The sequence below is a fragment of the Pleurodeles waltl genome, chromosome 8, assembly GCF_031143425.1.
Source record: "Pleurodeles waltl isolate 20211129_DDA chromosome 8, aPleWal1.hap1.20221129, whole genome shotgun sequence".
Lineage (NCBI taxonomy): Eukaryota > Metazoa > Chordata > Amphibia > Caudata > Salamandridae > Pleurodeles > Pleurodeles waltl.
In genome coordinates this window covers 1,086,176,881-1,086,753,596 of record NC_090447.1, presented here as the reverse complement: position 1 = coordinate 1,086,753,596, position 576,716 = coordinate 1,086,176,881, and positions in this window count along the sequence as shown.

Genomic DNA, 576,716 nt, shown 5'->3' with positions numbered 1-576,716 from the left:
GCAGAAGGGCACCGCTGAAGAGGGCCCCGCCGTGAAGATAGGCACCGCTGAACAGGGCCCCGCCGTGAATATAGGCACCGCAGAAGAGGGCCCCACCGTGCAGAAGGGCACCGCTGAAGAGGGCCCCGCCGTGAAGATAGGCACTGCAGAAGAGGGCCCCGCCGTGCAGAAGGGCACCGCTGAAGAGGGCCCCGCCATGAAGATAGGCACCGCTGAAGAGGGCCCCGCCGTGAGGAGCACCGCTGAACTGGGCCCCGACAAGACAGGCACCGCTGAACATGGCCCCGCCGTCTCAAGCACCACTCCGCTGGGCCCTGCCGTCTCAAGCACCGCTCCGCTGGGCCCTGCCGACTCAAGCACCGCTCCGCTGGGCCCCGCCGTCTCAAGCACTGCTCCGCTGGGCCCTTCCTGTCAAGCACCGCTCCGCTGGGCCCTGCCGTCTCAAGCACCGCTCCGCTGGGCCCTTCCTGTCAAGCACCGCTCCGCTGGGCCCTTCCTGTCAAGCACCACTCCGCTGGGCCCTGCCGTCTCAAGCACCGCTCCGCTGGGCCCATCCGTCTCAAGCACCGCTCCGCTGGGCTCTTCCTGTCAAGCACTGCTCCGCTGGGCCCTGCCGTCTCAAGCACCGCTCCGCTGGGCCCTGCCGTCTCAAGCACCGGTCCGCTGGGCCCTGCCGTCTCAAGCACTGATCTGCTGGGCCATTCCTGTCAAGCACCGCTCCGCTGGGCCCTGCCGTCTCAAGCACTACTCCGCTGGGCCCTTCCTGTCAAGCACCGCTCTGCTGGGCCCTGCCGTCTCAAGCACCGCTCCGCTGGGCCCTTCCTGTCAAGCACCGCTCCGCTGGGCCCTGCCGTCTAAAGCACCGCTCCGCCCCGCCGTCTCAAGCACCGCTCCGCTGGGCCCTTCCTGTCAAGCACCGCTCCGCTGGGCCCTTCCTGTCAAGCACCGCTCCCCTGGGCCCTTCCTGTCAAGCACCACTCCGCTGGGCCCTGCCGTCTCAAGCACCGCTCCGCTGGGCCCTTCCTGTCAAGCACCGCTCCGCTGGGCCCTGCCGTCTCAAGCACTGCTCCGCTGGGCCCTTCCTGTCAAGCACCGCTCCGCTGGGCCCTTCCTGTCAAGCACCGCTCCGCTGGGCCCTGCCGTCTCAAGCACCGCTCCGCTGGGCCCTTCCTGTCAAGCACCGCTCTGCTGGGCCCCGCCGTCTCAACCACCGCTGGCCCATTGACAGTGCCGGATCCGTGTTGCGCTAGTGTTCACGCTGCACTCTGGGCACGATGCCTCCTCCAATACCTGTGGAGTCTGTAATCCACCTGATGGCCTATGTGTCTGCACTCCCCAGGATGGCACAGTGGGCAGCCCACCAACTGTAGAGACTTGTGAGACTGTGGCTTTGCACTCCCCAGGATGGCACAGTGGGCAGCCCACCCACTGTTATCCACTTGACAGACTGTGGCTTTGCACTCCCCAGGATGACACAGTGGGCAGCCCACCCACTGTAGAGACTTGAGAGACTGTGGCTTTGCACTCCCCAGGATGGCACAGTGGGCAGCCCACCCACTGAAGAGACTTGTGAGACTGTGGCTTTGCACTCCCCAGGATGGCACAGTGGGCAGCCCACCCACTGTTATCCACTTGAGAGACTGTGGCTTTGCACTCCCCAGGATGGCACAGTGGGCAGCCCACCCACTGTTATCCACTTCAGAGACTGTGGCTTTGCACTCCCCAGGATGGCACAGTGGGCAGCCCACCCACTGTAGAGACTTGAGAGACTGTGGCTTTGCACTCCCCAGGATGGAACAGTGGGCATGGTGGACCCTTCGTGGATCTGGCATCGTGGACTCATGTGGCTGAGGTGACCCCCTTTCCCTTCCCCCTGAGGTGCCTGTAGTTTTGTCATCTGATGCCCCAGCAGTGTTCTCTCCAACGGACTCAGGTCTCCTGTGTGGGCTTTGCCCGTGTGTTGATACACTTTGGCCCACGGACAGTGGAAATTTAAGTGACTGTGCAGGACTTATTGCCTATATTTATCGGTTTCGCAATGTTCTTACTTGATTTTGTTACATTTCTTTTTGCTATTTTACCATGACGTCAACGAACCGATTTTATAGATAAATTTTGTTTCTCACTTTAATTATGACTTTGCATCATTCTGGTGGGTTTGGGTGGTGTCACTGTGACTTGGTGCTCTGCATTGGTGTGTAGATAGTTTGGGGGGGTGGGTCGCATATGTGTGTGCCCGTAACCTTTCGTCCTCCCCCTCCCCTGTGTCGTAGGTGCAGTACTCACCGTTGTCTTCTGCGCCCGAGTTCGTACTCGTGGTAGATGAGCAGGTAGACAATAGCTGGTAGGATGTTTAATTCGGGTTCCATGCTGTTCTCTGTCCTGGTGGAGTGCATAGAGGTGAGCGTTTTCCCGTTCGTAGTCTGTTTCTGCCGTGTTTTTATTGGCGGGGCTCCCGCCCCGGAAAAGGTGGCGGATTGGTGAGTTGTGATAGTGTGGGAGGTACATTGTCTGCCGCCTGCCTGTTGGCGGTGACCGCCGTGCTGTTTGTCTGTCCCGCCGTGGCGGTCGGAGTGTTAAGTTGGCGGGCTGTGTTGGCGGTTCCCGCCAGGGTCAGAATTCCATTTTTTGGACCGCCAGCCTGTTGGCGGGTTGGCCGCCGCTTTAACACCGACCGCCAGGGTTGGAATGACCCCCATAATTCCTTCCTCAGGTTACAGTTAGTTTTTCCCCAGGCCTCCCTTCTGACCTCCTCCTTTCTTGCCACAACAATTTCTTTGTATTGTTTTCTGAGTGACCTAATCTTTACCTTAACCCTAGGGGAACTTTTAAGAGCATGCAACAGGTTTCTGTGTGCTTGGGAGCAAGCTTTATTTAACCACTTCTTACATCTTGGGGCTCACTACTGCTGGGAAACTGTTAGTAATTCAGGTGCCTTTTTGAGCGTTTCAAGGAAGGCCCCCATTACAGTTGTTGGATCTTGGACAATACTCAAACATAACTCAAAGAGGTCCCTTTGACTCTCCAAAAGCAGTGCTAAAACTGCCTCTGAATCTACATCACTCCATTAGCAGCGTATTCCCCTATTCCTGGAATATTTGATTGGGGTAACCATCTTGTTAAGGGTCACTAAGAGCAGCTCTAGATTAGGACTCAGGTCCTGATTTGAATGTTAGCAGTAACAGTCCCCCTGTCAACATTTGACTGAAAACTCATCTACTGCCGCCACGGTCTGCCAGCCGTATTTAGATGTTGGTGGTCCCATAAACAAAAGCCCACATTGGAACTGCTGTCTCCGCCAAGAAACACCACCAGCGTCAATGGCGCAATAGGGAAAAGTGTCTGATTCCGGGAACCCAGATACCGTTACCACTGTGCAGATTTGAATGAGCTACAACACCAAGAGAAAAGTGATGCTGAGATCTCCAAGTTCGAGTTGGCAGACTAGAGAGGGGAGGGGGAAGGGTGGCATAAACTCACCTTTTCCCCATTCCCCCACCCCCTGTTTTCGACTGGACAGGATTGAACCACACCTTTCATCACTACTGCTTCCGACCGAGGAAGAAAGCACAACCCTCCACTGTTAATGGACTCGAAGTTAGGGACGTCACATTGCCAAGTTACATTGGGTGGGCACTGCAAGGGAAGTCGGGCCTCTGAAGTCATACACGTCACAGTATTTTTTTTAATTGCTGAGACATGAATATATGGGGTTCACTATGGTGTCAAACATGGCTGGGGACTCATGGGCACAACATGCATATCACACCCATACAAAACTGTCATTGTGGTGTCATCAATCATTGCAAAATGAAAACTGGCACCACTATGATGGAACATTTCAAGGGCACCTATAAAAGGTAGGTTTGTGCTATCTGTTGTGCATGTCTTAGTACATGTATGTGTGTGTGTGGATTGGCTGTCTGAGGTGGAGGGCGCTGAAGTGGGTGGTGTGGTTGCGTCTGTATGCATGTCACTTGTATGTGGGACCAATGTTGCTATGCATGTTGTGTGCTCTATGGCACTTTCAGGTGAGTGTTGTTGTGTGGTGGTCATTGTCATTTTGGGTGTAGTTGTGCTTGTGTGTGAGTTTGTTTGTGTAGCTGAGTGTGTAGTTGTGTTGTTTATTGTGGTTGTGTCATGTGTGGGTGCAGTGTCAGTGGTGTGTGTATGTTGTGCCATGGATGTATGTCAATGTGTGTTTTCAGCATGTACAGGTAGTGTTGTGTTGGAATTGTAATGATGATCGTGTGCATGTGGTGTGTTGTATGTGCATGTGGCTAAGGTACAGTGTGTTTGTGTCACTTACCTCTATTCCATACCCCCTGCTATTGTATGAAGTCCATTGGGAGCCCATTGTCTCCCTGTGTCAGCAATCCGTCTGCATTCAATCCGCTTGCAGAACTGTAACATCTAAATACAGCAGGCAGAACACAGTTGGCTTGATGGTCTTTTTGGGTCCACAATTGACGTAAATTGTGAAAGGGCAAGTCTATCAAAGCACATACAATTCCAACTGCATGGGACATACATCTACATCTACATGAAGTAGCTGCAAGGTACACACAGCTAGATGAACACATACACAGTCAACTGCAAACAAAAGTAGCACAGTTGACACCCTCCATGTCTGCACAAACAAAATTCAAGCTGCCACACATTAGATGATTCCATAATCCCTGTCATGGGGACAGGTCCAACACCATACATGCTCACATTGGGCAACACAAGATGAAATACTTGTGATATCAAACAGAACACAATGCTTTAACACCACAATTGCATGTATACCCACATATCCATACAGTTAACATATGCCCTTGCTTTGGGGACATCAGCACTGCCCACAATGGCAGATACAGCAAACAACAGCAAAGGTATTTTTGGGTCCACAATTGACATATATTGATGGTGCAACAGCCAAGATCTTAATCAGGTCCTCAGTTCCAACAGCTTATGATAGTTTATTGGGCATTCTATAATGGAGAACTTGCACACCTTCCCAGCCCATGACTGGGATGCTCCAATAAAAGTCAATCAAAGAACCATTGCCTCTGCCTGTGAATGTTACCTGCTCAAAAATCTCTAAAAGAGCCAGGTCTATGGCCAGAAGAAGGTAATTAGTAATCAGCACCATGTTCCACGACATTGCTAAAAGGGTTATCCTCAAAGTTGGAAAAATTGCAAGAATTATAGACCTCCCACCACAGACCTTGTCAGTTGAAACAAGGCATGAGTCCCCATTACGGGTTTGGTGGTCCGTGGACCGCTATGTTGGTGATCTGACTGCCATTTGGATGGTGGTCGGACTGCCATATCATGAGTCATGGGGGCCTATGGAGCAAAGACCGGCACAGCCAGGCAGTGGAGACCACCACGGTCATGAGGCAGCATAAACTGGCCAGTGGAGGCTGTGTTTCCGCTGGGCACATTATTAGGTTGCACCCTCCCAATGTGACCATGGTAGTCCAACCACCACATGTCAGCAGGCGGAAACGGGGAGTATAAAGGAAGACAGTCACCTAAAGGCAGCCTTACTCATCCAGTGCCACCATGGAGCCCACCACACACATCTTGCTGCTGATGATGATCCTCTAAGGTGCTCAAAATCCATGCTGCCTTGGACGCAAGTGACTATAAGTGCACAGACCTACCTGTGTCATTACACTCAACAAAAGATTGTCATGCCGTCGTCCACATGATATGGGCTCACGCTACGGGCACCAAGTACACTTGTCATTGTGTCCCGGGTCGGAATCATAGAGAAGGAAGGAAACATTCACAGTCACAGTACACCCCATTTGGGCAGGTCATTCACAATTCATTGCAACACTACACAAAAACACACATCTACTCATCTTAGACACAGGGACAGTGAAGTGTACACAACATTGTGCCACACAACAACCCTGCAACATCACATCTACCAATACAACTCACACACTCAGATTACACACATGACATGGACTGTCGTCACATTCAACACATATATGTATGGATGTGGCACGGAACACAAACACCACCCCCATTAAACAGCCTTGGAATGGGCACACACATCACCCATATTGAAACACAATGGAAGGACAATGGGATGCACAATAGACAGAGAGACAAATATTCCAAGCTCATCATGCACACAATCCCTGCACAATAGGGATGGGGGCCTCAGGCACTCTCATGGAAGGAGGCTGCACTGGGACACACATCACTGTGCACATGCCCTCTTAAAACATTTGTACAGGAACTGGTCCTACATGTATCTAAGGGAGGAACAATACTAGAGCCAAATGACATGCCTATCTGCAAAATGTGAAAGTGCAAGTCTATCAAAGCACATACAATTCCAACTGCATGGGACATACATCTACATGAAGTAGCTGCAAGGTACACACAGCTAGATGAAAACATGCACAGTCAAATGCAAACAAAAGTAGCACAGTTGACACCCTCCATGTCTCCACAAACAAAATTCAAGCTGCCACACATTAGATGATTCCATAATCCCTGTCAAGGGGCCAGGTCCAACACCGTACATGCTCATATTGGACAACACAAGATGAAATACTTGCCATACCAAACAGAACACAATGCTTTAACACCACAATTACATTTATAGCCACATATCCATACAGGTAACATACACCCTTGTTTTGGGGACATCAGCACAGCCCACAATGGCACATACAGCAAACAACAGCAAATGGATCAGCAAGAAGCCAGAATCACCCACAAATGTAGGCAGACAACACAAGTTTCTCAGGAACAAGAGAAAGGTAGAAAAGGAATTGCAGGACAAATCTATACCCAAAAAAACAACTGTTTATTGTCAAACAGATCTGGAAAGTGCAAGGCCATGGGCCAGTCCATATCCCATTGTCCAGGCACATCACTGTGCTCTGACTTGACTCCTTTACTGCCAGAGAACCTGCACAGGAAGGTGCATCAAGTGGCCAGGCAGGCACCTCAGGGATCATCTTTTGCGGGGGTCGAATTTGGGATGGGTGTGTTTGGATTTGGGAGGGATGGACTGCTTCTTAGGAGGGGTGGGCTTATTCGTGGGTGGGGGTATAGGTGCTAGCAGGGGAGGCAGGTGTGGCTAGAAAGGACTTGGAAGTGAAAGTGATGGCTTGCGTGGTGGGTTGAGGCCTCTTGAGTTTGGGATGGGGTGGAGGGAACAGGGGAAAGGGCAAGCTAAAAAAAAAATCAGACTTAGGAATGCAGAGATGGTGTTTCCTTTTACTTTTGGACTATACGCACGCCGTTTCTTCATTCCTCCCTGCCTCTCAGGACCGGGAGAGGTCAGGTGTGGGCTTATCAGGGCCCTTAAACATGCCATCCCGTAAATTCCGGATGTTTTGATGTATGTAGTCCTGGCACCATAAAGGACCTTCGCTTTCCTGTTCAGTAAGGGACAACATTGGATATAGTGTTCTCAACCATCTTTATGCCTTGAAAAAGTCTGTGTGGACGAAACACGTGTTGGCTGTCTCTGAACATTGATGTTTGATATTTCTCAACATAAGGAAATAAAGAAATCTGCATCTTTCTTCACTGTGGACTTATTACTCGGAGTGCCCTGGTTCTGTTTTGTTTTCACTTTGTCTGTACAACACGGCACAGAGTAGGCATCTTGCCATCCTTCTATGTTCTGTGCACGTCGATACCCATGGTGGTTGGGTATTTACACCAGGCTGGCACCCTCCTCATGACTCTGCCTTTTCCACATGAACTTTGTTGCCTCTCGTTTCCAATGTGCGATGTATAAGCATCAACCACCTTGCAGTAATTTTCACTATTTGCTTCTTAGGAGGGGTGGGTTTCTTCGTGGGTGGGGGTATAGGTGCTAGCAGGGGAGGCAGGTGTGACTTGAAAGGACTTGGAAGTGAAAGTGATGGCTTGCATGGTGGGTTGAGGCCTCTTGAGTTTGGGATGGGGTGGAGGGAACAGGGGAAAGGGCAAGCTCCAAAAAAAAAACAGACTTAGGAACGCAGAGATGGTCATCAGAAGGGTGTGGGGTTTTGCAGGTCAAGGGAGTGGTTGTCTGCTGTGTTGCTGTAGATGTCTTGGGTGTGTGGGGGGTATGCTTGTGTCTGGATGGTGTCTGTTGCACATGCCGGTGTAGGCGTTTGCATGTCTTGGGGGACTGGGAGGTGGAGATGCTGGGTAATGTGGGAGTGGTGGATTTGTGTTTGTGTGTGTGTCTGTTGGGATGGTGTCTGTGGGTATGCTGGTAGTGGTGGATATCTCTGTGTCTCTTGGGGCGGTATCTGCAAGTATGGTGGGTGTGGTGATGTCTGTGAGTCTGTTGGGGTGGTGTCTGAGTGTATGGCGAGTGAGGTGGGTGTGTCACTGTTGTGGTGGTGCCTGTGGGTATGCTTGATGTCGTGTGTGGTACGGTGGGAGTGGTGAGGGTGTCTGGGGAAGTGGTGGCTGATGTGTGTGTGGGCATCTGTTGAGTGATTGCGTGCCAGTGTGTTTTGTGGTGCTTGTGTCTATGTGTGCTGCTCTTGTATGTTGAGGTGAGTGCGTGCGCATTGGTCTGTCTGCTTGGGGTAGGTAGGGGAATGGGGGATTTATATCGGGAAGAGGAAGGTGAAGGGGGCATGGAAGGTGGGGGGTAACAGGCTGCCATCAGTGTGGAGGCTAGAGCCTGAATAGATTTCTGTAGGGCAGACATTGCACCATGAATGCCTACCTGGAATACATTTGTCTAATGCAGATGACTTGCCAATCCCTTGATGTCATTCACAGTTGCTGTCTGACCCATGGAGATACACCTCCGAAGGTCAATAGCCTCTTTACTGAGGCCAGCAGGGGTTACATGGTCAGAGGTGGAGGTGCCTGTGGCAAAGGAGATATCCACCCTCTTGACAGGCATAGCCAATTGGGAAGTGTGCAACACGGATGGTGGTGATAGAACTAGGGATGGAGGAAAAAGATGGGTCCACAACCACTAGGGAGTGGCCACTTGAGGAAGAATGAAAGTATCAGATGGTGAAAAGGATGTTGAAGCGGTCTCCCTGTGGCACTCCCCTCACCCTGCGAGTGACTGAGTGCCTCTGTGTCAGTGGTGTCTTGACCCGAGGTCCAATGGCCAGATGCTTTCCTACTTGTCTATGCCTTGTCTCCTTAGCTTCCCTGGGCTGATGCTGCAAATACAAAGAGAAATAGGGTCATCACATGTCCATGTTCAAACCTGAACAACAACTCTGATTAGCAAACATTAGCATGATGTCAAGTAGGCTCCAGCAACAAACTCCACCTAAGTGGCACACATATGTGCCATACCACATGAATGCATGCCAACTGAACTGTGAACAGTTGCCCACTGGAAAATCAGGAGCTCAGCCAACTACAATTGCATGGCTGAAGTTGTGCAATCACAGTAATCAATGAACAAGTAGAAGACCTCATCACCCTCAATGCTTTACCCATAGAGCATACCTCAGTTACCTGTTGCCATACAATAGTAGGACAATGCAAGTCCATTCCCACATATACCACTCAAGGTCACGCACACATCTATTTGTCACATACATAATGACCCACCAATAAGAAATGATGCTCCAAAATTCTCCCATGTTGATGACAACAGTACAATAGCCTGGAGAAGGTGACATGGAAATACTCATGCCACACTGGAAGCAGTTCCACAATGTACACTTCACCAAGTGATATTTGTACCAATGGAGTCATGAAGGTAGTACTAATGTTGCTCAGATAGGTCACACATTTGAAATTGAAATGGACACTGTAGACATAATGGGCAATATATCAGGGAGATATGTCTCTAAACTCCACAACACAATGAATCAGCAGTCCCCAGGGAAATCACCACTAATGTCTGTCACCCTTTACAATGACATAACTTGAGTGCATCAGTAGATATCATTAGTCCCGTGGATGTTGGAGAGGCCCAGACATTTGCAGGTACTTGTTGAAGGCCCTCATCATGTTTCCCAATTGAAAGCTACATCATTATCTCAATTTTGGTCATGAAAACCAAGATGCCTGTGGATGAATGCTTGTATCCAAACACATATGATTTCAACATAACTGCAAGTAACTCCATGATGCATGCCAACAGTCAGGTTACAAACCTTCCCCATTTCACATGTGCAACAACCTTGCTGCATGATTCTAATCAATGGCATATAAATACACATTGTGGCTAAACACTCTAGGCCTACCTATCATGCCCCTCATTGCTACTGCAGTTGTACATGCCAAATGACATGCTATGATGGGTGGGGGTATGTGTGAGCCAATAATCAATGGTGACACACTCCTGTATGTGGCACAACATGAAATGTACCCCCCATTGTAAATGTTTTATTCCACTTACAGTTTGGCATGCACATAAATGTGAGGGACTACAGGCATCATCCCATCATCACATGTAGATCATGCTTGAAACAGCAGCTTACAAATGTTTTGCTAAAGAGAAAGGGACACATGCTGACATGTAGGCATAAGGAATGTTGGCAACAGTGATGGCACTCAAACCATGTCCATGGACATTCCCCACTTACCAAGGGAAATTATGGATATGTAGCTGCACCCAAAGAATAATGTATGCCCTGTCAGATGTATGATGGCCATCTTCACATTAGAGGCAGTAGTGAGGCACCAGCACTCATCATACGCCAAAGACAACTAGCTTCTTGGTGTCAGAAGCCCAAATACTCATTTAACCAGACACATGGCTGAGGACTGTGATCCATCACTTCCTTACCTTTGTCCTGTAACACTGAGGAGTAGTAGTCTATTGCAGAAAAGTTACAACCACTATGACAACAAGCAGTACTTGATTGATCACTGTACACAGCCATATGTTGTCCCTGGAGAGAAAGTTGTTTGTGGATTGTACACAGCTGTGTCCTAGGGCCAATAGGCATGGCACATCAGCATACAACATATGACATGTCTACACATACAATCAGTAATCTACTGTGTTACACATGGCTCATCCCTAAGCGTCAGGGGGAGCTATCAGAACACATTCACTTTGCAATGTGACAGGCAGGAATATGCCCCTTGTGGCTCCTGTGCTATCCTCAAACACCCATTAATGTCTGGGTAGGCCACAGCCAAAATGCGGGCCATTAGAGGGGTCATGGTCCCACACGCACCCTGTCGACGTTGGGAGACCATCCCCCACTGGATGTCAGCGATCTTCAGGGTCCAGTGTCTTGCGACAGTGGGCTCTCCGCTGGCTGTGGACCCTCAAGGTCTGCACTTTCTTGTCGACGGCTCCCCATAGATCCTTCTTATGATGGGCATTGACCTGCATGGATGCCAAAGATAAATCAAGAGATTACAATCACAAATTTTATCACATATGGTTGAATCACATACATGTCAGAAACATCAAGATACCTTTTTTCAATTTGTTAACACTCCACAAGTGTGAAACACACAAGTCAATAAATACAGGGACATGACTACAGACATTTGCATCTGCAAGCTAACCCACTATCCTGCTCATGGCCGACAATGGCTAAGCAAGTTTACTGACATCAGGTAGCCACTGCACTGTGATGCGAGCCACAATGATACACTACACACCTATGTGGCTTCTGAAGGGTAAACCCCTTAGGCCTGAATGGACCAACACATTCACACTCTGTGAGATAGACTCTCTGCATACCGTCTCTACAGACAACTGCCATAGTACCACCTTCACCATTACACTTGAGTAACCATCAAGGGGCTGGCATTGTGGGTACAGAAAGTGTCTTCCTTGTCCATGTGTGGACATGTGGAATAACAAATGCAGACTCATGCCACTTCAGGGAGTGTGTTCTCTGGTATGTATCTGTACCACAGAACAGTCCTTAGGATATATGTGTCTATCCTGCAGAGATGGCATCCAACATACAAAGCCAAGCATTGTACAGTTTCTGCTATGTGACCAAACTACTGAGTTATATATCATGGCCCCTTAGAAATCAACACACTGTCTGCACTGTGGCACTGTCATTCATGCAATAAGCCTGTACAGGACAAATATGACCTGTGTGAAGGTGATTACAGACCTGTAGGAGTAAGGGACCTATCATGAGTCAAAGACGCCCAGTGACAATGATGCAAATTGCACAAATGAACTAGTTTAATGGTTTACCTCTGTAACTATTCCTAATCTAGTCAAAGGAATGAGGCATTCAGGACAGGTTCTACCACTAGAACATCATATTTGCCACATTCCAGGATCTGCTGGGAGTGGGCACAGTGCCACAGTTGCATAGCCATAGTGACTCTCCCACTGCCTTGACTAGGTCCCATTCTGGGAGATAGATCTAACAGGCCCTGGTCGCTTCAGGCTGAGCAGACAGAACCTACATGACACTCCATTCTCATTACATCCATGCATGATAGTACATCATGTGACCTTTAGCAATTTGACATCTGCTGTCTGTGGAAATCTGAAGGGCACAGTGAGTCATGATATACCTTCCACACAACAGTTTAGCAAGGCCAGATGTGGTTTGAACGACCTGTGGCACTATACATGTGGCTCACATGATTCTCCAATGACCTGTACAAGGTGCATAAACAGGTCATGCTGTCATGCACAAACGTGCTGTCCAACATTTACAACAATCATGAGGAAAGAGATGCCATTGGATGGCAGTAATGTCTCCTTACCTAGTTATGTGCATCCAACACAAGGATGATCTAGGGCCCCAAAAACCTCCCAAGATACAATGTGACTGAACTTAACATATGGTACTGGCCACCATTACCTGCACATTATACATCCCATTGATGCAACACAGACTGCAACAACAGTCACACAAGGAGTCTATCTGGCACACGGGGGCACATTGTAGCCTGTGAGAAGGAAAAGGATGGTGAAGTACAGAGATTATTGTGCACATGAGGTACTTACCTGCTGTTCTGGTGAGCCATAGAGCTGTGAATAGAGGGTTAGGACCTCATTAACAAGCCTCTCCAGCTCCTCTGGAAAGAAGGCAGGGGCCCTATCACCTGCTGGATGTGGCATGATTGATCCCAGAGGTGGCACACAGCAGCTCAGGTCATGGAGGTGTTGCTGGCAGCAGTGTCAGGAATCAAGTGAGCGAATGTGCACAAAATGGCGTTCACGTCTGCCACGTATGCAGTCATCACTGCCAGCGGACACAGCCATTGATCTATCACTGCAAACAATGTTAGCTTATGGCTGTCTGCTGTGGTTGCACCCACCTACCACCATTACAACTTCCACTGGAGGACGCGGCTAGTTCCTAATGCCCAATTAAGTAGATCAGGCATCCTCCGTTCTGGCAGCCTGAAGTGATGAAATGCTGAATTGGACTTTATAAACACTGTCACACCTACAAAACATGTTTTTTTTTTACCTCACAAACATCCTTATCCTATCTTGTGATGTAAGTCTTTCTACTCAACCACCATTGCTGTATGTTGCAGGGTACAGATGGCATTTAACAGTGATGCAGATCCCACCACCTTTGACAGTCATTTTGGCAATTGGAATATACAGTCACATGTTGAGGGGCAATTGTGTTGCACATATTTATGTTTGATCCAAATCCATGTTGTGGACACATGTTTTGAAAACCATGGGGGTTACATGTGAGCCTTGTGTAGTTGCCATCTTTAATGTGTACTGGGTGCCAAGTCTATACAGTCAGAAATGCTTTGCCACATGATATCATTGATATGCATCATGTATGTTGCTGTGGACACATTGACTAATGTTAGAAATCATGTCCTGTCACACATAGGTAGCCTGGAAGAGGGAGGATGTGACAACCTCCTGTCTACCGTCAGACCTTCAGACCATGGAGCAATGGCATATTAGTGTGCTTACATCATCAGTTGGAGCCAGATCTGATGTCAGCTATTAGTTATCCACCCAGCATACCACCCATTGTACAATTCATGGCAGTATTGTGCTTCCTAGCCACAGGGTCCTTCCAACATACAGTGTCCCTGTCTGCTGGTATATCCCAACCAATATTCAGTCTGGTGTTGAAGGATTTCCTCTCAGCAATGATGAAAATACTTGACAGCTATATCTGGTTTCCCCAACGTGAGGATTTAGCCCATTGAAACTCTGACTTTCATGGTTTTGCCTGCCTCCCACATGTGGTGGGGGATATTTATGGCACACATGTTGGCCTGGTGCCACGCAGGTCAATGAACAAGTTTATCATAACAGAAAGAGCTTCCATTCCATTAACGTGCAAGATGTCTGTTTGGTGAATCTCTACATTTCACATATTTGTGCTCGTTATCTGGGTTCAGCCCATGACTCCTTCAAAATGCAAAATAGCACCATACCCCAGCTGATGTCACAACCATACACAGAGAGGGCCTGGCTTGTTGGTAAGTCACATCTGTCCTGATTCTCTATGTGCAATGTCAGGTGATACAATCATGAACTGAGTGACTCATTGTTGCACATATGTTCCATTCCCAGGAGCCCTCACATTTCCAAACTGTCCTTGGTTGTTGACACCACTAAGAGAATCCAACTACGCAAGGGGAAGTCTATCAATCAATCACAGTTTATAAAGCACAGCTACTCACCCATTACGTGCCAAGGGGGTTGCCCTCTGAGCTTCAGTCAAAGAGCCGGGTTTAAAGGTCTTTCATCAATTGGGGTAGCAATTGTGACTGCTTGAGGTTCAGGGTGTTTCAGCTCTTTGCTCTTGCTAGCCGAGTTCTTCCACATGCGATGCAGGATACGGTGGCTAGCACTTGTTGAACAGAGCGGAGAGATCTGGCAGCGGAGTAGAAGGTGATGTGGTGGTTGAGGTAGGTGGGTCCTAGGTCATGGAGGGCCTTGTAAGCATGGACGAGGAGCTTGAAGTTAAATCTCTTCTCAATAGGGAGCCAGTGGAGGTCTCTTAGTGACTGGACATATGTTCCCAGTTGGGAATGTCCAGGATGAGTCTGGCAGAGGCATTTTGGATGTGCTGTAATATCTTGAGATTCTTTTGGGTGGTACTGGTATAGAGGGCATTGCCATAGTTGAGTCTACTAGTAACCAGGGCATCAGTTACAGTTTTGTGGAAGTCCTTTGGAATCCATTTGTAGATCTTCTGGAGAAGTCGGAGTGTGTTGAAGCAGGAAGATGCGATTGAGCTGACTTGGTGGGTCATGATGAGCAATGAGTGCTGGATGACACCGACGTTGGGTGCGTGGTTTGTTGGGGTGCCAAGGGTTGATGGCCACCAGAAGTTGTCCAGGCTGATGTGGGTGGTCCCAGGATGAGGACCTCGGTATTGTCGGAGTTGAGCTTAAGGCAGCTGTCCTTCATCCAGGTGGCGATGGCTTCCATCCCGTTGTGGAAGTTCTTCTTGCAGTAGAGGGATTTTTGGTCAGTGATATGATTAGCTGTGTATTGTCGGCATAGGAGACGATGTTCAGTTTGTGTTACCTGATGATGGATGTGACAGGGGCCATTTAGATGTTGAAGAGTGTGAGGCTCAGGGAGGAGCCCTGTGGAACTTAGCTGCTGATGTCTGTAGGTTTTGACAGGTAAGGCAGGAGTCTGTCTCTCTGTTCAGCCAGACAGAAAGGAGCATATCCATTGTAGGGTCTTTCCACAGATGCCAGCTGCGTGGAGCATGGAGCAGAGGGTGAGGTGTGAGACTGTGTCAAAGGTGGCCAATAGGTCCACTAGGATGAGGGCTGCTGTATGGCTGCGGTCGAGGAGCGGGCGGATGTCATCTGTGGTGCGGAGGATGGTGCTCTCTGTGCTGTGATTTCTCCTGAAGCCTGATTGGGAGGTGTTCAGGATGTTGTTGTCTTTGATGTGCTTACAGAGCTGAGCGTTGATGGCCTTTTTGATGATAATGGCTGGGAAAGACATTAGAGAGATGGGACGGTAATTCTTCAGGTCCAGGGGGTAGGTCGTGGGTTTCTTCAAGAGCCAGTGGATCTGGGCTTGCTTCCAGTGTTCTGGGAAATTGTCTGTCTCCATGGAACAGTTGAGGGTGTCAGAGCTCGGGTGGGATGGATGTGTTGACCTTGTTGAAAATGTGGTGAGGACAGGGGTTCTTAGGGGCTCTGGAGTGGATGCTGCTCATGATGGTGCAGGTCTTGTCTGTGGCCAGCGGTGTAGCAACTGTGGTGCTTTGATGGGATGGACCTGGGGGGCTGTTGGAGGGCTCGGAGGGTCTTGGGATCTGAAGCTGTCATGTATGTCTTTCATTCTCTGGTGGAAGAAGTTGGCTAGCCTGTCGCAGAGGTCTTGTATAGAGGGATGCTTTCTGTTTCTGATTGTGGTTTGGCAAACACTTTGCCCATGGCGAAGAGCTCTTTGGTTTTGTGAGTGGTGGCACTGATGTGGGCCTGCAAGGTGGCTTTCCTGGTGACTCTGATGAGGTGATGATATTTGGTGGCTGCTTTGCAAAGCCTCAAAACCTTCTCACGCCGTCTGCAGGTACACCTGGCTGAGGTCTTACGGAGAGGTGCTAGGGTATTGGCACATTCAGAGATCCATTGGTTGAAGTTCCGTATCGAGATGTTAGCATCTCCGGTGAGCGGCGGAGGAGAGATGCTGAGGGTTTTGGAGAGCTGTTCCTCTGTGATCTGGTTCCATTTTCTGCTTGGGGCTTGGAGTGTGTGGAGGTGGATGGTCTGTGAGGTAATGATGAAATGGATGCAGTGGTGGTCGGTCAAGTGAAGTGTGGAGGTATTGTCAACAGTGATGTTGCTGGTGGAAAAGATGGCATTGAGCGTGTGTCCTGCAATGTGTGTTAGAGAGGTGACCAGTTGCTTTAGTCCTATTGTTGCAAGGTTGTCAAGCAGGGGAGCGGTGTTGGTGTTGTCGCTGCTGTCAATGTGGTAGTTGAGGTAGCCGAGGAGGAAGTAGGATGAGGAGGCAAGAGCGTGAGGAGAAATGATGTCAACGATGAAGTCGCTGAAAGCTGGATGGGGGCTGGGTGGGCTTTAGATGAGGGTGCCATGGAAGGTTGACTTGGATGTGGCGTGCATCTGGAAGTGGAGGTGCTCTATGAGGGAGAAGTGTTCTTCTCCATTGGTTGTCAAGCGGAGGGAAAATTTGTGTACGATGGCCAGGCCGCCCCCTGGGGGAGAAGGCTGGTCTTTGCAGAGCAGTTTGTGGTCACTGGGAATGTTGATGGCGATGTCCAGTGCAGATGCTGGGTTTGTCCAAGTTTCAGTGAGGAAGACGATGTCCAGGCTGGTGGAGTCCAGTAGGTCTCAGAGTTTTACCACATGTTTGTGGAGGGAGCGAATGTTGAGGAGGATGTTTGATGGTTCTGTTAACGCGCCCCTTTATGATCAATTTACTCACTTTGGGACTCGTTTTAGGCCAATGAATCTTTTGACCCTGATTGAAGACACCTTAGGACGAGATAGCTAATCAAAATGTCAATCAATATGTCAATAATGTCATCAAAGTTCACAGTAATACGACAATTCAAATTATTTAAAGTCATTTAATAAACTCAAAAGACTACCATGACCTTTCAGTCATGAATAACCACACCAGTTTAATATGATTTTATGAAGCGTATTCCCTATTGATTACAATTCTACTAGCAAGTTTATTAGTCTCAAAACCAAGAAACACATTAGCATGGTCACAATATGGCAACTCTGATAAGATTTCATCAAAGCAAGAATCACAAACATTAGAATATTACACAGCGTCAGCATAGGTTATCTTTAAAAGAGTATCATCATAATGTTATTCAACAAAGCATACATTTAATCATTTGTCTATTTGCGTCAGTTAGTGAACCCCTCTCCTAACCTCGAATTAGCATTAGCATGTTGGGCTTCATGCAAAACAATTTAGTAACACCAATTTGGAAAACATCTAACTATGGTCTCTGTCAAACAGAAGCAGTTGGTACCTTGAAAGGAAAAGCAAACAGACAATCACAATTTAATTGTCATATAGTTACCCTCCGTATTTGGGTCAGCACTCAGGTTCGGTCTTCGTCCTCAGGACATCAGTTGATTCGCCATCAGGAATTCAGTAATCGGGTAAAAGGAGGCACTTCCCTCATAAGGAGGTAAAGTGTAAACGGGCAATTTATAGGGCAAGAATGGCCTTAAGAACCAAACAGCAAAGTCGCTATGCAGAGTGACAAAGTGTCTGGGTCATAGCAAATCGCATCAGCATCTTCCCTTCCTATCCCTCCTGTTCTCAAGTCTCTCTAGTTCTAATTTACTTCCTGGTGTCAAGGGTTTTTACCCCATTTTCGTTGTACATTCCCCTAAAATTTAGTTGGACAAGGGGTTGCACCCCACTATCTTTAACCAATTGTCTTTACATTAGCTCATCAAATTTGTCACCCCATAACAGTTCTCACGTATTTTATTAGTCCTTATGATTGATGTCTGTAGCAGGTGGAATGTCCGGTATGATTTCATAGTCTTGTGGTCCTTTGCACATCTTCGGTCAGTGGCTCCATTGTCTGTACCGGTTCAGGCGACCTTGTACCTACAAGTGGTCTACCATGTTCCATTCAGCTAAAATGTTTCTACAAGCAACTCGAATTTCATGAGAACGGATCTACTACAGTTACATTCAGCTTCTAGTTTGGAGAAAACAAAAGTTCATGTCCTTCAGCAAGTCAGCACACTGCATGTTAGAAAAACACATTTAATATGAGAGTCAGGCAGCTAGGCCTCGACTCATGCTAACTAAAGCCTAATGATTTATCAGCAAAATTTGAGCATATACCTAATATTATTATTATTATAAAATCATATCATAATATAGCATTTTAACAATTATTAGTCAGTTTCATTAGTCCCCGTATGTGTTGACGGCCACTCCCCGTGGGCACATTTCAAGCGCACGTTTTAGCACAGTATATTAATAAATTTTCTATGCGGCATTATTACACATTAGTTCATAATCATTTCATGTTAATATAGATTATATAAGCTACGCTCTCTCAGTCCCTCCTCTGATGACACTTGTCATCACACAAACCTTTCCCATTCTCAACCTTTCACTTTGCGCATAATGCGCATTTCAACATCCTGTCCTTTGTGTGAGCTTTCCCAAATTTCATTAAACATTTTCTAACTTTCATTTTCTTCATTTTTTTTGTTTCGTTTTGTCAAATTTCTTTTAATTCTTTCATTAACTTTACATGATAACCATAATCCCAATAAACAAATCAGAACAATCAGTAGACCCCCAATATTTTTGCAAGAACCCCATTCTAAATATTACTAAACCAATTCCCTACCCTGGTAATTCCTTTCCCAACTTTTTCCCAAACACCAGGTTCCTTCAGCTCCTTCAAATCTGCACTATCTCTTGTTAGGTTAGTGAGCATACCTCTAATCGTTTTGCTGTTATCTGTTATGAACGCACAACAATGGCGCTCATTAAGCATCTTACAGATTCCGCCACTCTTTGCTAAAAGACTATGGGGGTTATTCCAACTTTGGAGGAAGTGGTAATCCGTCCCAAAAGTGACGGTAAAGTGACGGATATACCACCAGCCGTATTACGAGTCCATTATATCCTATGGAACTCATAATACGGCTGGTGGTAAATCCGTCATATTTTGGACGGATTATCACCTCCTCCAAAGTTGGAATAACCCCCTATGTAAAGCAAGCTGGTTTTGAAGAGTCATAGCTCTTTCCGCAGCAAGTTCAGTATCCATCAGGAGTATAGCCCCTGTGAAGTTTGTCACCATGTTATCCACAATAGTAGACAACTTTTGAATCTTTATGGAGTTTAAGATAACCCCTGCTGAAGGAATTATGGGGGTGATTCTAACCCTGCCGGGCGGCGGAGACCGCCCACCAGAGTTCCCCCCTCCAGAACACCGCTCCGCGGTCATAAGACCGCTGCGGTGATTCTGGGTTTTCCACTGGGCTGGCGGGCGACCGCCAAAAGGCCGCCTGCCAGCCCAGTGGAAAACACCCTTCCCACGAGGACGCCGGCTCCGAATGGAGCCGGCGGAGTGGGAAGGTGCGACGGGTGCAGTTGCACCCATCGCGAATTTCAGTGTCTGCTGAGCAGACACTGAAATTCTTTGTGGGGCCCTCTTACGGGGGCCCCTGCAGTGCCCATGCCATTGGCATGGGCACTGCAAGGGGCCCCCAGGGGCCCCACGACACCCCATACCTCCATCCTGTTCCTGGCGGGAGAACCGCCAGGAACAGAATGGCGGTATGGGGTGTCAGAATCCCCATGGCGGCGCAGCGAGCTGCGCCGCCATGGAGGATTCATTTGGGCAGCGGAAAACCGGCGGGAGACCGCCGGTTTTCCACTTCTGACCGCGGCCAAACCGCCGCGGTCAGAATGCCCTGCGGGGCACCGCCAGCCTGTTGGCGGTGCTCCCGCCAACCCTGGCCTCAGCGGTCCATGACCGCCGGGGTCAGAATGACCCCCTATGGCTCCAAATATGTCAGCAACGACAGCAGCCGCTGTCTCTCTCTTTTGTCTAGTGTGTTGTAATTCAGACATTTTAGGAATTTGCTTTAAGTCATCAATCTGGTAAATCTGGTAAATCTTTGGGAAAACTATTCTCAAATAGCATGTCCCATACCATCCTTTAGGAAGACGGTAATTAGTAATAAGTCCTCATATATAATAGATCCCAGGGATCCTGTCCATTTAACATGAATGTCTGTTTACTCTGAAACAAAAACACATGCCTGCATTCACTCGTTCGCACAAATAAAGTGTCATGTTCAGATTTCGGCCTACATATACAAAGCCTACCTACATGTAATGCATATATAGCTAACTTGCCTTGTGTAAGCATAATCATTTGCAAGCGTGCATTTTTCCAATCCCTTTTCTAGCCTTTCCTTTAATGCCTTTCGTCTATCATCAGTGTGATCTAAGAAGCTCTTCTCTACAGGTGTTAGTAAGCAGGTTAGGTTATTGCGATACGCATAAGCTGTCCCAAATGTCAGTGTCGGCTCAAAGAAACCCCTAACTAATTTTATGCTGTGTTCTTTAGCTAATTTGTTTAGAAACTCAGGGCCAGATGTAGGTAGGTCTGAGGTTGCGACTCGGAAATTGCGAGTCTGTCCATCAATATTAATGAGGTGGGTTGCTTTTTGCGACCCCATAGCGAGTCCCTGCACTCAGAGGGATGGTGGCCTGCTGAAGTCAGCAGACCTCCATGTCTGTGACTGCTTTTTAAATAAAGCAGTTTTTTTTTTCATTTTGCAGCCCGTTTTCCTTAAAGGAAAATGAGTTGCAAAATGAAAAAAATACCGAAACCATTTGGTTTCGTTTTTTCAGTGTAGGCAGTGGTCCATAGGACCACTGCCTGCTCTGAAAAAATATTTTTGTCGACATTCACAAAGGGGAAGGGGTCCCATGGGGACCCCTTCCCTTTTGCAAATGAGTTACCACCAGTGTGACACTGGTGGTAACTGCGAGTTGCTTTGCGACCGCATTCGCGGTCACAAAGCAATTCTGAATTGCGATGCGAGTCACAAATAGGAAGGGAACACCCCTTCCTATTTGCGAGTCGCATTCCCAAATTGCGAGTCGGTAGAATGAGCATCACGTTAGGCTGTTTGCATGGCGCAAACTGCGATTTTCGCAGTTTTTCACCATGCAAACGGCTACCTACATCTGGCCCTCAATCATGGGCACAAAGGAAAACACTACATCTAAGTTAGAATAGAAGTATTGCACATGCTCTTGATCATAGAATCTTGTTAACAGCAAGCTACAGCTTATCCCGTAAGTTAGCGGCAAGCTATGGTAAGTAACCCCTTCTTGCACTGACGAAGGAATCTTTGTGCACACATAACAATTCTTTGCATCCATTGTGTCAACATACTCATTCAACAAGCAATAGAAGACATTAGTAGATAGTTCCACTTTTGAATTAGTTCAATCATGCTAATATTTTGCATCCTGCTCAAACTTCTCCCATGGTGTTAGTGTAGCAGTCTCAGGTTTTTAAGCATTATTAGTCACTTTCTTATCCATCCATGGCATTCCCACAATCACACCTATAATTATTATTGCACATACAATACCTAGAATAGCACTTAACCAACCACATATCTTACCCTTTTTACTCTTACTTTTAGTGTAACTCATGATCTGTAAAGAAACAGATAGCAGAATAATACAAACAATCAACTTGAGGACGATATAAAGCTTTTTTTTTGTGCAAAGTTTCTATCTCTCTGCGAGTATTTACAGCGTTTCACTCACTCCAGGACCCCTTTGTCAAATCAGGTTTAGCAGCTTGTCATAACCGGTTTTCAGAGGCAATTCAGGTTATCAATGTCACATCCGGTAATTTATCAGTCACTTTTCTCAGCTTCTCAGCTTTCGATTCTAATTTCAATAATTTTAACACAGTCTCTTTCTAAAGTTGAATTCAGGTGCCGTAGTATTGACCTGGTACCTCTCAATAAAAACAGAACGCCAAGAATTCTTGTTGCCATTCAGCAGATGTGGCATACGCCCATTCAGGACCTGCATACCTTCTTTTTGTGACTCTTTTTCTTTTCAGTTTGCATTCACTCTGCAACTCCCCTTCACTGAGATCCTCCTGTCTGGTTGTGTCAACTTCTTCCTCTATTGTATCGCAAGGTACCACTTCCTTTCCTGCAGCTTGTGGCTTCGGCCAGTTATCTCCTTTATGTGTTTTCTTCCTGCTTGGCCTTTCAGAACATTGAATAGCACCCTCCTCTTGTGCTATAGTGTTTTCTCTTGATGGACCTGCAAGCGGCTCAGGAGGAATCGGTGCACTTTGACCTCCCTCTGCTTCTTCTCCTTTGCCTTCAGGGTCTGTTACGGGCTCAACTTCAAACCCGTATCCGTCTGCTTCTGGGAGAACCTTTCTTTGCGTCGGTTCCCCTGTTATCTCAGCTGAGATAGGCTCACTGTCACCCCTCTGGAACTCACTTTGAGTGACTAAGCCGTCCTCAGTGGGCTCTCCTTCAGTCTCAGTTCCCCTTTGAATACTCTCTGGCCCTGAGACTTCCTTTTCTACAGCTGTTGTTTTGGATACTTCAAGTTCCTCATCAGTTGGACACGTCACCCTCTTTGTGTGACTGGCATGCATCCAATTTGGAAGGCCTGCACATTTCACAGCAGTGGTAGTTGTCAGTATTACTTGATATGGCCCCTTCCAACGTGGCTCCAAACATGACTTCCTCACGTGTTTCTTGACAACAACCCAGTCACCGGCTTTCAGTTTGTGAGCTGGATCACTGATCGGTGGCAATGTGGTAGCCTCCACCTGGTTAGAAATAGAGCGGACCACGTCAGCCAGACCCTTGCAGTAGTCCAACACCATATCATCTGTGATAATCACAAGAGCATTTGCAGGTACTGCGGGTAATCGCATAGCTCGACCCATGAGAATCTCACGAGGAGATAGTCCTGTTTTCCTGTCAGGTGTGTTTCTCATTGACATCAGTACTAAGGGCAATGCATCTGGCCATTTCAAATTGGTAGCTGCGCACATTTTTGCCATTCTCTACTTCAAGGTACCATTCATCTGTTCCACTAGTCCTGATGCTTCAGGGCGATAGCTACAATGCAGCTTCTGCTCAATGTTCAATGCAGCACACAAGAGCTTAATCACCTCATTGTCGAAGTGTCTGCCCCTATCTGATTCTAAAGAGATCGGGAATCCGAAACATGGTATTAACTCCCTAAGCAACAGCTTTGCTACTGTGAGACTGTCATTCCTACGTGTAGGATAAGCTTCAATCCAGTGACTGAAAATACACACAATCACCAACACATATCTCAGTCCTCCACACACAGGCATTTCAATGAAGTCCATCTGCATCCTGCTAAATGGACCACCAGCTCTCCCAACGTGGCTCATATTTACCAACGTCCCTTTTCCTGCATTCATCTGCTGACAGATGATGCACCTGTGACAGATAACCTCTGCAGCTTGTCTTAATTTTGGATTTAACCAATCGATTTTGAACAACCTGATCATTGCATCTCTCCCTATATGGGCTTGGCCATGATAGAACCTCGCAAACTGTGAAAGAAGACTGTTTGGCAAAACCATTTTCCCCTCCTCTGAGACCCATAAGTCATCAGCTCTTTGTACACAGTGCATTCTCTGCCAGGAGCATTTCTCTTCTTTGCTAGCATGTCCCTGCAGTGATTTTAGCTCATCTAATGTGTCAACCACCCTTAATTCAAAATTCAAACATGTTTCATTCTCAGTTTCAGGTAACAATTCCCACTGATCTCTGAACGATATACAATTCAATGCGCAAAACCTTGCGACTTGATCTGCATAGCTGTTTCCCATTGACACAAAGTCCTGTGACTTAACATGAGCATTCCATTTCACCACGGCAATTTCAAGAGGTAACTGAATCGCATGCAACAATTCCTTAATTTTTTCGCCATTTTTCACTGGTGAACCAGAAGAGGTAATGAAACCCCTCTGTGACCATAATTGGCCAAAATCATGTACAATTCCGAATCCGTATCTGCTGTCAGTATAGATAGTGACTTTCAGGTTTTCAGCTGCGTGGCATGCCTTAGTAAGGGCAATTAATTCAGCCACTTGTGCAGAGTACACTCTTTCAAGCCAGGAAGCTTCTAAAATACTGGTGATTGTACACACTGCATAACCAGCTCTCAGTACTCCTTCTGAATCTCTCAAGCATGAACCATCCACAAACATAATGTAGTCATTTTCTTCCAACTGAATATCTTTGATGTCAGGTCTTGGTTTGGTGCATAGTTCTGTTACCTCAAGACAATCATGTTCTACTTCCTCAGCATCATTAATATCTGCATTATCAATAGGAAGTAAAGTTGCCGGGTTCAATACAGTACATCTCTTTAGGGAAACATTCGGAGACCCCAGTATAACAGTCTCATATCTAGTTAACCTCGCTTTTGTCATATGCTGCGTCTTGGTTCGGGTTAACAGAATTTCAACTGAATGAGGAACCATTACTGTTAAGGGATGTCCCATCACTATGCCTTCACACTGTGTGAGGCTTTGACCAACTGCTGCAACTGCACACAAACAACCTGGTAAGGCTACTGCGACTGGGTCCAAAGTAGCTGAAAAATATGCTACTAGGTGGTTTGCACCTCCATGGACCTGTGTTAAAACAGACAAAGAACATGCATCACGTTCATGGCAAAACAGTAGAAAAGGCTTTGTGTAATCAGGCATACCTAAAGCTGGTGCCCTGCACATACATTCTCTCAATTCCATGAATGCCTTCATCGCTTTTTCGGACATGATTATGTTACCCGGGTCATCCTGAATTTCCTTGCCTGTTAGTTTCACCAACGGTTTAGAGATAATCCAAAAGTTGGGTATCCACTGACGACAGTAGCCCACCATTCCCAAAAACATTCTGACATCTCTTTTGGTTGTCGGGGGATTCTTCTGCAATATGGTTGTCACTCTCTAGTTGGATATTTTTCTGGACCCTTTCTCAATCAGGTGACCTAAATACTTCACTTCTCTCTGACAGTATTGCAGCTTCTTTGGGGACACGTTGGGGGTCATTCTGACCTCGGCGGTAAAAGGCCCTTACCGCCGGTCAGAAGACCGCCATCATACCGCCGCGGCCGCGGTAAACCGCCACGGTCATTCTGACCTCCAACTGCCAAACCGCCGAAAACCTGACATCCACGGAAGGCTGCCTCATCAGCGGGCAACGAAAAACTGGAGATGACCAAACCTCCACCGCCACGCCAACACAAACACGCCCATGCCATTACGACCCACGAATCCACGCGGCGGTCTTTCAACCGCGGTATTCCATTGGCGGTACACACCGCCGCGCTCAAAATACACACACCTTTACAAAACACAGCCACATTGGACAATTCAAAATACACACACCTGAGACACATACACACACCACTCCCACACACCCATTACAATATAAAACACACACCCACATCACCCACAAACCCCCACATATCGAAATTCTGAGAGAAGGCGCAATACACAGATAGAGAGCACAGGGAACGCAAACCACAACACACACAGGAACCCAACATCATCAACCACACCACATCTACACACACATCACCACACACCACCACTCACATCACCACAAACACCACCCCACACCTCATCCACACCACCCCATGGCACCCCAAAGACACCCCAGGTTTTCGGACCAAGAACACAGGGTCATGGTGGAGGAAATAATAAGGGTAGAGCCCCAGCTCTTCGGCACACAGGTGCAACACACCACAATAGCCAGGAAGGCGGAGCTATGGCAAAGGATCGTCAACAGGGTCAACGCTGTGGGACAGCATCTCAGAAACCGGGAAGACATCCGAAAGCGCTGGAACGACCTACGGGGGAAGGTACGGTCGATGGTCTCAAGACACAACATCGCTGTGCAGAAGAGAGGCGGCGGACCACCACTCACTCCACCCGAATTCACAGCATGGGAGCAAGAGGTCTTGAACATCCTGCATCCTGCGGGCCTCGCTGGAGTAGGCGGAGGAATGGACTCTGGTAAGTCTAATCTCAACTACTCCCCCCCCAACCACCAGCATGCCAACCCACACCCCCCACCCTCACCCCCAACCCCCCAGCACACATCCTCCTTGCCAATGTCTCACCAGCACAACCCACCCAACCCAAAACCAAACCCTGAATGCCAACACAAACCATGGACACCCATCACCTATGCATGACCACTGCACATACCCATCCCCCCCCACAAACCACCCTCACAACTCCTCCCACAAGGGAATGCCAGCACTGGGGGACAAGGGCACCCACAAATCGCACGCCATGGCACACACAGAAGCAATAACCAAACTATTTTACCCCTGCAGGGCCCGAACGCCAAGACACCGCCACGGAGGGTCCAGATTTGTCCATCCTGCCCCCAGAACAGGCCCCCAGTGATGACAGCAGCTCTGTCGACCTAGAACCTGATGACCAGCCCGGACCATCGGGGACCTCTGGACAGTTGGTTCCCCACATACAGACACAGGCCACAGCAGACCCAACCCCCTCTGGGAATACCAGCACAGCTCCCACCCAGCGGGCCCATGCCTCTGTCTCCAGGACGCGTCAATCAGTGGTGTGTCCACCACTACAGGGCACCCAGGCTGACCCACCACCCCAACATCAACAGGGACCTGGGGGCAGTGGTAGTGGGCACACCGTCCAGGGGACAGAGGCCCGGGGAAACAGGGCAACTGGGAGGGCTGCAGTGCGAGAGGGGGGGGACCGGCCCAGGGAACCCACTCTCCAAGAGGCCCTCACCACCATCATGGGAGCATACCACCACTCCCAGGAGACGATGGCGACGGTTCCAGGAGATCCAGGCACAGCAGGAGGAACAGTACATGGGGTTCAGAGACGAACTCCGGATCATAGGTACCGCAATGGGGAACATCGTCCTGGCCCTCAACCAGATAGTCACCTCATTGCGGGACCATGTGGCACCCCAAAGGGCCCCTGTCACTAGCCCGGACCACGAACAGCCTACCACCTCCGCCGGCGCTAGTGGACAGGAGGCCCCCACACAACGACTGGCCACCAGAACCCCACCTCCTGCTGAAGATCAACCACCCCGCAAGCGGAACCTGAGATCTCACAAGAAGACCGAGTAGGATGCCAAGACCCCCGCCAGCAAACAATACCCCCTGATGTCATCCCACTGTCCCACATTGTCACCCTGTCCAACCTTAAACAGCCCCTGCTCCATCCTTCCACAGGCATATGGACAATGCACCTGTGAAACTGAGAACTGGACTCTGCCATGGACATTCCTCCACCCCCACCCATCACCGTTTTACTATCATGGACCTATATGTAGCACTAAAAATAAATCACTATTTGCACTTCAAAAATCAGGAGTCTGCTTGTATTCTTAACAAATGTATTACACATAACGGTTCATTAATGTTCTGTTACATTGTTATGACAACATACCAATGTCAATGAGCTTTAGTCGATGGGCAAACAAAGCAGAAGTCACGCAGTTGGTCAAACAGCTCTGAAAAGGGAAGGCAAAGTCACAATTCAGTTTAAAGGAACTGGGGGGAAACACAGAAAGTAGAGATGCAGGAGGCCTGAAGTAAATGTAAAATGGCGTGGGTGATTCTTACCTGTGTGCTACTGAAAATACTGTTGTATAACTGTGTCCCTGTTGTCCGTGTCGTCCCCGTCGTCTTCCTCCTCTTCACTCTCCACAGGCTCCACAGCTGCTACAACACCACCATCTGGACCATCCTCCTGCATGAAAGGCACCTGGCGTCGCAAAGCCAGATTGTGAAGCATACAGCAGGCCACGATGATCTGGCACACCTTCTTTGGTGAGTACATTAGGGATCCACCTGTCATATGCAGGCACCTAAACCTGGCCTTCAGGAGGCCGAAGGTCCTTTCTATGATCCTCCTAGATCGTCCATGGGCCTCATTGTACCGTTCCTCTGCCCTGGTCTGGGGATTCCTCACTGGGGTCAATAGCCAAGGCAGGTTGGGGTAACCAGAGTCACCAATTAGCCACACACGGTGTCTCTGTAGCTGTGCCATCACATAGGGGATGCTGCTATTTCGCATACCATACGCATCATGCACTGACCCAGGGAACTTGGCATTTACATGGGAGATGTACTGGTCAGCCAAACAGACCACCTGCACATTCATAGAATGGTAATTTTTTCTGTTTCTGTACACCTGCTCATCGTCTTTTGGGGGTACTAAGGCCACATGGGTCCCATCAATGGCACCAATGATGTTGGGGATATGTCCAAGGGCATAGAAATCACCCTTCACAGTGGCCAAATCCCCCTCCTCAGGGAAAACAACGTAGCTCCGCATGTATTTCGTCAGGGCAGACAACACTCTGGACAAAATCTTTGAAAACGTAGGCTGAGACATCCCTGATGACATGGCCACTGTTGTCTGAAAAGACCCACTTGCCCAAAAATGGAGGACTGACAGAACCTGCACCAGAGGGGGAATTCCTGTGGGTTGGGGGATGGGGGACATCAGTGCTGGCTCCAGCTGGGCACACAGTTCATGTATAGTGGCTCTGTCAAGTCGGTATCGCAGTATTATATGACGTTCCTCCATTGTCGACAGGTCCACCAGCGGTCGGTACACGGGAGGATTCCTCCTTCTCCTCGCAAGTCCCAGCGGACAGTGCCTAGGAAGGACAACATGGAGTACAGAGTCAAGCAACCCACAGGTACGTAACTACAGCTTGCACAGTACACGAATCGCTATGCATTGAATGGCTTCTATGAGTGGCAATGCAAGGCCTAGGCCTGTGTGACGCAGTAGAAATTAAGCCATGTGGGCCCTTGAAATGGCGGCTGCCTGACCTGGGAAGTGTGACAGTGGGATGTGAGGTCAATGCGCTGGCGTGGCACACCGTGGCGGGAGGCGGTCGAAGACCGCGGCGCCAAGCCGCATAGGTTAACATTGAACCCTATGTGTTTCAGGAGCCAATGACGAGGTGCGCCGGTGGTCGCGGTACGCACCGTCGCGGTACGCACCGCCGCGGTACGCACCGCCGCGGGCGTGACCGCCATTTTCTATCTGATTAATCACTCAAGACCTGATCATCCACAGGAGAGGACCTATACTGCAAGTGCTGCTGTGAACTCGGTCTGGAAGAGACAATGGCTGCTGCGACTGGGGAAAGGGCCCCTGCCTTCACTTCAGAAGAGTTGGAGAAACTTGTGGATGGGGTCCTGCCCCAGTATGCGCTACTCTACGGTCCTCCAGACCAACAGGTAAGTACACTGTGTGCACGTTGAATGGGCTAGGCCTGGGTTTTGGATGGTGGATGTAAGATGGTGGGGCGGGGAGAGAATGAGGAGTGCAAGGCACGACAGATGAGAGCATGTGCCACATGGCAAGGTTGGGGGGGGGCAATCAAATCTAACATGCAGAGAATTAATGATATTTACTTTTCCACCCTGTACATGTCAAATAGGTCAGCGCCCATCAGAAAGTCGACATTTGGCGTGCCATCGCCAAGGACGTCCGGGACCTGGGGGTCCACAACAGACGGGGCACCCACTGACGAAAGAGGTGGGAGGACATCCGCCGCGGGACCAGGAAGACCGCCGAGTCTCTGCTGGGGATGGCCTCCCAACGTGTGAGGGGTACCAGCAGACAATTGACCCCCCTGATGTCCCGGATCCTGGCGGTGGCCTACCCCGATTTGGATGGGCGCGTGAGGACATCACAGCAGACACAAGGGGGTGAGTACCAGTACATTCAGCTATCTTTACACGCAGTGGAGGCGTCTGGGTGGGGGAGGAGGGCTGTGGGTGACATTAGGCCAGGGCGCTTTCTGTAGTGTAGTCCCCTCCTTTAGGCATGGCCCTGTGCCCCCGCCCCCAACCTCTGTAGGGTGCCAAGTACAGCAATCGATGGTCCAGCATTACCCATGTGCGCATTTGTTGTCCATTGACCTGTTGGCCTAGTCACAAGTACTGAGTAGTGTACCCTGATTGCGCAGCGTAGTGCATGAGGCTACTGTATCTGTCCTCTCCGCCAACGGTGTTGAAAATGCATGCAGTCTACCTGTCTTTATGTCTCCCCCCACCCTTTTTCTTTATCTTCTTGTGCATGTGTGCATTAGCATCATCAGGCGGAGGAGAATTGGCATCGGAGCACGAGGGAGCTGCAACTCACAAGGCCCCGGTGGGCCATGGTACAGACACCGAGGTCACCAGTGATACGGAGGGCGAGGGGAGCACCACAACGGGGACCCGTGGTGACACCAGCGACACCGACACGTCCTCGGATGGGAGCTCCCTAGCGGTGGCGGCAAAATCCGGGCCCCCCACCTCGACAGGTACAGCCGCCACCCAGCGCACCAGCTCCGCCCTCCCAGCAGCCCCTCAGCCTTCGCTCCGTGCCCGCTCGCCCAAGAAGGCGGGCATCTCCTTCGCCCCAGGCACCTCAGGCCCTGCCCCTGTTACCCCTGCTGCCCTCAGTGAGGAGGTCATTGACCTCCTTCAGACCATCATTGTTGGGCAGTCTACCCTTTTGAATGCCATCCAGGGGGTAGAGAGGGAGGTGCATCGGAGCAATGCATACCTGGAGGGCATTCATTCGGGTCAGGCTGCCCATCAACGATCGTTCACTGCTCTGGCCTCAGCACTGACGGCAGCCATTGTCCCCGTTTCCAGCCTCCCTCTACTAACTGCCTCCACCCTGTCTCTGTCTCCTGTTCCTCAGCCTATCCCATCCACACCATCTGACCAGCCTGCACACACCTCAACACCCAAGGGCAGCTCATCCAGACATAAGCACCACAGATCCCACAAGCATTCACCCAAGCAACACCCAGATGCAGACATGGCAACATTCACTACCACCTCTGTGTCCCCCTCCTCTTCGTCTCCCTCCTCCCTCCCTGTGACGTCTCCACTCACACCTGCATGCACACCACCATCAGCCAGTACTTCCACCACCAGCACACCCTCCAGTACAGTCCGCACACATGCAGTCACCACCCCCACTGCCATTTACACGTCCCCTGTGTCCTCTCCCACTGTGTCTGTCACCCCCTCTTCCAAGACACACAAACGCAGGCAGCCACCCACCGAACAGCCAACCACCTCACCACAGCCTACGTCACAAGAACCTGCACCCACAGACAGCACACCTGACTCTCCTACAACCACATCCTCTTCCTCCACTCCCATAACCACTAAATCTACCCTTTACCTTGGTCCTAAAATACTTTACCTCTCCACAGTTAACCTCTTTGCCCCACCTGACCCACCCCCTCCATCTGGGAAGAGTCCCAAGAGCACCCCAGCCACCACCAGCCCTGCTTCAACTCTCAACATTGTGCATGGGTTTTGGAGTCCACCCTTTCCCAGCACTGACACTTCGGCCAGCAGCAAGGGGACAGCCAGCCCCACCCTGGTAAGAGGACCCGTAAAGTCAAGGGCCGCTGCGAGAAGGCTGACACGGCTGCCCCCAAGGAGCAGAGTCCTGGGCCGTCACCTGCCACAAGATCCAGGGGAGGCAAGGGCCAGAGAGCCTCATCTAAGGAGGGCAAGGGCAGCAGGGCGGAGAAGTCAGCCAGCAGGGGCGCGGACCAGGAGGGCCCCACAAGCCCCATCCTGGGTGTGACGGAGGACACCCACAGGCCCAGGACTCCGTCACAGAAGGGTCCAGCAACTGGACGGTCGGAGGGCGACTAAGCAGGGAGTCCTGGCCAGGTCAGGCTCCCTTGAAAGACACGACAAGCACCGCTGAACAGGGCCCCGCCGTGCAGAAGGGCACCGCTGAAGAGGGCCCCGCCGTGAAGATAGGCACCGCTGAACAGGGCCCGCCGTGAGGAGCACCGCTGAACAGGGCCCCGCCAAGACAGGCACCGCTGAACAGGGCCCTGCCGTGCAGAAGGGCACCACTGAAGAGGGCCCCGCCGTGAAGATAGGCTCCGCTGAACAGGGCCCGCCGTGAGGAGCACCGCTGAACAGGGCCCCGCCAAGACAGGCACCGCTGAATAGGGCCCCGCCGTGAGGAGCACCGCTGAAGAGGGCCCCGCCAAGACAGGCACCGCTGAACAGGGCCCCGCCGTGAGGAGCACTGCTGAACAGGGCCCCGCCAAGACAGGCACCGCTGAACAGGGCCCCGCCGTGCAGAAGGGCACCGCTGAAGAGGGCCCCGCCGTGAAGATAGGCACCGCTGAACAGGGCCCCGCCGTGAAGATAGGCACCGCTGAACAGGGCCCCGCCAAGACAGGCACCGCTGAACATGGCCCGCCGTCTCAAGCACCGCTCCGCTGGGCCCTTCCTGTCAAGCACCGCTCCGCTGTGCCCTGCCGTCTCAAGCACCGCTCCGCTGGGCCCTGCCATCTCAAGCACCACTCCGCTGGGCCCTGCCATCTCAAGCACCGCTCCGCTGGGCCCTGCCGTCTCAAGCACCGCTCCGCTGGGCCCTGCCGTCTCAAGCACCGCTCCGCTGGGCCCTTCCTGTCAAGCACCGCTCCGCTGGGCCCTGCCGTCTCAAGCACCGCTCCGCTGGGCCCTTCCTGTCAAGCACCGCTCCGCTGGGCCCTTCCTGTCAAGCACCGCTCCGCTGGGCCCTGCCGTCTCAAGCACCGCTCCGCTGGGCCCTTCCTGTCAAGCACTGCTCCGCTGGGCCCTTCCTGTCAAGCACCGCTCCGCTGGGCCCTGCCGTCTCAAGCACCGCTCCGCTGGGCCCTGCCGTCTCAAGCACCGCTCCGCTGGGCCCTTCCTGTCAAGCACCGCTCCGCTGGGCCCTTCCTGTCAAGCACCGCTCCGCTGGGCCCTGCCATCTCAAGCACCGCTCCGCTGGGCCCTTCCTGTCAAGCACCGCTCCTCTGGGCCCTGCCGTCTCAAGCACCGCTCCGCTGGGCCCTGCCGTCTCAAGCACCGCTCCGCTGGGCCCTGCCGTCTAAAGCACCGCTCCGCTGGGCCCCGCCGTCTCAAGCACCGCTCCGCTGGGCCCTGCCGTCTCAAGCACCGCTGGCCCATTGACAGTGCCGGTTCTGTGTCGAGCTAGTGTTCACGCTGCACTCTGGGCACGATGCCTTCTCCAATACCTGTGGAGTCTGTCATCCACCTGATGGCCTATGTGTCTGCACTCCCCAGGATGGCACAGTGGGCAGCCCACCCACTGTAGAGACTTGAGAGACTGTGGCTTTGCACTCCCCAGGATGGCACAGTGGGCAGCCCACCCACTGTAGAGACTTGAGAGACTGTGGCTTTGCACTCCCCAGGATGGCACAGTGGGCAGCCCACCCACTGTAGAGACTTGAGAGACTGTGGCTTTGCACTCCCCAGGATGGAACAGTGGGCATTGTGGACCCTTCGTGGATCTGGCGTCGTGGACTCATGTGGCTGAGGTGACCCCCTTTCCCTTCCCCCTGAGGTGCCTGTAGTTTTGTCATCTGATGCCCCAGCAGTGTTCTCTCCAACGGACTCAGGTCTCCTGTGTGGGCTTTGCCCGTGTGCTGATACACTTTGGCCCACGGACAGTGGAAATTTAAGTGACTGTGCAGGACTTGTTGCCTATATTTATCGGTTTCGCAATGTTCTTACTTGATTTTGTTATATTTCTTTTTGCTATTTTACCATGACGTCAACGTACCTATTTTATAGATAAATTTTGTTTCTCACTTTAATAGTGTCTTTGCATCATTCCGGTGGGTTTGGGTGGTGTCACTGTGACTTGGTGCTCTGCATTGGTGTGTAGATAGTTTGGGGGGGGGGTCGCATATGTGTGTGCCCGTAACCTTTCCTCCTCCCCCCTCCCCTGTGTCGTAGGTGCAGTACTCACCGTTGTCTTCTGCGCCGGAGTTCGTACTCGTGGTAGATGAGCAGGTAGACAATAGCTGGTAGGATGTTTAATTCGGGTTCCATGCTGTTCTCTGTCCTCGTGGAGTGCATAGAGGTGAGCGTTTTCTCGTTCGTAGTCTGTTTCCGCCGTGTTTTTATCGGCGGGTCTCCCGCCCCGGAAAATGTGGCGGATTGGTGAGTTGTGATAGGGTGGGCGGTACATTGTCTGCCGCCTGCCTGTTGGCGGTGACCGCCGCGCTGTTTGTCTGTCCCGCCGTGGCGGTCGGAGTGTTAAGTTGGTGGGTTGTGTTGGCGGTTCCCGCCAGGGTCAGAATTCCATTTTTTGGACCGCCAGCCTGTTGGCGGGTTGGCCGCCGCTTTAACACCGACCGCCAGGGTTGGAATGACCCCCTTTATGTCTGTTCTTTCCCAAATGGTTCAGTAAGGCAAATGTGTTATACCTGCAGTCGTCTTTTGTTCTGGACGCAATTAATAAATCATCAATATACTGCACTAGAGTTGAACTGAAAGGCAGTTCTAACGACTCCAAATCCTTCTTCAATATCTGATTGAAGATGGAAGGTGACTCAGAAAACCCTTGAGGAATTCTGCACCAACTGTACACCTTATCCAGGAATTTGAAACTGAAGAGAAATTGGCTATCCTCATGAAGAGGTACGGAAAAGAATGCTTGGGACAAGTCCACAACTGTGAACCATTCTGCATCACATGGAACCTGAAACATGATCACTGCTGGATTTGGCACTATGGGGCAGCACCGTACCACAATCTCGTTTATTTTCCTCAAATCTTGCACAATCTGGACCTTCCCACAATGCTTTTTCAGACCCATTATTGGTGAATTACACGGGATACTCAGCACTTCTTTCAGAACCCCTTGCTTCACAAAGTTTGCAATTATTTGCGCTACTTGAATGAGGACATCTTGTGCCATGTGGCACTGCGATACCTGGGGAAACACTGCATTCGGCTTTGCTTGTACTTTGACCGGTTCTACTCCTTTTATTAGTCCCACTTCATTTCCTGTCAGGTCCCACACTTTCTCTGTCACTGTCCCCTGCAATTAAGGTGGCAAGTCTGTTACTGTAAGCATTGGGAATAATGTTATTAAAGGGTATTCCTCATTCGGAATCTCCATCTCTAACTCTGAAAATTGTCCATCGTCCCCTTCAGCATCACTGTTTGTCTGCACCTCAATTCCTTCGTTGGAACAGGCAATTGAATACCTCGTTTTGCACAGCAAGTCTCTTCCCAGTAGGGATACAGGATTAGAATCACAGACTACAAATTTGTGCAATCCTTGGAAGTTGCCAATCTCAACTTGGACCGGGTCTGTAATCGGATTTGTCAGAAACTGATTTGCTAATTCTACCACTATTATGGTACGCCCCGAAAGTGGTAATTTCGGAACCTCTGCACTTCTGACTGTAGAGCGTGTAGCTCCTGTATCAACTAGAAACGAAACCTTGTGACCCATCACTTTTCCTTCTACATAGGGACCCCTCTGATCTAACTCTAGGGACGCTACAAGCCTGCACTCCTCACTATCTGAATAATCATCCGACCATTCATCGTTTATTCCATCCTCATCAGGCAATGGGAACTGCTGTACTGTATTATTTCAATCAATCAATCAATCAATGCATTTATAGAGCGCGCTACTCACCCGAGAGGGTCTCAAGGCGCTGGGGAGGGGGTGGGTGGGTTACTGCTGCTCGAAAAGCCATGTCTTGAGGCGCTTCCTGAAGGCGAGATGGTCCTGGGTAGTTCTTAGGTGTGCGGGGAGGGAGTTCCATGCTTTAGCTGCCAGGTAGGAGAAGAATTTTCCTCCTGCGGTGGTTCTGCGGATACGTGGGATGGTGGCGAGGGCGAGGCTGGCTGAGCGAAGCTGACGGGTGGGTGTGTAGAACGAGAGGCGGCTGTTGAGGTATTCGGGCCCATGTTGTGGAGAGTTTTATGTGCGTGGGTGAGGAGCCTGAAAGTGATCCTCTTGTTGACGGGGAGCCAGTGCAGGTGTTTCAGGTGGGTGGATATGTGGCTGTGGCGAGGGATGTCGAGGATGAGGTGTGCGGAGGCGTTCTGTATGCGTTGGAGACGTTACTGTAGCTTTGCGGTGGTCCCTGCGTATAGGGTGTTTCCGTAGTCCAGACGGTTTGTGACGAGGGCATGGGTAACTGTCTTTCTGGTTTCGGCGGGGATCCATCTGAAGATTTTTCGGAGCATGCGTAGGGTGTTGAAGCATGATGACGAGACGGCGTTGACTTGCTTGGTCATAGTGAGGAGGGGTTCCAGGATGAATCCGAGGTTGCGTGCGTGGTCTGAGGGGGTTGGTGCGGTGCCCAGAGCCGTGGGCCACCAGGAGTCGCCCCAGGCAGAAGGGGATTGTCTGAGGATGAGGACCTCCGTCTTGTCTGAGTTCAGCTTTAGGCGGCTGAGCTTCATCCATTCCGGGATGTCTTTCATTCCTTCTTGTAGGTTGATTTTGGCGGTGGTTGGGTCTTTGGTGAGGGAGAGTATCAGCTGGGTGTCATCGGCGTAGGAGATGATGTTGATGTTGTGTTTGCATGCGATGTCGGCGAGGGGGCTCATGTAGATATTGAAGAGGGTTGGGCTGAGCGAGGAACCTTGGGGTACGCCGCAGATGATCTCGGTGGGTTCTGAGCGGAAGGGCGGGAGGTAGACTCTTTGGGTTCTGTCGGAGAGGAACGAGATGATCCAGTCAAGGGCCTGTCCTAGGATTCCAGTGGAGTGGAGGCGGGTTATTAGGGTGCGATGGCACACGGTGTCGAAGGCAGCCGAGAGGTCCAGGAGGATGAGGGCGGTTGTTTCTCCGTTGTCCATCAGAGTTCTGATGTCATCGGTGACTGCGATGAGGGCGGTTTCTGTGCTGTGGTTGGCCCGAAATCCTGATTGGGAAGGGTCGAGCGAGTTGTTAGCTTCAAGAAAATTGGTCAGCTGCTTGTTGACGGTCTTCTCGATGACCATGGCCGGGAAGGGGAGAAGGGAGATGGGGCAGAAGTTCTTCAGGTCATTGGGGTCAGCCGTGGGTTTTTTCAGGAGGGCGTTGACTTCCGCGTGTTTCCAGCTCTCGGGGAAGGTGGCAGATGAGAATGAGCTATTGATGATGCTCCGGAGATAGGGGGTGTAAGGAAATGCCTCCTTGGCATGGTTACCCCCTGGCTTTTTGCCTTTGCTGATGCTATGTTTTGAATTGAAAGTGTGCTGAGGCCTGCTAACCAGGCCCCAGCACCAGTGTTCTTTCCCTAACCTGTACTTTTGTATCCACAATTGGCACACCCTGGCATCCAGATAAGTCCCTTGTAAATGGTACCCCAGGTACCAAGGGCCCTGATGCCAAGGAAGGTCTCTAAGGGCTGCAGCATGTCTTATGCCACCCTGGAGACCCCTCACTCAGCACAGACACACTGCTTGCCAGCTTGTGTGTGCTGGTGAGAACAAAACGAGTAAGTCGACATGGCACTCCCCTTAGGGTGCCATGCCAGCCTCTCACTGCCTATGCAGGTATAGATAAGTCACCCTTCTAGCAGGCCTTACAGCCCTAAGGCAGGGTGCACTATACCATAGGTGACGGCACCAGTGCATGAGCACTGTGCCCCTACAGTGTCTAAGCAATACCTTAGACATTGTAAGTGCAGGGTAGCCATAAGAGTATATGGTCTGGGAGTCTGTTTTTCACAAACTCCACAGCACCATAATGGCTACACTGAAAACTGGGAAGTTTGGTATCAAACTTCTCAGCACAATAAATGCACACTGATGCCAGTGTACATTTTATTGTAAAATACACCCCAGAGGGCACCTTAGAGGTGCCCCCTGAAACCTTAACCGACTATCTGTGTAGGCTGACTGGTTCCAGCAGCCTGCCACAACCGAGACATGTTGCTGGCCCCATGGGGAGAGTGCCTTTGTCACTCTGAGGCCAGTAACAAAGCCTGCACTGGGTGGAGATGCTAACACCTCCCCCAGGCAGGAGCTGTCACACCTGGCGGTGAGCCTCAAAGGCTCACCCCTTTGTGCCAGCACCGCACGACACTCCAGCTAGTGGAGTTGCCCGCCCCCTCCAGCCACGGCCCCCACTTTTGGCGGCAAGGCCGGAGAAAATAATGAGAATAACAAGGAGGAGTCACTGGCCAGTCAGGACAGCCCCTAAGGTGTCCTGAGCTGAAGTGACTCTAACTTTTAGAAATCCTCCATCTTGCAGATGGAGGATTCCCCAATAGGATTAGGGATGTAAACCCCTCCCCTTGGGAGGAGGCACAAAGAGGGTGTACCCACCCTCAGGGCTAGTAGCCATTGGCTACTAACCCCCCAGACCTAAATACGCCCTTAAATTTAGTATTTAAGGGCTTCCCTGAACCTAAGAATTTAGATTCCTGAAACTACAAGAAGAAGAAGACTGCTGAGCTGACAAACCCCTGCAGAGGAAGAACAGAAGACACCAACTGCTTTGGCCCCAGACTTACCGGTCTGTCTCCTGCCTTCCAAATAAACCTGCTCCAGCGACTCTTTCCAAGGGACCAGCGACCTCTGAATCCTCTGAGGACTGCCCTGCTTCAAGAAAGACAAGAAACTCCTGAGGACAGCGGCACTGCTCCAAAAGAACTGCAACTTTGTTTCAAGGAGCAGATTTAAAGACCCCTGCAACTCCCCGCAAGAAGCGTGAGACTTGCAACACTGCACCCGGCGACCCCGACTCGACTGGTGGAGAACTAACACCTCAGGGAGGACCCTCCGGCGACTCCGAGACCGTGAGTAACCAAAGTTGTCCCCCCTGAGCCCCCACAGCGATGCCTGCAGAGGGAATCCTGAGGCTCCCCCCTGACCGCGACTGCCTGAACTCCATTTACCGACGGCTGGAAAAGACCCTGCACCCGCAGCCCCCAGCACCTAAAGGAACGGAACTCCTGTGCAGGAGTGACCCCCAGGAGGCCCTCTCCCTTGTCCAGGTGGTGGCTACCCCGAGGAGCCCCCCCCCCTTGCCTGCCTGCAACGCTGAAGAGATCCCTTGATCTCTCATTGAAAACCATTAGAAACCCGACGCGTGTTTGCACACTGCACCCGGCCGCCCCCGCACTGCTGAGGGTGTACTTTTTGTGCTGACTTGTGTCCCCCCCGGTGCCCTACAAAACCCCCCTGGTCTGCCCTCCGAAGACGCGGGTACTTACCTGCTGGCAGACCGGAACCGGGGCACCCCCTTCTCTCCATTGAAGCCTATGTGTTTTGGGCACCTCTTTGACCTCTGCACCTGACCGGCCCTGGTGTGGTAACTTTGGGGTTGCTCTCAACCCCCAACGGTGGGCTACCTTGGACCAAAAACTGAAACCTGTAAGTGACTTACTTACCTGTGAAACCTAACAATACTTTACCTCCCCCAGGAACTGTGAAAATTGCACTGTGTCCACTTTTAAAACAGCTTATTGTGTTTTATGTAAAAAGCATACATGCTAATGTAATGATTCAAAGTTCCTAAAGTACTTACCTGCAATACCTTTCAAATGAGATATTACATGTAGAATTTGAACCTGTGGTTCTTAAAATAAACTAAGAAAAGATATTTTTCTATAACAAAACCTATTGGCTGGATTTGTCTCTGAGTGTGTGTTCCTCATTTATTGCCTGTGTGTATGTACAACAAATGCTTAACACTACTCCTTTGATAAGCCTACTGCTCGACCACACTACCACAAAATAGAGCATTAGTATTATCTCTTTTTGCCACTATCTTACCTCTAAGGGGAACCCTTGGACTCTGTGCATACTATTCCTTACTTTGAAATAGTGCATACAGAGCAAACTTCCTACAGGGGGCGATGATGGAGTCGGCTTTGTTGAAGATGTGATGGGGGCACGGGTCCAAGGGGGAGCCGGAGTGAATGGTGTTCATGGTGATTCTGGTCTCCTCAGAGCTGATGGGGGTCCAGGCGTTGAGTGTAGTGGTGGGGGCTGCTGGTTCGGTGGTGGGCGGCGGGGTCTGGGGTCCGAAGCTGAAGTGTAGGTCTGCGATCTTTCAGTGGAAGAACGTAGCGAGGGAGTTGCAGAGTTCTTGTGAGGGCGTGATGACGTTGGAGCTGGTGCTGGGGTTGGAGAGCTCTTTGACAATGTTGAAGAGTTCTTTGCTGTTGTGGGTGTTGTTGTCTAGTCGCTCTTTGAATGATGTCCTTTTGGTGGAGCGGATCAGCTGGTGGTGTTCACCAGTGGCGATCTTGAGGGCTGACATGTTTTCTGTGGTGCGTTCTCTGCGCCAGGTTTTTTCGAGGGTACGGCAGGATTTCTTGGATTCTTTGAGGGCGTACGTGAACCACTGGGGTTTCCTGATGCTGGTCCCGCTTGGGTGGCTTTTAAGTGGAGCGAGGTTTTCGGCACAGTTGGTGATCCACTGTGTGAGGCTGAGGGCTGCGTTGTTGGCGTCAGTGGTGATGGCTGGTGGGTTTTGGTTCAGTGTTGGAGCTGCTCTGTGGAGATTTTGCTCCAGTGTCTGCGGGTGATTTGTTGTGTGCGATGGTGGTGGGTCTCCCGTTTTAAGGTGAAGTGGACGCATCTGTGGTCGGTCCAGTGTAGTTCAGAGGAGTGGCTGAAGGATATGTGGTTGCTGGCGGAGAAGATGGGGTCAAGCGTGTGGCCAGCGGTATGGGTGGGGGTGTTCACCAGTTGCTTGAGTCCGAGGTTGGCGAGGTTGTCGAGCAGGGTGGTGGTGTTGTTGTCGTTGTTTTTCTCCAGGTGGAAGTTCAGGTCCCCGAGGAGGATGTAGTCTGGAGAGGCTAGGGCGTGCGGGCTGATGAAATCTATGATGGTTTCGCTGAATTGGGCGCGTGGGCCCGGGGGCCTGTAGATGAGAGTTCCTCTGAGGGTGGTTCTGGGGTCGGTGTGGATCTCGAAGTGTACGTGTTCGGCGGCGAGGGGGGCGTCTTCGGTGGTGGTCGTGATGTTGATGGAGTTTCTGTAGATGATGGTGATTCCTCCACCGGTTTGGTTGATGGGGTCCTTCCGGGCGATCTTGTAGCTGTCGGGGATGGCTATGGCGATATCAGGAGCCGAGGAGGCGTTCATCCAGGTTTCTGTGATGAAGGCGACGTCTGGTGCTGTTGTGTCCAGGAGGTCCCATAGTTCGATGGCGTGCTTGTGGACAGAGCGTGTGTTGAGGAGGATGCACTTGAGGTGGTTGTTGGTGTGAGGGCCGGTGGGAGGTCTGCAGGCTTGGTGGAATGTGTACTTGCAGGCTTGACAGGTGAAGGGTCCATGAGTACCTTTAGGGCTGGCTTGGTAGCAGGTGGCTGTTCGTCCGGGGTTGAGGGAGGCGGCGTCGTATCTTAGTCTGGTGTTTTGAGCGCGGTGCGGGCCAGGGGTTCTGGCGCTGGGCGCAGTCCAGGCGCGAACTGGCGCACGCCCGCGGCTGCCATAAGAGGGAAGGGGGGGAGGAGGGGTCAGCTGGGAGGCAGGAGGCGGGAGGGAAGACAGCGAATGGGAGCAGGGGGGGCGGTGCCGCACGGGTGTCAGCGGCGGGAAAAGCGGGAAAGCGCACAGCAAAAGAAAATGAAACAGTGGAAAGCAAAGAGCAAAAGGGAAATGGCAAGAAACAGTGGAAAGCAAAGAGCAAAAGAGAAATGGCAGGAAACAGTGGAAAGCAAAGAGCAAAAGAGAAATGGCAGGAAACAGTGGAAAGCAAAGAGCAAAAGAGAAATGGCAAGAAACAGTCGAAGGTCAAGTGACGAACCTGAAACACCTGAAATACCTGAACACCCTAGCAAGGCGTGGCAGGGGCCTGGGCAGGCGGAGCTGCAACGGCGGGGAAGCGACCTACCCTAGGGTTTTGACTCATCGTTTGGCCTGTGACCTGTTGAGAAAGCATCACCTGTTGCTGTTCCATTGGAGCCAACGATATTTGCATTTGCTGTCTAGGTACCATGGGAACCTGCTGTTGTACCTGCTGCGTTTGTGCTGGTTGGACACGCAGCATTTGCATTTGCTGCACGGGCTGTAACCCCTGCATCTGAACCATGTTATTCTGGAAGTTCTGATTTTGACCCCTCACATTTTGAAAGGTACCGACATCATTGCTTTGTTGAACAACACCATCCTGCACCACCATTGGGCATTCCCGCTTCCAATGCCCCATGTCCCCTCACGCGTGACATGGTGACACCTTTTTCATCCCCTGCACATCATTTTGAACCACAACAGTATTCAAGTCTGGACCACGGTTCACAAAACCTCAACCTCGACCTCTCGGTTGTGCCTGAAACATGCCATTTCCCTGCGGTTGCTGCTGTATTACCTGTTGTACTCCATTTCCCTGCATCCCTGCTTCCGCTGCCTTAATCTGCATCACCATCACCTTCTCTTTCAACTTTCTCTGCTTCAACGCAATCTTGTCACTACAGTATTTTGCATACTGCAATACCTCATCAATCAGCTTTGCTTGCCAACAGATCAAATGAATCTTAATCATCTGACTAATCTCTGGTCTCAGCCCTTCAACAAACCTGAACACAAGGTGATTCATGTCTTTCGGCGCAATGACCTCAGTGCCACTGTAATGTTTGAATGCCTTCAACAATCTCTCATAGTATTCATGAATCGACTCTTTGGCTTCCTGTGATGTTCGATCGATTTTCTGCCAGAAGGTCACTTTCGGCGACACTTTCTGCTTCAAAAACTCAATCACTTTATGATAATATTTCATCACCTCCTCAGATGGCGCTCCAGTCACCTTATCCCTTGCCGGTTCCTGTGTTGGCCAATCCACACCTCTCTTGCACTCAAGCCATAAATCGTTGGAACTATAATCTCAAACAGTGTATTCAAGTCCTCCCAGAGACATTTCGCAAGCTTCACAAACCTGTCCATCTGTTGGTACCATTCTATTGGCTTCTCCCTCAACCTGGGATAATCATGTGTGAATGACAGGATGTCTCCCCTGGACCATGGTACATGGACCAGCACCCCTCCGGCTGTCTCTCTTATTGGCAACATTTTTATTGTCCCCATGTCCGGTGTGGCTTTAGCCTGTTTTGGTTCTGTACCTTCGCCTTTCTCTTTATCTCTTTTCTTTGCCCATCTGCCTTCCCATTTTTCTAAGGCTCCCCAAATGTGCGCACTTTGCAGTATTTCTTTAAGATGCGCTTTCATTCCGGTAGACCTCATGTGATCGAAATCTTTAGAATTGAAATCTAATCTGTAGCTTCTTTTCATATGTTTAGTATTCTCAATATCTATGCCGTATTTGTCTGGCAGGTTTGCCAACCTTTGATGCACCTTGCTCACTTCTTTAGTGATTTTGGGGCACAGGTACCTAAATTCTGCTTCTGTGTATGACTCTAATCTGTTTACTCCCGTTGTTCCTTCCAATAGTTCCATTGCTTCTACACCCAGCCTCACAAAATTCAGGTATTCTTCCCTTTCAGACTTCTCTGCGGTCGCTGCAGTAGTTTGTGAAGTGATGAGCTTTTCTAACCACTCATTCAACTGTTGCCCAGAAAAGCCTTGCAATGAAATGTTCCTTGACTGCATCAATGGTGCCTGTGACGTATTTGTACTCATTATCTGTGGGGTAACACACCTAACCCTGCTTGCCTCATTGTCTCCAAAAGAGGCCCGATCGGACTAAGATCCAACAAAGTCCTGAGTCCTTCGGCTGTCTGTTCTCTTGGTGTCATTAGTTGGGGAGTTCCTGTGAACCCTCCTCTTATAGCCTCTTGGGTCATCACTGCCTGATCACACACACCAGGCTTACCCTGCGCATAAAGCGGTACTGGTGGACCGACAGTAATTGGCAATGATATAGCAGCTGGTGACTGTCCAGGTCCCAAACCCTGTGGAGCATTAACTCCCATACCTTGATTCATCATGGGTACTGTAGTTACTGACTGCGGTCCTGCAACTGCATTGTAACTCGGAACCAGCTGTTGCTGCGGTTGGGGCAGCAATTGTGGAGTTGGCTCAATCTGCACTAGCTTTGATCTCATGTATATTGGATCAGGCGGCACCATCAGACTCGTATTTGTCTCTAGTACTGAGACATCTGGATAAATCCTTTGAATCTGTGGTGGCTGCAGCTGTATCTGTGTCTCTGACGCAGTGGGTAAACTGACACCGTTCTGTATCAAAACTGTATCACTTGTCTGCACTGTACTTGAGACGCCTTTACTCTGGGCTGGTTCTTCAGAGCTCACACTAGTGCTCTGTGCATTATCATTTATGGCATATGGTGGCGGCCGATCATGTAACAACTGATTAAGAAATTCTTCATCGTCTGAATCATCTTCATCCACCCAAGACCTCTGAGTCTCCTTTGACTTGCTAGAGCCCTTGTCTGACTTACAGATGGCTTTCTTTCCCTGTGTCTCATCTTCCTGGGTTACTGCCGGAAACAATTTAAGTCCGTCAACTATTCCTCTTCTCCACATCCTGCTCTCATTGTCCCATCTAGCCTCCGCTAAAGTCTTTTCTGCCCTTATCATTCTTTTTTCAAATTTTTGCTGTCTTTGTCGTATGGCCATTAAATCCCAGACTGCTAATGCCTCATACTGAGCTGGTCTCAGAGGCGGCTTGTGCACACTTAACATCCACCTCAAGTTCTCTAAGATTCTTGTATTGAACGTTCCATGCTCCGGAAAAGCTAAACATCCCTCCTTCTCTGTTAATTTGCACCACTGCTTCATCCAAAGACATGGTGCGACTCCCTTTTCCTCCATAACATAAGCTGGGGTACCTTCAGGTGGTGTAGGCTCCCCTTCACTCGCCATAATATATGTATCTCCCTTCCAAGCACTCTTTAAAGCCTTGAAAAACTTCATTTTTACATCTTTTATTTTGTTTAGAATCTAATCAGAAAGTGACTTTAATTCCCAGAACACTCTTCACCCACCTTTCTCAACCTATTGCCTCTCACAGACGGCTGCCAATCTGTGCGCGACCCCTCTCGGCAACTGACCTATCCCAGCCCGACAACACTGACGTCACACTTACACACTGCAGCTGACAAAGTCTTGCGGCTTGTCCTCCTCACATAAAACTAATGCAATATATTGCGAGCACCTTTAACAACAAAACCCAAATTTGTCGGTTTACTACAGGAAGGGTAACACAATCGCTTCAGAACTTTACAGAGAGTTCACTTGAAGCCTCGGCCGCTACTCTCTCCTTCTCAGCTCCCGCACTCGCAAGCAGAATTAGACCTGCAAATCCTACTCTCGACTTGTCAATGGTTTGCTCTAGTGCACTTTAGAACTTGCCAAATCTCCATTGAAGGTTTCACTCACACAATTTGACTCAAACTCGACTTGTCAACCACGCCCGATTGACCTATTAAACCGCACAAATTACAACATAAACCCATAAGTGTCTCCTACACTTGTCAATATACTCCGGAGTCTTAGACCACGACGGGTCCGTACGTCACCAACAACCACGTGGATAATTTTTTAGCACAAAGCGCCACATTCACATGAAGTTCGCCGACTTCCCTACTCTCATACTGCGTAGTACGCCCACTCCTACTAAAACAACATTACCTGACCTAAATCCAAACAAAATTCACAAAACACCTGCAATATGCATAAGCTGAGCAAGCGCAAATTCTACACCACACATACTGAAACGCCGATGACATACCCAACTCACTTAGGCAGGCTCCGAGATTCCGGGAAAGTCACGGGGAATTTAGAAACACATCATCCCTCCAATTTGTATTATCTGGAAAAACAATTTAAACAATAGTCCTCCATCCTAGGGCCCCCAAAGGGCCTAAACCGTCGCTCTGCTACCAGAACTATTAACGCGCCCCTTTATGACCAATTTACTCACTTTGGGACTCGTTTTAGGTCAATGAATCTTTTGACCCTGATTGAAGACGCCTTAGGACGAGATAGCTAATCAACGTGTCAATCAATATGTCAATAATGTCATCAAAGTTCACAGTAATATGACAATTCAAATTATTTAAAGTCATTTAATAAACTCGAAAGACTACCATGACCTTTCAGTCATGAATAACCACACCAGTTTAATATGATTTTGTGAAGTTTATTCCCTATTGATTACAATTCTACCAAGAAACACATTAGCATGGTCACAATATGGCAACTCTGATAAGATTTCATCAAACCAAGTATCACAAACATTAGAATATAACACCGCGTCAGCATAGGTTATCTTTAACAGAGTATCATCATAATGTTATTCAACAAAGCATAGATTTAGTCATTTGTCTATTTGCATCAGTTTAGTAAACCCCTTTCCTAACCTCGAATTAGCATTAGCATGTTGGGCTTCATGCAAAACAATTTAGTAACACCAATTTGGAAAACATCTAACTATGGTCTCTGTCAAAAAGAAGCAGTTGGTACCTAGAAAGGAAAAGCAAACAGACAATCACAATTTCATTGTCATATAGTTACCCTCCGTATTTGGGTCAGCACTCAGGTTCGGTCTTCGTCCTCAGGACATCAGTTGATTCGCCATCAGGAATTCAGTAATCGGGTAAAAGGAGGCACTTCCCTCATAGGGAGGTAAAGTGTAAACGGGCAATTTATAGGGCAAGAATGGCCTTAAGAACCAAACAGCAAAGTCGCTATGCAGAGTGACAAAGTGTCTGGGTCATAGCAAATCGCATCAGCATCTTCCCTAACTCTCTCCTATCCCTCCTGTTCTCAAGTCTCTCTAGTCCTAATTCACTTCCTGGTGTCAAGGGTTTTTATCCTATTTTCGTTGTACATTCCCCTAAAATTTGGTTGGACAAGGGGTTGCACCCCACTATCTTTAACCAATTGTCTTTACATTAGCTCATTGAATTTGTCACCCCATAACAGTTCTCATGTATTTATTGGTCCTTATAATTGACGTCTCTAGCGGATGGAATGTCCGGTATGATTTCATAGTCTTGTGGTCCTTTGCACATCTTCGGTCAGTGGCTCCATTGTCTGTACCGGTTCAGGCGACCTTGTACCTACGAGTGGTCTACAGTGTTGCATTCAGCTAAAATGTTTCTACTAGCAACTCGAATTTCATGAGAACGGATCTACTACAGTTACATTCAGCTTCTAGTTTGGAGAAAACAAGAGTTCATGTCCTTCAGCAAGTCAGCACACTGCACGTTAGAAAAACACATTTAATATGATAGTCAGGCAGCTAGGCCTCGACTCATGCTAACTAAAGCCTAATGATTTATTGGCAAAATTTGAGCATATACCTATTATTATTATTATAAAATCATATCATAATATAGCATTTCAACAATTATTAGTCAGTTTCATTAGTCCCAGTATGTGTTGGCGGCCACTCCCCGTGGGCACATTTCAAGCGCACGTTTTAGCACAGTACATTAATACATTTTCTATGCGGCATTATTACACATTAGTTCATAACCATTTCATGTTAATGTAGAATATATAAGCTACGCTCTCTCAGTTCCATAGTGGGAGGGGGTCAGTGTTTGGTTACGGTGAGGGTGCGGTGGCAGTGGAGGCAGGAGAACGGTCCATAGGTGTCTCTGGGTGATGCGAGTTGGCAGGTGGTTGATCGTACTGTGTTCATTGTGTGGAGGGTCTTTGCGTTTGTAGTGATGGAAGGTCGAAGGGCCAGGGATCGTGGCACTGAGTGCAGACAGGCACAGATGTGCTTGCCTTTGGTGCACCATTGGCTGACATTAAGAAGGGGAGAGAGGCGGTGTCTAGTCAACTGGGAGGTGGGAGGGCAGGAAAACTCTTCGCAGTGAGGGAGGGGGCCAGGGCAGCAGGGGCAGCAGCGGTGCAGGAAAACATGGGTAGAGTGAAAGGCGAGAGAAAGAGACAAAAAGAAAGAAAAGCAAAATGAAATAAAAATTAAAGAACAATAAGCAGAAGTAAAAAAAAGAAGTAAAAGCAGGAGTCAAAAGCAGGATTGAAGAGAGACAGCAAGATACTTACATGCAGATATCCACTAGGCCACCAGGGATGAGCCTCGAACTGAGAGTCAGGAAGGCTCTCAGTTCACTCGCAGCAGAGGCAGCAGCAGCAAACAAGTGGAGCTGTACAGAGGAGAGCAAACAGGTGCTGACAAGGAGGAGGCCTATGGAAGAACACAGCAGGTAGTAGGACAGAACTGGTAGAGCCCGACTCTACTCAACCAGGAAAGTGTGTCAGATCACTGTGTCATGGTGCATGTTCCACAACATTCTCCTGTGGGGAAATATCCTGTACATCCAGGAGGAGGGGGAGCCTGCATTGCCACCAGGTGAGACTCCTGAAATGCTAAGTGAGAATGACAGTGGTTAAGAGGAGTCTGTTGACTTGTGGGAAGTTCTCATCAACAGATACTTTTCATGAGTGCAAGTATGTTATGTGATGTAATTACTGTGACTGTGTAATGAACTGCATTTGTGAGAATGTGTGGATTTGTGGGTATTGTAACAGCTAGGGAGTTGATGCTCTGCAATATTCTGCCAAAGGCTGCTTAATGAGTTAGCTTTTGACATATCCCTACCTTGATGATGATGCTTTGTTTGAGTCAGTTTCCTTGTAATGTAATTTTATTTCCAGATGCATGCTATGTGATTTGTATTATAGGTACATTTTCAAGCCTATACTCCTTGGTTTGTCTTTTTACAGGTACCTTCACCATGACATCCTCATGTGGGCATTTTAGAGCTGTGACATTGGCAGGCATCTAATGCTGTTCTGACATACACAGTGGACATGGATTGTTCCAGGTAATGTGGGTCACAGAGTTTGGGTGTATGAGACCTGTGCCAAGACAGCTTGCACAGTCTTTGGGTGGAAGGTCAAAAGTGGATGTTGGACTTGTTTTGTGTACTCTGGTGGGCCAATTCTATCATGTGTATCATCATGTGGGCATGAAATATGAAGTCTTACATTGCTACTAAGTCATTTTTCCTTCACATTGGCTAAACACTTTCTATATGACCGTTATGTAGCTGTAGATAGGTTTCAACATTGCAGGCCGCAGTGCCTGTACCACAACACTGACATATATTTGTGTCATACCACCAGATGCATGGTCAATGGATTATGATGGGTGTGGTATCAGGGACTGTTGTACTGCCATCTGTCTGTATTTTGGATTATGCAATGGATTACTTTGGTGCAATATGTGAGAAGGCCCAAGCCGGTGACATCATCCACTTTAATGTTTGCCTATTCTACAGGACAATGTCTGACAAAGTCCTTCCTTCCACGGTCTCGGGGCTGTACCTTGGAATATGTACTTTGACTCAATATGAGTCACACATTCTTGTTTCCTAAAGTCAAGACTTATAGAGAACCTATGTGCTATACACTGGAATATAATGTTTGGTGTGACCAGACACTTGTGCTAATGTGTTTGTGTGTTATGCTTTTAATCCTGAGCAGGACACTGTGTACCTGCAACATATACCTGCTTCCACAAGTATCTTGTGTCTTCACCATATGGTTCACATGGTCTTACATTGTTTCATAGCAAACTGTGGAAATTAAGCAAGCAGACCATGAGTTTGTGATGGGTGAATGTATTACAATGCCAATACAGAAAATGCATTTTGGACAGAAAGAACAAAAAAATAAAGTGAAGGGGTCAGTCATGGTGAATGAAATCAATGGAGTAGATGCCACACCATTGGGAGTCCAAAGTCCAGAGTACTGCTCCCATTGGAACTGGTAGGTGGTTAAGGGTCCTTCAAGAGACTTCCTATGTGGCACACAAAGGAGGTCCTTTAGGAAGATGTCACTTGCTGGCAGTGGTGGGTGTTTTACCATTGGAACCACCTGGATCTTTTGCTGGACATCTCCGCTTGCGTGTGTGGAGGGGCAGATCAGCTGCTACGGAGGGAGGGGTGTCTGGGTCTGGTTGTTCCTCCTGGAGGGCCTTCCTTCCAGTGGCTGGCACTGATGTTGATGGACCTGATGTTGATGAGCCAAAAGAAAGGGAAGATCAGTTTTGAAAAGCCCTGCTCAGGGTTGTGTGAATATCCTGCAGCACCCGTGTTAGGGAGGCCATTTTGTTATTGTAGGCCTCCATCTGTTCTTGCATGTCCCTATGCATGTCCCCATGCCCATCACACCTTGAGACTCCTGATCAACCCCCAAGAAGTGGATGATGGTGTCCTGGCCAAGATCAGCCCCAGTGGCCTCGCCACACTGGCCAACATCATCCCTCCCATTCACCCTACTCCCATGGGCCGGTGCCCTTGCCACAGGGTACCCTCTCAAATTGGATCCTGGAACCTCAATGTCTAGAATGTTGGGCTGCCACTCAGAATCCAGGACTGGGGGCCACAAGATGGTAGACACTGTGCTCGGTACATAGGTTGGTGGGTGAATGACTGCCTGTGATTTTGAGACAACCGAGCTTGTAGGCGTTGATGTGGCCACAGTAAGACTAACTGACCAAGTTGCCCAGAAGGGTCAGGACTGTCCTCCATGTCCAGATGTCCAGGAGTGTCTTCTTCACTGAGGGCTACAGCCAGAGGGTTAGTGTCTGTCTTTTCGGTGGCCTTTGTGTACCCAGTAGAAGCTCAACCTGTTGATGTGAAAGATACAGTGTTACTGGGTGTATTGTGACATCTACCTCTAACAGTTTAGTTTTGGTTGTACTAAAAGACATTTGTAGAGCATGCCCGATCTTTTTGACTGAAGCAACTGCTGAAATGTGGAGATCATTAGCACTTGGGAGGATGGCCTGAGAATGCTATATTGGCCACCAGTGTATACAAAACAGTGGCTAGGCAAGATAGGTCTATGGCCATTTTGAGGCCTAGTTGTTTATGATGTAGGCAGACCCAGGTTTTTGTTGTATATGTAACTGAAGTCATCATGTGGTCAGTGCATTGTGAATGTGTCTGCTGCCAATACCATTCTGATTATGAGTCTTGAGTCCTTTGGGAGCATTGTTTACACTGGGTGAGCTGTTCTTCCTGTCCTCAATATTTTCTACTTGGGTTAGCAGGTCAAGGTGGAGCTAGGTAGCCAGACGCACCTCAGAGTTGACCATGATCTGTATCTTGGTCACACTCAGGTGAGTAAATGCCAATTGAGAGTTAGCAAGCAAGGGTATTTGGACAAGTGGCTACTGGGCTGGTGGTTGGAGTGATAGTAACAGTTCCTCCTGGGAGCTGCAGTCATAACACTCTCTCTACTACACACACTTGACAAATGTTATCCTCCCAGGTGAGTATAATTCATTTGAGAGTTCACACTGGGCTTATGGTTGGAGTTAGAGAAAAAGGGCCTATTATGCTTTGCATTCCGGTCACTCCCTGTACTTCCCAATACTATACAAATGGTATCCTCCCAGGTGAGTACACTTCGATTGTGAGTTAACAGACATGGGTATTTGGACAAGAGAGCATAGGGCTTGTGTTTGGAGTTAGAGAAACAGTGCCTTTTGGAATTAGCAGTCATGTCACTCCCTCTACTTCATACACTTGACAGATGTTATCCTTCCAGGTGAGTACACTTCATTGAAGAATTCACTAATGGATGGATTTGGGCAAGCAAACACTGTGCTTGTGGTTGGAGTTACAGAAACAGAGCCTCCTGGCTTTAACAGTTGTCACTCCCTCTTCTTCATACACTTGATAAGTGTCATCCCTCCCGATGAGTACACTTAATTTGTGAGTTACCAAGCAAGGGTAGTTGGGGATCAGAACAGTGGACTGGTGGCTGGACTGATAGCAATCGTGCCTCCTGTGAGAAGCAGTCATATCAGTCTCTCTACTACACACACATACAAATGGCATCCTTCCAGCTGAGTAAACATACATAGGGAGTTGCCAAACTGGGGTCTTTCAATGAGTGAACACTGTTTTGGTGCTTGTAGTCATTGAAACAGTGCCTCCTGTGAGTTGGGTCAGGTTATTCCATCTATTTCACCCACTTGACCAATGTTATTCTCCGAGGTGAGTAAACTTAATTTGGGAGATGGTAAACAGGGGTCTTTGCAGAAGAAAACACTGGGATGGTAGTTGTGGTTAAATAAACAGTGCTTACTGGGAGTTGCGGTCGTATCTCTCTCGCCACTACACATGGCATGTAAATGTTATCCCCACAAGTGAGTACACTGCAATTGATAAGTGTGAAACAGATATATTGGGGCATGTGACCACTGTGCTGGTGGTTGGAGTTAGAGAAACAATGGCTCCTGTAAGTTGCAGTAAGGTCACTCTCTCTACTACACACACTTGACCAATGTTCTCCCTCCAGATGAGTACACTGAAATTGTGAGTTAACTAACAGATGTATTGTATCATGTGATCACTGTCCTAGTGTTCGTGGTTACAGAAATAGTGCCTGCTGGGAGTTGGAGTCATGTGAGTCCCTGTACCACACACCCTTCACAAATGTATAATCCTCAAGGGTGTACCTTTATTGATAGATTACAAATGGGGTAGTTGGACAAGTTACGACTGGACTGGTGTTTGGAGTTATGGAAACAGTGCCTATTGGGAGTTGGAGTCATGTCAGACCCTGTACGACACACTATACAAATGTCATCTCCCCGGGTGAGCACACTTAAATTGTGAGTTGCCCAATAGAGGTTTTCGGAATAGTAAACACTGGATGGTGAGTGGAGCAACAGTGAATGAGGCAAAAGGAGAGCTATGAGCATGCATACCATAGCATTTTATTGACATTTTTTGTGATGTGACTTCCCAGACTCCACTTCCACATGTATTCCTGTCAAGCCCTCGTGATGCAGGATGGACAATACCTTCTCCTTCCAGGGAAAGAAATATAATAGGGCACCGGGAGGGCCACCACCAGTCTTCTTGGCCTGCAGCTGGTGCCTGGAGACCAGGTAACAAACCTTGCCCCTGCGTCATTCCACCTCTTACTGATGTCCTCCCTTGTGCAAAGGGTGGTGCCTATAGCATTCACTCTGTCAACTATCCTGTCCCACATTTCGATTTTCCTACTGAGAAAATATGCTGGACTGGTGCTCCAAACAATTGTGTCTCTATACTCGTGATTTCATCCACCATGATTCCTAACTCTTCTAAAAAATGGGTATTTTTAGAACATGGCATGATGGAACAGAAAAAAGTGGGTGACAGTGACTTAATAAACAGGGGAAGTATAAAGAGGTATGAATGGACAAAAGTGTGTGCAGAGTTTTCAATGAGAAGGGAAAAAAGGGGTGCCTAATATATGGAATCTGAGGACAAAAAGCATTCTGGCCTCTGTGTGTTGCATTGTAAATGCAAAGAATTGTGGTCTGTTAAGGGATGTGTTTTATAGTGTCCTTTGCAGGTATGTCCAGTGTGCCAATGTGTGTCAGCTGTGTTGTTTTCAAACGTATCCAATATGTAGTTGTGTATTACTTTGTTGACCAGGAACCACTGTGGTTTGAACTGTCACTGGCTGACCTCTATGGGGGTCCACCATGGCAATGGTGTGCTTGTAATAAGGTCAGTGGTTGATCTCTGTGCTGTTGGCACTGGAGGTCGGACTGCCTATTTCCAGGCCGCTGCACTGCTGGTGGTCTGCCTTTTTTGGTTGGGGTAGGAAGCTGGCCTGGTTTGTAGCGGGTACCTATGGTAGTTACACCTTATTCCAGGTCTAGTTATCCCTTATTAGTGAAATGTAGGCAGTGTCTAGGAGCCAGGCTCTCTAGAGGTAGCTGTAGCTGAGCAGCCAAGGCTTATCTAGGACGCATGTAAAGGTCATGCAATACCACTGTAGTCACACAGTACTCACACACATGAAAGAAAATACTCAGTGTTTCAAAAATACAGGCACTTTATTTTAGTCACACAATTGCCAACAATACCATAGAGACTATACTCCCTTAGGAGGTAAATAATATGCAAATTATATACACTAGTATATGAAAAAAGGTGTAAAAACAGGTAGAAAACAGAGCAATTAGTGAAAATCACAATTATTAGGAATGGGCCTAGGGGGAACACAAACCATATACTAAGAAAGTGGAATGCGAATGTCGGTTTCCCACCTAGGCAAGTGTAGTGCATAAAGGGGTGCTGGGAGTATTATAAAATACCAAAGGCAAGTAACAGAACCCACCCCAGAGCCCAGGAAAGCAGGAGTAAAACACATTCACTTTCCTAGAACACACAGAAACACAAGAAAGAAGATTATGCACGAACCAGAAGAGACTGAAAGACACCAACAGTGGATTTCTGGACCTCAAGACCTGTGGAAAAGGGGACCAAGTCCAAGAAGCAAAGAGTCCAGGGAGAACAGGAGCCCCTGCTAACCCAGATGAAGGTGCAAAAGAAGAACCACAAGTAAAGAAGAACAGTGAGTATTGAACTCAGGAAGACGGATTTGAATTCCTGGTTGGTGCAAGTGATGTCCCACACCGTATGGAGGATTGCAGTCTGGTTTGTGTCACTGTAGTCCACCAACAACCCTTGGCACAAGCAACACTCGCGGTTAGAGGAAGATGGCACTGCCCCGGACCAGGAAGGACCAGGCTGACTCTACCCTTGAATGTGCCCTTCAAAGCATTTCCAGTGGCTTGGGGAGGCTACCCCTCCCAAGCCTGTAATACCTATTTCCAAAGGGAGAGGTTGTAACAGCCCTCTCCCAAATGAAATCCTTTGTTCTGACTTCTTGGGCTTGAGCTTCTCAGGCAACAGAAGAGCAGAAACCTGTCTGAGAGGTGACAGCAACTGGGGCTGCCTGGAAAACCTCAGAAGGCTGTAATTGCAGTACTTTGGGTCCTCAAAGGAGCCACCAGAGTGCATTGGATCATACAACCAATGTTTGCAAAAGCATGGGGGTATGAGTCCTACATGTTTGATACCAAACATGCCTATGTTCGGGCCTACCATTATGTAGCTGGACATAGGTAGTGACCTTTGTCCAGTACACATGTAAAATGGCATCACCGCACCTACAAAGTCTGAGAAATGGTCCTGAAGGTTGTGGGGGCACTTCTGCTAGTGCAGAGGTGCCCTCGCACACAGGTACTCTGCACCCTGCCCTTAGGGCTGGAGGGCCAGTTATAGGGGTGATTTATAAGTGACCTGGTGCAGTGTAAATGGCAGTGAAACGGTGCACGCACCTTTTCACACAGGCTGTAATGGCAGTCCTGCAGAAGCCTTTGCATGGACTCCCGATGGGTGGCAAAAGATATGCTGCAGCCCATAGGGATCCCCTGGAACCTTGATGCCCTGGTACCATATACTAGTGACTTATAAAGGGGCACCAGTATGCCAATTGTGGGTGAAATACTGTGTTAACAGTATGAAACAACCATAATTTAAGGGAGAGAGCATAGCTACTGGCATCCTGATTAGCAGGATCCCAGTTGACACAGTCAAACACACTGACAAACAGGCCAAAACTGATGACTAACCAAGCTAGAAAGAGGGTACTTTCTTACAGTTGTAGGTCGACGGTCCTGCCTGTATGACTCGTAATACGGCGATCTGAAAGAACTCCAACATGGCAGTCTTGTCAGGACCGCCAACATGGTGGTCTGCTGGTTCGACTGCCAAACTTGTAATGATGCTCTGAGACATTTCCAGTCTCCTCATACTGACCCTTTGTTGTGCCATACACGTGCACTGATATTGAGACATTCACTTAGTGCACATAAAACATATCTCTTCTGACACTTGCAACAGGTTGCCAATTAAAGCTCTGTAGTGCCCTTCTCTCAGCAGGAGTGAGAGGTGTGAATTGGCCTGGCCTGAACACAAAGGATGTGCTTGGGGAGGAGATCCACCTCAGCACATGGTGAAACAGGATGGGGGGGATCAGCCAAACTGGTTTTCAAAGACAGGGATGTACATTTTGAGCAGTTCAGGACCTCCCCCATTTGCTGCAACCCCAGACAATTAGGTGCCCTCTTGATTGAATTAGGAGAGGGGTGCTTAGGATTTTTAGCCGCACCAGTGGATGTGCTGATCCAGATCTAACCTCCAAAAATTAGTTTCAGCAATGTTGGATTTTTGAAGAATGTTGCTCCCTGGGATGGGTTTTTGACACACTTGCCAGGAAGTAATCATCAAAGGGGGAAGGAGCCTGTCTGTGTTTGTACAGTCAACCCCTCTCCCCGCTTTCCATCCCAGGAGCACAGATAAATAGGGCAGAGTTGCACCTACCCTTCAGATCCCTGCTGGAAGAAAATACTGGAGAAGAAGGACTGTCCTGCTGGGCCCACTGGCCTGCACCTGGACACTGCACTCAGAAGGACTTTGGGTTTAAACAAGAAAAGGACTTTGCCTTGCTTCTGCAACTCCAGGAGTTGACTCCTTGTAAGCTACAGGTACAAAGGAGCTGCCCAGAGTCCCCTGCATCAAGTCCTGCAAGCAGAGCCCAGCTGACCAGTGTCCAGTGGCCATTTGAGGATTCTGACCAGGTGCATTCTGGGAATTGCAGTCTCAACTCCCCAGGAGCACTTCAAGGACCCAAAAATGAGCTCTGGAAGAAGATCCAGATATAAGGAGATGTGATGGAGCAACACCTTAAGTTGAAGAGGTGCACTGTGGGAGTTGTAGCCCCAGACCCCAAGAGGCAAACCAGAGCCTCTGAACCCTTGGCTGGTGCTGTGGACCACTTTCTGGAATCAATATACACTTCTGGAAGTAAGTGTAACAGTGTTCCCTCATAGATGGCCTGAACTCTGGACTTTGTCCCTTTCCAATGTGACCTTTTTTAACCGTTTGAGCGCTAGTTGCTTCTATGAGCTAGAAAACATTAATTCTTTAAAAAGTCATATCTCCAGTTCCCCTTATCCGATTTTAATTGTTTTGGTGCCATTTTAAAGATAACCATATAATCTATTTTCATAAACTGGAGTTAGATTTGTTATTGTGTTTTTTATTTTACTTATTTACTGTTTTGTGATTTTTAAATGCTTTACACACCTGTCTCCTAAGTTAAGCCTTGTCACTCATTGCCAAGCTACCAAGGCTTGAGCGGGGATACATTTATTGAAACCTGACTGGACCTAGTGCGGGTTAGTGGCCTATTGCTAAGTGTAGGTACTTAACTGTCCTTGCCAATAATCCACTTTCCAACACTCTGTGACTCCCTATTTGGAAGGGGAGTGCCAAGGGTGTTCCTTTCAAATAGTGCATTGGTATGTAAGATTGTTTTATGACTGTGAATGTGGTTGCAAAACCATCGCAGTTACCACCAACTTCAGGATGGTGGTAACCCATTCCCAAACTGGAAGGGGTCACCAAGGGACCCCTTCCCCTTTGTGAATGGGAATGCCAACATTTCTTTCAGAGCAGGCTGTGGTCCCACGAGCCACTGCTTACTCTGAAAAAATGAAATGGAAACTTTTCATTTTTTTGCTTGTTATGCTTCCCGTTTTCCTTCAAGGAAAACGGACTGCATTACAATTTTAACCTCTTGGGTGCCTTGGACGAGATGATCTCGTCCAAGGCTACAGTTCCCCAGGCGGGGATGGAAGGGGAAGACCTTCCACCCCCGCACCCCCCCACGGCAATCCGATGACGTCATCTAGTGTTGCCGGGCGCGCTGGAAGCCATTTGCTTCCAGCGCGTCTACCGAGGAGGACTCAAAAAGTAAGTCCTCTTCGTTTTTGGGGGTCGGGGGTGGTGGAAACAGACACGGGGGGAAAGGAAAGGGTTTTTCCTTTCCCCCGGTGCCTGTTTTCATTAGATTCCTGCTCCACGATCGCGGGCAGAGCCCACGATCGTGGAGCAGGAATCTCCACTAGCCACCAGGGATTTACTGTGTTAAATATTTTGGGGGCGACCCCTTGGGCAAGGGTCGCCCCCCCCAGGGGCAATTATTTTTAGTATTTCGCCCCCCCCTGGGGGCAGATCCGCCGATTTTTCGGCGGATCTGCCCCCAGGGTGGGGCGAAAACCACTAGACACCAGGGAAAATTTATTATATTGATTATTTTGGGGGCGACCCCTTGGGCAGGGGTCGCCCTCCCCCGGGGGCATTTTTGTATTGTATTTCGCCCCCCCCTGGGGGCAGATCTGCCGATTTTTCGGCGGATCTGCCCCCAGGGGGGGGGCGAAAACCACTAGACACCAGGGATATAGTATTTTATGTTTATTTTGGGGACGACCCCCTTGGGCAAGGGTCGCCCCCCCCGGGGGCAATTTTTTTTTGTATTTCGCCCCGCCCTGGGGCAGATCCGCCGAATTTTCGGCGGATCTGCCCCCGGGGGGGGGGGCGAAAACCACTAGACACCAGGGATTTTATATTTTGTGTATATTTTGGGGCGACCCCTTGGGCCAGGGTGGCCCCCCCGGGGAATTTTTATTTGTATTTAGCCCCCCCCCGGGGGGCAGATCCGCTGATTTTTTGGCGGATCTGCCCCCGAGGGGGGTTGAAAACCACTAGACACCAGGGATTTATTTTTATTGTAAAGTTTTTTTGGGGGGGCGACCCTTTGGGCAAGGGGCGTCCCACTGGGGGGCACATTTTTTAGTATTTGCCCCCCTCTCCCCCCCGGGGGCAGATTGCCAATTTTTGGGCTGATCTGCCACCGGGGGGGGGGCGGGGGGGCAAAATCCACTAGACACCAGGGATTTTGTTTTTGTTGTTTATTTTGGGGGCAACCCCTTGGGCAAGGGTCTCTCCCCTGGGGAGTTTTTTTTTCTGTTTCGGCCCCCCCGATGGCAGACCAGTCATTTTTTGGACGATCTGGCCCCGGGGGGGTGGAAGCACACTAGGCGCCAGGGATTGTGTGGTGTGTGCGTAATTTTGTAGGCCCATCTGCCCCCAAGGAGGGCAGAAACCACCAATACGGCAGGGATTTTTTTGTTTTGTGCTGGGGGTGCCCCCTTTGGGAAGGGTTGCCCCCTAAAAGGGGGCACAGAGGTGTTGCCCATTTCGGCTAATTTTCTTACGCCCATCTACCCCCGAGGGGGGGCAGGATCCACTTAGGTACCAGGGACAACTTCTAAGTTCTTGGTGGTGGGGTGTTTGTCAACTGGCAAAGTATTTGTATTTGTGATTATAACAATGTATTTCTTCTTTTTCTTCTAGTTCAATGCTTTTGCTTCCTTTGCTGTGGATCTTAGCGGTTTTGGCAGTAGTTGTCCAGTGGTTTGCATAGCTGCATGTTTTAGGTAAGTGAAAGCAATTTACTCCAAAGGAGTATTGTTGACATGCATGAATGACATGTTTGTAGGTGGTGTACTAAATGCAGTATTGTGTGTTTGACATTGTCCTTAGATTTGAGCACAGTGATGTTTGTGTTGTCATATGTCTAATTTGCTTTTTTCTTTTTTCTTTTTAGTGGGATATCATTGGTGATTGCTGTGTCTGTGCAGAGTAGTTGCTTGGTGAGTAGCTATTTCAGGCAACTGAGTGATATAGTTTTTTGTAGTACATAACTCTTTGTGATAAAGCTACACTTTGTTTATTACTTATTTTAGTGCTAGTTGTTGTTGGCAATCCATTTGTTGTTAGGATCATGGCTAGCCGCAAAGTGACCGCTCAGCAGGTTGTTCGCATGCTCTTTGAGTCGTCTTCAGACCATGATTACGACACTGACTCTGCATCTGAGGCAGAGGAGGAAGCAGGAGATTCTGGAAGTGAGTTTTCTGTCCAAGAGTATTCTTCTGATGAGGAAGCTACTCTCAGTGCAGATGAAGGGCCTGAGTTAGAGGAGGACATTGATGTGCCAAGAGTGCAGCAGCCTGGGGCTGAAGGGTTTCCCATTAGAAGACCTGACACCTGGATTGCCCCAAACATGGAGCAGCCACAGTTACCTGCATTTACTAGTCTCCCAGGGTGTAGAGTTAATACGGAAAACTTTCTGCCTGTCCATTTCTTTCACTTGTTTATGGACGATGTATTTTTGGAAGAGATTGTGGAGCAGACAAATGTGTATGCAGAGCAATATTTGCGGGACAACGCTGCCAGACTTAAGCCTCAGTCTAGAGCTACTCATTGGGTTCCCACATATCTGGAAGAGATGAAAAGGTTTTTAGGTTTGTCTTTTTTGATGGGGTTGATCAGGAAGCCGTCACTGGCTTCTTATTGGTCTACTAGTCCCTTGATGGCAGCTGCTATATTTCCTGCAACTATGACACGTAATCGGTATTTGCTTCTTCTTCGTATGCTGCATTTTGTAGACAATGCTTTAGCCTTGCCACGAGATCACCCTGATTGTGACCGCCTTTTTAAGATTAGGCCTGTCCTTGATCATTTTGTGGATCGGTTTTCAGAGGTCTATGTTCCAGGCAAAGAGATAAGTGTGGACGAGTCTTTGGTCCTTTTCAAGGGGCGTTTAGTTTTTAAGCAGTACATCCCTAGTAAGAGGGCACGGTATGGGATTAAATTGTATCTGCTGTCAGAAAGCAGTACAGGATATGTTTATAATTTCCGGGTCTACACTGGTAGGGATTCCAGTATTGACCCTCCTGGTTGTCCGGCCACTTTTGGAGTTAGCGAAAAAATTGTGTGGGAACTTGCTAGACGGCTGTTTAACAAAGGTCACCATTTGTACGTAGATAATTTCTACACTGGAGTGCAGTTGTTCAAGGAGTTGTTTAGGGTGGACACTGTTGCTTGTGGCACAATCCGTTCTAACCGCAAAGGCTATCCAAGGGAGCTTGTCTGTAAAAAACTAGAGAGGGGACAGTGCAGTGCCTTGCGGAATAATGAGCTGTTAGCTATGAAATTTTCAGACAGGAGGGATGTGTACATGCTATCGACCATCCATGATGAGAGTACTTCCCCTGTGGCTGTTTGGGGTCAGGTTGCGGAAGTGCGCAAACCTGCATGCATTTGGGACTACAATAGGCACATGGGTGGTGTTGATAGAGTAGTTCAGAGGTTGGAACCTTACACTGCTCTTCGTAAGTCGTATGTGTGGTATAAAAAGTTGGCCCTACATTTATTTCATTTGGCAACTTTTAATGCCTTTATTGTATACAAGGATTGTTCACCTGAGTCAAGGATGACTTTTGTTAAATTTCAGGAGTCGGTGATAGAAAGCCTTATTGTGGTGGAACCGGCAAAAGTTCCAAGAGTAGAAGTGGTGGAGGATGTGGCTAGATTGAAAGATCGGCACTTTCCAGATCACATTCCTCCCACTCCCAAAAAAGACATGCCCACAAAGAAATGTAGAGTATGTGCCCGGAGATCAATCCGGAGGGAGAGCCGGATGTACTGCCCCGAATGCCCTTCAAAGCCTGGGCTGTGTGTGCCCAGCTGTTTTAGAAGTTACCACACAAGGAAAAACTTTTGGGAAATACCGTGAGCGTAAGCTGTCTGTTTTATATTTTCATATGTTTCACGGTTGGCATCAGTCGTGTATTTAGTTTGAGGTTTTGTGTTTGTAGTTTTGTGCCTATTTTATAATTAGTAGTTTATATGTTGTTTATAAATAAAAAAAAGTGATTGCGGTGTGCGTGGGGTGGCGCTTGGCTGGCGGTGTGCGTGGGGTGGCGCTTGGCTGGCGGTGTGCGTGGGGAGGCGCTTGGCTGGCGGTGTGCGTGGGGTGGCGCTTGGCTGGCGGTGTGCGTGGGGTGGCGCTTGGCTGGCGGTGTGCGTGGGGTGGCGCTTGGCTGGCGGTGTGCATGGGGTGGCGCTTGGCTGGCGGTGTGCGTGGGGTGGTGCTTGGCTGGCGGTGCCAGCCAAACGGCAGTCCACACTCCCATCAGCTGGTGTGATTCTTGTATCAGGCATGTGGCGTATGTAAGTGATGGGCCCTTGAGTGGCGCGGTCTGTCGATGTGAGTGTTGTAATGTGCTGGGCCCGTGGCTGGCGGTGTGAATGGTCTTGTGCGTGTCATGTATGAAAGGTGTGTGAATGGACTGTAAAGCGGTTGGTGCCTTGTCGTGGCTTTACAGCTCACAAGCTGTGAGTCATTGGTTCACTTTTTTGCCTTTCAGTTATTAGCAGTGCATTTCATTTTTGTGAACTCTCTTGTTAATAAAATTTGATCCACTGAACCATCACTCACCCTCGTGCCAAATCCAACCAGTATGTGTTGTAAAAAATGACAAAACCTGCTCCGCTGTAATCAGGCGTCGCAGCACACCTGTGACACGCTAGGTGCCTCGGGTGGGACCCCGATGATGAAGCATGCCACCAACTTGGTTGGTGGGTGAGGGGTCTTCTTCACATAACCTAAGTGTGTTTCTTTTCACTATTTTAGTGTTTGGCACATCACGGACGTATGTGCACACATCAAAATGATATATTGCAAAAATACCTATCCCTTCTATCTCTTCAAGTTTTGGGCCTTATTCTGTTGCAGGCACCTGGCCCACCCACACAAGTGAGGTATCATTTTTATCGGGAGACTTGGGGGAATGCTGGGTGGAAGGAAATTTGTGGCTCCTCTCAGATTCCAGAACTTTCTGCCACAGAAATGAGAGGAAAAAGTGTTTTTTTGGCCAAATTTTGAGGTTTGCAAAGGATTCTGGGTAACAGAACCTGGTCCGAGCCCTGCAAGTCACCCCTCCTTGGATTCCCCTAGGTCTCTAGTTTTCAGAAATGCACAGGTTTGGTAGGTTTCCCTAGGTGCAGGCTGAGCTACAGGCCAAAATCCACAGGTAGGCACTGTTTTCTTCCAAACTTTTGGTTGTGTCCACGTTGCGCTTTGGGGCATTTCTTGTCACGGGCGCTAGGCCTACCCACGCAAGTGAGGTATCATTTTTATCGGGAGACGTGGGGGAACGCTGGGTGGAAGGAAATTTGTGGCTCTTCTCAGATTCCAGAACTTTCTGCCACAGAAATGTGAGGAACATGTGTTTTTTTAGCCAAATTTTGAGGTTTGCAAAGGATTCTGGGTAACAGAACCTGGTCCGAGCCACACAAGTCACCCCTCCTTGGATTCCCCTAGGTCTCTAGTTTTCAGAAATGCACAGGTTTGGTAGGTTTCCCTAGGTGGCGGCTGAGCTAGAGGCCAAAATCTACAGGTAGTCACTTTGCTAAAAACAGCTCTGTTTTCTGTGATATGTCCACGTTGTGTTTTGGGGCATATCCTGTCGCGGGCGCTAGGCCTACCCACACAAGTGAGGTATCATTTTTATCGGGAGACGTGGGGGAACGCTGGGTGGAAGGAAATTTGTGGCTCTTCTCAGATTCCAGAACTTTCTGCCACAGAAATGTGAGGAACATGTGTTTTTTTAGCCAAATTTTGAGGTTTGCAAAGGATTCTGGGTAACAGAACCTGGTCCGAGCCACACAAGTCACCCCTCCTTGGATTCCCCTAGGTCTCTAGTTTTCAGAAATGCACAGGTTTGGTAGGTTTCCCTAGGTGGCGGCTGAGCTAGAGGCCAAAATCTACAGGTAGTCACTTTGCTAAAAACAGCTCTGTTTTCTGTGATATGTCCACGTTGTGTTTTGGGGCATATCCTGTCGCGGGCGCTAGGCCTACCCACACAAGTGAGGTATCATTTTTATCGGGAGACGTGGGGGAACGCTGGGTGGAAGGAAATTTGTGGCTCCTCTCAGATTCCAGAACTTTCTGCCACAGAAATGTGAGGAACATGTGTTTTTTTAGCCAAATTTTGAGGTTTGCAAAGGATTCTGGGTAACAGAACCTGGTCCGAGCCACATAAGTCACCCCTCCTTGGATTCCCCTAGGTCTCTAGTTTTCAGAAATGCACAGGTTTGGTAGGTTTCTCTAGGTGGCGGCTGAGCTAGAGGCCAAAATCTACAGGTAGTCACTTTGCTAAAAACAGCTCTGTTTTCTGTGATATGTCCACGTTGTGTTTTGGGGCATATCCTGTCGCGGGCGCTAGGCCTACCCACACAAGTGAGGTATCATTTTTATCGGGAGACGTGGGGGAACGCTGGGTGGAAGGAAATTTGTGGCTCCTCTCAGATTCCAGAACTTTCTGCCACAGAAATGTGAGGAACATGTGTTTTTTTAGCCAAATTTTGAGGTTTGCAAAGGATTCTGGGTAACATAACCTGGTCCGAGCCACACAAGTCACCCCTCCTTGGATTCCCCTAGGTCTCTAGTTTTCATAAATGCACAGGTTTGGTAGGTTTCCCTAGGTGGCGGCTGAGCTAGAGGCCAAAATCTACAGGTAGTCACTTTGCTAAAAACAGCTCTGTTTTCTGTGATATGTCCACGTTGTGTTTTGGGGCATATCCTGTCGCGGGCGCTGGGCCTACCCACACAAGTGAGGTATCATTTTTATCAGGAGACGTGGGGGAACGCTGGGTGGAAGGAAATGTGTGGCTCCTCTCAGATTCCAGAACTTTCTGCCACAGAAATGTGAGGAACATGTGTTTTTTTAGCCAAATTTACAGGTTTGCAAAGGATTCTGGGTAACCAAACCTGGTCCGAGCCACACAAGTCACCCCTCCTTGGATTCCCCTAGGTCTCTAGTTTTCAGAAATGCACAGGTTTGGTAGGTTTCCCTAGGTGGCGGCTGAGCTAGAGGCCAAAATCTACAGGTAGTCACTTTGCTAAAAACAGCTCTGTTTTCTGTGATATGTCCACGTTGTGTTTTGGGGCATATCCTGTCGCGGGCGCTAGGCCTACCCACACAAGTGAGGTATCATTTTTATCAGGAGACGTGGGGGAACGCTGGGTGGAAGGAAATTTGTGGCTCCTCTCAGATTCCAGAACTTTCTGCCACAGAAATGAGAGGAACATGTGTTTTTTTAGCCAAATTTTGAGGTTTGCAAAGGATTCTGGGTAACAGAACCTGGTCCGAGCCACACAAGTCACCCCTCCTTGGATTCCCCATGGTCTCTAGTTTTCAGAAATGCACAGGTTTGGTATGTTTCCCTAGGTGGCGGCTGAGCTAGAGGCCAAAATCTACAGGTAGTCACTTTGCTAAAAACAGCTCTGTTTTCTGTGATATGTCCACGTTGTGTTTTGGGGCATATCCTGTTGCGGGTGCTAGGCCTACCCACACAAGTGAGGTATCATTTTTATCGGGAGACGTGGGGGAACGCTGGGTGGAAGGAAATTTGTTGCTCCTCTCAGATTCCAGAACTTTCTGCCACAGAAATGTGAGGAACATGTGTTTTTTTAGCCAAATTTTGAGGTTTGCAAAGGATTCTGGGTAACAGAACCTGGTCCGAGCCCCGCAAGTCACCCCTCCTTGGATTCCCCTAGGTCTCTAGTTTTCAGAAATGCACAGGTTTGGTAGGTTTCCCTAGGTGGCGGCTGAGCTAGACGCCAAAATCTACAGGTAGTCACTTTGCTAAAAACAGCTCTGTTTTCTGTGATATGTCCACGTTGTGTTTTGGGGCATATCCTGTCGCGGGCGCTAGGCCTACCCACACAAGTGAGGTATCATTTTTATCGGGAGACTTGGGGGAACATAGAATAGCAAAACAAGTGTTATTGCCCCTTGTCTTTCTCTACATTTATTCCTTCCAAATATAGGGGTGTGTGTAAAAAAGACATCTATTTGAGAAATTCCCTGTAATTCACGTGCTACTATGGTCACCCCGGAATTCAGAGATGTGCAAATAACCACTGCTCCTCAACACCTTATCTTGTGCCCTTTTTGGAAATGCAAAGGTTTTCTTGATAGCTATTTTTTACTCCTTATATTTCAGCAAATGAATTACTGTATACCCGTATAGAATGAAAACGCACTGCAGGGTGCAGCTCATTTATTGGCTCTGGGTTCCTCGGGTTCTTGATGAACCTACAAACCCTATATATCCCCGCAACCAGAGGAGTCCAGCAGACGTAACGGTATATTGCTTTCGATAATCTGACATTGCAGGGAAAAGTTACAGAGTAAAAAGTAGAGAAAAATTTATGTTTTTTTCACCTCAATTTCCATATTTTTCTTTTTCAGCTGTTATTTTCTGTAGGAAACCCTTGTAGGATCTACACAAATGACCCCTTGCTGAATTCAGAATTTTGTCTACTTTTCAGAAATGTTTAGGTTTCTGGGATCCAGCATTGGTTTCATGACCATTCCTGTCACTGACTGGAAGGAGGCTGAAAGCACAAAAAATTCCACAAATGGGGTATGCCCCAGTAAAATGCCAAAAGTGTGTTGAAAAATTGGGTTTTCTGATTCAGGTCTGCCTGTTCCTGAAAGCTGGGAAGCTGTTGAGTTTAGCACCGCAAACCCTTTGTTGATGCCATTTTCAGGGGAAAAACCACAAGCCTTCTTCTGCAGCCCCTTTTTCCAATGTTTTTGAAAAAAACGAAATTTTCACTGTATTTTGGCCAATTTCTTGGCCTCCTTCAGGGGAACCCACAAAGTCTGGGTACCTTTAGAATCCCTAGGATGTTGGAAAAAAAGGACGCAAATTTGGCTTGGTTAGCTTATGTGGACAAAAAGTTATGAGGGCCTAAGTGCGAACTGCCCCAAATAGGCAAAAAAAGGCCTGGCACAGGAGGGGGAAAAGGCCTGGCAGCGAAGGGGTTAAAAAAAAAAACGGTTTTATTCAAAAAGCAGTCACAGACATGGTGGTCTGTGTCCCCACCAGGCCACCATTCTTGTGAGTGTGGCTATTCCAAATTGCGACCTACCTCATGAATAATAATTTATGTAGGTAATTTACAACCCCATTTGGAATCGCTAAATGTGTCTGAGACACATTTGTACACTTAATTTTGCGAGTCTCTAATTGCAATTCATGACTGAGAACTTGCTTGGAAGTAGCAGGGTGTGAAAATTACCTGTCACACAGGTGTCACACTCTCAGGTCTTAGAAATGAGAGCTAGACAGAGGTCTAATAGGATCATAGAGAGTTCTGCAGTTCAGGATTCAGAGACTTTGGATGGCCAGACAATTTACACCCCTGAAACATGCTCAGACCTTGAATGATAGTACTTATAAAGCCATAGATCCCCAGGAACCTAATATAATGAATTTTGATCTCGAATAGAGGAAAAATGTAATCCAGTATTTTACTTGCCCCATATTTCTCCAGATGGGCAATGTTTAGGGAGGAGTGTTATGAGATCAGTGATACCAAAAGGAGTGAACATATCTATTTGCTCAAGGAGGCAAGCATAAACAGATTTAGTTGTACGAAGAATACCGTTCATTATATGAGAACTCACTGTCTCCAAAATGTACTTAAGTCAGAATCCCGATTAGAAGGAGTAAAATAGGCCATTGTTGTTGCACTGCATAAACGTTGTCAATTATTTTTTCTAGACGGTAGCGTTTGAAAACTGACCTTATGTTCTGGAAATCCATCAGTTTAATTTCAGTCTTTTAAGTGGGGCAACAGCTGGACTAACTTTAGTGCAGAGGGGAATATTTCTTTTAGGGTGGAGAGTGCAATTGATAATTAACGGAGCAATGTCCTGAGTGCAAGGCTGTGGCAGATTTGTTGGAATGAGATTATCTACGTTCCATAAGGGGTTGGCCTATCCAATAGTTTAGTTTAGTTTAGTGTATGTCTTGGTGTTATGTTTTTTTAATGTAGACCATTTTGTATAGTCTGTTGCAGCCCTTTTACTGCTGATATGTCATAAAATGGATTGAAATGCATGGAAAGCCTAGCAGTGGAAGGGTTAAAAACTTCTAGCAAACGTTGCAAGTCTTAAACTGATTTCATTGTTGTTATTATTTTCGAACAATATGTTGACTGTATTGACTACGGGGTTAGGATGGGATGCTTGGTTTATACACTGGAGTGGAGAACAGTGTTTAATTGCTTTGAAAATAATTCTACAGTGATTGGAGGCCTCATTGATCTGTGTTTTTGAAGTAACTGGCTTTAGTGATGCAAACTCTTTCTTTTTAGCTTTATCTCAGTAGCTTTTGTCCCTTTCATGTTTTTGGAGTTTGCAATTTTTGCCAGATCTTTTCAGGTTCACTGGTTATACCTCAGCTTGTATTCAAATCATTGGTGTACCGCAGTGCAAATGATTTTTGTCTAAGGGACTGTTCACTGATTGGGGCAGTTGTTGATGGTTACTTGGGGTGAGATCTTCCCTCTATAATTATGTTTCCTAGGGTGGTGTAAGGTATCTCAGTTCTTCTAAAAGCTGCAGAACGTTTTCTATTTTGCCTTGTTTTGCTTTGGAGATCTCAAGATGCTTCATGTGAAATGGTAGTTTGTGGTGGTCTGTCTGGTCCAGTGGATTATTTTAGGATTATAACTTGATTACTTGGTGTAATGTTATACCCGGTGTGGGACCTGTCATGCCAGGAATGTCTATAACATGTCATGAATGACATCCATTATTTCAGGGTTAGGTACAGTGCTTAATTTGTGCTTGGTGTTTCCGGTGCAGAGCACCAGCACTTATTGTTGAGGCCTGGAAGTTATTTTTCTGCCTCAAGCATTTACTGCGAGCAAAATACACATATGGGAAAGACGAAGGAAGAGAAAAATGAAAAAGTGTCACAATAGGAGAAAGCAGGAAGTGCAAAAGAGTGAGCTAAAGGGGCAGGGAGTGGCTTTAAATGGATTAAAGAGGCCTGAGATGGCTCTAGGATTATGCTGCCTCAGTATTACATGTTTGCACATTTAATTGCAGCAGCCTCGTGTTTGAGAGAAGGGCTTTAGGCACTGGCACATTTTATTTACAAATTAAACACTGGTTAGGTCCCATGAAGGCAGAAATATTCCCTATACACTGAATGGCACCACATGTGGCTTAAGATGCCAGTGGCCTGGTGGCTACCATTCATGCACACTGTGAGTCCAGAGGCGTGCCATGCCAGGTACACTTTAATTCTCACTCAGTCACGCAAACAGGCATGCACATCCCACAAAGCATTATCAAACAGAGGGAAGAACACACAACTTGCTTCCCTAATTCTGTCTACTCCTGCACCTCACCCACCTTTCATACATCATGTTAGGTCACAATATCCAGTCAAACAACCATCCACAGGAACGTATTAAAAAACAATGGGAATATCTTGTGTATATGTGAGGTTAACCAAAGGGACTAATATTGCAATACACTCTATTAATGCTAATAAGGCTTGTGGCTTAAACCTTGACATATGGCTGAGGAACCCTTCGTAATAAAGTCAATCTAGTGCAGTCCCATTATTGTTGAACATTATAAGTGTCATCATTTGAATCAAAGCAGATTTGTATGCTGGTTACACTAGACTCTCTGGGGCATATTTATGGAAAGGCATGCAGTGCAACACAACAAGTCACCTTGCTACACTGCACTGCACTTTATTGCAGGGAAAGGGCAGGAATGCACTGTATTTAAGCCAATGTGTTACATTCCTGCCTTTTCTCCTGCACTGGCACCCTTTTGACTGCCTAGTACCCTTGCACCATGGTTGCATGCAGGGGGACCTTCCTGGATAAAAACAATTCCCCAAGACATATTCCTCTAAGTATGTGTGCAGCAGAATGCAGCACACTTAGAAAGAGGAAGTAACAAGAAGAAATAAAGCTATATATCCTCATTATGCCTCCTATGGGAAGGTGTAGCAGTTTGGTGCATTCCCAGGTTTTCCAGTTCTGGTAAATCTGGGAATGTGTCAAAATCCATGGGAGTTGTGTGCAAACACCCAAGCAATGCTCATGGAAAGCCTTCCCAGGGAAAATAAGGCAACGCAGTGATTTGCGTTGTATGGCTTTACTCTAGATATATGAAGCCACTCAAGCCATACAAAGTGGCTTATAATATGTAATATGTACCATATTGTGTGGTGCAAATGCAATGCAAAGCCCTTCATAAATATGCATTTATATTTCATAGACAATTTAAAAAGACAGTTGTAGTGTTGCCTTTCATATTAGCAGTGCTTATTCTTATTATATGATCTATAGGTATAACAGAAGACAGTTAAAAGACGAATTCTATGTTAGTATTCATTCAAGGCTGGAGATTCCAGGCTACTGAATCAAACACAGAAGTGCTGATCTATACACAGTATTAGAGGAGCTGAAGGAGCGCACGTTGTCCGATGCCACTGAGACAGCTGATGTGCTCTTGCCCCTATGCTGAGACTGGGTGTTGGCGGCCTACCAAAGAGTTCCGTCCACCACCCTTTGATGTCTCTGGCGCCACTGTGGGGTGCACCTGCACCTTAGTATTGGAGGTTGTACAGGAAGTCAACTATTTATGCAGACACCTGAGCAAGGAAAGTGCCACCAGTGCTGCTTGTGGCGTGCATACAGCTCATCTGGCTCATCGACCCTCCCATCCTGTATGTTCTGGCCTTCCCTCCTCCTTCAGCCACAAACATAGGCGGAAGAGGGGCAACCTTGACGAGCCTGTGCACGGTCTCCTGCCATGCCAGAGACTTCTCAGTTAAACATCCCTGGAGCAGGACAAGAAGAAAAGCAAATAATAAGGAGCTTGGATCACAGGTGTGAATGATGAGGTAAGAGCCATGTGGCTTCAACATTCTATGCCACCCCTGTGCTTTTGTTTTCTCTTTTATCATCCACATTGATCTCTTGAGGGCTCAAGTAGTGCAGTGACCCCCATTCTTAGGCGTGAATCCCACCTCTTATCATAGTTTTGAGAACATGAGAAATGGTTGGACAAGGGGCCCTACAGCCAGAAGGAAAAATAAATTGCAATCCCTGTTGACACTAAAAAGCACTAAATCTAGATCAGTTCATGGCAGGCCGAGCCTAATCTTTTCCCTAGCCCAAATGTTTGAAAAAATAAACAAAGTTCCTGCAAAATGTAACTTCTAAAGGGATTCTGGAGAGGTCATTTTATCGTTCACAGAAGGGCTTCAGGGCCACCCAACACAAATCTCTCCATAAATAACACCAAGAAGCCTGATGGGTGAAGTGGACATTATGGTACAGAATAGGCTGAAAAAGGATTCAGGCTGGGGTAAGGAACCTAGAATAGAGGCAATTGGCTTTATCTTCCCTTCATCCATTCCTTTGCTTAAACCTGTGCCACCTCCCTTCCATTTCCCCTTCCACTTCCCGACTCATTTTCTCTGCAGCCAATTGAAGTAACTGTGGTCCACTGCATGAAGTAGAGCAACAAGCAAGCCCAAGAACCCCACTGCAACTGGTGGCACAGGTTTTAGAAACAACACAATCACGGTTGTGCTTTCAGTTCAACCAAGGATTTGCAAGTCAAAAGCAGGTTGGCAGGACTACTGGCAGGACCACTCATGTCCAATATGTGGCCCACAAAGAGTGCAACAATGTAAAAGAAACAAATGCCACCCACAGTCAGACATACAGGGCTTAAATGAATCAAGGACAAGGAATTGGCCACAATTCAGCGAAAATTTGGGCTCTCCATTGATTTTGAATTCAACCATAAACAAGTGACTGCAACATATATTGATGAACAAGCCTCTAGTCCCAACCCTAACTCGAGCCATGTACAAACGTTCGTGCTCACAGATCCATCACCAGGGTCACTTGACTTAAAATGGGCACAATATATAAGAGAACCTAAGAAAACACCTGCCACTACAAATACCTCAATCTCTTCAGACCAAAAACCACAGAACATCTCTGAAGTAAAAGCGTGCACCCAACTCGCTGTCGTGAGTGACATATGATAATCCTTTTTAAGGACATCACAAGTGACGCTGGATGCACTGACATATCAGTCCAATAAAATGGACCTGCAAGTGGACTTGTTGAATATGCCAGCAGTTTTAGTCTCAGGAATTGATTATAAATTAGCAGAATCATCAGAGCACAAAGCCAAGTCACAGTGCAAGAATCGGAGTGAAATTGAGGACCAATAATTGACAAACTAAGTACCTGGCCCTCTGTCTTAGGTAATCTCATTCACAAACTCACAGGAAACTCTCTTTTGTTAATCTCCAAATGTCATCATGGGTCCTGAGGGCTGAAAGAGGGAACAAAGAGAGAGGAGGAGAGTGTTGTGATGAAGGAAAATGATATATCAGTCTCAGATACATCTCTAAACCTTCTCACATCATCCTGGAACTGGATGTCTGAAGGAACAGATCAGAACTTATCAATCTGGAAGAGAGTGGTCCCTCAGAAAAACCCCAGCCTTTGACAATAACAAAAAAACAGTGACCATTAAAACAGCACCAATGTCATGTGTAACCAAAATAAATAGAATTTCAACCAAGCAGAGCATGACGGTGGAACAGACGAACAGCAAGGTCTGACAGGACCTTTCATGAGAAAAAAAGCAAAGGAAAAATTGTGCAAAGCAAGGAATAAAATGTAAACAAGTTTTTCTTCTCTCCTCGTAAACCCTCCAATCATGCAGACAGAAAACGAAAATTGGAGTAAACACTCACAGAGGGCAGAAGATGAAGAAGAAAATTCCAACAAAACAAACATTTAACTATTTCCAATTTTACCAAATATAATACAAAGAAACACCCAAACCAAAGTTCACCCTAAAGCAACTGGTAGCTTAGACCCACCCCTACAGGAGCAAATACAATCAACTGATATTGAAAACTTACAGGTATCATCAGAACCTGAGATCATGCAGCATCAAGGAGAACCCCTGCCAAACCAACCACTAGCTTGCTGCTAGCAAACTGAAAGAGGCCTGTACATTCCATGGTCAACCTACAAAGGCCAACCTGGAGTCAACACACACCTCAGAAGCAGGGGTCACCCTTCAAGGAACTCATCACCAAATGGAATGTCTGATGCTCACAGCTCCTTTAATACCTCCTTCCATGAAAAGCTCTACATAGTTTCTGAACAATTGGGAGGCTAGCACATAACAAAATGTGCACCCATTGGGGTTAAAGGAGAGGAACTAAGCACATCGTTCAGATGCACAACTTTCAGTCCGGAGTTTTTATCAAGAGGCAGGTGGGATTCATAAACTCCAAGCAATATTTTAAAACTCTGAAATGTTCTGCAAACACTTGCCCACTTTTCCATGTCTTCTATTGAAATAGTGGAATTCTTATTGCCAATGAAGTAGGACATGAGGGAGCAAAGGCTACTGATGTGCATCTCTGCTCGTGTTGCACATTTAGTCCTCCTGGAAAAAAAATCCATTGAAGCTGGGAGAATCATCGTTGTCTTGCATACTGCAGCTAACTACCCAAACCTGCTATTTGCTCAAGAAGTCCACAGAGGGGAGTCATCGGACAAAACCACCAATCACATGTAATAATTTCTCAGGAACCAAATCAGAAGCATAAATGAGGAACAGATTAATGCTAAACATGGCCATGGCAACCCAATTAACAAACACACACCCAAACAGCAAGACCTGGGTTGGATCTGAACAGCACTACACAGTTCCACCAAGCAGTGAATCTCCATTCATCAACTCAGTAATGTAGTTCAACAACCTGATTTCCTGAGAATATGCTCTTGGAATATTAGTGGCCTATGCAACAAACTGAGTGACCCTAAAACTAATGAAGTACCTGAGCACTTTTCACATAATACTTCTACCAGAAACCTGGTCTGCACTGCCTGTCCTGCTTAATGGATTTCTAAGATTCTTTAACCCGGCCACAAAGGCAAGAAGGTATGGCAGTACCATGGGAGGATTAGAGCTTTATGTTGCAGCATCATTAGAAATGGAGATCAAACAAAGGAGAAATATGAATTTAACCATGTTGACAGTGCAGATAAGAGATTGGCACCCAAAACTAGATGACCCTTCCTGTTTCTTAATGCCTATATCCACACAGACAGCAGATCAAGGAACAAGCCAGCTTAAAAACTACCTAGTTTCTGGGGGCGTTACCATGAATCTGACACTGAACATGGTCAGGGACAACATTCAAAACCAACAGGACCTTTTCTGGTGCAACCCTCTATGCGCAGAACTTAAAACAAAATGAAAAGATGCAAAGGGTCAATACCAGGTAAAAGAAGTTGAAACTCTTGGTTTCAGAGTCCTAAATGGCAGATTTAAGACTGATCGTCCACCAGCATAGATATATCACTTGACAACACAATTTTCCAGCATTGACTTTATGATTGCCTGTCTGCCCCTTTTCTCCTCTATCAAAACATTCAAGATTGAAGAGGAGGTGGAGAGCGACTACCATCCACAAGTCATTGAACTATCTATCAAATATCCTACACTTAAGTCCATAAAAACATGGCAGGCAACCAGGAGTCTATTAATTTTATGAGACTGAGGAGAAAGGAGAGCAGTATAGAGACAATAGAAAATGCTGCGACCTGGACGATTCAAATGGCCTATAATCAAAATGTATCCCTGATTACCAACTGGGAACAGTTTACAATCACTCTTCGAGATACTTATTCATCAACCAGCAGCAACAGATAAAGGAGAAGTGAAATTTTCTCAAACAAATACATACTCTTCATGTCTGCTTCAGCTGAAAAAAGACACTTGAACAAGGCCTTAGAATGTTCAAACAAATACCTAATAACCAAGTTAAACTAGAAAACCTGCAAAGCTCAAAAAGGTGTATAGGGAACTGCCGCAGGAGAAAATACACCATTCAGAACAAGCTTTTTAAGAAACAACCTTTTCTGTAAATAGAAAATCAAGCTTGCAGGACTTCTGGAAACCTGTAAATGGATTCAGTATGGCAACAAATGTCACAGATAGCTTGAACATCTCAGAATCAATCTGGGTATACCTACTGACCACTATATTTTGTCTAACAACAGACAATCAATTGGCAGGGTATAACAAACCTCCCCAAGCAGAAGGAGGAAGCACAGCCACTGGAGCCCCACTTCCAGATACCCTTAAAGTGTAGCAGTTAACTGAGGCTGACTCCTCAACTTTCACACAAGATCTATCAAATACTAAAATAAATATAGGTGGGCCAAACTGTATACCACAGACTTTGTACAAAGTCAATCCCTCTCTTTGGATTAACAGGATGACTCAAGTCTTTAACAGCATCATGCAACTACAAGTTATCCACGACTCTGGAGGGGCTCTGTCTTTACCGTGATATTCAAAGTTGGAGACCGGCAATGACGAAGAAGACAATGAGGCTAAATACTATGCCGGGCTACTATGAAAAGAGCTATCTGAATGGGAGGATGACTACTAAATACTACCACAGAACTAAACCGGAGTTGTGCACGGCTCAGGGACAGCAACAAAGTTTTGGCACTCTCTCTTCTAACAGACAAGATGAAATCCATCAATACACCTTCACACTTCTGTTATGTCAACTTTAGGTCAGCATTCGACTATGTAAGATGTAACCTCCTCTGGGCAAAACTGATACACTGGCAGATTTTCTGTAGCCTAATGAAAGCAATACAACTTTACACAGACAAAAATTAAAATAGGTTATGACTCCACCCTGTCAAGAAAAATCTTAATCAAACCAGCCTGAAATAAGGTTGTCTTTTCATGTCATAGCTTTTCAACCTATTTCTTGCTTGTATGTCACAAGCTCTTGTAGCAGTAAATTCTCATTTATCTAAGTTATGGTGACAATGCATCTCAAACCTTCTACATGCGGACAACACCATACTTCGTAGTCAAACTAAAGTCAACAAGTTGGCTAACGTTGGCTCATTTATGAACTGTCAAGGTACAAAACAGAGAACTTCTTCACTATTAATCAAAGGAAAACTAAGACTATGGTGGTAAAAACTAGAAAGCAGAACAGATCATATGCGCACCAACATCGCACCCAGCTGGATGGGGTTACACAGCATAAATACCTAGACCCCCTATTTGGTGACAAGTGTACATTTGTTCTCATAAACAGGAGCTACAATGAAAGCCAGCACCCTAACAGTCGCTTTTCAAGTTTTAAAGAAATCCATGGTCCGGCGCATCGTAGCCCCAATGCTAAAGTTGGTCACAGCTAAGCTACTTCCAAATTTAACATACGGTAGTGAAGCCCTCAGTAGGTGGGAATCAGCAGTTCTGGACACAATTACATCAAAGACATATATGTGAATTTCCACCTTACATGCCAATGCTTCACCACCCCAAATCCAGTTAGAGTTTGGGCTGATAAAACAATCAGTCACCAGGAAGGGGGCTTATATCTTAAGACCTGGTACAAATTGAAGACCTCAACGGACAAAACCCTAAATAAAAACCTTGTAGCTAGGAAGCTTAAGAAATGAAGGTGCTCTGGTCAGGCTATATTTGGAATGCCAACATAACCTTGGATGCATGTTCACTATGGGACCTTAATATTACCCACGCTGTTTTCAAAAGGGCAATCAACCACTCAAGAAAGATGTTCTCAGTGGTGGAAAATAAGACAGAATTGTGAAAAAGATCTCATGGGTGGGTTATACTTAACAACAATAAAGTACTTAAGCCTCAGCACTACTTCTCTTCAAAGTGGGATCCACATTTAAAGGAAACATTTATGAAGTTCTATTTTGGTCATCCTCAGGCTCAGTCTCAGTCTCACTCTTCACCTTGTCCATGACCCGGAATCTTAAATATTTGCTGTCTTTGTGAATTTGGTATGGAAGACCTGGTCCATCTATTGTGTTTCTGCCCTAAGCTTCAAATTGAAAGGAGACCCCTCTTAAGAGCACATTTTAACACAAGGGGCATTTGAACATGCAGACAGGCAGTAGCTTCTTGCTTCAATTCCTCATGCCCCTAAATTGTCAATTTAACAAATGTTTTAAACCACGCAGATCGAATGCTCTAGGCATCAGAAGTGCTATCTACCTTAGGATGATTATTTAGTGTTTTACTAAACCTAGATTTTAAATGTCTGATTATTCTTTCAATAATAAGCAATAGCTGTCCTTTAATGCGTTTTGTATCATAATGGAAAATTGCCCTTTTTATGCAATGATTTTGACTAATTATGCATAATCAACTACTTATTTTCTCACAATTCTATGTTACACGTGCTCTTTTACTTGAAATTTCTATACCTTATATGGTTAAATGTCACAAAAATGTCATCAGCTATTGAGTGGGTTGTCAGAATTTTTCAGCATATTTTCATCCTGTCATGTATTCTTAAGGACAATGGGTTCCTAATACCTTGTTAACTGCTTCAATCACACAGAATGATGCACATGCTAGTTTATTTCTTAGTACTACGTGGCGAATCAGAGGCTCGATTACACATATGGTGCATTTTTCTTGTTTCTGCTGAGTGCACTTTTCAAAAGGTGTGCCCTGTGTAAACAAGGAGAATGCGACATACTAGAATGAATGTGCTGTCCCCAGGGTAGCCGCAAACTCTCGCTGCCCTGGGGGCAGGGCATTCAAGTGAAATATGATTCAGCTTTGAAGCTGCCACTCTATGTTTCACTGTGCAGGCAGCAACCCGCCTTCAATTTTAGGAGGAGTGATAGTAACTGCACCCACCTACAAGGTGATGTCTGGGGGGTCCTTAGCACCCACCTTTACACCGTCCAGAGGGCTGCCATCAAGGGGTGCAGTGACAGTGCGCCACCTCTATGTGACGCTCTGTCAGTTCACCTCCTGACAGCTTTTGTCACTTTGCACCTGCGTCTATAGTATTGTGTGGGCGCAGAAGCAAAGAGATGACCTCATTTGTATTGGACCATGCCCCCATGCAAATGTGGGAATGCTTTTTGATTATATCACTGGGACTGTAAGTGCGCAAGTGCTATCTGTATTACAGAAGGGGCCGTTCAAGCCTTTGCGTTACAATGAATTACCATTGGAGAACTGAAGATAAAACATGAATGAATGTTCAATGGTAAAAGATAAATAGGTAGTTAATGGGAACATGTTTACCTTCTACTTTTTCAGAAAAGCTTAATAATTTACTATAAGAGAATACAAGAACATCATTAAGTTTCAGATGGGGACTGTTGGGATATTACTTAAACAACACTGACACACTTTGCAGTACAGGAAAACTATGGGGCTTTAAATAAGAAAATGAGAGTATAATGGAAAATAGTATTTTCTTAAAGGGGCCAATTTTCCACCATGAAAATAGAAAATGGAATTAGACTTTTAATGTGATACAGAAGGAACACCGTAAAAAGTGTATCCATTTGTAAGTTTTATTGGTAGTAATCAACATTTCTCAATACCATTGATGTTTTGGTAGAAGGATGGGGCGATATGTGCATCTATTTATGAAAGCTCAGAATGTCTCATGCAGGAAGATTGGAAAAATATTTTTAATCACTATTGACATCACTGGAAGATCAAGACCAACAAAAAGTGTTAACTGTAGTTGGGTGAAAGGCCCAATTATCACCACTTATCTCTCCATAATAAGTTCCCCGTCATCTCTTTAGGGAGATACGAGGGCTGGGGTTTCATATACCAGAAAGTATGTCCCTTTCAGATAATAAGATTAGGAGTTGTTTATTTTTTAATTGAGAGTAACAAGCTGACCCAGGAAAACTGGGTGCTGTCCTGCATGCTTTTGCCCTTTCTATAGGTAAAAGGAGCTCCAATCCACAGCCATTTACCACCAGTTCGGAGCAGGTGCTAAGTGGGCAGGGGGGTGCTCTTGGGGTAGTGGGGGTGGGCACAGCAGCAGGGCAGTTTATTTTTCCCTACAGAAAGAGGGAGCATCATGTGCTCTCTTCATGCTGAAGAATATGATTGGATGGAGGCCAGGCTTAGCAGCTGCCTTCAGCAACCAAAGGTCCACAGATGTCTCCTGGTCTGGTGTTTACAGGCCCAGAATTACAGAGGTTAGAGGAAAACAATCCAAGCCACTCATAATGGGGAACTAGAGTTTATGTCAAAAATTATTTTAATGGACACACGTTGTTCCATTCACGTCAATCCTTTCACCAGTAGCGTAGTAATTCCGCCTACAATATAACAAATCGAGGTTTCCTAAAGACACGTTTCGACGGGTGTGAAATTACTGATTCTTTAATACTGCATTAGACAGAGTTAGGGTATTTGCTTTAGTGAGGTCAGCATCCTAACATTCGACATACTTGTAATTCCTGCATTGGGTCCGAACAAACTCTTCATAATATGTCAAAGACCACGGGACTGACAGGGTATTGCTCCGACCCCACTATCAAGTTAGGGTCGGTTATTCACGGGTGGATGGATTCTTTAACCAAGGGCTGTTCGACTAGTGTCACCTTGACCAGAACCTGAAAAGAACAGCAGTTTGGGGGTAAATGTGTGACTGAGAGCCAGTCCCGACAGTTTCTTCTGTTTTCAAAGCAACATAGAGGAAACGGTAATTTCATGGCTGCGTATATGTGAGGCGAGGCAAAAACTGCCCTTTCCAACTGGATCACCTGGCATAGGATCTAAGTGGCCAAAAAAGTATCCTCCTGAGTAGGAATTATTTAGAACAGTACTTGGGTAGCTAATTTCACTGTATTCCTTTGCTAGATATTATGGTCATAATCCTTTTGCTCCAATCTGCGGTGGAGTGCAGGTTTTCAAGTACAAGTACTTGTCTTTGAAATGTAGATTAATCGTACTGTCATTGGTACTGGTGAGGAGTTTCTACAGGTAAAAGAGGTAATTAAAACGGTTGTGCCTGATGGAAGTGTTTTCACCATGTTGTGATTTTTTTTTCTGCAGTACCCTTTCTTGATGTACTTACACCCTTAGCTTCTGTTATCCCTTCTCCCTTCTAAGTACAAGAGAAGAGATGGTGAGTCTAACACCAATCCCGGAGCAAGTAATACCTATCTGACGAAGAGCTAGGTGCTGCAAGACACTTATATAACTTCGTGAGTGGAAAATAAAAGGGAACTTGCAAAACTCTTTCCTGCACCAGAAATTACATAGACATCACCCGATGCCACAACAGAAAGGAGAATAGGACATAGTGAGACGAAAACTTCAGAAAAAGAAAACAAATCTGTAATGCATGCACTTCAACAAAGACTTTTTCATGGGCCATTTGTCAAGATGGATTTTATATTTGTCAGGATCACATAAATCTCTCTCATGAGACACATTCAAAAACGATTTTCGGGATTGTATTGCCTATTTCTGAACAGAGTCTGATGACGCTGAGGCCCATATTTATACCTTTTTTGCGCTGCATGTGCAACATTTTGTGACGCAAATGTGGCGCAAACTTACAAAATATTATTGTATTTTGTAAGTTTGCGCCACTTTTGCTTCAAAAAGTGACACGAATGCAGCGCAAAAAAAGGATAAATATGTGCCTAAGGCCCATATTTATACTCTGTTTGCGCCGAATTTGCATCTAAGGCATGTGTGCCTTATTTATACTCCTGCATCATTTTGACACACAGGAGGGGGTTGGCCACAAAAAATGGCACATAGCCTAATTTGCGCCGTTGTTTAACACCTGGGTGAGGGCAGGCGTTAAGGGACCTGTGGGCTCATTTACATGGTCTCTGACTATGGAAGCAGTCCACAGGTGCCCGTCCCTGCCTCCAGGGACACCCCTTGCCACCCTCGCCCACCCCTGGGGGACATCTATGGATGGGGGGGACCCATCCCAGGTAAGTAGAGGTAAGTAGAGGTAAGTAATTTTGTATTTTTTTTAAGTGGCATAGGGGGGCCTAACTTGGGTCCCCCTACATGCCACTGTGCCCACTGACCATGCCCAGGGGACAGAAGTCCCCTGGGCATGGCCATTGGGCAGGGGGGCATGACTCCTGTCTTTCCTAAGACAGGAGTCATTTCAATGGAGGTTGTGCATCAAAACATGGCGCAAGTCCGGTTAGAGCCATCATTTTTAACTTTAACCTGACTTGCTCAATTTTTTGATGCACAACCCCTATTCTTCCCTACGCCTGCATTGCCTGGTTAGAGTAATTTTTTTTTACTCTAACCAGGCTGCAGCGCCAGCTAACGTCAATCCATAAATACGGCGCCCGCCTGGTGCGGTGGAATGGTGTTAGCTGGCGGTAAATTTGTTGATGCAAACCAGCGCTGGCGCTGGTTTCCGTCAAAAAGTATAAATATGGGCCATAGTCTTTTACAATGAAAGTAAAACTTGAAGGCATGCTGATTAAAAGATATACTGAGAATGTGCTTACTTTAATCTCTACCTCTAGTACTCATGATGGCTGTGTTTTAGACAAGGTGTTTGCTAACTGTACCACACTGGACACAGTCCCACATTGGCCCTGCTCCAATAGGATTACTACATATTAAATCACAGGGTCACATAGAACTCCAAACTGTTTTTTACATTGTCAGACCTCATCAGTGAGGTGCAGGTTGAGTCTTATTGTACAGTGAGCCTGGCACCCATGCTTCGGCATGCCTGTTACAGTTATGACATCTCAAAGAGAAAAAACAGAAAAGTGATGGCTGGGGGTGGTTGAATTAATCTTGCTATTCCACCCATCTTTTAATGCTATTTTTGTGGGTTTTCGTAAGCAGGAAGGGCATACCTCAGCGTGTGTTCTGAAAAGGGCCGACAAATATGAAACTAGTCTGGGTTGCTCATGTTCGAAAGGGACCTGGCTTGACAGTTTATGCGGATTATCACTTCAAGTCTGTGATAAGACTGGTCTGTTTAGAGTTGTAGCAAAGTTTTGAATAAGGCCCAGTTGACGAAGATGACAAAAATGAAGTCATGACGCAATATTGTAGTGGTCCTTAATTTCAGAAGAAAGCCAAAAGTGCTACACAAGATAATCACAACCACACATCGGCAGCTGCCGCAAAACTCAAGGGGAGGGGTGTGGACGAAAAAAAAAGAATCATCTTTAAAAAATTTACCTTTCTGACAATTGCCACCTCGCTCCTGCTCCCTCTCAACGGTGTTGGTGCCCCAGCAGTCCTTCGGACACCAGCACTCTCATGCTGAACCTAGCATGACAGCAGTGCCAGGATTGGTCAGAGTGGCTTGGTCTGCCCCTCAGACACTGCAAGGGAGTCTGTGCAGTTTTTTCAATCTGGCTGTGTAACATAGTCAGGTTGGAGAAACCTTAGTGCGCATGTGTGTTTGACCGGCTTGAGACAGCTGACCCAACACATATGCGTACAGAAGTGCACTACACTCCCCCATCCCTCTCCGCCCTCCCAAAGCCCACCCTGCCCCTCCCTGGACATGCTGCTGGCTGAGCCAGAAGCTGAAAAATAAAACAATAGTAAGCTATCATTTTAATTTTCAGCTGCTGACTTAACTAGGGGGGCAATGCTCCCTCGCCATTGCAAAGGAGCCACCCCGCAACCAAGTATAGGAAACTCTTTGAGATTCAGGTAAAGTGTTTTTGAAATGAAATGAAAGTACCACATCCTCTACAATAATAATTCTTCTTGTACTAAATTTGCCATTTAAACTGTGCTTACGTTGGGTCTTAAATGGATGCAGTCTATTAATTGTGGTAAGAAAGTCTGTTTTCTTGGTTAGCCTTTGTAGAGATGCAGTGAACTGTGTGTGATTTTTTTGGAAAAGCCAAATACTATGAGGCTTTTCTCTCTGGTAATTTGCCAATTAGGATGCATGCACTATGAGAAATACTTGAACTGTATTCAATTTCTCTCTGAATGGAAGGTACTAAGGGTCCAAAAGATCCAATGGATACTATTCTCAGTTGACGGTGCTAACACCAAAAAGGGTTTTACACCAAGCCTCTGACTTTTCCATCTAGTAATACAAAACACAGCACCATATGAATAAAGATTGGGCTGCTGCAGGGATCTTCTGCTGTGGTGACATACAAATGGGCTGTCAGCATAAGTGGTAGACTGCAGAGCGACCATAATCAAAATTTTCACACAATTACTTGAGGAATGCTCAACGGCAAAGTCTTTATGTGTGCCATCCTGGTAAGTGCTCCATCCCTTTGCACTTAGAAATAATGCATTGCGAAGCTGGTGCATAATCATGCATCAGTCGCAGGAGGCAACAACCAACTGAAACAATGTGAGTATTGTGAATCTAAAAAAATTTAATCACCAAAACTTCACACATTTTTAATCCATTTATTCATCATTTGATCGGTATACTTCTTCATTTTTTGTCCAAACAACATGATACCAATATTCAAAAACATGGAAAATGCCCATCCGGACCTTTTCCACAGTTTGACAGAATTTATAGTTCATCAAACAACATGATGTTTTAGACCCAATGCATTTCTGCCATTTGCCCTTCCTCGGAGGTAACTGTAATATGAAAAAGAGGCACATCAGGACCAGAATGAACTCAATCTCTTATCAATTAACAGTTAAACCATTCATTTAATGCTTCATAACTTCAGTGAAAAACATTAATCATATTAAAAATATCAAACTAATGATATGTGCCCAATTCAAACCCATTGAAATGCGAAGCAAAATAAGGGGATCATTATGACTTCAGCGGACAGTTTACACTGTCCACCGAAGTCCAAATGGGCAGGTTGCCGCCAGTGCGGCCCCCTCTCTGTGGGCCCCATAATGAGTTTCCCACTGGGTCATCTGGTGGAAACAGAGTTTCCACCCACTGGCCGAGCAGGAAATGGCCTTCAGAAATGTCTCCGGCTCATAATAGAGCTGGCAGGAATTCTGTAGTGCGTAGGGTGCACCAGCACTCGTCGCAATGTTCACTGTCTGTATTTCATTTTGAGCAGCAAATGTTCTGAAGAGACATTCCAGCATATTACCTTCAGAAACATCAAGAATTACGAGTCTAAAGGGAAACACTGAATATCGTGACAGGACTGGCCAGGGGCAACCTGTCTCCGCCAGCCATTTCATGGGAGTGCTACTGCCATGAAACTGTTGGAGGAGAGGGGAGTCGTAATCCCCAGGGCAGCACTGCTGATAGCCCTGCTAGATTCAATCAATCAATCAGTTTTTGTGAAGCACGGCTACTCACCTGTAAGGGTCTCCAGGTGCTTGAGGGGTCTTTTCTGAAGAGCCACATCAGATTAAGACCCCCAGCACCACCAGTCTGTCCTGTGGCAGAAGAGTGGAGGTTCTGGCGGCCAGACAGCGGCACAACCACTTCAGTCATAATGCGATGGTCAGACCCCTGCCAAAGCTGTCGGACCACCGCTTTGGCAGCAGTCAGACCGCCACCCAGCAGGGTCAAAATCAGGGCCTAATTGTAAAAAACTCGGTCCCACTGAATAGCCAGCACCCCTGGATTACACATTTTTGCCATAGAGCATGGAAAAACATTTGCTTTGAACGATGAATCGCCAAGCAACACTAAACTTAGTTGCTCCAGCATACCAACATAGCTTTTCCAAGCATATAGTTTTTAAAAACCAATAACCCACAAGACACATTTTTCTTATATGTTGATGTTTGAGTTTTTTTATGTGAATATCATTTGAACTTGCAATATGCAATTTATGTATTATTCATTGTATATTTGACTTGTTGGTTGTTTTATAAATTGAGCAATTCTAGCATGATTCATAATTTTGTTGTGAATCAGCAAGTTTGACAATACTGGTGTTTAACTAATAATCCACTCATCACTCATTATTTGTTGGTGTATCACTGTGTAATTAGGATTTTCATTATCAGCACACATTTAATTAGTGGTTTATTTTCTTGAACCTTTTTGCTGCTAGGCCTTTTCCTTCCTTTTGCTGAGCCTATGTTTTAGCTATTTGGGGCAGTTGATGCTAAATGCACACAGGGTTTGTGAAATCCCATGGAGGGGACTGAGAAATTAACCAAAATGCAGCTAAATTATATTTTGTATTCGAAAAATTGGAAAAACGTGGAGCAGTAGAAAGCTTCAGTTTTTTTCCCTGCAAATGGCATCGACAAAGGGTTTGCAGTGCTAAATTCACCATCTTCCTAGCCCTCAGGAACAGGCAAACTAGAATCCGAAAAACACATTGTTTAACACAGTTTTGACATTTTCATGGGACATACCCTATTTCTCCTATTTTTTGTGCTTTCAACCTCCTTCGAGTTATTGACAGAAATGGGTTAAAGCCAATAGCGGATCCGGGAAAGTTATGCATTTCTGAATGGTAGACAAAATTGACTCTAAAGTTTCATCATTAACTTTTATCAAGTATGGCAGATTTTCAAAGAAATACACCGTTGCGTCCGCTAGACCCTTCTGGTTGCAGCGATATATTGAACTTGTAGGTTCACCAAGAACCCAAGCTACCCAGAGCCAATAACTGAACTGCACCTTGTAATGGTTTTTCATTGTGTACCAGGTATACAGCAATTCTTTTGGTAAAATATCAAGAGTGAAAAATAGATATCAAGGAAACAGATGTATTTCCTAAAATGGGCACAAGATATGGAGTTTAGAAGCAGTATTTGCACATCTCTGAATTTGGGAGTACCCATATAATCTTGTGACTTAAAGGGCATATCTCAAAATAACTTCTTTTTTTACAAACTGTCTTATATTTGGAAGGCACATATGCAGAGACAGACATTTGGTAATAACACTTGCTGTGCTATTCTGTGTTCCCCCAAGTCTTACTTGATAAAAATGGTACCTCAATTGTGTAGGTAGGACTATTGCCCGCAACAGGAAATGCCTCAAAATGCAACTTGGACACATCACATTTTTCCACTGAAAACTGACTAGTGTCCTGCAATGTGTCTAGCTGTGAATTTTGGGCTCTATCCCAGCCGGCTCCTAAGGAAACCTAGCAAGCCTGTACATTTTTGAGAACTAAACACATAAGAGAATCTAGGCTGGAATGACTTCTGTCACATTCTTCTACCCAGAATAACTTGCAAACCTTAACATTTGTCTAAAAAACATATTTCCTCACATTTCTGAGATGCAAAGTTCTGGAATCAGAGGGGAGTCCCAAACTTCCTTCTATCCAGCATTTGCCCAAATCTCCTGATAGAAATGATACCTCACTTATATGGGTGGGCTTAGCGCATGCAATACGAAACGCCTTAAAACGCAACATGGAACACATCACATTTCACCACTGGAAACGGACTTGTTTTTTGCCATGTGCCTAGCTGTAGATCTTGGGCTCAAACTGAGCTGCCACCTAGGGAAATCTATCAAACGAGTAAATTTTTGAAAACTAGACACCTAGTGGAATCCAGGATGGGAGGCCTGTGTGGCTCTCACTGCATTTGTTTTACCCAGAATCCCTTTCAAACCTCAACATTTGTCTAAAAACACATTTTCCTCATATTTTAGTGATGCAAAATTCTGGAATCTGAGGAAAGTCACCAATATCCTTTCACCCAGCGTTTCTCCAAGTCTCCCAATAAAAGTGGTACCTCAGTTGTGTGGGTAGACCTAGTGCCCATTACAGGAAATGCCCCAAAACGCAACATGGACACATCAGATTTTACCACTGGAAACGGACTCGTTTTTTGCAATGTGCCTAACTGTGGATTTTGGGCTCTAGCTTAGCTGGCACCTAGGGAAACCTATCAAACCTGTACATTTTTTAAAACTAGTTACCTAGGGGAATCCAAGATCAAGTATTTGTGTGGCTCTCACCATATGTTTTTACTCAGAATCTATTGTAAACCTCAAAATTTCTCTAAAAAACACAATCCCCCCCATTTCTGTGAAGGAAAGTTCTGGAATCTGAGGGGAGCCACAAATTCCCTATCATTCAGTGATACCCTCAGTCTCCTGATAAAAATGATACCTCACTTGTGTGGGTGGGCCGATTGCCTGCGTAAAGGAAGGTAAAAAAAAACAGTAGAAATTGAGGGGGCATCAAGCAGTTTTTTTAATACATTCTTAGGCTGACTCTGCTTTGGGTACTCACACAAGGGCGTATATGTTTTATCCATTGGAGGAAAACTGGCAGTGCTGGCAGACTGACCATGGCACAACAGCCATGGTCACAATGTGGTGGTCAGATAGCCTCTGAAGTGGTCAGACAACCGCGATCCTGGTGGTCTGAAGACTGCCAGGGTCGTAATGACCCCTCCCCTAGTGTTCAAAGGTGTACTTTGACACCTGATTACAGTTAGTTTTTTTTTTTCTTGAGCTGAACTCCCAACTGAGAGGAGAAGTGCAATAGGTATGTCTTGTGGCTACCCGCCATTATTTTTACACAGACATAGTGGTTGGATTTGTCATGAGGGTGAGTGATGGTTCAATATATAACATTTTAATAACAAGAGAATTCCCAAAAATGAAATGTACTGTTAATAATTGAAAGGTAAAAAAACTGAACCAATGACTCACAGCTTGTGAGCTCTAAAGATGAGACAAGGCACCAACCTCTTTACAGGCCATTCACACTCCTTTCATATGTGACACATACAAGACCATTCACAACACCAGCTTCAGCCAAGCACATTATAACATTCACAACAAGAGACAATGTACACTCTGGCAGAGAGAGACAGAAAAGACAATTATTGTTCCACAACAATAAATTCATCAGGTACACACACACTGGTTGGATCTGGCACAAGGGTGAGTAATGGTTCAGTATATAAAATGTTATTAACAAGAGATTTCACAAAAATGAAATGAACTATTAATAATTGAAAGGTCAAAACACTGAACCTATGACTCACAGCTCGTGAGCTGTAAAGGCACGTCAAGGCACCAACCATTTTATAGTCCTTTCACACACCATTCACACGTGACACACAAAAGACCATTCATGGTGCCAGCCATGGTCCCAGCACATTACAACACTCGCATCAACAGACAGTGACATTTAAGCGTAAATCACTTTCATACACCCACCTGGCTGACAGCAATCACACCGATGGAGTGTGTGGACTGGCATCTGGCTAGGGGTGTGTGTAATGACCACCTGCAAGTAACTACTTACACATTGCCAGCCAACAGCCAGCTCACACACACACTGCCAGCCAAGCACCAGCACACACACACACCACCAGTCAAGTGCCAGCTCACACACACTGCAATCCAAGCGCGAATACATGCACACTGTCAGCCAATCACCAGCCCATGCACACTGCCAGCCAAAGCACCAGTCCACACACACCAACAGCAAAGCACCAGTCCATACACACCCCATCACAATTATTTAATAAAAAAGAAGACACAAGCCAATTGTAAGTAAATACAGAACTACAAACACAATAGCTCTAACCAAATACATCACACTAATGTCAACCGGAAACTGAACAAAAAATAGAAAACGATATGGAACAAGCAGTTCACTTTAACGCTCACGACTGCGTCCAAAAATAATTTTTCCGTGTGTTTCTGTTTACAACATGGGGGCACAAACAGCCCAGGTTTGGAAGGACAGTCTGGGCAGTACATACGAGTTTCCTTTTGCATATCTCTTCACATAGAGACTCTGCATCTCTTACTGGGAAAGTCTTTTTGGAAGTAGGAGGAATGTGATCAGCAAAGTGGTGCCTTTCAATAGAACCACCTCCTCCACCACTCCAACTCTAGGAGCACTTGCTTGTTCCACTACAACAAAACTGCCTATCACAGACTCCTGAACCTGAACAAATGTCATCCTTGAATCTGGAGAATGATCCCTGAACATCACAAAAGCATTAAAGGTTGCTAAGTGGAAAAGAAGGATAGCCACCTTTATATCCTAAATGTAAGGCATACGAATGGCAGTGTAAGGTTGCAGCCTCTGATTTACTCTATCAGTATCACCCATGTGCTTATTTTAGTCTAAAATGCACACAGGTTTGCACACTTCAGCAACCTGAACCCAAACAGTCACAGGTGAAGTACTTTCATTGTGGATGGTAGTCAGCATGGAAACATCTCTCCTGTCTGCAATTCTCACAGGGAAAGGTTCATCACTTTGCAAGGCACTGCACTGTCCCCTCTCAAGTTTTTTTCAAACAAGCCCTTTTGGGTAACCTTTACGGTTAGAGCGGATTGTGCCACAAGCAACAGAATCCACTTTGACCAATTCCCTGAACAATTGCACACCTGTATAGAAGTTATTTACATATAAATGGTGACCTTAGTTAAAATGTCCTCTACCAAGGTCCAACACAATGTTCTCACTAACTCCAAAAGTGGATGGAAAACTGGGGGGTCAATAATAGAATCCCTACCAGTGTACATCCTGAAATTATAGACATATCTAGTCCTCCTCTCAGACAGAATATACAGCTTAATTCCGTAACCTGCCCTCTTGCTAGGAATATACTACCTAAAAAGCAAATGGCCTTTAAACAGGACCAAAGACTCGTCCACAGTACTTCTTTCCGTGGAACATATATCTCTGAAATCCAATTTACAAAGTGATTAAGGACAGGCTGAATCTTAAAAAGACGGTCACTATCAGGGTGATCTTGTGGCAACACTAAAGCATTATCAACAAAATGCAGCATCCAAAGTAGAAGCGAATACCGATCATGACTCATGGTTGCAGAAAATATAGCTGTTGCCATCAAGGGGATAGTAGACCAATATGAAGACAGTGATGGCTTCCTTATCAAGCCCATCAAAAAAGTTATACACAAGAGCTTCTTCAATACATAACATTTGTATTTAAGAAGCACCCATATCACCTGTGGGTATCAAGACACTGATTAACATATGTTTATTGTTACTCAACTGAACAGTACTCATTTTATCAACCTCTGAAAGATGTAAGGCTGAGTGGACCCACCAGGGTTTGAACCTGTGACCATGAGGTCTAACCCAGGAATCTGAAGTGGATGCTTTAGTCCACTAAGCCACCAGACATGGCAGACTTGTTCCCCCGGGGGGATTGGAGCCCAGATTTGTGGGAGTCTGCTGACTAGCTCTATAGTGGGGCTTGAGTCTATCCCTGTTGTCCCCTTAAATACTGTTCAACATACAAATTAGTCTGCTCAACAATCTCATCGAAAAATGCATCGTCCACATACAACTGAAATAAATTTATGGGCAAAAAGTTTTCAGTATTCACTCTACACCCTGTGACACCAGTAAAGACAGGCAATGCCAGCTTCAGCATGTTTGGGGCAACACAGAGTTCACCTCGTCCAATAGGAAGCTTTGCAGCCCCAGCCTGCAATCCAGATGCCTCTTGCTGCAATATCAGCACATCAGTGTCCTCATCTAAAAGAGGCACTTCCTCCACTCTGAGAGTGGCTTCATCATCACATGATTCCTCTTGAGAAGAAAATTCACTGCCAAAATCTTGCACTTCCTCCTCTCCTCATATGCAGAGTCAGTCTCATATTTATGGTCAGAGGAAGATTAGAAAAACATACCAACCACCTGCAGAGCGGTAATCCTGCGGCTTGTCATAATCCTTATTAATAAAAGCAACTTTACAAATAAGTCAACAATAAACAACACAGTGTAATAAACAAAGTTTTGTTTTATCACAGAGCCTTAATTACTCAAAAAGCAATACCACTAACATGCCACAGACAGCTAGACTTAGCAGCACCTACTCTGCACAAACACAGCAAGCACCAACGAGCACCATTGATTTCCTAGTAGACAAGAAAAACAAAGAAAATTTCTCACAAGTCAATACAATTTACATTGTGCACAAATGCAAGGAGAATTTCACACACAACAAAACAGAATCTAAACATCCTGCTATCATTACAACATTTACAAAAAACACATTCATGCAGGGAAATGATAGTTCGAGTAAATAGTACACAAAACGTTTTCTTACCAATGCAACTACACAAACTGCTGATTAACCTGTGCTGAAACCGCAAACAGGAGTTGCAGCAAAGGAAACAAAAGCTTTGCACTAGAATAAAAAGGAGAAATAAAACATTAAAATCACAAAAGTATGCAATGACAAGAAACGAAACAGTTAACATTTTAAAACAAAAACACCTTCCCTGGTGTCTAGTGGTTTTCTGGCAGATGGGCCTAATAAAACACATTCATGCAGGGAAATGATACTCATTTAGAGTAAATAGTACACAAAACGTTTTCTTACCCATGCAACTACACAAACTGTAGATTAACCTGTGCCGAAACCGCAAACAGGGGTTGCACCAAAGGAAATCAAAAGCTTTGTACTGGAATAAAATGAGAAATAAAATGTTACAATCACACATGTGCATGATGGCAAGAAACAAAGCTGTTTACATTATAAAACAGAAACACTTTCCCTGGTGTCTGGTGGTTTTCTGGCAGATGGGCCTGAAAATATGGCAGAGGAGCTCCCAAAAATGACCAAATAAAAAGATCTCTGGTGTCTAGTGGGTTTTTCCTGATTGCCAAAGAAAAATGGCTAAAACTAGCCCAAGCGCAGGTACAAAGCACAGATAACTAATACTGCTAGGGGAGCAACCCTTTCCTAAGGGTCACTCCCAAAATGTTGCCAAAAAAATTGATCCCTGGTTTCTAGTGGGTTTCACCCACTAGAAACCAGGCGGGGGATCAGCTGAAAAAAAACAGCTGCTCTAACCCCAGGGGGGCCCCGAAACATAGGTGTGTTATAAGTGCCCTCAGGGGAGCGACCCTTTCCTAAGAGTCGCTCTACAAATATTGCAAAAAATTAGATCCCTGGTGTTTAGTGGCTTTAGATCCTCCCCTCCCCCCATCCCCAGGCAGATCAGCCAGAAAAAATGGCCAATCTAATCCCAAAGAGAGACAAAATATAGCCTCATTATACTTGCTCCCAGGGGAGCAGTCATTGTTAAAGGGGGAGGGTTTCCAAATAAAACATTTTCACTGTTGTCTAGTCGGTTTGGATTCCTGCTCTGTGATTGTGGTCAAAACCGATGTTATGGGGCAGGAAGCCCAGAAACAGACATGGGGGAAAGGCAAAATGCTTCCTTTCCACCTGTGTCTGTATTTCAAACAACCCCCCTGAAGAAGCACCTACCTCAAGTGTGTCCTTCTCCCAAATGTGCTGGAAGCCAAATGGCCTCCAGTGCATCCTCTGCAGCTTCTGATGATGTTGGCACACTATGTGCGTGCTTACGCTATCAGATGCTGGGGGGAAGTTGGGGGCAGCAGTGAATGCATTTCAGCTGCCACCTTTGTTGAGGGGATGAAATAGGTGACCCACGGGGAAGCGCCAGCTCTTCCCCATAGGTGAGTGCGAGGACAGAATGGTTCCATCCTCAGCACACACCCACCGTGGCTGAGGATGAAGCCGTTTTGTCCTCAGCATGCAAGGAATTAAGCAGTTTATTTTCATACAGGCTTCATGTAATTTGTCTTTTTCTAGGTTGGCAAGTGAGTTACGTGACTTAAATTAGAGTTACGTTAACAAAAGGGCATTGGTTGCATTTGTTTATATTCACGGAGGGTTAAGACAGTGACAAGTTTGTTTTGTTTAGTCTACACATTGGAGTCATTGTGGTTTTAAAGGTTGGTTTTCACATTTTTATTTTCACAATAACACTACATGAGCACACTATATCGTAAGTTCATTTTTGTGAGTTATTTTTGGTGAGGGTGATACGGGTTTATTTATCACTTTTCACTCTCACTGTCTTGCATGGGGTACTTATTCTAAGCACGAAGGGTTTATTATATGCTGAGTTTTGAATACTTAAGGCCTGATTATGACCTTGGCGGATGGGATATCCTGCCCGCCGTTTTACAAGTTCCATAGGATTTCATGGAACTTGTAATATGGCGGGCGGGATATTTGTAACAATTTCGACGGAGTATCCCATCCACCAAGGTTGTTATCAGGTTCTTAGTTTGCTTTGCATTTCACAGGGTTTCAATGGATATTAAAGATATGTTTTACATGATTAATGATTTTCACATAAGTCATGAGGCAATAATTAAATTAATGGTTTAACTGATCAGAGATTGGGTTTATGCTGATCCTGATGTGCCTCTTTTTTATACTACAGTTACCACTGAGGAAGAAAATACTTTGGGTCTAAGACATGTTGTTTGACGAACTGTGAATTCTGACAAGCTGTAGAAAAGGACTGGATGGGCATTTTACATTCTTTTGAATATTGGGATCAAGTTGTATGAACAAAAAATGAAGAAGTATGCAGATAAAACTATGACTAAAATGGATTACAAATGGATGAAGTTGGGTGATTATATTTGTTTAGGTTGACAATAGTCACATTGGTTCCATTGGTTGTTGCTTCCTTGGACTGACACATGATTATATACAAAGGGCTGTGCAATGTTGCAGAGCAAATAGTGCACTGTTTTGATTAAGATAAGTATTGGAGGCATTCACTTCCAGTACAAATATCTATATGTAGACAACTGTAGAAGGGTCAGGAACACCGGATGCATGCAGTGTATTGGTTTTTGGGAGAAATGAAAACATTCCAACTTGATTGCACCTGCTTTCACCAGACATTATTTTTGGAGCAAAGTCCGGTTAAGCTATTAAAGCTGATAAGGCTTTGCATAAAAACCTGTAGGTGCTTGCCCTGATGCGCCTTAAATTGTTTCCTTTGCTCATCAGGGTCCAAACTAGATTTCATGCTTGGAAAAAGGGCACCTCGTCAGCACAAAACACTTTTGTCATGGAATAGGAAACTAGAGCTGCTTCTTTGTCCCACTTTGCATCACTTTTTGTTGTGCAAGCACTGGTGCTAAGCGTTAGGAAATCTATCCCTTTCTATTTCTGTATGCATGGACATGTGAAAACCAAGTACGTGATGAATTTAGAAGATGATGATGTCTAGATTGTGGAGAATACAAGGGGTAATCTCCACAATCTAGACATCATCATTTAACTCCCCAATCTTGACAGTCTCTGTCAGGGATACAAATGCCATGCATGGGCAATGAATGTAAAGTGCAGGCTGAGTTGAGTATCCCTAAGTTGGTGAGAAAAGCAGGCCTCTCAGAGACCTGATTAGGCATTAAGGGGCATATTTATACTCCGTTTGCGCCGATTGTGCGGCAAAAATTTTGACGCACTTTCAGCGCAAACGTTGCCCCATATTTAAACCCTGACGCCCGATCCGGCGCACAAGGAAAATGGCACTATGTGCGCCAGTTTTTGGAAGCGGCACACCGCCCTGCGTTAATGACATGCAGGGTAGGCGTTCCCATCCAAAAACCGACGCACATAGCGGTGCGTCATATTTATGCTTCCGGGCAAAAATCACACCCGCGCGGCAGGCGGCGCAAAAAAATCACGCAAAGCACGAAAATCGTGAAATTTTAACGCCTGGGTCAGGGCAGGCGTTAAAATGGGGCAAACACACCTGTACTTAATCAGAACACACAGAACAAACAACAGAGCAGCAGAGCAGCAACAGGGAGACATGGAGGTGCTTTTTCTTCAGCGTGCATGGAGACGCAGAGCCCTGCAGCAACAACAGCAGCTACAACAACAACAGCAGGGACCCCAAAGACAGCGCAGAAGGCAGGACAGGATATTCCACCCAAGAACAACCCTGCATGGCCTCAGGGAACGAGACATCATCCAGAGGTACCGGTTGAACTGGCAGGCCATTCAGCAGCTGCTGACAAATATTGAACAGCAATTGGCCCCCAATTTAGTGACTCCACGCACTATCCCAACAGAAACAAAGCTGCTTGCCGTACTTCACATGCTGGCAAGTGGCTCCTTTCAGACAACTGGTGCCCTGGTTGGTGGAATATCACAACCATCTTTCTCTGCATTCCTGCCTAAAGTACTGGATGCCATCATTGGACTGACACCCCGCCACATCTGCTTCCCTAACACACTGCAGAAGCAGCAGGAAACTAAACAGGGGTTCTACGCCATCAGTGGCTTTCCGCACGTCCTTGGTGCAATCGACTGCACACACGTACGCCTTGTGCCACCTGCTGCTACAGAACACCTCTACCGCAACAGGAAGCACACACATTTCATCAACGTGCAGGCCATAGTCGATCACCAAGGACTGATCAGCAACATTGTGGCTAAATATCCTGGGAGTGTACATGACGCATTCATCTTCCGTCACTGCACCATCAACCAACACTTCCAGGATGGACGGTATGGCAATGGACTACTTGTTGGTAAGGACAAAAACCTACTTATATACTCACTGCACAGAAACCCTCTAGGATAAACAACCCATACACCACAATAGCAACACCTAGACAGGAACACACTGAGGTACTCACATCACTAGCCATGTTTCACAAGTCACCATTGCACCTCTCACACATTGGAATTTACACTACAGCTTAGTGTGAAGACATTCATGACTGTGGTTGCCTAAATGTCACCTTGCAAATTGGAAGGCTCACAATAACCTGTACACTAATACATTGCATAAGTTTTAAGGGATGGGATGGCCTGGGTATGTTCATATGAACGTTTCTAATACACTCTCATGTTTCAACTCTGCATGGAACTATCATCACACCCCCAGTGAGGACACACGGACACCTGTATCACAAGTCACAATGCTAGGGAGGGCACACTGTACTTGAGAAACCAATACATCCTGCTGACAAACAGTTAGCCAACAAACACTTGCTCAGCCAAGGAAAAAAAACAATGCCAACGTTTCCACCAACAACCATAGGTTGTCACATTAGTACACAAAATAGTCTCAGACAACACAACACAACTACTTCCATCAAAGATACGTACAACAGTGCCTCCTACATCTAATTGATACCATTCTGTGTTTCTCTTTCAGCTGATCAGGGGTATGGCATCCAGCCTTGGATAATGACACCATATGGGAACCCAAATACTGCTGCTGAGCGGGCATACAATGACGCCCACAAGAGGACACGCAGCATTGTGGAGCGGACCTTTGGGATCCTAAAGTCAAGGTTCCGCTGCCTTGACATCACTGGCGGTAGCCTACTCTATTCCCCAGAGATGGTCTGTAAGATCATACTCACTTGTGCCATATTACACAATATTTGTGTTAAAAGGAACATTCCCCTCCTTGAACCGGACCCAGACATGCCTGAGGATGATGATGAGGAGGATGCTGGCCTGCAACAGGAGGGGGAACAACCTAACACGGCAGCAGGAGTGCGTAGGCGCCAACAGCTTGTCAACAATTTTTTTACTTAAGTTATCATAATCACTAGTATTCCACACATGTAAATAAACACAGATAACAAACACCACATCATGCTTTGGCCTATTCATTTCTGACCACCTTTAGTTTGAAATTGCTGAAGATGAATGTCGTCTCATTGAGCAAGAATGCTATAACATTCATCACACCAAAAATAAACATCACAAATGTATGCACAGAGGGTAGGATGTGACATGATACATTACAAAACACAGAGCCCAACAAGAGTACAAATGTGACAATTACACATGCCGGATCCAAACAACTGAAACAGTCTCTCATCCAGCCCAAAATTGGAGATCATTTGAAAGTCACATCACACGTGTTCAGAGACAGGGTGGGACCATCCATGTGTACGTGACCATGTCATCAATGGCTTCTCTCAAGTGTGTGATATGAGCAATACACAATAGCTACAACATCAGCTGCCACTAACTCAGGAGGAGACCTTGAAGTTACAGTGACAACATACACCCAGACAGGTGATAGTGGATCCACATTCCCACACACATGTACACATATGTCATACAATCAATCTAATATTTGAAAGTAGACCATCACAGTTGTGTCCCAGTTTGACCCTAGCAGGAAGATTGTAACATGACACTAAACCAGTTTATGCAGAAAGGGACACAGACAACCAAAATATTCTTCTCATTATCACATTGGGAACGCTGAGAGTCTTGCAAACATAGTCATAGGAAAATGGTATGCAAGTTAGCTCCAATTCATCATTACTGCAAACGTCAAATGGGCTAATGAGATCAATGAATGGTCAACAGTCATTCATACCATATGGCCTTACATTAGCCCGCTGCTGCAGGTTTGCCATGATATAATAAATATACTCCATGGATACAGTAGCTATTCTGGATGCTCAAATCCTAGGGTGCTGGGGGCCTAAGTCCACCTCTACCGCCCCCAAAACATACAAGAATCATGTACTTGTGAACTAAGCACATGCATAAGGCACATGTGTGGCCTCCATGTCACAAGTCCAACACAAATCTGAAACACAAAATCATTATGGACATGGTCAGCCCCATAAAAACTGAAAATGACTCTCCCACTCCCTGTGAGGACTACAGATAAAAGCATCACCATCATAAATGTGGACACATTTTGGAGACGGAATACATAATGGTATCCCATCCATCATTTCAAAATAGCCATCAGCAATTACACCAAATATGTCGTCAAATATGGTCAATGCATTAGTTAACGTATCCCAAACATTACAGTGTGAATGCCTTCTATACATAAAACAACGGACATGTGTCATATCCAAACACAAATGTGTATCACATCGCACCGTTTGACCATGACAAATCACCTTTCCAAAGCTAAAAACATGAAGACATAAGGATAAATTTGCTCCATATTCTACGCATACAGCATGGCCGTCATAATTTGTTCACGTACATGAGTGCACACAATGCAGAGTCAAATACAAATGTATCCAAAAGTGTCTTAATATTTCGCCTTCAAAGTATAATTTACATCCACAATATTTTTGACTCTGCATCATGTGCACTACTGTACGTGTAAAAAAAATGACGCCCATGATGTATGCGTGGTAAAATTGACGCTACATGGACAATATGTTGGTCATCTCATGTACATTATAAATTATTAATATTCATATCATATTTTTTCACTCCGCATCATGTGCACTACTGTACGTGTAAAAAAAATGACGCCCATGATGTATGCGTGGTAAAATTGACGCTACATGGACAATATGTTGGTCATCTCATGTACATTATAAATTATTAATATTCATATCATATTTTTTCACTCCGCATCATGTGCACTACTGTACGTGTAAAAAAAATGATGCCCATGATGTATGCGTGGTAAAATTCACGCTACATGGACAATATGTTGGTCATCTCATGTACATTATAAATTATGAATATTCATATCATATTTTTTCACTCTGCATCATGTGCACTGTAATGCGTAAAAAAAAATGACGCACAACTGTGTATGCGTGAAAATATGACGCATAACGGGAAAATAAAAACGGCGGCCATTTTCTGCAGGAAGTGATGTAATAGGATATCCTGTTTACAAAATATGTACTGGGAGTTAACTTTCACTTTCACTTTGCAGTCTCAGATTTATCTAGACTGTGTGGTTGTGTGAAAGGTGTTGTCCTGTGTTTTACTGCTTTTGTGTCCTGTGTGCCTTGTATTTTGTCTTAGTGTCAATCTATTATTGTTGTATAACATTGTCTCAGTCTGTTTAGTGTTATTTTGTCTATACCTGTGATAGTTTGTATTGTCTGTGGGAGTCTGTTGTGGGTAGCATAGTTTGGGGGGTTAGTTGGGCTATTTTTCTCCTTCTTTTTTTTCTTTCACACCTCTACCTTTCCCCATTTCCCACTTTTACTTTCATATTTCTTTTGTCCATTATTAGTCCTCTCAATATGTCAGGTAGGCCTCGCCTGTCCAGGATGGGTGAAGACGAATTGGGGGGGTTCATATGGATAGTAAGCCATTTCCTCCCACTAATGCTGGAAGCTGGGGGCCGTGTGATACAGGGGTATCACACGGAGGCGAGGAAAATCCGGTGGGAGAAGGTGCGCCATCACCTGGTCCGGGTCTATGGGAGTCTGAGAAATGTACACCAACTCAAGCACCGCTGGGCAGATCTGATCAGCAGGGAACAGGACCTGCTGGACCACCTGGGACTCCGGATTGGTGGCCATGTTGGTGAGTAAAAATCAATTAAATGGGAATGATAGAAATCTGTGTGTGAACATGTGATGATTGTTAGCCAATCTGCAAAATAAGTAGCTGACTGTGTGTAATGCTTGGGAAACCTAGGCCCATGGTTATACACATAAATCCCCATATTTTGCAACACATGTACACGCAATAACAGCATTAAAATCCAACATCTATTTGTATTTTGCTAAGTCGCCCCCTCTCTGCGTCACAAAATGTTGCAAATGCTGCGCTACAAAGGTATACATATGTGTCCTAATGTGTATTTGTTGCAGAATGTGTATGAAGACCTATGCTACCAGTCCGATGGCTCATTTTTGCAACACATACCAGATGCCTGTAGCTGCATGTAATGTAGTGTTGCATTTGTGTCAGAAAAGCAACACGTGAACTGCTCTATTTGTACTCCACTGGTCATAATGGCCAGTGAGTACGTCATGTAGAAACAACATACCTACATATGCAGACGCCATAGCTAGACAGAAAATTGGAAACACATGATGATGCTATACATGTGTGTTGCCTTCACGTCACATGAAGTTAGTCATGTTGTTCACACATATGTCACATGTGTGTCTGGTTGCTGTGTGTTGAACCTGTCCACATAGCCTGTTTGATTGTGAGTGGTCATGCAGTCCTCATGGAACCAGTTTTGGAATGTCTCTCTGGGATGCACATGCTGAGATGTATGGTTAACATTATTGTTGGGGCATAATAATGGAGGATTAACTTGGACGACACATGACTGTCCTGGCCACTGCATGAGTGTAGTAGGGTGTGACACTGGAGCAGGAGACTCATCCAATGATAATGTTGAATACAAAGTCATCCATGCAGGATGAGCATGTGTGAAAGTCTATCATTACCATGTCATATTCACACAGTGTCATTGTAACAGAAATTATTTGTCCGTTCACCCAGTCTGAGTATAATCTTTGTTTCATGCTTTACAGGTGGACCAGCCCCGTACACCGTGGGAGAGGTGGCCCATTTTGACGACCCCGATACCTATAGTGAGTGTCGCCTGAGTGCTATTTACATTGTTTGGTAATGAAGCATGATGGATTACTGTGTGTTCAAGAGAATTCATGACTAAATTCATGACTAAAACAACAAAGCCAATGAACGGCCAGTTCATTGGCTTTGTTGTTTTAGTGTGATATCAAATTTGAATAATGTTTCTGTAAAGCAATACCTAGTCATCTCTCAGATTGAGGGGTTGTAGCCCATTAGTGCGGCAATTGGGAATGGTATGACTCATTTGGAATACACTGGTCAATGTTACACTTGGTCAGGGACTTGCCATCAACTGAGTCTGCATATCAGACTGACAGTCTCCCAGATAGCTTAGGCACATGGCTTTGATGACAAGTGTTTCTTCCTAGTTGAGGATGGACTGTGTACACTGTAGGTCGGATCTTCCGGGGCCATGTACTTCCACAAGGTGAACTCGAATTGTATGTGACTTGAGTGCAATGGCCTAGGTGTTCAGTTGAATCATGTGAATGGGTGTTCTACCTCCTCTGTGTGTGTTTAAAACATGCCTCACTAATAGTATGTTATGTTGGGCTAAGTCATATCATTTTGACATGTGTGGACCTGGGATGTGACAAGGTTGGGTTGACTACAACGTGTTGCTAGCCCTTCATAGGTGTTGTGTGTGAAGGCACATACTTGTTGAACTTTCTGTACACTCCTGGGTGTGCATTGAACATGGGATTGTTGGTTGTTCTTCCCACACCACCCACAAAGACTGGGATGTTACTGTGAAACAGGGTACCTAGGACTGTAGCAACCAGTATGTTACACGTACTTAACACCTTTTGTGACTTGAGTTAGTACCTAGGGCCAGAGTGAGAAAAATGTCTACACGTTGCAAATGGCATGAATATATGTTTGTGATTTGCAAACGTCTGTTTCCTATTCCAAAATGTATTTGGTGGTCATGTACATATTAGGAAAATGCTTTTCAAAATGGAAATGATAAAGGGGTTTACCAGACCTACTTGCAAATCACAGTGGTAGGCAATCCCATTTGCAAACGAGTACGTGGTTGCAAAGTGAGTAGCTGTTATCATCCACTTGAAGTGGATGGTAACCAACTTGCTGACTGGAAGGGGTCCTCATTGTAAACCTTCACCTTTGTGAGTGGACCAAAATAATCCTGCACAAAACAGCCAGTGGCCTAAGGGACCAATAATTACCATGAAAATTTCCAAGTTGAATTGTTGTGTTTTTAAACTAATTGCAGCTCATTTTCCTTTCAGGGAAACGGCCTACACTTGGGGAAAAATGACTTGCTTCATTTAAAAGCAGTCACGTCTATGGATTTCTGCTGGTCCCAGCAGGCCCCCATCCCCGTGAGTGCCCATAGTCGCTAAGGTGGGGCAACTTGGAACCCACATCATTGATGTTCATGAGGTGGGTTTTCGGGACCCCATAGCGACTCGCAGACGGTGTCAGAGACACCGTTCTGCTTTGCAAATTGCTAGTTGTTTTTTCAAGATTCCTACATCTGACCCCTAGTGTGGACATATGATTCTGGGCCAGGGGTTCAATCTTAGCACACAACTAATTCCAAATGCCATTGAGTGAGGAGTGTGATTGTTATCAAATAGAATGACAAATGTAGTGAAGTCAGTATGCGGAAGAGCTGGTGCCATAATGTCTCATGCCTTAGGTATGATTTGGTTGAGTAGTTTAGGGTGATGTCATCCATCATGTAGAGACATGTATATGCTAGGTGTGATATGCCCTTAGGTATGCATGATTCACATGTACTTCCTCTGAGCCTTTCCGTGAACTATGTTGCAACAATTGCTGCAAAAAATACATTTCTAGTAATGGACAAATGACCCATGGTGGTATTCAACCCACTGTAAATTCAATGCTCAATATTTCCCTTTTCTCTTCACAGCTGCAAACCTGAGTGCCGCAGAGCGCAACCATTTCGAGCGCCGTGCAATGAGGTACAGGCACATCCTGCAGGTGCAGTGTGGGTATCGGAGGATGGCCCGCAGATATAATTCGGATCGGGCCTCCGGGGCGTGGTATGCCACACCACAGGCTCCCCCAACGGTGCCACCAACAACCACCGCCACTACATCCACCAGGTCTGCCCAAGGGGACACAGCAACGGACCAGGCATCTTCATCCAGACCTGGACCCAGCCGTGTGTTGGGAGCAGGGCTGTCCCGTGGCCACTCCACTCCAGCAACAACCTCCACCTCCACCGGCACGCAGACCAGCACTGACCCTCCTATTGACCCTGCAGCCTTCCAGGCATTGTCCAGAAAATTGGACAGGATGATCCGCAAGGTTGACAACCTTGCGGAGGACATGAATGAGGTGAAGAAGAAGGTGCGCTCCATCCGGCGCACACTACGGAGGGCAAATCTGTAGTCATTTTGCCCTCCTGAACTTTTACCCCTCCCCTCTCACCTCTTTCCTTTTTCATTCTGTTAGTTGGGTTTGGGGGGTTAGTTATAGGATAAGTATAGGAAATTAGCTTAGTTAGTGTTAGGTAAGAGGGTGGGGGGTCCTTATTCTTTCTATCTAATATTTTTGTGTGGGTGGGTGGGTGGGGGGCAATGTTGGGATTCCTGTTTAATTAAAAAAAAGATATATATATATATATATTTGTTTAGGATAGTATAGTATGTGTGTAGGTTAGTAAGTGTTGTCCTGCATGTGTCTTGTCTCTTAATGGTGGGTGGGGGGTTGATGTTTAGATCGTTTCGTTACATGTGTAGAGTAAGTTTAGCTTAGGTTAGTTAGGGACAGTTGTGGGTTAGTAGTAGTCAGGTTAGATTAGTGTAGGTTTACCTTTCCCTTAGTTGCCTCTTTTATTACTACTTTGAAATAAAAATTTGGTTAACCCTGATGCGTTAGGTGCTACCTTTTCATAGCCTTGACATCAGTGTAGGAGAAAGTTTTAGTATGACATTTGTGTTCCATGCTCGCTATCCCCAGGCTAATGAGGTTTAACATGCCAGCTACCCGTGTGCTAACTTGGTAAGTATCCACCAGTTGGGAGAGCCAACATTGGTAGTGTGCATTGATCATTAAGGTTTGGGGTTGGTATGTATCCTACTTCACAAAGAGTGCTTCCCGACTTGTTATTGTAGGTAAATAGATAGGTCGGACAGCATTGTGAAGTTCAGGGAGAGCTTTGTAGATGAGGATTTGTTCACACTCTTGTCTTGTTGCTGTCATTGCTGACCTACATCATGTGTGTACTGATTCAGCATGACTTTCCTTCATGGAAGTATACGCCGTAAGGGTGATTGATGCAGTGTAATTTGTTTTTCATTCCTTTCATTTTACAGCATAATTTCCAATTTTAGTATGGCATGGTGCCTACATTTCTCAGCCACCATTAGTTGTCTAGAATAGCTGTAGATGGTGCATCATTCTGTCCAACACAGCATGATTGTGTGTGCTTAGTCCCTTCATCAGTTATTTTCCTCAGTATAGTAAAGCTATGATGCAATCCTGGCCACTGCACAGATGTTTCAGTATACATGAAATCAGGACAGTAGTATAGAGAATCGACATGGTTGCCACACAGCCACTTTGGAGTTATCTACTGCACAGTTGAAGTGTGAAATGACACAGAGACACAATAGGTGTGCAAGTGATATTTATTTTTAGGTGGTGTAATGCAAAATGTCCATTCACCATGTTTTCTGAGTCCGTTCTGGTGCATTCTTACATGGTGATCATACAGACGGGGTGTGGATGATGCTCCTGACATGCTGGGGTGAGGTCACAGACGGTGCAGAGGAACATGAATTGCCAAATGGTAGGAGAGAAACATTCACTGCCAATGGGGACAAGTCATACAGTGGATTGCCGAACAGTCATTGAGGGTAGTTGTAGTGAGACTGGCATGTGTCAAAACGTAGGACCTTGGTCAGAGTAGGCCATGGTGCAGGGACTAGGGCTTCTGGGTACTCTTGCGTGTGAATGTTATCTGTTCCATGTCTTCTTCTTCTGATGTGTGTGTTGCCTGGTGTATCCTTGTTGTTGTTGGTTGTGAAGGGGCAACACACACCTCAGTGTTAGAAGACATGGAGGCAGACATCCCGGGGGCTGATCCCTGTCGAGTAATGAAGGGCAGTACTGCAGCAAGGAGGGCCTGCTGGTTTTTCAGAATGGCAGCCACATCCCGATGGTAGGCAGCCAGGTCGGCCCTGTGGGGTTCTATGTTGCATTCGTGCACATGTTGACTGGCTTGCAGTTGGAGTTGTTGTGTCAACTGGATGACAGCTGTGCAGATTTCCTTCTGTGTTTTTAAAAGTTCCTCCAAGAGCGATGTTCTGGCTTGCATTGCAGCTGCCTGATCAGCAGTTGACAACATGCACGAACGCACCCCCTCAAGGCTGGCTGCCATAGTTTGCATCCCCACCCGCACCTCCTTGGCCAGCTCCCGCTGGACCCCAACGACTGTTCTTTCGAAGCTGGTGCCAGTGTCGTCAGAGTCCTCAGCTGTGTTGGAGCTGGCAGGTCTTACAATTGGGGTGGCGGGTGGTTCTACTGTGGTGGCTGCTTCTTCTGTGCTCCTCCTTGTGACTGAAGGTGGGGTTTGGAGGCTTTCAAGGACCATGTCAAGGGTCTCTTGTGGGAGGTTGATGGTCTCGTCATCCATGTCATCAGGGAACTCATGGACAGGCATATCGGCAGGAGATCCGTGTTCCTCTGCAATGAAACAGGGTACAATTAGTGTGTCTGTGTTGTGACAATTTTGCCCTAAGATACAAGCCTTTGGATGCCTTAACTTTGTACTCTGTGTTTGTCTTGGTATCTGCTGTCCGTCATAGGGCATTGTTGTAGGCCTATGGCCCACCTGTGTGTCACATGTATGATATGGATCTTTCAGACATGTCTGCCAGGTCGCCTCTAGGTGTTGCTTTGTAATTATTTAGAAATAGGCGTTTTTTTGTCCTACTCCTCACTCGGTGTTTCACTATTGTTATGGAGGGACATTTTGTTGGGTGGGCTCTCATTATCCTACATGTGATTCTTGGCTTTCTAGGCAGCAGGATAGCTAATGGTGTGGGGGACTAAGTTTGACCCACTTGTAAATAACTCTGTCACCCAGATATTCAATTTAGCTCAGACAGACTAGCAGTGCCTCTGGTCTCCCACATCAAAGGAATGTTTAGACATCCGAGCGCATGACATCTTTGGAACTTCTCAGGGAAGTGGTGGTCACTCAGGTCCTACACATTTCTATCTTTTCCGGTATGTTCCCATACACAAATGACAAAGACAGTATTTGTTTGATATGAAGTTTCATTGTACAACTGACTTGTAGGAATTTAGGTGTGAGCCCCAATAACCCAAACAATACACACTGTTAGAATTGAAATAGTCCGCAGGAGAGTAATACATTAGTACACAACTATCATGGTGCCTAACAGTTTCTACTCTCCCTCTGCTTGTTCTATGTTTAGCACAGCATGTTAAGTTTGGAGCTTGCCTGTCTGAATCACAGGGGAGACATCATCCCTCATATCAGAGGAATGGGCTGGGATCTGGTTGTGCACCAGCAGCAAGGCAGGCAGCATCTAGTTGTGATTTTCTGTTTGGAAACTCCCCCATGCGTGTCTTGGGACAAGGAAGTGAATTTAAAAGACATATGTCATGGTGATGACAAGGTTTCCCTACCCAGGAATGCCAAACCTTCAACCCTACCAAATCTATCAGCAACGTACCAGACGGTATCCTTGACTGGGGCACAGAGTGAATATGTTCTGGCAAACTCCAGTGCAGAAGTAGGCAAAACAGGGTGATTTGACTAATTAACAACACCCTAGGACTGACTATTTGCTACATTAACTGATAGGAAGGCCAATGAGAATCATTTAGTGCAAAGTGCTCTGAGGCTCTTAGATGTGAGCAAATGAGTATGAGTACATTCAGGGTAAGATGCACAAAGGCCTCCAGCCTGAGGCTAATGCGCAAAGTATACGTTTCACTTGCCACACTACACTTTGACTGACTGTGGGTGTTGTGACTGCCCTGCCAGCACACTTGCCTCTCAGGCCCTGCCCCATACACTTTTTATTCACATTGAATGAACTGTACATGTTACGTGGCATTACCTATGCATGTCAATGTTAGGATGTGGTATGGATGTAAACATTGTTGATGTTTGTATATGATGGGGTATAATGTGTGTCTTACTGGATTGGCCTGTTTATCGTATGAATGTCCTATTTTTTTGTAAGACTGTGCAGATGTGTTTCAGTGACCAGTTGCCTGTGTCCCCTCCTCAATGTTGTTGTCTGAGCAGTATGACATTAGTGATGTAGCCTTGTTAGCCAGGCACGTGAGGGACCCTGACGTATGCAGCATGTGTGTGTCGTTAGTGCTGTGTGGCTCCTATTGCTGTTTACTTAGGGTTATGTATGTGTCAATTATGGACATTCGGCATTTGAGTGTACTGGTACCTTTGTCTTATTTCTAGGAGTAATTGCAGATGTCATCCTCACCCCCTATTTTAGGTATGTATGTTCCAGGGTGGGGTTCCTGCCATTTGGTGCTATAGCTGCACAGAGATGAGAGGTGTTATTGTCAACTGTGGTGGCAGTTAAGTTGCAGTTGTTGTATTTGCTACAGCATTACAGGTAGGGACCTAGTTGATGGGGAATAGATTTTGCAAGACAAGTGCCTGGATGTGGATTTGAGGTAGTGTCCTTCCCACCTGTCACTGCTTTCCCTTGGCTCTCTTGTTGTAATTACAGGATGTCCCCGTGGGACTGTTGTTGTTGCTGTATTTTGTCGTGCCCCAGCTTCGGTCAGTACTGGGCATGCCCCCCTGCCGTGCCCCTTTCCCCATGCCACTTCATATATGTGCTGACTTACATGCATTGTGTAGTAGGTATCCCCCCCCTGCTTACAATCCTCATTATTGCATTTGAATTCCCCATGCGACTTACCCTGCATGTGCGTAGTGTCGTGGTAGTCTGCGCTGTCCAGTCCTTGAATCCCTGTGACGATCTCCTCCGGGATGACGGCTGCGACCATCTCCTTCATGTGGTCCAGGGCCTCCTGTTGTGCTGGACTCCCCCCTCCAGTCTGCATTGCTGCCTTCCTGTTCCTGGCCATTTTCTCTTTGGTCCTACGTTTGCAGTCATGCCAGCGTTTCTTACACTCGGTGACTGTCCGGCGTTCTTCAGCCACACTGTTAATCTTGTCCACAATTTGTTTCCAGATGGCCTCTCTCCTACTGAGTGGCAATTTTGAGGAGATGAAAAGTTGGTGCTGGTGTTCCGTCACCTCTTTCACCAGGATTTCCTGCTCCTCTGCACTGAAGCGACACTTTCTTTTTTTTTTTTAAATGTCCTGGTTCCTGTGTGCTTCCTCCTGGCTGGTTCCTGGTCTGCTCTCATCCTCCTGGGGTCTGTTGGGGCATCTAGGATCCATTTTGGGTCTCCTCTCCTGAAAGGGCTGTTTTCGCCCAAAAATGTAACGCAATAGCGTAAAAAAAAGGCGTTTTCACGATTGCGCTGTCGTAAATCGACCCACAGTGATGTGCGTCGCATTTACGTTGGTTTCCTTTACGACAGACCGACGCTGTGTGCGTCACGAAATAATGACTCCCACCTGTTGGTTGCGCCGCCGTACGTCAAAGTATAAATTTGACGCCCGCATGGCGCTTCCAAATGGCGTTAGACGGCGCAATTTTTTTTGACGCAAAACTGCGTTGGTGCAGTTTTGCATCAAAAAGTATAAATATGGCCCTAAATGTTAATTAAGCAGATTTGTAATTGCCCTTATGTCCTGCGCTAATGATATCTACATTACAGTGCCCGCTAGTAAATATAAAATGTATGCTTTTTGTTGCTTGCACTCCCATTCCTTTGTGGTCAATTAGTTGACCGTCAGCTTCAAAACAGTATTATCAGTTTGATTTGATTAACACACACATGCATATAGATTGTGTCAAAGTCTAAGAGTCAATGGCCAAATTTAAAGGACAGTGGTGCCTGGTGCAGGCATAATGTGGCACAAGGGATTACAAAGTGGCACCATGCATGAATTCCGTCACTTTGTAAATCTGGCATGGCGAATTTGACCTCGTTGAGCCACATTAGCGTCATAACAAATAACTCTAATGTGGCGCAAGGAGGCGCTAGACCTTCTTCATACTGGGCCATAGTGTTGAATCTCTCTAAGAATAGTCCACAGGTCTTTCTAATTCAATAGACACCTGCTTCTTGAGTCATGTTTTCTTTTGTATTACATTAAAGACATGTTTGATCTGTCATTCTTGATGTGGTCTTCCCCCATACTTTTTACCTTCATCCCTTCTGTTTTCTGCAGCGTGGTTTTATTGGCATTAGGACTCTTTTCACCTTATCACTGCTAACCAGTGGTAGCGTACTCATGCTCACTCCTTAAAACATGGTACGTTTGACTTACACCTCATTGGTATTGGATCAGTATATGGTACTGCGTGCTCACAGGTCCTGCTAATGAAATTCTACTAGTAAGCCTGCAGCACCCATTGTGTCACACACTTAAGTAGCAATTCAAAATATACCTTGGACCTACACCTGTAGACTGTAATTGAGTTTTAAAACTGCCAATTCAACTGGGCAAAGTAAACATCTTTGTAATATATATATACGTTACCCTTAAGGTAGGCCCTAAACAGCCTACAGGGCAGAGTTCATTGTATTTAAAAAGTAGGCTATGTGTTTCTATGTCTTACACGTCCTGGTAGTAAAAAACCCTAAGGCCCTCATTATGATCTTTGCGGTCTGGGCCGCCATACTGGTGGTGGCGGCAAATACTGCCATCTGGCATGGCGGCCCAGACTGCCACATAATGAAGACAGGGAGAGCCACCATAGGCGGCCCTCCTCCACCACCATGCTGCCTCCGACAGGCAGCTTGACAGTGGACGGCATCATTATCCAACAGGGCAGCGCTGCTGCCCCTCGGATAATGATCCCATTTCCTCCAGCCTTTCCCTGGCAGGTTCCCCTGCCATGGAAAGGCTGGCGGAAGGGGTGCTCCGGGGCTCCCCTGGGTGCCCCTGCTATGCCCATGTACTTGGCATGGGCAGTGCAGGTGCACCTGTGCAGTGCCCCATTGCGCAGGTCACTGTCCGATTTACGGGAGCCACCAGCAATGTCCCGGCCCAGCAAAATGGATATTATACGGCCAGCGGTGTCCCAGGGGGGCTGGCGGTCTATAGAAAGCCCGCCAGCATGAACACAGCGGTGTTAACCGCCGCGTTCATAATGAAGGCCTAAATTTGTTTTTCACTACTGTATGGCACTCGCCTATTGTATAACATTGAGTTACCTTATTTCATTTAGTAAGTGGACTCAAGAGGGTTGTAATTTATACCCCTCTTTAATGGTGATGTCAGATTTTAAGTAACGTCACAATTCTGAAAAAATGTCTTGTCCTTTGCCTGCTGCCGGTGTCCTAGTTCACATGACAATGAATACCTTAGCTGTTGGCCTTTGTGTAGTCCTTCCAGACAGTGAAAGAAAGAGGGACTAAGTGTTGGCAGGATGAGCCATCCTGTCTTAATGGGTGAGATGGGGGCGATCCCTGCCCCCTTATAAAAGGACTGCCTATAGCACACATATAAATGAACCCAACACCAGTCTTTTGTTACCCCAGACTACCTTGAGCTTTACCAGGGGAAGACATTTCCTGAACTAGATATATGGGGTTAGATTAGGGAATCCCCCAAATTCAAAGACTGACATCTGGCATAAATATTGGACCTTCCGGATCACCTCTTCAGTACACTCCTTCACTTGTGAACATTAAACTAAAAAGGACTGCTTTTTCAACAGAGGACTGCCCTGCTGCTTGAGGCCTGTCTTGTTCTCCAGAGGACTGTCTTGCTGCTACCAGAAGGCTGCCCTGTTGCCTGAGGTCTGCCTTTTTCCCCAGAGGACTGCCCTAATTCTTGAGGCTGGACGTGTTTCCCAGTGGATTGCCCTGCTGCTTGAGGTCTGCCTTGTTCCTCAAAGGACTACCCTTCTGCTACCAGAGAACTGTCCTGCTGCTTAAGGTTTGCTTTGGTCCCCCAGAGGACTGTCTTACTATTTGATGCCTGTCTTGGTCCCCAGAGGACTTCCCTGTTATCTGTCCTGATCTGTGGAAAGACTGGCCTTGCTCCCTTTATCCTGGGCTAACTAAGTGAAACCAAGAGTCAGTCGGCTGGCTGACTTCCTCTTATGAACTTCAGGGACACATGAGCTCCCGATGCCTCCCTGTAACTAGCCAGCTGACCTGCTCCAGCTGGTCCTGCCTGGATTTGCAACTGGACCTGGCTGAGCCCAGCTAGCATCTGCAGGAGTGAGTTCCTGATCTCCAAGAGATGTTTCTCCCGGTCCTGGATCCTTGACATCAATTGAGCTCCTCCTGTGAAATCCTGATGTTTTAAACTCTTTGCGCTGGACTTTGAAAAGGTAACTATTTTCAACAGGACTAACTTTGTCCCTGTATCCACCCTGCTCTCCATAGCGGTCAGTCTGAACGTGTGACTTTCCCATTGTCTAGCAAGACCAGATGACTTCAAGTGGCACTTTGTGCTTTTAAGCTCTATAATTATCTCAAACCTTGAAACTGAATATCTCTAATTTCACTGATTGGATTTTTGTTGTCCTTGTCTCATTTTACTTATTACATGTTACTCTATTTTACTAAATTGGTTTAGTATGTTTTTTTGTGTGGCGCTTTCCTTGTATTACTGTTTGTGTGCTGCATAATTAGTTAACAAAGTACCTCTAAGTTAAACCTGACTGCTTTGTGCCAAGCTACCAGAGGATTAAGTACATTAATTAAGTGTAATTTGTGGTTCACCTTATAAGGCTTGTGGTTTTTGCCTGAGCAGGGGCTTAAACCACCCTTGACCAGTAACCCCAATTTCTTACAGTGGTTTTCAGTAGTGAGATCCAGTACATATGCTCATGAAGTGCCACTCAGTAATTTTGTGTAACACTAAAATCCTAAAAATAACCTGACATAAAATGTGATTTTTTTATTACTCCTTAGTTTTTTATTTGGCTAGATTTTTTGTTTTTTCATTTTAAAGTTAGCCTTGCATCCTTTCTGTTACTAGGTAGATAGAGTTGATCAATTGACCAATGTTGATGACTTCACCAGAGTGGAACTGCAGAGAAACTGCAAGGAGAGGGGGCTAAAGGTGAGAAGAAAGGCCAGAAAGATGTGCCTCCAGGTTTCCCGCCATGCCTTTGAGAAAATCAGAAGGATGCAAACCATGCCAGAGGAGCAGGAAGCAGATGGTCCTGAGGAGGAGATAGATTTAGAGGCGGAGGCGGAAGAGTAGCCTGGCCACTTGTACTGAGCTGTAGCACCATGCAATAGAGACATCTTACCTGCAGGCGTGATGTCTCCTGTCTGGGCAGGGAACAATATGTTCCTCCACAAAAAAGGGTCTTTCTACAGGTTCATTAGTGTCCCTTGAGGAAATGGATGACAGGGAGGTTGAATGGAGATATTTTTGTTTGTTTTTCCAAATTAAAGTTGCACCCCTTCTGTTACCATCTACATGGAGTTGATCAATGTTGATCAATGTTGGTTACCTCAGCAGAGTGGAGCTCAGGCGCAGAGGCTTAGGCTCTGCAAGGAGAAGGGGCTAAATGTGAAAAGAAAGACCATAAATGTGGACAACCAGGTAGCCCGCCATGTCTTTGAGGAAGTCAGAAGGATGCAAACCATCCAAGAGGAGCAGGAAGAGGATGGTCCTGAGGAGGAGGAGGTTGTTTTAGAGGAGGAGCAGGAAGAGGTACCTGGCCACTGGTACTGAGCTTCAGCACCCTGAGGGAGAGGAGGCCACCTTACCTGCAAGAGTGAGATCCCCTGTCAGGGCAGGGAACAGTGTATCTTCCCACAAAGAAGGGTCCTCCCACAGGATCCTTGATGTCCCCTGAGGGATTAGAGGGCAGGAAGGATGAATTGTAGTTCAGGCTGCCGATGTCCAAACTCAAGATAGAGGAGAGAAAGGATGAGGCTGACAGGGCCTGACAGGAAAGAAAGTAGGCCCTGGAGGAGATGAACATACTGCTGGCTCATGAGATGAGTAAGCAGGAGCTGTACCTTAAACCCAAGCAGATCTCAGAGTCCAACAACAATGGTTGCATCAATACCCTATCCAGTGGAAAACTGAGGGTCCATATTCCCAAGACCTAGTACTTAACTTTGTGATGGGCTATGACATAGATACATGGTTTTCACCCTTTGATGTAGCTCTGAGGATGCGCAGGGTCCCAGAGGAGGATTAAGAGGACAAGTCTCTGGGAAAAACATGCTACAGTGGGGAGGGAAACTCTGCTCACTCTAGAAGTAGGGGGCCATATGAGGTATGCTCCCATGAAAGCCATTCTTCTCAAAAAGCTTGGGCTCACCCCACACAAGTGCCACATGAGATTTAAGGATACCAGCAGTTGCCATATTAGTTTTGGGTGGATATCTTTCAATATTCTAGTAAAGCACTGAGTGGTCTGGTGTGAGACAGCATATTGAGTTATTTTTAATCTTCTGTATGATTTGATTAGAGTTATGCCTTCACATAATTGACAGCAAGCTAACTTCACCTAGGGCGCTTGCCCCAGAGGGAACTTCTGGGTCAGCATCAGAGTGCCCAAGGAGGTTTCTGGGGGATCACCCCACTAGAAGAAAGAGGGGAAATGCAAAGTTAATTCAATAAGGAGTTCTTTCAAGTCCCCCTTAATAGTTTTCAGGGGAAGGGTTCCCAATCCCAATCTAACCAAAATAAGCATGGGTTTCTTGACAAAAAAACCCTGAGAGATATGCAACTCCAAAGGTTATGACTGCTATAGTCACATGAAGTGAGACACCAAATGCCCCAACGGTGGGTAGACAAATGGATTGGCTAGTGTAGCGCTTAGGATGGAGGTTGTCACCATTAACATGGTAGTAGTGCATAGTTTACCCTAGTGTTTCAGGGTGACAAAAATGTGGTGTCCAAAGCCAACATGCTTACCACCACTTTCATGTATAGAGAGTGGGTCACCATCAATGGGCAGAGAGCAGAGGCTCTGAGGAACACAGGAGCCAGTATGACCACTGTAAGGTGTCTTCTGGTGTCCTCAAAGCAGGTAATCCCCATTGAGTTCCACCAGGATGTGGTAGCAGATAACCACGAGTGTCACTATCCAGTGGCACAGATTCCTATTGAGTTGGGGGATTCCAGGGGCCATATTTATACTTTTTGACGCAAAACTGCGCTAACGCAATTTTGCGCCAAAAAAATTAGCGCCGGCTAACGCCATTCTGAAGTGCCATGCCGGCGCCGTATTTATTGAATGGCGTTAGCCAACCGGCGCTGCCAGGTGTGCGTGAAAAAAAACGACGTACACCAGGCAGCGCCGGCGTAGGGAAAAATGGCGTTTGGGCGTCCCAAAATGGGGCAAGTCAGGCTGAGGCAAAAAAAATCGTCTTAACCCGATTTGCGCCATTTTTTTGGGGCGCCCAGACGCCATTAACATGACTCCTGTCTTAGCAAAGACAGGAGTCATGCCCCCTTGCCCAATGGCCATGCCCAGGTGACTTATGTCCCCTGGGCATGGTCATTGGGCATAGTGGCATGTAGGGGGGCACAAATCAGGCCCCCCTATGCCACAAAAAAAAAAAAAAAAAAAATACTTACCACAACTTACCTTTTCTTCCCTGGGATGGGTCCCTCCATCCTTGGGTGTCCTCCTGGGGTGGGCAAGGGTGGCAGGGGGTGTCCCTGGGGGCAGGGGAGGGCACCTCTGGGCTCATTCTGAGCCCACAGGTCCCTTAACGCTTGCCCTGACCCAGGCGTTAAAAAGAGGTGCAAATGCGGGTTTTTTTGCCCCGCCCACTCCCGGGCGTAATTTTTGCCCGGGAGTATAAATACCACGCACATGCCTGGGAGTCATTTTTTTAGACGGGAACGCCTAACTTGCATCTCATTAACGCAAGGAAGGTGTTCACGCAAAAAAATGACGCAAACTCCATGGACTTTGGCGCTAGACGCGTCTAACGCCAAAGTATAAATATGGAGTTAGTTTTGCGTCGAAATTGCGTCAAAAAAAACGACGCAATTTCGGCGCAAACGGAGTATAAATATGCCCCCAGGTTTCTTGTCAGGAGCTGTGAGTCTGTCATGAATGGGGTGGATTGTCTGAGATGTTAGGGTTGCCAGAGAGGGAGTGCATGGCAGATTGACAAGGTAATCAAGAAGGTATGGAGTCTGGGCAAAATGGCTTGTGTAGCTACCAAAAAGAGAAAGGGCAATTGGTGTGGGAAGCCTACCCCTGAAACCCCCAAGGTCTGAGAGGAGGCTGAACCTGAGGATGACACCCTAAACCCTACAAGGGAAGACATTGCTGCCCTGTGGGTCCTCCCTGAGCTGGCTGGTTGACAAGCTGAAGGAGGACCCTCCAGGGAGTAATTCTGCAGGACTCAGAAGGAGTACCAAGCCCTTGAGGCCCTCAGGTGACAGACTGGAACCCAGGCAGCCACTGACACCTCTGGAGATCACCTGATAAATTTGGAGAATTACCTCCTGAATAGTGAGATTAGGGTTCCTGGGCATGGAGCAATCCAAATCCATGTTTTGGTGGTCCCCCCGTGCTATGATGCCTTCCTACTGTGTCTGACTCATGGCATACCCCACTGCAGGACATCTGGGGTAGGATAAGACTTGTATCAGGCTTCTCATCCACTTTTATTGTCCCTGGATGAAGGTGACCTCAGATGCATTCTGCATCTCATGTCCTACCAGCAAAGGCCAGTGGGAAGTCAGGGAGGAAGCTAAAGGCTACCCTGACTCTCTTACCTGTCATTGTCACCCCCTTGGAACATTGCTAAGTGGTTGGACCCCATGACTGGCCTACGCAACAGGTTTATCTTGTTTTTGATGGATCTTACCACTAGATACTCAGAGGCCATACCCCTGAGTATGGTAACTGTACCTGTAATGGCCAAGGCACTGATAAGGATTCTCCAAAGGATTAGTGTCTAATAGAAGTACAAACATCATGTCAGCATACATGAAGTCAATCTGGAATGAGTTTGGAATAAATTACACGTTCTCCACATCGTATAATCCCTAGACCAATGGGCTTGTTAGAGACTATGAGGCAGAAGTGGGATGTCCTCTTGCCATGCCTTCTCTTTGCTGACAGGCAAGTGCCACAGAAAGGACATGGGTTCAGTCCTTTTGAATTCCTGTATGGCCATTGTGTTAGGGGGCCACTCAGCTTTGTGAAGTAGTGGTGGGACCAAACTTGCAAGAAGCGTACTCAGGATGGCCTATAAGACTGCTGATCTGAACCTTATAAGGGTAAGGAAAGAAAGGTGGAGGACACATCCTGAGTGGACTTCAAGGGTCCTCCATGTTAATCCCCTCAAGACTACTCAGGTCCCCAACGAAATCATGGAAACATACCTAACCTTTTGTTGTCATTTAGAGTACCCAAGAATAGATGCAATTAAGAAAGCAAAATGTATTTTATAGCATTTATTGCAATAGACTTCTTCTTACATAAAAAACACAAGCTGCGATTAGTAGGCAAACAAGACAAGACAGAGCATGGTAACCAGCATTACAAAGATAGTGGAGGGGATAAACAGTTCAGCCATGGTTCTATGATTGTGTTGGCATATTCCTATCTGTAACTACCTACACTGCTGATTGCATAGTAGGAGAAATCTCTGCCAGAACATTTAGGAAAACCTGAACCCCCATATCTGGGTAAGATGTACTAGGACACCAGGAAGCCAGTCTGTGTAGTGCTGGTTATTTGTCCTGTAAAAGGTAGTGGTCACATTCAGAATCAGCATCAGAGTCAGCCAAACTGCATCCCGCGCACTGCATGCATGCAAAGTTCCAGGATAAGCCCAGCAGAAGTGCTCCTCTGGCAAGGATAACCCAGAGCCAGTTTTATAGTACAAATGCCTTCTATGTTACACTGTGTCAGAGGTGCAAGCTTGATGCTGTGATGTCCCTATAAATCTGGAGCTCTCTTCATGGACACAGAAAATGTTCAGGCATCCTTTTCTGTGTGCTCATCATTGGACAGAGTGTGTAGATTAGACAACTTATTAGTAACCAACAATGCGTACAATGATTTCCTCAGTGTGTTTTTCCCACAAACATTTTACCCTGAACCCCCCTGCTTCATTTCTGTTGACATTAGGACTCTTTGCACTTTCCCACTGTAAACCAGTGTCAAAATGCCTGTGCTCTCTCCTTAAAACATGGTGCAATTGTCTTATACCTGATTGGTGTACTTAATTTACTTATAAGTCCCTAGTATATCAGGGCATGTACATTAAATGCTGCTGGTGGGCCTGCAGCACTCACTGTTCCACCCACTTTAGTAGCACTTCAAAACAAGTCTTAGCTTGCCTTGTTCCCCTAGAGGACTGCCCAGCTGCTGAAAGCTGCCATCTTCGCCAGAGGACTGCATGCTGCTTGAGGCCTGCCATGCTCTGAGAGAAGGATGACTGGACCCGTTCCTTTCATCCCAGGCTAATCTGAATGGCTCCAAGGGTCATCTTGCTGACCACCTGCTCTGAGCTGCAGGGACACAACAAGCTCCAAAGGCCTCACTGTAACTGCCCAGCTGACCCTCCGCAACTGGACCAGTCTGGAGGTCCAATTGGACATGCCTGAGCCCTTTTGGTCTTTGCTCAAGATAATTCCTGATCCCCTAGAGGTGCCTCCCCAGGTCTTGGACCCTTGGCTGGCATCAATTGAGCTCGTCCTGTGAAAACCTGAAGTTTTGAACTCTTTACATCAGACTTTGAGAAGGTAACTTATTCAGTGGGACTAACCTGGTTCCTGTATCTGGTCCACGCTAAATACAGGGAGTGCAGAATTATTAGGCAAGTTGTATTTTTGAGGATTAATTTTATTATTGAACAACAACCATGTTCTCAATGAACCCAAAAAACTCATTAATATCAAAGCTGAATATTTTTGGAAGTAGTTTTTAGTTTGTTTTTAGTTTTAGCTATGTTAGGGGGATATCTGTGTGTGCAGGTGACTATCACTGTGCATAATTATTAGGCAACTTAACAAAAAAAAATATATACCCATTTCAATTATTTATTATTACCAGTGAAACCAATATAACATCTCAACATTCACAAATATACATTTCTGACATTCAAAAACAAAACAAAAACAAATCAGTGACCAATATAGCCACCTTTCTTTGCAAGGACACTCAAAAGCCTGCCATCCATGGATTCTGTCAGTGTTTTGATCTGTTCACCATCAACATTGCGTGCAGCAGCAACCACAGCCTCCCAGACACTGTTCAGAGAGGTGTACTGTTTTCCCTCCTTGTAAATCTCACATTTGATGATGGACCACAGGTTCTCAATGGGGTTCAGATCAGGTGAACAAGGAGGCCATGTCATTAGATTTCCTTCTTTTATACCCTTTCTTGCCAGCCACGCTGTGGAGTACTTGGACGCGTGTGATGGAGCATTGTCCTGCATGAAAATCATGTTTTTCTTGAAGGATGCAGACTTCTTCCTGTACCACTGCTTGAAGAAGGTGTCTTCCAGGAACTGGCAGTAGGACTGGGAGTTGAGCTTGACTCCATCCTCAACCCGAAAAGGCCCCACAAGCTCATCTTTGATGATACCAGCCCAAACCAGTACTCCACCTCCACCTTGCTGGCGTCTGAGTCGGACTGGAGCTCTCTGCCCTTTACCAATCCAGCCACGGGCCCATCCATCTGGCCCATCAAGACTCACTCTCATTTCATCAGTCCATAAAACCTTAGAAAAATCAGTCTTGAGATATTTCTTGGCCCAGTCTTGACGTTTCAGCTTGTGTGTCTTGTTCAGTGGTGGTCGTCTTTCAGCCTTTCTTACCTTGGCCATGTCTCTGAGTATTGCACACCTTGTGCTTTTGGGCACTCCAGTGATGTTGCAGCTCTGAAATATGGCCAAACTGGTGGCAAGTGGCATCGTGGCAGCTGCAAGCTTGACTTTTCTCAGTTCATGGGCAGTTATTTTGCGCCTTGGTTTTTCCACACGCTTCTTGCGACCCTGTTGACTATTTTGAATGAAACGCTTGATTGTTCGATGATCACGCTTCAGAAGCTTTGCAATTTTAAGAGTGCTGCATCCCTCTGCAAGATATCTCACTATTTTTGACTTTTCTGAGCCTGTCAAGTCCTTCTTTTGACCCATTTTGCCAAAGGAAAGGAAGTTGCCTAATAATTATGCACACCTGATATAGGGTGTTGATGTCATTAGACCACACCCCTTCTCATTACAGAGATGCACATCACCTAATATGCTTAATTGGTAGTAGGCTTTCGAGCCTATACAGCTTGGAGTAAGACAACATGCATAAAGAGGATGATGTGGTCAAAATACTAATTTGCCTAATAATTCTGCACTCCCTGTATATCTAAAACTTTGAAATTGCATATTTGTGATTCTTCTGATAAATTTTTGCCACTCTGGTCCCATGGTACTTATTAAAATATTCTCAATTTAACTGAATTGGTATTTTTCCGATTTGGTATTTTTCTTGGGCGGTAGATTTTTTCCGCTTTGGTCCCATGGTACTTATTAACATATTCTCAATTTTTCTTGGGTGGTGTTGTCACTTTATTACTGTTTGTTTGTGCATAATACTTAGCACACTGTCTCTAAGTTAAACTTGACTGATGGTGCCAAGCTTCCAGAGGATTAGGTATAGGTTAATTTAGTGACTTTTGTGGCTCACTCTTGACAAAGAGTATGGTTGTTGACTGAGTGGGTCTTCCACCTCTCTCAACCAATAACACAATTTCTTTCAACGCCTCATTTTGAGTATTGTGTAAGTGTACCCGGGGGATATGACTGCCATATTATGAGTGGTTGTGTATTTCCCACACTAAATAATCAGAAATGGGAAGAACTGGAGATTAGCACCTGATACAACCAGAGCTAGAGGGGTGTGGTAAGACACTCAGCTTGGCTTCTGCCAACACCCTCGACTACCACAATGGGGTGGTGGGACAGACTATGCTTCCTCGGACTCACACAAGCACCCCCTTGCTCCAGATGTATTCCCATCTCCCGACCTGCAGCGATCATCCTGATCCCATTTACAAGCTACTTTAAGCAGGTGGTAAATGGGTTTGACAAAAAGACAGCCATTACTCGGTTGCGCATTCTTGTCAATAACTGCAATGCCCATCATTTGGTGCCGGCAGACCCTCATGAGTCCCATAATGAGTACACAAATCTATTTGTATTCTGAGAGCAGTGCCATTCTGCAGAGGGGCAGTAGAGTAGCCCTAATAAAAAATTGTTAGAAATGGGGTCTTTGGTTGACAGTCAGGTTACCCCCTGTTCAAGCAAGGACCCTCACTCTAGTCAGGGTAAAAGAGAATCACCCTCAGCTAACCCCTGCTTACCCCCTTGGTAGCTTGGCAGAGCAGTAGGCTTAACATCAGAGTGCTAGGTGTAAAGTACTTGTACCAACACACACAGTAACTTAATGAAAACACTACAAAATGACACAACACCAGTTTGGAAAAACAGGAAATATTTATCTAAACAAAACAAGACCAAAACGACAAAAATCCAACATACACAAGTCAAGTTATGATTTTTTAAAGATTAAACTAAAAAATATCGCTCAGAAACAAAAATGCTTCGATGAGATGTTAACACGGCGTTGTGACGGAGTCATTCCCAACAAGCCGACACCAGCGGCGCCGGACACGGAGTCGTGTAGACCCCCAAGTACAGTACCTTTGGTGAAGAGTGAAAACAAGCCGATGCGCGAAGTCGGGGATCGCGGCGTCTGTGCGAAACGTTGAATCCGTGCACTTCGAGCGGCGTTGGGCACGACGTGGTGCGGTGACTTCCACGGAGTCGCGGACTTCAGCGGGGCTGCAGTGGCATCGGGCCTGCGAAGAGCGCCGTGTTCCAGCGAAGGTTACGGCATCGGGTGCAGGCGGCGTCACCGGATTCAGCCGAAGTCGATTTCCTTGGATTTCCACCAGCTTTCCTTTCAAGGGCCCAGGGACTGGATAGGGCACCACTTGTCAGAGCAGGAGTCTCTCCAGAGACTCCAGGTGCTGGCAGAGAGAAGTCTTTGCTGTCCCTGAGACTTCAAACAACAGGAGGCAAGCTCTAATTCAAGCCCTTGGAGATTTCTTCACAAGATGGAAGGCACACAAAGTCCAGTCTTTTCCCTCTTACTCTGGCAGAAGCAGCACTGCAGGAAAGCTCCACAAAGCACAGTCACAGGCAGGGCAGCACTTCTTCCTCAGCTATCAGCTCTTCCCCAGGGAGAGGTTCCTCTTGGTTCCAGAAGTGTTTCTCCAGTCTGTAGATTTGGGTGCTCTTCTTATACCCATTTTAGTCTTTGAAGTCACCTTTCTTCAAAGGGGACTCACACCTACTTGTGAAATCCTGTCTTGCCCAGGCAAGGCCTCAGACACACACCAGGGGGTTGGAGTCTGCATTGTCAGAGGCAGGCACAGTCCTTTCAGAGGAGAGTGACCACTCCACCCCTCCCTCCTAGCAGAGATGGCTAATCAGGAAATGCAGGTTACACCCCAGCTCTCTTTGTGTCACTGTCTAGTGTGAGGTGAAAAACAACCCAACTGTCAAACTGACCCAGACAGGGAATCCACAAACAAGGCAGAGTCACAGAATGGTTTAAGCAAGAAAATGCTCAGTTTCTAAAAGTGGCATTTTCAAACGCACAATCTCAAAATCAACTTTACTAAAAGATGTATTTTTAAATTGTGAGTTCAGGGACCCCAAACTCCACATGTCCATCTACTCTCTAGGGGAATCTACGCTTTAATCATATTTAAAGGTAGCCCCCATATTATCCTATGAGAGAGACAGGCCTTGCAACAGTGAAAAACGAAGTTTGCAGTATTTCACTGTCAGGACATATAAACCACATTACTATATGTCCTACCTTATCCATACACTGCACCATGCCCTTGGGGCTACCTAGGGCCTACCTTAGGGGTGCCTTACATGTGAGAAAAGGGAAGGTTTAGGCCTGGCAAGTGGGTACACTTGTCAAGTCGAATTTACAGTGTAAAAATACACACAACAGACACTGCAGTGGCAGGTCTGAGACATGATTACAGGGTTACTTATGTGGGTGGCACAACCAGTGCTGCAGGCCCACTAGTAACATTTGCTTTACAGGCCCTGGGCACCTCTAGTGCACTTTACTAGGGACTTAATAGTCCAAAAAATATGCCAATCATGGAGAACCAATTACGTACACCTTTTAAACAGGAGCACTTGCACTTTAGCAGTGGTTAGCAGCGGTAAAGTGCCCAGAGTAACAAAAACAGTAAAATCAGAGTCCAGCACACATCAACAACCTGGGGAACAGCGGCAAAAAGTTAAGGGAGACCACGCCAAGGATGAAAAGTCTAACAATAATCAACCACACAGGTTTTCAAAACTAGAAAAGACCCTCAACAGCACACATCAAATTTATGATTCACCGCAACCAGGTGCATTTTGTCATCACTCAATGAAAGGTAAATCATAGAAATGTTTTTATGACATATTTGTAGATATTCTAATTTATTCTGTTGAATGTACATATATACACATCCAGTCCATACCTAATAACATTGTAACAACCAGAACACTCTTGTAACATTAAATAACTATCTGCCATTTGTCATCCATTTGAACAATCGTTTTTCAAATGATCATATTTTGCATTCTGGTACAATCAAAGGAAGCTCACTCAGGCTTAAACAGTAAGTACGTCCATACTTCTTTTAACCAACAGATTGAAAATGCTGCCTTGAATATTGTAGCTATTTTTGCAACTATGTCTCCAACTGTATTTTGATGTTTCTTTTGCAGCCTGCACTAGGTGATGGCATGTTCGCTCCCTGTCTTCATTCTTTCTTGAACACCATATAGCATGTTATATTAATTTGCTGTTTTTTCCTGCAGCTATATTTACCCCTTGTAGGCAGCACATTTTAGCCTTGAAAACTAGAGACGCCAATGCTCACAGAGATTTAAAAATGAATATCTGATTTAGACAAGGGTGGAAACAATCACAACCTCTTGAAACAAGTAAGGAAAACAATACAACTGTGGGAGCCAAAATTATCTCACTTTGAGACAAGAGAATTTGTATATCAGACTGAGAAAAGCGCATTCAATTTCAGATTGAAAACGAATTTATACCTGCAATATAAACTGTGACAAAATGAAAAAATCCACTTTGGAATCCCAGTTTGTTTCACATTTTCCTTTAATTGTCACATCATTTACGTGTGCCCAAAGAGACATCTGTTTGACTCACTGCATCTAAATGTCTTTGGCACTTCCTTGTTCTTCTATCGCCTCTATATTTTAGAAACTGGGTTATTGCATAAAATGAAAGGATGTATTCTTTGTGAGTGAAGAATAATAGAGGAGTCCCGTTGTCCCTTTATCATACTATCACTAAAACTTTCAAAATGGTAACACAATAAAATTAAAATGGCTTGTGTGGAAATGTGGGTCTGGCCAGTGGAATCTAGTTGCTCTGTAGGAAAAAATAAATAAACTTAAATGTGTGAATGCACATTTCTGCCAACCTAGTATGGCAGATTGTTTATTAGGCAAGCTGCCTGAGCAGAGTGGCGGCCCACCAATAAGGACAAAGGCACACTAGATTTTTTTTCTGTCTCTTTCATGGCCTGATGTTGTGTGGCAACACTTTATTGAGGCAGTGCAACACAGCTTAAGACTTTGAGAGTCGCAATTAATAAATAGGAATTGCATGGGTGGGATGATGGGTCAAACAGCGCTTCAAAATTGCAAGGTTTCAACTTTTTTACAGAGAAGGTGAACCAGGGATGTGTTAGAGATCGAGCGCCTGAGATCATGGTATCATGCTTTTTAGTTGAGCTCTCTGCCCATCAATGTCATAAAAACACATCCAGAGCACTGATGACCCTGCCATGTGGACGATGTCTGCATATGTAAATATGAGGAATAAGTCACCCTTGACTCATGATGTTCCACTAGAGCATACACAACCATTCATGATATAATAGGGACACTTTAAAGTATATTGGATGCCATATTAGACATAGGCCCTCATTATGACATTGACGGGCGGCAGAGGTCACCCGCCAATGCTATACCGCCATCAGGCTGCCTGTACGGCCTGAACCCAGCCAACCCTATTATAGTTTCCCCTCTGGGCTGGCAGGTGGAAACAGTGTTTCCACCCGCTGGCCTAGTGAGGAACAGGGCTTTGAAATTGCAGCTATGTGGCAGTGCGGAGGGTTCGGCGGGTGCAGCAGCACCCGTCACGCATTACACTTCCCGTAGTTCGAGCACTGAAAAGCATGATGGGGCTGTGCATGGGGGCCCCTGCACTGCCCATGCACAAGTGCATAGGCAATGCAGGAGCCCCTTTGGCCCCGAGTCCCCCATACCACCATGGACAGGCTGGCGGATGGGGACTAGTAATCTCCAGAGCAGCGGTGCTTGCAGCACTGCCCTGGTGGATTACAACTGCCGGGACCACCAGGCTGCAGGCTGGCGGCAGCCTGGCGGTCTGCCGCTGGACCATGGCGGCTCCGCCATGTTCATAATGTGTCAGTCGGACGGCCATGACCGCGGCAGTCCGACCACCACAGTGACTAGACTGCCAGGGTCATAATACCCCCTATAGTGTGGACATCCTTGATATCACTGGTGCACACCCACCAATTGTCTAATGCTGGCAAAATGACGGTCATTTTTAGAAAGTTATGACCAATTTTTTGCATTGTTGATTGTGTCTGTCTCTAACATACTGCTGGCCCTGGCAGGGTGATAGACATTTGTAGGCTCATTTGCATTACTGTGCCCTTCACTAACATAATGCTGGACATCCTTGACATACTTAGAGGATTCTAGTTATTATGGAACACACTAATAGCATAATGCAGGTGCCAACATAATGATGGTCAGTTTAATATTTTGGGCATTACTGGCCGGATGGTGTGCATTCCTAGCATGAAACTGACATTTGTGCACTGGTGATAATTCTTCACCTATTGTGGGCATCCTTAGCAGTATGAATTAACACCTGCCATAATGTTCACCGTACCAAACCAATTATCATATTCCTGGCATATAGAGGACATACTTGGCACGATTATGCTGATCCGGCCACACTGCTTGCCAGTCTTTGCATGTTATGAACTGTCTTGCATCATGGGGTCTAGCCCTGACATAATGCTGGCCCTTTAATAGTGGTGCTCCCTCTTTGCATGCTGTTGGCTTCTGTGTCATGCTGGTGTGAACAACTGACATAATGCTATCTGTTAGACCTGACAGCCTTAGGGGGGGGGGTCATCCCCCAACTTTTGGCCTGCCTCCCTTCATTTCCCTGACACTATTTTTGCTAGTTTTAGGACTCTGTGCACTTTACCCCTGCTGACCAGTGCTAAAGTGCATGTGCTCTCTCTACTAAACATGGTAGCATTTGCTCCTACCCAAATGACACATTTAATGTACTTGTAAGCCCCTAGTAAAGTGCATTTGAGGTACCCAGGGCCTGTAAATGAAATGCTAATAGTTGGCCCGCAGCATTGGTTGTGCCATTTACATAAGTAGCCCCTTAACCATATCCCAGGCCTTCCATTGCAACACCTGTGTGTGGTTTCACTGCCACTTCGACTTGACATTTACAACTACTTGCTGTGCTTCAAACACCCCTTTTTTCTACAAATAAGTCACCCCTAAGGTAGGTCCTATGTAACCCATTGGGCGGTGTGCTATGTAAGTAAAAGGCAGGACATGTACTTATGTGTTTTACATGTCCTGGAAGTACATTATTGACAAATTCGTTTTCCACTACTGTGAGGCCTGCCCCTCTCATAGACTAGCATTGGAATTGCTCCCATATACTATTAAGTGGTAGATTCTGATCTGGAAGGAGTATCCCGTCATGATTAGTATGGCGAGAACAGTGATAGAAAATGTTGCTTACTGGTGTTTTATTATTACTATTTTAGAAATGCCACTTTTAGAAAGTGGGCATTTCTCTACCCTTATTGCCATCTGTGCCTCAGAGCCTGTCTCCAATTCACATCTGGTCTGTGCTGGTAGACAGCTCCCTTTATGCATTACACTGAGACAGCCATAAACACAAGACACTTAGGCGGTCATTACAACATTGGCGGTAAAAGCCGCATACCGCCGTGCAGAAGACCGCCAACACACCGCAGCGGAATTCCGCCACAGCTATTATGACCCACATTTTGGAATCCGCCAAAATTCAGACACCCACACAAGTCCGCCACACCAAAGGTCAGTGATAAACTGGCGAAAACAAAACCTCCACCGTCACACCAACAGAAATACGCCCACACTATCACGACACATGAATCCACGTGGCGGTCTTTCAACTGCGGTATTCCATTGGCGGTACACACCGCCGCGCTCAAAATACACACACATTTACAAAACACAGCCACATTGGACAATTCAAAATACACACACCTGATACACATACACACACCCCTCCCACACACCCAATACAATTTAAAACACATACCCACATCACCCACAAACCCCTACGACAACAATTGCGACAGAAGGCGAGAGAGAGAGCACCAGCAAGAGCAACAGCATCCACAGGCACACAACACCATCACCCACAGAACGTCCACGCACCTCACACAACACACCACTACATATCAGCACACATATCACCACAAACTCCACCACACACATCATCTACACCACCCCATGGCACAGCAAAGACACCCCAGGTTCTCGGAGGAGGAGCTCAGGGTCATGGTGGAGGAAATCGTCCGGGTAGTGCCACAGCTATTCGGATCACAGGTGCAGCACACCTCCATTTCAAGGAAGATGGAGCTATGGCCAAGAATAGTGGACAGGGTCAATGCAGTGGGACAGCACCCAAGAAATCGGGAGGACATCAGGAAGAGGTAGAACGACCTACGGGGGAAGGTGCATTCCGTGGTCTCAAGACACCACCAGGCGGTTCAGCAGACTGGCGGCGGACCCCCACCTCCTCCCCCACAACTAACAACATGGGAGGAGCAGGTCTTGGAGATTCTGCATCCTGAGGGCCTCGCAGGAGTAGGGGGAGGAATGGACTCTGGTAAATGAAATCTTAACTATTACAACCCCCACCCTACCTGCATGCTATCACATACCCCCACCCTCACCCCCAGCACCCCAACTCCTCACATATGTCCCAATATCACAAACCACCCATCCCAACACCAAGCCCTGCATGCAACAACAAAGCATGGACACCCATCACTAAAGCATGCCCACTGTACATACCCATACAACCCCCTAAACCATCCTCACACAAGGTCTCACACAGGAATGCAAGCACTGGGGTACACGGTCACCCACCCATTGCACACCATGACACACACTAATGTAATAACCATCCTTTTATACCCCTGCAGGACCCCTACCCAATGTCACCGGACAGGAGGGTCCACACCATCAACAGAAGAGGCCCACAGTGATGACAGCACCTCTGTCCAACGGGATCTAGATGACCAGCCCGGCCCATCGGGGACCTCAGGACAGTCGGTTCCCATCACCCAGTCACAGGCCACTACAGACCTTCCACCCTCTGTAAACCACAGCACAGCACCCACCCAGCGGGCCCATACCTCCGTCCCCAGGACACGTCAATCAGCTGTGTGTCCACCACTACAGGGAACCCAGGATAACCCACCACCCCAACAACAACAGGGACCTGGGGGCAGTGGTAGTGGGCACACGGTCCAGGGGACGGAGCCCCAGGAACACAGGGGAACTGGGAGGGCTGCTGTGCGATAGGGGGCAGACAGGCCAAGGGAACCACTCTCCACAAGGCCCTCTCCTCCATCATGGGAGCCTACCACCACTCCCAGGAGACGGTGGCAATGGTACTGGCCAAGTTTCAGGAGACCCAGCGCCTGCAGGAGGAAAAGTATATGTGCTTCATGGAGGAACTCAGAACCATCAGCTCCACCCTGGGCACCATTGTAGGGGTGCCAAAGGAACCTGTGAACACCAGGAGGGACACTGTGGCACTCCAAGGGGCCCCTGACACTAGCATGGACGATGAACTGGCCACCACCTCTGCCGGCGCTAGTGGACAGGAGGCACCGCCACAGTACCACCACACCAGCACCCCACCCCCTGCAGAGGGAGAACCACCCTGCAAATGGTCCCTGAGATCCAGGACAAAGACAGAACACGATGCCAAGACCCCCGCCAACAAATGAGACCACCCTGATTGTCATCCTACAGTCCCACTTTGTCACCCTGTCCATACTGAAACTGCCCCAGCTCCACTTCCTATGCCCATATGGGCAATGCACCTGTGATACTAATAGACTGGACTCTGCCATGGACATTCCTCCGCCATCACCCCTCACCATTTCACTACCCCCTCCTACATTGAGTACTTAAATAAACACACTTAAAGCACAAAACAATCTGGAGTCTGTCTGTGATTTCGAAATAGTGTATAAGCAATTACAGTGACAAAATGCTCTTTCAAGTTTAATGTCAACATACCTATGTCACACAGCTCTAGTCCATGAGGAATCTAAGCAGATGTCACACAGTGGGACCCACATCTGTGAAATCGTAAGGGAAAGTGACAACTCAGTGACCATACACTGGGTGAAAACGACACACAGTGGAGAGGTAGTAGTGTTAAAGTACATGAAGTAGGCAGCTCTGTATTCTTACCTGTGCCTCACTGGAAATATTGCTGGATCACTGAGTCCCTGTTATGCATGTCTTCTTCCCTGCTTCCTCGTCTTCACTGTCCACAGGCTCCACAGCTGCAACAACACTGCCATCTGGACCATCCTCCTGCAGAAAAGGCACCTGTCGTTGCAAAGCCAAGTTCTGAAGCATACAGCAGGCCACGATGATCTGGCACACCTTCTTTGGTGAGTAGAATAGGGATCCACCTGTCTAATGGAGGCACTTGAACCCGGCCTTCAGGAGGCCGAAGGTCCGCTCGATCACCCTCCTAGTTCGCCCATGGGCCTCATTGTAGCGTTCCTCTGCCCTTGTCCTGGGATTCCTCACTGGGGTCAGTAGCCATGACAGGTTGGGGTAACCAGAGTCACCTGCAAATGGTGAGGGACACTGTTAGACACACACTAACCTGGAGGGATATCCCCTGACCCAGACAACCATTCCCACTGACTTGCTTCCAGGTGTTCACCTAATAGCCACACACGGTGCCTCTGGAGTTGACCCATCACATAAGGGATGCTGCTATTCCACAGGATGTAGGCGTCATGCACTGAGCCAGGGAACTTGGCATTCACATGGGAGATGTACTGGTCTGCCAAACATACCATCTGTACATTCATAGAATGATAACTCTTCCGGTTTCTGTCCACCTGTTCACTCCTGTGGGGGGGTACCAAAGCCACATGTGTCCCATCAATGGCACCTATCATGTTGGGGATGTGTCCCAGGGCTTAAAAATCACCTTTCACTGTAGGCAAATCCTCCACCTGAGGGAAAACAATGTAGCTCTGCATGTGTTTCAGAAGGGCAGACAACACTCTGGACAATACGTTGGAAAACATAGGCTGGAACATCCCTGATGCCATGGCCACTGTTCTGAAAGGAACCACTTGCAAGGAAATGGAGCACTGACAGCACGTGCACTTGAGGGGGGATTCCTGTGGGATGGCGGATTGCTGTCATCAGGTCTGGCTCCAACTGGGTACACAGTTCCTGGATTGTGGCACGGTAAAGCCTGTAGGTGATAATCGAATGTCGCTCCTCCATTGTCGACAGGTCCACCAACGGTCATTACACCGGAGGATGCCGCCATCTCCTCACATGTCCCAGCAGACGGTGCCTATGAAGGACAACAGCGAGCACAGAGTCAAACAACTCAGAGGTACGTACCCACAGTTTACACAGAACACCTATCATAAACAAATGGTGGCCTGTATATGTGTTGAGTCTAGGCCTAGGTATGAGTGACGCAGTTGGAAATGAAGCCATGTGGGCCCCTGAAATGGCGGCTGTCTGACCTGTAAAATGGGACAATGGGATGTGAGGTAACTGCGCTGGCGTTGTACACCGTCGCGGTAGGCGGTCGAAGACCACGCGCAATGCTGCATTGGTTAACATTGGACCCTATATGTCCCAGGAGCCAATGGCGATGTACGCCGGCGTCGACGTTACGCACCGCCGCGGATGTGACCGCCATTTTCTATCACTTCAATCACTCGATACCTGATCTTCGACAGGAGAGGACCTACACTGTAAGTGCTGCTGTGACCTCGGTCTGGAAGAGACAATGGCTCGAGTGTCTGGGGAAAGGGCCCCTACCTTCACATCGGAGGAGTTGGAGAAACTTGTGGATGGGGTCCTCCCCCAGTACACGCTACTCTACGGTCCTCCAGACAAACAGGTAGGTACACTGGGAGCATGCTGTATGGGCTATGCCTGTGTGGAGAGGGCTGGATGTAAGAAGGAAGGGGGAGAGTGCTGCGTACATGAAAGACGGTGAATGCATGTGCCACATGGCAAGGGTACGGATGGGGGCCAATCACTTTGACGGTGCAGTTGGTAATAACTTCTCTTTTTCCCCTGTACATTTCATGTAGGTCAGCGCCCACCAGAAGAAAGATATTTGGCGAGCCATCCCCAAGGACGTCCGGACCCTGGGGGTCTACCACAGACGGAGCACCCACTGCCGGAAAAGATGGAAAGACATTCGCCGCTGGAGCAAGAAGATGGCGGAGACTCAGCTCGGGATGGCCTCCCAACGTGGGAGGGGTGCCCGTCGCACCATGACCCCCCTGATGTTCAGGATCCTGGCGGTGGCCTACCCGGAGTTGGCTGGGCGCTTGAGGGCATCACAGCAGATACAAGGGGGTGAGTACACTCTCATTCTGCCGACTTTGCACGCAGTGGAGGGGTCTGGGTGGGGGAGGAGGGCTGTGGGTTTCCCTAGGCCAGGGCGAGTTTGGAAGGCAAGGCCCCTCCGTATGTCAGGCCATGTGGCACCCCAGCCCACCTCTGTAGAGTGCCAAGTACAGGTAGTCATGCCCCTGTGTCATCTATGTGTGCAGAGGTCGTCCATTGCCTTGTAGGCCATTTCCCAGAAATTGAACAGTGGAGCCCAAGAGCGTGGCGTAGTGCAAGGGGCTTCTGTGTCTGTCGTGTCCACCAATGGTAGCGGTAATGCATGCACTCAACATGTCTTTCTTCTGTCTCCCCCACCCTTTTTCTGGTATCCCTGTTCTTGTGTGCATTAGCATCATCAGGCGGAGGAGCAGTGGCAATAGAGCACGAGGGAGCTGCATCCCACATGGCCCTGGAGGGCGACACTACGAAGTCTGAATTCACCAGTGGGACGGAGGACGAGGGGAGCTCCACGGCGGGGATAGGAGCTGACACCAGGGACACAGACTCGTCCTCTGATGGGAGCTCCCTTGTGGTGGCGGCAACATCTGTGCCCCCCGCATCTACAGGTACAGCCGCCACCCCCCCTACCAGCACCGCTCTCCCAGCAGCCCCTCAGCCTTTGCCCTTGTAGTGTAGCCATTTTTATGTAGCTTTTGCACGTTTGCTTCAGGCAGTAGGCCTTTGTGCACTTTGCCCTAGATGCATTTTATTCATTTTCTTAAAGCATCGGGCCTGTGTGCACTTTGCTCTAGATGCATTTTATTCAGCCTCGTACTGTTATTTTTCAATAGCCAGTTCCACGGTCTTGTTTTATTTTCTTATATCACACTGTTTAGCCTACTTCAGCACTGGAGTTCTCAAATAATACATTCTTGCTCACTCTGTGCTTCAGTCAAGGATACAGTCTGGTACATTGCGGATAGATGTGGTAGGAGTTTAGTCTTTGATTTATAGACGATACACATTCTTACGTAGGGACGTTTTGTTAGCATATCGACATGTTAGTTATAAAAACACTTCCTAGTCCTAATACACGTAAGAGGGAGATTCCGACCAGGGAACCACAACTAGACACTGACTGCCCTGTTGCAGATGCTGATCCAGAACGCAGGCCTTTGCTCAGGTATGAGGGTTGATGTCTTCCCAGGGAATCTGAAAGGCAAGCTTAGAGCTTAACATGCTGTGCTCGAAATAGAACTTAATTATAGAGAACGTAATCTATTAACACTATGATAGCGTTATTCTTATGTTTCACTCTGCTCGTGACTATTTTAATCCTACTGTGTTGTATGGTTCTGGTTATTGCGGCTCATGCCTTATTATCTAAAATGCAGTCATTTTATTAAATCAATCTATTAAACTTAAACTGCCTTTGTCATTTATATATGAGATCATACTGTGAATGAGAGTGCTGGTTGGGATCTGAGCGACCACAACTTCCCTGAGAAGTTCTAATGATGTCATGCGCTCGGCTGCCCAATCATCCCTTCCTCTTGGGAGAGATGAGGCACTGCTAGTTAGCCAGGGGAAAACCGGATTGAAGGTGACAGGGGTCCTTCTTAGTGGGTCAGACCTAGTCCCCCATACCAGGAACGACTCTGCTACCTAGAAATCCTGTAGTCTCATTTGGGATAATGAGAGCCAACGCGACATGGCGCTGCCAACGATTGGTCTGGCTCTAATTTTCGGGTCTGGCGGTCTCATATATATGTTGACTCCTCGGTTCTGTTAACGGAGACGTCCGTGGCACTGAGGACTACCGCCACCGCAATATAGGTAGATCCTAATTATAGCGGTTGGTTGTTCAAGCTTGAACTCTGAAAGGAAAACCCAGCTATTGGTGTGCCTTCTCTGAACTATCGCTGTTTTCATAATGGCGAATCCCCAGGCAATACAAATAGCATTTGATATGCGACAACCGTTCACGGTTCATTTGTTAGCACATGGTCTAACAAACCAGGGGGGTCCGGTCAAGTTTGTGGTGGACGCCCATGCAGCCTATAGAACAGAACTTTTTTATTCTTGGGTCATATTTCCAGCTGTTGATGGGAATTCAAACACATTTCACAATTACACGTTTGCGAATGCCCCTGGACAGTACAGGGCATATGCATATTTAGAGATACCTCTATCTTATCAAGAACATAATAATTGGCTTGATGGTGCCCTACCCCACACCATAGCACCTGTTCGGTTAGGTCCACTGAGTAACAATGGTCCTACCTGGCCTTTATTGGCAACATACACACCACATCCAGCGGTTTCTAACATGGCGGTGGCTGAAGTTCGTCGTTTATACACAGACTTAACGGCTACATATAGACGCTTAGTACAATTTGTGGTTCAGACACTAAACATAAACCCAGCACGTGCTGCCCTAGCTCAACAACATGCAGTAGTTCCGGGTATCAACCCGGCGACTGTACTCTCTGTTATGGGTAAAGTACCGGCTAAGCGAGAGGAGACTCCATTTTGGCTGGCGCAAACAATTAATACGTTGGAGGCAGTATTTCCCCATACGGGCCCTCAGGATAAACATAGAATATTGACGATGTGTTTACCGTTTGGTATGGTTCCCACAGTGGACCATTGTAATACTTGGGGCACAGTGTTTGCCGCGCTCTGCACTACAGCACACAGTACACCGACATTAGCCAACTTACCAGAAGTGCTCAAACAAATTCAAGATGAATATGGGGCTGCCCCAGCCTTAGATTTGGGGATGCAACTGATGGGCAATTTTGCCACAGTTTCTTCCATTATATTGAGTAATCTAAAAGGGGAGGCAGTGGCACTAGTGGTGCGTATGCGCCTTCGTGACGTCCCGCAACTAGATCAGGAGCGGGAGCTGCCGAGAAAAATAGCGGAAACATATTCCAGTATCGGTCGTGATAGCCTAGGGGCTAGACTGCAGAAACCACAGTTTCAGGGTAAGGGTAGTAAAGATATTACTAAACAACAGCAACCTGAGGGTAATAAGAAGCGCTGGGAGAAAAAACAACAGACACCTAAAAAAGAAAGGGGAGACTCTCGGAGACCGGAGACCCCTCAGTCTAAATATAAACTTCGAAATAGGGATGATTTGAAAACGCCTGATAGATATCAATATACTGATACACGTCAATCTCGTTCCTTTCAGGACTCATCGGAAAAGAGACATGAGAGAGGTGGGCGATTAGAGTGGAGAACAGAGTACGTGAAACCCAGACAGGAATCACAACGCTCTTCTGAGGTTTCTGTAAAGAAGGAAGAGAAACCGATCTAACAAAAACAACAGTTTAAAAAGAAAAAAGTGGCGGCAGTCTCAGTTAGACATGCTACACAGGAAGAGAGTTCTCTTGAAGAACAAGACATGGGCACTAGCACTGCTAGACAGCGCGGCAGAGGTCACAATAGTTCGCCGGAATCTTCTAGAGCATCTGGAGGTGAAAGCAACTGATGACTTCATACAAGTCGAAACAGCAGATATGCGTGTCTCTGATCCCGATAGAGTTTATACAGTCACTTTACAATTGAGCGCACTATAAACGCCATCTTTTGGGATCGTGTAGTCAAGATATATGACATTTTGCTGGCCGAACAGGATTGGCCCTCTGACTTTGTACACAACTGTCCAGTTGGGGAGGAGGGTATTACACCTTCGTTCTCACCACTTGTTCCGAAAGAACTCGCAGAGTCCTATAGCATTAAATGGGCTCTGGAGCAAGCACCTGCCTTATATAGAAATCATGTGGGGTGGGATAGGGATTCTCCTTATCATGTAATTCCGATTAAGGGCGATCCTCAGCCACAACCGCAATATCCTATTAAATATGAAGCGAGGGCATCGGTAAGAAACATACTTACACAATTGGAGTACCAGGGAGTTATTGCACCCTGTGTCTCGCCGATGAATAATCCCTTATTCCCTGTAGCTACACCGGACCATTCTTATAGAATAGTGGTGGACTACAGACATTTGAACGGACATGCACGTACATATGCTATACAAAATTCACATAGCGCAGCACTCATGAATAATATTGTGCGTAAAAAATACAAAACCACTTTTGATATGTCTAATGGTTTCTTCTGCCAAAATATAGCACCCGAAAGCAGGGATTATACGAGCTTCAGTGCGTTTGGCTCTCAGAATTTTTTTTTTTGTTTGCCTCAGGGGTATAAGAATAGCCCAGGACTGTTTTCGGCATGTGTGACTGAAATATTGCACGAACTGGACCCTGAAGCATTGTCATATGTTGATGATATATATCTCACAGATGACGAGTTACTACAACATTTAAGGCGGGTAGCCCGCATTGTTGTGGGATTTGCAGATATTGGCTACAAATTCAACTTCAAAAAATCGAAAATTGCATTTCTCAGCGTCATTTTCTTGGGATTTGAACTGTCGAATGAAGGTAAGAGCCTAGCACCACACTTTTTAGAAAAATGTGCACAATTGCAACCTCCTAATATGATTAAGAAACTCCAGTCGTTGTTGGGATTTCTAAATTTTGGCAGAACGTACATTCCTGATTATGCTACACGTATAAAACCATTGTATGAGTTGATTTGCCCGGATTTCTCGAGTAGATTTTGGACGATTGAGCATACACATACTCTTCGAGACTTACAAACTGATCTCCTAGCTGCAAAGCATTTACACACACGGGACAATAAGACACATCTGGTCATGAGGGTTGTAGCTTGGGCCGTTGGGTTTACGCATGTCACGTTTAATGAAGGTGAAACGGTCCCGATAGGATACAAGTCTCACTTGTATTCTACTGGAGAACAACGATTTGCACCAACAGAGAAGATTCTCACTGCTGTACAGATGGCTGTTATTAAAGAACGACCTTTTGCCCAGGGCAAACGCATCATGGTTGTTTCCCCGATTCCGGCCCTAGAGGCTGTTACGAAGGCGAGTGTTCCTAATGCAAAAGCATTACACCCGCGATGGATACGTCTTTGACAGCCACTGATGTAGATTACATTTTTGACCCAAAGCGACAGACACGGGAATTTCTCCAATATGAAATAGAATATCCTGTTCCCGCTGGCACGTTGCCTATTGATCAATATCAAGTAGTCATGTACACCGATGGCTCTGCGCAACCTGCGGTGGGAACAAAACACCAATATTCTGCTGCATGTGCAGTGGTGAACGGCCATATGGAGGGGGAGAAGTTCTGCCCCCAACATACTTATACACAGACATTGGGGGACTGTACGGCACAGTTAGCTGAGCTGAAAGCTCTATTGTTGGCCTTGGAACATACGGTTCCGGCACAGTTTACACTGCTAGTTTGTGATTCATATTACTGTGTCCAGTCTTTTAATGAATATTTGCATTACTGGCGGTTGAATGGGTTCAGAGATTCAAAGGGTAACACCATAAAACACAGATTACTGTGGGGGAAGGTAGCGGATCTGAAGGAGACGCTTCCTAAAGTCCATGTTGTACATACTCTTGGACACCAGCGCGTTGGAATACACGTTTCTGGAAATATGTTGGCTGATGAAGCCGCGAAATCGGCTGTGGCAGTTGCCACTGTGGCCGCAGTTACTCATTCGAGTTCCAAACCAGACACAGAGATTTTGGCAGCCATAAAAGCTACGGCTGATGGCACGCCTTATCCTAGAGGATTTCCATCTAAATATCATTACTCAATGGGTGGTATGCTGACCGCTGAGGTTAAAATTCCAGGCGTAGGTGTACGCAACATGCCCAATAGGATAGTGCGACCTCAATTAATTACCTCAGCACATGAGGGGGCGGCATCTGCACATGCTGGCGTGGCTGCCACGATTTTGCTGTTACAGGCCCGGTATTTGTGGCCTGGTCTTTATAAAGAGACAAAGCAGTATGTCCTTTGTTGTGACATCTGTCAACAAATTAAAGTTTCGACGGCTAAACGCCCACCGCAGACGCCTCTTCTGATATCAAATAAACCATTACAGTGTGTGTACTTGGACCATTGTGGTCCGCGGACACCAGATAGTGCATACAAATATATTTTGGTAGCTGTAGATTTGTGCTCCAGATTTGTGTGGGTGTGGCCACAGCGCTCGGCTGACGCTGGAACTGTTATTAAAGATTTGCGCATCTTTGTCGGTACATATGCAGTTGCGGCTTTCCATTCGGACCAGGGCCCTGCTTTTGTCTCTAAGGCATTCAGGGACGCCATGACTTCGTTGGGGGTCCAGCTCCAGTTCTTGTCTCCATTTCATCCCGAGGGAAATTCTGTCGTGGAGCGTTTAAATCGCGATTTAAAGCAATCTTTAACGGCTTGAGTTATAGGTACCGGTCGTAGTTGGCTAACCCACCTGTATGGAGTACAGAGAGCACTGAATAACTTGCCTAGAAGGTCCCTGGGGGGTCGTACTTCATATGAGTGCCTGTTTGGAACAGAAATGTATGCTCCAGATCTAGATGGTCCTGGTGTGGAGGCGGCGGAAACTCCTTTTGACATAAATGATCATGTCACTGTTTTGCAGGATTACCACAATTCTGTGAAGATATCTCTTCTGCATGTGCTGCCTCCACTGGAATTAACGATGAGCCAGTAACGCCTACTGGTTGGAATCCCAGAGTTGGGGATCTTGTGCGTGAAACGGTTGCAGTGAAAAAAGAATTTGGCCCTTCGTATCGAGCACCAGTCCCTGTACTGGGAATCCACGGAACAAGAACTGTAATTTTGTCGCCGTTGCAAGGTGCCAAAGAAAATCGCTTTGTCTCTATCGACAATGTCAAGTTACAACATGTGGCCGATTCTGCACAGCAGACCAAGAGGAACGCCCAGTAGTTCCCGAATCCCTCTTACTACTGGGGAAGATGTTCCGCTGCAGGTGATTTGCACCAACGCTGTTTCCTCTCCGAGCTTGGGGAGGGTAGAAGATGATCTTACGATTGTTCACTGACGACTAATAATTTGGAATCCTTTGATCAAGTCACTGTGACTGCTGATGTTGCTGAAGGTGTTATCTACAGTGTACCATGGTGAGAGACACCTGCTACTCCTTTGTTTTCGGTGGCACCTTTTGCGAGAACTGCCTCCGGATGCTTTAATACCAACGACGATGGTCTATCAGACTCTTTGTCCTCTTCAACACCTGACCCGGGTCCACGTAAGCTGATGTATTGGCTTAAAGATACGTATTTTGTTTTTACTTGGAACTATCTGTGGCTTTTCATGACTCTGATGGTTTTTTTTTCTGTGGATAGGGTTTGGCGTTACCTTTTTTATAGTAATACATGGTCATTTTCTTCCTGAGTGATCAGAGGTTGAACAGGTGGAAGAGGTGTTGAAACCACATTTTTCATCACATAAGGTTCGAAGAGACTTGTCCTTTGTGAACATTTCCGCTGTGCCAATTCCGGATGGGATTGCGTGGGATAGAGTAATGTTTGATATATATGATCCCACTGAGATAATTCAGATACCGTATGTTCTAAAGTTGTCAATGAATGATATCGTAATACCAGGCATTGTATCTGATGATTGGGATGTGAAGACAGTTGATTCTATGTTAACAGAGTTGCATTATTATACTGTCTATGAAAATGAAGATGCTTACCAGTTTAGAGATAATTATGGTGACATGTTTTGCTACAATTATTATGGGCACCACTTTATTCATAAAGCCAGAAGTCCCAAAACAATATTTGACTATACGCAATGGGAGCATTGCCCAACTCCTCCGCAAGGGAGTTCTAAAACATATTCTGACAAATTTGCATATTTTTCTGGGCATCATCAAACAAGTGCTAAGTCATATTATTTTTAATTAACTTCGCATGCAAATAAGCAAATACTGTTGACTAATACGAAATTCCTGTATTCAAATTTGTTTGTTTCCCAACTGTCTATTGAGGGGTATGAATATTGGTCAAAAAATGTTGATTTGAAAAGTGTTTGGGTAACAAAACATTGGCAGACGCAAGGTAGAGAAACATTGTTTAGAACATGTCTCATTACTGTCCAAATGATTTTCTTAAATGACACTGTACAACAGACTAGCTGTTTGGGCTTAGCAACCATTAGAGAATTGAATATGCCTGGCATACCTGTCCCTTCCAAAATGAAAGATTGGCAGCAATATATCAATGCCACTTTTAGTGAGCTTACAGAGTGGGTCCAGAATGGTACGTTTAACACTTCATTGACACGTCCAGGCGGGTGGTTATTGTGGCCCATAGACGCAAATGGGTGTCATCAACGTTTTGTCACCTCCTCAGGGGGTTTCAGGACAAGTAGGGCAGACCCTCGCTACATATCACCTGAACATGCTGATATCATTACTACATATAGCGTGGGGAAACTATGTCAACAATGGTTAAAATCATCCACGCTAGATGCAGTTAAAACACATCTCACGCTTCTGTCTAATTATACCGACTTGCAAGATTTTTTGTCAGGCCCGAGAGTGCCCTGGAGAAAACGTTTTTTGTACGAAGTGTACAATGAGATATGGAAACTTTCACAGCAGGAGGCGGCTGCCCGGTTGAGGCAAATAGATCAGGAAAATTTGAAACAAGCATTATCTGTTGTGGATAATGGAATACACACCCTGTCGGACCGTAGATATACGTTCCGTGGCAGCACATCAGAGCCAGGGAGATATTTTTTTCCTTCAATTTGACACGTCAACAATAGCTAATGGCGTAAAAGGAAGCGACATATGTTATGTTGAATATTGAAAAATTGGAGAGGTTGCCTTTTACCGTGGCCGAGATTCCCTCAGCTGAATGGTTAATGGTTAATACACAGGGTTATTAATCTGCCTATTTCCACATTACAATTCACTTCTTGTTTGAAACATGTTCCGGTGGGCAGATATGAGAGATTGGAAGACAGTTATATACATGCAGTGTGGGAGCTTCCCTTTTATACAGATGTCTTAATGGCATGAGAGAGGTTTTTCTTAGCGGTAGTGAATGCGAAACTTCTGTCAGCCATTTGATGGTGTGTAAGCAGCTGTCCTTGCATGGGGCGTGTAATGCCTCGGTTGTGAACTTGGCTTGCTATCTAAAGGGAGTTCCAGTCCCCGTGATTAAAAACACATTCCAGGTGCTTTCAAACGGCAGCTATGTCCTCCTTAACAGTGAAGACTGTTGTGGCATGCGTACCGGAATAGTTTACGTGGTTTTGGTCACCAAGGTCGTTACTTGCTGCGGGAATGTGTTATTTCCCCCCACTAAATTGAGGGAGGTGGCAGATATCTGGCCTCACATTCCTACTTCCAAGGTGAATTTCGACAAATTGAGTCGACAAAAGGCTCTATTGTTTCAAAAGCATGTGGCCCTTACATCTACATCCGAGACCTACGCACTTCAGGTGGCGAGGTCATCAGCAGAAATACAGTCCCTGTTAAATACTAACTTTCCGAGCCACTTTGGTGAACTCGTGGGACATATATTTAATGCGTCCAGCACTGCTGGACTAGCACATTTTTTCAAAGCCGTTGGTGTTGGTTTTGCTCATACCTTCTCTTCCATATTCGGTTTGATACCTTCGGCTATTCATTCTATTTTCGGAAGCATTTTTGGAGGATTTCCGATAATTTTGGCTTTATTGGCTGGTGTTTTGCTGTTGCTGTTGTTTTTCCGCAATGGCTGTCCCGCCGCAACAAGAGCGAATGTGGGCGCTCCCATCGGTGCAGCTGTGTCGTGAACGCATGATGCAGCATTTTGGAGCAACACTCCTGGGATATTTGGAGTGTGACTGGTCCCTGTCATTCAGACCAGTTTTGTATTGTGTGCAGCCCGTGTTTCGGTGCCTTTGGTACTCGTTTAAACATGCACTAGCTCTCTGTCTCTCACTGCAGCGCCCCCCAGTGGTTGATGCTGATCTGTTGATGTTCCCGGTCAGGGCTCATTCTCAGACATGCTCACTGCGAGGCAGTTTACGAGATTCCCTTCCTGGAGGAAGATGGTATTGACTCGTTCATAGGCCCTGCATGGGATGCCGCCTTGGATGGTTCTGGGGCTTTGGAACAGACCTGCTCCATGATAGTGTTTGGCGTGGGTTTTCCGGTCTTGTCATCTGCCGAAGTGGAGAATATCCTGCTTTCCGTGAGTTCCATTTGAATTGGATTTGTTCTAAATTGACATTGTTATATGAATTTGGCTCGCGAGTCACATGCTTATTTTTAAATTTAGAGTTTTTTTTGTGCTTTGGTGTCCTCTGGACTTGTCGAAATGTGTGTTTTGTAGATTTTTATATATAGGGCATTTTTTATGCTTTGATTAGAACCACTTTCTACCGACAAGGGGAGGGTGTAGTGTAGCCATTTTTATGTAGCTTTTGCGCGTTTGATTCAGGCAGTAGGCCTTTATGCACTTTGCCCTAGATGCATTTTATTCATTTGCTTAAAGCATCGGGCCTCTGTGCACTTTGCTCTAGATGCATTTTATTCAGCCTCGTACTGTTATTTTTCAATAGCCAGTTCCACGGTCTTGTTTTATTTTCTTATATCACACTGTTTAGCCTACTTCAGCACTGGAGTTCTCAAATAATACATTCTTGCTCACTCTGTGCTTCAGTCAAGGATACAGTCTGGTACATTGCCGATAGACGTGGTAGGAGTTTAGTCTTTGGTTTATAGACGATACACATTCTTACGTAGGGACGTTTTGTTAGCACATCAACATGTTAGTTATAAAAACACTTCCTAGTCCTAATACACGTAAGAGGGAGATTCCGACCAGGGAACCACAACTAGACACTGACTGCCCTGTTGCAGATGCTGATCCAGAACACAGGCCTTTGCTCAGGTATGAGGGTTGATGTCTTCCCAGGGAATCTGAAAGGCAAGCTTAGAGCTTAACATGCTGTGCGCGAAATAGAACTTAATTAGAGAGAACGTAATCTATTAACACTATGATAGCGTTATTCTTATGTTTCACTCTGCTCGTGACTATTTCAATCCTGCTGTGTTGTATGGTTCTGGTTATTGCATCTCATGCCTTATTATCTAAAATGCAGTTGTTTTATTAAATCAATCTATAAAACTTAAACTGCCTTTGTCATTTATATACGAGATCATACTGTGAATGAGAGATCTGGTTGGGATCTGAGCGACCACGACTTCCCTGAGAAGTTCTAAAGATCTCATGCGCTCGGCTGCCCAATCATCCCTTCCTCTTGGGAGAGATGAGGCACTGCTAGTTAGCCGGAGCAAAACCGTATTGAAGGTGACAGGGGTCTTTCTTAGTGGGTCAGACCTAGTTCCCAACACAAGGAACGACTCTGCTACCTAGAATTCCAGTAGTCTCATTTAGGATAATGAGAGCCAACGCGACACCCTGTGCCTGCTCACCCAGGAGGGTGGGCATCACCTTCGCTCCAGGCACCTCAGGCCCTGCCCCAGTCACCCCTGCTGCCCTCAGTGAGGAGGCCATTGACCTCCTCAGGTCCCTCACTGTTGGGCAGTCTATCATTTTGAATGCCATCCAGGGTGTAGAGAGGCAGTTGCAACAAACCAATGCATTACTGGAGGGCATTCATTCTGGTCAGGCGGCCCTTCACCGAGCTTTTCAGACTCTGGCCTCAGCACTGATGGCAGCCATTGTCCCCGTCTCTAGCCTCCCCCCTCCAACTTCCTCAAGCCCGACCCAATCCCCTGTACCTCACCCTATCCCAAGCACACCTACAGACCAACATACACACACCTCAACACACAAGGGAAGCTCAGGCAAACATAAGCACCACACATCCCACAGGCACTCACGCAAGCATCACACACATGCAGACACAGCAACATCCACTGCCTCCACTGTGTCCCCATCCTCCTCGTCTCCCTTCTCCCTCCCAGTCTCGTCTACACTCACACCTGCATGCACTACCTCTCCAGCACACCCACCACCACACCCCGCTCATGTGCAGTCACCACCCCCACTACCATTCACACGTCCCCTGTGTCCTCTCCCAGTGTGTCTGTGACGCCCCCTCCCAAAATACAAAAACGCAGGCACACACCCACCCAACAGCCATCCACCTCACGAAAGCCTCCAGCGCTTGCACCTTCACCCAAAGTCACCAAATGTACACCTCCTACAACCACAACCTCTTTCTACACTCCCAAACCCCCTCCAGCCACCCGTCCCAGTGTGTCCCAAAAACTTTTCCTGTCCACCCTTGACCTCTTTCCCACACCTCCCCCACCCCGTCCGTCTCATAGGTCCCGAACTTGCACCTCAGCCACAACATCTCCAGGACCAGTGGTGCCTGTAGTCACCGAAATCTGGAGTGCACCGGCCACCAGGGCAGCCAGTGTGGCACAGAGCCACAGCACAGACAGTCCCCCACCTGTGAAGCATAAGAAGTTGGTCAGCGCCCGGGGGGAGAGGGTGAAGACTCCAGCCACCAAAGACGCTCTCAGGGGTCCCGTTGGGATTGTGGAGTCAGCTGTGACACCTTCCAAGGTGGGTAAGGGCCACAAGAAACCTTGCAAGTCTGGGAAGAGCTGCACAGCGGAGAAGACCGCCATCATCCCAGCCGCCCAGGATGCCACCGCCAGCACCAGCCCAGCTGCCCAGGAGGCCACCGCCAGCACCAGCCCAGCTGCCCGGGAGGCCACCGCCAGCACCAGCCCAGCTGCCCAGGAGGCCACCGCCAGCACAAGCCCACTGCCCAGGAGGCCACCACCAGCACAAGCCCAGCTGGGCCATGAAGGACCGCCAGCAAAAGCCCTGTTGGGCCATGAAGGACTGCCAGCCCCGCTGGGCCATGAAGGACCACCAGCAGCTGAGACCCTGCAATGGAGACCGCCATCTGAAGCACCGCTGAACAGGACACTGCCATCTGAAGCACCGCTGAACAGGGCACCACCATCTGAAGCACCACTAGCCCATGAGCGTCAGGGGCACAGACGCAACTGAGTCCGTTACAGGGTGAATGATGCACTCTGGCACCATGCCCCCTCCAGAACCAGTGGAGACTGACATCCACTACCTCTGTCTTTAACAGGATGAAGCACTCCTGGGCACCATGCCCCCTCCAGAACCAGTGGAGACTGACATCCACTACCTCTGTCCTTAGCAGGATGAAGCACTCTGGGCACCATGCCCCCTCCAGAACCAGTCATGCCTGACATCCACTACCTCTGTCCTTAACAGGATGAAGCACTCTGGGCACAATGCCCCCTCCAGAACCAGTGGAGAGATACATCCACTACCTCTGTCCTTAACAGGATGAAGTACTCTGGGCACCATGCCCCCTCCAGAACGAGTGGTGACTGACCTCCACTACCTCTGTCCTTAGCAGGATGAAGCACTCTGGGCACCATGCCCCCTCCAGAACCAGTGGAGAGATACATCCACTACCTCTGTCCTTAATAGGATGAAGCACTCTGGGCACCATGCCCCCTCTAGAACCAGTGGAGACTGACATCCACTACCTCTGTCCTTAGCAGGATGAAGCACTCTGTGCACCAAGCCCCCTCCAGAACCAGTGGAGACTGACATCCACTACCTCTGTCCTTAACAGGATGAAGCACTCTGTGCACCAAGCCCCCTCCAGAACCAGTAGAGACTGTCATCCACTTGTGAGACTGGCTTTGTACTCCTCAGGATTGAACAGTGGGCAACCCACCCACTGTAGAGACTTGAGAGACTGTGGCTTTGCACTCCCCAGGATGGAACAGTGGGCAACCCACCCACTGTAGAGACTTGTGAGACTGTGGCTTTGCACTCCCCAGGATATGGCAGTGTGCAACCCGCCCACTGTAGAGACTTGAGAGACTGTGGCTTTGCACTCACCAGGATGGAACAGTTGGCAACCCACCCACTGTAGAGACTTGAGAGACTGTGGCTTTGCACTCCCCAGGATGGAACAGTGGGCAACCCACCCACTGTAGAGACTTGAGAGACTGTGGCTTTGCACTCCCCAGGATGGAACCGTGGGCAACCCACCCACTGTAGAGACTTGAGAGACTGTGGCTTTGCACTCCCCAGGATATGGCAGTGGGCAACCCACCCAATGTCGAGACTTGAGAGACTGTGACTTTGCACTTCCCAGGATGGAACAGTGGGCAACCCACCCACTGTCGAGACTTGAGAGACTGTGGCTTTGCACTCCCCAGGATGGAACAGTGGGCAACCCACCCACTGTAGAGACTTGAGAGACTGTGGCTTTGCACAATTTGGCATTGTGCACTCAACCGGCTGAGGTGCCCCCCTTTCCCTCCCCCTGAGGTGCCTGTTTTCTTGCTCTCTGATGCCCCTGCAGTATTCTCTCCGTCATGGTCAGGGATCTTGTGTGGGCCTCGCCCATACCGTGTGGTCCCAGTGTTCCACGGACTATCTTAGTGCACTACCTGGACTACTATGCTCGGTATATATTTTGTACATGGTGTATATATATATTTCTGCCTACTTGTTTTTAATATATTACAATGGTTACACTAATTTTCTATTGTCTTTGCATTCTTCCGGGGGGTTGAGGGGTGTTACTGTGATGTATTGCTGTGCATTTGTGTGTGTTGTAGTGGGTGAGGGTGGGGGTGTTGCGTGTATGTGTTCCTGTTTTTTGCCTTCCCCCTCCCCTGTGTCGTAGGTATAGTACTCACCGTGGTCTTCGCCGCCGGCATTCGTGCTCCTGGTAGAGGAGCAGGAAGACTATCGCAGGTAGAATTTGGAGTTCCGGGTCCATGGTGTCCTTGTTCCTCGTGGGGTGTGTAGAGGTGAGTGTTTTTCTTTTGAAATTCCTGTTTCCGCTGTGTTTTTATCCATGGTGAATCCGCCCTGGAAAAGGTGGCGGATTGGTAGGTTGTAATAGTGTGGGCGGTACATTGTCTCCCGCCTGTCTGTTTGTACCGCTGTGGCGGTCGGAGTGTTAAAGTGGCTGTCTTTGTTGGCGGTTTCCGCCACGGTCGTAATTGCAATTTTTTTACCGCCGGCCTGTTGGCGGTTTTATTGCCGCTTTAACACCGTCCGCCAAGGTTGTAATGACCACCTTAGTCACATCTGCATTCATCTGTATACTGAATGGGTGTCCCTGGAAATGAAGGGTGGAGGGACTCACTCTTACACTTCAAAGGCCAGTGGCCTGCCCCCACACAAAGGACTGATAACCCCCTACAAGGATCCTGGCAGACAGGACTAGGCTGAAAGGGGAACTTGTGCACTTCAAAACCACTCTTTGAAGTTTCCCCCTCTTCAAAGGCACTTTTGGGTATATACACTGGATCTCTGACCCCACCAAATCAGACACTTCTGGATCTACAACTGGACTCTGTCAGAGGGACTGCTTGGCTGCCAAAAGGACTCGTCAGGAATGCTTTGCTGAGAAGGATTGCTGCCCTGCTTGTTGCTTTGCCGCCTACCTGAACAACAGACTCAACTTCTACGCCCCCTCCCGCCAACTCCGCTCTGCCAACCTCTCCCTCGCCATCGTTCCCCGCTTCCAACGCAAGACTTCCGGTGGCAGATCCTTCTCCTACCTCGCCGCCAAGACCTGGAACTCCATCCTGAACCCCGTGCGCCAGACCCAGGACCTTCTCACCTTCAGGAGACTCCTCAAGACCTGGCTCTTTGACCAATAGCAGCCCCCCCTCCCCCCTCAGCGCCTTGAAACCCTAACGGGTACGTAGCGCGCTTTACAAATATTGTGATTGATTGATTGATTGATTGCTGGCCTCTGACTCTGTTGGAAGTACTCTGCCTTCCCCACAGGTTCTTTCCAATGACTTGGATTGAGCTTGCCTCCTGTTCTAAAGCCTTAGGGCCACAAAGACTTCCCCACATGGAAGAAAATCCTCAGGCATCAGAAAATGTATGCAATGCCTGCAGAAATTGATGCAGCGTCTGCCTCGCTGTTGAAAAATCTCTGCATGGCTTACTGGAATGATGCACCATCTGCTCCTTCTACCAGTGTGTCCAGGAGTTTCAATGCACCGTTCCTGGGTGTCAAAATATCCCTGCATCTCAGTAAGGAACCAAGACTGTGCTCCAGGAAATCGACTCATGACCTTGCAGCGTGGAAAGAAATGACATTCTTGTTTACCACTCCAGAAAATCCAATGCAGTGTCTTATTTTTCAATGCATCTCCTTCTCTGCTGCCCCTGTGCATCGTTATTTTTTATGCACCCCGGGTACTGTCTGTTGCAAGGATATATCCACTGATTCTTAAGGATTGAGACTTGTTAAACCTTTAAAAAGTGATATCTTTACTTGTGCATATTTTATTTTTGTCATTTTGATTTTGTTGTATTCAGATAAATATTATCTTTTTTTCTTAACTGGTGTGTAGCAATTTTTGTTGTGTTTTCACTGTGTTACTGTGTGAGGTATTGCACAAATACTCCGGAACCCAACAAGAATTAGTGATGGATTAGGATTGTTAAATAATGAGTACAGTTTTAGTATTATTATGAGTTAATTTGAGCCGCGGATATGAGAGTTTGTTAGTTAGATTGACTGGAGTAATGGAGGGGTGGAGGAGGAAAGAAATCCAGAAGTGTTAATTGGGAGTATATCCTTCATTTACTCAACCCAAAGGCTTGGGATGAGTAAAGGGGGGCGGAGGGGGAAGAGTATGTGGAAGGGTTAGGTGAGCATAGTAGCAGGGTGAGATGAATGCAGGAGAATTTAGTAGGGTTGTGTGGGAGGTCACAGAGGTAGAGTGAGGTTTGGTGAGTTAGATGTGGAAGCGGAGGGAAGAGCTTAGGCAGAGATATTTAGGAGATGAAAGTGGTAGAAGGGATTTGGGATGAGTCAGAGTGAGAATGGAGGATAGTTTGATAGAGACATGACATAAGAGTGATGAGTAGATAAGTGTGATAAGCTGAGAGTTATGATAAACTGGATGTGGATCCGACTAATGAGGTGGCAGTTTTGGTTAAAAGAGTTACTGACAATGGTTTTAGATTGGGTTTCCTTACTGACTTGGAATATGATTTTTTGAATAAGAAGAACCCACGCATCCCTATTATCTATACACTACCTAAGATACACAAAATTCCTTTGAAACCCCCTGGTCGCCCTATTATATCTGGTTGTGGCTTGATTCTAGAGCCAGTTTGCAAATATGTGGATTTTTTCTTGAAACCACTTTTTGAGGTTACTGAGGCATATTTGAGAGATACGATGGAGGTGATTACGCTAATTGACAATTTAGAATTTGACCCTGCTAACCAGATTTTGTTAACAATGGATATGGTTTTATTATATACTTATATTCCCCAGGAACATGCCCTACAGGTCATGAGAGAAGAACTCAATGGAAGATCACAGCCAACACAAGTACCTACAGATTTTATAGTAGACCTGTTATAGGTAGCAATCACCAAGGATTTTTTCTTTTTTCAGGGTGACTTCTATGTACAAACGGAAGGAGTTGCCATTGGTGCTACCTTTGCACCGGATGTAGCAATTCTATACATGGACAATTATGAGCGACATTTTATATATGATAAATCATTGTCATAGTGTGAACATATAATCTTATGGAAACAATATATCAATGATGTATTAATAATTTGGACAGGTACACAACATGACCTGCTGGATTTTCATAAATGGTTGAATGAAAGATCAGATGATATACAATTTACCATCCAATATCGTTCGTGAGAAATCAATTTCTTAGATGTGCAAGAGAACCGACTATATACCACCTTATATAGGAAAGAAAGTGAGAAGAATTCTTTGTTACAATATAGGAGTCATCACCCCCACAATTTGAGCGATAATCTTCCTTATGGCCAATTCCTCCGTCTCCGGAGGAATAGCTTACGTAAGCACAATTACTTTAAAGAATCAGAAGATTTGATTGGGCGACTTGTGTTGAGAGGTTACCGCAAGACTATGTCGAGAAGATCATTGAAAAGAGCGTGGATCTGCCATAGGGAAGAACTACTTGAACCTAATGAGTGGACAAATATAGGGAACAACAGGAAGATATGTGTCACTACATACTGCACACGAAGCACTGATATTAAAAAGATCATTAATAAATATTGGTCCCTAATCTCGGACGAGCTTGATACACGAGATACCCTGATGTATGCCTTTAAGAGGGGTAAGAATATTAAAGATTGGTTTGTAAGTTCTTTTTTTAAGATACACTCCGCAAATCCTCTTTACGTACAATGTGGAATTTACCTAATATTTTGGGTCATTATAAATGTGGAACATGAAAAGCTTGTATACGCTGCATGGAAATGAAAACGTTTCAATATAAGCAGGTGTCTGTGACACTTAAAGAACATACTAGTTGTAACAGTAATAATGTAACTGATGTGATTAAATGCCCATGTGACTTGATATATGTAGGGCAGACCAGACAGGAAGTAAAGGTGCATGTTCTACAACATTCTAGCCGTATAAGATGTAAGGTACGGGGTGCACTACTGGTTGACCATTTTGTGACAATGAATCACTCAGAAAACTCTTTGAGATTCGGGGTGATTTACATAGTTATTGTAAACCGACGTGGAGGTGACATAGCTAGTATTCTGAACTTGCATGAATATAAATGGATTCACCTTTTGGACTCTGTGACCCAGGGTTTGAATGAATGTGAAGAGCTAACTAGACAAACAGCAAGTTTATCAAATGGCTAAGACTTATGGTACATTTAAGAAGATGCTGGTTTTAGTGTAAAGAGATTGGAATGGTGAGGAGGTTTGAGATGTAGGACCACACCATTTGGCACTTGTTAATCTAAGTGCAGGCCGAGCTAATATTAACATGAGGTGTGACTCCAAGGCCCTGAGTTTGTTTTCCCAAAATGAAAGCTGAATTTCATAGCAAAATTATTTCAATAAAAAATTATTTTGAAGCTGATATTTGAGTCATATTTTAAGTTAAGTTCAGGAGACCTATTGCTAACAATGTTTCATTGGTGCAAGAAAGTACTATTTTAATAAAATCAATATTACAGCGGTATTTCATAATATATATATAAATAAGTGTTTTTATTACATCATTACTACTGTTATCGGGTGCTGTTGATTTTGGGATGAATGTAACCTGCCTTTGTCTCAATTTGTATGGTCACTGTAATTTGTGTTCTAACACAAACATGGGACGCAGAAAGAGCTCTTTAGTCCTTTCTACAGCCTGGAATTGTGAAATTTCTGCCACATTTGATTTTTCCTTCGGCTTCTTAAGCAAAGATGCTCAGTCATAAAAATGAAAGGAAGGGAAATGTTGAGATTTTCGGAATTGTCCTTATGATATTACATTACCAGATTATTTGAACTGAACAATTGAATATTTTATCACCTTTTTCCCAAAGATTCCTTGTGGAGAATAAAACTCGGAGATCTCTTTTGAAGGCCAGTTTCGCCTAGCACACCTTAAAAGTATGGGAACCTTCAGGAGCGCCCCTTCAGAACTTGCATTTTAAAGAAATTGTTATAAATGTGCTTCTAGATGCAACACCTTCTTTTCACACTTCCAGACTAAGACTTTCACTTTTTCCAGACTTTCTGATTTATTATAAAGGTCTCTTCACGTAGCACAGTTAACAAATTTAAAATAAAAATTATGTAATGCAACTGTTGATCTATCATTCACAAAACATTATTCTTTTTTTGCCCAGTAAATCATTTCCCCCGTTCCCTTCACGTTTGTCTTCCTATATCACTTTAATTATTGTAACAGTCGTATCTGAATTAAGAGCACATCGCCAGTTTTAATACAGTGATACTGTTTAAACTCGTATTTAATAAGAGAGAGAAAGGTAGCGCGGTCAATTATATCTATTAAACAGTGTCCCTTCTTCGTTAGTCATTCTTCAGCATCATCTAATATCTTTTTTTGTTAATAACGTGGTGGTGATTGTTCATATACTACTCGGAACTCTAAAGTGACGATCCTCATCATTTAAACCAGTACTCATATGTATTTCATCAATTATATCAAACCAGATCAATCATTTCATCTAATCACAATAAAAACATATTCAGCTGATCCTTCTTGAAATACCTTGGTAGAAGTCAGTCTCACTCTGACAGATGTTATCCTCAACAGCAGCAGAAGAGAAGGAATACTACAAGTCAAATCCGACTAACAGAAGTGCTCCCAGGTGCCTTGAACGTTAGGAATAAACCACAAATGTTTCTGAGCATCATTTACAGCGATTTTCTAAATTATCATAACATTATTACTATAAGCAATTTTACGTGTAAAAAGAAACCTAATTCAAACACAAATTGTATAAACTACAATGTTTAGTTTCATACATTGATAAAATCACCTGATACCATTCAAATATCATTCCGGTAGGGTAGGTGAAAAATACTGTATTTCCAAAATATTTAAAGTCTTGCATACTGCATTTTTGAGCAAAAACAGCAACTAAGCTCGAGTCATCAATCCCTCTATGTTTAATGAACGAGCAAGTTTGATGATGTGGAATCAGTAGACATTGCTATTCAGAGCAAACTCACTTTTTTAATGTTCTTCACAACAATTGTAGTCATGTAAGAGATGAAAAGACGCTGGTAACCTCATTGAGCAACTATATGAGCAAGGGCTTGAGACCGTAATATACTCACAGACATGATCTTTACCAACCAATAGTATAAGGAAGGTGACAGGCGTGTCAGTCACGCAAACAATCAATTGACGAAGTCATTGCATACAAGATGCAAAGACCAAGCAGTTACGGACCAATGACACACCCAGCATTTTCACTCCAGAATACAATACCAATCAGAGCCCCCACAAATCTCTGTTTAAAGGCATCAGTGCACAAATGCACCAACATCCCCTACTGATCCATAAATAGTCTAAAACTGATGCAGAAATACAAACTCCAAAGGGGAAGGCACAGTATGTATCCACAGTAACGGTGCACTTCGAAAGCAATTTAAAAATCAGTTTCAACGTTCACACTGAACAGTCACCTAGAAATGTAATCACACACATTACACACTAAGTTGAATGCAACACAGAACTAGAAACCGTACAAATAAGGTGGAAAATATCATTGAACAATACTGCCAATGTGCTTAAATGTCAGCAATGAAATACAATACACTAACAGCATCCCGTCATCTCACTCGAAATAATTGCCCTGTTAACCAGTACGAGAGAAATACATCCATTTTGTATTTATGTCGTACTAATACTCTGTCAGTATATGCACACTCACAGAGTATACAGACTACAGTTACATACTTACACCTAAAAAGCTCACTAACACCTGTAAAAGAACGCCTCAGAAAACAACTTTCATTGTGTTAAAGTCGTAAGTAAAAAGCATTTTACAGCAAGTAATGCCCTTGAAACGAACAGTGCACAGTAAATGACCACTTAACTAAGTACACATCAAAATGAGCGCCTTTCCACCTCCAAGCAAACGCCACACCTAACTTGGAGTATGTCAGAATAGGGTACTCAAAACAGGATGGCAGGTATTGCAAAATTATCAACATGCCTTTACATAAGGTTTTGTATGTACCTAAACACACCTACAACCCCATACAGATTTGAAATGAAAACCAGAATTAACTCTACATGATCAAACCACATGAATCCCTGGAGAATAGAACCCATCTATTTTGCAACACCAAACACACCCCACACCGGTAGCCCACTATCATCAACTCAACAAGACACCTTCCCCCTTTCACAGTAGCTGAGATTGCTATGACACATTTTCGCTAATGCCTATGAATCATTAATTTTGTTGTCCAGTCCATTATAGGCGGTGAGAATGCGACAGGAAGATTATCAAGACAAGGCAGGCGTAAACAACAAGGATGCTGATGAAAGAACAAGAGATACAGTAACATGTGAAGCTGCATTAAAATCTGTGCACAAAAAGGAGAGCGTTCAGAAAGCCACAAAGTGAAATACAGAAAAGTGATTTTATGCCGCAGGGCAAAACAGGGAAACTGTGCCTCAACGAATCAAGACAAGACTACCAACGACATAACTGCCTAAAACAAATAGGAGGAATCACTAGAGGCAAGATGTATAATCACTCTAGACACATGTATGGTGGTTAGAGGGGGAGTTTCACTTCCATTGATGCGAAAATATATCAGTCTGGGACAATACAAAACCAAACAGATGTAACAGAGAGGAGTTATTTAATGCCTTGTTGACGTTAGCAACATTTGAGACATTTACTGAAAAAGAAAGTAGTTTAATGGATATCACCACTATACCTCAAGTTTAAGGAGATAATCCTGCCACAATGGCTCGTGGAAACATACTGTCAGCATAATCTGTACCAGGACTGATACATGAGAAGAGGCTTCAGTCTTTATCTCAGCTACCACTTTTGTAAGCCATTCAGCGATAGATTTACAGATGCATGTGGATCATTGTTCTGTTGCGTGATCAATTATGGCAAAGCTTTAGCAGATGGGACAGAACAATGTAATATTTCCCTCCTGATTGCACTTGTATGGAGGGGAACACATGGTGGAATAAATGACTATGAGTTGTCCAGATGAGGTCGCTGGAAGGCATCATCACACCTCCACAATTACACCTAACAGTTAGTATGAGGTCTTTGTGACAATATATTGTTTGGTTTTCTCCAACCATGTTTTGTGTTACAGCCAAACAACTCCACTTTGATCTTATCTGTCATTGTTCCAGAGGATTTGCAATTCTTTCAAGGGATATTTTGGAAACTTAGACCATGCATTAATGTTCCTTTTGGAGAAAACAGTGATTTCCTACTACATACCTCACCATGAAAGCCATATATTTTCTAGTGTTTCCTTAGTGGTACAATCGTGAGCGCAACAGTTCACCATATTTTGAGAGGCAGGTTGATCTATGGATTAGTGCCTGTGCTGAACATACTCCACCTAAAATAATTTTTCTCAGGGTGGAATGATGGACTTGATATTGTTTGGAATTTGCTTAACAACCCCTCCCAGATTGATAAGCAGCACCAATTCTTTCTCTGATATCTTTCTGAAATAACCTTTCACATGGGCATATGGTTTTACCACAAACCTAAATACTCAAGTCCAAAGTGACACAATGTTGGATGATCATTTGCTCTTATGCACTTCTTTATGTATCTAATCTTCATTACAATGTATCTGTTGTTATGAATTTGTGAGGAATGCAACAAAGCCAGATACACAATATTTGCGCTCTTCAATGCGTGAAATGTTAATCTGTGATATTCTTTTCTTCTTGGTGTTTGCTTTGCTCTGAATAAAAAACATATTATGGTCCTTGTATCCGGGTCTGTTTTTCTTTATACATTGCCGGTATCTGAATAGTCTTGGGGGTATCAAATTGCTCTTAGTGAGATTTAGATTTTGTCCGTCTCAATTTAGAATTAGCATTTAAGTGTTAATTTTACATTGCACTCTTTCCTCCTAATAGTGGTGATCTATTTCTTAGATGCCTCGGTCAAGATAAAGGGAGCAGTCAATATGTGAATAGCTCTCCCATTGATGCTCATAATAATAATAATAATTACAATAATAATAATAATAATAATAATAATAGTAATAATAACAATAATAATAATAGTGCTATAATCATGTAAAATGATATATTTTCTACTACTTATAATATGAATAATGAAAAAAATATTAAAAACATGTTAAATAGTATTTCAGTTTTTGTAATCTGTGACTATTATTATTGTTACCCACAAAACTGAACTAAGTTTACCAGTGTGAGAAGGATGGAATGCTGAACTAATTTTGCAGAGATTCAAATACATATTCCAGAGGTCACAGCAGATGGTCACTGTGAGAAAGTGGGTTATTCATTTGAGAAGGATGATCCTTACCAACTTAGAAAACACACCCTAATAAATATCATCCAGCAGGCAATTCCCAGAGAAATGCATATTAAGTTCAGATGGTACTGACAATTTTTAATTCAATCAAACAACAAAATACATTTCCTAAATTGATTCAGAAAATAGACAAACGCTCAATAAGCAACACAAACAACATATTCAGAATTGGATAAGGGACATTGAAATATAACCGTTTAAAGTTTAAATTCAGAAGGTCCTAGAAAAGTAAAACACCATTGAATATTATGTGTATAGTTGACAAACAAGCAATTTCAAGCTCACTGCAATGGACACAAAATTGGATGTATAAGCTTTTACTATCTGACTTAGTCTCTTCTACGGAAGTCAAAGTCTTCTAGACAGTTGAGCGTCCCGTGAAGTCATATGTATTTCTGTTGAGCTACGCATGGATTTTGTTTTATGGTGCTAAAAGCTCGTTGTGAGACATAGCAGGATTTCGGGGCAGCTGAGGATGCTTTCTCACAGGAGTAGACTTGCCACCTAAGCCCTTGAGGAAAATATTTTTGCTGTAGATGTGAGTGGCGTGAATTCACTCTGCAGTCCATATTTGACCTTTATCCTCTCTGCTAATGGTGCAATGCATTCACCATACACCAAGGCCTTTTGGAAAAACTAAGTATGCAATTGTGAAAACTGAATTCACAGTACACGTTTCAGGGGAAAAACAGGAATTATTCTACTGTTTAGCAGTAGTGTGGTGTACTAAATCCAGAAAATAAGACAGGATGAAATAGGGGTCCATGAGAGAATTTTGTAATTTCTTATAGTTGTGGTACATGTTCAATTTTCTGATCCATCAGACCAACAAAAGTGTGAAAATGCAATCTGTTAGCCTTTTCGTTGGATTGTAAATTGCTTTCCATAATTCAATACACAGATTATCATATGTTCTGCCCAGCAGCTCCATCGTTTCAAATTGTGAATATTTACTCTTTCCTTATTTGGGCTTATATGGTTTTCAGAGACATTTAAAAAGAGAGTGAGTTAGGGTATGCCTGCAAGATAGAAAATAGTTTCAGCAAACTCCCCTCAAAATAAAACAGCTACCAAAAATGGTCAGGGAAATTGGTTCATCAATGACTGTTCTGCAAAAAAAAAAATCTAGTGTCTGTTTTTGAGGCTATTTAAATATTATGGACTTTTCCAAAAGGATTTGTATGAATGTAGGAAAATATCAGAGATAATTCACAAAGAACAAAGTAACATTACGATCCATCGGCTTACATTTGTGCTTTTGCAATAGATTTTCAAAATTCACATGGGTTGTAATTTTCATTTCATAAGTGTTAGCCAAAACTAGTGGGCTTTCCACAATCAGATTATCCAATAATGTTAGAGCATAAATTTATACATTTACATTTATATCTTTTTTTTACTTGTCTGTAAATCCCTTACCATTCACCCTAAAATATAGGATTGTTTGGGCATTTTTCATGCTGCACTTGCATTCTTATTCCAGTCCTTTTTAGAATTTAGGATACTTCTGCATTCTTGGATTTCAATATGCAGGGAGGATCACCCGTGAAGCTATGATTTTATGTGTGTTGCCACCTTCCCTGTGGCCACCACACTTTTCACTAGGAACACAACAATTCCCACTCCTAGGGGATGGAGCTAGTGGGGCTTGAAGGTAGCCATCTTGTAACACAACTCCTTTTTCCACATCACAGATCTTACATTATCCTGCAAATGCCAGTGCCATATTTAACCAACTACAGATGATCATATTGATGCAGAAGTGTTGAGAAAAGGATGAAACTGCAGAAGACACTCCCTAGATGCGATACCCAGTATTAGCAACCAAAGTGATTGATGTTGTGAGGAGACAAGATGGTATCAGGTACCTATTAGCCAACTGGTGGCCTTCCAGTGGACTGAAGTGAAGATGAGGAGTCTACAGTCCCGGCATGGGAGAGTGATGGGTGAATGGTAAAAAGCCTGCAGACTGTGTGGTTGGTCCACCTACACTCGGACAGGCTCCTGCAAATGGATGGGTCTCAGTTATCAAGGGCGGCAGTTAGGGTCAGGATGCAGCTGCTGCAGACACCCAGACATGTGCAACAGCTGAACTGGCCTCTCTGCCAAGAATGGATGAAACATCAAAGGCTATAAAAATGAGCAAGGAGACCAAAACTTCGGCCCCTGGCCCTCATACTCCAGAATGACTCACTGAATTGGTGTGGCTAGTAAAGCAGATGGAACTCCATTGATGCACATAACCAATAGTTGTACAGGCCACATGAACCAGGGTCTGCTACAGGCCCCACCACAGCACAATTTGGCTGAGTACATATTTATGGCAAAGTGGCGCACTGAAAGTCACCTTGCCATGCTGGACTGGGTCAGTGGGAAAGGGCAAGAATGCACTGTATTTAATGCATACAGTGCATCCCTGTCCTTTCCCGCTGAGCTGGGGTACAATGGGCTGCTTAGCATTGAAGCAGGCACCCTTGCACCATGGTGCAATGGGTGTCTGTGTTGTATGCTAAATTGTTTTTGTGCAGGAAGGGACACCTTTCTGCACAAAAACATTCCTGAGTTCCACATTCCTTTATCTATGTGTGTGAGCTGTAGAATGCACAATGAAGTGCCTAGGGAATGCCTCCTTTGCGCAGAATAATGCAATGCAGCAAGTTGGGCCGCATTGCGTTTTTCCACATTTTCGAAGTCATTCGAAGCAACTCAAAGTGGATTTGTGTGGCTTCAAAAATCTGACTTAGAGGTCCACATCATGCATGTACCAGGTTGTGTAGTGCAAGCATGATGCAAAGTTCTCATTAATATCCCCCTGAGTGACCAAAATCTGCACCTAGACTCTGGAGAGAGTTATTGAGAATCTGACCAATGGTGCACTATGTTGGGGAGCAACATTCAGTAAATTTCTAAAACTAGGTCTCTATTGCCTCACTGGTACACTATAATGAGCAGGCACAAAGAGACAATGCGCTGTATGTGACCTGATGGAAGTGGTAAACCATGCAAGGATGATTGACTGATTTGTTGCCTGGGAGTGGGTATGTGCAAACAACGGGTTGGGGGTGGAAAAGATGTCCAAATCTGTACAGACCCTGCACCAGACCTATCTGTGGGAAAATGTGGATTTCCCATTCATGGTAATAGCTTTTCCACGGAATCAGTTGAGGAGCTTTTCAGTTCAAGAACCGAGGTGCCGAGATCGAGAAGTCATGATAAATTAAGCAGTGGACTGCCTGTCAAATGAAAATGGAAATTAAGCTATCCAAACTATGCTTCAGGACATGAAGCACAGCTTTCAATACATTGACAGCAAGATCAACGCTCAATCATTTCTTTTGGGCAGCATGTCATAGCCGCTTAGAGAAACATGCTTCCAGACTCAGCATGCCTGAGTGCCGGGTATCAGGATGACGACATGACCTTTAAAGACACGCAAGCTAAAATTGTCAAGGAGACAGCAATGACTTGTCGAAAAACTAGGACCCAGGGGCATAATAGAGGTGCAACAATATTAGAAACGTATACTCCGTTTGCGCCGGAATTGCGTCGTTTTTTTGACGCAATTTCGACGCAAAACTAACTCCATATTTATACTTTGGCGTTAGACGCGTCTAGCGCCAAAGTCCATGGAGTTAGCGTCATTTTTTCACGTGGACACCTACTTTGCGTTAATTATATGCAAGGTAGGCGTTCCCGTCTAAAAAATTGACTCCGAGGCATGTGCGTCGGATTTATACTCCCGGGCAAAATTCACGACCGGGAGTGGGCGGGTCAAAAAAAATGACGTGCGGCCACTTTTGCGCCGTTTTTTAGCGCCTGCAAAAGGCAGCCGTTAAGGGACCTGTGGGCTCTTAAGGAGCCCAGAGGTGCCCTCCCATGCCCCCAGGGACACCCCCTGTCACCCTTGCCCACCCCAGGAGGACACCCAAGGCTGGAGGGACCCATCCCAGGGACATTAGGGTAAGTTCAGGTAAGTTTTTATTTTTTATTTTTTTGTGGCATAGGGGGGCCTGATTTGTGCCCCCCTACATGCCACTATGCTCAAAAGTCCCCTGGGCATGGCCATTGGGCAAGGGGGCATGACTCCTGTCATTTCTATGGGGGTTGGGAGTCGTAAAAAATGGCGCAAATCGGGTTGAGGCGAAAAAATTGCCTCAGCCTGACTTGCCCCATTTCTTGACGCCCAAGCCCCATATCCCCCTACGCCGACGCTGCCTGGTGTACGTCGTTTTTTTTAACGCACACCAGACGGCACCGGCAGCTAACGCCGGCTAACGTCATTCAATAAATACGGCGCCCGCATGGCGCTTCAGAATGGCGTTAGCCAGCGCTAATTTTTTTGGCGCAAAACTGCGTTGGCGCAGTTTTGCGTCAAAAAGTATAAATATGGGCCTAGATGTGCCTCAATCAATTGTTGAAACCCTACTTGTGGACTTATTACCAGTAGTGACTTGAGGGCCACAGAAGGGGCGGGGCAGGCGGAGAGGCGCAGCAGGTGGTGGAGGCGGGAGGGTATAAACATTAAATTTGATTTAAAAATAAAATTAAAAAATCTTTACCTCCTACGCCGCTCCTCTGTCCCTCTCCGCTCCTCTGCCTCTGCAGGCAAAGGCTCCCAGCCTGGCCTGCACCAACCCTGACGCTGCTCAGAACAGCATCAGGATTGGCTTGGCTTGGACCGGCCAGCGAGGGCGCTTCCAGGCAGACTGGGAGCCTGTGCAGGCTCTCTCTTGCTGGAGAGAGCCTACAGCGCACATGTGTTTGGCCGGCACAAGATGGCTGGTCAAACACACATGTGATGTGAAGGGGGAGTGCTGAGCACTTCCCCTCAGTGCTCGTCACCCCCGTGGCCCCACCCCTTTTAATGAAAACAATAATAAACATAGTTTATTATTGTTTTCTTTAAAACGTTTTGCAGCTGCCACTCCTGGCAAGGGGGCAATGCTCCTCTGTCCAAACGAAGGAGCCGCCACTGCTTATTTCTCGAAGCTGTTCATTGTTGAACGGGTGCCCTGCTCCCTGGTCTTAAGGCCAATCCAAGACCCTCATGCAGGGCTTATCATTGTCAGCCTACTCAACTTTAGGCATTGAGATGAGGAGCTCACAAGGGCACAAGAGAAGAACGACTTCCACCATCAGAAGCCACAATTGTGCTGTTCTCTGAGTTTATAATCAGAAAGCAAAGGAACTACTCCTGCCAGCTAAGAAAGCTAAGAAAGATCTCCAGTCCATGAACATCGAGTACAGTATGAAAATCTATGTGACGAATTATGGTTCTTGAAAATATAATGCCGAGAGAGAAGGATTAACTGCTCTATTAGACAATGATTGAAAAAAATATTAATGATTATTTCCTTGTCTGGACTGCGCCATCGATGCTAAGGTGTTATGCTGGTTTATTGTTTGAAATTCAGTATTAGTTGAAAGCTGATTAGTGACTGTTCTGTAGGCAATCGTACGTTTTAGTGTTGCTTTGCATGCATGACTCATACAACTCACCTTCCAGTGATTGTAAATGACCTACAAAAAGTGCTATACGAGCAGACAAGGGCAACATTCAAGAGGAGCTTGTTATTCCCTAGACCTTATTGATGGGGTTCCCGGTTCTCGGACACCCCATCCTACTGGGACACTTCTGCATTACTCCAGGGGGCAGTGAGCTTCACATTCTTCCCAATGTGCGCTTTGCTTTTTAAGTTCACTGTTTTGGAGTAATGGGGAGGTGGATGGGGGGAATATAAATGTAAATATGGCAATAGAAATGTGTCATATTTAAAAAAGCTATGGTGCATTTCTTCTCTCTTCTTGCACTGGTGCACTGTCTGCTGCCTAGCGCAAATGCAAGCACCTTTGCACTATAGAGCCAGGGTGCCTGCTTTACAGGCACAATTGTTTTTTTGTGCAAGAAGCAACACCTTCCTTCACTGCAAGTATGTGTTTGCAGTTTCATAGTAGAGAGAGGGGAATTGAACATGATGATCAATGGAGACACATCTTTGCCAAAGACAAATACATGAACACACAGGCACAGTAGGATTACACAAACTGAGTTAGCTATACTCACAGGCAAGGGCATAGCGACTAATCATAAGAATAAGATTCTACGTAAGTTACTCAATTGGGGGCATATTTATGAAAAATGGAGCTTCACCCAGAGCAGCGCCATTTTTCTTGCACCCCTTAGCTCCCTCTTAACACCACCATGAGTGTGCCATATTTAATATACAGCGCACCATGGCAGTAGTTAGCGAACTAGCATCAGAATTTCTGATGCTAGTTCAGAATTTGCAGGATCAGCATCAAAAATGTTGACACTAGTCCTGCAAAGCACCCAGAGGACTATTGTAAGAAATAGGAGCCTCCTTTTTAACACCTGCCCCGAGCAGGTGTTAAAAATGCTGACAAAAATGGCAGAAATAAATTTCTTAGATTTCTTTGCACCATTTTTTTGCCCCCCTTGCATACATTATGACTGGCGCAGGAATAATGTGGCGCAAGGCGTTTCAAAGTGGTGCAATGCAAGCATTGCACAACTTTGTAAATATGCTGCAGCATTTCTGGCCATCTAACGCCAGATTAGTGTAAAAAAATGATGCTAATGTGTCTTTAGGATGGCACTAGGCCCTCTAAAATCTGGGCCTTGGAATTTAAAAAGGGGTAAACGACCATTGGATCATTAGCCATTGGACCATTGGACCATTGGATAGTGTGCAAGGTTGCCACCTACTGCAAGCCAACCTCAATTGACGTAGTTCTTATTCAGGAGACACATCAGGCACTACAAATATGTAACATTTCACACTACTGAGCTTAAACTAAATGACTTCAGAAAATCTAGCTTACTTTCAGCTTCCTTACGGTCAAAAGTTCGATATGAGACTGACATGTTTACAGATCTTTAATCAACTGAGATAAGGTAAGAGGACAACTTTTGCACATTTAAGATTACATCAATAAAGAAAAATCCTTAAGTGACTCAGACATTATCTTTGACCTGTTTTCAATGAAGAGGTCTTGTCAATCACATTTTACAACAGAATTACCTTGAACTAGTGATTATAACCCATGCAAGCTAGCCTCTCTAGCTCAGTTTGTTCAAACATGCACTAATGATTTTTTCAGTTTCTCTTTTATATTCAATTCCCATTTGGTGTGTCTTTTAAAATTAATGATGACAGAGGTGGATAGACCCATCCTTCTACAGTGCCTCAATTCAGTAACATCTTAAATCACAGGGAAGACAATAACACTTCCTCTGTGAGGATTGCTTCCTTAAATTGTGCCATTCACTCCGGTTAGATGTTCACCTGTTCTTTACATTAGCCCACATGCCAATGGCTAACACTGCAAGACTTGTGAGAGACAGAAGATGCAAGCCTTAAAGGTGGGGGAAAATAATTTGGTGCTGCATGAGGCACCGAGAAGATTTTCAAATTTACTGACTTTTCACCTATTTTGAATGTGGGTCAGCTGGGTTTAGAACAGAGCCTAGAGACACCTGGGTATATTTACTAGTCTTTCACGCAATGCAGAGCAGCAAGCAAAGTTGCTCTGCTGTATTGCGTGAAAGGGAGGCAAGAGAAATGTGCCTCATTTACAAAGATATGGTGCATATCTGCTCTCCCCTTGCCCTGGCATACTGTCTGCTGCCTAGCACAAGTGCGGGCACCTTTGCACCATAGTGCAAGGGTGCCTGTGTAACAGGCAAATTTGTTTTTGTGCAGGAAGCAGCACCTTCCTGCACAAATTAATCCTTAGAGCCATATTCCTCTTTCTATGTGTGTTGCAGAATGCTCGTCACCGGCATAGGGAGCCCGGATAAGCTCTGTTCTTGCCTTCGCAAATTGAAATGCGGGTGTCGTCCATGACTAAACTGCAACATCACTTCATTGTGAGCTTGAAAACATTGACAGGCCACAGGAGAGATCCACTAGTAGAAACTTTCACTCTGGCACCTACATCATCTTACTTCATCGATTATTGTTAGAGAAATGAGAAATACAGATTGTAGTGAAACACCTTGAGATAGTCCCATTGGGAATAATACATGTGTCGGCTGATGATCATGTACTTGGTTGGAAACATGTAAACACAATAAAGGCAGCAAACATATATCACATGATCTTGGACTTATGGACTGACTTTTCTGGATCTTTCTCCTCAAACAGTATTGTGTAAACACATTTTTGGAGTGCTCCCGTATATTGTTTTAACATTCCCAGATTTACTAGCTGTAGTAAATCTGGGAATGTGCCAAAATCCATGGGTACATTCATAGGCACACACATGCCCAACCCATGGAATGCTTCAGAATGCAGCATTATTATGCTGTAATACAAAGTAAATACCAAAAAGTATTTTGCTTGGGGGCTGCATCACAAAAGTGATGCAAATCTGATGCAAACTCTTACTAAATCTGCCTCTCATTTTACTTGTATGACTTACTCAAGACCCATTACTATCTTTTTTGGGCTTCGGTTAAGTTCATTATCTCCTCACATGTACGTTAGCTAGACTTGGTGGGGAACAGGAATACAACTAGTGATGTGTCAGGGTGGGCCATTAAACACAGGAGAGTTCCACTACGCATTTTTACTGAATGAAACGTAAAGCTGAAGGATGAATGAGCACAGTCGGGCCCATGTCTGTGGGAGAGAAGCCCAATGTATCTAGCTTTGCTTGCATTAATCTTCTCCCGGCCATTTTTGAAACAGAGTGGGATGAGAATTAGTAACCTGTTTCAAACAAAAATAAAATATGGCTATAAGGGAAAGCATCTTCGGGTGCTAATTTAGAAGCATCAGAATCATCTACAAACACATCAGTGTACCCTAGGGTTGAACACTGTGACCTAGTTCCATAGTGTAGGAAACTAGCATAAGCTCCTACATGTCAAATGGTTAGATTTCACAGAGGATCTGGGAGATCTTGCAGATGTTTCAGAAAAGTAGAGCCGTACCGTGCAAACCAGTTTCATGATTCTGTCTCAGTTCAGTTGAGATCTAGTTCTGGTGTTTGATCTGCTTGATTTTTATGAAAAGAGTTATAATAGCCTTTTCCATAGGATAGTTAGGTTGAAGTTAGTCATTTTATTGTAAGAAAAAAAAACATTTTGGATGATAAGGTCTGATTAGTTCAGCAATAATTTAAAACTGGTTAATTGGAGGAGCAATGGTTTTAGATGTGGATGCTGGTGTTGTGTTAGCTATTCTCTCTCTCTCTGCTTATTCCAAAAAAGTCGTTGTAAGGGGTTGTGGGTAATGTGGGTGTGTGTTTTATAGTGGTGTGAGTGTGTGGGTGTGGTGTGTGTATGTGTATCAGGTGTGTGTATTTTGAATTGTCCAATGTGGTTGTGTTTTGTAAATGTGTGTGTATTTTGAGCGCAGCAGTGTGTACCGCCAATGGATTACTGCGGTTGAAAGACCGCTGCCTTGATTCGTGAGTCATGATACTGTGGGCGTATTCCTGTTGGCGTGACAGTGTAGGTTTTGCTATTGCCAGTTTATCACTGACCTTTGGTGTGGCTGACTTGGGTGGGTGTCTGTATTGTGGCGGATGACGAGATGTGGGTTGTAAAACCTGTAGCGGATTTCCGCCATGGTATCTTGACGTCCGTCAGCAGGGCGGTAAGGGGGATTTACCGCCAGAGTTGTAATGAGGGCCCATATGTTCTTACAATTATTAAACCTTTCATGGACATGAAAACACGAAAGGGATATGTGAAATGTGCACAGGAGTGTGCATAACAAAATGAAGGACACTTTCAGAGAACATAAGGGACTTGTAATTGTAGTTACAGTCCAACTTAAATCCACTCCAGCAGTGTCAGAGAGCAGCAGGACTCAATGATAAAAAGAGACTTATAAAGCTGCCCACATGTCTATCTTTTAGATCCCTCCATAACTTTGACCATGTAGGCTATATTGGGTGTATGTAACAACATCCTTTCCTCTCTGTGTTGATTTCTTCTGTCACTGTTTCATTATGTTCACTGTTTTGCTCTGCCTTGTCCTCTGGCTGCACAACATACCTCCTAGTTATAGCGAACCTTACTGCATAACTACATTTTTTGTGTGATCTTCCCATTTTCTACCAATGTACAAGAACCAGGGAAGTGGGTAGTAATTGAACATCATTCAAAGATCAGCAGATGTTCCATTCACATGACTTCCAGTTTTCCCATCTCATTTGGAGGCTTGGGAAATGCTATCAAAATGTGGGGAATCACTTGAAAGCCTCTGTTAGAGTCTCAGAGGGTTCTCTGTAGAAAAAATGTATTGGACGCCCTTCCATCATTGGGTTTCCAGCTGTTTAACATCGGAAATATTGACCTATATAGGATGGAAATTCAGTACTTTTTTCATTATTCACCACTGCTGTGAAAGGATGTTGATGCCAACTAGAAAAATGCCACACATGTGCTGAGAGAAAACTCCAAGCGCATAAGGGGATTTGTTTTTGTTTTTCAGTGCAAACTCATTCTTTGGGGGTTTGATTTTTAACAAACAAACAATGCTGACTGGTTAAGCAGATCGGAATTCCAGTTTCGCAGGAAGTTCTCCTGCTATGTGGTAGCATTTTGTAAATAATGTGGGCCTAACTCTACAGGGCTGACCAAGGCAGGGCTTCTGTTGTCCCGGCAGCTTGGTGGCTGGCCTGCCAAAGGATAAATAATGACCTCTGTGTTAGAGTATCAGGAATTATCACCATCAACTGCATTAATAGTCCCATCCTATGGCATAACATTCTGCTTTCCAAGACCTACCTCCAATACCATCCCAACTCTCACATTAAAGTTTTGAGCATAGGAATTGTAAAACTTCACAGTGTTTCAAGCATATGATAAATGGAATGCATGTCCTTCGAGTCCGCCACTTTCCTGGAGAGCTGGAAACATGCTGAGATCAACGCTCACCTCAAAAAACCCAGGGCAGACCCAAAGGACCTCAAGAACTTCCAGGCGATCTCCCTGCTCCCCTTCCCAGCAAAAGTCATCAAGAAGGCTTTCAACAGACAACTAACCTGCTTCCTTGAGGAGAACTGCACCCTGGACCCTTCCCAATCCGGATTCCGCAGCAACCACGGTTTATTAAATTAGAATCAGAGAATGTGCAAGAAATCAGATGGAAAGTCACCTTCATGTTCCAGGTGGCACCTAGGTTTTGCACTGAAAATATGACACAACTTATAAAGGGAAACTAACTATTGGACACATATCATGCAAGTGCCCTGGACAAGAGGCTGGAGAATGGACATAGTGCTGTTCATGATGCAAACATTAGTTGCAGGTAGCAGTAGCACCATCAACAGAAGATCTGATAGGTGGTCCGAATTTCAGTATGTGCCTTTGCCATACAGCAAAGAAAGGGACGAGGAGAAGTTATTTCAACACACTTGAATGAGAATGAGAACACAGGCATATGTATCACCTCGGTAAGACCCTCATTATGAGTGTCCTCTAATAATTCCAGTTACTTCTAAAATGCCAGAATTACTGTCCCTGGGGGCCCGGTAATTCTTTGTATGACAAATGTATGAGAACTTTAAGTGCTTGGGAAATGACCTGCAGAGATCAGACTCATGGTACTGATTTCCACGTTTTCCTCAGTATTCCACCCAGAGACTTTGCCTGCTGGCGTCAGGTGAAATCTCTAGGTGAACCTCCACAGGGCTGTAGCTATAAAACATTTAATTCTGACAGGGTTGGTAACTCCTCGTACCAGCTCTGCCTGAATTACCAGGGGCCTGTAACAGGTATAGTCAAAAATGACTTAGGCTTGTGGGAATATTTACTGATTTAGAAGCTTAAAAACCTATGTTTCATGAAAAAGTAACCTAAACATGTCAAATCACTAAACCTTATCATTTGGATAATGGAGTGAAATGAAAAAGAAAGGGGGCCTTTACAGGAAAAAATAATTACAATCAAATTCCTTGAAGGGATTGAAGGGATTCTGTAAGCAAGAATAGGGTGCCATCCAAATGAACAAACAATTAAGGTAAGGTGGATCCAAAACTAAGCATATAGCAGTTTAGACAGAGGCATTGCCAATGTTCCTCAGGTTCTGCTTCTCTTTCTGTGACACAAAAGATGTGGGTATAGAAGAAACTAGGAATATACCAGTGAGGCCACAATAAAAAGATCTAGCTAAACAGAACACTGAATGCTACTGGAAAAGGACATAAAAGACAGAACATAATTTGAGTCTGTCAAAACCAGGAGCCAGGACATTCTCAGAGAAAGGACCAAATTGGTCCCAATGATCACAATAGAGATGTCATGTATGTACTAAGATGTCTCAACCCATATTTCTTTATGTGAAGAAGACACTCCTGAATTCACATAATGAGAGCAACAAACATAAAAAATGAAGCCATACACTTTAAATCAGTTCATGGAATAACAGTCTTTAAAAACAAAACAGGGAAATTATGGTAAGAGGAAATCATTTCTCTCGCAATTATCATCCAGAAATAGCAACAATAGAAAATAGGGATTGTTGCATGACAATGAATTGTGCTGAATGTTTCAGATCCTTTTTGTCATGTTTTCTTATGTAAACTAGTTTGTTTAGTTTCTGAGTTCATGCGTATCTGTGTTAAGACAGGTATGAGTAGCACCATGTGAACTGGTGTACATTCTTGTCAGAGCTTTTGTAAGCTCTGTGACTTCCATCCTTCAAGCCTGTATCACTTACATACACCCACTTCTTCTTTCCCCCTGTAGACAAAGGGTTAGCTTGCGTATATGTAGGCTGGGGCTAGGACACTTCATTGTGGAATGTTCATCAACTCCAGGTTACAGATCCTACCCTGATGCCCTATCATCTCTCCTATTAGGACTGCCTAAAATAATCCATCAGTTCCATGCACTTGCCTGTGTTACACACATATGACTCAATTTCATGAACAGTCCAGAAGCTATAAACTGAGGCTGCTCAAGATGCTGTCTGCAAGCAGCCAATCTACTGCTAGTGTACTGCTGTTTTTTCTGAAAATGCTTATGTATGGCTGAATTAACTTGGATTGCTGTTTTGGGGGGAGCAAAACCCTATTTGAGCAGCAGCCACAATTTCTGTCAGGGTGAAGAAACAAGCAAACTCCATATTAACCTGTGCTTAACTCTCTGGTGGCTTGCCACAAAAGCAGTCAGGCTTAACTTAGACGCAGTGTGTAAAGTATTTAGGCAGCATTTGAAGCAGTAATAAAGTAAAAATGCAACACAAGAAATCTATCAAATTTAGAAAAAGAGAGTAGAATGTAATAAAGTATTTGACACAAAACAGTACAACACTAATCAGTACAACCGGAGATATGCATTTAAAAAAATGAAATGTAAGTATACTACCTAAAAGCACGAAGAACAACTTGTGGTCATCTGGTCGTGCGAGACTAAGTTGAAGTCAAAATTCAGGCTGACCGAGATGAAGTGTGGGCCGGAGGTAGGGGCCAGGTTACTATCATCAGAAGTCCAGCATGAAGAGTTCTGTCGCTATGGAGGGGGCTGCAGGAAGAGCATACTCTATGATCAGCACTGCAGCGCAGAGAGAAGTTCAAGCACTGCAGATGGCCGTAGCCGTAGCATGAAGTCTCTGTCGAGCGTCACAGAAGGGCTTTGCTTGAGATTCACGTTGACTGTCATGGCAGCCTGTCGGTGCCTCGCATTGCCAAGCATCACTTGCAGTAACTGTGGCATAAAGAGTCAGACACACCGGAGCTTCCTGTTCCCGGGTGATGAAGACAACAAGATCTTGGCACAAACAGGCCCATTCACGGTTGTGCAGAGTGCAATTTATCAGGATTTCCTTTCTTCGATAAGGATCGCAGCTCATGCCACATCAATAGTCTAGGACCTGACGGGCATCTCTTGTAGATCAACAACTCTCGCTAGCCGGGTACAGGCAGGTCCAGTCACAAGTCCAGGCAGCATTCAGCTGGGTTGTTGCAGGAAGGCTTCAGGATTTCAGGAGCTTGTTTTGGCCATATAGCTCAGAACAGGGGGTCAGTTAGCTGACCCTTGGATTCACTCCAGCCTGGGATGAAGGATGCAGGTCCTGTCTTCATTCTACAGGTTTAGAGGTGCACTGTAAAACTGGGTCTGAGGTTTCAATATTTATACATGGTGTCAGCTTTGAATTAGGAGAAGCTTCTGGAAATTTCCATCCCCAGAGGTTTATGGACATTCCTGCCTCCCTGCCCTGGCCCTGGCTTGCCTTACTGATGTCTAGAGTTTACAAGCTGGATGCAGGATACCACCACTTAAGTGATGGGTGCAACTATGAGCATCAGTAGCTACACTTTGTCCATGTTTGTGAAGTTCCCCCTGGAAAAGGGCTTGAAGAAAGTCTGCAGCAACCCACTTGACTGAAGTAAAAACCATCAACCCACTAATTCATTCTTCAACAGGAATCAAGTATCTTCAAAAAATGGTCCACACATGGTGCGAGAACCTTTCCAAGAGGATAGACTACCATAACCTGTGGCATGGTGTTCTTTAAGTGTAGGTCTACAATAGTAGCCAAGTAAATTTGCCCCTCCTTTGAGAACACACTCCACATATCTGTCATATATTAATCAACAGTTCATATAGCACTAATAGTTTCCATATTACTTGTCCTTACATTCCCAAACAATGCTGTGTAGTGTGTTCTCAGTCAAGCTCCCTAATAACTATTCACTTGTTCATGCACAGAAGAGCTGAGGCAGAAGAGTTAGTTCTCTAATTATCTGCTTGTGATAAACTCTGAATATCAGCTGGCTCTGTGGCTACAATTATATTGAAAACGTTCTGCACCTGTGTCATGCAGATGCTTATTTTAGATAAGTGATTCATGGTGAAGCCTATGGCTATTCCTAATAATTAGACGATAAGAGCATCAGTCATCATACGTTCTAACCTACCATTTAGGTTTAAATTCAAAGGGCGGAAAAATTAAACAGCATGAAGGTGGTCTTGGAGTCAATGCTTGCTAGGTCATGTGTAAATGAAGGCTCTATTAAACATAGGGGCATATTTATACTCCGTTTGCGCCGAATTTGCGTCGTTTTTTTCGACGCAAAATCGGCGCAAAACTAACGCCATATTTATACTTTGGCGTTAGACGCGTCTAGCGCCAAAGTATGGGCAAATAGCGTCATTTTTTAGCGTGAACGCCTTCCTTGCGTTAATGAGATGCAAGGAAGGCGTTCCCGTCTAAAAACAGACGCACATAGCGGTGCGTGGTATTTATGCTCCAGGGCAAAAATCACTCCCGCGCGGCAGGTGGCACAAAAAAATGGCGCAAAGCACTAATAGCGTGAAATTTTAACGCCTGGGTCAGGGCAGGCGTTAAAATGGGGCAAACACACCTGTACTTAATCAGAACACACAGAACAAACAACAGAGCAGCAGAGCAGCAGAGCAGCAACAGGGAGACATGGAGGTGCTTTTTCTTCAACGTGCACGTAGACGCAGAGCCCTGCAGCAACAACAGCAGCCACAACAACAACAGCAGGGACCCCAAAGACAGCGCAGAAGGCAGGAGAGGATATTCCGCCCACGAACAACCCTGCATGGCCTCAGGGAACGAGACATCATCCAGAGGTACCGGTTGAACTGGCAGGCCATTCAGCAGCTGCTGACAAATATTGAACAGCAATTGGCCCCCACTTTAGTGACTCCACGCACTATCCCAACCGAAACAAAGCTGCTTGCCGTACTTCACCTGCTGGCAAGTGGCTCCTTTCAGACAACTGGTGCCCTGGTTGGTGGAATCTCACAACCATCTTTCTCCGCATTCTTGCCTAAAGTACTGGATGCCATCATTGGACTGACACCCCGCCACATCTGCTTCCCTAACACAGTGCAGAAGCAGCAGGAAACAAAACAGGGGTTCTACGCCATCAGTGGCTTTCCGCACGTCCTTGGTGCAATCGACTGCACACACGTACGCCTTGTGCCACCTGCTGCGAGTGAACACCTCTACCGCAACAGGAAGCACACACATTCCATCAACGTGCAGGCCATAGTCGATCACCAAGGACTGATCAGCAACATTGTGGCTAAATATCCTGGGAGTGTACATGACGCATTCATCTTCCGTCACTCCACCATCAACCAACACTTCCAGGATGGACGGTATGGCAATGGACTACTTGTTGGTAAGGACAAAAATCTACTTATATACTCACTGCACAGAAACCCTCTAGGATAAACAACCCATACACCACAATAGCAACACCTAGACAGGAACACACTGAGGTACTCACATCACTAGCCATGTGTCACAAGTCACCATTGAACCTCTCACACATTAGAATTTACTCCACAGCTTAGTGTGAAGACATTCATGACTGTGGTTGCCTAAATGTCACCTTGGAAATTGGAAGTCTCACAATAACCTGTACACTAATACAATGCATAACTTTTAAGGGATGGGATGGCCTGGCTATGTTCATATGAACGTTTCTAATACCCTTTCATGTTTCAACTCTGCATGGAACTATCATCACACCCCCAGTGAGGACACACGGACACCTGTGTCACAAGTCACAATGCAAGGGAGGGCACACTGTACTTGAGAAACCAATTCCTCCTGCTGACAAACAGTTAGCCAACATACACTTGCTCAGCCAAGGAAAAAAACAATGCCAAAGTTTCCACCAACAACCATAGGTTGTCACATTAGTACACAAAATAGTCACAGACAACACAACACAACTACTGCCATCAAAGATACGTACAACAGTGCCTCCTACATCTAATTGATACCATTCTGTGTTTCTCTTTCAGCTGATCAGGGGTATGGCATCCAGCCTTGGCTAATGACACCATATGGGAACCCAAGTACTGCTGCTGAGCGGGCATACAATGACGCCCACAAGAGGACCCGCAGCATTGTGGAGAGGACCTTTGGGATCCTAAAGTCAAGGTTACGCTGCCTTGACATCACTGGTGGAAGCCTCCTATACTCCCCAGAGATGGTATGCAAAATCATACTCACTTGTGCCATATTACACAATATTTGTGTACAAAGGAACATTCCCCTCCTTGAACCGGACCCAGACATGCCTGAGGATGATGATGAGGAGGATGCTGGCCTGCAACAGGAGGGGGAACAACCTAACACCGCAGCAGGAGTGCGTAGGCGCCAACAGCTTGTGAACAATTTTTTTACTTAACTTATTATAATCACTTGTATTCCACACTTGTAAATAAACACAGATCACAAACACCACATCATGCTTTGGCCAATTCATTTCTGACCACCTTTAGTTTGAAATAGCTGAAGATGAATGTCGTCTCATTGATCAAAAATGCCATTAAAATTCATCACACCAAAAATAAACATCACAACTGTATGCACAGAGGGTAGGATGTGACATGTTACATTACCATACACAGAGCCCAACAAGAGTACAAATGTGACAATTACACATGCCGGATCCAAACAACTGAAACAGTCTCTCATCCAGCCCAAAATTGGAGATCCTTTGAAAGTCACATCACACGTGTTCAGAGACAGGGTGGGACCATCCATGTGTACGTGAACATGTCATCAATGGCTTCTCTCAAGTGTATGATGTGAGCAATACACAATTGCAACAACATCAGCTGCCACTAACTCAGGAGGAGATCTTGAAGTTACAGTGACAACATACACACAGACAGGTCATACTGGATCCACATTCCCACACACATGTACACATATGTCATACAACCAACCTAATATTTGAAAGTAGACCATCACAGTTGTGTCCCAGTTTGAACCTAGCAGGAAGATTGTAACATGACACTAAACCAGTTTATGCAGAAAGGGACACAGACAAGCAAAACAATCTTCGCATTATCACATCGTGAATGCTGAGAGTCTTGCAAACTTAGGGGGTCATTCTGACCCTGGCGGTAATTACCGCCATGGCGGAGATCGGCGGTAGCACCGCCAACAGGCTGGCGGTGCACCGATGGGCATTCTGACCAGAAACGGGAAGTTGGCGGTGTACCGCCGACTTCCCGCTGCCCTTGCGAATCCGCCATGGCGGCGGAGCGCGCTCCGCCGCCATGGGGATTCTGACACCCCCTACCGCCATCCTGAGACCCGCCAGGAACAGGATGGCGGTAGGGGGTGCCGTGGGGCCCCTGGGGGCCCCTGCAGTGCCCATGCCAATGGCATGGGCACTGCAGGGGCCCCCATAAGAGGGCCCCACAAAGCATTTCAGTGTCTGCTTTGCAGACACTGAAATTCGCGACGGGTGCAACTGCACCCGTCGCACCTTCCCACTCCGCCGGCTCCATTCTGAGCCGGCGTCCTCGTGGGAAGGGTGTTTCCCGCTGGGCTGGCGGGCGGACTTTTGGCAGTCGCCCGCCAGCCCAGTGGGAAAGCCCGAATGACCGCCGCGGTCTTTCGGCGGGAACCGCTTGGCGGGCGGCGCCCGCCGACCGCCGCGGTCAGAATGACCCCCTTAGTCATATGAAAATGGTATGCAACTTAGCTCCAAATCATCATTACTGCAAACGTCAAATGGGCTAATGAGATGAATGAATGGTCAACAGTCATTCATACCATATGGCCTTACATTCGCCCACTGCTGCAGGTTTGCCAGGATATGATAAAAATACTCCATGGATACAGTAGCTATTCTGGATGGCCAAATCCTAGGGTGCTGGGGGCCTAACTCCACCTCTACCACCCCCAAAACATACAAGAATCATGTACTTGTGAACTAAACACATGCATAAGGCACATGTGTGGCCTCCATGTCACAAGTCCTACACAAATATGAAACTCAAAATCATAATGGGACATGGTCAGCCCCATAAAAACTGAAAGTGACTCTCCCACTCCCTGTTAGGACTACAGATAAAAGCATCCCCATCATAAAGGTGGGGACATTTTGGAGACGGAATACATAATGGTATCAAAAACATCATTTCAAAATAGCCATCAGCAATTACACCAAATATGTTGTCAAATATGGTCAATACATTAGTTAACGTATCCCAAACATCACAGTGTGAAGGCCGTCTATACATAAAAGTACGGACATTTGTCATATACAAACACAATGTGTCTCACATTGCACTGTTTTACCATGACAAATCACCTTTCAAAAGATAAACACATGAAGACATTTTGATAAATTTGCTCCATATTCTATGCATACAGCATGGCCGTCATAATTTGTTCACGTACATGAGTGCACACAATGCAGAGTCAGATACAAATGTATCCAAAAGTGTCTTGATATTTCACCTTCAAATTATTATTTACATCCACAATATTTTTGACTCTGCATCATGTGCACTACTGTACGTGTAAAAAAAAACACGCCCATGATGTATGCGTCGTGAAATTGACGCTACATGCACAATATATTGGTCATCTCATGTACAATTTGAAATATTAATATTCATATCATATTTTTTCACTCAGCATCATGTGCACCACTGTACGTGTAAAAAAAATGACGCCCATGATGTATGCGTGCTAAAAATGACGCTACATGGACAATATGTTGGTCATTTCATGTACAGTATTAATTATTAATATTCATATCATATTTTTTCACTCAGCATCATGTGCACCACTGTACGTGTAAAAAAAACGACGCCCATGATGTATGCGTGGTGAAATTGACGCTACATGCACAATATATTGGTCATCTCATGTACAATTTGAAATATTAATATTCATATCATATTTTTTCACTCAGCATCATGTGCACCACTGTACATGTAAAAAAAATGACGCCCATGATGTATGCGTGCTAAAAATGACGCTACATGGACAATATGTTGGTCATTTCATGTACAGTATTAATTATTAATATTCATATCATATTTTTTCACTCAGCATCATGTGCACCACTGTACGTGTAAAAAAAACGACGCCCATGATGTATGCGTGGTCAAATTGACGCTACATGCACAATATATTGGTCATCTCATGTATAATTTGAAATATTAATATTCATATCATATTTTTTCACTCAGCATCATGTGCACCACTGTACGTGTAAAAAAAATGACGCCCATGATGTATGCGTGCTAAAAATGACGCTACATGGACAATATGTTGGTCATCTCATGTACAATTTTAAAAAATTATATTCATATCATATTTTTACACTCCGCATCATGTGCACTGTAATGCGTCAAAAAAATATGACGCACATCTGTGTATGCGTGAAAATATGACGCATTACGCGAAAAGAAAAATGGCAGCCATTTTATGCAGGAAGTGATGTAATAGGATATCCTGTTTACCAAATCTGTACTGGGAGTTGACTTTCACTTTCACTTTGCAGTCTCAGACTTATCTAGACTGTGTGGTTGTGTGAAAGGTGTTGTCCTGTGTTTTACTGCTTTAGTGTCCTGTGTGCCTTGTATTTTGTCTTTGTGTCAATCTTTTATTGTTGTATAACATTGTCTCAGTCTGTTTAGTGTTATTTTGTCTATACCTGTGATAGTTTGTATTGTCTGTGGGAGTCTGTTGTGGGTAGCATAGTTTGGGGGGTTAGTTGGGCTATTTTTCTCCTTCTTCTTTTTCTTTCACACCTCTACCTTTCCCCATTTCCCACTTTTTCTTTCATTTTTCGTTTGTACTTTTTTACACCTCTCATCATGTCAGGTAGGCCTCGCCTGTCCAGGATGGGTGAGGACGAATTGGGGGGCTTCATATGGCTCGTAAGCCATTTCCTCCCACTGATGCTGGAGGCTGGGGGCCGTGTGATACAGGGGTATCACACGGAGGCGAGGAAAATCCGTTGGGAGAAGGTGCGCCATCACCTGGTCCGGGTCTACGGGAGTCTGAGGAATATCCATCAACTCAAGCACCGCTGGGCAGATCTGATCAGCAGGGAACAGGACCTGCTGGACCACCTGGGACTCCGGATTGGTGGCTATGTTGGTGAGTACTAATCAATTACATGGGAATAATAGGAATGTGTGCGTGAACATGTGATGATTGGTAGCCAATCTGCAGAATAAGTAGCTGACTGCGTGTCATGCTAGGGAAACCTAGGCCCATGGGTATACACATAAATCCCCATTTTTGCTACACATGTACACCCAATAACAGCAGTAAAATGCAACATCTATTTGTATTTTGCTAAGTAGGCCCCTCTCTGCGTCACAAAATGATGCAAATGCTGCGCTACAAAGGTATACATATGTGTCCAAATGTGTATTTGTTGTAGGATGTGTATGAAGACCTATGCTACCAGGCCGATCCCTCATTTTTGCAACACATACCAGATGGCTGTAGCTGCATGGAATGTACTGTTGCATTTGTGTCTGAAAAGCAACACGTGAACTGCTCTATTTGTACTCTACTGGTCATAATGGCCAGTGAGTACGTCATGTAGAAACAACATACCTACATATGTAGACGCCATAGCTAGACCGAAAATTCCAAACACATGATGATGCTACACATGTGTGTTGCCTTCACGTCACATGAAGTTAGTCATGTTGTCCACACATATGTCACATGTGTGTCTGGTTGCTGTGTGTTGAACCTGTCCACATAGCCTGTTTGATTGTGAGTGGTCATGCAGTTCTCATGGAACCAGTTGTGGAATGTTTCTCTCTGGGATGCACATGCTGAGATGTATGGATCACATGATTGTTGGGGCCTACTAATGGAGGATTAACTTGGACGACACATGACTGTCCTGGCCACTGCATGAGTGTAGTAGGGTGTGTCACTGGAGCAGGAGACTCATCCAATGAGAATCTAGAATACAAAGTCAGCCAGGCAGGATGAGCATGTGTGAAAGTGTATCATTACCATGTAATATTCACACAGTGTCATTGTAACAGAAATTATTTGTCTGTTCACCCAGTCTGAGTATAATCTTCCTTTCATGCTTTACAGGTGGACCAGCCCCGTACACCGTTGGTGAGGTGGCCCATTTTGACGACCCCGATACCTACAGTGAGTGTTGCCTAATTGCTATTTACATTGTTTGGAAATGAAGCATGATGGATTACTGTGTGTTCAGGATAATTCATGATTTGATGTGCTGGCCGTTCATTGGCTTTGTTGTTTTGGTGTGATATCAAATAGGAATAATGTTTCTGTAAAGCAATACGTAGTCATCTCTCAGATTGAGGGGCAGTAGGTCATTCAATTAGTGCGACAATTGGGAATGGCATGACTCATTTTGAATACACTGGTCAATGTTAGACTTGGTCAGGAACTTGCCATTAACTGAGTCAGCATATCAGACTGACAGTCTCCCAGATAGCTTAGGCACATGGCTTCAATGACAAGTGCTTCTTCCTAGTTGAGGATGGACTGTGTACACTGTAGGTCGGATCTTCCGGGGGCATGTACTTCCACAAGGTGACCTCGAAGTGTGTGTGACTTGAGTGCAATGGCCTAGGTGTTCTGTTGAATCATGTGAATGGGTGTTCTACCTCCTCTGTGTGTGTTGTAAAACATGCCTCACTAATAGTATGTTATGTTGGGCTAAGTCATATCATTTTGACATGTGTGGACCTGGGATGTGACAAGGTTGGGCTGACTCCAACGTGTTGCTAGCCCTTCATAGGTGTTGTGTGTGAAGGCACATGCTTGTTGAACTTTCTGTACACTCCTGGTTGTGCATTGATCATGGGATTGTTGTTTGTTCTTCCCACACCACCCACAAAGACTGGGATGTTACTGTGAAACAGGGTACCTAGGACTGTAGCAACCAGTATGTTACACGTACTTAACACCTTTTGTGACTTGAGTTTGTACCTAGGTCCAGATGTAGCAAAATGTCTACACATTGCAAATAGCATAATTTTATGTTAGTGAGTTGCAAACGTCTGTTTCCTAATCCGAAATGTTTTTGGTGGTCATGTACATATTTGCAAAATGCTTTTCTAAATGAAAAAAAAAAAGGAGTTTACCAGCACTACTTGCAAATCACAGTGGTAGGCAATCCCATTTGCTAACGAGTACGTGGTTGCAAAGTGAGTAGCTGTTATCATCCACTTGAAGTGGATGCTAACCAACTTGCTGACTGGAAGGGGTCATTATTGTGAACCTTCCCCTTTGTGAGTGGACCAAAATACTCCTGCACAAAACAGCCAGTGGTCTCGGGGAGCAATAATTATTGTGTAAATTAAGAAAAATCAATTGTTGTGAATTTAAACAAATCGCAGCTCATTTCCCTTTCAGATAAAGGGCCTACACTTGGTGAAAAATAACTTGCTTCATTTAAAAGCAGTCACGTCTATGGAGTTCTGCTGTTCCCAGCAGGCCTCCATCCCCGTGAGTGCCCATAGTTGCTAAGGTGGTGCAAGTTGGAACCCACATCATTGATGTTCATGAGGTGGGATTTAGGGACCCCATAGTGACTCGCAGACGGTGTCAGAGACACCGTTCAGCTTTGCAATTTGCTAGTTGATTTCCCATCAGTTCCTACATCTGGCCCATAGTGTCGACATATGATTCATGGCCAGGGGTTCAATCTTAGCACACAACTATTTCGAAATGCCATTGAGTGAGGAGTGTGATTCTTATCACATATGTAGTGAAGTCAGTATGCGGACGAGCTGGTGCCATAATGTATAATGCCTTAGGTATGAATTGTATGAGTAGTTTAGGGTGATGTCATCCATCATGTAGAGACATGGATATGCTATATGTGATATGCCCTTCAGTATGCATGATTCACATGTACTTCCTCTGAGCCTTCCCGTGAACTATGTTGTAACAATTGCTGCAACCAATACATTGCTAGTAATGGACAAATTACCCATTGTGGTATTCAACCTACTGTAAATTCTATGCTCAATATTTGCCTTTTCTCTTCACAGCTGCAAACCTGAGTGCCGCAGCTCGCAACCAGTTTGAGCGCCGGGCAATGAGGTACAGCCACATCCTGCAGGTGCAGTGTGGGTATCGGAGGATGGCCCGCAGATACAATTCGGAACGGGCCTCCGGGCGTGGTATGCCACACCACAGGCTCCCCCAACGGTGCCCCCAACAACCCCCGCCACAACATCCACCAGGTCTGGCCAAGTGGACCCAGCAACAGACCAGGCATCCTCATCCAGACCTGGACCCAGCCGTGTGGTGGGAGCAGGGCAGTCCCGTGCCCACACCACTCCACCAACACAATCCACCTCCACCGGCACCCAGACCTGCACTGACCCTCCGATCAACCCAGCGGACTTCCACGCATTGTCAAGGAAATTGGACAGGTTGATTGCAAAAGTTGACACCCTGACGGAGGACATGGCTGAGGTGAAGAGGAAGGAGCGCTCCATCCGGCGAACACTACGGAGGCCAAATCAGTAGACATTTTGCCCTCCAGAACTTTTACCCCTCCCCTCTCACCCCTTTCCTATTTCATACTGTTAGTTGGGTTTGGGGGGTTAGTTATAGGATAAGTGTAGGAAATTAGCTTAGTTAGTGTTAGGTAAGAGGGTGGGGGGTCCTTCTTCTTTATATCTTATCTTTTTGTGTAGGGCAATGTTGGGATTCCTGTTTAAAAAAAAAAATATATATGTTTGTTTAGGATAGTGTAGTATGTGTGTAGGTTAGTAAGTGTTGTCCTGCATGTGTCTTGTCTCATAATGGTGGGTGGGGGGTTGATGTTTAGATCGTTTCGTTACATGTGTAGAGTAAGTTTAGCTTAGGTTAGTTAGGAACAGTTGTGGGTTAGTAGTAGTCAGGTTAGATTAGTGTAGGTTTATCTTTCCCTTAGTTGCCTCTTTTATTACTTATTGGAAATAAAAAAATTGTTAGCCCTTTACCTGATGCGTTAGGTGCTACCTTTTCATGGCCTTGACATCAGTGTAGCAGAAAGTTTTAGTATGACATTTGTGTCCTATGCTCGCTATCCCCAGGCTATTGAGGTTTAACATGCCAGCTACCCATGTGCTAACTTGGTAAGTATCCACCATGTGGGAGAGCCACCATTGGTAGTGTGCATAGATCATCAAGATTTGGGGTTGGTATGTATCCTACTTCACAAGAGTGCTTCCAGAGTTGATTTTGTAGGTCAATCGATAGGTCGGACAGCATTTTGAAGTTCAGGGAGAGCTTTGTAGATGAGTATTTGTTCACACTCTTGTCTTGTTGCTGTCATTGCTGACCTACATCATGTGTGTACTGCTTGAGCATGACTTTCCTTCATGGTAGTATACGCTGTAAGGGTGATTGATGCAGTGTAATTTGGTTATCATTCCTTTCATTTTACAGCATAATTTCTTGTTTTAGTATTGCAAGGTGCCTACATTTCTCAGCCACCATTAGTTGTCTAGAATAGCTATGGATGGGGCCTCATTCTGTCCAACACAGCATGATTGTGTGTGCTTAGTCCCTACATCAGTTATTTTCCTCAGTCTAGTAAAGCTATGATGCAATCCTGGCCACTGCACAGATGTTTCAGTATACATGAAATCAGGACAGTAGTATAGAGAATCAACATGGTTGCCACACAGCCACTTTGGAGTTATGTACTGCACAGTTGAAGTGTGAAATGACACAGAGACACAATAGGTGTGCAAGTGATATTTATTTTTAGGTGGAATAGTGCAAAAAGTCCATTAACAATGTTAGGTGAGTCCGTTCTGGTGCATTCTTAAATGGTGATCCTATTTACAGGGTGTGGATGATGCTCCTGACATGCTGGGGTGATGTCACAGACGGTGCAGAGGAACAGGAATTGCCAAATGGTAGGAGAGAAACATTTACAGCCAATGTGGACAAGTTAAACAGTGGATTGCCGAACAGTCATTGAGGGTAGTTGGAGTGAGGCTGGCATGTGTCAAAACGTAGGACCTTGGTCAGAGTAGGGCATGGTGCAGGGACTAGGGCTTCCGGGTACTCTTGCGAGTGAATGTTATCTGTTCCATGTCTTCTTCTTCTGATGTGTGTGTTGCCTGGTGTGTCCTTGTTGTTGTTGGTTGTGAAGGGGCAACACACACCTCAGTGTCAGAAGACATGGAGGCAGACATCCCGGGGGCTGATCCCTGTCCAGTTATGAAGGGCAGTACTGCAGCAAGGAGGGCGTGCTGGTTTTTCAGAATGGCAGCCACATCCCGATGGTAGGCAGCCAGGTCGGCCCTGAGGGGTTCGATGTTGCATTCGTGCACACGCTGACTGGCTTGCTGTTGGAGTTGTTTGGTCAACTGGATGACAGCTGTGCAGATTGCCTTCTGTGTTACTAAAAGTTCCTCCAACAGCGATGTTCTGGCTTGCATTGCAGCTGCCTGATCAGCAGTTGACAGCATGCACGAACGCACCCCCTCAAGGCTGGCTGCCATAGTTTGCATCCCCACTCGCACCTCCTTGGCCAGCTCCCGCTGGACCCCAACGACTGTTCTTTCGAAGCTGGTGCCAGTGTCGTCAGAGTCCTCAGCTGTGTTGGAGCTGGCAGGTCTTACAATTGGGGTGGCGGGTGGTTCTACTGTGGTGGCTGCTTCTTCTTGGCTCCTCCTTGTTACTGAAGGGGGGGTTTGGAGGCTTTCGAGGACCATGTCAATGGTCTCTTGTGTGAGGTTGATGGTCTCGTCATCCATGTCATCAGGGAACTCATGGACAGGCATATCGGCAGGAGATCCGTGTTCCTCTGCAAAGAAACAGGGTACAATTAGTGTGTCTGTGTTGAGATCATTTTGCACGAAGATACAAGCCTTTGGATGCCTTAACTTTGTACTCTGATTTTGTCTTGGTATCTGCTGTCCATCATAGGGCATTGTTGTAGGCCTATGGCCCACCTGTGTGTCACATGTATGATATGGAGCTATCAGACATGCCTGCCAGGTCATCTCTAGGTGTTGATTTGTAATTATTTCGGAATATGCATTTTTTTGTCCTACTCCTCCCTCGGTGTTTCACTATTGTTATGGAGGGACATTTGTTTGGGTGGGCTCTCATTATCCTACATGTGATTCTTGGCTTTCTAGGCAGCAGGATAGCTAATGGTGTGGGGGACTAAGTTTGACCCACTTGTAAATAACTCTGTCACCCAGATATTCTATTTAGCTCCGACAGACTAGCAGTGCCTCTGGTCTCCCACAACAGAGGAATGTTTAGAAGTCCAAGGCCATGACATCTTTGGGACTTCTCAGGGAAGTGGTGGTCATTCAGGTCCTAAACATTTCTATCTTTTCCGGTATGTTCCCATACACAAATGACACAGACAGTATTTGTTTGATATGAAGTTTCATTGTACAACTGACTTGTAGGAATTTAGGTGTGAGCCCCAATAACCAAAACAATACACACAGTTAGAACTGAAATAGTCCGCAGGAGAGTAATACATTGGTACACAGCTATCATCGTGCCTAACAGTTTCTACTCTCCCTCTGCTTGTTCTATATATAGCACAGCATGTTAAGTTTGGAGCTTGGCTGTCTGAATCACAGGGGAGACATCATCCCTCATATCAGAGGAATGGGCTGGGATCTGGTTGTGCATCAGCAGCAAGGCAGCCAGCATCTAGATGTGATTTTCTGTTTGTAAACTCCCCCATGCGTGTCTTGGGACGAGGAAGTGAATTTAAAAGACATATGTCATTGTGATGACAAAGTTTCCCTACGCAGGAATGGCAAACCTTAACCCCTACCACATCTATCATCAACGAACCAGACGGTATCCTTGACTGGGGCACAGAGTGAATATGTTCTGGCAAACTCCAGTGCAGAAGTAGGCAAAACAGGGTGATTTGACTATTTGCCAACACCTTAGGACTGACTATTTGCTACATTAACTGATAGGAAGGGCAATGAGATTCATTTAGTGCAAAGTGCTCTGAGGCACTTAGATGTCAGCAAATGAGTATAAGTACATTCAGGGTAAGATGCACAAAGGCCTCCAGCCTGAGGCTATTGCGCAAAGTATACGTTTCACTTGCCACGCTACAATTTGACTGACTGTGGGTGTTGTGACTGCCCTGCCAGCACACTTGCCTCACAGGCCCTGCACCATACACTTTTTATTCACATTGCATGATCTGTACGTGTTAGGTGGCATGACCTATGTATGTCAATGTTAGGATGTGGTATGGATGTAAACATTGTTGATGTTTGTATCTGATGGGGTCTCATGTGTGTCTTACTGGATTGGCCTGTTTATCGTATGAATGTCCTATTTTTTGGTTAGACTGTGCAGATGTGTTTCATTGACCAGTTGCCTGTGTCCCCTCGTCAATGTTGTTGTCTGAGCAGTATGACATTTGTGATGTAGCATTGTTAGGCAGGCACGTGAGGGACCCTGACGTATGCAGCATGTGTGTGTCGTTAGTGCTGTGTGGCTCCTATTGCTGTTTACTTAGGCTTATGTATGTGTCAGTTATGGACATTCGGCATTTAAGTGTACTGGTACCTTTGTCTTATTTCTAGGAGTAGTTGCAGATGTCATCCTCACCCCCTAATTTAGGTATGTATGTTCCAGGGTGGGGTTCCTGCCATTTGGTACTATAGCTGCCCAGAGATGAGAGGTGTTATTGTCAACTGTGGTGGCAGTTAAGTTGCAGTTGGTGTATTTGCTACTGCATTACAGGTAGGGACCTAGTTGATGGGGAATAGTTTGTGCAAAACAAGTGCCTGGATGTGGATTCAGGGTAGTGTCCTTCCCACCTGTCACTGGTTTCCCTTGGCTCTCTTGTTGTAATTACAGGATGTCCCAATGGGACTGTAGTGGTGGCAGTATTTTGTCGTGCCCCGGCTATGGTCAGTACTGGCCATTCCCCCCTGCCGTGCCCCTTTCCCCATGCCACTTCATATATGTGCTAAGTTACATGCATTGTGTAGTAGGTATCCCCCCCCTGCTTACAGTCCCCATTATTGCATTGTAATTCCCCATGCGACTTACCCTGCATGTGCGTAGTGTCGTGGTAGTCTGCGCTGTCCAGTCCTTGTATCCCTGTGACGATCTCCTCCGGGATGACGGCTGCGACCATCTCCTCCATGTGGTCCAGGGCCTCCTGTTGTGCTGGACTCCCCCCTCCAGTCTGCATTGCTGCCTTCCTGTTCCTGGCCATTTTCTCTTTGGTCCTACGTTTACAGTCATGCCAGCGTTTCTTACACTCGGTGACTGTCCGGCGTTCTTCAGCCACACTGTTTATCTTGTCCACAATTTGTTTCCATTTGGCCTCTCTCCTACTGAGTGGCAATTTTGAGGATATGAAAAGTTGGTGCTGGTGTTCCGTCACCTCTTTCACCAGGATTTCCTGCTCCTCTGCACTGAAGCGACACTTTCTTTTTTTCTTTAACATGTCCTGGTTCCTGTATGCTTCCTCCTGGCTGGTTCCTGGTCTGCTCTCATCCTCCTGGGGTCTGTTGGGGCATCTAGGATCCATTTTGGGTCTCCTCTCCTGTAAGTGCAGTTTTCGCGCAAAAATTTCACGCAATAGCGTGAAAAAAACCGGTGTTTTCACGATTGCGCTGTCGTAAATCGACCCACAGTGATTTGCGTCACTTTTACGTGGGTTTCCCTTACGACAGACCGACGCTGTGTGCGTCACGAAATAATGACTCCCACCTGTTGGTTGCGCCGCCGTACGTCAAAGTATAAATTTGACGCCCGAATGGCGCATCCAAATGGCGTTAGACGGCGCAAATTTTATTGACGCAAAACTGCGATAGCGCAGTTTTGCGTCAAAAAGTATAAATATGGCCCATAGTGCCTTAATATTTAAAGCTGAAACCAAAACACTTTTTCAAATGGTGGGGGCCGCTTGAGTCTAGAAACTGACAGCCAGCAGTTTCTCAGTTGTGAGTAAAGAAGTCCTCAGCTTAACATGTCAGCCCAGCAGCTATTAAAATTCAAACTAAGCCCCTTTCACTATTCAGCTGTCTTGGAGCATACCTAGATCTGAAGCTAAAAGCTAGAGCTAGCCGGCAGTGAGTTGATAACATCGCTCTTTGTTATTTAAAGAATAACCTCGTGTTATGTTTGTGAAATAAGGGAAAAGCAGAAGGAATATAAACTACTGGCAGTCCTTTAGAGCTGAAATATACTGGAAACGGCAAAAGGCAAGGGAATTAAGCTTCATCTGCTGCTCATGTGCATTCAAATCACGAAAGAGTGGAGACATATTTCGGAGATGATGCTCTTGGCACTTAAGCTGAGCCCTCTTTTGTTTTTACATTTGAGGAAGTCTGTGTATAGGCCTTCAGACCATTTTTACCTACAGCCATATCCAGGCTAAATGCATGTCTTTTTTTTCTTCCACATGTTGTGGATTGAAAGGGTCGTGTTTAATATACACCATACCATGGCAGTAGTTAGGGAACTAGCATCAAAACCTTTGATGCTAGTGCAGCGCATTGCAGGATTAGCATAACATTTTTTTACTCTAATCTTGCAAAGCAACCAGAGGTCTATTGAAACCAATGGTCACCTCCTTTTAATGCCAGCTCTGAGTAGGTGTTAAAAATGCTAGAAAAAAACAACACAATGAAAGCTATTTGATTTCTTTGCGCCATTTTTTAAGCCTCCCCCCCCCTCAATTCCAGAACGCCCCCCCCCCCTTTGCATACATTATACATGGTGAAGGCATAATGTGGAGCAAGGGGTTACACAGTGGTCCACTTTGTAACTATGGAGTGGCATTTTTGGCCATCTAATGCCATATTAACCTGAAACATGTATGCTAATGTGTTGTTAAATAGCGCTAGGACCTCTTAAATGTGGGCCTAATTGTTTAATTAAAAATAAATAAGAAATGTAAGCTGAAAAAAATAGAAATAGGGGACAATGTTTTCATTTGTATGTGTGAGGAAACAGGGCTGATTGCAGAGGCCCCCTAACTTTTTGCCCCCATTTTCCACTTTTGGCTGGTGTTTTCCTGACTCTGATGGTGCGCTTGGTACTTCTAACCAGTCCCAGGGCCTGTGCTCTGTGTAAAATGGATATGCAAATTAGGCTAATTATAATTAGCTCAGTTAACCTACCTATAAGTCCCTAGTATATGGTAGGGCATGTAGGTTTAGGGACCACAGCATAGGTGGTGCACCCATAGGTGCACTGCTGAGGTGCCCAGTGTCATTTTAAAGGCAGGCCTGCCTTGCTGGCTGCTTTTAAATTAAAGTTATATGCAAATTCGACTTTGGAATTAAAAGTAGTTCCAAAGTCTTAAACTACCTTATTTTTACATATAAGTCACACCTAAGATGTGCCCTATGTTCCCCTAGGGCTGGGTGCCATGTAACTATAAGCAGGGACTTTATAAAAATAGTTTTATAAGCCCTGGTGAGGTAAAAACAGTCAAATTCGTTTTTCCCTCATTGTAGTAAATGGCCTTCATAGGCTAGAATGGGAGACCTTATTTAAATTTTTAAAGTCTCCTTAAATGATGCATACCAAGAGTTTGGTATCAAATTGATTGTTGTAATAAATCCCACAACTTCCAGTTGTTGGATTTAATATAACTTGTTCAGGTAAAGAGTTTTAAACTTTACCTGAAAAGTTGCCCATTTCAGCCCTGCATTGTTTTTGCTGCTGTGCTCTGATTGGCCAGCTCTAGTAGCTTGGCCGAGCTGCCTTGATGAGGTGTGAAGTGGCCTGGCTTCACACAAAGGAATGTGCCTGTGGGAGGGAATCTCCCCTCAGCAGATGGTGAGGCAGGAAGGGGGAAGGCTGCCAAACTGGTCTTCAAAGGCAGAGAAGGACATTTGGAGCAACCAGCAACACCCCCACATCATGCAACCCCAGACAACTAAGTGCCCCCTTGATTAGATTAGGAGAAGGCAGGCGAGGGGTGTGTTTATGATTTTTAGCCACACCAGTGGGTGGGCTCAGACAGATGTAACCTCCAAAAATTAGATTCAGCCTTGATGGATTTTTAGAGAATGTTGCCTCCTGGGATTGATTTTTGCCACACTTCCCAGGAAGTGGTCATCACAGGGGGAATGACCCTGCACCTGATTGGAGAACCAGGACCCCCCTGCTTTTCACCCAGGAGCAAGGATAAAACTGGCAGACCTGCACCCACACCTCAGTTCCCTACCACATCCAACAAGAAGAAGGACTGCCCTGCTGGACCCCTGGCCTGCACCTGGAACCTGCACTCAGAAGGACTGCACCAGCTGCACACTTGGGCTTCACCACAAGAAGGACTTTGCCTGGCTTCAACTGGTTCAAGGAGGGACTCCCTGTTTGCTACAGGTGAAAAATTGCTATCCAGAGTCCCCTGCACCAACTCCTGAAGAAAGCGACCAGCTGACCACTGCCCAGTGGCCAAAAAGGAGTTTGTGCCAGGTACATTCTGGGAGTTGTAGTCCGCACCCCCCAAGGACCATCTCAGAACTTCTGGACCCTTGGGGTGAGCTGTGGACCCCAAAAGAACCTTAAAAGGACATCTGGGAGAAGCGCCAGAAGTTTGGAAAAGTTTGGAGAATTTTTGTAAAAAAGCTCCATAGAGGGACCGACCCGCCGCAGCAACTCTAGCCGGCTTGCCTCAACCGCGACCCGGCCTGATTTGCTGGTTCGTCCCGGTAAAGAAAAATCTCCGAAAAAGAGACTAAGGCGGTCATTCTGACCCTGGCGGTTGAAAACCGCCAGGGCAGAGTGCCGCGGAAGCACCGCCAACAGGCTGGCGGTGCTTCATGGGCAATTCTGACCGCGGCGATAAAGCCGCGGTCAGAAAAGGGCAACCGCCGGTTTCCCGCCGGTTTACCCCTGCCCCAAAGAATCCTCCATGGCGGCGCTGCTCGCAGCACCGCCATGGGGATTCCGACCCCCTTCCCGCCATCCTGGTCCTGGCGGTAAAAACTGCCAGAAACAGGATGGCGGGAACGGGTGTCGTGGGGCCCCTGGGGGCCCCTGCACTGCCCATGCCACAGGCATGGGCAGTGCAGGGGCCCCCTAACAGGGCCCCATAATGATTTTCAGTGTCTGCCTAGCAGACACTGAAAATCGCGACGGGTGCCACTGCACCCGTCGCACCCCTTCAACTCCGCCGGCTCCATTCGGAGCCGGCTTCATTGTTGAAGGGGCTTTCCCGCTGGGCCGGCGGGCGGCCTTCTGGCGGTCGCCCGCCGGCACAGCGGGAAAGTCAGAATGACCGCCGTGGTCATTTGACCGCGGTACGGTCTTCTGGCGGTTCCCACCAGGCGGGCGGCTTCCACCGCCCGCCGGGGTCGGAATGACCCCCTAAGTCCGAAGGTAAAAAGTTGACCGGGACTTCCCAGCCATCGTATCCGAGAAAGGCTCCATGGACGTCGGATCAAGATCCAGGTTTACCCCGGTCGAAGGATTTTCACCTCGAAAAAACGACTAAGTCCGAAGGTAAAAATCTCCACCGAGGATTCCAGCATCGCGTATCCGGAGAAGGGCTCCAGGAGGTCGGATTGGACTGGCAGGTTCATCCCGCTGAAGAAAATCTTTGAAAAAAAGACTAAGAACCGACAGAAGACCGTACCGCGGTCAAAAGACCGCGGCGGTCATTCTGACTTTCCCGCTGGGCTGGCGGGCGACTGCCAAAAGGCCGCCCGCCCGCCCAGCGGGAAAGCCCCAGCAACGGGGATGCCGGCTCCGAATGGTGCCAGCGGAGTTGCTGGTGTGCGACGTGTGCAGTTGCACCCTTTGCGATTTTCAGTGTCTGCCAAGCAGACACTGAAAATCTCAATGGGGCCCTGTTAGGGGGTCCCTGCAGTGCCCATGCCAGTGGCATGGGCACTGCAGGGGCCCCCAGGGGCCCCATGACACCCGTTCCCGCCATCCTGTTTCTGGCGGTGAAAACCATGGGAATGCGTCAAATACCTGTAGCTCACCAGGGGAGAGGTAATGGAGGCGCAACAAGAGGAAATACCTTTGTTGTATTCTGCAGCACACATAGAAAGAGGAAAATGCCTTCCTGCCACAAAAACAAGAATTCCTGCAACACAGACACCCTTGCACCATGGTGCAAGGCTACCTGCCTTGGCACAGGTCAGCCCATTGTGCGCCTCTATAGGGGAAAGGGACAGGAATGCACTGGGTCTTATAGATTTTGCATATTCCTGCCCTTTTTTTTTGACACAGGGCAGCGCTGCAAGATTTGTCGCACTGCCCTGCACCAAAAACGTAAAATATCCACCAATGTGTTCATCTGTTGTCTTAAAATACACATTACCAGATTTGAGGCTTATAATGCCTTTTTACTGTGTTTCCAACATGCATTAATTCATAAGGTAAAAATCCAAGAAATGAAAAGTGGGTATGAAGGAATGTTATGCATTTTTGCAATGTGCCAAGGAATAATGGTTATTTGTACTACACTGAATTTGGGATCGTACTATAATATGATATATATGATGGGTGTTTAGGGCATATTAAAAACACGTGTTTTTGTACACATGGGCTTACATTTTGAAGCCAAAGTCAATCACTAGTAACAAATATTCTACTGGACTCCATTTTCACATTTTTCTTTATAAAAAAAGGTGGCTCATGCGTCAGTGGCTGTCGCAAGGGACACAGAAGGCCTAAAAACTTATCATACGAATGTCAACATTTTTTATTCAATTTCTTAAGTTTCTAACGTGGGGTTGCAGCAGACCTTTGGCAAGGGGGTTGGATGGCTTGCAGTGAAATCCAAAAACTACACATTTCTGAAAACTAGACACCCCAAGGACTTCAGTGTGATTTTGGTTGCATAAATATCACTACTGTTTCTTACTCAGATTACCTCGCAAACATCAGACTTTGTCTAAATCACAGATGCTTCACAAATATCTATGAGGGAAAGTTCTGTAATCTGAGAGGATTGATAAAAGTAAGTGCGCCTACAATTCTCCCAATAAAAACGGTTCCCCACTTGTGAGGGTGGGTCAATTACCCAAGATAAGAAAAGCCATATAATGTAGCATGGACCTTGAAAACTTCAACGTTTTCCTTTGAATTTCAATCATTTTAATGGTCAGATTCTTATTCTGGAAGGTGAAAAAAATGTCCAAACTTTGATGACTGGCTACAACAGTTATAAGACGTTGTCCTGCTCTCCCAAAATATCTAGAATGTCCTTGTTCCTTTAGCATAACAACATGGGTTCAGGTGAAAATAAGCGGTGTCAAAGCCAATAGGTCTCTTTTTTAAGAGAACATTGCCAAAGCCAACAGGTCGGACCTGTAACTGAAAATTCAAGTCATACCTATTGGTTTTGTCTTTGTGCATACTACATGCTCGGTCGTACTAATTACAGTTTTCATACCCCCTACGTACCAAAGATACAGGAGTTAAATTAACAGAATCCTTGAAAAATGTGGCATTTGGTTTTGAAAAGTTGCAAACTATTATGTCATTAGGAAATAGCTCACACCTTCAGTTTACTGGAAAAAGCATATTTCAATACTCTCAATGATAATATCTAAAATGTATGCCGACACCTGATTTCTAATTGAGTTCCTTCGGATGGTAAAATCAAGGTCTTCAAGAGGTCTGTGTTTAGTGGCTTTGGATGCCAGAGTCTTCATTTGTTTCTCAGATTCCTATCTGAATTTGATTTCACCCCAAGCTACTGTAATGTCTGGAAATAGTTAAATGCCCGGAAAATCTTGATGCAGTGCCGCAGGAACATGCTATAACTTTTTCCGTGGAGACCATATGGAAACCAAAACGTGCAGTGAAGGAGGCAGGCAGTGTTAAGGCAGGCTTTTCAAATGAAGACGCCTATTTACAGTCGCCACACTATCAGATCCACCTGCCATCTTCCTGCATAGTCTGCACAACGGAGCTCCTAGGAAATCAACATCAGCAGCATAAGCTTTTCTTATAAATAAAAACGTGAAGCACATGCCACGTAGCTCAACGTTCGCTAATAAGCAGAACAGCAAGTACCAAACAGCAGTTATGTAAGTACTCACTGTACATAGAACAGGTACAGGACAGGCATCATTTGAGCAAGAATCCCTCATATACAGAATTTGTAGGTGAAAGGCCAACAAAGTAGTTAGAGGATATTTTGCCATTTGTAGCCATGCTCTTGACCCCGCCCTGTGCCCATTGACCAGACCCCCAACCCATGACCCATAGTGCCTTGCTATTACTTCAAAACCACAGTTACTGTACTTTTTTCTACATGCTGACTACTGGTGACCTATATGTTGGAGAATGTTTCTTTTAAATACACCAGGGGTGGTAACATGTGCAGCCATTCTTCTAACTTGTGCTGAGGAGGTGTAGCTTGCTTGCTCCTTCACTTGATTATCAAGCAAGTGTTAATAAACTACCTGATTTGAATTCGCCATCTACCAATGAATGAATGTGCTACTGAGAAGAAACTCTTAATATTAACTCTGTGGAGAAGATTAAGGGGGTCATTCCAACCTTGGCGGGCGGCTACCGGCGCCTGCCAGGCGGAAACCGCCATGCGGCCAATATTCCGCGGGCCCCATTCTGACATTCCTGCTGGGCCGGCGGGCGCTAACCAAGTTAGCGCCCGCCAGCCCAGCGGGAATGAGGGCCGCAACACAGGAGCCGGCTCCGAATGGAGCCGGCGGTGTTGCAGGCGTGCGACGGGTGCAGTTGCACCCATCGCGCTTTTCACTGTCTGCTAGGCAGACAGTGAAAAGCTGGCCGGGGCCCTGTTAGGGGGCCCCTGCACTGCCCATGCCAGTGGCATGGGCAGTGCAGGGGCCCCCAGGGGCCCCAGGACACCCCTTACCACCAGCCTCATCCTGGCGGTGAAAACCGCCAGAAACAGGCTGGCGGTACGGGGGTTAGAATTCCCAGGGCAGCGCTGCTTGCAGCGCTGCCCTGACGGATTCTCCCAGCCGGGGCAAAAATGGCGGAAAACCGCCGGCCCCGGCGGGCAGACCGCAGCTTTACCACCGCAGTCAGAATGGCATGTGAAGCACCGCCAGCCTGTTGGCGGTGCTTCCGTCATTCATGACCCTGGCGGTCCAAGACCGCCAGGGTCAGAATGACCCCCTAAGTGTTGCTTTATGGGAAAAACATATGTCAGTATTCTCCATTTTAAGGGTACCCAAGGTAAACTTAAAATGTAAACTAAAAAAAGCACTCACTTTTGCACTGCTCATTGGGAAGTATGTGGTGGGAGCTAAATTATTCACTTCTTTCTGTTACTGCAGTGCTCTATAGACTAAACACAGACCACATTTGCAGAATATTTTCAGTGCTGTTTCAAATTGCCAGTTTCCGCAGCTGGTTGGCAGAGTTGATAATGAGTTCACTTGTGCAGTGTACCATTAGATACTCTGGCCCAGATGTACTTAGGGCTTGCATTACCCCTGTGTCACGCAAGGTGATGCAAGAGCAACACAAGCCCATAAGTAAGATTTACTGTCTGTGTGGCATAGTGGATCTGGAGTAAAGCAAGGCAGCAAACGTTACTGCCTTACATTACTCTGCCCTGGAAAGGTGTCCTCGGGGGTTGCGTGGATGTCAACACACATCCACCTGTGGTTTATTGCTCTTTTCCAGGCTAACAATAGTAAATCTGGAACTGTGTCTTTCCAGAGGCGGTGCAACCAGTGTAAATATGTTTATTTCTCCTCACTTTTTTCACTTTCTATGTGTCCTGAATTCTGCAGCACACATAAAAAGAGGAAAAAGCATTAGTGGAACACTTCCCTGTGCAAAAACAATCCTACTTGTAACCAGGCACCCTTGCTCTGTGGTGCACGAATGCCTGCATTGGCATTGGTAACCAGCAGAGAGAGAGAGCAGGAATGCGCCATTTGTTAGTAGACATGGCACATTCCTGACAACTCCATTTGACACAGCCCAGTGCAGCGAGTTATCTAGAGTGTGAGAATATGAGCTGTTGACTGTGTGTTGTCATTGCTGACACCGCCTAAGTGTTGTTAGAGCTTTATTTGATTTGAGGTTAATAGAAACCAGTACCTTGTCCTGAACGGTGACCTTACAGAGATCCCACCAACCCAGCAGCAGCACCAACTTTATTGCAACACTGACTGACCTTAAAGTGTAGCTGAAACTGAAGGGCCAAGGCATTGGGATGCAGTTGACTGTGATCACTGACCCTGCTGCACTCACTTAGGCAACTCGAAATGGAGGTCGGAAAAGGTGAGACACTGCATCGCTCAACACACTCTCTCCAGCCGAAGGACACTGAGGTGCAGAATTTCCGTCCATGTCAGCCAGGACAGAGCACCAAAGAGGTGTAGAGTCAGGTACAGGATTCATAGCATGGTGTTGACAGAAAAGCAGCCACAGAAAATAAGAAATGCTCAAGCAATATGGAAAGTGAAAAAAGCCTACACAGCCACAGTGTGCATTGTGTAAAACAAATAGAGACACCCTGGAAAGCTCACATAAGTTTAACACATGTTCTATGTTAAAAATATAAGTGCAGATTGTCAAATACATGGACATAAGTTTCCCATGGATCAGTTGAAGGATGTCATGCTACACTTCATTGCTACATTTGTAAACTACAGACAGACAGTAACAAGCAGGTCCTGTGCTCCTCTTTTTAGAAGAACACAAGAAGACATGGAAGGTGATATGGTGAGATAGAGGAAAACATCGGACTTCAGGGGATCGATCTGCAATTCATGCTTTATTGCGCCAACGTTAGAATGATGCGCTGCTTGCTAGGGCAGGTAGGTTAAATGTTATTTATACAACACATGATAACAAAATGACTATGCATTTAAAGTGTATGTAAACATGCAATAATGCTGAGGGTTTAGTGTGTTTAAACATGTATAAAAGCATATCAGCATTGGTAATACAAAAGGAAACGTAGCCTTGACTAAATACCCAGCAGGTAGTTCTTTCCCTGACAGTCATATTGGTATCTTTCATAAATTTTTTATACACTTTATTGAAAAACGTCTGCATCTAGTGCTGTCACTGAGGTCCTACCCACAAAATATTTGTTCTCGGACCCCTATACCATAGATTTATTTAATGATAAATGTATTACTTGTTTTCAATGTTTTCAGATTTAATGCTCACAGGTTTTCTGTCAAGAATATTAAGCATGCTTCAATGTCATTGTATGTATGGTTTAATATGTTTTGACCATTATTGAAATAACCATTGTTACCCTATGATAGTGTATGTCCCAAGTCAAGTTTTTGGAGTACTGGGTAGTACTTTCACCTAATTTATAGTATAAAGTGGGCAGAACTCTTGGAGTTTCACTCTGCATAATTCAGCAGAGTTGCATAAAACCTTCATGAGATTCCGCTGAGTTCCGCAAATGGGCAGAAAATGGCACGTCATGCTGCTAAAGCTGATCTTTAGCACCAAGACCTTGTTACACGGTTAAAAGTCATTGTGAACTGCACCACACAGTGTTCAGAGGGCCCTGCTGCTTGAGCTACTTTTGCTGCCATTCAAGTAGATTTTCTACTCGAACAGTAGCTTTCTCAACACGAATGGTCGCATCAACTAGTGCCTGAAAAATTAGCTTGGAGACTTCAATTCGTGCTCGCACTAGCCAACTTACTATTAGCAATCCGCGCATGAGAAAAAGCTCTACCATGCAGTGGTTGGAAGAATTTCTCAGTGACTCCGCATTATGCAGAGTGGCCAAAATTCCACCAACTCCACTGGCGGAGCTGAATTTATTGTCCACTCCTACATTCCACATTTGTGTACTAGCAATTTCTGCAGTTATTGAATTTCATTCACATAATATAGGTAATGAGTCATGAGATTAATGTGATAGTAGATACGTTTGTTCAGCAACTTAAGGATAGTTCATTACCATAGTGAGTAAATTAGCAGGCATTGGTTTATTTATTGAATATATGATTGTGTGCATTTTATTGATTGCAGGAATGGGGGTTTCAATGAAAGGAGAGAGGCAAAGTACAGCAACTTCTTTGTAAAGAATGACAACATCTAAGCAGGGTAAGTTTTATAAGGATTAGGGATTGCCTCATTTAGATGACACAAAGGAAAGTTTGTCTTCCAATCTTTATTAAAGTTTGCTTTATGAGTCTGTGGACACAATGAATGTGTGTAATTGTTATGTGTGTACACAAATTCCTTTGTCAGTACAAGAGGGAGTTACATATCATAGCTTACCATTGACATATGGCATTAGTTGCAGTTTATTATTAACACACTTGTACAATCAAGAGTACATTCAGTATTTCTTTGATTTAGTTTTCTCTTTTATTTGCATTAATCAGCATTGCAAAAGCTAAGAACATAGATATATTAAGTGGGTTCTTTGAATCTACACTGACTTTTGGCACAACAAATGCACACCAGAATAACTTAACATGTCTTCTTACACAGGTAGAAAAGGAGCTCATTAATAAAGTAGATGACAGAAGAAAAACAATAAAAGAAAAGATAGATAAGGGTATAGTTACCAAGAACAAAACAGTTCACAATACATCCGATACATAGGGACGCTTATCTGTAGATTGACAACATGTAGGGAAGCTTTGGATGTATTGGTCGCAATCGAAAGCTGACAATATGTTTGTAGGAACGAATGAATTCAGACATGTGTTTTTAACAATGTACGGGACTTATGTTAAATGGAGAAGATCCCACTGTGCCTGGTGTATATTACATCTGTGGAAAAAACCCTTATTACAAGTAGACAACATTGACAACCCAGCAGGGATTGCATGAATTAAAGTGAGATTTAAAGAGGAGCAAATAATTCAAAGATTGCATGAGATACTTTGGAACCTTTTATTCCATCAGTAGGTGTGATCTTAAATGACATAAAGATAAAGAGATTATCAACTATTGTAGATGAGGTGTCCACTGATTTTTCTGGTGCAATGCTCCTAAACGACACAGAAATGGTTGTGGCAAGGTCTATGATTTTGCAGAATCGTCTTGCATTAGACATCCTTTTAGAAAAGGAAGGCTAAGTCTGTTGAGTTTTAAAGTCACAACACTGCTGCACTTATATTCCAGACAACAGTAAGGAGATAAGGAGATACCTATCTAATCTGTTAAGTCTGAAAAATGACTGAGTGACCTGAAACAAACACATCTTTGGGAAGCTATAGGTGAAGGATACGCGAAGGTGGAATCTTGGTTTGGAGATCGAGGAAATGGATGTGTGAGAATGATCCTTAAACTGTTATTAATTGTGACAATGTGCATGATTAATGCACTTGGATTTAACAATGCCTACAATTTCTGGATAAACCAAAAGTAAAGAATAGATAAAGGATGACAGAAACGGAAACAGAGAATATGAGAAATAGATATTATCAGACAATGAAGAGAATTGACAATTATCGCTCACCTAGATCTATGCATTATCAAACTACAAGGTTTTGATTTGTCTCATTGTAAATTCGAAACGTTCTTTTTGACAGCATAGATTGCCTTCAGAGGAGGAACCGAGAGATCACATTTTATTAATATATTAATAGCATAGTAGTTAGCATGTGGTGATTAATAAACCTACGTTTAAAGGCCCAACAGAGAAAATGTAAAAATGAAAAATATTCACGTTTGAATTATGGTGGACCATGTGGCCACCATTCTTATTTAGACATTATGTTTTAACATGAAAGAGATTTTGCATGTATATTAAATTAAGTACTAATATGAATGAATGTTGAGTGTTCTTATTAAAATGAATATTTAAATTAAATCATTAAAAGATCATACCATAGTTATATTGATTTAAATGGACTTTATTAACATGAATTACATGTATTCAGAAAAATAAATGCACATTTAAATTAGTTCCAACATATCATAAGTAATGTTTGCAATTAGATGATTTGCTTTGCCTATTTGAATTGAATCGTAAGGTGCACCATAGGTTTATTATTGTTTTAATTGTATTCATGTGTATTAAGGTTCTCTTAGCTTGACTATGCTTAAAAGATTCATTTTGCAGCAGTAGAGGAAAATTGCTTGCTCTTTCGGTTCCCTCTGACCTGAATTATTTTCCCTGGGTTGGTAACTTGATAGTGAATGTTCTCTTGTATTGAAGGCGAAGGAAATGTTTCAGCATTACCTATCTAATAATATTTGTTCTAGCTGTCAGACAAGACAGGAAACTCATGATTCCCATGTGAAATGTGTTAGTTTATTTTTATGCATCGTGAGAAAGGACGTGAAGTAACAAACAATTAGATAATGTAATATTTTAGCAGAACTGTGTGAAATCATTGAAATGACAATGCACTTTTGTTAAGAAAATCAGGAATAGTAGAAAACTTGATAGTGCACCAGCTGCCATTGGATGCTGATTCTTGTACGTAAGGATGAACCCACCTGAAGGACCAGTAAACGGACTATGAATAGTTCTAATTAGTGTGGAACTTTGGAAACTGAGAGCTAGTTTGAGTTAGAGTTATTGTGAGACAGTCTTTATGCACTGAAGATGCCCAACTGCTCTCTGCTTCTTCGTAGTCCCCTTGCCCCTTAGCTACCTTCTGAAGAATAAAGTCTTAGGGGCATATTTATACTTGTTTTGCGCCCAATTTGCGTCGTTTTTTTCCCCCGCAAATTCGGTGTAAAACGAACTCCATATTTATACTTTGGCGCTAGACCCATCTAGTGCCAAAGTTTTGGAGTGAAAGCCATTTTTTTATGTGGAAACCTACCTTACATCAATGGGATGCAAGGTAGGTGTTTCTGTGCAAAAAATGACTCTATGGCCTTTGCGCCATATTTATCCTCCCATGCTAAAATGGTGCACGGGGGGAGGAGTAAATAATGGTGCAAAGCTTGCTTTGCACCATTATTTAAAGCCTGGGTCAGAGCAGGCATAAGGGGACCTTTAGGCATGTCAGAGACCATGGGAAGAGCCCACAGGTGCCCTTCCCTGGCCCCAGGGACACCGCCACCCACACCAGAGGGACACCACAGGATGGGAGACCCATCCCAGGTAGGCACCGGTAAGTATTTAAAAACATTTGTATTCCCTCTCTGGGCCCTAACTTGGGCCCCCTGCATGGCACTGGGGATAGCCTTTGGGCTGGGGGGCATGACTCCTGTCTTTACTTAGACAGGAGTCATGTCCATGGGGGTTGTGCGTCTAACAATGACGCTAGTCAGGTTAGTCATTATTTTGACTCTAACCTGAGTAGCGCCATTCTTTCATGCAAAACCTCCAGTTTTCCCTACGCCTCCCCCACCCGGTTAGCATCATGTATTTTGTCGCTAACTGGGCCTTAGAGCTGACATTCCTTAAATATGGCACCCGGCTGGCGCTCTGGAATGGCGCTAGCTGACGCTATACTTTATGACGCAAACCTGCACCAATGCAGGTTTGCGTCACGAAGTATAAATCAGGGCCTTAGGGCCTGATTTAGGAGACCCTAGCACCACCTCAGAGCGTCATAGCATCATTTTTTACACTAAGGCAGTGCTAAAGTGGCTTTTTACACGTCATATTTACAAAGTGGAGCAATGCATGCATTGTGCCGCTTTTTAAACCCTTGCGCCACTTTATGCCCACATATGTTAGTCCGTTCTCACAAAGTCTAAATTTGTGTTAGTGATGGAAATGGCCCAGCTCTGAAATCTGAATGTTAAAACTGTATTTTGATGATTTGCTGATGTCACCATCATCTGCTTTGAAATCTGATAGTGATGTGCATATTATGTTTTTGCTAATCTATGTTATTCTTTTGGAGTGTTTAAAAGTATTGATGTTCAGTAGGTTGAATTGCTTTAGACATTTCGGTCAGGCTCTAAGCCTTTATAACTTAGTTTTGCATACTATATATGTTACATTGATTTGGGGATTGTAATAAAGAATTGAAACTTTATTGAGTTTGGAGTTTGATTTAGTGTTAAATTGTTCGTGGTGTCTAGAATTGTTTATGGTATAATGTCATTTATTTGTAATTGATTGAATCTGACTACTACACTCTTCACCAAGTCCAAAGATCTAATTGACCTCTAATTGTAGGAATAGTGATGGTGTCTCAGCAGTGGTTTTTGAACCTGAGGTGGGAAGAAGAATTCCACGGGTGCGCCCGCAACAGTCAAGGGTAATTCCTTTGGTCTCAGCTTTGAGGTTCGTTTGTTTGGGCCTTGACTACTTGTATAAGCTGCTGTTTTACAATATTGGCTGCATCAATTTGGGACTAACCTGACTGAAAAGATGGGGGCATATGTAATGAAAATGACACTGCACACAGTGCAGCACCACTTTTCTTGTGCCCCTTAGCGCCCCCTAATGCCACTATCTGTTCATTGCATTACGCCACTTTGTAAATATGGCACAGCGGTTTTGGCCTTCTAACGCTACATTAGCAGAAAAAAGTGACACTAATGTGATGTTGGAATAGCTATACAGGCTCTCAGATATGTCTCTTAGTTTTTCCCTGAAGTCCATGGATTTAGGTGGGTTGCAAAGACTGAGGTGGTGGTCGTTCTATTCCACACAGAATGAACAAATGCGTGCAAAAAAAATATATAAATATGTGCCCAAGTTTGACCAACTGGTAATTTCAGATCCTTAAGATAAAGCTTATAGCTTTGTTTTGTACCCTCTGCAGTCTTTGCATTTGGAAGGAGGCTATGCCTCCATGTAAGATTTCCGTAATCCAGTTGGAAGCTGACATGGGCTACCATTGAGTGGGGGATCTGTGGGGATGCAGTCCAAACTTTGTAAGTAGTTTCAAATGGAAAGTGGACTACTGATCCTGTTTAGGAGCTATGGCTAATAGCAGCAATCCATATCACACCAAAGTTTGCTTGCTAGATTGGTTTTTATTTGTGCCAAGTCTCTGAATAAATCAGAGGTAGGCCATGTAGTGTAGACATGGGTAAGACTTAGCACAATCTTATTACCCATAATTACAGTTTAAAATCCATTACTTTTGGAGCTGTTTTGGCTCTTAAAATGTTCAATTACTTTGAGGACTTTAGAAATACTGATCTTTGGTTTGTGAGGCATGCAAAATGTGTGTGATAGTTGGGTTTGTAGAAAGGACTTGTTGCATCAAATAATTCGCTGTGTTTCCTTTTTCTTTATTTTATTGTGTCTTATTTGGTTTTAATATTCTGAAAGATGACACTATGTTAGTTCATTTCTTCTCTTCACCTGTTTTTTTCCGATAATTCTGCTTCTTCTTTCGTTCTAGGGTTTGCTGTCTCCTGTGGGAAACCAGAGACCCAGGGAAAAGAAATAAGGTCAGGTAAGTCTCTCTTCTGTATTTCGCTTTCATTTCTATCCTTCACTTTCTCCTCACCTTTCTTCTTAACTTCTTTTATTCTCATTTCTTTCTAGAAGGCCTATCTGGATATATTTGCTCCCGAGGAAGCTCATCTGGATACATTCCCTACCTAGCCTTTCTTCCGTACTAGAAGCACTTCTCATAACGAACAGTGCAACGTTATAACAAACATGAATTTACAGGAGAAATCCGGGTGTTCTTAATGAAATGTTATTCTTCCCTTTCATGTCTTTAGAGAGCTCCAACTACACGAGGATACTGCAAGGGTGATATCCCAGGGAGTTACCTTCAATCCTGTATCCGCTAAATCAGAAACAACTAAAACAAAATAACTATGGGAAAAAAAGAAAGAAACAGTGAGAGCCTGAGCCTTAAAGGGACTTCCTCCCTGCTGCTGTCCTTGTCACTGGGTCTTTTCCATTCCCACATATGGGTGTTCACGTGACTAAGTCATGCTCCCTGGTGAGGTTAACAGGAGCTGAGCGCCCCTTCAGTGTCCCACTGACTTGGGAGGTACGGCAACTGCTTAGCAGGCCTCCCGCTGTCAATCTCCTTTGAGTCATCCTCCCCCTGACCACACAGGGCATTCTCCTGGCACAACCACCACTCTGGACTCTTCATGTGTCCACTCCATCTCTCTTCCTCCTTTTCTGTCATTTCCAAGAAGGAGGAAACGACAAGGCTGGCTTTCATCCTTTCTGTTTCTTCTCTTCCTGTTTCTTCTTCTGTCGAGATAGAGGAAGTCTTTTTCTATTTATCTTGTTTCTCTCCTTTGTCCGTCATTCATTTTTAATACCTCTCTATTTGTATTTGTTTAAGGTGAGACCATGTCAGAGAGGAATCGCAGAGCCTCAGGAGTCACAGAAATGGCCGGTCCGAGGCGGTGATGGGCCCTGAAGAGAATAAGAACATGGGAGCCCCCTTCTAAGATATGGCATCACAAGAAGGGCCATCAGTTGAATATCAATGTTCTGGAATTTTCAAAACAGATTTACAGGAAACTACTTACCAAGTTTGGATATCACTAAGGTGGCTAAAAATATAAACGATAATCCGAATACAATAAGTACTTATTTTTACAGATGTGTTATGTGTAAGTACACTACATTATTCAAACTGGCCGAAAAAGCTAGTCCTGAGTCTCTCCAAAATTGATAAATTGCTACAATGTTCACTAACTGTTTGTAGATTAGGACATGATTAAAATTGCAGGTCAGATTGTCCCAGAACTATCCAATAAGACTTCAAGTGACTCTTCAGCCCTTCCTTTACACTAGTGAAGTTCAAGATAAGGCATTTGGGCCCTTATTTATACTTTTTGGTGCAAAACTGCACTAAAGCAGTTTTGCACCAAAACGTTTAGCACCAGCTTGCACCATTTCTGTGCACCAACCGGGCACCATATTTATGGAATGGTGCAAGCCGGTGAAAAGGGTAGGCTAGAGTAAAAAAAAAATGACTTTAGTCGGGTGGGGCTGGCGGTATAGAAGAAGGGGGTTTAGCACCAAAAAATGACATTAGGCAGGTTAGAGTAAAAAAAAAATGACTCTAACCAGATTAGCGTCATTTTATGGTGCTAAACCTACCATATATAACAAAAAGTATACTGTTCCAAAGAGTGTCTGCCTACGTTAATTATCCCAGGCAAATACTGTCATTAGGAGTACCCTCAAGCATCCGTTACGATGCTAGGCATCATCATCGGGCTGACTCCCCGCCGGACCGGCACTGCAATATCCGACGGGCCACCACTCAAAAGGTGGTAGGCTCTTTGACCGAAAATGATGTTACTAATCAAATAATATCAGTGAAATGTGATAATATATAGTGAAAAAAAGGAGAGTAAGAGGTGTATTAAAATTGGCTCTGAACACCAAATGTTTTTAATGCTATATATAGGAGTCAGGCCAAGATTAAAAATGAATCAAGGAGTCTAAAAGGGAGTAATGTGCCCTATACTCCTTAACATAAAGTGAGGAAAGAAGGAGAAATACTCGATCCTAACACTGAGAGGTTGACATGTTTCACGCCTAAATGGTCTCAAAAAGATCCAGCGGCGTTTCTTCAGGACCTTAAAAAAGACAACTTCTCCTTGAGAACAAATAACAATAAGTGCTGGAAGGTCACTTACAGTATATGGATTAAATAGTCGCAGTCAGTCAACTATTAGGTCGCCCTGAAAAAGAACACAGACAGACGTAGAAAACAGCAAAATATACATTGATATATGCAGGTGAGTAAATAACCCAGTATCAACATAATAAAAATTCATCATCACTCAGAAACCGTGATCAAATTAATTCTGCATGGCATGAAAGGGCTTACCATCCCATTTTGAGAAAGGGCATCATGAGGACGCTTAAATCCCCGACCAGAGACGGAACCACTACATCAAAAATAAGTAAAAGTGGTACAGAGTATAGTCAAAAAACCATTTAAGTCAAAAATATGGTAAAACAGATATATTCATGTATTTTATCTAGTCAATTATTCAACAATCTCTTTGTTAAAAATGTGGTCAGCAGGTAAAGCTCAGAGCATCCCTCAAACTTAGAACTGCAAACAGAGTCATAACCCACATGTACCTACATAATCAGGTAGTCGACATAATAAAATAAATCCATAGGCAGAGAGTCCATTGATAATTATTCCGTCTATACGAGGTACGCCTCGCATGGGGAGTGGAAAACCGTGTCAATCTCATACTGCCACTATCAGAATTATCAAGTATGCGGTCTCGCGTGCTACTGCAAGTAAAGACAACAGATTGCCATGTACTGCCGCCGCAACCGTTTATTCGCGAGTCCTCAGATAAATACAGAAGAAGAAGGTAAAGCGGTAACCTCTGCACATCCCTCTTCGTAAATGACTTACTTCTGTGTAACCACTGGTCTGCACGGCACCTACCCTGGGGCGCGTCCCCTAAGACAGGGACACGAGGAGCCGGTGCGTTTAAGAAGTTGTTCCATGAGGTCAATCGGAAGTGTCTCAAAAAATAGACACTGTAGAGGGACTAAAAATAATGTAAGAAGGTTCCATGAAAAATGGCGGCCGCCATTTTGGAGTGGTTTTAAAGCAATCACAGCTACAACTAGATCCACGAATTAACACGAAATATATTTTACTCAACTTTAGGGACAAAAAAGGGCTAAAAACTTTTTATTAAAGAAACGTTCATTCTGAAGTTGTCAACTAACTCATACTGATAGTTGTTCTGGAGCCCACTAATAAGTGATACCATATTGTTTGTCTCAGGATTACTGTAACAATAACAGAAAGGTAAAAAAAGGTTTTTTTTTCAACCGTTCCTTCTAAAGTTGTCAAATAACTCGTACTGATAGTTGTTCTGGAACCTACTAATAAGTGATACCATCTTGTTTGTCTCAGAATTACTGTGACAATGACAAACCACTATGGCATCAAAAGAAAAATAGCAAAATAAGAACTGTACGTCATACCCAATAATAGGCAATGTTTCAAAAGGTTTCGTCTATCCCACTGATGGGCCATCCCTAGACTGTCTCTTAGATCACTGGTCAGACCAGAGAGATCATGCACAGAACAGTGTCTCTGCAACGATGTTAAGAGCAGCTACGGAGAGAGGGTGCACCAGGGGATCTCATCGTTGAGACCTATGTTGGCTGTTTTTAATTTAAAAATCCAGCGTTGTTCAGTCCTCAGCAGGTATCTAGGATCGCCATCGTTACGTCTGGGTACTTGTAAAACAATCCACCAAAGGTCATCAGGACCGTGGTTTGCTTCCAAGAAGTGTCCACTCAATTTTGTTGTAATTCTCGAGCATCTGATATTGCTACGGTGTTCGTTGATACGTAGTTTGACTGGTCTTGTCGTCATACCCACGTATTGTAGATCACATGGACAGGTTATCAGATAAATGCAGTTTCGGGTATTACAATTCGTATGTTTAGTTAATCGCCATGGGCCTACATGTTTGAGATCTATTATGTCTACCTTTTTAGTTAAGGGACAAACATTGCAGGAACCACACGGATAATGTCCCGATACAGGAGGTAAATTCCATAAGGTGGACTGCTCATGTGGGTTGTCGTGTACATATGGTCGTGTGTGGATCACCATGTCTCTGATGTTCGGAGATCTTTTGAAAGAAAACAGTGGTCTGTCCAAATGGACCCCTCCACTCTGTAGAATGGTCCACCGTTTATTGATAAGTTTTTTAATGGTATTTGACAACGGGGTGTAAGTAGATACACAAGTCAACCGTGTTAGGTCATTCCGTGTAGTCGGTGCAAGTAGAGCTTCACAGTGGTTGTTGCGTGCTCTCTTATAAGCCGGTTTTATGACCTTGGTGGGATAATGTCGTTCCTGTAATTTGGTTTGCAATTCACATGCCTGTAGTTCAAATGCTTCTACCGTAGAGCAATTCCGGCGTAGTCTTAAAAACTGGCCAAAAGGTAGGTTGTCACGTAGAGCTCTAGGGTGATGGCTCTCGTAAAGTAACAGGCTATTCCGATCAGTGATTTTGTTAAAGGTATCAGTGACCAGTTTACCTTCCTCAATTCGAATTCTTAAATCTAGGAACAAGACTTGTGTCCTGGAGACATGAGCTGTGAACCTTAAGAAAGGGTCTAAAGTGTTGATCCAGTTGGTAAATAGGTCAACTGTCTGTAGAGGTCCTTGCCAAATGATCAAGATATCGTCTATGTAACGACGCCATAGCTCAATATTGTCAAAAAAGGGATTGGTTGATGGTAAAATATAAAGTTTCTCAAACTGATACATGTATAAACATGCCAGACTGGGAGCAAAAGTGCTACCCATTGATGTCCCTCTTATCTGATGATATAGTGAGTCTTCAAATTGGAAGAAGTTTTGTGTCATAGCCAGGTCAGCACAGTGCATTATAAAGTGTACCGGGGTCGAGGAAGTCCAAGGTTGATGGAGAAGAGCGGACTCGACAACCTGCAGAGTTGTTGCCTGGGGGATGTTTGTATATAGAGATTCAACATCTAAGGTAATCAAAACTTCGACCTGTGTAGATGAATTGATATTCTCAATGAGGTTGAGGACATCTTTAGTGTCCCTCAGATAGGTGCTAGAACTCTTTACTAGTGGCTGAAAAAAAGTATCACAAAAAGTTGAGAGTGGTTCCAGCAGTGAGCCAATGCCTGATACTATGGGGCGTCCAGGTGGAGGTAAGGTTCCTTTATGTATTTTAGGCAAGCAATAAAAATACGGGGTCCGAGGATGACTAGTAGTTAGAAAGTCAGCCTCTTTGGAAGTGATCCAAGCGTTGGTTTGGGCCTCATTAATCATCCGCATGATCTGGGACTGTAAATTGTCTGTTGGGTCCCGTTTTAGGGGGGCGTAATATGTGGTGTCACTTAACAGACGAAGACATTCCTGTCTATAATCAATTGTGTCCATAATCACAATAGCCCCTCCCTTGTCGGCTGGCTTGATTACTATGGATGGATCTCTCAATAGAGTCCTAAGTGCTTCACGTTCTGGGCCAGGTAGATTTACGAATGGTTGCTTAGGTGTCACCTGGTCAAGATCAGACAGGACAGCTTTTTCGAAAGCCAGAACTTCACATGGAAGAGAGTGTGCTGGGGGCATGAAGGTAGAAGTTTTTTTTAGGCCTGAGTCATTGGTGGGCAGAGGTTCGGGTCGGTCTTTAAAGAAAAAGTGTAGTTTACCAACTGGATCCACACTTTAGACCCTTTCTTAAGGTTCACAGCTCATGTCTCCAGGACACAAGTCTTGTTCCTAGATTTAAGAATTCGAATTGAGGAAGGTAAACTGGTCACTGATACCTTTAACAAAATCAGTGATCGGAATAGCCTGTTACTTTACGAGAGCCATCACCCTAGAGCTCTACGTGACAACCTACCTTTTGGCCAGTTTTTAAGACTACGCCGGAATTGCTCTACGGTAGAAGCATTTGAACTACAGGCATGTGAATTGCAAACAAAATTACAGGAACGACATTATCCCACCAAGGTCATAAAACCGGCTTATAAGAGAGCACGCAACAACCACCGTGAAGCTCTACTTGCACCGACTACACGGAATGACCTAACACGGTTGACTTGTGTATCTACTTACACCCTGTTGTCAAATACCATTAAAAAACTTATCAATAAACGGTGGACCATTCTACAGAGTGGAGGGGTCCATTTGGACAGACCACTGTTTTCTTTCAAAAGATCTCCGAACATCAGAGACATGGTGATCCACACACGACCATATGTACACGACAACCCACATGAGCAGTCCACCTTATGGAATTTACCTCCTGTATCGGGACATTATCCGTGTGGTTCCTGCAATGTTTGTCCCTTAACTAAAAAGGTAGACATAATAGATCTCAAACATGTAGGCCCATGGCGATTAACTAAACATACGAATTGTAATACCCGAAACTGCATTTATCTGATAACCTGTCCATGTGATCTACAATACGTGGGTATGACGACAAGACCAGTCAAACTACGTATCAACGAACACCGTAGCAATATCAGATGCTCGAGAATTACAACAAAATTGAGTGCACACTTCTTGGAAGCAAACCACGGTCCTGATGACCTTTGGTGGATTGTTTTACAAGTACCCAGACGTAACGATGGCGATCCTAGATACCTGCTGAGGACTGAACAACGCTGGATTTTTAAATTAAAAACAGCCAACATAGGTCTCAACGATGAGATCCCCTGGTGCACCCTCTCTCCGTAGCTGCTCTGAACATCTTTGCAGAGACACTGTTCTGTGCATGATCTCTCTGGTCTGACCAGTGATCTAAGAGACAGTCTAGGGATGGCCCGTCAGTGGGATAGACGAAACCTTTAGAAACATTGCCTATTATTGGGTATGACGTACAGTTCTTATTTTGCTATTTTTCTTTTGATGCCATAGTGGTTTGTCATTGTCACAGTAATTCTGAGACAAACAAGATGGTATCACTTATTAGTAGGTTCCAGAACAACTATCAGTACAAGTTATTTGACAACTTTAGAACGAACGGTTGAAAAAAAACCCTTTTTTTACCTTTCTGTTATTGTTACAGTAATCCTGAGACAAACAATATGGTATCACTTATTAGTGGGCTCCAGAACAACTATCAGTATGAGTTAGTTGACAACTTCAGAATGAACGTTTCTTTAATAAAAAGTTTTTAGCCCTTTTTTGTCCCTAAAGTTGAGTAAAATATATTTTGTGTTAATTCGTGGATCTAGTTGTAGCTGTGATTGCTTTAAAACCACTCCAAAATGGCGGCCGCCATTTTTCATGGAACCTTCTTACATTATTTTTAGTCCCTCTACAGTGTCTATCTTTTGAGACACTTCCGATTGACCTCATGAAACAACTTCTTAAACGCACCGGCTCCTCGTGTCCCTGTCTTCATTTACGAAGAGGGATGTGCAGCGGTTACCGCTTTACCTTCTTCTTCTGTATTTATCTGAGGACTCGCGAATAAACGGTCGCGGCGGCAGTACATGGCAATCTGTTGTCTTTACTTGCAGTAGCACGCGAGACCGCATACTTGATTATTCTGATAGTGGCAGTATGAGATTGACACGGTTTTCCACTCCCCATGTGAGGCGTACCTCGTATAGACGGAATAATTATCAATGGACTCTCTGCCTATGGATTTATTTTATTATGTCGACTACCTGATTATGTAGGTACATGTGGGTTATGACTCTGTTTGCAGTTCTAAGTTTGAGGGATGCTCTGAGCTTTACCTGCTGACCACATTTTTAACAAAGAGATTGTTGAATAATTGACTAGATAAAATACATGAATATATCTGTTTTACCATATTTTTGACTTAAATGGTTTTTTGACTATACTCTGTACCACTTTTACTTATTTTTGATGTAGTGGTTCCGTCTCTGGTCGGGGATTTAAGCGTCCTCATGATGCCCTTTCTCAAAATGGGATGGTAATCCCTTTCATGCCATGCAGAATGAATTTGATCACGGTTTCTGAGTGATGATGAATTTTTATTATGTTGATACTGGGTTATTTACTCACCTGCATATATCAATGTATATTTTGCTGTTTTCTACGTCTGTCTGTGTTCTTTTTCAGGGCGACCTAATAGTTGACTGACTGCGACTATTTAATCCATATACTGTAAGTGACCTTCCAGCACTTATTGTTATTTGTTCTCAAGGAGAAGTTGTCTTTTTTAAGGTCCTGAAGAAACGCCGCTGGATCTTTTTGAGACCATTTAGGCGTGAAACATGTCAACCTCTCAGTGTTAGGATCGAGTATTTCTCCTTCTTTCCTCACTTTATGTTAAGGAGTATAGGGCACATTACTCCCCTTTAGACTCCTTGATTCATTTTTAATCTTGGCCTGACTCCTATATAGCATTAAAAACATTTGGTGTTCAGAGCCAATTTTAATACACCTCTTACTCTCCTTTTTTTCACTATATATTATCACATTTCACTGATATTATTTGATTAGTAACATCATTTTCGGTCAAAGAGCCTACCACCTTTTGAGTGGTGGCCCGTCGGATATTGCAGTGCCGGTCCGGCGAGGAGTCAGCCCGATGATGATGCCTAGCATCGTAACGGATGCTTGAGGGTACTCCTAATGACAGTATTTGCCTGGGATAATTAACGTAGGCAGACACTCTTTGGAACTGTATACTTTTTGTTATATAGGTTTATATGTAGGGAGCACGTATACTGGACCTTTAACTCTCCCAGTCCCTCTTTGTTTATTAGCTAAACCTACCATGCCACATGACTCCTGCCTTAGAAAAGGCAGGTGTCATTCCCACCACCCCAATGGCCAGCACAGGGGACAAGGGTCCCCTGGGCAAGGCCATTGCACCCTGTGCCATGTATGGGGGCCCATTACAGGGCCCCCTATGGCATTTAAAAGAAATAAAATGCTATACTTACCTGTACTTATCTGTACTTACCTGGGATGGGGTCCCCCGTCCTCTGCAGTTCCTCTGGTGTGGGTGGGGGGTGCCCCTGGGGAGGAGACCTGCGGGCTCATTCCATGGTGTTCCACCATGGAAATAGGCCCACAGGTCTTCTAACGCCTGCCCTGACCCAGGAGTTAAAAAATGGGGCCAAGGGGGCAAACCAAGGTTTGCCCCATTTTTTGACCCCTCTTCCCTCCTGTGCACCATTTTTGCACAGTATTATAAATATGGCGTTAAGGCCATAGAGCCATTTTTGGCACGGGAACGCCTACCTTGCATCTCATTAAGGCAAGGTAGATTTCCACTTCCAAAAAATGACTTTAACTCCATAAATTTGGAGCTGGACGGGTCTAGCACCAAAGTATAAATATGGAGTTAGTTTTGCACCGAATTAGAGTAAACAAAATGATGCCAATTCGGTGCAAACAGAGTATAAATATGCCCCTTGGTTTTCAGCAGGGCTGGGGGACCAACTTAAACAGATACATGCAATATGGGGTGAGTGATCTGCAAGAGTTGCAGCAAAAAAACAAAAGCACAGATTCCAAAAAATAAGAGGAGGTGACAGAAATATGCCATACATGGGTGTGGTGGCTAATATATTGGCAGTCAGAAGCACCAAAGGCTGGACTACACCTGCACACTGAGTGCCCAAACACAACAATTAGTGTCAAACTCCATTTGTAAGAGATGGAAAGAGCTGAACTAACAAAATATACACAGAAGAGATGGCTAAAAGGAAAACATTTTGTGGCGAGGTAAAAAAGACTGTCAAAGCTATACTGGAAGCTTGTCACTAATGAGACACATTAAAGAAACAAAACAAAAAGGGCTTACTATAGTACTGTATATTCAGTGCAGTTTACAGCAATATGGAAGGGAACATGTGCAATGTGGAATACAAAGGCTAAGGGAGGCGGTGCTTGATTTGTAAAATTAAACTTAAGTAATATCAGAGACTTACAGTTTTAAAAAACTAATACAGCTCAACTCATATTTAGCTTAAGAAGTAATGATCAAATTGTGCTTGGCCCCACAAATTCTATGGGTTTTTGGTTAAAGAGATTATTGAATGCAAGGCCCTTTCAAGACCATTTCCATCATTCACAAGTCACTACAGACACTCCCAAGGTATGTTGCCACACACCTTTGGTCTTTCAGCCTCCAACGAAAGATCTTTCTTCCTAGCTACTGGCTACCGACTCACATAGGCTCAGTGATAGTTTTTGCCTGCCTCCCTCCACTTTTTAGATACTGTTTTTGCTGGTTTTAAGACTCTGCCCACTTTACTACTGCTGACCAGTGCTGAAGTGCATATGTTCTCTCCCTTTAAACATGGTAACATTGGATCACACCTGTTTGTGATGGGGTCTATAGTTAGCAATCAGTTTTCACCCTGTACAAGTAGGGGCCCTCCCACTAGTCAGGATAAGGGAGATACCTGCTCAGATAACCCCTGCTCACCCCCTTGGTAGCAGTTCCTTCATGGAATAGGTTTCCAAACTATCCTCCTCAAAAAACAAATCCTGGGATGCAACTGAATATGCTCTTGATTAAGACATGATGTCGATGGGGTTCACTTGACCTCAAGATCAAAAATAGGTCAAAGAGAAAAAAAAAAAAAAAACTGTATGTGGCACGTAATGGTCTGCGATATGGTAGTAGTGTACACCAATCACTGTAGGTCAAGTGCAAATGCAAGTCCTATCCTCACTGCTGACAACCATTGTTAGAAATGGGGTCTCTAGTTGGCAGTCGGTTTGCACCCTGTCCAAGTAGGGACCCCTCACTCTAGTCAGGATAAGGGAGATACCCACTCAGATAACCCTTGCTCACCCTTGGTAGTTTGGCACAAGCAGTCAGGCTTATCTCTGGAGCAATGTGTAAAGCATTTGCACATAACACACAGTAATAATTGAAAACACTACAAACGGACACCACAACAGTTTAGAAAAATAGCCAATATGTATCTATATAAAACAAGACCAAATACGATAAAAATCCAACATACAGCAATACAAATATGAATTCTGCAAGATTTACTCAAAAATACAGTTCATATAAGTCGATAGCTCCACCTGGGGCTATTACAGTGTCGTGATCAACAAAACCAACAGTTCAGGCCGGCCGCAGCGTTGCAGGCCAGCTACGGTGTCAGAAAGACCCACAAACAATACCTTGGATTCGCAGGGCATCGTGACCCTTGCGGTGAGCTCTGGAGACCGACATCACTGATATTGTGGTGTCGTTCCGAAGTCGGTGCAGGAGTCGTCAGGCCCTTGAGGTCACACGCATTGCGGATCGAACTCCAGGCTGATGAAGTCAGGTGTGCCGGCGTGGATGACGGCGGGGCAGTGGTGCGAAGTGGGACGATGCAGCATCGGCTCGGTGATGGCATCCAGCGGCATCGCTGAGACCAGGGCTGCGGTGTGAAGCGGGGCTGTGTGACGTGTGGTGTCCAGAGGTCATGTGCAGGCAGCAGCGGCATCGGTGATGAAGTGCTGTTGTCGGTAGGCCCAAGCCAGCAGTGCAGTACGGGACGGTGCTTCGTGACGCTCACAAGCTGTGTCCACAGGCCACGGTGCAGGCAGGATGTCTGGTGGCGACACAGGAGTCGATGGTGCTTGCGCCGGTGTCAGCAGGAGCGTCATCATTGGGGATGCCCAGGCTGCGGTGTGAGCAAGCAATGACGGAGTGTGGGGCCCGCAATTTGCGGTGCGAGTAGAGGCTCGCTGAAGTCGTCCGATGACGGCATTGGGGAGACCAGGATTGCGGTGCGAAATGGGGCAATGTATTTCACTGTTAGGACATATAAAACACACTAGTATATGTCCTACCTTAAACATTCACTGCACCCTTCACATGGGGCTACCTAGGGACTAACTTAGGGGTGCCTTACATGTAGTAAAAGGGAAGGTTGAGGCCTGGCAAGTGGGTACACTTGCCAAGTCTAATTGACAGTTTAAAACTGCACACACAGACACTGCAATGGCAAGTCTGAGTCATGTTTATAGGGCTACTAGTGTGGGTGGCACTACCAGTGCAGCAGGCCCAATAGTAGCATTTGATTCACATGCCCTGGGCACCTCTAGGGCATGTGTCTAGGGACTTATTGGTAAACTAAATATGCCAACTATGGATAAACCAATCCACAGTACAATTTATATGGGGAGCATTTGCACTTTAGCAGACAATAAACCAGAAAAATCAGAGTCCAAAGCCAGGAGGTCAGAAGGCAAAAAGACAGGGAAAACACGCTAAAAAGCTGCCAGGTGTAACAATACCCAATTGGATTATTTAGTTTACTTTTAAGTACCTAGTAAAGTGAAAAAGTGTACCCACGGCCTGTAGATCAAATGCTACTAGTGGGCCTGCTGCACTGATTGTACCACCCACTTCAGTAGCTCCTTAACCTTGTCTCAGGCCTGCCATTGCAAGGCCTGTGTGTGCAGTTTCACTGCTAATTCGACTTGGCATTTAAAAGTACTTGCCAAGCCTAAAACTCCCCTCTTTCTACATATACGTATCTCATAGGGCAGGGTGCTCTATAGGCAAAAGGCAGGACATCTACCTGTGTTGTTTACATGTCCTGGTAGTGTAAAGCTCCTCGTTTGTTTTTACACTTCTGTGAGGCCTGCTCACTTCATAGGCTAACATTGGGGCTACCCTCATATATTGGTTTGAGTGGTAGCTGCTGATCTGAAAGGAGTAGGAAGGTCATATTTAGTATGGCCAGAATAGTAATACAAAATCCTGCTGACTGGTGAAGTTGGATTTAATATGATTTTTTTTTTTAAATGCCACTTTTAGTAAGTGAGCATTTCTCTGTACTTAAATCATTCTGTGCCTTACAATCCACGTCTGACTGGGTTTAGTTGACAGCTCCATTGTGCTTTCACTCACACACACGCCAAACACAAGATACTCAGCCTCACTTGCATACATCTGCATTTTGAATGGGTCTTCCTGGGCTGGGAGGGTGGAGGGCCTGACACGTGCATGTCAAAGGACAGTAGCCTGCCCTCACGCAATGGACTGCAACACCCCCTACTGGGACCCTGGTAGACAGGATTGAACTGAAAGAGGACCTTGTGCCCTTAAGCCACTCTTTGAAGTCTCCCCTACTTCAAAGGCACATTTGGGTATTTAAACAGGGACTCTGCCCCTACCAACTCAGACACTTCCTGGAGAAGAAACCTGAACCAGAACCTGCATCCTGCCAAGAAGATCTTGGCCTGGCTGCCCAAAGGACTCACCTGTCTTCTTTCTATGAAGGACTGCTGCCTTGCTGTTGCCCTGCTGCCTTGCTGCTCTCTGGCTGTGGTGAAGAAGTGCTCTCCAAGGGCTTGGATAGAGCTTTCCTTCTGTTCCCTGAAGTCTCAGTCCCAAAAAGACTTAGGGGGTCATTACGACCTTGCCGCCCGCCAAGATCTGACTGCCATGCGGCCGCCAATGCGGCTGCAGCCCCGCCACGGCAATTTGGAGATTCCCGCTGGGCCGGCGGGCGGAAACCTGGTTTCTGCCCTCCGGCCCAGCGGGGATCACGGCTGCAACATGGGAGCCGGCTCCAAATGGAGCCGGGGGTGTTGCGGCCGTGCGACGGGTGCAGTTGCACCCGTCGCGCTTTTCACTGTCTGCACAGCAGACAGTGCATGGGGCCCTGTCAGGGGGCACCTGCAATGCCCAACTGCCAGTGGCATGGGCATTGCAGGGGCCCCCAGGGGCCCCATGACTCCTTGTACCGCCAGCCTTTTCCTGGCAGTTCAGACTGCCAGAAAAAGGCTGGTGGTCGGGGACTCGTAATCCCCTGGGCAGCGCTGCAAGCAGCGCTGCCCTGGCGGAAAACCGTTGGCCCCGGCGGTGTGACCGCGGCGGTCAAAATACGCCAGGAGGCACCGCCTGCCTGTTGGCGGTGCTCCTGTCTTTTTGGCCCTGCGGTTGTAATACCGCCAGGGTCATAATGACCACCTTAATCTCTACAAGAAGGACTCCTTGTGTGGTGAAAATCAACGCACAGCCTGCCAGAAATGAATCACAGCCTGCACCGCAGTGACAAACACGCAGAACCGGAACGACGCAGCCCACCTTCACAATGGGAAGATTGATTCAGCGCCAGCGTAGCAACCGGAAATTTGACGCACGGCCCGCTGGATCAACGCACAGCCAAGGTGGAACGACACAGTCCAAATTCCAGAGAGGAATCGACGCAGCGCCTGCCGTGCAGTAGAAATTTTGACGCAATGCCCACTGAATTGACGCAGCTCCTCTAACTTCATCCTGCTAGTGCAGGAAATCCACACATCATCCCCGGGGTGTCCGAAAACCCCACAACCCAAAGAGGATCCATGACCGAGCACCGGAAATTGACGCACAGCTGTCCCTCCGTGAAAACTAAATGACGCATCACTATGTGCGGCCCAAGAAATCGATGCACACCCCCTTTGTTTCCATGCATCTCCTCCTCTGCGGTTCTTTGTGGAGATTTTGTACACGAACCAGGTACTTTGTGCTTGAAGGAGACATTTTTTGCTTTTTTGAAGACTAAGGACACTTTATATCACTTTTACAGTGATAGCTCAACATATACTTATTGCATTTTTATCGTTTTGACCTGCATTTATCCAGATAAATATTATATATTCTAAACACTGGGTGGTGTATTTTTGTGGTGCTATACTGTGTTATTGCATGATTCATTGCACAAATACTTTACACATTGCCTTCTAAGTTAAGCCTGACTGCTCAGTGCCAAGCTACCAGAGGGTGGGCTCATGATAATTTGGATTGTGTGTGACTTACCGTGACTAGAGTAACCTGACTGCCAACCAAAGACCCCATTTCTAACTCTGAGTATTTGGCAGATCACTCCAATTGATGTACTCCATGGAATTCCTCCTCGCATCTCAGCTGCTCTTCCCTGCAGCCTCCATCTCCTCTTCACTCCCTTCTTCTCTTCACCTCCCACAGGTGACAATTCTAACTGTGCCTCTGAAAAGCAGAAATTTCCCCAGGCCTTGCTGTCACTCCACTAGATTTGGGATTATTTGTTGTGGGAGGAGGCCCACATCATACTGTCCTTCCCCAGGCTGCACCATTCTCATTCTGTTCTGCACACGGCAGCAATCTGGCTGACTGTGTGAGCATGGTCAAACTGCACATTTCTGCCTTAAGCCTGCAGCAACCTATTGGGGTGTTTAACAAAGGCCAAGCCAGCCTAGCAAGGAGCCAATATAGCCACATTAATAAAAATATAATTCCACCAGCTGGCCTCAGCCATAGGCCTGATGGTCAACTCTGGATTCCCTGTCTTTCCTACCTAAGCCTAGCCCCTTCCATGGGCCTCACAGAACTTAAGTCTTGTAGGCTGGCCTACTGTTCATTATCACTTTGCAGGACAATTTGCATACACACAGAGATATTGTCAGATGTTTGTTGGATTTTGGGGGACTATTAGTCACAGAACACATTTTTGTTGTTTCTTTCCACATCCACCTACTCTAGATCAGTCTCTTTTGAAAGCAATGGCTGGGCTGGCTGGGTAAGGTGGTAATCAGGTATGATTATTATGACATACTCTGGTGGAGGTCCATGACCTTTATCACCTCTTGAAGAAACCTTTTAAGGTTCCTTCTTGTCATCTTTGGAGAGGCAAGTTTCTAAAAAGGATAACTTAAATAGCTGGTTCTGAAACAGCAATTGTAAACCACAGTATCCTTCACAGATGCTGCCACTTAATCACCTATTGCCTCTGACCCAAGTAAAGATCTCACAATATACTTCTTCCTTTTTCCTATTACAGAAAAATACTGTGGAACTTTCAAGAAAAAGGTAGTAAAGAGATTTCAGTAGATGCAGAGAGGTTTTGAGCTGGCCAACATTTTTTTGAGTGGAGGAACAACCAGAGCTTGTTTAGTTTTCACATTGGTAGGAACAATGATGATGCAAGCAAGATATTGCAAAGGGTGTTCAGTGCAGAAGCTGTGATCTTTAGATCTCCGATCAGGACATGAGCAGGGAAGGGTCCCACTAGGAGTGAGATTTAATGGAAGGGTCAAGAGGTGTGATAGAGTAGACGGAGAGCATGTTGAAATTCAGCAGAAACATTAAGGATGGTTCAAGATCACATCCCTTTGTGAAGAAAGTTACATTCATCTCAAAACTGAGACTTTTTTTTTCCATTTTTTACAGGAAAATAAAGAGACAGGGGATTGTAAACCATGGCAGAAGGCTCAACTACCTTAGTAACACACACTGGATCAACAACATTTGTATTTCTTCTCCAGCCACTAACCTTTTTTCCTGATTCTGCCCTCCTATATCCACCTCTCTCCTCCATGCTTTACTTTTTACTTCATCACTTGCCCAGCCTATTACTCACTTTTGCTGCTTCAGAGCCCTAATATATACACTATATACTCTATGCATTATCTCCTTTTTACTTATCTCACACAAGCATCTTACCTTCTATCTCTGATTCTGCCATTCGTACACCGATCTTTCCCCTCAATCCTTTACTCCTTTCCTCTCATCTTTCCACCCAGCCTTACCTTCTCTTGCCTCCACTTTTTTTGCTGGATCTCTCCATTTACATCAGTCTCTCACTTTCCTGCAGCCTCTTCGTCCTAATTCTACCCCTCTTATAATCCACATATTCCTCCATATGCTGCTCTTTACACTTTTCTACCCCAAGCCTCTTACCTTATTTCAGCTGTTCTCTTCCACACTCGCCCACTCTGATAATTGTTTTACATTTTTGCGTGTATTCTGCCCTTCCTAACCTAACTCTCCTTTACATGCTATTATAGACGGGCAAGCCACCTCGAATCAGATGCCTGGCTCTGCTCAGCTCAAGGTGCTCTTGTAACCAGAGCCCAAAATGAGCCAAGCTTTCACAGGTGGCAATGGTTCCTACAGCTGCCCACAGTGCATCATGGGCAGGCAGACCTAAATCCTAGCCTTGATTCAATACCCTGGTAATTCCAGGTAAATCTCTGCACTGGAAAACAAATACTGTAGTCTGTGTCTGTTGTGAAGCACTCTTACGTCCACGGTCACTATTTGTGCTATGTAAAGCTACCAAAGATACTAATTTTGACACTGCCCGGCACCCAGACTTTAGTCTCATCCTCCAAGAATTAAAGATGAAGTATTAAGCTTTAATGCCATAAAGAGATACCCAAATAGTGGCCAAATTGCACACTGAGAAACTGGAAAATCTAGGAACAAATCCAGTTTCTCTGCTTGACCAAATTGTGTGATCCTAGGCAAATACTATATTTCACTAACCTCCATTTTGCTCGTTATCACACATCAGAGCACTTTCAAGTACGTGCAGTCAGGGCATGTGCTGAAGAAAACCTCTTGTGTTTGATCTAATACACTATAATTTTGTTGTATATTTAATGAGAATGTAGTCCACACATAGGGTACACATGAACCCTGACATGCCTGTTAGTCAGGGCCACTGGTAGTATTTGATTTTGTGGTCACTGCATTTTCCTCATAATTATAGATTTGTGGCATTTGCCACGTAAGCCATCTGTTCCATAATCTTCAGCTTTAAAAATTTATATTTTGATTCTATCTCAAATATTACTAAAAACACAGCACTTGTTACTGAAAGCCCTTCGTAAATGTTAACTGGTCATCTTCATGTTGCTTATTATTATGAATGACAAAATAATGTGATAATACTATCACAAAATATGCCCTATTATGACACGTAATTTAGAAAACCCTGTCAACTCACTTCACACCTAAGGGCACTTCAAATGCCCATCTAATAGCTGTTATCATGGGAGAGAACCCCTCTTCCCCCCTCCTCTGGCTCTCACAGCACTGCATTTCAGCTGCTTTCCGGGCCTTGTAACACTACTTTTTTAGCGCCGCATTTGCGCCGCTTTTTGACCCGAAAACGGCGCAAACTTACAAAATACAATTGTATTGTGTTAGTTTGCGCCGTTTTTGCGCCAAAAAGTGGCGCAAATGCGGCGCTAAAAAAGTATAAATATGGGCCTGAGTCTCTTGAAAGGCAGAATGAGGCCCCTTAGTTGTGAGCAGGAGCGGCCCTGGGCAGCTGCCCTCACTGCCCAGGCGTAGCGCTGGCCCTGGTCACAGGTATGTACTCCATTGCCCCCTTGGTCTCCTCACATGCACCCTTATTCTCCTCACAATATAGTTCAAATGCAAATTAGTTCAAAGCAGAGGATTGCCCTATGCGCACTAAGGGGCATATTTATACTCTGTTTGCGCCGGAATTGCGTCGTTTTTTTTAACGCAATTCCGACGCAAAACTAACTCCATATTTATACTTTGGCGTTAGACGCGTCTAGCGCCAAAGTCCTCGGAGTTTGCGTCATTTTTTAGCGTGGACACCTACTTTGCGTTAATGATATGCAAGGTAGGCGTTCCCGTCTAAAAAAGTGACTCCGAGGCATGTGTGCCGTATTTACACTCCCGGGCAAAATTCACGCCCGGGAGTGGGCGGGTCAAAAAAAATGACGTCCAGCCGCTTTTGCGCCGTTTTTTAGCGCCTGGACAAGGCAGGCGTTAAGGCACCTGTGCCCTCGGAAGGAGCCCAGAGGTGCCCTCCCATGCCCCCAGGGACCCCCCCTGTCACCCTTGCCCACCCCAGGAGGACACCCAAGGATGGAGGGACCCATCCCAGGGACATTAAGGTAAGTTCAGACAAGTATATTTTTTAAAAAAAATTGGGGCATAGGGGGGCCTGATTTGTGCCCCGCTACATGCCACTATGCCCAATGACCATGCCCAGGGGACAGAAGTCCCCTGGGCATGGCCATTGGGCAAGGGGGCATGACTCCTGTCTTTGCTAAGACAGGAGTCATTTTAATGGGGGTTGGGAGTCAAAATAAATGGCGCAAATCGGGTTGAGGCGATTATTTTGCCTCAGCCTGACTTGCCCCATTTTTTGGCGCCCAAGCTCCATATTCCCCTACGCCGGCACTGCCTGGTGTACGCCATTTTTTTTCACGCACACCAGGCAGCGCCGGCGGCTAACGCCGGCTAATGTCATTGAATAAATACGGCGCCCGCATGGTGCTTCAGAATGGCGTTAGCCGGCGCTAATTTTTTTGACGCAAAAATGCGTTAGCGCAGTTTTGCGTCAAAAAGTATAAATATGGCCCTAGATAACTGAAGGTATTTTGTTTAATTCAAAGAGAACCTTTGTAAACCTAGACCGCCAGGGGCAGATTTATCATTTTTTGATGCAACTCAGTGGAGCATGATACATTGCAGTGCTTTGTGAAAGCAGCTTGCACTGCCCTGCTTTACACTGCATTTACCAAGCCACGCCGAGTGACCTTGCATGGCTTGGTAAACCTGATTCTAGTTTTTCTGACACATACCCCGGTATAACCGTGCCAGTAAATTTGGGAATGTGTCAGAATACATGGGTGAATGTGTGGGAATACCTACACTCCACCCATGTAACACCTCCACAATGCAGTGTAACACCAAAGCAGTAACTTTGAGCTACCTTGCGGTACACAAGATTTACCATAGCACACAGGGTCACGTTATCTTGCATGGCGCAAGAGCGCAGTAAAACTTGATAAATCTACCCCTAAGTAAATAAACTTCTTTTTAGTCGCATACTCATCTTGTCTCTATCTTTCTGTATCATTTAGTTGCTAAGAGATCACTATTTATCGCTGCAATATGATGTTAAATTTTACTCCATTATTTACAGATAACAGTGTGGTATATATTTTATATTGCACAACTGAGAAATGGGTATTGTTTTTTTTTTTTTTTAATGTTATTATCAGCCGGCTTATTAGTGATAACCTCTCGATCAAATAAATATCATGACAGGTCGATCTCATTGCAGCCTCTGAGCAAGAGTCAAGCAATGGTGACGTCAACCATTCTAGCATTTCTTAAAACTGTGGGGGTGGGACATCTCCATTAACAAGTGCATTTATCCTGTAAATGAAATCGTGATGAAATGTAAACTGATTTAGTATCAATTGCTAGAAACCAGCAGCTTACATCTCTCTTGCACTTTTTAATAAAACGACAACGCTTCCAGGTTATTGCGCTTGATATACCTTATTAAAGCCCGCGAACTGCCATTTCGCATTTATTATCCGGGATGCTGCCTCATGACATAATATGTGTTTTAACCAATTTCCAGACTTTCATATTTTCACTATACTTCAATAAACAAGAGCACCCACAGGATCAATTATAATGCACTTATTAATAACGTTTTCCCATGACAAGAATTACTTCTGGAGGAAGCGTCAAATAGGAATCATAATTGGGAACATTTGCAGCTTTTTATTGCCTGTTTCATCAGACGTGCGAGGAGGGCAGCGCGCCGTTCCTTTTAAGAGAGGCTAGGGCATGCTGTGTTGTTCAGCTCTGTGTCCGTGATTGGGTAGCAGTGTGCACTGGATAAAGCTATTTAACTACTGTTTGCTGGGCATTTTTCAAAATCTTGCTCGCCTTTTCTAACACCCCAATATCCGCTTTTCTGCTTGTTATGATATTGCTGAGTTATTTGCCCTATTTTGTCTGCATTCAATCACACAGTTCAAGGCTGTGCACATACAACTTAACACAATGACGAGTTCAAACATACCATAGTTGGAGTGGTCATTCTACTACTCTAGCATGTTCCTAGAGTACTGAACGCTAGGCGGCTGCTTTCGGAAAGGGATGGACTTTTATGACCGACCCATGCGTTACCTGCATCATTTTAGTAGCAGCCTGAGGTTCATTTGAGTGTTTTTACCACTGTGGATTTTTTCCCCAGCCCTGCCCTGTAAAAGATAAAGAAATAAATGTATACCAGACGTAGTTAAAAGAAATGACTTAGTTTACAAAATGAAGTCGTGAAAGTTTTAGGGAACGTCCTGTCTGTTAAAGAGTAAATAAAATATATCCTAAAGAATTATTTGCGTATCCTTGTCTACTATGTCTCTGCAGGGGCCAGGTCACTGAGAGATAGGCACTGTTGGGAATTGAGTCACTGGTTGAGGGGGTGAAACTCTACTCTAGCAGCAACCACAATCTTGGTCAAGGTGGGACACAAGCAAACCCTAAATTAACCTGTGCTGAAACCTCTGGTAGCTTGGCAGAAAAGCAATTGGGCATAACTTAGGGGGTCATTCTGACCCTGGCGGTCGACGACCACGGAAGCACCGCCAACAGGCTGGCGGTGCTTCCTTTGCAACAGCCGCGGTCGCCCAGCCGGGTCCGGCGGTTTTCCGCCGGATTTCCCCCGGCTGGGAGAATCCTCCACGCCGCCATGGGGATTCCGACCCCCTTCCCGCCATCCTGTGCGGTTTTTACCAGGAACAGGATGGCGGAAACGGGTGTCGTGGGGCCCCTGGGGGCCCCTGCACTGCCCATGCCACTGGCATGGGCTGTGCAGGGGCCCCCTAACAGGGCCCCAGAGAGATTTTCACTGTCTGCATTGCAGACAGTGAAAATCGCGATGGGTGCAACTGCACCCGTCGAACCCCTGCAACACCGCCGGCTCCATTCGGAGCCGGCTTCAATGTTGCAGGGCCTTTCCCGCTGGGCCGGCGGGCGCTCTTTTGGCGGTCGCCCGCCGGCCCAGCGGGAAAGTCGAAATGGCCTCCACTGTCTTCTGACCGCGGAGCGGCCATTTGGCGGTTCCCGCCCGCCAGGGTCAGAATGACCCTCTTAGAGTCAAGGTGTAACTTATTTATGCAGCACTTCAAACAGTAATAAAGTGAAAACACAAAACAAGACGAATCCCACACCAATTTATAAACAAATAGAGTATGATTTAGTGGCAGATGTATGCAGCTTTTTTGAAGTCACAAACTGCCCGATTCTGTGTATGGTAATCCAATTGCTAATTGGAAGAGGTCCCCAAGGGACCGCCTTTGGTGTTGTAAATATGGGTGAAAACATTTTTCAAGAGCAGGCAGTGGTCCCACACACTATTCCCTGCTCTTAAAAAACAAAAAGAAGCCTTTTCAGTTTTCTTTTTGAAAGGCATCCTGTTTTCTTTTAGGGTTGCATTTAAAAAAAAAAAGCTCTATTTAAAAAGCATTCATAGACATGGTGGTCTGCTGACCCTCGCAGGCCATCATCCCTGTAATATATGGCCATTCTGAACAGTTCACAGATTCAGAATATCGATGAGGTGGTCCATTTGTGACCTATTAGGAATCACTAAGTGTGCCTAAGACACATTAGTACATCACTGTTTGTGATTCCCTAATTGCAAATTGCAAAGATTCCCAATTCGGAAATCGCAAATCCAGAGTTACATACATCCATCCATTAATATATTATTTGAGATAAAAATGGCAAAAATCCCATAATTAGTACTGAAATTATGCAATTTAAAAGTTTTGAGAAAAAATAGTGCCTGGAAGCACAAAGCGCCAACTGTGGTTATTTGGTTCTGCTGGACTGGGACAATTAGCCTAATTTAGAGTTTGACAGATGGGTTTCTCTGTCACAAACGTGACAGATATCATGTCTGCCATATTACGATCTCCATAAGATATAATGGCATCGTAATATGGCAAACCAGATATCCGTCATGTTTGTGACGGAGTAACCCTATCCGCCAAACTCAAAATCTGGCCCAAAGTCATAAACACAGACCGATTGTGATGGAGTGCGGGCCGAATACAGGGACCCAGTTAGAGGCGTTCAACAAAGCACCTGCAATCCTGATTTGGGGAGCATTGAGAGATCCTGGGTTGAGGTTGTGTCACGCAGCTGTGGTTTCAAGGAGCTGGGAGACTGCAATGCAGTGTCCTGCATTGTCACTGAAGATGCCATCAAAGAGAGGATTGCGATGCAAAGTCTGGTGTCAAAAATGCATCTTGGACCAGTGCTTCTGAAGAAGCTGAGGAACTGCAATGTGGAGTCCCGTGTCATCATCGAGGATACCATAGATGAGGGGCTAGCAATGTGAAGGCCTGCGTCGAAGATGTGTCATGCAGTAGCGGTTCTGAGGAGACCGCAAACTGTAACATGAGGTTCGGAGTCCGGAATGCTTTGCGCTGCAGCAGTTCTGAAGTGGGTGTGAAGAAATGTGTGGCTGCATTGGTCCTGCTCACAGAACCACTGTTGGGCTGGTAGAGCACCTTCAGGCTTACTTCTAAGGGTGCAGTACTGGAGTGGTACCACCTGGGGAGAAGATTCACAGCTGACACGGTCCAGCTGCTGGATTTAAAGTGGTAAGGGCCTTTTCTGTCCCTGATGTTCTACTTTAGAGGCCAGTCACTAATCCTTGGTGTCACTCTGGTGGCCCTGAGTTCAAGATGCAGGTACAGTCCTTTACTCAGGCAGCAGAGCATCAAGGCAACAGAGTAGAAGTCCTTCAAGTAGAGCAGAATAGCAGACCTTTTGAGTCTGCCACAGGTCTAGATGTCTACTAAAGACTTGGATCCAAGGGTCCAATGTTTATACTTCGTGCCCACATTTAAGTAAGAGAAGGGTCTGGACGTTTCCACCCCACCTGGCCACAGCTTGCCTAGAGTTAAAATAAACTAGTGTCAACCCCTTTGTGAGCATGTTATTTGTTATTTGCAAGTATGGTAGGTGACAGCTCCTTAACCTCATCAAAGTCAGTGATGGCCCATCCTGCCAAAAATATATGCTCCTTTGTCTCACTGTCTGGGCTCAAAACATAGACCAACTGGCAGCTATACCTAGTCATGTGACTCAGAAAAAAGGCTGGTGACACCAAATGGTTTTGCCAAGACAATGCTAACTTTCTAAAAACTGCATTTTCAGAATTGTGACTTAAAATCAGACTTTGCCATTTTGAAGAAGGTTTTACATTTAAATTCTTTAGACATGCAACTCAACATTCCTACCAGTTACCAATTGAATGTTATTGCTTATTAAATGTAATAAGTTAACCCAATGTTGTCCTATGGGAGAGGCAGGACTTGCAGTAGTGTAAAACAAATTTAAGAGTTTTTCACTGACTGGATATGTAAAATCTAAAACTACATGCCCAACCTTTTAAATACACTACACCACACCGTATGGGCTATCTAGGGCCTAAACTAGGTGGGACTTATATGTATTAAAATTGAGTACTTAGGCCAGAGAAAAGGATTTTCGGGCCCGGATGAAATGGAAGTTGAAAACTGCACACAGAGGCTGCAATGACAGGCCTTAGACATGGTAAAAAGGATATTTAAGTGGGTGGCACAATCAGTGCAGCAGGCCGAGTAGTACCACTTAATTTACAGGCCCTTGGGACATGTAATACCCTATACTAGGAACTTGAAAGTAGACTAAGGGGCATATTTATACTCTGTTTGCGCCGGAATTGCGTCGTTTTTTTTGACGCAATTCCGACGCAAAACTAACTCCATATTTATACTTTGGCGTTAGGCGCGTTAATGATATACAAGGTAGGCGTTCCCGTCTAAAAAATTGACTCCGAGGCATGTGCGCCGTATTTACACTCCTGCGCAAAATTCACGCCCGGGAGTGGGCGGGTCAAAAAAAATGACGTCCAGCTGCTTTTGCGCTGTTTTTTAGCGCCTGGTCAGGGCAGGCGTTAAGGGACCTGTGGGCTCGGAAGGAGCCCAGAGGTGCCCTCCCCTGTCACCCTTGCCCACCCCAGGAGTACGCCTAAGGATGGAGGGACCCATCCCAGGGACATTAAGGTAAGTTCAGGTAAGTGTTTTTTTATTTATTTTTTTGTGGCATAGGGGGGCCTGATTTGTGCCCCCCTACATGCCACTATGCCCAATGACCATGCCCAGGGGACAGAAGTCCCCTGGGCATGGCCATTGGGCAAGGGGGCATGACTCCTGTCTTTGCTAAGTCATTTCTATGGGGGTTGGGAGTCGGAAAAAATGGCGCAAATCGGGTTGAGGCGATTATTTTGCCTCAGCCTGACTTGCCCCATTTCTTGGCGCCCAAGCTCCATATCCTCCTACGCCGGCGCTGCCTGGTGTACGTCGTTTTTTTTCACGCACACCAGGCAGGGCCGGCGGCTAACGCCGGCTAACGTCATTGAATAAATACGGCGCCCGCATGGCGCTTCAGAATGGCGTTAGCCGGCGCTAATTTTTTTGACCCAAAACTGCATTAGCGCAGTTTTGCGTCAAAAAGTATAAATATGGCCCTAAATGTGCAAAGCACATGTAGTACCACTTTCCTAGGGACTTGCAAGTAAATAAAGTGCCAATGTTACCAGGTTCAGCACTGGTTTGCAGTGGTAAAGTGTGCAGAGTCCTAAAACCAGCAGAGCAAAAGTTAAGTCAGGAAAGGCTGAAGGATTGAAGGCTGAAAGCTAGAGTAGGAAACTGCACCAAGGATGTCAGGTCTAACAGGCACATTCTCCTGCACACCACCAAAACATTTTTTAGTTTAAAAGACTAACAGACATTTATTTTAAAACACTAGTCAGCAATGTTTGAAGGGGCCCTTTAAACCAGTCTTCCTCCTCTAGTGAAAGTGATAAGATGGGGATTCTATCAGTTCATAGTTTGAGAAATTAAACTGGAGGGAAACTAAACCTTTTGAGGCTGTGGTAGGCAGTATGCACACCTCAACTGAAAAGTCACAACATTTTAGTGGCCCTTTCTATAAAGTGTGTACACACAGTGATTTTCGATTGAAAATCAAGGCCAGAAGACAATTCCTCCTGCTACCAGAAACTCGTTCTTTTAAAAGGGTGAGCATTTCAAAATATTGGGGATGATCAACATCCTTAAAGCGATGTCGGAGCCTCCAATTTAAGCTCGCCAGTCGTCAATGAAGGTCAGAAGGAACTTAGGCTCCATTACAACCCTGGTGGTCAGTGATAAAGTGGCGGTAATACCGCCAACAGGCTAGCGATAAATACTGCCAAATTATGAACATGGCGGAAAGAGCTCAGACAGACAGCCACTTTACCACACCGATCGCCAGGACGGAATTTACAGGCACCACGGTGGTAGCTGCCAACAGCCAGGTGGAAGATAATATTGAGCCCACTGTATTATGACAGGCCAATCCGCCACCTTTTCCTGGGAGGTGCCAACAACATCAAAAGTGTGGCAGAAACACTGCACAGAAGGTAAACGACTCACCATTGGAAACTCAGGGAAGAAACAAGCCACCATGGAGCCTGAACTTCAGATTTTTCCAATTATTTTCTATGTCCTGCTCCACCACAAACACCAACGACGGCGAAGACGACCACAGTGAGTACAGCCACCTAGCAAACAGGGGAGGGGAGGAGGAAAAAGAGAGTGACACACACGTGACACCCACACCCCCAATACCATACACACAAGCAGATGCAGTAACATAATAGATTTACCCCGTACCCCTCAGGAATAATGCAAGGACCACAGGAATACATGAAAGTGAGTTTAATGATATAAATGAAGTAGAAATACAGAAATTCAATCTAAAAGTATATACATATGTAAAAACAATGGACACTGCCCAGTCTTCAATCTATGTGGGCCACACAGCCACATTACAAAGTCCAAGGCCCACTTGACTCCTGCAACAACACAGAGATAACACTGCAGAGGCATCAGTTTAAAAATAGGCCGGCATCTCAGGGGGAGGGGGAACAGGGGTGCACCTCAGCTTGCAGATGGAACAACACCACTGGTCCTGGAGGGGGCAACATGGCCTGTGCTCTTTGTCCTGGGGAGTGCAAGGCCACAGTCTCTCAAGTGGGTGACTTGCCCACTGCTTTGTCCTGGGGAGTGCAAGGCCACAGTCTCTCAAGTGGGTGACTTGCCCACATGCTCTGGAGGGGGCATCGTGCCCTGTGCATTGGATCCTGCTAAGGATGGGGTGAGTGGGTGCTATATTCACTGATTCTGAAGGGGGCATCGTGACCTGTGCTACTGATCGTGGGGAGGCTGGGGTTGGTGGGAGGCTTACCCACTGGCTCTGGAGGAGGTATTGTGCCCTGTGCTTTGGATCCTGCTGAGGATGGGGTGCCTGGGTGCCATACCCACTGGTTCTGGAGGGGGAATCATGCCCTGTGCTTTGGATCCTGCTGAGGATGGGGGGAGTGGGTGCCATACCCACTGGATCTGGAGGGGGCATCGTGCCCTGTGCTCTCGATCCTGGGGAGTGCAAGGTCACAGTTTCTCAGCTGGGTGTCATACCCACTGGATTTGCAGAGGGCAGGCCGCACAACAGCCCATGGAGGCAGGACTATAGACTGTCCGTCGGTGGTGATGGCTGGTCAGTGGTGCTGGTGCTGCTGCTGATGGTGGTGGGGGAAGCTACAGCCCATCCTCTGCAGCCTCGGACAGCTGCCCACTGCTGGTGGTGGCGGTGCTGCTGATGGTGGTGGGGGGAAGCTCCAGCCTATCCCCTGCAACCTCGGACGGCTGTCCACTGCTGGTGGTTGCAGTGCGGCTTCTGGTGGTGGGGGGAAGCTCCAGCCCATCCCCTGCAGCCTCGGACGGCTGCCCACTGCTGGTGTTGGTGGCGCTGCTGCTGCTGATGGTGGTTGGGGGAGGCTCCAGCCCATCCCCTGCAGCGTCCGTTGGCTGCACCACCATGGTTGGCAGCGAGGGCTCCGACTGAGTCTCAGCGCCAGGCCTCTTGTCCTTTCTGCCTGCTGGTGCAGGCCCCTTGCCTTTCCTGACAGCAGCTGGAGATTCCTCCTTGCCCTTCCTGACAGCAGCTGGGGATTGCTCCTTGCCCTTCCTGGCAGTAACTGGGGGTGGCACCTTGACCTTCCTGACAGCAGCTGGGGGTGGCACCTTGACCTTCATGGCAGCAGCTGGGGAGGGTTTCTTGCCCTTTCTGGCAGCATTTGGGGCAGGCACCCTTTCTGTGTGGCCGGCTGGTGGCCTGGATACTTTACCACCACAAGTTGCTGTGGACACTACTGGGCCTGTGGACTGGGTGGCTGAGGTGTTTGCCTGGGTTTTACACACCCTGGCAAGACATGAAAGATGGGGTGGAAGGGATAGGGAAGAGTTCAATGGTTGAGAGGAAAAGCTGCGTAGGGACATTGGGGGGGAAGAGGGAGAAGGTCTGGGAGTGGAGGAAGAGGGAGTGGTTGTAGGTGGTGTCTGTCTGCTGTGTTTGGATGCAGGTGCATGGGCTGGATGCTGTTGTGAGGTGGATGGCTGTTGGGTGTCCGAGTGCTTGCGTTTGTGTACTTTGGGAGTGGGGCACAGACACAGTGGGACAGGACACAGGGGACGTATGCATAGATGTTGGGGTGGTGACTGCCAGTGAGGTGTGTGTTCTGATAGGTGTGCTGGTGATGGAGGTAGTGGATGAGGATGTTGTGCATGCAGGTGTGAGTGTAGGCGCAACTAGGAGGAAGGTGGAGGATGAAGAGGAGGGGGTCACAGTGGAGGTAGTGGATGTTGGCATGTCTGCATCTGGATGGTGTTTGTGTGAGTACCTGTGGGCTGAAGTGTGGTGCTTGTGTTTGCCTGAACTACTCTTGTGTGTTGTCTTGTGTGCATGCTGGTCTGACTGTGTGCTTGGGATAGGTTGGGGTTGAGGGGAATGGGATTGGACAGAGGAAGCTGGAGGGGGAGGGTGGAAACAGGGACAATGGCTGCCATCAGAGAGGAGGCCAGAGCCTGGATTGATCTCTGCTGGACCCCCAAGCCAGTGTGATTGCCGCCTCCAGAAATGCATTTGTCTATTGCATTTGGGCTGCCAGCCCCTGGATGGTATTCACAGTGGTTCAGTTTCCAACAGAGATGGATCTCAGGAGGTCAATAGCCTCCTCACTCGGGCAGCAGGGCTCACTGGGGCAGGGCCTGAGGTGCCTGGGGTGAAGGAGATGCCAACCCTCCTGGGTGAGCGGGCATGGGCAACTTGCTGAGGGGCTGCTGGAAGGGCGGTGCTGGCACGGAGATGGCGGCTGTACCTGTAGCTTGGGTGGTCAAAGAGGTGTCTGCCACCACCAGGGAGCTTCCATTGGAGGAGGTATCCGTGTCCGCACTGTCCCCTCCAGTCTCCACTGTGGTGTTCCCCTCGCCCTCCGTCCCACTGGTGCCCTCACCATTGGTGGAATTTGCCTCCTGGGTCTGGTGGGATGCAGCTCCATCTGCTACTGGTACTAGATGATGCTAATGTACATAAGGATAGGGTGACAAAACAAAAAGGGGGGGAAGACAAAGGATATACTTGGTCAATGGCTGCACCAACACCACCGTTGGCGTACATACCATCCTCACACACAGGGAACAGCCCTGCGCAATATGCAATGCACTACCAGCAACAATGTTAGTCAACAGGGCATAGGGAGGGACACATATCGCCAAATGCAGCATACCTAGGACCCAAACAGCCCTGCCAAGTAGTGGATGCCTACTAGCTAGTTTGGAGGATTTACCCATCAGAGCCCTGGCCAACATGGGACCAACTCTGTGATGTCAGGCCTGGCCTAGGGGCACCCACAGACACACATCCCCCACCCGGATACCACCCTACCATGCGTAAGTTTTATTGATGGGCACTGTACTCACCCCCTTGTGGATGCTGTGATGCCCTCAAACGCCCATTCAGCTACGGATAGGCCACCGCCAGTATGTGGGCCATCAAGGGGGTCAGGGTTCGATGGGCACCCCTTCCTCATTGGGAGGCCATCCCCAGCTGGGCCTCCACCATCTTCCATGCCCAGCATCTCAGGTACTCCCACCTTTTGCGACAGTGGGAGTTCTGCCTGCTGTAGACCCCCAAGTCCACACGTCCTTGGCAATGGCACACCATATGCCCTTCTTTTGATGGGCGCTGACCTGCAGAGAAAATACAGACAGGGAAAGTTATTAGTTAGACCGTCCTGCCTGTTACACTTATGGCCCATCTAGCCCTTCCCATCCCCTTTCTCACAGACATGGCCTAGCATACGTGCTGCATGCTGCCCATGACCCATCCACCAACCCCCCCCTACACGAGGCCTTCACACAAGGCACTCCATTCATTCATGCCCCTTGCATCGTGCTCACAGTGTGTTCACCTGTTGGTCCACTAGTCTCTCAAACTGTGCTGAGGTGAAGGCAGGGGGCCTTTCCCCAGTCACACAGGCCATGGTAGGTTCCAGACACAGGTCACAGCAGCACATGCAGTGTAGGTCCCCTCATGTCGAAGGTCAGGTAGCAACTGAGTGAACAGATAGAAAATGGTGGCGATGTCCGCGGCGGTGTATACTGTCACCACCGGCGTACATCACCATTGGCCACTGTACCCCATGAAGCCCAATTATAACCAAAGAGAAGATGCACAGCGGTTCCCGACCACCTCCCGCAACGACTCACAACGTCAGCGGAATTACCTCACTTCCACCTGTCACTCCATACAGGATAGGTGAACGCCATTTTGGGGGGGGGGGGGGCAGTGCATGGAACATAACTGCGTCACAGATCACAATTGTACATACAGGATATATGCCAGTAATACATTGACAATGCATATCATGCATTAAACTGTAGTGGCTACTATGTACATTTTGTGACCAGCTCCTCACCCTTTTGCGCCATAGATTGCAACCACTGTGGATGAATAGGAGATGGAGACATCCCCCGTGTACAGACCCCTGGTAGACTTGGCAACAATAGAGGACAGGCATATTATACTCACCTACAGACTTGGCAGGGCTACTATCACGGAGCTGTGTGCCCAATTGGAGCCTGACCTGATATCTGCTATCCGTGACCTCACTGGGATTCCGCCCACTTGTGCAAGTGCTGTCTGCGCTCCATTTCCTGGCAACTGGTTCTTTCCAAGTGACAGTGAGCTTGGCAGTAGGAATGTCACAGCCAGTGTTCTCAATAGTGCTGACAAGAGTGTTGGCTTCCCTGACTAAACACTTGTGCAGCTACATTGTTTTCCCCCAAGTGGAGGATTTGCCCACGGTGAAGGCTGACTTTCATGCAATGGGACATATCCCCAACATAATTTGGGTGATTGATAGAACACATATTGCATTTGTCTCCCCCGGAGAAATGAACAGGTCTCCAGAAATCAAAAAACATTTCACTTGATGAATGTGCAGATGGTGTGCTTGGCGGACCAGTACATCTCCCATGTCAATGCGATTTATCCTGGGTCTGTGCATGATGCATTGATCCTGAGGAATAGCAGCATCCCAAATGTGACGGGCCAACTACAGAGGCACACTGTGTGGTTAATAGATGAGCCCTGATTCCCACCCAGTGGATGTTGTGGTATGGCTATGGTGTGGGCCATAAGGGATAGTGTGTGGCTAACAGTTATCCCTCGATATTTGCAGGTGAATCAGGTTACCCCAACCTATCATGGCTACTGACCCCTGTGAGGAATCCCAGGACTGAGGAACGTTACAATGAGGCACATGGGCGAACCAGAAGGATAATTGAATATACCTTTGGCCTCCTGAAGGCCAGGTTCCGGTGACTCCATCTGACTGGTGGATCCCTGTGCTACTCACCCAAGAAGGTCTGCCAGATAATCGTAGCATGCTGCATGTTGCATACCCTTGTCTTGAGACGTCATGTGCCTTTTGTTCAGGAGGAGGAGGTTGGAGATGGCCATGTGGCAGCAGTGGACCAGGTGGACAGTGAAGATGAGGAGGCAGAGGATGAGGATCAGGACAACAGATCTGCAGTGATTCGACAATACTTACAATGACACAGGTAAGACGGTGTTACTACACATTTCATTGTCAGTTTTTTGTTTCACATTGTCACTGGTAGGCTGTGATTTCCTACTTTTATGGCCACTCACTGTACTCTTTGGCAACTCTTTTTGCAGATGTTGGTGCCCCACTATCGCTCCTGGTGTTGTCACTGCAGCCAACTACAGATCTATCCTATGTTAACATTACTGTACAGTTGAATTGCAATGTTTATACCTTGTTAACCGAATACATACTTCAATCATTTGACATACTTTCAAATTGTGTTTATTGCAGTGCTAATAAGAAAAGGGGGTAGTGCAATGGGCTGGGAGTGATGATGGAGGAAAGTCCAGGGTATAGTTCCAGTCTATTTGCAGGACAGGTGCATTGTTCTAGGGGGCATAGGAAGGGGAGCAATGGCGGGTCAAGGTGGACAGGGTGACAGAGAGGGACACAAGGGTGACAATCAGGAGAGTCTTATTTCGTGGCGGGGATCTTGGCAATAGTCTCTGGCTTCTGCCTGGATCACAGGGAATGTTCTTCAGGGTGAGGGGTGCTGGTTGCCTTTTGGTCCTGTGGAAGGGCCTCCTGTCCTCTAGCGGGAGCAGAGGTGGAGGGCTGTTCAGTAGTCTCGCTAGTGGTAGGGGCCCGCTGGCGTGACATTGCCTCTCTCATAATGTTGGCCATGTCTGCCAGCACCCCTGCAGTGGTGACCACGGTGGTGTTAATAGCCTTCAAGTCCTCCCTGATCCCCTGGTGCTGTCCCTCCTTCAGCCTCTTGTTCTCCTGCACATTGGCCAGGATCTGGCCCAGCGTATCCTGGGAATGTTTCTATGCTCCCAGGATCTCAGTGAGTGCCTCCTGGTGAGTCGGTTCCCTGGGCTTGTCCTCCCCCTGGCACACAGCAGTCTTCCCAGCATTCCTTTTGTCCTGTGCCTCTGTCCCCTGAACCGTGTGCCCACTGCCACTGACCCCAGGTCCCTGATTGTTTTGGGTTTGTGGTGTGTCCTGGGGTCCCTGTAGAGGTGGACACACTGCTGATTGATGTGTCCTGGGGACAGAGGTATGGGCAAGCTGGGTGGGTGCTGTGGTGGTGTTTCCTGAAGGGTGAGGCTCTGTGGTGGTGTGTGACTGTGGCTGGGTAACCGAGTGTCTGGCGGTCCCTGATGCTTCTGGTTGGAGATCCAGGTCCAGGTGACCAGGTGACCAGAGTCACTGTCATCACTGTGAGCCTCTTCTGTGGGGGGGGCTGGATGCTGCTGGTACCTCTTCTCCGGTGACATTAGCTGGGATACCTGTGAGGAAGTAAATGCAGTGTTATTGTTTTTGTGTGTGACATATTGTGCATGGATGGGTTGCCCTCTATGGTTGTTTTTGCCCTGGCATCTTTCACTTGTGTGTGTTGGTATGTGGTGGGCTAGCTGATTCTCTCTAGTGTGCATGCTTTAGTGATATGTGCCCATGCAGGGCTGTGAGTGGTGTCCATGCATTGGCATGGCATGCAGGGTTTGGCACAGGGATGAGTAGAATTTGATGGTGGGGGTGTGTGAGGTGATGGAGTGATGGGAGTGAGGGTGAGGGTGTGTGATGGCTTTCAGGTATGGGGGTAGTAGTAGTATAGAGTGGACTTACCAGAGTCCAGTCCTCCTGCTACTCCTGCCAGGCCCTCAGGATGCATGATTGCCAAGACTTGCTCCTCCCATGTTGTTAATGGTGGGGGAAGAGGTGGGGGGCCACTGCCAGTCCTCTGTACAGCGAGTTGGTGTCTTGCTGCAGTGGAATGTACCTTAGCCCGTGGGTTGTTCCACCTCCTCCCAATGTCATCCCTTGTTCTGGGGTACTGTCCCACGGCATTGACCCTGTCCACGATCCTCCACCATAGCTCCACCTTCCTAGCAATGGATATTTGCTGCACCTGAGCTCCAAATAGCTGTGGCTCTACCTGGATGATTTCCTCCACCATGACCCTTAGCTCCTCCTCTGAGAATCTGTGGTATCTTTGTAGTGCCATGGGTGTTGTGTGAGTTGTGTAGGTGAGGGTGCATAGGGTGATGTGTTGGGGTGTGTGTTGTGAGGTACATGGGTGGTGTATAGGTGATGGTGGTGTATGGTCTAGTCTTATCTGTAGTCATGATGTCAGTCTGTTGGTAATGGTTTCTAGTGGTAAAGGGTTGTGGGTAATGTGGGTGTGTGTTTTATAGTGGTGTGGGTGTGTGTGTGTGGTGTGTGTATGTGTCAGGTGTGTGTTGTTTGAATTGTCGAATGTGGTGTAGTTTTGTTTGAGTGTGCGTATTTTGAGTGCGGCGGTATTTCCCTCCAATGGTTTACCGCCATTGTATGTCTGCCATGGTGATTCGTGGGTCATAATGTGATGGGCGTAGTTCTGTTGGCGTAACGGTGTGGGTTTGGATACCACCAGTTTAGCACTGACCTTTGGTGTGGCGGATTGTGTGTGTGGCTGTATAGCGACAGATTGGTGTGTGTGTCATAATATGGTGAACTGATATCCGCTGTGGTGGCGGTATGTTGGTGGCAGTCAGCATGGCGGTAAGTGGGATTTACCACCCAATGTCATAATGAGTGCCTTAGTGTCTACTGTACCACAGTATTACAGAGCAGTTACTCAGTGACTACAGCAGCATTGGTGCTGCATGGCTAAATTAAATACTGACTAATTTGTATGAAAATGATAGGGGATTCCAAGGATTTTCATACTCTCTTCTGAGTAAATGGGAACTCATCAGCAATCTGGAGAATATGTGCATAGACAAATAAAGCATTAACACTACATCTAAAAATATACTCAACTCCTAAAGAAAGATTTTGTTGAACTAGGAAATGGAACAGAGGGGGCTATTCTTTCTTTATTTCGTATTACTTAGGAGAGTGAGAAAGGTACACTATATACAAAGAATTGTGTTGAGCTGCATTCTCAACTACATTTCAGTTGAAAACTCCACCAAATAACCACACATTAAATTAAAAAAAATCTAGATATCTTCATCCTACAGTTTTCAAACATATGCAGCTTTGTTAGAAATGGGGTCTCTAGTTGGCAGAGGTTTGCACCCTGTCCAAGTAGGGACCCTCACTCTAGTCAGCATAAGGAAGTCACACAGCTAAGACAACTCATGCTTGGCATGAGTAGTCAGACTTATCTCAGAGGCAATGTGTAAGGTATTTGTACAAAGACACAGTAACACAGTGAAAATACTACAAAACTACTCCACACCAGTGTAGAAAAATGGCCAATATTTAAAACGGTAAAACAAGACCAAAATGACAAAAATCCAAAATACACAGTAAAGATACACATTTTCAAAGATCAAATCTTACTATAGAGCTTAGGGGCTATCACGACATCTTGATGTAGTCATTCACAACAGTACCATGCCACTCGCGAGAGAATGCAGGCCAGTTGTGAAGTCATACGGACTCAATGTACAGTACCATGAAAAACAAGGAAAAAAAGATGTTGTACCAGTCGGGGATTGCGGCGTCGCTAGAGCCACTGTGGTGTTTGTTCCTTACTGCTACTGGGTAGGTAAGGCATCCGTTCCTTACTGCTAGGCAGGGAAGGTGAGGCATTGGTTCCTTACAGTTGCAGCGGAAGTGATGAGGTGTCAGTGGCGAGGCGTTAGTTCCCAATGACAAAGCAAGGTCAATGAAACTAGCAGGTCAAAAGGTGAGGCAGCGACTACGCAGTGTTACAATCACACCATGGGTCAACAGGTGTTGCGGTGGAATCGGGTGTCACAGATGTCTGCGACAAGTCACTTGGAACTCACCCTGGCAGGACTTCAGAGGCACTGCAGCAGTATATGGCCTGCAGCATCGGTTGTGGTCGTAGCACTCAGCAGGCACAACAGCTGTGATGCAGGCAGCAGTAAAGAGTTGGAGAGCGACACTGGCTCTGAAGTTGCTCTGGAGACGATGTGCTTGTATCTTCTTGGTTAGACCTGAACTCACCCCCACGGGCCCAGGAACTGGATTTGGCACCACTTGACAAGTCAGGACTCTCAGCAAGAGAGCCCAGGTAATGGTAGGTGAAGTCTTTAATGTCCCTGAGGCAATCTCAGTCCAAGCCCTTGGAGAACCTTTAAAATTAGGATGCAAAAAGCAAAGTCCAGTGCTTTCACCCCAAGGACAGAAGCTGCAAGCAGCAGCCCAGCATAGCAAGGCAGCAGGCAGATAGACAGTCCCTCCTACAGTATCCAGCTCTTCTTCCTGGTAGAATGTTCTCAGTCCAGAATTCTGACTTTGTGGGGTCAGAGGTCCAGTACTTATACCCATTTCTGTCTTTGAAGGGGGCAAACTTAAAAAAAACTGTCTTTGTAGTGCATAGGACTCTGACTTTCCTGCCCTGATGCCAGACAAACTCCAGGGGATTGGAGACCACTTTGTGTAAGGACAGGCATAACCCTATACAGGAGCAAGTGTCAATTACTCCCACCATTCTAGCTCAGGAAGACCCATAAGGATATGCAGGGTACACCATAGCTCCCTTTGTGTGACTGTCTAGAGTGAATTCACAAAACGCCCAACTGTCATCCTGACCCAGACATGTATTCCACAGGCAAGCAGAGACACAGAATGATTAAGCAAGAAAATCCAGCTTTCTAAAAGGGGCATTTTCAAACTTACAATTTAAAAACCAAGAGAGACCTCAAACTCCAAATCTCTAGCTGTTCTCAATGGGAAATTACACTTGAAAGATACTTCTGGGCAATCCTCGTGTTACCCTATAGAAGAGATAGTCCTTGCAATAGCGAAAACTGAATTTAGCAGTATTGCACTATCAACACATGTAAAACACACCAGTACATGTCTTACATTTTAAATACACCACGCCCTGCATGTAGTAAAGGGGAAGGTTTGAGCCAGGTAAGTGGGTGCACTTTCCAGGTCGAAATGGCAATTTAAAACTGCCAACACAGACACTGTAGTGGCAGGTTTGAGACATATTTGCAGGGCTACTCATGTGGGTGTCACAATCAGTGTTGCAGGCCCACAAGTAGCATTTGATTTACTGACCCTGGCTCAAATGGTGCACTATACTAAGGACTTACTAGTAAATCATATAGCTATTCATGGATCAACAAATCATCAATATCACTTAGACAGCAAGCATATGCACTTTAGTACTGGTCAGCAGTGGTAAAGTGCCCAGAGTGCTAAAGCCAACAAAAACAGGTCAGAGAAAATAGGAGGAAGAAGTCAAAAAGTTTGGGGATAATCTTGCAAGAAGGGACAGGTCCAACAGGTTTCAATATGTGGAACAGATTGTTCAAACTGCCATCACACATCAATGATAATGTGGAAAAGATGCACCCTTTCTATTTCAAAAGCCTATTACATATACTAGTTTAACATCAAAAGAAAGAAGAGAATGTCTCTAAGAAAATGCTTAATGATAAGAATATAACATCTTAATTTGTGTGTGGACCTAGGCTGAAAATCTATCTCAGTAGGAAACTTCTTTTGTTCATCACCTCCTCCCCACACTGACGTCCCCTACACTCAGGAACAATGTTCTGTCTTGTTAAAATAACACAACCTTTGTACCCCTTGCAGTGCTTGCTTCCTTCCACACTATTCTGTATATTTCTTCCAACCTCCTGCCATTCTCCGCATCTTGAACTTCCTCTCATACTGTGTATGCTGAGGCTACTGGTCTGGAAATGGTCAGTAATTCTGCTCAGTTCATGCTATGTGTGTCACTTAAGTGTCATAAGCACTGTACTGTTTTGGCATTCCTCTGTAAAAGAAATCCACTTGTGGATACTCCTTATTGGTAGAAAGTCTATTGAGTCTACAACCCAATTTAAACTAAAATTGACCCCGGTAGATTGACACATTCAAGTTGGATTACACATTAGTGTAGACAAGTTTTGTAAAGTACAGCTTCGAAAGACATGTTAACTTGAAGTTCACACATTACAATGGAGGCCATTAGGTAGATGGAACATGAGCAGTGATTTAAGATGGCTGTGCTCTATTCCTCTCAAAGTTGTGGTCCATTCAGTATGTTGAGACTCAGGGGAAGCACTAGATTTATGCCAAAGAAGGCTCTGCTGGCTCTATTGATATAAACCCTTACCCCACTGGCAAGGGTAATGACAGAGACCAACCAAAAACTGAACTGAAGTTAAGTTGTGTATAGTAATTAGGAAAAGGCCTTGAAAGTCTCTATCTCTAACTCATAAGCCCTTAGGCAGGCAGGTAACCTTGCAGAGAGACAGGTTCCCTGTAAAGACACAGGCGGTGATTCTAACCGCGGCGGGCGGCGGTCGCTGCCCGCCATGCGTTTACCGCCAAATGACCGCACCGCGGTCACAAGACCGCGGCGGCCATTCTGGCTTTCCCGCTGTGCTGGCGGGCGACCGCCAAAAGGCCGCCCGCCAGCACAGCGGGAAAGACCCAGCAACGATGAAGCCGGCTCCGAATGGAGCCGGCGGAGTTGCTGGAGTGCGACGGGTGCAGTAGCACCCGTCGCGCAGACACTGAAATTCCTTTTGGGGCCCTCTTACGGGGGCCCCGCGGCACCCCCTACCGCCATCCTGTTCCTGGCGGGAGACCCGCCAGGAACAGGATGGTGGTAGGGGGTGTCAGAATCCCCATGGCGGCGGAGCGCGCTCCGCCGCCATGGAGGATTCTCAAGGGCAGCGGAAAGTCGGCGGGACACCGCCGACTTTCCGTTTCTGGCCACGGCTGAACCGCCGCGGTCAGAATGCCCAGCGGTGCACCGCCAGCCTGTTGGCGGTGCTGCCGCGGTCATTCGCCCTGGCGGTTTTTACCGCCAGGGTTAGAATGACCCCCACAGTACCTAATAGAAGGAGATAAAATCATTGAGATTTTTGACAGGACAAAACAAACCTTTTCTGAGAGAAATAATTGCTGAGATATTCTGAGATCATCCAGAGCCCAGAGGTAGGGGTATTAGGGAGTAGCACATATTTGAGTAAATGTACTGATAGAGGTAACATATTATTTGGCCTCTAATCAGTCGAGCTCCCTCAAATGGCAAATGGCTAGTTGAAATGATAGAGCTAAACTGTTTATCGTATAGTATACTTTGCCATCTGTAAAAAAAAAGGTTGTTAGGAAAAAGCTACATAGAATAAAAGAGCTGAAAAATAATCCCTAACCCCTGGCCACACACATCATTAACATCAGTGACTACAAGTAGAACAATAGGCATGAAAAGGTTGCGAGGCCTAGGCAGCTCTAATACGATCTATAAAAAGAGAAAGACTCTGTTTAAATCAGCGGTAGCAACAATCTGCCTAGCCATCATCTCCAAGTCACCCAAGCCATGAAGATTTTAGGCCAGTTTCATCAGGACTAGAAATAATGGAAGTAGTATGGAAACATAAATGGCCAGCTCAAGAGGAAAGGAAATCCTACTTCATCTGTCCAGCTAGGGCACAGGTGGACCATAGTCCCCAAAACGTCTTGATATTTGTCAGAAGGTGGAGGCCTACCTTTACCATTTCAAAAACTGAAGGACACTCCCAAAGTTGTGGGAGTTACAAATGGCCAAATTACTAATTCGATTTCAAAAGAAATACCGGTAAAAATGGATCCTTTATGGAAACTCATCAGTTTGTGGTGTGTGATTCCAGTCCTGTTAACCTGCTAGGGGAGAATTACTGTGCAAGTTAAATTGCACCTTTTATTGTACAAGCAGTGGAATTCTAGACACACAATGAGGACATGACTTTAACATTGTTCAGCAAGAGACAGACAACTTAATTGAGATGTTGAATCCATAAGTATGGTACTTCACAGGAAAATATATTGGACTAAATAAAGGAGTTTAGCCAGTCAACATAAATCTAAACCAGATGCAGTTTTCCCCAGAACACCACCTTATCACATGACACTTGAAGTGAAAGAAGTAATAACACCCTTACTAAATGGCATGATTGAAAAGGGCATTTTGAGGGAAATAATTAAGACCTAATGTTTGGGTTTCAGTGGACGGGAGAACAGCATTGCCGCACAGTCTGCTATCTCCAATGACAAGCCATTTCCATAGCCAAACTCACATACGTAGAGACGCCATGATTCATACCTTCAAGAAATTCTGGTTGAATTCTAGATTCAGAGCCAAAGCAGAAAAATTGTGTCCTCGATGTGTGACATGTCAACAAATGAATGTAGGTACATAGGGACATCAGGAGGTCCTTTCAACCAAATGCAAATGGATTTCATAGAAATGTCCACTTGAAATAGGTTGATATATGTTTTGGTAATTGTCTGCATCTTTTTCAGATGGGCAGAAGCTTATTCAACAAGATGAAATGATAATCTTACTGTAGCAAAGTAACTGTTGAGGGAGTTAGTCCTAACTCACTAGAACAGTGGTCTTCAAACTTTTTAATGTTGCCCCCCCGTGGAAAAATAAAATTGGGGCCCCCTTCTGAATTATTCACAATTAGTCTATTCAATTGGTATTGTTTAAATATGTATACACCTATTTTAGCATTACAGTTAGTTCTGTTTCTGTTTTTTTAAATTATACATGATGCTAAACAAACTATTCTGGTCAGGCAGGGCGTACTGATATGTAAAAGTATCCACAGTGAGATTATTAGAAGTGAGGGTAGGGGTTTTGAAGAGTATTTGGAGTCCCCTACCTTTCTGACACATACTCCGAGCTTGGAAATAAATGGCAAACCATGTTAGTGATGGCCCATTACAGAGAGGTTTACTGCTACTCAGGTTTTAAGCTTCAAACAAACCCCTGTCATTACCATAATGCATCTTTGGCTGGAGCCTTGTGCCCCCCTGGGAGTCACTTGAGGCTCCCCTAGGGGGGCCGGCCCCCCAGTTTGAAGACCCCTGCTCTAGAATCAGATCGAGGTATTCAATTTAATGGCAAAATTATAAAAATGTTGTCTGCAGCATTATAAGTTGAACGGAAGCTCCATTGCAGTCATCGTTCAGAAGCTTTTGTTATAGTGTAGCAACTAAATGGCACAATTAAATCAAGATTGGCAAAAATTATGCCTCCAATTCCCTGAAATGGCCTGATACTTTACCTCTGGTGTTGATGAGTCTAAAAATTACATCTGACGGAAAAACTGGTTTATTACAAGAATGCATTATTATGGGCAGAGCAATGAGATAAACTGCAATACCAGCAAATGCATGGCATGGTACTCGATTACTGTAAGGGATTAGCCGATGTGGTACATTCTGTCTCTCGATAGGCTGAAGCTGTCACCACATAGCCAAACCAGGCGCAGTGCCATGAGCTAGTCCTGGTAACTGGGTCTTAATCAAGAGGCACATGAGAAACTCCCTGTCTAGAGCCATGTTGGAAAGGCCCCTATCAGGTGATTCTGATTACAACTACAACAGTTAAATGTACTGGAATTCCAAACTGGGTGCATAATTTGCATACTCTCAGAACAAGAGATCCTTACGAAGAAATAGTGTTCTATGAGTCAGAAGAAAGAGGATTGGTGTATGTTCTATCGCCTGTTGTATAAGAAGAAAATCAGGAGAGAAGAGACTGTGATTAGAAACAGCAAGTAGGAGAAAGGCGTGAAGATCCTCAGACAGGTGAAGAGGTCCAATTGCCAGACATCTTACAAAGTGGCACCGGAGACAAACTGGTAACACAAATTGATGAAGTAACTTCTGGAACTGTTTCAGAAAAAGCAAATTGTTTTGATGATCCTGGAGATGGAGCAAGATCTGGAATAACCACAAGAAATGATTCACACAACAAACAATTGGCAAAAGCTTACATAGTAGTAAGAAATCAGGACTGAGTGGGTAATCTCAATCAATACCACTGACAATCAGAGAAGAAGCAGAGTCAGGTGGTATACATGACATCGAAGAAGAACAAAGAGCACTCAGAAGATCAAAATGATCTAGAGTACTTTGTTGAAGATATTTGTCACCTGAATGGACAAATTATTTAAGCTAAATTTTGAACATTCCAATTTCTGAGTTACTTGATTGGAGCAAAAGCATTGTCAGAGCCACCTTGAAAGTACCTGATTTTAAATTATAAGACTAAGAAATACAAATACTGAAAATAAAAACACTGAGATGTTATCGAACTGTTTATAACATAAATAGACTAATAAAACTAATTGAAAAAGAAGTTAAGAAGCACACCTAGGTGTGAGAGAGCAGCTGAAAAGTAGGGGTAACATTTTAGAAGAACACTAAGGGGGTTATTCTAACTTTGGAGGAGTGTTAATCCGTCCCAAAAGTGACGGTAAAGTGACGGATATACCACCAGCCGTATTACGAGTTCCATAGGATATAATGGACTCGTAATACGGCTGGTGGTAAATCCGTCACTTTTCCGTCACTTTTGGGACGGATTAACACCTCCTCCAAAGTTAGAATAACCCCCTAAGTAGGTTTAAGGATTGCCTATATGAAGATATTATCATAAATAAGATAAAATGATAAAAGAAAAGCATAAAGAAAACATCAAGAAAGAAAAAGACTAACTCAAAAAGAAAAACTAATGTGAAGAAGAGAAAGCTTATATTGTTCAACTTCAAAAAGATATAGGCCTGCATTATGACCTTGGCGGTCAGGTGACCGCCATGCCAGCAATGGCAGTGGTACCGTTGCCAGGCCGGTGGTAGTGACCGCCAAATAATGACCATGGCGGTGATCTCTCCCGTAGACAACCAATGTACCACACCACCTGCCAATGCGGTATGAACACAGCGGTAGCAATCTCCAGGCAGGTAGAAGAGAAGGATCCACCCATCATATAATGACATAGCACACTGCCAGGATTTCCGGGGCTGTAGCAATGCCACCAAAAGCTTGGCAGAAACACATCACATAAAAGGAGACACTCACCTCCAGGGACTCACAGGAGTCAGTGGCCTGAGTGGAACCTGAACTGCAAGCCTTCCCGATGCTGTACCACGTCATGGTCATCCTGGAGCACCAATGCCGACGAAGATGACGACAGTGAGTACAGCCACCTAGCACACACGGAGTTCAATACAGTACAATACATTGCACATTTCCTTCAGATAAAGTACTATTACTCAAGTTGTGTCCAAGGGTGTTAATTTGTAAATTTGGTAAACTATGCAAAGTGCAATGGAGTGGGGTGATGGTTGGGAGTAGTCCAGTGTAGTGGGCCAGTCTGTTTGTAGCACAGGTCCAGTGTCCAAGGGGCCATATGAAGGGGAGCAATGGCAATTCAAAGTGGACAAGGTTACATAGTGGAAAACGAGGGGGACATTCTGGAGGGGCTCCTTTCCTGGCGATGGTTTTGGTCTTGGCAACTGTCTTTGGTGTCTGTCTGGGTTGCAGGGAATGTTTGTGGGGTAGTTCACCTTCTGCAAAGGGAGGGATGCTGGTGGCCTGTCGGTCCTGTGAGAAGGGCCTCCTGTCCACTAGCTGCAGCAGATGTGGAGGGCTGCTAGGTGGAGTAGCTAGTGGAAGTGGCCCGCTGGTGTGCTCTGTCCTCCCGCATGATTTTGGCCATGTTACCCAGCACCCGTACAATGGAGGCCGAGTTGGCATTTATGTCCTGCAACTGCTGCATGACCTCCTGGTGGTGTACCCCATGCAGCCGCAGGTTCTCCTGCATGATGGTGATCACCTGACCCATCCTGTCCTGGGATTGTTGGTAAACCTCCAGGATATTTGGAAATGCCTCCTGGGCAGTCGGTTCCCAGGGCCTGTCCTCCCCCTGGTGCACAGCTGTCCTCTGAGTGTCCCTGGCCTCTTGTGCCTCTGTTCCCTGAATTGAGTGCCCACTCCCACTGACACCAGGACCCTCATTATGGTGCCTGTGTGGTATGGACTTGGGTCCCTGTACAGGTAGTCACACTACTGATTGTTGTGTCCTGGGGACAGAGGTGTGGGGGCATTGGCTGGCTGCTGTAGTGTTAGATTCAGAGGCCGGGCCCTGTGGTAGACTGGCTGTGGGATTGCGTAGCCGACTGACCAGTGGTCCCAGATGGGCCAGGGAGTTCATCCAGATCCAGAGCTCCTGAGTTGCTGTCATCGCTGGGTACATCTTCTGGTGGGGGACTGGGTAGCTGTGGCACCTCCTCGCCGCTGGCGTTGGCTGGGGCACCTGTGGGGATGTAAGTGATGTGTTATGGTACATGTCAGTGACATATTTAGCATTACTAGCTTTCCCTATATAATTGCTGTTGTCCTCCCAACTTTGGTTGAGTATGGTGATGGATTGTGGGATTGTTAGTTCTCCCTGCAGTGCATGCATTGGTTGGTGGGTGTGCATGCAGGGCTTGACATTAAGGTTTGTTAATTGAGGTGGTGCACTGTGTGGGATGGAGTGGGGTGATGGGAGTCAGGGTGAGGGGTTGGGATCGCATGCATGCATGAGGGGGTGATAGGTAGTAAATGTTGACTCATCAGTGTCCAGTCTTTCGGCTACTCCAGTGAGTCCCTCAGGAAGCAGGATTGCCAAGACTTGCTCCTCCCATGGTGTCAGCTGTTGGGGAGGAGGTGCGGGTCCACCGCAAGTCCTCTGGATGGTGAGCTGGTGGCTTGCTGCAATGGAATGCATCTTCCTCCATCAGCCGTTCCACCTCTCCCTTATGCCGTCCTTTGTGCGTGGATGTAGTCCCACAGTGTTCACCCTGTTTATGATCCTCCGCCATAGCTCCATCTTCCTGGCAATGGATATCTGCTGGACCTGTGCTCCAGACAGCTGTGGCTCTACCCTGACTATTTCCTCAACCATGACCCTCAACTCCTCATTGGTGAACCAGGGTGCCTTTGTGAGGACATGGATGTTGTGTGATGTGTGTATGTTGTACAGAGTGTTATGTGTGAAGTGGTGGGGTGTGTGGTGTGTGGTGCGTGATGGATGATTAGGTAGTTGTGAAATGTGTGTGCAGTTCTCTTTAGGATTGGCGTAGCAAAGTTTAACCATCTTTTTGTGTTTGCAATGGATTGTGGGTGATGTGGGTGTGTGTTTTATAGTGTTGTTGGTGGGTGTGTGAGGTTTGTGTATTTTTGTCAGGTGTGGGTTTTTTGTTCTGGCCAATGTTGTCTTGTTGTGTATTTGGATGGCAATTTCGGCCGTGGTGGTGTGCACCGCCAATGGTTTACTGCAGTTGAATGTCCACTGTGGTGATTCGTGGGTCATTATTTGGAGGGTGTTGTATTGGTGGCATAACGGTATGCGTGGTAGTACTGACAGTTTATCACACTCAGTGGGTCTGGCGGATTTGTGGTTGTGGCTATTTTCTGTCGGTTTTGTATGTATGTGTCATAATTTAGCAGACAGGCGTCTGCATCCGTGGTGGTATGCTGGAGGCAGTCAGCACAGCGGTATTTGGTATTTACGGCCAATGTCATAATGAGGGCCATAGTTTGCTGTCACAAATTAATTATTGTTCATAGATCTGATTTTAAAGATGCAAAGTAATGCAAATAAAACTAGGTGCAAAATAATTTTAGGAACTTTCTTGACACTTATAGTTTTAGTAGGAATAGCAATAACATTAGTGACACACTTTACACCTGACACAGATAAAGCTGTAGTAGAATACAGAAATGCCACAGTTAAACCAGATATAGATGAACAAAGAGATTATCTAATATGTAAATTACATGAATTAGGATTATTCAATTAACGTTTACTCTAGATTAATACAAGAATATACTAAGGCTATTGAAGTTAAACATTGTTATATCTGTGTACACATGCCATCCTCTGCAGATGAACATAGAGATGATGTAATGGTTCCAGATAGGCACATTCCACTTTGCTATGCTATTTCTTGTAGTATCTTCTTTCTTAGTTTAATATGTAGGCTAATATTTAAACTGTGATACAATACTTTCTAAGGTTACACTATTGAAAAACATGAAATTATACACTACAAGCTAAGGAAATGGAGACTGCATGGCATTACTTTGAACCATTTCTTTTTGTAAACACTGGTAAAGCACGTGAGAAGAACCTAACATGCTTAATGAATTCATAAAACAACTTTTATTTTAATGCTAGAAGAAATAAATAAGCAATTTGCAAAAAGTAGCTATAGGAAAGAGGATGTTCAGAAGACTTTATGGAGAAAGGAAGAGTATGAATTTAGTAAGAAAATGTCTGTTCCTAAGGCTCAAATTAGAGAAAAGACACAAAGGGTGCGTTTAAGAGAAAAATTAGTGGAAGAAAGACACTCGCAGGAAATAGTAATTGAGACATGCTTTTGAGTTGTCTGGAAGTAGATGGCAAATTCTGCAAGAAGATGATCCTACAATACAAGGGGTATAGTTTGCTTGTGGGGAAAAAGCATATTTTGCATTGCCTGCTCATTGGCAGGGTATTTGGTATTTAAACTTACTTTTTCCAAAGATGTATCATATCCAGAGCTTAGAAGCATTGACAATGACACCAACACACAAAGGATATGCACACAGTGTGAATGAAGGGAAACAGTTAGTAGGAGTCGTATTTGGAGCTATAATACCTGCTGTAAGAGTAGTCTTGAATGATGAGAAAATTAGAAAGCTCTCAATAGTAGTTGATAGATTAGCAACTAATAGCTCTGGAGCTCTACTAGCAGAAACATTGAGCTTGTAGCAGTTATATCTATGGTTTTGCAGAACTCTTGCACATTAGATATCTGATTAGCAAAGAAAGGCAGAGTCTGCAAGATGCTGAAGATTGAAAATTGTTGTACATATATTACAGACAAGAATAGAAAGACTGTAGTGTATTTAAAGAATGTTTCTGATTTAAAACTTTATCTTGAACCTTTTGAAACTACTTGTATAGTTCGGAGCTTTGCAAAAGGATTCAACACAGTAGCTAGTTGGCCTAAGACAGTAGGAGAAGGAATTCTCAAAACAATATTAGTTCACGTGTTAACAGAGGAAGCTTGCTTTCTACCTACATTAGCGATGTACAAAGCAATATAAATGACACTGATAAAGAAAATAGCTAGAGATATGAATAAAAGAATGAAAAGAGATTTGAAATTGAGGTAGCTTGCTTTCTATCTACATTAGCGATGTACAAAGCAATAAAAATGACACCGACAAAAAAAAGAGCTAGCGATATGAATAAAAGAATGAAAAGAGATTTGAAATTGAGTGACAAAGTGAATTACAAATATAAAAGATTAAAAGATAGAGAAAACATGAAAAGGAAAAGACGAAATACTGAAGACGAAGATGAAAGTGAACTTTGACAAATAGAATTGTGAATGAATTTGTGATGGTTCCGAACCATCAAGGGGGGAAGGTGAATAGAAGTTTTATTAGAAAAGAAAATCCTTTCATTATTAAATAACATGTATGAGTGTAAATTAGGTATATTCAGAAGCTGCATTTAAACGTTCACTTTCCTTTCTAAACTTTGCATGACCCGTACATACTTGACTTGCTTGATTAACTAACATTGACAACTTCTAAAATACTTTGGTTTAGCAGAAATGTTTCTATCATAATTGACAACTTCAAAAATACTTTGCTTTAGCAGAAATGTTTCTATCATAACCTTTCCTATGCATGACACAAACGTCCTCTATAATAAAGAAAGTTATATTATTTTATTCTTTCTAATTGGCTTAACTGCACTGGAATTTCAAGACTTACTAAACCAATCTGAAACTTGCTTCTTTATGAATAGGCTTTTAGTGTGAAGATGTGTGTGAATGGAAATTATGAAGTGCAAATAAGCATAAAAACTTATTCAAGTCTTGTTTTCAGAGAGTAAAGCACATAGAAAAGAATGGTTATGTATCCAGAATAATGTTGAAAGAGAAACATATGTGTTGCATGTTTAGACAGCTATTTGTTTAAAAGGTTACATCAACAGAAAGTGTTTCATTCTCAAGAACCGCAGCTTTTGATTGAATGTCTAATATCTTGAGTGAAAAAACTTTCCTAAAATGTATTTGTTATGTTATGTATATCACTTAGACCTAGTACCCTTACCTAGCAAGAACTTCAGCATGAGCAGTGTCAGACCCATCAGCTTTGTTAAGGCTTAGAGGCTCACTCCCAGACCCAGACTCTATCTCTTTCTAAACTCTTGACACAGTTAGATTTGTTTCCTGATTAGACTATTGTCTATTACTAGTACTAATAGCTCCACAGACTAGACTGTTACTAGATGTGTTTTTCTCACTATTCAGTGAGTAAAGTGTTTTACTTTATTGATTAAAAATATTATAATACAGTTAGATTGTGGGACATGCTTTATGCAATGTTCTGTGAACTTTAATTGATTAATAAAGAAGAAACTGAAAACATAATAAAATAAAGCTTTAAAAACTTCAATTAAAACTATCATTCTTGACTCCTGAGATAACATTAAGGGCCAGATGTAGCAACTTCCCAAATTGCGACTTGCAATTTGCGAGTCCCTGCGACTCGCAAATTGCAAGTCGCAATTTGGGATGCAGAAAGGTGTCTCAGACACCTTCTGCGAGTCGCTATGGGGTCGCAAAGACCCACCTCATTAATATTAATGAGGTGGGTCGCAATTTGCGACCCCATAGCGAGTCAGGGCACTCACGGGGATGGAGGCCTGCTGTAGTCAACAGACCTCCATGTCCGTGACTGCTTTGAAATAAAGCAGTTTTTTTTTTTTCAAAGTGCAACCCGTTTTCCTTAGAGGAAAACGAGCTGCACTTTGAAAAATAAACCGAAACCTTTTGTTTCGGTATTTTTCAGGGCAGGTAGTGGTCCATTGGACCACTGCCTGCTCTGAAAAATTATTTTTTGGTCCAGTCACAAAGGGGAAGGGGTCCCATGGGGACCCCTTCATGTTTGCGACTGGGTTACCATCCACTTCAAGTGGATGGTAACTGCGAGTCCATTTGCGACCGCTTTCGCGGTCGCAAATGGAATTGCATACCAGTGCGACTCGCAAATAGGAAGGGAACACCCCTTCCTATTTGCGACTCTGAAATGCATTTTGCGAGTCGGTTCCGACTCGCAAAATGCCTTTCTACATACCAGATGTGCTTTAACGACTCGCAAACTGCATTTTTTGCCGTTTGCGAGTCGCTAAAGCTTTCCTACATCTGGCCCTAAATGTACTGTTGATGTTGATATGCAGATTGCTCATGCTACCCATTCCCAAGATCTCCTCTCAGGCCCTAAGAGGTGTGGAGTTAAAAATAAAAAATTAGGGTCCTCCACTCTCCCACATAAAAGAAGAAAGTACATTTCATATCATATTATTACCTCTGCAGAGAATGTTTCCATAGTTAAAGAGATAACATTGGATAAAAAAAGCAAACAGTGAAGCGAGAGCACCCTAAGAATGATTAATTCTGTTTAAGGCACTGTACCATCCAAATGTGCAGTTCAATCGCATTTTATCTGCACAGTACTTATTTAATAGTCCAAGGAAAAGGTTGTGAAGAACAAAGTAGTATATCCCACTTTAACTGTCTGCAAACACACCAGACCCACGTCTGATAAATAGTTTAAGATATTTGTTTATGGAATATGTTTCCAAACTTTCACAAATGTAGTTGCTGACCACAAAGACACAGTCATATTTTGGATGTGATGGAAAATCGAATGAATGTAGATGTAGTTTTGGGATGAATCTAAGCAGAGGTGTTTGAGTAATAATGAGCTGCTGTTTAGAGGGAAAAGTATAATTCTGACTCCCTTGTATCATTTTACATTTTTACTGTAGTTTCTACATCAACAGGATGTGTATCTGTACATGAGGAAACAAGGATAGTGGCTAAGCAGAAATAAACCCTCTGCAATCTAGAAATCAGCAGTAAGGATAACAGCAATGTTGAATAGAATTTTCAACTGAGGACCAACTGTATCTCAAACCTTCCGTTATAACAAGACAAAGGCCCTCATTACAACCCTGCCGGTCGGTGTTAAAGCGGCGGTAATACCGCCAACAGGCCGGCGGTAAAAAAAATTGAATCACGACCATGGCAGAAACCGCCAACATAGACAGCCACTTTAACACACTGACTGCCACAGTCGTAGAAACAAACACCGCAGCGGTAACCGCCAACAGACAGGCGGAAGACAAGGTTCCGCCAACTGTATTACAAGAGGCCTATCCCCCATCTTTTCCAGGGTGGTACCAACAACATCAAAAGCACGCAGAAACAGTGTTCTGAAGGGAAACGACTCACCTCTCGACACTCAAGGAAGAACTAGGACACCATGGAGCCCGAGTTACAGGTCCTGCCCATGTTGCTTTACCTCCTCTTGTATCAGGAGCAGCAAAGACGCCGGCGACGACTATGGTGAGTACTGCACCTAGCACACATGGGGGGGAGGGAAAAGAGAGTGACACACACATGCAACACACAACACCCCCACCCCCACCCTCACCCACAACTCCATACACACAAATACATGCAGCAACATTACATATACACCCTGTCACCCCCTGGAAGAATGCAAGGATAAAAGGAAATTATTGTAACAAGTGTAATCATTAAAAAATCAGATAGGCCAAATTAAAATATCATTATATACAAATCTGTACACCAACAACACAAGTCCGGAATGAAATCATTGTCCGTGGATCAGTGTCCCAAAATGCATGGGCAAAGCCCACACAAGATACCTGGCTCGAATTGGAGAGAACACTGCAGGGGCATCAGATGGAAAATAAACAGGCACCTCAAGGGGGAGGGGGGACACTTAAGCCGGATGAACGGATGACGCCACTGCTCCACGAGGGGGCTCCATGGGGGTCCTGAGGAGTGCAAAGCCACTGTCTCACAAGTCTCCCCAGTGGGTGGTTTGCCCACTGCTGTAGCCTGGGAAGTGCAAAGCCACAGTCTCTCAAGTCTCTCCAGTGGGTGGTTTGCCCACTGCTTTAACCTGGGGAGTGCAAAGCCACAGTCTCTCAAGTCTCTCCAGTGGGTGGTTTGCCCCCTGCTTTATCCTGGGGAGTGCAAAGCCACAGTCTCTCAAGTGGATGTCAGTCTCCACTGGTTCTGGAGAGGTCTTTGTCCCCAGAGTGCTTCATCCTGCCAAGGACTGAGGTAGAGGATGTGATTCTCCACTGGTTCTGGAGGGGGCATTGTGCCCAGAGTGCTTCATCCTGCCAAGGACTGAGGTAGTGGATGTGATTCTCTACTGGTTCTGGAGGAGGCATTGTGCCCAGAGTGCTTCACATGCAGTGTGGCAGGTCCCATTCCCTCACCTGGGTGTGTGTGCGATGAGATTGCCTGGGAACAGATAGCATGATACTCCATTGAGGCAGAGACACACCCTGCTGCGACTTCGCCTGCCACATGCAGGTACAAACAGTGCTGGGTGTTGTGCCTCATGTACGCTGTGCAGTGTCCAGGAAGTCTCCTGCAGCCTCGGACAGCTGCCCACTGGGGATGATGCTGGGGACTGTTGCTGAGGCAGCAGACGTGCAAGTGGCGGTGCAGGTGGCGGTGCAGGTGGCCGTACAGGTGGCGGTGTCCACCGCCGTACAGGTTGATGCTCTGGTTGACAGAAGGGTTGATGCTGGTCCCTCAGCCGCAGCCTCTGTGGCCTGTCCTGACCTGCTCTTTGCATGGTGTCCCTTCCCCACCATTGATGTAGCTGCTGGTCCCTTCGCACTGTCCCCTTTTGGCTTGGAGGTGCCCTTGTTTGGTGGTTGGTGCTGCTTCTCACTCCGGCACCTTCTTCACCTTGGCAGGTGGCGGAATGGCCTGCTCTTTGGCCTCGCTAGGTGGCAGCCCTGATGGGTGCCGCCCGCGATGTGACCGGACATGCTGAGACCACTGTGCTGGATGATTTGGTGGCTGAGGTGCTGGGTTGGGACCTGGACAGCCCGGCCCTAGGGAAAGGATTGGGGGGAGGTGTAGGGAAGAGGTCAATGTTAGCCAGGAAGAGTTTCTTAGACACACTGGGACGGGAAGATGGAGGGGGTTTGGGAGTGGAGGAAGAGGTAGTGGTTGTAGGAGGTGTACGTCTGCTGAATTTGGGTGAAGGTGCATGGGCTGGAGGCTGTTGTGAAGTGGATGGCTTTTGGGTGGGTATGTGCCTTCGTTTGTGTACTTTGGGAGGAGGGCTCACAGACACACTTGGAGAGGACACAGGGGCTGTGTGCATGGTAGTGGGGGTGGTGATTGCACATGAGCGGTGTGTGGTGATGGGCGTGGTGGTGCTGGAAGTAGTCGATGAAGATGTAGTGCATGCAGGTGTGAGTGGAGATGAGACAAGAGGAAGGAGGAGGACGTGGAGGAGGAGGACACAGTGGAGGCAGTGGATGTTGGTGTGTCTGCATGGGGATGGTGCTTGTGTGAGTGCCTGTGGGATGTGTGGTGCTTATGTTTGCCATGTCCACTCTTGTGTGTTGATGAGTGTGCATGCTGGTCTGATAGTGTGCTTGGGATAGTCTGAGGTACAGGGGATTGGGTCTGGGTAGAGGAAGTTGGAGGGGAGAGGCTGGACACAGGGACAATGGCTGCCATCAGTGCTGAGGCCAGAGCCTGAAATGCTCTCTGTTGTGCCGCCACGCCAGAATGAATGCCCTCAAGATATGCATTTGTTTGCTGCAAATGCCTCTCAACACCCTGGATGGCATTCAAAATGGTTGATTGCCTAACAGTGAGGGATCTCAGGAGGTCAATAGCCTCCTCACTGAGGGCAGCAGGGCTGACTTGGGTAGGGCCTGAGGTGCCTCGGGCGAAGGAGATGCCGACCCTCCTGGGTGAGCGGGCACGGGAAACTTGATGAGGGGCTGCTGGGAGGGCGGTGCTGGTAGGGGGGGTGGCGGGTGCACCTGTTGATGCGGTGGGCACAGAGGTGCCCGCCAATGCAAGGGAGTTCCCATCAGAGGAAGAGTCACCGTTGCTGGTGTCTCCTCCTGTCCCCGTCGTGGAGCTCCCCTCACCCTCCGTCCCACTGGTGCCTTCGGACTCCGTTACTTCACCCTCCTGGGCCATGTGGGATGCAGCTCCCTCCTGCTCCGGTGCCACTGCTCCTCCGCCAGATGATGCTAATGCACACAAGGACAGGGTGATAAAACAAAAAGGGGGGGAAAGAAGGAGGAGACACATGATCAATGCCTGCAACACCACTACCGCTGGCGGACACAACACACAGGGAGCAGCCCTATGCACTAAGCCATGCATTAACAGGGCAGGGAAAAAGCACATGCCCATGGGGGACTCTGTCTAGACCAATTTCATGCACAGCTGGAACCCATAGGAACCTGACTAGGTGTAGAGGGCAAATACCACCTTTGAGGTTGGACTGGGAATGAGGCTGCAAATCAATGGATCTACCTTTCCGCGTCTGCCCTGGCCTAGGGGAATCCACAGCCCACCTCCCCCACTCAGACACCTCGTCAAGCGTGCGGAGTCAGCTGAATGAGAGTGTACCCACTCACTTGTGGCTGCTGTGATGCCCCCAAGCGCCCATCTAACTCAGGATATGCCACCGCCAGGATCCAGTACATCAGGGGGGTCATGGTGCGACGGGCACCCCTTCCACGTTGGGAGGCCATCCCTAGCTGGGCCTCTGCTGTCTTATTGCTCAAGTGGCGCAGGTCCCCCAATCTTTTCCAGCAGTGGGTGCTCTGTCTATGGTAGAACCCCAGGGTCCGCACTTCCTTGGCGATGGCACGCCAAATACCTTTCTTCTGGTGGGCGCTGACCTAGAGGAATAGTGAAGTAAAAATGGATGTTACTCCCCAGTACAGTTCTTCTCATACATTGGCCACAAACCTCCCACCCTGGCCCAGAAAAACATACACACACCATCCTCACATGCTGGCCTGTCCCCCCCGTCTCTTCCATCCACAACACTCCATACAATCATGTTCCATCCACCATGCACACAGTTTACTAACCTGTTTTTCTGGAGTACCATAGAGTTGCGTGTACTGGCGTAGGGCCCCATCCACAGTTTCTCCAACTCCTCCGCAGTGAAGGCAGGGGCCCTTTCCCCAGACACTGTAGCCATTGTCGCTTCCAGACGCATGTCACATCAGCACTTGCAGTGTAGGTCCTCTCTTGATGAAGGTCAAGTATCAAGTTGGGGAACAGATAGAAAATGGCGGTCACGTCCGTGGTGGTGCGTACCGTCACCGCCGACGTACATCGTCATTGGCTCCTGGAACCCATAGGGCCCAATGATAACCAATGCTGAATTGCGCAGCGGTCTTGGACCGCCTACTGCGATGCTGCACAACTCCAATGCAGTTACCTCATTTCCCCTTATCCCACCTTACAGGTCAGGCAGCCGCCATTTCAGGGGGCCACATGTCAGGCCAACTAACTGCATCACACCTATTTAGGCCAGGAATACGGACAGACAAAGGCACATAGAGAAAATTTAACAATTGTGCTAAACAGCCTTGTGAAACCTATGTGGTGTATGACCCTCTGCTCACTGTTCTCCTCCATAGGGCATGTCCGCTGGGGCAGGTGATGAGATGGCGACATCCTCCGGTGTACAGACCCCTGGTGGACCTGTCGACAATGGAAGACAGACACATCATTATCACTTACAGACTTGATCGTGCAACAATCCAGGAACTGTGTGCCCAGTTGGAGACAGATCTGATGTCAGCTATCCGCCATCCCACAGGAATCCCCCCTGTAGTGCAGGTCCTGCCAGTGCCCCATTTCCTGGCAAGTGGGTCTTTTCAAACAACAGTAGCTATGGCACCAGGGATGTCACAGCCAATGCTCTCTAACTTGTTGTCCAGAGTGTTATCTGCCCTGCTGAAACACATGCGCAGCTACACCGTTTTCCCTCAGGTGGAGGATCTTCCCACAGTGAAAGGTAACTTTTATACCCTGGGCCATATCCCTAACATTATTGGTGCCATTGATGGTACACATGTGGCATTTGTCCCCCCGCAGGAATGAACAGGTGTACAGAAACCGGAAAAGCTACCATTCAATGAATGTGCAGATGGTGTGTTCGGCAGACCAGTACATCTCCCATATGAATGCCAAGTATCCAGGCTCTGTGCATGACGCTTACATTTTGAGGACTAGTAGCATCCCTTATGTGATGGGGCAACTCCAGAGGCACCGTGGGTGGCTAATAGGTGAGCCCAAGGTCCCCACACAATTTCATTTGCTGTCAGGGCATGGGAGATTCCCTAATGTTTGGAGGATGTCTAACAGTTGTCCCTCGATATTTGCAGGTGACTCTGGTTACCCCAACCTGGCATGGCTACTGACCCCAGTGAGGAATCCCAGGACAAGGGCAGAGAAACGCTATAATGATGCACATGGGCAGACTAGGAGGATAATAGAGCGCACCTTCGGCCTCCAGATTCCGGTGCCTCCATCTGACAGGTGGATCTCTATACTACTCACCGAAGAAGGTGTGCCAGATCATCGTGGCCTGCTGTATGTTGCACAACCTGGCTTTGTGACGCCAGGTGCCTTTTCTGCAGGAGGGTGGGCCTGATGGTGGTCTTGTGGCAGCTGTGGAGCCTGTGGACAGTGAAGAAGAGGAGGCAGAAGAAGAAGATGTAGACAACTGAAACAAACTCATCATGCAATACTTCCAGTGAGACACATGTAAGAGGATGGCACTGCTTCCCACATCTTGTACTGTTGTAGGACCTAGCATAAATCTGCCTTTTTATCTCTGTGAATGGACCCTGACTTGTCACTTTGGCTTTCCATTTCACAGATCTGGGTCCCACTTTGTGCCATCTGCTATGTTTACTGCTGGCCGAAAACTGTGTAACATTGGTATGTGAACAAGTACATTGACATTGCTATATTTCAGAGAGTTTGCAATTACACATTTGTGAAAGCCCAGAATGACTACAGATTGATTTGTGATTCAAGGGTGTTTCTTTCTGTGCTAATAATTGGAGGGTGTGTGCAATGGGCTGGGGTGATGGTGGAGGAATATCCATGGTAGAGTCCGGTCTCACAGGTGCATTGTCCAATGGGGCATAGGAAGGGGATCAATGGCAGTTTAAGGTGGACAGGGTGACAAAGTGGATTACCGCAGATGTAAGACTGCCGCGTTGATTCGTGGGTCGTGATAGTGTGGGCGTATTCTTGTTGGTGTGGTGGTGTAGGTTTTGGTATCGCCAGTTTATCACTGACCTTTGGTATGGCGGACTTGTGTGGGTGTCTGTATTGTGGCGGATTCAGAGATGTGGGTCGTAATACCTGTAGCATAATTCCGCTGCCGCAAAGGTATGTTGGCAGCCTTCAGCATGGCAGAAAGCAGAATTTACCGCCAGGGTTGTAATGAGGGCCAAAGTGTCCTATTAAAAGTACTGTCATATGAACCACAACTGGACATTAAAATGCACCACTGTACATAATACAAAAAAGGTAAAGTCCTCTCCCCATACTACTTCTTTGACTACCTCATCTAGACTTTCTCAACCCACAGAGAATGTTCCAATTCATCATGAAGATAAATCAGGTGGGTAAAGTCTAGGTAACCTCCACCTCAGTACCCACAATTTATGTGTGACCAGTTCTAACAAGATTGCAATTGGCAAAAAAAGAACCAGCTGATACCCTCATCTATATGGGCATAGCCCTACATTATAGCTTTTTCTCAATCTGGAACAACCTTAATTTAGATATCCATAACAATACTGATGTACATAATGATCATAATCACTCTATCTCTTCCCTATCCTGCAAGGAGAACTCTTTAAACCATGCTTCTTAAAAGCCTCACATTTCCTACAAGGCAAGATTACTATTCCCTTCTCCTCTGTTCCCAATCTCCAGAGCCCCCGGTGCTATTGAAGGAGAACAACTCAAGTAAAACTTCTTTAGTAGATGTTCACAAGTTTGCTTGATGGAGTAAGGAAGAAAGCTCTAAAAGAGCTACTGGGACCCTTCTTTGAAACGATTTTCCACCCATACTCCACAACCCCTGATATCCCATGAGGAATAACAGCCACAACAGGACATCCACACAGTTCCAAGAAGTTGGCTGTAGCTAAGAGCCAAACTACTACCTAAAGCATCTCCTCCAGCACACTTCCTTCAAGGTAATTTACACCTTACTTTATGAAAATATTTTTATTGCAGGTGTCATACAAACATGAAACAAGCACCCTAATATCTGGTAAATATTGATCCTTACTCTTCCTGCAGACACAATGCAAAATTAGTAATATATTTCACGCCTTTGAGCAACAAAAGCCACAACCAAATTAGTAACAATCAGATTATTTTGAAAAAAACATTAAGGGTCATCTAGATAACTGCACATTCATAGCATACTTAAATGCCTACAGGAGCCCTCAAAACACCCTATCTATAATAAGCCATAGAATTCAACGATAAGCTACCAGCAAAAGAGGATGGAAAGTGAGCAACCTCATCAAAATCCACATCTTTTACTCTTCAAGCACCCTTATCCAATTCTATTCAAATGCCTATTGCACAATTGCAGATCCGAGGCAATGCACAGAATTGAAAAATAAGATCTGGCTATCAACAACAAACTTGACCTCCTATACATCACTGATATGTGGCTAAAAGAAGCCGCCCAGCCATTGTAAGACATGCTAGTACTCTAGGATCACCTATCAAGCGAATGAAGAATGAAGAGATAGTCAGGGTATAGCAATATAAATGTATTTCAATGCAGAAGTCTGAAACATTAAAATGACTCAATCGTCCAGTGTTTCTCAATTAAAGGTATAACATCTGGCGATCTTCCTATAAAATACCACCTTATTTACCATCTTCTGGGAGACAACCAGTTCTATATGGAAAAGGTTATACTAGAGAAACGAACACCCTCTTCCAACATCTTCCTAGGTGATTACAACTTACATTAGGGAACTAAAATGACTTGTGCATCATACAGCTCTCTGCAAAGCAAAGACATTATGCAACACAGGACTACCCGAGCCAATGAAACCGACTACATCCATAACCTAGTAATAGCTGAATCCGAGTTAGTTAAGACTCAGCTACAATCCAGTAAACCGATCATATTAGTTCTTAGTCCCATAGTTCTTGATCTCATCATGATTAATATCCAAAGGAAAGCTGAGGGAATACAAACAGTTGGTGACAATCAATAAATTCCATATTTCCTTTTTTCAGATTTTACCAATGTTGACTTCATGAAGTCAATTAAAGTGGCCTTGTATCACAACACAGATCATCTTAAATAAAACAGAAAGCATTGCGTAAACATAGAATTTTATGCAGAATTGTTAACCACTTCCACTGATGGACAGCAGAAATATTAAGCAGTCCTTGACCTTTCCTAACGATAGAGTGCAATATAATCTTTACCTCTATAGTGAATACGGAGAATGGCACACTTCATGCAGTCAATCAACTCAAAGGAATGAATGACTATACCACATAATATTCTGACTGATAAGGTTGTGCTGCTTTCTCCTTCAAGTCCCCATCATCTTCAAAATCTGCTTCATGACCTCCAACGCAGTGTCAACCAGTACAATAACATAACCAGTCACGGGAAGACACAAGATCGCTAGACTTGAAATTACGGAATCCATGAAAGAATAGGCCAGATCATGAGCATTTCCACAATATGCACCGTGAATAGTGGACATCATTGCCCCTTACAGATCATAAATACACTAACAACACCTCTTAAATGACTATTTCATCAGTTGTTGCATAGGACCTTACCAGCTCTGCTGGTATTCTAGTCTAATGACAGAGAAACTCTGGGGCATATTTATACTCTGTTTGCGCCGGAATTGCGTAGTTTTTTTTTACGCAAATCCGACTCAAAGCTAACTCCATATTTATACTTTGGCGTTAGACCCGTCTAGCGCCAAAGATCTTGGAGTTTGCGTCATTTTTTAGCATGGACACCTACCTTGCGTTAATGATATGCAAGGTAGGCGTTCCCGTCTAAAAAATGACTCCAAGGCATGTGCGCCTTATTTAAACTCCCGTGCAAAAATGACGCACGGGAGTGGGCGGGTCAAAAAAAATGACGTCCAGCCGCTTTTGCGTCATTTTTTAACGCCTAGTCAGGGCAGGCGTTAAGGGACCTGTGGGCTCGGAAGGAGCCCAGAGGTGCCCTCCCATGCCCCCAGGGACACCCCCTGCCACCCTTGCCCACCCCAGGAGGACGCCCAAGGATGGAGGGACCCATCCCAGGGAACTTAAGGTAAGTTCAGGTAAGTATTTTTTTATTTATTTTTTTGTGGCATAGGGGGGCCTGATTTGTGCCCCCCTACATGCCACTTTTCCCAATGACCATGCCCAGGGGACATAAGTCCCCTGGGCATGGCCATTGGGCAAGGGGGCATGACTCCTGTCTGTGCTAAGACTGGAGTCATTTCAATGGGGGTTGGGAGTAAAAAAAAATTGCGCAAATCGGGTTGAGGCCAATATTTTGCCTCAGACCTGACTTGCCCCATTTTTTGACGCCCAAGCTCCATTTTCCCCTACGCCGGCGCTGCCTGGTGTGGGTCATTTTTTTTGACGCACACCAGTCAGCTGCGCCGGCTAACGTAATTCCATAAATAAGGCGCCCGCATGGCGCTTTGGAATGGCGTTAAAATTTTTGACGCACAACTGCATTGGCGCAGTTGTGCGTCAAAAAGTATAAATATGGCCCTCTGTCACCATCACCTACATTGTGGACTTGGTCATGAAATGTTTCATTCACAGTATATATTCAAATGAAATAGAAAACAGCGTTTTTGCTGAAGGCTTGATATTGCCTATTTTGTAAAACATCAAGACATCAGCCACAGCTTCCTACAACTAAAGTTGTAAATACACTTATGCAAGGCATATGTATATGTTTCTAGTTACAGGCTTTTTTGAGTAACAAATAGATGTAAACACCATTTGCATCTGATTTTGCAAGTACCACAGCACTCTTAATTTACGTCTGTGTTTGTAATAGATTCCATGAGCCTTTCCATGAGTTATGGGACAAAACAAGTGGATGCAACAGACTTTCCCTTTTCTGAGCGAAACTGACTGCATAAACGGAAAAATGAACAAGGGAAAAATGATTATTATTAAATAATGTCCATATAAGTAACGAATTGCTACTTCATTTTAATTGCAGAGCACCGTATTTTTCACGTGTGCTGTACGGACTGGGACAGTATTAATCGTACTGTACAAATGCGAGATCATGACCGGATGACCAAATATCAAAATTCCCTCAAAAAAGATAAACAGAATAGGCAGGACAATAGTTAATGTACATTTGGCTCCCGACAAATTGTTCTTAATTTAAAAAAGCAAGTCTTGAGAAGATAAAATTGCTGGTTACATGTTTTTCTTCCAAAGCTCACATAACAACTCCAAGTTGAGGTAGAAGCGTCCACTGAGAAAAAGGGCAGTTCAGGAAGAGATTGCCTGTTTAAAATGTCAAACGAGTACTTTCCAACATATTTCCTGCACTCTAATTAAGAGGCCTCATTTGAACTATGCAACTAGTGTTAGCCCTAATTATGCTTTCCGCAGATTAACCTTTTAAAGAATTTTATTCACGTTTTATTATTGGAGCTGATTGAATGTGTTTCTTTTTACCAAATGGCAAGGAAAAACTCGAGTCTCATTACAAATGTCATAGAAAAAAACAGAATGTTTCCAGTAAAATTAGTGTTTTTGAAATGTACTAGATGATAATAACTAAGTAAACTAGGTTCAAAGCACTGTACTGAAACAACAGTGGTAGTGGCAAGCACCAAGGCATAATGTTTTTTCTTGTGGCATAGTTCTTTGTCACGCTACACTTTGTTATGTTACATACGTTTATATAGCATTACTTGTTCCAAATGTCGTATATTACACTAAGGTCCATGTTCACGAGTTTAGTGGCACAGGGCAACGCAGTAGGTCACCTTGCAGCGCTGCCTTGGGTCACAGGGGAAAGGCAGGAAATCAATTTATTAATCCAATACAGCTAATTCCTGTCCTTAATGCAGCGATTTGTGCTGCCTTACATTACTCCATATTTTTGGAGCCATTCAAAGCCACCTAGCTTCAAAAATAGGACTTAGAGGTTTGCACCATGCGTGTACCACGTTGCATGGCGTACGCATGGCGCAAGCCTCTTCTAAATATGCCCCGAAGTATATGACAAATAGTCAAGAAAGCTCGAGTAAGATGAGGATCTAAGGGACCAGTTATTAGGAAAAAGGTGAAAAAATTGACATGAGGAAGGTTGGACTCACTCGAATGGGCGCTTGAAAACTAGACTACAAGAGTTAAGTAGGTTATTTGCTGATATTATGATTCCATTAAGGACAAGAGGCCCAATTTAAAAACAAAAAGCCATAAACCACCACCTGCGTTGACGTTCGTCTTTTTACTATTTTTAAAATATTCCTGAGGTGCACCTGTGAAGCTGCGCTTTTTGCAGATTTTTAGGTGTTTTATTAAGAATGTTATGGTACTTTCCATGTTATGTTCCACTACAAATAGTTTTACCAGTTTCGCAGCCATCATATTATTAATATTTAAACATATATTTAGCTTTGGCTCATAAATTAATGTGCTTCTTCCATGATAGATGAGTTTGTGTGTGTGGACGTGCAAACAAAACAATGAGTCAAACATTGCACAAATTAATACATGCGTGAATTCGTAGATGGCAGCATGAATGGAAAAGTGAGCATATAATTAGATAAATCGTTGAATACGTTTGTGGATAAATAGATTATTAACCCCTCAGGTGCCTTGGACGAGCTGGGCTCGCCCTCTGCCACAGTTGCCGTGTGTGGAGGATGAGCCCAGCTCGTCCTGCACTCGGCCCACACACCCCCATTGGGGATGGAAGGAGAATTGTTCCCCCTTCCACCCGACCCCCCGATCCCCCCAGTGACGTCTGATGATGTGCTGACCTCATCAGAGGTCACCTCCCTGCTCAGCATTTCTCTTCCGCTCGGGAGGAGGGGGCAGGCAGAGGCATGAAAGGAAAGGAAAGACCTTTCCTTTCCTTTCATGTCTCTGCAAGCATTTCTGCTACCCGATTGCGATGCGATCGGGCAGCAGAAATGGCCACTAGACACCAGGGATTTTTTTTTTTATATTTACATATAAGGGGAGCTGCCACTTGGGCAAGGGCCACTCCCCATGGGGGCAACATATTTTTAGGCCCTTTCTGCCATCCCTGGGGGCAGATCGGCCTATTATATATTATATATTATACTTAGGCGAATCTGCCCCCGGGGGAGCAGATACCCCTAGACACCAGGGATATTTTTTTTTATTTACTTTATGTTTTTATGTATGGAGAGCGACCCCTTAGGCAAGGGTCGCTCCCCTGTGGGTCAAATTGTATTTAGGCCCCCCTTGGAGGCAAATCAGCCTATTTTTATTAGGCCAATCTGCCCCAAGGGGGGCAGAAACCACTAGATACCCGGGATTTTTTTTTTTTTGCATCAATTTCACGCAAGGGTCGTTCCCTTGGGGGACACATTTATTTTAGGCCATTTCTGCCTCCCTTGGGGGCAGACCAGCCTATTTTTATTAGGCCGATCTGTCTCTCTTGGGGGCAGAAACCACTAGGCACTGGGGAATTTTTTTTGGAGCCAATTTGATGCAAGGGGAGTGACCCCTTAGGCAAGGGTCACTCCCCTGGGGGGAAAAATTTATTTTAGGCCATTTCTGCTACCTTTGGGGGCAGGGACCACTTAGGCACCAGGGATTGGTGTGTGTGTATGTGTGTGTTTTGTTTGGGGGTCAGCCCCTTGGGCAAGGGTTGCTGCCCATGGGGGCACATTACTGTTGGCCACATCTGCCCCCCCTAGGGGCAAATCAGCCTATTTTTGGAAGGCCCATCTGCCCCAAAGAGGGTCAGAAAGCCCACCAAAGACCAGGGAAGATTTGTTTTCAAAATAAGAGGGTGGGGTAATGGACATACCCCCACCCCAAATAAATGGGGCCGAAGTTGTTCTGCCCACCAGTGGGCAGATGGGGCAATTACCCCTGATCCACAACCCGGGGGGGCAGAAAGTCGACTAGATGCCAGGGAATTTAAAACAAATAGTGTGGTTGTGGCTACCAGTATGACCACCCCAACTGAAGGGGATAACAGTCTTTCAGCTCTCCCCCCACACACTAAAACATCTTATCCCATGGCACGCAAGAGGACATTTGATTATCTTGGGTTTTGGAATTACAATTGGCCATGAGAGCTTGGCTAACTCTCAAAATTGTCCCACTTGGAATGGTGAGAGCTGCACTTTTTGGACTTTGGGACGCTCCCATCTAGAAAAATCCACAAGGCCTAGACACATCTGAAAACTAAACATCTGGGTGAGTCCAGGGTGGTGTACTTTACATGTACCCTGCACCATTTTCTTACCCACAATGCCCTGCAAACCCCCAACTTTGCTGGAAATCACACATTTTTTCCACATTTTTGTGATGGAACCTTCCGGAATCTGCAGGAATCCACAAAATTCCTACCACCCAGCATTGTCTCATCTATACCGATAAAAATGTTGCCCCACTTGTCACCCTAAAAATGTTTTTTTTCAAACTGCCCTTTTGGACCGCTTTGGTTCCTCCTCAATTTCAACATGTTTTGGGCTCTTCCCTGTCAAGGCACTTGGCCCATCGACACAAGTGAGGTATCATTTTACCAGGAGACTGAGGGGAACGTTGGTTGGTAGGAAATGTGTCCCGGTGTGGCAATCCCACACAGAAATCTGGGAAAAATTTGATTTTGTAGCTAAATCTGAGGTTTGCTAAGGGTTCTGGGTAAGAAAACATTGGGGGATCCACTTAAGTCACACCTCTCTGGATTTCCTCGGGTGTCTAGTTTTCAGAAATGTTTGGGTTTGGTAGGTTTCTCTATATGGCTGCTATGCCCAGGACCAAAAACACAGGTCCCCCCTCCTGCAAAAACAGGTAGTTTTGTATTTGATAATTTTGATGTGTCCACATAGTGTTTTGAGGCATTTCCCTTCGGGGGGACGAGGCCTACCCACACAAGTGAGGTAACATTTTTATCGGGAGAATTAGGGGAATGCTGGGTGGAAGGAGATTTGTGGCTCCTCTCATATTGCAGAACTTTCTGTCACCGAAATATGAGGAAAAAGTGTTTATTTGGCCAAATTTTGAGGTTTGGAAAGGATTCTGGGTAACAGAACCTGGTGAGATCCCCACAAGTCACCACATCCTGGATTCCCCTAGGTGTCTAGTTTTAAAAAATGTGCAGGTTTGGAAGGTTTCCGTAGGTGCCAACTGAGCTAGAAGCCAAAATCCATAGCTTGGCACTTTGCAAAAAACAGCTCTGTTTTCTTTGGGAACATGTGATGTATCCACGTTGTGTTTTGGGGCACTCCCGGTCACGGTTGCCAAAGCCTCCCCACAAAAGTGAGGTGCCATTTTTATCGTGAGACTTGGGGGATTTCTGGGTGAAAGGAAATTTATGGCTCTTCTCAGATTCCAAAACATTCTGTCCCAGAAATGTGAGGAAAAGTGTGTTTTTGGCAAAATTGTGAGGTTTGCAAATGATTCTGGGTAACAAAACCTGGTGTGAGCCCCACAAGTCACCCCATCTTGGATTCCCCTAGATGTCTAGTTTTTAAAAATGTACAGGTTTGGTAGGTTTTCCTAGGTTCCGGCTGAGCTAGAGGCCACAATCCACAGCTAGGCACTTTGCAAAAAACAGGTCTGTTTTCTTTGGGAAAATGTGATGTGTCCACGTTGTGTTTTGGGGCATTTCCTGTCACAGGCGCTAGGCCTACCCACACAAGTGAGGCACCATTTTTATCTGTAGACTTGGGAGAACGCTGGGCGGAAGGACATTTGTGGCTCGTCTCAGATTCAAGAACTTTCTGCCACCGAAATGTGAGGAAAAAGTGTGTTTTTATTTTAAGGTTTGCAAATGATTCTGGGTAACAGAACCTGGTGAGAGCCCCACAAGTCACCTCATCTTGGATTACCCTAGGTGTTCAGTTTAAAAAAATGTGCAAGTTTGGTAGGCTTCCCTTGGTGCTGGCTGAGCTAGAGGCCAAAATCGACAGGTCGGCACTTTGCAAAAAAAACATGTCAGATTTCAATGTAAAAATGTGATGTGTCCATGTTGCGTTTTCTGTCGTGAGCATTAGGCCTACCCACACAAGTGAGGTACCATTTTTATCGGGAGACTTGGAGAAACAAGAAAAGCAAAACAAGTGTCATTGCCCCTTGTCTTTCTCTACATTTTTTCCTTCCAATTGTAAGACATTGTGTAAAAAAGAACTCTATTTGAGAAATGCCCTGAAATTCACATGCTAGTATGGGCACCCCGGAATTCAGAGATGTGCAAATAACCACTGCTTCTCAACACCTTATCTTGTGCCTATTTTGGAAATACAAAGGTTTTCTTGATACCTATTTTTCACTCTTTATATTTCAGCAAATGAATTGCTGTATACCCGATATAGAATGAAAACACATTGCAAGGTGCAGCTTATTTATTGGCTCTGGGTACCTAGGGTTCTTGATGAACCTACAAGCCCTATATATCCCCAGAACCAGAAGAGTCCAGCAGACCTAACAGTATATTGCTTTCAAAAGACTGACATTGCACGGAAAAGTTACAGAGTAAAACGTGGAGAAAAATGGCTGGTTTTTTTCACCTTAATTTCAATATTTTTTTATTTCAGGTGTTATTTTCTGCTGGAAAACCTTGTAGAATTCAGAATGTTGTCTACTTACCATAAATGTTTAGCTTACCGGGGTCCAGCATTGGTTTTACACCCATTTCTGTCACTAACTGGAAGGAGGCTAAAAGCACACAAAATTGTCAAAAAGGAGTATGTCCCAGTGAAATGACAAAATTGTGTTGAAAAATGTGGTTTTCTGATTCAAGTGTGCCTGTTCCTTAAAGCTAGGAAGCTGGTGATTTTAGCACCATGAACCCTTTGTTGATGCCATTTTCAGGGGAAAAAACACAAGGCTTCTTCTGCAGCCCTTTTTTCCCATTTGTTTGAAAAAAACGATTTTTTTGCTGTATTTTGGCTAATTTCATGGTTTCCTTCAGGGGAACCCACAAACTCAGGGTTCCTCTAGAATCCCCAGGATGTTTGAAAAAAGGACACAAATTCAGCATGGGTAGCTTATGTGGACAAAACGTAATGAGGGCCTAAGCACGAACTGCTCCAAATAGCCCAAAAAAAGCATGGCACCTAAGGGGGAAAAGGCCTGGCAGCGAAGGGGTTAAGAGATCTTCAAAATGTCTACAAAGTTCGGGCACATGGCCTGCCACCACTAAGTAAGAGGCAAGGGGCATCTCTTTCTCAAACCTTCAAAATATTGTTCAATACAACATTCACATCTGCACTATCCACAGTATGTTAAAAATTGCCTAAATCATGCTAGTATTGCACCAGAATTAGGTACCTTCATGCCAGGAATGCTAAATTCAGCATTATTCCAGGGTTATGCACGATCATGTCAAAGATGCACACAATATACTAAGAATTGCCACCATTATGGCAGGACCAGCATTAGTAAGATGTGAGTATCATCGTACCATGAATGCCCATAACATACCAAATAATTATCACAAATTATCAAAGGATCAGCATTTGCAGTGGGAGGACCTCATGGCACATGTTTCCTTCTAACCTTACAAGTGTTTGGTTTGGACCTATACTAGGAGCCAAATTATGTATATGATGCACTTTCCCTGTTTGAACAATGGCACCCATATCAGAAGATGTGCCATGTTGCAAACAGAGACAGTGCTTTGTACTAGAAAGAACTTGTCTTCATAGCAGTGCAGTGAAATAGTGAGCAGGTGCTTTAAAGCCTCACCACATTTCCCAGGGCAGACAGCCAACATAATGCATGCACTTTGAAGAGGAAGGAGATTTCCTTGCAATGAGTGACTTCACCTACCTGCAGGTGGAGTCTGAGCAGTCCATGTGACCCCCCTTTCTCACTTCCAGAGGGCTGCCTTTAGGAGGATGACTGAATGTGCTCCACCTTTTTTTGTGGCACTTTCAGAGTGTCTCCTAAGAGCTTGTTTCTGTCTGCACCTGCATCCATTATACAGTGCAGGCACAGAGGCAAAGTGAATCTCTCATTTGCATGGGGCCATGCCCCATGCAAATGAGGGATCAACTTCTCATGAAAGTGCTGACACTGCATGTGCCCCAGCGCTATCAGTATTACAAAATGGGATGCACAAGTTTCTGCTGCCCCTTCTGATATACCATTTCGCCCCAGGAGTGCGCAAAGTGGGCGCACATCCCCTTTGTCGTCCAGGGCACAATGTATAATATGACTTTAGGTGGCCAACTGATGTATAGACAAAGCTTTGCTTCTTTGATAAATCCTGGCAAGAGCAAAACCTATGTGTGAGGAGTTGCTTTTACATGTCCTAAGTTGGCTTAGGTAGTATTTGTTAGACCTGCCAGTCTCAAAGGAGTCTTTGTCCACATTTTCTGCCTGACTTCTCAATTTTTGCTGATTTCATTTTTGTTGGCCTTAGGACTATGTTCCCTTTACGACTGCTAACCAGTGTTCTCTCTCCTTTAAACTCTGTGAAATTGGCCTACACACAATTGGCACACTTAATTTACTTATAAGTCCCTAATACAGTGGTACTAAATGTGCTCAGGGCCGGTAAGTTAAATGCTATTAGGGGGCCTGCAGCACTGATTGACTGAACATGTCTCAGGTCTACCATTGCAACCTTCCTTTTTAATACATATTTCACCCCCAGGCCCTAGGGTAGTACCTAAACAGCCCACAGGGCCAGGTGCAGTGTATTAAAAAGGTTGGACATGTAAGTCTTACATATCCTGGTAGTGAAAAACTCTTACATTAGTTGTTTACTACTGCAAGGCCTGCCTCTCCAATGGCATAACATTGGGTTAATTTATTCAATTTAATAGGTGAGAACTTTAAATTGGGAGTGGAATAGGAATGTCAAGTCTAGTGTCTAAAGTATTATAATTTGAATCCCTCTTTTATGGTAAAGTCGTATTTTAAGTCACAATGCTGAAAATACCACTTTACAAAATTTTGCATTTTCTTGCCCTAACCTTTTGGTGCTTGCAGCCTATATCTTGGGTCACATAAGTAGGTGTAGCTGGGAGTTGGTCTTTGTGTATTGTGCCCAGATAGTGAGACAAAGGGGAAACAGGTATTGGCAGGCTGGTCCACCCCTGACCTTGTGAGGAAGAGGAACTGTCACCTACCATACTTGCATATCGCAAAGTCTCTATCTGAGAACACTCAGAAAGTGTTTCACTCTATTCTTTTGTGACCCCAGGCAGGAGTTATGGAAGGGATTGAGGAAATTCCAAGCACTTCTGCAGGTGTAAACATCAAGAACCTTCTGCTACTTCAAAGTGGTCACCAGGTATACATATTGGACCCTCAGACACAACTCTGTAGTACCCTTCTGGACCTGTGGAAGATTCAGAAGGAGGACTGCTGCTCTGTTGCCTTCTTGCTCTGTTGCCTTGCTGCCTGAGCGAAAAGAATGGACATACATCTTGATCCAAGGACCACAACAGTGACTCCAGGGGCTAGTTGGCTGGCCTCCTGATCCCAGCCTCATGAACAGAAAAGGCCTCCACCACCTTGATGTCAGCACCTAAGCTCAGTCTGCTGTGAGTCTTGCCCTCAAAGTTGTCCCACCCCAGTCCTCGACCCTTGAAAGTGGATCTGAAGGTGCTCTGCCAGGCGAGCTGAGGTCTTGTGGTTGGAACCTACACAACGCACCTCATAGATCCACTTTGCAGCCATCACAGTGTAACACATCCAGGATGCTGCACCACACATCACAGTCCTCAGTCTCTTCAAAGTCACTGCTGCGCAATGCATCCTAGATGCAGGTCTTCGTGTCACAAGCCCATCATCTACAGCAACCTCAATGACTACTCAGGACTTTGCATCACAGCCTCACAGCTCCTCGGAACCACCATTTTGCAATGCATCCTTCACAAGGGCTCTTGCAAGGCTCTATAAACAAGATTTGAGGTACTTTGTTCAGCAAGTCTAACTTGGTCCCTGTTAGAAATGGGGTCTTTGGTTGGTAGTCAGGTTACCCCACGTCCAAGCAAGGACCCTCTCTCTAGTCAGGGTAAAAAAGAATCGACCTCAGCTAACCCCCGCTCGCCCCCTTGGCAGCTTGGCACGAGCAGGCAGGCTTAAGTTCAGAGTGCTAGGTGTAAAGTATTTGTACCAACACACAAAGGGGGTCATTCCGACTTTGGCGGGTGGCGGAGGCCGCCCGCCAAAGTAACCCCGTCGGAAGACCGCTCCGCGGTCAAGAGACCGCGGGGGTCATTCCGACTTTCCCGCTGGGCCGGCGGGCGACCGCCAAAAGGGCGCCCGCCGGCCCAGCGGGGAAGACCCTGCAACAAGGAAGCCGGCTCCGAATGGAGCCGGCGGAGTTGCAGGGGTGCGACGGGGGCAGCGGCACCCGTCGCGATTTTCACTGTCTGCAATGCAGACAGTGAAAATCCTGCTGGGGCCCTGTTAGGGGGCCCCTGCACTGCCCATGCCACTGGCATGGGCAGTGCAGGGGCCCCCAGGGGCCCCACAACACCCGTTCCCGCCATCCTGTTTCTGGCGGTGAAAACCGCCAGAAACAGGCTGACGGGAAGGGGGTCGGGATCCCCATGGCGGCGCTGCAAGCAACCGTCGGACCTGGCTGGGAGACCGTGGCTTTACAGCCGCGGTCAGAATGCCATCTGAAGCACCGGCAGCCTGTTGGCGGTGCTTCTGGCATCCTCCACCCTGGCGGTCATAGACCGCCAGGGTTGGAATGAGGCCCAAAGTAACTTAATGAAAACACTCCAAAATGACACAATACAGGTTTAGAAAAATAGAGAATATTTATCTAAACAAAACAAGATCAATACAACAAAAATCCACAATACACAAGTCAAGTTATCAATTAAAAAGCAAAAGGATTCTTCATGTACTTTTAAACCCAAACTAACACTGTTAGCGTGAAAATGTACCTTGGGTACGTCAAAAATAACCCTGCACGGGTGAGTGTGCGTCAAAAACAGCTTCGGATGCGTCGATTTTACTTACGAGTGAGACCTTGTGTCGTTTCTCCTTTCAACGGGTTGGGGCTAATCATTTCTTCTCTCTGGAGGAGAGCGATGCGTCAATCCGGTCAGCACTCTCGGGTCCAGGCAGGCCTTGCATTGTTTTTACACACCCAGCGGTGTTTGCATGCGAAATCCAGCCACATGACAATCCGAAAACCACACAGCACGGGTTGCAATCTCACCATCCTCCGTCAGCAATGCTGCGCGTCATTTCTCTAGCTCTGTGGGTCGATTCTTCGGTCGCGTTGCAGGCGAGAATCGATTTTCATCTGCAAAGCCACAGATCAGAGAAGCGTCGATCTTTTCCCCGCACGGCGTCATGTGCGTGGATTTCTTCCTCTTAGGCTGCCAGCTTCTCCTTTCAGGGTCCCAGGAACTGGATGGGCACTACTTGGCAGAGTAGGAGTCTCTCAGAGACTCTAGGTGCTGGCAGAGAGAAGTTTTTGCTGTCCCTGAGACTTCAAACAACAGGAGGCAAGCTCTAAATCAAGCCCTTCGAGATCTGCACAAGATGGAAGGCACACAAAGTCCAGTCTTTGCCCTCTTACTCTGGCAAAAGCAGCAACTGCAGGATAGCTCCACAAAGCACAGTTACAGGCAGGACAGCTCTTCTTCATCAGCTCTTCAGCACTTCTCCAGGAAGAGGTTCCTCTTGGTTTCCAGAAGTGTTCTAAAGTCCGTGGTTTTGGGTGCCCTTCTTATACCCATTTTCTTCTTTGAAATAGGCCTACTTCAAAGCAAAGTCTCCAGTGGGTTGGAGACCGCATTGTGTGAGGGCAGGCACAGCCCTTTCAGGTGTGAGTGACCACTCCACCCCTCCCTCCTAGCACAGATGGCTCATCAGGAAATGCAGACTACACCCCAGCTCCCTTTGTGTCACTTTCTAGTGTGAGGTACAACCAGCCCAACTGTCAAAGTGACCCAGACAGGGAATCCACAAACAGGCAGAGTCACAGAAATGGTATAAGCAAGAAAATGCTCAGTTTCTAAAAGTGGCATTTTCAAACATACAATCTTAAACTCAACTTTACTAAAAGATGTATTTTTAAATTGTGAGCTCAGAGACCCCAAACTCCACATGTCCATCCGCTCCCAAAGGGAATCTACACTTTAATCATATTTAAAGGTAGCCCTTATGTTAACCTATGGAGGGACAGGCCTTGCAACAGTGAAAAACAAATTTAGCAATATTTCACTGTTATGACATATAAAACACATTACTATGCCCCTCGTTATGACATTGGTGGTAAGTGCCACTTACCGCCATGCTGACTGCCGCCAACATACCGCGACCGTGGCGGTATACCGCTATGCGTATTATGACCCACATATAGATATCCTCCACTATACAGACACACACACAAGTCTGCCAGCCCAAAAATCAGTGAAAAAATGGCGGTACCAAAACCCACACCGTTACACCAACAGACATATACCCACAACATTATGACTCACGAATCACTGCAGCGGACATTCAACCGCGGTAAACCATTGGCAGTACATACCGCTGCACTCAAAATACACACACAGATACAAAACAACACCACATTGGACAATTTATATAACACACACCTGACACACATACACACACCCACACCACTATAAAACACACACACACATTACCCACAACCCTTTACGACTTAAAAATTTACAACTGAGAGAGACACACACCAGGAGCATCCACTGAATCAAAGCCACAGAACACCATCACCCATACACCATCCACACATCTCACAGCAACACAAGACAACACATCACCACACACACACACACACCACTCACACTACACCCATGGCACCACAAAGACACCGCAGGTTCTCTGAGGAGGAGCTAAGGGTCATGGTGGAGGAAATCATCTGGGTAGAGCCACAGCTATTTGGAGCACAGGTGCAGCAGATGTCCATTGCTAGGAAGATGGAGCTATGGCGGAGAGTCGTGGACAGGGTCAATGCCGTGGGACAGCGCCCCAGAACAAGGGATGACATCAGGAAGAGGTGGAACGACCTACTGCTGAGGGTGTATTCCGTGGTTGCAAGACACCAGATAGCTGTACAGAGGACTGGCAGTGGACCCCCAACTCCTCCCCCACAACTAACAACATGGGAGGAGCAAGTCTTGGCGATCATGCATCCCCTACCTGCATGCCATCACAAACTCCTACCCCTACCCTCACCCCATCACTCCACCACCTCACATATACCCCACCATCACAATCCACCCATCCCAAAACCAATAGCTGCATGCAACACCAATGCATGGACCCCCATTACAGACCTGCATGAACACCCATCACCACAGCATGCACACTAGTGACAATCACTTAGCCAACCAAATCACAACTCACACAAGCCAAAGCTGCCTTGGTAATAACAAACATAGAGGGGAACATACCCATGCACAAGATGTCATACGCAGAAACAATAACACTGCATTTACATCCCCACAGGACCCCAAACAATGTCACCGGAGAGGAGGTGCCAGCAACATCCAGTCCCCCCCAGAAGAGGCCCACTGTGATAACAGCAGCTCAGCATGCCTGGATCAAGATGACCAACCTGCTCATCAGGGACCTCTGGAAAGTCGGTGACCCAGCCACAGTCCCAAACCACCACAGAGTCTCCCACCTCAGGAAACACCAACACAGCACCCAATCAGCGGGCTCATACCTCTGTCCCCAGGACACGTCAGTCAGCAGTGTGTCCATCACTACAGGGACCCCAGCCCCCCTCACAAACACAGGATGATCAGGGACCTGGGGTAAATGGCTGTGGGCACACGGTTCAGGGGACAGAGGCACAGGACAACAGAGAAGCTGGGAGGACTGCTGTGTGACAGGGGGAGGACAGGCCCAGGGAACCAACTCTCCACGAGTCACTCACCAACATCCTGGGAGCATACCACTATTCCCAGGAGACGATGGGCCAAATACTGGCCAAGTTGCAGGAGACCCAGCGGCTGCAGGAGGGACAGTACCTGAGTATCAGGGAGGACCTGAGGTACATCCACACCACCCTGGTCACCATTGCAGGGGTGCTGGCAGACATGGCCAACACCATGCGGGAGGCAGTGGCACACCAACGGGCCCCTGACACTAGACACACTGATGAACAGCCCTCCACCTCTGCCAGCGCTAGTGGACAGGAGCCCCCACCACAGGAACAACAGGCCATCAGCACCCCTCCCCCTGCAGAAGGAAACCCCCCACTTAAAAGGTCCCTGCGATCCAGGCAGAAGCCAGAGAACATTCGCAAGACCCCCGCCAGGAAATAAGACTCCCCTGAATGTCACCATTGTGTCCCACTCTGTCACCCTGTCTACCTTGAACTGCCATTGTCCCACTCCCTATGCCTGCTTAGACAATGCATCTGTGATACCAATAGACTGGTCTCTCATGGACATACCTCCATCATCAACCCAGCCCATTGCAATAACCCCTACACTTATTATCACATAAATAAACACCCTTGGAACTAATACAAGTATGGAGTCTGTCACTTGATTGATAAATGTATTAGTTTAACAAGCTGCAAACATTGCAATTCAAATGTACAGTTATATATATATAGGTATGATCTGTACTGGGCAGCAGTAAACACACCAAGAGGCAGTTTGGGGCACAGATATATGAAAATAGAAATGCCAAAGGGTACAGTAAGTGGCCATTGAATTAGGAAAGTCAGGCTGACATGTACAATGTCCAACACAAAACTGCAATGGAAGGTGAAGGTAAAGTGTCTTACCTGTGTGTCACTGTAAGTACTGTTAAATTATAGTAGTTCTGTTGTCCATATCCTCTTCCTCTGCCTTCACTTCACCACTGTCCACAGGCTCCACCGCTTTCACACAACCATCTCCAGCCTCATCCTCCTGCAGAAAAGGCACCTTACGTCTCAAGGCCAGGTTGTACAACATACAACATGCAACGATCATCTGGTACACCTTCTTGGGTGAGTAGCACAGGGATCCACCTGTCAGATGGAGGCACCAGAATCTGGCCTTAAGAAGGCCAAAGGTGCGCTCAATGATCCTCCTTCTTCGCCTATGTGCATCATTGTAACATTCCTCTGCCCTTGTCCTGGCATTCCTCACTGGGGTCAGTAGCCATGAGAGGTTGAGGTAACCAGAGTCACCTGTAAATTTCGAGGGATACCTGTTAGCCACACACTCACCCTTAGGGCCAAACCCACACCCATAAACCAACATACACTGGGTTGGGACCATGGCTCACCTATTAACCACACCCTGTTCCTCTGGAGTTGAGACGTCACGTATTGGATGCTGCTATTCCTCAGGATAAAGGCATCATGCACAGAGCCAGGATACTTTGCATTGACATGGGAGATGTACTGGTCCGCCAGGCACACTATCTGAACATTTAAAGAGTGAAAGCTGTTTTGATTCCTGAACACCTCTTCATTTCTCCGGGGGAGTACAAGGGCAATATGTGTACCTTCAATAGCAACAATGATGTTGGGGATTTGTCCCATTGCATAGAAGTCAGCCTTCACTGTGGCCAAATCATCCACCTAAGGGAATACAATGTAGCTGTGCATGTGTTTCATCAGGGCAGACAACACTTTGGTCAGCACGTTTGAGAACATAGGCTGTGACATCCTTCATGCCATGGCGACTGTCGCTTGGAAGGAACCACTTGCCAAGAAATGGATCACTGACAGGACCTGCACTAGAGGGGGGATACCTGTGGGGTGGCGGATTGCTGCAATCAGGACTGGCTCCAATTGGGCACACAGCTCTTGGATTGTGGCCCTATCAAATCTGTAGGTTAGGATAATGTGCCTGTCCTTCATTGTCACCAAGTCCACCACGGGTCTGTAAACGGGGGTATGTCTCCATCTCCTATTCATCCTCAGCGGTTGAACTCTAGGCTGAAAAACAGTGAGCAGATGGTCATATTCAAACATATACTCAGATTAATATGCCTTACTTTTTTTTTTACAGATACTTAATGTGAACGTGTAGGTCAGTTGATGTGCCTATGTCTACTGTGATGCAGTTAGGTGCCATGGCCTGTGCCCCCCTGAAATGGTGGCCACCTGACCTGTGAGGAGGGGGCAAGTGGAAATGAGGTAATTCTGCTGACGTTGTGCGTCGTTGCGGGAGGCAGTCGATGACCGCCATGCAACACATCATTGGTTATCATTGGAGCCTATGGGTTCCAGTAGCCAATGACGATGTACGCCAGCGGTGACAGTACACACCGCCGCGGACGTGACCGCCATTTTCTATCTGTTTACTCACTTGCTACCTGACCTTCAACAGAAGAGGACCTGCACTGCAAGTGCTCAAGTGTCTGGGGAAAGGGCCCCTGCCTTCACTTCCGAGGAGTTGGAGAGACTAGTGGATGGGGTCCTAACCCAGTACCCTTTACTTTATGGTCCTCCAGACAAACAGGTGAGTACACTGTGAGCACGATGCATGGGGCATGTATGTATGGAGTGCCGTGTGTTTAAGCCCCCTTTGAAAGGCAGAGTACCCACTGTCGCAAACGGTAGGAGGACTTGTGCACTGGGCAAGGAAGACGGCAGAGGCCCAGCTAGGGCTGGCCTCCCAACCAGGAAGGGATGCCTGTCATACCCTGACCCCCTGATGTTCTGCATCCTGGCGGTGGCCTGTCCGGAGTTGGATGGGAGCTTGAAGGCATCACAGCAGCCACAAGGGGGTGAGTACAGATGCACATTCATTAATTTGTGTGTGTTAAGGTGCTACCTGGGTGGGGGATGTAGGTCTGTGGGTGCCCCTATGCCAGGGCAAACATGGCAGGGTAGGTTCCATGATGGGCAAGCTCAGATGCACTCCAACCCCAATACTGCTAGTGGACATCTACTACTGGGCAGGGTCTTGTGGGTTTCAGGTCTGCAGCCAATGACATTAGGCATTGTACCCCATGCCCTGGTGACTAGAATTGTAGCTGGTATGCATGGCCTAGTGCATAGGGCCGATCCCTGTGAGTTGTGTACGCCAATGGTCGTGTTGTTGCTGGCATTGACCAAGTGTATCCTCTGTCTCTCCCCTCCCTTTTTGTTTTGTCACCCTGTCCTTGTGTGCATTAGCATCATCTGGCCGAGGAGCAGAGGCACCGGCGATGTAGGGAGCTGCATCCTACATGGGGCTGAAGGGCCTGAAGGCTGAATCCACTGATGGTGAGGACACCAGTGGGACGGAGGGCGAGGGGAGCACAACAATGGAGACAGGAGGGGACAGTTCTGACAGCGACACCTCCTCCGATGGAAGCTCCCTGGCGGTGGCGGACAACTCTGTGCCCACCCCAACAACAGGTACAGCCGCCACCCCCGTACCAGCACCGCCCTCCCAGCAGCTCCTCAGCGAGTTTCACGTGCCCGCTCACCCAGGAGGGTGGGCATATTCTTTGCCCCAGGCAACTCAGACCCTGCCCCAGTCAGCCCTGCTGCCCTCAGTGAGGAGGCTATTGACCACCTGAGATCCCTCTCTGTTGGGCAGTCAACCATACTGAAGGCCATCCAGGGTCTAGCAGGGCATTTGCAACAAACAAATGCATACCTGGAGGCTATTCACTCTGGCGTGGCAGTCCAACAGAGAGCATTCCAGGCTCTGGCCAATTCACTGATGGCAGCCATTGTCTCTGTCTCTAGCCTCCCCCATCCAACTTCCTCTACCCAGTCCCATTCCCCTCAACCCCAGCCTATCCCAAGCACACCTTCAGACCTGCATGCACCCAAATCAACACACAGAAGTGAGCTAAGGCAAACACAAGCACCACACTTCATCCCACAGGCACTCACACAAGCACCATCCAGATGCAGACACACCAACATGAACTGCCTCCACTGTGTCCCCCTCCTCCTCGTCATCCACCTCCCTCCCAGTAGCGTCACCACTCACACCTGCATGCACTACATCCTCATCCACTACCTTCATCACCAGCACACCTATCACAAAATGCCCCTCACTGGCAGTCACCACCCCCACACCCATGCATACATCCCCTGTGTCCTCTCCCACTGTGTCTGTGCCCCCTCCTCCCAAAGTACACAAACGCAAGCACTCGGACACACAACAGCCATCCACCTCACAACAGCAACAAGCCCATGCATCTGCACACAAACACAGCAGACCGACACCTCCTACAACAACTCCCTCTTCCTCCATTCCCAAACCTTCACCCTCTTTCAGCCCCAGTGTCCTTAAAATGCTTTTCCTCTCCACCCTTGACCTATTCCCTGCCCCTCCCCCCGTCCTTCACTTCGGGCCAGGGTGTCCAGAACCCAACCCAGAACCTTAGCCACCCAGTCCATGGCCACTGTAGTTTTTGCAGCCACTGCAGTTGTGAGAGGCTCCAAGGAGGCATCCGTCAGCACAGCCAGTGTGCTTGCACCACCTGCCAAAGGCAAGAAGGGACCACCAGCTATCAAGGCCAGGAAGGGGACACCAGCCAGCAAGGGGAAGGTGGCACCACCAGCCAGCAAGGGGAAGGAGACACCACCAGCCAGCAAGGGGAAAGAGGGAACACCAGCCAGCAAGGGGAAGGAAGCACTACCAGCCAGCAAGGGAAGGAGGGAACACCAGCCAGGAAGACCGGGAAGGGAACACCATCTGCCAGAAGCAAGGAGGCACTGACGCCACAGGCAGGATGGATCTGGTGCCTGGAGGTGGTGCTGGATCTGGCCAAACAACACCAGCCACGGCACTTCAGCCGTCAAAGGCTGCAGGGGAAGGGCTGGAGACTCCCCCCACCTCTGCCAGTGGCGCCACCAACACCGCTGCCAGCACCGCCACCTGCACCGCCAGCAGCACCACTGCCAGCAGCAGCAGCCCCAATGTGCAGCCGTCCAAGGCTGCAGGGGAAGGGCTGGAGCCTCCCCCCACCACTGACAGCATCGCCACCTGCACCGCTGCCAGCACCGCCACCTGCACCGCCAGCAGCAACACTGCCAGCAGCAGCAGCCCCAGTGGGCAGCTGTCCGAGGCTGCAGGGGAAGGGCTGGAGCCTCCTCCCACCACTGACAGCACCGCCGCCAGCACCACAACTGCCATCCACTGAGCAGCCGTCACCGCTGGCGAGCAGTGTGTAGTCGTGACTACATGGGCTGTTGTGCATCCTGACCCCTGCAACACCTGTAGGTGTGACACCCAGGTGAGAGACTGTGACCTATCACCATCCAGTGTCAGCATCACAGGGCATAAGGCCACCTCCTGAACCAGTGGAAGAAGGCATCTACTCACCCCATCCTTGCCAGGATGAAGCACACTGGGCACATGGCCCCCTACAGAACCAGTGGAAGAAGGCATCAACTCACCCCCACATTGGGCACGATGCCCCCTCCGGAACCAGTGGAAGAAGGCATCCACTCACCCCCTCCTTGCCAGGATGAAGCACATTGGGTACAAGGCCCCCTCCAGAACCAGTGGAAGAAGGCATCCACTCACCCCTCCTTGCCAGGATGAAGCACACTGGGCACAATGCCCCCTCCAGAACCAGTGGAAAAACCATCCACTTGAGAGACTGTGGCCTTGTACTCCCCAGGACCAAGCAGTGGGCAAACTACTCACTTGAGAGACTGTGGCCTTGCACTCCCCTGGATCAAGCAGTGCCCAAATCACCCACTTGAGAGACTGTGGTCTTGCACTCCCCAGGACCAAGCAGTGGGCAAACCACCCACTAGAGAGACTATGGCTTTGCACTCCCCAGGACATCGCAGAGGACATGTAGCCCCCTCCAGGAGCAGTGGCGTTGTACCATCTTCTGGCTGAGATACCCCCAATTCCCTGTCCCCCTGAGGTGCCTGTGTTTTTGACCTGATGCCCCTGCAGTGTTCTCTCCGTATTGAGGCAGGAGTCAAGAGTGGCCTTTGCCTATGTGTTAAGACCGTGCATGCCACGGACATTTTGGAGTGGGCATTGTCCCTCCATTTGTATATATTGTACATACTGTTTAGTGCTTTATGGAAGTATTTATCTCAATTTGTAATATTACACTCACTTTAATCAATTTATTTTGTCCTTGCATTATTCCTGAGGGGTATGGGGTCAATATGTTATGTTACTGCATCTGCTTGTGTGTATGGTGTTGGGAGTGGGGGTGTTGCATGTGTGTGTCACTCTCTTTTTCCTTCCCCCCTCCCTTGTGTGCTAGGTGTGGTACTCACTGTGGGGACTAGCATTGGAAAAATGTGCAGTTCAGGCTCCATGGCATCGTGGTTCTTCCTTGAGTGTCGAGAGGTGAGACGTTTCCCTTCTGTGTACTGTTTCCGCCGTGCTTTTGATGGCATCGGTACCACCCCAGAAAAGCTGGCAGATTGGTGTGTCATAATACAGTGAGTGGTACATTGTCTTCGGCCTGGCTGTTGGCGGTTACCGCTGCAGTGTTTGTTTCTGCTGCCGTGGCGGTCGGAATGTTAAAGTGTCTGTCTGTGTTGGCGGTTTCCGACGTGGTGATAATTCCATTGTTCTTAACGTCGGCCTGTTGGCTGTATTACCGCTGCTTTATCACCGACCGACAGGGTTGTATTGAGGGCCTATATGTCCTACCTTAACTATACACTGCACCCTGCCCTTGGGCTTACCTAGGGCCTATCTCAGGGGTGCCTTACATTTAAGAAAAGGGAAGGTTTAGGCCTGGCAAGTGGGTACACTTGCCTAGTCGAATTTACAGTTAAAATCTGCACACACAGACACTGCAGTGGCAGGTCTGAGACATGATTACAGAGCTACTTATGTGGGTGGAACAACCAGTGCTGCAGGTCCACTAGTAGCATTTGATTTACAGGCCCTGGGCACCTCTAGTGCACTGTACTGGGGACTTATTAATAATTAAAATATGCCAATCATGGATAAGCCAATTACATACACTTTTTGTAAAGTAGTGGTAAAGTGCCCAGAGTAACTAAAACAGCAAAAACAGAGTCAAGCACACATCAACAACCTGGGAAACAGAGGCAAAAAGTTAAGGGAGACCACGCCAAGGATGAAAAGTCTAACAGTCTCTGTATCTGGCCTGTTCTCCATCCTGGTCATCTGGAACTTTGTCCCGGTCCAGTGCAACCAGAAAAACACATTTTATGCTTTTTGGTTCCGGGCTCTATTTCAACTCAAAATTATGAAATTGTATATCTATAGTTCTATTGATTAGATTTTTGTCCTTTTCAGCTCTAATAATTTATTACATGTTACTCCATATTTCTAAGTTGTTGTGGGATTTTCTTGTGTTTTCACTTTATTACTGTTCGAAGTGATGCAAACATACTTTACACTTTGCCTCTAAATTAAGTCTTACTGCTTGCTTTTGTGCAAAACTACCAGAGAGTTAAGCACAGGTTGTTTTAGGAATTACTTACCCTGGCAGAGATTGTGGTTGATGATTGAGTAGGGTTTCATCCCCTCAACCAGTATCCCAATTTTCAACAGCATTCACCAGTCTAATGCTGCAATATTGTGCTTGGAACTGTAAAATGTATTTGTCATGTTTTAGCTCTGTATGAACAGCACCTGCTAATTTCATGCTTAAAGATTTTGCTAAGCTATCAAAATGCTTTGTCACTTTTGTAGCTTGGTGTTAATGGTAGCCACTCTGTAGTTATAGTTAGGGTTACCAGAGATAGGATTTCTTCAGACTTTCACCATTAATAACTTTGCATCCACTTGACAAATTTTTCCAGACCCATATATTTTTCTACATCAGTGAAGGATGGAGAGTTTTGCTGTGATTAGTCAAGAGGGTGCATTGTCCACAGACTTTTGTACCTCGTGTAGCGTGAAAACACCTGGACGGTTTTATATGGAATTTGGCAAGATCACACATTATGGTGTGCAGAAAGTATTTTATTTTATGTGTGAAAGTTCTCAGAATTTCACAGTATTTCACAGAAGTACTGTGGTACATAGCGATGACAAGTCATTATGTGATTTGCAAATGACTGTGTTTACAAAAGTGAAAGGCAGCTATGTTGTTTTTAGGTACACTTTGACTGTGTTCTGCATTATGTCTTCAGACATGAATAAGTATATAGTTTGATATTTTTCCTCTGCCTATCACCACTTTAAAGGTTTGTTATTACATATTTAGAAAATGTACGGAGCATCATAGTACTGCCTCAGGAGTATATATTTACACTATATTTCACATCGGCAGTATACTAAAGTGTATTTTCTATTTTTAACATATTTAAATATGCACAAAAATGTCTACGGAGGAGTACAGTAATACCTACACATTACATCATTCATTTAAAAAAAAGGGAAAATGGACAGTTCTCCCTCAACTGCTTTAAAAAATATAGAAAATTTATCCCACTGTATGTCACTATACAACAGTCCACTTTATCCCTCCCTACTGTACCACACTACATTCTTATCAATGCAAATTCATTATATTATTAATAATACTGATGTTATCAATGACAACATAGAACATGTCAGTGATGTAATATGTGAGGTAAATGAAAGTGCATGACAAAGACAAGAGTTATGGCTTCTTGGGTGCACAAGTTATAATTATTCCAGATAATTATAACTGATGAATTTTACTGGTTTTGTTAGTTGCAAATGTCATCTTTTAACTAGCATTTTTTTCACCTAACTGTAACACCTGTTTATCCTTTGTGTTTTTCAATGAGTTTCTAAGGACTTTATTTAATGCAAAGTAAGGTATTATTTCCACACCTAGCTATAACATCACTTTAACCTTTTTCCAGTCAGGTTGTAGGGTTCTTTTAATGTAAAGTAATATATTATTACCATACATAGGGGGTCATTCTGACCCCCGCCGGCGGCGGATGCCGCCGGCCTGGCGGGAACCGCCAGAAGACCGTACCGCGGTCAAAAGACCGCGGCGGTCATTCTGAGTTTCCCGCTGGGCTGGCGGGCGACCGCCAGAAGGCCGCCCACCCGCCCAGCGGGAAACCCCCTTCCACGAGGATGCCGGCTCGGAATGGAGCCGGTGGAGTGGAAGGGGTGCGACGGGTGCAGTTGCACCCGTCACGATTTTCAGTGTCTGCCACGCCAGTGGCATGGGCACTGCAGGGGCCACCAGGGGCCCCACGACACCCGTTCCCGCCAGCCAGGTTCTGGCGGTTAAAATCCGACAAAACCAGGCTGGCGGGAAGGGGGTCGGAATCCCCATGGTGGCGCTGCTTGCAGCGCCGCCGTGGAGGATTCCCTGGGGCAGCGGGAAGCCGGCGGGAAACCGCCGGCTTCCCTTTTCTGACAGTGGCTTTACCGGTGCTTCCGCGGTCGTTGGCCCTGGCGGTCCATGACCGCCAGGGTCAGAATGACCCCCATAATGTCAACACCAGGCTTGGGGTTGGCTGTGGCCAGGCCCTGCATCCAACTTCCTGTGGGCAGTCAATCCCACACCGTGCACAGCCTTTTGCCATTTACAATGTGGGGAAGGCCACAGGGCCTGCAGACAAACCCCGCGGGTGCACACAGCTGGCTTTGTAATGTTACAACATAAAGGATGTCATTCTACATAAGGCAGAACTACTGACTTTCTCAATGAGTCAAAACACCAAATTATAAAATTGGCTTTATAAAGGGGTCAGCATTTCAACATGTATAAAACAAATCTATTGGCTTTGTCAAAACACCACAACCCCTGTGACACTGCATTTCCCTGCCTGCAAGAACACGGGCAGGGAAAAGTTCAACTCCCTGGAAGCACTCTTGCAGACAGGGAAAATAAGTGTGCTCCCATCCTACTGAAGCAAAGAAAAGCTGCTCCTGCCGGGTGGGAGCAAATCAATGAAGCTAGCTCCAGCCACACTGCAATTGGTGCAGGCAGGGGAGTTGGCAGGTGCAAGGCGCTGGGGCCACCCTATGACCACCTATGGCTGTCGGTGTCCCAGTTGGGCACAGATAAGTACACATCAAATGTTGTTCGGCACCAGGCAATGAGGTATCTTTTACAACACAAAAGAATGATGGACGGAGTGCTGACAATGCAAACACTCTCCCCCAGTCATAGATCTGGGTTTAATCCATCGTTTTTTTGCTGCCCATGCCATTCCAGTTTGGACCCAGCCATATGCAAATCAGTCTTGACCCTGTTCCCCATGGGAACAGTCCAGCCCGAACTGCCAGGCCAGGTCTTCCCTGGACTGGAAACAAGCATCCTGGGACCGGTTTCGGGGTTTCACCCCTCATCAGCCAGGCTAGCTTGAATCCAGTGGCATGGGAAGCACGGGACCCACGTCTGGGCATACCCTTCCCACTTAGGGCGACATTAACAACACAAAAGAATGATGGACGGAGTGCTGACAATGCAAACACTCTCCCCCAGTCATAGATCTGGGTTTAATCCATCGTTTTTTTACTGCCCATGCCATTCCAGTTTGGACCCAGCCATATGCAAATTAGTCTTGACCCTGTTCCACATGGGAACAGTCCAGCCCGAACTACCAGGCCAGGTCTTCCCTGGACTGGAAACAAGCATCCTGGGACCGGTTTCGGGGTTTCACCCCTCATCAGCCAGGCTAGCTTGAATCCAGTGGCATGGGAAGCACGGGACCCACGTCTGGGCATACCCTTCCCACTTAGGGCGACATTAACAACACAAAAGAATGATGGACGGAGTGCTGACAATGCAAAAACTCTCCCCCAGTCATAGATCTGGGTTTAATCCATCGTTTTTTTGCTGCCCATGCCATTCCAGTTTGGACCCAGCCATATGCAAATCAGTCTTGACCCTGTTCCCCATGGGAACAGTCCAGCCCGAACTGCCAGGCCAGGTCTTCCCTGGACTGGAAACAAGCATCCTGGGACCGGTTTCGGGGTTTCACCCCTCATCAGCCAGGCTAGCTTGAATCCAGTGGCATGGGAAGCACGGTTTGGGGAGGGAGCCACATGCCACATCCCCTTAAAAATGAATTTGGTCCTGGGTTATGTGATCGTCAGGGCCTGTAGAAGGCACAGGGAGGGAGGCCAAGTGCCCATCCCCTTAAAAATTAAAACATGAAATTTAAACAGTGGGATGTGTCCTCCGGGGCCTAGAAAAGCCTGACGAGGAGGCCACATCACATGCCTTTCTGTATACACATATGCCACCTCACTCCATCCCTGGCCCACTGGTGGTAAGTTTTCTTAAAGCAAGGTAGCACTCACTATTTAAAAAATATATATATACAAGGTATTTACAGATCCACTGGGAATTTCCAGTAAATTATTATTTTTTTTAACATATTTTTTTTTGCCTTGATCTTTGCATAAAGTGTGGAACGGGACTTGAGACCAAGTAACTGTCTAAACACTCCTTCTTTGCTCACCTGACCTTCTCACTGATGGAAATGGTTGTTCAGTCTGGAGCGGAGTTATCAAACATTTAGAACATTTCCAAACTTTACGCCTACCACTGCTTGTTAAGGCTGCATACTACAAATCTGAGATTTCGGTTCTGCTGGAACCCTTTGGTGGAGCTTGCTCATCTTGATGTCTAAGAATTCATAAAAAATATGATCTATCTTTATAAATTGGATTTGGATTTCTTTCATGTTATGTGACTCTTATTCTGCTGAATGGTGCTTCTAAATGCCTTACACTAGTTTCTTTGTTTAGGCATTCCTGCTCAAAGCTGCAACTACACATATTTGAGCACACCACAAGAACCTGAACTAAATGAGACAAGGTCTGAAGATGGCTGACGCAGTGGCAACTTTTTGTGCATTTATGTACAGAGTAGCGATTTTTGGCTTATGTCAGACTTAAAGAGCATGTCATTAAAGTAGCAGTTTAGAGAGAATTAACTTTGGGGACAGCCTCATCTATTTATTGGCAGTTGTGGTTTAGGAGATGCATTAGATGAATGAAATACTTGTGAAGTTCACTGCCTTCATGAATGAGTATGTTCTTTCTCATCATTTCCTTCACTAGCCTTTGATAATGAGGGTCACATCACATATGTTTTAATATCCACATTCAGAGCCTCTCTCTGCCCCTGTAATCAGAATTGTCCGTGGCTAGTTACTTTGAGAAAGTGCCAGGATAGGCCTCAGAGTGTTACAGTTTAAGGATTTTACAAATTAAAGGCTCACATTTCAGTAAAACAGGAAGAAAATGATGCAGATTGCCCCAATGTTGTTATATGTAGACACAGCACACATAGGTTGGGGGAGGATACATATGCGTACACAAAATGTTTATGTAAAAGCTGTTGCTCTGAAAGTGAGGACACTATGTTGCCCACATTTCTTTGTGCTACCCTTCCCTTTCAACCAGGGGTGTGTGGGGTGCTCCTCTCCGCTGACGGAGCTAACAAGTTGTCCAAAAATCTCCACTAGCCCCACCAGCGGAGTGGAACTCACCTGGTGCGTGCTGGGCTGCACAGCGCAAGCTCAGACAGTCTGCGCCTGTGCTGTGTGCTGTGTGGCCCATAACCGGGCTGCAGCGTGCACTGGAGCTGAGGAGGGACATGTTGGAGAGGAGGAGCCCAGGGAAGACCCAGGTAAGCCCTCTTTTCTTTATTTGTTATTGTTTATGCTCACTGGTGCACAAACAAGGACTGAAATGGCAGCTTTCTTTCCCTGCCTACGGCCCTGGCATGAATTCAGGCTAGGGCCGTAGGCAGTGAAACTGCTGTTTCAGGCCTCTTGTGCACCGGCCTGTCCTGTGTGCAGTGCACATGGGGCAGGCCAGTGCACAAGATGTCTGGCAGCTTTCACTGCCGAAGGACAACAAAAAGGGGGATCTTAGGATGTCACTGCCAAATGCTCTACCATTATGAAAGCCAACTGGCACTAGCTCTATTTGATATCACCAGGTAAACCATCACAGTTCATAGAAATGTGTGCCACCTTTGGGGGAATTGTTCCAAGACCCACATTTTATAAAGCCAATTCTACCAGCTCCTGATGGTATGCTCAGAGCTGCTTTGAGGGAAACATAGGACCATGACTGTAAACTTTAGTTAAGGCCGACTTTCTTTTATAGTGCTCAAGAGATCATTTATGTTCACATATAAAACCAACATTAACATAGTATAATACATAGTATTTTCCTAAAAGGCTATGGATTAACCATAGCCATGATACTAACACATATTTCAATCACAGACCAACTCATCACAAACATGCACCAACGTTTTACTGCATCATGCTCTCTGTACCCTTACCAATTGAGACAAGGCCAGGACATCATGGGAGTACTCAAGTGTTAGAAATGGGGTCTTTGGTTGGCAGTCAGGTTACCCCCTGTCCAAGCAAGGACCCTCGCTCTAGTCAGGGTAAGTCACACACAATCCAAATTATCCTGTGCCCACCCTCTGGTAGCTTGGCACTGAGCAGTCAGGCTTAACTTAGAAGGCAATGTGTAAAGTATGTGTGCAATAAATCATGCAATAACACAGTGAAATATATTTAATATTTATCTAATAAGATGCAGGTCAAAACGATTAAAATGCAATAAGTATATGTTGAGATATCACTGTTAGAGTGATGTAAAGTATCTTTAGTCTTTAAAAAGCAATAAATGTCTCTATCAAGCACAAACTACCTGGTTTGCGTGCAACATCTCCGCAAAGAACCGCAGAGGAGGAGATGCGTGGAAACAAAGGGGGTGTGCGTTGATTTCTTGGCCACACATGGCGATGCGTTGTTTAGTTTTCACGCAGGGATGGGTGTGCGACGATTTCTGGTGCTCGGTCATGGATCCTCTTCGGGTTGTGGACTTTTTGGACAACCCAGGGACATTGCATGGATTATTGGCACTGACAGGATGAAGACACAGGGGCTGCATCGATGCAGTGAGCGTTGCGTGGAAATTTCTACCACACGGCAGGCGCTGCGTTGACTCCTCTCTCGAACTCGGGCTGTGTCGTTCTGGCTCAGCTGTGTGTGGATCCAGTGGGCTGTGCGTCTAATTTCCAGTCGCTATGCTGGCGCTGCTTCGATTTTCTCATCGAGAAGTTAGGCTGAGTCGTTCCAGTTTGGCGTGCGGTGAATTTTTCACTGCGGTGCAGGCTGTGCGTCGTTTCTGGCAGGCTGTGCGCCGATTTTCACCTCACAAGGAGTCCTTCTTGTAGACATGAAGCCTTTTTGGTCCTGAGACTTCAGGGAACAGGAGGCAAGCTCTATCCAAGCCCTTGGAGAGCAGTTCCCCCCACAGCCAGAGAGCAGCAAGGCAGCAGGGCAACAGCAAAGCAGCAGTCCTTCACAGAAAGCAGTCATGTGAGTCCTTCTTGGTAGGATGCAAATTCTGGTTCAGGTTCTTTTCTCCAGGAAGTGTCTGAGTTGGTAGGGGCAGAGGCCCTGTTTAAATACCCAAATGTGCCTTTAAAGTGGGGGAGACTTCAGAGAGTGGCTTAGAAGTGCGCAAGGTCCCCTTTCAGTTCAATCCTGTCTGCCAGGGTCCTAGTAGGTGGTGTGGCAGTCCATTGGTTGAGGGCAGGCTGCTGTCCTTTGACATGCAAGTGCCAGGCCCTTCACCGTCCCAGCCCAGGAAGACCCCTTCAAAATGCAGATGTATGCAAGTGAGGCTGAGTATCCTGTGTTTGGGGTGTGTCTGAGTGAATGCACAAGGGAGCTGTCAACTAAACCCAACCAAACGTGGATTGTAAGGCACAGAAGGATTTAAGTGCAGAGAAATGCTCACTTTCTAAAAGTGGCTTTTCTAAAATAGTAATATTAAATCCAACTTCACCAGTCAGCAGGATTTTGTATCACCATTCTGTCCATACTAAATATGACCTTCCTACTGGTATCAGATCAGCAGCTACCACTCAAAAATATATTACGGTAGCCCCAATGTTAGCCTATGAAGGGAGCAGGCCTCACAGCAGTGTAAAAATTAATTTACGAGTTTTACACTAACAGGACATGTAAACTACACAGGTACATGTCCTGACTTTTGCCTACACAATGCCCTGTCCTTTGGGTTACCTAGGGCCTAAGTTAGGGGTGGGAGTTTTAGGCTTGGCAAGTACTCTAAAATGCCAAGTCGAATTGCTGTGAAACTGCACACACAGGCCTTGCAATGGCAGACCCGAGACAAGGTTTAGGAGCTACTTAAGTGGGTGGCACAACCAGTGCTGCAGGCCCACTAGTAGAATTTAATATACAGGCCCCGGGCACACTTTACTAGGGACTTATAAGTACATTAAATAATTCAATTGGGTATGATCCGATGTTACCATGTTTAAAGGGAGAGAGCATGGGCACTTTAGCACTGGTTAGCAGTGGTAAAGTGTGCAGAGTCTTAAAACCAGCAAAAACAGTATCTCGAAAGTGGAGGGAGGCAGGGAAAAAGTTAGGGGTGACCACCCTAAGGCTGTCAGGTCCAACATCAAGTATATCACTGAGGAGTCTAAATCTGTAATATAATCTATCCTGTTTCTGATGTAAACTGCTTTTGCCACTGAAAATAAAGAGAACAGCTTAAAATTCATTGAAGTGAGAATATTATAATATTGCAATTGCAGTAATGAAATATCTGCAGGAAGCCACTTTTCAAAGTTTATTCATATTACTTGTATATACCCACTGTAGATCATTGGATTATTGGTGGAGAAGGGTGAAAGCCTCAATCAAGTAATAAACCCACTCCTTGTCATAGTGAACCACAAACGTCACTAAATAAACCTCTGAATAACCCCTGGGTGGGCCCTAGTGTTGTCTGTGCTTGCCAGTCAGTGACAGGGCAGGCAGTTTTACCAGTTAGGAAGTGGATTGCCTCATCCTTCAGGCTGCTCTTTGAAGCTCAGGGAGTGCTGATTAAACTCTCCACCCAGGGTATCCTCCACAGGAGAGAAACAACCTGCCCATATCCAAGGTATTTTTGATGTCTGTCTAGAAGAAATACACGTTAAACCTCAAGAGAGCCAAGAGACCCTGGACAATGGCAGGAAGGCACATTTGGTTCAGGCAGTAAAATGCCAACTTTTTAAAAATTACATTTTCAGAACAGTAAGTTAGAATCCAACTTTACCATGAAATAGGATGTTCCATTACAATTCAAATAAGTAGATAAGTATTTCTCTATTTGTTCCCACATTGACGTTATCACTGATTGTGTAATAAGGTAACCCAGGGTTAGTCTTTGAGGGGGCTAGCATTGTTATGGTGAAAAATTACTTTTGGAGCGTCTCACTGTCAAAACATGTAAAACGTATGTATGAATGTCCTGCATGCTGAATACCATGCACCTTGTCTTATAAGCCTTTATGGCCTATCTTAGGGGTAACTTATAAGCATTACAAAGGAAGGTTTGGGCCAGACAAAAGGGTGTTTTGTCAAGTCGAAATGGCAGTCAAAACTGCACTAAATGCTACAGTGCCAGACCTGAGGCATGTTTTATGGTGCTACTTCAGTGAGCTTGACAATAAATGTTGTATCCCGTTTGAGTCATTTACTTTACAGTGGCTACATGTAATACTATTTACTATGGACTTATAAAGTAAATTAAATATTAAATGTGCCCATTGGGTGAACATTGATTTTACCATGTTTGGAAGGGATATCACAAGTACTTTACCACAGCTTAGAACAACTAAAGTATGCAGAGTCCTAATGCAAAAGAAAATAGAGACTAGTCAAGACAAAAATCTGGAGGAATATCACACAAACAATGGTTGTTTCCAACATACATGCTGATCCCAAGGAGCCAGTCATAGAGAAGATGGAAGAATATATATCATAAAGGCACTATGCACTGCCCAGGAACAGCAGTCTAAGAGATGAGTTATTAATTTTTGGTGGTTGCATAGAACCACTCTTCAGAAGGCATGCTTTCTTCAGAGTGTTAAGATTACTAGTTCCACAGTGATACAGAATAATATCTATACTTACTTTAACATAAATGAAAACAGCCATAATATCAGCAACCGCACGCCATTTTCCAAAGGAAAAGGAGTGTTGTCAATGGTAGCCCAATGTGTGCAGTGTGTATGATAGGATGCATCACAGGCAAACATGTCTGGCCTAGTCGCAGATGTATGAAGGGTCTTGTGTAGCACACCATGTGTGCCCATTATCCATGGCCTACACCTTGATCTGAACAAACAGGGATCTACGGTGCAAAGCAATGAAGCCTATAATAAAACAAAAACACATGATTTGAGCTTTTCAATTAAGTTCTCTGTAGGTGGCTAATTATTTAGTTACTGAGCAGGATACTTTTGGGATCACTTAGACTTTGTGAATATTTCTATTTTCTTCTTTGATTTCACAATTACTTGGATGGCGGCAATTGCACAGAAATCATCACTGCCAGTTAATGAAAATAATTCTTACTTCAGATTGTCTTTTCGACTCTGCAGGTCTACTTCATGGTTAGTTTAGATATATTTCAAAGCAGATAAGTGGAAACAATATTTGTCATTAATAACACACCATATATGTTTCTTTGTACAAACTCTCCTATCCACTACACTATCTGTCTACTTTAACTGCTTCCAACTGCTTGTTACAGCAGCTGCCATGACATCTCTGAGGTTAGGACTTTAAATAGGACTCTTGCCCACATTTGGAGGAAATGTTTTGATTTAATGCAAGTAGAATTGTGGTGAAGCGCATTAGGGCCTGCTATCAGGCTCCATTTTAGGTTGTACATTTTAGCTTGACATCTTTTTCTGATGGTGACTTTCTACTTGTTGCTACACTTATGCGATAACGTATAAGTCACTGTACACACAGCTTATTCCTAGTAAGCGTTGCTGTCATGTAGTCCTTACACTCTGTCCAAGACTAGACACACAGAACGCGATGCCCTTGTATCATGATTAGAGACAGTTCTGAGGTTCCAGACAAACCATTGCAACAGCTCTGCACTTTTGACACAGTATGATTTGAGCAGTGCTTTTATTATATAAACTGCCTCTATGCTACATTTGGCAGAGGAGCACTTCTGCTGGGAATATCCTGGAACACAGTGCATTGTGACTGAGATGCCGCCCTGCTAACACTGACTGGCATCCTGCAAACAGCGATAGCCTGCTCTACATCAGACCGGCTTCCTGGCACATCTTACTGAGGCATGAATGGTTAGGCTATCCCAATGGATATGGCAGAGTTTACTGTCACTATTCTCTCGATAGTGGCAGGTGGGAGTGCAATAACTTAGGAGGGGCGCTCCTCCATTAGGGTAGAGGAGCGTTCCCCCCTCTTGCCAGCAGCGGCAGCTGCAAAACCTTTTCAAGAAAGTGATAATAAACTGTGTTTATAATCATTTTCTTGAAAAGGGACGCGGCATGGGGGGCGATGAGTACTTGAGGGGAGTGCACAGAGCACTCTCCTCAGAGTGCATGTGTGTTTGGCTGGTTGTCTCGGGCCGGCCAACCAAACATGCGCAGTAGGTTCTCTCCAGCCCAGCAACACAGTTGACGAGCTGGAGAGAGCCTGCTCAGGCTCCTAGTCTGCCTGGGGGCACCCTGGCTGTTCGCTCCCAGCCAATCCTGATGCTACTTTAATCAGCATCAGGATTGGCCTAGGGCAGGCTGGGAGCCTGTGCCTGCAGCCTGGAGCTACGAGGGAGAGAGGAGCGGCACAGCGGAGGAGGTAAGTGTTTTTTTTTATTCTTTTTTATTTACTTGTTATTCATCCCACCCCACCATCCACCCTTGCGCTGTCCCGTCCCTTCTGGTTGCTGCGAGCTGCGACTGTAACTTAGTAACTGTGCCATGGTTGAATTGTTTATCTTTTTTACCATTCTTATAATACTGGTTACCATGCTTTGTTTCATCTACATACTAATTGCAGCTCATTCCTTTTGTACAAGAATGCAATTGTTTCAATAAACATTTTAAAATAATGTTTATGTCTTTCTTGTGCTTACCTTGGGCATGCAAAGTAACAACAAAAGGGAAGGCAGAAGAGTGATCATGTTAGAGGTTGCTGATACCACCTGGTACCCTAGTGAGGTTAGGGGTTCAGATGGAGCACTGTAAGCTAGCTATGAATTGCTTCAACATTTCCTGATGGTATTGTTGGACCAAGTCCCTATTTCCTAGAGTTCATGTTGACCTGAAACACAGTCCTACTTTGTAGGAACCGTGTAACATGGATACACCTTTTGAGTCTTACATTCAAGAAAAAGCCATATTTATATCAGGGTACAGTATGATATTTCAATACAGTTTTAACTTGGAGAGGCTGTCTAACCTCAATTTTTGGTGTTGGAGAATTCCATTGGAAAGGCTCTAGGTAGAAAAAGGACCTTGACTTGATGGGAGTGCAGGGCTTTGAGGTGGATTTTGATGTCTTGGTGTTCCAAGACGCTAAGAAAGAGGGAATGGCAGTATTGAAGTTGCCAATTTAGGAAATTACTGTTCAGTCATCTATCTATTAATATACTCATTTTTATCCAGATACAATTTTTGACACTTTTTACTTAAAGTTGATGACAGAAGATATGAGCTCCTATTCACATCCAAAAAAGACTAAGGGCCTGATTTAGATTTCAGCAGACAGGATATCTATCACCATTGTGATGGGCTAACCAGTCCTCCAACATCTAAATCAGGCCTCAAGATTTCAAAATCACAAGGTAATATGATCCAAACATTATGAACACGCTGAATATATGGCTACAGCAGCTGTCTTGCGCTGTGCATATTCTGGACACCCTTACTGAAAACTTCACTGGTGGCCCTCCGTACGCAGGCAGGTTGCTCCAATCAAAATTCATTGGTTGGGAAGCAGTGCAGTATGGTAAAAGCGGTGAGTAGGTAATCAATTCTAGACTAAAAACATCACATCGTTTAAAGGCAGTGCTTGACATGAGTCGGTGAGGCTCACGGGCACTCAATTTTGTGGACTGGCACTTATTTTTCATGATCAAACAAGAGAGTGAAACACACGGAAGGCAGAAAGAAGGAGGGAAAGCAATAAACATTGTGACAAAGGGAGAAAGAAGGGTAGTACAAGAGTGAGATAAAGGGGGAGAGTGTGTGTGGTGGGATAGTAAGAGGGCTTGAGGTGGAATCCAGACAACACAGCTTTAATACTTGGCATGCTGACATTTCTTAGCACCGACAATGGGCAAAACATCAGGCCCAGCACTATGGACCTGCTTTAGAACTCGTGGATGGGTTACTCCACCACAACGATGATGGGTATCCCATCTGCTGAAATCTAAATCCGGTTGGATATAATGGGATTTAGATTTTGGCACATGGGATATCCGTCAACGTGGTGATGGAGTAACCCAATCCCTCAGTTCTAAATCAGGCCCTTATTTTATAATTTTTTCAAGTTAAGCACCATTTAAAAGACAAAGGGCCATATTTATGATAAATTCATATAGTTCTGCACATCATCTTACTGTTCTGTGTGACAATGAAAGGGCTGGAATACACCATATTTAAAAGAATATGATGCGTTCCTGCCTTTGACCCTGCACTGACGACGTTTTGACTGCCTAGCCCCAATGCACCATGGTGCAAGGGTACCTGCATTATAAGGAGAATTGTTTTTGTGGAGAAAGGGAACCTTCCTGCACAAAAACAATATCCTGGGGCATTTTCCTCTATGTGTGCTGCAAACATAGAAAGTAATGAGGCTAAATAAAAATCCTTCTGCCTGTTAAGCTTTACCTGGGAAGGTGTAGCATTTTGGCACATTCCCAGCTCTACCACTTTGGTGAATCCATGGGTGTTGCTTGGGAACACCCATGCAACACCCATGGAGCACCTCACTGGGGCAGAGTAATGCAACACAGTGCTTTTCACTGCATTGCATTACTCTGGATTTATCAAGCCACTCATGGCCATGCAAGTTGGCCTTCTGTGGCTTGATAAATCCCATTTATCAAGCCACTCTTGCGTCGCTCTTGCACCATACTGGCGTGATGTAAGAGCGATGTAATCCCACTCATAAATATGGCCCAAAATATCTAAACATAATTGATGTGTTCAGTTCTCTTACCACCAAGTATACAGCACATTAAGTCAGCGTTCACTCCACCAAATTGAAAACACAAGAAGTGCATCACTTATCTGTTTTAGAACGAATACATTTTCGGATTGGGATCAATATTTTAGAAAATATGTTTGTAGGGATTATAAAGAAATCGTAGGAAGACTCTAGCCTGATAATAAGTTTCACTCTTAGGAGGTAAGAGTGTGATTAAAATCCAAATGCCGTTGGTGGGCTTAACCTGAGATGAGTGCAATTATAAGATCAATGGCTGGTCTACTACACTCCCGCCTATTTGCACAAATGTAATTAGCTATATTTATTCGTCGCCCCAGGTGTCAGAGCTCAGGTGATTTAGTACGTATGGTTTAGCGCTGTCCTTACATGACTTTAAAACAAATCTTTATATTTATTGTTGACTCTGTTTGTATTCTTTTGGGAACGTCGTTGGTGATTTCAACCTGAATTATTAGCTTAGTAGTTAATTAACACCCACTGTAAAGATAGAGAAGCTCAAGAATTTAAAAAATGGGCTAAGAAAATTAGAAAAGCTCAGGCACTGAAAATAATTTGTGCTACACGGATAGGGGCTTTAAACAGGTTTAATAACATTTCGAGATGGTAAGCGATTTTTCACAACTGAAGTTACATAATATGCCTATTATGGCGAAATGTTTTTTTTTTTGCCAATGTAGCATGATATTTATGTGTTAAGTATCCTAGCTGTATGTTGTTCAGTACAGAACTGAGGAAATTATGAACAGTGTATAACGCTTGATGTATTTGATATAAATTATTGTACATCTCCGGCAATCCATTTAAAAAAAGCATACTGTCAACTCATAGGAGAGACGTGTACATGCAAATCAATACCTCTTTTTCTGCGTCTCTGTGGATTAAAGTGTAGGTCGCCGCTGGTTAATCGCCATGTCATTAACAGCAATATCTAGACACAAACCTAGGGGGCTAGTGTCTCTGTGTGAAATGGAAGTACTGCAACACGAATCGTAAACTGATAGTAGATGCTTGTCCTATACATGTATCCATACACATGCAATCTGTTTCCTGATGGATCATACACATTGTTAATTAAACTGGTAAGTGATGTTTTTATCTGGAGAGCACAAAGCTACCTACATAATGTGCAAGACAAACTATCTGTCAACACCAAGATAGTTTTAGCAGAAGCAAGTTAGTGTAAACAATGCCCCGATTTCTATATCAAGAGAGTATTGTAAGCAACAAGTCTCATCAAACATACTTGACGAGGAGTGCCTCAATTGATACAGACTCTCCCTCAAAGACATTATTGAAGCAGTATGGCCTTGCATCTCAAAAACATTCACCTAGAGAAGTATGAACTAAGAAGTCATAAACAACATTAATAAATTGTTCTCATTGTGTAAACTTGTGCGCCGCATTTAACTTGTTTTTATCAAGTTTTTTTTTTTTTTTTTAATTTATGAGAATGCTTGTAACTTTGAAAAGAAGGTCTGGGCTGAAATCAAATTGAGCACGCCTGGAAATGTCGAAGGCATTACAAATGCATTTTAATTTTCGAAGACGTTGATGCCAAGACACATTTGTTTATAGTTATTTGGCGGTTTTTGCAAAGGCATAATTTACGGGCATAGCATTTTCAGTAGTCGTGCCATAATGTTAATTAACCACTGCATTCAAAAAGTGGAAGTAGAACACATGAGGAATTATTTTAGGAATTTTGGACATCTTTCTAATTCATTTCAAAATGTCAGAATTTGCGGATAAAAAAGTTTTTTTTAGTGGGGGCTGACATATGCTTTACAATGGGTCCGGTAGGGGTGCTGGAGATGGTGTGAATTGTGATGATGATTCCACTTGAGAACTTCAAATTGCAAAACAGAGAACGAATGTGTTTCCTAGAGATGAAGGCACTCCCATGAAGGTACCACATGTACCCAACAGCACCACCTCCACCTGTAGCAGGGCTACCACTAATGTCCTCCATCAGCACCAAATTACTGAGCAGATAATTTCTCCTGCATATTAAATAAACATATGGGCACCTACGCTCATTATTACACTCGCAGATCACTGGCAAAATGATATTCTGAACATGCATAGTGCTCAAATATGCATCTAAAACACTGTGTAAAGGAGCTTTGCATATAATAACCTTATGAACAAAAGAATACTTGCCTAAGCTTTCATTATACAATAAAACAAGCTGTTGTGAGAAAAACAAGAAGTTGAAGGGGCAGATGTAAATATGGGGACTGTAAGAGAACAGTAAGTGAGAGAGGTGGAAATATGGTTGGCCAGACATACAAATAGGAAAGGATCGATGCACAAGTACATGTGAAGGAAATGGAATATAGTGTGTGAGTGCATATGTCAAAAGCTAAAGGAACTGCACATTCCTACCCCCACCTATATTAAAGGTACTGTTAGTGCATCTGACCTTAATAAGTAAACTTACAAGAGGTACGCGAATAGGTCAATGAACCTTAGAAGAAAGATGCCCTTGTGCATTATTACCTACGTGCAGATATTTCTCATCTAGCCTAAACTTCTCTATCGCTGGTAACGAAGTAGTTGTCTCTAAAGCTGAAGCATGGTTGGCTTTACTCTTGTCAAGAACAATCATACCCACAATCAATATCTCACAAGATATGACATACACAATTGCCAAACCAATAGTCATGTATTTACAGCACCTGTTCTTCCTACCCTGCTCTCTCATGTTACTCGTGAGCTGTAAAGAATCAGAAAGCAGAAGAGAAACATTTAGTAATTATGCAGCAAACTTCTAAAACAAAAATCTTCCTAAAAAATCGGTAAGCTTGACAAAAATCGGTTTAATAGCTTGTCAAATCAGGGATTTAAAGTACTTTCCCGTTACTTCCAACAGTCTCTTTTCTCTTAGCACTTTCTCACATTTGTCTTAACAGTTCAGTTCATTAGTTTCCTTCAAGTGCCAAAATATTGACCTGGAATGTCTTGATCAAAACAAAAAGACAAAAATTATTTCTTCCCTTCACTTGTAGTCACATATGCCCATTCAGGACCTGCATACCTTTGACTTGCTATACTCATTCTTTTCAGCTTTTTATCTCCATACAATTCTCCTTCACTTAGATCTTCTCTCCTTGTCGTATCTACTTCTTCCTCTTTTGTTGTCTCAACAACTGCTTCCTTTCTCTTTGCTTGTGACTCCATCCACTTATCTCCTTTCAGTGGACCCTCAGTCAAGGTTCTTTTCAGTGTTGAGCTCGAAACCTCTTCTTGTTCAGCAGGATTTTCTCTTGACGGACCTGCACCTGGTTCAGGAGGAGTTAGATCACATTCGCTTTGATTCACCTCAACTCCTTCCCCCTCGGGGGTCTGCCAATTACTCTGTTTGTCTCTCAAAACTGTCTACTTCAGGGAAAGCCTTCCTCTGACTGAGCTCTCCTGATGGCTCAGTTGAGGTTGGCTCGCTGTCACCCTCCTTGAGGTCTTCTCCTTTGTCTCTCACAGGAGTAACCAAACTGTCCTGAATGGGCTCGGATCAGGTCTCAGTTCCCCTTTCTTCTCCTTCCGGCTCTGAGGCTTCTCTGGTCGTTGTTGGTACTCTCAACAACTCCTCTTCATCGTTCAAAGTACATGCCACTTTCTTCTTGTGGCTGGCGTGGATCCAGTTCGAACTCCAGCGCACTTCACAGCTATTGTAGCAACCAGAACTTCCAGCAAGGCTCCAAACACGTTTTCCGCACGTGTTTCCGGACCACAACCCAGTCACCATCTCTCAGGATAGGTCCTGGGTCATGGATTGGTGGCAGTGTGGTGGCTTCCACCTGCTGAGAGAAAGAGTGAACCATATCAGCCAGACCTTTGCAGTAGTCCAACACAATATCATCTGTAATGCTTACAAGCGTATTTGCAGGCACCGCTGGCAACCTCATTGCTCTGCCCATGAGAACTTTGTGCGGTGAAAATCCTGTCTTCCTGTCTGGTGTGTTTCTCATTGTCATCAGAACTAAAGGCAGTGGGTCAGGCCATTTCAGATTCGTGGACGCACACATCTTTGACATTCTTGATTTTAAAGTACCATTCTTCTGTTCCACTAGTACTGAATCTTCAGGGTGGTAACTACAATACAACTTCTGTTCAATGTTCAGTGCTGCACACAGTAATTTAATTAATTGTGAATTCAGACTTGCATTTGTGGAACGGGCTAACATGTGGGCAACAAACTGACAGTAGCAGACTTAAGACAGGAGTAGACTAGCTTGAACCAACTCCAATATGAACTAACTCTTTGGTTTCCAAAGTTCCTCGCCAATTAGAAATATTCCCAGTCTGTTGATTGGTCTTTCAGGTGGGTTCATCCTCAAGTACACAAGTCACCATCCAATAGCTGCAGATGCACCATCCAGCTTGCAGCTATTCTGAATTTTCTCAGCAAAAGTGCATTGTCATTTCAATGATTGCACAGTTTCGACAAAACGTTACATTATCTAATTGTTTGTTACTTCTCACAATACACAAAATAAGCTTATACATTTCACATGAGAATCATGAGTTTCCCGTATAGTTTGAAAGCTAGAACAAATATTGTTACATAAAGAACTAATTCAGGTCAATTTGAATCAAATATGCAAAGCATAAAATTTAAATTAAATATGCAAAGCAAATTATTTGATTGAAAACATTATTTACGACATGTTAGAACAATTTTAAATGTGTGTTTAGTTTTCTGCACACATGTAATTCATGTTAATAAATCCATTTAAGTTAATATAAGTATGACTAATTCATGTTCATTTAATACTTCAATTCTAATATTCATCTTAATAAGAACACCACTAACGTGAATTCACATTAGTACTTCATTTAATATAAATGCAAAATCTCTCATGTTAAACATGATGTCTAATACGAATGGCGGCCACATGTCCACCATAATTCAAACATGTACATTTTACATTTCTATGTTATTTTCTCTGTTAGTCCTCTAAATGTATGTTAATTAGTCACCATATGCTAACTTCTATGCCACTAATATATTAAGAACATTTGATATCTCTCACCAGGAAAGACTATATCATGTTCTAAGTTTTCAGTTTTTATCAAACTAGAAGGGGCTTTGCATGAACTTAAACATTTCAAGCTAAAATTTCCTCAGCATTGTGGAAAAGTGCAACTTTGTGTGTGGTTCCTCTATTTTTTTTTGACTGGATGTGTTGGAATTATTGACTCTGGTCACTGGAAGGCTACTAAGCTTCTCCCAATGTATGTGCTTTGTTACTTAGTTGAGGCAATCTATCAATAATTACAATTGTGTTAACTGATGCCTTATTATTGTACTGCATGATGTGTACCAGTGTCAGAAACATCGGATATCACAATTAGGTTAGGGCGTGGCTTTACACCACCCACATGAGTGACTCCATAAACAAAGTACCAGTGTTTCCTTGCCAACCTTAAGCTACTGGAGCCAAAATCTCCCGCAAGCACATGTAAAGGTAACCTTTTCTGATATGTTAAGGTGCCTAGTTTTGATTAGGCCTTGGTGAAGTTTAAATTATGTGGGTAATTCATATAGTTTCAGGAGTTTCACTTTACGCTTGTTAAGTGAAATTTCTAAAATTACACCTTTATACTACTTTTTAAAAGGACATGCCATCCATGGTAAAAATTCACTGAGAACACAGAGGAACAACAGAATATTGAATAGACGTTGTTTGCAGTTCTTTTGTTTAAATGAGACATTGCTCCAAAAATTGACATGAGAACACATTTCTCTCTAAAATATAGCACAAAATGGTTGTTTGCCTGTATGAGAAGTACTTTGCTGCGATTTTGCATAACTATGTGAAAGTGAAAACATATCTATCATTATTCCCCCTACATTTGACATTATCAATGTCTCCTATAAATAGTGACCCAAAAGCCTGGTTGAATTATTAATAAAAGTCAGACATTCTAAATATAAACTTGGCATCCCTCTGCAGTAATAAGAGGCCACTGGGCTGTGTTTGGCATAAGACTTGAACACAAGGTTAAAGAAATGAAGCACCAAGCAGTAAATGAGCTGACACAGTAATGGATTAGGGAAAGTATCCCTGTATTCGTAACTAGTACAATCCAAAAGAACGAAGGAACAAAAAACATACTCAATGCACATGAAGCAAAAGGGCCAGATACAAACTAGAGAAGTGAAGAGAAGCCCAGATGGGGCCAGGCATCTCTGTCTGATTCTTCTTCTTGTATTGTCTCCTTCTCAGATGTGATCACTCCTAAAGTGCAAGTACATGACACGCACATTCAACTCTTCAGATGTTCCTTTTTGTCAATTTTATCAGGAGCAATCTTCATGGGCCCGTACTCTTCCGTTGCAGTTTCCACCACCTGCATGTGAGTATACTCTCATTGTATCTTTCCAGATTCTCTATTGTGATGGAAATGTCTGCAAGGTCAAGGACCGTTAGTCATGATAGGGTGTCTTTGAAGCTAAACCTTTCATAGACAAGCTAGCTTCTATCACCAAGGAGGTGAGTTGGGATGAATGGTCGGTTTCAAGTAAGTCAGTTTTCCACAGGTGGGAAGTGGAGTTTCACATTTTGATAGACAACTCCGTGGCAGGAAGATAGATCCCAACACAGTGGTGGGGGCTCCTGTTTTCTTGAAACTTTATATAGCTTCATATAAGATCATAGGAAGTGTTAGAGTGTGATAGAGCCTAGGGAGGCAATTGACCAACTACTGCTGCGGTTCTACTATTTCGTAGAACTCCCTTTAGAGAATCAGAATACAAATGGACTTGGATTAAAAAGACAGAAAGTGGAAGCCTAATGCTGTCTGCCTGGAGCAAGACTGTGTCCTTGAAACCTGAACTCCATTTTACCCAAGCTTTTCAAGAGTCAGAACAGCTTCCCTCCTGGAGGGACGTAAAGGTCAATAGGGATATATTTGAGGAAGGACCAGCTGACCATTGAGAACAAGAACATGTTCTAGTCCCATGATTGAAGGGAGTGATTCAGCCTGGATTACTAAAATGTCTGCACCGTGGTATCCAAGAAGTTCTTCCATGTAGTTTGAGAGCGTCAAACATGAACAGGAAGAAATGGTGTAACATCTGAAAACTACTTGGCTACACATTTGCCTCTGACATATATGAGTGGAGAAGGTTTCCTCCACCAAAAATCACTGGACTGCCCAACCCCTTCCCCCAGAGAGCTCCTAGATGTTAAGGAGAAGTTGTGTGTAACAGCCTGCAAGATAATAGACCCTTACCCCTGTCTGTAAGGAAGACAGTTTGTAAGTGCAAGAATGTTCTCTGGTGACTACTTTTCTTAATGCACAGACTACCAGTAATCGCTACAGCTTTTCCTATGGGAGGTTTTTGATTTTTGTATTTAAAATGTCATATCTCCTGATCACCATAGCCAATTGTTGTCATTTTTAGTATTATTAAATTGGTTTGTGAAAGTTACTGTTTGAATTTGTAATTTTACTGTTGTTTCGTGAAGCTTAAATACTGATCATCCTTTTCTCTAAGGTAGGGTTGACATTTGAGCTAAATGCACTAGGATACCTGATTCTACTTAAAAAGACACTCGGTTACAAGCATTGCGGCAGTTAAAAAACTGTTCTTTCTTTAGCCAATAATTGACATCCTCATAAATAGGTTCCCCATAACCAAACCCAAACTACCCCATATTTTTCTCACATCCACCTTCCTAACAGTGTGATCTATTACCTTTTATAACTTTATGGGAGACTTGTCTCAAAGAAAATCTCCCCACCCCACCCCTTTTTTACAAGCTCAAAAGGCAAAATACACCCCAGAACCACACCAGAGTGTGTTCAAGAGACTGTGTAATTGACTTTGTGGTTTGAATTGTGTTTGGAAAGTGTATGTAGCACTTGTTTTGGGGTACAAAAACGTAATTTATTGAAGTGCACAAAAAGCAGATCTTTAATGGAACAAAATTTGGACCTTACACAAAGTGTTGAACAGGAACTACAAAGTGTGGACTAGAGTGTCCTAGGGGATTCTGACTTCAAGAGCACGTCCCTGCACCCATGTACACCAGTCTATGTTTAAGGTCACATGCCCTTTATAGAAATGTCTTACTGGTTGTTGTACTTGTGCTCTGGCCTGCCCCTAAGGCCAGGGTTTCTATTAGACCTGGGGCTTAGGGTTTGAGTTCTGATTGGTTGATAGGTCTAGAGTTGTGATTGGCTCCCAGTACTAGAGTTGTTATTGGACTTAGTGCTTAGGGTGTAACTTTTGATTGGTTACTAGGTTACTGATTGGTTTCTAGGGCTAGGATTTCTATTGGATCTAGGGCTTAGGTGTTAACTTTTGATTGGTTGCTAGGGTTAGGTTTCTGATTGATTCCTAGGGCTAGACTCTTTAGTAAACTTTGGGCTTAGGCTTTGAGTTATGATCGACTGATAGGGCTAGAGCTCTGATTGATTGATAGGGCCTGCTCTCCCATTGGTTATTGGGTATAGGGCTAGGGTTCTGATTGGGTAGGGTTCAAGCGAGGGTTCCCATTAGCCAAAGGTCACCTGACATAGAGATACTTATCCTTAGGACTCAGGGTTTCTCAGCCCGAGTGTCAAGGCTAAGGTTGGAGAGGGCAAGGGCAGTTGCTTGTTTAGACCTGTTAGGGACAAGCCTAGGGCCAGGAATGCTGCTTTTTCCACTTACCAGTCACTAGTTTATTCCATCCACGTCCACAATTATAACAACACACTCTCAGGAAACTACTCATTTACAACTAACATACTTAATCCACATTTCAGTTTTTCAACAACCACTAGAAAACCCCACAAGCCCATCTACACACCCTCCTACCCTAACTGCCACACAATGATAACTTCACTCTCACACAGAAACAACTCTGTCCTATACATATGTCAAATCCACACATCAAAGCACAACACAAACCAACATTAATCATAACCTTAATCCCTTCAAACACACATTTCATGTTGATTAGAAACACCAGCTCTACCATCTACTTACTACTACCAGACCCCTTTCTATCACCACCACAACTACACTCAATCCTCTCTCATATCATCCACCAATAAAACACTACTCCTCTAACTACCGAAACATACAGAAAAATAATCCTTACACTCCACTCCACACACTTCTTACCTCTTCCTGCTACCAGACCTAACACAAACACTCATAACCCCTGTTCAACCCCTATCTCACACGCATACACTCTCCTCCAATATACATTACCACCCCCTTTACCACTCAACTTTCTCTCACCAACAGTACTTTACATTCAAATTATTAATAGAAACTCACTACATCAATATGTTAGCTTACCACTCCACAAACACAAACATAACTCACACACCAGCACATCACAATATCACACAAATGCAACTTCTTACTATATTTCATCACAAAATAGAAACAGACACCCTCTCCCATCCTCATGACTACACAAATAATACAGATCCTAAACCACCTTTGCTCCCACATTTTCTATCTTCACCACACCTACCACAAGCACCCCAATAAAACACTCATTCACTCACCTTTCATCCATTGCACAATTTAGAGACTAGAAACATGACCCACATGCTCCCCCACTACCCCTAACTGATGCACGTTACACCCCAAAAATACACAAACAAAATAAACAGCATGTAACTCTTCACAACTTTGCATCCCCATGTATATTGCACAAGGAGGCAACTTTACAAAAACAACAGAATTCAAAACCTACTCATGCAGACCCAGCAAAACATTTTCTGAACCTACTGGATGAGGATTATGATTTATACAAACAACAGTATGGTTATCTTCATACAGTTAATACTAACACTAAAATACTCCTACGAGTTCAGAGACTATTCACTCATCTAGCAAACAAAGTCACACCACCATCAAAACACAATCTCTAGGCTGCCTGCTAACTAAACGCTCAATCATTCTCTGAAAACAAGCACCATATCTATGACCTACTCACTGACAACCAAAATTGCATAGGAAAAAAAGTAGGTGGATTAGATGTTATATTCAAGGAAACAATAATGTTCATCAAAACTGATGACATTTCCATACAAGGCTGTGAGGCCCTCATGACCAGATATAACCCTACACCAATTACCTCATGTAACTTCCTCATTCTTTACAGACCACCACCAATCAATGCAACATTTGCAGAGACTTTTTAAGACATAGTTTCAAACCTTATGACACTACACTCCAAACAATCCATCCTTTGTGACCTAAACATTTGGTTTGATAAATCCAATATGCCCCATCCAAGAACGTTCATCACTCACCTAGACACACTGAACCTACATCAGATTGTCCACAAACCCACACACATTGCTATACACATCCTAGATGTCATTTTTGCAAATAAAGAACAAGTTATCTTTTAAAGGATTATTGTAGTCACAGGTCAGAACATCACCTGATAGCTTTTCAACTCAAACACTACAAATCAACATACCTAAGGCCACCATAAATGCATACACCTATCGACTGTGCAACCAACTCAATTTTGAATTCTTAGAAACACAAATAACTTCCCACGCAGAACTAGACAGAATAAATTCCAATCAAAAACTTTATGAGTGGCTCCAGGAAGCATTTACTGTCTTAATATCACTGAAAACAACAGAAAAGGACAAAGGTAAACAATACTTTTGAGGGATGCAGAACTAAAACAGAAACAATAAAACAATAAATTGAAAAGCTGCAACATACCTGATTCATAACAAATTGTTATCAAGACAAACTTCACCTACATAAGCCTAACAGAATGTACAAGTCAACAATCCAAAAAGCTAAAAAACAGTACTATTCAAACAGAATTCAACATACAAAATGTGCAAATAAAGAATATTAGAAAATTCTAGATGAAATTCATAAACCTAAATACACAGAAGGAACTCATCCTATGACTCATGAATTTACAAATAAACTTGTGAATCATTATATAACCAAAGCAGACATGTTGGACTTCTATTTAAAATTAAGTAAAACCACCAGCCTTGTCCCATTTCCAACAATACCCTCCAAGGGTAGGCTAACCTAGTCTCTGCAGTCCTTCAAACAACTATTGCAAAAATAATTTATGGATCTAGTCAAAACAAGCAGGCCAGCCAGCTGCCCTTCTGACCCTTTTCCACCATAAATCTTCAAGAATATTTGTTTAACTAGCTCTGCTGCCACATCAGTAAGAAAAACCATCAATAAGTCTCTAACTACAGGATTCTTTCCATAAGACTTAAAAAGGGCATATGTGCACTCATTATTCTGCACAATCCAAAAAACTTTAGACAGATTACAAGTCTACCTTTCTTGGGCAAATCAATAGAAAGAGCAGCATTTGTCCAGATGTCAACATTCATCATAGATAACTCCAAACTCTCTGACTTCAAAACAGGATTGCAACCAGGAAAAAGGCTCTGAATTTGCCCTCATCACCATCTGGGGAGACCTTAAAAACACAGTAGGCCAGAACGGTGTCACTGAACTACTTGCCTCGGACCTTCCAGATGCCTTCCACAGAGTTGACCGTGACTTTGTAATACAAAGACCTTATGTAGTCAGCATAGAGAGAACTGACCTTGACTGGATCATTTCCTGCTTTTAATACAGGACAAATGTCATCCATACTCCCCCTTCCTCATCCAAACCGTACTTCAAAAAAGCAGTGGTCCCTCAAGGCTCTATCATCTCACCCTTGCCTTTCAAAATCTCCATGAGTTATTACCAGCAACGATCAATTAATTTCAGCTCACATGCTGAAACTGTGCTGTTGGCAATCAAATACGTCCTAAAGTGGAAAGCCCCAAAGATATTGGAAAGTCAAAAATCTTCAGTTGCTTCAGAGCTGCTGAACAGTGGAAGAAATGGAGCCACCTCAAATTGAATTCTTCCAAAACTGAAATACTCACGTGACTAATGAAAAAATGTATGACCCAATCTACACCTGCCTGGAGATCTGGTACCACCTCCTAAAGTATCTAATGAAGTAAGAAACCTTGAAATTGCCATGGACTCCATATTATCAATGAGTGCCCAAATAGACAAGCGAGCAAGATGAAGCCTCATTACTATGAAAACTCTGCAACATATCTTTCCACACCTAGAATTTCCATACAAGGTCCAAGCTGCTATCTCTCTTGAACTGTCTGAACTTGATTAATCCAATGGCCTCTACCAGAGATCATCATTATCAACCATGAAAAAACTACAACAAATTAAGAACACTGCTGCCAGACTACGCCTACATGTAAAGCTACAAGCCCACATCTCCCCTTCCTTGAGGGCCCTCCATTGGTTACCGGCTGCTAGAAGATCCACCTTCACGCTGCTTCCTATTGTCCACAGAACAATACATGGAACCGGACCACTTTTTATGATTAATAATACAAAAAAATACAAATACATACAACAAAGGAACCTCTGCTGATGATTGCCACCTTGCCTCAAAACCCCAGCATATAATAAAAAAACGCCGTTGGTACATGTTTCTCTGTTCAAGCAGCCAAACTATGGAATTCATTACCTCCTAACATAAGAGCCACAGATAACTATCTTATCTTCAGAAGACTACTCAAGAGTTTGCTCTTTCAAACATGACCACATCACTCAAACATAAATGTAAAGAATGTGCCTGTACCTGTTAATGGGGGTCATTCCGACCCTGTCGGCCGGTGACCGCCAGGGTCACCGACCACGGGAGCACCGCCAACAGGCTGGCGGTGCTCCCAAGGGCATTCTGACCGCGGCGGTTCAGCCGCGGTCAGAAAGGGTAAACCGGCCGTCTCCCGCCGGTTTACCGCTGGCCGATTGAATCCTCCATGGCGGCGGAGCGCGCTCCGCCGCCATGGGGATTCAGACACCCCCTACCGCCATCCTGTTCATGGCGGGAAACCTGCCATGAACAGGATGGCGGTAGGGGGTGCCGCGGGGCCCCTGGGGGCCCCTGCAGTGCCCATGCCAATGGCATGGGCACTGCAGGGGCCCCCGTAAGAGGGCCCCACAAAGTATTTCAGTGTCTGCTTTGCAGACACTGAAATACGCGACGGGTGCAACTGCACCCGTCGCACCCCTGCAACTACGCCGGCTCAATTCTGAGCCGGCGTTCACGTTGCAGGGGCATTTCCGCTGGGCCGGCGGGCGCTCTTTTGGAGAGCGCCCGCCGGCCCAGCGGAAATGTTTGAATGGCCGCCGCGGTCTTTTGACCGCGGTGCGGTCATTTGTCGGCGGGACCTTGGCGGACGGCGGAGTCTGAATCAGGCCCAATATGTCTAATTAGATCATATGTATGTATTTAGAGGTGTGCATTTTTTGTACAAGTATATATACTACTTATGATTTAAAATATATAGATATTCTTTAGGTCTACTTAACAACTGTGTAATATTACTTATGGTTAGCAAATATATACATATACATCTATATTTATATATTATTTTATGCCTCTTTCTATCACGATATGAATATATTATGATCACTACAATTATATCGATGAATGCTTCACTATTGAAATATTGAGAAAAAATGATATAAAAAAAAATATATGAAAACAAATTATACAAATAGGAAAATAAATTAGCTTTTGCCTACAGCAACACCTGAAAGTCTGAATTTCTAAATATCTATCTATACTTGCACATGTGGAATGTTATGAAATACAATTTTTATCTCTGACACATGTATACCCTTTCTATACATTTATGTACCTCTATGTATCTAAATATATTCATTACATTACATTGGTCCTACTGTAGAAAACTGTAAAAAAAAAAAAGTCAACTCCCTCCAATGCACTACTTTATGTCACATCTCTCAATATATCCTCTACCTCCACTCTCTGACTCATCCCACAACTCATTTTATTGCTATGATCTCCCTAAGATCCTTTATTGACTCTTCCCTCCTCTATCCATCCATGACTTGCTCCAAATTTCATTCTACCACTATGATGTCCCCATAATGCTTTCTAGTCTCTTCCTTCCTCTACCCTCTTGACCTACCCCAAGCCTCATTTTACAATTATGATCTCCAAAATAACACGTCCTAGGCTCTTCCCCCAGGATTACTCATTTGCCTCATCCCAAACCTCGTTTTACAGCCATGATTTCCCTAATACCCCTTTTAGACTCTTCTCTCCTCTATCTCTCCTTTATCCTAGTCAATCAAACTAACAGACTCACATGTCCACCTCTCAAATTCCCAAATGAAATTTCCCTATACTAATCCACTACTAATCCTTAGGGTTCCGGAGTAGCGTGTTACTCGACGAAAATTGTTTCAATGCTTCATCACAGATAATAAGTGCTGTATACATACAATTACAGTTTGACAGAGCAGGGTTTTTTCCATATCTTAAGATTATCCAGTTGATAACAAAGCCATATTCTCCCCACAATTAAGCAATTCTTATACCTTCCGGCAAAATCACTGGCATGGCTTTTGAATCAGAGGGACTCAGCTGGAATAGATGGGGGTAAATGAAAACAATATATGCATAACTTCTGGGTGAAGTTCAACTGAGAAATGCCCTCACAACAGTCTCCTGTCATCACGCAGAAAACCTTTGAAACAAGTAAGGGCACACAAAGTCATCTAAGTGTTTTTTTTTTTTACATAGACAGTTTTTATCCACCCCAGAAGTGTGGCTTAACATTAATTCACCTTGCTTGAAAAAGGCACTCAATTTTGTTTCAGATTTACTTATTTTGGGCCAAAGTACCCCCTATCTGTCATGCATGGACACATTTCTAGCCAGGCAGTTTGTATTCCCTGAAGTCTAAGTGAAATGTGTTGAATAAGATTTGTGAAAATGCAAATGCAGGGACAGTATGTCATCAGCTTCTAGTGAGGTTCACTGACAGCTACTACAAAAATTGAGTTATTAATTTAGTTGGGAAGTACCATTGACAATTCAACAAACAAACTCTGATTAGGTCACTGCCCCATTCTGAGAGAATGTCAGCTCATCCCTTGGTGGCTGTGACACAAGCAGCAGGCAGTCCTCAGAGAAGTGCATGCTATGTTCATGCACTGCCAACAATGTTTTATGTAAAGAACACAACATAATACATTTCCCAGACCACTTTAGAGAAATAGAGAAAAATGTAATGAAAAAGATTCGAAGATCATACAAATACGCGCAGAGGAACTGAAAAAAATAATTGTATTAATTTTAAATACCCTGACCCAGGCACAACTTCAGGCCAAGAGTGACAGAGTAAAGTCAGATACACAAGTGGATTATCGAGGTCAAAGGGTTTATATACCTACTCAGGGCCTATTCACAAACTGCATTTTGAAGTAGATTTGGTAATACTACAATAGTACTATTAAATACTAACTAGTACTACTAAAGTATTACAATAAGCGGTTTACTTACAGCTAAATGGGAGGGGTTTAGAGAGTATTAAGGACTGGTTTAGAAAGGGAAATAGAGAGGGTCATGCACCTACGTACTAAAGAGTAAGGCCATTGCTTTAAAAAAAAAAAAAAAATTAACTTGGACTAACAGTCCCATTAGCATGCCATCATACAGAAAACAATATTGTTTTTTGACTATCTACACAATAGATAGACAACATTGACTAAGTTAAGCCTTCCGTACGCACACTCCTTTGCCTGTTCTAAGTAATTTCTTCCCCAACTGCAGACTAATTATCCAGAGCTCCAACCTTGAACAGTGATTTAATTTTCTTCATGGTATCCACGTTCCTCTTTCTTCCTTGCCCCTATTAAACACATCCTGGTATATTCTGAGGGATGCATTCCCTACTGCCTGTCACATAGGCCCTCCCACTCAATTACCTACAATCTAAAACAACAGTACTTCCGCATGAGCCTTTTTCATGCACATTACTGGTTAGACACCCAGAATTTCCTTTGTGAGAGGACGGTTCTGACTATCTGGTCCGTCTTGATGGATTTGCTTTAGTTCACCTGGTTTTTGACCTTTTGCTGTGAGGGAGCCTCATAGATTGGGACTCTCCCACAGTAAACTCATGGTAAAATGGGCTGTGCGAATTTACCGCTGGTGCTGCCTTGTTAAGCACCGGTAGGAGGCCCAGGGCTGGTTACACGTGGTCATGTGTGCACACAAGTGTGCACTCATGTGAGGACTGTGTGGGAATGATTCCTGGTGTGCGCAGCCCAAGAACTGTGTTTAGGTAGCCTGGAGTTTTATGAGGCAATGCGGCGTAACACGTATTAGAAGGCCATCCAGGCAGAATTTCTGCCGCCACGCTGTGAGCCGAATTGTAAGCTGAAACCATTTCAATGACCGGAGAAGCTTTTGCGGACCAATATTTGCAGGTGATAATACCCGATGCTCCTTAAGATAGAACAAAGATATGGCTGGTGACAGAGGTGACGCTGCCCTTTGATAGTCCTGATGAGGCTGTTCTGCTTTCCCTCTTATCTCATAACCGAGCTTACAGAACCTCTCTGGAATGCACTTCTGAGTTTAAAGAAGACATTTATTGTTATTAATTCCCCACCCACAAGTTCCTGAGAGACGAATTTAGTAGATTGGAAGCACACGTTCAAAAGTAGTCGCAGCAATGAAAGCAAAATATATCAAAGTACTTCTCAGTTGCAATATACACAGCAAATATAGGTGATTATATTATAGCATAACTTCAAAGCAAAGCATAAAAGTCAAAATTCATCACCGTAGGGCCTATAGCTCAGCTTCATCTTTCTGCAAGTTGATGACTCCGGTCAACTTCGAGAAAGAGATTCTCTACCCAAACGAGAAACAGGCAACTGACGTCTAGTTCCTGTCTGAAGTCAAGCAGATTTAATCTACCTCACCGTAGCCCAGAGTCATCCTTAAAAGCAAACTCAGTGTAAGAGCCGAAGAACCTTGGAGAGAGGCCAATTCTCCTGAGCTCCCCGCTCTCAGACTGGATTGCGAGGTAAACACAAAATCTATGTGCTCTTATCAGCTAAGGTCTGGTGTGAAGAAAACAGCTTGGTCCATCTTGTGGAAAAACACAGCTTGGAAAAACACAGCTCATCTGCAATGTCTCACCTGCAATGTCTAACCCCACGTTAAAGCCAATAGGCAGCTAACCTAAATATCAAATGTAATGTCTAATGTCATGTCAAAGCCAATAGGCAGCTAAACTGCTAAACTGAATACAGAATGTAATGGCTAATGTCATGTCAAAGCCAATAGGCAGCTAAACTGAACAAAACATATAATGTGCTACTGGTGAACATTGAGCAACTAATATGCGCAGTGGTGAAACACAAAGTCATTGGTCAAACACAATTAATAGCATCACAGAGGCCCTGATTGAAAAGGCCGAAATGCGGTGACATACATATTGGCGAGATTGTGTTCTTAAAATTGGAATCTGCTTGGCAAAAAATCACTCAATATGCACTACAAAATACCTTAAAAGACACAGAGGTATTTGCCAGTTGCTTGTGCATGAACCTCCAATCATCGCAACAGAGTGGATTACAATTGGAATTTTGAAATTGTGACCACCATTTTAGTACAAAGAAAGGATATTGGGCATAACCCTCTATAGACGACATGGTCAGCGACAAGACTTTGAGAAGCTAGATGTTGACCATAGTCGAATTAAGATGCAAATGTGAATTTAAGTCCATGTGTTGGATTTTATGTGTGTAATGTTTTATGTTGTAGAAAAAATTGTTGTATTCTGTTTATATTCACCAATGAGTAATTGTCTTGCATATAATTAATTACAATACATTTTGAATAGTAATTGTTCCACAAAGACAGTATTGAGCACTGTGATTTAAAAATATTTATGCAATTGATCCCTACCTTCATACTACTTTTTGTGATATGGTGCTGCCTTGTTAAGCAGCACCACCAGTAGGAGGCCCAGGGCTGGTTACACGTGGTCATGTGTGCACAGAAGTGTGCACTCATGTGAAGACTGTGTGGGAATGATTCCTGGTGTGCGCAGCCCAAGAACTGTGTTTAGGTAGCCTGGCGAAGAAGGGACCATGCAGAGTGGGTGGTGACTTGGAGTAGGCCTTATGAGATGGGTGTACACATGTGAGGGATCGTCAATGTGCTTACTGCCTTGATTGTAGTGACACTCCATTATATATCAATGTGAAAATTTGGCCCAGGACGCAACTCCAGTTCCCCAGGGCCCACAGACTCCAGAGTCGTACCAATGTACACTGTAATCTATAAGAAAAGAATAATGCAGTAGGTTAAAAAGCATATTTGTACAGCTTATGGGTCATCCAGGAATGTCATTTTTGTCTGACTCAGCTCAGAATAAGGGCCAATTACTGCTCTGCCCAGCTTCAAGAGCAGGGCCTTGCATCAATCAGCCAGCCGTCATTCCATGCCAGGAACCAGGCCTACCCCGGGCCCCTCAGTGAGTAGGGGCTCCTTGAAGGAATTGCTAGGAGAGGCCCTAGCAATAATGTCAGTGAGGAGGGGCTGAGTCTCTCAGAAAACATGTGGCAACTGACTCCTGGATGCTGCCATTTTGAACTATCCCAGAAGACTGTACAGTAGGTTGGGAAAGGGGCAGAGAAGTGATGTGGCACATCAGGATCGGCCAGAGGCGCAGCCCTGTTGGACACTTATGTCCCCACCTAAAATATCTTGCACAGGGGAGTGCTCTCTCTCTTGGATGAGCTTCTCTGCAGAATATTGGGATTGAAGATGGGTGTCATGGACAACTGGAAAGAAGAACACCTGGACTGCCCCCCTGGGGAAAGAACTCTGCCATTGAATGACTCCAGACCAGTGGGGCACACCCAAGGATCAGGTAAGCTGGTCCCCTTACACCTCCTGAGGACCAGTTGGGGGAAAGAATGGGCTCTGGAACAAGGAGAAAGGATGGCCCCCAGATTAAAGGCTGGCACAGGGAGTCAGTGGGACTAGCTCCTTACTGAGATGGGAACCTTCTAGTCCAGGAAGCCAAAATAAAATGCTCCAGGTGGCTAGGGCTTGCCATCAGGAGCAAAATGAGGCAAGGATCAGCTAAATTAGCCCACGGGGGCCTGAGGGAAGGTATATGACCTTTGACCCCAGGGAGGATCAGAAGTGGGGCTCTGCTGCTGATTCCAATGTTGCCCCAGAGTGGGACAGGACCCAGGGGCTGCCTCCAAAGAAGAAGGGAGCCGGGGAGCACCGTCACATGTCCCTGACGTACATGCTGTATTAAGGGAGCGCCATCATGTTTTCTAGAAGTTGAGGGTGGGGGCCCTGGACTCCAACCTGTGGCCCCACAAAGAAGCCAGGTTCGTTGATGCCATCGGACTCCCCAGCAAAGATGAGGAGATGGCCCCCAAACTCCCTCCCGGGTCACCTCAAAGAACCAAGGCTGGGGAGAGCTGTCACACTCCCAGTGCAGATGGAGAAAGGGGCCCCACAACAAAGCCAAGTTGGGGGAGGCTGTAGCACCCCAGTCAAGATAGAGAGAGGTGCCCCTGACCCCATCCTGGGATCCCCTGATGACCGAAGAAGGAGGGGGAGTGCCACCATACTCCCCCACGCAGCTAGCCTGGCCACTGCACCTCACATGTCTACATGTGGAAGTGGCCAGACTCCAAATGAAGATCATGAAGGTGCTGGCCAGATGGGGAGCCAGCGAGACCAGCCGGGGGTGGGCTCCCCAAGCTGCTCTCCAATGTTGATGAAGGATGCGGTGTGTCCGGGTGGGACTGGATACCCTCAAATGAGAATGGCTTCAGTGCAGCTCTCCCCATAGCAGCGGGAGAGCTGCTAATTACATATGCTTGCTCCGCGAGAGAGTGCCCCATAATGCCTTGTGAGGCACACATTTTGAAAGTGCCAGAGGAGAGCATTTTGGCATAGTGGTGACCTCTGGGAGATTGGGGCTACCACCAAAATCATCACCAGATGTGGGGAGAGCTGCAGGAGGAGCACAGCCTCCCCTCAAGAAGTTATCAACTGCCCCCCCCTCAGTTTTCAGGGTCTTGGAAATGATGACCCCTCATGGGCTTCAATGTGGTTTCAAGCCAGTCCCAGCTGGGACTTTTTTTCCAGGGTGGGGGGAAATGTGCCACCTAGGGGTGAAGATTATGGCTGCAACCCTTGTGGTGTGAATGCTGATAATAATGGATTGTGAAAGCCATTTATGGGTGAAAGGCTGTAATTATATGTGTTGTCACAGAAATCGAGTCCTTTAGGTACTATGGTTAAAATGGTAGCATTTATGCTAAATGTGATTCAAAATGTATGGCTGCAGCATTGTGGTCAATGATATGACTTGTGTAGGGTCATATGAAAAGGCACCCTCTAGGGGGTGAAAGTTGGTATTACTTAATGATTAACAACCAAGTGATGTCCTTTAGGGAATGTATCAACTGTGCATCATTTTTATGTTGTATGTTTCAATGTGGAATATGATGAACCTTGGCGCACACCATTTAGGAGTGTGGGTGGACTGCATAGATCATGCTGAGGGTAATCCTAAGCAAAAACCACTCCATCCTCCCTAAACATGCTCCTTGTTGATACCTGTTTAAGAAATGAGACTGAAAGCCATTAGTGATCAAAGTAGATGTGCTTTATAGCCAGTATTAGGTGTGCTGACTCCAAGTTACTGTCAAATATTGCATTGGAATACAAGTGAATATTCTGTCATGTGGGTCGTTGGTTTATATTTCCCTTTGGGAGAGACAAGAACGATTATGCAATGTCATCCAAAAGTAATTCCATCAACTTGTGTATATTTATAAATTGTTGCATAGTATTGAGTAGTGTGTGTGTAATAAATGTACTATTAGTTTATCCAAAGAAAAAGCACAGACTGGACATTCATTTATTGAGTGTTATTCTTTTTTCTTGTGAATGGTGATTACTAGCCCAGACCACCTTCTTTGAGTTACTTTGGACTGCTCTGCTTTGCTACCCTATGAGAGTCAATTGCTACAATGGGGTGTTTGGTGCCCAGTGGTGGTCGAGTGTGGACCCATTACTTGTAAAGGTCACACAACTAATGACCCGCCCTCTAACATCCCTTCTTGAGGGGTATACCTCCACTTGACTCTGTCCAGCACTTTTTAATGCATCTACAATATGGCAATCTGAGGCTTCATACTGTGATGATGTACTACAAACTATGGGGGTAGAACAAAAATTGACCCTATGACCTAATTGATGCAACAACCAACAATATTAAGAGTTACATGCAACCTAGTGGATTCAGGAAGCAGTTGCTGGTGGGAGAGGTGACGGGGTGGAGCTGTACGCAGATGGCAGAGATGAGAGCAGCAGCTGCTGCAGCCAAGGTGTCCAGAGCTAGGCATTCTATGTGGGGCAAACCCTCCTGCAGACCACCGGGGGCCCCTAGCAAGCCTGCTTGCTGCCGGCTCCGCAGATGCTGCCCTCGCCCTTGCAGAAATAGACTGTGAGGTGGTGAATGGAAGAAGTGGGAGGGTCGTGCTGGGTGAGGACCAGGCCAGGAGCGGTGCAGTGCATTAGGCACACTGTGTCTCTGCCGCCCTCTGAAACTTTCCCCCCTTCTCCCCCTCCTGTACCTCCTGCCCAGGGGGCTGAGAGTCATTGGAGCCTTAGGAGCCTTTGGAGTCATTTGAGGGTGGAGCATGGGGTTGTTGGTAACCATTGCTAAGCGTGTCTGAGCCTGACACCACTAACTTATGGCAGGCTTTTAACTCCTAAGCACCGGAGCACTTGACGCTAGTCGACACAAACTCTTAAAACTTGGCATGCACTGGGGATCCTCAGAAAAAAAGTGAGAAGAGAGCAAGTAATTGTGGTGCAAATTCATCATCATAGCACACTAGGGCCCAAGGGGCTGAAGGCTGATTGCCTGCTAATATATTGTGGCTCTTTTTTGTCCAAAACTGGACAAGCGGATGAATTCACAGACATGGGGGAATTGACAGCCTCTTTCTTACAAAGCCTTGAAACTAAAATGAGGAGAACACTCAAACTCACTCCAAAGTTGTTTGGAATGCCAGAAGAGACAGGATCCTACAGCCTTGGAAAGAAAGCCTCTAATAGTATTGAGGAACTGCATTCATCAGCTACAAAAGCTGCATAAAATATAATAGCCAAAGCAATGATATGGCACTCTATGAAAAGAGAGCTCCAAGTAGATTTACTGCAGTCGATTGTGCAGTGCCTGTTGAACCTAGGCACTAAGATCGACTCCATTGAAGCGAAAATACAAAGCAAACTGGCCACCACTTTGTGCTCCTGTTCATGTGCAGCGATAATAGACAAATGAGCAACACTTCCTGAGATGCTTAGCAAGATCGTTACCATACTCAGAGGCAAAAACTGCCCTTTGGCACCTTCCAGCCCGAGGGCCCAATGCAAACACACTGCTGGTTCTGCAAGTGCAGAAGGGATACTCCCCAGCTCAAGTTCACACAAATTGGACAGTCCTCTGGTCTTACAGGACTCATTGGTTTCTGCAGTATGATATGATGTGTCAGACCATCAACCACACTCCAGCCTCAACTCTGAGGTTGACCATAAGAGGGACAATAAAATGAGACACCATCTAGCCCTGCAATCTAGGAGGCACTGATGTGTAGGCGGGCCAAAAAAAAGCTGAGGAAGCAGCATAAAAAGTTGAAATGAAAAAGAACAGTGCAGCAGCAACTTCTCCCAACCCACACCACACTGGGAGTATTCTCAATTTTCACCTCCAAACTGAGTGCCAATAAACACCCAACCAGTGTGGACATCACAAAGCCCTCTAAGGGCCAGATGTAGGTACAATCCGAACTGCGACCTGCAAATTGCAAGTCACAATTCAGAATGTTGGATGGTGTCCCTGACACCATCTGAGAATCGCAAGGGGGTTGCAAAGGCCCACCTCATGAATATTCATGAGGTGGGTCGCAATTTGTGACCCCCTTGTGATTGGCGTCCCTCACAGGAATGGAGGCCTGCTGCGGACAGCAGACCACCATGTCTGTGACTGCTTTTTAATAAAGCAGTTTTTTTTTTTTTTTTCTAATGCAGCCCATTTTCCTTAAAGGAAAACGAGATGCATTACAAAAATGAAAAATGAAACGTTTTCATTTCATTTTTTCAGAGCAGGCAGTGGTCCATAGGCCTGCTCCGAATTTTTTTTTGCAGTGCCATTCTCAAAGGGGAAGGGGTCCCATGGGGACCCCTTCTCTTTTGCGATTGGGTTACCACCCATTACAAAAGGGTGCAAACTGCAATTGGTTTGCGACCGCGTTTGCGGTCACAAAGCAATCCTGCATTGCACAGCGACTCGCAATTAGGAAGGGAACACCCCTTCCTATTTGCGACTCGCAAACCCGTTTTGCGATTCGGTAACCAGGTTACCGAATCGCAAAACGAGGTCTGTGCATTGCGATGTGCAAACTGCTTAGTACATCTGGACCTAAGTCTCTTTCTTCTGGCTGGAACATACAGAGCTCTCACGCTCTCTGTGAAACTAGCTTCTCTTCTGAGCTTGCAAATCAACAAGTTACCAACAAGATGAAGAAGGTTGCCTGTATCCAGGACCTCCTGGTAAATGAATCAAAGTTCGGCACTCCAAGAGGCAAGTCCCACCTTCGAGTCCAAATGCGCACAAGCATCTAACAAGTCAAACACAGTCCAGATGAGAACCTTGGCATACAACCCAAGCGCTGCACCTTTTGCGCCCCCAGCAGAGGCCTCTCCATGCCAGCCTTCAACGTCCTCATTGTTCAACAGGCTGCCCGATGACTCGGTAGCACTGGCCTCTATCCATAATGAAATCTTAATGACTGGCTCACTTGGCTTGGGCCCTCTTATTCCAACTCAAAAAGATAGATCAGGCCTAGGAGTGTTTAGTGCAGCAAAGTTTACAGTGTTTATGAGGCAATGCTCACACCAAGATAACACGTCTAAGGCTCACACAACATCTTGATCAGGCGCAACATTTTACAGTTATTCTAACACATACCATCTTTGGCTCATATCCACTCAAAGGATCTAGAGTGGGTAAGATTTCAGAACCTTCCCGGGACACCCACGGTGAATCAACTTTGGTGGGCCTTCACCACCAGCCCCTCCAAACTGCAATGCTCAAGCAAGCACTTCAACTGGCAGTATGGGGGCTAGAAATCAAGTTCCCTTGTACGGAGAAATACCCCCATGTCCTTGGCCCCCTCTCCGGAGGGCAGGGGTTACCATCAGTCCTGTGCAGCATAGACAGAAGTAACAACATCATCAGAGCTTTCCACGTATGCCACATGGCTCTCATGACCTTTAGGATGACCGGCACCGAAAATCAACAGGTCACGTCCTTTTGGACACTGACAACATATAATTTTGCAGGACATAATTCCCAAAGGCATTACTTCTAAAATCGATCACAGCCAGCCAGACAGGGATACCAACAGAGCGAAAGGCAGCAGTCAACAGCTGACAATTATTTCATGGAATGTGACAGGTCTCAAGAAACCTTTAAAGGTCGAGTCAGCTCCCTCTGATTTACGTAATGGTGACCACTATGCATCCAAGAGACATGGCCTATGAATCTCTGTCGCTTGCTGGTTATTATGGTTTTTACATTATGACCACAAAATGTAATATATTTGGTTGTCCATCGAGCGGCCTATCCATTTTCATTAAACACACCCAAAAGAAAGCAGCCATAGAAATTTTCAGCAATTTGAACGCTCTTCAAGCCCTGCTCATCAATGGTTTAAAGTCTGACTTTCAAGCTCTAGGTCTGGTACTAATGAAGTGCTACCTCAGTCCTGCCCAGTTTCAAAACAAAGATGCCTAATCCTGGCTAGCAAGCATGATTGAAGAGCTGCTGCTCATATATGATTCTCATCAAGCTATAGTAGATGGGGATTTCAACACCAGGGTTCTGAATAAACCTTACAATCCACTTGGACGTCAGGAAGGACTGCACCTCTACACTCTCTCCTCCATAATCACAACCCCAGATCATCTTGGATCTTAAAAGAAGCACACTTCCCCCTATGGAGCACTAATCCCACTTTTAAGAACATATATACAATCAATTACATTTCCATCAGCGAAGGGCTGGCACCCATGTTCCAAGACTTTGAAGTCGATGATAGGGACCACATACCCCTGTGGCAACCCTGAAACTGGCCTCCTTAGACTCTCACTCAATACCAGCACTGAGGTAACCAACAGGGAAAAAGCGTCACAAGCTTCTCCATAGAATCAAATGATCCACTAGACTTGGTGACAACCTTTTAGTCTAGGACGAGAGAAGCGAGGCTGCTAAAATTACACCAAATGCAACAAAAGTATTTGGGCACTAGGAGGGACTTACCGTCCCAGGAATCCTGGTGGTGTACAGCCTCGTAATAGGGTTTACATCAGGCATTGGGGAACGGGCAACGTTGATTTGATTTCAACTCATGTCTCTAGATGCACCAAGGAACTTGCAGCCAGCAAACGCTCACTTCGTAGGGCATTGGCTGCTAGAAGAAGATGCAGTAAGTTGCCAGACGGACCAGCTATCACCGAACTTAGCACAGCTTACAGGCTGAAAGTTTGGCAGCTTAGATGGGAGTACATCGAAGCATAATGGCTCAGAATGTTTACATTATTAAAAGACAAAAACACTCCCACTTGTAGAGGCACTTAAATTGCTTAGGCAACTCAGGTCAGCCTATAGCGAATGGTGGGGTGGAAAAGGCCTGGATCAGCCACATTGAAAAGTTATGCACAATCAATCAGGAGGTGGAAGCTGCCCACTCTCCCACTCTCCCTGTTCTGGGTTTCTGGCCCCTTCAGAGAACATTTATTTCAGAAGGTGCGGTAAGAAAACCGGTTAAGAAAATGAGGACTGACGTGGCACCTGGCTCCAAAGGGATTCCAACAGCCATGTTTAAAATAGCTAAGGATTTTTGAGTGCCTATCCTCACCCCACTTCTCAGTCACACGTAATTCTCTTCCACTTTAATAAAAAGGGTGACCATTCCAACCCAGCCAATTATCGGCTCACTGCCCTTCTCAACTTTGAAGCCAGAGCCTACGCATGTATCATTTTGAAGGAATTAGAAACATGGGTAACGGAAAAAAGTATTCTTTTGCTTTGTCAATGAGATTTTTGGCCCGAATGTTCAACAATGGATTACATCATGACATTAGTGTACGAAGCATCTCATGCGGGTAGGAAGAATCCTCCCACCTTGTTTTGCGGCTTTGTTAATTACACCACCACTTTCAACAGGGTGGATCAGAGCAGGCGATGTGGAAGTTAGCCGTGTGGAGAATCCCACCTCTGCTCCTCAGGACAATCATATCATTACATCAGGGAACATGGGTATGGGCAAAAACAAGCCCCACTACAGTTATCTCGAGGGTGTTGACCTACAATGGGCTCAAACAGGGCTGTATATCGGTCCTCCTCCTTTTAAGCCTTTATACTGTCACCTACCTGCTGCTCTGGACGGAGCCAGTGTAGTTACTCCAAAGCAGGGTGGGGTGACCCTACCCATCCTGCAATATGCAAACAATAGCTGCCCTGAACTCACTGCAGAGCTACAACCAGACAAATAATTTTGCAGGTGAACCAGAGTAAAGATTGCTGGATTTGGCAAATACCTCCACAAAAGAACAATTGCACTGGCAGCTGGGAGTACTGCATATTTTGACAGCTCCGGTCTACAGCTATCTTGGAGTTTGGTTCTCAGAAGAGGCCACACTGGCCATCCACCTAGAGCATCTTAAATGTAATTCCCTCAGTGTCATCAACCTACTGAAGCCCTAAGCAATCTTCTACACAGTTCTACTGCTGAGCCCATGCTTGAAATGTTAGGAGAAAAACTGATTCCGGCTCTCAGTTATGGCCATTTGGTCTTTCTGGGTGCACTCAACACATTTCTAAGTGGTGCCTTGATCAAGGCGTACAAGAAAGTTCTGCTCGCCCCTCGGTATGCAAGAAGAACCAGGCTGAGTCTGGAGCTGGATTTTGGGAGTATAGACCTTGTATGCTAGGGGGACATAATATAATCCAACAAGCCCCAGAGTCCACCATCAAATAGCTCCTCTAAAGTAATCTTTGAGGAGGCAGGATCCTCATGCCAAACATGGCTACCTGAGGCAATTAGCAGTTTGAAGATCAAGATTGGCATGCTGCAGACTCACGAAATTACATACTCAGGTGGTCATTACAGGTTTGGCGGTTCGTGGACCGCCACAGTGGAGGTGGCGGTCGCAGCGCAGCGGCCCCGGCAGGGCAGACCACCATATAATGAGCACTGGGATAGAACCAACAGCACACTGCCAAGTCGCCACCAGAACCACCACTGCGGACAGACTGCTTTGGCAGGCAGCAGGCATATCCAGGCCGGCGGTGAGGCTGTTTCCCATGATCCTATTACGAGGATGCACACCACCAGTACCAACACACACACATACACACACACATACCTAGAGTCACACACACCAGATCGCATATTTATCACACATACATGTGGAAGGAAAGCCAGGACAAAGTTGTAACCATCTACACCAACGGACCGTGCAGTACATAAATATATATGTATATATATATTTTTTTGCATATATATATATATATCTATATATATAGATATATATATATTAACCCTTGACTCGGCGTAACTCACAGCGTCAAAAATATTCACTCTCCTTCTATGTTAAAAAGGAATACAGCACTCCACACCTGCTGAAAAATAATTTATTGACACACAAAGGAACGCGGTTTGGCATTTATGCCTTTGTCAACCTTGCGGTCGCCATCTTGGATTCTCCTTTTATACCATACGATCTATTTCACAGATCTAATCGTTTCTTGAATCGCGTTCAATTTTTAAGTAATATGTCATATGGCCAGACAATCAGTACCAATTCATTTTTCACATAATAATACTTCAATAAAAATTATTATTTTAACGTATCTCAAATTCTGTCCGTAAGTCACTCCAGATTGAACCAACATAATGATATGGATAGCCATAAAATTAAACATAGTGCTAATTTTGCTCATAAATCCTTCCAAGCAAAAACATCGTAACAAAATGTATAATTTTAGAGTAATCATATAATTTCATCTCAATTGCGATAAATGTGCACTTCCAAAATTGAAATATAGCACCTTATCAATCCTAAATTCTAAACAATTTCTATGTTACATTTTTCATGCATGTTTATCTTGGAATCTTACAATTTCCATATCTACAATTGTGCTACCTATTTAAAAAGTTAACTTACTTCTACTGATACTGATGTGATAATAGCTACCCAATTTCTAAACCTATATCCTAATTAAATTAATTGAGGGCATGACATGCAATCAATATTGAATCACCTACATGCATTTTCTTGACTCTCAATTAACTGGCTGGTTTCTTCTTAATGAGGGCAAACACTAAAATTTACTATAAATGTATAAACATTTCCTTACTACTATTCAATCCATTAGGTTCTTTAGTATCCAATAGGATTATATATTGCGATTCTAGTGTTCTTAATTTCAACTCCCTATTACCATCTCTAATATTCTTAGCTATTCCATCAATCACACTATATTTTATTTCATCCAGCCTTCCATTGCGTCTATCATGGATGTGGCGCACAACAGGATAAGTATCATCCTTATTTTGTATGGCTCTCAAGTGCTGTAAAATCCGTTTATGAACCTGTAATTTGGTGCTCCCTACATATATTTGGGAAAACTACACTTTAAAATATATATTACATAATTGCTCTTACATTCATATTGTCCCCTGATTTTATGTGCCGTTTTCTGTCCCACCATCAAAGATTTTATACTCTCAATATTCCTACAAGCTTTACATTTAGAGCATTTGCAAATTCATAGTGTTGTTGAAACCACAACTTCTTTTTCATATTTCTTAATATCACTTTTCACCAATATATTCCTCATAGATTTACTTCTCCTGTATGTTACCTGAGGTTTATTGGGTATTTCTATCCCTATCACAGGATCACTTTTCAACACATGTCAATGTTTTCGCTATATCTTTCTAATTTGCATGTATGTCATTATAAATCTTTGGGTACCTATTCATATATATAGATATATAAACATTAAAAGCAACATAATAAACAATGTACAATGGGGTCCAAGTCCCAGTCCATTAAGTCCAATGTGCCCCATTAAGTCCATAGTGCCCCTTGCACTTTGGGCACAGAATGAGGGCCCAACTTGACTCCTGACTGCAAACTTCTGGCCTCCACTGGGAAGGGGCAACAATGGGGCATGCAGGCATGCAGTGGAGGGGGCTGGGTGGTGGTTTGTGTTTGGAGGGGGATCTTTAGGTTTGGGTTTGGAGGGGGGGTCCTAAGGCTTGGATGGGGGGTTGGGCTTGGCAGGGGTGACTATGGACTTGGTGGGGTAGAAGTCTTAGGTGGGGTGGGGCAGGGTGACGACCACGGGAGGACTGGGAGGTGGAAGGCAGGTGTGTGGAGAGGGTAAAAGGGCGCTTGGGTGGGGCAGGGACAAGTTCACTTGTGGAGAAAAGGGAACATTTACAGAGGATGGTCATGGCAGAAAGGTATGGAAGTGGAAGTAGAGGGAGTGGTTGAGTGGTGAGTATGTGGAGGTGATTTGGATGCAGGTGTGTGCTTGGATGCCGTGTGTGCTGCATTACTGTTTGGTGGGTGACTGTGGGCGTTTACATGTAGTGGGAGGGGGAGGACATGCAGGGAGATGGCAGGGGGAATGTATGAGTGACTGTTGTGGTGGAGTCTGTAGGTAGGGAGGGTGTGCTTCATGTGATGGTGTCTGATTTTGTGGTGACGGTGGCAGTCAATCAATCAATCAATCAATCAATCAAACAAATTTATAGAGCGCGCTACTCACCCGTGAGGGTCTCAAGGCGCTGGTGGGGGTGAGGAGGGGTTACTGTTCGAACAGCCATGTCTTGAGGTTTTTTCTGAAGAGTAGGAGGTCTTTGGTTTTGCAGAAGTTGGTGGGGAGGGAGTTCCAGGTTGTGGGGGCGAGGTAGGAGAAGGCCCTGCCTCCTGTGGTGGTTCGATGGATGCGGGGGACTGTAGCTAGTGCGAGGTCGGCTGATCGGAGGTTGCGGGTGGGAGTGTGGAAGTTCACTCTTTCGTTGAGGTAGGTCGGGCCGGTGGAGGGATTTGTGTGCGTGGATGAGGATCTTGAAAGTGATACTCTTGTCTATAGGGATCCAGTGAATAGATTTGAGGTGTGGTGAGATTTGTTTGTGGCGGGGGAGGCCAAGGACGAGGCGTGCGGCTATGTTCTGGATTCTCTGGCGTTTGCATTTGAGTTTGAGTGTGGTGCAGGCGTAGAGGGCATTACCTTAGTCAAGTCTGCTGCTGATGAGTGCATGGGTGAATGTCTTCCTGGTCTCTGGGGGAATCCATTTGAAGGATTTTTTTAGAGTGCGGAGTGTGTGGAAGCAGGAGGAGGTTAGTGCATTGATTTGTTGTGTCATGGAGAGGGAGGGGTCCAGGATGATGCAGAGGTTGCGTGCGTGGTTTGTGGGGGTAGGTGCGGGGCCTACGGCGGTGGGCCACCAGGAGTCGTCCCATATGGTTTTGTTGGGGCCGAAGATGATGATCTCGTTTTGTTTGGAGTTAAGCTTGAGGTGGTTAGTTCTTATCCAGTTGGAGGTGTCGAGGAGAGCAGCGTGTAGGTTGGTTTTGGCGGTGGTGGGGTTGCGGGTGAGGGAGAGGATGAGTTGGGTGTCATCTGCGTAGGAGAGGATAGTGATTCCGTGTGGTCGGAGGATGTTGGCTAGGGGGATCATGTAAATGTTGAAGAGTGTGGGGCTAAGGGAGGACCCTTGGGGGACTCTGCAGATGATCTTGGTAGCGGTGGAGTGGAAAGGTGCAAGGCGGACTCTCTGGGTCTGGTCGGTGAGGAAGGAGATGAGCCAGTCTAAGGCTTTGTGGCGAATTCCTATGTTGTGGAGGCGTGTGCGGAGTGTGTGGTGGCAGACAGTGTCAAAGGCTGTGGAGAGGTCTAGGAGGATGAGTGCGACGGTCTCGTCTTTGTCGACTTTGGTCCTGATGTCGTCATTGCATGCAATGAGGGCGGTTTCCGTGCTGTGGTTCTTGCGGAACCCGGATTGTGAGGGGTCAAGAGTGTTGTTTTCTTTGAGGAAGTGGGATAGGTGGGCGTTGACTAGTTTCTCTGCAACGCTGACGGGGAAAGGGAGGAGGGAGATGGGGCGATAGTTGGAGAGGATCTCTGGGTCGGCTTTGTTTTTTTTAAGGAGAACGGTGATTTCCACGTGCTTCCAGGGGGCTGGGTAGGTGGCGGAGTCGAAAGAGGAGTTGATTATGTAGCGGAGTATGGGGGCGATGGTTGGGCTGGCTTTGTTGTAGATGCGATGTGGACAGGGGTCGGAGGGGGATCCGGAGTGGATGGAGTTCATGTTTTTTCAGTTTCTTCGTGTGTGGTGGGGGCCCAGGTGGTGAGTGTGGTGGGGGGGTCGTGAGTGGGGGTTGAGTTGGGTGAGTGAGGGGTGTGTGTGGTGGGTGTGTGTGGTATGAAGCTGTTGTGGATGTCCAGGATTTTGTGGTGGAAGTGGTTGGAGAGGGCATCACATAGGGCCTGTGTGTGTGTGGGGTCTATGTTGCTTGCTTTGGGTTTGGCTAGCTCTTTAATGATGGTGAAGAGTCCTTTGCTTTTTTGAGAGTTGTTGTCAAGGCGTGTCTTGTAGGGGGCTCTTTTGCCGTTGCATATGAATTGGTGATGGGTGCGGATGGTGGCTTTGAGGGTGGAGAAGTTGGTTGTAGAGGGTTCTTGTCGCCATATTTTTTTCCCTTGGCGGCATTTGCGTTTGGAGTCTTGGAGTTCAGGGGTGAACCATGGAGCGTTCTTGATGTTGCGGGTGGCGATGTGTTTTTTGAGGGGGGCTAGTGTGTCTGCGCAGGTAGTGATCCATTCAGAGAGGTTGTGTGCTCCTGTGTTGGTGTTGTTGGTGTGGGGGGGGGAAGTTGTGAGCCAGTTGGGAGTTCAGGCATTCTGTGGGGATCTTGTCCCACATGGGGTAGGGTGTGCTGTGTTGATGGTGGTGTGTGGGGGGTTTGGTGAAGGAGAAGTGGACGCAGTGGTGGTCAGTCCAGAGGAGTTCGGTGGTGTGGGTGTAGGCTATGTGTTGGCTTGAGGTGAAAATTGCGTCAAGCATGTGTCCTGCTGAGTGGGAGGGTGCGGTGACCAGTTGTTTGAGTCCGAGGTTGGTGAGGTTGTCTATGAGGGAGGTAGAGTTGTGGTATTGAAGGTTCTCCAAGTGAAAGTTGAAATCACTGAGGAGGATGTAGTCTGTGGAGGTGAGGGCGTGCAAGATGATGGTGTCGGCGATGGTGTCGCAGAAGGCGGGGCATGGTCCTGGTGGTCTGTAGATTAGTGTACCTCTGAGGGTGGAGTTGTTGTTAATGTGGATTAGGAAGTGCATGTGTTTTGTGTTGTTGATAGTGTCTTGGGAGCTGGTGGTGGCTTTTATTGTGTCCCTGTGTAGGATGGCGATGCCACCACCTGGCCTGTTGAGGCGGTCTTTGCGTTGGAGTTTTTATCTCTTGGGGGTGGCGATGTCTATGTCGTGTTCCGAGGTGGGGTTGGTCCAGGTTTCCGTGAGGAAGGCGATGTCAGGTGAGTGTGATGTGATGAGGTCCCAGAGTTCTATGGCATGTTTGTGAAGGGAGCGGGTGTTGAGGAGCAGGCAGTTGAGGTGGTTGTGGTGGGTGGTGTTGGTATGGTGTATGAGGGTGTTGTTGCGGAGTGTGTTCTGGTTGTGGAGTGGTGTGCTGCGGGGCTGGTTGGTGGGGGTGGGGACATAGCAGGTGTCTATTGCATTGGGGGTGTTGTGTTTGTTGTTGGGGGGTCGCTATGTTTGGTGTGTGGTGTGAGGGATGAGGAGCAGGAGAAATGACAGGTGTGGCAGGTGAAGGGGCCTTGAGTGTGTGTATGGCTGGAGAGGGTGCAGGTGGGGCGAGGGCCTGGATTGAGTGAGTGGAGGGTGAGGGGGGAGTAGATGTGTCTGAGGGTGCCAGGGGGATTGTCGCTGGGCACGGTGTTGGCGCGGGCAGACGGGCTTGCCTTTGGTGCACCTTCGGCACGCCAGCGGCGCATCCGCTGCGCCTTAGCACTTCAGCTGCCATAAATGGGGAGGAGGGAGGGAGTGGCAGCTGGGAGGAGGGAGGTCCAGGCGAATGGGAAGGCTGGGGGGGGGGGCCACAGGGATTAGCAGCATCGGGAAAAAAGAATGGAAAGTGGACGGTGAGGTGGTGGGGGAGGCAGGAGTGGCCGCGGGGACGCATCGGCAGGGGAAGAGAGAGGAAACAATGGAATGTGGATGGTCAGGAGGTGGGGGGAGGGGCCGCGGGGACGCAGCGGCAGGGGAAGAGAGAGGAAACAATGGAATGTGGACGGTAAGGAGGTGGGGGAGGCGGGAGGGGCCGCAGGGATGCAGCGGCGGGGATTGTAGGCAAAGGGAACGGGTTGCTCCTTGTTATCGCGCTGCAGCTGCCATAAATGGGGAGGAGGGAGTGGCAGCTGGGAGGAGGGAGGTCCGGGCGAATGGGAAGGTTGGGGGGGTGGGGGTTTTGGGGCCGCAGGGATTAGCAGCGGCTGGAAAAAAGAATGAAAAGTGGACGGTGAGGAGGTGGGGGGAGGCGGGAGGGGCGGCGGGGACGCAGCGGCAGAAGAAGAGAGAGGAAACAATGGAATGTGGACAGTGAGGAGGTGCGGAGGTGGGAGGCACTGCGGGGATGCAGCGGCCGGGGAAGAGAGAGGAAACAATGGAATGTGGACGGTGACGAGGTGGGGGAGGCGGGAGTGGCCGCGGGGACGCAGCGGCAGGGGAAGAGAGAGGAAATAATGGAATGTGAATGGTGAGGAGGTAGGGGGAGGTGGGAGGGGCCACTGGGACACAGCAGTGGGGATTGTAGGCAAAGGGAAGGGGCAAGTGGAGGCGGCGCGGGGCGGCAGTGCGGGGAGCGACCAAGGGTTGCAAATGAGTGCAAGTGTGGCAGGATCTAGGAGTGATGAGGTGGTGACTGCAGGAGTGAGTGGTGTAGTGCCTGTGAAGGGGTGGTGGTGGGGGAGTCGGTGTAGGGAGTGGATGTTGTCATGTCTTCATCTGAATGTGAGTGCGTTCATGGCAGTGGGGAGTGGATGTTGTCATGTCTGCATCTGAATGTTGAGTGTGTGCATGGCAGTGGTGGCGTTTGTGGTGCTTATGTCTGTCCTTGCATATCGTGTCTGTTGATGTGAATACATGTGGGTCAGAAAATGAGAGGGTAGTGCAATTGGGAACTGGAGTGGGGACGGAAGAAGTAGGGACACTAGCTTCCATCAATGAGGAGGCCAGACCCTGAAACGATCTCTGCATGCAAGCCAGGGCACCATGAATGCCTTCAGGAATGCAGTGGACTGCTGCATCTGCAATGCCAGTCCCTTGATGGCATTCACAATGGTTGACTGTCCCACAGAGATGGGCCTTAGGAGGTGTATAGCTTCCTCTTTGAGGGCAGCAGGTCTGACTGGGGCAGGAGCAGAGGTGCCTGCAGTGAAGGTGATGCCCACCCTCCTGGATGAGTGGGCAACAGCAACTGGGTGGGGAGCTACAGGGAAGGTGGTGCTGGAAAGGGGGGTAGTGGACAATAATGTGTAGGAGGCTGGCCTGGTGTTTGGTGGGTACCTATGATACTTACCACTTATACCAGGTCCAGGTATCCCTTATTAGTGTAGTGTAGTCAGTGTCTAGAAGCCAGGCTCTCTAGAGGTAGCTGTGGATGAGCAAAGCTCATGCAATACTACTGTAGTCACACTTAGTACTCACACATATGAAAAAGACAACACTCAGTGTCACAAAAATAAATATAATTTATTTTGGTGACACAAATACCAAAAATAACAGGCTATTCTCCCTTAGGAGGTGAGTAATACACAAATGATATACACTAGTATGCAGAAACAGGCATAAAAACAGTTAGAAGCAGTGTAATTAGTGAAAATCACAATAGAGAGAAATATCCCTAGGGAGAGCACAAACATTATCCAAAGAAAATGGAATGCGAAAGTCGGTCCCCCACCTAGGTAAGTGGAGTGTGTAGATGGGAGCTGGGAGTACTAGGAAAGCCCAAAGGTAAGTACCACAACCCAACCCAGCGACCAGTCACACTTAGTACTTACAAATATGAAAGAAAACACTCAGGGGGTCATTCCAACCCTGGCGGTCGGTGATAAAGCGGTGGCCAACCCGCCAACAGGCAGGAGGTCAAAAAAATTGAATTCTGACCCTGGCGGGAACCGCCAACACAGCCCGCCACTTTAACACTCCGACCGCCACGGCGGGACAGACAAACAGCGCGGCGGTCACCGCCAACAGGCAGGCGGCAGACAATGTACCGCCCACAGTATCACAACTCACCAATCCGCCACCTTTTCCGGGGCGGGAGCCCCGCCGATAAAAACATGGCGGAAACAGACTACGAACGGGAAAACGCTCACCTCTATACACTCCACGAGGACGGAGGACAGCATGGAACCCAAATTAAACATCCTACCAGCTCTTGTCTACCTGCTCATCTACCACGAGTACGAACTCCGGCGCAGAAGACAACGGTGAGTACTGCACCTACGACACAGGGGAGGGGGGAGGACGAAAGGTTACGGGAACACACATACGCCCCCCCCCCAACTATCAACATACCAATGCAGAGCAACAACTGAGTGACACCCCCCAAACCCCCCTGAAAAATGCAAAAACAGAATAAAAATGTCAAATTTAATTTATGTATAAATTAGGTTCATTGAAAATTATCGTTATGAAATATCAAAGCAAAAATCATGAACAGTGCGAAAGCTATGTACATAGTCAATAAGTCCTGCTCAGTGTGTCAAATATCCACAGTCCGTGGGCCAATGTCTACCAAACACATGGGCAAAGCCCACACAGGAGACCTGAGTCCGTTGGAGAGAACACTGCTGGGGCATCAGATGACAAAACTACAGGCACCTCAGGGGGAAGGGAAGGGGGGGCACCTCAGCCACAGGAGTTCACGACGGCAGAACCACGAAGGGGCCACCATGCCCACTGTGCCATCCTGGGGAGTGCAAAGCCACAGTCCATCAGGTGGATTACAGATTCCACTGGTCATGGAGGAGGCAGGGTGCCCAGAGTGCAGCGTGAACACCAGCTCGACACAGAACCGGCACTGTCAATGGGCCAGCGGAGCTTGACAGGAAGGGCCCAGCGGAGCGGTGCTTGAGACGGCGGGGCCCAGCAGAGCGGTGCTTGACAGGAAGGGTCCAGCGGAGTGGTGCTTGACAGGAAGGGCCCAGCGGAGCGGTGCTTGACAGGAAGGGCCCAGCGGAGCGGTGCTTGACAGGAAGGGCCCAGCGGAGCAGTGCTTGAGACGGCGGGGCCCAGCGGAGCGGTGCTTGACAGGAAGGGCCCAGCGGAGCGGTGCTTGACAGGAAGGGCCCAGCGGAGCGGTGCTTGACAGGAAGGGCCCAGCGGAGCGGTGCTTGACAGGAAGGGCCCAGCGGAGCGGTGCATGACAGGAAGGGCCCAGCGGAGCGGTGCTTGAGACGGCGGGGCCCAGCGGAGCGGTGCTTGACAGGAAGGGCCCAGCGGAGCGGTGCTTGACAGGAAGGGCCCAGCAGAGCGGTGCTTGACAGGATGGGCCCAGCGGAGCGGTGCTTGAGACGGCGGGGCCCAGCGGAGTGGTGCTTGACAGGAAGGGCCCAGCGGAGCAGTGCTTGACAGGAAGGGCCCAGCGGAGCGGTGCTTGACAGGAAGGGCCCAGCGGAGCGGTGCTTGAGACGGCAGGGCCCAGCGGAGCGGTGCTTGAGACGGCGGGGCCCAGCGGAGCGGTGCTTGACAGGAGGGGCCCTGTTCAGCGGTGCCTGTCTTCACGGCGGGGCCCTGTTCAGCGGTGCCTGTCTTCTCGGTGGGGCCCTGTTCAGCGGTGCCTGTCTTCTCGGCGGGGCCCTGTTCAGCGGTGCCGTTCTTCTCGGCGGGGCCCTGTTCAGCGGTGCCTGTCTTCTCGGCGGGGCCCTGTTCAGCTGTGCCTGTCTTCACGACGGGGCCCTGTTCAGCGGTGCCGTTCTTCTCGGCGGGGCCATGTTCAGCGGTGCCTGTCTTCTCGGCGGGGCCCTGTTCAGCGGTGCCTGTCTTCACGGCGGGGCCCTGTTCAGCGGTGCCGTTCTTCTCGGCGGGGCCCTGTTCAGCGGTGCCGTTCTTCTCGGCGGGGCCCTGTTCAGCGGTGCCGTTCTTCTCGGCGGGGCCCTATTCAGCGGTGCCTGTCTTCTCGGCGGGGCCCTGTTCAGCGGTTCCTGTCTTCTCGGCGGGGCCCTGTTCAGCGGTGCCTGTCTTCACGGCGGGGCCCTGTTCAGCGGTGCCGTTCTTCTCGGCGGGGCCCTGTTCAGCGGTGCCGTTCTTCTCGGCGGGGCCCTTTCAGCCGGTGCCGTTCTTCTCGGCGGGGCCCTGTTCAGCGGTGCCTGTCTTCACGGCGGGGCCCTGTTCAGCGGTGCCTGTCTTCTCGGCGGGGCCCTGTTCAGCGGTGCCGTTCTTCTCGGCAGGGCACTGTTCAGCGGTGCCTTTCTTGTCTATCAAGGGAGCCAGACCTGTCCGGGACTCACTGCTTAGTCGTCCTCCGACCGTGCAGTTGCTGGACCCTCCTGTGACGGAGTCCTGGGCCCGTGGGTGTCCTCCATCACACCCGGGATGGGGCGTGTGGGGCCCTCCTGGTCCGCGCCCCTGCTGGCTGACTTCTCCGCCCTGCTGCCCTTGCCCTCCTTCAATGAGGCTCTCTGGCCCTTGTCTGCCCTTGATGTTATGGCAGGTGACGGGCCACGACTTTGCTCCTTGGGGGCAGCCGTGTCAGCCTTCTCACGGCGGGCCTTGGTTTTACGGGTTCTCTTTCCAGGGGGGGGGCTGGCTGTCCCCTTGCTGCTGGCCGATGTATCTGTGCTGGGAAAGGGTGGAATCCAAAACCCGTGCACAATGGTCAGACTTGATGCAGGGCTGGTGGTGGCTGAGGTGCTCTTCGGACTCTTACCAGATGGAGGGGGTGGGTCAGGTCGTGCAAAGAGGTCAAGTTTGGAGAGGAAAAGTTTTTAGGAGCAATGGGAAGGGTAGGTGCAGTGGGTATGGGAGTGGAGGGAGAGGATGTGGTTGTAGGAGAGTCAGGTGTGCTGTCTATGGGTGCAGGTGCTTGTGACGTAGGCTGTATTTTGGTGGTTGGCTTTTGTGTGGGTGGCTGCCTGCGTTTGTGTGTTTTGGAAGAGGGGGTGACAGACACAGTGGGAGAGGACACAGGGGACGTGTAAATGGCAGTGGGGGTGGTGACTGCACGTGTGCGGACTGTACTGGAGGGTGTGGTGGTGATGGAAGTACTGGCTGATGGTGGTGTGCATGCAGGTGTGAGTGGAGACGTCACAGGGAGGGAGGAGGGAGACGAGGAGGAGGGGGACACAGAGGTGGTAGTGACTGTTGCCATGGCTGCATCTGGATGTTGCTTGGGTGAATGCTTGTGGGATCTGTGGTGCTTATGTCTGGATGAGCTGCCCTTGGGTGTTGAGGTGTGTGCAGGCTGGTCTGATGGTGTGGATGGGATAGGCTGAGGAACAGGAGACTGGGAGACGGTGGAGGCAGTTAGAAGAGGGAGGCTGGAAACAGGGACAATGGCTGCCGTCAGTGCTGAGGCCAGAGCATTGAACGATCGTTGATGGGCAGCCTGACCCGAATGAATGCCCTCCAGGTATGCATTGCTCCGATGCACCTCGCTCTCTACCCCCTGGATGGCATTCAAAAGGGTAGACTGCCCAACAATGATGGTCTGTAGGAGGTCAATGACCTCCTCACTGAGGGCAGCAGGGGTAACTGGGGCAGGGCCTGAGGTGCCTGGGGCGAAGGAGATGCCCGCCTTCTTGGGCGAGCGGGCACGGAGCGAAGGCTGAGGGGCTGCTGGGAGGGCGGAGCTGGTGCGCTGGGTGGCGGCTGTACCTGTTGAGGCGGGGGGCATGGATGTTGCCGCCACCGCTAGGGAGCTCCCTTCCGAGGATGTGTCAGTGTCGCTGGTGTCACCACGGGTCCCCGTTGTGGAGCTCCCCTCGCCCTCCGTATCACTGGTGACCTCGGTGTCTGTAGCATGGCCCACCGGGGCCTTGTGAGTTGCAGCTCCCTCGTGCTCCGATGCCAATTCTCCTCCGCCTGATGATGCTAATGCACACATGCACAAGAAGATAAAGAAAAAGGGTGGGGGGAGAAATAAAGACAGGTTGAGTGCATGCATTGTCAACACCGTTGTCGGAGAGGACAGACACAGGAGCCTCCAGCACTACGCCGCGCAATCGGGGTACACTACTCAGTACTTGTGACTAGGCCTACAGGTCTATGGACAACAAATGCACACATGGGTGATGCTGGATCATGGATTGCTGTACTTGGCACCATACAGAGGTGGGGGGCGGGGGCACAGGGCCATGCCTAAAGGAGGGGACTACACTACAGAAAGCGCCCTGGCCTAATGTCACCCACAGCCCTCCTCCCCCACCCAGACACCTCCACTGCGCATAGAGATAGCAGAATGTGCTGGTACTCACCCCCTTGTGCCTGCTGTGATGTCCTCACGCGCCCATCCAAATCGGGGTAGGCCACCGCCAGGATCCGGGACATCAGGGGCGTCAAGGTACGACTGGCACCCCTCCTACGTTGGGAGGCCATCCCCAGCAGTGACTCGGCGGTCTTCCTGGTCCCGCGGCGGATGTCCTCCCACCTCTTTCAGCAGTGGGTGCCCCGTCTGTTGTGGACCCCCAGGGTCCGGACTTCCTTGGCGATGGGACGCCAAATGTCGACTTTCTGATGGGCGCTGACCTATTTGACATGTACAGGGTGGGAAAGGAAATTTCAAAAAATGTCTGCATGTCAGATGTGATTGCCCCCCCTCCCCAACCCTGCCATGTGGCACATGCTCTCATCTGTCGTGCCTTGCACTCCTCATTCGCTCCCCACCACACCATCTTACATCCACCATACACAACCCAGGCATAGCCCATTCAACGTGCACCCAGTGTACTTACCTGTTGGTCTGGAGGACCATAGAGTAGCGCATACTGGGGCAGGACCCCATCCACAAGTTTCTCCAACTCTTCTGAAGTGAAGGCAGGGGCCCTTTCCCCAGTCGCAGCAGCCATTGTCTCTTCCAGACCGAGGTCACAGCAGCACTTGCAGTTTAGGTCCTCTCCTGTGGATGATCAGGTCTCGAGTGATTAAGCAGATAGAAAATGGCGGTCACGCCCGCGGCGGTGCGTACCACCGCGGTGCGTTCCGCCACCGCCGGCCCACATCGTCATTGGCTCCTGAGACCCATAGGGTGCAATGTTAACCAATGAGCCTTCGCACTGCGATCTTCGACCGCCCACCGCCACGGTGTGCCACTCCAGCGCGTTGACCTCACATCCCACTGTCACACTTCTCAGGTCAGGCAGCCACCATTACAAGGGCCCACATGGCTTAATTACTACTGAGTCACACAGGCCTAGGCCTTGCATTGCCACTCATACAAGCCTTTCAATGCATAGCGATTCGTGTACTGTGCAAGCTGGGTGAACGTACCTGTGGGTTGCTTGACTCTGTACTCCATGTTGTCCTTCCTAGGCACCGTCCGCTGGGACTTGCGAGGAGAATAATGAATCCTCCCTTGTACCGACCGCTGGTGGACCTGTCGACAATGGAAGAACAACATATTATACTTCGATACCGACTTTACTGAGCCACTATACATGAACTGTGTGCCCAGCTGGAGCCAGACCTGATGTCCCCCATCCGCCAACCCACAGGAATTCCCCCTCTGGTACAGCTTCTGTCAGTACTCCATTTTTTGGCAAGTGGGTCTTTTCAGACAACAGTGGCCATGTCATCAGGGATGTCTCAGCCTATGTTTTCTAAGGTTTTGTCCAGAGTGTTGTCTGCCCTGATGAAATACATGCGGAGGTACATTGTTTTCCCTGAGGAGGGTGATTTGGCCACTGTGAAGGGTGATTTCTATGCCCTTGGACATATCCCCAACATCATTGGTGCCATTGATGGGACCCATGTGGCTTTAGTACCCCCAAAAGACAATGAGCAGGTGTACAGAAATAGAAAAAATTACCATTCGATGAATGTCCAGGTGGTCTGTTTGGCTGACCAGTACATCTCCCATCTAAATGCCAAGTTCCCTGGGTCAGTGCATGACGCGTATGTCATGAGAAATAGCAGCATCCCTTATGTGATGGAACAGCTACAGAGACACCGTGTGTGGCTAATAGGTGACTCTGGTTATCCCAACCTGCCTTGGCTATTGACCCCAGTGAGGAATCCCCAGACCAGGGCAGAGGAACGGTACAATGAGGCCCATGGGTGAACTAGGAGGATTATAGAACGGACCTTCGGGGTCCTGAAGGCCTGTTGTATGCTTCACAATCTTGCATTGCGACGCCAGGTGCCTTTCCTGCAGGAGGATGGTCCAGATGGTGGTGTTGTAGCAGCTGTGGAGCCTGTGGGGAGTGAAGAGGAGGAAGACGACGGGGACGACACGGACAACAGGGACACAGTTATACAACAGTATTTTCAGTAGCACACAGGTAAGAATCACCCACGCCATTTTACATTTACTTCTGGCCTCCTGCATCTCTACTTTCTGTGTTTCCCCCCAGTTCCTTTTAACTGATTTTTGACTTTCCCTTCCCTTTTCAGAGCTGTATGACCCACAGCGTGACTTCTGCTTTGTTTGACCATGGACTAATGCTTATTGACATTGGTATGTTGTCATCACAATGTAACTGAACATTATTGCACCGTTATGTGTAATACATTTGTTAAGAATACAAGCAGACTTCTGATTTTTGAAGTGCAATTGGTGATTTATTTTAAGTGCTACATATAGGTCCATGAAAGTAAAACGGTGATGGGTGGGGGTGGAGTAATGTCCATGGCAGAGTCCAGTTCTCAGTCTCACAGGTGCATTGTCCATATGCCTGTGGAAGGATGGAGCAGGGGCTGTTTAGGGTTTGACAGGGTGACAATGTGGGACAGTGGGATGACATCAGGGGGTATCTTATGCTGGCGGGGGTCTTGGCATCCTACTCTGTCTTCTTGTGTGATCTCAGATTCCGCTTGCAGGGTGGTTGATCTTCAGCAGGAGGTGGGGTTCTGGTGGCCTGTCGTTGTGTGGGGGCCTCCTGTCCACTAGCGCCGGCGGAGGTGGTAGGCTGTTCGTGGTCCGGGCTAGTGACAGGGGCCCTTTGGGGTGCCTCATGGTCCCGCAATGTGGTGACTATCTGGTTGAGGGCCAGGACGATGGTCCCCATTGCGGAACCGATGTTCCTGAGTTCGTCTCTGAACCCCATGTACCGTTCCTCCTGCTGTGCCTGGATCTCCTGGAACCTGGCCAGTACCGTCGCCATCGTCTCCTGGGAGTGGTGGTATGCTCCCATTATGGTGGTGAGGGCCTCTTGGACAGTGGGTTCCCTGGGCCGGTCCACCCCCTCTCGCACAGCAGCCCTCCCAGTTCCCCTGTTTCCCCGGGCCTCTGTCCCCTGGACGGTGTGCCCACTACCACTGCACCCAGGTCCCTGTTGTTGTTGGGGTGGTGGGTCAGCCTGGGTGCCCTGTAGTGGCGGACACACCGCTGATTGACGCGTCCTGGAGACAGAGGCATGGGCCCGCTGGGTGGGAGCTGTGCTGGTATTCCCAGAGGGGGTTGGGTCTGCTGTGGCCTGTGTCTGTGTGTGGGGAACCGACTGTCCAGAGGTCCCCGATGGTCCGGGCTGGTCATCAGGTTCTAGGTCGACAGAGCTGCTGTCATCACTGGGGGCCTGTTCTGGGGGCGGGATGGACAAATCTGGACCCTCCTGGCCGGTGTGTTGCCGTTCGGGCCCTGCAGGGGTAAAAGAGTATGGTTATTGCTTCTGTGTGTGCCATGGCGTGCGATTTGTGGGTGCCCTTGTCCCCCAGTGCTGGCATTCCCTTGTGGGAGGAGTTGTGAGGGTGGTTTGTGGGGGGGGATGGGTATGTGTAGTGGTCATGCTTAGGTGATGGGTGTCCATGGTTTGTGTTGGCATTCAGGGATTGGTGTTGTGTTGGGTGGGTTGTGCTGGTGAGACATTGCCAGGGAGGATGTGTGCTGGGGGGTTGGGGGTGAGGGTGGGGGTGTGGGTTGGCATGCTGGTGGTTGGGGGGTGAAGTAGTTGAGATTCGACTTACCAGAGTCCATTCCTCCGCCTACTCCAGCGAGGCCCTCAGGATGCAGGATGTTCAAGACCTCTTGCTCCCATGCTGTGAATTCGGGTGGAGTGGGTGGGGGTCCGCCGCCAGTCTTCTGCACAGTGATGTTGTGTCTTGACACCATCGACCGCACCTTCCCCCGTAGGTCATTCCAGCGCTTTCGGATGTCTTCCCGGTTTCTGGGATGCTGTCCCACAGCGTTGACCCTGTCGACGATCCTTTACCATAGCTCCGCCTTCCTGGCTATTGTGGTGTGCTGCACCTGTGTGCCGAAGAGCTGGGGCTCTACCCTAATTATTTCCTCCACCATGACCCTGAGTTCTTGGTCCGAGAACCTGGGGTGTCTTTGGGGTGCCATGGGGTGGTGTGGATGAGGTGTGGGGTGGTGTTTTGGTGATGTGAGTGGTGGTGTGTGGTGATGTGTGCGTGGATGTGGTGTGGGTGATGATGTTGGGTTCCTGTGTGTGTTGTGGTTTGCGTTCCCTGTGCTCTCTCTCTGTGTGTTGCGCCTTGGCTCTGAATTTCGATTTGGGGGGGGTTTGTGGGTGATGTGGGTGTGTGTTTTATATGGTGATGGGTGTGTGGGAGTGGTGTGTGTATGTGTCTCAGGTGTGTGTATTTTGAATTGTCCAATGTGGCTGTGTTTTGTATGGGTGTGTGTATTTTGAGCGCGGCGGTGTGTACCGCCAACGGAATACCGCGGTTGAAAGACCGCCGCGTGGATTGGTGGGTCGTAATGGCATGGGCGTGTTTGTGTTGGCGTGACGGTGGAGGTTTGGTCATCTCCAGTTTATCGCTGACCGCTAATGAGGCGGCCTTCCGTGGATGTCGGGTTTTTGGCAGTTTGGCAGTTGTGGGTCAGAATGACCGTGGCGGTTTACCCCCTCAGTGTTACAAAAATAAATGTACTTTATTTTGGTTGACACAAATACCAAAAATACCATTGAGGCTATACCCCCTTAGGAGGTAAGTAATACACAAATTATACACACTTGTATGCTGAAAGAGACATAAAAACAGTTAGAAAACAATGCAATTAGTGAACATCACAATAGAGAGAAATAGCCCTAGGGAGAGCACAAACAATATACAAAATAAATTCAGGGTCATATTTATACTCTGTCTGCGCCGAATGTGCGTCAAAATTTTTGACGTACATTTGCGCAAACCTTGCACCATATTTATACAATGACGCCCGAGCCCGCGAACGCCAAAAGGCCGCCGTGTGCATCATTTTCTGGATGTGGGAAACCGCCTTGCATTAATGACATGCAAGGTAGGCATTCCATTCCAAAAAATGACTTAAAAACCTGTGCGCCATATTTATGCTACCATGCGAAAATCGTGCACAGCCGGGAGGCGGAGGCGGAAAATGACGCACAGTCCGATTTGCGTTTAAAAAAAAAAACGCCTGTTCAGGGCAGGCGTTAAAATGGGTCAAACACACCACTACTGAAGGAAAACACACAGAAGCAGCAGCAGCGCTCCAAAAGGAAGACATGGAGGTGCTTTTCATCCAGCATGCACACTGATGCAGAGCACAAGACCAACAACAGCAGCTTCTACAACACCAGCAGGGACCCCAAAGACAACGCATAAGGCAGGAGAGGATATTCCGCACCAGGACAACCCTTCTGGGACTCTGGCAACAAGACATCATCCAGAGGAACAGAGCCATTCAGCAGCTTCTGTACAACATTGAGCCACAGTTGGCACCCAGCTTGCAGACACCCCACACCATTCCACCAGAAACCAAGCTGCTAGCTGTACTCTACATGTTGGCAAGTGGCTCCTTTCAAACCACTGGTGCCCTGGTTGCCGGGATCTCACAGCCCTCATTCTCTGCCTTCCTACCCAAGGTATCTCCCTCACACCCCGCCACATTAGCTTCCCCAACACACAGCAGAAGCAGCAGGAGACCAAACAGGGCTTCTACCAAATCAGCGGCTTCCCACACATGCTTAGTGCCATTGACTGCACACATGTACACATTGTGCCACCTTCTGCAACCGAACATCTATACCGCAACAGGAAGCACACACACTCCATCAATGTGCAGGCCAATGTTGATCACCAGGGATTGATCACCAACATCGTGGCAAAGTATCCTGGGAGTGTACATGATTCATTCATCTTCCGTCACTGCACCATCAATCAACACTTCCAGGAATGATGATATGGAAATGGCCTACTTGTTGGTAAGTACAGAAACCCAGTTATATACACACTGCACAGCAAACCTCTAGGACAAACAACACATACACCACTATACTGACACGTGGCCAGGAAGACACTGAGGTTGTGACACCGCTAGGCATGTTTGATATCCTCACCCAATGGGATACACACCTAGGGACAAATGACAAATGCAAATAACAACAGATTCCAGTCCACACACACAAGGGAACAATTTAAAAACAACACAATGACAATGACATGGCCTTAACTGGCAGTACAACTTGGAAGATTAATCTTTCAATATCACATCAATAACACTCAATCAAACACCCTTCCAACCAATAAGTACTGTGTAAGGTGTGTGCAATGTGTTTTTCTGCAGGTCAAACACCATGAGACACATAGCATGATGATGATGAATACAATGAAGGTGACATGGAATCAATGAGGCTGTAACAATATCTCACATCATTCCTGCTCTGACCTTGCCCACTACCAATAGGCAAGTGGACTGTGCGAAGAACACATATTGATGTGACAATATTGAAAGTGCACATTCCTACACATACAGTTTGAGACAATTACACATATACACAACAGATATACAGGCACATGGACCTTCTGACACTGTAAACGACAACCTCACAACCAACTTAGCCAGCTGAACTGGACCAGGTTCAGTAGTATAGGTACACGTTTGAACCTGAGTCAACTCGGCAAGGGTAGAGAAATAGGTCTGCAGAGAACTTGTCACACATGGGATATTTGTGCTTAGTCAATTGCCAACACGTCAGTGCTGACAACTTATGGAGATGTGTTGTACATTGTCACCTTGCCAAATCAAAGGGCCTCACAGATGTTTAACTAATTTGATTGCATATTTTAAGTTGGATGGGATGTCCTGGCCATATAGACGCAACCGTGTTACCACCACTGTGGAATTGATTCTGTGTATCGAAGTGTCATGTCACCCCCAATTAAGACACAAGGGTGTTCATTACAACCTCGGCAGTCTTTTTACAAGACCGCCCAGGGACCGCCGTGCTGAAGACCGCCAGTGCAGGCGGTTTTTCGCTCAGCGCATTATGACCGCTGGCAGCCCTCGGTCCTTTTCCAGACAGAGAGCCACCAGCAGCCATACTGGCAGACTGCGGGGAAGTGGAGGTTGCTCCACCTCCACCACCCCATCAACAGAACACCGCCCACCGAATCACGTCCTGTGATTCGGCGTGGCGGTGTTCTGTTGACGGGGTGCTGGCGGCGGAGCTGCCCCCATGGATCCCGTCCCCTCCCGGAGGATCAACGGACCAGGTAAGTTGATCATCCGTTAGGGGAGGGGGGCTGAGGGGGTGTTGTGTGATGTGTGGGTGCATGGGTGTGTGTGTGTGTGTGTATGTAGAGGGGGTGTGTGAGTGCGTGTCTGCATGCGGGGATGTTGTGTGTTAGGAAATGAGTGCTTGTCTGTATGTATGTATGTATGTCTGTATGGATGTGTGCGTGTATGTCTGAATGTGGGTGTGTGCGTATGACTGTGTGTGTGGCTGTTGGCATGTATGTTGGTGTGTGTGCGGGTATGTGTGTTGGTGGTGCCTGCGTGCGTGTCGGGTGTGAATGTGTAATGTAATGTTGGGGGTAGGGGTTGGGAGGGGGGTCCTGCCACTTTTGGGGGTGGCAGGGGTAGTGGGGGGTGTAGGTGAAGGACTCGGGGTTGGGGAGACCCCTATCAGTGCCAGGGAAGCAATTCCCTGGCACTGATAGTGCTCACCGCCATGGATTTCATGGTGGTTCCTAACCCCATGAAATCCATGGCGGTCAGCCGGGTCATGATACCGCTGGCGGTATTGTAACGACTGCCGGGCTGGAGATCCTGGTCTTCAGCCCAGCGATCGGATCGGAGAAGTGGACTTCCATGGTCATAATTCCAAAATTTTTAGAGCCAGCCTGTTGGCGGTAAGACCGCCGCTTCTCCGCCAACCGCCAGGGTTGTAATGAGGGCCATGGACTCCTCTTTCACATGACACAATGCAAGGGAGTACACAATGTACTGCAAGTCTACAAAAATACCGCTGCCATCCAGTCAATCAGCCAAACACCAGTTCAGATAATAAAACAACCCAGTGCTGATGGTCCATCCTAGAAGCCTAGGATTCCACACAATAACACACACACAGATGAGTCACAGACAACACAAGAGAACAACTGCCATGCAAAGTGATAATCATGGTGCAAGCAACATCAACATTTTCTCACTCATTTTCTCTTTCAGCTGATCAGGGGTATGGGATCCAGCCATGGATCATGACCCCATTTGCCAACCCAAGCACAGCATCAGAGCGTGCCTATAATGAGGCACATCAGAGGACACGCACCATAGTCGAGAGGACCTTTGGCATCCTGAAGTCAAGATTCAGGTGCTTCGACACCACCGGAGGCAGCCTCCTATACTCACCAGAAATGGTCTGCAAGATCATTTTGACCTGTGCCATCCTGCACAACATTTGTGACAGGCGGAACATTCCCCTATATGAATCCGACCCACAAATGCCTGAAGAGGAGGAAGAGGAGGACGTTGTCCATCAACATGAGGGGGACCATCCAAACACAGCTGCAGGATTGTGTCAGAGACAACACATTGTCCAAAACTTCTTTTAACTCTACACACCATCACCACTGTCTTACCATATGTCAATAAACACCTATTCCAATCACTATATCATGGTCTGGGTAATCATTTTTGCATCACGTTATCCCTAAGCATCATATTCAGAGTGTAGCCTAATGGATCATTGCAGAAATACATATTAGGATACTGAAAAATCCACATCACATTTAATGGGTATGAATGTACACCCAACTTTACACACACTGTAAATGACATATATGCTGTCCATTTCACATTTGAAGGGCAATAGCAGAGGACCACAGCTATTTCACACATACATGTTGGCATCATGGTTCATTGCAGCATATGGCACACAACTAAGACCCCATCATTCACTAAGGAAACAAAATGCCTCTTGCATGAGGCAGTGGATGTGCTACAGCATTGGTAACTAGAAGGTATGGCCAGACCCTTGGCAGCAGTAAGTGTGACATCAGCTATCTTTCCAAGTATGTGTGACTAGAAATCCATGTAAGCAGTAAATGGATAGCAGGAGTGCTCACAAGACATCCCCTGCACATGCCCTCCCAGGTCATAAGTCCTGTTACTGCCATGTTCTCAGTCTCACCCCACCGTTCTTCAGGTAGAAATGGAATATTTGTACCCAGATAATCCCTCATCTACACACACCCAGACTCACATTCTGACTCCAGTGTGCTTTCCTCTTTAGTATGATATGCCATAGTCATTGTTCTTCTGTCTCCATGGACTTCTGGTTGAATAATGCACTGCCTTGTAGTCTGTAGGACCTGTAATCATCTGTCCATTGCTTCCCATGTGAGGGAACTATTGGCCCTTTGAACTTGATTCTCACCTATAGGACTTGTGAGAGACTGAAGCTCCACACACCTGTGTGCACCTCCATGCAGACCAGCCATTTGAACATGTACTGCCCTTGCAGCTGCCTAGAACGACAGAGAAACTGCCATTATAAGTATATCACTGTTATGCAGTGCCGTATAAATCACTTGGGTAACACAGGCCTTGGGTTATTGTGTTACGTTGCAATACACGGGACAAATACAGTTTTCATTTTCCACAGTGTTGTTCCAGCTTTGACCAGTCTCAGTTTGCTCACTGTGTATTTGCCTTGTTAATTGTTGTTTCTGATTGACCCTGCATCCTGTTAGCCTGACTGGTTCCTGTCTTTGCATCACCATAAAGGTTCCCTGTGGTTACATTTGTCTCATAGTTGCTTTCCATGACCTCACTCTCCTCCTGGGGTATTGTGTCATGTAGGTCTACAATGAATACTCAAATAGATTATATAGCGTAATCAGTTTACTTATCATATCATGGGGTGGAGCTTGCCTTCAAATAGCCTAATCATGTCCCATCCCTTGTCTGGGTTACATGTATGCATGAGTGACAAATAGTGACAGTGTACCATGGCTGGATGCATGGATTGGGGATGGTGCCTCCAGCACACCAAACAACGTACGATAATGTGCATGAAATGTTAACATGTTTGTACACTGACAGTCCACACACTGATTCACATTGCCCCCAACATATTTGTGGGGCTTGCGTGGTGAATAGCTCTGAGATTAATCAGCACAGAGGCACTGATGTTCCGGGCTGCAGTGGGAATTTTATAGGCCACCCTGTGTACATATGTTGTGATGAAACCTGCCGGTTTTAAAATTCCTGATCCATTAACTTTGTCAGCACACCAAGGTTGCCCTGTTGTCAGCCTCATAAAACTTCTGCAGAGCCATAGCTGGACTATCCCCATGTGTGTTCTCAATTCCTCTTCGGCTTTCATTCAATTCAGCTTTGAAGGATACTTTGTTAATGCAGGAAATGGCTGCACAGACTCATGACTAGACCTGCACGTACCTGTGACAACATGGACCCCAATAATGACACAGGCTACACATGACCCCACACACTTGAACTGGACACCTTTCTGCAATTAACCACTGGAAATATGTGCACACGTGCTGCTTGGTCTGCTGGTCCTCCACTGCCACAGGAGAAACATAGGTCATTTATATGACTCAAACTGTGGGGTGACATTACGTTTGTGGATTGGTTTTGGGACTCGGTCTCACAAACACCGTACCCACATAGCATTTTCCAATGCCTGGCTCATGGGTAGTATACAAACAAGCGCCCAGGAAGTGGTATCCAACATTCCAGGACATATGATGGCCTACTCTTGGAACTTTGCCATGATCAACCGTCTTCTATCTATCCTGTGCATGGTTTGTCATTGGAGATGCTTATGTCCCAAAAAACCTGCGACGGTCACACAGCATTTGTTGCTACGTGTATGACAAACACATTTCCTTTCTCATTTCCACACTGAATAACATATGATGGTTGGCCACATTGAGAACACATGCATACAAGCACATTTAAGAAAACATGTCATGTGATGTTCACATAGTGGGACAACTACATTAGTAAGACCCAATTCACACACATTGACACGCAGGCAATGAGTTACTGTATTGAGTGTGTAGCCTGCTATCCTCTATTGACGCACAACATGCGCAAACTGGGTAATACCAATTTGTATTCCACACGTTTGGGCAGCTATTGAGGCCAGTGAAGAGTGCAAATCCAGTACAACAACTAGAGGATCATGGTCTGCAGTAGTGTGATCTGCCACATGTGCTCATACACCGGAATTCACAATGTAGGTGCAAACAGTATATCTCTGTATAGTCACACCTGTCATGTACTATTGAAATTGAGAAATGACCAAAAACCAGTAAAAGACAGAAATTTTGATGCATACGCATAAAAAAAAACGCACATGCGTCAAAAAATGCTGCATATGCGTTGAAAAATGATACTCACTGCCATGATACATCCATTGGCCCTGAGCGGTAATTCCCACACTGTACCCCATGAAATTGGTTAAGTATGAAAAATAAATGAAACAATGGATGCAGGGTAATTTCTAAGCATGTGCGTAAAAAGAAAAATGATGCACAGACTCTAAACGTTATAATATTTTGACGCACAGAATAAAAACGCACCGCATTTGAGGCAGGAAGTGATGTAATAGGATATCCTGTTTATAGACTTGGTACAGTGGGTGTACTTTCACTTTGCAGTCTGTGATTTGTCTCCTGTGTGCTCTTTATATTGTCTTTTGGTGTTCCCTAAGTGTCTGTGTTATCCTGTGTAAGTGTATTTTTGTCATTTCTGGTGTCTAATTTTGTGTTTGTACTGTTGGGAGTCTGTTGTGGAGTGTTAGTTTGGGGATAATTGGGCTGTTTTACAGTTAATTAGTTTTAATTTCCCTCTCCTCCTTTCCCTTCATTATCCTCTGTACCCCTTAATTACTTCTTTTTTTTCAAGCATGTTGGGTAGGCCACGTCTTGGTAGGATGGGAGAGGTGGATCTGGGGGATTTATTTGGCTGGTGTGCCACTTCCTCCCTTTAATGATTGCAGCAGGTGGCCATGTGATACAGGGGTATCACACAGAGGCAAGGAGGCTCTGGTGGGCAAAGGTCCTGTATTATCTATTATCTAAAAAGAACATACAACACACCGCGCAACGACCACCAGCTAAAACACCATTGGGCTGATCTGGTTGCCAGGGAGCAAGACCTGCTGGACCACCTGGGGATTGTTTGGTGGCCCTGTTGGTGAGTACAATTCAGAGTAATGTCCACATTTAAATGCTCTGTATTGACAGTAGCAGATTTGTTCATATGCTCCAGGCAATGTTTTTGGACATGTGGAATGCAAGTTAAACATACAGTTGCCGTGAGTTATACAATAATTCCTACACATTACCATCATTTGTTGACACAACAGCTGCACTAACTTACAAAACACAACTGGAGCCTGTAAATTAGTGCTGCCTTCACGTCAATCGATGATGCAAATGTGGCTCTAACATATGTTTTATGCATGGCCTGTGAGTGTACCAGGAAAGACATGTTTTTAATCCAGATATTTTCAAGAAATAATGTGTCCCCCAATTATTTCTGATACATGTCTGAACTGGATTCTGACACATACGTAACAAGTTATTTTTTACCTCAGGTAACATCTTAGGCTGATAGTTGGACTTGGTTGTGCCGCAATTAAATTAGGGATGGATGCCAAAAGTAATGCACACAGGTTCATATCAAAATGTTTGGTGCAACTTACCATAGCTGTGGCACATAAAATGAAACAAATGATGCAAAGAGAGGGGTAACAACTATCCATGGCCCTCTGTACATTGTACCTGTGTGTTGTACATTGCTCTTAGTCATAATAGCTGGCCCCAAGCTACTGCATTTGCCATCTGTGTTACTCTATTGCTATGTACTTCTCATAAGTTATGGGATCATCATGGGATACCTGACATTGGGAAATGCATGATCACAATGGATTAAGTGCATGACCTCATGCAAGGGACCACTGACCAATTTCATCACACATATAAAGTTGACTAATACTTAGCTACTTTAGTTTGGCACACCCATGCTGATCAAGTGCAGCTTATGTTTAATAATTAACCTCCCAGTATGGAAGCTATCACTGACCTGGGTGTATGCTAAGATCAATAGACCAACATTCCTGTGACTGCTGTCATGCCGAAGGTACATAAAAAATTGAAAACTACATCCTTATGATTGACACACTGGTACATTTGCTAAACCATGCATTAATAATATCACAGTGTCAGTTTGCTATATATCTGCTGATCAAACAAATTGGCAAATGTATGATGATGAATGTGGCTCATCTGTGATTTCTGAAACCCATATTGGGTAAACAGGACGATGAGAGACACATTTCAGGTGCAATCACTACACCTGTGCCCATGCAGTCTGTCATGGATGAATACAATATACACTGGCAACATATAACTCCTTGTTGTATCCAAATATGAAAACTGGTCAATCCATGGCTAGCCTCAAACTGTCACCAAATAATGCACAGGAGCCCTGCCATTGTGGTGTAATAGGAGGCATATGTGGCTCAGGGTACCCTGTTAATGAAGCATATGTAACCTACACACAACTCAGGCCCTACATGTTAGGGACCATAGAAAGCATGATAAATCATGACCTTAATTTAACCCACAGGTGCGTCACACAGTAAAGGATTGTACTTTGATGCCTAAGCCGCAATACCTGAGTGACTGGTATTGCAGTGCTCCATGAAAGTGGCTTTGCATTTCTCTCATTGATACACATGATGAGAGGAGTACACTCCATAAATGAGCCTGCAAACAAGTGATGGAGCATGTTTGCCACCACATGATAGTTAGGGCCACTGCATGTGTGCAGATATGTGTGTATAACTCACAGGAGTGACCTGGTCTGTACATGTTTGCAGTGGTATGTTGGTTTCAGTATCATCATGCCTGAGAGGCTGGACTTTCTGATTTAATCTTACACACAGTAATTGTATTTTGGAAGTGTTGTACAGTGCACAGACATTGAGCACATTTCTCCCTTCCATGCTGTACAGGTGGATCTGCCCCATACACAATCGGAGAGGTGGCTCGATTTGCGGACCCAGACATCTCCAGTAAGTGTTGATATTTCTGTTCTGTGTTGTGTTTGCTGCTGTTGTGTGATTGACTCCTGTGTGTTGGACACATAGCAAGGTATGATACGCTGGTAAATGATCGGATATGTTACTTGAGTGGGTATCATCTTTGTTCCATCTTTGGGTTGGACAATCATTAGCGTATAGTCATATTTTGGGATTGTAGTGCAGCCCTGTAGGCACGGCCATGTGAATAGGGTGACATTTGTTGATAAAACTTTCATTAAGAAAATTTAGCAGAGGACCATATTTATGATTTAGTCAGCAAGTCAGACCCTGAATCTCACAGAATAGGGATGCCAAAGTCTTACCCACAGACTTGGGCCTCCCTGTTCACTAATGAACATGTTTGACTGTATGTTTGACCTCCTAGCAGCATGTAGCTCCACATGTTGTGCTATGTGTATGTGGTACTTGAGTACAATGTCTTCGGTGTGCATGCAGCTCCTGGCCAGATGTGTGCTTGCATCTATTTGCTTGTTGTAAGTCATGTACCACTGGTATGAAATAATGTTGACAATTGTCTGCATTTCCAAACATAAATGTGGATGGGATTGTCCAAGGTTTAGGTGTGTCCTAGTTGGACATCCTCCTTACCTGTGGTTGACTGCCTAAACCCATTTACAGCTGCCCAAAGCTTCCTGAGTGTCCTTGATGTTTGAAAATATTTGTTGCTCGTCCATTCCCCCCCTCAGGCAGAACCGTAGGGTTATGAAATGTGTACCTAGGACTGATGATCCAAGTTTAGTACACAGACATGTAAATCTGTAAATCACTTGTCCAAAACTAGGATGCCCACTCATGATTTGCAACTGCATTTTCTCCTGGCAATTCCATTTACAAATCACAGATCTCGTGGCCCTTGATTGTCATCCAGAAGTTAGTCATTAGTTGGCCTGTCACACGTAGAGGACTTGCAGCATTTTTTACTTGACAAATGGCTGAACAATGATGCATAGGTCATTTAAGTTGTTACGCTCCTTTTAGAGCATTACTGTGCTGTTTGATAGGACATGTGTAGGATGCGTTGGCATGTACTTCCTCAGGGAATGATGATGGTACAATCCAGACCACAATGCATAGCTATCAGCCCACATTCTTTCAGGTCAGTTGTATTAACAGTCTATAATCATTGACCTGAGGTAAACATCACTGATCTCCATCACAGTTGATGTGTCACATTACACAGAGCTAAAGTTGTTGTGTAAGTGCTATTTATTTTAACGTGCTGTAGTTCTATATGTACATTGTCCATGATTGTGAGTCCATTAGTGTGACACCTTCCATTGTGATCCTACACAAGTGCAAAAGGACATGTCATTGGACATGCTGGGGTGAAGTGTCAGACAGTGCAGAGGGACAGCATTTGCCAATGAGTTAGTGAGAGGCAATCACAGGGCAGGGTGACAAGATAAGCAGTGGGCTGGAGAACAGTGCTTGTGAGCAGCTGTTGTAAGACTGGCATGTTACAAAGCACAGGACCTTGGTTATAAGTAGCCATGTGGCAGGGACTAGTGTCACCGTGCTACCGGGTACTCTTACGGGTAAAGGTGATCTGTTCCACATCTTCATCTTCTGATGTGTGTGTTGTCTCCTCTGCCCTTGGTGGTGGTGGTTGTGAAGGGGCAACACACACCTCAGTGTTTAAAGATGTGGAGTCAGACATCCCAGTAGCTGCCAACTGTGGGGCTATTAAGGGCAGTACTGCAGCAAGGAGGAGCTTCTGGTTCTTAAGTATAGCAGCCACATCACTGTGGTAGGCAGCCAGGTCGGCCCAGAGGGGGTCAATATTGCCTTTGTGCATGTGTTGAAAAGTCTGTTTTTGGAGGTGTTGTGTCAACTCTCTTACAACTGTGCTGATTTCATTCACACTTTTTTCAAGTTCCTGCAAGATTGATGTTCACCCTTGCATGGCTGCTGCCTGTTCTGCAGTTGACATCATGCACGAACGCACCCCCTCTAGGCTAGCTGCCATATTTTCCATCCCCACCCGCACCTCCTTGGCCATCTCCCGCTGTACTACAACTACAGTTCTCTCAAAGCCGGTGCCAGTGTCGTCAGAGTCCTCAGCTGGATTGGAGCTGGCAGGTCGTACAATTGAGGTGGTGGTTGGTTCCTCTGTGATGGCTGCTGTATCTGTCCTCCTCCTTGCGAGTGAAGGTGGGGTCTGGAGGGTCCCAAGGACATCTTAGAGGGTCTGCTGGCTGATGTTTGTCAGCTCATCATCCATGTCATCAGGGAAGCCCAGGAGAGCCATCGTCCTCTGCAATGAGATATGGTACAATTAGTGTGTCTGTGTTGTGGGATTTGTAATGTGATGTGCCTGCCTTCCTATTTGTTGCACATTGTGATCTTGGTTCCTGTTCATTTCTCCTGTCTTTCATATTAGCATTCTCCCATGGCCCATGCCCCACCTGCATGTCACATGTATTGTGGTCAGTTTGGGGACTTGTCAGCATCACATCCTCTAGGTGTTGGTTCTGGCCAAATTGTGAATTGCCACCTTCTTGTCCTACTCAACCCTCTGTCTACTTCCATTCTCATGGTGATGCCTTGCACTGGCTGTGGTTGTTCTGATGGCACTTGCACCACACTTCACAATCTGGAACTGAGGCAGTCGTAGATATTTCACATCCAGCTATATGTTGCTGAGACCCAGCATATACTATGTATAGCATTGGCATGGCACACTACATATGTCAGCATTGGTAGTGTCTAATGTTGATGTAGGGGAATGTGTGCTACATTGGATTGCATTGATGGTCCTAGCAGTGTTCCATTTCCTCTTCTGACTTTGAGGGTGAATTTCACTAGCCGGTGACATATATCCTCCCCCTCAATGCTGTTGTCTGATCAGTCTGACATTTGGGATGTTGCATGGTGTCATTGGAGCTATTGTGACCCAGGCACAGGGTGGACCCTGACATGTGCAGCATGGGTATGACATTAGTGCTGTGTACCTCCTAATGTTTATGACAATGGCTGATGTTTGTAGCAACTATGGACAATCACATTTTACAGGATTAGAACATTTTTATTGATTACAGGGGATTGATAACTTTGTCATCCTGAAACCTCTAATTTGGGTGTGTTTGATCCATGGGGACGTTACTGCCATTAGCTACTTGACCTGCACACACAGCAGAGGTTGTAGTGGCAACTGTTGTCAATGTTAAATTCAACTTGCAGTTATGGCCTCAGACTGTTAATTGAGCCCTAGTTCATGTAGGGAGAAAACCAGCTAACGTGTGACAGCAGGCCAGTTTTACGTTGTACGCCTACTCTCCTAGACTGTCTTTACCTTTCCAACATTCTTGGCATGGCAGCATACCCCCATGCAAAGGTTGTTGGTGTAATGTAGTACTGTGCCCCAGGTTTCCTCTGAACGGGTCATGCCCCGTGCCGTGCCCCTTTACCCATTACACTCCCTGAACATCATGACTTACATGCATTGTGTAGTAGATATGTCCCCTCCCGCCTTGCAGTTAACATTTGTGCATTTTAATTCCCCATGTGACTTACCCTGCATCTCTGTTGTCTCCTGGTAGTCTGCGCTGACCTGTCCTTGAATCCCTGTGATGATCTCCTCAGGGATGACGGCTGCCACCATCTCCTCCATGTGGTCCAGGGCCTTCTGCGGTGCTGGACTCCCACCTCCAGTCTGCAGTGCTGCCTTCCTGTTCCTGTCCACCTTTTCCTTGGTCCTGCGCTTGCAGTCATGTCAGAGTTTCTTGCACTCGATGTCTGTTCTCCGTACTTCTGCCACACTGTTTATCTTGTCAACAAGTTGTTGCCATATTGCCGCTCTCCTTCTGATTGGCAACTTTGAGGTGACAAACAGTTGGTGCTGGTGTTCCGTCACCTCTTTCACCAGAATTTCCTGCTCCTCTGCACTGAAGCAACACTTTCTTTTCTTCTTCTCCCTGTCCTGGGTCTTCTGAGGGTCTTCCTGGCTAGTTCCTGGTCTGTTGTCATCTTCCTGGGGTATGTGCAAGCATATGGGATCCATTTTGACTCTCCTTAGTACATTTTGCATTGTTTGCGCCGCTTTTTGACGCTTTTGTGTCAAACAAAAGGTGCGTATCCGGTTTGCGACGTCGAAAACCGTTTCACAGTCATTTTCGCCGCATTAACATTGTTTTTCTTTATGACGTGACACATTGGTTTGAGTAAAAAAATAATTACTCACACCAGTGATTTGTGCCGCCATGCGTCAAAGTATAAATTTGACCCCCGAGTGGTGCAAATAAATGGCGTTAGCCGGCAGTAAAAGTTTTGACGAAAAACTGCGTTGGCGCAGTTTTACATCAAAAAGTATAAATATGGACCTGAATGCGAAAGTTGTCCCCCACCTAGGTAAGTGGAGTGTGTAGAGGGGAGCTGGGAGTACTAGGAAAGCCCAAAGGTAAATACCACAATCCACCCCAGCGACCAGGAAAGCAGGAGTAAATCACTGTAAATTCCCCGGAACACGCACTTAGAAGAAAAGAATAATGCAAAACCCAGAAGAGACTGTAAGACACCAACAGTGGATTCCTGGACAAGAGGACCTGTGGAAGAAGGGAACCAAGTCCAAGAGGCACAGCAGAGTCCAGGGAGGGCAGGAGCCCCTACCCCCCAGACTGAACGTGCAAGAGGTGAGTTGACGGTGTAGAAGGAGAGTCAGCACTGCTCCCAAGAAGACAAAGTCTAGTTCCTGGAGGATGCGGGTGATGTCCACTCCGGAAGGAGGATGCAGTTGGGTCTGCAGCTTGGTATTCCACCAACAAGCCTTGGCACACTCAAAGCTTGTGATTAGCGGAAACTGGAGCTACCGGGGACCACGAAGGACCAGGTGAACTCTACCCAGGAGGGGGCCCTCAGCAATACGGAGAGCCCAAAGAAGACCAGGCAGCACCCACAGGAGTCCCACAGGACGTGGACGCGAAAGTTGAGGAAGAGGCCCATGCAGCACTATGAAAAATGCTCCCACATCGCCGGTTAACCACTCAGGGAGCTGTGCCTCGCAGGATGGAGGGCTGGGGGCTGAAGCGTCAAGTTTCCTGAAGATCTCATGGAAAATGTGCCAACAAGCCTAGGTAGCTGCAAATGACGTGGTGCACAGGGGTACTGTCCTGCGTGGGCAGGCAAGGGCTTACCTCCACCCAAGTTGGACAGCTGGAAGAGAGGTCAGTCAGGACTACTTCAGTCTACCATCCCTGATGCAGGATCCATGCAGCTCAGTAAGAGAGGGGATCCATGCAGCTGGTCGTCGTCGCAGTTTGGTGCCTGCAGAAGCAGGGGAGTGAATCCTTCAAAGCAATGGAGATTCCTTCTTCCTTCTGATGCAGACTGAAGACGGGCTGTCCTCAGAGAATGCACGACCGGGGAAATGTTGCAGTTGCTGGAAGGAGCCGCGGATACAATGTTGCAGGAGGCGCCTTGCTTCTTTCTTGCAGCTTGTCGAGTCCTGGAGCGTCCAGATGCAGTTTCTTCAGTAAGAAGTTGAAGTGAAGGGTGCAGTGGATTCCTGCTGGAGTCTTGCAATCTGAGGAACCACCTTGGAGAGAGACCATAAATAGCCCTGAAAGGGAGATTGGTCACCTAGCTGAGTGACCACTTTTCAGCAGGGCGCTCTGACATCACCTGCTGGCACCATCCACTCAGATGCTCCCAGAGTTACTTGCCAACCTTGAATCCAAGATGGCAAAACCCAGGGACCCTCTTGATGAGCACCCCTGAGTGGTGATGGACAGAGGAGTGGTCACTCCCCTTTCCTTTGTCCAGTTTCACACCAGAGTAGGGACTGGAGGCCCTTGAACCATGGTAGACCGGTTTATGAAAGGAGGGCTCCAAATGTTTCTTTCAAAGCATTGCCAGTGGCTTTGGGACACTACCTCTCCCAAGCCTGTAACACCTATTTCCAAAGGGAGAGGGCGTAACACCCCTCTCTCAAAGGAAATCCTTTGTTCTGCCTTCCTGGACTTGAGCTTCTCAAGCAACCGGACGGCATAAACCTGTCTGGGAGGTGGCAGCAGCTTGGGCTGCCTGGAAACCCTCAGAAGGCTTTAATGGCAATACTGGGAGTCCTCTATGGAGGCCACAGAGTGCATGGAATCATATAACCAATGCTTGCCAAAGCATTGGGGTATGATTCCAACATGTTTGATACCAACATGCATATGTTCGGAGTTACCATTATGTAGCTGGACATAGGTATTGACCTATGTCCAGTACACGTGTTAAATGGCGTCCCCGTGCTCACGAAGTCCAGGGAAATGGGCCTGGAGTTTGTGGGAGCTCCTCTGCCAGTGCAGGGTTGCCCTCACACACAGGTACTTTGCAACCTGCCCTCTGGGCTAGAAGGCCTGAAATAGGGGTTACTTATAAGTGACCTGGTGCAGTGAAAAGTGGCAGTGAAAGGGTGCTTGCACCTTTTTGACTCAGGCTGCAATGGCAGTCCTGCAGAACCCTTTGCTTGGGCTCCCTATGGGAAGCAAAACATATGCTGCAACCCATAGGGATTCCCTGGAACCCGAAAGCCCTGGATACCTAGGTTACATTTACTGTAGACTTATAATGGGGCACCAGCGCCAATTGTGGGATGAAATACAGTGATAATAATAGTTACCAACAGCTACATTTCGGGAAGAGAGCATAACTACTGAAGTCCTGGTTAGCAGGATCCCAGTAGACACAGTCAAACACACCGACAAAAAGGCCAGAAGTGGGGTAACCAAGCTAGAAAGAGGCTACGTTTCTACAGGATATAACTGGAGTGGTCCCAGATGGGTCCACAACTACCAAAGAGCCGCCATCGTAGAAGAAATCTGAAGATGGTGTGGTTGATCCTGTCTCCCCTGTGGCACTCCCCTTGCCCTCCGTCCCACTGGTCCCCTTGGCTCCTCTGGTTTCAGCCTCCTGGGTCCCATGGGCTGCAACTTCCCCACTCGCCGGTGCCCCTTCTCCTTTGCCCCATGATGCTGATGCACACAAAGACAGAGGAGGAGAGGGTCTGAGAGAGATACAGGCTGCAATGGGTCAATGCCAGCACAACAGTCACGCAGTTTAACCACATGATCCTCTGCTGCCATACCATGCCCTCACCTATGCATGCTACAATAGTGGGACACCATGGGGCAAACTATGGCTATGCTGATGTGTACTGCTGATGGTGGTACAATCTTACCCATGTAATTGATATGAGTCACACCAGTCACACATGCCCAGGACTTGCCAACTCCACATGGTCGTTTAGGAAAAGAAATCCTGTACTCCTGTATCAACTGAATCCTGCATGGGTGGGTATCATGCCTACTAAGCCAGTAACATCTAGAACACTGACATCTTGCAGTACTCTTCCTCACTACACATACAGTACAAGGCACCAGAATGAGGACTCACTCATCTCCCTTGGCTCAGTGGTTGGAAAACACAGATGACAATGCCCTGACACCACAGGTCTACTGATGACGGTGGCAGGATCTGGGTACCAAAACTTGTTTGAGGGTGACCACACAAATTACACATTGGAAATACTTGCCCTTATAAGTCACTGACTGCATGGACACATATCTCTGATACCAATACTGGCAGGGTGACTGAGTCCCATAGTGGACAGGCATCTACCTAGTACCTATGATACAGCTTCCCACTAGTCAACAACCCAAATGCACCTAAAAAAGACATTAAAGAGGTGAGAGTGTGTACTTACCCCCTAGTTGCTGCTGTGCTGCCCTCAAGCTCCCATCCACCTCAGGGTGGGCCACCGCCAAAATGCCGGCCATTAGGAGGGTCAGGGTTTGATAGGCACCACTACCTTGTTGGGCGGATGTCCCCAGCTGGGACTGTGAGGTCTTCCAGGCCCAGCATCTCAGGTCCTTCCACCTCTTTCAACAGTAGGTGCTACACCAGGCATGAACCCCCAAGTTCTGCACTTGCATGGCACTTACCTACATGGATGACACAGACAGAAGTAAGAAGTCATGTAGAGTGGCGTCATAGGGACAGCAGTGGACAGCACACATCTCACACATCTCATGGCCACACTCACATGTCTACACGCACTAACGGTCAGACTCCCCACCCATCTCCATGCATCCACTCTATCTGCCACGTCCCACTGCCTTACATCCACATACACATCGCTATCAGACAGGACGGTAACATTAGACTCACCTGCTGCTCTGGTGCCCCACACACAAGCCACCCCACCCACAAGCTTCTCAAGTCTCAAGTGGGAGAAGGCTGACGCCCTATCACCTACAGGACGGGGCATCTTGGCTATCAGATTCAGAACAGAGCAGCACACACAGTGGAGGTCTTGTATGCAGGATTGTCAGGAGTCAAGTGAGCATTGCCACATGAAATGGTGGTTAAGTCTGCCGCAGACATCACTGTCACAGCTGGGAGCGATCACCATTGGCTCCAGTCTCCAATAGACAACCATGTTATCCAATGAGGAGTTTCACGGCGACCGCCTAACGCCATGACATCTAACACCGGCGGTATGAGGTCACTCCCATCTGTCCTGTGCATGCAGGACAGGTGGCTGCCATTTTACATGTATGTTGTGAATAGGGGCTGAATGTTAGCTACGTCATGGGTGAAAATTTCAACTTTTGCACAGCTCCACTGTGTGCACGCAGTCAATGCAGCTTTTTCCGACTTCTTCCCCTCCTATTCCCAGATACAGTGCAATGTTGAGGATGAGACATGCTCCTGTGCACCGGTCCCTAATTGACCTTGCCACCCTGGAAGAGCGACACATCATTCAGATGTATCACCTGAACCGTCAGACCAACATGGAGCTGGTGACCCAGTTGGAGCCTGATCTGTTGTCGGCCATCCATCATCCCAATGCCATCCTTCCCAGAGTACAGGTGCTGTCAGTCCTCTACTTTCTTGCCACAGGGTCGTTCCCGATGACGGTGGGCTTGGCAGCAGGGATGCCACAGTCGATGTTCAGTAATGTTTTGTGGTATGTACTGTGTGCCCTGCTAAGACATCTGCCCTGCTACATCAGGTTCCCCCAGCGTGCTGATTTAACCACTGTCAAAGGTGCCTTTTACAATTTTACACATGTCCTTCATGTTATAGGGGCCATTGATGGCACACATATTGCCTTGGTGCCACCCAGGAGAAATGAACAGGTGTTCAGGAACCGTAACTATTTTTATTCTATCAATGTGCAGGTGGTGTGTCTCACTGACCAAAAGTATCTCACAAGTGACAGCCAAGTTCCCTGGTTCTGTGCATGACTCCTGTATTCTGTGGAACAGCAATGTCCCACACATGATAGCACCAGAACAGAGGGACTGGCTTGGCTCATCTGTATGTATCCAATAGTATGTGTGCCCTGTACACTCAACTCTCTTCACACTCTGCCCTTTCTCTCTCCGGGTCTTGACATGGGTCCTACCTCTGTGCACACAGGTGACTCTAGCTATCCCAACTTTCCCTGGCTATTGACAGTTGTGAGATATCCAACTATAGATGCTGAAAAACATTTCAACGAGGCCCAAGGTAGGATAAGGCGTGTGATTGAAAGAACCTTTGGGCTACTGAAGGCCAGATTCTGGTGTCTATATATCTATGTAGGTGCCCTACTCTACAAACCACAGAAAGTGTGCTAGATCGTGGTTGCCTGCTGTATGCTACACAATCTGGCCTTGATACATCACATCCCATTGTTGAATGCAGAGGAGGTGGCAGCTGGACCAGTGGCTGATGAAGGGGACATGGGGAGCGAAGAGGATGAAGATGATGAGGATGCAGCTGACTCCAGAGCAGAGTTGATTGAACAATACTTTCACTGATCTACAGGTATGTGTCATACGTATGTTATGTGACCTGTACTCCTGGCTGCCTTATGACATAGATCCTTCTGATGTTTGTTAGCACTGGTGGAATTGGGTTCTGCTCTGCCTCTGGGTGTATATGAGGGGGGTCACATTTCACTATCAATGGGGTTGTTACTGTGCACATTTCAGTTCAATCATCTCCCTGTTTTTGTGTTGCTTCGCATTTGACATGTTTGTGCTTTTCCATTGTTCCCTGTGTTGCCACTTCAACTGCAATATGTCTGCTACACATTGTCCAAGAGTCCAAATTGGGATCGGAGGCCGTCCAACATTACTGTGTTGACTGTGGAACATGCCTTAAGTTTAGCTTTGTCTGCTGTGATGGATGAACCATTGCGGATGGTTGTCTTGGAAATGTGGGTCTGACATTGACATATGGCCAGAGCTGACACTTGCCAATTCAACCTTGGGTCTTTGTAATTGTGGTGCATGCATGTTGTGTGGGCATTTTTAACTCCTATTGTAAATGTTGTTCCTGTCTTGTTCTACTTGCAGGGCATTTGTTTGGTGCACTCTGGTGCCTGCATCACCTGTTGCGTCCCTTGACACACGTGTCCAGCCTCTGCCTGCTCCACTATCATTCATGCTGCATATTGCTCCCCCTTCTGTCACTTACACAAACTTTAGCAGGACAATGGATTGACAGTTAAGGATGTAATGCCACAGTAAATGGTATGTCTTACAATAAAGCACATAGACAGTAGCTGTGCTCAATAGTGTTTATTTGTGACTGACATAAGCAAGGGGTGATGGGTGGGGCCATGATGGGGGAACTCATCAGAGTAGGCTGGCCAGCAATGTGTAGTCTTAGTCCAGTATAGGGGGCATTGGGAGAATGGAGAGATGACAGTGGACAGTCAACAGGTTGTGTCAGTGGCACACAAGGGAGGAGAAGGTCACTTCCTGGTGGTGTTGTTGGTCTTGGCATCAGTACCTGTAGGATGTCTGGTTGGATGTCCTCGCTTGCATGGGGAGCCCTCAACTACAGAGGGGTGCTGGTGGTCTGCGGGTCCTCAGGCAGGGCCTCCATCCCACTAGCTGCCACTGTAGTGGAGGGCTCTGTTGGGATGTGGCTAGTGGAAGGTGTTTGCTGACGGGGGAGGACTCATGCAGGATGCTGGTCAGTTCCTTGAGCACCCCTGCAATGGCGGCCATGGTGGCATTGAGGGCATGCAACTGCTGCATGGGCTGCTGATGGTGTTCACCCTGCAGCCTCTGGTACTCCTGCATGGTCGTGAGTATCTGGCCCACTGTGTCCTGGATTTGGTGGTATGTACCCAGGACCACCTGGACAGACTGTTGTTGTGCCTGCCCCATCCCTTGGACCACAGGTCCCCTCCCACTACCCATGGCCCCCTGTGCCTGTGTCCCTGGTGCAGTGTGCCCATTCCCAGTAGCACCAGGACCTTCATCATCTTGACTATGTGCCCTTGACTCTGGCTCCTGTACTGTGAGGCACACTTCTGAATGACCCATCCCTGGGGCACTGGTTTGGGGAGGAAAGGCTGGCTGAGGTGTGGCTGCCACATGAGAGGGGGAGTTCGGTGTGTCCAGGGTGGGGCTGCTGGGTATGGACTGACCAGTTGTCCAGGATGGGCCAGGCAAGTAATCACTGTCTGGATATCCACTGGGACCTTCATCCTGGGAAAGGTTGTCTGACCCTGGCATACGCTGGTGGGTAGCAGTGGCCGCAGGACCTGTGGATGGAAAGGGAGTGAGTTCAATTTTGTAAATGTCTTTGTTGACCACATCATGTGATGCATCGTGTAGCCTAACTTGCTTCCCAGTGACATCAATGACAGCTGCAGTGATGCGGACATTGTTTGGGGGATGTGGATTGTGCCATTGTTTCCATATGCTATTGAGGGTTGAGGATGGTGGATAACATTGATGTCATTGCCATGTTTTGGAATGCAGTCGAGGCTGCCATTTGGTGTCACATTTGGTTTGGTTTCCCATACAGGTGTTCCACTGTGAAGTGGGACTGTGATCCTCTGATGTGTAGGGAGTGTTGCATTTTGGGAGTTGTGGTGCTCAGCATTGTGCTTGGTATCCGTGCATTTGGGGGTGACTGTGTGGGGATGGTGGCAGTGGGGAGGTGTGGCATGCAGGGGAGGGATGTGGGGTGCCTTGGGGGGTGCAGAAGTGTGGGATGGGTGGGGAGTGATGGGTAGTGGGGTCGCATGCTGAGCAGAAGTGGCGGCTGCCTTGGGGTGTTGTTGACTTGCCACGGTCGAACCATCAGATGATTCCAGTCAGGCCCACAGGATGCATGATATCCAAAACCTTCTCCTCCCAGGATGTTAGCTCAAGGCGTGGAGGTGGGGACCCACCACCAGTCTTGTTCAGGGCAATCTGGTGCCTGGACGCCATGGAACGCAACTTCCCCTGTAGTTCGTTCCACCTCGTCCTGATGACCTCCCTTGTGCGTGGTTGTTTGCCCACTGAGTTGACCCTGTCAATGATCCTCTGCCCTAACTCAGTTTTCCTTGCCATTGATGTCTGCTGGACCTGGGATCTGAAAAGGTGTGGCTCTACCCCGACGATTTCGTCTACCATGACCCTCAACTCACTGTCACTGAAATGTAGGTGCTTTTGATGTGCCATTTTAGTGGGATGGGGGTGTTTGGATATGGGTGCAGGTGGGTTGTGGTGTTGATATGTAAATGTAATGTGTGTCTAGTGCAAAATGTGCAGTTGTTTGGTGTGTGCTGAGTGTGCAGCGTGAATATGCCTGTGGTGTATGGGATCTGTGTAAAAGGGTCATCGCTATCTGTGCTGTTCATAGGATTCGCAAGGGTTTGTGGGTGGCTGTTTTATAGGGCTGTGAGCAGGTGTGTGTGTGTTTTGTGTATGTGTCTCAGGTGTGGGGTCTTCAAACTGTCCAAGGTGGTGTTGCCTACTATTGGTGGTATCTTTTAGAACCAGGGCGGTACGCACCGCCAATCATGTTCCGCCATGTATGGACTTCTGGGCAGGGAACTGACATGTGATAGAGTGGACAGAATGGTGTAGGTGTGGTGGTGCTGGTGCTGGTGGCCGGACAGTCTTTTTTCATCATCGGTCGGCCTGGCGATGTTGCATATATGGATGTTTTTGGGCAGATTTCACTTTGTGACTCATAATACAGCGGTCACTGTACTGCCAACACTGACCGTAAGATGGTGGTATTCTGTGCAGCGGTCTTGCCCAGACACCACCAAAGTCATAATGAGGGACTCATTTTGGAAATGTTTCGTGAACAGGCAAGTGAAAAGGGTCTCCTTTGAGCAGGATATCAAAAGTCTTCATGCCAGTACCATGACGAAGGCCCTGGACTCATCCTATTCCCCGGGGATAGCACAGCCTTATTTTTGCCATGCACTTTTAGCCCAGGCCAGCAGTAAAATACTTTACATGAAGCTAATCACTCTACCCATCTCGGACTTTAACCCAACTTGGGCCAGTTATTGGGAGACAACCACAGATAGACTCAAATTATTGCAAAGAATCTTGGTATCCCCTGCTGTGCTGCTGTCCTAAACTTGCTGAAGCGAAACATTGTTTGCTTCTTTCTTTGTTTCACTTCAAAAGTGTTAGCCACTGCTGGAAGGCCTCAGACTTATGCTATACTGAAAACTCCCCCAAGTCCCCCAGCTAGTCTAGGGAAATTTACGTACATTGTCCACCAATCACTCTCCAAAGCCTTCATTTGTAGTCTTTAACCATATCACTTCATACTAGGAGAGCTGCTAACCAGTCTTGTTAGCCTCAAGGGTTGCATGCTGTGTTCAGCTATTTCAGGTGCCTCCTTGTCCCGTGGACAGCTATTCCCTAAACAGCCAGTCTCATTGATTGAGGAGGCGATTCTTTCTTCCTTCAGACTTAAGCATGCTTTGTCATTTTGAAGGTGCTAGTGATTTTAATTTGTTTTTAAATAATCATTGTTTTACTAATTATGCGCTGGTCAAATTAACCATTCCTTTCATGTGCTAATGCTATGTACAGTTTTATACATGTAATGATTTCATTTAATCAAACATGAGTTAATATATTAAAGTGCATTCTACCTCTAGGTTTGCATTTGGAACACTGCCCATACAGATATATTCACGCCCTCTATCACATCATTATGTATAACATACCTAGCCTAAAAGTATGTCCATATGATAGTGCCTGTGCCACCAACTACACATTCATCTATGTTTATCCTAGTCAACCGTTCAAACTTCCTTGTTACCCATGCATCAGGTGATCAATATACCCATGTCAGTTACGTATAACTGGCGAAATTCAGTGTTTTTTGTTTTTTGAAATGGTAGTGCTTTTCAGTGAATTGCTAAGGATTTTTAACATAAGATAAAATCTTAATAGCTTCATCCATGCCTAAATCCACTTTAGGCTTTGGTTATTTTCATGGAAATGCTATGTTTTGTTAAATCTAGAGTTTTGCCTGTTATGATACATTTATAGCCGTCTCCGGTAGGATGTTGGCATCAGGGCCTGTCACGGCCAACTCCTGAGGGAAGATAACCCTCAGCCATGAATGGTCTATGTTTGAGCTGAAAAGAGTGTGTAACAAGGTCAGTTACTTACAATAAATTGAAAGTGCTGGATAAATTAAAAATGAAAATGATATCTATAATTTTAGAATTTTTAAAGTTTGTGTAGTTTAAACTTGGTTGTTTTCCTAACTGGAACTAAGCTTTAACCTATGGTTTTGGCGTTGAATTTTAATGTTAAAAAAAAAAAAACATGTGTTTCAAATCGCAGAGTCCAGTGTCTGGAGTAGAGAGTTGTTATGTGGAGTTTCATACAGTACAGTAGAGGAGAGTGTTGCAAAGTCTATTGTAACAGACTGGAGTTTTGTAGTTAGTAATGGAGTGGAGAACAGTAGAATGTAGTAGCATATTATACAGTGTAGTAAACTGTTAGATAGTGTAGTGGCATGGTGTCTCATATGGTGGATTCACGTGTTGCAAACTGGAGCAGCAGGCTGTGCAGTGAAATTGCATGTTGAACAATAGAGTAGGATGTCAATAACTGTCATATAGTGCCGTAGAGTGCTTTAGAGTAGAGTAGGGTGAAGAAGATGATTGTCATAGATTAGAGTATCGTCAAGTGGAGTGTCTTAGAGTACAGTGGAGAAGAGTGTCATAGAGTGGAGTGCTGTGTCATATAGTGGAGTGGGCATCATGGAGAGAAGTTGAGTGGAGTGCTGCAGAGTGTCATAGAGTGTAGTATAGTGGTGTGGAGTGGATTGGCAAAGAGTGGAGTAGAGTGCCATAGAGCGTAATACTGTGTTGTCGAGTGGAGTTGCATCCAATGGGTAAGAGTCTCGGACAGTGGAGCAACATAGAGCTGAGTATTGTACAGCCATGTAGGGTGGAATAAAGTGTAGTAAAGTGGGGTATAGTGGATTATAGTGGAGTGGGATACACTACAGTGAGTTAGTGTAGAGTGGAATAAAGTATCACAGGGTGGAGTGTTGTAGACTTTAGTGGTATGGAGTACAGTAAAGTAGAGTTGCGTAGCATGCAGTCGAGTAAAGTGTCATAAGCAGGAGTACTGTGTTGTACAGTACAGTGTAGTGAGGTGTTGTACTGTTGTGCAAAGTGATGTAGACTACAGTAGAGTAGAGTGGCAATAAATGTAGCTGATATTTGTAGAGTAGAGTGGTCTACAGTACAATGTTGTATGGTGTGGTGCAGTGGATTGGCATACAGTTTTATAGAGTACAATGGTGTTGAGTGGCATACAGTGGAGGGGATTACAGTGGAGTAGTGGAGTAGAATGGAGTACTGTGTCAGAGTAGAGTGCAGTAAAGTGTGGTGCACTGGCATACAAAGAGTTGCTTACGCTACTGTGTAGTGGACCAGAATATCACAGAGTAGAGTGGAGCAGAGTGTTATACAGTGGCATGCAGTATAGTACAATGTTGTACAGTGGACTGAAGGGGTGTAGACAGGAGTAAAGAGTGGGAGAGTGACATGCAGTATAGTAGAGTATTGTTGAGTGGAGTTGCATAGAGTACAATAGTGTGTGAAACAGTGGAGCTGTGTAGAGTTGATTGTTGTATAGTAGTTCAGAGTGAGGTAAAGTCTTGTACAGCAGAGTAGAGTTTACTTGAGTGATGAATGTAGTGTGTGTACAGTACAATAGAGTGTATTGGTGTGTCATAGAGTCAAGTGTCCTAAAGTGGAGTATAATGCCATAGGGTAGATCGTAAACTATTATAAAGTGAGGTCTTGTAGAGTGGAGTACTGTGTCATATAGAAAGGGGTTGTATAGTGAATTAGAGTGTTGTGCATTGGAGTATATGGGTATAGAGTAGAGTATAGAGTTTGACATTTGCGTGTATTAGGAAAGAATGGAGTAGAATGTTATAGAGTGCCTTGAAGTGTGGTAGACTTTTATAGAGTGGAGTTGTATAGAGTGGCGGAGTCTGTCATACAATGGAGCTGCATAGAGTGGAGTGGCGTACAATGTAGTGGAGTAGACTGGATTACTGTAACATGGAGTCACATACAGTGGAATAGCATGCAGTGGAATATTGTACACTGGAGTGTAAAAGAGTGGAGTGGCATAGAGTGGTATAGCATAGAATGGGGGGGTGTACAGTTACCTGGCATACAGTGGAGAAGGATACAGTGGATTAGCTTAGACTGGGGTGGCACACATTGAAGTGGGGTATCATAGAGTCAAGCACAGTGTTATAAATTGGAGTGGCATCTCATACAGTAAGTGGAGTGTTGTGTTGTACAGTGTTGGAAACTATCATAGAGTGGAGTAGAGTATTGTTCAATAGAGTGTACGGGCATTAAGTCAAGTGAAAATGTGGACAGTGGAGTATATGGGGATAAAGTGGAGTAGAGCCTAGTAGAGTGGCACAGCGTGTAGTAGAGATTTGTAGAGTGGAGTCATATAGAGTCGAGGAGAGTACAATGGAGTGGCGTACATTGTAATAGAATATAGTGTAGTAGGGTACAGTGGAGTCACTTACAATGACGTGGTTTAGACTGGAATGGTGTATTGCTGGGGATGGGTAGAGTATAATAGCATACAATGGAGTGGGGTACAGTGGATTCTTATACAGTGGAATACCATACAGAAGAGGGGGAAATATTGAACTTGCATACAGTGTAATAGCATAGAATGAAGTGGTGTCCAGTGGAATAGTGTAGAGTGGGGTTGTGCTTACTGACCTCTCCAGTACCTGAAGCAGCACACCACCTAGGCTGCCAGGTGGTGGCTCAGGACAACTCAAGAGGTCTCCCAAAGTGACAAGGCTCCAGTGGAGATCAAGAAGAAGGTAAAAACTCAAAGACTCCCTAGGATGACCCAGAGGCTGAACCATTGTTGGGCCTCAGCGACGATGCAGATTCCCAGGGACAGCTGACAACATTTGACAGAGTTCCACCCTCAGTGTCAGACACTCCTTTGAACAGTTATAATGCTGCCACATTCCTGAAACCACAACCACCTTTCAATACCACCAAAAAGCAAAATATTGGTGATTCATCAACCTGTCTGGATAGCGACATATGAAGATTTCATTGATGCACTAGAAGAGAGGGCTAACAGAAATATTATCAAATATCTCAACAATCTTGCTAGTGATGGTGTGAAAGAAGTCATAAATAAAATGCAGAGAACAGACAAATAAGTCACATACTGTCAGATTAAGGCTATGTTGAACCTCACATTTGACTCAGTACCCAAAGGTGATTATAAATAAAAAGTTTTCAGTCAAGAACATCAAGGAGTTGGTGAAACAATCAATGAATTTGTGGAAAAGACTCGACAAACTCATCAAACACTGTAAGTGCAATAAATGTAATGATGAAGAAGCCATGTGGCTTAAAGTTATGGATGGATGCTTGTCCGATTCATTGAGAAATGAATGATGAAAGAAACTCTAAGGGGCATATTTAAAAGCCTCTAGCGCCACCCGAGAGTCACTTTTCATGACGCTCCGGTGGTGCTATGCTCTGCACCATATTCTGCAGCACTCATAGAAAGAGCAAATCACCATTTAAAATTGTTTTTGTGTAGGAAGGTGTCCTTTCTTGCACAAAAACAATCTCCTACTTTACGCAGCCATCCTTGCGCCATGGCACAAGGGTCGCTGCGTTGCCACTTGACTGCAAATTTAGCGCTGATGCAGGGGACAACGCAGGGCTGTGTCGTATGAAATTAAATATAGCGCATCCCTGTGTTGGAAAATGAAGGAGCGCGACCCTGCCAATTTTGGCGCAGCATCGCGCTCCGTCATTTTCTGTTACATATGGGCCTTAGTCTGAAGTGAGCGTTTATGGCTGCCAAAGCTGAGGAATGTGCTGAGAAAGGAGCTGCTGACACGGAGGCTGGAGGTGTCACTAGCGAGTTAGCCCTGAGTGTGAAAGGCAATCAAAAACAATAGCCAAGAGGCATAAAGTGATGTCTACACTTAAAAAAAGGTTGTGTTTCATATGTGGATTTTCATTGCTACATGAAGGAAAGTGCCTCTTCATTGGACAGATATGCAAAAGCGTTGGAAAAGAGAACCATTTTTTGATGATTTGTGACGTGAAGGAAAAAGTAAGTGTTTACGCACAAAAACGTAATGGCCACCAGAACGTTCCATTACCAATGTTTGATGCACAACCATAAAGCCAAGTGGTGAAATCGGCTGAGGCAAATTGATACTAAACAAAGTCAATCATCATCTAAATCATTGTCAAACAGTTCTTCTGCATCAATAATAGCTGAAAGTGAAGAAAATGACTGTGCCATGTCGATATTTACCTCAGAAAAACATGCACATGTTGGATAGTTGCATGTGAAGAAAAATATCACTCAACGGAAAGTTGACATGCCAAAGCAACAAAATCATAGAAACATTGTCCAAAGATTGCATTGAAAATAAATATATATTCAATACCTTTCATTATCAACAATGGTCCATCGATAAATATAATGCCTGAAGAGAAACACAATGAATTGTCTCCATTACCCCGGATTACACAGTGGAAGACTAAAGTGGCTCCTCAGACTGCATTGATGCTCATGAAGAGTCAAGGTTCATTTGTAGCGACTGTAAAACATAAGAAAACGAAGGTACAAGCACCAATCCATGTGCTTCAAGGTACAGCGGCAAGTGCCTGTTTGCTCACTTTCAAAATTGCTGCTGACATGGGACTAATTTCTGTGAATTACAACATGAATGTTCATCATGAAATAGTAAAACAAATCCCTTCATTGTTTCATGGTTTGGGAAAGTTAAAGACTATGAAAGTATAGCTGCATATCATTGAGGATGTCTGTCCTGTTGCTCAGAGAAACAGACAAGCCTATAACTCATGTCCTAAAGTAACTATCACTCGCACCCTCCCCATGAAGTGCTAATTACCATATATTTTACTGCACTCATGACATCTTTGAAAACATCATTGATGATACCACTGTAGCATTTGCAGTAACAACATTGATAAGAAAACTGTGCATAGCAAGGGAGCAAGTTATAGTCACTTGAAATAACTCTAACTATAACAGCTGAATTTCTATGGTTTTGTACATTTAAAATGTGAGTCTAAATATAAAGTCCCTATAACCTTTGGTATTTTGAATACATTTCTGTGTTTTTTGTAAATTCTATAACGTCCCTGTAACCTTTGTTTTTTTCAGTGAATATATATTTATATGTTACTGGGTAGGCCAGGTCCTGGGGGCATTGACATTTTGAATGTGGGGGCAGCTGTATGGCCCCTCCTGCAGCCCCGGAGACCACCACCTCCCTGAGGCTGATATCCAGTGAAATGCGGGGGACCAGGCAGCCCATCTCCTCCAGAACCCCGAGGACCATCATCTCCCTGGGGCTAAATTTAAATAAGATTGGGTCCGTTTTGGAACCTCAGCCCCGGGGACCACCACCCTACAGGGGCTAATAGATTTTTTTTTCTAGGGAAGCTGCGGAGCTGGCCTCATGAAGCCAATAATGCCTACTCTCTAAAGGCCATCCTGCATCCTGAGGGCTTGAAAGGAAAGCCTGGGAGACTAGAGTGTGGTAAGTCACAACCCTAACAATGTGACCAACATGCTATATCATGCATTCCCACAGCTCAGCTTTTGACACTTTTACTGTCACTCCACTCACTAGCCCAGTGTTCAACTGTCCAAAGACCTCCATTTGGCAACTCACAATTGAAGTGTACTCACCTGGGGAGATGAGATTTGTATAGTGTTTAGTACAGGGACTGACATAACTCCATTTGTCAAGTGTGTGAAGTATAGAGAGTGACCTGACTGCAACTCACAGGAGGCACTATCCCTATAACTACAAACACTATCACAGTGATCACATGCTACAAAACATCTGTTAGTGAACTCTCAAATGAAGTATACTCACCTAGGGGGAGAAGAGTGTTCAAGGGTGTGTAGTAGAGAGAGAGGCATGACTGCAACTCACAGGAGGCACAGTTGTCACTTGTCTAAAGACCCCTGTTTGGCAACTCACAATTAAAGTTCATTCTGCTGGGAGGATTCTATTTGTCAAATATGTGGGAAGTAGAGGGAGTAATATGACCATTAAGGCCAGGAAGGCCCTGTGTCTGTAAGACCAACCACAAGCTCAGTGTTTTCTTGTCCAGATACCATTGTTTAGTAACTCTCAATTGAAGTGCACTCGCCTATGGGGACCCCATCTGCATAGTGTGTATAGTACACGGAGTTACATGACTGTAACTCCAAAGAGGCTCTGTTACTGTCACTCCAACCACCAGTTGAGTGTTCTCTTCTCAAAAGATTCTTGTTTGGTAACTTACACATGAAGTGAACTCACTCTGGGGATAATATTTGTATAGTGTGTGTACTAGATAGAGTGACCTGATTGTAAATCCCAGCAGGCCCTGTATCTGTATCTCCAAACGACAGCACAGTGGTCACTTGCCCATATAACCCTGTGTGTCACCTCCCAAATTAAGTATACTCGCCTAGGGGGATAACATTGGAAAAGTGTGTGAACTAGATAGAATAACCTGACTGCAACTCACAGGAGGCACTGTTTCAGCAACTAAAAACACCAGAACGGTGTTCATTCATCAAAAGGCTCCTGTTCAGCAACTCTCAATGTAATTTTACTCAGCTGGGAATATACCATTTGTATAGTGTATGTAGTAGAGGAAGTAACATGACTGCTAAGGCCAGGAGGGTCTGTCACTGTTTCTTCAATCACCAGCCCAGTGTCCTCAACTTCAAAGACTCCTGTTTGGTAACTCACAAATGAAGTCTGTTCACCTAGGGGGATAACATTTGCATATTGTCTACTATAGAGTGTGACATCACTCCAACTCCCAGCAGGCCCTGTTTCAGTAACTCCAAACACCAGGTCAGTGTTCCCTTATCCAAAGACCCCTGTGTTTTAACTCTCAATTGAGGATAATATTTGTATAGTTTGAGTAAGACAGGGAGTTATTTACATGACTGCGACTTCCTGGAGGCACGGTTTCAGTAACTCCAAACACCAGACCAGTGGTAACTTGTCCAAATACCCTTGTCTGCTAACTTTCAATTGAAGTTTACTCATCTTGGATGACCAAGATACTGATCATGCTCAACTCTGGGATGTGTCTGGCCACCTAGCTCCATCTTGATCTGGTAACCCAAGATGAAATTATTGAGGACAGGAAGGACACCTTACCTAGTGCGCAAAACAATGACCCCAAAGGCCTCAAGATGCATAACCATAATGGTACTGGCAGTAGGCACATTTACAATGCACTGAGCAAATGATGACCCCAGTCACATATACAACAAACTCCTGGGCTTGCCTGCATCACAATCCACTAGGCCTCAAAATGGCCAAAATGGCCAAAGGCATATATTGCCTAGCTGCTGTTTTGTCTTCACTGGTGGCAAGATGGCATTCTCAGCCATCCTCCCAAGTGTTAATGATTTGCACATTTCAGCATCTTGACTTGGATGGAACTGGCATGCTTCAGACATGTCACATCAATACAACCAATACCGTGGGTACCTGCCACAATAAGATTAACTTCAAATTAACTTTGTACAAGGTTAAAGCTTAATGTAATAATAAATTGTTGGAGGTAGCGTTCACAATTCAACTACTAACATTGTATCTTTCACATCAACAGGTTGAGCTGCCACTGGGCACACAGAGGCCACAGAAGAGACTGCCACTACCCCACAGCTCTCAGTGAAGACACTCCTGGATGTCTGGACATGGAGGACAGGTCTGGCCCACCTTGGAAATCTGGTCAGCACCAACAGTGAGTCTCACAGTGGCCACATCAACACCTCCCAGTCCGGTTGCCTCAACAGCGCAGGCAACCATTCACCCCCAACCTGTGAACTGAACACAGTGTCTACCACTGCGTGCCCCCCCCAGTCTTGGATGATGAGTTACAGTGCAACACTTTGGACAATGAGGGTCTAGAAACCAGTGGGAGAGTGCACCCTGTGGCAAGGGCACAGGGCCATGGGGGTAGGGTGAGTGAAAGGGATGCTGTGGGCCAGCAGGGTGACGCCACTGGGGCTGCTTCTGGCCAGGAGACCATCAGCCATATCTTGGGGGTCTATTAGGAGGACCAAGGTGTGATGGGCCAAGTAGTAACTGAACTCCGGGAACCGAAGCGGCTACAGAGAGGTGCATAGGGACATGCAAGGATGTGAGAATTCAGGAGCCCATGGACACCTCCCTCATGATGCGTGGGAAATTTGTATGAACCTCCTTCCTGTACTGTGTGCTGACACCAGGCCCAATGTGTCAAGAGAGGCCATGAAGAAGCCGTGAGGGAGTCGTGAGACACGAGCAAACAGAGCCCATAGAACTGGAGAGATGCCACAATGACGACGTGAGGGGGTCGTAAGACCACCGGGACACGGGAAAAGATGCCTGCCACTCTAGTACAAGCTTGTTTTAAGAGGAGCCATTATCGTAGCGGAGGTGCTTCATACTTGGCCGCAGCACAGTATTGCAATCTGGGAGAATTAGTGCAGCCACGAAGGACAGAGGTCGAGATTGCTCAGGGATTTCCAGGTTTCTCACCTACTGGTAAGTGCTTGCTTATTGGTGTTCAGCACTTTTCACTATTAGTCGATGGTCGTTGGATCTGGCCCTGCATCTGCGCTATACGCTTAGCTTGTGTTCTGACAATCTACGCGTGGGGGCATTGTTCCTGATGCATTTTCCCAAGGAAAAACACAATACAACAATGAAATCTGTAGTCTATTACCTGAACTTTGGGTAAGTGGCCAAGCCTAGACTTGGTTAAGAAGAGATGCAACAGCCCTTTCTTTAACAGGGGCCACAAGTTCAGCCCGGAGATCTCTGACTTCCCCACTAATATTTAAAAGGGCAAAAAGTGGCTTATTCACCCTTCGGTCATACAAAAGGGTAAGATATCCGGCAACCTTTCTGGGATGGCAATGGTCAAGGCTACACAGCTGTTGGGGTCAACAATCCAAGAATTAGGCAATCCAGAATCTGAGGCCCCCGAATAGAAATGCAGAGAACTCTGACAGTGGGAAATAATCGAGGCCATGCAGTCGCTAAATGGACAGGTCATTCTTCCCCCTTCCAATGAACTCCCCCAGTTATATGTTTCAGTGGCCGGTACAGTCCCCCAGAAGGGTGCCTGTGGTTAGAAGGGGGGTCTGATGGTGTGATTATCCTCTATTCTCTAAGAATTCCAGCATGCCGCGTGCAAATTAATACCCCACCATCTGAGGTTGGAGCTGACATGTCAGAAGTCTGGTAGATGGCATCATGCGCAAGTATCTCAGTTGACAATGGTTTCGCCAATAATGGAGGGAGCCCAGTCTACAATAATGACGCTCCCCTGAAGAATTACTTTCTTTGGTGATTGGTGTGACAGGCCCGTTAATTTGGGGGAGGGGAGAGATTTCAGTTTCGGACAGGATCTCAAGCTGGATACTTCAAATAAATGTAAAAAGCAGTTGAAACCCAAAACAGCCAAAGTGATGAGAGTACTAAAAAGCAGTTTAAATTTAATAGATCCATGGTTACTCGACCACAATGGACAAGCAGAATTTGCATGTTTTTCAAGTCAGTATATTAGAGCTTCCAGGTTGGAATACTTTTTACTTTCCAAGTCAGTTGAATGGGAAGGGGCCGGGACCTGGGCTAATTCATTTTCAGACCATTCAGTGGTTGGGGTTAACGTGGCAGTTGATGACATCAGAATTTCAAGGGCATGTTGGTGGCGGGATAAGGTGCTCTTTGTCAATCAGGAATGGGTGAGTAGCACACACAAATTTATTTAGGCATTCTTTGAGATTAACCAGGGCACGGCTTCTCTGTTCTCAGGATGGGAATCATTTAAAGCTGCATTCCAAGGGCAGCGTATTGCTTATAAGTCAGCTCAGAGACAGATTAGAACAACACATGTCAAGGAACTGCAAGATGCCCTAGATCAAGCACATAAAGCTCTAATGAAGGAGGTGGACCGGTGTAGAAATGACCATAAGCTTAAGTTTGACCAGGCCAGACAGAGGCTCCGCAACTTTTATGTGTGCAAAGGAATTGCCAGCTCAAAAAACTTTCTCCAGCAACAGTATGAAGAGTTAGTTGGTGGGTAAATTGTTAGCTTAGACTCTGCGAGGGAAACAAGAAACACTGCACATTAGGGAAATCAAAGATCCTGCATCTAATTTAAATCAAAATGCTGACAACAAAATTGCCCACATATTTTTGCACCATTATTGCAACATTTACAGCACACTAAGGCTGTTTCTTGATCCAGCATGGGTAACAGGGTCAAGACTGATTTGCATATGGCTGATTCCAAACTGGGGTGACATGATGAGCAAAAGAATGATGGATTAAATCCAGATCTGTGACTGGGGGTGAGTTTTTGAAAAGTTTCAGCACTCTGTCCATCATCCTTTTGTGTTGCTAAAGTTGCCCTAAGTGGGAAGGGTATGCCCAGACGTTGGTCCCGTGATCACTGTGCCACTGGATTCAAGCTAGCCTGGATGATGAAGGGTTATACCATGAAACCGGTCCCAGGATGCTTGTTTCCAGTCCAGAGAGGGCATGATCTGGCAGTTCAGGCTGGACTATTCCCATGGGGGGCAGGGTCAAGACTAATTTGCATATGGCTGGTTCCAAACTTGGTTGGCAGGATGAGCAAAAGAATGATGGATTAAACGCTGATCTGTGACTGGGGGTCAGTGTTTGAAAAGCTTCAACACTCCGTCCATCATCCGTTTGTAATGCTAATGTTTCTTGACCCAGTCTGGGAGAGTTTTATAGTCAAATTAGGCGTCTGAGTCTGGCAAGGGTACAGGTTGAGTATATTATACAGATATTACACTGGAGGAGGTGGCCAGTGTGCTCCAGCAGATGCCCAATGCCAAAGAAACTGGTATAGGTGGTATTCCAGCTGAAGTTTATAAGATATTTCAGAAAGTGTTATTGCCTCAGTTAGTACGTTTATTTAATCAAATAAGTGACGGTATCGATATTCCAGAGACTTAAAGAACCAGTACTCATATGCTTTTAAAAAAAAGGAAAAAATCCTGTCAGTCTTATTTCTTTTCGTCCAAATAGCTTACTCATTGCTAATTGTAAATTACTAGCTAAGATTTGAACATCATGTATAATTGAGACTGGACAGTCTTTGGTCCTTAAAGACCAATGCAGGTTTCCACTGAAGTGCACATTGGCTGCCGATACACAATATTTGGTTCAGGCTATCGGCTGCTTTTCCCATGCCCAGGATGAGGCTGCAATCATAATGGTCAATGTTGAGAAGGCGTTTGCTCTGGTGAAGTGGGATGCTCTTTTTTTGCACTAGAGAAACTCGGATTTCCAAATCGAATTATCTCAATGCTTAAAAGACTATATCAAGGGGCAGAAGCACGTGTCATCGTTAATACACGGCCAGTTGGCAAGATGAAGATACAACGTAGTACGCAGCAGGGGTGTCCAATGTCCCCTATACTTTTCATACTGTTCATTGAGCCTTTGGCAGAATGCATACACAGTGCTGGCGATGTTATCCCTCCTTTGCAAGAGATGTCCAAAATGAAGCTATTCGCTGTAAGCTATTCGCGGATGATCTAGTACTTTATTTGAAGGCCGACCAGCAAAATATTGAAGGGGCTTTTGAGGCTATTCAAGACTATACAAATTAGGGAGGCTGCAAGGTCAATCGGGATAAAATGGAGACATTGCTTTTCAATGCCTGTCCATCAGTGTTGCCAGCAGCATTAATCCAGAGTTTTGGTAACAATCATCCCATAACATCATTTGGGATTATGGTGACGGATAATTATACCTATTCAAACTCAGTTCTGAATAAAATGCGGCTTAAACTGAAAAGTCTACTTGAAAAATGTTCCCTTCCACTCACGTTAATAGGCAAAGTTTCACTGATTAAAATGTCAGTGTTACCATTGTTTTTTTTTTCTCTTTGCAAATCCGCCTATAAAGGTTAATCACGTTTTTTTTTTTTTTATAATTAGATTCCCTTAGTATTACTTTTTAATGGGAAGGGAAACATCCCTGAGTGAATTATTCCATCTTGCAGTTAGATAAAGAGCAGAAAGGTTTGGCTTTACCCGATTTTTTTCTATATTATCAGGCTGCATGGCTGGGTACCATGGTTAAAATGGGGTTTGTGGACAGGGGCTCAGGTGGGGGTTTTGATATTTTCTTTATTAGGAAAATGGTTCAGGAGAGTGGAGGTAGTTTGCATGTATTTCTCAAAATGGTAAAACTGCCAAAAAACATTGCAAAAGGTGCTAGGTGATATATGCTGTTTTATGCAAACGTTTTTTAAATCAAGGCAAATTCTGCCCTGTCATTGAGTGGCAATGTTGCAGAACTGTCTACTTGGTAATCCCAGAAACTATTTGTAGGAAAGGGAATTCTAAAGGGTACTAGACATTGGGTGATTTATTTTTTTTGGCACACGTTTGGCTAATTGGGCAGAGATCATATTCCGAATTGGGGCTGAGGCTCCCAAACTTCGGTACAGTTTCACCCAACTTAAAAGTCAGATGAACATCAGTCTTCAAGAGATGCATTTCTTTCAGAAACTATCATCAAATTATGGTACAAAAGTCAGTCGGAATAGGAAATTGCCACAGGCCTTCACGGAAATAAACTGATTCATAATAGAAAGGCACTTAACCAATATAGAGCAGAAGATAGGATGCAGTCTGACAACCAGGGATTGGGAATGTATTTAAATTTTAGGATATAAATCACTCGGGGCAAACAATTTTAAAAGAACGTGTTTTGTATCGCGTCGGTTTGCATACTACACCCACAAAGCTATCCATAGAATGTATTCATATGTTACTAATGCATGTTTTAAATGTTTTCAAGAGGAACAAGGGAACTGGGTACACATTTTTTTTAATGTCCCAAACTAGTGCCATTCTGGGGTGGTGTATTCTGCCAATTGAGCTAAGGAATCAAGGTGACTCTGTATGAGGAATTGAAGTTGTACTGTTTGGGACATCAAATCAAACTTCTAGCTTGAGCAAGTACACACAGAGCTTTATTGCTGCATCTTTAGCTGTTGCAACGTCATTGATTCTACAATGTTGGTGCACTCCTACAGTGCCAACTCCTCAGGAGTGGTTGGCAAAGTTAAAGCGGGTAGGTCTATTTAAAAAAGCATATGCTATCCGAATGGGCTGCCTGAAGAAACATCAGAGAATCTGGGTTCCATTAGATGCAATAAGTGTGTAAGCACCTATACAGTAATTTTTTGGTTCTGTGAGGTCTAAAATGCCCAGGTGTTCAGGTTTTCTACAAACTGTTCAGGAAAGGTATCACTACAGTCGATCAAACCATTTCCATCCAGCGTAAAGTGCTGAAGCACACAGCACTTTAAGTATCAAATTCTATAAATGTCGTTTCTACTCAATCATGTATACATAGCACATTATCCTAAATTAGGTATACGGGGTATTAAAGATTGGTCTTGGTTCAGTATGTCAATATTGTAAAGCATATAACCACCTCTTTATATCAATGTACCCTAAATCTCACTATAGGTTTGGGCCAATCGCATTTGTAATATTTTTTAATATTGTACAACAAGTTAATATTGGTTCTAAATTTTTAGTACTATAAGGCACAACCACTTTAGGCATTTATGACCTTTACTGCAGTAAGAGAGGAAGCGAATTGCGTGACATTTTTTGAAGCACACAACACTTAAAGTACTACATAGTGTATCATTTTAAATCAGGGGACTGGGGTGTAAACAATCGATCCTGATTTAATAGGTTAATATTGTGAAGTATATAAGCCCCCTTTAGTATGTGTGCATTTCTGCTTTGCCACTGTGATAAACAGGTTTAGGCTCATTAAAACACTGTTGAGTACTGAATGTGGCATACGCAAATGGTTGAGAATTTTAAGTACTGCAAGACACAAGCAGTTTATGCACTGCTGCACTCTACAAAGTCACTTAGGGCCACATGTACGAATATTAGGTTTTGTGACTCGCAAATTGCGAATCATAGTGACTCGCAATTTGTGAGTCGCAAAACCTGTTGTATAATAGTGTCAATGACACTGTTTGCGATTCCCACTGAGGTCGCAAATGACCTACCTTAAAGGAAAACGGGATCCATTTCAAAAACAAAAATGAAAAGTTTTTTCTCCACTGCCTGCTCTGAAAAAATATTTTCGCTACAATTCACAAAGGGGACCACTTCCCATTTGCGAATGGGTTAGCACGAATTTGAAACAGGCGCTAATTGCAATTGTTTTGTAACTGCATTCGTGGTCACAAAATATTCCTACATCGCACTGTGACTTGCAACTATGAAAGGAACGTCCCTTCCTAATTTGGACTCACAAACCTATTTTGTGATTCGGTAAATAGATTACTGATTTGCAAAATAGTGTCTGTGCATACCAAAATGTTTTTTTTTCTTCTCGGAAACAGCATTTGCAACAAGAAAAATGGTACATACATCTGGCACTTACTATAGCGAGCAAGGAGGTTTTCTGTGTAAAACGTACTGTGGCACAAAGCACTTTAAGTACCAAACTTTGTTACTCTCTCCTGTATATAATCATGTTTCACCTGAGTTCTCTTGATTTGTCTATATGAATTTGCTTGCTTTGTCTTATTATGGATTGTGATAAAAATCCTCAATATAATGAATTCTAAAAAAAGAACATGTGAGAACAGTGGGAGGCCCACAATACCTACATGGCCTCCCTAACAGGGGTGAGAGGAACATTCCCACAGTCCTGAGCAGGGCTTATCTAAACCAATCTTCTCCTTCCTTTGCCTCATCAACCATGCACATCTACATCTTTGCCAACCACTGGAAGGGAGGTCTTGACAGTACAATAACCCACTCCAGACATCCCTGCCTCTGTAGCAGCAGTATCCCCCACCACACAAGTGGAGTCATCCAGAAAATAATCCAGGAGGTGCAGATGGCAAGACACCAACCCATGCCAGCAAGTGACCTTTTCTTAAAGGCACTCCAATCTGTGCCACACATTTACTCTGTTGACAGATCCTGAACCACCTACCAGTTCCAAAGGGAGGTGTACTCTGGACTTTAGACTCCCAATGGTGTGGCATTTACTTCAATGATTTCATTCACCATGACTGACACCTTCCCTTTATTTTTTTCTTCTTTTCTGTCCAAATTTTATTTACTGCACTAGAATTGTAATAAATTCACCCATCAAAAACTCATTGTCTTCTTGCTTAATTTCAACATGGTGCTATGTAGAGATGTAAGACCATGTGAACCACATGATGAAGACATAACTTACTTGTGCAAGGAGGGATATGTTACAGGTACACAGTGTGCTGCTCAGGTTTACAACAATTAAACACAAACACATATGTACAAGTGTCTGGTCACATCAAACATTTTATTCCAGCGTACAGTACTGAGGATGTCCGAATGTCTGGACCTTTTTGGCACAATAATGTGTAACTCATACTGAGTAAAAGTACATATTCCAGGGTGCAGCCCCCAGACCACAGAAGGGAGGGATTTGTCAGACATTTTCCTGTAGAATAGGCAAACATTAAAGTGGATTATGCCACCAGCATGAGCCTTATCACATACAATACCAAAGTAATCCAACATCACGTAATCCAAGATACAGATAGATGTCAGTCTGACAGTCCATGATCAGAGGCCCATCATAATCCAATAACCATGCATTTGGTGGTATGACACAAACATATGTCAGTGTTGCGGCACAGGCAGTGTAGCCTGCAATGATGAAACACATCTACAGCTACATACAGGTCAAACGAGAATAGTGTTTAGCCAATGTGAAGGGTGAATGACTTGGTCACAATCTAAGACTACATACTTCATGCCCACATGATGACACACATGATGCAATCGGCCCAACAAAGCACACAAAACAAGTCCAATGTGAAATTCTGACCTTCCACACAAACACTGTGCGAGCTGCCTTTGCACAGTTCTCATACACCCCAAATCTGAGACCTACATTACCTGGAACAATTCATGCCCACTTTGTATGTCAGAACAGCATCAGGTACCTGCCAGTGTCACAACTCTGAAATGCTCACATGAAGATGTCAAGGTGAAGGTGTCTGTTCAAAGACAAAACAAGGAGTATAGGCTTGAAAACATACCTATTACACAAGTCACAGCTGGAAATGTAATTCAATTGCAGGGAAACTGTCAGAAACAAAGCAACGTCATTAAGGTGGGGATATGTCAAAGGATAACTCTTAAAGCAGCCTTGAATACTGCAGAGTATCAGCTCCCCAGTTGCAGCTAAAACACTAAATTTCACACATTATCAGAACTACAGTTCATTGTACAGTCACAGTCATTACATCACATGACATACTTACACTCATGAAAAGTAGCCATTGATGAGATCTTCCTGCAAGTCAGCTCCTTCCTCTTCACCACTGTCATCCTCACTTGGCATTTCAGGAGCCTCACCTGGTGGCACTGAGTCTCCCCCTTCTCTGGGCTATATGGGAAATTCCTCTGCAGGGTGATGTTGTGGAGCATGCAGCAGGCCACAGTGATCTCACACACTTTCCTGGGTGAGTAGAGCAGGGCTCCACCAGCCCTGTCCAAACACCTAGATCTGGCTTTCAGGAGCCCAAAAGCCCGCTCCGCTACCTGCAGAATTCTTCCATGGGCCTCATTAAAGCAGACTTCACCTGGCATAGTTGGATTTCTTAGTGACATCAACAGCCAAGGATTTTTTGGATATGTGGGGTCTCCTGTTAAGGAATGGGACATATGTGCTACAATGAGTCACTCACTTCATGATTGTAGCACTGGGCATTGCACACACACAAACAGAACAGATGTGACTTACAAATAGCCAGGCCCTGTCTGGGTACAATTATGACACCAGCTGGGGTATAGTGCTGTTCTCCATTATGAAGGAATCATGGGCTGAACCCAGATAATTGGCACACATGTGAAATGTAGAGATCCGACAGACAACTTGCACATTGATGGAATGGAAGTTCTTTCTTTTGCAAAAAACCTGTTCTTTGGCCTGCAGTGGGACCAAACCAACATGTGTGCCATCAATGACCCCCACCACATTTGGGATGCATGCCAAACCATAAATGTCAGCCTTCACATGGGCTAAATCCCCACATTGTGGAAACTGGATATAGCTGTCCGGGTGTTTCAACATTGCTGAGAGGAAATCCTTCAATACTAGACTGAACATAGGTTGGAACATGCCAGCAGATAGGGCCACTGTATGTTGGAAGGACCCTGTGGCTAGGAAGTGCAAAACTGACATGACTTGTCTGATGAGTGCCGTGCTGGTTGGGCACCAGATCTGGGTCCAACTGACGATAACGTGTCCACTAGTGTTTGCCTTTCCAGGCAGAAATATGATATTATGTGCCCTTGCTCCATCGTTGAAAGGTCTGGCCATGGACGGTAGACAGGAGGTTGTCACATCCTACCTCTCCATGGGGGCCTATGAATGACAAGACATGATTTCTAACATTAGTCAATGTGTACAAGCAACATACATGATGCATATCAGTGATATATGACAAGGCATTTCTGACTGGATAGACATGGCACCCAGTACACATCATAGCTGAAAATAACATAAGGGTCACATGTGCCCCCCATAATTTTCCACACATGTGTCCACAACATGGATATGGACCAAACTCAGAGACGGGCAACACAAATTCCCCTCAAAATGTGACTGCATATCCCGACTGCCAAAATGACCATTGGCGGTGGTGGGCTGTGCCCCACTGTTAAATGCCATCTGTGCCCTGCAACATACTACAATGGTGTTTGAGTAGTGGGACCTACGAAACATGACAGGATAAGGATGTTTGTGAGGTTCAAAATCCTTTTTTGCAGGTGTGACGCAGTTTCAAAAGCACAATACAGCATTTCGGGCTGCCAAAATGGAGACTGTCTGACCTGCTCCATTGGACATTAGGAACTGCCCGCGACCGCCGGTGGAAGTCATCATGGTGGAAGGAGGTTGCAACCATGGCAGACACAGCCATAGGCTAATGTTGTTTCCAGTGACAGTCCTGGGCCAATGGCTGTGTCCACCAGTGGTGATGACCATGTGTGTGGCAGACGTGACTGCCATGTTCTGCAGATTCACTCACTCCTGACACTGCTGCCAGCAATACCTCCATGATCTGACCTGCTGTGTGCCACCTATAGGAGCAATCTTGACATGTCTAGCAGGTGATAGGGCCCCTGCCTTCTCACCAGAGGAACGGGAGAGACTGGTGACTGAGGTCCCACTCCTGTATAGACAGCTCTATGGCTCACCAGAGTAACAGGTAAGTCCCTCATGTGCACAATTTTCTCTGTTCTTCACCATCCTTTTCCTCCTCGCAGGCTAGAATGTGCCCATGTGTGCCAGTTAGACCTCTTGTGTTTCAGTAGTTGCAGTCCGTGTGGCATCAATGGGATGGGCAATGTGCAGGTATTGGTGGCCAGTGCCATATGTAAAGTTCAGTCACATTGTGTTGTGTGAGGTATTTGGGGTCCTAAATGATCCTTGTGTTGGATGCATATAACTAGATAAGGAGACATTACTGCCATCCACTGACATATCTTTTCTCATGATTGTTGTAAATGTCAGAGAACATGTATGTGCATGACAGCATGAGCTGTGTATGCATCTTGTATGAGTCATTTTGAGAGTTGTGAGCAATGTGTATAGTGACACAGATCTTTCAAACCACATCCCACCTTGATAAACTGTTGTGTAGAAGGCAGATCATGACTCCCTCTGCCATTCAGGTTAACACTCACAAAACACACCAAATTGCTGTTGGCTACAGGAGGTATTGTCATGGCAATGGAGTGTCATGTAGGTTCTTTCTGCTCAGCCTGCAGAGAACAGGGCCTGTCAGATGTATCTCCCAGTATGGGACCTAGGGCCAGATGTATGAAGCATTTTCAAGTCGCAAACGACGAATCAGGCCGTTTGCGACTTGAAAAATGCTATTTGGGATGTACAAAGCCCAAACTGCGATTCGGTAACTTGTTACCGAATCGCACTTTGGGTTTTGCGATTCGGTATTAGGAAGGGGTGTGACAAGGGCATCCCTTACTAATACCGAATTCAGATGGTATGTATGATTGTTTTGTTGCAGTGAATGCGGTCGCAGAACAACCTCAGTTAGCACCAGTTTCAAACTGGTGCTAACCCATTCGCAAACTGGAAGGGGTCCCCATAGGACCCCTTCCCCTTTGTGAATGGCAGCAAAAATATTTTTTCAGAGCAGGCAGTGTTCCCACGGACCACTGCCTGCTCTGAAAAAATTAAAAGAAAACGTTTCACTTTTGATTTTGAAATGCATTTAGTTTTCCTTTAAGGAAAAGGGGCTGCATTAAAAAAAAACTGTTTTAGCAGTCACAGACATGGTGGTCTGTTGTCTCCAGCAGGCCACCATCCCTGTGAGGGCGGCCATTCCCAATGGGGTCGCAAATTATAACCTACCTCATGAATATTCATGAAGTAGGTCATTTGCGACCCCATTGGGAATCGTAAACAGTGTCACTGACACTGTTGTACATCAGGTTTTGCAACTCTCAAATTGCGAGTCGCTATGACTTGCAATTTGTGAGTCACAAAACCTGAATTTTGTAAATGTGGCCCCTAGTCTCAGCAGTGGTAGATTCACTGTGGCTATGCGACTGTGGCACTGTGTCCACCCCCTGTATGCCAGCACATCCTGTCATGTGGCCAATATGATGCTCTGGTGGGTAAGCCTGCCCTGAATGCCACATTCTTTTGACTAGAGTAGGAATGGGTACAGAGGTAAATATTTATTTTAGTCCATATGTGCATTTAGCATCATTGTCAATGTGTGTCTTAGACTCATGTCACGTCTCTTCACACAGGTCATATTTGTCCTGTACAGGCGTATTGCATAACTGACAGTCCCACAGTGCAGATAGTATTTTGATTCCTGGAAGGCCATGATATGTGATGCCAAACCACCCCAGCAGACTCCCTTGAACATCAATTACAAAATCTCTCCAACAGGCTCACAGCCACCGCAGACACAATAGCTCCTCTGAAAAGATCTTCAAGCAGCCAAACCACCAAGTAAGCCACCTAGTTCATTCCCGAACTTCATGCACTCAAGTAGCAATGCAGAAGATTAGAGAGATGCAGGTGCTCCTACAAGACCCCACCAACCTCAACCCCTTCAAGTCCGCCCTCAAGAACTGCCACTCCAGACTCAGGGACACCAACAAACAAGCATTGAACTTCTACATAAAATCCAGCTCCATCCGCCCCAGAGAAGTTTTTAATATTGTCAGAGAATTTTCCAGCCCCACCGCTACAGCGAACACCATCCTTCCCTCCCAATCCATCTGTGACAAGCTGTCAGACTTCTTCCACCAGAAAATCATTGACATCTACAGCAACTTTGAGACCTATCTCTCAATCCCCAACACCTCTCGCACCCTACCCAACACCACCATCCCACAGATCTCCGAATGGGAGCAGCTATCCAAGGGAGACACCACCAGACTATTAACCTCCATCCACTTCGGATGACCCGGGGACACCTGCCTGCACCACCTCTACAACCTGGGTGAAGAAGAATTAGCATTCGCCTTCACTGAGATCTTCGACAGCTCTACCACCACCACCACCTTCCCCAACATCTGGAAACACACAGAGATCAAACCTCTTCTAAAGAAACCCTCAGCCGACCACAGTGAACTCAAGAATTACCACCCGATCTCACTCCTCTCGTTTCTCACCAAAGCCCTGGGAAAAGCAATCAATGGCCAGCTCACCCACCACCTCGAATTCAACCACCTTCATGACCCATCCCTATCCAGCTTCCGACCCAACCACAGCAAGCAGACAGCACCAACTGCAGCTACCAACAACACAGGAGCAAATCCACCATCATCCTCCTACCCCTCTCGGCAGCCTTCAACACCATCTTCCCCCACACCCTGATCCCCAGAATTCACGCAATCAGAATCAAATATAAGGCACTCAACTGGATCGCCACCTTCCTCATCGGCCGAACACAGAGGATCCTCCTACCTCTTTTCTCCTGCACACCAAAGACATAATTTACTGCATTCTAAAGAGTTCCCCCCTCAGCGCAACCCTCTTCAACCTTACATGAACCATCTAGCTGACCTCCCCCGCATCCACAGCCTCAACATCATCTTTTACGCAGATGACACCCAACTTGTCCTCTCCTCCACAAGCGATGCCACCGCCACCCAAAACCAACTTTCAGGACACCATGCCAGACATGGCCCCCTGGATGAAAGACAACTGCCTCAAGATCAACTCGGACAAGACGGGGATCCTCATCTTTGGAAACAAGCTCTCCTCCTGGGACAACACATGGTAGCCCACTGCCCTCGGCTCCTCTCTTCCCACCTAAGACCACACTCGTAACCTCTGGCTCATTCTGGACACCCACCTCATTATGAATAAACAAATCAACACAGTCTCGTCGGCCTGCTTCAACACCCTCTGCATGCTGCCCAAAATGTTTCGCTGGATACCCCTCTCGCCAGGAAAACAGTTACACAGGCCCTCATCACCAGCCACCTTTACTATGGCAACTCTCTCTAGGTCGGAACCACCAAACAACTCCTAGGACTCTTCCAGGTCATCTAGAACTCTGCAACCAGACTCATCCTCAACCTCCCCATTTCCATTTCTCTGAACCTGTTTTTGCTGGTTTTAGGATTCTGAGCACTTTACCACTGCTGATTAGTGATAACGTGCATATGCTCTCTCCCCTAACCATGGTAATATTGGTTCCTACCAAACTGGCACATTTAATTTATCAATAAGTACCTCATAAAGTGCACTACATGTGCCCAGGGCCTCTAAATTAAATGCTATTAGTGGGCCTGCAGCACTGATTGTGCCACCCATATACGTACCCCCTTAACCATGTCTCAGGCCTGCCTTTGCAAGGCTTATATGTGCAGTTTTACTGCAACATCAACTTGAAAACTACTTGCCAAGCATTAAACTCCCCTTTTTCTACATATAAGTCACCCCTAAGGTAGGCCGTAGGTAACCCATAGGGCAGGGTGAAATGTAGGTGAAAGGCAGGACATGCACTTATGTGGTTTACATGTCCTGTTAGTGAAAAATCCATAATGTTGTATTTCCACTACTATGAGGCCTACTCCTTTCATAGACTAGCATGAGAACTACCCTCATATACTTTTGAGTAGTAGTTTTGATCTGGAAGGAGTGGCCCTATCATTGCCAGAATGGTAATAGAAAATCCTGCTAGCTGGTGAAGTTGGATTTAATATCACAATTTTAGAAATGTCACTTTTATAAAGTAGGCATTAATCTGCACTTACTGTTGTCTGTGCCTTACAACCTGTCTCCAATCCATATTTGGTTTGTGCTGGTTGACAGCTCCCCTTGTACATTCCACCCAGAGAGCACAGGACACTCAGTCACATCTGCATTCCTCTGCATAATTAATGGGTTTCCCTGGGCCGGAATGGTGGAGGGGCTCTCTCTTACATTTCAAATGCCAGTAGCCTGCCCTCACACCAAAGACTGATAACCCCCCACAGGGATCCAGGCAGACAGGACTGGGCTGAAAGGGGTACTTGTGAACTTCAAAACCACTTCTATCAGTTTCCCTCACTTTAAAGGCATTTTGGGTATATAAACTGGGTCTCTGGCCCCACCAAATCAGACAATTCTGGATCTACACCTGAACTCTGTCAGAGTAGCTGCCTGGATGCACAAAGGACTCATTTGGACTGCTTTGCTGAGAAGGACTGCTGCCCTGCTGTTGTCCTGCTCCCCTTTGGCTTTTCTGGTAGGGCTCTGCCTTCCCCACAAGTGCTCTCCAAGGGCTTTGATTGAGCTTGCCTCCTGTTCTGAAGTCTCAGGGCCAATAAAGACTTCTGCAATGTCTGCTCCCGCTCCGTGGGCACCACTGCATGCAATGACTGCGACCTGCAACGCAAGTCCGATGTTGCTGTGACATCACTGACATCACGCAGGGTCATCGCGACACAGTGAAGTCCACCAATCATGTCTTGACTGACTCGATCCATCAACCCTGCCGTGCCACAAGAAACCGACGCATCGCCACCGATGCCACTCCAGCTCCCCCCCTGCCTTGCAGTGCAGAACCGATGCCTCATCTCCACAGACGGCATAAGGGACTGATGCAACACTGGACTCAGCAACGCCTCATCTTCCCAACTCCATGCAACATCTTTGCTTCTTCGTTTCCAAAAGGTACTGTACCTAGGAGTCCGTGACCGCCACCTGTGGCATCAGATTATTCGGAACAACTCCATCAATGGCGCCATGATAGCCCCAGTTGGAGATATTGGGGGGTATTCTAACTTTGGAGGAGGTGTTAATCCGTCCCAAAAGTGACGGAAAAGTGATGGATTTACCACCAGTAATACGGCTGGTGGTATATCCGTCACTTTACCGTCACTTTTGGGACGGATTAACACTCCTCCAAAGTTAGAATAACCCCCATTGTGTTTTTAAGCACCTTAGTGGGATTTAATCTTTACAAATTCAGAACTTTGCCTGTGTGCATTGGATTTTGATAGTTTTTTCCTTATTTTATTCAGATTAATATTATATATTTTTCTAAACCTGTGTGGTGTACTTTTGTGGTGTTTTCACTTTGATACTTTATGAGTTATTGCACAAATACTTCTCAGGTAAGCCTGCCTGCTCTGTGCCAAGCTACCCGAGGGTGGGCACGGAATAATTTGGGTTGTGTTGTGACTTACCCTGACTAAGATTGTGGTCCCTACTTGGACAAGGGTGTATACCTTTGCCAACTAGAGACCCAATTTCTAACATATACCATCTCTGTAGGATAGACACATATGTCCAAAGGAGTGTTTTGTGGTACAGGTGCATACCACAAAACCATTGCACATGTCCACAAATGGACAAGGAAGACACGTTCTGTACCCACAATGGCAGCCTATTGATAGTTATCATATGTAATGCAAAAATATATGCTCTGGTAGTTGCGTGTAGGGACTGTATGCAGTGAGTAATTCTCACAGAGTGTGAATGTGTTGGTTCATTCATGCCTAAGGAGTTTACCCTTCATAAGCCACATCAATTAGATAGACCTCACTCTAAGGGTGGGGGAATCACCGCTATTTATAAGAATTTAATCAAATGCCTCACCCAACCTTTTGCCATTCCTGATTGTGAAAGTTTGTCTTTCTCCTTAGCCATTAATGCCACTTTCACCCTCTCTGGATTACTGATCTATCATCCTCCTGGCCCTTACAGTAGGTTCCTACAGGCTTTATCAAAACTAGTGGCAGATATAGCCAGTAGAAATTCAAACTTTACCATTCTTAGTGACTTCAATATTCATGTTGATGAGGCAAGTGGTATATCTGCCAAATCTCTACTTACTGATATGGCAGCATTATACTTGACGCAGCTGATTAATGGGCCCACTCATATCAAAGGCCACACCATTGATCTGGTGTTCAACAACTTTCCAAACATATCACCTCAAGTCCCTCACCCTTTGATCTGGTCTGATCATTATTTAATTTCACTTACGCTCCCTTTTCCCTCTGCCCCTAATCACCAACTGCCCAAAAAGTTCACCTATCATCAATGGTCAAAACTGTACCATAGGGTCTGGTCGGCCACCTTACATCTCTCCCACACCACCTTTCATGGCTCTGAGCCTTGATCAACAGAGAAATTTAATAAGTGGATATCCACCTCCCTAGATACCATACTGCTGACCAAGACTGTTTTTAGAAGTACTGGTGGTAAGAAGACACCATGGCTCACTCCTCAACTGCTTCAATTAAAAAAGAAGTGTAAGCAGCTCAAAAGGAAGTGGAGGAGGAACTATGATGACACCTTCAAGCTAGAATAAACAAAGGCAATCAGATCTTTCCATGTGGAAATTGGCACAGGCATCTTTCTGTACCTCCAGAATTGAAACGTCAGCTAATGCTCCGAAAGAGATCTTTCTGATTTTTAAGGAAATGACCCTGGACCCTTCCTTGGACAATCCATTGGAAGCCTTCACAGAACATAGTAATAATCTGACATGTTTCTTTCAAAAGAATATCCTTGATATTCACTCAACTTTTTCTTCTAACCCCTCTCGAGAGGCAGACTTGCAAGTACAGGACAACTCCCAGTTTCCAGAGCTACACTCTTATCTTTCTACAATAAAATCTGGATCTCCTTTAGATCCCGCTCCCCCTTATATTCTAGCTCTGGGCTCGGATATCATTGTGCCTGAATACTTCAAAGAATATCACTGGCAGGACTTTAATGGGCCACTTTCAATTGGTTCTCTTCCTTTCTTAGCGATAGGACCTTCCAAGTTCTCAATCGTTCTTTTTATTCTAACACATTTTCCCTTACTTGTGGGGTTCCACAAGGGTCTTTGTTGAGTCTCACTCTTTTTAACATGTATTTGTCCCTTTTGGCCAACATCGTGGAATCTTATGGTCTTTCCTTGGTATCATATGCTGACGACAATCAGTTGGTAGTCTCTCTTTCCACCAATGTCAACCCACAACAGGCTAATTTATCCTCCTGTCTCTCAGATGTAGCTAGATGAATGGGCAACTCCAAATTCAAACTCAATGATGATAAATCAAAAGCAATGTTAGTTGGGAATTTCTCTCTCATCAAGTCCCTGGTACTGAAAGGGTTAAAAGATCTCCTTCTGCCTAAAGAAAATATAAAGAGCTTAGGTTTCTGGTTAGACCCCTGTCTTACGATGGATTGACACTCCAAAAAGTTCTCCGCAACCTGTTTTGGCCTACTAAGAACTACCAGAAAGATTTTCAAAGTACTTCCTTTCTCGGCTAAAAGACTCATCACTCAGGCCCTTATGTTGTCTTGTCTAGACTATGGAAATTCTCCTTTCCTAGCCTCTCCCGGCTACATAAAAAAGAGATTGCTGGTTGGGTAGAATGCTGCTGCCCTTCTGCTCATGAATATTCCCAGACACCTTTCCGCTAAACTAGCACTGGCCTCGCTTCACTGGCTTCCTGTAGAGCAATGTATCAAAATTAAAGCCATGTGCATGGCACTCAAAGCCCTTCATAATAAGAGTCTGGCATTTCTTAGGCAAATTATAACATTTTGAACCCCTCAGAGGGCACTTAGATCCTCTTCCGTCTTGCTAATTAACACTCCTGGTGTTAAGAAAGCAATATTGGGAGGCAGTTATTTTGCTTTCAAAGTGGCTTTCCTCTGGAATTCACTCCCTCTGGAACTTCGTTAGGAGCACCTGGAATCCTCCTTTGACAGGAAATTGAAGACGTTACTATTCTCAGTGAAGGCACTTCCTAATTTAGTGGTTCTATTTTAGCGCTGGGAAGCCTCCAGGTAGCCATGCGCTCAATAAATGCAGTAAACTAAACTGAACATAGGTGCGTGGTGTTTCATTGTGGCTCACATCACAGTACAGGTTACTAGAGCATGGACTACCTGATGTCAGTAAGCTTGCTTAGACATTGTAGGCATGAGCAGGGTAGTGTGTTAGTCTGTGGAAAGTATTAACAAGTAGAAAAGTCCTAGCTTGCTGTTACTGACATGTATGTGATTCAACCATTTGTGAAAAACTAGTGATTGTAATCTCTTGAGTTGTCTTTTGCATCCATGCAGGTCAATGCCCATCAGAAAAAGGAACTATGGAGAGCCATCGCCAAGAAGGTGCAAACCATTGGCTGGGGGTCCACAGAGGAAGAGGTAGGAGGACCTGAGACGCTGGGCACAGAAGATTGCAGAGGGATAGCTGGAGATGCCCTCCCAGCGTGGGCAGGGTGCCCGTCGGTTCTGGTGGTGGCCTACCCAGACTTTGATGGATGTTTGAAAACATCACAGCAGCCGCAAGGGTGTGAGTACAGGGCATATTCCTGCCTGTCACATTGTCAAGTGAATGTTTTAGGTTCTGACAGCTCCCCCTGATGATTAGGGATGAGCCATGTGTAACACACTAGATGAGTGATTGTTTGTGTAGACATGTCATTTGTTGTATACTGATGTGCCCTGCCTATTGGCCCTGGGACCTAGGACAAAATTGTGTACAATCCCTAAACAAATTGCTCTCCAGGGGCAACATATGGCTATGTACAGTGATCAATCAAGTACTGTTTGTTGTTGTGGTTGTAAATTATATGCAACTGGCCACTACTCCTCAGTGTGACAGGCCAAAAGTAAGGAAGTGATGGATCACTGTCCTCATCCATGTGTCTGGGAGAATGAATATTTTGGTGTCTGCCACTCAGAGGCTAGTTGTCTTCACCATATAATGGGTGCTGGTACCTCACTACATTCTGTAGTGTGAAGATGGCCATCATACATAGACAAAGCACACATTGCTCTTTAGATGCAGCTACAGATCAGACCTTTCCCTTGGTAAGTGGGGAATGTCCATTGACATGATTTATGTGTCATCACTGTTGCCAACATTTACTGTGCCTACATGTCAGCATGTGTCCCTTTCTCTTTAGCAAAATATTTGTAAGCTTCTGTTTCATGCATGGTCTACTTTGTTGTTGGGATGATGTCTGTATTTCCTCACATATATGTGCATGGCAACCTGTGTGCAGAATAAGACATTTACAATGGGGGTACATTTCATGTGGTGCCACATACAGGAGTGTGCCACCATTGTTTATTGGCTGACACATACTCGCATTCATCATAGCATGTCATGTGGCATGTACAAGTGCAGTAGCTATGATGGACATGACATGTAGGCCTAGAGTTTTGCCACAGGTTTTGCCACAGTGTACATGTCTATGCCCCAGATGTAAAATCATGTGGCAAAATGCTAGGCACATGTGAAATAGGTAAGGTTTGTAACCTGACTGTTGGCATGCATCATGGAGTGAAATGCAGTTATGTTGAAATCACATGTGTTTGGGTACAAGCATTAATTACAGACATCTGGGTTTGCATGGCCATAATCAAGACAATGATGCAGCTTCCAATTAGGCATCATGTTGAGGGCCTTCAAAAAGTACTTGCAAATCCCTGGGCCTCTCCAATATCTGTGGCGTCTATTGATGCGCTCAGAGTAAGGGGTTATTACAACTTTGGAGGAGGTGTTAATCCGTCCCAAAAGTGACGGTAAAGTGACGGATGCCAATATGTGGCCTAGCAGAGCAACATTAGTACTACCTCCATGTCTCCATTCAGACATATATCACTTGGTGAAGTGTGTGCTGTGAAACTGCTTTCAGTGTGACATGAGTATTTTCACGTCACCTTCTCCAGGCTATTGTACTTTTATCAGCAACATGGCAGGATTTGGGAGCATCATTTCTTATTGTTGGGTCATTTTGTATTTGCAAAATAGATGTGTGCATGGCCTTGTGTGGGATTGTGTGGGATCTGTGGGAATCCAGTTGGCATTGGCCTACTATTGTATGACAACAGGTAACTGAGGTGTGCTCAATGGGGAAAAACATTTAGGGTGATGAGGACATTGGTTATTGTGACTGCACAACTTCAGCAATGCAACTGTAGTTGTCTGAGATTCTGACTTTCTAGTAGGTGACTATTGACAGTTCAGAAGGCATGCATGCATATGGAACGGCCCATGTAAGGGTCACTTAGATGGAGTTTGAGATTTGGGGCTACTTTACATCATGGTAATGTTTGCTAATCAGATCTGTTGTTCAAGGTTGATCATGCAATAACAAAGAAAGAGAAGGAGGTTTTTTTAGGGCTGAGTTTGTCCTCCTTATAGCCTATATAATATTATAAAAAGTCCTAGCCCAAAGAGATTTCACAGGGTGGACAAAAGAAAGACATTTTTTTATTTTGTGTGGAAAACCCTCACCCACCAGGGTTACCACATGGTGGCCTGCTTAATTATTGGGTAATTATGGGGTTTCCTCCCTTTCTGCTGCCGAACAGGGCATGCTACAACCTACGGAATACGTGAGAGCACTGTTATAGTTTCATCAATGTGAATTTTGAGAGGGATAGGAGTGGTGGGGTCTTAGATAAGTAAAACATTCCTGCCTCTGGGTGGTACTACTAATTTAGTATGTCTCACAGGGGTGGTCTGAGATAGGTTATATTATGTACCTTACCTCCTGATCGGTCTACATGATTCGGAGTCTAACCTCTAGACTCCTCTTCAGGACCAAGTTGGACTCCCTAATGTCACTCCTTGACTGACTACCACTAGCAAAGGCAATAACACTGAGTGCTCTGTGGTATGGTGAGGTACAACCTAACTAAAGTGAAATAATATCCAATGGTGCAGATATCCTGTGGAAACAAAAGAGCAAAGGTTATCATGACCCTATGGCTGCTATTCGTATTGCCTATGGGTGTGGTGTCACTTCTTTGCAAACTCCACCCCACTCATGGGAGAAAGCACTTGTGAATTTCATAAAATAGGCAAATATGTAAACACACATAAACGAGTGAAGCACCTCTAAAACGCACACGTGGTACATGAGTGACCTACGCTCTCTTATTGTAGATCCTCCAGGAGGACGGTGTGATTGTAGTCACACATTGTAAATATGTGCAGAATATTAGACTCACCAAATGGCCGCTTCTATTGCGAGTTGTAAAGAACGGTAAAAGCACTTACTTCGTCAAAGTGACAGTCCTGCTTTGTGCCTAATGCTCACCTCATCGGGGTCTGAAACACCGTGACTCATGTGTGAGTCGAATTTATAAACTCACTGCAGCCGATGGGTCTTGACTTGCTGCCACATGTGGCACTGGATCACTCATTTTCTAAGATGGCGGCCTCCAGTGGGCCAATGTAGGACTGAGAGGACCCCTAGATTAGGTGTCACTCATGAGTGTCTATTTCTTTGTAGTAGATGGAAAAAAGGCTGGCAAATAAAGGGGTGGGGGTTTGGCGGGGGGATGCTGCACATTCTCAGGGGAGTGGGGGTTGTATAACTTAAGGTTTTTTGAGGCCTGAGACTACTGATCTTTTGTAGGTAACGGGGTGGTCACGCATATTATTGTGAAGGAAAGATGGCCTTGCTGTTTATTTTGCGTTACAGTCGTGGGGTTACATAGGTGTCAGTGTTGCATTAGCTGGCCCCAAGGGAAATTCTCATTGAAGCCTCATTGGTGTGTGCATAGTTTAAAGACCCAATGTTGTTCTCTTTTTAACAGTAAGGATTCGCTATTAATCTCTTTCGGTAATCCTCCATTGTGTATGCTTTGTCAAGGTAATGAGTGGACATTTTTGTGGTGGCTCTGCCACATCTCAGTTTACTCCGAGGTGCGAGTTTTTACTTTACGGGTGGTCATCCCTATATAATGTAAATTGCATGGGCAAGTTATCATGTTTATTGCTCGCTGGGTGTTGCAGTTGGTGAAATCCCTGGTTTCCCATGTTGTATTGTCATTGAAGGTGACCCTACAGTTGCCACACGGGTAATGTCCTGTGGGTGGTGGTAAAGAGTTGTTGCCGTCCATTTTTTTCCTGGACAGGCGTGGGCGGGCATGCACTAGCATGTCCCTTAGACTTTTGCCATGTTTATGAGAAAACATGAGTTTGAGAATCTCCAAAGAGGCACTGATCAGGATGCGCCAATGTTTGTTTATGATCTTGCTCGCTTGATTAGAGACTACATTAAATGTTGTGATACATCTAGGTCTTTCTCTTTCCCCTTTTGAGGAGGAATATCCAGGAGGTCTTCTCTGTTGTTGTTGCGTGCTCGTTTCATGGCTCAGTTCATGATTTTGAGGGGGTATTCCCTTGCCTCCAATTTTGATGCTAGAGTCTGGGTTTGTTGTTTGTAGTCAGACACCTCAGAGCAATTCCTCCTTAGTCTGAGGAACTGTCCAAACAAGAGGGTCTCACTCAAATGGTGGGGATGGGCATTATCAAAAAGTTATAGACAGTTTTTAGCTGTCTGTTTTTCATGGGTGGTTGTTTTGAGGGCCCCATTGGTTGCTATGATGTTGAGGTCCAGAAAGACCAATTGTTCCTTGCTTTAAGTGTGAGTGAATCTCAGGAACTGATCCTATCTATTGAGCCACTGTAAAAAAGACCCTACTTGTGTCTCTTCCCCTTTCCAGATGACCAGTATGTCACCAATGTATTACTTCCATAGTACAATGTTGTCTCTGTATGGGTTAGTAGACTTTAGAATTCTCTCTTTCTTGAGATGGTAGACGTAGAGACCGGCTAGACTAGGAGCAAAGGTGCTTCTCATGCTTGACCCATGTTTTTGAAGGGACAGATTTCCTTCAAATTCAAAATAATTCTTTCTTAAGGCCCAGAAACAACATTCCATAACCATGTTTCATGATGTTTGGTAGTCCCAATCTATATAAAAAATGACCTCCTTGATTACGCGCAGTGTGTCAGAGTGAGAGAGACTCATGTACAAGCTTTCAAAAATCCAGACCTATCAGTGTTTCATTTGCAGGGTCGAAAAGTCTATCTTTTAAGAGACACTAAACATCTTTTGTGTCTTTAAGGTATGTTTCTGTGCTCTGGACTCTAGGTCTCAGGAAGGCATCAGCAAAATGGGACAAAGGTTCCAAGACTGAATTGATGCCAGATACAATAGATCTACCAGGGGGTGTTTCAAGATGTTTATGAATTTTCTGAATGGTATAGAAATAAGGAGTCACTGGATTTTTGTTGATTAGGAAATCATTTTCTTCCTGGGAAATCCAGTCGCGCACTAGCGCTTGCTCCACCATACTAGTGATCCTATTCTTAAGGAATTCTGTGGGCCCTTCCTTGAGATTATCATAGTTGCGTGTATCGATCAATAGTCTCAGACACTCTTTCTGATAGTTTTCTGTGGTTTGGATGACGATGGCACCTCCCTTATCTGAGAAAGTGTAGCCCCCTCCCCTTTTTTGCCAGTCTTTTTCCTGTCTTCGTGCTGAAACAGGCACTCACGAGTGACACTTAATCTAGGGGTCCTCTCAGTCCTACATTGGCCCACTGGAGGCCCCCATATTGGAAAATGAGAGGTTTAGTGCCAAATGCGGCAGCAAGTCGAGACGCATCAGCTGCAGTGAGTTTATAAACTTGACTTCCACATGAGTCGCGGTGTTTCAGTCCCCAATGAGGTGAGCGTTACACACAAGGAGGGAGAATCGCATTGACGAAGTTAGTGCTTTTACTGCTCTTTACAATGTGCAACAGAAGCAGCCAATTGGTCAGTCTAATATTCTACATATATTTTCAGTGCATGACTACAAGCACACAACCCTCCCGGAGGATCTATGATATGAGAGCGTTGACACTAAAAAGAAGGTCACACATGCACCAAGTGTGCGTTTTAAGAGGTGCTTCACGCGTTTACGTGTATTTATATGTTTTTCTAAGTGTAGTATGTCCTGTATTTGTTTATTTTATGAGATTCACAAGTGGTTTTTCCCATGAGTAGGGTGGAGTTTGCAAAGAAGTCGCACCACACCCATAAGTCATACGAATAGCAGCCCTATACATATGAGGGCCATGATAAACTTTGCTCTTTCGTTCCCACAGGTATCTCAGAAGGACATTGGTTCCATTGGGTATTATTTCATTTTAGTTAGGGGTACCACATTCTACCACAGAGAACTCAGTGTTATTGCCTTTACTAGTGGTAGTCAAGGAGTGACATTAGGGAGTCCATCTTCGTTCTGAATAGGGGTCCAGGAGTTAGACTTCAAAAGATGTAGACCGACCAGGAGGTAAGGTACATAATATACTGTATTTCTGACACCCCTTTTTAAATATTTCGCCCCTGTGAGACATATTAATTTAGTAGTATACAACCCAGAGGCAGGTATTTTTAACTTACCTAAGACCCCACCACTCCTATCCCTCTCAAAATTCACATTGATGAAACTATTCCATCAGTCATAGCACACCCATTTCCGCAGCGGAACAGGAGGAAACCCAATGTTGAATGAGTTACCTCGGGTCAAGACACCACTGACACATAGGGCCCCAGTGGCCAGGAGGGTGAGGGGAGTGCCACAGGGGAGACCGGAACAACATAATCTTCAGCATTTGATTCATCTTCCAGTGGACACTTCCTAATGGTGGCAGACCCATCAGGGCATACCCCTGTACCATTTTTGTCCACCACCACCTGTTCTGTCGCCATCCTCCCTGGGGGTTTCCAATATATATATATATATATATATACATCTGTACACTTTCACTACAGTTAAAGTGAAGTCCGGCACAACTGTTTCTTTATTCAAATCCATTGACCTAGCAAAGAATGCTCTCAGCATCAGAAGTATTAATGCCTCTTTGAGGTCCTTTTCAAATCTACGGTTCCTTTAGTCCCTGTCATGCTTAAGATTATTTTTTGTATTCAGTGAAAACAGGGTGACGTCCACTTCCGCCTATTCAGTATGCTCCCAGCCAATCCTGAAGCTGCTTTGAGCAGCATAAGGATTTGCCACAGGGCAGGCTGGGAGCCTGTGCCTGCGTGCAGCGACGATTCAGGAGAGAGGAGCGGCGCGCGGCAGAGGAGATACGTTTTTAACTTTTTTCTTTTAATAAATCTAAATGTATTAATCTCCCCCCTAAGACCACCCATTCCCCGCATGTCGCCCCACCCAGCGCCCCCAGGCATCCCCACGACTGGTAATGTCTGTTTTTCATATTTACCACATGCCACATAACGGTGTTAAAGTGGATGTTTGTACCTGTATTGTTATTTTATGGAACTGCATACCGTGCGACCCAAAAGTATATCTTCAGTACATCATTGAACAAACAGCAATGCATGTATGTATGCGTATATTTAGCATGCATTGGAGATTACATAACGTTAATAATTTAAACATACCGTGTTGACTTACCAACAGTCTAAACAAAATCCTTTCATTGAAAGCAAAGGTGCTGATTAATCTGTCATTGGCGTTTCCTGAATTGTGCATTTGGGATCTTAACAGTGCTCGGTAAAATGTATTAATAGATTTGACTTTCCTTGCACAGGTTCACCTGCAACTAACATGACAGGCGGCAGACAGTCGAGAGCTCAACGACAGGGGTGACCAGTTGACGGTACATACATGTATGTAAGCATTTGATATGCGACCATTATTCAATCAAGATGCAAAGGTATAGTTCAGTGTCTGCACCATGGAGTGCATTCATAGCTCTATGGTTCTTTTTCATATATGATGTCACCATGAGACAATGGAAATGAGAACGTGTTTTTCTTCCTGATATATGGATTTTTCCTAACTGTTTTAATAATTATTTTACTAACGAATACCTTTAGTTAAAGTTTCTTCAATGAATGCATTGCAATTACACCTTCAATAGTTATGCCAACAAGGAATTGATTATGATTGAGGACAACGCGTTCAGGAAATCTTTATGATGTGTTTGATTTCCGTATCAATATGAATGAGATTTGGGAACATTTTACAGTTATTTTCTAAATAGGATTTCGACATCAATGCATTATATCAATACAACAGCAGCTATGAAAGCCTTTAATTTAGTTTCGTGGAAAACGCGCAGACGTGTCAGCACATTTTCCCATTAACCATAATTTTGAAAATTCGTTTAAAGCTCAGTCATTTTCACTGTTGTTTGGGAATTCTCTGCTGTCAGAGTTTGCCTCTAAGGTTTGGCTGTTCTCCAGAAAGGTTTCAAGGCAATCTTTTTTTTTTTTCCTTCCCTTCCCTTAAGGTTTCATTTTGAACTATAAATTATTAATTGTATAATTGCAGTCACATATACTTTGGGTTACAACCCTATTGCAAAAGTAGAATCATTATTACTATAATAGAAATGTACCTAGTGATTGCCATAGCAACAACGTGCGTTGGTATATACTGTACTTTTCTAGGAGAACCTGTGCTTACGCCAGGTTCACGATGACGTAACTCATGAATTTCCAGGAGCATGACTTACTCACAGTTTTCTAGAAAAAGCGTGCCCTACTTCTGCAAACTACCGATATTAGGTGCTTTATGAATAAGTAAGGATAATCAGGTGTAAATTACACTGATGACTGGAGTTAGATGTACCGATCGACAAGAAATCTTAATGAAACATGCCCTAAGGATCTGATTGGTCAAAACTGTAGTCACAGGGAAATGTAGAAACTGGGTCACCCAGGCAGTAACAATGCATAAATCTCTATGCTTGCACAGGGAAAGCAAATATGGCCTTTAGGTTTAAGAACGTTAGACTACAAAGATAAGACCGTTATCTCTTCCAAAAAGGAGGAAAACTTTGGTAAAGATCAACAACTGAGCAACCAATAAAATACCTTGAACTTCTTCACCTACTACATTAGGCACAACTAAAAAATGTAAATCACAAGGGAAATACACTGTGCAAACACATCCAAACAGGAACAGGAATCTACATTGTGACTGACAATGTACAAGAGAACAGAAAAAAACTTGTAAATAAATAGGTTTATTCAACACAAAGATGACAAGAATAGAAAAACAAGGAAGAACTAAGCATTTCAAACCAAAAGACAGCAAGATTCCTATTATCAGAAATGCTGTTTAGACAAAACATCCAGAGAAAAAATATAATGTAAATCAAATATCGTATCAAGAATATCAAAAGATGAGGGGGCATGGCTTGCAGCTCAACATGGCGGCTGTACCTTAGGGAAGCTCGTACACCCTACATTTTTAACCCAGCCATCCTTTCACCATTCTCCCAGAATGCCTGGCAGGTGAAGCATCAACAACGGACGACTTTTCTAACACCCCCGGCCGATTGTCGAAGCCAGCATGATCACTAAATCTGACCTGCATCGTGGCTGGGGACTCTGCAGGACAGGTCAGGCTAGCACGAAATATCGAAGGCCAGCACAGCTGCAGAGACCCAGGAGTGACCCATGCAAAAAAAGGGGACAGCACACACACACACCCCTGCCTTCTGCTGCAGAATGACTTGGGGAAGAATCATCCCTGGAGCTCCAGGAGGTCCAAAGACATGGGTGGCCTGAGAGTGTTGCCTTGCCCGGGCCAATACATTACGGAGATTGAGACAGCTGGGCGAGGCCTAGTACAAAGACTGTGCGACAGGTGAGGAGTAACGGGGGGCCAGCCTCCAGGGACTAAGCAGACTTAGAGGGGGGCCAAAACATCCTGGACTGGGCCCCAGACTCAGAGAGACTGCTGTGGCCATTTTGCCACCAGGACGCTGCACCAGAGAAGAGGTGGCAACAACCATTGGGAAACAAGCCACAAAAAAAAAAACCAGGCCTGAGAGAAAGTGGAGACTATTGAGAGCCCCTTGTGACCCACATATACAGTGGGCATTTCCGAGGTAGTACGAAGACTGACAGGGGCCCATTCCATAATTGGGAAGGATCAATGCAGAAAAACAGCACATGCCTCTGCTGAGCCCCACATGGCCAACAGTCAGTGAAGTAAAGACCCACGTGACTTCCTCTCTCCCCCCTACCGGTCAAAACACACCTGGTGAGGCCAACATAGAACTTTAGACAGAGAAAAGGGTGGAAGGGGCCCGAGAAACATTCTGGAGTGAGCAGAGATGCACTGATGAGAAACACTATCATGTGGGATGCCACGCTGCCAGAGCTGACCTAGTCACAGCAAAACCAGCTTTCCATCATCTGTGAATACTAGCGGCTCTGGGAACCAAGATCAATAAGCGGTGGAGCAGTAAACATCAAAAGGCCACAGGTCTGAGAGGTGACATAGGGGAGGGCTCGCCCCTCTCCTCTCCCATTCTCCTGGCAGGCACCGATGAGTAGTGCTCTACCAAACAAGAAGTGAAGTGAACTCCCAGACCCTTTTGGACTCAAGGGCAGGCTGCTGTTGCCCCTTAACCAGCTGAGGCCATGGCCTGGGGTAAGAGAGGCAAGATAACACAACACAACAAAATGGACAAATATGTGATTCCTGTGACCATGCAGGGCAAACCAGTGTATTCGTTCCTGGACCCCATGACGGACCTTGCTGCAGCAACTATAGAACCCAACCTCAAAGATATCATGGTGGCCATCCAAGTGAGCAAAGGAACCCTGAAACCCAAAGTTGACTCCTTTGTCATGGAAATGTCCTTTCTACGAGCTGACATCAACAAAACCAATGACCGCCTAAAAGACACTGACATGAAAGTCAAAGATATTGATGCCATTACAACCACCCTAAAACATGAGGTTGACCACCTACAGAAAGACAGTGCCCTTATGTAAACTAGGCTGGACGACAGGGAGGGAAGGTCAAGGGGCAACAATATTCGCATACGGGGATACCTGAGAGAGCAGAAGGCCCTAGCAAAGACATCTTTGTAGAACAATTCATCCTCACTACTTTACAACCTCGAGGACTCTCTAAATTCTTTTTTGAAGAATGGATGCATCAGATACCTGGGACTCCGCCCAGACCAGGATCTCCGCTATAGACCATAATTGCCCATATATTTAGCCACAGGGACTGGGATGTCATACTACAAGTCACCAGACTGAAGCTCAACTTGAAGTTTGAAAACACAATGGCCATTCTCCATCTGGACTTCACACTTAGAGTACAACAGCAAAGATGATGTTTCCTGTAGGTTAAGAGGTTCCTCTGCACCAACAAACTGAAATACATGATGCTGCATTCAGCCAAACTGAAAGTGGTTGCTGAAGGCAAAACCTGGCACCTTAATACCCCAGAGGAGGCATGGGAGTGGCTGAAGGGGTAGCGACAAGCCCCCTGCAATAGGAAAATAAATTGAGATCCCCCAGAAAGACAAAGGACAATGTATGTGGATCAAGCGGCAAGTGTAATATTTTCTCCTGTGAAGGGGAAAGGGGAAAACATGGGGAACACAATATATTAACCTATGGACACAAGGACTGCTAAGTAAAGATATTACTTTGAGACTAAGGGCCAGATGTAGGTAGTTCCGATTTTGCGAATCGGAAATTGCAAGTCGGTGCGACTCGCAATTTCCGATTCGCAAAATCGGATGCAGAACGGTGTCTCAGACACCGTCTGCGATTCGCTATGCGGTCTCAAAGACCCACCTCATTAATATTAATAAGGTGGGTCGCATTTTGCGACCCCATAGCGAGTCCCTGCACTCACAGGGATGGTGGCCTGCTGAAGACAGCAGACCTCCATGTCTGTGACTACTTTTTAAATAAAGCAATTTAAAAAAAAAAATTGCAGCCTGTTTCCCTTAAAGGAAAATGAGTTGCAAAATTAAAAAAATACCGAAACCATTTGGTTTCGTTTTTTCAGAGCAGGCAGTGGTCCATTGGACCACTGCCTGCTCTGAAAAAACATTTTGGGCAACATTCACAAAGGGGAAGGGGTCCCTTTTGCGAATTGGTTACCACCAGTGTGACACTTGTGGTAACTGCGAATTGCTTTGCGACCACATTCGCGGTCACAAAGCAATTTAGCATAGCGAGGCTAGTCGCAAATAAGAAGGGGACACCCCTTCCTATTTGTGAGTCGCATTCACCATGGGCATTTTGCATGGCGCAAACTGCGATTTTCGCAGTTTGCACCATGCAAAATGCTTGCTACATCTGGCCCTTTTTGCCTTATTAGGGAGGAGGGGGGCCGAAGTGGACCTGGGATGGTCCAACCACATGAACTGTGATATACACCCTGAGAGGGGGCAACAATGAACATCCATGAGGTAAGGGTGAGTTCAACAAACAATTTTACCTAATTGGTCAAACTCTCCCCCAGTTAAAGTGTTCACAATTTTGTTTGAAGGGGCGAGAGGTGCTCTGCAAGTTGGGGGACGGTAGGCAGTTGTATTAGTTAAAGGGAAATGTTCAATGTTAGTGTTGAAGGACAGGCCCAATGTAACCCACTGTGATAAAACACAACACTCCAGGACACACGTAGGAAAGGGCATGATTGCTGACCCACAGCTTACACATCAAGGATAAAACACAATATCGGTCTCTTAAAAGTACTGTCCTGGAATATTGCAGATTAAGTGACCGGTTAAAGAGAGGACTGGTATTTGAATACCTTCGCAGACACAACCCTGACATTGTCCTACTCTAGTAGAAACATCTCCTATGAAACAATGTAAAACCATATCTAGATGTTGGAACAACAGAGGAGTTGGAATCCTTCCTAATAACAACACTCCATTTATTCCACATAAGACCTGAACTGACCCCCCCAAGGTAAATATGTTGCACAGATGGGCAAATAAGAGGGCTTAGTTATCAACTACAATGGCAGAAGGGAAGGATAGGCTTTCAGATTTCCACTGGACCAGGACAGATGCTATATTGGCCATCCTTAACAATAACACTGGACCTGGTAGACACTTGGTGCATCTGACACTCCGAAGAACGTCAATATACCTTCTTGTTGGGGGCTCACAACAGCTTCTCCCAGCTTGACTACACATTTACACAGCATTCTAACATGGCTAGGATTATTGTGGAGATTTGGCACTTGGCCAGGGGTATCTCTGACCACTCGCTGGTGTGGCTGGAGCTTTGGGGAAACTCAGAGAGGAGAACGGGTCCGCCACCCATCAGTAATTTGGCACCTGAAGGACCAAGCCCTCATGTCCAAATTGCGACAAACCACTGACAAAATGAATGCGGGGTCGGTACAATTGGACCTGACATTATAGGACAATTCTCAGATGCACGGTGTACTCCCTGATTGTGAAAAGAAAAAAACCTCAACTGCCTAAAGGGGGAAATCATGGATATATAATCACAAGCAACCAATGACCCAACTGAGAATGATACACACATTCTCTGACAGAAATAGAGAAAATATAAGGATTTGGCTTAGGAGAGCGCAAAGACGGCCTAAATACTGTCTCAGAGAAAGCTATGAGATATAGGCAATAAGGCTAGGAAACTTCTGACGTGGATGGAAAAACATGATCCAGGCTGCACTTGGGTCCTCAAAACAACTAATGACAAGGGGGAGACAAAAATCAGCCCTAAAGACAAAAAAGAGGACTTCTGTGGGTACTATGAGGACCAGTACTCCACTAGAGGAGAACATGAGTAATGGATATCAAAACTTTCCATAATGAGATTGACATCCCTAAGCAGTCCAACAAGCACAGACAATCACTAGACTGCGACTTCCAGCCCACTGAGATATCCCAAGCGCTATGTCCACTAAACTCTGGTAAGGTGATGGGACCCAATGGCATCCACATCAAATTATATAAAGGGGTGGTGACCAAGTCAGAACCCCGCCTGCTTAAAATGTGGTTGGAAGCAAAGTTAGCCCATGAGCTCCCAGAAGATCAGAGGCAAGCTAAGATAGTGGTCATATGCAAACCAGGGAAGCCCCCAGACAGATGCAGGTCATATAGGCCAATATCATTGCCCAACACAGAGATAATAATTCTTGCCAAGCTACTGGCTAACAGACTCTATCAAGTCATCACATCCCTTATCTATCTAGACCAATCAGGCTTTACACCAAATAGAGAAACAAGACTTGATCTCCATCGGCCTTTCAGAGTCATGGTGGGGCGGGAGACGGTAAAATATCCACCATGGCACTGGCTATGGATGCTGCCATGGCCTTCAATACATTTAAATTAGACTACATGTTCGAAGCCCTAGAGAGATTAGGCTTTGGTCCTAACTTTATAGGTTGCATACCTCTCCTTCATCAAGGTCTACTCACCCGAGTCAGAGTAAATAAGGTGTCATGCTGCACATTTTCCCTAAAACGAGGTTTCAAACAGGGCTGCCCAATCTCCCAGCAAACTTCGCCCTGGCTCTTGAACCACTGGTGGCTTAGATCAGGAAAGGCCCATCCCCATATACGGAATTAGATGGGGTGAACCATGGAACAAGCATATTTTCCTATATGCAGACAACATCCTATGTTATATCACTGACCCCCCTCTAACTACACCAAGATCTTCTGAGAGTACTGAGATTACCCTATGAACTGGGGCAAGTCCCTAATGCAGCTGATCACAGACCTGAGACCCTGTCTATGTGTAGACACATCTATGCCAATGATTGAAGATTATTTTTTTATACTTAGGGATGAAAGATCCCAAATTTTTTATCAGAAAAATGTTACCCCCATACTGGACCATTTTGCCACAGACGTACAACATAGGAAAACCTTTCTGCTCTCCCTCCTAGTTAGAACAGCAATTTTCAAAATGATGACCCTACCCAGAATGCTTTATTTTCTCCAGAACACCCCATTTTGAGTCCCTAAAGAATTCTTCCTCCAGACTGAGGCCCTGCTAAGAGTCTTTCTTGGGGCACCGGACCACCACGCATCATCTTACAGAAACTAATGAGCGGAGTTTATGATGGTTGGATAGGCCTTCCTGATATACAGAGATACTATTGGGCAGTGCAATTAGCAGTGTTCAATGATTAGGCATCCGCAGCCTTGGATGATCCGGCTACTCGGCTGGAAAGATTGGCTTGGGGACAGGGGAACTATCTGGGGGCACTATACAAAGTAATAGCCTCACGATGATTGCTAACATGCACCAAGATAGGGATACGCATATGGAGGGAGGTCGCTACCATTCCAGGGTGGAGGTTACAGAAATTATGCTCCTATGGATGAGGAACAAACTAGCAGAAGTGGGGAAATTACAGGGATTCTAAAAGTGGAACCTTATTGGTATATCCAAACTAGGGGAGATCTAGGAAAATGGTTGCATGCTTTCATTCTCTGACATGCAAGACCATTATAAACTAAGCCACACTGAATTCTATCAGTATCTCCAGCTCAGGTATGCACTTACAGCACATATTCCTAGACAAATGATGCTTGATGACTACTCTCCCTTAGAGGACTGAATTCTGTTGGAGCCACTCAGTAAGTGAGCAATTTCATTAATATATTAAAAAACATGGTTGTTAGAAATGGTTTTTTTTAGTTGGCAGTCAGGTTACCCCCTGTCCAAGCAAGGACCCTCACTCTAGTCAGGATAAAAACAAATCATCCTCAGCTAACCCCCGCTCACCCCCTTGGTAGCTTGGCACGAGCAGTAGGCTTAACTTCAGAATGCTAGGTGTAAAGTATTTGTACCAACATACCCAGTAATTCAATGAAAACACTACAAAATGACACAACACAGGTTTAGAAAATAGAAAATATTTATCTAAACAAAACAAGACCAAAGTAACAAAAATCCACAATACACAAGTCAAGGTATCATTTAAAAACCAAAAAGAGTCTTCATGTAATTTTAAACACAACGCTAACACTGTTAGCATGGAACTGTACCTAGGTGCATCAAAATAACCCCGCACGGGTGAGTGTGCATCAAAAAGGGGTTGCGATGCGTCGATCTCACTCAAGAGCAAGACAGTGCGTCATTTCTCGTTCCGTCGAGTCGGCATGCATCGTTTCTTCTCTCCGCAGGAGAGCGATGCGTCGATTTGAACCGCACTCTAGTGTCCAGGCAGGCCTTGTGACGTTTTTCCACACCCAGCAATGTTTGCATTAGAAATCCTGCTGCACGATGATCCGAAAAACACGCACAAAGGGTTGCGATCTCACCAGCCTCCGTCAAGGATGCTGCACGTTGTTTCTCCAGCTGTGTGCATTGATCTTTCAGTTGCGCTGCAAGCGAGCATTGATTTTCTGCCGCGAAGCTGGCGGTGTGTAAATTTTTCAGCCCCAGATCGAAGTTGCATTGATCTTTTTCCTGCACGGCGGTCAGTGCATAGACCTTGGCCTACCAGCTTCTCCTTCTAGGGTCCCAGGAACAAGATGGGCACCACTTGGCAGAGTAGGAGTCTCAGAAGAGGCTCCAGGTGCTGGCAGAGAGAAGTCTTTGCTGTCCCTGAGACTTCAACCAACAGGAGGCAAGCTCTGAATCAAGCCCTTGGAGAGTTCTTCACAAGAAGGAAGGCACACAAATTCCAGTCTTTGTCCTCTAGCACAGGCAGAAGCAGCAACTGCAGGATAGCTCCAAAAAGCACAGTCGCAGGCAGGGCAGATCTTCTGCCTCAGTTCTTCAGGTCTTTTCCAGGCAGAGGTTCCTCTTGGTTTCCAGAAGTGTTCTAAAGTCTGTGGTTTTGGGTGCCGTTCTTATCCTCATTTTGCCCTTTGAAGTGGGCTTACTTCGAAGGAAAGTCTCTTTTGTTTGTGAAATCCTGCTTTGCCCAAGCCAGGCCCCAGACACACACCAGAGGGTTGGAGACTGTATTGTGTGAGGGCAGGAACAGCCCTTTCAGGTGTGAGTGACCACTCCTCCCCTCCCTCCTAGCACAGATGGCCCATCAAACTACACCCCAGCTCCCTGTGTGTCACTGTCTAGTGAGAGGTGCAACCAGCCCAACTGTCAAACTGACCCAGACAGGGAATCCACAAACAGGCAGAGTCAGAAATGGCTTACAAGAAAATGCTCACTTTCTAAAAGTGGCATTTACAAACACACAATCTTAAAATCAACTTTACTAAAAGATGTATTTTTAAATTGTGAGCTCGGAGATCCCAAACTCCACATGTCTATCCTCTCCCAAAGGGAATTTACACTTTAATCATATTTAAACGTAGCCCCCATGTTAACCTATAAGAGGGACAGGCCTTGCAACAGTGAAAAAATAATTTAGCAGTATTTCACTGTCAGGACACATAAAACACATAAAACACAATTACTATATGTCCTACCTTAACCATACACTGCACCCTGCTCTTGGGGCTGCCTAGGGCCTACCTTAGGGGTGTCTTACATGTAAGAAAAGGGAAGGTTTAGGCCTGGCAAGTGGGTACACTTGCCAAGTCGAATTTACAGTTTCCAACTGTACACACAGACACTGCAGTGGTAGGTCTGAGCCATGTTTACAGAGCTACTAATGTGGGTAGCACAACCAGTGCTGCAAGCCCACTAGTAGCATTTGATTTACAGGTTCTGGGCACCTCTGGTGCACTGTACTAGGGACTTAGTAGTAAATCAAATATGCCAATCATGGATGAACCAATTACATACACATTTTGTATAGAAGCACTTGCACTTTAGCACTGGTTAACAGTGGTAAAGTGCCCAAAGTAACAAAAACAACAAAAACAGAGTCCAGCACACCCGAACAACCTGGGAAACAGAGGCAAAAAGTGAAGGGAGACCACACCAAGGATGAAAAGTCTAACACTGATTAATAGCTCCTGTGATATATTACAACAACTTAAGTCGAAATGGCAGTCTGTGTTCGGAGATGGAGAATGGGAGGGGGCCGCAGGAGTGATGAGAGAAATTGCCATCAACACTGGGTTTAGACTAATCTAACTGTGCATTTGGCATCACTCCTAGTACTCATGCATGGTACTACATGCCATGGGCAGATGTCTCATGAATATTTGCATCAAGAAATGTGGGGAGGTGTGCACCTTCCTCCACTTGCTCTGGTCCTGCCCTAAAATGCAGAATCATTGGACAACATTGAGAAACATTATGAAAATTGTGTCAGGCTACACTGTGCCTGATTTGGCTAAATGTTGTGCATGAAAATTTGGGGAGACGACCCCTGCCTAGGTATAGCAAGCTGTGGCTGTCTTTGGGGTAAGGAGTGGCAAAACATAATATATCCAGAAAATGGGAAGCAAGTCGAGCTCCAGACGTGGCAGAGTGGGGTAAAGATATGGGGCCTGGTTCACACCGGTAAAGTTAGAACAAGAGTCTGGGGACCTTATCTACAAAGAATTGGCATATGGCAGCATCACAAGTAATCTTACTGCACTGACCTACGCAATTTTGAAAGAGCAGGAACGCACAGCATCTGCAAGATAGGGTGCATTCCTATCCTTTGAGCTAATGCCAGTGCACAAATTGCAGCCGAGCGCCAACACAGGCACCCTTGCACTATGGTGCAAGGTGTCTATGTTGTTGCAATGATTGTTTTTGTGCAGGAAGGGGCAACTTCCTGTGCAAAAACAATCACAAGAGGTGTTTTCTTTGTTCTGTGTGATGCAGAATGCAGGACACATGGTAAGAGAAAACAATGAGGAGAAATGTAAACATTTCCCCTTGTTATGCGTGCTCTGGGGAAGCGTACGTTTTTGGGGCCTGCCCCAGATTTACACTATGTTGTAAGTCTGGAGCAGTGCCAAAAGCCATAGGTGTTGAATGGAAACACCCACGCAACACCCATGGCATGCCTCCCAAATGCAGTGTGAGGAAACAATGCGACTTGCTCTGCATTGCCTTACACCATATCTATAAGGTCATGGAAAGCCATGCAGGGTAGCTTTGTGTGGCCTTGTAGATCTGGGTCTGCACTGTGCACTATAGAAGCGTCAAAAAAGTGGCACTGATGTGGCTCATAGGGGCTTGTAAATTTGCCCCTCAGTTTAGACCTGAAGTCTAAATTTAGACATAAATTCTAACTTTACTCCTGAAATCTAACTTTACACTTGAAGTCTAACTTTACACCTGAAGACTAAGTTTAGACCAAAAGCATAACTTACATCAAAAGTCTTACTTTACTACTTTTTGGTATTCACAAAGGTAAATTACAACTAGTAACTTAAATTTACTACTCGTAACTTACCTTTGTGAATACCCAAAAGTAGTAAAGTTAAACTTTTGATCTAAGTTTGACTTGTGGTCTGAATTTAGATGTTTGCAAATCGGGCCCATCCACTGGTATATGCTGGCAGAAGAAAAATAATTGGAAACATTTGGGCTCTTTGTTGGGCACATAGAGGGTTAACATGACTATCACCCGAGCCATACTATGCTATTACTTTATGCGATTTGACACAACAGTACATAATAATGTCAATTACCCATTGTGTCTGTACACCTGTCTCAACATCCCTGCATTGATGTTATTTGCGTTGTATTGCCTTGGAAGCTGCCTAATGTCCTATTTCTGAAAACCAAAGGAGAGAAAATGTGCTTATCAAAACCATTCTTCATCAAGACAAAAATGCAACACTTCCTTGCACTCAGACTCCATGTGACAAGATATGTCACCCTTCCTCAGAAATCATTGAATATGCAGCAAGCACTAAGGGACTTCTATAAAATGTGTCACTTCCTGGCAACCTTAGAGGCCCTGAATGCAGGTGGCCTGAGAGCCTCTGTGCCATTGCTTAGCCTATACTCCAGTCTCAAAATACCTTTGGTGTATGAAATAAACTTTATTTCATATTCCAATATTTTCCCCTGCTCCATGCATGATGCAGATATCCTGGGCTCAGAGGAATCTCTACATGTGTGAAGGCACCTACATTCAATAACTGTGTCTGCAAGATGAATTGTGCATGCTGCCACACATGACATCATGCCACTCCTACTCTAAATATGTATACCCGACAGGTGACATTAGCTATCAACTTTCACAACCAAGCTGTCAGAAAACAGATAATCTACAATAGGGTGCTTGCATGGATACAGTAATTCCAGTGACTGCAACAAGGAATATGTCATAGCCAAGACCAATTAGAGAAAACCTGGAGTCTGTTGAAATTCTCTCCTATTCCCCACAATATGCCATAAACAGATGATTACCAGCCCTAATGACCAAGCCTTAAAGGACCATGGTCACAACTATTTAGTCATCTGGTAGTCAGGAAATCACTCCGAAGGCAAAGCACTCGGACTCCCACTCTCCAGAGGAAGGAGACACTAGCATGATGGATACAATACTGACAGATACACAGCTAAGGATACCTCACACTCCCTAAGGGAACCTTTGGAGAGCAAGGAGCTCCAAAACCCTCTTGGTGACACATGCCAGACACACAATCAAACTCAAATCTCCTCTTACCTAAGCTGGACTACAATTAGGAGATTGTGCCTCTGTGGTAGACATTTCTGTCTTGCACCTATCGAGAGATAGACTTTACATTGCATTTGACCTCCCATTGACACACTGATTTACATTCAGAATGTATGTATCACTGAAGTGATGCATAAGTACAAAGGATCCTGATTGTGTTCCCTAAATGCGACTTTATGCTTGGTGGATGCTCTCTCATTAGTCCTTCTCAGGCACCAGTGAAGTATGTTGTACTAATCTGACAACTTCAGTCTGAACACAGTATTTGTGCCTTTTCTGGGGCTCCTTCATGTGTGTGCTGGTATGCCAGAGCTCGTTTTGTCACCAGTTTTGGAGACAAGTTGGAACTGACACCCTTAGACTCAATTTATTTGCCCTCAAACCAGGAATGTACACAAGCAATTATTGACAAGCTGTCCCTATACCCCGCTTGACAGTCTGCATCACTATTCAAAATTCCTTTAAATCATTCTTGACTGGGTCTAGAGACTGCAATGTCCGCCATTTCTATCATGTCTCTTGGGTTTTGGTATTTTCCTAGTAATCATTATTGGAGTTTCTCTCTGTATGAAGCACGTCTTGACAAAGAGCCATCTTTACCTATGTTTGATAATTGATTGTGCATCAGTGTGACCATGTTGTTTAGGTGCAGGTCAACCTGCTAGTGATTGCCACTGGAGTTTATCTCTACATTAATTACCCCCTGGTAGGGAGACATGTATCTATATTTGATCATTAGTTGGGCATCAGTTTTGTTGTAGGACTCTTACCATGGGGGTAAAACGTCTTAGTTAGGGAGGCAGCACCACTGAGTGTGGGTCACTGAGTCAGTCCCACCCCATCTGGAAGCTGTCAGCCTGACTTTATTGGCTAGCTAGCAGCACCTCACCCAAAACTAGAAAGTAAAGGTGGCTTGTGGCAGCTCAGAAACATGACACTATGGCCCTCATTACAACCCTGGCGGTCGGTTTTAAAGTGGCGGTAATACCGCAAACAGGCAGGCAGAAGAAAAAATGGAATCATGACCATGGCGGAAACCGCCAACATAGACAGCCACTTTAACACTCCGACCACCACGGCGGTACAAACAAACAGCGCGTCAACAGACAGGTGGAAGACAATTTACTGCCCACCCTATCAGAAGATGCCTATCCGCCACCTTTTCCGGGGTGGAACCAACGCGAACAAAAACACGGCAGAAACAGCACACAGAAGGGAAAACACCCACCTCTCCATATCCCACGAGGAGCCAAGATGCCATGGGGCACGAATTGCAGATACTGTTGATGCTGGTCTTCTTTCTCTTCTATCAGGAGCACCAACAACGGCAGCGACGACCACGGTGAGTACTGCACCTACAACACCGGGGTGGGGGGAGGGAAACACGCAACAAGCAACACCCCACCCCCACCCACACCCACAACACCATACACAGAAATACATGCAGCAACAGTACACATACACCCCCCACCCCCTGGAAGAACGCAAGGACAAAAGGAATTGATTTGAACGAATGTAATCATGTGAAATCTCATTATCAAAGTTCAAAATCCAGTAAACACAATTATGTACACCAACTACACAAGTCCGGATAGTGCACCATTCATTGTACGTTGACCAATGGGCCCAAAATGCATGGGCGAAGCCCACACATGATACCTGACTGGAAACGGAGAGAACACTGGATGGGCATCAGATCGAAATGAAACAGGCACCTCAGGGGGAGGAGGAGGGGGGCACCTCAGCCAGATGAACGCACAATGCCACTGCTGCATGAGGGGGCTCCATGCCCATTGATGTATCCTGGGGAGTGCAAAGCCACAGTCTCTCAAGTCTCTTCAGTGGGTGGTTTGCCCACTGCTTTATCCTCGAGAGTGCAAAGCCAGGGTCTCTCAAGTCTCTCCAGTGGGTGGTTTGCCCACTGCTTTATCCTGGGGAGTGCAAAGCCACAGTCTCTCAAGTCTCTCAAGTGGGTGGTTTGCCCACTGCTTTATCCTGGGAAGTGCAAAGCCACAGTCTCTCAAGTGGATGTCAATCTCCACTGGTTCTGGAGGGGGCTTTGTGCCCAGAGTGCTTCATCCTGCCAAGGACTGAGGTAGTGGATGTCAATCTCCACTGGTTCTGGAGGGGGCCTGCTGCCCAGAGTGCTTCATCCTGCCAAGGACTAAGGTAGTGGATGTCAATCTCCACTGGTTCTGGAGGGGGCCTGGTGCCCAGAGTGCTTCATCCTACCAAGGACTGAGGTAGTGGATGTCAATCTCCACTGGTTCTGGAGGGGGTCTGGTGCCCAGAGTGCTCCACGTGCAGTGTGGCCAGTACAATTCCCTCACCTGGGTGTGTGTGCCATGAGATTGCTGAGGTACAAGTAGCATGATACGCCATGGAGGCAGTGACATACCCCACACTGCTGCGGCTTTGCATTCCTCCTGCAGGTTTACAACAGTGATGACAGTAATGCTTCATGGAAGCCGCCCAGGGTCCTGGAACTCACCACGAGCCTCGGACAACTGACCACTGGGGATGGTATGCATGTCAGCAGTGATGCCACTGTCTGAGGACGAAGCGGGGCCACTGCCGGTGCTTGCGGCGGTGTCTGTCGTTGTAGCGGTGTCTTTCGTGGCAGTGCTGGTGGTGTGGTCTGTGGCGGCGGTGCTGGCTGCGGGGTCTGTGGCGGCGGTGCTGGCTGCGGGGTCTGTGGCAGCAGTGCTGGCTGCTCGGTCTGTGGCGGCGGTGCTGGTGGCGGGGCCTATGGCAGCGGTGCTGGCTGTGGGGTATGTGGCGGCGGTGCAGGCGGCAGGGTCTATGGCGGCGGGGCATGTGTCAGCAACTGCTGAGGGAAAAAGCATGATGTCTCCTGCAGCCTCGGACGGCTGCCCACCGGGGAAGAGGCTGGGGACTGTTGCAGCGGCTGTAGACGTTCCGGAGGCGGTGCAGGTGGCGGTGCAGGTGGCGGTGTTCGCCGCTGTACAGGTTGGCATGGACGTGAACATAAGGTGTGACACTGGTCCCTCAGTATGTGCCAACATGCCCTCTCCTGACCTGCCCTTCTGTTTTTCACCCTTCCCCACCTTTGATGGTGGTGCAGTTGTCTTGCCACTATCCCCTTTCGTTTTCGCTGACCACTTTGTGGCTGGTGTTTTCAGCTTCTCCCTCTGGGATGTGGGCACCTTTTTAACCTTGGCAGGTGGCGGAATGTCCTTGCCCTCGCTACGTGGCACACTGGCAGCCCTGGTGGTTGGCGCACTCCATGACCCCGCAGTTGCTGGCACCACTGTGCCTTGGGATGTGGTGGCTGAGGTGCTGGGCTGGGACCTGGAAAGCCTGACCCTAGGGGAAGGACGGGGGGGAGGTGACGGGAAGAGGTCAAGGTTTGCCATGAAAAGTTTTTTAGACACACTGGGATGGATAAATGGAGAGGGTTTGGGAGTGGAGGAAGAGGTAGTGGTTGTAGGAGGTGTACGTCTGCTGAAGTTGGGTGAAGGTGCATGGGCTGGAGGCTGTTGTGAGGTGGATGGCTGTTGGGTGGGTGTGTGCCTGCGTTTGTGTACTTTGGGAGGAGGGCTCACAGACACACTGGTAGAGGACACTGGGGATGTGTGAATGGTAGTGGGGTGGTGAGAGCACATAAACGGTGTGTGGCGATGGGAGTGCTGGTGATGGAGGTAGTGGCTGAGGATGTAGTGCATGCAGGTGTGAGTGGAGACGAGACTGGGAGGGAGGAGGGGGACACAGTGGAGGCAGTGGATGTTGGTATGTGTGCATGGGTATGGTGCTTGTGTGAGTGCCTGTGGGATGTGTGGTGCTTGTGTTTGCCTGAGCCACTCTTGTGTGTTGATGTGTGTGCATGCTGGTAAGGTGGTGTGCTTGGGATAGGCTTAGGTACAGGGGATTGGGTCTGGGTGGAGGAGGTTGGAGGGGGGGACTCTGGACACAGGGACAATGGCTGCCATCAGTGCTGAGGACAGAGCCTGAAATACTCTCTGTTGGGCTGCCTGGCCAGAATGAATGCCCTCCAGGTATGCATTTGTTTGTTGCAAATGCTTCTCAACACCCTGGATGGCATTCAGAATGGTAGACTGCCCAACAGTGAGGGATCTCAGGAGGTCAACAGCCTCCTCACTGAGGGCAGCAGGGCTGACTGGGGCAGAGCCTGAGGTGCCTGGGGTGAAGGATATGCCCACCCTCCTGGGTGAGCGGGCACAGGACAGACGCTGAGGGGCTGCTGGGAGGGCGGTGCTGGTAGGGGGTATGGCGGCTGTACCTGTTGATGCGGTGGGCACAGAGGGGCCCGCCACCGAAAGGGAGCTCCCATCAGAGGAGGAGTCGCTGTCGCTGGTCTCTGCTCCGGTCCCCGCCGTGGAGCTCCCCTCGCCCTCTGTCCCACTGGTGCCTTCAGACTCCATTGCTTCACCCTCCAGGGCCAAGTGGGATGCAGCTCCCTCCTGCTCCGGTGCCAATGCTCCTCCGCCTGATGATGCTATTACACACAAGAACAGGGAGACCACAAAAAGGATGTGGAAAGACAGAAGAAAGACATGTTCAGTGCATCCAACACCACTACCATTGGCGGACATAATAGACAGTGAGCAGCCCTCTGCAAAACGCCATGCTCTTATAGTTCCTAGATTTATCACATGCCCATGGGGTACGAGGCCTAAGCCCAATTGCTGCACACCTGGAAGTCACAGGAGCCTGACTACGTGTAGATGGCTCTAACCACTAGTGGGGTTGGGGTGCCACATCGCCTGCCTCACAAGGGACCTTGCCTACCAAGATCGCCCTGGCCTAGGGGAACCCACTGACCACCTCCCCCGCCCAGACACCTTGTAATGTGCGCAAAGTCAGCTGAATGAGAGTGTACTCACCCCCTTGTGGCTGCTGTGATGCCCTCAAGCGCCCATCCAACTCCGAATAGGCCACCGCCAGGATCCGGAACATCAGGGGGGTCATGGTGCGACAGGCACCCCTCCTACGTTGGGAGGCCATCCTCCGCTGGGCCTCCGCCGTCTTCTTGCTCCAACGGTGCAGGTCCTTCCATCTTTTACGGCAGTGGGTGCTCCGTCTGTGGTAGACCCCCAGGGTCCAGACGTCCTTGGCAATGGCATGCCAAATAGCCTTCTTCTGGTGGGCGCTGACCTAGAGGAATGGTACGGGGGAAAGGATATTACTCCCCCATCCAGACTGTCATACTCATTGCCCACCAGTTCCCACCAATGCCAGGATGCACACAAACTCCCCATCCGCACATGTAGGCCTCAGCCCCCCATGTCTCTTCCAGCCACACCGCTCCAAACAGGCATTGCCCATTCAGCATGCTCACAGAGTACTCACCTCTTTGTCTGGAGGACCGTACAGTTGTGTGTACTGGGGGAGGACCCCATCCACTAGTTTCTCCAACTCCTCCGAAGTGAAGGCAGGGCCCCTTTCCCCAGACACATGAGCCATCGTCGCTTCCAGACACAGGTCACAGCAGCACTTGCAGTGTAGGTCCTCTCCTGTTGAAGGTCAGGTATCAAGTGAGTAAACGGATAGAAAATGGCAGTCACGTCTGCGGTGGGACATATTGTCACTGTTGGCGTACACCGTCATTGGCTCCTCGGACAGATAGGGCCCAATGTTAACTAATGCAGAATTGTGCAGCGGTCTTCGATCGAGACGGTGTACAACGCCAGCGCAGTTACCTCATATCCCCTTGTCCCAACTTACAGGTCTGGCAGCCGCCATTTCAGGGGGCCACATGGCATTAACAATAACTGTTGCACACCTATATAGGCCTGGAATACACACAGTTACAGGCACATTGCAGATTACTAAATGTGTGCAAATTACATTTTGGGATACCTCAGTGCGGGCTGACTCTCTGCTCACTGTTCTCCTCCATAGGGCACGTCTGCTGGGGCAGGTGATGAGATGGCGGCATCCTCCGGTGTACAGACCGCTGGTGGACCTGTCGACAATGGAAGAGAGACACATAATAGTCACATACAGACTTGATCGTGCAACAATCCAGGAACTGTGTGCCCTGTTGGAGCCAGACCTGATGTCAGCTATCCGCCATCCCACAGGGATACCCCCTCTAGTGCAGGTCCTGTCAGTACTCCATTTCCGGCAAGTGGTTCCTTTCAAACAACAGTGGCCATTGCATCAGGGGTGTCCCAGCCAATGTTCTCTAACCTGTTGTCCAGAGTATTGTCTGCCATGCTGAAACACATGCGCAGCTACATCGTGTTCCCTCAGGTGGAGGATTTGCCCACAGTGAAAGGTGACTTCCATGCCCTGGGACATATCCCCAACATCAATGGTGCCATTGATGGGACACATCTGGCATTAGTACCCCCCTCAGGAGTGAACAGGTGTACAGAAATAGAAAAAGCTACCATTCGATGAATGTGCAGATGGTGTGTTTGGCAGACCAGTACATCTCCCATGTGAATGCCAGGTTTCGAGGCTCAGTACATGACGCTTACATTTTGAGGAATAGCAGCATCCCTTATGTGATGGGGCAACTCCAGAGGCACCGTGAGTGGCTAATAGGTGAGGCCAAGGTCCCAATACCTTGTGAATAGGTATCTGGGTATGGGGTTGTCCCCAAGGGTTAGTGTATGTCTAACAGTTGTCCCTCGATATTTGCAGGTGACTCTGGTTACCCCAACCTGTCATGGCTACTGACCCCAGTGAGGAATCCCAGGACAAGGGCAGAGGAAGGCTACAATGAGGCACATGAGCGAACTAGGAGGGTGATCGAACGCACCTTCGGCCTCCTGAAGGCCAGATTCCGGTGCCTCCATATTACAAGAAGGTGTGCCAGAAAATCGTGGCCTGCTGTATGCTGCACAACCTGGCTTTGCAACGCTTGGTGCCTTTTCTGCAAGAGGATGGGCCAGCTGGTGGTCTTGTGGTAGCTGTGGAGCCTGTGGACAGTGAAGAAGAGGAGGCAGAAGAAGAGGATATTGACAACAGAAACAACATAATCATGCAATACTTCCAGTGAGACACAGGTAAGAAGATGTCACTGCCTCCCACATCTCATACAATTTTTGGAGCTAGCATAAGTCTGTCATTTTCACTCAGTGTATGGACCTTTACTTGTCTCGTTGACTTTCCATTTCACAGATGTGGGTCCCACTTTGTGCCCTCTGCTTTATTTCCTCCAGGCCTACAGCTGTGTTACATCGGTATGTGCACAAGTAAATAGACATTGCTAAATTCCATGGTTATTGCAATTACACATTTTTGAAAGCAAAGACTGACTCCAGATCATTTTGTGATTGAAGTGTGTTTATTTCTGTGCTAATAAGTGGAGGGGGTTGTAAAATGGGCTGGGGGGATGGCGGAGGAATGTCCATGGCAGAGTTCAGTCTATTTGTTTCACAGGTGCATTGTCCAACGAGGCATAGGAAGTGGAGCAATGGCAGTTGAAGGATGGACATTGTGACAAAGTGGGACAGAAGGGTGACATTCAGGGGGGTCTCATTTCCTGGGGGGGGTCTTGGCAATGTTCTCTGTCTTGTTCCTGGATCTCAGGGACCGCTTGCAGGTGGTGGGGTGCTGGTGTCGTGTTCCTGTGGCAGTGGCTCCTGTCCATTAGGGCTGGCGGAGGTGGAGAGCTGTTCATCGTCCAGGCTAGTGTCAGGGGCCCCTTGTTGTGCCACTGTGTCCCTCCTGGTGTTGACAAGGTCTTGCAGCACCCCTGCAATGGTGACCAGGCTATTGTTAATGGACTTCAAGTCCTCCCTGATCTCAAGGTAGTGTTCCTCCTGCAGCCACTGGGTCTCCTGAAACTTGCCCTGTACCGTTGCCATTGTCTCCCGGGAATTATGGGAAGCTCCCATGATGTTGGAGAGTGCCTCATGGAGAGTGGGTTCCCTGGGCCTGTCCTCCCCCTGTCGCACATCAGTCCTCCCAGCTTCCCTGTTGTCCTGTGCCTCTGTCCCCTGAACCGTGTGCCCACTGCCCCCAGGTCCCTGATCGTCCTGTGTTAGTGGGGTTGCCTGGGTTCCCTATAGTGGTGGACACGCTGCTGATTGACATGTCCTGGGGACAGAGGGATGGGCCTGCTGGGTGGGTGCTGTGGTGGTGTTTCCTGAGCAGGGAGGCTCTGTGGTGGCTTGTGAAAGTGTCAGGGGAACCGACTGTCCTGAGGTCCCTGATGGGCCGGGCTGGTCATCTTGATCCAGTTGTGCAGAGCTGCTGTCATCACTGTGGGTCTCTTCTGTGGGGGTACTGGATATGTCTGGCACCTCCTGTCTGGTGACATTGGGTAGGGGGTCCTGTAGGGGTGTAAAGGCATGATTATTGCATGTGTGTGTGCCATCGTGTGCAATGGGTGAGTGACCCTGTACTCCCGTGCTTGCATTCTTGGCTTGGTCCTTGTGTGATAGTTGGTTTGGGGTCTGTGTGGGTATCTGTAGTGGACATGCTTTGGTGATGGGTGTCCATGCATTGGTGTTACATGCAGTGCTTCTTTTTGGGATGTGTGGGTTGTGTTGGTGGGGTATCTGTGGGTTGTTGGGGTGATGGGTGTGAGGGTAAGGGTGGGGTATGTGATGGCATGCAGGTAGGGTGGGGGATAAAGTAGTAAAGATTTCCCTTACCAGAGGCCAGTCCTCCTGCTACTCCTGCGAGGCCCTCAGGATGCAGTATTGCCAGGACTTGCTCCTCCCATGTTGTTAGATGTGGGGGTCCACCGCCCGTCCTCTGTACAGCAATCTGGTGCCTGGAGACCACGGAATGCACCTTCCCCCGTAGGACGTTCCACGTCTTCCTGATGTCATCCCTGGTTCTTGGATGCTGTCCCACTGCGTTGACCCTGTCTACAATTCTGCGCCATAGCTCCATCTTCCTTGCAATGGATGTCTGCTTCACCTGTGTGTTGTTTGAGGTGCGTGGATGTTGTGTAAGTGATGGTGTTATGCATCTGTGGATGCTGGTGTTGTTTTAGGTAGTGTCTCTCTCTGGCCTGCTTTCAAATTTCTGGTAGTAAGGGTTTGTGGGTGATGTGGGTGTGTGCTTTATATTGGATTGGGTGTGTGGGTGTGGTGTGTGTATGTGTATCAGGTGTGTGTATTTCGATTTGTCCAATGTGGTTGTGCTTTGTATATGTGTGTGTATTTTGAGTGCAGCGGTGTGTACCGCCAATGTATTACTCCGGTTTAAAGATCGCCGTGTTGATTCGTGGGTCATGATAGTGTGGGCGTCTTCTTGTTGGCGTGACGGTGTGGGTTTTGTTATCGCCAGTACATCACTGATCTTTGGTGTGGCAGACTTGTGTGGGTGTCTGTATTTGTTAAAGCCCAGCTCACCTGAGTCCTTGTTCAGTTCTGATGGAGGTTGAAGACAATCCGACCCCACCCTGAAACTGCTTGTTCCAGCACACTAGTTTTTAAAACAGTGCACTAAGAACCGAAGCTCAAGGGAAGGGGGGAAGTGGATAAAATAAAAAAGAGAGACAACACCGTTCTTGCGTTTCCACTGTTGAAGTGCTGCACAAATCTGCGTCCCTTTCTGACTTCTGTAGAAACTGGTGCCTAATGAAACATAAACAAAGAACAGATAAGTACAACCTATTCCTAAATGGGTTCCTGACTATCCCTTTATTTATTAGAAATTCTCTTCTAAAAGTACCTCTTGGATCCTGGTCTCTAGTTTCCAGGTTTGGAATGTGTTACTACTCTGGGATGTGCTTTCTATTGCTGTAAAGCTTCTAAAACATTAAACAAATACTGTTATCAGAATTACCAATATCTAACTTTCATCTTAATATAACTAAAGCCTAAACTCCCAATAGCAGACTCACTTTTCCCATATTTCCAGAATCTATTATAAAACAAATACTGTACTTTTACATCAAAATACAGCATGTAATTTGTGCAAGTCCTTGATTTACTGTTTGTCTTGCTGTTAATGGTTTCTACTGTTCAATTCTTAAAAGTTCCATAAAAAAAAAAATGTTTGCTTCACAAAGTTCCGCAAAGTATTCTTGTAACAAAGAGTTTGAATCACAATGTTCGTGGAAGGTGTCTTGTTTCAAATTGTCTATACACGAATCCAGAAATTGTTGTCAAAGTTCTTTCAGGTAATAAAAGGTTTTGCACTTACTTGTTGCTGGCAAGAGATACTGATCAGTCTAACCTTGTCTTCTTTCTCTTTTGCAGGTTGCTTGTAGGAGAGAGGCTGAGGCAAGGAGGAACCGGAAACCGGAGGAAGGAAGAGCCAGCAGCTGCACCCATTGAAGCCAATGAAAGTCTGTAGAGAGCAGGAGTGCCAGCGCCGAGGGATCTGGTCTCAGGTAAGCAGGAGGTAGACGAGCACAAGCACTGGGTGAGGCTCGAGGGCTGCCTTTTATAGACAGGGCTGGGTGTGGTTCGAAGAGCTGGGTGTGGTTTGAAGGGCTGGGTGTGGTCCTCACATGCTGCACATGTTCTTGAAAGGTGTGCAGAGCTGGGTGTGGTTTGAAGAGCTGGGTGTGGTCCTCACATGCTGCACATGTTCTTGAAAGGTGTGCAGAGTTTCAGTTATTATACAAGTGAGTTGAATTAACACATGGCCTAGGGAGGAGTGTTTTAAAGAAGCCTTGGTAAAAGCAAGGCCCAATGTGTAAACAAAACAGCACATTAAACAACATACACAGAAGCCTAGGGGGGGGGGAGGAGGTGAGATAACAAGAAAGGCTTTCAATAGTAAGTTTAAAAGGGAGCTATTACAGAACCCACTAGTGCAGTGAGAGGGGACATGCTCTTTGCTGTGCACAAACCCTAACAGTTGCCCCCATCAAAGGCCCTCCTACAGGACGGAGTTTTCCTGGATTTTTTAAATAAAACCGTCTAATCAGCTGTGGGGCATGTACATATGATGCTGGTTCCCATGAATTCTCAGATTCATCATATCCTTTCCATTCTCCTAAATAAAACAGACGTCCACTAATTCTTTTTGAGTCTTTTATGCTTTTCACTTCATATTCTAGATTTCCCTTAATTGGTATGGGTGGAGGTGGTGGTTCAGGTCGGGTTTTTGGGTTGTACGGCTTAAGCAAGGACACATGGAATGTAGTATGTACTGGATAGTCTTTTGGTAAATCTAATTTTACTGTTACCGGGTTTACTATGGCAGTTATACTAAAGGGTCCAATGAAACGTGGTTGCAGCTTTCGGGATCCCTCTATGTTTAGGTTCTTTGTGGAGAGCCATACCTCGTCACCAATTTTATACATTGGGGCCTCAGATCTGTGTTTGTCTGCTTGTCTTTTCATGCTTTCCTTGTACTTTAATAAATGTTTCCTGGCTTTGTCTTGTATGTCACCTAACCTCGTTAGTCTATCCGTTACTGTAGGTAACAGGGAATCTTCTAACAAAATGGGTATAGCTCTTGGATGATACCCCTGCAAGAAATAGAATGGTGAGCAAAGTAGAGCTGAATGCTCAGTATTATTATAAACAAACTCCGCTACAGGGAGAGCTTCCAACCATTCACTAGAATAATCACTCAATAAACAACGTAGCGTTTCAAGTAAGGTTTGGTTCAGTCGTTCAGTCTGTCCATCTGTCTCTGGGTGGAAAGCAGTGGATAATGCCACATTTATTTTCAGTTTTTCACATAATTTTTTCCAAAATCTAGAGTTGAACTGGCTCCCTCGGTCTGACACCACTTTGCTTGGCAAACCATGTAAACGCACAATTTCCCTTATAAAAATATTGGCAAATTCTGCAGCCGTGGGTAATTTCCGTAATGGTACAAAATGTGCCATTTTAGATAAAAAATCCACTATAACCAACACTGTTGTGAAAGATTTTACAGGTGGTAAACCTACAATAAAGTCTACGCTCACAGTGTGCCAAGGTTGTTTGGGTGTTGGCATTGGTATTAACAAGCCGTCAGGGGCCTTATGAGAAGATTTATGTCTTGCACAAATTGGACAGGTAGTGACAAATTGCTTAATGTCCTTTCTTATAGTGTCCCACCAAAAATGTTTTTGCACATTTTCCAGGGTTTTTACCCAACCAGGATGACCTGCCAACGGTGAGGCGTGATGCCACATTATCACCTGTGTTTGTAATTCAGAGGTGGGCACTAACAGCATGTTGTCGTGATACAATAAACCTCGTTGTATTGTGTTATGGGAATCCTTTAACCAATCCTGAGATGCTATTTTCATGTGTGCATTATATAGATCTGTGATGAAATCCTTCTGTTGTACTGGTGCCAAAAACTTTTGGGGAGGAATAATGGGTTCTCCTATTTTATCTTGTTTCATGTCTGAGGTATGTCCGTATCTAGATAACACATCAGATTGAATTTGTTGTGCACCTGGTCTATAGGTTATTACAAAGTCAAATGTGCTAAAACAAATTAACCAGTGCATCTGACGTGGTGTTAGTGCTTTAAGTGATCCAAAAAACTGTAGGTTCCTATGGTCAGAAAAGATTGTAACTGGGTACTTGGCTCCCATTAAATGGTGCCTCCATTCTGAAAAGGCTACTTTGATAGCTAGTAGTTCCCTTTCAGCCACAGTGTAATTTTGTTCAGCTGGTAATAACTTTTTGGAATAGAAGGCTATAGGATGTAACTGGCCATCTACTGCATCTCGTTGAGAGAGAACTCCTCCTAAAGCTACTTGTGAAGCATCCGCTTCAACAAAAAAGGGCAAGTCAGGATCAGGATGTTTCAGAATTGGGGCTGAAGTGAATTTTTGTTTTAGGAGTTGAAAGGCGTGTGCCGCCTCATCAGTCCAAAGAAATCGTTGCCCTTTCCGCAACAAGGTAGTTATTGGGGCCGCAATGTCTGCAAAATGTGCAATAAACCTCCTATAAAAATTGGCGAAACCCAGAAATTTCTGAATATCTTTTACAGAGGATGGTTCTGACCAATCAGCAATAGCACTGATTTTCTTTACATCCATAGTTATTCCTTGAGGTGACAGGCAGTATCCTAAAAAGTCCACCTTGCTGACATTAAAAGTACACTTTTCTAACTTAGCAAAAAGATGATTTTCTTTTAACTTTGATAATACTGCACGAACATGTTGGGTATGTTCTTCTGAGTTCTTAGAGTAAATGAGGATGTCGTCTATGTATACTATGACACAAACGTCCAGGAATTCGTGTAGGACCTCATTTATAAAGAACTGAAAGGCCGCAGGGGCATTACATAACCCAAAGGGCATTACTGTGTACTCAAATAAACCAAACTTTGTCTTGAAAGCTGTCTTCCACTCATCCCCCTCTTTTACTCGGACCAGGTGGTAAGCTCCCCGCAGATCTAGTTTAGTGTATACAGTAGAATGTCTTAATTGATCCAACAACACAGGTATTAGAGGAAGAGGATATTTATTCTTTATTGTAGCCTTATTTAGTCCTCTATAATCGATACACGCGCGCAGGGATTTATCCGGCTTCGGGATAAAAAAGAGTGGAGATGACACCGGAGATGTGGAATGACGGATGAACCCAGACTGTAGTAGGTCATCTAGGTAGGTTCTTAAGTATTTGGTTTCTTCGTCAGTCAAAGCATATACTCTGTTATTAGGTAAAGGGGCCCCTGGGATAAGATCTATACGACAGTCATAAGACCGATGTGGGGGCAGCACACTAGCCTTTACTGGATCAAAGACGTCTTTAAAGTCAGAATATTCAGGAGGGAGACTTGGTTCATCTTGTGTAAGACAAGCACAGTGTAATACTGTGCTCTGTTCTGTACCTGCTTCTTGATAGCAATTGGTTCTACAGAAAGAGGAATCCAAAGTAACAGTTCTATTCACCCAATCAATTTTTGGGTTATGAGTTGTTAACCAGGGTACCCCGAGAATCAAACCAAAATTAGGAGTATCTATCAGATCAAAGCTAATCACCTCTGTGTGCCCGTTCTGACAGAACATAACAAGTGGACTTGTTTGTTTTGTGATTAATCCAGAGGTCAATTCAGACCCATCCACTGCACATACTGCTTCTGGACAAGGCTTTAGGCACATAGGAAGTCCTAAGTTTTCAGCTAACTTATTATCCACAAAATTTCCTGTCGCGCCTGAGTCCAGTAGGACAGGGAGAGAATGCCTCACTTGGGTAGTAACAATTAAAACTACCTGAATTATGAAATGTCTAGGTATGTGCGGTACCATGAAGGCTGCAGCATTAGAGATTTTAATAAGATGTTTTCTCGAACAAGTAACCTCTCCCCTTGTCAAGCTTAATCGTTTCCCGATTCAGTTGAGGAGGTGGAGGAAACAGCACCCTTTCGTGGAGTTTTAGTCTTTACTGGACATTCTCTGGCAAAGTGACCCGGCCTGCCACAATATAAACATAATTGAAGTTTTCTCCTTCTTTCTTTTTCCTCTGATGTGAGTGGACCTCTGAGTGTCCCTATTTGCATAGGCTCAGGTTCAGGGAGTTTATTATCTGGGTCTTTCTTCTCGTGTCTAATAAAAGTTAACCGTGATTCCAGTTTGTATTTATCTGCCTTTCTTTCTCCTAGTCTATGTTCTAATTTCACAACTAAATCTACAAAGTCCGAATAGTCTTCTGGCAAATCAACGATATGAGCCAGCGCGTCTTTTAACTCGTCTCTCAAACATTTATAAAAAAGGGAGACACGCTTTTCTTCTGGCCACTGTGTCTCGGTGAGTAAACGATTAAAACTAGTAAGATAGGTCAATAAATCCTTGTTACCTTGTTTAAGATTTAAAAGCTCATTATCACTTGCCTGCATGAAAGTGTGTTTTTCAAAAAGGCTGGTCATGGTACGTTTAAATTGATTCCAATTATGGAGGATGGGATCATCTATCTCCACAAAAGGAATTGACCAATTGGCTGCTGTGCCACCCAAATAAGACAAGACGAATGCCACTTTCGTAGCATCAGTAGGGAATTGTTGTGGCTTACAAACGAAGTGTAATTGACATTGATTGATAAAAACATGGAATTTGTTACTATCTCCATGAAAACGTTCAGGTGCTGCTAAGGGCACAGCATTAGGAACATTAACAGTAACCTCAACTGGGGGAGGCAAAGTTGTATGTTTTGATGGTGCCCCTGTCTCTGAGGAGGGTTTAAACAAAGGCGTAAAAGCTGTGTTCCACTGAGATCCCCTAAATTTATACCTGCTTAAATCCTGTTTTAAAGAGGTATTCTCCATCTTTAATCTCTCTATTTCCTCTTGCATATGTTGCAAGATGCCAGACACTGATTCATTATGAGCCAAGTCCTCATTTGGGGCCTGCACCATATCCGTGACGTCAATGCCCTCTATTACTTCCCCGGTATTCATCGTCCACCAGAACTGAAATATAGATATATATATTTTTTTTTTAAGGCTTGTGCTTCTGTCAAAGCCCAGCTCACCTGAGTCCTTGTTCAGTTCTGATGGAGGTTGAAGACAATCCGACCCCACCCTGAAACTGCTTGTTCCAGCACACTAGTTTTTAAAACAGTGCACTAAGAACAGAAGCTGAAGGGAAGGGGGCAAGTGGATAAAATAAAAAAGAGAGACAACACCGTTCTTGCGTTTCCACTGTTGAAGTGCTGCACAAATCTGCGGCCCTTTCTGACTTCTGTAGAAACTGGTGCCTAATGAAACATAAACAAAGAACAGATAAGTACAACCTATTCCTAAATGGGTTCCTGACTATCCCTTTATTTATTAGAAATTCTCTTCTAAAAGTTCCTCTTGGATCCTGGTCTCTAGTTTCCAGGTTTGGAATGTGTTACTACTCTGGGATGTGCTTTCTATTGCTGTAAAGCTTCTAAAACATTAAACAAATACTGTTATCAGAATTACCAATATCTAACATTCATCTTAATATAACTAAAGCCTAAACTCCCAATAGCAGACTCACTTTTCCCATATTTCCAGAATCTATTATATAACAAATACTGTACTTTTACATCAAAATACAGCATGTAATTTGTGCAAGTCCTTGATTTACTGTTTGTCTTGCTGTTAATGGTTTCCACTGTTCAATTCTTAAAAGTTCCATAAAAAAAAAAATGTTTGCTTCACAAAGTTCCGCAAAGTATTGTTGTAACAAAGAGTTTGAATCACAATGTTCGTGGAAGGTGTCTTGTTTCAAATTGTCTATACACGAATCCAGAAATTGTTGTCAAAGTTCTTTCAGGTAATAAAAGGTTTTGCACTTACTTGTTGCTGGCAAGAGATACTGATCAGTCTAACCTTGTCTTCTTTCTCTTTTGCAGGTTGCTTGTAGGAGAGAGGCTGAGGCAAGGAGGAACCGGAAACTGGAGGAAGGAAGAGCCAGCAGCTGCACCCATTGAAGCCAATGAAAGTCTGTAGAGAGCAGGAGTGCCAGCGCCGAGGGATCTGGTCTCAGGTAAGCGGGAGGTAGACGAGCACAAGCACTGGGTGAGGCTCGGGGGCTGCCTTTTATAGACAGGGCTGGGTGTGGTTCGAAGAGCTGGGTGTGGTTTGAAGGGCTGGGTGTGGTCCTCACATGCTGCACATGTTCTTGAAAGGTGTGCAGAGCTGGGTGTGGTTTGAAGAGCTGGGTGTGGTCCTCACATGCTGCACATGTTCTTGAAAGGTGTGCAGAGTTTCAGTTATTATACAAGTGAGTTGAATTAACACATGGCCTAGGGAGGAGTGTTTTAAAGAAGCCTTGGTAAAAGCAAGGCCCAATGTGTAAACAAAACAGCACATTAAACAACATACACAGAAGCCTAGGAGGGGGGGAGGTGAGATAACAAGAAAGGCTTTCAATAGTAAGTTTAAAAGGGAGCTATTACAGAACCCACTAGTGCAGTGAGAGGGGACATGCTCTTTGCTGTGCACAAACCCTAACAGTATTGTGGAGGATTCTGAGCTGTGGGTCGTAATACATGTAGCAGAATTCCGTGGCCACAGCGGTATGTTGGCGGTCTTCTGCGCTGCGGTAAGTGGTATTTACTGCCAGGGTTGTAATGAGGGCCTATGACTTCTCAGGGAAGTTGTGGTGGAAAAGATCATACCCTTTTCTCTCAGTTGCACAAAGTCTCACACATAATAAGGCAGACAAAGAGATGCAGAGTAAGTTTCAATATTTATTGAAACAATTGAATCTGATGGTAAAAAGCATGAACTGCGATTATTAAGCAGATGAAACATAATACAGTGATGATTGTGTCCATTAGAGTAAAACATATGAACAGTCCCACCATCCTGATCTAATTGTGAGGTCTAGTGATTCCTACCTATACCCGAATGTCTAAACTTGAGAGCATAGTGGTGTTAGCCCTTCTGCCTGTCCCTGTCTATAGATGGAGTCCCGACACCAAACTTGGAAGGTGGGCAAGGGTCTGCCTGTTGTCTTCTGGCAATCCTCTTGGTTGGCTGGAAAGACAAGGCCAGGATCAGCGAACCTGTCAACAAAAAGGTGAACACTCCTAAACGACCATGGTTCGAATGCCTTCAACCCTCTTTTGGCCTATGCAGTGTTTATATAAAAAAATATGCTGTGTTCTAAGAACAAGCCTGATGTGCTGACATGTCTAGGGTTGAGGTTTGACTCCGGCACTCTTCGAGTGACAATACTGGATAAACCATTGTGTATAAACATGACAGCCTTGAGCAGGGCACTGAATGAAATGCATGCAAAGGATAGATAAATGTAAAACATGAATAGCTGTCCCTTGTAAGAAAGACAGCTGATTAAAATATAAAAACAAAAAAGCTAGAAAGCAAGCTATGCAAAAATATAAACAAAATGGGTAAACAGTTAAAATGTATTTGTATATAAGAGGGCACAGGCTACGGGACTAGAGCTAAAATAAAGGTGTCCAATCTAGGCACTAAAAGGAACTCACAACAGTGGGACCATGTTTCCTGGTCACAGGACAACCAGCCTAACACGTACAGTAAAGTTTTCCATTCGGGTAATTTACATTGACTGTAAATGGTGGATCAGCTGTGATTTGCTCTCATGCATGAACGTTTTGTCTAAGGTGACCATGAACAAGGTGTCAGCTACCACCAGTCTAATCCACATCTATGTGCAGCCCTCTGAAGACCAATGTCCTGAATGGTATCCTGTGTGAAATACATGTGCACCTGTCATGTTCTGTTGGTCTAGTTGGTAAGTAGCAGTTGGATAACAGCTTGATAGCACTGCATGTTGAGGGTGGTCCTGTGAGACAGTGTTCTACTGGTAGCATGTGGGCAGAGAAGTAAATGTTGCTGGCTGGAGGTTTGCTACACTTGCAAATAGTTATGTGTGCATCCCTTACCTTTCAATTGCACAGAAGCATTCCCATGTAGTTGCTTTTTTGCTTCAGGAGTGAAGTCCTTTTGTTTGTGATGCAGCAGGTGTAAAATATTATTTAAGCTTTCAGAGTTACTGGTGTAGGGTTTGCTGGCACATGTTGGCCGCTGCAGTGTAGTTTCAGGCTAGGTACCCTGGAATGTGATCACTCTCATATGTTCCACATCTTTCTGGGATGCCCTACTGGTTTTTTGATGACTTGTACTCGTAGGTTTGCACAGACTCAGTCAGTAGTGCATGTGAAGGTAGTTTTGGGATTGTATTCTCCTGGGGTCTCTAGGTCATAGTGTGTCCTCTGCCAGGATAGGTAGTAGCATTACCTGCATTCTTTTAAAGCCTGAAGTACTAGAGATTTTCATTCTCAGGGTAATATAACAAAGAACTTGGCAAAGAAGCTGAAATATGAAAAGACATCTTTATTAAACTCAAATGAGTGAGACTACGTCTCCCAGAAGCTGACCTATAGCAACTGAAAGAGGCAGTCTCTCGAAATGGTCTTAGCTCAGACCTTTTATATCATTTATTATGCCCTAGGCATGCAAGGGGGCTGTACCAGTCACATTCCTAAACAAATGAGAAAAGCTAGAGAGGCAACATGTGAGTAGTCTTTGGGGTTTTAACAGGATTACAGTTGACCATTCACATATTTCACTACAAACGACAAAAACAGAGCCATGATGATGTTCCCACACTTCAGCTAGGACAGCCTCCAATTATTTACCCACGAGGGTTCAGATATCAGCAGACCCCAATAAAACCGGGCACCTCTTCCTCGTAAAGCAAGCCATAAAGCAGGAAACAGGGACAGGTGTGTGTAAGATTAGGCATGGTTTGTGTGTGATGAAAGGTTTATGATGTGTTGTGCCTTGATACTAATCTCATTCGGCCACTGGGAAAGAAACTGGCCGAACAGGTTTGGCTTCAGGCAGTGGAGTCAGCTTGCCCAGGTCACAGAGGAGTCAGCAAAGATGTACGTGTCCTTCAGACTCGTTTTCAGCATTAGACATTGGCCTATGTGAGGGCAATCACAAAATGGCTGTCGTTTAAATGGAACACGAGGGTTCAGGACGGAAACACTGATATTCGGGTGATTTCGTTACCCGAATATGAATACAATGCTTGTGCATACTATTCTGATCATTCCCGGTCTGCTGATACCAAAATCGTTGTGATACGACAATGTTTATAACACGGGTCCAGAATTTTCAGTACCACAGACCCTCCTTTTGCCCTTACATAGGCAATAACCTATACTCACGCTAATCTGAGTCCAGGTCTATATTCATAAAGTCGTTGAGATGTTGCTGTAGCATCATCCTATTACTTAGCTCGTCCCTTGATACAGGTTTCCTTACACACGATGTAGCACAGAGGCCACATATTGCAGGAGCACACTGTACACACAGACAGGACAGGAAAAGAATGGCTAAGATCATCCCAATGACTATCAGAGTCTTCCATCCCCAGGCGGATATCAGCTCCCAGAACCACCCCATCAATGACCAATCTCCTTTATCCACGTGAATAGATTCGGAGATCTTATGCAGTTTGGAAATGGCCTGGTAGACTGTCGGAGCGTTATCTGGGATGAAAACACAGCAACTTGATTGGATCACTTTACATACCCCACCTCGGTCTGCAAGTATGACGTCTAATGCGACCCTGTTCTGAAGAGTCATAAGGCGATCCCACTGGAGCTCAGCAGTCAAATTACCAAGGGCACCGCGGTTTCAACTACCATGGATTCGACCACCTTTGTCAATTGCCTTATGTTCCTGCTGTTAACCATAGGGCCCCAAAACAGCAGAAAACACTTTACGAAATCTCCAAATTCTTGTCCTGTAGTGTCTTCTTTACTTATGACACCTCGAACAATCCTTGTCTTATGGTAATCTGCCGCGGCCGTGTAGGTGGGAGGTAACAGGAACGAAACAAAACATGTGCCTGAGAAGTCAGGAGGCAACCATGTATAGGCTCTATTATGGCAGATGAAATAGGTACCCTTAGCTGCTTAGAACGAAGGAGAAGTCTGAGATGCAAAAACATATGTTTCAGTGCAGATACTTTTCCCTAACTGAGCTCTGGGATTCTTGCCACTACCTTGCAGACATAGGTGACCCTGATGGGGTACAATCCAAATCGGGGAGGATCTCTTTGCTCGCTGGTTCCCACTCAGAGTAACTCCATATCCTGTTATTTTCCATCCAATATATGCTAGTGTCTCATCTCTCGGGATAGTCTCATAGAAAATATTTTCCCTAATCATATCTACTATACCCTTAGCTAGAGCACTATTCTTAGGATTATCTTTCACAGAACGTAGGGGGTTGGCTTCATACGCTTATATGAACACCGTTCTATATGCCCATACAGAACCATTATGGCTGAAAGGCAGGACCAGATAAGGGATACCTTTATCAGTAGTATGGGGCATAAGACCACACACTCAACAATTAGTGATGTTCACTACTAACTAGTGTTGATGCAGAAGCTGTACAAAAGAATTGCTTACGAATTCTGATCTTCTAACCTGCTCATGTTCAGGAAAAGGGTGAAAAGAGTGCAAAGAAACAATAGTAGGAAAAGACATAGGTTAGGAAGTGGGTGCAGAAGTCAATTGAGTAGAGAAAAACAATCCCACCCATAAATGACAACGTCATGTTTAAAAGACACTAGAAAACACGTTATTAAGAACATATAGACAACGGGAAAAAGTAGTGACCACTATTACAAATGAAATAATAATTTTTCACAACCCTAATCAAAAAGCAAATCCTAAAATTATCTAGTAACATTTTTAGGGCTCCTCTGAATTTCAGTAATTTTTGTATGTTCAGGTGGAACAGTGGTGACTCTCATCAATGCTCTAAGGTGAAAAGGGGGTACTCTTTCCACAGAAAATGGACTTTATTCTGATTTTACTAAACAGAATAGTACTTTAAAACAATGCCAGCAAAACAATCAGTCTCCTAACACCTAGTCTATACAATCACACGGAAACCTCTTGTGAAACCAACTATGCCCAGAGTCCGTTCAAAAAGCCTCTCTGGCAGGCTTCTATTGTCCATCAAATTTTCTTTTGTTGTTTTATTTTGCATGGGCCTCTCAATTCAGGCCTCTTCGTGAGAAAAGTACTGCTTAGTTGGAGTGTCCTCCTGGCAAACACCCACAGCTCACTCGAAAGTCTCAATGTCTTAAAGCAATGCACCAGTGTCTCTCCTCTGTGGCAGACACTACAAACAATGTGCTCTTCATTGATCAAGGGCACAAATCATCTCGTGCAGACCCAAGCACCATTAATTGGGAAATAGCTCAAGCTCAGCAGCACTTTCAGACTCCAACACTCATTATTTAGTGTCAGAGGACGCTCAAGCTGCTCTTTCATGGGCACCGCAATATAGTGCCTTTTTCCAAACTTGAAATCTCCGGTGCACTGCCCTTCTTCCGTTGGAGCAAAGAAAAGGGGGTGTGTGGCCAAAACTCAGGCCAAGGGGCTCAAGGGATTGCACACTGTCAGAGGTTACCAGCACATGACAGGTAGAGAAATGAAACCTCAAAACAGCTCTGCCATCAACAACAGGAATCCTTCTCTTGAGCTCTTTTACACTGAAACTTTGGTTTTGTGATGTCCAACGCCGTCTGATGGAGCAAGTACGATACCATGCGCTGGCGATCGCTGTCCAGCTTTGCTACTTTCTGGGTGCTGAGACTGTAGGGCCAAGACGTCCGTCTTTCATCTGTAGCTGTCACTGATGGGAATTAGGCTTAAATCAATGTCCTGCAGGTTATTATGACTTGATACCCGCATAATCTAGTGACGTAGGAAATGTGCCACAGTTGTTAGTTTCCTTCAATTTAGTACAAAAACAGTTCATGGTTTTTAACAAGGGGACTGCAAGCAGGTGGTCTGCAATCTTCAAAGGAGTAGCCATACACCATGGGCATAAAATACAAAGACAAAGGCAGAAGGGCAAAACAGGGTCTCTAGCATCTTTAATTGGGTTCTTTCCATTATTCTCTGCCATCTATAGCTACATGAGAATTCTCTCTGAATGGTTTTCCTCACACAGTGGCATTGTCTAATGGGGTAAACACATATTTTCCTCAATGATTAAGTCTAGGTGTTCCTCCTTATAGTTTCTCACATTGTAGCATTTCATACAAATGATGATTAATCAGTTCACATGAGCAAAGCAAACACTGATTCTTTAGTATGCAGTGGGCTAAATTGAGAAGTTACTTTAAGATCAATGAAGTGGTTATTCTTTGTTATGTTATGTGTATTTGTATAGCACATAACTCACCTGTAGGAGGCTGGCCTGGCTTATAGTGGGTACCTTGTGGTACTTACACCTTGTGCCAGGTCCAGTTATTCCTTATTAGTAGAATAGAGGTGTTTCTAGCAGCTTAGGCTGTTAGAGGTAGCTATAGCTGAGCAGCTTAGGCTGAACTAGGAGACATGCAAAGCTCCTACTATACCACTTATATCAGATAGCACTATATCACAAGAAAACACAATACTCAGAGTTACTAAAAATAAGGGTACTTTATTTTAGTGACAATATGCCAAATGTATCTCAGAGGATACCCTCACTTAGCAGGTACGTAATATACACAAATTATATGTACACAAACCAAAATCAGGTACGTAACATTAAGAAAAGTCGTGCAAACAATGTAGAATCACAATAGGATGCAATAGGCAGAAATAGGCCTAGGGGTAACACAAACCATATACTCCAAAAGTGGAATGCGAATCACAAATGGACCCCAGGCCTATGGTAGGTTGTAGAGGGTCACTGGGACTATAAGAAAACAGTAAGGGTGTCCAAAATACCCCACCCCAAGACCCTGAAAAGTAGGAGTAAAGTTACCCTACTACCCCAGAAAGACAGTATAGTCGAGATAGGGGATTCTGCAAGAACCACAACCACCAGTAAAACACTGAAAATGGATTCCTGGACCTGAGGACCTGTAAAGGAAGGGGACCAAGTCCAAGAGTCATGCAAGTGTCCAGGGGGGCAGGAGCCCAATAAACCCTAGAGGAAGGTGTTAAAAGGGCTGCCTCCGGGTGGAAGAAGCCGAAGATTCTGAAACAACGGAAGGTGCCAGGAACTTCTCCTTTGGTCAGAAGATGTCACACAGCATGCTGGAGGATGCAGGAGTGTTTCCACGCAGAAATACTGCCTTGCTAGCAGCAAGATTCGCGGTGAGGATTTTGGGTGCTGCTGGGGCCCAGGAAGGACCAGGATGTCGCCCCTTGGAGGAGAAGACAGAGGGGGTGCTCAGCAACTCAGAGATCCCCCACAGAAGCAGGTAGCACCTGCAGAAGTACCAGAACAGGCACTTAGAAGATCTGAGGACAGCGGTTGACTCAGAGTCACAAAGGAGGGTCCCACGACATTGTAGTCCAACTCGGTGAGTTGGGCAATGCAGGACGGAGTGCTGGGGACCCAGGCTAGGCTGTGCACAAAGGAAGTCTTGGAAAAGTGCACAGAAGCCCAAGCAGCTGCAGATCACGCAGTACACAGGATTACTGTCTGGCGTGGGAAGGCAAGGACTTACCTCCACCAAATTTGGACAGAAGGGCCACTGGACCATGGGAGACACTTGGACCCAGCTCCTGTGTTCCAGGGACCACGCTCGTCAGGATGAGAGGGGACCCAGAGGACCGGTGATGCAGAAGTTTGGTGCCTGCGTTAGCAGGCGGAAGATTCCATTGACTCACAGGAGATTTCTTCTTGGCTTCCAGTGCAGGGTGAAGGCAGACATCCCACAGAGCATGCACCACCAGGAAACAGTTGAGAAAGCCGGCAGGATGAGGCACTACAATGTTGTTGGTAGGCGTCTTGCTACTTTGTTGCGGTTTTGCAGGTGTCCTGGAGCAGTCAGCAGTCGATCCTTGGCAGAAGTCGAAGAGGGAAGTGCAGAGGAACTCAGGTGAGCTCTTGCATTCGTTATCTGAGGAATAGCCCAGAGGAGAGACCCTAAATAGCCCAGAAAGGAGAGCTGGCTACTGAGAATGGTAACCACCTATCAGGATGGGTCTCTGACGTCACCTGCTGGCACTGGCCATTCAGAGCTGTCCATTGTGCTCCAACACCTCTGTATGCAAGGTGGCAGAGGTCTGGGACACACTGGAGGAGCTCTGGGCACCTCCCCTGGGAGGTGCTGGTCAGGGGAGTGGTCACTCCCCTTTCCTTTGTCCAGTTTCGCGCCAGAGCAGGGCTGGAGGATCCCTGAACTGGTGTAGACTGGCCTACGCATAGGTTAGTTGTGGTAAAATGTGGAGAGTCCTAAGGCCAACAAAAGAAAAGACCCAGAAAAATTGGAGGCCAGAGGGCAAAAAGTTTGAGGGAAGACCACCCTAATGCTGACAAGTCTAACGTGTGTATTATGTAGTATTGCTGCACTTGAGTGCTGTATGTACAAAAATTAAACCTGGGCGGAGTTCGTGCAGTTCTGCTGTGGGGAATGCTGCAAAGTGGTGAAAAAACTCCACTGCACTCTGCAGATTTCCATGAGCGACAGAGAACGATAAGTCACACTGCTCATGCTGATTTTTAGAGCCTGGAATTTGGCCTGCACTGTGAAATTAGTGTGAATGGCACAACGCTGAGCGCAAGAGGGCGCTGCTTCTTTCTGCTACTCAAGTAGGTTTTCTTCAATTTTGTTTAACTCATGTCTTATGTATTTCCCTTCCTGGGCTTATCCTCCTTCCAGCCCTTTTATCCCCTTCCCATAAAGCTGTGGTTTCTTCATTCTACCTATATCATTATTCCTTAATGCCATTGAGTTATGACTTGTCAAAAATGCTGCTTGACCATTCCTGCCTGGCCTATTCTCTACTTAACTCCTCTTCCCTGGTCATTCAGCCTGGGTTGGCGAGGCAAAGGGAAGAGAGGTTAAGATAATCTTGCATGGTTAGGCCTATTGGGGCATGGAAAGGGCCTAGATCTTGAGCCCAATCCCCTGTTCCTCCATCTTGTACCCACTTAGATCTTTATGAAAACGTTTTCCCCAATTCAAGTAAACTACTAATCATATTATTTCCACCGCATTATCCCACTAGAACCCTTTTAATCTGAGGAGTTCCCCTTTGAGCAACTATCTTGGTTCTGTGCATCCAGTGTAGAGTTGGCCAGTATGTTGCTCGTGTGTCACTCCTGTGTAGGCTCTAACCTGAATTTAGCCTGGATGCCTATAACCAGTACATGCCTGAGGTATGTTTTTCTGTCACTATTTGTTGGACTCAAACAAGTAAAGTTTAAATATTGCCTGGCATTTTTATCTGTAGGTGATAGTGGAATAAATGTCTGATTTGCCTATGAGTCCCACAGTCTCTTTGATCAGTTAATGTTGTCTGTGTAACTCTATCTATAATCCTTGTTGTGAGATCTCTGATCTAGGTCCCCGGCTACATGTTATTAGTGTTTTTCTTCAGATTGCATGCGCATCACCCCTGGGAAAACCGCAAAGAACAATTTATATAGTTGTATTGTTTCTGTGAGTACCCCTAGGTCACCATTCTTCACTTTTAATAGATTCCTTGGACCATTTTTGATGGATACATAATTCAGTGTGTATTGTTAACTGCTCCATTGAGACTCTCAGGTCGACCTAGTAAGCCATATTGGCTGCCTGTTAGTGTTTATTTTCATTCATGAGTCTCTGCTCTCTCCTCTGTTTACTGCACATTGTCTTATGTCTGCAAGGCTGTAGTTAGAATATTCTTCATAGCCTCTCCTCATAAACACATGCTATATGAATTTCTTTGGTGCATTCTTGTGGACTACTCTTCATCACTTCTAGAGAGATTTGAGCTTATTTACCTTGTGAGTCTGCATACCACCCATGTCTGGAGGTCACTAGTCTTTTGTTCCTTTGCGAATTATCATGCAGTGTCTGCCATGACTACCAATATCTAGTGTCCTCTGGGCAAATGCAACAGGGTGGGTCCAATAGAGGCCTACTCAATCACATATAACATATAGAATTATGGATGGGTAGCATTGAATTAAGGGGATGTTTTTCACCTAGGGGTTCTCAGTTACATCAAGACAAGGCCGTAAATCACTTGTTATCAGTATAGAATGTTATGTTATGTCTCCTGTATGGCTGCCAAAATCATCTGCCCCGGCTTTTAAGTTATATTCAGTGGCGAAGGAGTAATGACTGAGTCATAAATAGCATAGCTTTGTCTCCCTTTACTATTATTATTATTATACCATAAACATTTGTAGAACTCATGATTACCTAAAAGATGCCCTGGCGCTAAGCAACAGTCACATTCCTTATCTACATACGCTTTTACAGGGTGAAAAGCCAAGTCTTAAGCAACTAGCTGAACTGTCTAAGGTTAGAATCTTGCCAAATAGGTAAAGGCATGCTATTTCATAGGAAAGGAGCTTGCCCATCGGTGAACAGCAAAAAGTAGTATCCTGCAGGACATTTTGAGAAGTGAAAAACAGATGGAAGCCATCCTAAATACCTGGGTCATCAGAGATACATTGCTTTCAAAAAGGAACCCTACATTCCTGACAGCAGACAAACCAGCTAATGGAAATTTAGACTAAGAGGGCCAAAAATATACCAGGAGAAGCCGATGAATCTTTTTTCATAGAATAGCATAGATCCTTAATTTTATCCTCATTTGAAATCATATGATTTTAACCAGTTTGTGATTTTATGCTTACAGGGATGGAAATTCTCACAGGGTGCATATGACATAGAGTCCAATGAGATGACAACATGGGTGTCGTCTGCATAGTTCATCCAGACAAGACCATGTTTATGAATTAGCTGATCTAGTGGCCTCAAGTGGATATTAAACAGAGTAGGACTCAGTGTCAAGTATGAGGAACATCTGGTTTAATACGATGGAACTCAGAGTGGGATTCCAGAAGATGAACAACTTGAGCTCTCTTATCAAGATATGATGCACACCACTTTAAATCTGTGTCCTTAATGTAAATTTCAGCCAACCTGGAAATCAACATTACATGGCAGATAGTTTCATAAGCATCCAACAGATCCAATAGTTGCCCTTGTCAACTGCCCTCCTGAGGTCATCCAGGAGAGAGACCAAATGTGGTTTCTGTGCTGTGTGTGGGACAAAAGCCACAATAGGCAAGATTCAGCAAATTATACATTTCTCGATAGGTGGAGAGATTTGAATTAATGTGCTTTTCCAAGATCTTAACTGGGAATAGAGGCAGTGAAATAGGCTACGAATTACTGGGAAGGATGCGGTTGGCTGTGGACTTTTTAACAGTACCACCACTGAGGCTTTCTTCCATTCTAAAGGGAGAATGTTACATAGTGTGTGACATACAGGTCAGATTAGCTAATGAGTGTGTGATGGCAAACATCTTCCTGGATGAATTTGAAGTGGTAGAGAAATTTGCTCTATTAGTAGCAATAAGCTTTTCATGAGTTCTCAAGGTGGTATAAAGTGCTAATTTGTTCTCTGGAGCATAGTTGATTCACCACAGCTTTTCAAGCTTTTTAATCAATCTTAGACCTTCTATGTGAATCACCATACTAATTTGAAAGCCTTCATCACAGAATGCACCCAGAAAGTCTGCCTCCCTCCTTTTACCTCAGAGCCCAAGGACATCATATGTGGATCTCCCTCAGCCCCATCCTGTTCAACATCTATCTGACACCACTGGCAGAGATTGTGCTCTCCTACGGACTCAACAGCATCTCTTATGCCGATAACACACAGCTCATCCTCTCCCTCACTGAAGGACATGCCCCACCCAGAGACCATACCTCCCCCAGAGATAATTTCAGCATAGTCATGAACCATGTAGTCTACTGAATGAGAGACAACTGCCTCAAGCTTAACACAGAAAAAACAGAAGTGATAATCTTTGGGAAAATTCCCTCCTCCTGGGATGACTCATGGTGGCCTGATGCTCTTGGACATCCCGCAACCCCGACAGAACACGCCCAAAATCTGGGCTTCTTCATGGACAACAAAGGCACCTTCAGAAGACAAGTAAACGCCATTTCCTCATACTGATTCTACTAACTCCATATGCTTTGCAAGATATTCAGATGGATCCCCACCAAATCCAGAAAGGCAGTAACCCAGCCCACCATCATCAGCAGACTGGACTATGGAAATGCCTTACATCTGGGACTCCCCACACAACTCATTTGAAGACTCCAGACCACCCAGAATGCAGCAGCAAGACTTGTCCAGGATTTACCCAGAAGAACCCACATCACCCCCATCTCAGGGACCTACACTGGCTGCCTGTACACAAGAGATGCAAGTTGAAGTTCCTCACCATCACCTTCAAATCCCTCCACAACATTGGACCCAACCTCATCAACCACAGACTCTCTTTCCACCAACTCGCCAGAGAGCTCCGATCAACCAACCTCGCCCATATCCTGAGAATCCGACGAACCTGAAGTGAAGGCCGCACCTTCTCGCACATCGCTGCCAAGAACTAGAATTACCTGCCCAATCACCTAAAAAAAAACTGCTGAATCCAGGAAGAGGCTGAAGATATGGCTCTGTGAGGAATAACTGAACCAGCTCGCAGCCACGAATTCCAGCACCTGGATTCCCAAAGGGGTGATAAGTTGCGCACTATAAATCGATTTTGGATTTGGATTTCAAATGTGCAGATGGTTTGTTACATGGGCAATCACGTCTTAGGAAGTATCACCTTCAGAGCAGAGACCTTGTATTGACTATAGACCTCCATCAAGGTGTCCAAACCCATGTCAGCAGATAAAATAGGGCATGTCTCTACTAACCGTTTAGTAAGAGTGTTTGCATCTAACTTAGCCCAAAAGTGTCTTCCACTTTCTGCTTTAATTTTGATATGCCAAATATAAAAATAGATTAGGAAATGATGAGACCATACCTGCCGCAGAATAGGCCTCATGGTGGTCATGATCTCTGAGCCAAAGATAAGGCGAAGATGTATCCATTTCTATGTGTGGGTCACCAACAACTCGTTTTAGGCTGACAGTCACAAGAGAATTAATGAAGTCAGTAGCATGAGAGTTGGTGTCAAACTATCTATAAATTAAAACCACAGAGCAGAAGAAAGGTGGAGAGAGAAAGAAGCAAGGGCTTAATAAGATCCACTAAAGCACTTGTGAAATGCACTGTTGAGCCCAGTAGCTGGTAGCATACAAGCCCAGCCAGGGTATAGGACCCGGAGACCTGCACCAAAAACACAAACTGTTCAACCTCTGAAGATTTGTCTAAGGTCTGTGCACCCCAAGAGTATTTAAACAAAATAGCTAAACCTCTACCTGAGGACCTTGTTAAAGAAAAAGTAAAACCTTTATATCCCACTGAACAGATTTTTCCTAAATCAGGGTTAGATTATAAGGAAGTCCGAGACTCGGGGATAAAGAGTATGTAGAGGTTGTCATCCTTTAATACATCATAAATCGCTTCTGCATGCTTTATGATGGAGTGTGCATTGAATAGAATGAACAACAAGGTAATCCTTAACCCAGTTTATCAGTGCAGTGCAGGGATGTGTGGCCTACTCCGTCCACCCCAAGGCCATCTTAGCCCCTCCCCATTCGAGTCCAGCAGTTGTAGGTTCCAGGCCGAGGAGGTTACAAATATCACAACTCAAGGAGTCAACAACATCCCCTTCCTCCCCAAAGGAAAGAAAATGCAGCCAGCACTCCTCCTACATAGCAACTAGAATTCTCTGGAATACCTGCAAAAACTGGAAAGGAAAGCCAACACCAGATTTGATCACTGGAAAACACAGCCAGCAGTATGATTGGCACAGTGCATGACTGGTGCCCAGAGAGTGCAGACGGACTTGCCTTTGACCACAGAACAAACTGCCTTAAGTAGACAAGGCTTTGTCTGCACACAGGTCATTGCAGGGTAACCAAGATAGTGGTCGGAAAAAAGGACGACCCTCAAGAAGTGAAAATGGCAGCAATCAGTGATAGTAATGCTGAGTAGCACCAAGTTCCGAAAAGCACAAATTGCACAGCAGTACTTTTTATAAAGCAGCATCAATAAATCAGAACCAATAGTTCAAAATGCAATTGTATTCCTGTACAATTCCCCTCCAAATCCGCAGGTGATACATAGACAACAACAAGCCCCTCCATACCCATTTCTAAAAAAATAAATAATAATAAAATCAGAAATTAAATCAGAATTCTAAGAGATCAGAGTAAAAACATGGGAAATACACAGACCATTTGCTCACAGCAGTGCAGCAGACCACATTAAGTAAGTAAGGTCTAGCGCAAACATCAGTTCTTGCAGGCTAACCAAGATGGTGGTCGGAAAAAGGACCACCACTAAGAGGTAAAATAGAGGTGACAGTAATGCAGAGTAGCACAAGGTGCCAAAATGCACAAAGGTCACAGCAACAATTTGACAAAGAAGCACCAACAAATCAAAACAAATTGTTTAGTATTAGTTAAAAAACACATGTTCCCATTCAATTCCCCACTGAACCCCTGTATGGAACACAAACAAGTCCCTTCTTTCCCAATTTCTAAAAATTTACTTTAAAAACAAAATTAATAGCAGCAATGGAAATCAGAGTGCAAATACTGAAAATGCACAACATGTATCCTTGACCCAAAAGTGAAAAAATACATTACCTGCCATCTTTAACCAACCTCCACCACTTTCTCCTGCCTTCCTTTCCTGCTACTGTGATTTCAGTCAGAGTATATGAGCAGCACTGCTTGCAGGCTCTCAGAGATCCCTGTCAACCTGACCTGGAAGGTATTTATGGCATAGCAGCTGTGTATACCGAATGGTTAATCAACTGTTGACACATTGACCCAAATGCTCCACCACCACCCTAACCCATACAACTTCTGCCATAAACAAAATAAACAACATGCCGCTTTTCACAACTTTGCATCTCTTTGTCTATTACACAACAACAATACTCTACAAAAACAACACAGCTCAGCAAATCATTCACAACCACATTCTCCACCACCTACATGTGCAGACCCAACAAAAGCCCTCATTCTGATCTGGGATGACCTTAAAAAGACAGTAGGCCAGAAAGAGTCCTACACTACTTCTCTGGGACCTCTCAGCTGCCTTTGACACAGTTGACCATCATACTCTAATCCATAGAGTCAATGAAGCCAGCATAGAAAGGACTTCTCTCAACTGGATTGCATCCTACCTTCAAAACAGAACAAATGTCATCTATACTGCCCCTTTCTCATCCAAACCATACTTCACAAAAGCAGGGCTACTTCAAGGCTTTGTCAGCTCACCCAGGCTTTTTAACATCTACATGAAGTCATTAACACCAATGATCAATGCATTTTAGCTCATATGCTATACCTATGTGTTAGACCTGACAGCCTTAGGGTGGTCACCCCTAACTTTTTGCCTGCGCACTTTACCACTGCAAACCAGTGCTAAAGTGCATATGCTCTCTCCCTTAAAACATGATGCCATCGGATCATACCCAATTGGCTTATTTAATTTACTTAAAAGTCCCTAGTAGAGTGCACTATATGTGCTCAGGACCAGTAGATTAAAATTCTACTAGTGGGCCTGCAGCACTGATTGTGCTGCAGGCCCACTAGTACCATGTCTCGGGCCTGCCACTGCAAGGCCTGTGTGTGCAGTTTTACTGCCAATTTGACTTGGCATTTAAAAGTACTTGCTAAGCCTAAAACTCCCCTTTTTCTACATATAAGTCACCCATAGGGCAGGGTGCTGTGTAGACAAAAGACAGGACATGAGCCTGTGTAGTTGACCTTAAAAAGACAGTAGGCTGGAAAGAGTTGCTACACTACTTCTTTTGGACCTCTCAGCTGCCTTTGACGCAGTTGACCATCATACTCTAATCCAATGAGTCAATGAAGCCAGCATAGAAGGGACTTCTCTCAACTGGATCGCATTCTACCACCAAAACAGAACAAATGTCATCCATACTGCCCCTTTCTCATCCAAACCATTCTTCACAAAAGCAGGGGTACCTCAAGGCTTTGTCATCTCGCTCATGCTTTCCAACATCTACATGAAGTCATTAACACCAATGATCAATGGATTTTAGCTCACATGCTATACCTATGTGTTATACGTCACCCCTAAGGTAGGCCCTAGGTAACCCATAGGGCAGGGTGCTGTGTGGGCAAAAGGCAGGAGATGTACCTGTGTAGTTTACATTTCCTGGTAGTGTAAAACTCCTAAATTCGTTTGCACTGCTGTGAGGCCTGCTCCTTTCATAGGCTTTAGGGCTACCCTCATATATTGTTTGAGTGGTAGCTTCTGATTTGAGAGGAGTAACAAGTTCATATTTAGTATGTCTATACTTTGTCTATTAAACAACAATACTGTACAAAAACAACACAGCTCAGCAAATCATTCACAACCACATCCTCCACCACCTACACTTGCAGACCCAACAAAATGCCCTCATTCTGATCAGAATGGTAATACTAAACCCTGCTGACTGGTGAAGTTGGATTTAATATTACTATTTTAGAAATGCCACTTTTAGAAAGTGAGCATGTCTCTGCACTAAAGTCCTTCTGTTTCTTACAATCCACATCTGGCTAGGTTTAGTTGACAGCTCCCTTGTGCATTCACTAAAAGACAACCCCAAACACAGGATGGTCAGTCACACTTGCATACATCTGCATATTGAATGGGTCTTCCTGGGCTGGTAGAGTGGAGGGCCTGACACTTACATGTCAAAGGACAGTAGCCTGCCCTCACACAAAGGACCACCACACCCCCTACTGGGACCCTGGTGGACAGGATGAAACTGAAAGGGGACCTTGTGCACTTCTAAGCCACTCTTTGAAGTCTCCCCCACTTCAAAGGCACATTTGGGTATTTTAACAGGGCCTATGCCCCTACCAACTCAGACACTTCCTGGAGAAGAACCTGAACCAGAACCTGCAACCCACCAAGAAGAACTGCCTGGCTGCCTATAGGACTCACCTGACTGCTTTTCTGAGAGGGACTGAGAGGGACTGCTGCCTTGCTGTTGCCCTACTGCATTTCTGATCTCTGGCTGTGCTGAAGAAGTGCTCTCCAAGGGCTTGGATAGAGCTTGCCTCCTGTTCCCTGAAGTCTCAGGACAAAAAGACTTAGGGCCAGATGTAGCAAAAATAAAAATTGCGAGTCGCATTTTGCGAGTCGCAATTGGGTATGCCAGGAAATAAACCGGTCCGATTTAGCGACTCGCAGCCGGACTCGCAACGCTGTGTGCGAGTCCGCAGATTGCGAGGTCGCTGTTTGCGAGTGTGCAAAAACGAACTCGCAATTAGCGAGTGGGTGTCGCAAATTGCGAGTACCTTCAAAATTGCTTGCAGGTGCAGCAGAACACTCCAGAAAGCACACCAGAACACTCTGGAAACACTTCCTGGCACATGATGATGACATCACAGCCAGGAAGTTTACTAATACACCTGGGAGGAGGCTGGACCACACCCTTTTATAACTGCCAGTCTTCACACTGAACAAGCAGCAGCAGCCATGGAGGGAACCCCACGAAAAAGGAAAATCAAATGTTCTGAGCGGGAGCTTGAGGTGCTGACCGAGGAATGTTGTCAGCACCATGATGAGCTCTTTGGGAGAGCAGCCCTCACTGTTCCTGAGGCCACCAAAAAGAAAATCTGGCAGGAAATGCAAGAAAAAATTAATTCCCTGGGTGTGAGCCACAGGACAATTGAGGACATAAGGAAGAGGTGGTATGACCTCCGCTCCCAGACCAAGGAGAGGGTGGCAGAAAGGCTCCGGGAGATGAGAGGCACTGAAGGGGGACCATCATCTGTGCCACCACCCACACCCCTTGAAGCAAGGATTGAGGAAACATTTGAGCCGGAGGCAGTGTGTGGATTTGGGGACCTGGACACCTCAGAGCCCAGCACATCAACCGGTGAGTACCATGTGATAAGCCTGTACCCCTATCAATGTCATACCCCACCCACCATGTACACAGGTGCATGCACAACCAAATTAGCTCCATTTCAGGGTAGAAAAAGCCAGAAAGATGCATTATGGGAAATGTAGTCAAATAGGCAGTTCATAGGCAAATGTTTATTAGGAATTGTGCAATAGATACTAGACACTGACAGTGTGTTCCCCATGTCCCACAGGTCTCCAGCAAGACACCCCCAACACCCCAAGCACCCAGGCCCAGGAGGACACCCCAGGACCCTCCAGCACCCCCACCTGCACAGTCAGCAGCATTCCTGCAGTGGTAACGCCTGCTGCAACAACAACGCCAGGAGCTGCCCCAGCAACAGCCAGGGAGGATACTGGTGGGAGCACAGGGCAGCCACCACTGCGCAGGCGTCGCAGGGCAAGAGCATCTGGATCCCGGATACTTCCTCCAACCAGCAGTGAGGCACATCTGCTGCGGGGTCAGCGCCTGCAGAACAGAATATTGGGCAGGATTAGTGGGGTGCTGCACCGCTTTGTAAGACACAACCATGCAAGCATGCAGCACCTCAACAGACGCATGGACCTGATGTGCCAGAACAATGGGGACATTGCCTTTGCCATCAGGGAACTGGCGGGCGGACTGCTGGGCCAGGCAGAGGCTGGGCGGCGCAGAGATTGCCAGATAATGCTAAGACTGGACAGGATGGCCACATCGATCGGCAGGCTAGCCATCAACACAACAGGCCTGTCGAGGAGGACAGTTGGCCTGCAAATAGAGATGGGCCATTTTGCTGGGGATGTTGCCAGGGGTCTGGGACGTCTCACACACATAATAGAACTAATGGAGACACGGGAGATGTCGAGGGCCACCGGGGAAACACCCCAAGACAGTGAAGAGGGCTCCACAGTGAGCAGTGTATCTGCCACTGACAGTAGGGTGCTAAGGAGTGGTAGGCAGAGCACCATGGATGCAGCAGGGACCAGCCAGGCTGGCAGGAGGGGCAGGAGATCTTAGAGAACAGCCAGGAGAAATAAATGTGGCACATGCCGTTAATGTGCCACATGACTGGTTGGCATTTCCCTGCCCATGGACAATTTTATCTTGTATATAGTTCATTCATTACATTATTAAAACAGTTATTTTACTTCCACTTAACAAAAGGAGTGTTTGGTTAATGGATGAGTATGGTGGGAGTTTACACGTACCGTCCAAAATATTGCGTTGCAATGTGGTCCCGTCTCAGTCTGCCTTGATTAGCTAGACTCCTATCCCCATGATGGCGATGTGGTTGTTCTTGCTCTTCATCATCAGGATCTGGGACTGCAGGGGTGAGAGGTAGCCCACGTCGGGTGGCTATGTTGTGGAGGATGGCGCATGCGACCACAATTTTGAATGCGGTAAGGGGGGTGTATTGGAGGGCGCCTCCACTGCGTTGGAGGCATCTGAATCTTGCCTTCAGGAGTCCGAAGGTGCGCTCGATCAGGTTCCTGGTCCTCTTATGCGCACTGTTGTATTGCCTCTCAGATTCATTTCTTGGTGTTAAAAACGGAGTCATGATCCATGGCCTTAGAGCATATGCACTGTCACCTGTTGGGCACAAAAGTACACTGTTAGGAAGTCCAGATAGTCGTGCACAGTGACCTGTGTGTATGTCTGCAAGTGTCTGTGGCTCTACCTAGGATCCGTCTCCAAATTCCCCACGTTCCAGGCGTTGATGTATCCCACTATGCCTAAAAATGTATGAGTCATGGGTACTGCCTGGAAACTTAGCTACGATGTCCGTGATGACGTAATGGGCATCACAAACAACCTGTATGTTGAGTGAGTGGGTACACTTTCTGTTGCGGAAAATGTGTTCCAGATTAGCAGGGGGGCATATTTGAATGTGTGTCCCATCTACACATCCAATGACATGGGGAAAGTGGGCAATGCGGTAAAAGTCCAGCTTGGTGCTGTTAATTTCTGCCTCATTCCTTGGTAAGTATGTGAAGTGAGACCTGTGCGTGACTAAGGCATCTAGGAATGCCCTGAGGAACCTTGACACTGCACTTTGGGATACCCCACCTGCCACGGCAATGACCCCCTGATAGCTCCCTGAGGCCAAGAGGTGCAGTGCGCATAGTACTTGCACATGCGTAGGGATGGCGCAGCCACGCAGGGTCTTGTGTTCTAGCTGTGGCTTTAGTAAATCTATTAATTCTAGAATGGCTGCGCTGCTAAGGCGGTATTTATCATAGATCTCCTCTTCAGTTTGCTAGAAAAGGGTCTGCCTTGTTCTATATATCTTCTCCTGTCTGTGGCCCCTCCTCCTCCTCTGCTGGGCTGCGTAGACTCTCCTCCTCACTGCTATCAGGTATATCTCCGCCAGCTTGAGTAACCCAGATGGCTTCTGGGTCTCCTTTTATACTTTGGTAATGGTTACCACCTGCTCTGAGTTAGTGGTAAATGGGACATGCAAACTGGGCTTTTTGCGACTAGTCGAAATTTGCGAGTTGCAATTGCATATGGGTTGCGACTCGCAAATTGCGACTCGCAATTTGCGGGTCGCACAATGGGGTCGCAACAGATGCGACTCGCAAACGGGTCCCATCGCTTTTTGCGAGTCGGAAATGGGCTTTTTGCATCCCATTTCCGATTTTGCACTGTCGCAAATTGCGATTCTGCCCGTTTGCGAGTCGCAAACCTTTGCTACATCTGGCCCTTAGTTCCTGCAAGAAGAACTCCCTGTGCGGTAGAAATCTACACACAGCCTGCATCACAGTGAAAAAAGCACTGCACGCCGAACCAGAATGGCGCAGCCCAACTTTGCAAGGAGAAGATCAATGCAGCGCTAGCGACACACGGCCCACTGGATCGAGGCAAAGCTGAGCCGGAACGACATAGCTCGACTTCCTGAAAGGAATCGACGCAGCGCCTGCCTTGTGGTACAAATTTCCACGTAACGCCTACTGGATCGGTGCAGCCCCTGTGACTTCATCCTGCAAGCGCCGTATTTCAACGCATCGTCCCCGGGGCGTCCGAAAACCCTGCAACCCGAAGAGGATCCAAGTCTGCACGCTGGAAATCGACGCAAAGCCTTCCCTGCGTGGAAAATAAACGATGCATCACTGTGTGTGGCCCGAGAAATTGACACACACCTCCCTGTTTTCCACGCATCTCTTCCTCTGCAGTTCCTTGCGAAGATTTTGAATGAAAACCAGGTACTTTGTGCTTGCAAGAGACATTTGTTGCTTTTAAGAGACTAAGGGCAGCTTATATAATTTCTACAGTGATATTTTCAACATATACTTATTGCATCTTAATGGTTTTGACCTGCATCTTATCAGATAAATATTATATATTTGCTCTAAACGCTGTGTGGTGTATTTTGTTGATGCTATACTGTGTTATTGCATGATTTATTGCACAAATACTTTACGCATTGCCTTCTAAGTTAAGCCTGACTGCTTAGTGCCAAGCTACCAGAGGGTGGGCACAGGATACTTTGGATTGTTTGTGACTTACCCTGACTAGAGTGAGGGTCCTTGCTTGGACAGGGGATAACCTGACTACCAACCAAAGACCCCATTTCTAACACTATGCAGATAACACACAACTACCTCCTTAACTGGAAAGCCCCAAAGACATTGGAAACTTACAAATCTTCATTTGCCTAAGAGCTGTTAATCAGAGGATGAGATGGAGCCATCTCAAACTGAATGGCTCCAAAACTGAAATACTCCCATGTGGCGATTGGAAAAAATATGACCCACCCTGCTCCTGAAAGCCCAAATGGACAAATTTGTAAGATCACACTACATTACTATGAAAACTCTGCAATGCATCTTCCCCACCTAGGATTTCCACACAAGGTCCAGGCCACTCTCTCTCTTGTGAGACTGAAAATAGGCAACAGTGATATCTTAGTTGCACATCCCTTACGGCTTTGTGTATTGTACTATAGAGCTATCAGTAGTGCTCCAACACTATGGCACACCTGTTGCTGAGATGTTTGGAACTGAAACCCATAGAACCCCCCCTGGTCAGTTGTACACAGAAAATATATGTTAGTGGAGCCCTCAAGCTAGGTACACTTATATTCACTATCCTAGTTACCAGTCCTCTATAAGTGTCCATGTTGTACCTGGCTTTTTGACAGGGTCATCCCCAAACTTTTTGCCTTCTTCCTCCTATTTTTTCTGACCTGTTGTTGTTGGCTTTTGACCTCTGGGCACTTTTACCACTGCTAACCAGTGCTAAAGTGCATATGGTCTCTGTGTAAATTGTACTATTGATTGGTTTATCCATGATTGGCTATTTAATTTACTTGTAAGTCCCTAGTAGAGTGCACTACATGTGCCTAGGGTATGTAGATTAAATGCTACTAGTGGGCCTGCAGCACTGGTTGTGCCACCCACTTCAGTAGCCACTTTACCTTGTCTCAGGCCTGCCATTGCAAGGCCTGTGTGTGCAGTTTCACTGCCACTTCGACTTGGCATTTAAAAGTACTTGCCAAGCCTAGAACTCCCCTTTTTCTACATATAAGTCATCCCTAATGTGTGCCCTAGGTAACCCCTAGAGCAGGGTGCTGTGTAGGTAAAAGGCAGGACATGTGCCTGTGTAGTTATATGTCCTGGTAGTGTAAAACTCCTAAATTAGTTTTTACACTACTGTGAGGCCTGCTCCCTTCATAGGCTAACATTGGGGCTGCCCTCATACACTGTTGAAGTGGCAGCTGCTGATCTGAAAGGAGCAGGAAGGTCATATTTAGTATGGCCAGAATGGTAATATAAAGTCCTGCTGACTGGTGAAGTCAGATTTAATATTACTATTCTAGAAATGCCACTTTTAGAAAGTGAGCATTTCTTTGCACTAAAATCTTGTTGTGCCCTTCAATCCACGTCTGGCTAGGTTTAGTTGACAGCTCCTTGTGCATTCACTCAGACACACCCCAAACACAGGGTACTCAGCCTCACTTGCATACATCTGCATTGTGAATGGATCTTCCTGGGCTGGGAGGGTGGAGGGCCTGCCCTCACACAAAGGACTGCCACACCCCCTACTGGGACTCTGGCAGACAGGATTGAACTGAAAGGGGGCTTGGTGAATTTCTTAGACACTCTTTGAAGTCACCCCCACTTCAAAGGCACAACTTAGTATAAAACAGGGCCTCTGCCCTACCTCATCAGACACTTGCTGGAGAAGAAACCTGAACCAGAAACTACATCCTGCCAAGAAGAACTGCCTGGCTGCTCAAAGGACTCACCTGTCTGCTTTTCTACAAAGGACTGCTGCCCTGCTGTTGGCCTGCTGCCTTGCTGAACTCTTGTCTGGCTGTAAAAGTGCTCTCCAAGGGCTGGATAGAGCTTGGCTCCTGTTCCCTGAAGTCTCAGGACCAAAAAGACTTCTCTCTTTCACTTGGACGCTTCGTGCGCCAATATTTTCGACGCACAGCTTGTTCCGCGGCGAGAAAAACGCTGCACACCGACGCTGATCGACGCGACGCCTTCGGGACGACCGGAACTTCGACGCACGGCCTCGCAAGGACAACGCCGCCCGACTTCCAGAGGAGAAATCGACGCGACGCCTGCCGTGAGATCGAAACTTTGACTCACAGCCCCACGGAACGACGCGCAGCCGGAAAACAAGCAGGAGAAACCACGCACAGACCCGGGACATCTGGTAATCCCTGCGAACCATAGAAGGAGACGGTCCGCGTGCCGGAAAACGACGCACGTCTTCCCCGAGTGAAAAATAACGATGCAAGTCCGTGTGTGAACGGGCGCAACCGACGCACACACCATTTTTCCTCCCGTAGAACGACGCACGTCTCCCCGCGTGCAAAAATAACGTCGCAAGTCCGTGTGTGAAGGGGCGTAACCGATGCACACACCATTTTTCCACGCATCTCCTCTTCTGCAGTCCTCTGTGGAGATTTTCCACCAGAAACCAGGTACTTTGTGCTTGAAAGAGACTTTGTTTGCTTTTTAAAGACTTAAGACACTTTATATCACTTTTCAGTGATATCTTTACAAATTCATATTGCATCTTTAATCGTTTTGACCTGCAAATACCCAGATAAATATCATATATTTTTCTAAACACTGTGTGGTGTATTTTTGTGGTGTTATAGTATGGTATTGTATGATTTATTGCACAAATGCTTCACACATTGCCTTCTAAGTTAAGCCTGACTGCTCGTGCCAAGCTACCAGAGGGTGGGCACAGGCTGATTTTGGATTGTGTGTGACTTACCCTGACTAGAGTGAGGGTTCTTGCTTGGACAGAGGGCAACCTGACTGCCAACCAAAAACCCCATTTCTAACAGTCCATTAATGCATTGTAGTATCCATTATATTCCGAATTACTTCAGAAATGCTACTGCACAAGTCACTTCAAACATTCAGGTTGATAATGTATTTTTCTTTTATTTGAGACCAACAGCAGACAAGGAAGATTTCTATCACATTGATGTCCTCATTACAAACTCCACAAATATGTAGTATCCATACATCAATTGTAGGTACAATTGTTTGGTGAAAACTTCTCAAACATATCAAATTCCAAATGCAAATACAGTTGTTTAGGTGAAAGTTTGTGGAGATTGTTATTGTTAGTTCCTCATGAATATTCACAGACGACACATGTTTCATCCTCCGCAGGATTTTTTCAAGGCTGATTGAAATCATATAAAAATAAAACACTATTAAAATGCAAATATTTATTGTGCATAACTAAGGGAGCAAGTTGTTCCCCTTTTAAATTAAAATGAGCCACAACACACACCTTACTTATTGTGCATCTTAGTCACCAGAATCAAAATACCATCAGATAATAATAGAAAACATGCATTACTTTGGTCCTGAAATATAGCCCAAATGAATGAAGTACAGAAAAACGTGTAATTCCTTCAACAACCTTGAGCTCTTTTTAATGTAAAATGGGAACATCATTTCTCCCTTTCCCAACCCCCCACATGAAGCCAACCCCATTCTGTGGGTCTGTTAGCGGCTGTGTTAATGGCTGTATAGGTTTGTATAGGTGTGCATCTGGACTTGTAAGATTATGTGGGTGGGTGTGTGAGTGTGTGAGTGGGTGTGTGAGTGGGTGTGTAAGTGGCTGCATGAGTCTGTGAATGGGTGTAGTAGTGGTTTTGTGGGTCTGTGGGTGGATGTGTGAGTGGGTGGATGAATGTGTGGTTGTGTGGGTCTGTGAGTGGGTGTGAGAGTGGTTTTGGGGGTTTGTGAGTGACTGTATGGGAGTGTGAGTGGTTGTATAGGTGTGTGTTAGAAATTGGGCATCTAGCTGGCAGAGGTATGTACCCTGTCCAAGTAGGGACCATGATCCCAATCAGGGTAAATCAGATATACACACCCTAAATTAACTTGTGCTCACCTTCTGGTAGCTTGGCACAGAGTAGTCAGGCTTTAACATAAGAGGCAATGTGTAAAGTATTTGTACAACACTTAAATTACCGTAACATAGTGCAAAATACCACAAAAATACTCCACATCAGATTAGAAAACTTAAAAATATTTATTTGAGTAAAACAATACCAAAATGACAAAAATCCAAAATGTAGAACACAAGATATGACTTTTTTTAATAATAAACTGCAATGTAGTGCTTTCAAGTCAATAGTGCTAAAAAGTTACTTGAGGTTGCGCTAGAATGGGGTAAATCCAAAATATAGACTGACAGCAGTGGAAGGAAGGCTAGCCCCAGAACTCATGCAGGGCCTGCTGAAATAGTACTTTGGATGGAGCAAGCACCGACATTGAAGGCTCCATACTTTGGTTCTGATCCGCATAATCGGGTAGATGCGATGTTGTTGACCCCCGTGATCAGGTCCTGCTTCAGCATCAAATCCCTTTCAATGCAGGTGATGCATCATTGTTGACCTGCTCAGGTATGTCCTTGAACTGGTGCTGCATTGTCAACAAACCTCGCTGTCGGGTCCGCATCATCATCGAATCACACAGTGCGGGCGTTGAAGGTCACTGGGGCAGTTCAGAGTGACTGTTCTGTTTTGAGAGAAGAGCAGCTACAAAACCATTCCTCAAGGCCCAGGACCTGATTGGCACCTCTTGGCAGGGCATGACTCTCAGTGGCAGAGTCCAGGAACAAAAGCTGAGTTGAGGAACAGTCTTTGATGGCCCTCAGACTTCCAGAACAGGTGGCAAGCCCTTGGAGTCACTTAGTTCTACTGAGGATGTAGAGAGCAACCTTCAGTCCTTCTCACTCCCAGGCAACAGACAGCAGGCATCAGGCAACACAGTAATGCATTGAGCAGAGTGACCGTCCCTCCTGGCAGCACAACAGTCCTTCTTCCTGGCAGAATGCCCTTCAGTTGCAGAAGTATACTGATTTGGTGGGGTTTGGGGTCTAGTACTGATACCCAGTTAAGTATTTGAAATGGGAAGGACTTCAGAGAGAGGCCTTTAAAGCACACAAGGTCCCTGTCCTTCCTTCCCTTGCTCTAGACACACTACAAGGGGTTATACAACTCTTTGTCTGGGGAGAGGCACAGCCCTATGCAGGTCTAAGTGTCAGCTCCTCCCTCCAAATATTGCCATGGTGGGCCCATCAGTTTGGAGTAGGCCAACAGGATGCAAATGTCACACCCCAGTTCCATTTCTGTGTGACTGTCTAGCGGGAACACACAAAGCCCAGCTGTCACCTACACCAGACGTGAATTCAGAGACAAGCAGAGGCACAGAATGTTTAAAGTAAGAAAATGCCAACTTTCTGAAAGTAGCATTTTTAGATGTACAATTTAAAATCTGACTTCACCATAAGTTGTGATTTTGAATTGTGAGTCCAGAGGCACCAAACATCAAATTCCTATCTTTTCCTTGGAAGTTATACTTATAGGTTGCTTCAAGGTAACCCCAATGTTGCCCTTTGGGAGAGATAGGCCTTACAACAGTGAAGAACAAATGTATTAGTTAAACTGAAAAGTACATGCCAAACTTTTTAAATACACTGCACCCCACATTTGGGGTAACCAGGGCCTACCTTAAAGGTGACCTATATGTAATCAAAAGGCAAGTTTGGACCTGGCAAGTAGGTGTATTTGCCAGGTCAAAATGGCAGTATAAAACTGTACATACAGACTCTGCAGTTCCAGGCCTGGGACGTGTTTAGAAATGGTGTCTCTAGTTGGCAGTCAGTTTACACCTTGTTCATGTAGGGTCTCTCGCTCTACTCATGGTAAGGGAGACACACTCCTAAGATAGCCCCTGCTCACCCCCTTGGTAGCTTGGCACGAGTACTCAGGCTTATCTCAGAGGCAATGTGTTAAGTATTTGTACCCACACACAGTAACACAGTGAAAAGACTACAAAAGGACACCACACCAGTTTAGAAAAATAGCCAATATTTACATGAATAAAACAAGATCAGAATGACAAAAATCCGACATACACAAGCAAAGATATGAATTTTGAAAGATTAAACTTAAGTGTAGCGGTTAGATACACAATAGCTCTAATGGAACTATCACAACGTCGTTGACGGAGTCCTTCCCAACAGTCCAACGCCACTAGCAAAGGAATGTGGGTCAGTAATGGAGTTGCACGGATGCCCCAGATTCAGTGCCTTTGAAAATGATTAAACAAAGATATTTCACAGAGTTGAGGAGGTGAGGCATCGCTGGAGCCAGTGCAGGGTCGGTTCCTTACTTCTACCAGGGAGGTGAGGCATTGGGTCCTTACTGCAAAGCAGGGGAGGTGAGGCGTTGGTTCCTTATGGTTGCAGGGGAAGTGATGCTGTTCGACAGTGTTGATGAATCCAGTAGGTCAAGACATGCGGCTTCGACTTCGCAGTGTCACAATCACACAACAGGGCCACAGGACTCATGCTGTGGTGGGACTTCAGAGGCGTTCCAGCAGTGTCAGGCCTGGGGCATCGGTCGCAGTCGTTGCACTCAGTGGGGCTCATGGTGCAGGCAGTGGCACAGAGTCAGACCGCGGCGCTGTGTCTGAAGCCGCTTGGAGTTGATGCACTTGCTTTCCTCCTGGTTTCACCAGAACTCACTTCTAAGGACCCAGTAACTCGATTTGCCACCACTTGGCAAGTCAGGACTCTCATCAAGAAAGCCCAGATACAGGCAGATGAAGTCATTGATGTCCCTGAGACTTCTAACAGGAGGGAAACTCACTTCAAACCCTTGGAGAACCTGCAAAAGCAGGATGTAGAAAGCAAAGTCCAGTCCTTTCACTCCAAGGGCAGAAGTAGCAGCAGCAGGCCTCCACAACAAAGCAACAGGCAGAGTGGCAGGTTCTTCTCAAGCATCCAGCTCTTCTCCCTGGCACAATGTCCTCAGTCCGGATTCTGAAATTGTGGGGTCAGCAGTCCAATACTTATGCTCATTTATGCTTTTGAAGACTTTTTGGGTCAGAAGTAGCGTGCTACTCATTGAAAGTGCTTCAGCGCCTCATCCGAAGTAGTAACTGCTATATAAATGCAATTAAACTACAATTACAATTGCAACATCATAGCTGTGAATTACTAGATTTATGCCCTCATTATGACATTGGCGGCAAATGCCGCCTACCGCCACGGCAATGGCCATCAACAGTTGGCTACCAGCCGTCAACCGCATTATGAGCGTAGGCAGAATTCCACCAGAAGGCTGGTGGAATTCCGTCTACAGTCATGGCGGCGGACCACAGTAAGGTGGCGCTGCTGCTAGCAGCAGCGCCACACCAGCAAATCACTGCCTACCGTATCATGTCAATGATATGGCCTGGCAGTATTCTGCTGGCGGACGCTGCTGCTGGCAGCAGCACCTTGTCCCGTCTCGTGCCGGTTCTCCGACAGGAGAGGGGGGTGGGGGTGTTGTGTGTGTGGGGGGTGTGTGTGTGTCTGTTTTTGTATGTGTGCATTCGGGTGTGAGTCATGTGGAATGCAGGTGTGAATGAATGAATGTGAGTGTACGTGTATGTTGTGAATGTGTGTGTGCTTTCATGTATGTTAGTGTGTGTTGCGGTGTGTGGGTATGTATGTGTGCACACATGGATGGATGTGGGTATGCGTGTGTGTATGAGTGTGTATGTGTGCGTGTGTGGGTGTGTGGATGTCGGGGGATGCAAGTGGGGGAGAGTGTGAGGGAGGACTCTGGGGAGGGGAGCGGGGAAGACCCCTATCAGTGTCAGGGAAGGAAATCCCTGGCACTGATAGTGCCTACCTCCATGGTTTTCGTGGTGGTAAGATTGCCACAAAAACTATGGCAGTAGGCAGGGTCATAATCCCGAGGGTGGGATTGTGATGGCCGCCTGGCTGGAGACCGAAGTCTCCAGCCCGGCAGCTGTTACCACCCTGGCGGACGGAGTGGTACATTGGCAGTTTGGCTTGAGCCAAACCGCCAATGTCATATTTTGGGGAAAGGTACCACCAGCCTGTTGGCAGTGCCTTTCCCCAAAATACCCCCGTCCGCCACGGTTGTAATGACACCCTTAGAATGTAGAGTAAATGGTGGATGCTTCCTATGGAAGCCATGCATAATTATCAAATTAATATAGAGAGTCCAGTACTATTTCTAACTACTGTTCCATTCATTATGCGGATCTGTGCTGTGAACGAAGAAAAGATAAGAGCACCACTTACTTGCCCACAATACCAACGCATTTTCCACTCAGGCCACACTGCAATTTCAATGTAACACTTTTCAAACATGCACTCCACCACAGTGTAGCATGCTACCCATGAACTAATGCACTTCGGTGCAGTGCTCAATTTGAGCCGGTGGTTGCATGTGGGCAGCATCAGCATTTATTTTTGAGGGCCGGTACTTATTTTTCTGCATCATGCATTTACTGCAAAAGACATATGGGAAAGACGGAGGAAGAGAAAAACGAAAAAGCGTCACAAAAGGAGAAAGCAGACAACTCCAAGAGTGAGCCGGAGGGGCAGGGAGTGGCTGTGAATAGATTAAGGGCCAGAAATTAATTAAGTATTACCCTGTCTCAGTATTGTCTGCTTGCACATTTAATTGCAGCAGCCGCGTGCTTTAAAGGAGAGTTGTGGGCACCTGCACATTTTTGTTTACAAATTAAGCACTGCTTCGAGTCAGAGGTATGAATCAATGCAAATTCAATACAATGCAATGTGGCAATAATTAATTCTGACTTTTGTGAGAGTTCTCATTCTTAACTCAGCTTCATTTTTATACTTTCCTCGTCTGAGGGAGGGTTGAGAAATATCAGATGGAGAGAGAAAAAGAGGCAGAGAAATAAAGAGAGGGGGGATATAAAAGAATATATAAACATATCTGGAGAAAGAAAATTGTTTCATTGCTGAGAAACTTAACTAAATTCCACCTAGAGACAATCGGAGGAAATAAGCCTTCCTCAATCTTTGGTATGCAGAAGATGGAAGCTTTAACTCCCAGGAAAAGCAATAGATAAACTCTAGGGATGTTTTATGCAACTGAGAAATCATTACACTTTTTACATTTTAGGAGGACAGAGATAGAAGCGAGCACACAAGGCAAGGGAAGAGTTTGGCCTTTCCATAATCAGGCACAACCATTTTAGAAGTGCAACCCGCTCGTATTGAATTTGTAAGAAAAAAAAGTCTCAACAAAATATATGCTTTGTTAACCCCTTCGCTGCCAGGCCTTTTCCCCCTCCTGTGCCAGGCCTTTTTTTGCCTATTTGGTTCAGTTCGCGCTTAGGCCCTCATAACTTTTTGTCCACATAAGCTATCCAAGCCAAATTTGCGTCCTTTTTTTCCAACATCCTAGGGATTCTAGAGGTACCCAGACTTTGTGGGTTCCCCTGAAGGAGGCCAAGAAATTGGCCAAAATACAGGGAAAATTTCGTTTTTTTCAAAAAAATTGGAAAAAGTGGCTGCAGAAGAAGGCTTGTGGTTTTTCCCCTGAAAATGGCATCAACAAAGGGTTTGCGGTGCTAAACTCAGCAGCTTCCCAGCTTTCAGGAACAGGCAGACTTGAATCAGAAAACCCAATTTTTCAACACAATTTTGGCATTTTACTGGGACATACCCCATTTTTGCAATTTTTTGTGCTTTCAGCCTCCTTCCAGTCAGTGACAGAAATGGGCATAAAAACAATGCTGGATCCCAGAAACCTAAACATTTCTGAAAAGTAGACACAATTCCGAATTCAGCAAGGGGTCATTTGTGTAGATCCTACAAGGGTTTCCTACAGAAAATAACAACTGAAAAAGAGAAATATTGAAATTGAGGTGAAAAAAACATAAATGTTTCTCTACGTTTTACTCTGTAACTCTTCCCTGCAAAGTCAGATTATAGAAAGCAATATACCGTTACGTCTGCTCGACTCCTCTGGTTGCGGGGATATATAGGGCTTGTAGGTTCATCAAGAACCCAAGGAACCCAGAACCAATAAATGAGCTGCACCCTGCAGTGCGTTTTCATTCTATACCGGGTACACAGCAATTCATTTGCTGAAATATAAAGAGTAAAAAATGGCTATCAAGAAAACCTTTGTATTTCCAAAAAGGGCACAAGATAAGGTGTTGAGGAGCAGTGGTTATTTGCACTTCTCTGAATTCCGGGGTGACCATACTAGCATGTGAATTACAGGGCATTTCTCAAATAGATGTCTTTTTTACACACTCTCCTATATTTGGAAGGAAAAAATTTAGAGAAAGACAAGGGGCAATAACACTTGTTTTGCTAATCTATGTTCCCCCAAGTCACCCGATTAAAATGATACCTCACTTCTGTGGGTAGGCCTAGCACCCGCGACAGGAAACGCCCCAAAGCGCAACGTGGACACATCCAATTTTTTGAAAGAAAACAGAGGTGTTTTTTGAGAAGTGCCTACCTGTAGATTTTGGCCTCTAGCTCAGCCGGCACCTAGAGAAACCTACCAAACCTGTGCATTTCTGAAAACTAGAGACCTAGGGGAATCCAAGGAAGGGTGACTTGCGGGGCTCGGACCAGGTTCTGTTACCCAGAATCCTTTGCAAACCTCAAAATTTGGCTAAAAAAACACATGTTCCTCACATTTCTGTGGCAGAAAGTTCTGGAATCTGAGAGGAGCCACAAATTTCCTTCCACCCAGCGTTCCCCCAAGTCTCCCGATAAAAATGATACCTCACTTGTGTGGGTAGGCCTAGCACCCGCGACAGGAAACGCCCCAAAGCGCAACGTGGACACATCCAATTTTTTGAAAGAAAACAGAGGTGTTTTTTGAGAAGTGCCTACCTGTAGATTTTGGCCTCTAGCTCAGCCGGCACCTAGAGAAACCTACCAAACCTGTGCATTTCTGAAAACTAGAGACCTAGGGGAATCCAAGGAAGGGTGACTTGCGGGGCTCGGACCAGGTTCTGTTACCCAGAATCCTTTGCAAACCTCAAAATTTGGCTAAAAAAACACATGTTCCTCACATTTCTGTGGCAGAAAGTTCTGGAATCTGAGAGGAGCCACAAATTTCCTTCCACCCAGCGTTCCCCCAAGTCTCCCGATAAAAATGATACCTCACTTGTGTGGGTAGGCATAGCGCCCGCTACAGGAAACGCCCCAAAGCGCAACGTGGACACATCCAAATTTTTGGAAGAAAACAGAGGTGTTTTTTGCGAAGTGCCTACCTGTAGATTTTGGACTCTAGCTCAGCCGGCACCTAGGGAAACCTACCAAACCTGTGGATTTCTGGAAACTAGAGACCTAGGGGAATCCAAGGTGGGGTGACTTGCGGGGCTCGGACCAGGTTCTGTTACCCAGAATCCTTTGCAAACCTCAAAATTTGGCTAAAAAAACACATGTTCCTCACATTTCTGTGGCAGAAAGTTCTGGAATCTGAGAGGAGCCACAAATTTCCTTCCACCCAGCGTTCCCCCAAGTCTCCCGATAAAAATGATACCTCACTTGTGTGGGTAGGCCTAACGCCCGCAACAGGAAACGCCCCAAAGCGCAACGTGGACACATCCAAATTTTTAGAAGAAAACAGAGGTGTTTTTTGCGAAGTGCCTACCTGTAGATTTTGGCCTCTAGCTCAGCCGGCACCTAGGGAAACCTACCAAACCTGTGCATTTCTGAAAACTAGAGACCTAGGGGAATCCAAGATGGGGTGACTTGTGGGGCTCGGACCAGGTTCTGTTACCCAGAATCCTTTGCAAACCTCAATATTTGGCAAAAAAAACACATGTTCCTCACATTTCTGTGGCAGAAAGTTCTGGAATCTGAGAGGAGCCACACATTTCCTTCTACCCAGCATTCCCCTAAGTCTCTCGATAAAAATGGTACCTCACTTCTGTGGGTAGGCCTAGCTCCCACGAAAGGAAATGGCCCAAAACACAACGTGGACACAACATATTTTTTCACAGAAAACAGAGGTGTTTTTTGCAAAGTGCCTACCTGTGGAGTTTGGCCTCTAGCTCAGCAGGCCCCGGGAGGGGGGGGGCAGAAATGCCCTAAAATAAATTAGACCCACCCCCCCAGACCCCCCCTGCCCGGGAACGACCCTTGCCTACGGGGTCGCTCCCCCTGCGTGACATTGGCGCCAAAAAACAAATCCCCGGTGCCTAGTGGTTTCTGCCCCCTTGGGGGCAGATTGACCTAAAATTGGCCAATCTGCCCCCAGGGGGGCAGAAATGGCCTAAATACAATTTGCCCCCCAGGGGAGCGACCCTTGCCTGATGGGTCGCTCCCCATCTCTAAAAAAACAAACAAACAAAAAAAAAAAATGCCCCTGGCGCCTAGAGGGTTCTGCCCCCCCTGGGGGCAGATCGGCCTAATAATAGGCCGATCTGCCCCCAGGGGGGGCAGAAATGGCCTAAAATAAATTTGCCCCCAGGGCAGAGACCATTGCCTGATGGGTCGCTACCCATCTCTAAAAAAACAAACAAACAACAACAAAAAAACACAAAAATTTTTTTTGCCTTGGCGCCTAGAGGGTTCTGCCCCCGGGGGGGCAGAAATGGCCTAAAATAAATTTGTCCCCCAGGGGAGCGACCCTTGCCTGATGGGTCGCTCCCCATCTCTAAGAAAAGGTCTTCCCCTTCCAGCCCCGGCTTGGGGGGGGAGGGGGGTGCACGGGGGGCGCGCTAGCGTTCCCCAAGTTCCCCTGTGCCATGGATGAGATGATCTCGTCCAAGGCACAGGGGAACTGTAGCCTTGGACGAGATCATCTCGTCCAAGGCACAGAAGCGGTTAATAATCTGAACTTTAAACAACTTGCAGGTTTGTTAAAATCATCGCATTTGTACGGGACAAAGAGTGAAATGTTCGGGAGCAGTAATGAGAACCGGCAAACTGGGTAGACCTCATAATAATCAGGCGCAAAAGGCAAGCTGTTTGTTTTTATCAACACATCATATTTATCTGCCAAAGTTCGGAAGTCTGGGCCAGAGACGTTTTAAGGTATGGCGAAAGAGAGCAATTGTCGAGAGCCCCCACATTCCAGGGGCACAGTTGAAAGTGAACTTTTTCTCTGTCGTCCTTCTATTGCTCTATCTACCTTTGACATTTATATCAATATTTATGGCACCATCGGGCTTGAATAGGTAGAATGTGTAAAAAATCAAAGTTGCTATGAACAAGGACCCCAAAGTCTTTCTTGCCCAAGGCCCTCAAAATCCTTCATATGACACTAGTCAGGACATTATTTTCCTCTTGGCATGTGCCCCTCATTTTTGTCTAGGAAGCTGATCTATGAATCTTAGTAGCATGAAAGGATGGTGAGAAAGTTTGAGGAGTTTGCAAAAATAAACATTAAAAAACACACACAGACAAGCCTTGATGATACTTGCTGTCATAGGACTGTGTACTTTGACAGTTGTAACAGAAACGCCAAGTCGGACAGACAATACATTAATCAATGAATTTCACTATTATGAATGTAAGACCACATTCGGTTTTCTATATATGTGTGTGATTCAGTTGCTCTAATACTTGCATTCCTCTGTTCCCTGCGTCTTAAACGGTATCAACATGTTAATGGTAATAGATTTTTATTATTTTTTTTGTCAACTGTGAGACACATTTTTCCAGTGGATTAGTATCAAAATACCAATAATCCAGTAGGAAATAAAAGCATCATACATTGGTTTAAATGGAAATGATTGCCCGAAGCCTAAACAAACAGCATCTGTCTTGGTTATATGGTAGCTGTTCACTAGTATGGATGCAAGTAACATGTATATGGATACTAGTATGATGGAGCAAGGTCGAACTTGGGACAGAAAATAAGCCCAAGCACCAAAATAAAAAGTGGCCAGCATGTGCAAACCAAGGCCCATATTTATCATAGTGTTGTGCAGCCCTTGCATCACACAAGGGGGCGCAAGGGTGACGCAAAACTGAAGATAGATTTATCAAGCTGTGCAAGGCCACCTTGTGTGGCCTTTCATGGCTTGATAATTCTGGAGTAACGCCAGGCATCATAAATAGCTGCCTGGCATTACTCTATTCCATCCAGGGAGGATTTGTTTAGAGTGTGGGTGTTCCCATGCATCCACCCGTGGATTTTGGCAGATTCCCAGATTTACCTGTAGTGGTGGACATGCAAATTTGTCAAAATGCGAGGCCTCCCCAGGTGAGGCATAGCAAGGAGAAATATCTTTAGTCTTTCTGCAGAACACATAAAAAGAGGAAAATGCCTCTTAGGATTGTTTTGTGAAGGAAGGTGTCCTTTCCAGCAAAAAAATAATTCTGTTACAATGCAGATACCATGTTGTAAGGGTGCCTTTATTGGCATTAGGTAGGCAAAAGTGAACTGTAATATTAAATAATGCATATTCTTGTCCTCTCCCTGTCAAGCAACACAGCAAGGTGGCTTGCTGCTTTGTGCTGTGTGAAAGTGTGATAAATATGCCCTCAGACAGCTAAAAGTGTGTAGCTGAATAGGTGTTTTGCAAGATATTAGAGACAGTATGCATTAGTGTTTGCTGTGGGCAATGTGTGTAGTAAAATTAGTAAAATCCACAGTAAAAGTCGGTCCACCAAATTGTAAAACAGGCATCAACACTGACCTATATTTCACCACGTCTGGCACTGCTAGGTTGTCCAAAGGGCGCATATGTGCTGGAACAATTTTCAGAGTGGGGGTGCTGTCATAAATGTCCATCACTGAAGTCACAGGGATTGTGAAAAATCAATGCATCACACAAAGAATAGGTGTAGCAAGTGAGCCATGCCCTTTCAACAGGAGAGTGATCTGGGTGTAGTATGTAGCCAGTGGTGCATTTTTGAGCACACTGTTACAAGTATAAAGCATGACATAGTAGCACACTGTCATTTACAGACAGCACATTTTCAGTTGAAATGGTCACAGAAGTTGCACAGACATGCAGTTGTACAGATAAAACACAAAAGATATGTTGAAATTGTATTTCCCATTTACGCTTCACCAATTAAAAAGTCTTGATTTTTTATCCTATTAAAATTTTTGTTTCCACCATACTTCAGAATTACAAAAAAGTGCTTCATTTGCTATTTCCTAATGGCTAATTGTGTGCACCCTGAATATCAAACCACAGTATCAGTGGGATGGAACATTGAGGACAAAATATTAAAAACAAATAGAGAAAGGTAAATCTAGATTTTCTTTACCTAACTGTGCATATATGTACCTATCTGGTACATATATCTTCAAAGCATGTAGGCGTGTGGTTAAGAATAGTAAATCCATAAATCCATACATTCACATAAATTTCAATAGTTTGTCTCTCAATATTTTGTCCTCGATATTCTTGTATCTCAATGCTGTTGGTGTACATAGTCAATAGTAAACCACTGCTGATATGTTTAGAAATATGTTGTCAGATCATTTACAGTCACTTAAATTTTTCTTACAAATGACATCCTCCTTCTTATCCCATCACACTTCTTGTACCCCAGCAATATTTTTACTTAGATTAGTTTACAAAAACTTCATAATTTGCAGTCGGAGAAAGAAAAGCAAATGCCAGTCCTCATTTTAAAAGAACATGCATCAAATTGTCACAATGCAGAGCCTGACATTTTTTCTCTGTTTGAATGCACAGGTAATGAGGCAAAATAAAAATACATATTTATTGTGCGTTCAACTTTCGAACTCCAGCTTTGTTATTTTGGGAGGGGCGGATGCTGCAGCATCCCTTGCACCCTGAATTCCAGTGCTTAAGCCTGTAGGCCAGCCTAAGCCTGCAATGAGTATTATTGCACCATGAGGAACATGGTGGGTGGAGGCTTGGATCCCCAGGCACACTGAAATGCTAAATGCAGTTCATGGCTATGCCTCAATATACATGGGAGCAGTGGGGGGATGACCAGTTCCTGTGTCCAAGATAAACTGACATGCTGGTTAATAGTAAAGAGGTATGCTAAAGAGAAAGGTTTATCGTGATATAAAAAAATAAATTAATGCATAAGTAAATCATGTAAAAAGTAGACCTAAAATACTACTAACTTTCTACTCTATAGTGGGGCCCAGCAACTGAAATGTGAGGCATTGTTAGGTTGGAGTCATGTGTCCACGTATGGCACTGTCACTTTATAACGATAAAAAACATTATTAGAAACTCTGTTATTCAAATGTCCCACGGCGAAACATCATATTAGATAATGCTAGTGGCTACATTAATGTAACTCTATTGCACTACAAGACGGCAAGAAAGATATAACTTTTATAGTTTGTTGTCACAACAGGCAAATAATTACTAATGTAAGATCTACCAGTGTTCATTGCATCTTCCACTATTGTTATACTTAATGTAGGTAAATTCATCAAAGTTCCAATGTAAATGTAGTTAATTTTCAGCTTGCTTCTTTGTGATCATAAACTGGCTTACCATCATTTATACTGGCATTTTGTTAATGGTAATGATAAAAAAGAGTCCTTTGCACACCATCTGCCATCTGCTTTGCTTACAGTGCTGTTCAGTTCAGAGTTTACAGTAGTAGTATAATAGTGTATGTGTTCGGAAAGAAACATTCCAAGATATCTGAAGCATCACTATGTGCTGACAGCTAACCAGCGATGCACATCACTGAATTCTACTCTCACTCACTAGACTCCAGGCTTCTTTCTAGAGCAGCCTGCACACACACACACACCTACATCATTTCTATTTTAAAAGCAAATCATTATGTTTAAATCCCCTTCTCAAACAGGGACAGCTTGTAAATATCAACACCTCCCTCTCCAAATTGTGGACCTGTTTCACAAAGGTGAAACTACACGTTTCTGAATGTTTACTATTTTTTGATATTCACAAACAAGAAGTTTAATTTTACTAGTAGTAATTTTAAGACTCTGCAGTCAGGGAGGAGAAATCTGCACATGAAAAGGTAGGCCTGTCCTCCAATAAGACCCACAAATGAGTTGTCAAGTAGAACACTGAGACACTGAAAATGCAACTTCCTGTATGTCCCACAGTGTTGGACACTGATGTTAAATTGATAATGCAAAAACATCTAACCTTGAAAAAAGCATGATCTAAAAAAGATCATCCACCTGAGCATGCAAATATGTCATAGGTAATCACCAAACAATCACTAAATTCAACTGATGGCTCAAGATTTTAAAGGGTCCTGACCCCTCTATCATGGATCACAAAAATGAGTCAAACTTCAGAAACATCAAGGAATTAATTTTCCCTACCTCTGTGGTAGATAGTGAGGCAGAAAGATGAAAGTACCTCTAAATTGCAAGTGTTTAGGTAAATTGTCAGTGTTTACACAGAAAATTCTATTAACATAAAACAAAGATCACATTAATTTGAAAACATCTGAATACAGCTGCAAAAAATGAAAAGACAATAAGGGCACAAAGTGCACATAGTCGCCTGTCAGAGGAAATATAAACTAAATTCACCATATCATGAAAGAAACCATAAAATATGTATCACATTTGTGAGAGCCCATTCAAAAGTGTTGAGTCCCAAGAACAGAAATATCTAGGGGCAGTCACCAAAGGAAACCTATTAAGTGATCAAGAGGCATCTCATCTTTTGAGCCAATGAGAGGAGCTATTGCTCATGATTGGCAGGCACTGACCTCCATCAAGCCCATGGGGCTTGGTGGGAAGGTTACAAGAGTGATGATCCTTTGGGTTGTTTGGTCACAGCACAATCTGTCAAAAGAGGGTGAAACTTGAATTTCAAATGTTGTAGGTATTAGTTTCTGAGGGTGAAAAAAAATCCAATATGCTATTTTCATATATTGTGAAAGGAGTATGTTTTATATATCATGTTAACACCAATAGGTTAATTGTTTTAATTCATAAAACCTGTATTGTAAAAGGCAATAGGGCAGTTACTTTGATTTTAATATATTGACAAAGACAATATACATGACTAATGAATAGTAAAAGGCCTCTATGTTCTTGCCCTAAGGATATTGCTGTTTTTACTACTAGGTACACACATTTTCAATCAGTCTTCCATAAAAGACTAGGGGGCATATTTACAAGAGCCTTGAGTCACGTTTGCCCTATGCAAAGAGGAACATATGTGACTCAATGCTCCGAATTAGTGTCGGAATCATGAAGCCATGCAAAGCCACTTTGCTTGGCTTTGAGTGGCCTCATAAATCTGGAATAGTGCAATGCAGTGCAAGTTGCCCTAGTAGGTATTCTATGGGAGTACAGTCACAATTTGTAAATTCACACGCAACATTGTAAATATTTGTGAATTTGTACAAACTACTTACTTGTGTGAGCATTAAAGAACTTTTCTTTTTTAAAGCAAATGCACTACCTGGTCAATAAATTATTGAATGTTATGAGTTCTCACTTTATAACCCACAGCACTGTACTGAGCAAGTCTCGGATTGTTCTGCCTAATTATCCTTTGAGTCAAGATTTAAAAGGAATAATTTGCCCACAAAATGGCTGCCCTAGGACACCACTGGTGAAAGCCTCCGTAAACACAATTAGGGCCTAGTAACGTTTGAGTGCAATAAGACTTCCTAATATGAATTTCTATCATTTGTCTTATCAACTCTATGAAAATTTAAGTTTGAGCTAAATCTATTGACATTTTGGTAAGCTTTGAACATTTTAAAACCTTTTATTTTGTGCTTCAACCTAAAACACAGAGGGAGAGTTTGATTCTTTCTCGTATTTTTTTCCAACTGGCATATGACATTGCAAGCATACTTGTTGCTGGGAGAGATTGTACCCATGTTAACAAGCACATGACCCCCTTCAGTCATTTTCTCTTTACAGGTCCTAGAGGTTTATTGCTGATTTACAAAGCCATTTCAAAAAAGCATTTGCAGAGCAAAAAAGGTATCAGTTTGTTAAAGTGCAAGCATACGTACGTTTCAGAGTCCAGGGCCATAACTATCCTGTCTGCAGCAGATATGGTGGCACTAAATTCCAGATCCCTGAGAAGCACAGTGAGCACTTCTAATTGGTGCATTTTCCTACCTCAACAGAAGATAAGAAGCATTTGCAATGCAACGGGTCTTGCGTGTACTCGAGTTAAAGCTATTAGCGTTGTAAACTCCTAACCAGAATTTTCTTGCCACATAAGCTGAAAGGTAAAACAGTTTCACATAAGCGAGCCGACAGCCACCATGAGCGCAAACACACAAAAAGAAACAGAAGTTTGCTTGCAATGAAAAGTATCGGCAAAAGAGCAATTATCCTTGTAACTGGCAAAAGTGCAATTATCCATGTAAAAAAAAAAAATAATCCATGTAACAGGGTCAATATCATGCAAAGTGCTCTACTACTACCCAGCGAGATCGTGCTGCCTACGAAATAAATAGTGCAGAAACCATACAGAAAACTTGGAGCCTCGTATGTTTTCTGTAGTTGGCCGGTGCGCTCGAGGTGGGCTAAACAACAGAAAAGGCATGACGAATGCATGCCCTTCACTAATTAAATCAAGCTAATTTTAAAAGGCAAGCCCAAGGGCCAACCAAACTAATGGGCTTGACATGGGCGTGGTTAAAAGCCCACAGAGAGATTACACCTTGGGACAGAGCGTTTTGCACGCGACCCTACAAAAGAGGCCACTTTCTTTGCTTCCACCAGGGCCCATGCCATCCTTGCTAAGCTACTGGCACTGGAAACACTAGAGCACCCCAATTAGCTTTCTCACCACACAATGAAGTCCATAATGGGTCAATGTATGCCAACAGAGATCTGCAGAATACTTCTACCTTCACTGCACTGAGAAAATGTGTTAGCACATTCTACTGCATGCTGTCAATGACTGCTTCTGCCTTCCGGCGATGCCTCTGCGCCTCAACCGATACATCGAAATATTAGAACCACAACCAATATAAATACATTTTAATCTATCAGCTTCTTTATAAAACAAGGTACGGTGAAAGCAGTCTGAAGCCCCTGCGGCCTCATTAAGCATTAGGGCTGTGGGAAGGCTGTTGAGTCCCCAAATATCAATAAGTCATCATTTCCTGGCAGTATGGAGCTAAGGAGAGACAAAAGAACAATCAAAAGCCACAGCTCTCAGTGTAAGAATGTATGATTGAAGCACTATGAAAGTATGTGGAGCAGGGGGGAGAGAGACGTTAACTTGAAGGTGCAGGCCTGATTCATAGAAATCAACCATTGTGCATCGCTTGTGAAATAAAAGTCTGCTTTTAATCTCATGTTTATTCCTCCAGGATGGTTTTCACACAGCCCAACTTCCATCAGTCTAGCAGAAGATATATATTTATCACTTTGACCTCACTTCACCACCCAACCGCCTTGTTCACTTATCCTTTTCACTAGCACTGGCTGAGGGAATATCTATGTTTTTTTTTATTTATAGCATTTAGAGGTATAAATAGATTTCGGGAAGAAAGCTCTAAGGCAAGGCAGCACTAGGTAACCATTTAGCATGCCACCTGCAGGATGCACCTGACGGCCACTACCGTCGCAATTGTGGTCTAGGAGGGGATAGGATTGGTGAAGGAAGAAGCAACATGTCAATTACCTCAGGGTGGAAACTGATCTTTTCATGCTGCTGTGATAGATCTTTATAATTTCCTTGATTTAGACTCCATTTAGTATGTACATGATGGAATTCTTCCAGGAAATATTTATGAAAGAATCAAGGATAGACGTTTCATTCCTTCTGATGAGGACTGCATTAAGCATTATGCACAGGGGTCTCCTATGGCTTCCTCTGCTGGTGGATTGAATCATTAACCATTGAAGAGTGGCCTTTCTACATGGGTGTCAATCAAATGAAAGGTGGGGAGCAAAAGCTGCAATTTGCCTTGGATACCAAAAACTTAAGAACGCCCATCAGGTTTCCGGTTATGTACTACTTCAGCACTCCAGTATCTGCAAACAAATCCTTGCTTTTTAGGAAATTCAGTTCATCAGTGTCCAATGAAGTGTGTTTTTTGGCAGCTCTCTGGGTCCCCGCTGCTCTTAATGGAAAGAAATGATTCCGGCTTCAAAGGCAATTGCTCACAATGAGGAGCAGTCAAACCTTCGGCCCCATGACACGATACAAGCAACTAATGACTTACGGAAGTAAAACATTAGAAATGTTTGCAGTTTATCACAGCTGCACGATCGCTTACTGAGAAAGACGTTTCAGGTTGAATGAGCAGGGGGACACCAGCGCTTAAGCAACTGCAGTACAACGTATAACCTGCCAACCAGACTCCCTGCCAGCGTCTCCATCTCTTCTGTCTAATCAACAATACGATTTGCAAGCTGCTTACTCCCGAAATATTATATTGAATTAGAAGACTGTCTCACGGCAATTTGCATTACGAAACATATTCATCTTTGCTCTCCTCTTTGCCAGATGCTATACACTATTCATTTTCTTTTCTTTTTTTGTTCTTTCCAGATTTTAAATTGTGAATGTAATGTTTATGCTAGGTGCTGGTCTATCAGCACTGCAAACTGATGCACCCCACTGATTTCCCACCACACTGGATAGAATATAGCTCGTTATAACCATCAGTCTGGCTCAAGCCTCAGCTTCGAGTCTGGGTGTTTTTTTTATTTTAAAGTTGTCCATTGCGGCGCTTCTATTTCCTGTGGACTTACAACTCCCTGTCCAGCCAGGAGCATCCTATGACCACAAGCCCATTTCCCCAAGCCCCACAGAAATATTCGATGGCGAAAAGCGTTTGGGTCCATTCAACCTATAAATTGTTGAAACGGCAGCTAACAGACGACAGAACTGGTTAGCATCGGTAAAATGTGGATGACCTTGAAGCTGCTCATTGAAATTCCAGTAAAGATAACTTATTTGTCCGAATTCGATTTCCCCTTAACTAAATGCTCGTTTTCTTTTATATAGAATTGCATTTGCTTAAAACTACTGACATCATTTTAAGTTTTACTTCTACAAATAAGGGCGCTCTGGTCCAGGTAATTCGTAAGGGAAAGGGCAAATCGCATTAGATTTTATTAATCTACTTTTACTTTTATGTTGCATGTCAAAATGAGGTGTGTGTGGTCAAGTAAAGAGAGTGTTTCACCAGGCAATCCAGGCAAATGGACAGGCTTCTGGATGAAGGGATTTAGGTAATAAAACGAATCAGAATCCGTGCATGGATTCACATCATAGCGCTGCTACCCCTAGCTCTTTAAGGTAAGTACAATTAGTGTTTATCACAATACCATGCATGCACGTAATAATGCCAGGACAATGTTTGTGGGTATAATATGTCGCAATTTATTGATTTCACAGGTAGGGTTAGCTTATGGGCGATCCCGGTGTCGGAGATGAGTTTATTAATATTGGCCGACACCCATCCTGAGAAAGCTAGAGCTGTTACGTCTGGTGTTCTCTGCACCAATATGTTTAGCATCTTACAGCTCGTTCCTTTATCGTGGTTTACCACTTTATTAGTTTGTCATGCTCCTGACAAGTCAGAGCGAGACCCCGGTCAGTCTCCACAGTTGCTCAGGATTCCAACTGTCCCTTGCGGGATTAAGGAGCGCCGTCGCGTCATCCCAGGCCCCGCCGTAAAGGCTCCAAGTAGCCTGAGGAATAGCTTTTGGCTCCAGGAATCACCATCTGGAGGCCTTTTAATCATTTATAAAGCTTTGGGATCGCCCTGTAACTCCGCATTGCGACGGTTTGTAATTTCCTGTAAAGAAAAGCATGTTATCCTCCTGTTCCCCTAGCCTGACCTTTTCTTCCACTATGCACGCCTCCCGGCCTTCTATTCTCCTTCTGTAGGGTGGGTGGGTAGGACTTCGCCGCCGTGACCCCAAAGAGGCCCAGCCTTGCCAGGTCTCCCCTTAAGAGACCTTCCGGCCTCACTCCTCCCTCCTCACACCTAGCGGCCATAAACCACCTGGGGCCCACCCTCTCTAATATGGAGGCCCCTCCGGACCATCTTTCTGGCAGGCAGGGGAGCGACACTAGAAAGCTGTCCCCCTTATCGTCGCACTGCGTGCGACGGGGCCAGCCACATAGCGCTGCTACCCCTAGCTCTTTAAGGTAAGTACAATTAGTGTTTATCACAATACCATGCATGCACGTAATAATGCCAGGACAATGTTTGTGGGTATAATATGTCGCAATTTATTGATTTCACAGGTGGGGTTAGCTTACGGGCGATCCCGGTGTCGGAGATGAGTTTATTAATATTGGCCGACACCCATCCTGAGAAAGCTAGAGCTGTTACGTCTGGTGTTCTCTGCACCAATATGTTTAGCATCTTACAGCTCATTCCTTTATCGTGGTTTACCACTTTATTAGTTTGTCATGCTCCTGACAAGTCAGAGCGAGACCCCGGCCAGTCTCCACAGTTGCTCAGGATTCCAACTGTCTCTTGCGGGATTAAGGAGCGCCGTCGCGTCATCCCAGGCCCCGCCGTAAAGGCTCCAAGTAGCCTGAGGAATAGCTTTTGGCTCCAGGAATCACCATCTGGAGGCCTTTTAATCATTTATAAAGCTTTAGGATCGCCCTGTAACTCCGCCAAGCCTCGGGGATGGCATCTCGCCATAACCGAGGCCCCCCCACCTGTGCTCCTGCCTTACTTATTAATTATCAGGCTGTTATCTCAAGAGGGTCTCTACTCTTGTTTAGGAAGTATCTGTGCCCACCTCAGACCGGTGTATCCATCTGCTGAATACAATCTGTGCTGATACGCACTAGCGCTGGTTGATTCTCTGCCTGGACATTCCACTTGTGGCTGGAGACCCGGCTCCCTGACTCACCTCCCCTGGGATCAACTTGGCCCAATTATTACTCAGTCCTCCCTCGGGCGACAGTTCTGGCCAGACCCAGTGTTAAGACGGCCTGCCACCGTGGACCTCTCCCACCAGTTGTTTAGCTAGTTTCCCCAGGTGGATTTCTGGAAAGCCTGGCTTAACCCCTTCTTGCCCCACCCGCTGGGCAACTCTAGCTCACACATGGCACATCACGTTCCAGGGGTTCCCATCCAGGCGAGTTTGCCGTCGCTGAAACCGGGGTTCCAGCCACCCACTCTGGCCAGGTGTTCTGCTCTGGCCACCAATGAGTGGGCCCATCATCATACTGTCGCAGTCCCTAGATGGACGAGAAGGGAAACATTACCTCACAATTTCTTGACATCTGTTACAGCACATGTTATGGTTCGACAATGCAATACTATATTCATGCCTTTTTTTGTATTTTATTTTTATTTTTTAAATATTTTTAGCACCTTAGCCAGGCCCTTAACTTCTTCGGATGTGTCCGCCATTACCGCAGTCAGTTCCTGCTTTTGCTATTGCTCCCCACATGCCCCCCTTGTAATAGGCCTGCTTTAAGGTTGGCCGTCTGGTGAAGCAGAGGTATCCTGGTTGAGAGTGGGCATGGGTGTCCCTCCCGAGTAGATCTATTGGGGGGGGGGGACATTAAAGAGGGGGGAGAAAGCCTATGTACCTTAGTTCTGCCATGTCCCGTCCCATGTTGAGATCACCCCCCATCTTTGGGCCCTAACTGAAGTGCCTCTCCTCGCCTGTGCCCCAACTTCCTTTGTTTGTAAATTTGAACCTGTGGTTCTTAAAATAAACTACAGACGATATTTACTATACAACCTATTGGCCTGGAATTGTCTCTGAGTGTGTGTTCCTAATTCATTGCCTGTGTGTGAACAACAATGCCCAGCACTACCCTCTGATAAGCCTTTCCTCGCCTGTGCCGCAACTTCCTTTGTTTGTAAATTTGAACCTGTGGTTCTTAAAATAAACTACAAAAGATATTTTCTAACAACCTATTGTCCTGGAATTGTCTCTGAGTGTGTGTTCCTAATTTATTGCCTGTGTGTGAACAACAATGGCCAGCACTACCCTCTGATAAGCCTACTCAACCACACTACCACAAAATAGAGCATTAGAATTCTCCCTTTTTGCCACTATCTTACCTCTAAGGGGAACCCTTGTACTCTGTGCATGCCATTTCTTACTTTGAAATAATATCCTCAGAGCCAGCTTCCTACCCCCGGGCTACAGTTCGGCCTGGCTGGAAATCATTTAAATTCCTAAACCTTTGGCGCTCCTTTCGTTTATCTGTTTATTCATTATTATTATTATTTTTCAATAACCCACTTCGTGCATGCATCCAAGCCACGGGCGCTGCTGCCCACAGGTTGGTCACAACCCTTCTCTTCGAGGCAGCTGGGGCCCAGCATTATTACCTGCATAAACTCCTGCTTCGCCGCCGTGACCCCAAAGAGGCCCAGCCTTGCCAGGTCTCCCCTTAAGAGACCTTCCGGCCTCACTCCTCCCTCCTCACACCTAGCGGCCATAAACCAGCTGGGGCCCACCCTCTCTAATACGGAGGCCCCTCCGGACCATCTTTCTGGCAGGCAGGGGAGCAACACTAGAAAGCTGTCCCCCTTATCGTCGCACTGCGTGCGACGGGGCCAGCCACATTCTAGTTAGAGGTAAATACAGCCGCGTCTGTTTGACCCAACATTACGGACCCGACTCACAAAGATAAACTTAGGCGTTTGGTCTAAAGTTAGACCAGACTCCTAAGTTTACAACTTTGAGGATTCATAAAGGACATTTACGAGTACTATTTTTAGGGGACCCGAGTGCAGACCTAAAGATAGTACTGGTAAATGCCCTTTGTGAATTCCCATAGTCGTAGACTTAGACGTCTGGTCTAAGTTGAGACGGCCCTTTATTTGATGTTTGCATGAGCTTCTGGAAGCATCAGCTGCCGAGTTTACTTTTCTTTTCCCTAGTATTGCCACAGAGGGGAATGGTGGGAATCACACGAAGCATTTAGTATTGAGAATACTTGATGGGAAAATATTACATGTCTGTAATTTTAAATAAACCGATTTGTGTCCACGGTAAGTGATACGTTTACAGTTAAGGCGTCCTGCTGGTTGAGGGAGCCATTGCATGGAGAAGTGCAACAGGTGACTAGTCAGCTTGCCAGGTCAGTGGAATCCCTGGCCTATGTTCCCATTAAAAAGGATTGTTCACCAAGTCCAGAGATGCTCACTTGCCTGTTGGCGGAATGACAGATGCGTTTAAGGACCAGCAGATGCTATGTTTTTGTGCCCTGTGTTCCACTCGTTTTTGTTCTTCAAAATGAACTCCAAAATATAAAACAAAATCAATGCCCATTACCCACAGGGAGTTTTCTGGGACCTCCAAGTCATGCATGGCGGGATTCATTAGAAGGGCAACGTTTATTACTTGTGATTTAATAGGATTCTGCTGCAGCCAGCCAATGAGAAAATATAAGAGAAGTCAGTGCGGAATGAAAACAATGATCTCCACTCCTAGTGAGACAGCCATGGGTTTTCCAGTGTTGCAAGAGGCACTGACGTTCTTTTAATTCTTGTTTAAAATTGTTCCTTAGATTGTGTCAAGCAGGACATTTCAAATGGATGACAAGTTGGTCATTGGTGATAAGCCAGAAAAAAATCCTCAGATGTACTTGGTAAAATTCTGGTAACAAAGGAACACATTCCATTGATTCTGTTTTGATTTGTATCAGCAAACCACAAGGTATCCGCCTGTGTTTCGCCACTTACCATGTTGTCACAAAAACACAAATATCTCACCTACAGAATCCGCCTCTTTGTGCTTATTATGTGTTTCTAAGATGATACTAAAAGGAGACGTTGCAATTTTGAAAAGTTGCCATAAGAAATGTCAAAAATTACGATAGAGAACAATTTTAAAATGAACTTTTCAGATATTTGGATCACAACATGTTAATAAAAATTATCTGCAAGCTGAGTACGACCAGAGAGAACAAGTGGATATGGGGATGGTTAGCCATAATAATTTACCTAACGTACCCATGTCCTGGCTCACTAAGACCAATGTGTGCCTCTGAAATATGCGCTGATCTGTAGGCCACGAATTTGAAACCCAGCGAGGCCAGCTCAGGCGTTCATCCTTCCAAAGTAGGCAAACTGGGTCACATAAGCTCATATTATTCACACTGCTTAGAAATGGCAGTGGTATGGAATAAAATGATGTATTAAAAATACATGTTATACTAAGTGTTTCAACGCATTACAGAGGATACCTAGCAATAAAATGCTACAATACAATTATAAATCAAATAATCAAACTGTTATCCGAAATGTGATCAGAAGCATCGACTCGCTCGAAAAATGTGCCATCTGAATAGTTCCTGTCACCGAACCGGTGCGAAATCTTTTGTTTATGTCATTTGGAGGTTGCCCAAAAGAATTACTATATTTCTCACTGGGGCTCACTAAGGCCCTAATTATGCGAGGCCTGTTCAATTGCAATCATTTCACAGACATTTGTATGCACATGGATCGCAATTATAAGTGGTGCAATGTTTATTACACTTGGTAATGACTAGATCATACCATTAGTTGGATTTTAGTATGGCGGAATTTAGCAAGAGAAAAAGGCCCGGTTTTCACCAGGACATGTGATTTTGGTGCCATAAGGGTAAAAATCAGCATGAGACTCCCTAAAAACTCAAAAGATGTGATAATGATCGCATCCACTAAAATAGGAACACATTTGTTTGTGATTTTATCCATGCAGCAATTAACGCCTCAAATTTAGGCGTGGGCATAACTCACTTAACATGCTGTAGCGCGATTACTTGAAGTTAGGACAACAATATGAAAAATTACGCGAGTAGCGTCTGCCCTGCATTAAGTGCTATTTTCATAGCTCAAGGTGAACCCACACATTAAAAATGAATCCAATAAGGATTCTGCACTAAGAAAATAGTGTTAAATGCAACAAAAAATGAACAGCTGCTTGCGTTCTGTTCCTGTGCTCTTTTTTGGCACAAACTTACTCTAATTTATGGATGTGCAGTATAATCATGCAATTTTCTGTTATTTTGCGTCACGACGAATGAGGGGGAAAGAAAGGTTATTTCTTTTACTCTGGCGTAATTAAAATTTCGCTCAGGCCTAAACATAATACCAGACCACTGGTAATGAGGACATAAGATTTAAACTCAAATTCAAGATACAAGTCATGATGCAGGGAAAGCAGAGTACATCATTAAAAAAAAACACCCAGCTTTACCTAAAGTATGATAAGAATACGTTTGTAAATATTTTCATGGCGGAAGACAAATTGTGACAGATTTCAGTTTGCTCTTTCAGCTAGTGTCTCACTTTTTTTCTCAAATGCGTTGTTCGTCCTCTTCCCATTTGGGAATGCTTGCAACCAATTAAATTGGCTCAGCTCTACCAAGGCATGGCAAGGTTATGTGCATTTTCCATGTGGTGCAAACCCTTGAGGGGAACACGTGGCCTTGTGAAATAGGATGTGCCGGTCTGGATTCCTGTTTCTACTTCCAAACGAATATCTTCAACAGACTGCAGAAAATACATTTGCCTAATGTGTTCCCCTCACAGCAGTGTATGCTATCAACTCTGATATACTTCGAATTCTTTAATATCCTTTACAAAATGATCTTTTCTTGCCTTGTCACATATCGTTGTGGTGACATGTCCTGTCCAATACAAAAATGCTTCTTCTGATCTGCCAGTGATGTGTGTCACTTTAGATTAGAGCCCCCTTCAGATTAATACAATAATACTCAATCATTGCTCTTTCCAAGTAAGGATTCCAGTCAATTGACTTAGACAGGCCGATGGAATAGCATGTAATGCATATATTTATAAATGCCAAACAATGGGTGGTACCACTCCTAGAAGATTAGAATTTTATTCATGTGCTCTCTCAACGAAAGTTTATGTTCAAAACTGAAGCTGCTTCTTTTTGACTTGCTCCTGCAGTGGAAATATGTCATTTCTTAAACGTAGCCAATTATATTATAACTGCGTGGCATTTGTGATTGCATTCTCAAGGCATCTGACACTCTAACAAGGGGCTCAGCTTTTAAAAGGTGAGTGAGCTGTGATATGTGAGGTCATAAGCTGTGCATTAATGGGAGCGCAAGCTGTAGTTAGCTGAGGTAACCATACCTGCTGAATTTCTTAGGTTTTGTACAAGTACATTCAGAACATAACGATACTGTCCATGTAACCTTTGATTTTTTTAGTGAATTTGTAATTTTCTTTTTAGTCCATTTCCTAACTAAAATATCTCTCTAACCTTCGTTTTTTTCAGTGAATTTTTTCAGTGAATTTGTAAGGTTTTTTTTACAAGTATTTTGTAATTATAGCTTTCTTGTAACCTTTGTTTTGTTTATGAATTGCTATGGTTTTTTTATTCTCTTTTCTAACTACAACGTCCCTGTAAACTTTGTTTTTTCAGTGAATTTCTGTAGTTCTTTTCAATACAAATTCCTAACTATAACCTCCCTGAAACGTTTTATTTCTTTTACTAAATGTATTTGCTGTGGTCATGAAAAATATGGTGACTCCTTATGTATTTATTTTTAAAAATTATATGATCATCATGTAACATCATGATATAAAATAATGTATAATGTATCATTAAGTTGTTTGAAAACAGTAACTAAGTTAAAGGTATTGCAAACAATATGTACAAGCAATGAAATTTATTTATACTAAATATGAAAGTATGATAGGGATTTATTGCACAGCAAATTAATTTTTCATTTGTGAAAAAAATTGGATCTGTATATTTTCCGCAGACCCACAACCTGCCAAGTGAATGATGAACTCTCTGATTTTTCCTCTGACCACGTGTTAGTTTGTATACTGATCAGCAGATTCATGGATTTATGTTTTACAATGTTTCTGCATGTAATACTGTGTAAATTAAAATATAGCATTAAATTATATGTGTTGCACACGTCATGAACCCTTGTACTAATTATGCATCAATATGTCCCTATGTCTGTCAGTGAATGCATTAGTGTCTCCCTATGTCCACTAGAGTATGTATCAGTGTGCCTGGGTGTGCCAGTGTATGCATCATTGTGTCCCTAGGTGTGTCAATGTATGCATCAGTGTTTGCATGGGTGTGTCACTGTAAACACCAGTGTGTGCCTGGATGTGTTAATGTATCCATGAATGTGTGACTCGGTGCATCAGTGTATGCATCAGTGTGTGCCTGGGTGTGGTAGTGTATGCATCATAATGTGACGGTGTGTCAGTGAATGTCGCAGTGTATGCCTGGATGTGTGAGTGTATGCATCAGCGTGTGCCTGGATCCTTAAGTGTATGCATTACTGTGTGCTTTGATTTGTCAGCATCTGCCTAACTGTGTCCCTGGATGTGTCAGTGTGTTCATCAGAGTGTGTCTGGATATGGTCATGTATGCATAAGTGTGTCCATGAATGAGTTAGTGTATACATCATTGTGTGAAAAGCTGTGTCAGCGTAAGCATCAGTATGTTCCTGGGTGTGAAAGTGTGTGCATCAGTGTGTCCCTGCGTATGTCATTGTATAAATCAATGTCTACGTGGATATGTTAGAGAATGAATTAGTGTGTCCCTGGATGTGTCTGTATATTCATCAGTGTGTGCTTGGGTGTGGTAGCGTATGCTTCAGTCTGTCACTGGGTGAGTAAGTGAATACAGCAATGTATGCCTGGCTATGTCAGTGCATGAATCAGTGTGTGCGTGGATATGTAATTGTATGCATCAGTGTGTGCATGTATCTGTTAGCATGTACATTAGTGTGTCCTTGGATGTGTCAGTGTAGGTAAGAGTGTGACTCTGGATGTGGTAATGTATGCATAAGTGTGTCCATAAATATGTTACTGTATGCATCAGTGCATGTACGGCTGTGTCAGTGTATGTGCCAGTATGTTTATGGGTGTATGCCTTACTGTGTGCATGGGTGTGTTACTGTATAAATCAGTGTCTACCTGGATGTGTTAGAGTATGAATTAGTTTGTTCCTTGGTATATGTCTGTATCCATCATTGTGTGCTTGAGTGTGGTAATGTATGCATCAGTGTGTGACTGGGTGTGTTATTGAATCAACAGTGTATGCTCGGCTGTGTTAGTGGATGCATCAGTGTGTGCCTGTATCTGTCACTGTATGTATGAGTGTGTGCCTGGATCTGTCAGTTTATGCGACAGTGTCTGCCTGGGTCTGTCAGTGTATACATCAGTCTGTTGTTGCATATGTTACTCTCTGCATCAGCGTATGCACAAATGGGTTTGTGTACGCATTAGTGTGTCCTTGAGTGTCAGTGTATGCACCAGTGTGTGCCTGGGTGTGATTGCAAATGCATCAGCCTGTGCCTGTGTGTAGTAGTGTATGCATCCGTGTGCACTTGGCTGTGTCATTGTATGCATAGTGTCTGCTAGAATATGTTTGTATATCCATCCAAGTGTGCCTGGATGTGTTACTGTATGCATCAATGTGTGTCTGGGTGTGTGATATATAACTAGTTACTTATGTTAGAACAGTAAATAGCTTGTTTGATCTGTATAAAAAGAGAAAACAAATAAAAGCTAAAAGTTTCATATTGATAACGTATGTATTAAAATTGTCCACCTGTAATACAAATAATATTATTAATTGTAAGACAGAAGAATTTTATATTTCTGTATAAAAATTGCAAACTTTACTTAAGCATGTCACATTCCCTTTTCCACTGTTGTCAGCTTCTATACTTTTGCACTATGAATTAAGTGCCTATAGACACTCATCCTTGAACGGGGGTGGAGAAGAAGTTACTTTGACTTAAAAAAACATAAGTACACAGCATGTTATTTGAAATTAACATTACTATGTGCGATATACATATAACTTTTATCCCTTCTTCTGAAAACAAAGCCTATGCCAGATATGTGGAGTGCATTTTATATGGAAAATACCTTTTTTAGATGCACATAGAAAAAGTACAGTTATGGTACTTGTACTACGTGAAAACATTTGAAAACACACCATGAGTAAACTTATCTTTGTTACATATCAAAGAAAATTGCTGATCGTTCGGCACCAGGTTCATCTTTTTCTGTGGGTGCTCCAGCTCTGACAAATATATATATTTCCCCACCAGTTCGCAATGAACTCAAGGAGATGGTGATCCACTGTAGCAAGTGCCAATAACTTGTTCTTAAAAAAAACAGATACAATAAATATGCTTGTAAAAGTAAAGAGCCACCACTGTTCATTTATTTTAATTATTGTTCAGTTACCAAAGCAAGTTTTCCAATGTTAACATTATTATGTATGGCACTCACTACAAATATTAACCACATTCTATTAGGTCTTCTTGTCTAATTTTATAAAGTATATTTTACCTTTACAATATAATTAATGTGTATAAATCATAAAAGTACTGAAAAGGTGTCGAAATACATCACCCTTATTAGGCTGTATAGTGTCATAAAGTACAGTAATTAATTGAGTAGCCGAACAGCATATCTATGGTGTTCTTCTTTTAATTATTTTCCAGCTGTTCTTGATACAGAAGTTTAGCAGCCTTGCTTTAAATCTTTTGCCGATGTTTGTTCTACTTCAAAGTTTCTAATCTCCATTTCCAGTTTACTAGTATGACTGGGTTTCCATCAAAGAGTAAGAACATTTCAAAATTTACAATTCATTAGAAAGGCATCACCCTTGTTAGGCCGTATGATGCCTTATTTTGTTGTATAAAAAATGTGGCATGTGTACTATTGCATTGCTCCAGTAGCAATCCTCCTTAGAACTATGGTTGAAAAAATAGAAGCTAAAAATTTGGTAGTTTATAGGGTAATCTATGTTAAAATGAAAATTTCGTAATATTACACTCTGTCCATCCAGTTGTGTTTTTTATATAGATGGTGTAATGTCCAGATGTAACACTTATACCTTCATGGGAAATAATGGCTGTACACATATATGTTTTACTAGAAATTGACATTTGTGAATCTTTAAAATGTGTAATTAGAGATTCCATCTTAGTTCCATCTCCATTGCATTGCTGTAGCATTAAGATGATATACTTCCTAGTTCTTCTTATGTTCAGAGTTGATACCAGATCTGACTTAAATGTTGTGCAGGTATTATTCTGTGATGCATCGTTAAACAACTTGTCAAAACTGACAGTTTTACAGACTGGTAGAGTTAAGTAGATAAATCATTCTGTATCTATGTCTGTTTTTGAAGAAAAGGAAATATTTTCACATCCATGCTGCCTTGAGTAACTCAGTCCAAATAGGTCATCATAAGGTACCATCTCTTCTTCTAAGATACCAAGTACGACCATCAAGCATTCCTGTGCATCTTCTTGAGTGTTTTGTGTAAAATGTACAAATCCAGTGCACACATCAACAAGATCTGTAATATGAGATGCAGAATATGTTTTACTTCTATCACTAGACAAGTGTTCTAACAATATACAAGAGTGCAAAGCATAATCCTTTCTCCTTATTCTGTTTAATTGCATGAACCAGAGCAGGTAAAGAGAACAGTGCATTGATGGTTGCATTGGCATAGAAGTTGACTCCAGATACATTTGAAAACTGATACCCTTCATCTTCACCACCTTTGATACTTTTGTTTTTCTCCAATGCTTCTAATGTTTGTTTTTTGCTTCTTTTTCTGAGGAACATCAGTATGATCCTTCAAAATCTTATGCTTCGGTAATAATCTAGGTTTTTCAAAGACTAGGAACTGTCCTAAGTGAGGTGTATACAGCTTTCTCAAACAGTTATACTCTATCACACAACTTGAATCAGCATTTACTTTACTGTCATCAACTTCTATTAGATACAAACCAGACAAAGTTTCAACCAGTGATACAGCTACATATGACATCTCTTCCTTAAATACAATACCAATGTTAATAAATGCAGAGTCTACACTTAGGTCTTGAGACTTATGGATTGTTACAGCATATGCAAAACAAATTGAAAACTGCTTTCTGCAAACTTACAGGTCTTTTACAAGCAGGAAACATGCAACAGACCTTGGTGTCTGTTTTACAACTCCAACATCATCAAATTTAATTACTAAGAATTGAACCTCATTTCCATTTGGATACAAAATGAAATCAACAATTTTGCTCATGGCTCCATTAACTAGTCCTTCTTCAACATTTATATTTCAATGCAAAATTACCCTGCAGTTCTTACAAACATGTAGATACTTTGCTAATCCCTTGGTTTTTGAAACAGGCTTTTCTAAAGAATCAAATTCAAACTATAGTTTTTCATTCAAGACTATTGTAACTGCCTGATGTTCCATTTTATCAGCTGCTGTGAGATTTAGTATTTGTTTTTTTCTCCAGCTGCAGCACTTCTTAATCCAAAGAGATATATTCTTGGAGAGTAGGCATTAGACATACAGTGGATGTTTCTTATTGAATAAATTCAAACCTTAGCTGTCGTGCAGATTTTTTAGAAGGAAATATATTCTTTATAAGTCGTGTTTCCAAACAATGTTCCCCTTCTACTGACAGTATTCCTACTCTGGTGTCCTTCAGAATATTTCCATATTGCTTACCAGAGACTTGACTCATATTTCTAATTAGTTGTTTGTATTGGATGATCAACCAAATGTCTATACATTTCCAATGCTCCCTAAGGAATTACAAGTTTCTTTATGTAAGAGTATCTTAAATACAGGCTGTCAATTCACAGGAGTAATTTGTAAAAAATCACCAAAAACAATTACGTGCCTTCCTCCAAAAAGTACATCATACTCTGTCTTCAACATCTGTTGCATTCTCAAATGCACTGAGGCAAGCATTAAGTTAGACACCATGCTCACCTCATCAATGAAAAAAAACCTTTACTTTCTTTAACATTCTGGAAACTTTGTGAGAAATCTCACCAGATAACTTTTGATACTCCAGTTTATTGTTGTGTTCAACAGTTAGCATAAGTAGACAATGCAAGGTAACTCTCTTGATGCTGTGAGCAGCTAATCCAGTAGGTGCAGTTACAACACATGACAAAATAAAGTCTGTAGTCTTCCATGGATATCTACTTAGAGTTTGAAATAAAATGCTTCTTCCAGTGCCAGTGTGTCCACAATACATAAAAGAATTGGCTTTTAACTTGAACACTTACATTCATTGTTTTTATGCAGGAATCCATGTTATATTTTTTCTTTGACTTCTTCATATATTTGTTTCTGCTCATCAATCAGTTGTGCTACTAGCTGTTCGAAGTCAACATTTTGTTCTCTTGCTTGTTGCAAAGCTGCCTCCACCTTATTCATTGCTATGTGCTCATTATTCTCAACATGTGGCTGACCAAGAGGATCTTGACTAAGAGGTGCAGAACTCTGACTGCTTTGTGAGCTGTCTTTTGCTATCTCAGCAGCAATTGTGTCCTCTTGTTCAATTTCATCATTCAAAATTTTTAGATAGTTCAGAAATATTGTACACTCAATGCTCTCTTTTATAGTATTGAAAGACTCTTCATAGCAGTCATAATCTCCAAGTAACTCTGTCTCAGAATGCCAAGGTTTGAAGAGTTGAATAAGTGCTGAGTAGAAACATTTGTTTTTCTCAGTACTTTGAGAAGTCAGTTTTCTATGGTTAATTAAGTCACATTTGCATGCCAAACCAAACAACTGCCACAACCAGCAACAGCATACCTAAGTTCATTGATACTTTCTGACACATTATTTCTGTACCTAAAGTGTTGTAGAATTTCATAAAGACACACATTTCAAAATGTGGGCTTCTTCTTAGATAGTAGGTATCCAACATGTTTATTTTCACAATATCTGTACTCTCTGGATCAAACTCTGCCAGATACTGAACTTCTGGGAAATATTTAAAAACTCTTTTCTCGTGTTTGCAAGTCCCAGACTAAGCTAAACAATAATCTAGACTTTGAGTACAAGCTTGCGGAGCTCAACCTATCACAGCACTCAAATGAGCTTATCTCCCTATGTGAAAGCATTTTCAACCTGAAACTGTATAACTTATTTGAGAGGGGTTTTTCTGCAGTAATCTCCTCCTGGTTTCCTTCATGTATTTTTTCTCTGATTTTGTGATGTATGAAGAGACATAGGCCCTCATTACAACCCTGGTGGTAAATGCCACCTACCGCTGTGCAGACGGGCGCCAACATACCGTGACAGCGGCGGTAATCTGCCACAGGTATTATGACCCACACAGAGCATACCGCCATTATACAGACACCCACACAAGTCCGCCACACCAAAGGTCATTGAAAAACTGGTGTTAGCAAAACCCACACCGTCATGCCAACAGGAATTCACCCATAGTATCACGACCCACGAATCAACACAGCAGTCTTTCAACTGCGGAAAACCATTGGCGGTACACACTGCCGTGCTCAAAATACACACACACTTACAAAACCACACCACATTGGACAATTCAAAATACACACACCTGACACATGTACACACACCACACCCTCACACTCATACCACTATAAAACACACACCAACTTTATCCACAACCGCTTACAACAAAAAAAAAGAGACCAAGCACAGAGAGACAAGCAAAGAGCACACACTCACTCAGAGGCACACAACACCATCACCCATAAACCATCCACGCACATCACAGTATACACTCCAAAACATCACCTACACATCACCTTGCACATCCACACACATATCACTCACACCACATCCATGGCACCCCAAAGACACCCCAGGTTTTCTGAGGAGGAGCTAAGGGTCATGGTGGAGGAAATCATCCGGGTAGAGCCAAAGCTATTCAGATCACAGGTGCAGCAGACATCCATTGCAAGGAAGATGGAGCTATGGTGGAGAATCGTCAACAGGGTCAACGCCGTGGGACAGCATCCAAGAACAAGGGATGACATCAGGAAGAGGTGGAACGACCTACGGGGGAAGGTGTGTTCCGTGGTCTGAAGACACCAGATTGATGTACAGAGGACGGGCGGTGGACCCCCACCTCTTCCCCCACAACTAACAACATGGGAGGAGCAAGTCTTGGTGATCATGCATCCTGAGGGCCTCGCAGGAGTAGAAGGAGGACTGGTCTCTGGTAAGGCAAATCTTTACTACTTTTACCCCCCCACCTGTATGCCAACACAAACTCCTATCCCTACCCTCACCCCATCACTCCACCACCTCACATATTTTCCACTATCACAACCCACATATCCCAATACCAAGCCCTGCATGCAACAACAATGCATGGACACCCATCACAGACCTGCATGGACACACATCACCACAGCATGCACAGACCCCAGAGAGACTCACCCAGGCCACATAATCACAACTCACACGAGACCAAGGCGACAGGGAAAGCACAATTATACAGAGAACACAAACCTATTGCACAAGATGGCACACACAAATACAATAACAATGCATTTGCATCCCAACAGGACCCCTATCCAATGTCACGGGAGAGGAGGTGCCACCAACAGCCTGCCCCCCCGAAGAGGCCCACAGTGATGACAGCAGCTCTGCACGCATGGATCACGATGACCAACCTGGCCCATCAGGGACCTCTGGACTGTCGGTTCCCCTGCCACAGTCCCAAACCACCACAGAGCCTCCCCCCTCAGGAAACACCAGCACAGCACCCACCCAGCAGGCCCATACCTCTGTTCCCAGGACACGTCAATCAGCACTTCCAGACTCAGGTAACAGCAGCACTTGCAGAGTAGGTCCTCTCCTGTTGATGGTCAGGTAGCAAGTGAGTGAAGAGCTAGAAAATGGCGGTGATGTCCGCGGCGGTGTGTATCGCCATTGGCTCCTGGGACCCATAGTGCCCAATGATAACCAATGCAGAGTTGCGCGGCGGTCATGGACCGCCTACCGCGACACAGCAGAACACCAGCACAGTTACCTCATTTCCCCTTGTCCCTCCTCACAGGTCAGCCAGCCGCCATTTCAGGGGGGCACATGGCATGGCACATAACTGCGTCACAGCAGACATTGGCACATCAACAGACTCTCGACTTCACGTACTGCTTCTGTAAAGTAAATTCAGCAACATTAGTGCAATATATGTGGAAATATGACCCTCTGCTCACCGTTCTCTTCCATAGGCTACAACCGCTGAGGCAGATTATGAGATGGCGGCATCCTCCGGTGTACAGACCCCTGGTGGACCTGTCGACAATGGAGGACAGACACATTATCATCACATACAGACTTGATCGTGCCACAATCAAAGAACTGTGTGCCCAATTGGAGCCAGACCTGATGTCAGCTATCCGCCAGCCCACAGGAATCCCCCCTCAAGTGCAGGTCCTGTCAGTGCTCCATTTCCTGGCAAGTGGTTCCTTTCAAACAACAGTGGCCATGGCATCAGGGATGTCTCAGCCAATGTTCTCCAATGTGCTGACCAGAGTGTTGTCAGCCCTGCTGAAACACATGTGCAGCTACATTGCATTCCCCCAGGTGGAGGACTTGGCCACAGTGAAAGCTGACTTCTATGCCCTGGGACATATCCCCAACATCACTGGTGCTATTGATGGTACACATGTGGCATTTGTCCCTCCCCGCATTAATGAACAGATCTACAGGAATAGAAAAAGCTATCATTCGATGAATGTGCAAATGGTGTGTTTGGCAGACCAGTACATCTCCCATGTGAATGCCAATTATCCTGGCTCAGTGCATGACGCCAATGTCTTGAGGAATAGCAGCATCCCTTATGTGATGGGGCAAATCCAGAGGCACCGGGTGTGGCTATTAGGTGAGGCCAAGGTCCCCACACAGTATAAGTTGGGGTCTGAGTATGGGGTTGTCCCTAAAGGGTTAGTGTGTGTCTAACAGTTGTCCCTCGATATTTACAGGTGACTATGGTTACCCCAACCTCTCATGGCTACTAACCCCAGTGAGTAATCTGAGGACAAGGGCAGAGGAACGTTACAATGAGGCACATGGGCGAACAAGGAGGATTATTGAGAGGACCGTCTGCCTCCTGAAGGCCAGGTTCTGGTGCCTCCATCTGGCTGGTGGATCCCTCTACTACTCACCCAAGAAGGTGTTCCAGATCATTGTGGCATGCTGTATGTTGCACAACCTGGCCTTGAGATGCCAGGTGCCTTTTCTGCTGGAGGACGAGTCTGGTGATGGTCTTGTGGCAGCAGTGAAGCCTGTGGACAGTGAGGAAGAGGAGGCAGATGAAGAAGATGTGGACAACAGGACAAACATTATACAGCAGTATTTCCAGTGACACACAGGTAAGAGATTGTAACTCAACTTCACATTTTGGTATACCTTTGGACATTGTACATGGCTGCCTCTTACACTCTGTCTCTAGACACTGGCTGTTGCCTTTGGATTCCCTATTTTCAGATCTGTGTACCTCATTCTGGCCCTGCTATTTGTACTGCTGCCCACCAACTGTCATCCTGTGGTATAAGTATTAGAATTTAGACGTTGCAATGCTTTGAGAATGTTGTAAGAATACATCTTTCCAATCATTACACTGACTCCAGTATGGTTTATATTTCAAGGGTGTTTATATTTTGTGCTAAGTAGCATGGTGTAGGAAAGTCCATGGTAGAGTTCAATCTCTTGGTATCACAGGTGCATTGTACAATGGGGCATAGGAAGGGGAGTAATGGCAGTTCAAAGTGGACAGGGTGACATAGTGGGACAGAAGGGTGACAATCTAGAGAGTCTTTTTTTCTGGCGGGGGTCTTGGCAATGTTCTCTGTCTTCTGCCTGGATCGCAGGACCCGTTTGCAGGGTGGTTCTCCTTCTGCAGGGGGTGTGGTACTGGTGGCCAGTTGGTCCTGTGGCAGTGCCTCCTGTCTACTAGCGCCGATGGAGGTGGAAGGCTGTTCCTCAGTTTGGCTTGTGTCAGCGGCCCTTTCTTGTGCCACTGCCTCCCTCATGGCTTTGCCCGTGTCAGCCAGCACCCCTGCTATGGTGACCAGGATGGTGAAGATTTTGGTGAGGTCCTCTTTGACCCCCAGGTACTGTCCCTCCTGGAGCCACTGGGTCTCCTGTAACTTGGCCAGTACAGTGCCCATGGTCTCCTGGAAATGGTGGTACTCTCCCATGATGCTTGAGAGTGCCTTGTGGAGGGTCAGTTCCCTGGGCCTGTCCTCTCCCTGTCGCACAGCAGTCCTCCCAGCTTCCCTGTTGTCCTGTGCCTCTGTCCACTGAACCATGCTCCCACTGACCCCAGGTCCTTGTTAGTCCTGTGTTTGTGGGGTTGCCTGGGGTCCCTGTAGTGGTGGACACACTGCTGATTGACGTGTCCTCAGCAGGGCTGGCCTCCCAACGTAGAAGAGGTGCCCGTCGCACCAAGACCCCCCTGATGTTCCGCATCCTGGCTGTGGCCTATCTGGAGTTGGATGGGCGCTCGAGGGCATCACAGCAGCCACAAGGTGGTGAGTATGGATTTTGATTCCTGACATTGTGCGCTTTAGGCACTAGCTGGGTGGGGGATGTGGGCTGTGGGTGCCCCTAGGGTAGGGCGATCATGGCAGGGTAGGTCCTTTGAGTGCAGGCTCTGAAGCACTCATACCCCAATGGTCCTAGTGGCCAACTACTACTGGGCAGGGTCCTGTGGGTGTCATGTGTGCAGATGCTGACGTTAGGCATTGTACCCCTTGGCTGGTTGTCGAAGTAAGCCTCAGCAAGGCCTGCTAGTGCAAGGGGTTCACCCCTCTCTGCACAAAGTCCTCAAACCATATAGGAAGAAGTTGGCACAGAAACTGAAATAAAAAACAAAGTTTATTAAACCTCATGAGGTGGTACTACAGTTCAAACAGCACCCTTCGGTAATGTTTGAAGTAGCACACTGAACTAAGAGAGCATGGTCCTTTTATACCCACGCAGGGGCTAAAAGAAGGTGGTACAATTATAAAAGCAAGACTTACATACATATAAGGTCATATGGAAATGCACAGTCGACAGGTGGGAGGGGCTAACAGTTTTCAAAGACTAGTTGACACATTACTGTCTGGTACTGATTACTAACAGCTGCAGATCTTACTGGGCATGTGCGAAAGTGGGAGATGCTAAATATAACTTGTCACTAGACAGATTTTCAAGAGTAGTTAACAGAAAGGTAGGACAGAGCACATGGCAGAGAAAATGGCTGCCATGAATACAAAATGGATTCCGTGAAATGTTCACAATAGTTGCTAAATACAAGATGTCTTCTGCTAATGCTTAATTTAATCACTACTGACTTACAACATGGTGACTAGCTTAGTGACTGGTTGGGCATGGCTTAGTGGATAGGGCTGCTCCCTGTGTGTTGTGTCCGCCAACGGTAGTGGTGTTGCTGGCATTGACCAAGTGTATCCTCTGTCTCTCTCTCCCCCTTTTTGTTTTGTCACCCTGTCCTTGTGTGCATTAGCATTATCTGGTGGAGGAGCAGAGGCACCAGTGATGGAGGGAGCTGCATCCCACGTGGCCCATGAGGGCGATTCCACTGAGGGTGAAGGCACCAGTGGGACAGAGGGCGAGGGGAGCTCCCCAACGGGGACGGGAGGGGATACCAGTGACAGCGATTCCTCCTCTGATGGAAGCTTCCTGGCGGTGGCGGAAACCTCTGTGCCCACCCCAACAACAGGTACAGCCACCACTACCCCCTACCAGCACCGCCCTCCTAGCAGCCCCTCAGCGTGTTTCCCGTGCCCACTCACCCAGGAGGTTTGGGCATCTCCTTCACAGCAGGTACCTCAGGCCCTGCCCCATTCAGCCCTGCTGCCCTCAGTGAGGAGGCTATTGACCTCCTGAGATCCCTCACTGTTGGGCAGTCAACCATTCTGAATGCCATCCAGAGTGTCAAGAGGCATTTGCAACAAACAAATGCATACCTGGAGGACATTCATTCTGGCGTGGCAGCCCAAAAAGAGAGCATTTCAAGCTCTGGCCTCAGCACTGATAGCAGCCATTGTCCATGTGTCTAGCCTCCCGGTCCAACTTCCTCTACCCAGTCCCAATTCCCTCAACTCTAGCCTATCCCAAGCACACCTTCAGATCAGCATTCACCCAAATCAACACACAAAAGAGGCTCAGGCAAACATAAGCACCACACCTCATCTCACAGGCACTCACACAAGCACCATGCCCATGCAGACACAGCTACATCCACTGCCTCCACCGTGTCCCCTTCCTCCTCTTCGTCCACCTCCCTCCCAGTCTCGTCTGCACTCACACCTGCATGCACTACAAATTCATCCACTACCTCCATCACCAGCACGCCCATCACAACACAACCCTCACGAGCAGTCACCACCCCACAACCAGGCACACATCCCCTGTGTCCTCTCCTAGTGTGTCTGTGAGCCCTCCTCCCAAAGTACACAAATGCAGGCACACAACCACTCAACAGCCATTGACCTTACAACACCCTCCAGCCCATGCACCTTCACCCAAATTCACAGACGTACACCTCCTACAACCACTACCTCTTCCTCCACTCCCACACCCCCTCCATCTTCCCGTCCTAGTGTGTCTAAAAATGTTTTCCTTGGTAACGTTGACCTTTTCCCTACACCTCCCCCCGTTCTTCCCCCTAGGGCCATGATGTCTAGATCCCAGGCTAGCACCTCAGCCACCAACTCAGCATCCTCTGTGGTCCCTGAAAGTCCGATAGGATTGAAGGGGGCACCCGTCAGGGCTGGCAGTGTGCCACCTACCACTGCAAAAGAGCTTCCGACTCCGCCACCTGCTAAGGTTAAGAAGAGGCCAGCATGCAACATGGACAAGACGCACGACCCACCCAACAAGGCCTCATCCAAACAACAAGAGGACAGTGCCAAGGTCCCAGCAGGATCTACGAAGGAGGGGAAGGGGAAAAAAAGCAAGGGCAAGGCAATTCAGGGCTCGAGTCTCCAGGTGAGGGACTGGTGACCACCATTTTTCCTGACAGGCCAGCAACCTGTACCACGGTAAGCACCGCTGCAACCACCGCCACCGCCACCTGCACCGCTACCCGCACTGCCACCTGCACCACCATCTGCACCGCCTCCTGCACCACCGCTGCCACAACGACAGTCAGCAGCATCATCCCCAGTGGGCAGCCGATCGAGGCTGCTGGAGACGGCCTGGCGTTTCCCTCCACAACTACCAGCACCTGCACCACGGCCAGCACTGGCAGCATCTCCGCCGCAGGCACCACCACCTGCAACGCCATATGCACCGTAACATGCCCAGCCAGTGCAACTAAATCGGACATCAGCAGCATCCCCAGTGGGCAGCCGTCCGAGGCTGCAGGAGACATCCTGGACTCTGCACCCACCACTTGAAGCACCAGCACAAGCACTGGCACCACCAGTAGATTGCAGCCTACGTCGCTGCAGGATAGAGTCTGGCTCTGCCTCCATGAGTATCATGCTACCTGTCCCCTGCACATCTCATGCCTCAGACACCCAGGTGAGGGAATGTGAACTGCCACACCCCAGGTGCAGCATCACTGGGCACACAGCCCCCTCCAGAACCAGTGGAGAGATGCATCTACTATCACTTTCCTTGGCAGGATGAAGCAGACTGGGCACACGGCCCCCTCCAGAACCAGTGGAGAGATGCATCCACTATCACTTTCCTTGGCAGGATGAAGCAGACTGGGCACAATGCCCCCTCCAGAACCAGTGGAGAGATGCATCCACTCACCCAATCTTTGGCAGGATGAACAGACTGGGCACAATGCCCCCTCCAGAACCAGTGGAACATGTCACCCACTTGAGACTGTGGCTTTGCACTCCCCAGGAGCAAGCAGTGGGCAAACCACCCACTTTAGAGACTGTGGCCTTGCACTCCCCAGGACCAAGCAGTGGGCAAACCACCCACTTGAGAGACTGTGGCTTTGCACTCCCCAGGACCAAACAGTGGGCAAACCACCCACTTGAGAGACTGTGGCCTTGCACTCCCCAGGACTAAGCAGTGGGCAAACCACCTACTTGAGAGACTGTGGCCTTGCACTCCCAGGATCAAGCAGTGGGCAAACCACCCACTTGAAAGACTGTGGCTTTGCACTCCCCAGGGCATCGCTGTGGGTGTGTTGCCCCCTCCAGGAGCAGTGGTATAGTACCATCTTCTGGCTGAGTTGCCCCCCTTCTCCCTGAGGTGCCTGTGTTTTTTCAACCTGATGCCCCTGCAGTGTTCTCTTCGTTTTGAGGCAGGAGTCAAGTGTTGGCTTCGCCCATGTTTTTTGGGCCACTGGTCCACGGACATTTGCAATGGACAGTGTATGGCCCTCTGTACATATTTGTAAAAAATGGTGTTTACAATTGTTAACTTTATATGCATTTTCTAAATATCACAGATTTCACTCTATTCCTTTTGTCCTTGCGTTCTTCCAGGGCGTTACGGGGTGCATCTGCAATGTTGTTGGATCTGTTAGTGTGTATGGTGTTGTGGGTGAGGGTGGGGATGGGGATGTTGCGTGTTGCATGTGTGTGTCACTCTCTTTTTCCGCCACCTCCCCTGTGTGCGAGGTGCAGTACTCACCGTCGTCATCGCTGCAGTCTTTGGTGTTCCTGGTAGATGAGGAGGTAAATAAGTATGGGCAGGACCTGCAGCTCGGGCTCCATGGGGTCCTGGTTCCTCGTTGAGTGTTGAAAGGTGAGTGGTTCACCTTCAGTGTACTGTTTCCGCCGTGCTTTTGATGTCGTTGGTACCGCCCTAAAAAAGCTGGCGGGTTGATGCCTTGTGAAAGGTTGGGCGGTACATTGTCTTCTGCCTGTCTGTTGGTGGTGACCGCCGGGGTGTTTGTTCCTACCGCCAAGGCCATCGGAGTGTTAAAGTGGCTGTCTATGTTGGCGGTTTCCGCCGTGGTCGTGATCCCATTTTTTTTACCGCCAACCTGTTGGCGGTATTACCGCCGCTTTAACACCGACCGCCATGGTTGTAATGAGGGCCTAGCAGCAATGTGTGCCTAGATGTAACAATGTACATGTTAGCGTGTGCCTGGGTGTGTCATGAATGTATCAGTGTGTACCTAGGTATATAACTGTATGCATCAGCCTGGGCTGGATGTGTTATTGTATCCATCGGAATCTCATTGGTGTGCCACCTAATGCATCATTGTGTTCCTAGGCGTCTCAGTATATGCATCAGTGTGTGAATAGGTGTGTCAGTGTGTGGATCAGTGTCTATCTACCTGTCTCAATCTATACATCAGTGTCTGCCTAGGTGTGTCAGTGTATGCCTCAGTGTCTGTCTATGTGTATGTAGCTATGCTTCAATGTGTGATTGGGTATATCAGTGTATGTATGAGTGTGTGCCTGACTGTGGTAGTGTATGCATCAGTGCATCCCTACATGTGTTACTGTATGTATCTATCTAAGCCAGCATGTCTCCTTGTATACATTAGTGTGCACCTGGGTATCTCAGACCATGTATTAGTACATGTCTGGATGTGCCAGTGTGTACAGAAGTGTGTGCCTGCGTGTTACAGTGTATACATTAGTTTCTATATAGCTTTGTTACTATATGCATCATTACTTGCCTGGGTCTGTTAGTGTATACGTCAGTGTCGGTGTAGATGTGTCAGTGTATCCATCAATTGGCTGGTAGTGTTACTGGTTCCATTCTGTAGTTAACTACATAAGTACTGTATATTTACAATAGTGTATATATACCTTGGCAAAGGAGTGTGGAAGCTAATATCTTACTTAAACTGAGAACATTGTTTCATGATCTAATAAGACAGCATTCACTCTTGTCAGCTATTTCCATCTAACCTAAAGGAGCAGTTATTTGTAAAAAATGGGGTGTACGAAGCTTCTTAAACACATCATGTAGTACCAAGTCTACTTAACAGGAAAACTATGTATCTAGGTTCATTATGCACAAATACATTTTAAGACTTCCTAATACTAACTGAAAATACCAGTAAATATTCATAGTTAAACTTATAAGTAGGATGGTTCACTTATGTCTCTCTCTAACTGCTAGTGAAACTATCTCAGTCAATTCTCAATATATATATGTAACTCTCAATGAATTCTCCATTGCTTTTATAAATATCTATAAAAGTATAGGCATAGATATTTAACTTTTTAATACTAAGAACACCATTTTTTATGTTTTAATAAATAATTTCTACATTCTGTATACTGGCTTCAACATAGCTCAGGGGTCAGTGAAGTATACTGAAACAACATAAAAATGCCCACAAAGCACCTTTTCTCATCGCTACTAAATGCTGTTAGTCATTTTTGGCTGGCTTATATCCGCGAGGCAATCCAAAAATTAGTTTTTAATATATTAAAATACACACATCCTTATCAAAGTTTTTGTTGACACAAAAGCAAATCTGAAGAGCAAATAATTATTGCAAATCATTACTGCTTCTACATTTGCAACAATATAGTCACAGTCTAGTTTTTTGTATATCCTTCCCCTTCATGCTCCTGCAGCTGTGTTACCATGGTTACATAGTCTGCAACATTCTGCTGCACCAAGTCACAAGTTCATAACAGTTTCTGACTGGAGCATACTTACTTTTAAACCATCTTTAGCAGGTGTGGTTGAAGCTTTCACAATAAACATATCACAGGCCGTAATATTGTCTTCCATTTTTGTAAAGCAAATCCACCATTTACTTACAATCCACATAACCTCACTACAAAAACCACCAACAAACATATCTCTGGGAGTCAATTAAATCTGTTCTTTCAGATTCTACCTTCTACCCTCCATTTTAAATGATTTCCATTTCATACCAGCCTCATTCAGCTGCAACCATATCCTGTATGCTTCTTCAGATTACCCCTAAGATGTTTAGAGTGTGGATTGTGGACACAGCTTTGTGTTTTGGGCCAGTGGGAGTGCAAAAAGAAGTGGTATTGACAGGAACCAGGGTTTATCAAACATGGATATTACTTGGGTTGGCCAGAGAGAAGGTTAAAGTCGCATCAATTACTGTCTTTGATTGAAACCATTAAGGATTGCCAACATCCAGACTTTAATATTGTGCACTGTGGTGGCAATGACCCTGGCACAGTTACAGGGGTTGGTTTGGAAATCCTAATGAAGAATACCTTTGGAAAATGAATGACACTTTTCCGGCACACTGTCTTTGTAAATTCAAACACTTGCCAAAAGCAGAAGTAGAACTGGTCAACTCAATTTTACGCACAAATAGACAAATGCAGGAAACATATGAATAAAACTGTTTCTGCATTTCTCAGAGGCCATAACATGGGTTCTATATATCACAGCAATGTACGATTTGACATGGAGGGTACATACAGAAATGATGGAGTTCACCTGACAGAAAAAGGCAACAAGGTGTTCCTGCATAACTTGAAAGACTGCATCCTCTATCATCAGTAGCAGTCACCTACACATCACAAACACAAAGCCTCTTCTCAAAGTTAATAAATTAACCACACACAAATAAATACTTTCTTTTAAATACTTATTTTTTTTAATGTTCTATGGATCTGCAGATCCCAAAAACTAACAAAAATACTATTTCTAGCATCCTGTACACATTTTTTCCAATGCACCATATTAATTTAAATGTATTTAATCATAGAACTGGTAATCTAACTCATTTTTTCCAATCTGCCATATTAATTTACATTTATTTAGTCATAGAACTTGTAGCCTAACTCATTTATATGCATCAGTGCCCACATATTGGCACCAGGACCCTTTTGTACTGACTGGTTCTCTGGACACTGGATTTTACAGCATCTCTCTAGCTGTAAGGTGGCTGTGATGGTGTCTATCCTGCTGTGAGAGAGAATGTGATAATGTATGTCTCCATGTGAGGGTGAGTGTCAAAGTGTGTCTCTGGGTGTGAGACTATGGCCCTCATTATGATTTTGGTGGTCTTTTCCTAAGACCGTCGAAGCCACGGGCCCCAGAAGACCACCAGTGCTTGGGGTCTTCCGACCACAATATTACGAGTACTGAAGGATTTCTGCCACAATTTAGGGGGAAATACTCTAACAGTCATGCTGGTGGTCAGAGGCACAGATGTGGTTCCACTACCGGCCCGTCCCTCCAAAAGGACTCCGCCAGCCGTATTATGACCTGTAATAGGGCCTTGTGGTGGTGTCCTGATGGCAGGGCATTGCTGGCGGTGGAAACACCTGTCCCCGTTCCCTAGCAGAAGACTTCCTCACCGGACAAGGTAAGTCGATCGTCTGACTGGGTAGGGGGATGGGAGGATGCGGGGTGTTGTGTGTGCATGTGTGAGTGGGTGTTGTCTGCCTGTGTGAATGTAAGTGTGTATGCGTACGTTTATGTGTGTGTGCATGGGTGTTTGAATGTGTGTGTGTATGGGTGTTTGAATGCATGTATGATTGTTGAAGTGAGTTTGTGCTGGAATGTTTATGTGAATGCATATATGTATGCGTGGGAGTGAATGCGTGTATGTATGCATGTGCGTAAAAGTGTGTATGTATGTATGTATGTGAATGCGCGTATGTTTGCATGTGAGTGAATGTGTGTATGTATGCATGAGAGTGAATCCGTGTATGGATGCATGTGAGTGAATGCATGTATGTAAGTGCTGGTAAATGAGTGTATGCGTTGTGCGTGTGGGTGTGTGTGTGCATGCGTGTGTATGCAGGGAGGGTGGGGTGTTTTTATGGAAGGTGGGGTGGTGAGGGGGGTGCTTTTATGGAAGGCGAGGTGGGGAAGGGGGTGCCATTATGGAAGGTGGGTGGTGTAGGGAGGTGCTGAATTTGCAGGGGGGCGGTTGGGGGAGTAGTCTGCCGGCAAAAGGAAAGAAATTTCCTGTCACTGGTAACCTTTCCCCCAGTGTTTTCTTGGTTGTGCTACTGCTTCTGAAACCATGGAGGGAAGGAGACTCGTAATACCGCTGGCGGTCTTCAGTGGACAGCCCGGGTCGGAGATGCTGATCTCTGGTCCGCCTGTCCAATCGCCCTGGAGGTACCAGTGAGGATGTGGCGGCTTAACACTCATTTTGTGGCGGTCTTCACTGCTGGCCTGTCGGCAGTGAGACCGCCACTGCAGCCCTGGCAATCTTCGGACTGCTAGGGTTGTAATGAAGGCTTATGTATCAAAGTGTTTATACTAGTGTGAGACTGATTATGAGACTTTCTGTCTGGGTGTGAGAGAGAGTGTGATAGTGACTCCCTGGATGTGAAAGTAGGTGTAAGAGTGTCTCTCTAAGTGTGAAAGTGAGCGTGAGAGTGTTTGTGTGGGTGTGACAGTGAATGTTAGAGTGTTTCTCTAAGTGACAGTCTTGGTCTTGTTTTGGGAGGGAGTGTGACAGTGTCTGCCTCAATGTGAGAGTAGGTGGAACAGTATGTTAGAATGTCTGCATGGGTGTGAGAGTGTCTCTCTGGGTGTGAGAGTAGGTATGGAAGTTTCGGTCTTGGTGTGAGAAGGAGTGTGACAGTGTCTACCTCAATGTTGGAGTGGGTGTAGGAGTAGCTCTCCCTGAGTGTGAGAGTGTCTTCATGAGTGTGCTAATGGGTGTGAAAGTGCCTGGGTGTGACAGCGGATATGACAGTGCTATCTTGCTGTGAGAGTTGGCCTGACAGTCTCTATACGGGTGTCAGACTGAATGTCAGAGTGTGTCGGTGGGTGAGACAAAGGGTAAGAACATCTCTCTGGGTTTCAGAGTGAGTATGAGAGAGCCTGGGTGCGGGAGAAGGTGTAACAGTCTGAGTCTGGATTTGAGAACAGGTGTTGGAGTGTTTTTCTGAGTGTAAGAGTGAGTGTGAGAGTGTCTGCAAGGCTGCGAGAGAGGGTGTGAGAGTATCTGTCTGGGTGTGGGAATAAGTGTGAGAGTCTCAGTCGTGTGTGGGAGGGAGTGTGACAGTGTCTGCCTCAAAGTGAGAGTGGGTGCAAGAGCATCTCTCTCTGAGTGTGAGAGTGAGCATGAGTGTCTGCATGGGTGTGAGAGTGGGTGTGAGAGTGTCTGTCTGGGTGTGAGAGTGGATGTGACAGCGTCTCTCTGTGTGTGAGAGTGGATGTTAGGGTGTTTGTCTGGAAGTTTGAAAAGATGTATGAATTTATATCTATTTTTTTTTGTTACGTCCAGCAAAATCTGTAGATTGCCCTGTGGATATATACCGGGAGGCCGTGTTGACTCCCACGGATGAATCCGCAGGTTTCAAAAACCATCCCAAAAATATATTTTAAGGCATCTGAAGACTATTTTGACTTATTTACCAGAAATATACAACACCTGTAGGGTAAGGGAACCTCTACTCTGACCCCATCATCTACATTCAGCCAAGATTCCATCCCCGGGGACAGTTTCATAATTAAATAAAATGGTGGCCGCAACATTCCTGTCAGGATGCGGCTAGCCAATAAGAACCTCCCTGTGGCGTGTGGATCTGTCGATCGATCCGCGAGGATCCGTGGAGAATCTGTGGCGCTAGATAACTATATTTTTGGCTTTAAATTACTTGAAAACTGCTGAACAAATTTACACCAAAAAACATAATCAGCGGAACAGAATCTAGCTTTGTGCCAAATTTGGTGTAATTCCGTTCAGCATTTCGGGCTTTAGGCAGGTCTAAAGAATGCAAAATCCCCATGGACAGAGAATGGAGAAAAAACTGCATTAGGATCCCCTCTTTATTTCGGCCCTGCTTCACGGATCACCCCGAAACTTTCCAGACAGCAACTGAAGTGACCAAATTATAAGTTAATAAAAATATGAATTTTCAATTAAAAGCCTTAGAAATTCACTGGCAAAAAAATAATCAAAGGCTAAAGTAAAGTTATAGTTAGGTGAAATATTTCAGTAACAACATTAACGTTTCAAACTAAGAAAAACACAGAAATTCACCAGTTATAGTTAGCATGGCTAACTATAACTTGCGCCCCCGCCATGCACTGCTTATGACCTCACATATGATATCACTCATTGCATATTCCATGACATCATTTATGACATCACTGGTGACATCTCAAATGACATCATTGATGATATAACTGATTATATCATCTAAGCTTTGTTTTCCCGCATGTTGCTGTATAAATTGCTTTGGCTTTACACTTACTATAGTTCACAGTCACATATATATGGAAAACCCTTATTGAGTACAGTGTTCGATCTGTATACAACTGTTCAGAGAAAGCAAAGATAGTGAATGCCAGTTCCAAAACAAATGCACTACTACGGTCAGCTTTTATCTGTATCAAGTCCCTGACACACACTGAGCCAACATTAACAAATGAAGCTGATATCAGTAGAGAACTGAGTACTGTAAACACTGTTTACTTTATGGATAATATTCTCTCTATACCACACTATTTGCAAAGTATTGAAAATAATCTACTAAGAACAGTGTACATTCTATTTATGTATTGAAAATAATCTACTTAGAATAGTGTACATTCTGTGTGGGTATGTGTGTGAATGTATATCTATCTATATATGTATATATATATATATATATTCACTGAAAAAACTAAAGGTTACAGTAACATTATAGTTAGATTTTTACTTTACTTGTAGAAAACCTAGAAATTCAGCAGTTATAGTTACAGTTATAGACTCTAGTGACATTTCCTTGTGCTACATTACAGAGCTGTAGCGTAGAATACATACTGGACATTTACATAAGGAGGCAGAAAGAACTCCACTTGGATGGATATTTCCTACAAAGCTGTGGATTAAAGGGCAGGTGAGGTTCCTTTGTGGTGGAGTCACTCACACAGCTATTGACACACCCACACAGACACTCACACACCCACTCACAAACGTACTCAGAGATTTATGCACCCACTCACAGAGCCACTCAGACACTCACACACCCACTGACAGGCCCACTTAGACACTCATGCACCCACTACAGATCTACTCAAACATTCACACACCCACTCACAGACCCTCTCAGACATTCATGCACCCACTCACAGACCTACTCAGGCTCATGCACCCACTCACAGATCCACTCAGAGACTCATGTACTCTCACACAGACCCACTCAGAAACTGATGCACTCACTCACAGACACAATCAGAGACTTGTTTACCCACTCACAAACCTACTCAGGCACTCACATACCCACTTAGAAACTTGTACACCCTCTCACAGTCCCAATCAGAAACTCCTACACCTACTCACAGACCTACTCAGACACTCATGCACCTACCTACAGACCCACTCAGACACTCATGCACAGACCCACTCAGACATTCCCACACCCACTCACAGACCCACTCTGACTCCCACACATCTACTCACAGACCCACACAGACACACGCCCACTCAAAGAGATAATCTCACACCCACTTTCACACTCATAGACAGCCTCTCACACCTACTCTCACACCCAGACACTCTCACACTTTCTCTCACACCCACATAGACCGTCTCACACCCACTCTCACACCCAAAGAGTCACTCTCACACCCAGAGACAGCTTCTTGTACCTATTCTCAGACTCAGACAGAAAGCCCTGTGGCCAACACCCAATTCTCTCAGAGAGGTTATCCATCTAATATTGTTATAAAGGTCCTCAATAAAATCAAACATACCACCCAGCAAATCAAACATACCACACAGCACCCTCAGCACCCAGATACCCTCATGGTGAAAGTGCTGAGCTTTATAAATGCTAAGATTGATTGATGCTATGCTATGAAGAGCAAGCACTGTTTGGGAATGAACCCAATAGAGGGAGTCCAAGTCATTGACCACACCCAGATTCATCACCACCTCAAATAAACATTCACATGGGATCTCACCCACAAACATTGGAAGCTAATTAAAACTGGCCCTGTCATTTAGAATGGTTTGAGAGATGTCCCCGTCATCGCATATGAGAAGTTCAGATTGATAGAGGATATGGTAGTACACATTTAAACCTCCTGAACAAGAACGACCTGGCTAACCCCCAAACCTGTTTTTTATAAATGTGGGTCATGCAAGGCCTGCGGCAGCAGTAAAAATTGCAACTCTTACCTACTACCCCTTGGCAAGAAAACAAACTATTGTGAATGATGAATTTTTACCAATAAATATTCAAGTATTCTGAATTTTGAAACTGCATAGAATTTTGACTTAATATAGAAAATAATGCACGATTGGAAATGTAGCTTCTTGAGTGGCCACCAGTAATCACAAAGTGTCCTTATTAATTGCTTATTAATATGGATTGATGTGCTCATGTTTAGATTAATGTAGCAGTGTGTTATATTAATGTGTAGTTGCTTTATTAATTGTAGGCCTTAAGTTAGCGAGGTCTTAGGCCTATTTACACAGTCTCATGTTAATTTGCACTGTTCAAATAATTCACATAAAATGGGTGTTTAGAAAAATAAATACTTCTTTCACTGAGTTGACCAAACGCTAGCAGATGTTTAACTTTTGCATTAGAAACTGCGTGTTAGAAAATATTGTACTAGTAGAAGCAACAATGTAAAGTTTAGTGTGTAAGAAGGCGATGTTCCCAGAAGCTAACAATGGATGCACTGACTGAAGGACAGAGAGATACAAAATTGTTACCTGACGAGTCCAACGATGAGAACAGGAGAAGGGGAAACAATCATTGACATGTGAAAGACAGCTTAGTTATATCTTAGATTTGAAATTCTACTTTCATTGGACTAAATGTAAACATATGATTATTTGACCAATAGCAACATGGGAAGTGTTCTAGATGATTGAAACCACACCAAGAGGGATGACATTATTCCTGTTTTCCTTCTCCACCGATGAGGTGTACTTGCTTTGATTCTGCTACTTAGAGAATTCTATCTTTAACTTTATTGCTTATGTTTTTGGTGCTGAGTGCTGATCCTTAGGTTCGGATAGTTTAGAGTCCCCAGTTCTGAACCATTCCCTTTCATGGTCCGTTGCAGACAGAACTGATGTCCAATTGACGAAGACAGTTGCAGCTTGCTGATCCATACAGAGAAGAGGTATAATCAAATGTTATCATTTTGATGTAATTTGTCTTTTGTTTCTAGGTACCAACCGCTATTTTGATAGAGCCATAGTTAGATGTTTTTCCAAATTTATGTTGACTAAATTTTTTGCATGAAGTCCAAACATGCTATTCTAATCAGAAGGTTAGTGAGGGAAGACCCTAAAGAAAAGTGTGGTTATTCATGGCCAAAGAAGTCATAGTGCATGAGACGTTAATGAATATTGATATTGATGATTGATATTTGTTGATGATTTGTACTGAAATTGTATCCTACGGTGAGATTTACTTTAAGTGCAGTCAAAAGGTCCATCAAACCTCTAACGCGTCCCCTCATAAATTAAAGATGAGAAGCCAAATAAGGACCGATGCACTCACATAGATGGTAGCAGAGGATAGTTTGTCTTCTTAAGAGTCCATGATCATAAATGCCCCGTACATGATTTATCGTCTTAAGAGCCCATCATGATAAGGTCAGTCATTTGCATTTCTAGAAGAGTAGGATGGTTATGTCTCCTTGAAAGGCCACCACAAAAGTTTCCCCTTGAGAAATAGCTGGTCCCCAGAGATGGTAGTGGGGTAATGGTTAATCCCAAAAAAGAGAGAAAGTTGTTCACAGATTGGGTAGAGAAATTGGTGAAAGTTAAGAATTTCAGATTCGAGGATACAAAGTGGAGAGAAAATGTGTCCCTAAGAACTTAGAATGACTTTCCCAGAACCTTAGAGCTTGCCAATGATTGTATGAAGATGCTCTCAGCGTTCTAGTGACTGTATGAATGGAATAGATTTTGCGTTTGATCAGCTTAACCAAATCCCAGGTGAATTGTGATGTTTGTGAACACTTAAGGAGTTTTCATACTCCAAATGAAGTTGTTGAAGGAGTTTGCGTACTCCGAAGTGTGAGAGGAGGGAAGTCGTCGAACTTTACATGTGTGTGGCACCTTGTGGTAAAAAATTGTCCATGTGGATGTTGATATATAGAGCCTTTGTGATGTAAGACTCCGGAGTAATTGAAAAGTGTATGGGACACTTGGTTTATTGTTGTAATTTGTCTGGTTTAATAGGTCAATTGGGTGTGGTTGACAAACTAGGGAGTGCGTGTCAAAGTGAGTGAAAGGTTTTTCGACTGAGATCTGGCGAGTCCTATGGACACCAGGACAGATCCACTGATCAGTTGAGAGTAAAATTTGTGGGTTGAATTTTGCTTGTGAATCATGGAACCTGAGAAAGAAAGAGTAGCTGCTAGAGCAAAAGGCAGTCAGTGAAAAATCCGTAAGCTTTCCAAAGCGATTGTGTTGCCCTACCTGTAATAAACTGACAAATTGGGGTTCGGTTTTGTTTAGTGCTCGCAATAATTTTGCATTAGTTTCGTCTGAGACTGAGTATAGGAGGACAAGCCGAAAGACTTTGTCAGCCGCTGTGCGTGTGAGTGTGATGTCATTAGAGTCATGCCGGGATAGGTTGGTTAGTGAGAAGGGATTGGCGGACAACCGTGAAGCGTCATTGGTTGAGAAGGTCGACAAAAAGGATTTGGAGATTGAAAGTCACTTCCTGATTTGTTTAAAGTAGCGTAAAATAATTGGAGATGTCATTTTTCAAAGTTTTAAAGAGAGCCCTAAGGGGAGATACCTATATTCCAACGAGAATAGGAGAAATTACTCCACCAGAAGGTACACCCACCTATATTGTATTCGAAGAACAGGGTGCTGCGCCATGTCTTTGGCTAAAACAATGGTGCAAAGTAACAGAGAAAGATGGGAGCTTAGCGTTTCCTGCCCATGGAACATTTAATTTGAGGAGCCTAGAGAATTTGAGGAGAGTATTATATGATATGAAACCGCCTCCGAGACCAGCAGAGTTTGAAGCCTTAGCAATTTGGGAACTAGTGGCTAGACAGCAACAGCAATTGAAATTCGAGACGAGAATGAGAAAGGCTAAGAAGACACTAACAGAGGCTAGATGGGATAGTGATCAGAAATGTTGGAGAACTAAGACTTTACATTGAATTAAGTTGTTTCCTGCAATTACACAAGAGAATAAAAACGAGGCAGGGAAGAGCACCAGAAAGACATTTGTATCCTTCTAATGACAAAGAGCAGAAATCCACAGAATCTAGGAAGTCTTTGATACACAATGAAGAGTCAGATGATGATGAATTAATTGTACAGTTATTGAGAAATCATCCCAAGCCATATGCAGCACATGGTAGAAGTTTAAACCCCAGTGTAGAGCCTACAGCCCCGATATCAGTTGCATCAACTCAGAGCCAGATACAGGTTAATCATAATTATCCAGTTACATTAGCAGTTCAAAGGCCTATGCCTCAAATGTATACCTCCAGGATTTACCCTGATGTGCCCATTATAGATACTGCAACAAACTTGAAAGTACCGACAGTACAAGTTTAACCAAAGCCAACATTGGTCCAGATAGAGTCCACCCTGAATTTACTGTCTGCATGCAGTCACAGACAGATCCAAGATACATCCCCATAACAGGATCACAGACAGAAATGTTCACTTTGACAAAATCAGAATACAGGAATAGTGCACCTACGAGACCAAAATGTCAGAGCAAGTTCAGATGCGGTGTCAGTACCAGTTACCATAAGTCTAGTCATACTGTTGTTTGCCCAGTGAAATAACAAGAACAGTGAGTAGAAGTTTCTGATTCTGAGTGTAGAAAGGGAGGGACACAACGCAAATGCAAGAATGACAACTCCCATGAGACCGATGTTTTATGGAACAGGTCTGTTAATTGATTTAAGTCCTTTGAGGACTCCTCCAAATAATGAAGTGAGATCACATATAGGTCCAAATCCAAGCATGGTGACACCAGAAAACCAGAATCTGACACTACAGCAAGTGCAAGGTGTGGGCCACAATAATGTTATGTTGCAAGGTTTGACAGATCAGCAGTTAACTGAATGGTTAGAGAGGTTGTGTTCTACTCAAGGAGATCCTAACGGAAGAAGTGCCCTGAATTTGACCAGGCTTAGGCTAGAGGCAGAAGACCTAATTGAGGGTTAGACAGGATTTATACATTCAAGGAAGACGAGTTGCAATACTTATGCAAGCTGATTACTAACACAGCAGGAATACTGCATCAAAGTTTTTTTTTAAACATGAGAATACCAGGAATGAAAATTCATCTTAGGGAATTGATACAGAGCATTCAAACATAGGGAGCATTAGACAAATGGAAAGGCAGATGGGTGAAGAAAAGAGACAAGAAGAAAAGGGATTCTGCAAATCTTACTGCAAATATGCAGCAGGTTGGGGACCCAGTGAAAATCCTACCTATGAGAGAGATTCCAGGAGGGAATTTTGTCCATGTCCCTTGGAGCAGAAGTGACATTCTGTCATTCACAAATGATTATCCCAGGTTGAGAGTGAAGCCAGTAGAATGGTACCAGCAGACAGACAGGTTTGTGAAACTCGCAAAATGCCTGTGGGAGGACTTGAACACCCTGTTAGAGACAGTAGTTCTAGCAGACTTATGGGTTGAATGCAAGAGGAGCGTAGATTGGCTGATGAGAGAACCTCAGAGAGATCCAGAACAGGTGCACCATCTCCTGATGTAATAAAATATTACTATACGTTTTGAAAACGAGAATTTCGTCCAAGAACATTAACTGGCAGAGAATAGACAGGACAGCCTAGAAAGCGAAAGAGTCAATACATGCATACTATGACAGACTGTTGCAGGTGTTTAAACATTACAGTGGTACAGAGACAATTGAGCCGAAAGACAGGATTAATTTTGTGTTCAAATTTGTTGAAGGATTGAGATGTGAAATTACACAGATGATTAAGAGTCATTTGATTTGCTGGCAAGCAAAGCCGATCGATGAGGAATTGCAGTACGCAAAGTACTGCAGTGACAAGATTGAGTTGAAACAGAGAAAGTTGAAAGAAAAGGCAATGGTGATGCAAAGCAGATTAAAGTGAAACAAACAGGAATGCAGGGACATTTTCCACAACAACAGCAGCAGAATCAAGCAAGAGGTAGAAGCGTGGAGTAAGTGGACATGGGAATTGTAGTCCTGATTTGAGTACTGTAGTGGTTCAAAATGATGTGCAGGGAATGAAGAGATTGTTGCCATGTCACACTTGTGGAGGGCTCAGTGGGAGTGTCCGACGTTAGCACAGGAAGGTGTTGTTCAGAAAACGAGTAATGCCAATTATTTTCAAAACACAAGAGGACCGAGAATGAGAGGTCATAATCCAAATTTTCAAAGCAATGTGAATCAAGTGCAAGGTTTTCAGCCCATGCAATAGATGCACATGCCACGTTTGTAGATGCCCCAATTACAGCCAATGCAACCACAAGTTCAATGGTACCTAGACAGCAAATTCAAATACCTCAAGTCCCAATGGAGCAGCATCATGTGATGCTTTCTCAGCAGGTCACAGGTCAAAGGTTTAATCAGAGTAATAAGACAGTGTACCAATTACCATTACACAGTGAGAATGGAATAAACAATGGTTGGGTGAGTCAGAGTTCGGATGAAGAACGTGTGCTTGCAGCTTCCCTAAAAGTGGATCAGAAAGGTCCATATGTAAATGGAAAGGTATTGTGTCACGAAGTTTCATTCTTGGTTGACACAGGAGCTACACGCTCTACAGTAAGAACTGCAGAAGTTCCAAACTTGCCCCTTTAAGAAAAAACTGTCCAGATTGTAGGAGTCGCAAATCAATATTTGACAAGCCCAATTACAGAACTAGTTAAGGTGAAAAGTTTAAAGGATTACACAAATTCGTAGTTAGTGACTTGAGCCCGTTGTCCTTACTAGGAAGGGACTTATTATGTAAAACGAGATGCTTGATTACTTGCTCAAATGACAGAATTGAAATTCAGACAAACAGTGATGATGAGGATGACCCGGCTCCAGAGACAGATTGTGACACAGTGAATGAAGAGTACCCTTTGATTAGCTTCTTTCTGGTTTTCACAGTGAGAGATCTTCCTTTACAGGGAACAGTTAAGATGAAAGTGTAGGATTTTACAGGAAAAGACATTGGTCTAATAAAAGGAGTTGAGCCAGTTCAGGTCCCAGTCAAGCCAAACACGATTTTTCCCCAGATTCCTCAGTATCATATTACACAGAACACCATTGAAGGGATTGCACCCATAATTGCAGAGTTTGTAAACCAAAGAGTTTTGAGGGAAGTCTTGAGAAGTCCATGTAATTCACCGATAATGGGATTACAAAAGCCCTGTGGGAAATTTCGAATTGTTCAGGATTTGAGGATGTATATGATATTGTGATTAAATGATGTCCCATAATGCCAAATCCAGCAGTGATTTTGTTTCAGATCCCATGAGATGATGAATGGTTCACTGTAATAGACCTGTCACAAGTATTCTTTTCTGTACCTCTTCATGAGGATAGTCAATTCCTTTTCTGTTTCAAATTTTTGGATCAAGCCTACAGCTGGTGTAGAATTCCTCAAGGGTTTTCAGTCACCTTCCATTTTCAACCAGATCTTGGTAAAGAACCTGGAGTAATCGGAAATGCCTTACTAATCGACATTGGTACAGTACATTGATGATTTGTTGATTGCATCCAAAACAAAAGAAGAATGCAAGTATGATACGATTGCCTTACTGATTCATTTAGGGAAGAATGGACATAAAGGGCCTGATTCCGAGTGAGGCGGGCGGCGGTACCCGCCGCCTCGCGGGAACCGCCATATGGCCGCTCCGCGGTCGAAAGACCACGGAGGCCATTCAGGCTTTCCCGCTGGGCTGGCGGGCGACCGCCAGAAGGCCGCCCGCCAGCCCAGCGGGAAACCCCTCCCCACGAGGAAGCCGGCTCCGAATGGAGCCGGCGGAGTGGGTATGTGCGACGGGTGCAGTTTGCACCCGTCGCGTATTTCAGTGTCTGCATTGCAGACACTGAAATACACAGTGGGGCCCTCTTACGGGGGCCCCTGCAGTGCCCATGCCATTGGCATGGGCACTGCAGGGGCCCCCAGGGGCCCCGCGGCACCCCCTACCGCCATCCTGTTCCTGGCGGGCGAACCGCCAGGAACAGGATGGCGGTAGGGGGTGTCAGAATCCCCCATGGTGGCGCAGCAAGCTGCGCCGCCATGGGGGATTCCAAGGGCAGCGGTAAACCGGCGGGAGACCACCGGTTTTCCTTGTCTGACCGCGGCCAAACCGCCGCGGTCAGAATGCCCGGCGGGGCACCGCCAGCCTGTTGGCGGTGCTCCCGCATCCCCGGCCCCGGCGGTCCTTGACCGCCGGGGTCGGAATGACCCCCAAAGTGTCCCCAGTGAAATTACAGTACTCTCAGAAAGAAGTGTAATATTTGGGTCACCTAATTGAGAAAGGAATTAGAAAAATATCCAGAGAAAGTGTCACAGCCATATTGCAGATGAATCCCCCAGCTATCCAGAGAAATGTCAGGATGTTTTGGGGAATGGTAAGCTATTGTCGCCAGTGGATTCCCAACTTTTCAGTCATTTCAAAGCCATTGTAGAAGCTGACTCTCAAAGAAGTTACTGATCCCTTATTGTTAGATCCAGCCTGCATGAAATCATTTTCAGAATTGAGAGAAAGTCTGTGCAAAGCCCGGCTTTGGGAATGCCTGATTACACAAAACCCATTATATTGTTTTGTCATGAGCGTGATGCATGGTCATTATCTGTCTTGACTCAAGTCCATGATGGTGTAAACCACCTAGTAGCATATTTTTCATCTACTTCGGACTCAGTTGCAGCAGTTTTAATAGGCTTTCTGCATTCAGTATCCGTGGTTGGATTGAGCCTCACTCAGAGTGAAAGCATTGTGATGGGACATTCTTTGACTATTATGGTCCCTCACTCCATTAAAGATTTACTTACACAAACCAAAACGCAGTACCTTACAGGTGCTAGGCTGACTCATTATGAAACAAGCATCCTGGGGTCCCCAAATGTGTCATTGAAAAGGTGCACAGTGCTTAACCCAGTAACCTTACTCCTGAAAGAGAATGTTGAAATTGACAAATTGGAAGAAGTCGAACATGATTGTCTCGGAATAACCGATTTGTGCACAAAACTGAGATCTGAAACTAGAGATAACCGATTGGAGGAAAATGACCAAATTATTTTTGTCAATGGCTCCTGTTTAAGAAACAACATGGGAACACTGAGAGCAGGAAATTCTGTGTGCACAATTTCTGGTATATTTAAAGTGTATTAGCTTTGGGTATATTCTGCACATGTGGCGGTACTCGGAACCCATACTAGAGCATGCCATGTCTTTGCATAGTTTAAAGTTACCATCTATACGGACAGCCAGTATGGATTTGGAATACGCCAATATTTTTGGCCAGCTGTGGTCACAGAGAGGTTTCCTGACCTCATCTGGTTTACCAGTCAGAAATGATGAAAGGCTTCATGAATTGTTACAAGCTATTCAAATGCCTGAGAAGATTGCCATGTTGAAATGCAGTGCACACCTGAAATCACAAGATTGTTTTGTCAGTGCGAAATGGATATGTGGATCAAGTTGCAAGGTTTTGCGCATTGAACTCTATATTGTTTAAATATCAAAGGGAACTGTTATCAGATGAAGATGAGATGTGCCCAAGTTATGCAATATATGTTATAGAAACCTTAGAAGAATTGAAAACATTGCAGGATAATATTGAAAAGGATGAGAGAAAACATGGATTAAATTGAAATGTGTCCAACGTGAAGATGAACTCTGGGTGTCAGAAGAGGGACAGTTTGTTGAGTCAAATGGTGAGGTTTTACCATGGTCAAGCACATGTTGGGAGGGATGCTATGATTCGAGTGTTCAAACAATATTGGTTCAATCCAATGGTTAGAAAGTTTGCCAAAGCAGTTAGCCATTGTTGCATCATTTGTCAGCAAATTAATGTGGGTAAAGGGACAGTTATCAATTTGAGCCACATTGGAACAGCAAGAGGTCCATTCAGCAGAATGCAGATGGATTTCATTGCGATGCCTGTATGTGGAGGATTGGGATATGTATTGGTGATTGTCTGCATCTTTAGCCATTGGATTGAGACTTATCCTACACAAAGAAATGACAGCCTTACAGAAAAAAGTTACTGCTTCGGGAACTGATACCATGGTTTAGGTTTCCAGTCTCTTAGGAATCAGATAGAGGAAATCACTTCAACAATGCGGTAATTAAATTACTATATTCAGCTTTAAACATTGAGCAGAAGTTGCATTGTACCTACCCCCTGAAGCTTCAGGACTTGTGGAAGACTTGTCACTGAGAAAAGTGTAAGAAAGAGACTATTGAAAGCAACTGGAAAATAGTTTTTGATACCTGATTTTGACAAGCTGCTAAACCGATTTTGACAACTTACGGATTTTTGACAAAAAGGATCCTGGAAGAAAGACTGAAAGCTGTAAATAATTGCAAAAGATGACTTAAGATTTGTTTTTGATTTTTGCTGCATATTTATAATTTTTCTCTTCTGCTTTCTGATTCTTTACAGATCATGAGTAACCTTAGCCAACAAGGTGGGAAGAATAGGTGCTGTAAATATATGGGTTTTGGTTTGGCGATTGTGTGCATGATATTGTGTCTGGTATTGATTGTGGGTATTACTGTTCCTGACAAGAGTGAAGCCAATCACACCTCAGCCTTAGGCACAACTACTACACTCACAGAAGTAGAGAAGTATAGACTAGATGAGAAATATCTGCACGTAGACGGCACACAAGATGAACTTTCTTCTAACGTTTTCTATCACTTACTGAATGAGTACGTTGACACGATGGATGCGACAGATTGTTCTGTTTGCACACAGATTCCTTCATCGGTGAAGGAAGAAGTTATTTATCATAGTTTGCCCCTAACTTACAGGATAAGTTGGAGTCCGTTACTAACAAGAATCTATAACCAGGAGTACATTCAGCATTTCTATTCCAATTACGACGTTGTATTTTCGTTGGTCACTATAATTAAGTACTTGAGTAGAGTAGCTAAGAAGAACACCATAGAATTAGTGAGAGGATTCTTTGAGCCTACGTTGACATTCGCCACAGTTTACGTACACCACAAATTAACATGCTTGCTTACATCCATAGAAAAGAGATTCTTAGATCAGACAGATAATAGGAGAAAGGCATTAAAGGAGAAATTAGAAAAGGGCTTAGAGAAAAGGATATTTAGAAATGAATATGCATTTAGTGAGAGAAAGAATCAAGGAAGGTTAGCTTTAGATGCGCAACACGGAGGAACGCTTTGTGTTTATAGGCCTAAATATAGAACTAATACATTGTTTGTGGGAACGAGTGAATGCAGACATGTGTTTTTGTTTCAGAGTAAATGGACGTTCATGTTGAATGGACAGGATCCACCAATTCCAGGAGTTTATTACATCTGTGGACAAAATGTGTATTACCATCTTCCAAGAGGATGGTATTGGCCACGTTACTTGAGGATAGTTTTCCCAAAGACATTTAAAATAGAGAACGTGAGTAAATTACCTAAAATAACTGAATTACATCATGTTAGATAAGGGCGGGAATTATATTCTGGCATAGTTGGAGACATATTCGGAGTGATAATTACTTCAGTAAGAGTTATTTTTAATTCATTGAAAATTCGAAACTTGTCTACTATTGTGGATAACATGGTGACAAATTTTTCAGGTGGCATGACACTAATAGATATAGAAATGGCTAGAGTAAGATCTATGACTCTTCAGAACCGCCATGCGTTAGACATTTTTTTGCAAAGGATGGGAGGTTTGTAAAATTCTGAACTCGCAACATTGTTGCTCATATATTCCTGAGAATAGTTAAGAAATTATGAGCCTTATTAATAATCTAGCTAAAGATAGTGCTGATTTCAAAGAGCTAAAAGAACCAGGAGTTTGGGAAACGATTGGCAAATGAATTGCTTCCCTGGGAAATTGGCTTGGCAACCCAGGAAAAGGAATAATATTGAAGATAATACAAGGAATATTAATTATTGTGATTTGTATAATTGGAGCATGGGAAATATGTAAATTGTATCTCGTGATTAAATGAAAGAAAATGAAAAATGATAAGAGGCAGGAAGAAATCAAAATGGAAAAATTATTTAGGGAGAATTCGAAAAGCGAAAGAAGATGTAGGGAAGACAAATTTTAGCGAAGCAAAATTTTATGTGGGAAGATGTCAGTGTGATGACATATTTAGTCATCAGAGGAGGGATTGTGAATGCTGAATTTTTATTGATAAATATTCATGTATTCTGAATGTTGAATCTGCATAGAATTTTGACTTAATATAGAAAATAATGTACGACTTGGAAAATGTGCCTACTTGAGTGCCCGCTAGTAATCATGAAGTGTCCTTATCAATTGCTTATAAAAATGGATTGATGTGCTCATGTTTAGATTAATGTAGTAGTGTGTTATATTAATGATTACTTATTATTTATTTGCTTTCTTTATTGTAAGCTTTATGTTAGCGAGGTCTTAGGCCTAGTTGCACAGCCTCATGTTAAGTTGCACTGTTCAAATAATTCACATAAAATGGCTGTTTAGAAAAATGCATATTTATATTGTTTCATTGAGTTGACCAAACGCTAGTAAATGTTCAACGTTCTTATGAGAAACTGCTTGTTAGAAAATATTGCCCTAATAGAAGCAACAATGTAAAGTTTAGTGTGTGGGAAAGTGATGTTACTGGGAGCTAACAATGGATGCACTGACTGAAGGACAGAGAGATACAAAATTGTTACCTGATGAGTCCAACAATGGGAACAGGAGTAGAGGAAACAATCATCGACATGTGAAAGACAGCTTGGGTCTATCTTAGATTTGAAATTCTACTTTCATTGGAGTAAATGTAAACTTACAATTCTTTGGTCAACAGCTACATGGGAAGTGTTCTAGAGGATTTTAACTTACCATACCAACAATGATGACATTATTCCCGTTTTCCTTCTCCACCGATGAGGTGTACTCACTTTGATTCTGCTACTTAGAGAATTCTATCTTTAACTTTATTGCTTAGACTTTTGATGCTGAATGCTGATCCTTAGACTTTGCTTTGCAAATGGTTTGGATAGCTTAGAGTATCCATGTCTCAACCATTCCCTTTCATGGTCCATTATTGATGCTGACTGAACAGATGTCCAATTGACAACGACAGTCGCAGCTTGCTGATCTATACTGAGGAGAGGTATAATCAAATGTTATTGTGTTTAATGTAATTTGTCTTTTGTTTCTAGGTACTAACCACTATTTTGATAGAGTCATAGTTAGATGTTTTTTCAAATTTATGTTGACTAAATTGTTTTGCATGAAGTCCAAACATGCTATTCTAATCAGAAGGTTAGTGAGGGATGACCCTAAAGGTTGGTAGGTTGCTATTAACAATTAATAGATGTTACTTAGTTGCGGAATCTAAATATATGCTATTTCTGCTGCGCAGTTGTTCTTGCTATTGATTTGTACGGTGACTCTAGAGTGTGCAACAATATATGCTTTGGTTAAATTGAGATTCTTTATAAGATTTGGTCAACCAGTGTTGTTTCTGTATGTATATCATTTGATTTTGAGACTAAGTTACGTGATATTAGCATTGTTAATATAGGGAAATAAACATTATAACTTTTACAAGAAAGATGTGGTTATTCATGGCCAAAGGGGTAATGGTGTGTAGGATTACTGACTTCAACGATTATTGATATTGCTGATTGATACTTGTTGATGATTTATATTGAAATTGTGTCCTATGGTGGGATTTACCCTAAGCGCAGTTAAAAGGTCCATCAAATCTCTAGCGTGTCCCCTTATAAATTAAAGATAAGAAACCAAATAAGATCAGACGCGCTCAGACTATCACTAAACACATTTCATGCACAACTGAGTTTTTTGTATATGTACAGAAATGCCTTTGTAACTTGAAATATGACAGTAGTACCAAATTACAGATAAAGAGGAGAATTCTCAAGCATAAATGCTCTATCACTAACATCAATACTAATTATTCAGTAGCCAAGCACTACTACCGACACCATGAAAGTAAAAGTGACCTTTTAAGATACTTTAGGGTTGACAGGGTGACCAAAAACATCAGGAGTGGTAATTGAGAAAAAGCTCTGAGAGAAATGGAATAGCGATATATCATCAAGATTAAATTGCAAATTCACATTAGGTCTGAATGGGGAATAAGAAGTGGCTGTACACATAGGTGATTAAGCCTGTTATGTGGTCCAGTTATATTCATTGATCTTTGCTTGTATTTATGTTTTAAATTTGCTCGTATGGACTTATTTGCACCTTTTGGGACATGGAGGGGTCCTCATTAGAGGGCGTTTTTTTAGAGATGAGAGATAAGATTTATACTTGCAAGGATCACTGGGTGAAAGGATGTGATACGCTATGCAATGGTTCCCTGGTCCAGATTTGTCCTGTCATGGGAAGGGACGAGACTAAGAAATGTGATAACATTCAGGGGCTTATGCTCAACATGTCTTGACCAGTGATATATATGGACACCTCAGTAAGGGGCATACACAGCAGACCACCTTTTTTTGTCTAAATATGGATTTAAATAACTGATTCGAATTGCATTCCTTGTTTCATGAGATGTACCACCCTACATTAAGCGGTACTGTCACCATACAGATGGCAATTTTTGATCATGCTACTCCGATAGATGCCTGTAATTTACTATTATGGAATGTATTCATAGTGATTGTTTTATTCATTATATTTGTTGCATACTTTGGCAATACTGCCACTATGTTGGTGGCAGCCTTTCTACCATATCTCTAGGGCACTTGCCTCATAAATATTTACATTCACATGTAATCCCAGGGTCGTGGTCGTATACTTCTGGACACCTCTTCCTATGTAATTGTTTTGTGGACATCCTTGTTGACATGTGCATTGGGTCATATGTGCAGTACCATATGCCTTTTTTAATAAGTGGGACCCCGACAGCTCACGCAGGCTCAGTACTTGTACATGCCCATTCTTGTGATTTATACCCTCCTGAACATAGACTCACGGATTAGGAGTAGGGGTCATCTTTCACATTTTAACATTTTTAACACTATGCACACAGGGTTCAGGATGCTCCCTCGTCTATTTCGATTAACATTTTTTAACAACTCGAAGCTGGGCGATCTTCAATCGATTAGTATTATTTCAAAATATAGAACAAGACCTCAACAATTGAATTTATTTATTAATAACAACATTGTTTAAATTATTACTTTGGTATGTAATTATAAATTTTAATGTCACTCTTCTGTCCCACTATGTCACCCTGTCCATCCGTAAACTGCCATTGTTCCACTTCCTATGCCCCTTTGGACAATGCACCTGTGAAACAAATAGGCTGGACTCTGCCATGGACATTCCTCCACCATCACCCCAACCCATTTTACAACCCCCTCCACTTATTAGCACAGGAATAAACACACTTCAATCACAAAACAATCTGGAGTCAGTCTGTGCTTTCACAAATGTGTAATTGCAATAACTATGGAATATAGCAATGCCAATTTACTTGTTCATATACCAATGTAACACATCTGTAGGCCAGCAGTAAACATAGCACATGGCACAAAGTAGGACCCACATCTGTGAAATGGAAAGTCAAAGTGACAAGTCAGGGTCCATACACTAAATGACACACTTATGCTAGTTCCAACAATAGAATGAGATGTGGGAAGCAGTGGCTTCTTCTTACCTGTGTCTCACTGGAAGTATTGCATGATGATGTTGTTTCGGTTGTCAATATCCACTTCTTCTGCCTCCTCTTCTTCACTGTCCACAGGCTCCACAGCTGCCACAAGGCCACCATCTCGCCCATCCTCCTACAGAAAAGGCACCTGGCGTCGCAAAGCCAGGTTGTGCAGCATACAGCAGGCCATGATTATCTGGCACACCTTCTTTGGTGAGTAGTATAGAGAACCACCTGTCAGATGGAGGTACCGGAATCTGGCCTTCAGGAGGCCGAAGGTGCGTTCGATCACCCTCCTAGTTTGCCCATGTGCCTCATTGTAGCGTTCTTCTGCCCTTGTCCTGGGATTCCTCACTGGGGTCAGTAGCCATGACAGGTTGAGGTAACCAGAGTCACCTACAAATGTTGAGGGACAACTGTTAGATACACACTAACCCTTAGGGACAGCCCCATACCCAGACACCTATGTCAACTGAATTGGGACTGTGGCCTCACCTATTATCCACACACGGTGCCTCTGGAGTTGGCCCATCACATAAGGGATGCTGCTATTCCTCAAAATGTAAGCATCATGCACAGAGCCAGGATACTTGGCATTCCAATGGGAGATGTACTGGTCTGCCAAACACACCATCTGCACATTCATAGAATGGTAGCTCTTCCGGTTTCTGTACAACTGTTCATTTCTGCGGGGGGGTAAAAATGCCACATGTGTACCATCAATGGCACCAATGATGTTGGGGATATGTCCTAGAAGTCACCTTTCACTGTGGGCAAATCCTCCACCTGAGGGAAAACGATATAGCTGCGTGTGTGTTTCAGCAGGGCAGACAACACTCTGGACAACACGTTAGAGAACATTAGCTGGGACATCCCTGATGACATGGCCACTGCTGTTTGAAAAGAACCACTGGCCAGGAAATGGAGTACAGACAGGACCTGCACTAGAGGGGGGATTCCTGTAGGATGGCGGATAGCCGACATCAGGTCCGGCTCCAACTGGGCACACAGTTCCTGGATTGTTGCACGATCAAGTCTGTATGTGACTAGGATGTGTCTCTCTTACATTGTCGACAGGTCCACCAGGGGTCTGTACACCAGAGGATGCCGCCATCTCATCACCTGTGCAGCCAATGATGATGTACACCGGCGGTGACGGTATGCACCGCCGCGGACGTGACTGCCATTTTCTGTCTGTTCACTCACTTGATACCTGACCTTCAACAGGAGAGGACCTACACTGCAAGTGCTGCTTTGACCTCAGCCTGGAAGCGACAATGGCTTATGTGTCTGGGGAAAGGGCCCCTGCCTTCACTTCAGAGGAGCTGGAGAAACTAGTGGATGGGGTCCTCCCCCAGTACACGCAACTGTACGGTCCTATAGACAAACAGGTGAGTACACTGTGAGCATGCTGCATGGGCAATGCCTGTTTTGAGTGGTGTGGATGGAAGATACATGGGGGGCCTGAGGCCTGCATGTGTGGATGGTGAGTGTATGTGCGTCAGGGCAAGGGTGGAAACTGGGGGGCAATGGCGATCCGGACGGGTAAGTAATTTCCTTTCCCCCGTACCATTCTTCTAGGTCAGCACCCACCAGAAGAAGGGTATTTGGCGTGCCATCGCCAAGGACGTCCGGACCCTGGGGTCTACCACAGATGGAGCACCCACTGCCATAAAAGATGGGAGGACCTGCTCCGCTGGAGCAAGAAGATGGCGGAGGACCAGCTGGGGATGGCCTCCAAACGTGGGAGGGGTGCCCGTCGCACCATGACTCCCCCTGATGTTGCGGATCCTGGCGGTGGCCTATCCGGAGTTGGATTTGCACTTGAGGGCATCACAGCAGCCACAAGGGGGTGAGTACACTCTCATTCAGCTGACTCTGCGCGCATAACGAGGTGTCTGGATGGGGGAGGTGGGCAGTGGGTTCCCCTAGGCCAGGCGAAGTTGGTAGGCAAGGTCCCTTGTGATGCAGGGTATGTGGCACCCCAACCCAGTGGTAAGAGCCATCTACACCTAGTCAGGCTCCTGTGACTTCCAGGTGTCCAGCAATTGGTCTTAGGACTCATACCCCATGGTTACCTGAAATTTCTAGGAACTGTTAGTGCATGGCATAGTGGCGAGGGCTGCTCCCTGTGTGTTGTGTCTGCCAACGTTAGTGGTTTTGCATGCAATGAACATGTTTTTCTTCTGTCTTTCCCCCCCCTTTTTGTGGTCTCCCTTTTCTTGTGTGCAATAGCATCATCAGGCGGAGGAGCATTGGCACCGGAGCAGGAGGGAGCTGCAACCTACTTGGCCCGGGAGGGCGAAACAATGGAGTCTGAAGCCACCAGTGGGATGGAGGGCGAGGGGAGCTCCACGGTGGGGACAGGAGCAGAGAGCAGTTATAGCGACTCCTCCTCTGATGGGAGCTCCCTTGCGGTGGCGGGGACCTCTGTGCCCACTGCATCAACAGGTACAGCCGCCACCCCCCCTACGAGCACCCCCCTCCCAGCAGCCCCTCAGCGTGTGTCCTGTGCCCGCTCACCCAGGAGGGTGGGCATCTCCTTCACCCCAGGCACCTCAGGCCTTGCCCCAGTCATCCCTGCTGCCCTCAGTGAGGAGGCTATTGACCTTCTGAGATTCCTCACTTTTGGGCAATCTACCATTATGAATGCCATCCAGGGTGTAGAGAGGCATTTGCAACAAACAAATGCATACCTGGAGGGCATTCATTCTGGGCAGGCAGCCCAACAGAGAGCATTTCAGGCTCTGGCCTCAGCACTGATGGCAGCCATTGTCCCTGTGTCCAGCCTCACCCCTCCAACTTCCTCCATCCACACCCAATCCCCTGTAGCTTGGCCTATTCCAAGCACACCATCAGGCCAGCAGGCACACTCATCAACACATAAGAGTGGACATGGCAAACATAAGCACCACACATACCACAGGCACTCACCCAAGCACCATCCCCATGCAGACACAGCAACATCCACTGCCTCCACTGTGTCCCCATTCTCCACGTCCTCCTCCTCCCTCCCTGTCTCATCTCCACTCACACCTGCATGCAATACATCCTCAGCCACTACCTACAACACCAGCACGCCCATCACCACACAGCATTCACATGCAATCACCCCCCTACCATTCACACATCCAGGCTATCCAGTTGCAAGCAATTGCATAGGATGCATGAGCCCAGTAATGAAAATATTTAATTCTTTGGTATTGACAGGGTACCACTGAGCGCACAAGGAGGGGACAGAATAGATCCTGAGAGAGATAGAATCTGAGTATAGAATCAAGCTTGGAAGTTAAGATGTCATCAGTGATGTCATTAGTGATGTTACTGACCATGTCTTGAGCAATGTAATAAGTGAGGTCATAAGAAGTGCATGGCAGGGGTGTAATTTAGCTAAGTTAGTGTAATTTAGCTCAGGTAACTACAACTTCTGAATTTCTTTGGTTCTGTATGAGTGAAATATTAGCCTTACTATAACGTCCCTATAACTGTATATCATTTAAAGATCAATGGGAACTTTTATCAGATGAAGACGAGATGTACCCAAGTTATGCAATATATGTTATAGATACCTTAGAAGAATTGAAAACATTGCAGGATGATGTTGAAAAGGATGGGAGAAAGACACAGATTAAATTGAAATGTGTCCAACGTGAAGATGGACTGTGGGTGTCAGAAGAGGGACAGTTGGTTGAGTCAATTGGTGAGGTTTTGCCATGGTCAAGCACATGTTGGGAGGGATGCTGTGATTCGAGTGTTCAAACAATATTGGTTCAATCCAAAGTTTAGAAAGGTTGCCAAAGCAGTTTGACATCGTTGTGTCATTTGTCAGCAAATGAACATGGGTAAAGGGACAGTTGTCAATTTGAGCCACATTGGAAGAGCAGGAGGTCCATTCAGCAGAATGTAGATGGATTTAATCGAGATGCCTGTATGTGGAGGATTGAGATATGTATTGGTGATTGTCAGCATCTTTAGCCATTGGATTGAGGCTTATCCTACACAAAGAAATGACAGCCTTACAGAAAAAAATAGTTACTGCTTAGGGAACTGATCCCATGGTTTGGGTTTCCGGTTTCTTTCGAACCAGATAGAGGAAATCACTTCAACAATGAAGAAATTAAATTACTATGTTCAGCTTTAAACATTGATCAGAAGTTGCATTGTACCTACCCCCTGAAGCTTCAGGACTTGTGGAAGCCTTGTCACTGAGAAAAGTGTAAGAAAGAAACTATTGAAAGCAACCGGAAAATACTTTTTGATACCTGATTTTGACAAGCTGTTTTTTTACAATTAATTTCTAAGGCTTTTTTAATTCTATTTCATAACTATAACATCCCTGTAACCTATTTTCTTCTGTGAATTTCAAAGGTTTTTATAAAACAAAATCTTAAGAGTAACTTGTAATGTTTCACAGTAGATATGTGAGCATCTGTGTGCATTTGTTACTGGATGTATGGATGTGCATGTCTAGGTCTGAGTGGCAGTGTGAGTGTCCCAGTGGCTGTGTGAATTATGTTATATGAGTGTGTGAGTGGGTCTGAGATTGGTTGTGTGAATGCCTGTGGGTCTGAGACTAGTTCTATCAAGGGTGTGTATGTGTGTGAGTCCCATTATGAGTAATGCCATGGTTCAGTGGGTGGCTGAGTTAGTGGGTCTATAGGTGTGTGATTGTGTGTGTGAGTGGTGGTATGGTTTTTGGGGATCCTCATATGTACTATGTTTAAAGAACAGAATTGTGCACTCTAATCTTACAATAATACAATATTTAAAAAATTATTTGTCACTTTCATCAAAGGTCAGATGGAGAGTCAACATATTATGATGCATTCACTTCCATTAAGGATTGTAGAATTATTTGAATATGCAACCTTAAAGGAAATATTTTTACCTTTACAGGTTAGTTAGTATTGGTTCCATTGTATGAAAGTAGAGGTTTGCCGGGGGCACCTGCTTTTTTTTTCAATAGTCGTAAGTACTTGTAACTGATGTTTCATTGATCACAAATTAGTATCAGGGGCTTAATAGTTCCGGTATTGACCTTTCTGACTTGGATTTAAAGCAACAGTTCTGAAAAACTGTGGCATAAGTGCTAATAGTTCAGAATACATTCAGTATTGTTATTTTTTAAACTTTATTAATAATTTCAAATTCATCGCAAAGTAATTGCAATTTTGTTGCAAAATATTGAGGCATGTATGTTCTGGTTTCACAGAAAAGTTGAGAAGACAACAGAGTGTAAAACAAATATATACACATATTTTAATTAATGTTTGATAATAGCTGTTTACTAATTTAGTGCTCAAACTGATGCCTGTAGTCGCGAATATCACGTGACCTGGAAATAAAGATATATCATTGGAGGAGGCAGTTTTTATGAATCTTCAAATGAAGTTATCACCTATTTCTTTCTTCTTGACGTTTCCAATCCATATCTGGATCATTCTTTGGAGCTGTCCTGTGTCACTAGTGCAGAATTTTGTTTAGTGCTTTTTAGGGCTTTTTAGTCATTTTTTTATGAACCAAAATGGCAATAGGAGGCAGTGAGCAGCAGGAGGTGCATCATGACGATTCTGATGATGAGGGAACTCCTGCTAAGAGGCAAAGTATTGCCTGGGACATTTTTACTATCCCACCCAGGGAATCTAAAACGGTTGCAAAGTTTGTGAAATGCTGCTTGTGTGACAAGACCCTCTCAAGAGGAACAGAGAAGACATATTCCTGTGTTACAACTAGTATGTTGTATCACATGAAAGCCTTCCACTGGAATGACTCAAAGAGGGCACAGAGGGCAATAGATGGCGATGGACCATCCACACCCAGGGCTGCACCACATGTTCATGGAGAGAGAGTGCCATCTAAAGTGGAGGGACTTCGCCCACAAAATGCACCAGAGTTAAGGCATGTTGGCACATAATGCTTGACTGCAGCACTACGCTCACAGCTGGTGAGCATTCTTTTAATGCCATTGTAGAATCCGCAAGGCAACATATGTGTTCATATTTTAATTTATGCCTGTTTTTTGCACTGTTTTTGTGTGTTTTTGGTTAGAATTGTTTTCTTATCTTTGCCATTTTCTTTGATAAAAAATACAGAAAAAGTTTAAAATGTTAGGAAATTAAACAAAAAAATACAAAACACTATTTCAAAAAAGGTTCTTCTCAGAACTGCCTTTTATGCTTAAAAAAAGATAAACAGTATGTCTGTGTATATATAAAGGACAGTTGTTGTATAAGTGTGTGAGTGAGTGTGTGTGTTAGTGACTGAATTGGTGACTGGATTTGTAAGTGTCTATATATGTGAGTGACTGTATAAGTGAGTGTGTGGATAGATGAGTGCTTGTATTAGTGTCTGAATGAGTGTATGCGTGAGTGAGAGTGTGAATGAGTGGCTATATGAGTGAGTGAGTCGGTGTGTAAGTAACTGTATGGGTGAATGAGAGGGCGCATGTGTAACTGTATGGGTGACTGAGTGGGTGCATGAATAAGTGTATGAGCGAGTGAGTGACTATGTGAGTGTTTATATGAGTGAGTGAGGGGTTGCATTAGTGGCTGTATGGGTGAGTTTGTGCCTGTGTGAAATGCTGTTTTGTTGAGTGAGTTGGTGTGTGAGTGGTTGCATGAGTGACTCAAGTGTCTGGTTGAGTGAGTGGCTGTGTGAGTAGCTATATGAGTGAGTGGTTGTGTGTGTGGCTGTTGTAAGAGTTAGTGAATGATGTGTGCATGGTTGTATGGGTGAGTGATTGGCTGTGTGAGAGCCTGTATGAGACAGTGAGTGCCTGTGTGACTCACTCTATGGGTGAGCAAATGCTAGTGTGAGTGTCTTTATGGGTGAGTGAGTGTTAATGTGAGTTGCTATATGGGTGTGTTAATGATTGTGTGAGTACTTCTATGAGTGAGTAAGAGGGTGCATGAGTGGCTGCATGGGTGAGTTTGTGCCTTTGACAGTGGCTCTTCCATTGAGAGAGTGGCATGTGAGTGGCTGTTTCGCTGAGTGAGTTGAAGTGTGAGTTGCTCTATGGGTGAGTGAGTACTTGTGGGAGTGACTGTAAGGGTGAGTGAGTGCTAATCTGTGTGGCTGTATAGGTGAGTTAATGCCTGTGTAAGTGGTTGTATAGGTTAGTCAGAGGGTGTACGAGTACAGGTGAGAAATTGGGTGTGACAGTGAGTGTTTATTTGAGTGAGTGGCTGTCTGAGGGGCTGTATCAGTGACTGAGAGGGTGTGTGATTAGATTACGAGTGAGTGCATGGTTATGTCAGTGGCTCTTTCTGTGAATGAGTGGGGTTTAATCTACTGTATACGTGAAAGAGTAGGTAAGCAAGTGTATCTATCACTGAATTACTGTTTCTCTGAGAGGCTGCATAAGTAAGTTATTGGTTGTGTGAGTATGTGCATAATCAAGTGTATGGATGATTCAGTGAGTTGTTGTGACTACTTGAAAAGGGGCTGTATTAGACTGAAAGTTTAAGTAGGAAACATGCAGAAGAAACTAATGAAAAAGGTATGGCAAGAGCAGTTTATGTTTAAAAACACTCTCCATGGATAGTTCCAAGCTATTTCTTTGTAGTTCAAGAAGTGTTTGGAGACATCTAACAATGTTGAACTGCGGCTGTTATTGGAAAAGAAAAGAAAGATAACGTCATGCTCCTATTTAATGTTCAAAGTTACACTAAAATAACAATAGTGATTGCTTATAATGTAAGACTTATTACAATGTAGTTAAAATAACATTTTCACTTTTTTACTGTTCTCAGCCTTTATACTTCTTCACCGTAAACAATGGTTTGTATAAAGCATCATCTTCGAACAGAGGGCAAAAAGCAATCAATGGATTGCAAAACAATTCCCAACACTGCACAGTAGATCATTTAAATTAAGTGACACTGTGCATTGCACTCACTACAATTCACTACTTAGTGGCTTTTTCTAGAGTTACTATAGTAATCTAAAGAAGCATATTTAAAACAAAATGTTATTTAAACATATCTGGTACAACAACAGAAATAAATGTAAAGTACTCTTGAATTGTAGAGATTCTTTTGAAAACATCATCCCTGGTAGGCTAAATGGTGCCAAAACTGCTGATGATCCATGTTAAAAAATTCCCACACAAAAGTCTTGATCCTCAATTACGACATTGAAGCTTGATTGGAGAAATGAAAGGGGGCCATTTCTTTTTACTTTTACGGCATTTTTTGGTTTCAACTTAAAGCTGCTGTAATTGGAGTATGTCCATCCGGTTTCCTACATTAATTAGAGTGTGTTGTATTGAGTTGTTATAATAACTCCTTTCTGGAAAATGAAAATGACTCTTGATGTTTGAACATGCTTTTTAAAATCATTACTCTAAATAGGCCAAATAATGTCTAAAAAGAAGAAGAACTAAATAGAGCATACACCGTACAGCATTTTTTTAAACCACAATTCTTCCTTTGAACTTTGGTTGAAGAAAGGAAAGATATGAGTTTGGTAGTTTGAATGGAAGTTTCGGTTTGTATTTTAGGTTGGTGTCATTGCATTCTGTCCACCCAATTTTGCTTCCTAAATACACAGTTTAGTGCCCAGAGGTTTTATTAACCTCTTTGTAAAAGATGATAGCCAAAGTAGTAAAAGTTCTTCCCGAAAATGATATTTGTTCAGCTTTGAAGTTTGTTATCTGAGGTTCCAATTTGGAACCATCTGCTCTGCATCGTTGTAGCACTACTATAAGGTATTTTCCAGTTCTTTGTAGAAACAATGTAGACATATAATCTGATCTGTAGTTTGGGCACGTCGCATTTTGGTTAGCACTTCTGTCAATTTGTCAAAAATGCAGTTTTAGAATCTGGTAATGTTAAGTAGAGAAATTGTTCAAAATTGATTACAGTGCTAGATGTGAAAGAACAATATTCATAGTCATGGTTCCATTTGTAACTGAGTCTAAAGTCTAAATAAGTAATCAATATTCACGTCTTCTTGTTCTAAGACTCCAAAGATGATCATAATAAATTCTTGTGTGTCTTGTTGAGTGTTGAGACTAAACATTATTATTCCGCTACATATATTTAAAAGGTATCAGGTCCCTGAAGCAGAATGTATTACACTTCTGTCAGTCATTAGGAGTTGTAGCAAATTATATAGTGCAGAAGACGTTCTCTTATTTGATTTTTGTTCAATTCACTTTCCCACATGGGGTAAAAGGAACAGTACATTGAAAATAATATTCGCACAACAGATGATATCTGAACTGTTTTCCAACTTTTAACCTACAGTTTCTCTGTCATTTTCCAATTTTCTCTTCTTTAGTTAATATTATAATGTTTTCACCCCGTCCCCTGGTTTTATCTCAAACATATTGTCTGCTTGCAGGCTCACTAATGTTTGTCTCTCATCTGTGGTTAGGTTACCTTTGTATTTGCTCCACTGTATCTTATGTAACTCTTGAACCACTAATTCAGCATATTGGTCAATGTCCCAAAAGGTGTGATGATTTTCATAAATTTAAATTTAGAATCACCACCTATTGCTTTATTCAAATTAATGAGGGTTACCAACACCTATAGATCACTGGCTGCAAGGTCATACACAGGTGCTGATTGTCTATCCTGCTTTCAGTATGATACTTAGGATTCCATAACTCCCATCTTCAGTTTGAAGAATGGTTTAAACATTTGTCCAAAAACACATGCAGATATTGCCCAAACTTGGATTTGACATGTATAACTATATAAGAAAAATCAATCCTTTGAAACATTTGGAAGGGTACCCATTGCATGAAACCCATAAATTAATCACTATGGATGTTGTGGCCCTGTATACAAATATTGAACACAACATAGGCATCAAAGCAGGTGAACACTTCCTATGACAGCAAAATAAAAAAACTTCCAACATGATAACATGAAAATGAGACATTTGTGCAGAAAAACCTGGCTTCGGTTCATTGATGATCTTTTTATCATTTAAGATGGCACAGAAAGGGAATTTGAGCAATATTTTGAGAAACTGAATAAGAACTCAGAACACTTGACCTTTACTTATGACATAAGTAGAACAAGAGTGACATTCCTGGACACAGAAATATATGTAACAACCAGGTCCAAACAACACTACATAAAAAAATAACTTCAAGTAACTCAGTATTGCATGCTAACAGCTTTCATCCACCAAGTACCAGGTGGAGCAGCCCTCATGGGGAATTTTTGAGGATAAAAAGAATCTGTCCAGAACAAAGTGAATACCAGAGACACTCGGAGGCCACAGCGAAAAGGTTTCAAATGAAAAATTATCCTGTGAAGTGTATTACAACAAGATCAAAGTTGATACACCAGAACAAAGAATTGAAAACTCATTCAAAAGAAACAATAAGATTCATAACTACATATGCTGGAGAAGCCAAAGATGTTCGAGCGGCACTGAGAAAACACTGGGCACTATTAAAGATGGACCCTGCAGTGGGTAAAAAAGTGGGTGATTTTCCACAAATGACATTCAGAAAGTCTCAAGCTTGAAGGATAAAATGGTAAAAAGCCACTTCAGAGACTCAATGAAACAATGGCTATCGCAACCAGGATTCTGGAAATTTGTAAACTGTAAAGCATGTTTAATTGGAATAAATACGAAAGAGTACATCAGAGGAAATGGACAAATGAAAAAAATTAAACATCATTTCACATGCAGGAGCCTTATGGACTGAAATATGTGGAGAGCACAATATTTGAAAGGAGGGAAAGCATTGTGGAGCACAAATGTGCAACCATAAATTGGATGGAAGTTATGCTGCGGCTACACACATGGAGGTGGAACATCAAAGCCAATGGAAAGATCTGAAGTGCTATGTAATTGACCATGTCCTAAAAGCTGAAAGAGGAGGAGATGGTGAGAAAGTACTCTGATAGAGGGAGTCCAGACATATTGTGGAATTTCAAACTGTGACCCCTTTTGGTCTTAACTCTGATAAAGAGTTACATGTCAATTTCTGGTTGTGACTGATTATGTCCTCTAGTCTAGAACTCTAGTCCAGCAATAAATCGGTTTAGATAAGAGACACTGAGGCCCTCATTACAACTCTGGCGGTCGGTGTTAATGCGGCGGTAATACCGCAAACAGGCCGGCGGGAAAAAAAATGGGATTACGACCGTGGCGGAAACCGCCAACATAGACAGCCACTTTAACACTCTGACCGCTACGGTGGTAGAAACAAACAGCGCGGCGGACAATGCCAACAGACAGGCGGAAGACAAAGTACCGCCCACTGTATTAGAAGAGGTCTATCTGCCACCTTTTCCGGGGCGGGACAAATGCTATCAAAAGCACAGCGGAAACAGTACACTCACCTCTCGACACCCAACGTGGAACCAGGACGCCATGGAGCCCGAACTTCAGGTGTTACCCATGTTGGTTTACCTCCTCTTCTACCAGGAGTAAGAACGGCGGCGGCGCCGACCATTGGGAGTACTGCACATACAACACAGGGGAGGGGGTGAGGAAAGAGAGTGACACACACACGCAACACGCAATACCCCCACCCACAACAACATACACACAAGCACATGCAGCAACATTACATATACATCCCCCCGCCCCCTGGAAGAACGCAAGGACAAAAGGAAATTATTGTAAAGATTGTAATCATTAAAAATCCATTAATCAAAATTCCAAATTCAGTATATACAAATATGTACACCAACTACACAAGTCCGGATAGTGTATTGATCATTGTCCGTGGACCACTGGGCCCAAAATGCATGGGCGAGGCCCACACATGATACCTGACTGGAAACAGAGAGAACACTGCTGGGGCATCAGATCGAAAATATACAGGCACCTCAGGGGGAGGGGGAGAGGGGGCACCTCAGCCTGATGAACGCACAATGCCACTGCTGCACAAGAGGGCTCCATGCCCATTGCGGTATCCTGGGGAGTGCAAAGCCACAGTCTCTCAAGTCTCTCCAGTGGGTGGTTTGCCCACTGCTTTCTCCTGGGGAGTGCAAAGCCACAGTCTCTCAAGTGGATAACAGTCTCCACTGGTTCTGGAGGGGGCCTGGTGCCCAGAGTGCTTCATCCTGCCAAGGACTGAGGTAGTGGATGTATCTCTCCACTGGTTCTGGAGGGGGCCTGGGGCCCAGAGTGCTTCATCCTGCCAAGGACTGAGGTAGTGGGTGTGGTACTCCACTGGTTCTGGAGGGGGCCTGGTGCCCAGAATGCTTCATCCAGCCAAGGACTGAGGTAGTGGATGTATCTCTCCACTGGTTCTGGAGGGGGCATGGTGCCCAGAGTGCTCCACGTGCAGTGTGGGCGGTACAATTCCCTCACCTGGGTGTGCGTGCCACGAGATTTGCGAGATTCAGGTAGCATGATACGCCATGGAGGCAGCGACATACCCCACACTGCTGCAATGTTTGCACTGCTGCGGCCTTCCACCTGCAGGTGCAAACATTGATGGAAGAAATGCCTCATGGAAGCTGCCCCGGGTTCAGGAACTCTCCTCCAGACGACTGACCACTGGGGATGGTAGCCATGTCAGTGGTGGTGCATGTGTCCGAGGACGCCGCGGGCCGGTGGCGGTGCTTACAGCGGTGTCTGTCGCGGCGGTGCTTGCAGGGGTGTCTGTTGCAGAGGTGCTGGCGGCATTGCAGGGGTCAGCACCTGCTGAGGGACACAGTAGGATGTCTCCTGCAGCCTCGGACAGCTGCCCACTGGGGAAGAGCCTATGGACTGTCGCTGAGGCTGTAGACGTGCCAGGGGCGGTGCTAGTGGCGGTGTCTCTCACGGCAGTCCTTGCAGCGGTGTCTGTTGCGGCGGTGCTGTCGGCGGTGCTGACGGCGGTGCATGGGTCAGCACCTGCTGAGGGACAGAGCAGGGCGTCTCCTGCAGCCTCGGATGTCTACCCACGGGGGAAGAGGCTGGGCACTGTCGTTGAGGCTGTGGATGTGCCGGGGGCAGTGCAGGTGGCGGTGCAGGTGGCGGTTGTGGTGGCAGGGCAGCTAGCAGGGTTCTCCGCCATACAGGTTGGTGTGGTCGTGGACAGAAAGTGTGACACTGGTCCCTCAGTCGGTGCCACCATGCCCTCTACTGTCCTGCTCTTCAGCTTTTGGCCCTTCCCCAGCTTTGATGGTGCTGCAGTTGTCTTGCCACTATCCCCTTTGGTATTTGCTGAGCCCTTGGTGGCAGGTACTTTCGGCTTCTCCCTCTGGGATGTGGGCACCTTTTTCACCCTGGCAGGTGGCGGAATGTCCTTGCCCTCACTATGTGGCACACTGGCAGCCCTGATGTGTGGCGCACTTGATGACCTCTCAGTTGCTGGCACCACTGTGGCTGGGGATTTGGTGGCTGAGGTGCTGGGCTGGGACCTGGAAAGCCTGGCGCTAGGGGAAGGACGGGGGGGAGGTGTAGGGAAGAGGTCAAAGTTAGCCAGGAAAAGTCTTTTAGACACAGTGGGATGGGAAGATGGAGGGGGTGTGGGAGTGGAGGTAGAGGTAGTGGTTGTAGGAGGTGTACATCTGTTTAATTTGGGTGAAGGTGCATGGGCTGGAGGCTGTTGTGAGGTGGATGGCTGTTGGGTGGGTGTGTGCCTGCGTTTGTGTGCTTTGGGAGGAGGGGCTCACTGACACAGTGGGAGAGGACACTGGGGATGTGTGAATGGTAGTGGGGGTGGTGAGTGCACGTGAGCGGTGTGTGGTGATGGGCGTGCTGGTGTTGGAGGCAGTGGCTGAGGATGTAGTGCATGCAGGTGTGAGTGGAGATGAGACAGGGAGGGAGGAGGAGGACATGGAGGAGGGGGACACAGTGGAGGCAGTGGATGTTGCTGTGTCTGCATGGGGATGGTGCTTGTGTGAGTGCCTGTGGGATGTGTGGTGCTTATGTTTGCCTGAGCCACTCTTCTGTGTTGATGAGTGTGCATGCTGGTCTGATGGTGTGCTTAGGATAGGCTGAGGTACAGGGGATTGGGTCTGGGTGGAGGAAGTTGGAGGGGGGAGGCTGGACACAGGGACAATGGCTGCCATCAGTGCTGAGGCCAGAGCCTGAAATGCTGTCTGTTTGTCTGCCTGCCCAGAATGAATGCCCTCCAGGTATGCATTTGTTTGGTGCAAATGCCTCTCTACACCCTGGATGGCATTCACAATGGTAGATTGCCCGACAGTGAGGGATCTCAGGAGGTCAATAGCCTCCTCACTGATGGCAGCAGGGCTGACTGGGGCAGGGCCTGAGGTGCCTGGGGCGAAGGAGATGCCCACCCTCCTGGGTGAGCGGTAATGGGACAAACGTTGAGGGGCTGCTGGGAGGGCGATACTGGTAGGGGGGGTGGCTGCTGTACCTGTTGATGCGGTGGGCACAGAGGTGTCTGCCACTGCAAGGGAGCTCCCATCAGAGGAGGAGTCGCTGTCACTGCTGTCTGCTCCTGTCCCCGCCGTGGAGCTCCCCACTGGTGGCTTCAGACTCCGTTGTTTCACCCTGAAGGGCCAAGTGGGTTGCAGCTCCCTCCTGCTCCGGTGCCAATGCTCCTCCGCCTGATGATGCTATTGCACACAAGAACAGGTAGACCACAAAAAGGGGGGGAAAGACAGAAGAAAGACATGTTCAGTGCATGCAACACCACTACCGTTGGCGGACACAACACACAGGGAGCAGCCCTCTGCACTGCCCCAAGCACTGACAGTTCCTAGAAATTTCAGCTGACCATGGGGTACGAGGCCTAAGACCAATTGCTGCACACCTGGAAGTCACAGGAGCCTGACTAGATGTAGATAGCTCTTATCACTGGTGGGTTTCGGGTGCCACATGGCCTGCATCACAAGGGACCTTGCCTACCAAGTTCGCCCTGGCCTAGGGGAACCCATTGACCACCTCCCCCAAACAGACACCTTGTAATGCACGCAGAGTCAGCTGAATGAGAGTGTACTCACCCCCTTGTGGCTGCTGTGATGCCCTCAAGCGCCCATCCAACTCCAGATAGGCCACCGCCAGGATCCGGAACATCAGGGGGGTCACGGTCTCACATTGGGAGGCCATCCTGGCCCTCCGCCATCTTCTTGCTCCAGCGGCGCAGGTCCTCCCATCTTTTCCGGCAGTGGGTGCTCCATCTGTGGTAGACCCCCAGGGTCCGGACGTCCTTGGTGATGGCACGCCAAATACCCTTCTTCTGGTGGCCACTGACCTAGAGGAATGGTACAGGGGGAAAGGAAATTACTTACCCGCTTTTACGCTTTTTTGGGAACTGCTGACTAAGCACGAGAGAGGGGGTAGGTTTATACAAAGGAACCATATTCAACCTGGTACCTGGGTGGATCATTTCTCTCTCTTGTACGAAGGAACTGCCTCCACTGGGACTGTCGATTGTGAGAAAGTGGGACTATACCCCCCAATTTCACCCAATGCTAACCTTGCCACTTCTCCGTCCAGTGGGAATCTATTTAACTCTGAAAGCTATATTTGCTTTTCTCTAGAAGAAACTGCAGACGCCATTAAATTTTTAAAGACAGGTAAAGCCCCAGGCCCTGATAAAATTCCAGGTGACCTTTATAAATCAGAGTTACCCATCTGGACCTGGTATATTAATATGCTGTCAAACAAAATCGCAAAAGGAGGACAGATCCCTGAGACGTGGAAGGGTGCAGAAATTATTCCAATATATAAAAAGGGCAACGTAAATCTTCCAATTAACTACAGACCGGTCAGTTTAATTGACAACCTACAAAAACTTTTTGCAAAACAATTGTTAGTTAGACTGACGAGTTGGGTGACGGAGCAGCAGATCCTATCACCACTTCAGGCAGGGTTCCGCTCTAGAGTTAGCACGGTTGACCAGGTATTTAGGTTGACCGTGCTACACTGGAAATATGTAGTCTTGGCAAAGCAAACACTATATGTCACTTTTGTAGACCTGCGCTCTGCCTTTGACCTGGTCCATAGAGACAAGCTTTGGGGAGTGCTACACAAAAGAGGGGCACCATCTGATATCATTCATTTATTAACACGTATGCATGAAGGCACATACGCTCAAGTAAGATGGGGTAACCAAGGCGAACTGACTAACAAGTTTCCCATTAAAAGAGGTGTTCGTCAGGGATGTGTCCTAGCGCCACTTTTGTTTTCTTTATTCATTAACGAGGTGGTCCAAGAACTCATGACATGCCAGAATGATGCTCCCAGCTTAGGCAATCAGAAAATCCCAATTCTTCTTTTTGCGGATGACTCTCTATTGATCTCAAAGACCCCTATGGGGCTGCAAATTCTTGTGGATAGATTTAAATCATTCTGCTGGAATTTTGGTTTAGAGCTGAACTCGAAGAAAACAAAATTGATGGTGCTTCGCTCTGGCTCTCGTAAGAAGTGTTCGATCAGGTTAGATGGAGCTATTTTAGACCAGGTTAGCTCTATCGACTACTTGGGTGTGAGGCTTACAGACTCACTCCTCTGGGACGAACAAGGCGGTAATAGTGGCGGGCTTTTGCAACATCGGGCAGCATCCATATTACGCCTTTACAGGAATACGATCGCTAAAGTTGTGTCTCCAGCAGTAAAGATCTATGTGGCCAAGGCACAGGGTGCTGCTGTTTATGGTGCAGAGATTTGGGGCATGACAGATAGCAGTAGGATAACTAAAATTGAGAATAGCTTTGCTCGGGCTCTATGTGCTTGTCCCACTAGCACCCCATTAACCCCCCTTTTTTTAGATCTAGGGCTTAAACGTATAGCCGATTTGATTATCTTACGGCCCCTACTATATTGGGTGAGGCTTTGGGTAGTTCCTGAACTGGCTATATATAAGTCTTCCCTATTAGAATTGTTAAAAACCTCTAACTCCATGTCCATACCATGGATCAAACACGTATCTAGTTGGTTTTGCATGCTAGGACTGAGGAACTTCTGGGAGAATCCCCAGCAACTTGTGAAGCCCCATGTAAAAGTATTGAAGAGAGCTTACTGGTCCCACATATGTAATAATTACATTTCTCAGAAATCGAATGGTCATTTAACTAACTCGTTTATTGATTTTAAATGGTACCCTGTGTTTGAACCATACTTAGATACAATACCTGATTTGTTAGGCAAAAGTTTGTATGCCAGATTTCGATTTGGAACATTACCCCTGAAGGCCTTAACGAGCAGATGGGGACCTAAGTCAAGCTCTGATACCTGTCCTGTATGTGGCATTCCTTCCGAAACAGTAGAACATTTTATGTTTTTTTGTCCCGCCTATTCAATCCCAAGGTTTAAATGGATATATAAAATCTGTAGGGAATTGAATTTAAGGAAATGTTTTTTAGCTTTGCGGATCTTAAAAAGCCACAATTCAAATGTGACAATTTACGCAGTAAGTAAGTTTTTAGCAACAGCATGGCGCATACGCACTTTTTATTTACAATGAGTTGAAATTGTTTTAAGACGGGCAAACATGGATCATTCTTTTTTTTAATTTTTCTATGACATTATGGTTTATATTATTATATTATATTGTATTGTATTGTATTGCTTTGATGGTCTGTTGGCCGAATAAAGCTTATGTGAAACACACACTTACCCGTCCGGACCGTCATAATCATTGCCCCCAGTTCCCACCCTTGCCCTGACGCACATACACTCCCCATCCACACATGCAGGCCGCAGCCCCCCCATGTATCTTCCATCCACACCACTCAAATCAGGCATTGCCCATGCAGCATGCTCACAGTGTACTCACCTGTTTGTCTGGAGGACCGTACAGTTGTGTGTACTGGGGGAGGACCCCATCCACTAGTTTCTCCAACTCCTCTAACGTGAAGGCAGGGGCCCTTTCCCCAGAAACATGAGCCATCGTCGCTTCCAGACACAGGTCACAGCAGCACTTGCAGTGTAGGTCCTCTCCTGTTGAAGGTCAGGTATCAAGTGAGTGAACAGACAGAAAATGGCAGTCACGTCAGCAGCGGTGCGTACCGTCACCGCCGGCGTACATCGTCATTGGCTCCTGAGATCCATAGGGCCCAATGTTAACCAATGCAGAATTGCGCTGCGGTCTTCGACCGCCCACCGCGACTGTGTAGAACGCCAGCGCAGTTACCTCATATCCCCTTGTCCCACCTTACAGGTCAGGCAGCCGCCATTTCAGAAGGCCACATGGGATGGATGTTAACTGCGTCACACCTATTTAGGCCGGGAATATAGACAGATACTGGCACATTACGGATTAATACCATTTCTGCAAATAACACATTGTGATACCTCAGTGTTGGATGAGTCTCTGCTCGCTGTTCTCCATAGGGTACGTCCGCTGGGGCAGGTGATGAGATGGCAGCATCCTCCGGTGTACAGACCCCTGGTGGACCTGTCAAAAATGGAAGAGAGACACATCCTAGTCACATACAGACTTGATTGTGCAACAATCCAGGAACTGTGTGCCCAGTTGGAGCCGGACCTGATGTCAGCTATTCGCCATCCCACAGGAATCCCCCCTCTAGTGCAGGTCCTGTCTGTACTCCATTTCTTGGCCAGTGGGTCTTTTCAAACAGTGGCCATGACATCAGGGATGTCCCAGCCAATGCTCTCTAACGTGTTGTCCAGAGTGCTGTCTGCCCTGCTGAAAAACATGCGCAGCTACATCGTTTTCCCTCAGGTGGAGGATTTGCCCACAGTGACTTTTATGCCCTGGGACATATCCCCAACACCATTGGTGCCATTGATGGTACACATGTGGCATTTGTCCCCCCCGCAGAAATGAACAGGTGTACAGAAACCGGAAGAGCTACCATTCTATGAATGTGCAGATGGTGTGTTTGGCAGACCAGTACATCTCCCATGTGAATGCCAAGTATCCTGGCTCAGTCCATGACGCTTACATTTTGAGGAATAGCAGCATCCCTTGTGTGATGGGCCAACTCCAGATACACCGTGTGTGGCTAATAGGTAAGCCTAAAGTCCCCACACAGTTTCATTTGCTGTCTGGGTATAGGGCTGTCCCTAAGGGTTAGTGTGTGTCTAACAGTTGTCCCTCGACATTTGCAGATGACTCTGGTTACCCCAACTTGTCATGGCTACTGACCACAGTGAGGAATCCCAGGACAAGGGCAGAGGAATGCTACACTGAGGCACATGGGCAAACTAGGAGGGTGATCGAATGCACCTTCGGCCTCCTGAAGGCCAGATTCCGGTGCCTCCATCTGACAGGTGGATCCCTATACTACTCACCGAAGAAGGTGTGCCAGATAATCATGGCCTGCTGTATGCTGCACAACCTGGCTTTGCAACGCCAGGTGCCTTTTCTGCAGGAGGATGGGCCAGATGGTGGTCTTGTGGCAGCTGTGGAGCCTGTGGACAGTGAAGAAGAGGAAGCAGAAGAAGAGGATATCGACAACCGAAACAACATCATCATGCAATACTTCCAGTGAGAAACAGGTAAGAAGATGTCACTGCTTCCCACATCTCATCCTACTGTTGGAACTAGCATAAGTCTGTCATTTTTATTTAGTGTATGAACCCTGACCTGTCACTTTGACTTTCCATTTCACAGATCTGGGTCCCACTTTGTGCCCTCTGCTATGTTTACTGCTGGCCTACAGCTGTGTTACATTGGTATGTGAACAAGTAAATTGACATTGCTATAGTCCATAATTATTGCTATTACACATTTGTGAAAGCACAGACTGACTCCAGATTGTTTTGTGATTGAAGTGTGTTTATTCTTGTGCTAATAAGGGGAGGGGGTTTAAAATGGGCTGGGGGATGGTGGAGGAATGTCCATGGCAGAGTCCAGTCTATTTGTTTCACAGGTACATTGTCCAAAGGGGCATAGGAAGTGGAGCAGTGGCAGTTTAAGGATGGACAGGGTGACATAGTGGGACAGAAGGGTGACATTCAGGGGGGGTCTCATTTCCTGGCGGGGGTCTTGGCAATGTTCTCTGTCTTGTTCCTCGATCTCAGGGACCGTTTGTGGGGTGGTTCTCCATCTGTAAGGGGGTGGGGTGGGGTGGGGTGCTTGTGTCCTGTTATTCCTGTGGCGGTTCCTCCTGTCCACTAGCGCCGGCGGAGCTGGAGGGCTGTTCATCGTCCAGGCAAGTGTCAGGGGCCCCTTGTTGTGCCACTGTGTCCCTCCTCATGTTGAGAAGGTCTGCCAGCACCCCTGACCAGGGTGGTGTTGATGGGCTTCAAGTCCTCCCTGATCCCAAGGTAGTGTTCCTCCTGCAGCCGCTGGGTCTCCTGAAACTTGGCCAGTACCGTTGCAATCGTCTCCTGGGAATGATGGTAAGCTCCCATGATGTTGGAGAGTGCCTCGTGGAGTGTCGGTTCCTTGGGCCTGTCCTCCCCCTGTTGCACAGCAGTCCTCCCAGTTTCCCTGTTATCCTGTGCCTCTGTCCCCTGAACCGTGTGCCCACAGCCACAGCCCCCAGGTCCCTGATTTTCTTGGGTTCGTGGGTTTGCCTGGGTTCCCTGTAGTGATGGACACACTACTGATTGACGTGTCCTGGGGACAGAGGGATGGGCCCGCTGGGTGTGATGTGTGGGTTGTGTTGGTGGGGTATCTGTGGGTTGTTGGGGTGATGGGGTGATGGGTGTGAGGGTAAGGTTGGGAGTATGTGATGGCATGCAGGTGGGGTGGAGGTATAAGGTAGTAAAGATTTGACTTACCAGGGTCCAGTCCTCCTGCTACTCCTGCGAGGCCCTCAGGATGCACTATTGCCAAGACTTGTTCCTCCCATGTTGTTAGTTGTAGGGGAGGAGGTGGGGGTCCACCACCAGTCCTCTGTACAGCAATCTAGTGTCTGGAGACCACAGAACGCACCTTCCCCCATAGGCCGTTCCACCTCTTTCTGATGTCATCCCGTGTTCTTGGATGCTGTCCCACTGCATTGACCCTGTCGACAATTCTGCACCATAGCTACATCTTCCTCGCAATGGACGTCTGCTGCACCTGTGATCCGAATAGCTGTGGCTCTACCCAGACGATTTCCTCCACCATGACCCTGAGCTCCTCCTCAGAAAACCTGGGGTGTCATTGAGGTGCCATGATGTGGTGTGGGTGATGTGTGAGGTGGTGTCTGTTGTGATGTGTGAGGGTGTGTGTTGGTGCGTGTTGTTTGAGGTGCGGGGATGTTGTGTAAGTGATGGTGTTGTGAGTCTGTGGATGCTGGTGTTGTTTTAGGGAGTGTCTCTGTCTGGCCTGCTTTCAAATTTCTGGTAGTAAGGGTTTGTGGGCAATGTGGGTGGGTGTTTTATAGTGTTGTGGGTGTGTGTATGTGTATCAAGTGTGTGTATTTCAAATTGGCCAATGTGGTTGTGTTTTGTCTATGTGTGTGTATTTTGAGTGCAGTGGTGTGTACCGCCAATGGATTACCGCGGTTGAAAGACTGCTGCGTTGATTCGTGGGTCGTGATACTGTGGGCGTATTCTTGCTGGCATGACAGTGTCGGTTTTGTTATCTCCAGTTTATCACTGACCTTTGGTGTGGCGGACCTGTGTGGTTGTCTGCATTGTGGCGGATTCTGGGCTGTGGGTCGTTATACCTGTAGCAGAATTCCGCGGCCGCAGCGGTATGTTGGTGGTCTTCTGCACAGCGGTAATCAGGATTTACCGCCAGGGTTGTAATGAGGGCCCTAGTGTATAACAAACTGCAGAAGTTAAAGATACCTAGCATAGATAAAAATATTCCCTCCCTTCTCTTTAATTATTAGATATATTTTGGGCAGAATTTGTTTTGTTTAACCTACCTTTTGATCTTTTAAGTGTATGTTTTTAAGGAAGTGCTACATTGGTTTGTCCACATTCAGGTAATTGATGAATAAGTGCATAGCCATGTGATCATTGGCAGTTACATAAACTGGGAAGAGTTTTTGATGATTATCAATGAAGTGGTAGGAGGTATTGGGATCAAGACATGTAGGGACATCCTGCATAGAATTTATTGTCTTACTGTTCAGGTACAACACTTACAGGTCTACACATTAGGATCGGATTAACAAATTATCAATTAGAACATAAATATGCAGAAGAATTAATTAAGGTCAGCATTTCTGCAAAGTAATATAGTCATGTAGGACAGGTGATGGTTATGTTATATCATAGCAAACAATGTAGGAATAACCATAATGATAGTTGCAATTAGAATGACCCACGTGAAGTACTGATAGACTCAAAGTGAGACCAAATACCATTAGCGATAAAAAGAGTCTTAGGGCCATATTTATACTTTTTGACGCTAAACTGCGCTAACGCAGTTTAGCGTCAAAAATTTTTGCGCCGGCTAACGTCATTCTGAAGCGCCATGCGGGCGCCGTATTTATTGAATGGCGTTAACCGGCGCAAGCAGACCGGCGCTGCCTGGTGTGCGTGGAAAAAAACCACGTAGACCAGGCAGCGCCGGCGTTGGGAAAAAATGACGTTAGGGCGTCTTAAAATGGCGCAAGTCCGGTTGACGCTAAAAAATCGTCTTAACCCGACTTGCGCCATTTTTTAACGACGCCCATCCCCCATCAACATGACTCCTATCATTGTAAAGATAGGAGTCATGCCCCCTTCCCCAATGGCCATGCCCAGGGGACTTCTGTCCCCTGGGCATGGTCATTGGGCATTGTGGCATGTAGGGGGGCACAAATCAGGCCCCCCTATGCCACAAAAAAAAAAAAAAAATACTTACCCGAACTTACCTTAATGTCCATGGGATGGGTCCCTCCGTCCTTGGGTGTCCTCCTGGGGTGGGCAAGGGTGGCAGGGGGGGGTCCCTGGGGGCAGGGGAGGGCACTCTGGGCTCATTTTTAGCCCACTTGTCCCTTAACGCCATGCCTGACCCAGGCGTTAAAAAGCGGCGCAAATGCGCCGTTTTTGGCCACGCCCACTCCCGGGCGTCATTTTTGCCCGGGAGTATAAATACCACGTAAAGGCCTGGGAGTCATTTTTTAAGACGGGAACGCCTCCCTTGCATATCATTAACGCAAGGAAGGGGTTCACGCTAAAAAATGACGCACATTCCGGGAACTTTGGCGCTAGACGCCTCTAACGCCATAGTATAAATATGGCGTTAGTTGGCGTTAGTTTAGCGTCGAATTTGCGTCGAAAAAAACGACGCAAATTCGGCGCAAACAGAGTATAAATACGGCCCTTAGTATCTACAATTATGAACTGTTCAGTGAGCCATGTAATCATTATGCAATCATATCAGAGATTAGCTCTGTATTCCGAACATCATAATCATTATTAAACCAATCCCATCATTTATGATTTTATGTGATTATTTAACTGAGACTACGAGTGATCGTAAACACGCTAAGGTGGGATAGCTTAATAAGGGTGATGGTTGACTAACAATATCATTAGAGACCACAACATTCACAATGCATTAGGGATACACCCATGTGATAAGCTACAGATTGTATAGAGGAATCAAAATGGCAAGCATGGGAAAAAAAAAGATTGAAATCACAACAATCATTTCTAAAGAATGTGAGAGACAACAGTACTGTAATAAGCTTTTAATTTAACAACTTTTTGCAATCACCAGTGAAAATAATTTTGGGGGTTAAAGAATGGTGTGTGCCAATAGCTATGTGAACACTAATGAAGGGCTAATGATTTATGCGTGTGAACAAGGTCCATGTGATCGAAATGCTTTAAGCTTTGGTTCTGCCAGATACATTTGTTTGAAAATAACGAAGAATTCAGCAGCGACCCTGGAATGTGGTTTTTCCTTCTTTTGAAGAAATTTAAACAAGGAGTACAGTTTTCTTCGTTATGTCTATATATATATAAATATATGTGTATATATATATATATATATGTATATATATATATATGTAGAGATATATATATATATATATATATATATATATATATATATATAGATGTATATATAGATGTATAGATAGGTATATGTATTACCTAGTGGCAGTTGCCACTAGATAGTTATAGTTAGGACATTTAGGCCCGTATTTATACTTTTTGAAGCTAAACTGCGCTAACGCAGTTTAGCGTCAAAAAGTTTAGCGCCGGCTAACGCCATTCTGAAGCGCCATGCGGGCGCCGTATTTATTGAATGGCGTTAGCCGGCACTAGCAGACCGGCGCTGCCTGGTGTGCGTGGAAAAAAACCACGTACACCAGGCAGTGCCGGCGTTGGGGAAAATGGCGTTAGGGCGTCTTAAAAATGGTGCAAGTCAGGTTGACGCTAAAAAATCGCCTCCACCCGATTTGCGCCATTTTTAACGACGCCCAGACGCCATTTACATGACTCCTGTCTTAGTAAAGACAGGAGTCATGCCCCCTTGCCCAATGGCCATGCCCAGGGGACTTATGTCCCCTGGGCATAGTCATTGGGCATTGAGGCATGTAGGGGGGCACAAATCAGGTCCCCCTATGCCAAAAAAAAATATAAAAAAAATAAAAAATTATACTTACCTGAACTTACCTGAATGTCCCTGGGATGGGTCCCTCCATCCTTGGGTGTCCTCCTGGGGTGGGCAAGGGTGGCAGGGGGGGTCCCTGGGGGCATGGGAGGGCAGCTGTGGGCTCATTTTGAGCCCACAGGTCCCTTAACGCCTGCCCTGACCCAGGCGTTAAAAAGAGGCGCAAATGCGGGGTTTTTTGCCCCGCCTACTCCCGGGCGTGATTTTTGCGTATAAGTATAAATACGACGCATTTGTGTCGCAGTCATTTTTTTGGTCGGGAACGCCTACCTTGCATCTCATTAACGCAAGGAAGGCGTTCACGCAAAAAAATGACGCTCTTTCCTCATACTTTGGCGCTAGACGCGTCTAACGCCAAAGTATAAATATGGCTTTAGTTTTGCGCCGAATTTGCGTCGAAAAAAACGACGCTAATTCGGCGCAAACGGAGTATAAATATGCCCCTTATTCTATAGACGGACCGTTTCTGTTTTGCCAACTTTGGCAACACTTGACGAATCTTCATGAAATTTTCAAAATTTATACCTTGGTCAGTTCAGCTGCCATGTTGGAAGATGCAGGGTGATCTGTGAAGCGGGGATTGAAATTAAAGGGAGTCCCAAAACACTTTTTCTCCATTTTGTGTTTATGGGGGTTTTCAATTCTTTAGACATGCCTACAGCCCGAACTGCTGAATGGAATTACACCAGATTTTGCACAAAGCTAGATTCTGTTCCACGATCATGTTTTTTTCTGATTTGGTGTAAATCCGTTCAGTAGTTTTGGAGTAATTCAAGGCCAAAAAATACAGATGTCTAGAGCTGCAGATTCTCTGCAGATTTTCGTGGATTGATCCGCAGATTCAAGCACCACAGGGAGGAATTTTTTGGTTGGCCACAACCACACAGGAATGTTGCAACTGCCATTTTATTGTATTCGGACCTGGTCCCCAGGGCTGAAATCTTGGCTGAGTGTATATGATGGGGTTAGGGTAGAGGTTCCCTGACCCCATAGGTGTTATATTCTTGTGCTAAATAAGTTAAAATTGTCTTCAAGTGCCTTAAAACACATTTTTTCACAGTTTCCAACATCCGTGGATCAATTTTTGTGGCTCATTGTGGCCCCCGGTGTAAATCTGTGCGTGGATCTGGGGATTTTGCGAAACATCAAAGTAAAAATACATATAAATTCATGCACATATTCAAACACCCAGACAAACACCCTAACAGCCACTCTCACACCCAGATAGACACTCTCACCTACACTCTCTCACCCACACAGACACTGTCACATCCACTCTCACACCCATGATGACAGTCTAATTCTCAAGGAGAAATACTCTTACACCCAGTCACATTCTCTCTCACACCAAGACTGAGACTCTCACACTTACTCTCACACCCAGTCAGACATTGTCACACATAGTGTCATATCCAGAGACACACTTTGAAACTCACTCTCTCACCCACAAGACAGTCTAATGGTCACTCTCACACTCAAAGAGACACTCTTGCACCTATTTTCACATTCAGGCACACACTGTCACATTCTTTCTCAAACCCAGACAGAGACTCTCATGCTCTGTGTCACACCCAGTGAGACATTGTGACCAGTAGTCTCACACTCAGTGAAACACTCTGACACTCACTCTCCCACCAACACAGACACTCTCACACCCAAACAGAGGTGTACTTATGCCTTTTTTGACACCCATGAACACACTCTGAAACTCATTCTGACACCCATGCAGACTTTCAGATGAACTCTCACAGCAAGATGGCCACTGTCACATCCACTCTCCCAGCCAGACAAGCACACTCACAACCACTCTCATACCCATGCAGACACTCTCATGCTCATTGTCACACTCAGAGATAGATACTTTTACAACCAATCTCACATTGAGGTAGAGACTATCACAGTAACTCTCACACCAAGACTCTCACAACCAGACAGACACTGTCCTACCCACTGTCACACCCATGCAGTCACTCTCATACTTACTCTGACACTCAGAGAGAGATACTCTTACACCCACTCTCAGATTGAGGCAGAGACTGTCACCCTCCCTCTCAAACCAAGGCTGAGATTGTCACACCTACTCTCACACCTAGACAGAAACTCTCACATGTAGTCTGACAGCGAGAGACACACTCTACAACTCACTGTCACACCCACACAGACACTCTCACGGTCACTTTCACTTAGAGAGTCACTCTTGCACCTACTTGCACATCCAGGGAGACACTGCCACATTCCCTCTCACACCCAGACAGAGAGTCTCATATTCAATCCTACACTAATATAGACACATAGGGGGTCATTACAACATTGGCGGTATAAGCCGCTTACTGCCGTGCAGAAGACCGCCAACACACCGCCGCGGCCGCAGAATTCCGCCACAGCTATTATGACCCACATCTCGAAATCTGACAAAATCCAGATACCCACACAAGTCCGCCACACCAAAGGTCAGTGAGAAACTGGCGAAAACAAAACCTCCACCGTCTCGCCAACAGAAATACGCCCATGCTATCACGACCCACGAATCCACGCGGCGGTCTTTCAACCACGGTATTCCATTGGCGGTACACACCGCCACGCTCAAAATACACACACACATACAAAACACCGCCACATTGGACAATTCGAAATACACACACCTGATACATATACACACACCACACCCACACACCCAATATAATATAAAACACACACCCATATCACCCACAAACCCCTACTACCAAAAATGTTCCGAAAGAAGGCCAGAGAGAGACACCACCATCCACAAACTAGCAGCCACAGGCACTCAACACCATCACCCACACAACTTCCACACACAAAACACCACACACCACTACATATCACCACACTTATCACCACACACACCACCCCACACATCACCTACACCACCCCATGGCACGGCAAAGACACCCCAGGTTCTCGGAGGAGGAGCTCAGGGTCATGGTGGAGGAAATCGTCCGGGTAGAGCCACAGCTATTTGGAGCACAGGTGCAGCCCACCTCCATAGCTAGGAAGATGGAGCTATGGCGAAGAATAGTCAACAGTGTCAATGCAGTGGGACAGCACCCAAGAAATAGGGACGACATCAGGAAGAGGTGGAACGACCTACGGGGAAAGGTGCGTTCCGTGGTCTCCAGACACCACCTGGAGGTACAGCGGACTGGCGGCGGACCCCCACCTCCTACCCCACAACTAACAACATGGGAGGAGCAGGTCTTGGCGATTCTGCATCCGGAGAGCCTCGCAGGAGTCGGTGGAGGAATGGACTCTGGTAAGTCAAACCTTTAACTATCATATCCCCCACCCTACCTGCATGCTATCACAGACCCCCACCCTCACCCCTCCCCTATCACTCCAACTCCTCACAAATGTACTAATAACACAAACCACACATCCCAACACCAAGCCCTGCATGACATAACAAAGCATGGATACCCATCACTAAAGCATGCCCACTGCACATACCTATAACACCCCCCTCAACCATCATCACACAAGCCCACACACAGGAATGCTAGCACTGGGGTACACGGTCACCCACCCATTGCACACCATGACACACACAGATGCAATAATCATGCTTTTACACCCCTGCAGGACCACTACCCAACGTCACCAGACAGGAGGGTCCAGACATCTCCACCCCACCCACAGAAGAGGCCCACAGTGATGACAGCAGCTCTGTCCAACTGGATCCAGATGACCAGCCCAGACCATCGTGGGCCTCGGGACAGTCTGTTCCCCTCACACAGGCACAGCCCACCACAGACCTTCCACCCTCTGGTAACACCAGCCCAGCACCCACCCAGCGGGCCCATACCTCCGTCCCCAGGACACGTCAATCAGCTGTGTGTCCACCACTACAGGGAACCCAGGATAACCCACCACCCCAACAACAACAGGGACCTGGGGGCAGTGGCAGTGGGCACACGGTCCAGGGGACGGAGGCACAGGAACACAGGGGAACTGGGAGGGCTGCCGTGCGACAGGGGGCGGACAGGCCAAGGGAACCCACTCTCCACGAGGCCCTCTCCTCCATCATGGGAGCATACCACCACTCCCAGGAGACGATGGCAACGGTCCTGGCCAAGTTTCAGGAGACCCAGCGCCTGCAGGAGGAACAGTATTTGGGGTTCAGGGAGGAACTCAGAACCATCAGCTCTGCCCTGGGCACCATCGTAGGGGTGCTGAAGGAAATACTTAACACCAGGAGGGACACTGTGGCACTACAAGGGGCCCCTGACACTAGCATGGACGATGAACTGCCCACCACCTCTGCCGGCGCTAGTGGACAGAAGGCACCGCCACAGGACCACTACACCAGCACCCCACCCCCTGCAGATGGAAAACCACCCCGCAAGCGGTTCCTGAGATCCAGGAACAAGACAGAGCAAGATGCCAAGACCCCCGCCAAGAAATGAGACCACCCTGATTGTCAAACCACTGTCCCACTTTGTAACCCTGTCCATATTGGAACTGCCCCAGCTCCACTTCCTATGCCCATATGGGCAATGCACCTGTGAGACTAATAGACTGGACTCTGCCATGGACATTCCTCCACCATCACCCCTCACCATTTTACAACCCCCTCCAGTATTGAGCACTTCAATAAATACCCTTGAAGCACAAAACAATCTGAAGTCAGTCTGTGATTTTGAAAATGTGTATTAGTAATTACAGTGACAAAATGCTTTTTCAAATGTAATGCCAACATACCTATGTCACACATCTCAAGTCCATGAGGAATCTAAGCAGATGACACACGTTGGAAACCACACCTGTGAAACCGTAAGGGAAATGTACAATTCAGTGACCATATACTGGTTGAAATCGACAGACAGGATAGAGGTAGAAGTGTTAAAGTACTTGTAGTAGGCAGGAATGTTTTCTCACCTGTGTGTCACTGGAAATATTGCTGGATAACTGAGTCCCTGTTGTCAATGTCTTCTTCCTCTGCTTCCTCATCATCACTGTCCACAGGCTCCATAGCTGCCACAACACCGCCATCTGGACCATCCTCCTGCAGAAAAGGCACCTGTCGTCGCAAAGTCAAGTTGTGAAGCATACAGCAGGCCACGATGATCTGGCACACCTTCTTTGGTGAGTAGAATAGGGAACCACCTGTCATATGGAGGCACCTGAACCTGGCCTTCAGGAGGCCGAAGGTGCGTTCGATCACCCTCCTAGTCTGCCCATGGGCCTCATTGTAGCGTTCCTCTGCCCTGGTCCTGGGATTCCTCACTGGGGTCAGTAGCCATGACAGGTTGGGGTAACCAGAGTCCCCTAATAGCCACACACGGTGCCTCTGGAGTTGACCCATCACATAAGTGATGTTGCTATTCCGCAGAAGGTACGCGTCATGCACTGAGCCAGGGAACATGGCATTTACCTGGGAGATGTACTGGTCTGCCAAACATACCATCTGTACATTCATGGAATGATAACTCTTCCGGTTCCTGTACACCTGTTCACTCCTGTGGGGGGGGACCAGAGCTACATGGGTCCCATCAATGGCACCTATGATGTTGGGGATATGTCCAAGGGCATAGAAGCCACCTTTCACTGTAGGCAAGTCCTCCACCTGAGGGAAAACGATATAGCTCCGCATGTGTTTCAGAAAGGCAGACAACACTCTGGACAACACGTTGGAAAACATAGGCTGGGACATCCCTGATGCCATGGCCACTGTTGTTTGAAATGACCCACTTGCCAGGACATGGAGCACTGATAGCACCTGCACTTGAGGGGGGATTCCTGTGGGAGGGCGGATTGCTGACATCAGGTCAGGCTCCAACTGGGTACACAGTTCCTGGATTGTGGCACAGTCAAACCTGTAGGTGATGATCAAACTTCTTTCCTCCATTGTCGACAGGTCCACCAGCGGTCGGTACACCGGAGGATTCCGCCATCTCCTCACATGTCCCAGCGTACGGTGCCTAGGAAGGACAACAGCAAGCACAGAGTCAAACAACTCAGAGGTATGTACCCACAGTCTACACAGAACACCATTCATACACAAAATGTGGCCTGTATTTGTGTTGTGAGACAAGGCCTAGGTATGTGTGACGCAGTTGGTAATTAGGCCATGTGGGCCCCTGAAATGGCGGCTGCCTGACCTCTAAACTGGGACAATGGGATGTGAGGTAACTGCGCTGGCATTGTACACCGTCGCGGTAGGCGGTCGAAGACCGCGGCGCAATGCTGCATTGGTTAACATTGGACCCTATGGGTCCCAGGAGCCAATGACGATGTACGCCGGCGGTGATGTGGCGCACCACCGCGGACGTGACCTCCATTTTCTATCACTTCAATCACTCGATACCTGATCTTCGACCGGAGAGGACCTACACTGCAAGTGCTGATGTGACCTCGGTCTGGAAGAGACAATGGCTCGTGCATCTGGGGAAATGGCCCCTGCCTTCACTGTAGAGGAGTTGGAGAAGCTCGTCGACGAGGTCCTCCCCCAGTACACGCTACTCTACGGTCCTCCAGACCAACAGGTAAGTTCAAAGGGAGCATGTTGTATGGGCTATGCCTGTGTGGAGAGAGCTGGTTGTAAGAATGAAGGGGGCACAGTTCTGCGTGCATGAAGGACTGTGAATGCATGTGCCACATGGCAAGAGTAGGGATGTGGGCCACTCACTTAGACGATGCAGTTGGTAATGACTTCTCTTCTTCCCCTGTACATGTCATGTAGGTCAGCGCCCGCCAGAAGAAGGATATTTGGCGTGCCATCGCCAAGGATGTCCGGACCCTGGGGGTCCACCACAGACGGAGCACCCACTGCCGGAAAAGATGGGAGGACATTCGCCACTGGAGCAAGAAGACGGCGGAGGCTCAGTTGGGGATGGCCTCCCAACGTGGGAGGGGAGCCCGTCGAACCATGACCCCAATGATGTTCCGGATCCTGGCGGTGGCCTACCCTGAGTTGGATGGGCGTTTGAGGGCATCACAGCAGACACAAGGGGGTGAGTACAACATCATTCAGTGGACTTTGCATGCAGTGAAGGTGTCTGGGTGGGGGAGGAGGGCTGTGGGTTTCCCTAGGCCAGGGCAAGTTCCGTAGGCTAGGCCTCTCTGTAATGCAGGCCATGTGGCACCCCACCCCACCTCTGTAGAGTGCCAAGTACAGGTATTCATGCCCCTGTGTCATCTATGTGTGCAGATGTCGTCCATAGCCATGTAGGCCATATCCCAGGAATTGCATCTGTAGAGCCCAACAGCGCGACGTAGTGCAGGGGGCTGCTGTGTCTGTATTGTCCGCCAACGGTAGCGGTAAGCCATGCACTCAACCTGTCTTTCTTCTGTTGCCCCCCCCTTTTTGTGGTCTCCCTGTTCTTGTGTGCATTAGCATCATCAGGTGGAGGTACAGTGGCACCGGAGCACGAGGGAGCTGCATCGCACATGGCCATGCAGGGTCACACCACGGACTCAGAATACACCAGTGGGGCGGAGGGCGAGGGGAGCACCACGGCGGTGACAGGATCTGCAACCAGCAACACAGACTCATCCTCCGATAAGAGCTCCCTTGTGGTGGCGGCAAAATCTGTGCCTCCCACTTCTACAGGTACAGCCGCCACCCCCCCTACCAGCACCGCCCTCCCAGCAGCCCCTCAGCCTTCGCCCCGTGCCCGCTCACCCAGGAGGGTGGGCATCACCTTCGCCCCAGGCACCTCAGCCCCTGCCCCTGTCACCTCTACTGCCCTCAGTGAGGAGGCCATTGACATCCTCAGGTTCCTCACTGTTGGGCAGTCTACCATTTTGAATGCCATCCAGTGTGTAGAAAGGGAATTGCAACACACAAATGCATTCCTGGAGGGCATTCATTCTGGTCAGGCTGCCCTTCATCGAACCCTGCAAACTCTGGTCTCAGCACTGATGGCAGCCATTGTCCCTGTGTCTAGCCTCCCCCCTCAAACTTCCTCCACCCAGACCCAATCCCCTGTACCCCAGTCTATCCCAAGCACACCATCAGACCAGCCTGCACACACCTCACCACACAAGGGAAGCTCAGGCAAACATAAGCACCACACATCCCACAGGCACTCACGCAAGCATCACACACATACAGACACACCAACATCCACTGCCTCCACTGTGAACACCTCCTCCTCGTCTCCCTCCCAGTCTCGTCTACACTCACATCTGCATGCACTGCCACTACAGCCACTACGTCCTGCACTAGCACACCCACCACCACACCCCGCTCACGTGCACTCACCACCCCCACTACCATTTCCACGTCCCCTGTGTCCTCTCCCAGTGTGTCTGTGACGCCCCCTCCGAAGATACACAAACGCAGGCACACACCCACCCAACAGCCATCCACCTCACAACAGCCTCCAGCCCATGCACCTGCACCCAAATCCACAAAAGTTACACCTCCTACAACCACCACCTCTTCCTCCACTCCCAAACCCCCTCCAGCTACCCGTCCCAGTGTCTCCAAAAAACTTTTCCTGTCCACCCTTAACCTATTTCCCCCACCCTCCCTCCAACTCATAGGTCCCGTACTAGCACCTCAGCCAAAAAATCTCCAGGACAAGTGGTGCCTGTTGTTACAGGTATGTGGAGTGCACCGGCCACCAGGCCAGCCAGTGTGGCACGGAGCCACAGCACAGCCAGTCCCCCCGTGAAGCACCAGAAGTTGGACAGTGCCTGGCGGTAGAGGGGGAAGACTCCAGCCAGCAAAGCTGCTCACAGGGGTCCCGGGGGGAGTGTTGACTCAGCTGTGACTCCTCCCAAGGTGGGGAAGGGGCAGAAGAAATCTCCAAAGTCTGGGAGGAGCAGCACGGCGGAGAAGACCGCCATCATCCCTGCTGCCCAGGAGGCCACCGCCAGCCCCATCGTCACTGGCCAGGAGGCCACCGCCAGAGTCACTGCCCAGGAGGCCCCCGCCAGCCCCAGAGTCACTGCCCAGGAGGCCCCCACCAGCCCCATCGTCACTGGCCAGGAGGCCACCGCCAGCCCCATCGTCACTGGCCAGGAGGCCCCCGCGAGCCCCATTGTCACTGGCCAGGAGGCCACCGGCAGCCCCATCGTCACTGGCCAGGAGGCCACCGCCAGCCACAGCCCAGCTGGCCAGGAGTGCCCCGCAAGCCACAGCCCAGCTGACCCATGAAGGACCGCCAGCCACAGCCCTGCTGGGCAATGAAGGACCGCCTTGGCAAGGACCACTGAACAGGGCAAAGCCCGCCATGGAAAGCACCGCTGAACAGGTCTGACACTGGCAACTCAAGCACCGCTGAACAGGCCAAGGATCGCTGAACATGACAATGACCGCCATGGAATGCACAGCTGAACAGGTCTGACAGTGGCAACTCAAGCACCGCTGAACAGGCCAAGGACCGCTGAACAGGGCAAAGACCGCCATGGAATGCACCGCTGAACAGGTCTAACACTAGCAACTCAAGCACGGACCGCTGAACAGGGCAAAGACCGCCATGGAATGCACCGCTGAACAGGTCTGACACTGGCAATTCAAGCACCGCTGAACAGGCCAAGGACCGCTGAACAGGGCAAAGACCGCCATGGAATGCACCGCTGAACAGGTTTGACACTGGCAACTCAAGCACCGCTGAACAGGCCAAGGACCGCTGAACAGGGCAAAGACCGCCATGGAATGCACTGCTAGCCCATTTGCGGCAGGGGCAGTGACGCAACTGGGACCGTCACGGGGTGTGTGCTGCACTCTGGGCACCAGTCCCTCTCTAGAACCAGTGGAGAACTGCATCCACTCCGTCTGTCCTTGGCAGGATGAAGCACTCTGGGCACCAGTCCCCCTCCAGAACCAGTGGAGAACAGCATCCACTCCGTCTGTCCTTGGCAGGGTGAAACACTCTGGGCACCAGTCCCCCTCCAGAACCAGTGGAGAACAGCATCCACTTGAGAGACTGTGGCTTTGCACTCCCCAGGATTGCACAGTGGGCAACCCACCCACTGGTGAGACTTGAGAGACTGTGGCTTTGCACTCCCCAGGATTGCACAGTGGACAACCCACCCACTGGTGAGACTTGAGAGACTGTGGCTTTGCACTCCCCAGGATATGGCAGTGGGCAACCCACCCACTGTAGAGACTTGAGAGACTGTGGCGTTGCACTCCCCAGGATATGGCAGTGCGCAACCCACCCACTGTAGAGACTTGAGAGACTGTGGCTTTGCACTCCCCAGGATATGGCAGTGGGCAACCCACCCACTGTAGAGACTTGAGAGACTGTGGCTTTGCACTCCCCAGGATTGAACAGTGGACGACCCACCCACTGTAGAAACTTGAGAGACTGTGGCTTTGCACTCCCCAGGATACGTCAATGGGCATGGAGCCCCCTCGTCGATCTGGCGTGGTGCAATCATCCGGCTGAGGTGCCCCCCCCTTCCCTTTCCCCTGAGGTGCCTGTTGTATTTCGATCTGATGCCCCTGCAGTGTTCTCTCCGTTTTGATTGGGTATTGAGTGTGGGCCTCGCCCATGCATTTTGGGCCCAGTGGTCCACGGACTATGAATGGTGCAATACCTGCACTACTAATCGTGGTGTATATTTTGTTTAATGTATATATATATATATATATATATATATATATATATATATATATATATATATATATGTATATATTTGCTTACTGTATTTTGATATATTACAATGGTTCAACTCATTTCCTTTTGTCTTTGAATTCTTCCGGAGGGGTTGGGGGTTGTTACTGTAATGTATAGATATGCATTGGTGTGTGTGTTGTAGTGGGTGAGGGTCGGGGTTTGGGTGGGGATGTTGGTTCTGTGTGTCCCTGTGTTTTTGCCTCCCCCCCTCCCCTATGTCGTAGGTGCAGTACTCACCGTGGTCTTCGCCACCGGCGTTGATGATCCTCGTATAGGAGCAGGAAGACTAGCGCTGGCAGAATATGGAGTTCCGGCTCCATGGTGCCCTCCTTCCTCGTGGAGTGTGTAGAGGTGAGCGTTTTCCCTTTGAAATGGCTGTTTCCGCCGTGTTTTTATCTGTGGTGAATCTGCCCCGGAAAATGTGGCGGATTGGTAGGTTGTGATACTGTGGGCGGTAGATTGTCTTCCGCCTGTCTGTTGGCTGTGACCGCCGTGCTATTTGTCTGTACCGCCGTGGCGGTCGGAATGTTAAAGTGGCTGTCTTTGTTGGCGGTTTCCGCCACGATCATAATTCCAATTTTTTTACCGCCGACCTGTTTGCGGTCTTACTGCCGCTTTAACAACGTCCACCAGGGTTGTAATGACCACCACTGTGACACACTCTTACACTGATCCTCACATGGCGCCATACACTATCACATTCTCTCTCACAGCAGGAGATACACTGTCACAGCTGTCTCACAATTAGAGAGATGCTGCAAAATCCCATTTCCAGACAGACAGTCAGTACAAAAAGGTCCTGGGGCCAATATGTGGGCAGTTATGCATAAAATGAGTTAGACTATGAGCTCCATTACTAAATAAATTTAACTTAATATGGCAGATTGAAAACAAAATGTGTACATGATGTTAGTTTTTTGGGGGGGAGGGTTTGAGGGTGGAACCATGGATCATGTGACATTAACAAAGGTAAGAGGCATAAAAAGTAAAGAGCCCCTAACGCCTCCTTGCACCACATCCATGCATTGTGCCACTTTGTAACCTTTTGTGCTACATTATGCCTGCGCCAGGCATAATGTACGCAGAGGGGGCGTTCCCCCGTTATGGGGGCTGAAAAATTGAGCACTATTGATTACAATGGGCCTCAATGGGCTTTGCAGGATTAGCATAAAAAATGTTGATGCTAATCATACAAAGCTCCAGACTAGTGTCAAAAATTCTGACCCTAGTCCACTAACTACTGTCATGGTGTGCCTTATTTTAAAATGGCGCATGCATGGTGGCATTCGAGGGGTGCCAAGAGGTGTAAGAAAAGTGGTGCTGCACTATGTGCAGGGACACTTTTCTTAAATATGCCCCTACATATTTAAAAATATTTATTTATGTATGGTCAATATATTGGCTCTGAGAAGAGCCTCTGTGTTTATGTGTAGGTGACTGCTACTGATGATAGAGGATTCAGTCTCTCAAGTTATGCAGGAACACTTGTTTCCTTTGTCTTTTAGGTGAACTCCATCATTTCTGTATGTACCCTCCACGTCAAATCATAAGTTGTTGTGATATATAGAGCCCATGTTATAGTCCTTGAGGAATGCAGAAACAGTTTTATTAACACGTTTCCTGGATTTGCGTATTTGTGGGCAAAACTGAGTTGACAAGTTGCACTTCTGCCTGCCGAAAATGTTTGAAAATACAAAGACATTATGTGGGAAAGGTGTAATTAATTTTCCAAAGGTATCCTTCATTGGAATTTCCAAACCAATTCCTGTAATTGTGCCAAGATCATTGCCACCACAGTGCACAATCATAAGCTCTGGATGTAGACAATCATCAATGGTTTCAATCACAGCGAGTAATTGATGCCGCTTTAACCTTCTGTGCCCAACCCAAGTAACATCCACATTAGATAATCCCAGGTTCTTGTCAATACCTCTTCTTTTAGCACTGTCTTTGGCCCAAAACACAAACCTGTGTCCCAAAATCCACACTCTGAGCATCTTGGAGTTAATCTGGAGAAGCACACAGGAGATGGCAGCAGCTGAATGAGGCTGATATAAAACGAAATTCAGTTAAAATGGAGGATACAAGGTAGGATTTAAAAGTTTTGAGCAAGCTTCAACCACACCTGCTAAAGATAGTCTAAAAGTACCAAGAACAATGCACAGCCTGCTCGTGGTGTACAATTCACCGTACGCCGAGTCCGGAACGACGCAGCCCGACTTCGCAATGGAAGATCGATGCAGCGCCAGCGAGGCAACCTGAACCTCAACGCACAGCCCTACTGGATCGATGCAAGCTGACTCAGAACGACGACCCGACTTCCTGAGAGGAATCAACGCAGTGCCTGTTGTGCAGAAGAAAATTCCACACATCTCCTACCGGAATCGACGCAGCCTCTCTGACTTCGCTCCGCAAGCCCAGGTTGCCGCGGATCGTCCCCGGGGCATCTGAAAACCCTGCAACCCGAGGAGGATCCAAGTCCGCCCGCCGGAAATCAACGCAATGTCTTCCTCGCGTGGAAAATAACGATGCAAGTCTGTGTGCAAAGGGGCAAAACCACCACACAGGCACAGTTTTCCACGCATCTCCTCCTCTGCGGTCCCTTGCGAGGATTTTTCAATGGAAACCAGGTACTTTGCCCTGCAAGAGACACTTGTAGTTTCTAGGAGAACTTAAGACACTTTTTATTGCTTTCACAGTGAAATTTTAACTCTAAAGACACTTGATATCACTTCCAGTGATATCCCTACATTTGCTTATTTCATCTTTAATCATTTTGACCTGCATTTATCCAGATAAACATTATATATTTTTCTAAACACTGTGTGGTGTATTTTTGTGGTGTTATATTGTGGTATTGTGTGGTTTATTGTACAAATATTTTACACATTGCCTTCTAAGTTAAGCCTGACTGCTCAGTGCCAAGCTACCAGAGGGTGGGCACAGGATAATTTGGATTGTGTGTGACTTATCCTGACTAGAGTGAGGATCCTTGCTTGGACAGGGGGTAACCTGACTGCCAACCAAAGACCCCATTTCTAACATGCCCTATCTCCTTGCCAGTTGTAGTGTCATCCCCAGCTTGGGTGCCAGCCAATGACTACTCCACACATGGAGCTGCAAATCACACATCTTTATTCTTCTGCATGTACCTGTGAATGCCTGCATTCTAAATTAAGATTTCCTTACATTCCCCTCTAGAGATTGTGTCACACTGCTATGGAGTCTGTTTGGAGTCAAAAGGGTTCTGTCATAAAACTTGCAAGACACTGGACCTAGTACTGCTAAGGACTAGTACTTTTTCTCAATAGAACTCAGAACTCAATAGACTAGCTGATTATGTGTAAAGAAAAATTATTTTCTTTGAAGGAGTTTTCTAGGATACTGTTGTCTGTGGAGGTTTTGGTGAAGTGGGATCTTCTTTCTGGGCAGCCTGAAAATTATGAGTAACTTCCCACAAAGTCCTTGTGGCCAAAAGTTTTCAGGAGGGCACATGTTCCTTCCTTTCTGTCTAGCAATCTCATTTGTCATGTTTTTCTTAGTTTTGCATTGTTTCATAGAAACCATTTTTATTAGTTCACAAACGGTGCCTTAGTCATCCATTCCAAGAAGGCCAAGCAGAGGGGAGATCAGACTAACACTAAGAGAATTTTGGGTTATAGGTTTCTAGTATGAAATCATTCAACAAATGAGTTACAATGAGCCACAAATCAGATGGATGCAGTTATTTTTCCTAAAGTGAGAGCTACTATAGTAGTTCAATATGTTTTTTGTCTCTGTACTCACACGTTATTACACTTCCGGTCTGGGTTGACAGCAATCAGAGGGCAACCAATGGGGATGGATCATTGTAAGACGGTATCCTGGTTTGATAAGTGACTTTTGGGGCTAATTTTATACCTTGTCTAAAACTTGAATCCTTCACATTCACCCCAGTACTGTAGATTTGACTTCTTACATATCCTGTTCATATGGGTTCACCGCCGTGTTTTCCAGGTGTGACTGAGCTCTGAGGCATAGCCATCCACAAATATAGCATTGGGGTTTTGTGATATTTTAATAGATGCTGGTGTTCGGAATACTACTGAAAGATTTTTTTTAAAAAATCTTGTTTATGAGAGGAAAACCAGGTCTGAGATTTGGAGGGGAGCAAGGAGAGATTACGGGCCAGTGAGTTAATTGGGGTGATACACTTTCCATTTTTGTGCGTTCAGGGGGAGAGTCTCAAGATAGTGCACTAAGGGGCATATTTAAGAAACCCTAGAGCCTCCTTGCCTCACATTAGCATCATTTTTTTACACTAATGTGTCCCAACAAGGCCAAAATCGCTGTGCCAAATGTACAAAGTGGTGCAAAGCATGCATTGCAGCCACTTTCAAACCCCTTGCGCCACATTATGCCTGCGCCAGGCATTATGTATTCCAAGGAGGGCATTGCCCAGTGAGGGGGCTGAAAAAATGGCGCAAAGAAATCTAGATTTCTTTGAGCCATTTTTTTTGACATTTTTAACGCCTGCTCAGAGCCCTATGTACTGTTCAGGATTAGCACCAAAATTTGGGGACAAGCCCTGAACAGTACATCAGTAGCGTCAGAAATTCTGACGCTATTGCCTCCTACCCTGTGCCATCTTGTGCCCGTATTTTAAATAAGGTGCACAGATAGTGGTGGTAGGGGGTGCAAGGAGCCGTAGGAAAAGTGGAGCTACATGTAATGTAGTGCCATTTTTCTTCTACCTGGTCCTAAATATTTTTCAGTGTCTGCTTCTGTAGAAGTTGTGGGCTGCCGCCACTTCTCTCCTAACTCTTTATTACGGCTTTATCATGAGATCCATTTTTCTTTTCTGAATCTTCACTTGTAAAATTCAGAATCAATAATAAGACTCTCAAAAATAGTTTTATTACATCCTCGTATACCGTTGTCCCAAGAGGGCTGACTCGCTGATACAACGGCCTGTATTTTAATTCACCGAAGTTTTCTGAATAGTTAAGTATTTGGTGTAAGATTTGGACGCCTGGGGACAAACTGGAGAATTATACCTCTAAAACAGAGATGTTGTTTAGTATAAGTTAATCAAAATAACAAATTGGTATCGAAGAAATTTGAAAATAACAAGAATAATCAATGTATCAAGGTCCAATGTGTCACCCACCACCCCTTTATTGGGTATAGACTTAAACTCCATTATTCCATCTTTTGTCATGCATGCACTAAACAAGTGCATTAAAGAGACGCGCATGAAACCAAACCAACTCAGTTAAATGCAATGAGCTGAAAAAGTTAAAATACACGCAAATCTGTATTTTACTGCCAGAAACGAGCAACTCGTGCCTGAGAAAGATTGTTGAAAATTAACGGTCTTCAAATATAACATATTCTGGGTGACTGCAGATGCTAATTGAGATATAGTAACATGGCAGCGTATTTTTCTACGCAAGAATTCGCAGCCATTATGTTTGATTCAAAAGTGAGCAAAACATGCTGAGGATTGTGAGCGGAATGCTGACAGTAACTCAACTGCTCAACACCCCGAGGTTAGAAAATACTTCAGAATGCCCCGTTTGGTTCCTATGAAAATATTATTGAGGGAAGCAGATGCTACAGAATATTTGAGCACAACTGGTAAAGGGGCAGCAGCAGATGTCTTCCTTAAGGACAACATGGCAGTGTCACAACCCTTCTGTGTCATCAGAAACAAGCTCACAAGGACAAGATAAGGGCAGCTGCTACCAGAATCTAAAGAGCCAGCAGCAGTATTGCACGACAGAAATCGAAAATAGCAAAAATAACACTCCAAGTGAAATAAGAAATTCGAAAAACCATGTGAATGACAAAACCAGCAACAGATGTATACATTAGGAATTCAGTGTCAATTCCTTTGACTTTATTACTTCAAATGTAGTCATTGCTTTGGAGACTTTCCGGGAGGTGACACTTTTCTATCCCTGTAGAAAGTTGAAAATATAATTTCTAAATACAAGAGATCCGCTTCCCACAGGAAGTATGGATATTCATCCAGGGCAATTAATAAAATGGAAGGATATTTTATTAACTTCAGTCTTCCTAGTTGAGACCTAGCAGTTCAGAGTTTTGGTACATGGTTATGGGTCTTGTGACTTCCACATCGTCAGTTTAAATGTTGTCTAAGCGGGTATTAATATCAATAGCAATATATATATATATATATTTGGTGGGGGGACTTTTTATCATAGCAGGTTTGGGCGAAATTCAATAAATAGCAATCTATTTTTGTATTTTTTTTTCTTTTTTGAGTTTTATGTCGTGTGAACATAGCCGAGGATATTAGAGAACTTTACAATAGTACTAGATTTAGGAACACAATTATTGAGGCACAGGGAGATTAAGTGATTGGCCCAGAATCACAGGATGCTGAGGGAATGCAAGAATTCCAGCCTGGTTCCCCAGTTACAAGGGCAGCTACTCTCCTCCCTTAGCGTCCAATTGGAGAGTACTTGCTCCCAGGGATACTCATTGGTCATTGGAAGCATTGAATGAGTGAAGGGCATACCTTAGTATTTTTTGTAAAAATCATCCTAAGTATTATTAACAGTACTAAAAGGCAGTTTATGAGAAAAAGTAGTGGGTGTAATTGTTATGTAACGCTGTTAGCCAAATGCTTTCAATTAAGGTACAAAATCAGAAAAACTAAACAAAATTACCCACTAATGTTTCAGTTACAAAGAGATTAACAGCTACCCATTTTAACAGCTATAAGAGAAGACGTGAAGGGAGATGAAATGTTTACCTTGGGTATGCATGTAATTGAGGTTATACTTATTTAGAACGTGAAAGTTCATGTACATGTTTATGACATTTTCTGACTTTCAGATGCAGCAAGAACGATCAAGAAAGATAGAGCTAAGTATTACATTGGCAAACATAAATCAGGCTTGTCTGCTGAACTTTTAGGACCCGAGTCACGTAAGATAAGCAAAGAGGGGTTGAAATTTGCGGATGTAGGATTTGTCCTTCACTTTGAGCAAATCTCAATTTCCTATAGAATACTTAAGACAAGTAGGTCTGTACCTCCATGGGAGTATTCCTTATATGCATAATACATGTGTATGGTGTTTCGACATTTTTATTTCTTCGATACAATCTCTTTAAGTATGAGATTGTTCTATCTCTAATCTTCTGGCATTGGTAATAGTATATTATTTTCGTGCGTTTCCAAGGGTGATGCTAAATGAAAGGGTATGTGAATAGACATAAAGCTATGAGTTTGTGGGGGTTCAAAGTAGAAAGAATGAACCTGGAACACTTGAAAATGTCAATCCTTACTAAGGAGTCACATCCGCGTATAACAGATAGGCATTTTGAAACCCGAAACAGACAAAATATGACTACCTACAATCAGAAAAGGCCAGTCTTCTTTTAGCACGTCCTGTATATTCCAAGGAAACAAAAAAAATAACTCCCCATCCATGACCTATTTGATCATGTTTATTAAACAATGGGCAGAAAGATGTGGACTTCAGGAATTAAATGAGGGTAAGTGGATTCAGAGTGAGGAAATTACTCATAATTTACATTGCCACTTTGTCTCTGTCTTCATTTCAGTTTTTACTAAGGAAGTATACCCAAGCGAAAAGCCAGACAAATGCTATTAATAACAGTACTTCATGTAAACTGCATTATAACCAAACATATCATTGCAGTCAGTTGGAAAAAGTCTACAATGTGAGGCAAAATTGAAGAACAAGATTCAAGTCACTGCTCGACATATTTCCATCAAAGAAACAACTCCCTGACGTTCCATTCAGGAGGTTACCATGTGTCTCGTGGATCTGTCCTGCACACCCAGACGACAGAGCACTTTCTGCATCTGATAGGGCCAAGCGGGGTCTGGATTGACTCAGTGACTTAAAGTTGGAACCAAACATTTCCTTTTCTTCTTAGCTAGTCTAAAATTTACAAAAAGAGAGTCTGATTAGCAGAAAAGAGGCTACCCTCTTGGAATAAATCAAAACTGTTTTTACATCCAAATTGTGTAACGCCAGTTCCTCTTGAGGGAAAGGAGAAAGCAAAACTTGTGCAACACAATTTCCTGTTCCTAATAGAAACTGGGTACAACTGCTGTAATAAAGGAAGGAACCAGCCTCAGAACTTGTCTAGTCAGGAAAATACTTAAATAAGAAAGGGAACCTAAATCTCACAATCTTCTGGATGAAGGGATTGCCCGGAGCAAAAATGATTAAAGAGTGAGAGTTTTCAATCAATCAATATTATCGAAAGGAGTAAAGGGCAATGTTTTAAATCTTATGTTAATATTATTTATGCATCACACATACACCCTAAGGTTTCTTGGTGCTAATACGTAATAATAGTAAAGGCCGGAAGCAGCACTGCTGCACTAGTTTACAGATAAAAGGTTTGTTTAAATAACCAATTTTTAAAATCTTTCCTTAACCCCATAAATTCATTGGTAGGGCAAAGGGCAGGAGGGAGAGAGTACCAAAGGGCTGGAGCTAACAACAAAAGAATAACACCTATCCTTTTCATTGTTATAAGTCACGCTAGTCAGCAAGGTGGATGAAGAGGAAACATAGTAACCAAACAGGAGTATAACTCCTGATTCTGGTTTGAATAAATTGGAGGACAAATCATAGAGGGCCCTAAAGGTAATGCAACATAGCTTAAATATAACCCTCTGTACCACTGGAAGACAGTGAAGTTCTAGTAAAAGTGGAGTGATATGGCGATATCTAGGTTGATTAGAAATAAGTCTATCATTTAGATTATGTATGATCTACAGTCTACTCACTTGGGTTTTAGGAATACCCAGGTAAAGGGAGTTAGAATAATCCAGGCGGGAAATGATTAAGACATCACCACCTTGATTAGGGTATTTTTGGACAAGAACCTATATATCATCTTAATGTTATGGAGCATAAAAACACAATTGGGGATTACCATTCCTATTTGGGTTTCCCTAAGGCAGCCCATTGTCTATAATCACTCCCAGGCTTCTTAACGATTATTATTGGGGAATGAGGCACCCCCACTGCTGGGGGTCAGTTGTAAGAAGACTGTAGGCCTGCTTTGTTGTTCACTAAAACAATTACTCTTTTCTTCTGCGTTAAGTTTTACATAATGACTACAAATCCAGTCCCAGAGAAAGTACCTGGTAGATTGCAAATTCCTTTTGGATGCAAGGGAGCCATCAAGTCTAATAATAAGCTGAGCATCATCGGCATAATTGGTGTAGGTCCTACACCTCAAAAGATCTAAAGCCTGAAAAAAAGGTCTACTGTAAATGTTAAATAGTGCTTCTAAAGCCACTTGGATGAGACACATCAAAATACTTAGGAAGTCAAAGTCAAATATTTCACATTGTTCCACTCCACCCATAACTCTCAGAAGGCCTTCATGATGACACACTGGACCCAAAGATTTGAAGAACTGAAACCCAAAAAAACCTTCCTGCAGAAGAGTAAGAATGTGGACATATCTCTCTTCAGTAGGTCTTGAGATACTAGGTCACATTTCCAAAAAATATTATTCATCAGAACTTCCAGATAAAACCTTGCCAAGGAACTGCCATCACTGTGGCTGCTATGTCCCTTTACTCCTGCAACACATTCGTACCTTTAGGGTGGATTGCACATTAGGAAAATAATGTATTTTCTGATCGTTAGAATTCTCTTCTGAGGAAGAATAACCTCTACCCAGCAGTCTGCAAAGTAGGCTCCTATAAAATCTACATCGTGAGAAGAGTCCAGTCTCCCAATTTATCAGAAACGTATGTAACTGTAGAGGTTCCAGAATTAAGTCCTTCTCATGAATGGTTTAAGATTCTGAAGAGGAATGCATCACCCAGCTATTAAAGATGGATGCAACATGAGTCCCTCCTTGTGCATTAAGCCGGCCAAGAAAGCTAGCACCTTGGTAAACACCCTAGGAGCTGACTTAATTAAAAATGGGAGGACTTGAAACTGAAAATGAGGGCTTTCTTCTTCACATCTTCTTCTGATGATTCAAGAGAACAAGGACGTGAAGACAGACATCATCTGAAGCTAAAGGTACCATGGAATTTCCTAATGGAAACAAATCAATCACTTTTTTAAAGTGATCCATTTTGAAGTAAATTCTCCTGACATACAAATTAACTTTCTTAAAAACAGCATTAGACAATATCCCCTTGATGCCTTCTCAACCAAATGTAGGATGCCAAATAGTCTGCATTCCTGTTCCTTTAATGGTACCCAGATAATTGCTTTTTCCATAACAATACAAATATGCCCTTCCACAGAGCTCAAAACTTCCACTTGTTTTTGGACCAGTGTTATTATGCTACCAGAGTCAGGAGGATTTGAGACAAAGTCTATAGCATGCCCTTAATGAATGGTGTCAATTGCTTAACTTCCATGCTAGTAGGATTTCATGGCTATACCTTCCCTAATGTTAGATTTGCTCTGCATTCCATCCATCATCTGTCCTTTTTGCATTTGTCGCCCCAAGTGGGAAGGGTATGCCCAGACGTGGGTCCCGTGCTCACTGCACCACTGGATTCAAGCTGGCTTAGCTGATGAAAGGTGATACCCTGAAACCGGTCCTAGGATGCATGTTTCCAGTCCAGGGAGGACCTGGCTTGGCAGTTCGGGTTGGACTGTTCCCATGAGGAACAGGGTCAAGACTGATTTGCATATGGCTGGGTCCAACCTGGGGTGGTGTGGTGAGCAAAAAAACGATGGATTAAACCCAGATCTTTGTGACTGGGGGTGAATGTTTGATTTGCTCTGCATTCCGTCCATCATCTGTTCTTTTTTGCATTTGTCGCCCCAAGTGGGAAGGGTTTGCCCAGACGTGGGACCCGTGCTCACTGCGCCACTGGATTCAAGCTAACCTAGCTGATGAAGGGTGATACCCTGAAACCAGCCCTAGGATGCTTGTTTCCGGTCCAGGGAGGACCTGGCTTGGCAGTTCGGGCTGGACTATTCCCATGAGGAACAGGGTCAAGACTGATTTGCATATGGCTGGGTCCAACTTGGGGTGGCGTGGTGAGCAAAAAAACTATGGATTAAACCCAGATCTTTGTGACTGGGGGTGATTGTTTGATTTTCTCTGCATTCCATCCATCATCTGTTCTTTTTGTATATACCTTTCTACTGAGCACACATCCTCTCCTGTTGGTGGTTAGTAAGGACTGTTGCTTCCTCTCTGAAAATTGGAAAGCCCCACAGTTTTCTTTGTAGACATTCCTAACTGAAAACATGTCTTCTGGTAAGATCCAGAAGAATGGTATTCCTTCTTGTAGGAATCCCATCCCTAATAGCTTGCAGAAGAAAGTTTTGCTTCTGTGTAGAGCATGTGTCGGGAATTTGAAAGCTTTTCTCACAATTTCATTCAGTTGACCATCAATCAATCAATTTTCAGCAAAGGGAATCGTCCTTAGTGACAGCTGTGGCTTCCTTTAGGTTCCTCATCAACGTACCAATGGGCAAGAATGGATGAACCTGAAACCAATTAAGCTACTTTATTCAAACTGATAACATGCAAAAGAAACCAAGCTTGTTGTTCCATTTAGGCTGAACTTAGAACAGTCTCCACACTCCTGCAATGTTGCTACCAAAAACTGAAAATTCTTCACTAAGTATTGAGCAGTTTGACTGATAGGTATTAGATCTTAGCATGAGATTGTTAGCAGCATAAGATCTTTTGAAACCATCCATTATTTTTTGACATACCAAGAGAACCTGTAGGTGAAATATCTTTAGGATTTGCTTACGTTTACCAAATGAAAATAGAAAACTTAGAATCAATTTTAATGGACTATGGCAAGATTTCTTCTGTTGCAACGAAAACACACATCCTTTGTGAAAATCATGGCTCATCATACCGTTCTCTCAACATCAAATTCTTGATGATCTAATAAAATGACAGTGCCAGACTAGTAGGTCTGTCACATTGAGGATGCAGATGCTGAGAATCATGCTGTGAAGGTAAGTCAGGAAACCCCACATTTTTCTGACATGATGAAGAATCTGGGCAACCTCCTCTCTACTTCTATAGTTCCCATACGAAGGGGAACTAGACTCAAACTGACTTTATACTGACAGGAATCAGTCACTATCTTCTTGTCCTTAATGAGCTTTTACCACTTGCTCTTCCTCCAAAATTTCTCACTAGTTATGCCCTGGTTAGTGCTTTCTTGGCCAGCTTCTGAATTCTTTATGCAGAAAGGAGACCTGGATCTTCAGGGGGAGTATAAGATCAAGAGTACCTAGATGTACACATATGCCTTCTATCTTTTTTATAGTCTGAGGAATTGTCAGCAGAAAAATGCTTCATTTTTACCAAGCTTTCTGCTCCATGGTTACTGCAAAGAGCCAATTAAGAAAAGAGGAATTTCAAAAGCAAAATATCTTCCTTGAAACAGTTCTATCGAAAAAAGGATGGAAGAATCAATCAGTGCCTAAGAAATGGCTGGCCAATCTTTAAATCAGTATCTTATTTCTTCTTTCTCCGTGTTTTATTTTACATTATAATCCAATGATGAAGAAACCAAGCAAAGCAAACTTATTTGAACAGAAGTACAAATTATCACATTCCCAGGTGCAGAGATGTATACTTATCTGACCACAGGCTCTGCTATGCTGGATATCATGGCCTCATTGCTTTTGCCCTGCATAAAATGCCAATTCCTGCATTCAATTCCCAGTGCCACACTAAGGCCCTCATTATGAACATGGCGGTCCGTTCTGCTCCTCCCGTGGTGGGGATAGAAACCACCAACAGAGGAGCGGTCCAGACCGCCAAATAATGATCAAAATGAAACACAGGCATTCCGCAAACCACCCACCGCCAGGAAAGGAGTCCCGCCGGCGATGGTGGAGTCCACCCACCGGCCATCAGAAAGGCCTAACCTGCCCATCAAATTATGAACCACCATTCCCCCGCCAGTTCCGGGGGCGGGAACCACCGCCACACAAAGCCAGGCAGAAATGAACCAAATATAAGGAACCATGCACCGGAGTTCTACTGGACGCGCTGCGGCAGCCATGGCTAGAGAGCTGCAGATCGTGCCAACCCTGCTCCTTGCCATATACCTCCACGACGAGATTGCAGACGAAGACAACGATGGTAAGTACCGTAACCTACGACACAAGGGAGGAAAGGGCACAGTTACATACCCACCCACTTCACCCATCCGGCAACGCCCCCCCAACCCTTCCCAGCAGCACAAGTCATACACCCCACATCAAGAGGTACTTACCTGACACAAGGCTAATGCAACTTGACCATAGTACATACAAAAGCCCCACACCCATAAAAAAAATAAACAAATTACCAGGGTTTAACGGCTTGCAGCCCAAACACAGGCCAAACAGAATCTTTAATAAGAAGCTCACTGAGCCAAACAGTGCAAATAGGGCCAATGGCCAGTCCGTGAATTCACAATTGTCATGGGCCACAACGGGCCCCACCTGACTCCCACAAGTGCTGGGTACTCCACATATTGGGGCAACATATTGGCATCCAGGCACCTCACAGAAGGTGGGCAGGGGCTGGTGGGGGTGGGGTTTTTCAACGGGGTGGGCCTTTGACTTCCTTCTGGAGGGTGGAGGGGGTGGGCTTCTCCTTGGAAGGGGGTGGGGGCTGTTTGGCTCTGGTGGAGCTGGATGGCCTAGGCTCTGTCCAGGCCTTCTTCTTATGTGGGGAAGGGGCACGGGAATGTGAAGAGCGGACCGGGGTGGGCTGTGATGTGGAAGGAGCGGAAAGGGCAAGGAGGTGGGAACGTTTGGGGGCAAGACGGGGTGGGCCAGTGGGTTGGAAGAGGTCAGCACAGGAGAGGAAAAGTTTTTGGGGAGCAATTGGGGTGGGATTGGATGAGGGCATGGGAGTGGAGGCCGAGGGAGAGGATGTACGGGGTGTAGGGGTGCGTGTAGTGGGTGCAGGTGACTGCTCAGTATGATGTGGTGTGGTGGATGTCTGATGGGTGGGTGTCTTGGTGCGTTTGTGTGTCTTGGGAGGTGGGGGGGTGGACACAGTGGGAGCAGACAGACAGCTAGTGAGGATGTATGTTATGTGGGTGTCTGCAAGTCTGGTGAGTGTGCTGCATGTGTCAACTACAGTAGAGGTGGTGAGTGCAGGTGTGGTGTACGGGGTGCATGTGTGGCTGTCTGCTATTGTTGTGAGTGCAGGAAGAGGAGCAGTAACAGTGAGTGAAGGTGCAGTGCATCAGAGTGTGGATGTAGAGGGGACAGACAGGGAGGCAGAAGAGGTGGGCACACTGAGGGAAGTGGACATTGTGGTGTGTGCAGTTGTCTGTTGGCTGTGTGAATGATTGTGGTGGGAGGTGTGGTGCTTGTGTTTGGAAGTGTGCTTCTTGTGTGTTGATGTGCCTGTCAGCATGTCTGAATGTGTGCTTTGGACAGATGAAGGGAGTGGGGTGCTGGAAGGGGTAGAGGAGGTTGGAGGGGGGATGGAATGGCCAGGGAAACTGGATGCCGTCCAACAGGATGCCAGAGCCTGAAAAGATCTCTGTAGGCACCGTGAATGCCATCCAGATAGGCATTTGTCTGCTGCACCGCTGATGCTAGCCCCTGGATGGCATTGACGATGGTTGTCTGCCCTACAGAAATGGTTCTCAGGAAGTCAATTGCCTCCTCTGTGTGGGCAGCAGGGCTAACTGGGTCAGGGGAGGAGGTGCCTTCGGCAAAGGAGATGCCCACCTTTCTGGGTGGGCGGGCACGGCCAACTCGGTGGGGAGCAGAAGGGAGGGCGGTGATGGAATGGGGGTGGCAAAAGATGTCATGATAGTGGTGTGTGCACTAGGGTCTGCTACCGCCAGGGGACCCCCATCGGAGGAGGTCTCAGAGTCACTACATCCTGTGGTAGTAGCCTCCCCCGTGGAAGTCCCCTCACCCTCCCACCCACTGGTCCCCTGGGGGTCCGTTGTCTCTGCCTCGGAGGATCCGTGGGCCGCTGCCTCCCCATATGCCGGTGCCTCAGCTCCCTTGCCTGATGTTGATGCTGCACCAAACCCACACAAGAGAACAGGGATGGGGAGAGAAAACAGGAGAGACACTAGCTGAATTCAGGTACATAATGGTCAGACATACACCCACCCACAAAACACACCCAACAGGCAGCACCGTTCACTATGCCCATGGCCATGCCCCTGACTACTGACCAGAATACTGCTCTACACCCATCCCCTGGGATACCTTAGGAGCAGAAGTAGGTGAAACCTGACAGGGACACCCCTACACCCTTTGGGGAACATACAGTAGATGGACACCAGTCAAATTCCCTGCATCTAAGCAGCATGAGCCCTATTCTGCATCCAGACATCCTTCCAGACTGAAGTATGGTCAATGAGTACTCACCCCCTTGTGACTGCTGTGCAGCCTTCAAGCGCCCATCCAGGTCTGGGTACGCCACCGAAAGGATCCGTCGCATGAGGGGGGTCAGTGCCCGACGGGCACCCCTTCCACATTGGGAGGACTTCCCCAGCTGGGCTTCACTGATCTTTCGCGCCCAGTGCCGCAGGTCCTCAATCAATCAATCAAGAAATTTGTATAGCGCGCTACTCACCCAGAGGGTCTCAAAGCGCTGGGGGAGGGGGGACCGCTACTGCTCGAACAGCCAGGTCTTGAGTTGCTTCCTGAAGGAGAGGTGGTCTTGGGTCAGGTGGAGGTGGATGGGGAGGGAGTTCCAAGTCTTGGCTGCCAGGTAGGAAAAGTATCTTCCTCCCATGGTGGCTTTTCTAATGCATGGCACGGCGGCGAGGGCATGGCTGGTCGATCGTAGCTGGCGGGTGGGAGTGTAGAAGGTCAGGCAGTTGTTGAGGTACCTGGGGCCCAGGTCGTGGAGGGCCTTGTGTGCGTGGGTGAGGAGACGGAACGTGATTCTCTTGCTGACGGGGAGCCAGTGCAAGTCTCTCAGGTGTCCGGAGATGTGGCTGTGACGGGGATGTCAAGGATGAGGCGTGCGGAGGCGTTCTGGATGCGTTGGAGTCTTTTCTGTAGTTTGGCCGTGGTTCCGGTGTAGAGGGTGTTACCGTAGTCCAGTCGGCTGGTGACGAGTGCCTGGGTGACCGTCTTCCTGGTTTCGGTGGGGATCCATCGGAAGATCTTTCGGAGCATGCGTAGGATGTTGAAGCATGATGATGAGACGGCGTTGACTTGTCTGGTCATCGAGAGGGAGGAGTCCAGGATGAAGCCCAGGTTGCATGCGTGGTCCGTTGGTTTGGGTGCGCTGCCCAGGGCAGGGGGCCACCAGGAGTCGTCCCAGGCAGAGGGTGATGATCCAAGGATGAGGACTTCCGTCTTGTCTGAGTTCAGTTTCAGGCGGCTGTTCATCATCCACTCGGCTACGTCTTTCATCCCTTCGTGCAGGTTGGTTCTGGCAGTGGCTGGGTCGTTGGTGAGGGAGAGGATCAGCTGGGTGTCGTCGGCGTAGGAGATGATGTTGAGGTTGTGTTGGCGTGCGATGGCTGCGAGGGGGCTCATGTAGACGTTGAAGAGGGTGGGGCTGAATGATGATCCTTGTGGTACGCCGCAGCTGACTTCAGTGGCCTCGGATCTGAACGGGGGGAGGCGGACTCTCTTGGTTCTTCCGGCGAGGAACAAGATGATCCACTCTAGTGCCTTCTCTTGGATTCCGATGTTGCTGAGGCGCTGCACTAGGGTGCGGTGGCAGACAGTGTCAAACCCTGCGGAGAGGTCCAGGAGGATGAGGGCCGCTTTCTCCCTGTTGTCGAGCAGGGCTCGGATGTCATCGGTGGCTGCGATGAGGGTGGTCTCGGTGCTGTGGTTGGCTCAGAAGCCGGACTGCGAGTGGTCGAGGGATCCATTAGTCTCGAGGAAGGCGGCTAGCTGTCTGTTGACGGTCTTCTCGATGACTTTGGCAGGAAACGGGAGGAGAGAGATGGGGCGGTAGTTCTTGAGGTCGGTGGGGTCTGCTGATGGTTTCTTCAGGAGGGCGCTGAGTTCGGCATGTTTCCAGCTCTCCGGGAAGGTGGCGGTGTTGAAGGAGCAGTTGATGATGTCCCGGAGATGGGGTGCGATGACTGAGTCGGCTTTGTTGAAGACGTGGTGGGGGCATGGGTCGGTTGGAGAACCAGAATGGATGGTGTTCATCATCTGGATGGTGTCTTCGGTGCTGACCGGGGTCCAGGCGCGGAGGGTGGTGTTGGGGGGTGTCGGTTTGGTGGTTGGGTGCGTGGTCTGTGCGCCGAAGCTGTTGTGTATGTCGGCGATCTTGCGGTGAAAGAACAAGGCGAGTGAGTCGCAGAGGTCTTGTGAGGGAGTGATGTCGTTGTTTCCGGCACTGGGGTTGGAGAGCTCTTTGACGATGCTGAAGAGTACCTTGCTGTTGTGTGCGTTGTTGTCTAGTCGTTCTTTGAATGCTGTCTTCTTGGTGGTGTGGATCAGCTGGTGGTGTTTGCGGGAGGCGTGCTTGAGGGCGGTCATGTTGTCTGTGGTCGGGTTTTTTCGCCAGGCTTTCTCGAGGGTGCGGCAGTTCTTCTTGGAGTTCTTGAGGTCGTTGTTGAACCAGGAGGCTTTCTTGCTGTTGGGCCTGGTGGGATGGGTTTTCAGAGGTGCAAGGTTGTCAGCGCAGTTGGTGATCCACTGTGTGAGGTTGTTGGCTGCTTGGTTGGGGTCCGCTGAGCTGGCGGGAGGGTTCTGGCTCAGTGATGTGGAGAGCTGGTCGGTGGTGATCTTGTTCCAGCTCCTGCGGGGAGCCTGTTGTGGGTGGTGGTGAGTCGTGGTTCTTCTGAAGCTGAAGTGGACGCAACTGTGGTTTGTCCAGTGGAGTCCGGTGGAGTGGCTGAAGGAGATGTACTTGCTGGAGGAGAAGACTGAGTCAAGCGTGTGTCCGGCGTAGTGGGTGGGGGTGTTCACCAGTTGCTTGAGTCCGAGGTTGGCGAGGTTGTCCAGCAGGGTGGTGGTGTTGTTGTCGTTGTTGTTCTCCAGGTGGAAGTTGAGGTCCCCTAGGAGGATGTAGTCAGCGGAGGGGAGGGCATGTGGGCTGATGAAGTCTGCGATGTCTTCGCTGAATTGTGTGCGGGGTCCTGGGGGTCTGTAGATGAGGGTGCCTCTGAGTGTGGTCTTGGGGTCTTTCGACAGTGGGTGCTCTGCCGGTTGTACACCCCCAGGGTCCGCACCTACTTGGCGATGGCATGCCAATGTGCCCTCTTCTGGTGGGCGCTGACCTAGAAGGGCAACACAGAAAAGGAACACAGAGGTCAAGCACTTGCACTATAGGAACAGCTGGCTAATCGTCCACTATGGGACGGACAGTACTCTCAGACATACAGGACACTCGCACGCAGCATGCCATGCACCATAGCCCATGCAGGCTCAGAGGTGCACACATATGTCCAATCAACACCATCCATTAGACACACACAGTGCCCTCCAAACCCAGACCCTCCAAACCCAGACTCACCTGTACCTCTGGCCGTCCATACAGTTTCGCGTACAGGGGCAGGATCCCGTCCACTAGCTTCTCCAGTTCTTCCTGGGTGAAGGCCAGGGCGCTTTCCCCTGCAACACGTGGCACATCCATAGCCAGAGGCAGGCCACAGGAGTACACAGAGTGGAGTACCTATCCGCACGAGATCAGGGAGTCAAGTGATCAAACGATGACGAACGCGCATACGTGCTGCGGCGGTGTGCACCGTCACCACCGGCGGCGATCATGATACGGCAGGATTCCCCATTGGCACCCATGTTAACCAATGAGGGTGCGAACAGCGGTAAACACCACCTTACGCTGTGACATCTACAGCTAGCGGTATGAGATCACTTCCACAACGAAAGGGCAGATTTACAGTGGGCAGACATTTTACCTTTACCTACGCATCTACAATTAATTAATACTCACAATGCCGGCCCTACTAGCCACATGATGCACCTAGGCCTCTGACCATTCACTATTGTAGCACACATGAAATACTCTGTTCCCTCCTTGTGTTGTACATGTATATCTGTCAGGTAGCAGTTATTGTAGAGACACCGCAATGAACAATGCCGTGCACATATGATGGCAAGTGTGCCTATCTATGTGTTTTCATCACTCCTTTTTGTAACCCCTCGTAGGTATTGAGCCTTTTGGTGAGGAAGGGCACCATCGGTGTACAGACCACTTGTGAATATGGGGACCATGGTGGAGCGTCAAATCATAATCACTTACAGACTAACACGTGCAGCTATTCAGGACCTTTGTGCTTTACTGGATCCTGCACTAACTCCGGGAAATCGTTGTCAGCATGCCATTCCAACTGAGGTGCAGGCGCTCTCCGCACTCCATTTCCTGGCCAAGGGCTCATTTCACATGACAGTGAGCATAGGTGCTGGTTTCTCACAGCCAATGTTCAGCCATTTGTACAACATCTGCAATCCTATGTGAAGTTTCCCCAAAGTACTGACCTCCCTGCCATCAAGTCTGACTTCTATGCCTTTGCCAACATTCCCCATGTCATAGGTGCCATCGATGGCACACACATAGCTATCATCCCCCCAAGATTGAGTGAACAGGTGTACAGAAACAGGAAGAACTTACACTGCATGAACATCCAATTGGTATGTACTGCAGACCAGTACATTTCCCATGTGATTGCCATGTTTCCAGGTTCAGTACATGATTCCTTTGTGTTGAGGAACAGTAGTGTGCCACAGAAGATGGAACAACTACAAGAGGACAGAGGGTGGATCATAGGTAAGTTTGCTTGTCACTAAGTGACACATTGCAGAAAACCAGCCTGTCTGACTAAGGGGCGTAACAATGACGAGTCTGTATTGGACCATTTTGTAGGTGATTCTGGCTATCCAAACTTGTGTTGGCTCCTGACACCAGTGAGGAATCCCAGGGCGAATGCAGAGAGGAATTTCAATGAGGCCCATGGACGTACTAGATGGGTAGTAGAGCGAACTATAGGTCTCCTGAAGGCTAGATTCCGGTGTCTACATATCTCTGGTGGTTCCCTGACCTATGGGCCTGATAAGGTGTGTAGAATAGTGGTGGCCTGCTTCATGCTGCACAACGTGGCAGTGGGACATTCTATCCCACTCTTGGAGGTGGAGGGTGATATAGGTCCTGATCAGCTACCTCAGAGAGGTGAGGAGAGTGATGGTGAGGATGAGGAAGGGAAAGATGTCAATTCCAGGACCCAAATGATACAACTGTACTTCCAATAACTGTGTGGAACTTATACCTGTCATTGGGGTTAGTGACTAATACTGTCAGTGTGCTCTGTCATATTGGGGGGTTGGTCATGATAGGCGATACATGGCCCATTTCTGCATGGTACTGACTGAAAATATATGTATTCCTTCCTTGCCACCATTTGGGCACACAGGACTACCATCATGCACAAAATTGACAATAGAGTTGTTCTCTGCCAGTTACATCCATACTCCATTTTGTTCACAATTTAAGACAGGGGACAGTATTACAGGTGTGAAATGTGTTTTATTGATAGAAGTGAGTGAATTGTGTTATATACAATGATAGGAGTCGTAAGGGATGGGGGTCCTCAAAACCAACTTGATGGCAGCCTTATTGGATGGTATTGATGAGTCCATTCAAATTGCCCTCAGCTAAGTGTTGTTGGGGAATGGGTAGGATGGTTGCTTTGAATTAGTAGCAGAGTTAATTGTTGGAGGAGGCCTTGTTCTTAGCTGGGTTTCCAGTGCCATACCTTGGCCTAAGAGTACGTTTGGGCGCCTGCTATGGAGCTTCTTGGGGTGACATTGTTGGCCTTTGGGTTTCCTGGGAAGGTATTTCCTGGGATGTTTCTGCTGCTTGGGTCATCTGATGCTGGTTGTCCAGGGCTGTTGTGGGGGCCTCTTGTCTGGTGTGGGTGTCAGACTGGTTTTTGACCAACTGCAGCAGTGCTCCAGCTATGGTGGCCACTGTGGCATTGCGCTCTTTCCACTGCTCCATGCCCTGTTGGAGTTGTTCCTGCTGCATCCTCTGACTTTGCTCCAGGGTGGACACAATCTGTGCCAACCTGTCTTGGGTATGTTGGTAGGCCCCCAATACCTCTGAAATGATGTTCTGGGCTGCTGCATCAATCCTGTGGCCTCCCTCCTGGCCCACTGAAACCCTTGAACTTGCCCTGGCTCCCTGTGCCTGTGTCCCCTGCACAGGTCCGGCAGTGCCACTTGTCTAGGGGCCTTCACCTTCCTGCATGTTGGGAGTATGAGACTGTGGCCTCTGTAGCTGTGTTCCACCAGTCTGTGTCCTGGGTACACTGGTGTGGGTACACCTGCCCTAGCCTGCTGGTCGTGACTGGGTGGTAGAGGTGACAGTGGTTTCCTGGGTGGGGCAGCTGCATGGTGAGAATCCAGGACTGTGTGAGGGGCCTGTCTGCTCATCAGTGTCCAGGGATCCTTCGCCAGTGTCTTGTGAGGTGCCTCTGTCTCCCTGGGAGCAGTGGCACTCCTTGTCCTGTCCGTTAGGGTTGCATGGGTGGTGGTGCCTGTTGGCTGTTGGGGGACTTAAACATGTCTGTTACATATGCATGTAGGTTTGAGTTGTACAAGACTGTGCTATTTTGTGCTGGTGTTACTTTAAGTGGCCTTCAGGGTGCCTTTGTGAGGTTGACATTGCAAGCACCAGTGTGGGGTTGCATTGTGGTGGGGGTATTGTTTCATTGTGGGTATGTGAAGGGGTGGGTGGCTGTGCACAGTGGGAGTGATGTGGCTGTTAGTGGGTTTGAGGTCATGGAGGGGGGTGGATGTGGTGGGTAATGGCTGGGTGGGGTGTAGGTCCAGGTGGGTGTGGGTGGGGTGGGGTGGTGCATGCATTGCAGCTGTGGTGTATATGGGGTAATTGTAGATGACTCAACTGAGTCCATTCCTCCAGTGAGTCCTGTGAGTCCCTCTGGGTCAAGCATGGCGAGTACCTTTTCCTCCCAGTCGGTGTAGTCGGGTGGTTTTGGTGGCAGTCCTCCCCCAGTCTTCTGCACTGCGATGTGGTGCCTGGATGCCATGCCACGGACCTTCCCCCGCAGGTCATTCCAGCTCTTGCGGATGTTGTCCCTGGTGCGTGGATGGTGTCCAACTGCATTCACCCTGTTCACAATGGTCTGCCACAGCTCCAATTTCCGGGCGATGTTGTGTGCTGCACCTCGGACCCGAAGATTTGTGGCTCCACCTTCAGGATCTCGTCCACCATGGTCCTTAACTCCCTTTCAGTGAAGAGTGGATTTTTTTGGGGGGACATGGTGAGTGTGGTGGATGGTGTTGGGACTGGGGACGAGGTAAGGTTGCTCTTCTGTGGGTCGATGTGCGTCTCCTGTATGCTGGTGTTCGTTGTCTGGCTCAGGTGCTCTCCATCTTCTTGTCCTGCTTTCATTGCACGGGATTGTGGGGTGTGTCTGGGGGTGTTTTATGGGGTTCTGGATGTGTGTAAGGTGTGTGGGTGATACACCTGTCCAATGTGTGCTCTTCTTGCTGTTGAGTCCACTTGCCGCCCGTGGCAGTCGCAGCCGCCAGTGGTCGTCTGGCCTCCACTGTCCACCAAGGTGATTTGTGCATAATTATTTGGAGGGCGGAATGTGGGTGTGCTTGGCGGTGGCGGGGTGGGATGGGCCGTGATTCCCACCAACAGTCATGGCGGCGAGCGGTGGTCTGGGAATTTTTGGCGGCTTTGGGTTTTTTGTTCATTATATGGCGGGTTTCCATTCACCGCCAATGGCGGGATTCTGTTCACCGCAGACACAGCGGTCGGTGGTCTTTCCCACCATGTTCATAATGACCGCCTAAACGTGGTTGCTGGCAACATGAACACTAATAACAAGCCCCTACATGCATTGCATTTGGGCACAGACTCTACAGTGCAACATGAAGAGTGGCCCACTAGATCAGCAAGCTCTGCCACACAATGCTACTCTAAAGAACTGACCACCTTGCCACCAGTCTTTACAGGCCCCAAGAGATCCACACAGAAGAGCTCCAGGTTCTCTCTGTTTGTGCCTGGTACACAGCTAATTTTCCATAAACTAAGTTACTCGAGTCACAGAGTTGCCCTGCCTGTCATTACAAAAAGATACTGAATGAAATGTACTAGTGTAAGACAAAGGGCCTTAGCCCTATCGGTACATTGAGCCAATGAAGCATCATTTGTTTTGATGCTCTGGTGGCGCAGTGTGCCAGCCCATATTTACAAGGCCACGTAAAGCCACCTTGCATGGCTTTTCCTTAACTTGTAAATATGGACCTCTTTCCTGCATAACACTGTGTGAAAGGGGCGTTTCGTGGGTATTGTTTGTGGTGTTCCCATGCAACAGCCATTGAACCTGAAGGAGACGGATGCATTCCCAGATTTATAAGTCTGGGAATTTGTCAGATTTCTACGCCACCTCAGGGGTGGCATAAGAATGACGCAAATAAAAAATATATTTATTTCTCTCCATTCTTTCCTTATTTTATGTGTGCTGCATTGTGCAGCACGCTTAGAAATAGGAAAATACCTCTTGTGATTGTTTTTGTGCAGGAAGGTGTTCTTTGCTGCACAAAAACAATCATCCCTGTAACACAGGCATCCTTGCACCATGGTGCAAGTGTGTCTGCATAATTTGTGTACCAGAGCAGGGAAAGAGGACAGAGATGAACTGTATCTTGTAGATTCAGTGCATTTCTGCCACCCTGCACCGTAGGCCACATAAATTAGGCCAAAAGCCTTTTGTTTTGAGTACATGCAGGCAGTTAACCTTGTACAGTTTTCATTTTCAAAATGCTTTCATGTTGAGGCAGACACGTCTCATTAGAATTGAATAAGGCATTTGGGGATATTGGTGGCTATATTTGGGGATTATTGATGGTGTATTTATATTAGGAGACAGCACTGAAGGCAGTGCAGGGAAGTGCTTAAGATTGAGGAATTGATTTGAGGAGCCTAGGATGTGTTTTTTTCTTTAACACAAATAGATTAAGAGAGTTAAATGTGACTTATTACTTTGCAAAGATTTATGGAGGGTGGGGCAGCAGAGATCTTTGGGGGGCAGTGTCTGGATGAGAAGGTGCAAGGGTGTGTGGACAAAGCATTTTCAGCGTTCACTTCCCAATTGGGCAAGAGATTAGACTACTGTGTAGAGAGACTCATGCCTATGTTGGAGAGTACTGTGAACTGAACTGAGGAGGATTTTTGGTCAGTGGAGGAGAATCAAGGCAGGTGTGTTTGAAGGTGGGTGTGCACCTTCTTTTTGCGTTACTCTGCCTCAGTCTTTAACCTGTTTCTCTGTGTGCTTTTTTTTTTTGCATTATGCTGTGTCAGCCTTTAAGTGTTTAGTCCTTAATTGTTTAGCCTGTTTTCTGCATGCTTTCTGTTTTGTGCTATTGTAGTCAGTTTTCACTCCATTCCCGCCTTTTCCTCCTGATCTCATCCTGCCTCCTCCCACCCACCTGCCAACCCCTCCCGCCTCCCAGGACTACTTATATAGGCCACTGCACAGCCGTGCCAAAGTGGCACCAAAGGCAAGCCCATCAGTGCCCATCTGTGCTTGGATCATGCCCAGTGCCAGGAAATTTGGCTCTCGGCTAACCTGCCAATACTCCACTACCAAGCTCCATGCCCTGGACCCCAGATGCCACAACAACACCTGCTGCAACACCTAACCCCGGTCAACCGAAGGACCCTTTTGCTGCAAACTCTGTCACTTAATCTGCAACACAGCACCACCCTCCCACACAGGAACCCACCCTGAAGACCACAAACACTCCGGGACTACTACAGTGCATTCTGCTGAATGCACAATTCCCTTGCAAACATGCTAACAAAATTTGGAATATCATCCCACCCTTTTCACCAGCGTGATCTTCATCACCGAGACCTGGCTCAACCCCTCCTCTACCCCGACATTGCCACAGCAACACCTGAGCGCTACAGGATGATACACTGAGACCGAGCAAACAAACCAGGTTGAGGCATCACCAGCATCCACAAGAAAAGTATCTGTTGCATTGCCTCCAAAGACAAATCTACACCTATCATGGAACAACTCAATTCCCAATTCTCAGCTGACACCAAGATGACCATCAGAGGCACCCTCGCCTACAGACTCCCTCCAGATTATGACCCTCACTATGCAATACCATCTATAACTTTATCTCCCCTTGGATATCAACTCCAAACACTACATAAAACTCGGTGACCTCAACTTCCACCCCGATGTCACCAACTCCACCAATCTCCTGGACAGCATGAGCAACATTGGCCTCACCCAATTGGTACCAAGCCCACACAAAGAGTAGGACACACTCTGGATCAGATCTTCACATCCAGCAACAGAGTCAAATACAGCTGCATTACCAAACTCACCTGGACCAACCATGGAATGGGCCACTTCACAATCACAAGCTCCCTGGATGACACCTCCAAGCCCCGCAGCTCTTCTTACCGCAGCTGGACGAATGTGACTGAAACCCAGTGTACACAAGCCCTCAACACCATCCATCCCAAAGCTGCTTCACACTTGGAGCAGGCAATCCAGATCTTCTCCTACTGGATCATCAAATGTGCAGACTCAGTTGCCCCTATGAAGCCAGCCAAAGCCAACAAAGTTTCAAGACAAGCCACTTGCATTACTCCAAAACTCAGAACCATCAAGCACAACCGCAAACAGCTACAGAAGCAATGGCACACCACCAAAAATCCCTCCTATCAAACCTCCTACAAATCAGCCCTAAACAAATACCAGCAATGCATCAAGGAAACCAAAAGAGCAGCACTCACAAACCACATTGAAAAAAGTGCCAACCACAAGAACAAACTTTTCAAAATATTCAAGGAATTCTCCTGCCCGTCAGTCACCAAGAGCACCATTCAGTCTTCATAAGAGCTCAGTGACTCCCTGCAGACTACTTCCACAGCCAAATAGACACCATCTACAACAACTTCCACCCTCAACCCTCCATTCCTAATGTCAACAACTCAGACCCACCCTTGCATACCAGCCAGACAATCACCACTTGGATCCCCTCACCACAGATCACCTCAGCTATCATGTCCTCCATCCACTCCAGATCACCCATTGACCCATGTCCCCACAACTTTTTCAACCTCGGAACCAAGGAAATCAGCACAGAACTCACCAAACTCCTCAATGCCTCCATCTCCACAGCGAGCCTCCCTGACAGATAGAAACACACAAAGGTCAGACCCCTCCTGAAGAAACCCTCCACCAACCCCAGCGAGCTCAAGAACTACTAACCCACCTCACTTTTCCCATCCCAAAGTCCTTGAGAAGGCCATCTACCACCAGCTTACAGAACACCTTGGGAAAACAATGTGTTCAGCACCTCCGAATTGGGCTTCCAGGCCAACCCCAGCACTGAGACTGCCCTGATCACAGCCATCATTGACATCAGAACCTTCCTCAATCGCTGTTAGTCAGCAACCCTGATCCTTCTCAATCTATTAGAGGCTGTCGATACAGTATCTCACCACATCCTCATCAACAGAGTCAAAAAAATCCCCATTGAAGGGAGCACCTTAAAGTGGATCACATCCTTCCTCACAGGGTGAACACAGAGAAACTGCCTGACAAGCTTCACCTCCAAACCGAACAATGTCATTTGCAGTATACCCAAGGATCATCCCTCAGCCCCATCCTAAACAACAATTACATTACTTCCCTATCAGACATTGTCAGACCCTATGGACTCAGTATCATATCCTATGCAGATGACATACAACTCATCCTCTCGCCTACTGAAGAACCCCCACCACCAGAACAAACTTCTGAAACTCAATGACCAGTGTAGCTGGCTGGATTAGAACCAACTGCCCAAAACTCAATTCAGGCAAGACTGAAGTACTGTTCTTCGGGACAAACACTTCCCCATAGGACCACAGCTAGTGGCCCTCTGAGCTTGGACCTGCACCAGTGGGCCACACCCACAACCTCAGCATCATCCTCGATGACACACTCACCATGAATTGCCAAATCAATGCATTCACATCCTCCTGGTTCCACACCCTCTGCAGGCTCCACAGAATCTTCAGATAGATCCCCATCAACACCAGAAAGACTGTCACCCAGGCCCTCGTCACCATCAAGTTAGACTATGGCAATGCTCTCTATTCCAGCATCTCCACTCAGCTCCTCAAGAGACTCCAGACTATACAAAATGCAGAAGCCAGGCTCATACTCTGCCTTCCCAAACAAACTCACGTCACCTCAAAAACCTCCAATGGCACTCCATCCAGATGAGATGCTAGTGTAATCTGCTCACACATGCCTACAAAGCTGTACATAACCAAGGACCAGCTTACCTCAACCACCACATAAATTTCCACCTTCCCACCAGTCACCTCAGTTCATCCACCCTGAGCCTTGCCCACATTTCATGCAACTGTCGTAGCCTCAGTGGGCGTTGGGCCTTCTCCCTGATTGCTGCCAAGACCTGAAATAACCTACCCTTCCACCTATGCCCTGCTCCCTCCCTGGCAGACTTCAGATGCAGACTCAAGACATGGCTCTTTGACTAAGACCTGCGAAACCTCAGAACCCGGATACTCCCTGGGGTGATAGCGCTGTGCTTTAATAATTTTGTTTGAGTTTGATTTTTTTTATGTATGGTGTCTCCAAAAATGAAGCATTTATTGGGAGAAAGGGATACAAAAGCTACAATGAAAGGACATAAGGGTCCTCAAGAGAAGACAATCATTGACATAGTCAATAGCTGTTGTATGTGAAAGAGCTATTGACTTTGCTAATGTGTTTTAACTATGTTGTTCACCAGCGTATACTGTTCAGCATGGTTAAAAGTTAGTGGCATAGAGGAGTGTGGTGTGGAGTGTCATAGACTGGAATGGGAAAGAGTGGAGTACAGTGTCATAGGGTTGAATGGCGAAGAGTGGAGTAGAGTGTTGTACAGTAGAGTGGCAGAGAGTGTTGTGTATTGGAGTGGTATAGTGTGGGATCAAGTAGAGTGGCATTGACTGGAGTGGCATACAGTAGAGTGAAATGGTGTAGAGTGCATTGACAGAGTGTTTCACAGTGCAGTGCCTACGAAGTCAGCAGCGTAGAGAGTAGAGAGGTGTAGAGTGGGGAGACACAGAGTAGAGTGGAGCAGAGTGGAGTGTTGCAGAGTAGAGTGCACAGAGTAGTGTAGCATGGCACGGACTGCAGTGGCATGCAGTAGAATGGCATAGAGTACAGTGACATAGAGTGGAGTGGCATAGAGTTGAGTGATGCAGAGAGCAGTGTGCAGCATAGAGTCAAGTGGCATAGAGTGCAGTAGCATAGAGTCAAGTGGCATAGAGAGCACTGGCATAGAGTGGTGCAGACTAGAGTAGGCTAGAGTGGAGCAGAGTAGAGTGCCATAGAGTGCAGTGGCATAAAGTGCAGTAGTGTAAAGTGGAGTAGTGCAGAGTAGAGTGGCATAGAGTTCAGTGGCAGAGAGTGCAGTGTTGCACAGTAGAGTGCCAGAGTTTGGTGATGCAGAGTGGAGTAGAGTGGTGAAGAGTCTATTGGCATAGAGTAGAGTGGTACAGGGTAGAGTAGAGAGGTGTAGCATGAAGTGGCATAGAGTGCAGTGGAGTAGAGTGGAGTGGTGCAGAGTGCAATGGCGCTTACTGGTGTATAGTGGAATGGCGCATAGTAGAGTGCAGTGATGTGAAGCAGTGCAGATAGAGTGGAGTAGCATAGAGTGGAGTATTAATGGTGTGGTAGCACACTGCCATTAAAGACAACACATTTACAATTGAAATGACCAGTACATTTGCACAGACATACAGCATTACTAATAAAACAATACAGTGCACAGATGAAAATGTGTGGAAATTGCATTATCTAGTTTAATGATTAATTTTTATCATATTACAGTACTTGTTTCTAACACACTTCATTTGTTCATTCATAATTACCCTTACAAAGTTCACTTAAATGTAGTTGTGTGCTAGAAAAAATCTCTTTCCTACCCCGGTATCCAGCAAAATTGTCACATAAATCCTTTTTCTTTGAAGCCAGAGAAAGAAAAGTAAACAAGCGCCCTTAGAAGACAGAGCCTAATATTTGACCTTGGTCTTTGAATGCACACCAAATGTGACGAGATAAGAACAAGATTTAACCCCTTTGCTGCCAGGCCTTTTCAGCCTCAGGTGCCGAGCCTTTTCTTGGCTGTTAAAGGCAGTCTGCGTTTAGACCCTCATAACTTTTTTCCACATAAGCTACCCATGCCAAATTTGCATACTTGTTTTCCAACATCCTAGGGATTCTAGAGGTACCCAGACTTTGTGGGTTCCCTTGAAGGAGACAAAGAAATTAGGCAAAATACAGGGAACATTTCGGGGGTTTTTTTAAAAGGGAAAAAAGGACTGCAGAAGAAGGCTTGTGTTTTTTTCCCTGAAAATGGTATCAACAAAGGGTTTGCGGTGCTAAAATCACCATCTTCCCAACTTTCAGGAACAGGCAATCTTGAATCAGAAAACCCATTTTTTCAACACAGGTTTGGCATTTTACTATGACATACCCCATTTTCAATATTTTTGGTGCTTTCAGCCTCCTTCCAGTTAGTGACAGGAATGGGTGTGAAACCAATGCTGGATCCCAGAAAGCTAAACACTTCTAAAAAGTAGACAAAATTCTGCATTCATCAAGGGGTAATTTGTGTGGATCCTACAAGGTTTTCCAACAGAATATAACAGCTGAAATAAAAACAAAAATTGAAATAGAGGTAAAAAAAAACAGCCATTTTTCTAAACATTTTACTCTGTAACTTTTTCCTGTAAAGTCAGATTTTTTAAAGCAATATGCCATTATGTCTGCTGGACTCTTCTGGTTGTGGGGATATATAGGGCTTGTAGGTTCATCAAGAAAACTAGGTACCCAGAGAATATAAATGAGCTGCACCTTCCAATGGGTTTTCATTCTATACAGGGTACACACCAATTAATTTGCCGAAATATAACGAGTGAAAAATAGGTATCAAGAAATTCTTTGTATTTCCAAAATGGGCACAAGATAAGGTGTTGAGAAGCAGTGGTTATTTGCAGATCTCTGAATTCCGGGGTACCCATACTAGCATGTGAATTACAGGGTATTTCTCAAATAGACTTTTTTTTTTTACACACTGTCTTACATTTGGAAGGAAAAAATGTAGAGTAAGACAAGGGGCAATAACACTTGTTTTTGCTATTCTGTGTTACCTCAAGTCTCCCAATAAAAATGGTACCCCACCTGCGTTGTTAGGACTAATGCTCGCAACAGGAAACACAACATGGACACATCACATTTTTACACTGAAATTTGACATGTTTTTCACAAAGTGCCTAGCTGTGGATTTTGGCCTCTAGCTCAGCCGGCACTAGGGAAACCTACCAAACCTGCACATTTTTGAAAACTAGACACCTAGGGGAATCCAAGATGGGGTGACTTGTGGGGCTCTCACCAGGCTCTGTTACCCAGAATCCTTTGCAAACCTCACAATTAGGCCAAAAAACCACTTTTTCCTCACATTTTGGTGACAGAAAGTTCTGGAATCTGAGAGAAGCCACAAATTTCCTTCCACCCAGCGTTCCTCCAAGGCTCCCGATACAAATGGTACCTCACTTGTGTGGGCAGGCCTAGTGCCCGCGAAAGGAAATGCCCCAAAACACTATCTGGACACATCAAAATGATCAAATACAAAAATACCTGTTTTTGTGGGGGGGGCACCTGCGTTTTTGGTCCTGGGCTCAGCATCCATCTAGGAAAACCTACCAAACCCAGACATTTCTGAACACAAGACACCCAAGGAAGTCCATGGAGGTGTGACTTGCATGGATTCCCTAATGTTTTCTTACCCAGAATACTCAGCAAACCTCAAATTTAGCTAAAAATTCAAACTTTCCCCACATTTCTGTGTTGGATCACCACTCCGGGACAGATTTCCTACGACCCAACGTTTCCCTCAGTCTTCCAGAAAAAATAATACCTCACTTGTGTAGGTGGGTCAAGTGCCTGTGACAGGGAGAGCAAAAACATGTCGAAATGGAGGGGGAACCAAAGCGGGTCCAAAAGGGCAGTTTAAAAAAAACATTTTTAGGCTGACAAGTGCAGCAGAATTTTTATCGGTATAGATGAGACAATGCTGGGTGGTAGGACTTTTGTGAATTCCTGCAGATTCCGGAAGGTTCCATCACAAAAATGTAGGAAAAATGTGTGATTTCCAGCAAAGTTGGAGGTTTGCAGGGCATTGTGGGAAAGAAAATGGTGTGGGGTGCATCTGAAACACACC